The 576,716-nt window shown below is 40.2% G+C and overlaps 3 protein-coding genes and 1 long non-coding RNA gene across 9 annotated transcripts; 2 read left to right on the top strand and 2 right to left on the bottom strand.

The window, feature by feature from the left end:
- Positions 1-131,428: 131,428 nt before the first annotated feature.
- LOC112541015 (clathrin heavy chain 2-like) lies at positions 131,429-139,291 on the top strand (the record flags this gene model as incomplete). Its single annotated transcript, XM_025168616.2, is given in 9 exon segments — positions 131,429-131,548; positions 132,890-133,121; positions 136,796-136,945; positions 137,708-137,822; positions 137,900-137,985; positions 137,988-138,057; positions 138,175-138,291; positions 138,861-139,038; positions 139,132-139,291. Coding segments are annotated over 9 exon segments (1,206 nt in total), but the record flags the coding sequence as incomplete, so codon positions are not given.
- Positions 139,292-187,404: 48,113 nt separating this feature from the next.
- On the bottom strand, positions 187,405-559,571 carry PLXNA1 (plexin A1). Of its 6 annotated transcripts, XM_088134269.1 has the most exons (33): positions 559,283-559,571; positions 502,239-502,299; positions 500,961-502,013; positions 477,024-477,206; positions 372,869-373,009; positions 360,634-360,734; positions 355,679-355,802; positions 355,355-355,508; positions 354,053-354,152; positions 328,010-328,124; positions 310,016-310,216; positions 281,550-281,646; positions 280,060-280,250; positions 271,330-271,481; positions 269,812-269,932; positions 268,433-268,569; positions 264,677-264,844; positions 262,004-262,097; positions 259,029-259,265; positions 258,414-258,557; positions 254,770-255,004; positions 250,745-250,887; positions 235,493-235,749; positions 230,731-230,797; positions 222,461-222,607; positions 220,749-220,908; positions 218,283-218,434; positions 217,273-217,369; positions 216,364-216,554; positions 210,965-211,134; positions 208,274-208,486; positions 203,475-203,625; positions 187,405-195,934 (listed from the first exon to the last, which is right to left on the bottom strand). In XM_088134269.1, the coding sequence occupies exons 3-33, from the start codon at positions 501,906-501,908 to the stop codon at positions 195,839-195,841; spliced, it is 5,487 nt and encodes a 1,828-aa protein (XP_087990395.1). In that variant the 5' UTR covers positions 501,909-502,013; positions 502,239-502,299; positions 559,283-559,571; the 3' UTR covers positions 187,405-195,838. The 6 variants fall into 6 exon arrangements, with proteins under 6 accessions (XP_087990395.1, XP_087990390.1, XP_087990393.1 ...); XM_088134264.1 differs by having other exon boundaries at positions 500,961-502,299; XM_088134267.1 differs by having other exon boundaries at positions 216,364-216,536; positions 500,961-502,299.
- Positions 511,935-516,123, bottom strand: LOC148216729 (uncharacterized). Its single transcript, XM_088134263.1, has 2 exons — positions 514,719-516,123; positions 511,935-514,601 (listed from the first exon to the last, which is right to left on the bottom strand). Exons 1-2 carry the CDS (start codon positions 515,427-515,429, stop codon positions 512,922-512,924), a joined length of 2,391 nt encoding a protein of 796 aa, XP_087990389.1. The 5' UTR covers positions 515,430-516,123; the 3' UTR covers positions 511,935-512,921.
- LOC148216728 (uncharacterized) lies at positions 557,007-567,155 on the top strand. The gene is made up of 3 exons (XR_015794910.1): positions 557,007-557,340; positions 565,560-565,884; positions 566,988-567,155. It is a non-coding gene; the product is annotated as an uncharacterized LOC148216728 (long non-coding RNA).
- Positions 567,156-576,716: the final 9,561 nt, after the last annotated feature.

The following is a 576,716-nucleotide window of genomic DNA, read 5'->3' as shown; positions in this document are numbered from 1 at the left end:
GACAGGGGTCACACATCAGGCAGAGAGAATGTGTGTGCAGGTGGGTGGATATAATATATTTGTCATTCTCTAAAAAGCACAGATTAATAATTGCTCTGATTAAAATGAGCCTTTTATGGTATATGTGTACCAATCAGAACAGGGAGGGAGACGGGTGCAGGTGACCCCCCACAAGTCTGAGCAGCAATTGCATGAAACACACTAGCAAACGTTCCTAATTAACTCTTTGGATTGCTTCAACCGCAGCTCTGTTCAATCAATGGTGTACATTCTCAGACAAATTGCCTCACTCTGAGGCAGTGATTCACCTCTGGAGTACACTTTCTGGCAGAACCATGCCCACATGACATCACCATATGCAGGTTGACCCTCAGCTATGCCAACTCAGAGACCAAAAGCCCGGTTAGCTTCAATTCCCATACCACCTAGGAGGCAAATGGTGAGAGCCCTCCTGGTTATCACACCATCCCTTCATACAATTCCCCTGTCTTTCCAAACAAATATGTGTGGGACTGTATAATCATGCAGGGAATCATAATGACTCTGAAGCAGTACTTCTAATTTTGTGAATCCACTCTGGCCCACATACCTATTAGTAGGGAAATACTGGCTTTTCAATTAGAAAAATAGAAAGTTTTGAAATGATATGAACAATTACTAATTGGATTGGCTTAATTTTGCTACCATGCTTTGCAAGTATTAGTCAATGCAATTTGTGTTTTTAAAAGGCTTTATATTTTATAAGTGGGCAGTTAATATAAATTATTGCAATACTGTTTTCCTGTATCTTTCTGACAAGAACCTTTCATACACTGTTTTTGTATCCTTTTTATTTTTTTAAGGCTATTCTTTTTTGTACTGGCCAAAGGCCCAAACAAAGTAAAATACCAAAGTAGAGTATTTTAGCAGCAGTTCTTCAAACCCTATCAAAGAGTTATAAACCCACTGTGTTTTAGAAGTTAGCTACAAAACCTTTTTGAATAGGATTGACTTAGCTCTGAATTCTCTTTTCATTTTCATTTCAAAAAACAGCTCCCCAAGACATGAAAACTTGCACTTCCCATTAATAGGAATTAATCAAATCAGCGTTATTGCCTTATCTATGTGCAAAAATTTCTACATAGGACTGCAAACCATGAGGGACTTGCATGGCACAGTTTTTCTAAAAAATAGTCACCCAGAAGCACTGTCAAAATGAAGCAAGTGAAAATAAAGTGAGAAAAAATTATGCCATAAAAAATCTTTTCTCAGCATTGTATATATAGCTATATATTACTGTAATCTCAGAAAGGTTGTGCAAAGAACAATAATTTGGAACAACACAGGATGAGGGGAGAGAAATATATTTATACTATCTCCTGAAACTCTATACATCATCTATATTCATCTTCAACCAAGCAATGTAAGAGTAAAAGAGTGTGTTGTTTCCCATGGTATTTAAGTTGTAAGGAATCTGATGGGGGCAGCATCCGGTCAAACCACTTTTGACTTTCAACATCTGACAAATGAACCTGGTATTAGCAATTGCCTGTCAGATTTCAGTGCCACAATTCTGAAGTACACCGAGTGGTCTCTGCTAGGTAATATCCGTGCATTCAGGATAGCCACAGCTATGATACTCACTACTGAAAAAAGACATTTCTGTATTGCTTTGACTCTTCTTCTATGAAATACATGCAATCATAGAGGAATGCAATTTTCATAGTCTATACTTCAAAGAAACTCTGTGACTTGTATTTTAAAAGGACTGTTGTTCTACACTAACCGGCAATATAGCTCCCATCTTCAATTAATACAACACCTGTTTGTACAGAAAGACGATATCCAGGATCCACAAAGCATCTAGGGGATGCTCAGGCTTTGAAAAACAGGTGTGTTAGAAGTTGTAACAAGTAATGTGTGATTTAAAACAGTACAAAAAAAATTATTTCCAGATGAATACATAGTATATGTACAAAATTAAGAGTATTTACTCTGTGCATTCTTGAAATCCCCCATTTACAGAGAAACATGTTCAGGATGGTCACATCAAGAACTCCTGAAAAGTTATAGGCTTGTAAAGTAAACTGTATCTGATTTCACACTGGAATTCTTTTTTTGTCAGTTTTTTTTCCCTTTAAAAGCCAAAGTATAGAAGCTTTTCATTCACATATCTCATACTGAAAATCAAATCTTCTAAAAGCTCATGGGACATACTGTTATTTCTAATCCACATAAATACTTGAAAGCAGGGCTTCCAATTGGGGGTGGGATTTAAAAAGATGGCAGCTATGGCCTTGTGATTGAAGCCCACCCCTTTTTTAAGTTCCTTACATGTAGAGCCATCATCTTGACTCTATTGACTGTCTTCCCCTTGCCTAAAACATAGACATCCTCCTTTACAAATAACATGTTCTCAAGGAATTTTTTTTTAAAAAATGAAGAAGGTGTTATTGGGGGAAAAATCTTCCTTAATTTAATTCTGGCTGCACCAGTTAACTTAAAAAAAAATAGTGAAACTTTACAAATCAGAAGTAGCAATTGATCCTGGAGGGAAATGATTTTTTTTTTTTTTTGACATATTGATTTCCTCAGAGAGTAAGAGAAAAGAGGGTGTAGCGTAATTATTATAACTGAGCAAATTATTTGGAGCAAATTATTTCATTGTCCATATTTTTCTGTTCACAAGTTATCTGCCACCTGTTCACAATTTTCTCAAAGCTATTGAGATCTTGAATAATCTGCCAAACATTTTCTGTGGAAACAAAAGCTTTGATCTGTAGATTATTATTCACATAGTTCCTTGTAAGCATTTGAAATACAGTCACAAAGTAGGAAAGAGGTATCTGATCTAATATTCTGCTTTCAGAAAAGAAAAGTTTTAAGATGAACAAAATATATCTTTATCTTTTCTTTAGGGTCAGTGCATACAGTCTTTGCCTTCTACTGACCAGAAGGTCACATCCATTCTGTTAAAGCTGGCTGTGTAGCAAAGCAATTGTTTGGAAACTTTATTAGTCAGAAATTCTTCACACAATGTCTTTAGAAACATCATGTTTGAGCGTGCCATCTTTGAAGTTAAAGTCATTGAGTTCAGCATGTGACTGACTTGCAAATCAACTTATAAGCACTGTTTGCATGATATATTGAACTGGGTAATGACATTCAACAGGGAGATGAGTGTGCTGTGCAAATTTTGTAATCTGCACAAGTGACCTGCTCAGTGTAGAACCTCCTTCTTCTATCCTTGTAACTCCATTTCTGCTATTCATCTTCTGAAGGACAGCCTCAGTGCTGTCGCAGGCATATTAATTTTTGTTGGATTATCTACCAGATGTCTCTGCTGCTTTTATCTTCTCACAGTGGTCAAGTTTGGCAAAAATGGGCAAGATGCTAACATAAATTACTCTTTCTGTGAGTTTGCACAGTGTTCTAGCATACTTCCCATCGTCCCATTATTATTCCGGCTTCCAGATAGAGAAATGCAAATTTCAATATTTTTCCACTCTTGCATCTGCAGATAGCCACCCAGTGGCCCTCTTGAGGGTAGCCTGGTCCCTACTTGGGAGGGACGGGCCACAGGACTATTTCTGGGCTGCAGTGAAGAATATTCTAGCTATCTGGTGATAAAGTTGCTCAGATACACTCTGAGTTGGACTCTGACTGGGAAGATCCAGCCAAGATGCCTGGGCCCCAGTCATGTGATATGATCTGTGATTAGTTTGAACCAGTGACTCCTGAGGAAGTGGACAGAGATCTCTGCACTGTTAGCTTAGCTACCTGTGTGCTGGATCTGGGCCCCTCTTGGGTTGGGAAAAAGCCAGGGGAGTGGCCTGTGGCTATGTTCATGCTGTCGTGCTGGCCTCATCAAAGGAAGGGGTGGTGCCTCTGGTTCTGAAAGGTTGTCCTTGGACCCAATCATTTTAGGTAATTACTGGCCCATCTCCAAACTTCTCCTTTTAGGAAAGGTTGTTGAGAAGATGGTCAGATTCCAACTGCAGAGGACCCTGGAGGAAACAGATTATCTAGACCTTTCAATCAGGTTTTAAGCCAGAATTTAGTACAGAGACAGACTTGTCTCTGCTTTTCCAAAATGGATACATTACACATCTCTGGCAACCATTTCTTGACATCTGGAATAGTATCGCTTTTCCAATTTCTTAATATAATTATCTTTGCCACTCCCCATGCTTGATACAACCACAATTCTGGATAAACAGTCAAATTCCAAAGCTGTGGTATATAATTCAGCATTACATTAACACCTTAAACTGTTGTGGATTCAAGTCTGAAGATGGAGCACAACACTGAGGAACAGAACCAAGCTTTATTGCAACAATCCTTGGGTGCCTTCTTTACAAGAAAGAGGAACCCTGAACAATGGAAAAGCAAAGTTTTTTATAGAAGTTGAGGGCTACAAAGTGGGAAATCCTAGGGACCTAATTTGCTGGCCAGTTTGGTGAAGCTAGGCAGGTCCTTGTCAGAGTACCTGGAGTTAGTTCTAGTGTTAGGCAAAATGAGCCTTTCAGGAGGGCAGCAGAGCTGAGGAAGTTCATTGTGAAGGAGATGGAATGTTGGACTCATCAGTTAATGGAGGATGAAACAGTTGGGATTTCTCTGTTATTGCAATTTTTTTGTAAGGGCTACCCTTGGGCTCTACTATGAGCTGGTCAGGAGGCTTCTATTCTATGATTTGATGGGATTGCAGAGGGCTTTGTCTGGGGAGAGGGAGGGTCAATGTGAAACTGCTAGGTGAGGTCATCCACTGGCTTGGGGTTCAGTATCATCAGTACGCTCATAATACCCAATTATATCTTTCAACCTCAGGCCAGCCAAGCAAGGCTGCATAGTCTGAACCCACTGCCTAAAGACTGCAGGCCTGGAAAGGGAGGTACTGTCTCTGGCTCCTTCCAAGATTGAGCAGCTGTGGGTATTAGGGCCACCCAGTTCCAGGGATATTCCATCTTTAACCTTGGCACACTAAAAACAGTATACCTCAAATTCCAATATGGGTGGTCAACTTGCTATTCTTATTACTACCAGCATAACATAATTTGGCAGAAGCCATCTATCCAAATCAACAAATGTTAATTCCTAAGGAACTTAGAATCTAAAAATAGAAAACCTTGAAGAAGAAAAACAGTAACATTATATGTATTTGTATATCAATAAAGCAAGGATTAAGATTCTTTGTGGAATATTGCAGGAAAATCGCCCCATATTATTTGCAATTTTGCAACAGTATTTACAATTAACCTTTACACTAAGACCAACAAACAGATTAGAAATTACTCAAAAAGGAAACAATATTCATTTCACCTATTTAATCCACGGTACCAACCAGCATTTGCCAGGAAGAGAGAAAAAGTGCATTTGAGCTGTGCAAGGGACATAATAAACCCAAGATGTCAAGGTATATGTCTCATGATTTCCTAATGTGACATGTGTTCTTTTGCCCAGAGCCTGGCTTCAGGCTAGTAGCTAAATTTGATATTCTCAGGGGCTAAAGCTTCTTCAAACCCTATTCTGAGTTAATTAGGAAGGGAAGTTTTAGATGCAACTAGCTGTGAAACTGAAGTAGTTAGGAGTTATATTGTGAAAGACAGTATTTGCAAGACCAAAGAAGATGGGAAAGTTGTAAATATATTTAAGAAGCAGTAATGGCTAACTTTAGAAAAGTTAAGAAGTCGATGGGAAAGTTAAAAAATGTTTCTTAAAAACAGAGGAAGCACCAGCTAAGCAAGACTGGTTCAGCTGCTCATAAAATAGCTCCTGTCTTATTCCTTAAAATTGTTTTATTTTTAGAATTTCATACTTTCTATTTTCTTTTGTGCAAGCATGTTGGATGGCTGGGCTGTCAAATTATAATTACATTAGGGGAAATTTAGAATTCACTATGTTAAAAAGTCCTTTGTGCTTGACAAGGCAATGGATATATGGAACAGCATGATGTAATTTTGCTACATGCCCTACACTCTTAATACACACCTGTGTTTCTTACATACACCTGCGCTTAAGTGAGCAAGAAGCCAGAATGCAGATGTTAATGCATTAAATCGCTCCCCCTGGATTGTGCAATCACCACTTACCTATTAAAATACTTCCACTGCTTTAGCAAAACACATACATATAGCATACATTCATTTATGCAAAAGGCCTATAAAATATCAAAGATGTTTGGGAAAATGTGAGTGCTTCGTAAGACTTCTGTGCCTTTAATATAAATGAAAATTCTCTCAATGCTGGGAATTCTGAAGAAACTAAATTCCAAGGAGACTTCTTTTATACATTTCACTTCAGCCACTGCCCCTTCTCCCCATAAGTGTCCCCAGTTGATGGAAAAGAACTGAAATGAAATGGCAAATAACTGTCCTCATCCAATAGGCCATGAAATCAGGGCATTGCAACTACATTCAGCTGAACACAATTAGTTTAATTTAGTTAAATAATTTATATAGCTGTCCATCTCACAGCAGTGACTCTGGTGGGGTGCAGAGGATTAAAACCCCAAAAAGAAACAACATACAAAAAAAAGTATCCAACCACTAATTCAATATAACATAGGCCTGGTGTCTTAAAATCATTCCATTTCAGTTGATAAAGACCAGAACAGACAAATCTACTAACAGAACTAGTTTAACCTTCTGGCCCCAAATGCCTGAGGGAACACCCAGGTCTTTGGTCTTTAATGCCTTCTTAAGGCCAACAGGGTCAGGGCCATCCAGAGAAGCTACAACTTCTAGGTCCCACAAGGTGACATTTTCTAATAGAAGGGACCCAGATCCTGCTGGTTCTGATGGGACAAGCAGAAACAATTGGGTGACCGCGCAAGTACCCTGGTTCTATGACATGTAGGGCTTTAACCTAACAATTTGAGGTGGCAACCAGCACCTTGAATTGCATCCAGAAGGCCACTGGGAGCCTGTGCAGTTTGCGGACCAAAAATGACATGTGGGTGTATTACGCAGTGCCGAAAACAAGCTCTGCTGCTTCATTCTGGACCACTTGCAGCTTCCAAATGCTCTTCAAGGGTAGTCCCATGTACAGTGCATTACAGTAATCCAACTGAGCGGTGACTACGGCATTATAGGTTCTCATCAGACTTCCATGTCAAAGAAAGGAGATTGGGGCAGGGCAAGTATTCAGTCTCCCCTTTATACTTTGGATTTTATGGCTCTAAGGACGAATGCTGAAATAGCCTTTTGTGTATTAGGCTCTGGGTTTATAACATGGCAATATGTATTCATTTTGTTTATTGACATAGTATTGATTGCTTTATTAGGTTTTATGTGGAGGTCTGTTTTAATATTCAGTCCCAAGCTGTGATATTTTAATACCAGAATGCTGACTAGCAAGGGTGTGTAGTCTTGGATCAACCTGTAAATTGGAATATAGGAAGCTGCCCAGTATGAGGTCAATCTGAGTGCCAGGGAATTCCCTGAATCCTTCACTTAGTATTTCCTTCCTTCCTTCCTTCCTTCCTTCCTTCCTTCCTTCCTTCCTTCCTTCCTTCCTTCCTTCCTTCCTTCCTTCCTTCTTTTTTCTTTTTTCTTTTTTCTTTTTTCTTTTTTCTTTTCTTTTTTGCCTCATCAATAAATATTTATTTTATACAAAGAGGAAAGCACAAAGAAAATTGCTCACTGGAGAGATTACAAATAGTACAGAATGCAAGATTTGTTTGTTAGTAAGACCAAGATAAAATCTTTTGAGACTTTCACTTTGCAGAACCACCCAAGCGGTTTCAATATTTTCAGGTAAGTAGCATCGCTTAAAAGCAGTGTTTTTTCAGACTTGGCAACTTCAAGACGTGCAGACCCCAACTCCCAGAATTTCCCAGCTTAGCATTTCCCTGTAAGAATTCTAGGAGTTGAAATCCACACATCTGAGGGACATCAAAGTTGGTGTGAGCTCGCCTAAACTGATTAGCAGTGGCTCCTCACTGACAAGCTTTATTTCACTTCACCTACTACCTACTACTACTACATTTATTTCTACTTCACCTACTACTAGAGATATGTCAGGCACAGAACACAGGGGTTCTGCGTTTGCTCATTTAGCTGATTTTAGCTACTCCATTGTTCTGCCAAAACTGACAGTCATAGTGATTAACCATAAGAGAAAACAGAAATAAAATGGAATATACACCAAAACTACAAAACATAATTAAAATACATCACTTAACCAAATGAAAGTTCATCTTAGTAGAGTATCAGTTTTAATACAAGACATTTGCCTAACTAAAAATGCTTTTTCATGTACCTTTCCATTGTTCATCCACTAGCAGCCACACCATTTGTTCTCCTATCACACTTATTGAGCAATAGAAGATGCCTTCTGTACAAGAACCATTAAAACCATACCTTTAATAAAAATACAGTGGATATTGTTCCAAAACAAGCTTCCAGAACCTGGATGCCCACCAAAGTAAGGACACCAAAGTTGGGAAGGTGGTTTTAGAATATCCAATGGAAGATACCCTTTCATGTTACGATGCATTGCCTACTGTATTCAATATTAAAAGAGCACACACAAGAGACATTTCTGGGGAATTAAACTTCTAGTCATTGCCTGTAATGACAAATGATCAATCTTTTCCATATGTTTAGAGGCAGATGACTAATGAAATTATTTAGGGTACTTCCTCCTTACTTTATTCTTATGATATAGCATAAGTGACAGAAAAGGAAATTGTTGGTCAAATCAAGAGATTGTCAGAGGAAGCAGCAACCAAGCCAGGGATATGAGGTGCTGCTCTAATTCCTCATATTTAGGCACTATAAAAAGTAGTCACATTGCCTATGGTATCAGTGTAAAGGCAGGAAAGCTTTAATGGACACTGCAGATAGCACTGAGAAGGCCTTCACCTCACAATACTATATGCACTGAGCTCTTTGAGAGCCTGAACGTGAAAGTGCAGGGTTCAGGATCATATGGTAACCAATATGCATATATTTGTGTGTGCAAAAGTTTTCTTACTATACGCATTTGAACTATGTACACCTTTCTTTTAACTGATGTTACAGCCAGTTAAATTGTAATACTTTTCATAAAACCAGAATAAGGCTGACATCTGCTGAGAAACCACTTCTAGAGAAGGAAGTAGGAACCCACAGATATTGTGCAGCCCCAGACATTTCTCTAATCTGAAACCAGAGGGCTGTTCATATAAATCTCTTCACATATTCAATAAAATTACTAGCTATGCATGTCAGTCTTTTTTTAATGGCTATCAGGAATCGAGAGAGATATCAGCAATATTTCATTCCCAATAATGCATAGACATGCTGTTTTTTGTATGTCCTTAAAGCCCATTTGGGAACATGAGAATGTTTTTGGAAGAAAGCAATGACAAAACAATTTTCATCCAATCTCTAATCTTCACTTTTTAAGGAGGGTTGTTGAGATGGTTCATAGCTTCAGGAGCCCTGGAAGAAGCAGATACCTGGACCCCTTCTGGTCAGGTTTCAGTCTGCGTTATAGTACTGACAGCATTGGTCATGCTTATGGATGATCTTTGGAAGGTTCAAGATGCAGGTGGTGTATTCACCCAGGTAATAGCACTGCTGTGTGAGCTGCACTGGTTTCCAGTATGCTTCTGGGTGCAGTTCAAGGTACTGGTTATCACCTTGAAGTCCTGCATGGCACAGGGCCAGGTAGCTTGTGAGGCTGTCTAGATCTGAGGACTTCTGTCTGTTCCACCAGATCTGACAGAGTGGACAAGCTCCAGGTCCCCTCTATTAAATAATGTCATCTTGAGAGACTAAGGAAACCTGCCTTCTTTGTTGTGGCACTTGCCCTATGGAACAGCCTCCCCCCTGAGATTTCGAGGGCCCTGACTCTCTTGGCCTTCCAGAAAGTAATTAAGACTTAGCCTTTTCCTAGGCATTAAGTCTGGGGTGTTAGGAGAGCACAGTATACAGTATGTGTGTCTGTTTTGTGAATTTGTTCTGCGGTACCTCTGGTGTCCCCCCCACTTTTGTATTGGCTTATTTTAACTTTCTGTGGTCACAGGGGTTCTATTCATTTATTTAATTATTATGTAAATTGATTGTTAGCTGCCTAAAGTTATGTATTTAAGATGAGTGGCCATATAAATGTTCTAAATAAATAAATAAGCCTGTTTCATAGCATTGCCAAGAAAATTACATGCCCGTGTCCTTGAGGTCTTCAGCACTGGGCTCAGCTACAGGAAGACCTCACTTTTTATATGAAGCACGTGCATTTTGGAGAGCTGCCCATGGCAAAGAATGTATGAGGCCAGGAAAAAATATCTAGACATATCCTGGAGTTTTCTATAACTAAAGAACGTATCAATCTTCTTTTTTCCCCCCCTTAGTTCATGGGCAACTATCTGGGGAATCAGAAGGGAGACCCTGGACGGCCTTACTGAGCTAAGTGAAGTATACTGCCTCTTATCCCTCACAAAAGAAAAGTTCACGCTAATTCAATAAATCTTGTTAGTATGCATTTTCTATCTTAATTAAGCCTAGCTATGTAGCACTATTAACAACTATGCTAATGTAGTTGCACATTTGAATGCCAATATTATTTCTTTTCATTATATATGCAATGGGATGCCCACAGATATAGTATCCCATCTATTCATGCATAATGTACAAGTATAAGTGGACTGGGGAAAATGTTTTACTGCTTAGACTGGCGGTGCTAGGGCAATATGTCAAAGCAGGAAGCATCTGTTCCATCGGAATAGGATGCCTTCTATCTTCTGACATTGCTGTCACCCACCCCACGCCACAATATTGGATTTTTGCTGTTATTATATTGTTATTTTTACCAAAGCTTACAGTAAAAATGAGGTGGCTCTCCCAAATGTGCTGCATCCAACGAATGGTGACTTTCCAAATGGAAAACTGAAACTCAATCCCCACGGGCACACATCCCATACATGCTACACCCCAAATTATCACTGCATTATGGGGATCCACCTCAAGGCAACAGCCACAGAAGCTGAACAGCTTCAGTAGCATTTTACTGATCTTATGAGGCATCTGACCTTGGATTGACTTTAATAGGTAAAACAGAAATGAAGTTTAAGAGTCGCTATATTTTATATATATTTGAATGGGTTCTTATCCCATATCTTCACTGAAATTGATCAATCAAACCCAGAACGAAGACACAGTATCCTCACCAAGAATTCTACAACATACCTAGGGCAATAAGAAATGAATCTATCACCTGCCAAATCCTTTCCTCTACAGCATCCTCATAACCTAGAGGGAGAAGGCTTGGCTGGAAAGAAGCCACACAACAGTATGTCAGCACTGCCAGTCTACAGCTATGTAGTGGCCCAAGGCCAGCATTTTGGAGGCCTAATGAGCTGTCTGAAGAGACACTGACAGTCATTTTGCAGAAGCAAGGAGCGAGAGCAAATGACGTTGATGAAGAGCCTGCTGTTTGGCCAGCTCCTGCGGCAAAAGTGACAACGAGAGAGGAAGCAACTCAGAATGTGCATTCCCATGAAGAGCTCTTCCACCCTACCACAATCAGCTGGTTGTCAGCAACATATGGGGGCAAACTGCTTCTCTGAATGCAGGCAACAGCCTGAAAAAGACCCATGTTAATCAAGTTCTTTGGAAAAATCTCCAGCAGTAATTTTGAAATTGTACTTACTGTAGTGGTCTCAGCAGCCTTGCCCAGTGTGGTACCCTCCAGATGTGCTGGAGTTCATCTTCCCTAACCCTCTGGGAAAATGGGCCTTGAAGCCCAACACATCTGGAACAATGACTGGGCAAGAGAACAATCACAAAGAGTCATGAGATGGCACAGAAAGGCACAAGGAGTCAAAGCAGTGGCACAGCGCTCCTGGATCAAGTAGAATAGCTGCCTCAGGTGGCAAATTTGGGCTGCAGATAAAAAGAACCAGGTCTCTATGATTTATGTATTATATCTCATATCTTTACAACTAAATTAAAGTATTATTTTTCAATAGCAGTGTTGCGAGGTTTGAAGGGACCTACACAAGATTCCTTCTGAGAACTCAGGAACATATACTCCTAGGAACTGTAATACTCCACTCACAAGAGGGAGGGAGGGTTTCCAAAAAGGCTGATCAAAAAAGACACTTGTTTGCCCAAGATGGGCATGTGTTAACTTAGGGAAAGAATGCAAATTTTGAAAGTAGATTGATTTAAATAGAAACACAAACCAGCTCACTGTATACAGAAAACAAAGACAGAGCCCAAGTATTTGAGTCCCTGCTTACTCTGCCCTCCATTTGTTGGCTATGGGGCAACTGTATCATCCTGCTTTCTCCTCGGACAGCTTTACGACTTGGAGTAAAAGCCCTTTAGAGAGAGAACCACCTTGTGTAAAGGCAAACACAAAGCCACTTGAGAGAGGAACATCCTCTGTGCCCTGTGCAGGGCAAGCCAGCGGGGCTTTTGGAGGGGGGAAACATCTGCCATTGCCCCACTTTGGACTATACTGTACAGTCTTGTGTCGTTACTGAGCTGCTCTCTTGTTAAAAGCAGTCCCTTAGCAATGAAATCTAATTAAGAGACAAGCAAGGCTGCTCTGCGATAGAACAATCAGCTCCTGCTTATCCAAAGTCTGAAAAAAGAGTGAGAGTTTGGCTTGAGAGGGAGCTTCAGTCAAGCTGAGTGGCTGCAGAAAATGCCACTGTTCATGGCCAGAACAACAGTGCTACGAATCTGCTTCTGTTTACTTTGGATTTGTTCCTGTGCATACATGCATACAAACATACAAAACATAACACCTGCTCAGTTTTTGGACCATACTAAATCTCTAGTATCCTCTTTCTTAAAACTGCCCATCACTTAGGTGGGAAGTGCGAAATGGGACTTTCTATTATACTACAAAACTCTGTCATTTTTCGGCTCCTGAATAAGAAAAGAGTAGAAACAGACCCTTTAAATCCAACAGACTGGCTTGTTGCAGGGACAAATGCAAGGAAAACAAAGGAGAATATTCTTTTCTGAGGGAAAAAAAAAAGCAAGAAATAGCAGAACATCTCAGATTTTTAAACATCTGGATGCACATATACATGTCTACACACACACACACACTCAGGCACAGACATCTCCAACAACACTTGAGAGTGTTTATCCTACAGGGCAATAAACAAGGATATGGTATATGACAGCAGTGGATAGAATACACATATTGTTCTTGCAGTAAAATTTGGTAGCAATTACAGTTTTATAGAAAATACATATTTAATTTTTTCTCCTGCAGCTGGACTTCTGTGCCATCTTGAAAAAAAATGTGCTTGTAATATCCATCATGAACAGGCACAATATTCAGCTAATTAAATGTTAACAGTCTCTGAAAGTGAGAGCCTCTTAAGCTGGGAGAAATCCTACTTCTTTGTAGGGTGCAGCTTTAATGATGGATATTTACAATGGGGGTGGGGGAAAGTGTGGCTGTTGCACTGCTGCTTTAAAGTAATGCAACATATTCATTAGACCAGGAAATTAAGAAGTGATATTCCATAAGGAAGAATACAAACATCAGGGAGAAAGGGTTTCACACTGATTGTCCTGATTGTCCATTATCTACACCTATGCTCACTTATATCAATAACCTGTTCAAATTTAGGGATACTGTTTTAGGATACCTTATATTATGAGGTGGAGACACAGGCTGGGAGAAAATGTCTGTCTGTCTGAATCCTTAAAGAGCTGCTGACAATAATTGTAGGCAGTACTGAGTTAGCTCAACCTTCTCCCTCCAGGTATATTGGATCTGAGTTCCCAAAATGCCTAGCCAACATTACTGGGCTCCATAATAAAGATGACACTATAGGATAGGAGTCATTGTATTTGGTACAAGTACAGATACATTTAATAAAACAATTGGTATCAAGGAATGGCATTGACTCCATTATTTGTAGAGCTTTGCAGGTAGTACTAGGACAACGTAAGAGGAGTTCTTAAGAGAAGCCAGTGCTGGAAGTCATGTCATGGTAGGTGTAGGTATTGCAGGTTCTGTTGATATTAGTATCATGGCCTTAAAATGTGGGAAATGTGGGATACTTTAAAAATCTCTCTGGCAGATCCTGTCTTCCAAAGATGCCTCAATAAAACATAGTTACTGTATGATAGGTTGCAACCAGTCAGGTTCTCACACACACATCTGTCCAGCTGGAAGTTCTTAGTCCTTCTACCCAAGGCTTTTCCCAAGCTTTAGAGAAATAGAAAGGAAGTGTTTTGGGTTCTTCCTGCCCAAAGTCCAGAAATACTGAATTTATTAAATGTTGGGCTAGTCTGAAACACAAGGGCAGCTATGTAGTTGTATAGGGGAAAGTTTTAATAAGTCTTATATAAAACAAGTGCAACCAAATATAAAAAACAAGTTTATTGGAGAAAGGGAAATGGAAGAACAAGGGGAGATAACAATCACACCAAGAGAATTCCAAATAAAATCAATGTAGACAGTTTAGCTAAATGACTTACTTATTATCTCCCAGAATAAACTCTCAAGTTTCAGCACATGTTCATTGCACAGTAGATAGTTGGAGAGAGATCATCTTGATCTCCTGTTTGAAAGTCAGGCACTTTCATGTTCTTTTCTCTTGCCTTGTACTTTTCTCTTCAGCTCTTATCAACAGTTTAATAGAAGGTGGAAGGTAAGTAAAAGCCAGCCTCTTTCAGAAGATTGATAGTTGTTTTACCCAGTCAAGGACAAGGCTCCATTTATGAAGTCCTGAGTCTAGCCAGCAAATCAGAAAATATCTAGGAGCTAAACCCACTTTCCTAATCAACTTGGATGGAATTATAAAGATTCCGTCTAGTTTTTACCAGTTCTGCCTTTGTGTAAATGGGATGATATGGCAGAGATTTTGGAGGGAAATAAAAGCTGAATTCCATCTATTCAGGACTTTCAGCATATGGTTAATTTATCAACTGTCTTAGAGGGCACTATTGTGCCACACCAAAATGCACCTAGAATTTTAACTTAGGTGAAAATGATGAGTCTAGGGTCCAATGTCCTAAAAACAAGTGTAACGTGACAACAGAGAAGAACTAACATGATAATACCTAGAGATATTGTCCCAGTTGCCAGACCACAGTTCAAAAAAGTATGATTCATCAAAGATTGGACCATCTGACTGAATCTCTGTTATAGGACTGTGATTTGCTATAGCCATAGTAAAGTTGGGTTCAGGACAGAGAGCCATTTAAGTTAAGCTGTCACAGATGTTTCAGCTTGAATGAGTCCAGGCAAATACTTCCCAGAAACTCCTGTCTTCATCAAAGCACACCTGATACTACTTAGATTGAATGATGGTTGAACATTTGTTTGGAACCAACAGACTATTTCCAAGACTACTATTCCCAAGGAGCTCTTCCCAGCAATCCAGCACTTCTTGGTCCCCATTCTCTGACATCTGAGAGGCAGTAGTCTCTCAGATGGGCAGCTCCTCAAGGTTGATCTCACCATGGTCCTTATCCTCAACCAGCTCCTTCTCTTCTTCCTCCTCCTCTTCAGGAGACTATCTGAAAGGACTACAGCTACATCAACTTGAAGACAGTGGCAAGATCAGGAAGTAGGAGAGTTGATGGGATATACTGCAATATGACATCGCCAGGAGCCACCGTGGCAATATCAGGGCTTCAGTCGCAAAAGGAACAGATTGCGCAAACCAGGCTGGTGCCCCCATTAAAAGTCCCACTTCAGGAACATAGTATTCCCACTGGAGGGGAGAGGGAAATATTAAATACACAAAATGGCAGCTCTAGCACTAAGCCCTGTTGGTTTGAAAGAACCAATAGGCCTGCTACATATTTTTACACAGGCATAGGCTTTTTACACATCCCCAAATGGTTTGCAAAATTAAGGTTTTACTGAATGTTCAGTTTTAAGTTCAGTATGAAGAGAGCTATAATGAGCAGGATCCTGAAGAACCTCCAAGGATAGACTTTCAGATGGCTCTTACACCATGGTAATCTTGTTTGGATCTTAGGCCAAGGTCAGGAAAGCCATAGGTAGGACCAGCTTGGAGCAGACAGGTGAAAATGGGGCTTATATATGCCATTCCTTGGGATCAGTATTAGTATCTCCTTTCATAAAAGCTTCAAATATAAATGCTGCTCGTTTTGTTTGGTGATTGCCTGGCAGTGTTGGCAAGACTGCAAGATATACCATCCTCCCAAAAGTGAAAATATCCATCACTCTGGGGTAGTTTACTGCTATAGCTTGAAACGCTTGGGCAAGAAAGGAAAAAAAAAACTTTTGAAGCCATATATCCCAAGGTGGCAGAGACAGGCCTCAAGGCAGTGCAACAAAAATGAAAAAAATGCAACAAAGAAAGAAAGTGAAATGGAGAAGAGTAAAACTCAATCATCAGAGAAAAGAGTTGCTACAGAGAGAAGATGCCGTTGCCGCTGAGCTGGTGTTCAGAAAATAACTGGCTAGGAAGGGGGCAGCATGTATGCCAAAGGAGGCACATTCTCCCAAGACACATTTTGTGCAGTAATAAAACATCCCCAAATGAGGCTCTCCATAAACAAAGTTTCCTTACCATCACTTATAATAATTAATTATCATTTACAATTATACATGCCTGTGGTTCTATGTACGGTACTCCAACATTATCTGCTTCAGGAGATAATGCACAAGGAGGGCTCCTGCTCTATGCTTTTGCTCTGGACTGCCTATTTATCACTTTCCGTTTAGCATAATGAAATCATAGATTTGGAAGAGACCTCCTCCATGCAGATGCCAGCACAAATCCAAGGTGGGATGTATAACTTTTTGAAAGGATGGTTTTGCTTGGCCATTGAATTGCACAGTGGGGGTTGCACCATAAAAAGTATTGGGGGGGCCAGTGCAAATCCAAATTAAATCCAATTTCATTTAAAATAAAATTGAATTTTAATTCAAGCAGAATATAGATTATTTCCAGTTAAATATTTAGTATTTTCTCCTTTCTATCACACTCCAGTAATAAATCAGTATACTATATTGCCACCTAGTTGGTGAGAGGATGCAGACAATGGGTTGGCTTGCAAGGTGGTCTCTAGACTAGAGATCCCCCCTTGCATAGAATAGCCTGAGTATTCCTGGAGAAAAACTGAGCTTCGATTGTACTTCTGGCATGCTGGCCAAAATGTGTCCAAATTGAGTGGCACTGTTCTTACTGTTAGCAGGAAATGCTGCACGTGGCACCAGTACAACTAAGTCTGGTAAATTAGTTTCCATCTTCACTAGCTTATTAAAAAGCATTCTATAAAAACCTTGATTGATTAAAGCCATTATAGGCAGTAGAAGTCCATCTGGTGACAACCGGGGCATATGGAAGACTGTGACTTGGAATGTAAGAGAAAAAACTGGTAAAGAGCATGAATTAACAAATGAAATAAAACAAAATAAAAATAAAAATGTTGGGTGTCTCTGAAACTAAGAGGAATGGGAAGGGTGTAATAGATCTGAATGAAGATGAGTAGATCCTGTGGAATGACTTTGATAAATACATGCATGGCTGTGAAGGAGTAGGCTTAGTTAGAAAGGGAAGGGCTAAACGTGTGTATTTTTTCACAGAAAGTGTGAAATAATGTTATCTATATTCTTCTACGTGCATATTATGCTTTAGTGAATGATGATTGTTAAAGTTGGGTTCTTGAGTGCCTTTTCAAATGCCTCCAGTCCAGCCTTGCAAAGAACAAGATTGACAGGGATAATGGAAGAAGCAGAGATGCATTTGGGGAAATATTGCACAATGTTCTGAATGTAAACTAGGTGATGTGAATTGATGGGCAGAAACAAGACAAGGAAAGGCAGGAAAAGTGATTGGGCCATAGGAGGTTCAAGAGAGAATGACAATGGCAATTTTGGGGAGTATCTGCTTGGAAAAATATCTGTCTCTTTGAAATACATGCTTTAAGAATTCATATGTAACATATGGTGAAGGAATGAATATAAAACTAAAAACATGATTGATCTGAATTTTTACAATGAAAAGATTGAGAAAGTTAGTGAAGGATACAAAGGTAATATGAGGTTATAAATATGGGGGAAATACATTAGATAAAATCAAGGAGGATCTTGGAAAAAAGTGGACATAGAAGAAAAAGAAGGGGAAAAAATCAGAAAGCAGAACTACAGGAAGACAAATCAAAAGCCCTGTATGAAAAAAATATTAAAAGAAAGATCAACTTCCAACAGAATAAATGGGACACGGGTGATGAGGAACATCTCCATGAAGCCCCTGGGCGAACTCATCCATTGGCATGGTGTGCAGCATTATCAGTGTGCTGATGATACCCAGCTGTGCATCTCCACCCCAGGCTGACCAAGCGATGCAGCTGAGGTCCTTTTCTGGTCCCTGGAGGCTGTGAGGAACTGGATGGGGGAGAAAAGGCTTCAACTCAACCCTGGCATGAAGGAGTGGCTGTGGGTTTTAAGGCCCCCCAATTCCAGAGATCTTCCACCTCTAACGCTGCCTGGGGGTGCACTTCCCCAGTCAGAATTGGTGGCAACCAATAAATGTTGGAAATTCCACAACAAAAAGGAACATTTTATCATGTGTGGTGGTTATGCAAAAGGACTCAAAGGCCCTGGAAAGAAATACACTAAAACATTCAGAAAATTCCTAAAATAAAATTTGAATTAAAACCACAAATATTTTTATCAAATATGATCCCAGAGAATATAAATGAAAAGCATCATAACTTAGTAAGATATAAACTTACAGTGGCAATAATCAATGTGACACAACATTGGAAAAGAGAAACCTTGCTTGCCTGTTAAAAGAAAACTCAATTATACCTTAAAGAATGGAAACCATTGATGGACTATTTGCAAAATGCAGGTGGGGTGAAGCTTACATGGGGATTTGAAGATTAGATTTTAAATGCAATGGGATATATTTAGACAAAGAATTATTCTTATTTAATGTATTAAAAACTAGCACTTATGATAGCCTTATTATTTCTAAGACCAGAGATAGATTGGAAGTTATTTATTTTTCATATCTCTTCTTCTTTTACTTCACTTTTTCTTTTCCTTTTCTTTATATTTTGTATTTCAAATTTTCCTTTTCATTTCTAACTTTTAAATATGTATCTTTAAAATCTCAATAAAATATTATAAAAAAAAGAGGAAAAGAGAAACTGTGCTATGCTATGTGTCACACAGCAAAGGCAAGCTAAGACACTTGGAATATTGTTTTTGAAGAAAGAGAGAAACCATTTTTAAAAAATAATAATCAAAATGATCCAAACAGGAATTAGTAATAATGTCCAAAGTATCGTATAAAAATATTCAAGCAGCAATTAGTGGCTGGGGGGAAGAGGGCAAGGAGAGAGAAAGATCTTTTTTGTTTGCCTGTTTTGCTTTTTTAAAACTTTTAAAAATCTTTTTACAACCATCATTTATGTATATGTATCCTTTTTCTTTGCTGCTTTTTTTCTTTGTATATTTTATTTAAGCAAATAAAACAAGATGTTAAAAAATGGTAAAAAATTCAATAGATTCTAGACTACATCTTTCTCAACAAGAAATAATATTTCAGAAAAGACTTCACTGCATTTACATAGAAAAGGCCTAAGTAAATGGTTATGTTGCCAGAGATGCAGTGAAATTAATGCTTTATTTAAATATATGTTTCTACAGTGTTCAGCAATTGTTCCATTTGGGAAAGAGGCTATTACATGCATTAACTCAACTTTGTGATTCAGTGTTTTCAGATGTTCATATTCTTTTGAAATGTATTCCTATCACATAGGAGTTGACTTCTGGACAAAGAAAATGAATTTTCTGTACCTTACTTACAGCTAAAAGACTTATTGTTCAGCTTCGGAAAGGTAAACATATGATGCTAGCTATTTAGTGGTCTGCAGAATTGATATTACCAGCAATTTACAAATCAATAACATATCAATATAGATTAGCCATGGATGGTTGTAACTAATTATGGCTTTCATTCATTGAAATGGCTACTGTACAACTGTATGTATGTATGTATGTGTGAGTGAATATATGCCCTATATGTTTTATTTTTTTAGCTTTCTTTTTTTCATCTTCTTTTATAATTTTGTGTATTCTTTTTCTTTTGTATTTAATATAAGAATGGAGTTAATATAAGAAAGGAGGAAAAAAGAATCTGTGTGCAACTTGGGGGTCCTCGTAGACTCATGTCTCCTGCTCAAAGAGGGGAGGGAGGGCCTTTGATCAGGTTCAGCTTGTGCACTAATTTTGCCCATTTCTGGACCATGGTGACTCATAGCTTAGTCGCTCCAGTTTGGATGCTCTACATGAGGATGCCATTGAAGAACATTCAGAAGCTGCAGCTGGTCCAGAATGCAATAGCACAAATAAGTCTTGGCACCTCTCACTATACCCATATAACACCATTGCCCATGAGCTGTACTGGCTTCCAGTAGGCTTCCGGGTACCTACTATGGCTGTCACCTATAAAGCCTTGCATAGTATAGAGCCAGGCTATTTGCAGGATGGCCTTTCACCCGTTGTTTCTGCTCACCTCACCAAATCTAGCAGAATAGGGTCCCTTCTGTTAAACAATGTCCTCTTGTTGAACCCAGGAGCCATGCTTTCTCTGTGGCAGCAGCAGCCTTGTGGAACAACATCCCTTCAGAGATCCGGATGGCCCCAACCCTATTGGCCTTTTGTAAGGCTCTGAAGACCTGGCTTTTTCCCCAGGCCAGGAGGTTAAGCAAGCTCTGTTGTGATTTAATGATTGGAAGATATTTACATTGGGCATCCTCGGTTAATGTTTTTAATTGTTGTGTGTTAATTGTTAATCTTTGTATGCTGCCCAGAGTCACTGTTGTGAGATGAGCTGCCACATCAATTAAATAAATAAATACATTAAGTAAGTGGTTGTGGAAGCAGCTTGGAACAGAGTGAGAAGAATTATGTTATGGAGTGCCAGAGAACTGTGCAACAACTTGCTAATGAGATGCAGCCTGCATCTCTGCCTGAGAATTGGAAGAACGTTACTATTCTTTTCCTATAAAAAGGGAAAAGTAGCAAGAGTGAATGCAAAAACTACAGGTGGATTTGCTTGTTAAATGTAGCTGGGAAGGTGTTTGACAGTATTTTGATGGAAAGAGCAACATTTGGGAAGTGCAGTGCAACTTTATGCTGGCCTGAAAGTGTGCAGAACAGCTCTTTGTTCTTCAGCAGGTTGCTAAGAAATGTATGAATATGAGAAAGTTTAATGCACGCTTGTTGATTTAGAGAAAGTGTGTGATAATGTGACTAGACATCAATTATGCAATGTTTTGTACAAATATGGAGTTGAAGGTTGATTCCTAAATAAAGCAACAGTGGGATATGATGGAAATATGCCAGAGAATAAATGGAATTCTAATGGTTCAGCACTAAGCAGGAGTCAGGCAAGGTACGTGATGTCCTTTTGGTTATTTAATGTATTTATGAATAAAGGAATGCTTGCAGAGATATTAGAGGTGTATTGGTTGGGGGTACAAATGCCATAAAGTACATGTGCAGATGATACTGTGTCACTGGCTAAGAGCCCAAATGATTTGCAGTAAGTGTTAGACAGTTTGTATGATGCCACAAAAAACATGGATCTGAAAATTAATGTATCAGAGACCAAGATAGTTGTGTCTGACATGGAAAAATGGATTGAACAATTGCAAGCTATAGCACCACAAACTAAAGCAATTTGATTAATGTGTGCACCTCATTAGAATATTTACTAAAAACAGGAAAATGGATGGAGAGATTTTAAGACCTGCAAGTCTAGTAGAAAGTTATTGGGCGTTACATAGGTGAGAAAAACAAAAAGCAATGTATGACTTGAAGAATTAATGTAATAGAAGCAACAGTGGTTTGCAGGAACAGAAACAAATGGAGAAGTATAGTGAATGATTTTAGTGTTAACCAGATTTAGCAAAGCCTCCTTTTTGTTTTCTCATCTCAGGCCTTCTACGTCTTTGGCTTGGAAATTATTACTCCTTTTTCTGCCCATTGTTTACCCTGAAAGAGACAGCATAACGGGCATATATGGATGCTATCACGTTCAACATTATAATTGGCAAGAAGTCTAGGTGGACCTGAGGCCTCTGGTTGTGCCCTTCTATGTTAGAGCATCATTACATACCTACAGCAAAGGAAAATCCCTACTCCAGTCTTGCTCCTAGCTCTACAACAAGGATCAATTCAACAGTCTAAAGCCTCATTTTTACCAGTTAAGCAGTTGGCTTTCTGTGAAGACTATAAGATATTTAACTTTCCCAAAAAAGACCAGGATCTCCGCATTCCATGGCCACGTTCCATTTGATCTGAATGCCTAATTCCTGATTATCTTTTCAAAAATTCCAAACCCAAACAATAAACACTTAATCAGAAAACAGGACACGTGCACACGCACAGCCATTGTGCATGCCTCATTTGGTATCATTTTTCTTTAAGTAAGGCACATGTTATTTCTTCTGGGATATACAGACTGATTTTCAAATAATTAGACAAAATAAACCATGTTTCAATTTTTTTTTAATGATCCTTTCTAAATGTAGAAGGATTTTTGGAAAGCAGACAATGAAATTATTATTATTTTGTCACACAGCTGTGCTGAAGGGACAGGAAAGACAGTCAGAAGATACAAGTATTTGTTTATTTGACTTTCTGTGGCTATGACAAAGCAAATAAAAGCTTTGGCCTTGGTCCACAATTGAACTAATTGGTAACACTCAAATTGCATGTCCTAAAAATTTCTAATTAGCCATGGCGTGTGATGCAAAGTAGGTGTGATTAGCATTCGCACATTCCAATGCAGCCAAAGGACTAGAATATAATAAGATAGGGGTGGGGGGAGACTAGTAGGAGGATGTTTATTTCATAAATAGAGAGAATTCAGCATTTATATAGCTATTCAGAAATACTTCCTGCATGTCAGTCTTCACATCAACCTTCCAAGGTAGATGTAATTATACCCATATTGCAAGGAGGAAATAGCTATATAAATGCTGAATTCTCTCTTTTCTCCCCAAACTCAAGGCTAAAAAGGCATTACGTCACTTTTATGGCCAAGTAGGGTCTGAACCTTAGATCTCCCCAATCTGAGTCCAGGTGTTTACTACTGAACTGATTCCCCCGTCCCCACCTCTCTTTACCTACAGCAGTGGCAGAAATGATTGGGTATAATGTCAGGGGCACAGCCATAGTCACCTCTTGATTCAACATGTGTTTCCTTAGAAATGGGGTTAAGTGTACAGATAGTCTCATTTAGCAACCACAATTGGGAGTGACAACTTGGTCTTTAAGCAAAGCAGTCACTAAGTGAAACCATGACCGTGCTTATTATCTTACTTCAGCTTTTCTTTGTTTTATAGACCTGTGAAGGTCATAAATGTGAGGATGTCATAAAGTTACTTTTTCATCACTGTTGTAACTGTCAACAGTCATTAAATGAAGACTGCATACAGCATAACACCTAATATGTAAGAGATCCAGTATATACATCTCCTGTATATCCAAATGTGACCCAATGCGCCAAAGTAATAACTTCTTTTAAAAAGGGGACAAAAGAAAGAAAAACTTGAAGAGATCCTGGGACAGCTTCTGATCCTTTTGGCACTTTCACCCAGGAATCCCTTCTCAAAGGATGATGGATAATTCTTGGGGCATTTCCTCACCTGGCAAAAGGCAGCACAGTTGAATCATGATTGGTTAAGCTAAGGTAAAGCCATTAGCTGATGTGACTTTAGAAGCAAAAAAAGAAGACATACATTACAGAGCTGCTCATTCATTACAGCGTATTATGGCAATTAAGAATTGCCGCTGCTCTCAATAGGCTCATTATCTAACTGGTATGCCCTTTCTCTGTGCACTTAGGAATTATGTAGTCTGACACTATTTTCTTTGGGACATCCATCCCTATAGAGGAAACAGTTTAGTCAGCAGAGATGCCCATAAATTGGCATAGCATCTGTACAGGGATCACATCTTCAACTAGAGCCTTATTAGAAATCAGTGGGCAAACAGAGTTGACACCTGGTTTACATAGAGTGAAATTCAAAAATGGCAGTAATCCAAGGAGGTAATTACATGCTTACTTAGTGGCTGTCAGCCCTTCAAGGTAGACCAGGTCAGGAAACAGACACAAGAAATACTAGAGTTCTAATTTACTGATCTTGAAAGCCTGATGCTTTCTTATACCCAAGAGAGTCAAGGCAGACCAATCTTGAGTTTCTTTCTCACCCCTTCCTGTCTTTCCAGGCTAAATTGATGTTTTTGTAACAGTTGCTGCAGTTGGTTGTCCTCTATCATGGCCCATGGACTTTCAAGGTCTGTCTAAAATATGAAGTCTATACCTCAGAGGAATCTTTCCTTCAGTCAGGCTTTTGTGGTTACCTATTCCACATGTAGCCATTTCCAGAAACAAGTCTTCTTCTAAAAATGGATCTCCTCCTTCTAGAAACAGGTATCTTTCTTCTGCCTAACCCTACATATTCTGGAGACTCCAGAGCTCCCCAGGTTTATGCCACTGAAAGTGGATGGTAAACTGAACTATAGTTTCAGGGCACCCCAGTTCAAAAGAGCAAGTGACTAACTGGAGCAAATTCAGGGGGAGGCTATCAAGAGGGTGAGGGGTATGAAACCAAGCCCTATGAGGACAGTTCAAAGACATGTTTAGTCTACAGAAAAGGCAACTTGAGGGAGATATGACAGCAGTCTTCAAATATCTGAAGGGTTATCACCCAGAAAAGGGAGTGGACTTATTTTCTATTGCCCTATTGTCCTCAACCTTGGCAACTTTAAGATGGGTGGACTTCAACTCCCAGAATTCCCCCAGCCAGCAGGACCAAAACCCATAGATTAAAATTACAAGAAGGGAGTTCATGGCAACAGGAGGAACTATACAAACTATCACCTAGTAGAAGAGGCTGCCACATGATGTGATGTGTTCTCCTTTGCTAGTCTTGTAACCCTAACCATGTAATCTGATACTCTCCAATTCTCTGATTCTATGTACAATGGTATAATTCTAAACTTGGGTAGAAAACCATACACAATATGAGCATTAATCTTAACACAGCCATAAAATTGTCCTGCATACAAAAACACACACACAAAACCGAAAGGGCGAAATATCAGTCTGAAAATCTTGGCTTCATTCCAGCAGTGATGTCCTTATTCTACTAGATGTTTTAAAAAAATGAAAGGTGCCTGTCTCTGATCTAAATGCTTATAGATGGAAAGACAATAGGGAGGGAAGAAAGGAAATTCACAGTAACAAGGAATGAATAAGTTCTATTATATTTAGGCTTTCAAGTGTTCTTGTTCAAAGGTGTTTCTGATGCTACAAAATAAGAATGACAATGACTCCATCATCTGCAGTGACATGAGCAAGGACAATCAACCCTTTGATTGAATATGTGCACATGTGTGGTATAATTTTAAGCAATTCTCTTTTTAGCTGTTTCTATGGATTACATGTGGATTACTGCATAAATGGCATTGGGAAAACAACTGCTATCAGTCACTAGACTTTAGCCTTCCCATAGATTGGTCAGGAGTATTATGGATTTTTGCAGTGACCAAAATACCATAAAATCCAAATAAAAACATACAATAACCTTTTGTACTAATTATATGCAACTAATAATTACATCCATTAATATTAATCAGTTATCACACATACATGTAACATTCTTTTATTAGAAAGTATTTCTTTTACAAATGATTAATCTATTTTGTTTGGCTTTTTACAAAGGGGTGGGGGAAAAGCTGAGGAAAAGAAGTCCCTAATATCAAAGTCAATATTAAGAATAACATTTAAACCTTAATTGAATATATACATCTCAGCCTCTCAAAGGGGATTCTTTATTCCAATCAAAATGCTAATATTTCCAATGTTGCACTCTGATTAAATCATTTATTCCAACAGATTAAAACTGATTCCTTATTCAGATTCTTATCTTACCTGACCTTTTTTTTTTTCAGGAAAGCCTATCAGACCTATTACTTTAACCATACGATATATTTTACAGTCAACTTTCAATCCTTCTATTTTTTTTATTTTTTGCTTCTTTTATTCATGTGCAATAATACCTTAACATTCTGTTAAAGAAACAGAAAGGAAAGAAAGGAAAGAAAAAACGGCAGACAATAAGATCAAATCCAAGATTCCTTTCCCTTTCTTTCCAAGAGTCTTGAACCATCATACAACTCTGTCACATAGATTTCACCAGGATTTGAGACTAAATGCTATCAACATCTCTCCATTATGCCAGCTTAGACTGACTTGCCTGAGCAGAACTGAGCTGGGTCTTCTAAGCATTTTAACAGTCTGTCTCCTAAACAATCCTGGCAGATCATAAACACATACAAAAGTAATTACTAACAATACCTTGAAATTATTTTGGGTGTCAGTTCCCATCAGGCTTATTCAGCATGGCCAGTGGCAAGAGACTAGAGTTATAGTATATCCACAAATATCTGAACCATACCAGCTTCCTACTGTGGCTGTGAGGAGAAACTTGTCTAAACTTCCATACAAACAAGTCCACCATTAGGAGTAGGCAGCCATGGATAACTGCTGAAGCTTCAACACCCTGGGAAGGTCCATTATCTGAGCCGCTAACACTAACACCAAGGAGCTGCCCTCTTCCTCTGTATGGCAGTACCCCTGCAGCCTCTCCTTTTAGTGCCCAGAAGGAGCCGACTGGAGCAATTTTGTAAAAGGTCCCCTCAGAAAAGAAAATCTGAAATCAGCACTTCATGAAAGGGCATCAACCAGAAGCTGATACATCTCTCTTTATTACAAGTTACTATCAAAAAGCAGCAAATATTGATTACATTTTTAGTACCACAGGGAAGCACCATTTAAAATTTCAGCCTTAAGTGAACTTCCCTCCCAGGGTTAGTTTCCAAAAAATCGAGGCTCATATTTTTCTCATCTATCATGGATTTCCATCCATCCCAGGATGTTACTCATGCACTATATGTTTTTTTAAAAACCAGTCTGTTTTTCCAAAAACCTAACAAAGCCATTACAAGATGGATGCTTCTACAACCCCCATTACCCCATGAAATAAGACACCTAATCCTTTATCGGTAGAGTGGGATGTGTACAATTGTGTTGAAAATATGGCAAAGGCAAGAAAAGCTTAAAACGTTGAATGCAAAGCATGGCTATGTGGCATAATTCAAAATGTTATTTGTTGTGACGATAGACAAATGGATGTGGTGGCATTTTAACAATACTACTCTTAAGCTATATCTACACCACGGAGCACAGAATCCAGCCTGTTTCCTTTAAAACAGTGATTTTACTTCTCTCCCTCCCCTCCCCAATAGTAATGTGCAAGGTTACATGTTCCTTCCTCATCAGTTCTGCTGGGATATTGATATTAGTGGTACTAATCATCAGAAATTTATTTAGTCTTCACAGAGCTGTCACCTGTATCAGAGTGGCCTCATTATAATTTAGCATTACTTAACAGGCAAGAGAAAAGTTAAATGCTAACCATGTGGTTTGGGGATTCCCCCCCCCCCCCGAGCCCTACTCCCTCTGAAAAAGAGAGCATAACTGCAAAGTTTTATGGCAAATAACTTAAAAGCCTACAAAAGAAAGAGAAAGTAGAAGGCACGACGAAGATCTACTTGTGAGCCCTCCAGAGTCTTTCAACTGAAATGTTTATTACTAGCATCCTTGGCCAAAGTCTCCATTTTCACTTTTATTTTTCTGCAGCTACCAGAAGCATTATTTTAGAAAATCAGAGGGGAAAATAGTTTTAAGTGTACACTAAACATATTTAAAAAACAGGAGGGGGACTGATATCGAGCAAAGCAGAGGCAGGTTCTTTGGATCAGATACTGAACAGGATGGAATGAATTCAATAAATTACAGCTGAGCTTTACTATCACAGGCTGTGACAGGCACAATATACCAGCCAAATGCCCCTTCCAATGCTGACAAGCAACAAGCCATTTTGGACTATCAGTTATACCAGCCAGGAGTGACTTCTCCTCCCCAGCTCTCACTTTCCTTCCCCTTTTTCCGCTCAGCTCGGGAAGGTAATCATTCTGTGTATATCACTAGCTTGTTTAAATTGGAGATGAAAAATTGCAAAAGTACAACTTAATTGAACCTTGCATTGTGTTATTACAAATGCTGCCGACCTCTCTCACAGTCCATTATCGCAGGGTACTGCTGAATACTTTAATTAAAGACAATAAGGCTAATAAAAAGGCATCATTTTCCTGTCTTCAGCACTGCTGGAGAGTTGGGCTGATGAGCCTAGATTATTCCCCACAAATGCTTTTCCCTTCTTTTGGTTGCTACTGCACTCTCCCCCCCCCCCCCCCCCCGTCTTCTTCCCACCTCCTTCAGCTTGCAAATAATAAGTGTGTCTCCAACTCAAGAAATCCCTTTGTTCGGCATAATTGTCTGATTTTGTTTATCAAATAGAAATAGGATATAACTATATGACCTCCCCCCCCATCCCCAATTATCCTGCTCTTCATAACTCATCATCCTAGAGATGTCTGTGAGGGGGAAAAAATGGATTTGTTTTAATAACGGTGCATCTTGACAGCCGAGGCAGGGTAAAGAAATATAGAAAGGAGGTTGATGCAAGTTGATGCATCCCCGCTTTTACCCACTGATCCTGAGGGGAGGTAGCTCCTGCAAGTGATTCTTAGCTTTTAATGAAGAGGGTATCACTTAACGGGAGTAACACTGGCAGAATCTGGCCCTTAATGAGTAATGTGACACCTCCCCATAATTAGTGTGCTGCTTAGCTAATGGACCATATGTGCAATCTTTCTCTGCTTTCATCCCAATTGTATTAATGACACTGAACTGACAGCATGTTCAAGGCTGATTAAGGCAATCTTCTTGGGTGAACTCCAGGCTCTACATTTCCATGAGATCTGCCCCTAATTGTCACCTACAGCAAAGCGGTAAGAAGAATTTGGGTGGCCCTATTCAAAACACATCTGGAGAAGCACTTTTGATAAAGACAAACAAAATAATTCTGGAGAGGGCTGCACTTCTTTAATTTTACCAACGTGCTGGTTCAGGGAAATGTATTGCAACTATATTATAAATAAGTATTAAAAAGTGACCTTTTGAAAATGAACAGCAGCTTTGGGATGCTATAATTTTGTACAAAAGAGCCGCAGCTAGAGGAGAGGATACTTAACCTGTTCACCACCATGTTGTTTTCTGCTTAATATCGCTTCACAAAACTGCATTTCCTGCACTGAGAACCAGATACAGACGCTGACTTCCTTCTGTAGGTATCAAGGAAAAAGGGAAACTACCGATTACATTTGCACTTTTAAATAAAAACTTGCCAGTGGGGAGAAGTAGCTGGGAACAATTTAAATGGAAAATGCTTAAGGGAAAGGATTATGAGTGCATGCTCTGTCATCCTTTACTTAAAACTTCAGCTTCCCGAAACACACAAAAAAAGAGAAAAGGTTGTCTCCTTACTGGAACCAAACTGTGGTACAAAATATCCCTTTGCAACATTTTGTTTTCCTGCTGTGTCCCCATTATGTTGTCTTCCTCTTCTTCCCAGTCCATGAGGGAGACAGACTTCAGTCACTGTGAGATGTATCGGTATTTAAAGGACTAGTTTCGCTCTTATTTGAAACTGTCCAAGTACAGATGTATGAAATTTGTCATCCATTGCCTTGGAGGGTAGTCAGGTGACTTGCAATGATGGTAGAGGCAATATTGCAGTTGGGATAGCAAATTTCATGCCAATGTAGTTTTCTGCAATCCCAAGGATGGGTAGACAATGTTATCATTCAGCAGTGGGGAAACACCCAAACAAATGAACCCCACAAAGCATTGGATTTAAGGAGCACAATTGCCACAGGGAGGGAATGGCAACTGAAGGCAAGTAAAAAAATACTGTAGTTAGGAAACAGCTGGCCTAGGCTGCATTAACAGAGGTATAAGGTCAGGATCAAGAGAAGTCATTGATCCTCTCTATTCTGCATTGTCAGACCACATCTAGAATAGTAGGTCCAGTTCTGAGCATCACATTTTAGAAGAGACATTGACAAACTGGAGTGTATTCAGACAATGGCAACTAAGATGATAAAGTTACTGGAAGAAAATACTCATGAGGAGAGTTAGAAGTGTTGGGTATATTTAGGCTGGGGAAAGGAAGATTGTGGAGTGACTTGATAGCTGTCTTCAAGTATCTGAAGGCCTATTATACAGAAGATGGGGTAGACTTGTTCAGAGTTGCTTCAAAAGACAAGTAACTAGGGTTTAAATTAGAAATAAATCTCAGTGGGACATGGGAAAGAATTTTCTAACAGTAAGAACTGTTCAGCAGTGGAACAGATTAACCCAGGAAGTGTGCACTGCTGGAAGTGTTTAAATAGTGGATGGATGGCCATCTATGGCAGAAGGTCTAGTAGTGGGTGCCCGCATTAGGCAGAGAGTTAGATTAAATGATCTCAAGATCCCTTCCAACCTTTACATACTATGACTCCATGAAGAAATAATATAAACGATCTTTCAAAAAAACCCATTTTTCTCTTGTTATATCTAATGCATTTCAAGCATAGCAATTCTTCATTAGAGGCAACAGCCATTTGTTATCTCCTAAGTGTTGTCTCAGCCCTTTAGGAGAAAAACTGCTGTTTTTCCTAACCTAAAATTAGTGTTACCCTCCACTTTTTCTGCCTCATTACATTCATTTGGGTAATGGCAATGTGTTTCCTTTACAGGAGCTGCAATCCTCCGGAAGATAAGTTTTTAAGGAAGTTAAAATATCTTCATGGAGACACAAACTCAGCATAGCACATGAAAGAACAAACACTTTTAAGGAATGGCTGAATTATTCAAATTTAAGTGAGGGCTATCTTGTTATTGTAAGTAGCCTTTTACCTATCTATCAAGATCTTCAAAGAACATCATGTGGACTTCTGCTGAGCTCAGGTCATTATGGCTATGTTAGCATTCTCCTTCACTTCAATCCATGAGTGGCCAGAAAACAAGGGAGAGAGAAGATGCCAATGTTGCCTAGCAATTGCAGAGCAGATACTCTAACTACTTCCATGGTAGCAATTAATGCAAGCAATTAACCCTTAGATGTAGCATCTCACACTAAAAAAAGCCCACCTTATAAGCAATTAACCCTTAGATGAGGCATCTCATACTAAAAAACAACCCTAACTTATTAGAACAAAAAGAAGTAAGATGGGTTAAATCTTGTACCTTTTCCCAAACTGAAAAATGAAACCTTCAACACCAATAGGAAGTTTGCCAGGTGGCTGACATTCCTCTCTCATTTACTGTATATAGCTTGGTTCAAAGCAAGAAACAGCAATAGCTGAAATTAGCCATATATGAAGTTTCTGCACTATGGGCCAATGCTGTGTATAGTGGAAGTATAAAATAGAACTTGGCCAGCTATTTTGCTGCAAGAACTGTCACTTCCTACTAGTTCATATTCCTACCGTATATTTCCTGCCATCATACAGCTCTGTTTTTTCCCATTATAAAGATTCAGAAGAGTCAGAACTTTTTACTGATGGGTCCCATGAAATCTAGTGTCAGGATCAAGTCCACGCACCATGTTTCTCTGATTCTATTTGTTTCCATATCTCAAAATTATTTGTTGTAGTATACAGTATTATAAATCACTGGAACTCTTTTAAAAATACTGGGACATCTTTGCTCCCTTTACCTGGAGCTCCTAGGAGATCATGCAGCAAAGGCTACCAGTCTCGCTTTTGCTACAGCTTGTCTTTTGCAGCTGGACTTGCACTAAGAGAATTCCACTAAATTGGAGAAATGCCTGATTTGTAGAGTGGCAGTTTGGCCGTTCCTTCCCCTGAAGGCTCTCGTTTGGCTCATTCAAAGTGTTCATTTCAAATGAAAGGGGAGTCTGCAACTGGGAAAGCAAAATAAAAAATAAACTATCAGTACAATACTCTGATATTTAGAGTTGTAATGATGCAAAATGACACACACAATAGTCATAAACATAACAAATACTCTTAACTTAAACATGATTCTTCCTACAAACACAGTCTATCGACTTGTTTCATGTTTCAAGGATACTGCAGGATGACAATGCAGACATTTAAGAAATTGAGACATCCTTTCTTCTACTCCCAGCTTTAATTGTTATTTATTTATTTATATACACAGAGACACACACAAACACTTCTTGGAAATACTGAGGGTTATCTGAATGTGTGAAAATGTGTTTGTGTATATAATTGTAAATTTCCACTTGTATACGTTTTCACTAGAGGCTACTGATTGCTTTACCTTTCGTTTTCTTTAAAAAAAGGTTGACGGGCTTGAAATCAACTAAGATTTTTATTTCAGTTTTATGTATCTGCTTTTAATCCAATTAGTGCATCAGATATGAGCACTGCTCTGAGTCTATGACAATTAGAGTAGCTTGTTAAGCCCAGTAAGTAAGCAAGCAAGTTAACCTTCCTCTCTGGCACTGAGTTGCAGGTGAGCGAAAGCAAGAAACGGGTAACTAATGGCAACTCTTTCGTCCCACTTCACGCCCCATTTTCTTACCATTTCTCCTGAAAGCAATGTGCTACACCATCTCATCCTCTCTTACCTGCCTCAGAAGGGCCAAGGCAGGGCCTTCTCCAGTGGGAAGACTGCTTGCCTTCAAAGCATTAGTCAGACAGAAGCAAGCCTCTTGTTCTTAACTTTCACACACAGATAGCTAGGATCATTGTTGCTTTCTCTCTTTCTCTAAGCAGCTCTTCTGGCAGCTTTGAATCTTCTCCTTATTAGATGGCATTCCTGTCACAGGCCAGTGACTGATTCTGGTGAGTCAGCCTGCCCAATCCTTAAATTACATTAGACAATCATGACCATCAAAGCATCTATTGCCTAGAGTTGTTGAAGTGGGTGGTATTCAATTAAAGCAACAAATAAACTTTTCACTTGGAAGCCTACACTGAATAGATTCACACCTTGTAACAAATCTATCTATACGCCTCTCATTAAAAGCACGGGCACAGACCCAAAAGTGGAATACCTTCATTATCATGCAATGGATTTTACCTGCACCTCGAGATTTCTCCTCATCTTCCTCTCCCTACCACCGCTTTGTATCCCCCAGATCTATTTTATAGGGATCCTCTGCTTTAAAGCAGGCTTGAGATGGGGTCTCAGGGAGAAGCAGAAAAGTGGGAGGAATCTGTGGGTGTGATTCCATCAGCGGATGGATTGGATGCAATCCTATGTTCAGATTTCTCATACAGTGTCAACATGGAAATTCCACTATCCAAACTCATTTTAAATATCTTCTAATGATATCATAATGAATCAAGTGATACATGATTTGATCTGAGTTTCTGAATCCCACACACAAAGAAAAAGAACCAACCAAAATGACCAGGATTCAGACATAGAAGAAAATAAACATTAAAAATAAAATCTACATGAATCAGAACATGAAGCACACCTGCACATCATTGTTAGCACACCTTTTTTTTAATCAGTAATGCATTATAACTTTTTAATTACCTGTAACAATAACAATGAATAATAACAGAAATGAAGTATTATAACTAAAATTAGAACAAACACTGAATGTTTTGAGAAACAAATATACTGTTCTCATGGATAATGCATAATTATCATGAAGAAATGAGGTTTCAGATATTTTAATTATACTGCTTTAGTGAAAATCTTGGGCATCTGTTTGCAATCAGGTAAGCAGAAAAGTAGACAGAAAATAAAATTAAAAAAAAAAGAATGCAAAGAAGATGATGTGAGAACCGTAAAAGGAGTTAGAGTACTACTAGTGCATAGTTATTTAGGGGCACTGTTATAGTTAACACTAAACTAGATGCCAGCTCCTAGGCAACCTTGGGATCTAGAAAGCTAAACCTAACTGAGCCCTGATAGTATGTGAAGTTTAGAAATAAAAAACATTCCAGGTAGCAAACTACTTCCATGTCAGGCCAAGAAATTTGGATGACAGAAAGTCACCAGAAGCCAATCTCAAATCAAAGGTGACTTTACTGACTTTAATTTTGACTGTAAGTAAAACATTTTGTGTCCCTTTAAATTCATGCCAGTAATTCCTTCATATTACCTGTGTGAATTTAAAGGGACATGGGAGTCAGCTTGGTGTAGTGGTTAAGGCACCAGGCTAGAAACCAGGAAACTGTGAGTTCTAGTCCTGCCTTAGGCACAAAGCCAGCTAGAAACGAGGCAACAGTAAGCCACTTCCAAAAAACCTTGCCAAGAAAACTGCAGGGACTAGTTTTGACTAGGAGTCAAACACTGACTCAAATGCATGTTCGCACACACACACACACAACATTTTTTGAATAGGTCACTTGCTCTGAAGGTAACATTTCTAGAAGCTGTTACTCTTGTTCAGTATCAGGAAAAGAGAGACTTTGTGTCCTATCATGAAAATGAATTCCTTCACCCACCCATAAAAGTCTGGTGTTAGGAGGGAAACTCCTAATGCTGACAGCATAAAACCTTTAACACTTCCAAAAAAAAAAAACACCTTTCATCAACAAACAAGTTTCTCTGTGTAATGCCACCAACGTGCTGTATTTTCCAAAGAGGTGTGCAAAGAAAAGAAGAACAAAGACAGTCAAAACTATGCCTTTTTTTTTTTTTTTTCCAGAAGAGCTCCCTGGAGATTTAAAACCTTGTAATATTAGGCATCCATATAGTTTGGAGCCAATCAGACCATTTTACTTGTGTTTCCCTTCTTCCGCTTTGATTGTGATCCTTCCAAGCTAATCATTCATAGCATCCCTTGAAGGATTCAGTAAGGGGAATCATGAAATATGAGAGAAGTTTGAACTGTTCCTCTAAAAAAAGAAAAGAAAATGCCATTGAAGCAATATTGCTGAACTTTTGCTAAGAGTTAAAATTTTCTAAAAGGGCATAACTTCAGAGTTCTGAGAAATATTTTAAGATGATTAAGAATTTCATCTTTTTCCAAATTCTCAATAAATTTGCAGAAACTCCTATATGTAGGATTACTTATTATACGCCCATTGTACCGTCATGGGATCTGATACCAGACGTATAGTATGTCATCTGAACAACTAAGGCATGTGTCCAGTCCTCATAGTTGCTGAGAAGCCAAACCCAGAACAGATGGCTAACAAGGGCACATTTGTGTCCTATTTTACAAAGGAAACTCCTCTGTTTGAAAAGCTATTTTGAGTAAATCCAGACTAAATATAATAAATTTATTGCTCCACCTGGATATAGCAGAACAATCAGCCATAAATGGTATCTGGGCATAGTATTTATCACCTATAGAAATACATACTGTATTTCTCTTTAAATACTAGCAATTATATCTTCAACAGCATCTATGTGTATAAATTATCATGTGTATGTCTCTCTGTCCTCTTTGTCTTCACTTTAATTTCTCCTCATGTTTGGCAACATGTGCACAGTTACAAATCTAACCCTGAAGGGATCCAGAAGCTTGCTGGGCATTTTCCAAAATTCAGAATCCAAGCTGGGACTATCAGCTCCCTGGAGCCTCATATCTTCTTCCTTGTTGTCCAATTATCAATATTCTCTGAGCAAGCAAGCTATGATATAAGGGCAACCTCTGTTTCCTTAATTTTCTCCCTCAGGTTAGTGTGTAAAGAAATAAATGAATGGACCACAGACATGATAATAGAAGGAAGCCAAATGACAATAACCTGCCAAACAGTTCCAAAAAATGTAGAGTGAGCATTGCACAAGGTTCTTACGTGAGACTTTGAGAATATTGAGTTATATTTCATACCTCGTAGGTTTTCAACACTGTGAAGAAGTGGGTGCTTCTCCACTGTACTTCAACACACCAAGGCCTAAGCATCCTACACTCAGCATTCTGGCGCATGGCACCAAGGATTCTTTCCTGTTTCTATTCCTGGTGTCACAGTGACAAGAAAACAAAAGATAAATCAAATGGCATCTTCAAACTCTTTAATGGATCCAAACAAGTACAAAATAATAATTTTTCAGGATGGTCATCTAAAACTAGGGATGGTTGGAGAAAATTACCTTTTTTTCCACACTAACTCTAAACCACGTTGATATGTTGGTCACTAATCAAAACAGAATTGTGTGTTTAATCTCAGTAAAATCAGTGGCATCATGAGGGCCTAAAAATATGTATAATGGATTTGGACTATTATGTTCATATAGACTCATTATGTCCATTGTTCCCTATGGCCTCATACCCATAGAGCTTTTCAAGGATCATGCCTTATCATACATATTTTCATGATAACAAAAAGCCTAGGAAACCCAAAGGAGATACTTGGACATATCAATGCCCATCTATTGCCTTCTCCAAAGTAATGATCTATTGTCCAGGCATCTGTTCTTTCTTAAGCCTATGAATCTGTTCAGATTGCTCCTCCTAAGTTATTTTTTCCATTGATAAATACTATTGGAATGCCATATGTATACAAATTCAGAGTTGCCCATAGCCTAAGAGTAAGAAGGAAGAGGAGGAGGAGGAGGAGGAGGAGGAGGAGGAGGAGGAGGAGGAGGAGGAGGAGGAGGAGGAGGAGGAGGGGAACAGCAGCAGCAGTAATGATCACCACAATCCTTCTAGGGCCTGGTTGCCAAAAAACATAGCAAAACCAAGTCAGCTGACTAGTTTTAAACTGGTCAGATGGCAGCGCCAGTTTGCTTTGCAGTTGTGCTCTGCTCTGCATTCTGACCAACCTCATTCATTATGCCTCTTTCTTCAAGTATATCTAATCCATAAAAGCAATAAATAATGCAAATGAGTCTGTGTTTCATTCTTTTTCCTGTTTGTCATGCAAAGAGTAATCTGAATTTCAGGCCCATGCTGGTGAATCATACCATCTTCCCTCCCAAAGGTGGGCAGACGGCAGTGTCACTGCTCCCCTGCCTCCTACCACCTCACCCTCCAGCTTTCCACGAGAAAGACTCACTTCACAAAATTTAATTACTCTGTGAACATGTCCCATATGTTCAGTGACAGGCAGATAAGGTTTTAATTACCTCTGTGCAAGACATCCTGGGGAATACTCCTACCTTGACTAACCTCCAGATCCCAGCACTGCATGCGGGTGGGGGTGGGGGTGGGGACGGGGAGCAGGAGGGCAAGGATGAAGCGTGTATAGACAGAACAATGTTGGAGCCAAACTGGACACCCAGGAGCAGCTTAGTCCTCTGGCATAGTGTCCATTACACTTCGCGTTCATTCTGAAACGGCAGCTGAGATTTTCTATTCATCCCAGATTGGAAGGCTGGGAGCTATACATCTTCCATGCAGATGGGGATTACTGATTAATTACCATTAACAAACAGAAGCCTTGCATTGCATTGTTAAATTTGCACCGAATTTTGACCAGCACTGATTGGAATCTATTTGTAACTTGCAATTTGCCAAGGTTCCCAGCATGGGCTCAAACACACGTGTGTAACTAACACAGCAGGACAAACTACAGATAGGTTACATGTGACAAATGTAGCATATCAATCAGCCACAAAACAACTGCTTTGCAATGCACGTAAGTCTACTTTTTTTTATCTTGGTATTTCAAACCTGTTTGACTGAACATTTTATGAATGTTTTGAAATTATTTTATTTGCTCTTTATTGCTCTTTATTGTACATTGCTTTGAATGTTGTTTGACAGAGTAAATGGCTTATGAATACCTGAAATAAACATTAAACTAAATGCCCAGAAGAAATTGCCTAAAAGACAGATTAGTTTTCCCCTCTCTTCATTACAACTCCGATATTAACATTTGTTGCTACTTTTTAGACACAAATTCAGTGTCAATAGCATCTAGATCCCATGTAAACTAGAAAAGGACACAATATACTGTTTCTGATTCTGATTTCTGATCTTGGCTGAGGAGTACATTCCACTAAATTCGAAGAACTTAGTCCCAAGTGTCCATAGAATTCAGGCTTCAGGTTTACAACCTTAAAGGGATGATTTCAACTTTACCCATCTCTCTAAATGCTGCCTTTCTTCTCATTCTTTGAGGTCAGATTTCAAGTTTAATTCTAGTAATGTCATTAGTGCTTTAAAAATGTCACAATTCATAGAAGATTACACAAAAAAGTACCTTGGTTATTAAACTGTAATATAAACCCACCTTACAGATCAAGCTATAATAAGGAGGCAGATCACTTCAGTGACAACGGCAAAGGCATGATTTCATACTGTGCAGGAGAAGGCAATAGTAAACCACACCTGTAGTTTACGAAGTGAGTCACCTGGATAGAAAGCATAAAATGTTTGATGATATAATGACCCTCAGGTTGGATGGCATGCAACATGCTACTAAGGAAAAGATGAAGATCCCTCAGAATACCAACAGTGTTTATGATGTGGCTACATTAAAGCCTTTGGGACATCTAATTGCTGATCTTGCCTTGCAGGAAAAGAAAATCCAAAGCTGCAAAGACAGAATTACAGTGGGAACATGAAACGTAAGAAGCATGAACACGGAAAAGTTCAACACAGTGAAAGATGAACTGAATCATCTACACATTGACATCTTAGTTGTCAGTGAAATGAGATGGACTGGAATTGGACACTTTCTGTCAGAAGGTCCCACTGTTTACTATTCAGGACATGAAAAACAAAGAAGGAACAGCCCTGCTTTCATAGTTAAAAAGGGAATAGCAAGAACAGTACTGAATTACAGTGCAATCAATGACTGAATAATATCAAATAGTGAGTTCATGGACAACCCTTTAATATGATGGTTATCCACGTTTATGTTCCAATCACTGATCAGAAGAAGATAATGTTGATGAGTTTTATGGCCAAGTTCAAATGAAACAAAAAAGATGTACTGCTTGTGGTTGGAGACTGGAATGCCAAAGTTGGAAATATTAAGGAGGAAAATGTAGTTGGACTGTATAGCCTAAGTGAAACAGGGGAATGACTTATCAATTTCTGCCAATCCAATTATTTCTTCAAAGCAAACAAAATGACACCTATATGCATGGACATCCCCAGAAATCAGATTGACTATATTATTGGTAGAAGGAGATGGAAGACTCAGTTACAACAGGGAAGATGTGGTCATGTGCAAATTCCAAGTTAAGCTACAGCAGAAGAAGAAAGCCAACCAATTTCCACAATATGATCTTAAGCATATATTTATATTCACCGTTTTGAAGGAAAACATTTGGAATCACTTTGAAGTCCTGAACCTCATTGATCAGGACCCAGAGGAACTGTGGAATGAAATAAAAGAAATTGTTAAGGATTAATGTGAAAACAGGCTGCCAAAGATCAGGAAACAGAAGAAAGCAAACTGGATGTTAGAACAAACTGTGGAAATTGCCAAGAAGAAGGGAAGCCAAAGTGAAGAATGACAAAGATCAGGAATTTCAGAGAGCTATCAGAAGAGAAAAGAAGCAGTATTACAGCAATATTCGTAAAAATATTGAGGATGGAAGCAGATATGGAAAAAACAAAGAAAATCTTCCAAAAGATTTCTGAACCCAGAAGAAGGTTCCATGCTTCAATTGGTATGCTAAAGGACAACAATGGACAGAGAGTAATTGATTCAAAGAAGATCAAACAAAGCTGGAAGGAGTATACTGAAATTCTATACAATAAAGATATCAACATCCAAGATACCTTAGAAAATATTCCCTACTTACAAGAGCCTCTTTTATTAGAACTTAGATCAGCACTCTTGTCATTACCAAGTCAGAAGGCTACAGGAATTGATCAAATATCTACTGAAATATGGTAAGCAACAGAAGAAGAATCAGTAAAGATTCTAACTAAGCTATGCCTGCAAATCCAAAGAACAACACAGCGGGCAATAGTTTGGAAGAGGTCAATCTACAAACCAAGAAAAGAGATTTAACAAAGTGCGCAAACTATCATATGCTTTTACATGCATGTAACTTTTACATGCTAGCAAAATAATGCTTAGGCCCATCCCAACACAGATTAGAGTCCTATATGGAAAGGCAGATGCCAGATGTTCAAACTGACTTTAGAAAAGGCTGAGACATAATTGCTGATGCACACTTCAAAATCGAGAAAGTCAAAGAATACCAAAAAGAAGTCAGTATGTGCTTCATTGATTATAGAAAGTCCTTTGATTGTTTTGATCATGTCAAGCTGTGGAATGTGCTTAGAAAAATGGGAATCCCTGAACATCTCATTGTCCTCATGTGAAACCTATACACAGACCAGGAAGCCACAGCGCAGATAGAATATAATGAAACAGACTGGCTGGCAAAGGAGTAAGACAATAGTGTATATTATTTCGTTATTTATCCAACCTATGTGCTGAATATATACTGAGAGAAGCTGGACTGGAAGAAAATGAATGTGGTTTTAAAATTGGAGGAAGAAAGATCAATAACCTCCTCCATGCTGATGACTCTAATAGCTGAAAATGCAAATGAACTGCAAGCTCTAGTAATGAAAGTCAAGGAACATAGTGAAAGAAAAATACTATGTTAAATCAAAAGAAGACTAACTAATGACAACAGATATAGCAACCAGTCTCAAAACTGATAATGAAGACACTGAAGTAGTTGTTAGCCTCTGTTCTTTAGGTTTGATCATCAAGGGTAAAGGATCCAGCAGTCAAGAAATATGCCACAGACTGGAACTTGGTAAAGTAGTATTAAGGCCTTGGAAATGATATTCCAATGGAATGATATATCCATACCTACAAAAATTAGAATCATTCAGACAATCTTTTTTCCTATGACGCTCTATGGATGTAAAAGTTGGATTTTGCAGAAGTCAGAAAGAGTATTGACGCTTTTGAACTTTGGTGCTGGAGAAGGCTCTTGACAATACCGTGGATAACTAGGAAAACCAACAAATGGACCACTGAACAAATCAACCCAGAATTCTCACTGAAGGCACAAATGACCAAGCTCAAATTATCATATTTTAGACACATTATGTGAAGTCTTATCTCTCTGGAAAAGTCCATAATGCTGGGAAAGGTGGAAAGAAAGAGAAGAGGATGACCAACAGCAAGGTGGATGAACTCAATAACAGTGGCAATAGATATACAGTGCCTTTGGAAGGCCTGAAGGACCAATCTGGGGTTAAATCCCTCTAGAGGAAACCTATCTGTGTGGTCAGTAAGAATCAACTCTGACTTAATGGCACATAATCAATCAATCAATCAATCAATCAATCAATCTCAATTACTTTCTTTTCTGCACAGAGTTCCTATTCTAGTTGCATGGAACTTACTCTGCTATCATTTCATAAACAAATACTATTTTTGTTTGTTTCCTGAATCTTTTAAGCTTAATTTCAGCCTGAAGTTAATTGATAACTAACTGTAAGATCTTGTCTTTATGGTTTGAACTGATTTTGATTTACCTTTATTTTAACTGCATGTTGTATTTTTCTTTTTTCCAGGACAAAGATCATAGAATAGTCTAAAATCAACATGCCTAATTCAGGAAGGAGGACTTTTAAGCAGCAGGGTGGATGGTAAATTAACAGTATCCCTACACCCAAACAAAACAACAACATGCAATCAGAATTTGTAGATTACCGGATGGAACATCTGGCCAGCAAGATAGAAGTCCTATAGAAAGCTGCCATTCTACCTTCCTGCCCTAATATGCTATCCGGTGAATTAGTCCAGGAGACAAGAGCTGGGAGAAATGAACTCCCCCTCTTCTATCAGCCACATCTCCATGATACATAATAGGCCAACACTTTCACCTAAGATTTAATCCTGATTTTTTTTTAAAAAAAAGTTTTACCATCACAAATAGAATAGCAGCACTTTAGGTCATGGCTCTTACCTTGAGTTCCATGGCTAGGTTGCAACCTGAAAGGAAGAGAGGCTAACTAACCCTCATTCTAACCCTAAAAGGAATAGAGGCCAGCCATCAGCCTATCTTTTTATTCTTGCAATAACCAGGGTGTAAACTCCTGTCTGTTATTACCTCACTATGCACTTTCAGGCAATGTTTTATTCCCAACTCTCCCTAATTTTCCTGATCTCCCTGAATTCCAGGCCACAAGCAAACAACCATTCAGATTCCTCTGTTCCATTTCTCCCTCCAGCATCCACATTAACCTACAAAGATAAAAGTAGAGTACCTTCTGCCCCAAAGCCTCTCTAAACAGTTCCCAAAGGGACAGTCCCTTTTGGAGTCACCCATTGAGTGACAACTTCCCCAGGTAGTGTTCCTTTGAAACTCCAAGCCCTGGAAGCTAATGCAATCCTGGGCCAATAGCGTTTGCTTGGAGTACACAGTCCAATTTCTGATCCTTCAAAGAAACTATTCCACATATACCAAAGCAGGCAAGCAGCCAGATGTTGAAGTGCGCTTCCCCCTTTCTCACTGTATACTTTGACCAAATGGCCATCTTCTTCTCAGCATTCATTCAATGGGGGAGCTGGTGATAAATATGAAGAATTTGTTTTATTTGAAAATCACAAAGCTCACAGTCCACTGTGGAATTTTCCTTTGCAAACTATGTTTTCAAAAAGCACATCAGTCAGCCTGGTGCAAATTCAATGTGTGTTCTTTGAACTTCCCTGGTTCTTTAAGTACACTGTCATTCACAATGCAGAAAACCAGATGTGTTCCACACAGCTTGGAAGCTCTGGGAAGCTCCACTTTTACTTAACTGTCAAATAAATTGTAAAAATTCCACCCACCCTTCTTTTTACACATTTGAAAGTCACCAAACAGTGCGCTAATGTAATGCTACCGTACTGCCACCTTGCTTCCACCCATCCTTTTCTCACATGTGCTTTTCAAGAATATATTTTGATTTCATACCAGAAGTAGCTAATTATGTACAGGATCTGACCTTTTTTGTCTAAAAATGGATTGCCTCTTCGGTAGCATCATTAATTCAAGAGCCTAAAAATACTGATGAAACTATGGGAGGTGGGATACAGAGAAAGGCAATAAAAGAAGCAGACAGAGGGTCAAATGAGAACTTAAGAACTTTTACTAGAAAAGGTCAGCTTGCACTTTTGAATGTCTCATCCACCATTTAGGTGGACAGTAATGGGAGCTCCTGCTCTTCTTCACTGTATGCATTTGAATGGTAGCTTTGCCCTTTAGGTGAAGCAAATTGATTTAATCCAGTCATTCAAGTTCCATTTCTAAGTCTATTTGGTTCAAATTTCTTAATCCATGACCAGAGCTTCATCTTTCCAGACAATGTGATCCTTCAGTTTATAATTCATTATTAAATTGAGCTTCAGAAATGCTGGCCTACTTAGATTATGCAGTTTATAGCAGCATGTGGGAGGACAAAAAAAAAAAGGGGGGGGGGTTATATAGTTTGCACTAATCCAGAGCCACACTAAAACTATATGTCACTGAGGATTTTGAGAATAGAGGAATGTAAAAATAACTTGTAATAATTGAGCAAAAAAGGAATGATATCTCTAATTGATTTTTAAATAGTTTAGCACTATCATCTTCATCTGTAACAGTTTACAGAAATGACACTTGCTGGTTTTCCTCAAACACTTTTCAATATATTGTCAGCCCCACCAGGTAGACCAGACCAAGAATCAACTCCACAGGAAGGGTAAGACTACTTATATTGACAGTGATCATAATAACAGAATCTTGCAAGACTGACTGTAAATTAGGGATGTGTCTGAGCTGCTTACACATACTTTCTGCTTGTTTTGGACTTAAACCATGTTTCTCTCCTCATCACTTTGGTAATGGATCTGGCCTATCTCTGTCAAGGTCATCTTCCATATTTGCTACATATATCTACATATTTGCATGATCCAGGAACCTACAGACTGATACAGAGTAGGAACATATCTTGGAGACCTCCTTTTACAGGGTATATTATATGGGACTTTGCAAATGTTTTAGATTGTAATTTCTACAAAATTCCTGAAATGGGGACATACTAGCTGGGACTAGAAGGCACTGAGGTGGCTATCTCTGTTTAATTCAGTACTGGATCCCACTATAACCACTGTCCTACATCTGCTTAAATATCTCTAATAAAGGAAGGTCTGTTCTATTACATGTTTTCTCTTAGTGCTTAAGCAGAATGTGCTACCTCGCCTCTTGCATCCGGTAGTTTTAGCCTTCCTTCACAGCAACAGAATCCAACTTTATCTATGGTAGCTTTTCAGGTGTTAAGAATTGCTACCAACTCTATCCTCAACCTTTCTCTTCTCCAGACTAACAAACGTAGTTTTTTTCAGGAATTCCTCACAGGATTTGCTTTCTAGTTTCCACTATTTTGTAGTTGTTCCTCAATACATACCTTTCAGTTTGTTCATGTCTTTCATACAGTGACCTGAATTAGACAAAGTATTCCAAAGATGACTTCCTTGAGTCATGGTTGGAATGTTAAAAACTCCCTCAATTCAACTTCTGGTAACTACTGTACGTTGACACATTCATGTAACTTTTGGAGCAGAATACTGAAGTGATTTGCTGTTACCCTTTTCCAGGATGTTTTTTCCACTTCCAAGTCTGTGTGTCTCCCATCCAAGTATTAAATAGGCCTGACCCTTCTTAGCTTTTGAGAATCAGCCATGGTCAGCTAGCTACTAAAACAGAATTATTTCTTCCAATGGTTAGTTACAGCATCTGCTTAAATATGGTTAACATTTTTCAGAAGCTTCAGAGCTGGTTCATATTCAGTTTATGACCTACTTAAGATCCTTTTCACATGTTCTGCTTTCAAGTCATCTCTTTCCCATCTTGTGCTTCTGTTTTTGATATCTTTACCTAAATGCATTCTACATTTACTGTATCTCTGTTGAAATTAATCTTGTTTTCTTTAGCCCAGTGTTTCAGCCCATCAAAATCCTTTTGTCTTCCATAATTTCAGCTTACCTCTTTAGGTTTTTGGCATCTTCAGATTTTATTAAGCTACACCATCATCTAGGTCATTCAAAACAATTAACAGCACAGATAAATATTTTGCCCTTGGATCATTTCATAACTAAGTAGTAGAGTGGATGCAATACAGTCAATTCCTCTCTTCATTTAAAATATATATTGCTCCCATCAACTGAGTTCATCAGAAGGAACACAGTTTTTACACAAAATTGCTACCTAATAATCACACTGTTTCCCCCCTTTAATGGCAGTTTTACAAAATGCAGTTGGATGAAAGGGTAGGAAAATGTTTAAAAATAGGATGATTTCTAGACTTCATTAAATTCCATGAAAAAGACTGGGTAATTACGACAATAAAAACCTGATGGTGCTTGCCTGTGTGAAAGCATGGCCATTTGTTCCAGGAAAACACTCAGCATGTCTTCCTTTGGTTGGATGGTCAGTCAAATATTGCCACAGTTCATGTACCGCATTATAAATAGAGATTAGACTCAGTGTACAAATGACAGCAGTAATGTCCCACCAATACTGCATTATTGCCCCAACTCATACACCCATAGTACTCCATTACAGATAGGCCTTCAATTTGTCACATAAGCACCCATGAGTCCCATCCTGATGTTGTGTCTCTGACAACCGAAAGCATGTATAACTTGCCACCCTTGTACAGAAGCATCAATGCACATTTGCATAAAAAGGTTGGTATTAAATGACCAGCTACAGCAGACATAGGAAGTGAATGATCGGCAACTCTCTGCTAGGCCCTCTCTGACAACTGGGTCCTGCATGTCAATCCCTGTCATCTTATCATGAAGTAAGGTTGTTGCTGATTGTTGGTATACGCAATTATACTGTTTCAGAGATGCTGGTTATAATCTTGCCCCAAGCAATACCTATTTCCAGTCACCTACCCACTCTTAATTTTATCAGTTCCTCTTTGAATTATTTCCCTCACTTATATTTAATTCACAGTTCTCTCCAATATGGCTGGCAGTTCACCAAAAGGAAAAAGAAAAAAGGAAGCACAAATTAACACATAAATGCAGAAAAGTGTCACACAGGGACAGCTACTGCATGTTAATTAAATACCATGAGATTCACACCAAGATATTCATTAGAGCATTTAAATTAACCAATAACCAATTGCTGTTTTGTTTAATACACAGTAATTACTGCAGCTGGACATGTTTTGACTGAGATATAATATGGTTGTATGCAGGGGGCCTTTTTTCCACGTTGATCATGGATGTTGATCATTAGAATCTTTTTGAAATTGTAATCACCATGCAACCATATACAAGCACTGCTAACCTTACTGTATAGCATAGAAAAGTATTAATACACATTGCACTGAATTTTGGAATATTCTGGTCTAATACTGGTCTCTACCTCTCATTAGCTGAAGCATATGGAAGAGATTCATTTGCCCCTCCTTTCCAGTCTAATGCATGTCTTTTTCTACCTGCTACTTTTCAGCGACAGATGTGTAAGTACCAAAGGGGAAAGGCCATTGCTCGATTCCAAGAACAGGCTCTGCATATAAAGATCCATTTCAACCCCTGGCAACTGCAGGAGGAGGACATCCTGCCAGTGAAAGGCCTCTAGTGAATTCACACTGGGAACACATTGCTAGTCGTTACAAACATCCATTGCAGTTGGGAGAGGCCCTGGTCAAAGTTATAGGAATACCCTCATAAAATTGTAAACAACGTGTAATTGTTGGATGCATCTGTACCACCCTTCTTTTCAGAGAGGCGGTTTACAGAAATTTAAATAATATACAATTAAATCCCTCCAAACCACAGCAAAAACTGTCCAGAGTCACTTTTTCGTGAGATGGGCGGTATCTAAATTTGAAATATAAATAAATAAATAAATAAATAAATAAATAAATAAATGCTGAGCAGCAACAGAAAAAGCCTATAAGCAGAAATCCATACACGCACACAAATGGACTTCCATTGCTGCCTTCAACCAAAAATATGGCACAGGCCAATAAGAACCTCTATCCTCAGTCATGATCTTGTCCCTCAGACTCTGGACCTGGACCCAACACTTGGGTCTCAGAATGGTTCCAGGTCAAACTTAGACCTTCTTTGTTCCTGCGAAGATGTGCTGAAAGCACTAAAATAAAATTAAAATGTTCATACCTGACATAATAATAACAGATTATCTTTCTTATTGAAATTAATGTGCCCCTTGTAAAGATTTTCTTTCAGCAGTAATGCTTTTATGTTCGCTTCTGCTTCTACTTGCTGCCATTTTGGGAATAATTAGCCTCAGTGATTTTCAGGCCTTTCAGTCAGGACCTCAGCACTTGAAGGTTTGAGAACTCCTGGTCTAGGTATATCTGTAAGTAACTGCCATCACATTTTACCCTTTGCTCTGGGAAAAGGTACATCCATCAGGTTACCAGGTTATACAGACACACCATAGACTTGAAAATAGATGGGTTCATAGCAAGGAAAGCCTGCATACCTTTGTAAAGCTGCAAAGGGAAAGGTGCAGATTTTCACCCACCCGTATTTCAGTCTATCTTTTCTCAAATCATTTCACATAGAGCAAAAATGTATAAAATATACGTACAAAAATATGGAAGCCATTTCTCTTCGTGCATCAGGCGTCCTTAGAAGTCACAGGCAATACACTAAGAAGCGGACCACCCCATCTTCCATTTTTCGCCTAAAGACTGACCTGCAGCTTCTCTGCTTCTGAAGCTCAGATTTTTTATGACAGAAGTCGTTGCTGCTAAGTGCTATAAACTCAGCAGAAGTTTTAATGAGCTATATACCCTAGAACTAGGACAATACTTAAGATTTCTTTCTACCATGACAAAAGCTGTTGCCACACCTGGATGTGGACCTGTAATAGTGAGCCAAACCACAAACCTTTTATACTGGCTCCTGTTTTTCAGAGCAGTTATTGTAGTATTAGCTTTACAGCACCTTTATTTATCATGCTTCAGTTTAAGCTGAAATTGATATTTTTGACTTTAGAAAACTCTCAGTTGCCTTTCAAATAGCTCCTGGCAAGCTGCCTGTTCTTAGTTCAGCTTTAACAATGTGGAAGCTTATTCCTATCAAACAAAAAAAGAGCTTGTAGCTGATCCTTATTCCTTTAATTTAAATGCCGCTAAACAAGTATTTATTGCTGTTATAATTGGAAATAGCAGACTTTTTCTCCACTATGCTGCAGACCTCTTGCTTCACAGCATCTGAACCTCAGGTTAGCATGTAACGAAGTAAAATAAAAGTTCATTGGTAAAAGATCTTTGCTGTTCTCTGAGTTTCTTCTTCTCCTGTTCTTTTTATCTAACATTTTGAGCACTGAAGGCAGATAGGAAATATCCAACTCTTCGAGATTTTTCTTTATTCCTCCCAACTTCAAACTTCCACTGCTACCTTCTTTCCACCTATGTCTTGAAAGAGAGAAAGATCAAGAGAAAAGAGCTTCTCTCGGTGCTCTAGATTTTCTAACTAGGCATCATTATGGTGATGGGGAGACTTGACCTTGCCAGAAAGTTCAAGCTAAGGCAGGACATTTTATTCTATGCACAGTCCTCTTCTTCTGTAACCTAGCAATAGTTTGAACAATGGAAAGAGCAGTTCTTTTTCAACAGCTTAAAAAAAAGGAATTAAAACATATAAGCCTGCTCTGTCAGTGACCCGTATTATATAAGACACTTAAGGCTCACTTTTCAAAAAAGGGATATGAGCTGCAAAACTTAAGTGTTCCCTGCACAGATGACCTGGAGGAAATGGAGAAAGAACTTGATTTAGTTAAATGGGCCTGATGAAAACATAGCAATAATAGACTCTAAACCTTCCTGTCCATTATGCAGAGGAGGACAGGGCTCTTCTGCCACTCATAGTATGTAAAACAAGAGATTGGGGTAAATTGATTATTATGTTAAGTTGAGGAAAGATACCTGCCATGGGGGGGGAAAGGTGCATTTCTTCTAGTCTTAATACATTTCCACTATCCTTTCCTCTTTTGTTCTTCCTCACCCTACTTACAGATGAATGCATTCAGTTCACAGCCATGTAGCTACAACAACTCTTTCTTAGGAAATACCTAGAGGGCACATCAGAATTAGATTTTATGCCAATTTAACTTCAATAATTTCCCTAATGAATTCTATAAACAGTGGTACCCAGTGAAGGAATTGGGAATCCTTCACCTCACCGAGAGAAACTGCTATACATGTAGACCATCACTGGTGTCCAGCTAAAAAGCTCAGTTAGCCAAGAAGGTGAAAGGCCAATTTGACTGCCCAAGACCCTGGAGAATCAAGACCCTGCAGTCAGAATAGACAATAGGATCAAGGTAGCCATGAATATCACATTACTGGAGACCATGCTCCATTGGCAGGTGTCTCCTATTTAAAATCTGAAGTCCAGGTTAAAGATATTGATCTCTAAGGAGCAACAACTGGAACTTTAAAGTTGCCCATCAATGATGCTTCAACAGCAGATTCAAGCAGGCAAGGATAGAAGTCATCAGTCTCTCTATAAAGTTATGCACTCCCTTTCTAGTTAAATAGTAATAATTATGCATAAAGAGAGCCAGTTTGGTGTAGTGGTTAAGGCATCAGGCTAGAAAGTGGGAGATGGTGAGTTCTAGTCGCACCTTAGGTACAAAGCCAGCTGGGTGACCTTGGGCCAGTCACTCTCTCTCAGCCCTAGGAAGCAGGCAAAGGCAAACCACTTCTAAAATCTTCCCAGGAAAACTGCAGGGACTTGTCCAGGTAGTCAACAGCAGTCAAGACTGACCTGAAGGCAGAAAAAAAGGGCCTAAACTTGGAATATGCATATTTATCTTTTGTTCTCTTTTTTAAGCTATCTTTCCTCAGTTTATAGCTGTTCACCCTAAGAAAAATAAAGTGTGGGGAGGAAATCAAGCCGCCATACAGTCTTCCCACCATAGTCAAGGCAAAAGGTTAAAAATTACAATTAGAATGTGCTCAACACAAAGATTAAAATGCAGCGGGAAGCACCAGTCTGTTCAGGTGAATATTCCTTTCAGGCTCACCTTAACCGGAGGCCCCCTTGATTAAATAAGAAAGGATCCTTTCCCTGAGGAGATTGTCATTTCAATCAGCAGTGGTAAACAGGCGGAAACCACAACTCAGCAGGGTGCCTGACTGCAGAGCGCTCCCTCTCAGAACTCCAGCTAAGTGCATTTTCTCAGAATTCCTGAAGGGTGCGCTTTCGCAGAACAAAAGCAAGGCTTCCCTATATAAAGGGCTTATGGGGAGGACTCAGCGCAGCTGCCTCTGTATGTTGTGCTCTCAGAAATAAACCTCACCTCTGCTTCAAGCAACTGCCTACATATTTTATTCCCAGCTCAGGAAACAAACCTGCTAAGATTTATTTCTAATAAGTCATCTATTTTGTTCTTTTTGGTCTGCTCTGCTTTAGCTTTGTTCCAGTATTTTGCTCTTCCAATCAGCTGTATTCTTTTATACGTTGGTTTTAGTTGTAAGCCACTCAGAATCGTCTAAGAGTCAGGTGGCCTATAAATTAAATAAATAAATAAGTTTTGCCCCTAAGGGAGAAGCACATCAAATGCTATCAGGTAGAAATTTTCAAGTTAATCCCAACCCTCAGGATTTTTGCAACTTTGGCCTTAGGATTTTAATACTACTTCTTAAGATTTCCTCTAGCTTTAAATTGTAATGGGTGCAAAACTGGTCACAGATCCTTATACCAGCATGTTAGGGACCAATGGGGAACTAAAGTTTTCCAAAAGAACTGAGAGGAACAGTTAACAAATCCCCAACATATGGTGGTGTGAGAAGGCAGGGAGAAGTGAGGGCCTCAAACGAACCATGTTTGCTAGGGGAGAGCGCTGTGCACCATGGGGCAGCCTTGGGGGGGTGGCAGGAGGGAGGATGGGCAGAAGGCACACTCGCACCAGAGTGGAGAGGGACGGCAGGAGGGAGGAAAGACTGCAGGCAAGAGGCACGTTCGCACCAGAGTGAAGAGAAACGGCAGGGGGCGGCTGTCGGGTCAAGTGGGGATTGGAATGTGTATTGCGCTGATTGAGTGGAATGTCTGCGGTTTTGCGGTTAATTAGCGGCGCTCCGGGGCGGTAAAAAAGGTGAGATTGTGAGCCAAGCCCTCGTAGGAGGGGGAGGACAGATAGGGGGTATAAAAACCTGTCAGACCTTGCTTCGGGGTTCCTCCATTGCTGCGGGAGGGACCCACCTTTGCAAACGTGCCCAATAAAAACTTCTGTCTACTGGACAACCGAACCCGTGTCTGTCGTTTTCTGACAAACTTGACGAGCCAGCCAGGAGTCCTCGACGTGGACCGGACTGTGGGGAACCGGTGAGTAATCGGCCGTAACACCCCGTTGAGGTGTCTCCCGTTTTCCCCGGAGTCGGGTCCGGGACGGGACTCCAATCGCCAGTCAGACAGAAATAAAGAGGAAGTCGGCCAACGAGGAGACCTCCGGGAGGTCTGGTGAGTACAGCCTACCCATAATCTCGGGGAGATTAGCGTGGTTACGAGGCGTTGGACGCCGCAAGGGGACAGAAGAGTCCGGGACCTTCTGTAAGGTGGGAAACGTAGTCAGGAAGGATGGGTAAGGTGCAGAGTAAGAGTGTAAGGCCAGGGGCCAGTGGGAAAAACGCAGTAGGGGGAATCCCCACGGATTCTCCATTAGGACAATTGTTGCAACAATGGGAGACACCCTGGTTGTGTCCATTCACCAGGGGTCTGGAAAAACTGACCATGATAACTTTGTGCACTAAAGAATGGCCAAAATATCCACTAGTGGACCCCGAATTCCCCTACCATTGGGATACTCTTGGAATCCCCAGTAATTACTGGGTGACCCAACTAAAAAAACTACATTGTGGAGCATAAAATGTTAACACAGGAACCCTATGTGGAAGTCTGGTTCCATGTTCATTGGGAGGGGCCTCGACCCAAGTTAGCCAAAATTTTTGTCCAAAAAGAACAGGAGGATGAGGAGGACCTCTGGCTGACTGGACCTCAATGGGGGCCGCCACCTCCTCCTCCTCCTCCTCCTCTTCCTACCGCTCCCCCTCCGGCGCCCCCACCCTATCCCGGGCTGCGGAAAGAGCTGGACCAGCTGAACCAAGACATTCAGAACTTGCCCTTTATTCTAAGGTCGGCCAGTGCCTTCCCCGTCCTGGAGGTCCCAAATGGAATGAACGCACAGGGGGTGGCCGTCACCAGTTACGTAACGGTTCCCATCAAACCCAGTGAGTTGAGGGAATTAAAAAAGACCCTCCCTCGTATGCAAGAGAACACCCATACCGCCGCCGAACAATTGGAACTTTTTCTCGGCCCGGTGGAATACTCCTGGGGGAACTGAATTACATTTTAGCCCACCTCTATACGCCAGAAGAGAGGGGCCAGATTCGGCGAGCTGCACTCGGGGCTTGGGAGCGAAGGAATGCAAATGTCCCAAATGCCCCGGCCGCGAATACTAAATTCCCTCTGGCAGACCCAAATTGGGATCCCAATAATGCTGAACATCGGGAGAACATGAGAGGAGTTTCCCCCTGTACGACTAGGGGGGTCATGGTTCCCCAACCGGGACCCACGGGGAACCCTTGGTAAACATCACGGTGGGTCCCACCGGCGAGGAACAGCAGTTCCTCGTGGACACCGGAGCCTCTCGAACATCGCTGTGCCAACCAATCCCAGGGATTGCGAAATCCCGGGGCGCGTCGGTATCGGTGATGGGGGTGGGAGGCTCTCCGGTCAAGGCAAACGTACTGGAGGAAGTGAGACTGGAGTGGAATGGGAAGGAGGTAACTGCAGATGTGTTACTGATCCCACAGGCAAGAGTGAACCTGCTGGAAAGGGATCTAATGGGTAGTCTAGGAATGGAGTTGTGGAATGTGGAACAGGCAGAAAGGATGTGTTTGTTGCGGGAGGCGGACGTGGAGGTAGTGAACCCTGAGGTATGGACAGGGGAGGGGGGCGGGTCGGTTTCGCATAGCCCCAATTAGCATCCCCTTGAAACCAGGGGTGACGGGTTTGCGGCAAGCCCAATACCCGCTGTCCCGGGATGGGAGGCGCGGGATGAAGCAACAACTGAGATGGACGGTGCTGCCCCAGGGGTACACCGAGAGCCCCCTCTTGTTTGGAGAGGCATTGGAAGAGAAACTCCAGGGGTTCCGGGCCCCGGGGGGTTCTCGGGTGCTGCAGTATGTGGATGATTTGTTGGTGTCTGGAGAGAAGGAAGTAAAGGTGAGAGAAGACTCAGTGGCTTTATTGAACTGGTTGGCTGAGGAAGGATTGAAGGTGTCAAAAGGGAAGGTCCAATTTGTGGAAAGGGAGGTCAAGTATTTAGGACATGTACTCCGGAAGGGCGAGAAGTTGATTGATCCTTCTCAGATACAGGGGATAATGCAGTTGAAGCCCCCTCATACTAAAACGGAGGTGCGGCGGTTTCTGGGTCTAGTAGGATATTGCCGGCTATGGATAGATGAGTACATGAGCAAGGCTCAGTTTCTGTATGAGAAGTTGAAAGGATCATCTGACAGGGTAGAATGGACAGACGGGGACACAGAGAAGTGGGGAGAATTACGAAGGAGCCTGGTGACGGCCCAGGCTCTGGCTCTACCGAACTTGGCCCCCCCCTTTCACCTATACGTTACAGCCCATGGGGGAACTGCCATTGGAGTGCTGACTCAGAGATGGGCTGGGAAATATCAACCAGTGGCCTTCCTGAGCAAAGCCCTAGAACCAGTGGTGAGGGGATGGCCGACTTGTGTGCAGGCAGTGGCTGCCGCTGTTGTGTTAGTGACAGAAGGGAAAAAACTCACTTTTGGGAGCCCCGTGATTGTCCATTCACCCCATCAGATCTTAAGTGTGCTTAGTCAGCAGGCGGCTGCTTGGATGACAGAAGGGAGGATGTTGAAATATGAGACAGTTCTCCGGATAAGTCCTGATGTGGTGGTAGGAACAGACAGGAATTTGAACCCAGCGGAGTTTCTTGCGGGGGAGCGGAAAGAATGGGAGCCGGCGGAGCACGAGTGCTCCACCCTGTTGCAGCTGCAAACAAAGACCCAGGAGGACCTGCAGGAGGTCCCGCTGGAGGAGGGTGAGGTCTGGTTTGTGGATGGGTCTAGCCGAGTAGAGCAGGGACAAAGGAAGTCAGGATATGCGATAGTGACGGCGGAGGGAGAGACAATAGAGAAGGGGGCACTACCAGCGGACTGGTCGGCTCAGCTGTGTGAAGTGCACGCTTTGAAATGGGCACTAGAGTTGGGAAAGGGAGTGTCCCTCACCGTCTACACAGACTCGCGATACGCCTGGGGAGTAGTGCACACTTTCAGGAAAATTTGGCTGGAACGGGGTTTACTCACAGCTGCTGGAAAGGGAAGGTTGCAGGGAGGAAGCAGGTCATTGGGTTACAATTGAGGGGACCCCAGTAGTGAGCCGTGCTGACATGAGGGGGATGGTGGAGAAACTGCACGAAGGGTCTCACTGGGGGGTGCAGGCTTTGGTAGACACTGTAAAGCTGTGGTACTGGAGCCTGGGGGTTCGATGGGAACTCCACACCCCTTGGCATCCTGACTCCAGTGGGAAAGTGGAAAGGGCCAACGGGGTGTTGAAGCAACATCTCACCAAACTGGGATTGGAAACAGGGCTATCTTGGATAAAGACACTTCCGGTTGCCCTGCTTCGAATGCGGACAGCCCCTCGCAAGGATGTGGGGGTCTCCCCGTTCGAGTTGATGATGGGAAGACCTTTCCTGGCTCCAATGGGAGAGCCTATCCCCGAGCAAAAGGATGCCTTCCTAAGAAAGTATCTCTTGGTACTGTCACAATCTCTCTTGTCTCTAAGAAAACAGGGACTCCTCGCTCAACGGCCCCCTTGCTGAAAGACCAACACCCCCACAAGCCAGAGGATTGGGTCCTGATAAAGACGTGGAAGGATGAGAAGCTGAAACCGTCTTGGGAGGGACCATACCAAGTTCTCCTGACAACTGAATCAGCGGTTTGGACCCGACAGGGGGGTTGGACCCACTACCATCGGGTTAAGCGAGCTCCCGACCCCCGACCATGGACTGCCCAACCGGGAGACGGACTCAAAGTAAAACTTAAAAGGAACTGAACTAAGGCAGGGGAGGAGATGACCAACATAAAGGTGTAGAATTGGCACAGACAGCTTTGATCACTGGGGATGATCCCCATGGGGGGGGGATGTTCTATCATTTTGGGTCTTCTCCCATACCAAGACCCTGGACTAATCAAAGGCAAATGGCTCTAAATCTCTTGGGGATAACCAATGCAACTCAATGTGTATATTTCAACAATACCCAGAACCGTACCCCCCATTGCCCTCAAAAGGTCCTGCTTTCACTTGTGGAGGGGTCTATAATATCCCTTACGCCTCAACCCCTCTATACCTACCTAAAGGTTTCTTTTTGTTATGTGGACATGAAGCTTACACCTATGTTCCAGCCTACAGTTCAGGGGGCCCTTGTGCCATAGGGCGCCTGACCTCTCTACATGCCCTGCCTCCAATGCAAGCGCACCCATCAAAAGAAAAAAGAAAAAGGGAGCTGCCATCTGATTGTGAGAGTGATGTGACACTCTTGTCTGAAACAGAAGCCATGGCTCTGGCCCTCTCCTTAGTAGGGGTTCCTGCACTAAGCGGAAGAACTTATCTGGACCTAAGGAAGGTGGCCTGCCTCCTGGCTAAAAGTGTCAACCTTACATCCTCTCTCATTGCAGCCCTCACTGAAGAAGTCACTGAGATCAGGAGGGCGGTCATTCAAAATCGGATAGCTATAGACTATCTCCTATTAAGGGCAGGACAAGGCTGTGAATCTTTTCAAGGTCTTTGTTGCTTTAACCTAACCAACAATGAGAATTATATTGAAGCAAAACTAGCCAAGTTGAAGACCTTAGCCTCTCGCATATCCGAGGATCCAGAGGGATGGAATTGGTCGTGGCTCACTAGTTGGTTACCTAACTTTGCTTGGTTAAAACAACTTTCTGTGCTAGCTATTGGCTTCATTGCCTTACTGGTCCTAGTATGTTGCTTAATGCAATGCCTCCCTGCTTGTGGGAATTGTCCCAGTGTGTGAAGCCCCGGGTCCGGGACGAGGGAGCAATCCTGTTAGCCAGGTTTGAGGCCCAACAGAGGCGTGAAAAGAAAAAGGGATTGTGAGAAGGCAGGGAGAAGTGAGGGCCTCAAACGAACCATGTTTGCTAGGGGAGAGCGCTGTGCACCATGGGGCAGCCTTGGGGGGGTGGCAGGAGGGAGGATGGGCAGAAGGCACACTCGCACCAGAGTGGAGAGGGACGGCAGGAGGGAGGACAGACTGCAGGCAAAAGGCACGTTCGCACCAGAGTGAAGAGAAATGGCAGGGGGCGGCTGTCGGGTCAAGTGGGGATTGGAATGTGTATTGCGCTGATTGAGTGGAATGTCTGCGGTTTTGCGGTTAATTAGCGGCGCTCCGGGGTGGTAAAAAAGGTGAGATTGTGAGCCAAGCCCTTGTAGGAGGGGGAGGACAGATAGGGGGTATAAAAACCTGTCAAACCTTGCTTCGGGGTTCCTCCATTGCTGCGGGAGGGACCCACCTTTGCAAACGTGCCCAATAAAAACTTCTGTCTACTGGACAACCGAACCCGTGTCTGTCGTTTTCTGACAGTGGTGTTCTCTCTCTCTCTCTCTCTCCCTCTCCCTCTCTCTCTTTTTTTTTAAGAGACCACTTTTCTAAAACTAGAATTTGGGGACTGTACCTAGGCAACTTTGGATCAGAAGCTAAACAGGTTTGAGTCTGGCCCACACGTTAGTGAGAGACCACCAGGGAATATCAGAACTGTAGGCTAGTCTGGAAGTGAAAGAAGAAAAATCCCAGAAGGCAATAGCACATGACTTCCGCATTAAATAGTAACAGTAAATAGAAGCATCCATGAAGTCACCAGGACTCAAATTCCAAGTATACAGCATTTATATTGTATATCTTTCCTCTAAGGAGCTTCATATAGTGTGCATCGGGCACTGACTCTTCAGTACCTCACATTCTACTGACCACAATGGAGCAGTATGCTCTAACTGGAGAGTTAAGGATTTCCTTTATGTTCCCTCTTAATGTATCACTTGGTCCCCTCTTTGTCTTCTTTCTACCTTTCTTTCCAAGTGCATTTTTGTCCTCCTGGTAGGATGCAGTTAGGTGGTAAGCTTTTGCCTATCTCTATAGTGTATTTCATGTAAATTAATCTCCTTTCTGTTATAGTTATAAAACCTGCTTTACTAATCATTGCCCAGGTCAGATTCCCGCTCTCAGGAATGCTCACATTCACCTCCAGAACATTTCAAGCTCCAGCAGGATCACAGGCTCCAGCAACAGAAAGAAATGTCCAGAGATGTTCCACAAAAGAGAGAGAAAGGATTAGTATCCTGAGCAGCAAAAAGAAAATTAGAAAGAAAGCAGAGGACTTTCAGAAATGGAGTCAGAAAAGTTTAAGCCTATAGAGAAGCTGGAAGGATCAAAATTCTCCCTCTGGTCATTCAAGATGAAAATGTTTCTGAAGCCTCCATAGATCACTTTTGTGTTGGGACACAGAAGCAGGATGGTAGCAAAGAGTCTTGGGTGTTTCAAATGGCAGAGCACCTAGAATGATCTGGTTGGTGGTAACTGACTACATTATTGTGCATTTAAGGGGTTTGGTTTAAACCAAAAACCCAACAGAAGATAATATCTGTAGCTCAGGGTTCAATTCAGAGTTCTTGGTGCTCTCTGAGTTTGGTTGCTTGCTTGCAGATGCTTCATTACCCAACTAGGTAAAATCATCAGTGTGAGTCCTGATGATGTTACTTAGTTGGGTAATGAAATGTCTGCAAGCAAACAACCAAGCTCAGAGAGCACCATGAACTCCATAATCCAAAGACATTAGGAAAACCCCTCAGATTTATATGAAAAAAAAAAATCCAGAGTCTCCAAAATGCATATTTTCAGAAAGCTATGTAACAAGCAGGAGGGGGATAGACAGAGAAATTAAATCTGCATATAAGTCAAATAAGAAATATTGCAAGTCAACCTGAGTAGCTAAACATGCCTGCAGAGGAAGAAATGCTAGCTGCCTTCATTTTAAATTCACTGCCTAGAAGTTACCAAGCTGTGGTACATGCAATAGAAATGAAAGAGGAAGCAGATATTGCTTGGATGATGAATCACTTGTAAGACTTTAATTTACATAATTCTGAGGGAGAGGATGCAGCTCTCAGTCAAGAATCTGCTTGTAAGGCCCGGAGAAAAGAAAGGAAATGCTTCATTTGAAATAGCTCGAGTCATTTACAAATCAATTGTCCCAGGAAAGGAAGACAAGACAAACTCCCTCGTTAGACTGCCTTGCAAAGCTAATGACTTAGCTGAGCCCAGTATAAGAAAACACCAGAAAGAAGACACAGCAATGAATCCCACAACAAAGGGGTTATCAGATGGCATCTGTTTTGATTCTGTCACAATTTCTAATTTCAATAAAGAGAAAGACAGGTTCATTGAACTGAAGGAGTGTAAATCTACCATTTACTTGGCAAGTGGAGAAAATATCTCAGCCAGGAGACGCTCTGTAAGTTTCTGTCCTGCATTAGACAAAGGAGAGGTGTTCAGTTTAACAATTAAAGACAATTTATATGTTCCAGATCTGGAGTTAAGTCTGCTGTCAATAAAATATATCAGAGAGAAAGGATCTCATGTAAGATTATTGATTATTAAAGGCAATTCTTTTTATTTAACTGAGAATGGAAAATTGCTTATGAAAGGCAAACTGTCCAGAAAAATTGACACTTTGAATTAGACTGTGCAGAAGATCAAGCAAGGGCAACAAAGAATTGCAATCACAAAAATTGTGAAACCAAATGGCTCCTGTGAGTGGGGCCCAGAGACCTTGATTCTGTTTGTAAATTGGAGGACTTAACGAAAGGATTAAAATTGCAGCCCTGTGAGAATCAAGACACTAAGCCAATAAATGTGAAAAGAAAAAGAGAGAAGAAGCCATTAGAACTAGTGCAAAATGACATTAGTCATGTCACCACACTAGTTGGAAACATATCCTCTCATTCACAGATGAGTACACAAGATACAGGTGTTGCTACTTGCTCAGTGAAGAGTCAAACACTGGAGAACTTTAAAGAATATGCGGCTTTTGTAAGCAATACATTTGGGAGAACCCTCAAGTACTTGCACAAATAATGGAGGTGAAGATACAGCCAAGCAAAGCAAAGGATTGTGCATGAAACCATAGTGGTCTATATTGTCAGAACAGAGTGGCGTGGCAGAGAGGAAAAATCCTTCACTGCCATGATGAGGTGTGTGCTGAAAGACACAGGACTGCCAGAAAAATACTGAGAGAAGCTAACACAGCCAACTGATAAGCTCCTGATAAAAGCTACAGATCCGACATCTTAGGAGCTATGGCATAGAAGGAAGCCCAGCCCAGGATACAGGAAAGTATCTGGTTCTAGTGTGTGTGAACACTATTTGTTCTAGTGTGCCCCCCCCCCCAAGAGAGAGAATCAAGCCAAAGTACAGATGTAAGAAAAGAGTGATGGTACTCATGGTACTGCAAGGGATAGAGGATCCTAGATCTGGCCACACAAACCATTAAAGCACGTAGGATTATTTATTTTGGTGAATGGGAAAGACGGCATAACCATGAGGTGTCAGACTGTATTCCCCATGTCCAGGCAAATGATGAGCAGAGGCCACAGGCTTTGAAGGACATCCTCACGGTATTCCCAGAAGTCACTGAATGATAAAGCCAGAAGGGGAAATTGAGGAACCCAACAGAGGCCACCCTACATTTTATCTTCACAACAATACACTTGCAGGTTGGATTTGGAGGTAGGGGCTGATGCAGTGAAAGCAACAGCTGAATGGGGCCTTGAATCTAGGTTTCTCCAGACCCAATCCAATCCTATCATACTGTACGTGAATGTGAATATAAGCCCTTGGTTTCTATACACTTTCAGTTTAAGCTAAGAGTAATTTGGAAAAGATAAGAATTAGCAGCCAGGTGCTAGAAGGACTGAATCTCATTCTTTCACTAGGAACTTGCAAGCATGCCTCTAAGGTGATAGGAACTACTCAACGGTAGTGTTTGATTACTACAAACCTCTTAGTAAATATGTTTTCCAATAATCAGTTGGCATTTGCTTTACAGACATCTGTGTTATTAAATACACAGTGAAGGGGGATTTGGGGATTTTCATTGTAAACGGTCTTTACATCAGTATTTCAATCAGCACAGAGATTCAGCTGTTCATCTTGAGGAAGAAATGACCAGTCTGTCCAAGTCTTGGCCACCAAAAAAATGAAGGAACCCTTAGTCTGAAAATACAGAGATCCCACAGGAAAGGTTGCTATTTATCACAGCCTTTGAAAACTCATCCTCCCTGCAACCACTCCAGCCACATGGACTCATTTACTGAGTTTAGCTTTGCCCCAGCCACCTGAGGAGATGTCCTCATTGTTTAACAAAGATGGGGGGAAATGTATCTAAGGCACCTTAAGTTAATCAGACTCACCCTGGAGAGTTCTTTGTTTATGGCTCTCTGGGTTAATAACTGCATATCTGATCACACAAAAGGCCCATCGTAGCTACTTAGTTGCTGTAATCTCCAGAACTGTAGATCTCTTGACTGTCAGAGAAATAACACTGAAAAAGACGTAGAAGGCATATGTGCTTAACCATCAATGGAGTAGTTGTGCTCTGTGAAACAGGTATACATTTCCTGAAGAATTGTAAACATACCGTCTATGTCCCGAACACCAGCCATGGGTTATAGTTTGGGGGAATCCCATGCCTACGAGTCACAGAATGCTCTATCTGTGGTAACAACCTTTTCCTTAGTTCACCTTGAAGAGAAAAGGCACATTTTCAGCAATAATAAACTTCCATTGACAAAAAAGCTAGAAAAGAAAGCATGACTATGAGGAAAATCCCAGCAAATAAACAACATGGCTTGGTGCTGAGGTACATACAACCAGAGTTGACCCATCCAAAGTTGTCATCTCAGAAGAAGCTGTTGATGGTGTCCCAGTTTAGGGAGCTAAGAGTGCCTGAGGCCAGAAAATATTCTTCTGTTGTGACACTGAAACTCTGGAACAGCTTCCTCCTGAAGTAAGTTTGGCCCTCTTGGTGATGGTTAGTTAAAACTGATCTTTTCAGGAAGGGCCTTCAGAGATTGGTTAGTCACCATCTCTAGTTTTTATTTATTATTTAATTGATTACCGTTTAGTATTATTTTTGTATTATGTTTCTGTTTGGGGTTTGTTACAGGGGCTCCTCCAGGTTTGTAGAATTTAATTAAAAAAACAGCACAAAAGCAGCTCTTTTGGATTTTCCCATTTATTAAGAATGCATCAAAGTAAATAAGCGACTTTCAATTTTACCATATTCCTTAGCAAGAATAAACAAGGATTTCTTATTACAAGGCAAGGTAAGGTCATCTCAGCTCTACCTCCTTCTCCTGCCCACAGTGCCTTGTGATTACAAAGATATTGCATCAGAAGTTTTGGTTTTTCCTGTATTCATGACTGCAGCATACATTTGTTCTATATTTTCATATGTTTTCATGTTATATGTGTGTTCACATGGTTATTTCTGATTACTCATATCCTTCTTGAGAGACAAGGAAGGGCTGAATATACTGGCAGCATTTTTTCTCTCAGACTGGCACAGGTTTCTTCCATTGGCTCTGACTGGAAGAGCCTTCTATCATCTTCAATCCCTGAGGGATCATCTGCAAACAGTAGAAAAAGTCCCACAGCACATCCTCATCTCTGGGTCTCCAGTGAGTCTTCTGATCTCACCCAACAAATCTTTTCAGCATTCTTCTTTGGATTTGCCTTCAGACTAACAAGCCTTCAGCAATACAACACTGCCCAGTCCAATTTACGTTTACCAGCCAGCATTACTTCTTACTTAAGCAATAAATCTTCAACAGCCACTGCCGTCCAGATTCATTTTAAGTTGTGCAAGCCACTAATCTCTTCCATCAAAGTTTTTCTTCCAGTTCAAATGCCAGCTCAACAGCTCCTCCTCTTCCTCCTATGGGAACATCTCCCTATGACAAACTAAACTACAGTAACTCATAATCTCAGTTTCTCTTACCAACTACCTAGCAGAAAGCATGTGTTCGGGTGTCTCCGTGGAACAGAGAGCAGGAAGCCAAAGCTGAATGTAGGCTGTCACAAGATGGATTATAGATTTTGATTTACAATTACTATAGACTTTTTAATCTTCATTGTAGAGATTTATTGTTGTAAACTACCAGAAGTCTGGAAAGAGTAGGCAGTATACAAAGTAGCATCATGGTCATCATCCCACTTTCTTCAGTTATCAGCTTTATTGGACTCTATTTATGTAATTCTAGTGACAAAATGAACATATTTAATTGCAGTAAATACAGCACCACATCAATAATAGGGAGTTAATATAGATATGTATGAAGTTTTGCCACCTAACACTCCTGCAGTCTAAATGCAAATGTATTTACTCAGACATAAATCTGATTAATTCCAGGGGCACTTGCTTGCTATACAACATGGTCAGAATTTTTATCCCACCTTTTTGATCCTTTAAACTTTTCTCAACTGTTATCTGTACTTGATTACTACTACTTGGGGGGAGGGGGTAGAGGGGAGGGGCAGAGAGAAGAGCAGAGAAAACATAGCCATCAGCCATAGCATTATGCCAAAAAAGTTCACCATTACTTCTTCCTCTCTGTCAACCATTGGAGTCATTAGCATTAAAGGATTATTATGCAAAATTATCTGAATGAAGGGATTACAGGGCATTAATAGTCTTGATCCCTTCTTAATTAATTACTGGTCAGGTAGGAAGGAGTAATAGCTTCAGTTCACTGCACGTTAACTTTAAGAAGACATGACACATACTGGGAGAATAATTTTCAAAACTTCACTGCAAATGAAGAATTTTAGAAAAGTCAACTGTCAAACAGAAATACAGGCAAAAGTCATAGAACTGTGATGTAGCTCAGCCTATTACTCTGCAAAGTCTAGGTCAAATGTATAGCTGGTCACTTCCTTGATTGGAGAAGTGGTGTAACAGACCCTGATGATTTTGATCCATGTACATACTTAGAAAAGACATAACAGTGTGTTCAGGCTTGAATCTTCCTTGCATAAGCAAAGCCTCCTGAGTTATGGACACCACTAAAATCAGCAACAAGGTTACAACATTTGGCAAACTCTGCTGCTCTGCCATCACAAAGATTCAGGAGATGCCTTTGTAAACAGACAGCTGCACCCATCATCAGTAGAAAGACCCATCTCCTCACCAGTTAAGAGAAAAGCCATTAAAAAGATACTATGAAAGGCTCCGCTTTAATGTCTTAGGAATTACATCAGTTCTAACAGGAAAGAGTTTAGGTGCTGAAATTCTTTCACTATGACACATATTGTTAAACAGGCTGTGTGATTTGTGCCTGGGAAAAGGATTACTTCCAGCTTGAGTCAACTGTCCAGGAGCCCAACAATTATACTAGGCCATCACGTCCAGCTTCCAGGTCCTAATGCCAGAGATCAGAAAATCTTGGTAGTCTTTTGTGAGTAATTCAAATGTTCAAAACCATATCAGAGTGTTCCTCAACACAACTGATTTTTTTTCTTTTCTTTTTTAGAGTTTTAGGAACTTTCAAAATAATATTTTAATCCTCCACCCCAAAGACAAAGGCTTCATTAGCAGAAATACCATCCCTTTCATTCCTGTGATTCTCATGATGTCAATTCCTTAACTTCTTTGGTCAAGTCCTAAGAGAGATGCAAAATGTCTAGAAACTTTGCTCAATATTCTTGCAGTAACAGCAATATGTGTTTGCTTCAGTTCCATCAACAGAGCTGGCTTCAATTCAAGCAGCTCATAAACTCCATAAAATAAACAATTAAATAAGCAGGTGGCTTGGTTGAGCAAACTACTTTTTGATTGTTTCATCTCAGTTCTGGGTTTTCCTAGATACTAATTATCATAACAAAATAATAGGGATTATATACTGTCATTGGCACTCAGAGAAATAATAACTAGGGATAGGTATCATATGAACTCTAATAGCACCTGATCTATATCAAATATTAATTTAAATGAACAAAGAAGAATTTGCTTAATAATTTCTGCCTTCTTTCCTCATAAATTCACAATATAAATGGGAAATTTCACAACAATAATCCACCTGAAATGAACCTCTGTATACCTGATAAGATTGAATTTCAGCACATGGCCCTTCTAAATGGGAAATTCTGAGAGGATTCCAATAATCTAGTCCTCTAAATACAAGATGCCTGTTTTGGCTCTAAAAAGAACAACCTCTTTTCTACTCAGGAGATGCAATAGTTAAGGAAAAGAATTAATTAGTAAAATTGCTTTAAAAAATAGAAATATACTGATTCTAACAAATGCACAAATTGGAGATGATTTGGAATGCAGATGTATGTAAACATCAGATTTACATTATCAGATCCTTCCTATACAGTGGCACCTGCAGATGGCAGTTCTAAATGTTCCACTGAGGTTACGCCAGCAAGATCTGCTTGAATTAGTGGGAAAAGCACTTGAAAATAGCCTTACAAAGCAATTTTTTACTAGAGAAGAAAAAAGGGAAGCTGCCAGACCCTTACACTAAGATAGGTGAGCCCATTGGCCAGATCTTTTATTTGAGGAGCTGAGATACTGCCTTTCTCTGAGAACTATCCATATTTTGGTCATCCATAACTCTGTCATCACTTATGAGCCTTTCTCCTAGAGTGCCTAGAGCCCACGTCATTCTTCAAAGAACATCTCAGGTACCTCCACAATCACCAATGAAGGATAGAGGAAGAAGTGGGAAATCTATCATACAGGGTTATGTTGCAGAATCTTACTATTATCTTTTCAATCTGTCCAACAATTGAACTGCAATCTTCGTAGATTATAAATAGATCCAAGTCAACCATATAGTAATTACACATTAAGAACATCAGATAGTGAGGAGGTTCCAGTGAGGATTCATGGTGAACTAGACATCCCTGAAGGAGTGGGGTTGGCATTGGGGTGGAGATTGGTGACCACACAGTGAATTCTGGGCACTGAAATCTCTCCAGAAAAAGAAGAGATTGTGAGAAAAAACAATATGTTTATTGCTGGCTGGAAACCCATTACAGATCTTTTTGCATGAAACAGAAAAAAATGAACTCATGATTTATGGTTTAGACAGGTTAGATTATAGAAAGAAGAGAGTTATGTTGTAACCATAGAGTAAGAGGTAAATTTATAATTGTACTTCTAACTGCTGTAAAGATATCAGAAGCTACTTTTTTGTATCTTTGTACCTTTTTTTCTTTCTTTTCTATTTTTCTTCTATTTATTTTTCCTTTCTTCCACTTTTAGCTTCTCTTTTTTAGATTTTTCTTTTTCTTACTTTATATTAGCCTGTATTAGCCTTTATCTTCCTTTTTAAAAAATCTTTATGAACATCGGACAGTATTACAGTTTTTCATACATCCCACAGAAACTGTTAACTCTACTGGCACTGCTAATAACTCTGTCCTACCCATGCAAATCACTGTCATTTCTATTGAGGTTATTCCCTTAACTACAGAACATATTCTAAAGAAGGGTTTTTAACATATAGATGCCTAAATTGTCAATTGGTGCAAGAAGTAGGAATTCAAAAATGATATTAATTTGGGGGAAAGTGGCAGTAGTTTCAAATTTTGTTTTTGGGCAGTTGAAAAAAAAAAAAAAGATCAGACTTGAATAATTTTCTTGTATCCCTGTACTAAATATAAAGTTCAAGCTCACAAACAAATGCTTAGAGACATACACATATATCCTAATCCAAAACATATGTGTATCTTAATTAAATTGGAATTAAACTCCACTATCAAACAAGCATGGGAATTCTTCTCTTTCTGCTGTTTTTTTTTTGGTAATAATAACTTTATTAAAAAAAAATTTAAAGAACAGTAAAAACTAACAAGAACTAATATTAAGTAAAAGAAGAAGAAATTAGAAAAAAAGAGAATAGTAAAGATGAAGAGTGCAGAAAAAAGAAAAAAGAAAAGAAAAAGGATTGACTTCCAACTCTCCTTGCAACAGATTTAAGTAACAATATACATTAAACTCTTTCTCTAAATTAACAATGTAACTTCCATTATTTCTATTAACCCATATTATTTCTAATCATCAAATCCATACAACATAATTTCATTTTTTTCTGTTTCCTGCAAAAAGGCCCCCAAAGGTTTCCAATTAGCATTAAAATTACACCATGTCTTATCACGAATCAAAGCTTCTCTTTCTGCTGTTTAGGCACAGAAAGTTCCTCAATGTTTTACAGGCTAGGAACTCAGATCTTGAGAAGTCAAGCAGCTTCTAGAGGCTACTTATTATCAGTTAACAGAACCCAGCAAAGTAAACCTCCTCTGTTCCAGTCATCAAATAATTGTCATGGAAATTATTTTAAGAACAGTGGACTCAGTCGAAGACAAGTTACAAGACTTCTAACTGTTCCATGGATTGACATGGGGAAGACTAGAAGTGACTGAGGCTTAGAAAGATTTGAACTGTTGATTAGCTTTCCATTCACTAGCCAGAATATTTGAGATTGTTTTGTGAGGCAAAACGTGCCTGCTGAAGAGCAGCGTGAAAGAGGATGAAACCTTCTTGGCCATTACATGGCTGCTTCCCCTCACTGTCATTGCCAGTTTTGACTCATTTCCATATTGCATGCTCAGCTATGAGGATGTCATTATACATTTCGAGCCATTCAGTCAAGGTGGTGTCCAAACCTTCTACCTGAGACTTGCAGAATAAGAGAATAGAAAGTGTAGCTTAAAATAGATCAGCCAAAAATATTCCAAGGAAGTTGATGGCATACATCAATAATTTAGGTTTCCAAAGACGAGATGAGTCACCCTTGTATGCATGTGTATTTCTTGATGTCTCATTACTCTACTTGCAACTGAATATATTAATTCCCTTCATCAAAAAGCACAATTTAATATGAAACAAGGGGTTGGAAGCACTCGAGCCTGATCTATTCAATATTTATTATTGCACTTAACTGGCTAAAAACAATTCTAATATTTTTTATGAATACAACAATCCTAAAGAAGAGATACAACAAATTAAAACAATTTACACATAAATCTTCTTGTGTATATTTTGCTACACGATCCCATGATATACAGATAGTAAACCTTGGTCAGTCACAGCTCCTAACATGTGTATGCACCCACATAAGGAATTGATTACACATGAAAATCTCAAAGTAGGCTGCACATAAATATTTATTTGGAAGGTTTTAGATACAGAAAAAGTAAGCAATATTCACAATAGCATAAGATTACTTCCTTAACCAAAACCATACTCTGGAATTAGACCTTGTTCCTGGTCTTCTCATCTAATAAGATCCACAAAGGTATCATTACTAAATTAGGGACAGTTGACTTGAAAGATTATTTACTCCTACTTGCTATTAGAATCTCCTTTGCTAAACAACCTTTTCCTGTTGTTTTAGACAGTTGATATTCTTTTTAAAAAAACAAATCATCATATTCCTTCTGTTTCTAATGTTTGGCAAAGAGTCAGTTGTTCATGTAGCCAAAATGTCATCATCTATATAGAATGAAGAAATGCTGGCAGATTCTGGGACTCACCCAGTTTTCCCTAAGTAAAATCCTATTGAACCCAACAGAGTTTATTTCTGATGAGGCATGGAAAGCAGTGCAGTATTAATGAGATTCCCCTTCATGGATCACTGCCTTGTCGTGGCGAAGGGGCTTGCGTAACTCAGTGAAGCCATGAGCTATACCGTGCAGGGCCACCCAAGACAGACAAGTCATGACAGAGAGTTCTGACAAAATGTGGTCCACTGGAGAAGGAAATGGCAACCCACTCCAGTATCCTTGCCAAGAAAACCCCATGCACAATGTTAAAAGGCTAAAAGATATGACGCCGGAAGATGAGCCCCTCAGGTCAGAAGGTGTCCAATATGCTACTGGGGAAGAGCGGAGGGCATTTCCAAGTAGCTCCAGAAAGAGTGAAGCGGCTGGGCCAAAGCCGAAAGGACGTTCAGCTGTGGATGTATCTGGAAGCGAAAAGAAGGTCCGATGCTGTAAAGAACAATATTGTATAGGTACCTGGAATGTAAGATCTATGAACCAAGGCAAGCTGGATGTGGTCAAACATGAGATGACAAGATTGAACATCGACATCTTGGGAATCAGCGAATTGAAATGGACGGGAATGGGTGAATTTAATTCAGGTGACCATTATATCTACTACTGTGGCCAAGAAACCCTTAGAAGAAATGGAGTTGCACTCATACTCAATAAGAGAGTGGGAAAGGCAGTAATGGGGTACAACCTCAAAAACAACAGAATGATCTCAGTGCGTATCCAAGGCAAACCATTCAACATCACAGTAATCCAAGTCTATGCCCCAACCACTGATGCCGAAGAAGCTGAAGTTGACCGGTTCTATGAAGACCTACAACACCTTCTAGAACTAGCACCAAAAAAAGATGTCCTTTTCATCATAGGGGATTGGAATGCTAAAGTAGGAAGTCAAGGAGTAATCGGAATAACAGGCAAGTTTGGCCTTGGAGTACAAAATGAAGCAGGGCAAAGGCTAATAGAGTTCTGTCAAGAGAACAAGCTAGTCATAGCAAACACTCTTTTCCAACAACACAAGAGACGACTCTACACATGGACATCACCAGATGGTCAATACCGAAACCAGATTGATTACATACTTTGCAGCCAAAGATGGAGAAGCTCTATACAGACAGCAAAAACAAGACCAGGAGCTGACTGTGGCTCAGATCATGAGCTTCTTACTGCAAAATTTAGGCTTAAATTGAAGAATGTAGGGAAAACCACTAGACCACTCAGGTATGACTTAGATCATATTCCTTGTGAGTACACAGTGAAGGTGATGAATAGATTTAGAGGATTAGATTTGGTAGACAGAGTGCCTGAAGAACTATGGACGGAGGTCTGTAACATTGTACAGGAGGCAGCAACTAAAACCATCCCAAGGAAAAAGAAATGCAAGAAAGCAAAATGGCTGTCTGATGAGGCATTACAAATAGCTGTGGAAAGAAGGAATGTGAAAAGCAAGGGTGAAAGGGAAAGATATAAGCAACTGAATGCAGATTTCCAGAGAATAGCAAGGAGAGATAAGAAGGCCTTCTTAAATGAACAATGCAAAGAAATTGAGGAAAACAATAGAATGGGGAAGACTAGAGATCTCTTCAAGAAAATTGGAGATATCAAAGGAACGTTTAGTGCAAAGATGGGCATGATAAAGGACAAAAAAGGCAGGGACCTAACAGAAGCAGAAGAGATTAAGAAGAGGTGGCAAGAATACACAGAAGAACTATACAAGAAAGATCTTAATGTCCCTGATGTCCATGCTGGTGTGGTCACTGACCTTGAACCAGACATCCTAGAGAGTGAAGTCAAGTGGGCCTTAGGAAGCATTGCTAACAACAAAGCTAGTGGAGATGACAGTATTCCAGCTGAGTTATTTAAAATACTAAAAGATGATGCTGTTAAAGTGCTGCACTCAATATGCCAGCAAGTTTGGAAAACGCAACAGTGGCCACGGGATTGGAAAAGGTCAGTTTATGTTCCAATTCCAAAGAAGGGCAATGCCAAAGAATGCTCAAACTATCGCACAATTGCACTCATTTCACATGCTAGCAAGGTTATGCTCAAAATCCTACAAGCTAGGCTTCAGCAGTACGTGAACCGAGAACTACCGGATGTACAAGCTGGGTTTCGAAGAGGCAGAGGAACTAGAGATCAAATTGCCAACATTCGCTGGATCATGGAGAAAGCACGAGAGTTCCAGAAAAACTTCTACTTCTGCTTCATTGACTATGCAAAAGCCTTCGATTGTGTGGATCACAACAAACTGTGGCAAATTCTTAAAGAGATGGGGGTATCAGACCATCTTACCTGTCTCCTGAGAAATCTGTATGCGAGCCAAGAAGCAACAGTTAGAACCAGTCACGGAACAACCGATTGGTTCAAAATAGGGAAAGGAGTACGACAAGGCTGTATGCTGTCACCCTGCTTATTTAACCTTTATGCAGAGTACATCATGAGAAATGCCAGGCTGGAAGAATCAAAAGCCGGAATTAAGATTGCAGGGAGAATCATCAATAACCTCAGATATGCAGACGATACCACCCTAATAGCAGAAAGTGAAGAAGAACTAAAGAGCCTCTTGAGGAGGGTGAAATAGGAGAGTGCGAAAGCTGGCTTGAAACTCAACATTAAAAAAACTAAGATCATGGCATCTGGACCCATCAATTCCTGGCAAATAGAAGGGGTAGAAATGGAAGCAGTAACAGACTTCATTTATTTGGGCTCCAAGATCACCGCAGACGGAGACTGCAGCCATGAAATTAAAAGACACTTGCTCCTTGGGAGGAAAGCTATGGCAAACCTAGATAGCATATTAAAAAGCAGAGACGTCACCTTGCCGACAAAGATCTGCATAGTCAAAGCTATGGTTTTTCCAGTAGTAATGTATGGCTGTGAGAGCTGGACCATAAAGAAGGCTGAGCACCAAAGAATTGATGCCTTTGAACTGTGGTGTTGGAGAAGACTTAAGAGTCCCCTGGACTGCTAGGAGGTCAAACCAGTCAATCTTAAAGGAAATCAACCCTGATTGCTCATTGGAAGGACTGATAATGAAGCTCAAGCTCAGATACTTTGGTCACCTAATGCGAAGAGAGGAGTCTTTGGAAAAGACCCTGATGCTGGGAAAGATTGAAGGCAAAAGGAGAAGAGGACGGCAGAGGATGAGATGGTTAGATAGCATCACTGAAGCAATGAGCATGAAACTGAGCAAACTCAGGGAGGCAATGAAGGACAGGAAGGCCTGGCGCAATATGGTTCATGGGGTCACGAAGAGTTGGACACGACTTAACGACTGAACAACAACAACAACAACAACAACAAATTAATGAGATTACGAACACAGTGAAAAAGAAGTGCTTACAGCTAGTCTTCATTTAACAACCACAATTGGGACCAGCAGCTTGGTTTTTAAGCGAAGTGGTTGCTAAGTGAAACCATGATTTCACTTCTTACTTCAACTTTCCTTTGCTTTACAGACCTGCCAAGGTTGTAAATGTGAGGACTGGCCACAAAATTACTTTTTCATCACCATCTTAATTGTGAACATACAATATTGTACAACTGTGTACAATAGTACAACTGGTTTTTATTGTACGCCACCCAGAGTACTGTGAGATAGGCAGCTATGTAAATATGATGAATGAATGAATGAATGAATGAATGAATGAATGAATGAATGAATGAATGAATGAATGAACCAGGCAGTCACTAAACAAGGACTACCTGTACCTAAAAAACTCAGTATAGATCTGCAAACAAAACAAAAAGGACACACTAAAAATGGATAGAGGGTCAAAGAAAATGTACAGATCTGTAGAACTGGTACCAGGAAATGGGAAGCTCATAATTAGCTGATGTTAAACATTTTGAATCGCTAAAAGGACTTCCTATAGATACGTTGAAAATAAAAATAAAAGAATTATTATCAGTATGCCAGCTATTCAATGAAGACAGAAGAATGTAAGCAGTAACAAAGAAAATGCAAAGCTGCTCACCCCCACTGGTTCTGTCTCCTTCACCAAAAAAGTATGTTTTGCGTGAAGAAACAGGCATGAGCAGAAGGTAGGGGCAGAAGTGAAACCTCTTATGAGTAGTCCTTGGTTAATGACAGCAGTTGGGACTGGAATTTCCATCACTAAGTGCTGCAGTCATAAAGTGCTGTGTCATGTGGCCGCACCGCTTAGCAATAGCAGTTCCAGCAGTTCTGGTTGCCATCATTAAGTGAATCCTATGATGTTGTTAAGCACAATGTCACATGGTTGCCATTTGCGACTTCCTGCTGGCTTCCCCATTGACTTTGCTTGTCGGAAGCCAGCAGCAGGATGTTTGACTGCAGGATGCTGTGACATTGTAATTCCAAGCCTGTCACCAAGTGCCTGGATCATGATCACATGACCAGGGGATGCTGCAACAGCTGGAACTTCAAAGACCAGTTGTAAGTACCACTTGTTCAGCACTGTCATAAATTTGAATGGTCACTGAGTGAATGGTCATTGACCGAAGACCACCTGTATTATTTATTATTCCAAAAAACATCCTCATAGCTAACAGGCAATCCACCAGCAACTTCTTGCTGGGAGCCAAATTTCTCATGTGCAATCCTCAAAAATATAGTTATTTCTCCATTCTCACCCCCTGGGATGTGTGCATGCATGCGTGTATTTATTTATTTGTATTTGTAACCTGCCCCAATCCCAAAAGATTGCAGGCAGCACATAGCAGTACACATGAACAGCAGCAATGAAGCTATTTATATAAACAAAGAAACAAAAAATGACAAATGCCCTCAGCCTATCAATAAGGGCTAAAGACTTGTTGGAATATCAACATATTTCATTTGCTTGCAAAATGCAGGAAAGGCAGAGGCCATACCTCTAGGAGGAGAGTGTTCCAGAGTGAGGGCTACTACACAGAAGGTCTACCTTCCCATGTACCTCATGGTGGAGGGGAGTGGGGATTCTCAACAGACTGTAGGAGCCACCTGCAGGATCAGCAGGCCACAATTTTTCTTTAATCCAGACAACTTGTTTTATCAAAAGGTTGCAGTGTGGTACATCTAATATACTCTCCTGTCCTCTCCAATCCCTCCTAAAAACAACTTTTTAAACTTCTGGGTATGCATTTGAATTTCTGCTATACATTTTATTTTACAAAAAGAAAAAAAAAGTATTTAAAACTACAGCTGCACGGAATGGCATAATACGGCTTGATATTTTACCCACTGTACACATATGTTTGCAGTATATATGCCTAACCTCCACAGCCATGATCTTTTTGAAAGGTCTGATATATTTCTGGCCGCTTTGGGGAATTTCCTCACACTTCATGTGGGGATTCTGTCAAAGCACTGGTCAATCTCTGGGGCAGGGAAGTGGACCCAAGCAATTGACACAATCACTTCTGAACATCCTTTTTCCTCCTGATGGTTTTCAGGGAGCTCAGGGCAATGAAACTGCCATGTTAATAGCTAGTGAGATTATAGAGGAAGACACAGGATGAATCTTATCAAGCAAAGAAATTGCATCCACACAGAATCACCCAGCAGAGTTATTCTAAATTGCAAAAGGCCTGTTATGTTAAGGAGAAAGGAAAGCTGAGAGAGACAACTCTGTTGCCTGCTGTGACTCTTTTGCTAGACAATTTATGGGTAATACCTTCTGTTCATTTATACATTACACCTATCTGACTGTGATAGCAAAGTCTTTTCTTGTACAGGCCAACCATGTGCATGCTGGATCCTTGCCATTCCTGACTGATTAAAACTAGTCAGGAAGTGCACGCCTATTTTCTGTACCTACTCAATACTTCATTAGTGACACCTAGTCTTAAACTGGCTATTATGAAAACGGAAATTTTAAAAAGCTCTCTCGGGATCCCACCATGTTGCATAATTTTGGAGCCATCTCCAATGTCCATTTTGAGCAAGCATCTGTTATAGAGTTTCTTTGATTAGACAGATTATCTGTACCCATTTCAATCTGGCTTCAGGCCTGGGTTGAGACTGAGATAATGTTGGTCACCCTGGTAGATTATCTGTGCCAGGAACTAGACAGAGTGTCTTCCAACTCATTCTGCTGGACTTCTCAGAGGCTTAGTGTCTTTCTGGACTACTTGGTGAGAACAGACTTATGAGCTACCATTTTAGAATTATTCAAATCCTTCTTTGGAGGTCAGTCTTAGAAGGTGATGCTAGGGGATGGATGTTCAGTTTCTTTGGACTGGGTTATGACGCACTTCAGTGTTTAATCCTGTACCCCATGTTATTTGACATCTACCTGTAGCTATTGGAAAAAATCAAGTGATTGGAGGTGAGTTACCACCAATATATGCATGACATGCACCTCTATTCCTCTTTTTCATGTATTACCAGGCAAACTGTTGATATTCTGAATCAGTGTCTGAGACCAGTAATGCTCTGGATGACGGTTGATAAACTGAGACTTATTGCAGACAAGGCAGAAGTATTTCTGATCGGGAAGCAAATAGACACTGAAATAAGAATTCGACCTAGCTTGCATAGAATAACCCCAGCAGATCAACTGTCAGTCTGGGGATGCTTCTGAATTCATTTTGCACCTCTAGACTCAGACCCAGGATGTGGTGAAACATGTTTTAGTTATATTTGAACTATATTGCTATAGTATGAGGTTATTTGCTATACAATACAGGTAGTCCTCATTTAACGACCACAATTAGGACTGGAATTTCCATCACTAAGCGATGCAGTCATAAAGCGAGATGTCATATGACTACATTGCTTAGCGACTGCAATCCTGGCACTCTCGGTTGCCATCATTAACCGAGAATCGTGAGCTGTTAAATGGAGGGGGTCCCAGGTAAGGAGCATGGGGGTGCCACAGGGAGGTGGGGGAGGCCCTGGGAGGCCTGGTGCAGGCCGCCTGTGAGTGGGGGGGGGGGTGCTGCAGTGCAGCACAAAGCCACAGCCGCCTTGGAAGCCTCATCCGCCCCAGTCCAGCCCAGCAGCACTTACTGTATGTCTACGGGGGTGCTGCAACTCTCCCCACCCCCCTATCTCCCCCCACATTTATGCCCTTTTGGCTGCCCTGCACAGCAGCATTTGGCAGCAGCAATGCTGGGGCTGGGGCTGAAGTAGAGGTCCGGGGCCTTCAGCAGCCTCATCCAGCTGGCACCATCCCCAGGCCTCTGCTGACAAGGAGCGCCCGGCTGACCCTACTGTATGCGAGGCAGCTGCTGGCTGCACCAGGCCTTCTTCCTGAGGAATGGCATGAGAGGCTTGGAGAATGGCACGAGCAGCCTCAGAAAGAAGGCCTGGCTGATATAGCCTTAGTATTAGTTATGCTGTTTAAAGCCTTTCAAGATAGGGGTTGCTCCCTCCCAACCAGCCTGCTTGAATCCTAAAATCTGATGGAAAGGCTTTTATTTATGATCCAACAGTGGTGTGGGACAAAGAGAAAGCACCCTCTCAATAGCCATATCTAGACTAGGGAACTCCCTGCCACAGGAACCCAGCTCGGTATACGCTCTCATAGTCCTTGCTGACTAGTTAAAACTCTCTTATTTTAGAAAGCATTGCTCTTCAGCCAGGATAAATTTTGCTAGATGTAATATATTATCTCTTGTATCTGCCCGTTAAGTTTATGGTATTGTGTTCACATTCCATTTATGTTTTGTTCCATCTGAAGCACTTTGCAATTCCAATCCCATCCATCTGGGAACTTTGTCCAATCTTCCCATTGCATTTTATGTGCGATTGATATCTGAGACACTGGTTGTATCTTCATAAATACTAATTGCCTTATTCCATCTAACTGTAATTGTTTGGGCATTTTGACTACTGAAAGCTAAATAGACATTTCTCCTTTTTCATATTTTTAAATCAAAATACTGATGTTCTATTTCCATCTCCTCAAAAGGAGAGAAGGCTGATCATGCCTTAAAACTACTTGGGCCAGGAGGTGATGCTATAGAGTTTAACTTTCCTTGTTGCTTATTATTTTCATTGCTATTACTACTATATTATTATTTGCTTTTGTTGAGGAATAAACAGTATAAACAAATAAAAAGAATCCAGTCTTTGACTGGTGTTTGGAAATCTGAGTTCCAGCCAGCAACCTAGGAATTATCCAAGTAATGTCATAAGACATAACAAGTGCCTAGCAAAATGTGTGTGTGTGTGTTGCAAATCCACAGCTGATATAGCCAAAATGTTTAGTTCTCTTAAAATACATTTACTCTGTTTGTTATTCTGCCTAAGAATGTCAATAACTACAGGGATGACTTTGCAAGATCTTTTTCATAATCTACTTCAATCATTAATGATTTTAAATTATTAAAATCATTTCTAGATATTATCATTTTTCCCATTTTTTTCTTTGATTCTGCTGTCTCTGGGTATTGCCACATTTATAAAAATTACATCATCATCATCATCATCATCATCATCATCAACCCCAGTTTACTGGTAAATTGCTTAGGTTGCAATAGTCCCGTCACAAGACAGTGTTAAGGGGAGGAGTCTAATCAATATATTTCCCTCCTCCAGGAAGATGGGTGGTGGCTGGGGGAAATAATACTTAATGAGAAGCTGCACCAGGGCAGGAGGGAGGCAGGGCCTAACAGCACAGCCAGGAAGACCAAGGCTCCTCCCACCATCCATCAGTGTTTGCCCCTTTTCTGGCCACTCTCTGCAACTTCCCAGCATTTTACTTCTTTCTAGAGAAGCTTACAGAAACATCTGGCATCATTTGAAGTCACTCCCCAAAATTCCATATTTAAAGAGCTTTGACCAAAATAAAAGCTTATGTTATAAGATGAAGAAAACGCTTTTTCCTACCATTTTAAAACAATGAAGATTAGTGGGAGGCAGGCTATGTAGCACCTACCAGTACTCCAGCCTTACGTTATTTACTTAGAAGAAAAATAGCATGAAATGTTATACCAATAGCAACTCACTGTTAGTGCATATCAAATTAATTTCTCATATGTTTCTTTCAGAGGAAGTCTCAGCTTCAAAAAGAAAAGGCAAATGGAATTGTATTAGAATATATGGGTAAACCCTAAAATGTAGAATTCATAGGATTAATAATTTCTATTTGGACATGCAACCTGTTGATGTTTGTTGAACAGAATTGGCCTCATTACTGCTTCCTCTCTAGTATAATTTGTTTTCGAGTAATTATTTCAATCTGTAGGAACAGAAAAATTACATCATCATTTAATTTTTCTGCTTAATATTAAAATATTCTCAAATTGCTAAGACATTTGCACCATGCAGCTAAATACTTTAAATCACATTATTTTCATTAGGACATATGAATATTACACTGTGGGATTCTCTCCAAAAGCATTTGAGACTACAGGTAGTCCTTGTTTGGCAACTGCCTTGTTTAGTGACTGTTTGCAGTTCCAACAGTGACGGAAAAGTAACTTTGTGACCAATCCTCACATTTATGACCTTCGCAGGTCTGTAAAGCAAAGGAAAACCAAAGTAAGATCCTAAGCACAGTCACTGTTTCACTCAGTGACTGCTTTGCTTAACGACCAAGTTGCCAGTCCCAATTGTGGTCACTAAATTAGGACTACCTGTATTATTTTTTTAAAGTAACTTTTAGATCACGTTTCAGAAAAGAGCTCTAATGTATCAATGTTCTAATAAGAGAATATTCTATCAAGTTAGAAAAGCAGAAAACTTATCTCAGAATTTTAGCAAACCTTCACAAATGAACACCATTACTTTGTGGAACTTGCCAATTTTTATACGATCAGTGCTTTACTATTTACCATTCAGCACAAAGCTAACTCCATATCCTGTACCAGTCAAGAGAATTTACCCGGTATATGTTAACCAAGTACCCGGTGGTGTTGCATATTTGCTTATGTCGGAAAGGCTATGTTCACACCTCACAGCACTAGGCTATTGTTTCACTGCTGCAGCCTCTTAATCCAGATCATAGTCAGAGGGTCACCTTGGATTGGTGCAAATTGGCTTACTTAAAGCATGGTAGTACATGAAATCCCAATACATGTAATGGTTTGTTTACAACCCAAGAGCAATTAGTCTTCCCAAAAAATGAAGTAGTTGCAAAACATGGTTATTCCTATGTTGTATTTCTTTCTTGTAGGAGGCAGGAGCTTTATTTGGGCTGGAAGAAAAATTAGCATTTCCTCAATCTGCACCCAATGACTCTGAAGCTGTTCAGGCCATTGAAAGCTTTTTTAGTGACAAATAAAAATAAGCATTTGAAAGTGCCAAACCCTGAAAGATTATGAGACTCCAAGGAGGAGAGTAACTCCTATCAATAGGACTGGCTAGGCTAGGTTATCTGAATGAATGCCTCAAATGTAGTTAAAGCTGAACCAGGCTAAGCGTATCATAGAAAGTAGTGTAACAAATGTATTTGTCTCCAAGTTACGAATCATATCTCACAGAACTCGCTGGCTTAGATATTAAGAAGGAAAGGGGAAATGTGACCACATTTGAGGTTCCACATCCTGGCTAGGGAATTCTGGGAGTCGACGTCCACATATCTTCAAGTGGCCAAGGTTGAGAAACACTGGCCTAAACCATATAAAGGAAAGTTTCCCATTCTGTCCTCCCATGTTCATAGATCACTTTGCACATAAGGACTCCCCTGGTCTTCTAAAGACCATTTTGAAGAATCACAGGAACCAATTGGGAAGAGAAAAAAAACATGGGAAGGGAAACATCCCTTTGAATTAACCTGAGATCCAAGCTTTTATTTTTGTTGCAACAACCACCCAGTATCTTGCTCTTTCGTTCTCTAAAGTTGGAAGAAAATGTCACTTCTACAGCAGACCTAAGTTTTTGCATGCATGCATGTGTCTACGAACATAGAGCAAGGGGGGAAATGAAGTCCTCTAAAATGTCTAATTCTGAATACCCAGAAATTCCTCTACCCAGGAAGTTTTCAACATAAGAAAACCAAAGGGCCCAAACTAGATGGATCCCTGCAAAATTAAATAACTGTTCCTGTAAACAAAAAGTTTGGGGGAGAATTATCTGTCCTCCAGAAAGCTTTCTGTGTCATGTTCACAAAAAAATAATATCATACTATTATTCTCCCTTACAAGCGCTTCCTCACCTTCTCAGATTTCCTATTTTTAATACTTCATTTAGGATGTGTTTAATTAGCATCTACGATGAACAGTCTGCAACCAAAAGTCTTGAGTTATTGCTCCTTTGATAATACAGTTCTAATGCTAGACCTGGGTAAATTCCCTACTTTGTTGTCTCAATTTCTATAGGCCATCTAAAGTAAACACATGTTCCTAAAAGTCTACCTAGGAACAGTTGCTCTAAGTATATCTGGAAAACACAGACCAATAAGCATACTGATGTGCTTTTATAGCTACTAAAGCCACCTGCTAAAGCAAAGCATGATTTTGTCGATGCTTCCTCTGAATTCTAGATCAATAATCCCACAGACCTGGGATGTACCAGAAGGCATATTTAAAATACCCTGCAGCCAAGTGCTAAACACTGCCAATTCCTTCTCAGACTTACCAGCCCAGCACACCGAAGTATAGGTGTTTTGTGTTGAGTTATGCCTGAAGCTGATATCTGCTGCTCATTTGGAGATATTAGTAAGAAGCAATTGTGGTAGCATGATAGTCTGGGTCTGCTTGCAACACCCTTGGTATGGCTAAGTACATATGCTCCCAAATGAATACATCTCTAGCAAATCCATAAACATTTTGTGCTGATCCACAATAACAGGACATCAGTTTTTCCCCAGATACAGACAAGTTAGAATCATACCAAGAGTATTACAGGTCTATGGATATTAATAAACACAAACATCCAGGTCTTTCAAAAGTTGATTGTATTAAACCATTGTGCATCTCTCTCCCTATAAGAGTGTATATATTAATAAATAAATGTGTACAGTATATTTATGTATTTTATGTATATTAATAAGATCATGGACAATTAAGTAGAAATGTTTTGTACTAATCAGGTAACTAATCAAGAAGGTGAATATATTATAAGAGGAAAGCAAAGGACTATCTCCCCCACAATTCAGAATGGCTTTATACCCTAGCACACAGTGTCACACCATATTGCACATGGTTGTATATACATGCACACACTAAAGTACATGTGTGTGTGTGTGTGTGTGTGTGTGTGTGTGTGTAAACACTGGCTGTATTTCTAGCTGCCATAACCTTTGGCACTAGCCTTATTCGCATGTGATGTTGAGTGTCCTGCAGGAGAAGGAGGAATGCCAGCACAACCTCTGTTCCTAATCATGCCACATGTAGCTGAATACCTGCATAGCACCCATCCATGTCAACTGTAAATGAATGTAGAGTCTCAGAACAAACAATCTTGCTCTTCTTTCTCCACCCTGCATTCAGTATCACAAGTGAACACGACCTGTATAATGGGAAACAGGTTTGGGCAAAATAGAAAATAAGACACAGAAAAGTATTAAGTGATAATTTGCTTATTCCAAAATTTAATAAAAACCCAACACATTAAGAGATTCCCTTTACCTCACCATTTTATATTTTACATAAAGCAATGTTTTTATTATCTATTTCTTCATAGTGTTTGCTCCTGCCAGAAACTTACCATCAGCTATGATACAGAAACAGCATCACTTGAAAGAAAGAGAGCGAGAGAGAGAGAGACCGACCTTCTAGTCCTAAAATACTTATAGGAACGTAGATTATTTTCTTTAGGATAATATCCCTCTAGGATAGACAGCTGGACTGAGACTCTTGAGAATATCTCTGATAATATGATGAATACAGGCTGCAGTGTCAATGCTGTTCCTCAGATTCACTAGGCTATATGGAATCAATTTGGTCCATTCAACAATTAAAGTACTCAGCACAGAATTGCAGAGTCAGCTGCCCTATGGTTCTGAAAGTTGGAACTTCAAGCTAATTCTAACATAGTCAAAAACTTCTTAAGAAAGCTATTAGCTCATTTAATTCTAGACTCAGTGCAGCGAAGATAACAGACTCCAGGCGATCTGTTGACACGTGTATCACACACTGGGAAAACATCAAATCTCAGCTGCTTGGAATGAGAACAGATGTTACATATTGGACAATGGGGATGCAGCTGAAAAGACAAGTTTGTTGAGGCATGTTATTTCAATATTTCTCTTATCTGTTCAGCCGTGACTATTGGAATATTCTTTACCATTTTAGCAATGTTATGAAAAACTACCATGAGATTACAGATTAAATGAATGTCAGGTATCCAACCCAGCAGATATAAATAGCCAGTAAATGTTATAGCCTTTGGCCTCTTCCATGAATTAAACAAAAGAGCTGTGCCACTATTTGTTTGTGGAAGGAAACCAAATCCAGCATGGCTCCAAAATGAAGCCTCATTATTACATAAAATAAAAAGTGTGCAGAGCACCAGTCCATTGAGTGACACCTTTCAGTGCCATCCGCCACGTGATAATTTAGCCAATCAGCCAAAACTTTTAATGACTTTAAGATGTTTATCTCATTTTCTATTGTCTCACTGGCAATGCTGTCCTAAAATTTGAAAACAGGAGGCCAAGCATGTTTTAAAAATACTGATACAAAAGCTGATACTCCAAATAATTGGAATTTCCTATGTTCTTGCTTTGTCACAGAGACAAATAAAACTATCTTGTTGACGGTGGTATTATTACTATTATCATTATTCCAACAAATGGCTTCTCCCTTGCCCCCTACCCTCTAATCAGTTAGCATCACTGTCTCTAGCGAAAGAACCATTCTTTAATATCACATTCACATCTTCTCTATTTACCTAGAGATGGCAGCTTTTTTCTTAATATGAGTCCTTGTCAAGAAAAGCCCACAGCTAATCTTGCCATTCCATTTACACTGGCTGCAAAGCCTCAGTTCCACTTTTTCATAAAGGTTTATATGAACAAATCTCCTCCTATTAATCCTGCACTTCCTTTCACATGCGTTTCTGCACAAACAGCCCTTTCTCCCACGTGCAGTTAAAGGGGGATTTAAGAATGAGAAAAAACTTCTGGAACGTTGGAGACTCCATTTGAACCCAGGCACAGATACACACACACACACAATACCTATAACAGCACGAGAGGGGAATACAATGGCCTCAGGATGGCTTTGTTTCATTAAAGGAAGGCTTCCTATATGTTGCTTGAAAGTATTGGTTTGTAGCCCTGCAGGCAAATCAAATCAGCTCAGTTAACCTCTCTGTCTGGTACCAAAGTCTTCAGGTCCTACTTCATGAAGAGAAGATTTGATATGGAAACAGTTGATTGGATTCCACCTGTTGAATGGCCCTTGATTTAAGTATCATTGCTGTTCTCTCCCAAATCAGCAATTTAAACTCTAAACATAAGTTTTCATTCTTAACAGTGAACAAATTAATGAAGACAGTTCAATGTATCACCATGAAAAAGTGTACTCTCAATTGCATTAGCGCCACACTATGCTAAAACATACAGACTAGATTATAGTTTACTACTTCAGTATTCTTTGAAAGATACTACTTTCAGTATATATTCAATACTACAGACCATAAATAATTGATAGTAAATTCCTATAAGTAAAATTCAGAGCAGGCACCAGATGGAACTCTACAGCTACTGTATGTCTCCCTTTCCTACCAGCAGAGAGATTCCTATTCATGTGATGGTCACTGTGAGACACCCAGAACTCTATTTCCCTCTCTATCTTCTTCAAGCCTGATCTCAACTACACCAATGCCACCTTCTTTTAAATCTGAGCAAACACGTAGTAGCAGTTCCCTTACAAAGAAAAAAGAGCTGGCATTTAAATTGTGGTTGAGTGCTCAAAGCTCTTCCCACGCATCCTCTCAGTCAACTTGACAACAACCCTGTAATGTAGATCAACATTATCTTGGTACGGCAAATAGTGAAAGAACTGGTTTCTCTGTGCCACCTACTCAACTGATGACAGAGATAACATCTATTCCATATATTCAAGATTAAAATAAAAAGCGGCAATAGTTATTCGTTCAACCCAGCATCTAAATTAAAAGCAGACTGAAACAAACAAAAAAACTCCATTCTTTAATATCACCTTCACAAACAAACCAAAAAATGTTAACAAAGAAGGGCCCAAATATATATTTTGGGAGAGAATTCAATTAACATGGGCATCACTATCAAAAGTCTCCTTGCCACCTTCCTTTAAATCTGAGCAACAGCTAAACATTTTCAAATATTGTATGCTATGCCCACTGGGGAGCTGCTTCAGTTTTATGATGTTGGCTGTCCTCTTCCTGATCAATAATTTCTTTCTCCAGAAGCAATTACCACTGTACCTGAGAAGATAGGAAGCATCCGTAACTAACATATTATCTGTATCTTCTCAGACAATAGCAAGTCCAGAAAGACCCCCAAAATGGAAACTTAAGTCTTTCAGAGTGAGTGGAATCCCATCCAAGAACATGAATAGATATCCATCCAGACTGGTTAACTTCCCAACCTAAAATGTCAACTTCTTACTTGATTGAGCACTTCTAGCCACATCTAAAATTCCACAGCATCCCTGGGATATATTATGTGAAAGAGAAGGACAAGGCTGAAAGCCATCTACATGCTGATGGTGTTCCCCACAAGGAAATCATTTCCTTGAACCCCTGGCTTCACCAAAATGCATTGGGCATTTTGATGGTTTATTAACATTCCATATTTTTTGGTATTATTTGAAGCATTTTCTCCTCCAGCCCCTTTGTCTATTATTCTGCTGTCAGTGCTGCTCAATAGGAAATTTATTTGTCTTGTCATATTTATATAACCACCCATCTCACAGACAAATGAGGGTTAGAGATGGCAGGACCAAGAAGAAGTAGACAAGAACAGCTTTGGTAGCTCTTGCATGAATCTAACAGGTTTATAAAGGCAAATTAACCAGCCCTTCCTTTTTGATAACATAGCCAGAGTTCTCATGAGCTTTTGTCACAGCACTTGAAATATTTGGAAATTTATAAAAAAACTATTATTTAGGAACATGGAGTTCAAAGGACCAGTTAGACAACTAAGTCTAGCTTCCTGCTTAAGTTCAGTATTTTAATTAAATAGTGTTTGTGAGTTCAAGGAGAAGCCAACCAGGCAGGAACCTTGAAATCTTTATATGGGAGACTGTGGGAAGGAAGCCACCAGGTGTAGCTGAGGTGAGGAGAGGCAACATAGCGCAGACATGAAAGACATGGAAAGAAAGCATTCAAAAGGACTGCCTTAATGAACTCACTACTTACTGTATAAATCTGGCTGGGAATGTATTGTTACAGTTTTCAAGATTATGTTTTTACTGCAGATTAGCATTAAAGATACTTTTCTGAAATCTGTTAGATTCTTGCTTCTTTGAAAGGTTCAGCTTCCTAGAGTAAGGTCAGCCTGGGAAATCAGTATGTTCTTTGCTCCTACTTGGAGCTAGCTAGGGATTCCCTGTTTTTCTCAGTTTCAGAGACATGTAAACTGAACAACCATCTAAGATTTGGAAAGTCACTTGACTACAGTTCTATTCCCCCAAGCTGGTTAAAAGTAATGTAGATTGATTGATGCTAATATTGACTTCAGTTTGCACTTTCTACCTGAATTCCTAAAAATTGGGGTCTGGCTGTTATATGCCCCAGATTGAAGAAAAGTATAAAGAATAACCTATCTTACTCTCACCCAATCTATTCAACATTATTAGCAAGCTCTATGATGGATATTTTTACTGGAAAGTGCACCAATGTTACCATATATGAGGCCATCCAATCTTAATGAAGAAAAAGGCTGCAGTGGAGCTACTACATACCAAACGTTGCTCTCTATGGCCCTTTTAACCTGGGTTAATCAGGTTAAAATATCGGTCCTCTTGTACATACTACTCCACTGTGGATTCTCTCTGATGGTACTGCTGACCATGAGCTATGATAGGTCTAATACTGTAGAGGAATGCAGAAGTAATCTTGAAGAAGGTATGCAGGAGCAGTTAAGGCAAAATCAGAGACAACTCAGTCCTGGGAAAGGAGAAGCCATGAGAAAGAAACTCAAAATACCCCTGCTTTGAGTCTTTGTGGTATAAGAGGGGGCAGAGGGAAAGATTCTGTTATCACACCTAACAACAATAAAGTAGTGTTCCTGGAATCTTTGTGCTGTTTGTTTCCTGATAGCCTACTCGAAAGACTGACAAGTATTACATTCAAAGACTCTTGGTTATGGAATTCAACACAGGTAGCCCTCAACTTATGACCATTCATTTAGCAACCATTCGAAGTTGTGGCAGTGCTAAAAAAAGTGACTTATGACCGGTCCTCGCACTTATGACCATCACAACATCCCTGCAGTCACATGATCAAAATTCAGGCACTTGGCAACTGGCATGTATTTATGACGGTTGCAGAGTCCCAGGGTCACATGATCACCATTTGTGACCTTCCCACCTGGCTTCCAACAAGCAAATCCAATGGGGAACTGCATGATTAATTTAAAGACCAGATGATTCACTAAATGACTATGTGATTCACTTAATGGCCACAGTGATTCACTCATAAAACCAGTCACATGATGCCTTGCTTACCGTACCACTTAACAACAAATTTTCCAGTTCCTACCTTTATTAAACACAGCAGAATATCCAAATATGTTGAGTTAGAGAATCAGCTGAGTAGTCTCAAACCAGCTAGGTACTTCAATTTATTATATCTAAATGTCACAACTATCACTTAAGTATTTTACCTTCAGCTATTCTCAATGACAGATTTAAGAAGATTTGCTATGCTAAAAAGTTATGTCCTTATGGTGATAGAACAGCCAAATGAGGGGCCCATCTATATTATACTCTTTTCTACAGAGATGTGTGCAACACATTAATAATGACATCTATGATTTTTTTTTTTGATAATCATATGGATCTTATATACACACTCTTTTGTCAGACCAAGATTCTAGCTTAGCATGTTGTCAATTCTTTGGGATAACAAGCAGAATTCACCTGTAATTAATATACAGTTGTATTTCTCTCTCTCTCTCTCTCTCTCTCTCTCTCTCTCTCTCTCTCTCTCTGTCTCACAGACACACACACACACACCGGTAGTTTGGCTGTCCCAGGACATTATAATTTCATAAAGATAAATTGATTTGCTGTCTAATTCCAATTATCTTATCTCTTGGGTCAATAGAGTTCTGTTTGTAATTATGAGTATTTGTAATATGGTATGTGATTGTAATAAGGATCTGAATATATATGCACCTGCCGACTATATTTCCAGCAACTAGCTTTCAAAGGTATATCATCTTTAATACTAGAAGTAAAATAGTTAAAAACAAAACAATATGTAATGAAAAGTTTTGTTTATCAAATAATGAAAGTCCTTATCCGTGCAGTCTGATAATGCAGACGTTTGAAAGCCTTTTAATCAGGAGAGAGACAAGAGACGTGCGCTCACTGCAGCATCCCAAAATAGCTTAATTATGTTTTGCATGAAGAAGTACTTTTTTAATACAGTTATATTCAAAAGAGCCCAGGACTGTGGTTAACAAGGCTACCTAACAGAATATTTGGGACATCTAGACCATGCCCTTTGAAAGTCTACCAAACTGTTGGGAAGCTGAGTGAAAGGACATCTAGCTTGGCAACAAACTGCATACTCTCCAAATAGTATGAATTATACCAGGAGCCCAACACAGCCCCCTGAACTGAAAATCTGGCTTTTCAATTGACGAACTTTGTCTCAACTGCAGGCAAGTAATTACAGGCAAGTCACAGCTGTGCCCAATCACAGAAGTGAAAATGTGACTATGATAGAGTGCAATCACACCCTCATCACCCATGTGCGTTGTTCTCAGGAGCACTGGTTCACTGCTACTCAGAAGTAGGATGATCTGTTCAAGAGCTGAGCAATTTATCCTTGAAAAGCCTTTGGGGAAAAAAGCATAGGGGTATGTAGAGAAGATAACAAGATGTTCTGCAGTGGAAAGACAAAGAGCAACAATCAGGGTTACAGATGACAATGTCATCTAAAAAAAACAAAGTATGATTTTTGAAGGAATCTTTCTCTTCAAGTCCAATAGTTGAATGGGCAGAAACTTTATATCCAAGCAGATCCGCTTTAATGTAATTTTGAATGGCACACATTTCACCTAAATACAGGTGAAACTCGAAAAATTAGAATATCGTGCAAATGTTCATTTATGTCAGTAAGGCAACTCAAAAGGTGAAACCAATATATGAGATAGACACATTACATGCAAAGCGAGATATGTCAAGCCTTACTTTGGTATAATTGTGATGATTATGGCGTACAGTTTATGAAAACCCCAAATTCACAATCTCAGAAAATTAGAATAGTGTGAAAAGGTTCAATATTCTAGGCTCAAAGTGTCCCACTCTAATCAGCTAATGAATCCATAACACCTGCAAAGGGTTCCTGAGCCTTTAAATGGTCTCTCAGGCTGGTTCAGTAGGAATCACAAGCATGGGAAAAACTGCTGACCTGACAGTTGGGCAGAAAACCATCATTGACACCCTCCATAAGGAGGGAAAGCCCCAAAAGGTAATTGCAAAAGAAGTTGGATGTTCCCAAAGTGCTGTATCAAAGCACATCAATAGAAGGTTATGTGGAAGGGAAAAGTGTGGTAGAAAAAGGTGCACAAGCAGCAGGGATGACCGCAGCCTGGAGAGGATTGTCAGGAAAGGGCCATTCAAAAGTGTTGGGGACTTTCACAAGGAGTGGACTGAGGCTGGAGCTAGTGCATCAAGAGCCACCACACACAGATGGATCCTGGACATGGGCTTCAAATGTCGTATTCCTCTTGTCAAGCCGCTCCTGAACAACAAACAACGGCAGAAGCGTCTTACCTGGGCTACCGAAAAAAAGAACTGGTCTGTTGCCCAGTGGTCCAAAGTCCTCTTTTCTGATGAGAGCAACTTTTGCATCTCATTTGGGAACCAAGGGCCCAGAGTCTGGAGGAAGAATGGAGAGGCACACAATGCACGATGCTTGAAGTCCAGTGTGAAGTTTCCACAGTCTGTGTTGATTTGGGGAGCCATGTCATCTGCTGGTGTTGGTCCACTGTGCTTCATTAAGTCCAGGGTCAACGCAGCCGTCTACCAGGAGATTTTGGAGCACTTCATGCTTCCTTCCGCAGACGAGCTTTATGGGGATGCTGACTTCATTTTCCAGCAGGACTTGGCACCTGCCCACACTGCCAAAAGTACCAAAACCTGGTTCAATGACCATGGGATTACTGTGCTTGATTGGCCAGCAAACTCGCCTGACCTGAACCCCATGGAGAATCTATGGGGCATTGCCAAGAGAAAGATGAGGGACATGAGACCGAACAATGCAGCGGAGCTGAAGGCCGCTATTGAAACATCCTGGTCTTCCATAACACCTCAGCAGTGTCACAGGCTGATAGCATCCATGCAACGCCGCATTGCGGCAGTCATTGCTGCAAAAGGGGCCCAAACCAAGTACTGAGTACATATGCATGCTTATACTTTGCAGAGGTCCGATATTGTTCTATTTCCAATCCTTGTGTTATTGATGTCATGTAATATTCTAATTTTCTGAGATTGTGAATTTGGGGTTTCATAAGCTGTACGCCATAATCATCACCATTATACCAAAGTAAGGCTTGACATATCTCGCTTTGCATGTAATGCGTCTATCTCATATATTGGTTTCACCTTTTGAGTTGCCTTACTGACATAAATGAACATTTGCACGATATTCTAATTTTTCGAGTTTCACCTGTATGTTTCTTTTATTTATATACTTACTGGATTTACTACCTCCCATAATCCCAAGACTCTTGGTGGTTTGCATTTAAAAACTGAAAAATTATGTAGTCATAAGTCAATCATCCATCCTAGACGTAATGCATCACTGTAGGTCCTTGGGAGCCACTCTGTTTCCAATAGTTTTTGGAAGGTTAAAACTGTACAGGTCAACCTCAGTCCAAGCAGAAGGCTATTCTAAAGTATAGGTGCTGCCACAGAAAAGCAGCACCTATGAGTTTCTAGTATGCACCTCATGGAAATGGGGGACTACCTTCAGCTTCTCCTGGAACAAGCAAGTCAGGCAGGGCAATTCTGCTTGGAAAAGGCAGTCCTGAAGGTGGTGCCACGCTGTAGAGGCATCTTACGTTCGGAAGCTAACGGGAAGCCAGCGCAGGTATAACATATTCATGGCAGCAAGTGCCAGCCACTAAACAAGCCTCTGCATTCTGGACTAACTGGAACTTCAAGGTGAGCATCAAGGGCACCCATACATAGAGCACACTGCAGTAGTCCAGCTTCACAGTAATGAGAGCATACGTTACTGCATTTACTGTAAATGCAGAAAAGCATTAAAATAGAGGTGCACTATTTTTCTGGCCAAGGGCCACATTTGGCTCTGACAAGAAAACCATGTGTGGTGGGTGACCATTGTTTTGAGTCAGGCCATGAATGACCTGGGACCCATCTCTTCAAAGGTCTTATTTTCTCTCACTCTCCTCCTGGCTGGTTAATCCATCTGTGGGGATGGATTATCATCATCATCATCATCATCATCATCATCATCATCATCATCATCATCATCTTGAATGATCTGCCAGGTCTGCATTCCAAAACATAGCAGACGGGATCAGGACAAAAACCATTTTTCATTTCATTTCATACATCTTTGCATACAGCTAATATTACATAAAGTTAATATCACTACTCCTTGGTTATATAATAAGCAAAAAGTCCATTACTATAGAACAGTGTTGTCCAAACTTGGCCACTTTAAGATGAGTGGACTTCATCTCCCAGAATTCTCCAGCCAGCATGGCTGGCTGGGAAATTCTGGGAGTTGAAGTCCACTCATCTTAAAGTGGCCAAGTTTGGACAACACTGCTATAGAAGGTAAGGAAGATGACCTTGATGTAGATAGGCAGGAACCATTACTTAGACAAAAGGGGCTGAAACATTTTTTAACTCCAAAATGAGATGATATTTGGAAGTGACTCAGGAAGACGCCTCCATAATTTACTGAAGTATGAGGAGGAGGAGGAGGAGGAGCTGGTGGTGGTGTCACAGCACAATCAGACTTGCAAGATTCTGCTATACTATATCAATAATACTTTTAATTTTCATATGGAGTTGATTTCCTGGTCTGGCCTACCTAGTGGGGCTGACAATTCTAGTGTCCTTTAACATCCTCTCCTATAAATGGCATAATGGCTTATACATACAATGATGGCTAAATGGTCTCATTGGTCTCCATCTTAAACTGTACTTAAACTGGTCTCCAGTGCCAAGGTATTTCATGTTTAGTTTCACGGAAGGGAATAAAGCACCATACTTATAGGAAGAGGCAAAACCATGTCCTATAGATTCAACAGCAACAATACTCAAATTAAGCAGGGGCAAGGGGTGGTTTGGAGAAAAGAGCTGAATTTTCTTTTGTACTTTTACCACACTTCTTGTCTCTCCAACTCCCCACACTATATTTTAAAAATCCCCTTCACTGTCGTAGAGTTTATAGCGAATCAGCAATGACCCCATTCTGACACACATCTCTATTATTACTACATCTAGTCTGGTTCTCTGTGGTCCACTGAATACAAAAAATGAACTGTATTCCAGGAGCAATGCAGTTCAAGTATTCACAGCCTTGGATTCAGGGGGGTTATTGGGCGTCAATATTTGTCAGACAAACACAGCAAGAAGTATACACATCAAGACATACCAGGCTTTGTAAATCTATTTTCTTCCCTTACTTTAACTTTGTGTACACATCTGGCAGACTGACCTAGCTCTCTCCAAACAAACATAATTACACTATGGAGGTGACTACACTGTTTCATGATAACAGGAGTTAAAGGTGTGTTAAAGGACATGATAGAGACATACAAGATGATGCCTCATGTGGAAAAGGTGGATAGGGAGATATTTTTCTTCTTATATCATACTTAAATTTGATGTTACAATTAGCCGCCCACTACTAATGAAGCACCTACACTGATTTCTCTACTGAAGATATCTGTGTGAAACTAAGGGCTTTGGATCTTCCAACATCAGCATAAAATGCTTTCAAAAGACATTTAGTAGAAGCTCCATGTGCCCCTTTCACAAAAGTCCAACTGTTTGGCTTAAGTCATACAATCTGTGTCTGCAGTAAAGAGATCATTCTTGTTGATGAACCAAGCAATTTGCAGTGGTTAAAAAATAAAAGACATTGAAATAATCCAGAAAAGTTCCCCAGACCATGCAATTTGCAAAATAACAAGTGAGGGTCAATGTAAGCATATACAAATTTAAGTACATTTGGGAAAATATCCTAACTCCACATATGAGTTAATGGGATCCAACTTCATGATGCTGACCAGGAAGATGTGGCATATAGCTCAATGACAGCTTAAATCAAGAACATACATTTTGGGGTGGGGGGAAGTCAACAGCCATTAAAAAAATCTAAAAATAGACTACCAATGTTATAAAACTTGTAAACAAAATTGTATACAAAATTATACTACAGTATATGAATTTTTGAGCTACAGTCCCTCCAAAAGCATATTACAGAAACAGAACTGGTGCAAAAAATGTTGATGAAAGGGCAGCATGATAGCAATTTATGTTACGCAAGGGGTAGAAAAGTACATAGAGAAACTTAACTGCTTCTCTGCACCTTGCATAAAACTTCTCACTTTCTTGTGGTACTAAGACTTATGGTCCTTCAGTGAAGCTGAATGGGAGGAAATTAAAGTAAAAAAAACCTATGGAATTCACTACCATAGGATTTATTGAAGATTGCAAAGTTGTACAGCTTCAGAAACAAATTCATGAAGGACATGACTACCAAGAACTACTGGTCATGATGGCTATCTTTCATTATGCCCCTGTATACCAGCATATAACAGTAAACAAAAGTAAAAGAAAAATAGAAAAGAAAGGAAAAAAGATACAAAGAAGTAGATTCTGATCTTTACAGCAGTACAATTATAAATTTATCTCTTACTCTATGGTTATAACATGACTCTCCTCTTTCTATAATTGATCCTGTCTAATCATCAAAACTATAAATCATAAGTTCATTTTTTTTCTGCTTTACACAAAAAGTCCATAAGGGATTTCTGGTCAGCAAGTAACATAGATATTGTCTTTTCTCTGATCAAAAAAGTCAATGTAGCCATCTCAGCAAGTTCCACCATCTTCACCAACCATTCCTCCATTGTGGGTAATGCAGAATCTTTCTGTCTTTGTGTATACAATCTGAATCAGTGTGTGTGTTTGAATCTAAAATTTTCTAGCTTTTTTACACATCCACCAAACATGATAAAATGTCTCTTCTTGTTCACATTTCCAACTTAAACTTGAAGAGCCTTTATACATTCTAGACAATTGCTCTGGTGTCTGTATACCAGCTTCTGAGGAATACAAACAAGAGGGGGCTACTGGGATCATGACTTATATGTTGGCTTCCCATAGGCATCCAGTGGTCCACTGTGAAAACTGAATGCGCAACTCGATGGGGCTTTACTCTGATGTAACATGGCTGCTATGTTCATACAGGAGAACACGTCCACTTGTAGCAACAGAACAGAGTTGGATACAATTTTTTCCAGACAAACAACTTAATCTAGCTATGATCTTTCATGGTAACAAACACTGGACTAACATGGATCAATTTCAGAATAATATAGACCAGAATGGACCAGCTCTAACACTGCAAAACGAACACTTTGCCAAAACCAGCTCAGAATATCTTTTTCTAATTGGTACTTTACAATGAATAAATCCCTGTCTCAAAGAGCTTCCTTATATCCTAAAATGGCAGAATTATCAAAGACTTTCAACACAATAAGAGGCGGGGCAGGGTGGGGGGAGGGAACTCAATAGTATTCATTTCTCTGTTTCATCCTAAAAATTAAAACACAGATTTCCATCATCTTTGGCAAAACAAGTATCTACATCATGGACTACACATCAGAAATGAAAGAGTATTTACTTTCTCATTCACTCCCTCCCACACTCTTGCTCCTGGAACCAGCCTCCTGGATCAGCTATTGGATGATATGCCTGAACGGACTGAGACAGTCTGAAAATTGAAGGTTTCCCCAGGGTGCTGCTCCTGATGGAATTAGCAGCAGGAGCTAAAAGCTGCATACTGATAACTTTTTCTTCTCCTTGAAGGTTTAAAATGTTTGCAAGGAGGGAGGAAATATAACATTTTGATTTGAATAGAATAGTGACTAGGGTAACAGGTTATCCTCTGTCAAAAAGCTTGAGTTTCTAATGTAAATAAATGGGAAATTAGTCTTTTGAACCTTCATGCTACAAGATTTATGTACCATGGAACTGGGGAAAAAGAACAATAATAAGGCTTACAGTAAACATCTGAGTGTACATAACTAGGCCACTCACTCCCTGTATGCATAGAAAAACCTCTCACAGTAACAAATTGCACAATCATTCTGAAGGACTTCTACCTCAGTTAGATGCTATGGAACTAACAGATCACATCACTCTGGATTAAAGTCCCTTGTTACAGAATATATAGAACCTACTTCTGCCTAACATCATTCTACAGGGGAAAAACCACTGAGAAAAGGAAAGCTGTAAGATGGAGAGTTACGCTTGAAGAAAAAGATGTAAAGCAAATAAGAAATTGGGGAAAGAACCTCTGAAGAAACTTTACAAGTCAAACCAAGGAAGTACTGTAGGCTTTATATTTAGAGGGCTCTCAGGGCAAATTACTTTCAGAGTGCTCCATTTTTTATTTGTTATCTTCCCACGCTGGGCCAAATCCATCCCACCCCTCAAATGGAAGAGGCCCATGGTAGTAGCTCTTGCTCTTCTTTTCTATTTACTTGAAGAGAACAGTGGAATTAACACCCAGCAGCAAAGCCACAGGGCTTCAAGAGTCAGAAACAATTCCCCTCCTCTGGGGCTACAAAAGAGAAGTTAATATGTAGACCTTGGACAACATGTTTTGTATTCCTACTGTAAGAATCCATGCTCTCTTATATGAGGGTGGTTAAAATGGGAAGAAAGGAATTACATATATTGATTTGTACTTGGTTGGTTCAAACCAGTCAGTTCTTGACTGTAAGTTTTAGAATATATACCACACTGTTCTGCTGAATGTATTGATTCAAATAAGCTTTGATTGTATTTACAGGTAACACACTTCTTATATTTGATTGTTGCATTTCCAGTTAGTTCATTAAAATCTCAAGACTATGCTTAGAGGTCAACATTAAAGTCTCAGTGGTTGAAAGAAATGTATACATCTAAGGAGACAGAATATCTTCCAGTCATAATTCTCTTGCATTCCCTTTAACATCAGATGCCAGGCCATACATCCCATGACATTTAAAATTCTGTTTCTAAATGCAGCACACCATATCCCTACCTCCAAGTGAAACTTCATGCCTCTCGTTCAACTGAGAAGATTCTCTCTCGGGCATCAGCTGCCACTGCCTAAAAGAACTGACACCGAAGCCGCTACAACTAGTACATATCGATTCGTGTCGAGTCTTATGATTTGAGAATTCAGCATCTTGTTTTACTGAAGCCCAGTGTTGCTTCTTTAGATTAATGCCACGGAGGTCATTAATTTACATGAATATGTTTAAAGAATTTGATAGAACCCAAACACTTCTCCAGGTTAGCACTTAATAATCCAAATAAAATCAAACAATATTTTTAAAAAGTGAAAAGGGACCAACAGAAAATAGTACATCAGACTTAGCATGGGAGATCCATCATTTGTAGGAAGATGACAACTTGCAAAGCTTTCAACTTAATTTAGATGCTTCCATGTTCTCACCCACATCACAGGGACACTGGATTGGTAGGTTCAGGGTGCAATGCATCACCTCCTCAGTACTCATATACATTTCCTGAAGGATCTCTGTTTTTCTTGTTAAACTTTTGTCTAGGTTTTGAACATTCCTAAACCTGCTTAGCTTGTCTGGCAATTCAGGGGAATTAGATTCATTCAACCTATTACAGCAGTCTTAGAAAACAACAACTTTCCTTGAATGGAATCCAGCTAAAGCAAAATGATCAGCTTCGCAAAATGTAGAATATATTGCATGCATATAGCAAGTGTCAAAATTACCAGCAATGGTGGCAAGCAATTAGTTGGAGATGAGGGGGCATGGGGAGACAGAGGGACCAAGCAAACCTAACAACCCAGCCTCCATTTTACCACCCAGACAAGACTGTCTTTTGGCTTTGGCTAAATGCTGTACAGCTGAGGCAGATGGAGGGGGGGGGGGGGGGTTACTGCATTCTCTGTACAGTATTTGTGTTCATTTAGATACACAAGTCCTCAAGGAAATGGATGCAAAAGCCTGCTTCCCCACACATCTGCTCCTGGCTTCAGGAGGGAAAACAGCTTTTCAAAGGAGCAGAGTCAAGATTAATAGAGCTATATCTCCGTGGAACAATGAGAGGTTTCACTATCATTAATATGAAAACAATCCTCAGAAGTTAAAAGGCTACCTGGCTGTTTTTCTCTCAGGCACAGAAGATGATTACTGAAGGAATTCAAGGGAACCTGTCTGCCACCAAAGAAATTTCTTGGGCTTTGGGGGAACCTCAGTTCCGCACAGTGGACAAGTAATTACAACCAAGTGGACAAGTAATTACAATTGGCTGGGCTGTTTGTGGTTCTTGGGCTGGGCCAGACAAGGCCACTAGGAAACCAACTGCTCAGAGTAAGCTACATCAACATCACTGACTGATGTAGCTCCATGTAAAATAGGAAAGCAAAAGGAGAGGATTGGCAGGATGTGGAACAATCTTACGAGAAATCATAAGAGGATATAAAGAGCTATGGTGCAAAAAGAATTTCTACAGGAGTAGCTTATCATGCCCTGGTGAAGGAAGTTGGGTGATGAAACTTTCTCTGCAACCCAATTATTTAAAAAGTACAAAGATCACCTTTATATTTTGCCATTCAATTCATTGCTCTTCTGTTCCATCATAGAAATCATTTGTTCTTTTATTCCCTGAAACATAATTCCTGGATGCTAAAAGGAAATGAAAGTAGAAGGAAAAACGTGAAAGCATAATAATCTTCTAATACAAGTTGAAGCGTTGCCAATAGTTTGTCTTTTTAAGTAGTTACATACAATCCCCACCAAAAATGTCTTGCACCATTTCCCTCCCATTACTAAATGAAAATATTTATTAGAGGAGGCTTTCACATTAGCTGCTTCAGTTTTGAGCAATGCAAAACAATTTGCTTTATTTCTGCTTGTTTACTCTCCATACATTTAAGTAGGGTCTTCATTGGCCACTTCTCCAAATTCACCTAATCTGCCATTATATAATGAACAGCTTCCTGGAACATAGAATACCCTACCTCTTTCTTCAGTGCATAAAAAAAGTTGTATTTAAGTTACACTCTCTGACTCAATGGATTAAATAGACTTTGTTGGGATTACAGCTGCCAATCAAGTTCAAGTGCATTTTTAATAGTTTAATTTGTGGCACAGGGTTTCAAATAAAATCATCAAGTGCAGTCGATTAAACTCATTAAGCCCTTACGGACTTGCCAGTGTGCAGGGCTGTTATCAGATTCTGAGACATGAGAATTAATTAGGCTTCTGTTATCCTTTGTATGGATTAGTGTGCTAGGCCCAGAGGCCTGGCGTTTTTCTCTGAATATACTAGGCCTATAATCTCTTTACCAGCACTATTGAGAAAGACTAGAGCCTAAAGAGATTTCTTCAAGGCTCCTCAAAGATCAAACTACAGTGAATAGCACGTATGCTGATTTTATTTTTATTGAAATAAAGAGCTGTACCACTCTCGTCTATATGTCACTTCACCTAGAAAGGTATATTAAATTTGGAAAGCAAATAATACATTGATACGAATGCATTTATGCTGAACATCCAAAATATGGAGTTTATCAACAATCGTAACAGAATAATGACAATCACTCACACATCTGGGGAATATTCAGAAGAAAGAATGTAAATGTTGACAGTAACTATTCAATGAAAAACGTAAACAATCTGTATTTACATTCACTAGTTATGTGCAGGAACGCCAACATTTTCTTGCAACCATATGCTGTCCACATTATTTGGAAATGAATTAATCATCTTCCCTTAGTTTGGAACTGCATGGATAGATGGGTAATGCAGCAATCACACCAATCCTATCTCGATGGTTGGGGGGAAAAAACCTTTGAGCATATTGTGCTGAATGCTATTACACTCCTGTTGAATTCTTTACAATTCCTAAACGTCTACCCAGGATTGTGGCCTTCATAGATTCTAACTATTCTTATAATTTTTTGGGGGGGGGGATTTTATATTTCAAAAGTTTCTATTGTTCTATTTGACAAATGCTTATATGGTGGGTTTTAAACCATGTCCAAACTTAAAGTTCTGGAGAAACTGATTAAGCATGAGCTAAAAACCAACTTCCTGTACTTCTGGGTAAAACATCCTTCTTCAACCTTTTTCAATCTAATTTTTAAAATAACTGTAAGGCAGATAGGCTTGATATATTATCTTTACCTGTTAACAGAAGAAGACAACAGAAGCCTCAAAGTAGAAGTCACCGGTATATGATACTGTGAATCATATTAATCTCCAGAAATAAAGTCAACAGAGCACAGTTATATGTTTTGTCTACCTACATTGATGATGATAACTCAGCCTCATGAGAATTCATGAGAAGCTATCCAGAACTTGGTATCTAATAATATTAGCATTAATTGTTTTCATTTAACTAAAGGAAGTAGGAACTAGGGTCTCCATCTTAAGTCTGACAAGAGCAAATCAAAATACTGCTGGGGAACTCTGAAATCTTGGAACAAGTCACGTGTGTGACAGAGTTAACAAATATGGGACAGAGATATAATCCTATTAATGAAAGGAAGTATGAAATGCTTCATACTATGGCAAAATAAACAAACATGTATATACACACATGATCTGAGTAGCAGTGACAGACCAGAAAAAGGATCTTATGGTAGTAACAGATAGCTCATTGAAAAGTGTATCTACTATGCTGCTGCTATGAAAATAAGACTATGGAAATCATACCTTTTATATATCTTTGATGTTACCATACTTAGAATACAGTGTAGTGTTTGGGGCTCAAGAAAGGTGTCATACACCTAGAACACATGAGGAAAAGAACAATCAAAATGATCAAGGGACTGGAAAAGCTTCCTTACAAGAAGAGGTTACATCATCACAATCCTGGTCAAGGAAAAAGGCAAGGATATATGAGGCATACAGATTCATGCCCACTGTATGGAAAGCAAATCGTGAGGTCTTCTCCTTCTCAAATAATAGGGATGAAATGGATGTATTTAGGATCATTCGGTGAAAGTGAATAGTAGAAGATTCAGACAGAAGGAAGCATTTCCTCATATACTGTAAATATGAGATTTGCTATTACAATAGTGATGCCTATTAAAGTGAATGTTTTCAAACTCATGGAAGATAAGGTCATTATATTAATTTCAATTATTAGTTCTATTACTGTGCTGTTGTCTTCCTTCTGGTCTCCCAACAGGTTAGCATTTGGAGGAGCAAAATTGCTGCACTGGATGGCCCTTTGGTCTGATCCAGACAGGTTCATATATTATTATGCTATTGAGGTAACCAGTGACTGGGCTGCTTCGTGTAATAGACGTTTAGCCTCAGGCAACAAGTATGAACAGGATGCTTAGATTTTAAGTGCCAGTTCAATATTTTTGCACAACCAGGGGAGAAAACATAAGAGAAAAACAATGTTAGTGATTTGCTCAGAGGTAGGGTGGCATTCACTGCTTTAGGCAGAGCCCTGAGCTGTGATTTCTTTGGTGTTTAAGGCAGCAATTATTTACATTCACCAATAAGGCCAATCACACACAGGGCCTCAACAACTGCCTTGTTAAATGAGGCTTTGTCAAAGAGCCTTTTATAAGAGACATAAATCCTTTCAGATAGGCCAGCTGCCAGCATGGCCACTTGGTAAATGTATGGCAACATAAGAGCACATAGTAAAAACAGTGATGAACTTAAAGGGGATGAAGAAAAGTAAAATTCCTATTCTTCCTGGTCAGAGCCCTGAGCTCACTTATAAGCCCTGGCAAATTATATTTGCTACAAGTTCAATGATGGCTATTTTCACACTGTCTCACTTGGGCTTACCAATTCTTGAATTGGTTTATTACATCTGCTTACTCATATGGGCCAGTGATTCCCTTAGGTGAGTTCAGTAGTCAAATTCAGTTACAGCACTTCCTTTTCCTGCTGTCCTCCTCCCATTTCCTTTTCCTGGTTGACAGAGTCATTGAGTCATTCTCCAAGTCATGCTTAGTGTGGGAGAAAAAAAATAGAGCTTGTTTGAATCCCTGCCATTCTACCAGCTACACATATCTAGAATCTATCTCATACTGTGTACATGTATTGCTGGGCCACTGAGTCAACAACAAGCATTCAAGAGCTTACTACCACTGCTGCTGCATGATGGTGACATTGTTCTACATGTCCAATTATTTTTCATGAACTGCAGTATCTTTCCCTGCTGGTTAGCCCAAATGGGGGGGGGGGGGGCACAGCACTTACACAACAGTGTAATTACATATGCAGCTGTTAGAACTTCAAAAACGGTACAGATTTTTTGGCCCATTTTATTTGATTCCTAACCTCTGTGAAAATCTACCCAGACAGATTTAACTCTTTGCAATGTTTTAAAGATTTTAATCATCAGAGTAGGAATGATTTTGCCCATTGATATTACTTTAAATGGTACAGACTGGTGACTTATGGAAAAAGTGATAGGTTGAGAAGAAAGCCCTTCTCAAGTGCTGCTATCAAATAAATAGATATCATAACGAAACTTGCAGCTCTAGTAGCCATGTTCTGGAAGAGAAGAATGACCATGTTGCTAGAAACCTTAGTTTGAGTCAGATAGTTCGACTAAACTCAACTCAGGAAAGAGTCTAAAAATTAATCAGCTCTGCACTGAAAAAAGGCCATAGCAGACATAGTGATTGGTATCCTTCTATTGCTAAAAGGATTTAAATTCCATCTATTCCATAGCCCACTGTCCACTCTTTTCATCAAATTCCCCACCCCCAGAAGATTCAACCTCTGCTGTTCCCTGGAATCAATTTCAGCTCAATAACTGAGCCATACTATACTCAAACCTTTTTTTTTTTAAATGAGGCCTTCCAACATGATTGGTGATAGGGAAGCATGACTGTAAAGGAAACAGAAAGAAAGAAAGAAAGAAAGAAAGAAAGAAAGAAAGAAAGAAAGAAAGAAAGAAAGAAAGAAAGAAAGAAAGAAAGAAAGAAGGAGGGAGGGAGGGAGGGAGGGAGGGAGGGAGGGACAATCATAGAGAATATGGTTTTGGAAGGAGGTCACATTAAAATAACTGATTTCATAGAAAAGGACTCATTTGGGAAGGCTAAACCCATATCCTGTCACAGTAAAGATATGCCTTCAGGAATTAAAGACTCCTTGTATTGGATGATGCAATCAACACAGATAGCTGCATCTGAGATAGCATAAAGCTTACAGTATGAATTGTCTGCTTGGTGCAGATTACACATCTTCTAGATATAGATATAGCTGTAGTGAAATCGGTGGTGATGGAACACAGCAGCATCAAGACAGTGAGGAAGTATAGACATAATGCCCTAGAAGGCTAATTTAAGCTGCTAGATAGGCTGTTGAAAACAGACTATTCAAAGTACTTTTCTTCACAACCCTTTCTGTTCCAGGCTCATAGACATCCAGAGGAAAAGCTGGAAGTCTCAATGCATGAATTAATGGTGTGGAGGAAGGATTTAGATTAGTTAGGAATGAGGCGTTTGATTAATCTAAGAGGGACAGGTCAGAACTAGGTCTTACTATGATACAATTTCCCTTCTCAGTGGTTAAAGGACCACAAGGAAAATAGAGAACATCATTTCTACAATAATAATTGATTTATCTAAGACAAGATAGGAAAATGGAAATACTTAGTGTTAGAGTAAAAAATACAGCAGTTGTATGGAATAGAAACAACTGAGGATCATATCTGGAAACAGGTTTTACCACAGCCTGTCAGCACAGGTATCAATAACAAGCCACAATGACACACATATTATAGCATCGTCACACAAATGATGCAATGATGCGCTTGCTCATAACCTCTGACACAAATAACTTGTATCATTTGTGTGACGATGTCATGATACACCTGTCATCATTTGTTCCCCTGTGCCAATCAGATGCCCATGGGAAGCACAGATAAACCCACTGGTTTAATAAGTAGCTGCTGGGATCACCTTTGGCTTAGCTCAAGGATCTGTTGTCCAAGGCTACAATTATTTAGCATATCTGGAAACCCTGATTCTTTTTTGTGACTAACATGGATTTATCCATCACTATGTGGGTAATAGGTCCCCCATTAGAGCATCTGTTTCTCTTTTGAATAATTCTCTGATTTCCACTCCCAGATTCTTGGCTCAAGTAAAGTAGCTGGAGGTGTATATAGATATGTGGGTGCTGTGTTGCCAGTTTCTTCCCCGTCCAGTTCCTGTGGCTGGACTTACTCAACACAGTTAACCAGGTAACTGAAAGATGTAGAGCTGCATTTCCACAACATGGCAAGCTTCATTGTGTCTTCTGTGGCTTGCTTACCATCTTGTACAAACCCAGCCCATTCCAAAGGTTATGATTCAACGTCCTATACAAAGACAGAAAACTGATTAATTCAGTAACACAGAAAAACCCAGGCAACCTGTCCCTGACTGGATTAGACTGCTCCCTCATGAACATTATTAACATTTTTGCCTAGGTATTCCTTGCATGGCCTACGCAAAGAAAGAAATGGAAAATGCTTTCACAGAAGAAACTCATTCAAGACAAGTCTGGTCTATGAACTGTTCTAGATACTTTTTGGAATTCTAATTCTACCTGTTACATCTGTAAGTGGAGAAAAAAATATTTACTGCACCCCTGGGTTCCCCCTGCTTGGCACCATTTCCTGGCAAATTGTTTAATTCATCATAATTAAAGACAGGCAAAGAGAGACACTGCTCCTTTCCAACCTCTTTTCACCAAGTCTCTCTCATACTTCCCCCCTGACCCCCCTGCTCATGAAATTGATGAATGCCTCTTTAAGGTCTTGTGCCTGCCACCTCGACAGAACACCCTTGTAAATCAGATAAATATCTCAAGGATCCTTATCCTGGGAAAATGGAGATAATTGCACTAAATTGAAGTGCCTCTTCTTTTTTTTTTCAGCTGGAGTCTCTTGTAGTAACAGGTGCACACTGACTGCTAATTCCTATACCACCTTTTTTTTCCTAACTCTCTGTCACAGAAGGAAAAAAAAAACAGTAGTAGGCCTAAGTCATCTGTTGATCTGATATTTAACCAAGATAAATTATCAATCAGGAACCTTTTTATAGCTCTATTTGAGTGTTGTTGCAAAAGGTCACCTTACCAGGACCACAGTTAACTCTGACATTCTCAAGCTTACAAATATTCCTGTTGGGTAGCAGAGTGGCAGGATTCATCAGGATTTATTCCAAGCAAAGGCAATTCCCTGGAGTTCTCACAGCAGAAATCAATTTGGACAGATGCACTTTCTAGGGTGGCCACCAGCTGCAAAGGAAGGCATGGTCTGGAATATTAAAAACTAAGTTTTGACAACAGCAGCTCTCCTTGTTGGTATCCACTCACCTCAACTTCAGTAAAACCACTGTCAGCACCTGAACCTTCCTCCCCTGGCTATCAGGCCCACTCAGGCCTCCTCTCTCATGATGTATAAGCAATGGAGCCAATCCAAGACTTAAAGAAGACTCACACACTTACCATTTCAAACCCAGTTGACCTCACAGCTAAGAAGTTGAAGTGTCCCTGGCTCATCTCCCCCCCCCCTCCGCACTTTCTGTCTTTCTTTACAGAATTTGCCCCAAGGGAGAAAAGAATAGTTTTGTTCACTATTTAGTTCAGATATAGACAATCTGGCGCCAGGGCATGAATTTGCCCACAGATATCCCTTAGTGCACATCACTGAGGGGCACAAAATGGAGAAATACTGTACGTGCGATTCCTGTGGGAAAGCAAGAATCAATAGTTGATCCCTCCCAGCCTTGACCTATAATGGGTCTTTTAACCTTAGTGACCCTTCTTTAGGGTAAGGATATAGTAACCCATATCTGAAACCTCCCAAGGCAGAGGAATTAACCTGTAATTTCCCCTTCTTTTTGGTGCCCCTTCCTTATGGTAGAGATAGATACATGCAAACTAACTTAGCGACCCTTCCCTGGAAGTTCAGGGAAACTTCTAAAGGTTTCTTGTGTCTGGTGGAGTTATTGGCAGTCGTCTCCCGGCAAGAACCCCGTTTTGGGTCCAACATCACGCTGTTAACAGATCTTAATTATTTATTTTAATTATTTAATTAAAAATAAATGAGAAGCTAACATGTTGCAAACCACCTTCATCTTTATTTATAAGAATTTATTTATTTATTTTATTTATTTATTTTCAAATTTGTATGCCGCCCATCTCCCCCAATGGGTGACTCTGGGCAGCTCACAATAATAAAAAAAGAAGAAGAAACACAGGTCTCTCCAGACATGGACATAATCTATAAATAGTTTAAAAACATATATTAAAAATGGCCTAAAAACCTCCTATAATTTAGCCCTAAAAAACCTGTAAGATGCTGGGGGGGGACAACCCCTCACCCCACCAGCCATCTCCACAGGTGCGGGCCCCCCTCTGGCCCCCAGGCCTTCTGGCAGAGCCAGGATTTGGCCCTAGAGGCATTCTTAGAAAGTAAAAATGGCGAGTGGCTGCAGCACAATGCTTGATGTAGAAATATGCCTACCTGTTCAAAAAAAAAGAGAGAGGTAAATTCATTTGTGACTCACACCCTTACACTGGCAGCCATGTCGTGAACAGACAACCCTCTAATGAAAAGCATTGTATAAAAGGACTCAAACCAAGCTCTCAACCTTCCGGAAATGCTCATTATTCCAGAAAGCCTGCTAACTCCCATTCTACTAAATAAAGAAATCAGGGATAATAATCCCACAACAACTGATTAATGAATGCTCATTCTAAAGTTGTATATGTAACAGATGCAAGTACACATAAACCAACCATACTCATATCCTGAGACACTTATATAGCATAGGTACTCCTCAGGTTACAACCACTCATTCAGTGACCGTTCAAAGTTATGACGGTGCTGAATAAGGGGGACTTACAACTGGTCCTTGAAGTTGCAGCTGTCGCAGCGTCCCCAGAGTCACATGATCATGATTCAGGTGATTGGCAGCTGGCTCACAATTATGACAGTTGCAGCACCCCATGGTCATGTGATCACCATTTGTGATCTTCTCTGCTGGCTTCCCACAAACAAAGTCAATGGGGAAGCCAGCAAGATGTCACAAATCACTCTCACAAGTCACTCCCACTCACTGCTTTTTCACCCACCTGTATACCATAGCGCCCACCTGCAGCACCCACCTGCCCATACTCCATAGCGCCCACACACCCACACTCCATACTGCCTGCCTATGGCACCCACCCGCCCGCACTCCGTAGCACCCACCCACAGCACCCGCCTGCCCACACTCCATAGTGCCTGCCTGCAGCCCTCACCCACAGCTCTTGCCCGCCAGCCTGCTTGCTGGAATTCCTGCCTCTTCCCATGTCACATTCATGTGAGGTCCTTGCTTAAAAACCTGCACAGTCCTCAGGTTATGATGGCAACCAGGACCGCCAGGATTCCTGCCACTAAGTGATGCAGTCATATGAGGTTGAGCTTTACAACCACATCACTTGCAACAGAAATTCCGTTCCCAATTGCCATCGTAACCTGAGGATTACCTGTATGATAATACCACATTACCTTTTGTCAGATATATCTCAGATATTCTAGACTATGAGTATAACATTCTTTTACTCAGTACTTGCTTTTCATTCTTCCCCAGGAGATGGAGAGTATCTCAACTGCCTCCTGGCAAACTCTTTTGATTCATCTAGACTGAGAGCAGACAAAATCTTAGCCTGGCTGTAACAACAGAAAAAAGTTTAAGCTGGGCCAGTATCCAGGAAAGATTATTAGTTCTCTTTCTGAATACGATCTTGTCAGTCAGGAACAGGAATGGAAAGATGGGTCATCAGTTCACACAAAGGACATAAACTGACCTTGCAATGTTCAGTATTCCCCTTTCTTCTTGCTCCAGGAGATGAGGGGAAAGGAAAAAAAAAACCTAAAAAAAAATGAAGCCATCCTCATAGTAATTTGGGTAACCTGCCAAACACAAAAACAAATGGGAAATGTGACACACAAAAAAATTAATGATAGTGCCATCTGGATAGGATTACTGTTTTCTCTTTCGAGTTTTCCAGGAAGCACCTGGGGTCCCACAAGGAACCAACAGACAGGATTTTATAGGTGTGAACTTTGTTCAAGGGTAGCACACATCAGTAACTTATGCACAACAAAGACAGCTATCCAGATAAACCAACTCAGATTACTTGCTACCTTTGATGTCTAAATACTCAGCTGCCTACAGGCCTGAAAACAAATTATTTTTCCCAGAAAATAAGAACTTTTCTCCCTTCTACAGAACATCTACACATACACACAGAGAGAGAGAGAGAGAGAGAGAGAGAGAGAGAGAGAAGAAAGAAACTAAAACAAGAACTGCAAAAATTATTGATTTTTATAAGCCGGAAGGCACTGCAGTATGTGCTTAGGTATCTTACTGCTCATAGTTTGATATGCTGAAACATTAATAATTTGACCCAGGCTGCCTCTTAAACTGATGCAATAATTTAGATTCTCATAATGAATATTAGAGGGCAAGGATTCACATTCTTGTACTATGCCTGTCATATCTACACCACAGACGCAAGCAAGTTATGACAGATAGAACTTCCAAATACATTTCAAGGTGGTCCAAGCATGTACATTATCACTGGTTTTGCAAGCATGTTTAATACCAGTTTGCTTCAGAAATGCAACTGTAATGGTAAGACATTTAGCATAAAACTTCACTGATCAACAGAGCAGTTATCTCACCGTTACCACATTCACCAAGGTGAATGGTTAAAAATAACTATTTAATAGAGACCAGAAGCTGGACATTTTACCTCCTAGACTGATCTGTGCACGACCTACAGTCCTTTGGATTTCTGAGATCGTCAAGGATGACACATTGCATATATTCCATTCTGTGCTGCAACTTATCTTCACTGAACCCTTTAAGTGACACCAGGTGACACTGCTATGGCTCTTGGCAGAGCAGCAGTTTGACAGTGTTTTGACTCTCTCTTTTTCCCTCTAAGAATCTTCCACATGGCTCTTCACAATTCCGTGTTGCTCTCTAATGCAGATCCTTGGCTGCACAGCTAAGCAGTATGGCAGGCAAAAAGCACTGTCAATCAAGCCCAGTCATAACACATCACATTTTAGAAGAATTAGAATGAATGTGCAAGAAGGAGAGAAAAAGAACCATCTGAGGGAGAAGCAGAAGCATCTGAACACAGAAATTAGAAAAGACAGGCAAAACAGGTGTACAGGTGATCCCCAGTTTAAGAATGAGTTCCAGTCCCAAGATCTGTCCTTAAGTTGAATTTGTATGTAAACCGGAACAGTATTATTGTATAATACTGTATAAGTAGTATCGCTGAAAGTTGCCGGCCAGAAATGGTCGACACTTCAGCGGTTCGAGCCCAGCTTTTGCGCAGCAGAGTGAGCTCCTGTTTCCTCCCCAATTCCTGTCAACCCAGCAGATCAAAAACCTACGTGAATAGATAAATGGGTAGTCTCACTCCGGTGAGAGGAAAAATGCTGGCGGCGCCTTGCAAAAGGAGTCGGGAGCAGTTGCCAGTAGTGCGAAAGCCACACACGCCCGAAAAAGGCGCGAAGCAATGTAAACCCCGCCTCCTGCACTCGCCAGCTGGGCTCTGCTCTAGGAAGGAGGCAATGGCAAACCACTTCCGAAACACCTTGCCTTGAAAACTGCAAGGACTCATCCAAGCAGTCACCGCAGAGTCGGTAACGACTGAGTGCAGATAAAAAAAAAAAAGTGTGTATTTAACTCAAATTTTGCTACAACAGGCTCCATTCTTAACTATGGGTCATCTGTAAACCGGGCGTTCTTAACCCGGGGATTACCTGTATGTCAAATACTCCATGTGGCAATCATTTTTTGCTTTTCAAAAGAATTTCCTAAAGGCTTTCTAATAACAGGCAGCAGAAATACATTATTGGGGAACTCACACTTAAAAAGAACCCAGCAGCTTAGATTTTAGTTTTACATATAAAGATATCCATGAAGAGTGATTTCTAATCTGAATCTCTATGCCATCTCCCCACTTTGTGACCCTATGCCTTTGAAGATTGCTGCCTTCAAACCCTAACTAAAGACACTTGGCTGGCTACTTGGTTTGTTGTTTTTTTACTTGTTCATTTTTATACTGTAGATGATTACTGTACATATTTTATGGATGTATTGTAAGCAACCAAGAGTGAGTGAGTGAGTGAGTTGCTCTCTCTCTCTCCCTTGCTATGGGTTATAATCTAATAAATAAAATAAGTAAATATATTAGGAAGACCTTGGTTCTGATTCAGCAGTAATCCTCCCTCCTAGCTATGCCGGTCGAGATCTCTTAGCATCCATCCACAATTTCAGAGAACCAGAAAGGAAGGCAATTGGAAGATATATTTCTCAGCTCTATATTCCTCAACCTGAGTCTCTCTATCTTATCAACTCCCCACATTAGCGTTACATAAGCAAGAACATGCCCATCCTCTCCTTTGCATCTTCAGGACTCCATCTCTCCCCAGAATACATGGAAGGAAGGAAGGAAGGAAGGAAGGAAGGAAGGAAGGAAGGAAGGAAGGAAGGAAGGAAGGAAGGAAGGAAGGAAGGAAGGATGGATTACTGTTATCTGGGGAAAATCAGGTGCCAGAAATAATTTATTTTATGGACTCCTAAGCACATGCACACTATAAGTCACATGGCCAACTAAAGAATGCCCAATTCAGGGCAGGCAACTCAAAGACCCTGAATCCTTCTGGGGGGCCTCAGAAATCATGTCACCAAATTTTGGTAACTTAGCTCTGAGAAAAGCAGTACAGTTACAAACTATTTTCCAGCAGAAAAAGGCTATTGCATAAACTTTCATTACTGACCTTCCTCTCAAATCACCCATCCCCCCCATTAAAACAACAACAATCACAGCCTTGCCCTGTGTACTTTGGTCTGCAGAAATCAAAAAGAAAACAGTTCCAGAAAGCCACTCTAAAAACCTAAAGCCCTGAACCACCCCCCATCCCACTCATGAAAATAAAAATCTGCTATTGTCACATGAGATTAGAAAAGCTTTCTAGCATAGTTCCATCTCTAGCATTAAGAAGGTCTGAAGATCTCACTTATACTGCTATGAGTACCCCTAAGAAAGAATAGTAAGCAGAACTAGAATATGTTACATAAATACAGCTCACAGAAAATTACAAATCAAAATCAAAAATGGTTTTATGAAGCCCAAAGCTCATTACAATGACACTCATTTTTATTCTTACTAGAGCAGCTGCACTTCCCCTTATTCATGTGAGAATTATGACTGTTAGATATCAGGAAACATCCCATCACCCTTGAGGTGGTGACTTGTTAAATCATTGAGGCTGCAAGGATCAACCTGGTAACTTTTTAAAGTTGTGTGGATTCAGGAATATTCATCACCATGTGGAAAAGTACAGAAGAGAAGCTCATCAGTTTTAAACAGTTTTAGGATGTAGCAGGAGCAGCCAGACCCATCTTCCTTGGCCTCCGCTGCTGATCACACTTTAGCAAGCAAGTAAATCCCCCTGACCTTCTATGGTACCATATGAAGCAGGGAGTTCCTGGTTCAGTCTCATCTGAACTATGGCCTCATAAAGATTTAAAGATTCTACACACCGAGATGGAAAGCATACTGGCACAGTGGGGGTTGACTTCTGAGTAAACACAGTTAGGCCAGGGCTGTAAATAACCTTATGCTCTCTAAGCAACCTTGTCTCTAATTCGGTCCTCCCCCACTTGCAATGCAGAAATCGTATCTTACTAGCCATTCTCGCTCTCAGATTTCCTAATGTAATGTCATTGCACTCTGATTTAGCACCGTTCAAATATCCATTGCCAAGTATTGTTGCATTTTCATTCCAAGGAGCAAAGTAGAAATCTGTGTTTTAGACAAGGAGATACTTATCACAAGAACAATAATTGAGGCATGGATTTCAGGAGGGTTGCCAAATAGCTGAAAATAAGGAAATTAGTATACCGCAGCTTGTGTCACCTGTGAATTGACAGACTTTGCTAGACTAACACAGATATTTTACCTTACAAATATTTCATCAAGCTTTGTAAACTTGAAATTATTTATACCAGCTAATACCCCATTCTAAATTGGATGTGGCATTTTATTTTCTATTTTTCTCTTGTCAAATCGCTTTTTTCTTGGTGGGTGAAATCTGAGGCAGTGTGGAAGTTGAGCTACTTTCTCTATAAATTTCATCTCCTTACATGAAACTCTTTGCCGATCTTATTCTGATCACAGTCAAAACAAATCAAACTTTGTTAAAACAAATGTCAGCTTATATGCTTGATTTATCTTTAATTGGAGGAGAGAAAGTGTTGTTTAATAGTGGCAAGGAGGGAAAAATGCATAGAATCATAGAAGGTAAAGGTTGAAAGGGACCATGAATATCATGTAGACAACCCCCTGTCCAGTGAAGAAATCCACTATATCCCACATCACATGGAAAAAAATCTGCATGACTTAACCCAGTGCTTCTCAACCTTGACCACCTGAAGATGTGTGGACTTTAACTCCCAGAATTCCCCAGCCATTCCCTATGCTGGCTGGGGAATTTTGGGAGTTGAAGTCCACATATCTTCAAGTGGCAAGGTTGAGAAGCACTGACTTAACCTATGCAGAAATAGGGAATGGACACCTCAAGTATAATATCCTTGGTTTACAGATCCTAGTAAAGTGCCATTAGTTGCCTGTTTGTCCTACCTCCTTCTTGGCAATCAGCAGATGATATGATCTGCATTTCATTTTTATTTCCTTCCTTTCAGTTCTTTGGCAGCAATTTTGTAGCTTGTCTGACCCTTCACCCCTCTTCCAATAAGCTTCTCCTTTTCTTCTCTCTCCTGCACCAACCGGCCCCTCTTCCTTTACTTCTTGAGATGAGAACATGACCAGAGAGATAAGAAGAGGTCAAGAAACATAGTACCTGGCTGTCAACAGAATCTGTAAGCCTTAATGAAATGGGGGAGTGGGGGGAGAGGAGAAAATAATGGACTGCAAAGAAAAGGAGACAAGAAGGATAGAAAATGAACCAGAGTTGCAAAGAGACACATCCCAGTTCACAAAACAAGTCAATGGGCAAAGCTCCACTTCCAGAATTTGTTCAGCACTACTCCCCTACACGCTCACATTCAAAAGCTGGGACCCCCAACCACACTTGAATCAACAGAAAGACATTCAAGTTCCTTATTCCTCATTACTTCTATGTAATACCATTTGATATTTGAAGCAGAACTGTAAAGTATTCCAAAGTTCATATTAGAGGGGGAAAAAAGCATCATGGAAGTTCACTTCATGAATGGACCCTGGATTCCGCTTCTCTCTCTGTGGCTCTCTGAGCCCTACGAATAATACTAAATGGTGGCAGATCAGTGCAGCAGGCCAACGCACACCAACAGCTTCTGGCACATAGTTGACTACAGTGTAAACATCCCTTCATGTGGCTGCCCCTTTTTTAGACTTTGCTACATTCTCAAGAGCAGTGTTTCTCAACCTTGACAACTTTAAGATGTGTGGACTTCAACTCCCAGAATTGAGCATGCTGGTTGGAGAATTCTGGGAGTTCTCCAGGTTCTGCTGCTCTAGAATTATGTATATAGTGTATTCTAGCCTATATTGGGGGCTAGAACACACTCTGCACAAGACTTTATAATAGCCTTCCACAATGTCATAATTGCCAGGTTTAATCATTTGATTTCTATCCTGCCTTCTATTCAGTAGGTCAAGGTTTATTCATACATGTTACTCCATCCTCCAATTTTCCCACAGCAACAACCCAATGAGGTAGGTTGAACTGACAGAGTGAATAGCCCCAAGTCACCCAGTAGAATGTTGAGTTAGAATTTACGGGAGTTGCAGTCTATTACAAATGGAGGCTACTAAGTTGGAGAAGGTGGCATTAAGTTTTGTTTCATAGCCCTGCTCCATGTTCTTTCAGTTATGGAATTTTGATCATTGAGAAACAAGCCTTTTTGGTGGTGGCTCCATAAGTTATAGAATCTCCATGGGTCTCTTTAAAAGTGAATGCATGTATTTCACTGTGCTTTTATATTTGATTTTAGAGAGATTTCGAGATTAAAATAGTGCTGTTCTACGCACTGTTTTTTTTCAATGCTTCAATTGTCATAATACTCTGAACCACTTAGATCCAATCCAGGCAGACTGGATGCTGCCTTACAATAGGTCAGATTGCCTGATAGCCCAGTTCTGGTCTACCGCAACCGGCAGAGACTTTCCAAGATTTCAGGCAAAAGTCTTACCTGCCATTTTCTACCAGATATCTTTCACTGGAGATGCAAGAGACTGAACCAGAAACTTGTATACAAAGCATATGTCCTATTACTTAGCTATGACCCCTCGTTTAACAAAGGAGAGGAGAGAAGAGGGGAGGGGAGGGGAGGGGAAGGGAGGGAAGAAAAGTTGTGCAAATATTGTCCAGCTAGGTGGTAGCAGGTAGCCTACTTGGCTGATCTCCAAAAGCTAAGCAGAATCAGATCCGTTAATATTTGGAAGGATGACCATCAGGGAATAATTGGGCTGTAAACAAGAGTGGGAATTTGAAAAAACATTCCTGAAGAAGGCAAAAACCAATCACTTCCATGTTATAGCAAAGAAAACTACACAGATGTCTCCATGAAGTCACCAGGAGCTGAGCTCACCTCAAAGGAAACTTAACTTATATAAATATTGCCAATAAATAGTGATGCTTTGGAGCTACAGAGATAGCCAGAATTCAGGATGGGAGAACTGATATAGAAAAAGCCCCCATCCTTCTATCCCGTGATTGGGAGAACATCAGTCCAATTGCACATGGCCAAGAACCCATGCCTTGCTCAGCAGGTTAATGTGACAATCCATTTCTGACAGCGTGTCAATACAAAGCACTTTAAGAGTGCATGAAAAATCGACGCAAAGTAACAGGCAATTTCTCTGCTCTGCTGGTTTAGATGGAAGTGGGGTCCAACGAGGCTGGAGTTTCTCAGCAAACTCAGTTCACCCATCAGTGCCTAGTGCTTGCTGTCTGAGACAACTGTCATGAAAAAGGGCTCTCACGCTAGGTAATGACAATCCCAGCAGGGACAAAAAAGGACAAATCAAATTCTAAAGGAAAAAAAGACAAAAGCCATTAAACCGAGTGGAATAAATGCAGCATTTTTAAAAAGATGGAGAACACGCTCCTACCACCACCGCTGCCGCCACCACATTAACTGGATGCATGTTAATTTGTTGGAGAGCAAATCACAGAATCATAAATTTGGAAGAGGCCACTTAAACATCAAGTCCAACCTCCTACTCAGTGCAGGAACCCAAATTAAAGCACAGCCACATTCAGCAAAGAAGACCTCACTATTTCTCTGGCTACTGGGTTCTGTCATCCTTTCAGGTATTTGAAGAATCCTACCATCTCCCTCCTTAATAATTTTTTCTCAAGATTAATCCTACCCAGCTCCTTCAACAATAAGAAATTAATCCATTCTTAGAGATGTTCACGCCCCACATTTCTGCATAGGTGCAGACCTCAAGGTAGCCATGCACTAGAAAAAGGCAGGGTCAGAACTGTGAATCATAACAAAATGTTGCAGGCAATTTTGCTTGGAATTTAATAAGATGACATAGTGACAGTGTCTCTTATAATCAACAGACAAAAATATTCTATTCACTCTTAAGACTAACAAATAACAAAGGAACCTAGAGGTAAAACAAAGGAAGAAATTAAACAAAACAAAAAAGCCCACCCAACATTCATTCATTTATATAAAGGATGAATTCCTGGATTTCAGAAGGTCTAATAGAACAGGTTTTTGTTTGTACATTATTAATTGCCCAAGAATTCTGTTGACATGAATCTGGCAGATTTCCCTGTTCATGGTGCCATCAGAGAAAAAGTACAATTTCTGCGAAAGAATAGCACAGATGGTACCAGCATCCCAAGCAACATTTTGCCAGATGATCTTAATCCATGAACAGGGGTACATATGGAAGGAAGTGGTCTCTAAGATACTCTAGTCACTCTTTGTTATGTTACAAGTCCTGGTACTATAACTTCAACCTTTATCATAGAATTACATACAAATTTTCTTCATTGCACTTGGGGGGGTAATACAGCAGGGGGAAATCTAGTTTGGAGAAACCATATGTACATCTATGGAAGATAAAGTCAAAATCATTTTCACAATTCAATCTCTCACCAGATGAGGCAACTGCAAAACATTAAACCAGAGGAGGCCCTCTATGAAACAATGGGGCTTCATTCATATGATATATAAATTAATTATTTGCTGGCTTAACTTTGATTTACTTGTTCTTGCAAGCAGAGAAAGAGCAAATGAACTGCTTAGTATAGAAAAGAGGGCCTACTGAAAGCAATAACAATTTAGTCTGTTTTCTATGAACTTTTCTCAGAAGCTTAAGACTGAGCTATGGTAAAAATATTCAAAGTTGTTTCAGAATGAAGGAGAGATGCAGACAGTCCATTACATAGAAGATCATCAAGTTTTGTTTGCTAATTTCCAAGTTGTTTTGTCCACATATTCAAATCAGGCTGATCTGGAAAAACACATCTTCTTACTTTTACTTTCACGCAAACCAAATTGGACAAAGGTGTGCCTTAGCAAAAGATGTGGCCATAAAGACCTATAATCAAACCAGCTACCTATATGGAACATCCATATTTAGAAGTCATCTATCCCTGAACACCATATGCTACAGACAACAGGAGGGGGCAAACATCCTTGGGCTCTGCTTATGGATGTCCAAGAGAGTTTTAGACAACTGCCATGTGCCCCTTCAACATTTTTTGATTTAAAATTATTTCTCATTAACTGCTGCTTTAACTTATTCCATAATTCATTAATTCTGTAGCATTTTAGCTGCTTAATTTTTAGTGGCATGAAATTGCTTCTTATAAATTGATGTGGTTTGGATATGCTGGTGGCAGAGTGATCCAGAAATACTTTAAGTTTGAATCAATTGCTGAGAAATTGGTTGCTGGACAAATGAACAATAGGCCTGATCCAGCAGGACTCTCTTGACTCAGTGGGACACAACAGCAATCAGCCAGAGCATAACAGAGGAAATCACCTTAGTCAAGGAGGAAAAAAAATCTCTTTCAAGTTTCCTTTTTTATTATGTCAGGAACATGGGCTGTTTTTGTTCATTTTAGGATTTATTTACTACTTTTTGATGAGTTGCCTGTTGGTTCAGGAAAAAAATTTTTTGTGAAGCAAAGAAATTAACAGTGAAGATCCTGATGTCCAGAGCTGCCAATTTTCACATTTCCAGCAGTGAACTAAGAAGATGGTTCCCCCGCCCCCAACACAGACCCCTTCCCCTGAAAAAGAATAGCAGAGCAGGCCTGACAATAAGGAACAGCTTAATTCCACTAGGCAGCTTTAAGAATTTCCACACACAGACCACTTTGTGGCAAAGGCCTTTATCACTTATTGGAGATGAATCTATACATTTCTGAGCAGCTCCCACAAAGCAAGGCAACTGATCAGAGAGGGAGACCATTACAGAGACCAAAAAAAAAAAATCGCTACAGAGAACCTCTGCAGTAATGCAGTTGTTCTAGCCTGGGGGAGATAAGGCTCGAAAAATTAGTTCAATCGCCACCAGGTTTAAAGAACAGGCTACATATGCTTGTATACAAACACTTTGGAACTATGGAAGAGGAAGCAGCTGGGGATTGAGGGGAGAAGCAGTTTGGAAGAAAGAAAAGGACAGGTATCTCCTTCTTGATATTGGGTCTCCCCTCCTGTACTGGCTCCTTTCTTTTTTCTTTTCCAGGAACCATGAGGATCTTGGATCTTCATGATATTTTTTGGTACTTGCACTTCTTACTCATAACATTTAACCAGAATCTTACTCTATAAGAACAGGGTGAACCATTTTCTTTCAAAGAATATTTCACTCTAATGCTGCCCTTATCTCAGATCTGCTGTTGAAAATTAATTTTGCATGTTTGCAAAAAGCATTGAGAACCCCAGTCCAGTTTATCTTGCTTCACAAGATGACCTCAGCAATTTCACAGCATCTCTGGAAGGCAAAGCCAATGTTTGTGGAACGTGTTCAAACAGACCTTCTTCCAAGTCAGCTAGAAGCCATACTATCAAAGTGTTTTCTGCCACATTAAATCCTTATAAGAGGTAATAATCCAAAGGGCACATCTTCAGGTCTTTGAGGATCTCCTTTGGTTATACCCTGGTATCAGCTAGCAGCTGATCTCTGCAGACTGCCCTAACTAATTAACCAAAAGTTTTAGTCTCAAGCTTCCAGTTCATAAAGGCAAGAGAAAGAAGAGGCTTTAATCAGAAATCTAGTCACCCATACCCCAAACCAGTTTGCCACTAATGCCAACAATAATGCCAGGAGTGTACAATTATTCATTCCCTTTCCCTCCACCCCAGACATAGATATAGATGATAAAGTGTGTGAGAGAGATGTTATACCTAAGTAAGGGGAAAAAAATGTAAGCATACTTCAGTCACTCTTTCATCTTTAGCTGTTTATGAAAGAACAAGAAGATGGAACACTCCATGCCATAACGGAGGCTGTTCCCCAAAAAATAAATCTCCAGGGCATCCCAAGGGATATATGGACCAGTAAATGCTGACAATGTACATCAAAAATGACATTTGTACAACAAGCACAGCAGCATTTACATTTTCCTCACACCTTCAAACTAAATCCTGGATGAGTAGTGGAACAGACATAGGAACGCATACCCAACAGGCGCTTCTGAAAATTCAAGTAATATTTATAGGGGGAAATGGGAGGAGAGGTGGGGGGAGGAGAGAGAATGGTAACGAGTTCTGTGGATAGACCTAAATCATTTTATTCATTACAAAAGAAGAAAAGAATGTTTGGATACTGCAAGATGGTTAGAAAGGATTGAAATTCTATAGATGCTGAGATGAAGGCTTCCAAAGCCAACTTATCCATTTCTTCATTATTATCACCAAGTCTGAATCTCAAGCGTTAGACATATAGATGTTAGAGATAAGAAGGCAAAGTAATTTCCTGCATTCCTTGCTTACAGTTACAAAATACAGCTGTGCCATGCTTTGGATTTCAAGAGAAAAAGCTGATTTGGAGCATGAAGGATGTTCACAAAGCACCTGTCAGTAATTCCTGAAAGCAGCTGCATCTTTTCCTGAGATCAACTACAGCAGCAGATGGCAGCTACATCTTCCCAGGAAAAGCGGCTACCTTGTTTAGGGAGCATTTGCAGTTACGACAGTGATCAAAAAATAATTTTTGTATTTATGACCTTCACAGGTCTGTAAACCAAAAGAAAGCTGAAGTAAAATCATAAGCACAGTTGCAGTTTCACTTAGTGACCACTTCACTTCACAAAGTTGCCAGTCCCAATGGTGGTTGCTAAATGATGACTACCTGAACACCCATTAGGGAAAAGCCATGATCTGCCATAGGAATCAGTCAACAACAACCTCCTTCTGACAGTAGACCCGCTTGCAAGAAAGGTTTCAGTAACTTATATAAAGTGTTTGGTCCCCTCCCCAACCATAAACCTCACTTGCCCTAGGGCAGTGTTTCCCAACCTTGGCAACTTTAAGATGTGTAGACTGGCTGGCTGGGGGATGTGGACATGGCTGGCTGGGGAATTCTGGGAGCTGAAGTCCACACATCTTAATGTTGCCAAGATTGGGACACATTGCCCTAGGGCAAGAGAGGAAAAACAGGAGAAATGTGTGCTGCTGGGTTTTTGTTGTTTTTTTTTAAATACATAAACTGAGGCAAACTGCCTTGACTGAATACTCACCTGACCATATTCAAGCCTGTTGGCTATCAAATACAGCAGTAGTCCTCCAAACGTCTGGGAAAGAGCAAAATTCCAACTACTGCAGGATTGGGACCCTGGTTTGGAACTAGATGGACCTGCTCCAAATTCTAGAATTCACGCCTCTCGTCAGCATCCCAACATTGCAACTCTGGTGCCACTTCTTGACGAGACACATATGGCTTCTTGATTCACACTACAGTAGAGCTGGTTGGGGAAGTAGGAAAAAATCTCTTTGAGGAATCTAACATTGAAAAATTTAAGAAAACATCAACATTTTGACAAAGTATCAAAATATTTCAATTAGCACCAAAAATATTCAAGTTTCTATCTAAAAAAAAAAGTATATTTTTGACAAATTTGCTCAAAACATAAAGGCAAACATCGTGTGCCTTTTGGCTGCTGTATCAATTTTGAATAGCTACATATTAGAAGAACATCAATTACTAACCCGTTTAACAAAACTAATCATAAACATAATCATCTTATGTTGCTAATATTGATACTGTTATGTATTACACAAGGAAAGGGTGCATGGTGTATTCATCAGCTAGTATGCATCAGTGGATTTAAGTAATATGGATATGGATACCAATCCTTATGCAGCCACAAGTAATTCAACCTCAGCTCTCTAACTCATAAAACAGTATTTACTATCTAAAAAACAGTAAGTCCATTTTAATACCTCTTTTGTAACAAGATCCTATGCATAAAGAAGAATTCAAAACATTGTAACCTGCTTAAAAGGAAGGTTCCTCTTCCAAATTTCAGCCTCCCCCTTCCCCCCAATGGAGATTTTCTATTTTCTTAAATCCAAGGCATTTTACTTGCCGGCCATCCCTATTTTATCTTTTCCAACTATCCCCCAAAGGTCCCTTCCTCTCATACTTTTCTACTGAATAACTTTCCGAGGCATGACAACCTCACTCTTGCTCAGCTCAGCTTTACCAAAGAAGCTATTTCAAAAGCATGCAGCTTTGTTTTGCCTCAGTAGTAGAACCCCTCCCTTTGACCTATTTCCAAACCATTTCAGATTTTGCAGCTAAGTTGATACAAGATGCTGAGCTAATCACAAACAACAGGTTGATCCCAGCTAACTACAAACAACATGTTTTACACAGGCAGAGGAAATGGGAAAAGGTAAAAGGCAATTTCATATATAGAGATGTAAGGTAAAGGATCAATGAGAGGGCTGGGTCAAGGTGGTGTTGCACCCTAAGTTTTGAAAAAGGGGAAATGTCTACAGAAGGGAGAAGGAAAAGATTCTGCACTTCTCTACCCAAGTTGTTGGTTCCTGCTTTTTCCAACAGCCCTGATCCACCTGATCCTGTCTCTGAGAGATCAGTGAAATGCAAAGATGCCGTGGTGAGAACTTAACATCATCTAACAACTAGAATCCACCAGAAGGATTCTCCACCCCACCCTGCCCTGCCTCCTTCTTCCCCCCTTTTTCTTAGGTTAGGATGTTGTACTTTGTAATTACTTACCAAAGTTTAAATGCTTCATTCAGTAACAACTTATCAAGCTTAGGAGAAGCCATATTTGATCTTTTATAATCCTCCATTGCCTTAAGTAAAGCAGCATCAAAAGCCAATGTGGTCTAATTTTTGAGCCCTGTGTCCCAGCTTACTTAAAAAACATTAAAGGGTGTAATCTGGGGGTCTATGTGCCTGGCTATGCCAGATAAAAAGAAATAGGTGTGTGCTTGAGAAGGGGGCAATCTCAGGGGGCAGGAAACTGACAGTTCCCATTCAACAGGCAGAAGTCAGACAATCCTTTGGGATGGTGATAATTCTGGAAGACATGCCCAGTGAGTGGGCAGAAGGTGATCAGCCCCCCTGTGAACTGAGGTTTTCTAGAGAGCAGACAACTGAGAGTCTCTTGCAGGGCAGAAGACCATCAGTCCTATAGGGAGTGGTGTAAGAGAAGAGGGAGAAAGTGAACTGATTCACCAGAGCTCAAGCTGAGCATTAACACTGTCATCGTCACTTTTCTGCCATGGTTCCCACCCTTTGGAACATCATCCACCCTGAGGTTAGATTGGGCCCAACCCTATTGGCCTTCCGCAAGTCCCTGAAGACATGGCTGTGCCATTAGGCCTGGGGATCCCACGGATGCTTTGCATTTAAGAAAACAGAAAATGCTCCATTTGGAAAGAAATACTGTCTGTGAGCTGTGGTTGGCATTCTCTCACACTTGTACATTTTTTGGTTTATTGTTTTGTTTTTAAATTTATTTACAAGTCTGTTTTTTGCTGTTTTAACTTGTGAGCCACCCAGAGTCATATATGTGAGATGGGCAGCTATATAAATTGAATAAAATAAATACATTAAAAAAATAATTTAACACAGGAGCTTGCTAATAGAAGGAATTATTCTTCATGCATGCATGTTGTTTCTTTTGGGAGCTGAGGAAAAAAAGACAACGCAATCCTGTTTTCTCCATACAGCTACTCTATGGGCTCTTCCTCACAGCCATATGAAAGTCCTAGAGTCAGCAAAGTATGTCAGAATAAATTATGCTGCCCCAACTACTCTGACTCAGTAACGAGGCTGCCACTAGCTTTAATATGGAAAAAGGATTCCCCCAGTTTTGTTTTCCCTCCACCCAAGCATCATCTTTCCACCACCAAAATCACCACCAATCACTCTTCTTAACAGGTGGTGAGCAGGGGTAGGCTTGTAGTCAGATAATTTAACCCCCTGTTAAGTTGACTGAGTGACAGCTCCCAGACATGGCAGAGGGGCAGTAAATGAAGTGGATTTCTCTCAGTACATTGGCAGAGCCCTGTCCCACACTTGTCCATGTCTGAAACCTGAGATAGTTTATTCTTAGATACTGGTTTAGTGCTCTTCCAGAAGAATGCTTAGACCTATGTTCAGAAATAGTCCTAGGCACAGAGGAAAAGTGGCAAGGAGTATCAAGAATACTCCTCCCTACTTTATCCACTGCCTCTCTTCTGCGCCTGTCATCTATCAATTGGGCAATTTCTGACTGGGATTCAGTAGTTTATTATTTGCACTGATAGGAATATATATTTGTCCCTAAAGTCTAATTAAATGCTCCTGCTGGTGTGCCTACAGCAGCTTAAAGTGGTCAGTACAGCAGCATCCACCACATTGTCAAGGAAATGTCATAGATCATGTCTCCATCAAAACCTGTATTGAGAGAAGAAGAAAAAGGGAAGAGTAGAACATTTAGATAGGACTTCGGACTGCCTCTCCTAAGGGTTGGCCATGAGATGAAGGCAACGATATGAGGACATGTCATTTCAAAAGAGTTTGCAGGATCCTTTTGTGTTATGGCTGGGAAGCAGCCAGGGATCCGAAGGCCCTCGCTTCAGAAAGCCACATAAACTCACAATCACAATCTGACCTAGGCATTACACAGAATAAGCTTACCCAATTTTAAATGCTTCATTTTAGAACCATTTATCAAACTAAGGAGAAGAAAAAATATTTAATCCTTGACTCCCCATTTCAAATTAGGTTGCAGTCACATTGTCTAGTTCAGTGCTGCTCAACCTTGGCAGCTTTAAGATGTGTGGACTTCAACTCCCAGAATTCCCCAGCCAGCATGGCTGGCTGGGGAATTCTGGGAGTTGAAGTCCACACATTTTAAAGCTGCCAAGGTTGAGAAACACTGATCTAATTCTACAGATATCAAGTGACAGAGTTACTATCTTCAACAATTCAGGAAAGAGGTTTTTCACAGAAAAACATAGAAACACTACTCTTTAAAATGTACCAGAGTCATAGTGCTGGTGGTACTGAAAGGCAGACTTGGGGAGGAAGCGGGAACACTACTCATCCTTTGAATCCTCCCCAATCTTTTCAACCCTTTCTAGGGCACTTTACATTGACCAAATTAAGACACAGCACTGGGGAAGGGAGAAATACAAATACCTGTATAATGATTTGGTAAGATTAAGCACCACCTCTGTTACTGGTATGAAACAAAGCTGTTGCGATATGAACAGAAACCATAATTTCCCACTGCTGAATTTCTCAGTCATAAAATAATTGTGTTATCCCCAATTGTGACTGTTGTGAATAGTTCGATTTATTTTGCCTATTCATCTTTAATTGAGTTATCACCACCTGTACTTTTTACATTTCATTATCATTCGACCCTTCCAGTTACATTTTGTCTCCCTCCTGTCAACTGATGCTCTTGGATGCATTAGTCCACAGAAGTGTATAATTTGTTAGTCTTAAAATGGCACAAGATTCTTTATGGCTTGTCATTAGCCTGCTATTGGCTATGTGTAGCAGTTGACTATAAAATTACATTAACGCCCACTCGCCCCAGAAACCCAAACAAACAGGGATGTAGGGCAGAAGGAATAGTCACCTCCTCAGTTCCTTGGAGCAACCACAGCAATGCTGTCTAAGTACCTGACTATAAAACTATGCAAAAAGAGAGAAGGAAAAGATCATTAAAATCAGGCTTTAATGTTAACGCAAAAAAAGTTTTGGAACATTGAAAATTGCACAACAAAACTAAAAATTATCACCCAGTGGAATTTTTAAAATAGCATTTTTTAAAAAATTGCTTTTATTTTTAAATTGCTTTTCTTCCCAAAGAGCAGTATTAAGGTAAAATAGCCAATTTATTTAAATACATAAATATCTAAATGGCTTGGGAGCAGGTTAACTAAAGCACCATTTCTTCTCATGCTTACTCCTACTATCTTATCCTGAGGTGGCCCTTCTCCACCTCAGCATCTCAAATGTAGAATGCTGTCACCAGAAAGTTTTATGGGGTACCAACGTTTTGGTCTTTTCAGTTCCAGGTGGCATCCTTTTTTAAACTGTTTCAGGATTATCCCAATATTATTTTGCTGCTGATTTGATTGTGAATTTATCTGCTATATTTATTATGTTTATCACTGTGTGTCTTGAGTTCCATAACACTGCTGTTTTACTTTTTTAAGGTTTACATTGTATGTTTTTAACAGTATACAGTGTAACAGTGTACAACCAACTATGGTAGTTGGGGAATAAAAAATATAATGCATTAATCAATGAAATGCATCCACTGCTTATGTAGGTACCCAGTGAATCCCCACTTACAGAAGATGGATGGTAAAAGAAGACTGTCCCAAACCCCAGCCTTTTAACCTTGGTTCTCTGAAGAATGGATGGAGATGAAATGCCAGAAGAGATGCCTAGATTGCCAGTGAAGCAAGACAAAGTGTGAACCTGACTGAGTACAACTAAGAGTGCACACTGTGAAGATAAGGGTGATAAGAAACACTCCACCCTTATTGTGTCTGCAGCCTTCTTTAAAGTGGCTTATTCCTTCTGTGGAAGAATGAGCCACAGGATAATCTGGATAACCACTGTAAGGAATATTCTAGGTCACTGACAGATAAAATCACTCAAATTTGCCCAAAATTGGATTCCAACTGGGCAAGTCCCATCAAGATGATGGAAGCATGGCCTTGTCTGGTTAACTGGGGTGAGTCTGAACCTGTTCCTCCTGAGGAAGTGTACAGGGTCCTTGCGTCTATTAATCCAGCCATCTGCTTATTAGATCTATGCCCTCCTGGCTGGTGAAAGCTGCCCGGGGGTGACATATAGTTAGTACAGTAGTATCTACTTCGTTAAGAGAAGTGGTGGTACTACCACCCTTGAGGGAAACAGGGGTATGCCCCCTCTTCAAGAAGCCTGCACTAGACCCAACTGTCCTGGACAATTTTCATCCACTTTCCAACCTTCCCTTTCTGAGGATGATTGTTGAGAAGTTGGTTGGGTTACAGCTTCAGAGGGCTGTAGAAGATATGGATTATCTAGACCCTTTTCAGTCAGTGTTCAGAGCAGGACTCTGGGACAGCATTGGATGTGCTTCTGGATAACCTCTGGTAGAGCCAGAATGGTAGTAATGCAAATGTCTTGGTTCTGCTTGATCTCTCAGCAGCTTTCAAGACCATAGTATCCATCTAAAACACCTGCAGGGATTGAGAGTAAGAGGCACAGTGTTCTGGTGGTTCTTTTCATTTTTCTGTGGTCAGGTCAAGTTGGTGTTGGCAGCAGGGTGGGGAGGGAATCAAGCCAGAAACCCCTGATATGTAGAGTCCCTCAAGGCTCAAAGCTCTTGCCCCTCTATTTTAGCATCTACACGAGGCCACTGGGTGAGGTCATCCATTTGGGGAGTCTGGTATCATCAGTTGGGGAGTCTGGTATGATGATACCAGTTGTATATTTGATCCCAGGGCGACCAGATGACGCTATCATGGTCTTTTCCCAGTGCCTGGGAGCTGTGGGAGTCTGGATGGAGAGGAACAAGATCAAGTTCAACCTTGATAAAAACAAATGACTACAGATATTTGGACCAACTGGATTGGAGATGCTCCACTTTTAGTCCTAAATGAGGTTGCATTGCTTCCTTCAGGACTGTGCACTATTGGGGGTCTTCTTAGACTCACATCTCCTGCCTGTGGCCAGAAAGACCTCTGCACAGATTCATTTAGTGCACCAAGTGTGCCTATTTCTGGAACTGGAGGCCCTGAAGGCACTACTTATGCTTTGGTCATTTCACATTTGGACTACTGGGAAACACTCTACATAGGACTGCCCATAAAGACACTTGGAAGCTGCAGCTGGTGCAGAATGCAATGGCACAGGTAACTATGGGCATGCCTCAATAGGCCCATAGAGCACCTCTGCTGTGGGAGCTGCACTAGTTATCAGTAGGCTTCTGGGTACAATTCAAGGTGCCTACAAAGCCCTTCAGGGCATAGGACCTGGTTACTTGAAGATCTTCCATAGCTGCTTACATGCAATCTGGCAGAGTTAGCATGCTCTGGGTCCCATACGCTCCCCACCCTGACCTTCTTTAGATGAGCCCTTCGGATCTAGCTCTTTTCCTGGGCCTAAAGCTGGAATGGGTGGCAGGTTCCTTGTGGGTTGCCTGATTCACGAGATGGTGGTTGTTTTCTCCAGACATTCTTACAGCCCTTTGAGATGGGCCAGGTCAGGAAACAGACACTGCAGTGATTCCAGGAACGCTACTTTATTGTTGAAGAGTATAATACAGTGGAACCTCGGTTTACGAACTTAATTCGTTCCGTGACTCTGGTCGCACCCCAAATTGGTCGCAACCCGAAGCAAATTTCCCCATAAGGTTCAATGTAATTACCGTTAATCCGTTCTGGCGTGGAGGACAGGGAGGCGGCTATTGCTTGGAGGGAGAGTCCCCTCCCTACAACCACGTGTCAGGGGCGGAAAATGGCCGCAGACCACGTGTCAGGGGCGGAAAATGGCCGCGGACCATGTGTCGGGGCGGAAAAATGGCCGCGGACCACGTGTCAGGGGCGTAAAAATGGCCACGGACCGTGTCACGGGAGGGAAAATGGCCGTGGATCCGGTTCGTACCCCGAGGCGGAGTTTGCAAACCGAAGCAAAATTTTGCAGCCAGAGCTCGTCATAACCCAAAAAGTTCATTAACAGAAGCGTTCGTAACCCGAGGTTCCACTGTAATAGAATCTTGAAACCCTGTCAGAGTGTCTCTTTGTCCTACTTTATGTCAAACAGAATCAAGGCAGGTTGTTTTGAGTTTCTTCCTCATACTTTCCACTTTCCCAGAATTGAGTTGCCATTTCTCTTCCCCTAATGGCTCATCCACTCCTTCACCTTGTAGCAGCATACCTAATAAACTTTGTGAACCACATAGAACTTAGAAGGCTGTGGTAGTTGGCAACAGTTTGCTTTGCAATGCAGCTCTCTTCTCACCTCATTTCTAAGCAAGGTCATACTGCCAGGCAAGTAGCAAATCTTCAGCAAGACCCACCTGCTCTACTATATAACATCTTCCCTGTCTCTAAAGGAGGCCTTGATGTGTAGCTCAGAAGTCTTCCAGTTAGGCTGATTTACTGAAGGATGAAGAAAATAAGCTCATCCAAGTTTTCCTATGTTTTAAAAATAAAAACAGTCTTTGATAAGCTTCTGCCTACGTGTTATGATTTCTCTTCTTCTGACAAGCAGGCAACTCCACCTTCAAAGGTAACACCCTCTACTTCCTCATCTAGATGACTGAAAAGCAATTATTCAATTAGACTTTATTCCTTAGAATGGGATGTAACCTATATAAGGTCTCTGCATCGGGACTCTGGGCTGTTTGCTGGGGGCCCACTGATCACCGCATTCTTTGCTAACTCAATAAAATAGTTTGCTGCTCTCCAATTGCTTTGGCTTATTTCTTTAGAATTGAGTTTTCCACCACAATCTACATCCCTTTACAATTGTTTTATTCTAAATTTTGCATACTGTATGCTGCCCAGAGTTGTAATGGGGAGCTTATAAATTTAACTTACAAACTAAAGAAATAAAGGATAGAAATCGTAGCACAAAAAGTATATTAAGGGAAAGGATTCCCCCCCATAAGCACTGGACAGAAATCATGATTTCAGAAGGATGCAATAAGAGCAAACTATAAGAACAATTACCACTCAACACTGTTTAGCATCAATGGTGTGCTAGTCACTTGTAATCTATTATTTTACATTGATTACATTTTATATGTACATGTTAATGTACTGTACAAGGAAAGGAAGGATACGATGATGGGGAAGAGTTTGCTTATGAATGAACTAGACAACACCGCCAGTCCCCATTGCTATGCCATGGGAAGGGTCACACTTTGTAGCATTTTCAGTTCTGTTCAAAATGGAGAAGCCCACTCAGAGTCCAGCCTTGGTAAAACTGGCTCCACTGGACCCTGCTCCTAACTTTTAGGAATTTTCCCTACTGACATGTATAATCCTACCCAACAGCATTTTCCTTAAATGAGCAGTGGATTCCACCCATAAAAGAATCCTCAAAACTGAACTAGTGTAAAGTCTGAATTAAACAGGGGATAAAAATGCATATTGCTACATTGCTACCATACTCAACTGCAAGGCACCCATACAATCACACCACAGGGAACTCCACTCAATCTAATTTTAAATAACTTGGAGAAATTTATTGGCCCAGACAGAAACAAACAAACTTCATTAAAATTAAAATTCAAACCTTAATCGAATTAAGGTTCTCCAGGACTCACTCATTCCCTCTCAGAATATCCTTGCAGCCACTGATCATCACAGCCAAAACATAGACCTCACAACTGCAATAAAAGATTGGATTCGGTAACATCAAAAAGCCCTGTCACTGCCTTCTTTCAGTGAACTAAAATGGACCAGAGTGAGACACTTCACATCAGAGAAGTACCAAATCTTTTACCGTGGGCAAAAAAATATATAAATAAATAAATAATCACAGAAGAAATAGAACAGCCATCATTATTAACAAAAAGATATGAAGCTCAGAGTTTGGATACAATTCAAAAGTGATAGAATGAACTCAATTTGAATGAAAGACAAGCCAATCAGCATTATGATGATCCAAGTCAACCACAGATGCAGAGATGTGGTAGTTGAAGCTCAACAGTTCTGTGGTGACTTGCAACACCTTGTAAACACAATACCCCCCAAAGGTCATCAGGCTAACTATAGGGGGCTGGACTGCTAAAGTTGGAAGTAAAGTAGCATCTGGAATATTTGGCCTCAGTATAAAAAACAAAGCAGGAGACAGACTAATAGATTCTGCCAGGAAAATTCAACATTTATATTAAAATAATAGCAAATTTTCTTCCAACAACCTAAAACATGGCTCTATACACGGCCATCACCAGACTGGAAATGACCAGAATTTTTTTACCTATATACTCTGCAAGCAAAGGTGGAGAAGCTCTATTCAGTTAACAAAAACTAGACCTGGTGCTGATTGCTGCCCAGATCACAAATTCCTTCTTGCAAAATTACAAATTAAACTAAAAGGAACAAAATCACTGGAACAGCAAAATATAACCTCAGCAACGTTCTATATTAGGTGGTGAAAATAAATAATAGATTTAATGGATTGGATCTGATAAATAGGCAGGCTGAAGAACTCTGGCCTGAAATTTGTGAATAAAGATGAAGCAAAGAAAATATCCTGAAACGCAACAGACAGAAGAAGGTCAATGGCTGGCTACTGGCACTGAGAATGGCTCACAAAAGGTAGAAAGTAAAAGGCAACAGAGACAGAGGGAAAGTCGCCCAATTCAATACAGAGTTCCAAAAAAGAGTAAGAAGAGACAAGATCTCAATAAGCAATTCAAAAAACTGAAGATAACAATTGAATGGGAGGAGGTTTATTTAAGAAAAATAGAGAAATCAAGAGAAACTTTTATGCAAAAATCTAATGGAGAAAGAAGTTATAAAGAAGAGATGGTGCACATACAGTATACAGTAGAACTGTGCAAACAGGATCTCAAACAGATGATATGTACAAAGGTTTGATCAATGAACTAGAGCCAGACATCCTGGAAAGTGAATTAAATGGGCCCTAGGAAATCTTGCTAACGAAGCAGCAGGAATTGATCAAATAACAGCAGAAGTGTTTAAAATCGTACAAGATGACACAGTAGAAGTGCCACATGTGGTTTGTATGCAGATATGGAAAACCCAATAGTAGTCAAGGGATTAGAAAAGATAAATGTATATGCTAATGCCAAAAAAGGGCTAAAGAATATTCAAACTGCTGAATAATTATCTCAGTGCTAATATGATAATGTTCAAGTTTTGCAATCCAGACTTCAACAGTATCTGAAACAAAAACTGCCAGATGTAGAGGCTGGATTCAGCAGAAATAGGACAGCCAAAATCATATTACTAATAGCTAGTGCATAATGGAAAAGGCAAAGGACTAGCTCTGGGTTTTTCATTAATTGATTATACTAAGGCTTCTGATTGTGTAGTCTGTAAAATATTTTTACTAGCTCTTAAAAAACGGGTGTACTGGGCATTGCAACTGCCTAATGAAGAATCTGTACCACAAACAAGAAGAAACAGTTCAAAGAGAATATGGAGCAACTAACTGGCCCCCCAAAAAAGGAAAGGATTGCACAAAAGTTATGTATTGTTACTTTATTTATGTCGAGGTATGCACAGATAATCTTGAAGAAGCTCTGTAGAACAATCAAGATAACATAAGACAGCTGAATCCTGGGAGAAGGTATAAGAGGGAAATTCAAAAGAACCCTGCCTTGGATTTATTTGGCATAAGAGGGGGCAGAGGGAAGCCGTGTCAGGCTTTAAAGCTGTTATTATACCCTACAACACTAAAGTAGCATTTCTGGGATCCTTGTGCTGTTTCCTGATCTGGCCTACCCCAAAGTGGTGGCAATTTTGCAAGTCCTGTGCAAAGGCTGCACAAGAAGAAACAGAAATTAGAGAAAGCCTGTATGGGGCAGTGGTTAAGCACCAGGGAGTCCAAGATCTAGTCCACCCTCAGCCACAGAAGCTCACTAGATGATTTTGGGCTAGTTTCTCCCCAGCACAAGCTACCTCATAGAGAAAAATAGGAGGATATGTATACTGCCAGAATGAAAGGTGGAATCTAAATTTAATTAAATAAATAAGTTTAAAGTTGAATTTAAAATGCTGAGAGAAATATCAATAACCTGAGATATGATAAAAATACTACTTTGATGTCTGACAATGAGGAAGACTTAAGGAATCTCTTGGTGAAGGTGAAAGAAGAAAGTGCAGAAGTTTGGTCTGCTACTCACTATAAGAAAAAGCTAAGATTACATAAACAGGCAATGCCAACCCAGTGCAAATAGGAGGAAAGGAAGTTTAAGTAATAACAGACTTTATCTTCCTAGGATCTAAAATTCACTGGGATGATGGCTGTACTCATAAAATAATGAGTGTTTGCTACTTGGGAGAAAAACTATGACAGATCTAGACAAAATATTAAAGTGCAGAGACCTCACATGAACAACAAAGGCATATGTTATAGCATATGGCTGTAAAAGCTGAACCATCAGAAAGACTGAACAAAAAAATGATTCCTCTGAACTGTGATACTGGAGGGAAGGATTGAGAATATCTTGGTCCACAAGAGAACAAATCATTCACTACTACATGAACTAAAAGCCGACTGCTCACTGGAAACATAACTAATGAAGCTAAAGCTGAAATCTTTTGGATACATACAGTATAGTAATGCAAAGGCCAGAGTTATTGGAGAGCTCCTGAAGTTTGGAAAAAACTAAGAAAGTAAAAAAAGAGGCCACCAGAAGACAAGGTATACTACTCTTGATAAGACAGGCATGAGCTTTTAACAAATCAAAGATGCAATTATTGACAAGCAACCCTAACAAAATTACATCCCTCAGATCACAAAGAATCTGAAACAACAGACTCAGCCTATTTTACTGAACTGAACTCAGTTCCCATACTTTTTCTATTTCAATGAAGACGTCTTCTTCACATCCTACTATAGAATGATCACTAGTTTCTCTTCCTCAGTAAACATTGATCTTTGTAATTCATCGTCCCGCAAACTTCACTTTTATAGCTCCTACCTTTATTACACAATACCTCAGATCCTCACCATATTCTTCCAAGGAGCAATATAAAATGACCTCAGTAAGACATGAGCCCCAGTCTCAATTGAGCCCCAATAATAGCCTCACCAAAGTCTATGGACAGGGCAATAGTAGTCCATTCATATTCTGACTTCTGTTTCCCACCTCTGCCCTACAGCTTTATGAGAAAAAGAATGTGAAGGCCTTCACTTCATTGTGAGATAATGATGGCGTGGCTCTCGGTACTTTATCTTTATCTTGTGAACAGGCTATCCTGGAGGTGAAGGAGGGATGGAATGATTTTACTTGCTGGGACAGATGTCTGTATATACTTCAGTGATCCCAATATTGCTACCAACTGTATTAACTTTGAGGCTCTAGATTCCAGGCTGGCAAGTAGCTTAGAAGAATTAAGAGCAATTTTTATTGCAATGCAGGGCTGAGAGATAAGCAAGCCATTTAGTTTTTAAAAAGCTTCAAAAACAGAAGCTGGGTTGAGAAGAAATTGGGAAGCATTAAATTTAGTCACTGAGTCTGCAACCCTACACTTTTGCCAGGGAGTCCATTTTATTGAATTCAATTCGGTTTACTTTTGATAAGAATCTTGTAAAAATGCACAGAAAAACAAAAAGAAAAACCCAAAGGCTGCTGTGGTTTGACCAGCCTGGGGCTAAATTACAACTTCTGGCATTCCTTACTTTTAGCCAGGCCAACCCCATTTTACAAGGATGTCCTGAGAGAGAACATCAAGAGAGTTTCCATTTCTTTGGAGTTAAGTAAAAACTACTATATTTCTGGGTATGCATGTGACATTACAATGCATGTAGAAAGGGAAGGACTGTATCACAACAACACATCACTCCTTTCATAATTCTGCCCCCCCCCTTCTTCTTAAGAACTAAGAACCCAGAAACAAATTCTAAAAGAAATCCGGAGCTGAAATAAGGAAGGTTACTGTTAGGAAAACTGAGCTAGAAAAGAAATGCTATTTTCAAGAAATTTGCACCAAAATAGTTCTGGAAGATAATAATCAGCCTGGACATTAAAGTGCTCCTGACTGAGGTTCAGTAAATTGCCTTCCAACAGCATACAGAAAAACACTTCAGAAAAAGGCCTGGCAGGATCTAGGCCAGGGTTTCTCAACCTTGGCAACTTTAAGACGTGTGGACTTCAACAGAATTCCCATATGCTGGCTAGAGAATTCTGGGAGTTGAAGTCCACACGTCTTAAAGTTGCCAAGGTTGAAAAATCCTGGCCTAGGCAGTAGCAGAATCTTCAATCATGCAGCTCTGTAACTGTAATTTTATGAATTCAGTTTTATGAATTCATAATAAAAAGTTGCCTTTAAGTTGAGCCTGACACCTGGAGACTTTCATGGGCATACCCAGACAGTGTTGCTGGCATCAGTTCAGACATGGTTTGCTCTTGCTTTCTTCCATGATGTAGTTCTGCTCTCCTAATCTAGACCACAGCTCTACAATTTCCTGGTGATCTCAATCCAAGTATTAACCAGATGCTGAGATTCCAAGATCAGTCCAGGTCGGTGAAGTATTGACACCTGCACAGGCATTACATACATGCTCCTTTCAGACCACACTAGTGGAGATCTCATTTAAGGGAAAACCATAAACAAACAATGGAAAGGATTATCAGATTCTGGAACAGAGGAAGGAAGCCATGTCCAGAAGTTGTATGTAATCTTACAGGTTTCAAGTCCTCACAGGATCCACGCTGAGTAGGCATTTTCTAAACCAACACTCCAAAAAGATTGTAAGAAACCTACAATGTGGATCCTGCCTGTCCACATTTAATGATGGCTGTAATCCTAAAAGAGAGACAATCTGGTGTAGTGATTAAAGGCACCTGCTAGAAACTGGGAGTCTGTATTAGTCTTGCCATAGCTGTGAAGCCAGCTGGGTGATCTTGGGCCAGTCCCTCAGCCCTGGGAAGGGGGCAGTGGCAGGCCACATCCAAAAATGCTGCCAAGAAAATTGCAGGGGTTTCTTCAAGGCACACCAAGACTGACTTGAAGGCATAAGATAACCACAACAAGAAGCATCCTTAAAACGCCAGGGAAACTCTACCAGAGACTCCCAGGGCCGTGGGCCAGACTGAGAAGTAGAGAAACGCAATGACAAACCACCTCTGTGCTCTTGTCAAAAGAAGTGCGTGTGCTGATCTACCCCGCATCGCACAGTCGAGCTGAACCTGACGGCAGCTGTACTTTAAGGAACTTCCCCTTCCCTGGCGCAAATGAGAGCTGGCCCGAAAATAATATGAAGGACACCTGGAAAAGGGACGAGGAGAGGGGGATACAGGCAGCTCCGTCGAGCTGTGTGAATGCAGCCTTTGTTGGAGCACTGCCTCACCTCGCCTCCCAGTTCCAGGTAGTCCTCATAGTCTATGCCAGTGTTGTCCAAACGTGGCCACTTTAAGATGAGTGGACTTCAACTCCCAGAATTCCCCAGCCAGCCATGCTGGCTGGGGAATTCTGGGAGTTGAAGTCCACTCATCTTAAAGTGGCCAAGTTTGGACAACACTGGTCTATGCAGTAGAGTTTGATCACCCACCCCCTGCCCTGAAACTAGCATTCGCTTCGGTGTCTCTCTGCCAGCTGGGTCGGCACCCCACGGTCGCGATGAGCGAATCTGCATCGCGGTGCGCGTGGAGGTGATGACTCAGGTCGGTCGCGGCCCTCAGCTTTAACGTAGCTAGGCCGGTAACGAGAACTGCGGAAAACCAAATCGTTGCTCCCAGGAGCGGGCGGGTTGTTGCAGGAGATCAGCTCCGGAGCCGCTTTGTGTTGGCGTGGAGCAATCTCCCGCCTAGCGGGAGGGAGAGAATCGACTCGCCTCCTCCGAGCGGGAAGTCTTTGGGCTCTTTGCAGATATCGCCTTCGAACGAAAATAAGTTTGCTCATGGATTGCCCAGAAATCCCTGGGAAAATCCCGATTTTTAAGAATTCTCGGATTAATAAACAGAGTATTGCTTCTAGTGGACGGAGGAGGGGGAATGCCTTTTTTTATATATATATGTTAGTAGAAATATTGGGGATTATTCCCATATTATAAAGTGCAGCAAATAGCTGGAAATGGATTAGAGGTTGACGGTTAGGAGGTGCCTGATTTGGTTTCTAGTCCAAATTCCCTCTCTGCCCATCCCGGCCGAAGACCCCCTAAACTGCAGGCAAGGTCAGTCTGGTCGCTTTGTCCTGGGGCAGCCCGGAACAGCAGCGAACTGCATGCTGAAATCTGAGGCTCCAACCCCTAACTTGCATGATGATCTTGCACTTAGGACATTCAGAAACTTCAGAAGTTTTTTCCTCTTTAAGAAAACCAAACTGAACTTTTGTTCTTTGTCAGTGTAGAGTGATTATTTCTGGCTAACCACGGCTATTGTAAATCACTGGATTCCTCTGTTGATTTCCATAGGAAATCTTGTTTCTGTTATAAGGCAGAGAAAAGGACTACGGGAAATAACAGCGGGTCCTAGGTATTCATAAAGGCTGGGTTTCTGTGCAAATGTAATGGGAACAGATTATCTTAATCCCAGTTAGGCTTTCTTACAGATGAACATATAGACTTTTACTTTCACTATAGATGTATTAGTGATCTATAGATGCACTTTCACTGTAGATGCGCAGACTTTGCTGTTGACTGTGGAGGGTCATTAAAATAAGAGGAACAGTACTTTCTCCTCAAATCTGAGTGATAAAAAGAAAAAGTGGAAATTAATGTGTTTTAAGTATGTGTGTATAATATATATGTTTGCACACATATATATATACAAATATGGATTATATTCACATAACACACTCTGTTCTCACTGAGTTCTTACTCACTAGCTGGGTTCCCACAACAAACTTAACCATAAACCATGGTCACACATTGTTAGCTCCAGACTTCATTTTGGTGCTTGGCTGCCAGTCCTCTTTTCCGTAGACTGTTTTATGAAGCAGCCTTATAGGTTTTGAACCTTTACTCTGGAGCAAGGCTCTCTAAATTTCACTTTCCTTTTTTGCAGCTTCAGGCCCATGGCATCGTCCCAGAATACATCACCTATCCCCATGTGACCCTCTCCTCTGCCTCTCGCCTTTGTGTGCGCCACAGCCCTCCTGGGGACTTCTCCTGGCATTCCCTCGCTCTCTTGGATCCCCAGACATCGCCAAAGGAAGGCGAGGCTCCCCAAAGCTGGACAGTACATGAAGTGCAGGGGCCACTGGCTAATCCCAGTCACCCGCTGCTGGCTGTGAGAGGTATTGACTAAAGGCATTTTGGTGACTGGAAAACTGGGCTGAAGAAAGGGTAAAGATAGGATCCAGATGAGGATTAAGAGAAAATGTCATAGGAAACTTGCACTCGAGGTCCACTCAGTATAGAAGAGAGAGGATGTGGAAATGTGAAACTGCGGTCAGGTCTTGGGCTTGAAATAACGAGCAGTCCTTTTGGTGGAAATGGCTAGATGAAGGAAAGTGGTAGCAATGCTTAGAAGAACATTTGGGGATAAAAACAAGCCTCTTTGGGGAGAGGATAAGATTCTGTCTGGCTTCATCTTCTGTTCATGACAACTATAATCCTTGACACTTTTTGAATATTCATTTTGGAGTGACTTCTGGAGCAAATGAACATAAGAGTAGCCCTGCTGGGGCAGGCCAGAGCAAAACAACATTACTACCACTTTCACTCTACATGCAAACATCGACTGGATTGACGGTACCCGGTTACCATTACAACACTAGTTGTAATGGTAACCGGGTAACTCAGGCTAGTCTGATGATCAACACTGAGACAGTACTTTAGCTTGGGTCGGGGGGGGGGGCAAATTGGCTGTGTGACGTGTATAGTTTGGTCCATTAACTGAAGAGAACATTTGGAAGGCTCAGAAGGAGCAGTCATAAGAACAGGATCAGGCTAAGGCCTATCTTAATCCAACATTTTGTTTCTCAAGTGATGAACCAGATGTCTGTGGGTTGGATGCAAGGTGGAGATAGAGATGTATCCCTGTCTCACTGTTGTTCCTTGCTGCTGGTATTTGAAGGCATGCTGCCCCCAATCCAGAAGTAACCCTGAGCCTTCCAAATCAATATCCCTTGATACCTGCCTTCTATCAATTTATCCAAGTCCCTTTTAAAACCATCCAGGTTAATGGCTTCATCGCATTGTGAGGCAGTGAATTCCATAAGTTTAATATGTTCCGTGTCTCCTTTTGCCTCTTCTGAGTCTTCTTACACTCACTTTCTTGTGCCCTGCAGGACTTTTACACTTCAATGATGTCCCCCTTTAGTCAGTGTCTTTCCAAACTGCAAAGTCCGAGACATTTTAATCCTTAATCATCAGGAAAATGTGAGAGATTGCTGACAATTTTGGTTGCCCTCTTTTACACTATAATGGCAGTCTTCAGTGAGCAATAAGCGCTACCTTTTTATGGTAGTGCTTATTTCAAAATTCTACAACCTTCAGAAAAACCTTTGATCATTCTGGTTTCCCTGTTCAGTACCTTCTAGCCCTATTACATCCTTTTTCCAAATGTGGCACCCAGAACTGTTAGCACTTTTATTTTCAGTTTATTTTGTAATGGAAAATAATTCAGTATGGAGTCTGCCTTTTTCAAAACTGCTGCATTCTGAGTCAACCTCATAAATGAGCTATGAGCCCAGGATCTTTTTCTTGGTTAGCTACAGGGAACTCACAACCCTTCAGGTTATATGTGGACTTAGGGTGTTTTACACCAATATGCATCATTTTATGCTGATTTGAAATGAATTGCAATTGCCATTTGGTTGGCCATTCGCCCAGTTTAAAGAGATCCTCCTGGAGCTCATCAGAATCACTCTTGGTGTTCACTTCCCTAAATAGTTCGATGTCCATAAACTTGATCAGCTCACTGTTTATCCCTAAATCAAGATAATTTATGAATAAGTTAACATACATTGGTCCCAACATAGATCCTTGCGAGACTTTGTTTCTTATTTCTTTTTTAATAGTAATTAAATTAAAAATATAAATTTAAATCAAGAATATAAATATATTTAAAAAATTACTTCCCTCTAACTATAAACAATTTTAGTAACTTATCACCTCTTAATTTACAACAAATGATCTCTTTGTCCCATATCCCATCTTTTATCTATAAACAAATCCATAAAGCTTCATCGTTTCAGTCCTGATCAGCAAAAGTCCATTAAGGGTTACCAGAAACAAAAATATATCTATTTTAACCTTGATCAAATAAACCAACTTTATATTACTTCTTTTTACTTCTAACAATTTTGGTCTTTAGTCCCTTCAAATAGAAGAACTTGATTTCTTTTCATTTTTAATTTGTCCCTTCTCACAAAAGTTTTCAAAGCTTTAGCTAGCCTCTTTTGTAAATCCAATATAGGAAAAATATCCAGGTCACTCTTTTGGTTTGTTATTTGTATATCCCTTTTAATTATTGAGACATTGGCTGGTTCCATTTGTATGTCCAGTCTAGCATCTTTTTCCATATCATTCTTGTAGCCTGTCATGTTTAAATCCACTTTCAGATCAGTCTCAGTCTTGTCTAGTAAAACTTGTTCCTCTTTCGTAACATCTTTTAAACACACTCTATCTATAGAGGCAGATACTCTTAAACTTCTGGGTCCATTGTTCAAAAATATCCTCCAGTATATCCAGTGTTAAACTATTTTGCTTCATTCTGTATTAGTAAGTCAAATTTAAGTGTTTTTCTCCTTTAATTGTAGTTCCTTCTGGATTCTCTAGTGTCCAACCTTCAAAGTCTCATCCTATCATGTTTTTTTAAGAGAATTCAAAACAAAAGCATTTTCCCACAAGAAGGATTCTTTTAATTAATTCCAAAATCTTATTTCAAATCCATCTGGACCCTTAGTCCATTTGTAACTTTCCATAATCAAAGTTCTAATCACCCTTTTGCTGTTTATTAAAAAAAAGTGATTGTTTTTTTTAAGTCCTTAAAATTGTATTTAAAACTTCTTTCACTAAGGATTGAATGAAACTCACCTGGTGTTTTCAGACTTGTCAATCCAAAGATTCCTAATAGCTGAAAAGTAGTTAACAAGCAATTTCCAAAAATGATTAGAAAAGGAAGTATGCAAACCCAGCGTCCTTTTGAAGGCACTGACTGGGAATTCTGGGAGTTGAAATCCACATATCTTCGAGTTGCCACGGTTGAGAAACACTGCTTTAGACAATTACATTATCAGGGTTGTTTTTCTTTGATTAATTTTTCCAATGAAACCAGCATTTAGCTCATCATCCTATAATTTCCTATATCTCCCCTGGGGTCTTTTTGAAAAATTGGTGTCACATTGACTATCTCTGGCACTAAGCCCAGTTTGAGGGAAAAGTTACATATCTTTGCTAGGAGGTTAGCAATTTCACCTTTGAGTTCTTTATGGACTCTTGGATGGATACCCCCACAGTCCAGTGGTTTGTTATAATGTAGTTTCTCAAAATGTTATCTGTTGTTATCTTGATAAAAAAGTTTTTTTTTCCCCTTCAGGAACTATTGACCTCAAAACTGGCACCTATTTTATACTCTAACAAAGTTGCGAGCTCTGACACACAGTCACTAAACTCACCTTGCTACTCAGTCTATGAAGGTTGCTCTGCTCCTCTCTGCTAAATTCTCTTGCAAAGTCTTGTTTGTTCTCCTAGTCACTTTTTCTAGTCACGAGCTCACAACTCTCTCTCCTCTTTCTAAAGCTGGCTGGGGCTCTTTGTGGGTGAGATACTGAACCCCTAGTCTTCATCCATGACATTTGTCTGCTTTATTAGGCGAGAGGGCTCCTTCAGTCTGACAGATGCAAAAAGAAACAAATCTATTCAGTGATGCAGACTGCATTGTCCATGTTTAGAAATCACTCAAAGGTCAGCTGATGTATGTGCTCTCATTACTGTAACCTTCTAACAATGTTCTCCCTTCTAGCAAGCCTGCTAGCACAGGTTTATGATGTGGATCAGCGTGCCTTAAAGCACCCGTGGGAATTTGCTCACCCAATTGAGTACTGGGTGTGGCTTAATGCAGACACTCTGGCTGTGGTGACAGAGAAAGACATTTTCCACAGGACCATGAAATGTAAATATTAGCAAATCACTGAGGTAGAGTCTAAACTCATGTATTATGCTAAAACCAAAATGTGATTTGTTTGTGAATCCAGCTATTATGCCTTATTCAGCTAACCAGTTAAAATAAACAACCTGGCCCAGACTGCATGGAAGATCTGGACAGCTAGATAGAAATTGTTGTTGGGCTCCTATGGGGATGGCGGCCTTCCAAAACATGCAGCTTGGCCAGCATCCCATATATGATGTACCCTGTATCCCTCTCCCAAAATTCAATGGCAAAATGGCCCCCAAAATCACAAGAGCTCCCCTCCCACATTATCATCGGATGACTGGAAATGATTAATCAGAACACTGAATTGTGTGGCTACCCACCTAAAAAAGATTGCTCTGGGAAAGAAATTTGCTATAGACATGTTGTTTGAGGGAAATCTTTAAAAGCAGATAAAAGACCAAATTGTGCTGTAGACACAGGCAGTGTGATGCCCCCTATGTTGCTTCCAAAGCTCACTGACAAACCTGATTGTACTGTTTAAAAAATTCTGTTAATTAAAAACATGGAAAACTGGCATTCAGCAACATGCCAGATTCTAGCATCTCTATTTACAAGAATGTCTCTGGGCCCTGTATAAGCCTCACAGAAGCATTCTTAAAACGTAAAAATGTGTCCACTGCACCTACCACCAAAAAAAAGTTGACCGTCTCTCACCTCTCATAATGGTCTCTCATGTAGTCCATTTGAGATGACTGGAAACTTTGATCCCATTTCTTCAAGGCACAAGATCAAGATGGCAGTTCAGCCTGCATGAGCGACTCTGTGTCACGGAGGTGCTAGGATACCAACAGGACGCCAGTCACATGTGGATGGCGCTCTCAGCTCTAGGGCTTGAGGCTTTATAATCCTCCGACCACACATGTGGGTAATCTGCCTTGATGCTCATCCCATGAACAGGCTAGCAGCTCTGGCCCAATCTCTTTCTCCTTTCCTTTTCTACTGGCAAGGAGGCTTCTTGTCTCAGGTCATAGAAGCCCAAGCAGTGGCCTTGGCCCGACACAGTTCTCCAGGAATCCCAAGCCTTCCACAGCTCTTTTGGCTATGGTGTGGACAAAGAAGGAATGGACTGGGCAAATAGGTATGGGCAGACAAAGGGAAGAAAGCAAAAATCATCAAGTTTAAGCAGGAATAAGGGCGCCATTATGCCAGGATTCTCCATTTCTGTGTCCTCTTTCCATGCTTGTGTTTCAGTTCCATGTGGTGGAACATGGCCCCCACCAGCCAGACAACGCAGCCCTGCTTAGTGCCCATGGCATCTTGTCTTTCAAGGGGACTTGGCAAGGGGATTTCCGCAGTGTGATACAAGTGAGTTGTTTCTTCTAGTCTTGAAGAAAGATTTTTTTGTATATAGCAGGAAATCTTCACAGATTTTTTTTTTTAATGCTAATAGTTGCACAAAGTTAGATACCCAGAGAAATGAAATCCAGCCTGAACAAATTGTGTAAATTGTTGTTTGGCACGTTCCTGCTTCCATTAGATTTATGGGAGGAGGAAGGAGATATATAAAATTTGCAGGTCTATACCTGCTTGTTGATAGAGAACTGCTTGGTCACCCCTGAAATTTCAGCAGACGTTTCCCACTGATTTTCTGTGCCAGGACATTCCAAGCCTATATGGCGAGTCCCTAGGTCAGTGGTGACTATGGACAGGTAGAATACAAAGTGCTCTTCCACCATAGTTGTGTCTTGCCTCATTGCAGTGGAGGATGGCAAGTTTATCAGTTTGCCCCAGAAGAGGTAGACATGCCTTCTTGCTGTTGTGAGATTCCAGGGCATTGGAAGGACTTCTTTTTTATAATATTTGTATAAGTTACCAGTATGATACCGGGATGGATCTGATCCTAGACTTCCCCTATCTGATTCTCCTCATGTTGGTTCCTATCCCACTTGGGTGTGGTGGTGATTCTGACCAAACATGCCTTCCTCTTTCTTGAGGATGTGGAGACAGCACAAGCCATCTGTCACATCCAGCTGACTTGTGATATCCTTTTTGCCACTGTCCTTGATGACGGTAGGCCCCATCGCCTGCTGGGTGTTGGCCACAGTGGTAAGGTGAGTGAGAGCAATATGGGTGAAAAGGAGCCAGACAGGATTGAGAAAAATTTGATGAAGTACTTTAAGCTCTCTTCTCTCCCCCGTTCCCAGGTCCTTTCCATCTCCATCTGCCCCTATGCCCTGGGCCAGTATCTGTCCCACCACCCCACCAGCCTCTACCTTTCCCAGAGAATACTGCAGTTGGTGGGGCAGAGTCCTGTCCCATGGAAAATCGTTCCTGTGGAATAACTTGTGAACTGGATAGTGAGGACAGGACACTACATTATCATGAACCGTCTTCTCTCCCATGTGGACTTTTGGGGCTTTGAAGAAAGGGAAAGCCAGAAACCGGAGAAATGGTCTTACTGTCCAAAGCAGGGATATGCAATGAGAAGTAATAGGAAACAATGTCTGTTGCCTTCACCTGGAGAGTTAATTGGGGAGGGCAGGGGAGGACAAAGCTATGGAGAAGAGGAAGATTTCTCTAAGTAAAATGTGTACAGGGGATAGATTTTATGGGAAGGAAAAGGCACATGTATAGGATAAAATTTATGGGGTTAGAGGCCCCATACAGGGTGTTCTCTATTCCCTCTATGTCTTCTATGCCAACTAGGTCCCTTAGCTTCAAGGAATGCTGCGTCCCTGGAAAAAGTGCTTCTAGCGTCCACCTTCCCCTTCCTGCCCTTGGCATCATGATTTGCTCATTACTCTTACATTCAAAAAATAAAAAGGGGGGGTAAGTTCCCTTCTTCTTTTTTAAAATCCATATGTCATCCATGCAGTGAGCTGGGGGAACAGCTGCTCTTACCACAACAGAATCAGCACCTGGCTGCTTCAATCTTATCTCCCTGGGTTTTTCTGGTTATTAAGAAGCACACATGCACCTCCCTTAGTTGCAGTTTTAGTCAGAGATACTCAAAATAGGAGTGCAATGAAAACTAGTCCCCTCATACGTATAATGGCATCTCCAGCCAGTTTTTTTGTATGTTGTATGGCTGATGCACAGACATATATGGCTGATCTTCCAGCAAGGTCACAATCAGTGTGCTTGTTGCTGTTGGCAGATAGCGCTTAGATTCAAAAAATCTCTTAAAATGCCCAACTTTTGTGCAGGCAGTTCCATTTTATCTCTTCGAAGAAGCTTCTTTTGTACTGGTAACAAATTATTGAGTAAAATCTGTGCTCCTGCCTAGAGATTCTACTGCTATGAAAAGGGGGGATGGATTTAACTGTTAAGCAGGGGATAACAAAAAGTCATCATGCTGACATGGGGAAAGATAACTAGGCTTGCTTATAGCTCCCTACTCTTCATGTTACAGAATAAAAGAGCCCTCTGGCTGGAACATACCATTTTAATAAAAATTAAGCAATTACAAACGTTATTTTTTAAAGAAGAAGGAATTGCACTTTGGGAAAGTCTTTATCATGCCTGATGGGCATGGTCCAGCACAGGACTGTGAGTCACTTATTTATTTATTTATATTTCAAATTTAGATACCGCCCATCTCTCATATAACACTGAGGATGGCTGTAGTGCAGAAAAGGTCTGCAGCTGGGATACAGCTGGTAGTTTCCAAATAAAATGGGAATATTTTGGCCCTAGAAGGGCACTGTCACCTGAAGAACATCAGGTTTTTGCTATTATTATCAAGTATGCATGCAACTCACAGAAAGGATCTTTCTGAAGAATCCCTGAATTAGGTCCTGTTTGAAATTCAGATAAGCCCCAAACCCTTTCCATCATTTGGAGCCTCTGATCCTAATAAAAAATTTAAAATAAGGAAAGCCAAAGATGACATCCCCCAAAATTGAAACAGAAGTTGACTCTTTTTAACTTAAATCAATAGCAAAGGTGTAATTTCAGGCTTTCTTTGAGCTTGAGCTCAGATCATCTTGACTCTCCTGAGATTGCCCAGACAGGCATTGGTGAGTTGAGAAAACAAATTAGAATATGCTTGCTTCTCCTCAATATTTGTACAGATATGATTGTGGAGGTTCAGGGTTGGATGCCCTTGCTGAAACTGAAAAAGCCATTTCTTTCAATGCAGGGAATACAGACTAGATATCAGGTCTTAAACCCATATTTTAATAGTTTTTTCCCCCTCTTGACCACTATCAATAATACATCTTTAGCATCCTTTACTGGCAGTTACTGCTTGGCTTAGTGAATGTAAACATTGGAAAAAGTCAAAAAGTTCTAGAAGACAAGAAAATAGCATCTATGGTATTGCTCTGAATATTTTAAATGCCATTGTTATGGGCCTTTTGCTGAAGTTGTGCTTGGAGTTCTTGGCTGCTTTTGTGTAGTTGGCTGTGGCCCCATGCCCCATGACTAAATTGTTGTGCAGTGAAAAGGGGACAGAAGAACCTTCCAGGGACTTGCCATCTTCTCTTTCAGCTTTTCTTTCTCTTTTATTCTTCTCTCCCTTCTATGTCTGTTGACTATCTGACCTCAATCTGTCTGCTTAGATTAGATTCCCAAGATGCTTCTCCTGTGCCTCGCCATACATGAAATTCAGTCACAGTTGTGAAACCATAATTTTCTCTGTTGAAGTATTGGATGTGGTTAACGGTCACTCCATGTATGAATTGTGTCCACAGCAGAGAGAAGAGGACAAAAGTGACAGGAAAAGATGAATTGAATCTTAATGGCTGGAAGGGGTCACTGTAATTTATTGTCTTGTGGGAATTATGAATTAATTGTTGCAAAGGCCAGCATTGTATTGCTTATAAAGCCAAAAACAAAGCAATGGGTTGATACTAGAAAGCTGACTTCCATATTTTCAGTGCATTCTAAACCGAAGCATACCAGTGTAGTTGTAGGAGTTTGAGCCAGGACTCCTGAGATCCAGGTTCAAACCCAAACTTGGCCTTGACCCTCATGTGGTGACACAGTGGACGAAACACTCTGTCCTAGTCTAAGAACCATGTGAAAAGATAAAGCAGAAATACTGGTTATTATTTGTATCATTTACTGGTAAAACTGCTTCTGGAAAAACTGTGAATAATGGTATGAGGCATGTGTGAATCTATGTACCAATTCTGTATTGCAGTCATGGAGGTTAATTAGATCTTCATTAAAAAGATAACACCTTTGAATTGAACTTGACTTCTGATGACGGCATAGATTCAAGCACACAGTTTTCTGGGCAGAAAGAAACTGCAGAAATGGTTTGTCATCACTTTTCTTCCAGAATGTTGTTTGACTTCCCAACGTAGCCTACAGCTCTCTATTCCCTGGTGTTCTCCCATCTGAATATTTATCAAGCCAAACTCTCCTTAGGCCACTGAGGCTGCCTGTGGATGATGAAAGCAAAGCACAATCTCTCAGAAGGGTGTTAGGCTGGGGACATCTGTTCTGGAAAGGTATGGCTTGCTGGAGGAGGATGAAAGAGCAGTCCAACACCTGAGAACGCATCAGGTCTAGAAAGACATGGCCGGTCAGAGATCATGGGAGTTGTAATCCAATCCCTTAGAAAGGTGCTGTCCTGAGGAAAGCTGCACAGCATCAGCCCTCTCATCCCTATATAGTCACAAGCCTCTAACTTATCAGTGAAAATTGCCCTTCATTTAAACCTAATGATACAAGAAAAACAGTAGCAATCAACCACCACTATAGGAAAAGTCACTGAGTCAGACACAGATATAAAATGAAACCACTGCCTTCCATGAAAGAGCAAATAGCACAAATTGTAGCTTTGAGAGGGAAAAAAAATCAACAGACCCCAATTAAATGCATGACTTGGTTATTATTGTTCCTGCTTCTGTTGCTGTTGCTAGTGGCGCATTGCTGATGGCTGTTGTGTATAACTTGCAGTGGGACTGAAAAAGATTGGGCATGGAGCTGGTGTTTCTTGTACGTAGAGCCCCTTACAACTTTGGGGCTTTTTTTTTAATATGGTTTGCATGGGGGTCGTTTTAATAATTTTATTAAAGATTATAATCAGAATAGTAAAAACTAATACAAAAAGAGAGAGAGAGAGAGAGAAAGAGAGAGAGAAAGAGAGAGGAAGGAAGGAAGGAAGGAAGGAAGGAAGGAAGGAAGGAAGGAAGGAAGGAAGGAAGGAAGGAAGGAAGGAAGGAAGGAAGGAAGGAAGGAAGGAAGGAAGGAAGGAAGGAAGGAAGGAAGGAAGGAAGGAAGGAAGGAAGGAAGGAAGGAAGGAAGGAAGGAAGGAAGGAAGGAAGATGCAAATATAGTAAAGAAAAAGAAAAATATATAAAGAAGTGACTTCCAACCTTCAACACAAGTATAAACAATTTTAGTAACTTTTCACCTCCTCTTAATTTACAACCAATTATCTCTTCATCCCATGTCCCATCTCTTATCTATAAACAAATCCATAAAGCATTGTCATTTCAGTCGTGATGTCAGCAAAGGTCCATTAAGAGTTGCCAGAAATAACATATCTATTTTAACCGTGATCAAATAAAGCTTTATATATACAGTAACTGTATATTCCTTCCTTTTACTTCTAACAATCTTAATCTTTAGTCCATTCAAGTAATCCCATGGAACTTGACTTCTTTTCATTTCTTTTTCATCCCTTCTCATAAGATTCATCCAAGCTACGGATTTCTTTGTACGTCCAATGAAACATGTTTTTCCATGTCATTCTTGTAGCCTTTCATTTGTAGATCCACTTTCAGTGTCAACTCTGTCTCTGTCTTATCAGATAAAAACTTGTCAGATAAAACTGGTTCCTCTTTCTGCTATTTCTTCCAAACTATCTTTTGGACACAATCTATCCATAGAAGCAAACATTGCTATTGACATTTTTGATATTAACTTCTGATTCCATTTTTCAAAAGTATCCTTCAGTATTTCCAATGTTATAATATTTTGTGTCATTCTATAACTGTTAATCAGGTTTATGTATTCTTCTCTTTAATTAAAATGTTTAGTTCCCTCTAGTGTCCATTTTTTGAAATTGTTTATCTCTTTTATGTTCAAAATAAGTCAACTTTCCCATGGGAAGGATTCCTATAATTAATTTCAAAATCTTATTTCAAATTTATCTGGACCCTTAATCCGTTTATACCTTTTTAAAATCAAAGTCTTAATTAGCTTTTTGCTGTTTATTTTAATTTTTTTCAGTTCTTAAACTTGTAGTTAAAATTTCTTTCATTAAGGATTGAAGGCAGACTCACCCAGTGTTTTCAGACTTGTTAATCCAAAGGTTTCTAATAGGTGAAAAGTAGTTAATAAGCAATTTCCAAATGTGATTAGAAAATGAATTATGCAAACTTAGTGTCCTTTTAAAGATGCTGACCACAGTTTCAGCAAGATGGCTATTCCCTTGTCTCCCAGTGCTCGAAACCTGCCAGAGACCACTCTACTGACTGGCTCTTCATTCTTTGCCATGGTCATCAGCTCTGCTTTTCGCAGAGCCATCTTCAGTCTGCCATTTCTTCCTCTGGAAGTCCCCAATATGGTTTGTTTAATGCTGCAGATTGGCTGTTTCATTGCCACCTAAAGCTGAAAGCCCTATTTTTATTTACTTGGAAGTCAGTCTGAGTAAACCCAGTGGACATTGTTTCTTGTTAAAAATGCTTTATACATTCCATGTTTTCTTTTAGTACATTGAGAGACCCCCCCCCCCATATTCTAATTAAGACATTCACATGGAGTCATCTGAAGTTTTTCTGTATGGTTTCTATAGATGTACCTGCATTTTCATTAGCCCTTTGCACCAGAACCTTACGTTTTTTCTGACCAGATGTATCCTAAATACAGAAAGAGCAGTTCATTTGTGCTTCTGCTGCTCTCCTCTATATAAGTGGAAACCCTGAGCATGGAAGCTTCTTTCATATATGTACTCAGTACGTGGCACTCAAATTGGGCTATTAAGGTTAGTCCTCTGCATGGGGTGGTGAGCTAAAAAAAAGTTGAGTCAGACACTGAAAGTAGGTTGGACATACAGCTTTGGGTAACTCCCAAACAAATATCTTAAACATGAAAAAGAATGCACATTTCTTGAGGAGTAGAACCAGCTGAAGAGACCTCACCCATCACAATTTTATGTACACAGATTTTGGAGCACTAATTAAAATTCTGAAACCATTACAGAAAAGAAGAAAATCCTAGAACACCAGCGTGAGAGACCAAAAGAGTCCGTGATTCAGGACACTGTTACAAAACCTGCAGAGGAAGCTGGAACCTTGAAGAATGAATGTTCAGACCTCCATTGTGAAAGATAGGAAGGAAACTGCAAAAGGCCAAATCTCCACCCAATCTGGATTTTTTTAAGCCCAGGTCTGGTAGTCCTACCTTCAAATCGAACACACCCAGGGACAGTCCCAACAAACCAACACCAAAGAATTGTATAGAAAAGTGAATTCAGATTAGCTATTTTTATCAGCATTCACTAAAACAAGTTAGATCTGTATTGTGGCCAAGGTTTAATAGTGTATTAATTACTCAAAAGGATGCACCATTTATTTGATTAACCTTTTAGGATTAATCAATTGACTCCAATAAATTAAGCTGCAGATTGTGATATATCAATTATTTATAATACAAATACTTTTTAATAAATAGATAGCAAGTATCATCTTCGACATTTTCCAACGCTTCCTGATAGGAAAGTCTGGATGTGTCTGCTTGATTAATCCCCAGTAGGCAGAGGTGACAAGGAGCCTCTTCTACGTGAATAAAACCATTTCTCTCTCATCACATTAAATACTTTTAAACAAATTAATGAAATACAATTTTACAAAACTCACCATCACCTCTTAGAATCTTCTTTAATTATGAATTCTGCATGGCAACCGTTACTAAGAGAATCGTCTCTGAAACTGATGTTCAAAGAATGTTACATCAAATCTTCAAACAGCCGAGAAAGGTTCAAGCTACAAAGTTGAAACATCTGTTGCCTTCTATGCATTTTTCAGTGAGGAGATCAGAGAGGAAAGGGAAAAAGCAGACAAAACAACCTTGGTTCAGCTTTATTATTTAAATCAAACAGCGTGCGTTGGATGTTTTATGCTGAGAGAAAGCAGGATGCTTAGAGAGGGCACTGTACAGATTTACAGACTGGAACCAGACTTCTGAGCAGCCAGAAATATTTTCCTCCTCTTTGTTTTCATTTAACCGAGCCAGGATTTTCTAGCCTGACGGAAGCCATCCCATTTCAACAAGGTGACTCGAATGGCACGGAAACGTCTGATTCCAGAACTGTTGTTTGACCTCAAACCATAATCCGTCCAGTGATAATTGTTCATGAAACTCTTTTGATGGAGCTGAGGGGTCAGTATTATAGTTAAGATTAAAAAACAGAACATGGCACTTTCCTGCAAAATAGTCCCTCCCCAGAAGGAGGGTGTCAGCTCTGTACATGGCATAATCTGTGCTGGCTCCCGTCACTGATGTGAACAAGTGAGGGCCAGCATGAATTTACACTGGAGAGACTGAAGGTCCTGAAACAATAGATCTCTTCCCTTAATAAGAAACAAGCTATGTGTTACATTTCTTCTGAGATCACATTGTTTCTGAGCACAGACTGGCAATTGCGCGCTTGGATATTTCCCCGCATTTCTATCTCTGGAAAACTTGCAGGTCAGAGAGAAGAACTGTGGTTTTTAGACTTAGGAGCATTCAAATATTGTATCTGTTTGTACATTCATTCTATATACATCCCTACTACTCATAAAAAACTATCATGGGAGATAACCATCAGGTTAAACCATTTTAAAACCTCACTAAAGTGTGGAGGGGGAAGCAAAAGCATGCGTCACATAGCCATTCCATCCCACTGCCGTTCATAGATGTCCAGTAAAAGAGGTGAGTACACAATCTGCATTCCAAGATGTGATTTCCCACCTGGCATTCTGAAATGGCAGACTCACAAAAGGTCTGCATGACCACGTTTTTCATCTAGCTTGCTTTAGGAGCAGCCTTGAAGTTTCTTAGACCACCCGTATAAAATAGTAGAGGCTCTTGAGGAAACCAGTAGTATGTCAATGTGAAGGTGTAGTCATGAGGAACTTTTTGGTGACTAGTGTCGCAGTGGATGAGATAATGATGCCAAAGGGGTGGGGTCTCATCATATATATAGGTGGGGCTAGTTTGAGGGGTGGATTTTAATTAAATGAGGGCTGGATTTTAATTAACTACATCAAGCGTATTAACATTTACATTATGCTTTCCACCTCAAGATTACAGGAAACCATCACCCAATTCAGGCATTCTCCCCACTGATATCAGGTAATGCAACTGAACTCATCTGAAAAATGGGGTTAGGGACTGCATGTGGTTGTCCAGTGGGGTATTATTTATTCCACAGCAAAACTGGCTCATAAAACATTTGAAATGGAGAATCCCATCCCTTTCATTTTTCCGTGAAGGAATCTGACCTTTTGCCATCACCACTCAGACTAGACTTGATGAAATTACATCTCCCCCTCATCTCTTCTCCAGTGGCCTCACCTCTAAACATGGGAACAGATAAAGCTGTCTGACATGTTAAGTTCATTTGCTGTACTTGTAAAACCTGAATTAGCAAACACTCCCACGATAGAAAAATGAAGGATAGAGAGACAGGGTAAAGGCTTCTAGGCAACTGATAATAAAATAAAATAAAATGTTACTGTTTGACAGCAAAGTTGAAACAGCAACTTATCATTACTATTATTTTATTCTGTACTCTCAGTATGTTCAACAGGAGAAGCAAGAGCCAGCTCCTTTTCCTGAGGAAGGCGCGTTCTAAAAGTGAATAATAGGGAAAGACAAGAAGGGTGGAAGGAGGGAGAGAGAGTCAAATGTTTGGAGTTAACTTTGAGTCAATTACACTTTATTTAGCTTAACTGTGGTGTAACACAGGAAAGGCAGGACGGGCAGAAGTTTCGAGGAAGCCTTGCCAGAGTTGATTCTAAGAAGAGGCTTCAAAGGGGAGGAGGGGCAACCCACATTGTGCCCTTCTCAGCTCCCCAGTGGTGTTTGGCTAACAAGGGAAGGTTAGACTCACATTTGAATCTGACAGGGCTTCTATGCTTTGAACAGCTGCATGACAAACAGAATGTCGACCTCTGTAGCTTTTGCTGGCAGAAATGTGATTATGGCAAAAGCTGTAACTGCTGAATGTTTGCACCTCACACAACTTTCATAGGTACAGGAGCCTTGCCAGAAACAGGGCATCCATAAAGAACAAAAGGCAACTACTGTTTCATGTATTCTTTTCATGCCATGATTTCCCTCCACTGCAATGCTGTGAAACCTCCCCCCGGGACACTATTTCAGGACGATATGAAACACAGTTTCTCTCCTCTGCTGACTCTCACATCATCTGACTCCTCCGCTCCTTCAGCCTCCTCTGACTGGAGCACTTCAACTTCAGAGGATTGCTTTGCTCAACAGATCCCAGATGGCTTTTTAGCAGGTATCAAATCTTTCCTGAATGTGGAAACACAATGCACCTTCTACACCATTGAAATACTTTGTGGGTGGCTAGGGTGTTCCCCATCCCCCCATTTTCTCACCTTTTTCCAAATCTCATCCATACCAGCTAGTTCCAAGATAACCATAAACTCCTCTGCTGAAAATACCAGGCACTGATATTTCTAATGTTCATTGACTCATGAACTCTTTGACTCATTGACACCTGATTCTGCTATATCAAGTGCACAAAAGTATGCGCATGTTCATATTTTTAATCACAAAAGTCTGGCAGGAGGTAATGATTCAGCTGTCTTTTGAAGCCCTCCAGATATTTTGAGATACAACAGCAAGAACAAAAATATCTGATTATGCATCTGTGCAGTGCAGAGGTAAATTATAGAATTGGCTGCCCTCTGATGTAGTGATGGCCACCATTTCAGAAGGTATTAAAAGGAGACTAGACAGGTTCATGGAGGAGCTCTCTCTCAGTGGCATTGGCATTCACAAGATGACTCATCCCAATGGGATATGCTGCTTCTGCTACATCAAAATAACACGATAAGAGCCTTAGAAGCCCTTAAAAGAAGCTCTATGTGCCAATAGTTATCTTAGAATAACAAAACCCTCTCTCCTGCTAAAACAGGTTCTCTTGTTCATTCTTTCTTTATTATTTTGTCAAAGCACTTTCAAATATTGTATGTTATACGTAGGTCTGAAGATTTGTTTTGCTTTACAGACCTCGTAGGATAAATTCTCTCCAAAGCAAACAATGTGCTAATTGAAACGTGTTGCTTAGTGAAGAGGGAATTTCTTGCACTGGTTTCTATCTGTCTTCATTTCTGAATGCTGACACGCTGTCACACAAATTCATGTTAATGAAACCCAGTCAGATTTAAGGTATGTGGAGCTTGTGAGTGACAAGGGTAAAATCAGCTGTGGCAGAGATAGGAATGCATCAGTAGGAAGGGAGAATTCATTCTCCTGCTGCTACTTAATTCTAGGGCTATTTTCCTCCTGGCTGCCCTGTTTTAAGAATAGGCATTGGAAACAGAGGACACACACACGTATATGCACACATACGTAGAACTGGCCAATTAGCAAATTTGGCAAAGCTGCTTGAGGAAACATACAAAAACTGAAAAATGCCTTCAAGCATGGCATTTGACGAGTTATCTCTACCTAATTTAAATCATCATAAGCAGAATGTAATAAATGGATTCCCAATGAAAGAAAGCCGCTTAAGTACAATCTAGGGCTTGAGTGGAGAGCGATCTATCCAGTCACCGCTTATTTACGGAAAGGGGAGCCTCGCTGCCTGGAAGCCACATGGGTACAGCACTCATTCACAGCAAGGGGGCCCCAACCTTGGATATTATTGGTTCCCAATGTCCTGCAGACCTGCAGCTCAGGGAGAAAATAGGTATATATTTTTCCCTCCCAATCAGTATGGCTTTCCTCACATTGTGAGCAAGGAGCAGTTTTATTTATGACAGTGGTGGGGCTTCTGTAAGTTCTATGCTGGTTTGAGGGCAACTTTGTGGGGAGACAAAGGGCCAATCTGTTTCCTTTTGGCCTTTCCCTGACATCACAGAATGCTGGAGTGAAACTGGCAGGATTCAGGGAAGTTGGTGGAGTTATTGGATTTGCCTCTTCAAAAATGAAGGCTTCTCTCCAACTTTAAAAGAGAAGAAGCCAGTGGATCTCAGAAACCACTGAATTCTCTGCAGAAAGTAGATCCCTCACGTTTGCCCTCCTTATCGCAACTTTTCAAGGATCTATTTTAAAAAGTTACGTATTCCCTATTTTGTGGAACCAGTAATTCAAAATGCAGGTGATGCAGTCTACCATTACCATAGTTACCCTGTAGCAAGAATCCTAAGAGTTTATTTAAAAATAATATTTACTGTATTTTTATTTACAATATTTTATGCTGTTTGTAAGCCATTTGGGGAGGATTGTTATCCTGAAAGGCAGGATATAACTAATGGTAATTAATAAAACTTCAAGGTCAATAATACTTTTCCACTTAAATCAAACCATTTTCTGCTTATTACGGAATAATAAATTACTTAGTACTGAAAATAAAATAAAAATATGAATGCAAAAATATGTAACAATATAAACCCTATCAGGACTGCCAATTTTTTCATTCAAGAATCAGCAAGGAATGAAAAGCAAGTGATTTTGCTGTTATTGTCCTCCATAATACTCTCTTTGCTTTAACATTCTCAATTATGGATCCAGTATGCCAATCTTTCTATACTGTTGAGATCTAGAACCTTCAGCTTTCTATGGGTTAAGGGAGAATGTATTTTCTCTGTAATAAGTCCTTTTTCTAATATTTTTGTTTTGATAAGGATACTAGATAATTAAACATTGAGGCATACATGAAAGATCTGTACCCAAGGGCTGTGAATTTTTTAAAAAAATCAATATAGACCCAGGTTTGGAAAAGATCTAAAGCACCAGGCTCACCTTGGCAGATCCCTAAAGAGTTAAACAGGACTTTGTCAGTACTTTGATGGAACCATCAAGAAATCCCAGAGCTGTGAACTAGGCGGAGAAATCTCCCCCAGAAATTCCTGGAAGAGGATAGTGACAAACCATTTCTGTATTAGTGTCAAGAAAACTACATGGATGTATCCATGTAATCTTCAGGAGTCAAGCTCAGTTTGAGTAATAATATATGGCAGTACCTAGCCAACCTAGTTGATCTTGGGTTAGACCTACTTAGTATTGACCATGGCTTGTTGAAGTCATAATTGGCTTAGTTTACAATCTTGCTAGGCTATTAAATAAAACCTTCAAACATAGTGGCTGGATTTGTACATTGTACAACATTAAACTCAAATCATATAATGTCTAATGCTGTGACAGACAAGACCACCATCTTTAATGAGGTTTATTCCTTATCAACCCAATCTTCCCTGAGCTCAAAAGGCTAGGCAGGGTTAGACCTGAATAGTACTTGGATGGGAAACCACCAGGAAATCTTATGATGGTAAACTGGACGGAAAAGTAAAAAAACATCCTGGAAGACAACAGTGGCAGACAACTTCAGTAACATTGCCAAGGAAGCAACATAGGCATGTCTGTGTAATCATTTCAGTGATCCTGAAGAAAAATTTAAACCAAAAAAATGGCCCTTTACATATTCAAGCCCACAAAAATGTTTCTCTATTTTTTACACAGGTCTGCAACTGGTGTTCCAGAATATAAGAATAAAAACTCCCACTGCATCATGTGAAAAGCCTATCTACTCCAGAATCTTCTATTTTCAACTGTAAGCCACCAGATGACTCTATAGACCTATAAGGAAGCCATTCTATGTTAGATTGAATGCTATGTATCATCTGTGATCAGGAAGGTTCCAGAGTCATCATGACTAACATTTACATGATGAATTTGTCTCATCCCTCTTTTCAAGCTGTCCAAGTTGGCGGCCATCACTATATCTTCTGGCAGCTATTTCCAGAGTGTAACTATGTGCTGTATTTCCATTTTTCGGTCCTGAATCTTCTGCCAATCAGTTTAGGTTGATGTTCCCAAGTTCTCAACTTCAAGAAAGGGGGAAAAAAATCTTATCCATCCATATCTCCGTGCCCTGCATAATTTTATATCTCTCTCTCATCATGTGTGCCTCCCCCTTTATCTTTGCTATGCTCTGTGAAGAACAAAGACAGTCAAAGCCTGGCCTAGTTTCTTTTTCCCCCAGCAGTAAATGTGTTTGGCCATAGATGCTACTCTTTGAATCTGTGTCTAAAAACATCTGGTAGATTTAGCAGAACATAAATTATATCATTTAATTTAAGGCAGAGATTTTGAGAAACAGGAGTTGGTGGTATGTCACATAAGGAATGAGCAAAGACCCCCACCCCCTTGGACTTCTTAACAGGGCAACAGAATCTGACTCCTGCTCTACTCTTTTATTTTGTTTGAGCACAAATCTTTTAATCTGATAAGATGGGAAGGCCTATTCTCCTACTTATGTATGATGTTACATAAATTACTTATGCATGATCTCATCTTTAACCATGTCAAGGATTGCCTTCATACTAATTAAGCCAGAATAAAAGAACTTTATTTCAGGTCTAAAATACTGATGAGAATTTTGCCCAGAATCCTTCTTATAAAATAAGTTTACAAGTGTTAAAATACCTATGGTAAATTGCATTATTAAATTAATGAGACTCTACAATTACATGCTAAATGTATCATTAAGGACTTACATGCAATGAACAAAAGAACAGATTTAATAAGGCAAAAATAATTGATCTGAAATAGATAAAATAGATCTAAATATGTAAATGTTTTAAAAACCAAGAGAACGAAAAGGGTTTGGTGCCAAAAGCAGTGTGGGTGTCAGGCTGCCAGAGGAGGAGGAGAGGGAGGGAATATCACTGAGAAAGACATAACTTTTGTTTCCACCTTAAGGACCTTAAATTGAGGGGACATTTGGTTGGTTCATAGCAAGAGAAAATGTGTCTGAGCTCTTCTCCATTTTTTAAAAATGAGTAAATGTCTTATTTACAACATGGACAAATAGTTCAAACCAAGTTGAAACTCAAAAAACTTCCCCAGTTTTAAAAAAAAAAGCCTATTTTTTAAAAGAGTTCAGAAGTCCATCAAGAAAGAGGTTCTTCAAACTCCATTTTACTAAGGATTAAATTCATCCCCAGTGTGATCTGACATGAGGGTTACCTGCAGATTTCCTAGATTGTATATACCGTAAATAAAGGGCCCTTATTTCCTACAGAAGCCTTCCCTGGGATTTCAGAAGATAATAAGCTTATGTAGTTATTGTGAGCTGACACTGTAACAGAACCTGGAATTCATAACTCTAGGGCAGGGATGGAAAAATATTAATTATAGTCATTTCAAACCAATTTAAAGGACTCGCCTGAAGAAGTCTCCTGTGCAAATTTGTATACCTGAGATTCTTCCAGATTATCAAGTATCTCCTGGCAGACTGAGACAAGGGCATTACAGAACATTAGTAGACCACACCATTTTCAGGCAAAAGATCCCAGTTCAATATGTTATAATTTACGATCAGAAAAGAAGCTGGTCTGAAATATTGCAGACAATGCTAAATTTGCTTAGTCTTCCCCAATCTGGTGCCTTTCAGCTATGTTGGGCTACATCTACAAGACTGTCAGAGTCTGCATGCTTACTGGATATTTTGAAATATGTAGCCCAACACTTCTAGAGGGCACCAGACTGGAGAAAACTCAGCTAAATAAACCAATGGATTCACTTGATACATATTTTCCTAGACTTTTTTTCTCTATCTTCAGAGCTGCAAGGCTATATTGAAATATTTTTGATGTAGAACTAAGAAGTTGTAACACAGATAGCTTAAGTTATTTTTCTTTAGGATTGCTGATCAAAAGTAGTTTATTGTTTGGTTTTACTGTATGATTGCATTCATTCTTTGTGATACTCTTACAATGCACAGTATAGAAGAAACCATGCATATCCATACTATCTGAACTGCACTATAGACTTCGAGCCATAGCTGCTAGCATGCTTACTTTCCCATCAACACTTGAATACCAGATTATATGCATGCATGTATGCATGCATACATACATACATACATACATACATACATACATACATGGCATATAGCACAAATGGGCTGAGAGAGAGAGAGAAGGGTCAGGGATCTGGCAACCAGAAACCTGCTGATTACTAGCAAGGTGAGTGCACTTCCATGTGATTTGCTAAAAAGAGGGAGAGTCAGAGAAAGTCCACTTTTGGAGGACATTATTTTGCAAATAAATTTGGTTTGTGATAAAATGGGTTTGACATCTATCACACAGATTTTTGCTGTATAATTTAGCATTGACTATAGGGCCTCTTTGGAGTTTCACCCTGCCCACCCCTCTCTTCACTAACAACAAGCTAATGGATCTCTGGCTTCATCTCAGCATCACCAAAGAGCATGCAGGAGTCCCAGAAGAGACAGATTTGTTAAAGCTGCAGGCATGAGATTCCATTTGTGGTGACCTAGAAGCCAGAGGCCTTTCCTCAGCACCTGGATCTATTACACAGTATGTCCAAAAGGGCCTTTAGCACTGGCCTTGTTTTTGTATTTCCACACTTCACATTTCCACAGAGTATAACAAATATTGGAGCTCAGCAGCCAGCTACTGAGGAGCTCTAACTGTTGTCAAGAGCCTGGATCAGGAGGCAGGCACAAAGAGAAGCACTGAGGAGAATATAGGCTTCCCATACATCCTGGTTTAACTGGGTTTGTCATGGTTTTGGGACCCAGTACAGGCCAGGCTGACTTAGAAAAAATTCCCAGGAAGTAAAGCAGTTCAGACTGACAAATGAATGGACAGGTTCCACCATTTGTCATACTTCTTTTCCACTTTGCCTGTGCAAGCTTGCTCGTCATGGCCCTTGTTCTGGTTAACTGCTTGGAAATATGGTAAACCCAGGCTACAGGTTGGGAAGAAGTCTAGGCAGGAAGCAACACAGGAATAAAGTTTAGGAAAGTGGTCTCCAGTGTTCCCCAACCTATCTGAGCTCATATCTACATTTAGAATTTTAAGTGAGACTCTTACAAAATGGTTGTTGGAGGGCCTTGTATATTCACAAAATGGCTGTCATGGAAGTTATAACCATGTGCACATCACCAATTTACCACAATGTTACCTGTCATTTCTTCTAGCAACACCTTTTTGCAGGATGCTTACTTTTACACTGCTTACTTTGTGTTTTTTTCAGGGGAGGGCACACTCTTAAAAACACTGGATTTTACTGTTTGAAAATGCTTACAGGATTCATTTGAGGCTAGGGGCATTTTTGGAAATAAAGATTATTGCGGCAAGAGCCAGTTTCTTGCCCCATAAATCACCTGCATACAGAGAGAGAGAGAGAGAGAGAGAGTTACAGGAGCAATCCTGCAATTAAACTAATGGTGAGAGCCATAATAGCGATGTTCAAGACCTGCTGTCTCTGACATTTGATCTATATTTGATTTATTTATTATCTAGAAGGAATTTGTTCTCCTAGATCCAGGTCCTCCTAGATACTTACTCAGTATTAAGGGAAAAAGCACTCTTCACTTCAGAAATGTACTCTGTCATCCTCGCTATTACCTCACATAGTTCCATGCTGAAAACTATTGTTCTTGAGTTAAAATTCTAGATTTCTCCAGAACGAGGACCTAATTTAACCTGCAGGTCCAGCCAACAGATGGACAAAAACTGTTTTACCAGAATGAGGAAGCATATTTTGGGGGACTCAGGACTGATTCACTGTTGCAAAACTGTTGGGTTCTCCAAAAAGTAGGGGGCAACTCTGAAAACCATCTTTTCAGCTCCAGGAGTGCAGTAGGCTTTGATGGCTTCTTCCCAAAAGAAGACCTGTGATGGAATGCTTTAAACCATGAAGTCCATTAAGGGAAAAGCCAAAATAGTTGCTGTTAAGAAAGAGGTGGCTATTTAAGGATTTCATAATGAGGCCTAGGAAACCTGGACCAAATATGTCTTATCAACACAGAGCAATAAACGTACACACCCATCTCCAGGAAATTATCCAGGCTCTTAGTAGAGCAAGAAGTATGTCTCAAATGTTTTGAAAACCAACTAGATGTGTAACAGAAACGTGTTAGGGGCAGAAGAGTTTCTCTTTTGGTCTTCTAAATTAAACATAAAATGGAAGGTTTAGACTCAAAATGGAACAGGGGTGGGGGGGGAACTTTAGCTTCTGCTTCTGCTTCAGCATTATTCTCCAGCAGATGAAAGTGGATAGATGTTATGAGTTTGTTTCCAAGGCATGCTAGTCCCCTGAAGGGATTCTGAAACATCAAGTGATAACGTCCTCATTGGAATGAGCTTGCATAGTTCTATGCTTCAGGGCATAACTTTCATATTTCTTGATGTCACCTGGAAGTCAGTGCACTAAGGAGCTGGTTCCAAACATGGGCCGGGGGGGGGGGAAGCTAACAAGCTATATGCTGCAAACAAGCAGCCTGAATATATCCCTTAACACATTAATGCTTCTCTGAACATCTGTGTTAGATGAAGAGTAGCCAGCCCATGAATAAAGACGGTAGAGCCTGCAGACAAATTTGCAACACAGGTTCAAAAGGGGTAGAGCTTGGTTTGCTGTGTAGACAAAGTTCCTGACATGCTTCATCATTTGCCCTCCACTTCTCTCCCATGAGTGCATTTATACCATATAGAGTTCACACCATGGTAATCATGGCCTCTTGATGAATTCATAATTGACTGGGCTCACACATTATGCTAAACTTTACATCATGGTCTGCAAACCAGTATATATTGGTTCATAGATTGCACTAAACCCAAATCAAACAAACCACATTGTGGTTTAATGCAATGATGGAAAAGGCCAATATCATGACCTGGCTGAATTTGATCTCAGAATTGCTAAGCAGAGTCAGATTGATTATCTGCGGCAGGGAGGTTCCCAGGCAATTCTAGGGCTGCCGTCTAGAGGGGGAATTTGAAGAATCATACTGGAAGAAGGAATAGCAAACTATCTCTGTGTTGTTCCCAAGAAACCACACAGATGTGTCCATGCAGTTTTCAGGAGCTGAGCTCTGTTCAGGGGAGTCTGGGCCTATAGTGCGCAAAGACATACCTTTCATTTAAGTCTCACAGATCCATTCTGATGGCTTATTTCCCAGCATGGTGCAATCTTCTACTGGTCCAAGAACCCTTAGAAATAACTCACTCTAGATCTATTTATGCAGGAGAATGAGATGGCCAGTTCTCCACTTCCAGTCTGAAATCAAGCAGTTTGTTCCACAGTTTCAGAACATTAGCTCCTAATTCCACTGCGTATATCTAGCCCAGTGTTTCTCAACCTTGGCAGCTTTAAGATGTGTGGACTTCAACTCCCAGAATTCCCCAGTCAGCTGGCTAGGGAATTCTGGGAGTTGTAGTCCACACATCTTAAAGCTGCCAAGGTTGAGAAACTCTGAGATTCTTGCCTGACTCTGAAAGATGTTGCTAATGCTAAAGGATGACAGGGGTATTGCTAATTTTCTGGTCCAGCCTACTACCACTCAAAACCCTGTTAGTGTTCATAGCTCTGCCAGGAGACAAGACTGGCTGAAGCCCCAGTTCCTGGTGAGATTAGCCTGGCTTGATAGGGAAGTACACAAAAAGAGGGGTCTGCTATAGGAAAGGCTAAGCTTTTAAGTTCATTGCTACCACGGCTCCTGATTGACCAGTTTACTGTGCCTCAGGCCACAATTATAGCATATGCTGTAGTTCTTGGAAGGTTCAGTTGCCATCATTTCATCAAATAAAGTGTATCTGTGGATTACACAATCATTCTCAGTCCCCAATAATCTTTTTCTGCTTAGCTGTGCACTGGAACTTGGAGACAAAGACATTTACTGCTGATTTTGGAGCCTGTGGCTTCTTGCCAAGAACCTCTCATCCCCAGAGATGCGACTTACAATTATTATTACACTGTGTCCCAGAGTTCATGAAATATTAGGAGGGTTTCTCTTCTACTTCCTATTACCCATCCTGCAACTTTCAACATTATTCCCAAAGAATACAATGCCACAATTATGAAGCAAGAAAAATACCTCTAAGAAGCTACAGGATAATAAAACTTCGGTCAGCAAGTACTGTCAGAAAAAGATTTATAGGAGATGCAGAATACTAGGGAAACTCAAAAGCTCTTTTTTTTAAAAGGGGAATTTTCCTTTAGAATAATCATAAAATTAGTGACTAGAGAGGAAATATGTGGTCTCATATATCATGTTTGTGGACAAGTGCTTCCTCAACAATAGCTATTATAACTTATTTTACAATTACAACATTTCAGCCCATCTATTTAGAAATCTAATTATGAACAAAGGAGAAAAATATACTGACTTTTTTCTGCAGACCATAACCTAGCATAGCTTTCAGCTATATGAATGGAAGATCTTTTACATCCATTTCCTTTTTTTCTCTGGTGACTTCCTTAATCTTCTAAAAGCACAAACACAACTTATAAAAAGGTTGAAGCCCATGTGTTGAAAAAAAGATCATTTATGAGAAATGTATATTCATTTATTATCCTGGGTGACTATTCATATTACATTAGCCACTACTCTTGAGTAATGAGTATAAATCACATATACACGCTGTAACCTTCTGTTACAAATTTTAAAGAACATTTCCAGAAGAGATTGAAGTGTAATCCAGACAAATATTAAATGCTGCACATTCCTTATTATGTTTCAAAATAGTTACTGCCCTAAGTTTCAGTTTTTCCCCCAAGCTGTTTTCCTGCATATACCCACTTGCAAATATTTTGAATCATACGATTCAATTGCAGCTAGAACTTTTTTTCCCCATTTCAAAAGGGCAGCAGATCACCCTGGCAGGCCAACACCACTCACAACAGCAATGGACTTAATGAGAATGTGAAGTCTAGCAAATTAATATAAATAGATTATGGCTTCCAGCACAATTTTTTGTGCTTGCGGGTTTCAGTGAATGAGGGTGAAATATCTAGCTATATCCTCAATGACTTTGCCCTTAGACAGTTGATCGTGGAGCTGAGAGGAGAAACAATCTTGTTCTTTATTTAATTTAAACAGTGGGATCAAATTAATCTATAAGAAATCCTAATGGAGGGGAGAAGCATTAGGATGTGTATTTCACTGGTGCCCTTAAAAATAGTGATACCCTAATTCACTGTTTCTCAATCTTGGCAACTTTAAGGTGTGTGGATCAACTCCCAGAATTACCAGCCAGCATGGAATGCTGGGAGTTGGAATTCACACATCTTAAAGTTGCCAAGGTTGAGAAAAACTGCCCTAAATTATATTTGTGCAAATGAGCCTAACCTGGCCAAGAAGCAGAATAATTCATTTGTATTGTTCTCTAGAACAAATCTTATCCATTAGCTAATTCTTTATAGAAGAGTAGAGAGAAGATAAATTAAGATCAACTGCTAGATCACTAGCTGATTTGCAATGCACCATGGTTTCTGGCTCCCAATTGCTTAACAATGGCAACAAACATAGTCTCTCTTTCTCTCTTCCCAGTCTGAATGAGTCTGCTAAAATGAGAAAAGCTTTACAAGAAAAGGCAGTATCCTTGTAGGGAAAAGCTTGGGTTACTGAAAACATTCCTGGGCTATGTTGGGCAAAGATACCCTGTTGTTTAGTTCTAATTATTTTCCAGGCTTCTAGTCTTCTTAAGTTTCTCTTGGAAAATACCAGGATTCTTTCAAAAGCAGACTTGATCATGCAATACCCATGGTTTCCTTTACAGAGAATTCTTCATTTGGACATGACCAACATAACATGACTAGGCTCCAGCTTGCATTCTCTAACCACGGCATAAACCAGGGTTTCCCAAACTGTGAGTTGTACCTCCCTTGGGGAGGTGCAGACAGAGGGCAGGGGAGGTGTGAAGGACCTTTTAGTTACATTGTTACAGTAAATCCACTTTTCCCAAAGATTCGTTGTATTTTTTTCATTGTTCATTTCGGTGTTTGGATTTTTAAGGAATGTGCGTACATTAAGATTACACTAAAGGGAGGTGTGATGGCAAAAAGTTTAGGAACCCCTAGCATACACATAATGGCCCAGTGGCATATGCTCATCGGGTGGCCTTTATTTCAGCCCTGAGCTGAGGAAGCTTAATGTCAACTTTAGCTATTCCAGTTTTAAAACAGTGTTTTTCTCCTTCACTTGACACAGTTTTTGCCCCAGACATTATCTTGCATGCTTCAGCGATGATACAACTGACACCACAGCCAGGTCCTGGGGCCTAAGAGCCCCTGTAGGCTGCTCCAGTCAAAGACTGGCCCCTCCAGTCACGAGGCCTGCTCTCCACTGAGGGAAAGGCCCATACCATGTTTCCACAAATGCATCTGCCCCCCTGTTGCCTGACTAGAGTCTTCCAAGGCACTTGCTGTATCTTCCTCAGCTTCTAACATACATGGGCTTAGCCTTGTTTTAAGAGATGATTGAACCTATTTTGTAAACACCAGTTTAGCCCTCTTTTGAAAGAGCGCTAGGCCTGTGTACAGAAAGCAAGACTAGCACTAGGGGCCCTGGAGAAAGCTGTAGGTCTGTGCTGCACTAAAAGTTTAAAACAGAAACAAGAGCTCAGTCCTCTCAGATGTGTGTTGCTGGTTCTATCACTAACGGGTACATTACAAGTTACCCACTGCTGCTGCCAACAAGGGATTCTGCAGAGCCACAATTTTCTCTTTATTACTTGGGTGACAGGGGAAGCAGCAGTGCCATGCTGCCTACTTCACAGCTCCTTCCAGGGGCTGCTGGCTGCAGCCACCTGGTGTCTGCACTGCCCGCTTCTTCCAGCAACACACCAGGATGGAGTTTGCTCCTTACCAGTCATCCCTCTGACTTCCTCCCACGACCCTTCTCCACACCGGTTAGTCCAATCAACCGTTCACAAGAGTGAGGGAGAGGCATGAAAGGGTGGGAGGAAGTGCCCTCCTCAGCACTTGAGGCCTATCAGCCATGTTCTTTCCAAACACAGGTCTAGCACTCTTACAAAAGAGTGCTAAAGCTATGTCCAAAAATAGCCCAGCTGACAGATTACAGGTGTGGGGAAAGAATACTCCTTTGGTTATTTTCACTGCGACAGACAAACACAGCCATCTTCTTGAAAATGAAACACATCTACATCTACAGATGTATACACATGCATGCTCCCTGAGTGACTTTTTATTTGATTTGATCAGTTTGCATGCATGTGTAATTTCATTCATGTTTCTATGTGTGTATGTGCTATCTATATGGAGAACAACTTGCAAACAAGCTGGATGTTGCCATGTGGAATTTTTTCTAAACCATTATCCATTTAAATCTACTCAACTGTTTCAGAAGCATATTGCAAATACTTCTATTTTCCATTGTGAATTGGAAGGTGTCCTCTTTCAATAAACAATGAACAAAGGGGAAATAAGAGACCAAAATAAAGTGATTATACCCAGAAAAGAAACTTCTCTGTGCACTGAAAGCTTTATTCTCTTAAACAATGGCCGTTCTCCTTCTCTGTTCAAAGTGCTTCATAAGCCTTTCAGCTTCTCCTGTTGTGGCAAAGCAGGTGATCACTTGACCTGCACAGCACTTTTGTATGAGAGCCGTGCTCCGTTACTCTGCAGCAAATGCAGTTACTCTGCACTTGATATGGCCTTTTCTATAGGCCTAAATTGCTTAGCAGCTGTGCCGATTGCAAGATGGGCTGGTGCCGCACCGAGGGAGGGTGGGAAGGCACTAATGAGGCACTTTGCTCCATTAATTGATCAAGATGGTGCTTTCTAACAGGTGCTTTTTTTCTTTGTTTTTCTGAAAAATTGGGCAGAGGTACATTGCAAAGATAAAATAAAGCACTGTGTTGCTTGCAATTATGGGGTTTGTCTGCCATGGCTAGTCTAGTAGCCTGAAAAAGCAAAGCAATCCATTCTACTTCCAACAATTTGGTTACCACAGCATGACAATGTCGGCACAATTGCACTCATAAGGTTTCTGTTTAATGCCATGTCCCCTTTGAAAAAGCACTCTTGTAAGAGATTAGATCCCAAAGGTAGAGCTGACATCTGGGCTGCCCAAGACACGGTTCTCCCACTGCCCATCTCCCTGTAATGCTCTGGAGATAGGCCTGTGGGGACCTGTTCTGGGTGAATCGTTCAGAGGTAGCTCTTCACCACTCTCCCTCCCTCCCCTCTCCTACTTCTATCTGCCAGTCCTGGAGGTGGCAGAAAACTATACTTGCATAACATTTTCTGCCCCCACTAACAGTCCTTATCATGCCACGGCCAGGATGCTGGCAGTAGGATTATCCTTATTTACAGTGACCTGCTATTCATGGATTCCCCTGGGATTGTTCCCTTCCTGTCCTGTCTCAGAGCTGGCAGGAAAACAGCCACTAATCACTCTCTGTTATATGGCAAGGGGATTAGGAAGAAGGCAATATGGCTAAACCAACAAATTTAGTTATCTGTCAACACTTTTTTTCCTTTGGCACAAGTGTTTTGCATGAGTGGACTCTGGAATAGCACTGCATTGGAATAGCACTTTTCCAGAATTATGCTATTCTGTGAATTATCAGGAAACCCATGTCCAATAGAAGCCCAACAACTGGCTGATAGCAGCTGATATCTCCTTGAAATGCACCTGCACAAAACACTTGCATCTACCCAAAGCTGGTTTCCAAGTCCCTTCTAGGCAGAGACTTAGCATTATTCCAGGAGAGTGCTAAACCTGTGTCCAAAAGCAGCCTAGACAACTGAGAGTTGTGCTGTGAAACAGCAAAGATAGAGCTCTGTTTGTTGTGCTCTACCATTTTATTGTGCAGCTCCTTCCCTGCTGCCACTGCTCCTCAGCTGTTATTCAGTCTGATCAAGGTCTCTGAGTTGGGATATAGCTCAGAGACCAGGCAGGTACAAGAGCATCCCAGTTTGAAAGAGTCAGACTCATCTTCTGTTCAGAGCAGTTCTGGAAGACAGTGCCCATGAACCAGAGGAGATATGCCTTCATCACCCTAAATTGGTCAACAGGATGCTAAACTGATCCCAACCTAGGGGTCACTTGACTGTGACACCAAGTTAATGGTTGGTGAAACACATTCCATTGAATTCATGCAAAACTGCCTTGCTTGCTTAAAGAGGAAAATGCTATTTTGATACTGGAACACTTAAGGATGACTTTAGGCTACCTCCACAATGGGTTGGAGATGAGTTCATTCGTTCGTTCGTTCATTCATTCATTCATTCATTCATTCATTCATTCATTCATTTTATATAGCTCCCCATCTCAAATACATGACTCTAGGTGATTTGCAACAATTAAAAACAAGGCCAAAAAAGACAGAATACAATATAAAAACATAAGATAATCAGCAGCCAAGGCATAAAAACAACCAGCAACCCTCAACTTAACCACTGCATAGGCTCTGGATCCCCAAATCCAGTGGCAAGCCATGTCTTTAGTGCCTTATGAAAGGCTAGTAGGGTCAGGGTCACCTGATCTCTAGAGAGATGATGTTCCAAAGGGCGGGCACCATGACAGAAAAGACTATTCCTGAGCCCCACCAGATGGCATTCCCTAATAGATGGGACTGGAGCATGCCTCTCCTGCTGGACCTCGTGATATATGTAATTGGGTAGATGTAACTGGGGAGAGGTGATCCTATACCATGAGTTGAAGGACATGAGGAGGACATGGCAGAAGAAAGAAGTTGCCAGGGCACGTTTATGCTGTGGTTAGTTGCAAATGGGGAAAATATCTTCCCAGTTTTACAACAAGAAATCAAGGTTTGCATTCCCTCAGGAAAATCTGAGGTTGGGGAAGGAGGTAGAAAGCAATGCTAAAGCAACGAACGGACATTTTCTGATACTCTGTTTTCTGGTACTCTGTTTCTCCTCTTTCTAGTAGTGTCACTCCCTCTCTCTCTCTCTCTCTCTCCCTCTCTCTCTCTCTCTCTCTCTCAGGGCTGGACAAGAGCTTTTGTAATTCAGATGAGGAATGCATATGGCCTTAGGGCAGGGATCAGCAACTCATGTTACATGTACTATATGAGGTCCCTGGCACCCATTAATTCCCCTCCCCCCAAAGTTGGACTGAAATCATGCTACTGAAATTCAGCAGCAAAGCTGAATTTTGCCCTGTATTATATTTTGGTCTACCCCCCACAAAAAAAATGAGGGAAGGGTGGGAGGAAACCCTTCACTTCCTTATGCCTCACTCCTCCCCACTACCCCCTGTGCCACCAGATTTTAGCCTAGTACATTCTTGGGCCATTTAAGGGTAGAAATGGGAGAAGCTTGTCTCCCAGAGAACATTCCCAGTCCCATTTCATTCCCATTCTCACACTTAAACCTCCCAAAATGCCTACAAAAACAAAGCAAAATTAAAGAACAACCACTGCCTTTCGGTGACATCGTTGTGTCCCAGAAAGCATCCTGTGACCCTCCATTTAGTGAGGAACAACAAATGACCTCAGGCCACCAGAAGCTAACAATTGCCCATCCCTGCCTTAAAGACTACTGTAATACACTTATTGTAGCAGCACAAGCTTTCATAGACTGCAATCCACTTAATCATATTCAGGAAGGATGAAATGGACTGTAGTCCATGAAAGTTTATGCTAATAGAAATTTGTTAGTCATTAAGGTACAACAGCATACGTGCAGCAGAAGCAGTAGAGAGCTAGCTTTCTGGGAATAAAGTTGGTATACATAAATATATTAACATTCTAAAAACTGTTGAATTTCTAGAAGGAGGTTTAGAGCCTGAAGTCTTCTGATTAGTAAATTGTAACAAAAGTGATGTATGATTCACAATGTAGATAGTGTGTAGTGTAGTGGTAAATAGGGAAAGGCAGGAACTCATAATTACCACTCTCTAGTTAATGTCTCTGAGAACAATGTGAGAACATATATCCTGCTATTTTTTCCCCAAAATGATTCTTGATCACTGTCAGCCCCACTAGGTAGACCAGACCATGTAATTAATTCCACAGGAAGGCCAAAACTACTTTTATTGAGATTGGCTATAATAATAGAATCTTGCCAGTCTGATTGTGTTGTACCTTCTCCTCCTTATAGTTCAGTGAATAAGGGAGGTGTCTGTCTGAGCCACTTCCAAATGCTGTCTGGACATTCTGGACTTAAAAAAAACATGTTAGCTCCTTTTGCCTAGGCAACAGCTTTTGCATATCTCCATCAAGGTCACGTTCCTTGCTCTCTGGAGGCCTTACTCAGAAATGGACTGAGACTGACTTATCATTCTACAAATGTTCTAGATCAAAGAAGGACCTTTTAGCAAAAGTCTTATAACTGCTGCCTTTAAACAGGTGGGATCCTGCCTGATCCTTAAAAAAAGCATTGACCACCTCTCTTAACTATAGATCTAGTCTCATACTAGCTGATTTTATCACCAGAAGGATGAGGATCAAGCAAGCAGGTGGTAACCCACACAACATTTCCCAGACAGCCACAAGTTGAAAGAGATCCAAATAGCAGGACAAGTTGTTGCCAAGGTTACCTCTCTATAATCTACCTTAACATTGGAGTCCAAGTTGAAGTAAATCCAATCAGCACTGTCCACAGAAAATGATGAAAGCTGCACACAGCAAGCCTTTGACTGTCCTAGCTTCTCTCCCCTATTGAAGAAGGAGATGCTACAGAGTGCAGAAAAACATCAGCAACTCTTCTGGTGGTGGCAGATGCAGAATAGCAGAGATGTGGGCATTCTTTGCTGCATCCATTGCCATGGAGTAGGATTTCAAATGGACCTTATGATGCCCCCCACTCTGTGTTTGATCTGATTCATCCCAAGAATTTCTGTCCTTGCATTCCAGTCTTCCATTTATCTGCTTCATTGCTCTTAGCTCCCTGGTAGGCCAAGGTACTGATTCAGTTTTGAGAGAAGAAATACAGTAGGGCACTTAAGAGCTATAATATGTCAACTGCCCAAGTCATCTCTGTATTCTGCAGATCAGTGAGGGCTTCAACAATATTGCATATGGGAAGCCATCCAGATCCGTCAGGTGCCTGAGTCAGAACATTTTAGCTGGTCCTTCACCCAGCAGGCATTTTTAGCAGCTGCCATCCAGAGTTCATCAGAGAGCAATCTGTCCATGTCCACAGAGTTATAGAAAGCTTCTCCACCCTCAGATGGCCAGCTTTAGCCAAACAGAAGAATTAATTCTGCATGTACTGTTCTGCATTCATGGGGCCAGATACCATTTGGGACAGGCTTATGGTCATCATGGAGGAAATTAAATTCTGAAGCACTTCTAACTGGGCAACCTCCACATAGATGCTGAATTTCTCCAGGACAATTAGCTTAATGTAGTCCAATGTCACATCAGAGATCACCATGACTAGCTCAGGAATAAAAACTGTTGTGTAGTGGGTAGACTGTACACTAACAGTAGCTCTACACTGTCCTGGCTCCTCAAATGTAGCAACAATCACCCCAAATTTTATTTATTTGTTTTACTTATTTAGTCAACTTATACAGCTGCCCTTTCAAAATTGCAGCTCAGGTCAGGTGCAATTAAAACAACAAAACACTAAAAAAGTAACAAACATAAGCACAAACATAAATCAGATTTCACCAGAGGCAAATTCAACTATCAGAACAATCAAGAGGATTAGGGCCATCTGGATCTCAGGGGGAATACTATTCCATAGGGCAGGTACAGAGACAGAAGGCATGCCTTCTGGTCCCCATGAAATGACACTGTTTAAGAGATGGGGCCTATCTTACTGGATAGGCAGAGATAATAGAGACCAGCAATCCCACAGATCACCAGGCCCTATGCCACAATGATTTTAAAGGTGACAACAAGCATTTCAATTGCACCTGGAAGCCCAGTGGTAATCAGTGCAGCTCCTAAAAGAGCACTGTTTCATGGGCATACCAAAGTGTGTCAGTAATTACCCATGCTACTACATTCTGGACCAACTATAGCTTTTGAGTAGTCTTCAAGGGCAGACCCATGCATTGCACTAACCACAGGTGATCAAGGCCAAACTGATGGATTGCTGAATGGAGCTTCTAGTAATGGAATGGTTTTTTAATAGATTACTACCATGCCATCTCCCTGCCTCTGATCCTAGCCTGCTACATCATGGAGTAACCTGGCAGGCAGAGTTGGGAGAGATTAATTCCTCTTTTTGTCTCAACCAGGTCACCATGGAACATGTCAGGTTAGCACCTTCATCTAAGATTCAGTCCTGGTTAACAGATGACATTGAGAAGCAAGGTCTTTAGTTTGGAGGACTCACATTTGCTGTCACTTTGCCTTAGTGAGACTGCAACTTGTAAGGACAAGAGGCTTTTTGTCCTTGCAAAAGCCAAGTGACAGCCACATACCAATTTTCCACCATTGGTTATTTCCTTAAAATATACTCCCAGGTCATGCTTCGTTCCCCCCATTCCACCATCTCCCTGACATATCTTATAAGACCCAGAAACAATAAAAACTGAAGATTAAAACAACTCCTCCCCCTAAACACCCATATATAAAGACAAACAGGATGGTCCCCATTCCGGTACATTAAAAAGCAATTATATGTTTTCTAAGATATATGGAGCCATATAGATCTAAACTAGATATGAACATTACTAATGCAGTAAGTAGGTATTCAAGATCACAGTGAAAATAGTTCTTTCATTCTTCGTGTCTCTTACTCCCATGTCATAAAGCCATTTTCCAAATCTTGTATTAGGCTATAACTCCCTTCAGGTAAGGGCTGCATGGTTATATTTGTTAGGGGGGGGGGATGATTTAGCTAAAATCTCAAGGGGAGACAGGGTGGGGCTAGTGGATTTCATTAAGTGTTTCCCTATCTCACTCCACTTCATTCAAGCACCAGATAACAACTGGAAAGGACAAAGATAAAGAGTAGTTTCCTTTAGTGACAAGTAGTAACCAAGGAGCTACACAGCAGATATTGGCCTGGATTGGCTACCTGGCGATCATCTGATTTCCAACCAGGGTAACAGTGTTGATCTGGGGCCACTTAAAGTACCCAAAAAATCTCAGGGCAGAATTCTCCAACTAAACTATAAACTATGGTTAATGAATCCAAATACCTGTGTCACATAATGTGCTATGTCATAACAAGCTTATTGTATTAAGACTTAACATGATGCTCTAGTTCATCCTCCAGACTGAACCAGAATGTGATTTGCTTAGCTTGGCTGAATGACAGCCTCAGGATGAGAGGAGGCAAAAGGAAAAGCTCCACAGTGGAAAATGGCCCAGAAAACAGGACCTTGGATAGCGCCAGTGACTCCTGCTGACAGAACGGGTCCCCTAAGGAAGTAATAGAAGGTTTTCTCTCCAACTCTGACCTATTTTATCAGATATACTGGCTTCAGCTGCCTACTTCCCTTCACTGCTAATGCATGAGGAGTGGGGTCTCAGTGCCTGAGCCCCATGAACAAGCTTCTTGGCTCTGCTGCTTTCTTCATAGTTCCTCCTGCTATTCACTGGCCTATTTCAAGTGAAAGAGCAAAAAAGAAGGAGCAACAAACTGCATTCTGTGACATCCTTAGCATACTGTGTGAACCAGGTCACTATGGCTTGTTCAAAAAACATAGTAACAGCTTAGCAGTATGTGTGAATGCAGCCAATGGCCACAAAGAGAGGAAAATGAATGATCAGCAACAGTAGGGTAGTCCAATGACAGTCCACCAAATTTGACACTACACTAACTGTTCTCTGTTGCTGTGTGGCTGAAAGGAGGGAGACTGGAGCATTTGGAATCCAAGATGTCCAAAATTTGGCTCTGAACCCACAGATATTTCCTGAGTTAAAGCTTCTGTTTTGAAACTCTTTTGAGAATTTGTTGTATGGTTCTAATTCCATTCAGATTGTTCATCCCAATTAAATGAACTCTGAAACAATAAAACATTAAAAGAATAAAATGATACTGTAGCACACAAGTTCTAAGACAAAAGATGCATCAGGCACATTAACTCAGTCACATTAGAAATATATAGCATTATATATTCTTAGCTTTGTGTTTAATGCATAGCTCAGTACATTACTGTTTATGTTCAGTGTAAAATATGCACCATAAAATGAATGTATACCATAAACTATACAGGATGTGTGTAATGGGGATAGGTAAATATTGGTCGTAATTGTGTTAGCCTTTTTGTTGGATTGTGTTTAACTATTCTTCTTAAAGGCACTCATCAACTAAAAATAAAACTATATCTAAAAATGTATCTCTAAGATAAAGGGATTAGCGAAAAGAGACCTTTTCTTTTCTTGATGGCCAGATTTTTAGGACCATTTGGCACAACCCTTACTACTAGCAGTTTCACTGTTTATTTGGAGACTATAATAAACCTGAATTAGACTCAACATTCCCCTCCCCCTTCCTTTCAGTTGATTCTGAAAGCACAAGTTAACATAGACTAATTTTCAAACTGTTCTTTGTCCCTTTGCTATTATATGTCTATTACTCATGTGAACTCAGAATCATTGTATAAGTTCACTTTCTCTAATGGTATGAGTGAAATTGTATAAATTTACATATCACACTAAACCGGTTTGTTTTAGTTATAGCCAATAGTTGAACCAGTCAGAAACAATCCAGAGTCATTACTTCTTGCAGAGTAATCATGATTTGTTTGGCCTCATTTAATTTCCCTCTCTCTAACTTTGAACCTCTGTGGACTGGTTGGAGGTTCAGGCAAGACATAAAATGAAGTTTGGAATCCCAGCAGTCCTATTCACATATCATGCTAAGCCAATCAATAAGCTAATAAGAGACCAGATTTTTAAAGTATGTTTTACTTCCTGAAGCAAGCGTTGGAATGTGTGTTGGTATTTATATCTCCTAGACAGTGGGATGTGACAACAGTACAGTGGTACCTCGGGATACGAACTTAATGCATTCCGTGACTCTGGGCGTATCCCGAGTTGGTTGTAACCCGATGCAAATTTCCCCATAGGGTTCAATGTAAATCCGGTTAATCCGTTCCGCCCTCCGAATTTGGTTGCACCCCGAAGCAAATTTTCCCATAAGGTTCAATGTAATTACTGTTAATCCGTTCTGGCGTCCGCGGACCACGTGTCAGGGGCGGGAGAACGGCCGGGCGCCGCACCGCGCAGCGGGAGAAAGGCCAGGCGTGGCGCGGCATGGTGGGAGAACAGCTGGGCGCCGCAGCGGGAGAACGGCCGGGCGCCGCGCAGCACAGCGGGAAAACGGCCACGGACCACGTGTCAGGGGCGGAAAAATGGCCACGGACCACGTGTCAGGGCGGAAAAATGACCGTACCCCGAGGCGGAGTTCGCACATCGAGGTAAATTTTTGCGGCCGGAGCTGGTCGTAACCCGAAAAGTTCGTTAGTAGAGGCGTTCGTATCCCGAGGTACCACTGTATATTGGTTTGCAAGGTAGTCTCTAGGTTACAGATCCTAGTTTGTCTAGAATTGCTTGGACAACTTTCAGATAAAATTGGTCTTTGGTTGCTCTTGTGCCATATAGGCTAATATGTGCCAAAGCTGAACAGTATGATCTTAACCATATGCTACATGTGGCACGGGAATGACTTAAATAATTTGATTTTAAGTATTATGTGAAAGCTTCAGTTGACCAAACTGATGGGTATCTGAGGTCAATATCTATGGAATATATAGAATATTCAGACTTGTATACATGTACGTATGTATGCCCTGGAACAATTCATTCATCATATTCCTACATCACACTAAATAAAATAAACAGGGGTCATTATACTTTAGTGTGACAATGTCCCCATACCCCATTAGAAATTTTAAGGACACAGCACTTCCTACATAATGAGCATAATTATCTTTAGAACAAACATTGCTGAAGACTTTTTAGCTATATTTATTGTTTATGTTTGTAAATAGGAGAAATAGTGTGTTATTTGCCATGTCTTGACATTTTATGCTCTCACATTTAACTTCTGGGGTGGACAGTCGTATAATATGCATCCCAAGCCATTGGGACAAATCTTTAGCCATTGCTTCTCAGTCAAGGAAGACTGGTTAACCCCGTCTTCTTTTTCCTCTTCTTTTATTGAGGTAGTCTTGGTGGATGGAGAAAAGAGACTGAAATTGAGGGAGAAAGAAAGGGGAGTGAGTGAGTGAGTGAGTGAGTGAGTGAGTGAGTGAGCTGACAGAACAGAATTAAGTGGATTGAGAAAGAATTGAATAGGAATTATTGTGGATAGTGTATCTGTGGCAGATTGACTTGGGGTGCTCATTCTCTTAACTTGGGAGAACAAATCTGGCAAAATAAATTGATTTTACAAGAATTTATTGAAGGTGATTTGTGAGAATGAGTTTACCTCATAAAACATAAGGATGTTCTCTTGAAACACAAAATGGTGGGTTTGAAGAAGAGGTTGCAGGAGTTTTCTTCTACCTCATAGTTGGGTTGCTGACAAAATATTTGTCCCTCAGCCTCCTCACTTGAAATAGGTGCTTGGTTATATTGTGTATGACGAAGTTTGATATTTGGCTCAACCCCCACCTCATCTATCACTTAAAATGTTTGTGAACAAGTATTCAATGCCCCATACAATCAGTTCAATTAAAGGGATAATTAGGGTGGGTTATATCAGTACTCCCCACCTCCACCCCACATCCTGCTGTGCTGCCTCATTGTGGTGGAGGGTTGTTCCTGGGAGGGATGAGTGAAGACCATCAGGAGCATATGCCAAGAGTATATATTTCCAGCAGTGTCACCCAAGGAGTGAAGGTCATCTCAGCTGTCCAGCTAAACAAACAAGCACCTATACTGGGCAGCAGCAACATAGGAAGCTGCCAGAGGAAGATGACCACTTTAGTGACAATGGCAAAGGCATCAATTCATACTGCGCAGGAGAAGGCAATGGGAAACCACTCCTGTATTTTTACCAAGAAAATGAATGGATAGAAAATATAAAATGATTGACCATATAGTGCCAGATGATGGACCCCTCAGGTCGGATGGCACTTCAGAGGAAAAGCTGAGAATCTTTCTGAGTACTAATGGTGTTTATGATGTAGCTAGATTAAAGCCTTTGGGACGTCTGCTTGCTGAGGTTACCAAGCAGCACGAACATGGGAAAGCTCAAGACGCTGAAAGATGAAACGGAACAACTACAAATTGGCATCAGTGAATTGAAATGGACTGGGATCAGACCCTTTCAGTCAGAAGATCATACTGTTTATTACTCAGTGTTGCTTTTATAGTTGGGAAGGGTACAGCAAGAACGGTATTTGGCTACAATGCAATCAGTGACTGAATAACACTGATTAGGCTTCATGGACAACCCTTTAACAAGATGATTGTTCAACTTTATGTTCCAACCACTGATGCAAAAGATGAGGAGGTCCATAAGTTTTATTCTCAAGTTCAGTTTGAAATCAACAGAACATGCAAACAAGGTATGCTGCTTGTGATTGGAGATTGGAATGCCAAAGTTGGAAACATTAAAAAGGAAAATGTAGTTGGATTATATGGCTTAGGAAACCGAAATGAAGCTGGGAATCAACTGATCAATTTCTGCCACTCCAGTGATTTCTTCATAGCTAACACTGTCTTCAGACAACCAAAATTACACCTCTATACATGGACATCACCTGATGGAGTATATAGAAATCAGATTGACTATATTGTTGCTAAAAGGAGGTAAAAGGGCTCAATTATAGCATCAAAAACATGGCCAGGTGCTGGCTGTGGAACTCCTGTGCAAGTTCCAAGTTAAGCTAAAGAAGAAGAAACCAGTCAATTTCCACAATGATCTTGAACGTATACCCACCATTTTCAAGGAGAACTTTGGGAATCGCTTTGAAGTCCTGAACCTCATCTATAGAGAATCAGAGGAATTATGTAGTAAAGGATGAATGTGAAATAAGACTGCCAAAAATGAAGAAAGAGAAGAAAGCAAACTGGATCTGTGGAACCAGCAGTTTTAGACAACTTTTGTCCCATCTCCAAATTTCCCTTGTTAAGAGGATAGTTGACACTCAGCTACAGGGGTCCTGGGTGAAACGGATTATTTGGATCCTTTCCCGTCTGGGTTCAGGCCCGAGGTGCAGTACCGAGACAGCATTGGTCATGCTTGCAGATGACCTCTGGAGGGCTCAGGATGGGGATGGTGCAACTGTACAGACCCTCCTGATTTCTCAGTGGCTTTTGATACCATTAGTCATGGTATTCTTCTGAGCTGGCTTCGGGGGTTGGATGTAGGAGGCACTGTTTTGTGGTGGTTCTCTGCCTTTCTCCATGACCAGCTGGTGTTGGTGAGGTTGGAGAGGTTGGGCCCTAGGCCCCTATAAAGGGGTGTCCCTCAGGGCTTGGGTCTCTTTCCTCTCCTCTTTAACATTTACATGAAACCACTGGGTGAGGTCATTTGCCAGTATGGGGTGTGGTATCATCAGTATGCTGATGATCACTACGCTGCTGGTAGCCAGTTATACATGTCCAGCCCTGGCTGAGCAGGTGATGCTGTTGTGGTGCTGACTGATCACCTGGAGGCTGTGAGGGTCTGGAGGGTCAACCCTGGCAAGATGGAGTGGCTTTGGGTTTTTGGCTCCCTTGGCTCCAGCGATATGCCCTCTTTAATTCTGGATGGGGGTGGCACTCCCCTGGACAGAGCTGGTGCACAATTTGGGGATCCTCCTAGACTCATGGCTACTGCTCAATAAACAGGTAGCAGCTGTGGCTAGGAGGGCCTTTGCACAGATTCATTTTGTGTGCTAATTGCACCCCTTCCTAGACCAGAAAGCCTTGCTCACTATCATTCATCCCTTGATCACTTCCCGTTTGGATTACTGCAATGCACTCTACATGACGCTGCACTTGAAGACCACTCAGAAGCTACAAATGGTCCAGAATGCAGCAGCGCACACAGTGTTGGGTGCTCCTAGGTTCACCTATGTTACCCCCTTGCTCTATGAGCGGTATTAGCTCCCAGTTTCCTTCCAGGTGCAATTCAAGGTGCTGGCTATCACCTTTAAAGCCTTACATGGCATGGGACCAGGTTATCTGAGGGACCGCCTCTCCCTCAGCAGGAGGGAGAGGCACACTCGAGGTCCTTCCCTTAAACATAGCCACCTTGTGGACCCTCAAAAGCTTGCCTTTTCAGTTGCAGCCCCTGCCCTATGGAATACTTTCTCCCTGGATGTCCGACAGGCCACACTCTTTTAATCTTCCAGAGAGCACACAAGACCTGGCTCTTCCCCCAGGTGCTTGGATAGGGTGAGGTCAGAGCAGAATGAGAATGCGAGGAGTTTCATCAAGAATGTGTGGCTGCACCACCAGATTTTTCTCGTTTTCTTTTTTTTGGTTTTCTTGCTTTTTGTTTTTCATTGTACATGTTGTTTTTATGGTTCGGTTGTAAGCCACCCAGAGTTTACTTTTAAGATGGGCAGCCATACAAATGTTTTTAAAAAATGAATAAATAAAATCTCAAAACAAACTCTGGAAATTGCCAAGAAGAAAAGAGAAGCCAAAGCCAAGAAAGACAGAAATCTCAGAAAGGAGATTTAACAAAGAGTTTCAGAGAGCTGTTAGACAAGACAAGAAGCAGTACTACAACATCTGTACAGACACTGAAGATGGAAACAGACGTGGAAAAACAAGGAAACAAAGAAAAAAACAAAGAAATCTCTGAACTCAGAAGGAGGTTCCAACCTCAAATTGGTATGCTAAAGGACACCAATGGACAGACAGTAACCAATTCAAAGGAGATCAAAGGATATGGTTGGGGTATACTGAAACACTGTACAGTAGAAATGTCAACATCCAAGATACCTTAGAAGATATTCCCTATCTAAAAGAATCTCTTGCACTAGAAGATGAAGTTAGGTCAGTACTCCAGTCATTGCCAAGTCGGAAGGCTACAGGAACCGATGCAATACCCACTGAAATATGGCAAGCAACAGAAGAAGAATCATTAAAGGTTCTAACCAAGCTATGCCAGCAAATCTGGAGAGCAACACAGGGGCCAATAGATTGGAAGAGGTCAATCTACATTTCAATACCAAAAAAGGAGACTTGACAGAGCATGCAAACCATCATGCAATATCCTTAATTTCACATGCTAGCAAACTAATGCTTAGGATCATCTAATGCAAATTAGAGCCCTACAAGGAAAAAGAGATGCCAGATGTTCAAGCTGGCTTTAGAAAAGGCTGAGGAACATGAGACATTATTGCTAATGCATGCTGGATAATTGAGAAAGCCAAAGAATACCAAAAAGAAGTCACTATGTGCTACATTGATTATAGAAATGCCTTTGATTGTGTCAGTCATGTCAAGCTGTGGAGTGTGCTCAGAAAAATGGGAATTCCAGAACATCTCATTGTCCCCAAGAGAAATTTATATACAGGTCAGGAAGTCACAAAATGGACAGAACATGGTGAAACAGACTGGCTCTGAATTGGCAAAGGAGTGCAACCAGGCTGTATATTCTCCCCTTACTTATTCAACCTATCTACTGAATATATATTGAGGGAAGGAGATTGGAAGATGAGCATGGTTTTAGAACAGGAAGAAAAAAACATCAATAAGCTGTACTATGCTGATGACACTACCCTGATAGCTGAAATTACACAGAACTGCAAGCTCTAGTAATAAAAGTCAAGGAGCAAAGTAAAATTATGGGACTAAAATTAAACATAAAGAAGTCTAAACTAATGACAACAGGTAGAACAACCAGTGTTAGAATTGGCAATGACAATATCAAAGTGATGAACAGTTTTGGCCTTTTAGGATCAACCATCAACACTAAAGGAACAAGCATTAAAAAAATATGCTGCAGACTACTACCACTTGGTAGGGCAGCCATGAAGGCCTTGAAAAGATGCTCAAGTGCCGTGATGTGTCTATACTTACAAAGATCAGAATAGTGCAGGCAGTGGTATTCTTTGTGATACTCCGTGGAGGTGAAAGTTGACTTTGAAGAAGCAGGATAAGAAGATTATTGATCCTTTTGAACTTTGTTGTTGGAGAAGACTTCTGAGAATACTGTGAACAGCCAAGAAAACAAATGGATCATCGAACAAATCAACCCAGAGTTCTCACTTGAGGGACAAATGACCAGGCTCAAATTATTTCAGACACATTATCTGAAGACCTAACTCTGGAGAAGGCTGAATGCTGGAAAAGATGGAAGAAAAGAGAAGAAGAGGATGACCACCAGGTGGATGGACTCAGTTACAGTGGTGATGAGTGCACCATTGGAAGACATGAAAGACCAGGTTAGGGACAGATCATTATGGAGAAAATCTATGTGGTTGCTAGGAGTCAAGAACTTGATGACACATAATCAATCAATCAATCAATCAATCAATCAATCAACATCAGTACAACAATCAAGGCTGATTTGGGCCAGCCCTGCCTGTAGAAATCTCACAAATTTTGTCCTTTCATCACAGTCAATTTCTTACCACATCAATTCTAGAGTCATGTCAGCTCTACTCAGAAAATTCTGAAGAACTCTGGAAAAAAATATTAGTTCTCCGTCTTTCAAGTGAAGCTCATGTGAGTCATGCAGCAAGAAAATATATAAACAAGGGAAGCCCTGTTCACTGTCACTCATGCCTTAGTTACCTCCTATTGAATTACAGCAACTTGCTCTACATCAGGCTGCCCTTGAGGACCACCAGGAAGCTTCAGCTGATCAAAAATTCAGCGGTTCAAGTAGTAATGGGAGTTCCAAAGTTCTCCTGTGTAACATCCCCAATTTAGAAAAGCCATAGCTTAATGTGATGTGTGAATCCTATGATGAGAACTACTTCGCAATATATCCATGACTCAGACAGAAGCTAGTCAGACACTGGAGAATTAAAAATCACTAAGTGCCTGTTTGCTTTATTTTTAGGCCTGCAGCCACCAATGTCAATGTGTTTTGATTGAAGACTGCTTAGTCACATTGTTCTATATCCCTTTCTGGTGGCAATGGTTGTTTCTTTTCTTTTTTTTAAGAATCTCTGAAAACAATACATTTGAAATGTAATCAATGCCTGCTACTAATGGCTGAGGATGACTCCAGGGAATAGCATTTTACACTCCTCCCTTTATGTTTCTCAGTAATTGGGGAGCAGGCAGAATAGAGATGCCCTATTGACCAGAAGCCAGAGGAGCAGATAAATGATCAAAGGAGTGAAACAGCTGGCAGCCTGCCGATGCAGGGAATGGGGAGGATGAAGCACAAACAAAATCAACATCCTTTATATGGGCCAATTAATTTGGAGGAATTGACACACTTCTGGTTTGTGTGTGGCAGTGCTCAGCTTGGTTTTTCCTGAATGATCCTGGGCTCCCAGATGTTCAGGCAGTGGGCTAATGTGGAGCCGGGAGCTGGTGAGACAACTACCATCCTGTGTATGTTCTCCATTTAATGGAATAGATCACCCCAAAGGAACATGAAAGGGATCTACTAGTGCATGTTCTTTGGCTGCACTCAGACAAAAACTGTCACGGAGGAATTTGGAGTTTGGGGTGTGTGAAGATGATTGTGGGGAGCTGCTAAACTGAAAAGGAGATACACTTCTATATATTTCTGATCATTTGCTGTATTATGATTATAATCATTTATTTCTACTTACCAGAATGCTGCAAGCCAGTTAAAGCTCTAATTGTCTGAATCAGGACACTCCACTGAGATATGTAAGATCTTGGAGCAAATCTAAGACATGCCTTCTGCATTTTATGCCATCTAGAAAGTTACACAAATGGAGAGAGGTAGAACTAAGCAATCAGAACACATAGCTCATTTCTTGATGGGAGAGGGCCTGCATTGCTTGCCCAAGCTGCCATGTAGATGCCCCCATGGTTTGGAGTCTGGATATATCTGAAAATATATTCTCTGAATTGAACTGCCCATCCTGTGAGAGGATAGAGAGGGTTTGCTGAAGATCCCACTTTCAAGAGAGAACAGAACCTCCAGTGACTCTGTGCTTGAGCCTTCTCAGTGATGTAGCCCCCCCCCCCCCCGCAGCTTACCCCCAGATATTGGGAGCACCCCTTCCCTATTATATTGCCAAAGAGCTGTGGAAACATGGCTTTTCAGAAAGGCATTTGGGGACAGATGAAGATCGTTTTACCCCCAAACAACACGTTGGAGTTGTGGGTGTTATTTTAATTTGTTATGTTGGACTTGTAAACAGTTAGAGGAAATGGAGCAACATATAATCTGAAGAAGTAAATACAGAAATGCATCTTATTCTTAGATAAAGCAACACTGGCCATAGATGGTCTCGTTCTTGGCATGTTGGTAGAGCTTGTACGCATCTCTGGGTGGGGAGGTTCTTTTCTGCATCAGTTCACTTGTGGTGCAGGGATGTGCTGCATTCACCTAGAATCTGACAACACTACCAATAAAAAATTATTGGCACTGTAAACTTGGCTTTTAAATATTTGTCTATTTATATTTATTTATGGCATTTATGTGCCACCTCAGTCTTGACAGGCTCTAGGCGGTGCACAAATATTTTCAAAATGCTCTTGAATAAACTAGGTAAAATAGCTACAGGTCCTCATTTTCAGCTGCAATGACAAAAAAATGACAAAAGTTGCTTCCTGATATCAGATGCAGATTCATAAGTCACGTGGTTTGTTTCATAAAGCCATGACCCCTATTTCTTTGCTTGAATACCCAAACATACTGTCTCCTACTCTGTGGGCACCTACCGTATGGGAGCTGTTCATGTATACATTTGCTAATTGCTAAAAAAAAAAAAAGCAGAAAGCAAAAAATAGGGATGACTGGGCAATTTTCTCAGTGCAAGGCAAAAAGAATGGAGTCTTTCAAAGGAAAATTATCTTGCCTTTGGGGTAAGCAGTGAGGTGGCAATGTTTGCAGATGATACCACTATTCACAGTGGTAAAAACCGAAAGTGCTCACGAAGAATTCCAGAAGACTCTCTTCAAACTGGGTGAATAGTCAACCAGATGGCAAACGCAGCTCAAGTAAATGTAAAGTGATGCACATCAGGGGGGAAACAACTAACTCCACGTATATATTGAGCTCTCTTTAACCAGGAAAAAGATCTTGAGATCATAGTGTTGGATAGGTTAATGAGGTGGTCAACGCAGTGGGCAGCATCTGTGAAGAAGGCAGTTCCCGTGCCAGGGATCATTAAGAAAGCAACTGAAAATATAAATCCCAACCTGAATATCCCTGTATACAATGTTGTGTTTTGTCTGCCTTTGGAGTACTGGGTATTGTTCTGGCTGGCACATTTGAAAAAGGATATAATAGTGCTGGAAGAAAATAATCAAAATGGTCAAGGGGCTCAAGCATCTTTTCTGTGAGAAAAAGTGAAACTGTTTGTGACTCTTCAGAATGGGAAAGAAGAGACTGAAGGGGGACATGCAAGAGTATATCAAATCAGGTCTTTCTATCTTTCTCAAAACAACAGGATCAGGGACCATTGAGTGAAGTTGATTGGAAGGGGATCTAAAACAGCCAAAAGGAAGCATTGTTTGTCTCTTCTTTTACCACATACACTTCTTAAGTATCCAGTTCCTGCTGCATTCAACTATTTCTCCTGACATACCCAATTCTCAGTTCCGTATAACAAAGTAGACAAAGAAGTATGCTCTCTCACACAGCTTGCCTGCCTGCCTGCCTGCCTGCCTCCTTTCCTTCCTTCCTTCCTTCCTTCCTTCCTTCCTTCCTTCCTTCCTTCCTTCCTTCCTTCCTTCCTTCCTTCCTTCCTTCCTTCCTTCCTTCCTCCCTCCCTCCCTCCCTCCCTCCCTTAGAATTTATCCATCCATTTTTCTATCTCCAGTAAACATGAATTCATCTACTTGTTCTCATTTTTCATCCTACCTGAACTACCTGTAATTTAAAACTTCCCCCTCTTTTGAATCAGGCATTGCCCCAACATGCCTCTGAATGTAAACAGAATGGCTATGAACCCTTGTCAATGACCCCAAAAGAGTGGAAGATGGCTTCATCTTTGTTCCTTTCCTGATCAGTGTGCAGAGATGAATGAAACTTGTAGACTAGGTAGCTGTGAGTGAGATAAAGTAAGATGTATCTTTGGAGACAAATTTGAAGTGTAAGAATCCAACACCTCCACCCACATGGACAAACATCTAATGGGGGAACAGTATTTATTGGAGGTTTAGAGCTGTGAAATGCAACCTTCCATTCCACCTGGACAAATCTTGTTTAGCCCTGAGAGGTGGCCTCTTCTTTCCAATAAATGGATCCATACTAGAACCCTCTTAAGAAAGGGCCAGAGCAGAAAAGTTCTTCCTTTTTCATAAAATCTGTGCTTTCCAAGTCAAAACTGGCAGGAGGCTAATGTGGAGAAATGGAAAAAGAAATTATCCAAACTGTAAAGCCAAGGGAGAAAATAGTAGGAAGAGTCACTCAGATTTCAGAATAAAATATTTGAGAAAAGGCAAGGGCTGGAAAAAGAGGTGAAAAGAGTAGCTGCCTAGAGATAACTAAAGGCAGACCAACCCTCACTGATGGATGTCTTTGATCCCAGCACTTGATAACCAGACTGCTAGTCTGCCAATTATTCTCCCACCTTCACCAATCTCTCAAACTAATGGGGTGATTTACATGGCCATAGACTCTTTGAAGACCTTTGTCATGAAATAAGCATGTTGATCTTTCATCTGTCCTCCCACCTTCCAAACCTGTAATGAAAAGGGAAAAGAAATTCCTTACATCTTGCTCTCAGTATAGGAAGAAGGCAACTTCTGTTTGGATATGGATGGAGCAGATAGAGGGATTGGGGGCTCAAATTACAAAGATGAAAGAAGGATTAACCCCTTATCCTCAGCATGGGTTTCAGGGGCTGACTTCAAGTGGCTGGCCTGGTTGGTGCCTTACCTAGTCATCTTTTGCCAGTGTGTAAGAGAAAGCACCACTGGCAAAAGCCCATGACCGAGCTAACATGTTGAGACACAGCCAGCTCTAACTAGTCAGGAGGTTCTGCTCACCTGCCTATGTTGGCACCACTGCATTTGTTTCTGCAGACCCTGAACTGCATCCAGATACAGCACTGGTGGCAGCAAGGTTTTGGAAGCCAGAGTCCACAGCCTGCCCTTCAGTCCTCAGATATACTGGCAAGTGCAGCCGTGGCATCAGAAAATTCATCTGCTAGTGGGGGATACTATTTGCCTCAGATTGCAAATAATTGGGCTAACTATACTGCCTCCCTTTGTCTTTGAAATGGCCTCCTGGGCAGCTGTCCTTGGTAGCAAGGTGTCAGGACACCTGGAAGAAATCGTGGGGACCTTTCCAGGAAACAGGGAGCCTCATTTGCCCATCTAGTCCAGAACTGTTCATGGAACTAGCAACAGCAGCTCTCTAGGATATCAGACACAGAAGGTCCTTCCCATCCACTGGCTGAGATCCTCTGAAAGTAGAGAAGCCATGGCCTTTTGCATGACAAGCAGGGGTTCTGTCACTAAGTGTGGCCTCTTCTCTGATTTCTACATGTCCTTCATGGGTGTATAAAAGCGAGTATTTTTTCTAGAATGCTTTTGATTTCTTCTCATATGGTTTTGTTAGCAATTTTAAGAGTGAAGCAACTAACTAGATACATAGTGAACTTATATTTCCACTGGGAGGGCAGACAAATTTCCTGCGCATTTAGTAGTAGTTTGGGATAGAGACATACATGAGGTGAAGCTTTTCTCAAGATTGCATCACCTATCTGTACAAATGGCACTTTCTACATTCTGTGTTAACAGATTGCTGTTAGGTTCATAGGCCCACTTATGTGAAGGGCAGACAAACTCTAATATTAGAACACAGTTTGGAGTGTTCCCAAAGTAGGAACTGCACTGTGGCTTCCATAAGGAAGCAGAGTCCAAAGTGTGACATAGAAGGGCTAGCTGGGATGTCTCTGGATGGATTTCAGTAGCAAGGTGGGCATGTGGCCATCAGCTGCTATTTCTCCTCCTCCTCCTCCTCCTCCTCCTCCTCCTCCTCCTCCTCCTCCTCCTCCTCCTCCTCCTCCCTGGAGCTAGACACACCAGGGGAGCCAAGGAGCCAATCCCTGGGAGAGGCAGTGGCTGCCCTTCACTGGATGCATTCAAGCAGAGATTGAACGGCCATCTGCTGGGAATGCTTTCATCTGAATTCCTACTCTGGGCAGAGGACTGGGCTTAGTGGACTAAATAGTCCCTCCCAACTCAGTGATTCTCTGAAACTAAGGGGAGGTGATGACAGATGCTCTTCCTCCTCCAGTCTGCTTTGTTTAGGAAAGGGGAGGGCGTGAGGTTGCCCAGAGACAATAAGGTGCCTTCTGGTGGAGTGGGAGGAACAGAATCAGACTAAGGGATAGTTCACTGCCATTTCCCCCCTTAAACAAACCTGAGCCAAACTAGCAAGCAATAAAGTTCCAGTGAAAGGGAAAGCCGTAGTAATAGGGCATCATAGTCATCCAGGTGCTGCGAGTCTCTTTCGTAGCACATGCACAAACATTGCACAGGACAATGAAGAAAAAGATCATAATGCAAGTGTTCCACCTCTGTTTGAAGTGAATGGAAAGTATTTCAGAGCAAAACATTAATAAAAAAGCAAGTATAGGTATCTGAATATTAGAAATAGTAGACCTGGTGGCCAAAAAGAAATCACTTTTAATTTGTTTAATGCAATAATACAACATTTCTTCGTACTGTACTTACAATCCTTTGATCCATAGTTTTAATTTAACCTATTCTAAACTTAACCTAAAAAAAGGAGACAGCGTTGAGGACAATTTGGTCAGCTCACCTTTTTATCCTTCTTCTCTTTATTTGTTCCCTCTCAACCTTTTCTTTTGTTACTGTCTTTTTCCATCTGAGGTTTTTTTTTCACAGACCCAGGATTATTAACAGATATGAACATGTGATAAACATGCAGGATTAGTAACAGGAGTCAAAGTAATTGTTTAGATTTGCACATTGTCATAACGCATATTGTAAGGTGCTGGGTTAATGTGGTGTATGAATCCAAGCACTGTAGTCTGTAAAGCATAGCTTTTGGGGGTTCAGTAAGGTGGTTGAGGATCTTTTTAAGGTGCAGTGAAATGCAGTCAGCATGGACTGAGAAACATGCACACAGAGAGATAATAGCATCTTCCACTTTGGTTCATCCTCCCATAATAAGTAAAAGCTTAGGCCAAGGACACATTTATTGCCCCATTATAATTTCTTGCATAATTTATCTGGACAGGTCTGAATAATTTGGATTGATGCCCATTTAGGGTCAGAATCGAGATCTGTTCTTGAACCATGTTGCAAACGGATGGCCATCTGACAGCCTGCTTTTGCAAGATACTTGCAGACAAGCTTTCAAATTGTCCCTTGTTTCCTGCACTGCATGTATGTCGTGTCACCCTGCATCTAGGGAAGGAAGCCCTTCTCTTTCTGCAGAGGCCTTCTCCTATCATTTAGACAAGCTGCGTGGCTTTGAGCAGATGGTTTTGTGTTACCCATACCTTTCCAGTTAAGTGGGCAATTGAGTTCTTACAGCTACCTGTTGGACAGGTTCCTTTTACCATTAGAGAAACTCCTGTATAATCTCAGTGCTGCAGATACCCAGCACTGATATTCCTAAATGTCAGCTGAATTCATTAGATAATGTAATGTACTTTCTCATAGATTAAACAAGGATTAAATATCTATATGGAATCCCCTCTCGCCCCTATGGGCGGTATGTGTCTTCCTCAATCTCAGGTCCTCTACCAGAGGCCTGAGAGTCTGGGGGTTCTGTGCATTATCTTAGCTGTTCCTAGCACTGCACACTTCTGGGCAGAGAGCTCTGATGTTGTTCCTCGGATCTGTTGGAGCCACTCTCCCAGCTTAGGAGTCACAGCCCTGAGTGCTCCTACCACCACCAGGACCACTTTGGCCTTTACTTTCCACATTTTCTCTAGTTCCTCTTTCGGTCCCTGGTACTTCTCCAACTTCTCATACTCCTTCTTCCTGATGTTGCTGTCACTTGGCACTGCTACATCTATCACCACCGCTGTCTTCTGGTCCTTGTCTATTACCATGATGTCTGGTTGAATGGTCAGTACCTGCCTGTCCGTCTGGATCTGGAAGCCCCACAGGATCTTAGCCCTTTTATTCTCCACAACCTTCTGTGGGAATCTCCCATCTGGACTTTGGAGGGTCTAGCCCATACACTGTGCAGATGTTCCTGTACACAATGCCAGCTACTTGGTTGTGCCATTCAGTGTATGCTGTTCCTGCCTGCATCTTACACCCTGCCACTGTGTTGGACTGTCTTTGAGGCCTCTCTGCACAGTCTGCACCTTGGGTCTTGTCTAGTGTGGTAGACCCCTGCTTCTGTGGATCTGGTGCTACATACATACATATATACATACTAGCCATTGTCACACATAATTGGTACTTTGTTTGGCAGTGTCTAAGGAAAATCCATCTCTCATCTCTCTTTTTGTAATTCCCCCTTCCCCCTTCACTCTCCCTGTTTATATACAATACATAGATTTATGCGTATATATAATCATCTCCCAAGTCTCATCATGCATCTGATGAATAGGCTGAGACTAAAAAAGTTTATGCAGTATTAAATTTGTGACTATTTAAGGCGCTACAATACTCTTGGTAATTTTAAAGCCTGTATAGCTAAATGGCTGATCCTTGGGATCAGATAGATAGCCACTTCTGTGCAACTTTCTCATAATCTGTAAAACGGGAACAACAGGAAGGAAGTGCAAGAAATTAGGCCTGTGCCTAAAGTGAAACATGTATTTTTCAGGAGTTTGGTTCATGGGCAGGGGTGGTGGAAGAGCAGGAAAAAAGCCCAAGACATTGGCATCAGTTGATGGCAGGGAGGGGAGGCATGGGTAAGATCAGGGATAGGGTTGTGGTGGGCTATGCCAGTTGGGACATCAGCAGCAGCATTAGTGGCAGCCAGCGGGCTATGCTGCGCTGCGCCATTGCAAAAGATTTTGGGTAGGCTGACAAAGAAAAGTACACATAAACAATGAAGAGATAGAGACACTGGCAGGTCATCTCAAAATGGCAACTCAGCTAGGTAGAGAGAATTCTAGGAAGATGCTTATCAAATCATTCATAGAGACTCCACCTTAATTACTTTGCTATACACAAGGGTGGAAAATTCCTTTCCCAGGTTCCAAGATTCTGGATTTGCCCTGACAAGCATCGAAGATACCATACTGACATCTCTGTAGTTCTTGCTTCCTTGATCTTGCATGGCTGCGAGGGGCTTGAAAGAATTCTTAATTCAGGGAAGGGAGAAAAGGGAAGGCAGTGGGAAAAATCAGGGGGAAGGCAGACCCGTGGGAAGGGCCGCACTATCAGAGGGGATGAGAGTGTGTGTTGGGAAGATCAGAACCCTGGCAGGCTCGTGGGATAGGAAGAGATGGGACGATGCAGAGCAGACTTGCCTTTCTCTTCCTTCTCAGATTTTGTTTCCTTTGAACCCTGGAACAACCAAAACATTTGGAGGGTTGGTTCTGCTGAGTCAGGGCTGACCGGACATGGTTGGACAGAACCACCAGAATGTGGTAATTTGTTCAAAACAGCCCCCCCCCTTTTTTTTGTACAGACTCTTAAATTACAGCACCTGCTTTCAGAAGGTTTTTTGTGGTGAAAGTCAGCAGAAGACATTCCATGGCCTGACAGTGAAACAGGATACAGTACTCACCATCTCTGTGAAGTAAAGGCATATTATTTTGGCATCTAATATCAAAGTGTGATAAATTCAAACGTAACCAAAATTTAAGCAAATGTTAGAGAAATTTGAGCAAGATACATTGCATCCAGTTGTCCTTTCACTTCATATGGTTTCTCGTTTTAACCTCCTGCTTTATTTTACTTGTTCCAACCAAGTCTTGCTTCTTGATGCCATGAATCAGATGCTCAGCCTATGAATTAGATGCTTTTGCTACCTCAGCAGTATGGAAGGTGCAGCATCATTGCTTTTTCCTTTATCTCCAGAGTAATTTAAGAAGCCCCAGGCCCATTCCTCCTGTGCTTACCATGCTGGACTTGGCCCAGTGATGCAAGAGGAATGGTGAGGAAAAAGAGATCAAGTCCTGATTGTAGAGTCAAAGAGACACTGAAGGACAGGATGGAAGGACTCAGTTAGCAAGCAGAGGATACAAGCTGAACAAGTCACCACTCCAAGTGTGACGTTCAACAGTTTTAGTTCTGTCTTGACCAGTTTGGGTTAGTTAAAACAGTTAAATAAGTAAGTTAAATATCATGTCACCCTGGACACAGTCCCAGTTATTTATCATTGTTCCATCATATAATGTAACTTCCCCCCCCTCCCCAAAAAAAACTGAGTGAAGTAATTCCAAGAGAAACCCAGGCTTCAGGGACCCAGTGAACAAAGCAACTGCAATGGGAAGTTTAGATGCCATTTTCTGTGAATCTGAAGAAGCAAATCAAGGTCTGAAACAGAATGCCCTCTTTGTAACCGTAAATATTTTCCACACATCTGGGTTCTCTGCTACATCAGTGGCTTAGGACTCCAGGCTCAGGTTATTAAAATACCTATGTGTTAGGGCTTCTTGTTTCTTTCAGCTTTAAAAGCTGCAGACTAGTAGGGCAGGGAAACTCAAGAGTTTCTTTACACACTTTTTTTCAATTTTTCAGGACATATTATAACAGGATACTAAAACATTGAGCTAGATGGACCACATGATAGTTTTAACCATAGGCATTACTACAATACTTTGTTTTGTTGCTCTTTGCACTTGCAGACAACACAGCACAATAAGCTTGTTCCTTCTAATTCAGGCCAGTGGAAGCAATGGGTGCGTATATGTTGAGCAACTATTCTAGGAAACAGAGCAAAAGAGGGGTCCCAGCTCCAACAATGCTTTTGATGATCAGTTTTTCTAAAAGGATAAATATTTTGCTTACTTGAGAATCAAGTGCCTGTAATGCAGAACAAAAAATGCTGGAAAAAGTAGAGTATAAGCTCAAATAAAGGAACGATTGGTGAGTACAAAACATTGCGGCCAAGACTGAACAGGCTACAGGAACGTGCAAATTACTGCAAAGGTTATCCCTTGCCTCATGTCACTTTCATTTTCCCAAGTTTCTTCCAAATCAAAAACTGATATTCACAAAGCCAGACAAGACACGTTCTATAGCAAAAATGTTTAATCTCTTCTTAATGTGTGTTTATTTACAAGTACTAAATCTGAAGAACATTAAAATAGGAAATAGCAGGATATTTACACAACCAAAGGGTGCCGACCTGCCACACTGGCACAGTTGCTTCAAGTCTGAAACAATCACATAAAGTTATCATGATTTAATTTTTTTTAAATTTTACTATTAAAATTCTTTGTTTTTTATGGTTTCCTCTCTGCCTCCCCTCCCATACCTCCCCCTTTCCCGTTTCTTAAAGGACAGTTAACTGCAGCCTTGACATTCCTTAGAAATAAGTGTGAATGGCAGCCCATACAGTGCTGGAATATATCTTCAGCCCAAAGAAGTACCGAAAGTGCTGAAAAGAGGAACATCACAATGGGAAAAGGGATTAGCTCACTATCTTCTCCAGTGTACCCACTCCCCTGTTCCACCTTTTGGAACTGTCCCTAAACCTTCCAGTTCCAAGGAGCTGGAAGTACTTACTCCCTGTATAATTTTTTTTTTTTTTGGAGCAGATGTGCAAAACAAAAAAAACAAAAAAACCCTACGATAAATTTGTAAACCCTGCTGCACGGAGCTGTGGTTTGTCCTTCAGGCTGTCTGCCTAGAAGTTGAAAGTAGAATCAGCACCAGCTGCCCTATGTAAACAGTCCAAAGTATGGAGCTGACATAGGATTTGGTTATTAGAATGTTATTAAAAATGTTATTAGACTCCTGTAATTTTGTACATTTTGGAGTGCAACCAAATATTGAAGACAAATGATTTGTCATTCTCACATGTTAAGGGATTTCTTATGTTAGAAAACTATGAACTTTGAAGAAAAGCCAGTGGTTCAAGGGAACAAGAAGGTTTTCTCAAATTAGCTCTCTCAAACCATTTTCTCAGATCTGTGCATTTTTCGATCTAGATCATTTATTAACCAAAGTGCCTTCAACATCTTTCTATTCAGGTGATCCTTCAACCCATTCCCATAGTTTTCTGTCCTAAAACAGCATTCATATTTAAGAACCCAAGGGATGGGAGACTAAGGACATAGGGGAGGAAGTGAAATATGAGTAAACATATCAACAATGAATGTAAAACCTGAACTAGTACCTGAAGAACTAAAGATATTTCATATGCATCTTTTCCTAGAAAGGTACTCAAATAATGAAGAATTTATCAAGTCATTGATGCTGGAGTGGACACCAGATTTGTTGGTAGGAATCACAAATAATATTGGTGGGAATCAATTGGTGTAACACAACTGCAATTTTAAAAAGTGACATGATAAATACTCGTTTCTGATATTTGATGCTTTTAGGAATCCTTGGGCTAACTTTACTTAGAAAAATATGTTGGGATATCTATTTGGATAATATCTATTTATTCAGTATCAGTATTACCATTTTAACATTCCACTGTTTTGTTTTTGAAGGATTTTTGTGTAGATATGCTAATCCAAGGCTTTCCTGCTTATGTATACAACTTTCTTATATGCTCATTTGAGTGTCAGTCAAAATGCATATCAAAAGATCTTGCCTATTGTAATGACATGAATGACTACAATTAAAATAACTGCTTAACTACAGAAGCTTCTGGGGATTCAATATTGCTGTTAAAGCCTCTGACATTATCTTGGCAGAGTATTTGTATAACCAGGTGCATCAGGGGTCAACATAACCTGATGAAAAAAACCCTAATAAAATATTTATACTTGTGGAAAGTAAATTCATTCTGCCCCTCCTCACTGTTAATCCCACTCTTAATAGGAAAGAAACTATAAACAGTTATATGAGAAGAACAGACCCTCAAGAGAAATAAGTGGCAATAAGAAAGGACAGCTTATACACCACCACCAAAGGAAGTGAAAAGCTAAGGGAATCATTGCTTAGGAACACGAGAATGGTCCTACTGAATAAGATGAAAAGTCCATGTTATCCAAGATGAGGTAGCCAGATGTTTCAAGGAATTGCACAAGCAGGCTATGAATAATCCTCATTCCATTTAGGAATGTGGTTATCAGAAGCATGACGATTTTGAATACAGTAAACTAAAACAGATTAGATGAGCAACAAAGAAAATGGTCAAATGCCCACAAAAAAGATGTCTAGCTTTTCAAACAATGAATCCTTCACTAAGAAAGTTACTTTATAAGCTAATTTACTTCATACATTATTATGAAATTGCTTCATAAGCTAACTTTAGATGGAGTTACCAACAAACGGGCCTCATTTACCCGCAAGAAAAAAAATGGGTGGTGCTATCAAAAGGATGCACCAAGAAAAAGAAAACTGGCCTAATATGTTTCAAAATACTTATTTTCCATGGGCACTAAAAAAAGGACATCAGTATGTTGACTAGTAAGTTCTACTCAAGTGGGTGTTATGAGTCCACTTCACATTTCAAAACTTTCAGCAGGACAGTAATGTCAACCTTCCTCATCTATTCAATGAACTCATGGGGTTGATATTGAACCATCAGGTGAGATGTTTATTTAAATTATTAGGCATGCAAAAATACCAATTGTTTAGTATGGAGGTAGACTGGGAGGGGAACTGAACTTGAGGTGCACGCAGGTTCACTCTCATATTGAAGAATGTTAACCTAATTGAAACACTGGATTATTGCAATTCATTGGTTGAATGATTTAAAAAGAGTGACTCAGATAAACACAAATTACATCCCCAAGAGGCCCATTAGAGTAGTACAAAGAAGTGAACAACTCCATTTGCAAGCAAAGATGATCAACTCTGTAAGTTGCATGGTGACATCAGTGAATAGCCAGTCCCCAGAAGTACAGCATAACTGTCTGCAGCGTGGAAGCCTACACAGGGCTTTATACACATGAGCTCAAATCCTGATAGTGCAGGGTTTGAAATTGCAATTAAAGAGTTTAAAGAAATGCTCCATTTATTCATTAGAGCTATCCCATATGAATCTGACTGTAAACCCTTTGAACATACTGGAGGAATTCCTGGTCCCACAAATAGTTGTTTCTTTTCAGTGAAACCACAAGCACCATGGTGAGAAAGATGAATATCTGGGTTCATTTCCCTACTTGTCATGTATTTTTCTCCTGTTAGTGGGACAGCCATTGAGCTTCTCTTTTGCCTCGGGCACTGTCTGGAAAGTGACTGGCTCAGCTTCAATAGCAGACTAACTGATAGACAGTACCAGATAATTATACTTCCCCCATCCACCCCTCAAAACACAGACAAGCATCCCCCAATACAAAGCACAACATGTGGGGAGGAACAACTTTTTTCATGGCTGCATCCGAATATTGCTATAATGGATCTATCCCACTTTCTATGTCTTCAGTGAAGCCTTTGTATATGAAAAAGTATTCACCAGGCTGTCTTCATGCCTGCAAATATGCAGTAAATTCAGGATCTGTCTGAAGATTAATCTAAAGTACTTGGTCATAAACTGATTAGTTTCATTACTTTTCAGCTATGTTAATTGAAGCAGTTTGTCCACCTGGCAAAGAACCTAGAAGGTACAGAAGAATGTTGACCTTTCCACACATTTCATGGTTTTTTTAAAATTTAATTTTATTCTATTGATTTATTTTTGGCAAGGACTCCTTTTCCCAGGGTTCAAAACATTACTGCAAAATGATGGTAATGATTTAGTTGAATTAAGGCCAGTATGGTCTTATCATCTTCAATGATTCAGGCTATGAATCATTGAACAAAGATTTTCAAAAAAGAATAAATCCCCAAATCACTTAATTTTGCATTCTGCAGGACCTTCATATAAATCCAGTCCTGATCTACTCAATGGCCAAGATCAACCTAACACGAATAAGAAAATTCCAGCATGGGTTTATCAAGAATAAGTCATGTCACATCAACCTGATCTTTTTTGACAGTGTGATTGGTTTAGTTGATAATGGGATGGTGTATGCATAAGTATACCATGACTTCAGGAAAGCTTTCAACAAGTGTCTCATGAGATTTTAGTAAAGATGTTAAATTTGGATTAGACTATCCTATCATTAGATGGAGATGTCCTTAGTTGAACAATTGTACCCAACAAATCTGATTTGCTCCATGTTTACTTGGAAAGAAGTGTTGAGTGGTGTACTTAAGGGCTGCATTCTAGGTTTTGTGCTGTTCATCATATTTATAAATGATTTGGATGATGGGTAGAAAGTAGGTTTATCAACATTCAGATGACACAGATGAGGGTGTAGCAAACACTTAAAATTCAGGAGGATTTTCACAAGCTGGAATGGGTACAAACTAGCAACATGAATGTCAATGTGGACAAATCAATGTTTGGGCAGGATAAATCAAAGGTATGAATATAGGAAGGGGAAGCAGACCATTCTGGGCAGAAATATATTCAAAAAGATCTGGAGGGATCACAAGCTAATATGAGTCAATGATCTGATATAGCTTCAAAAAGAAAAAACAAACAAAAAGCAAATGCAATCCTAGGTAGTAGTATCAACAGAAATACAACAACATTAATAGAATTGCTCCCATCTATTCAATATTGGTCAGACCACAGCTAGAATATTACGCCCAGTTCTGAGCACTGCATATTAGGAAGAATATTGACAAACTGAAGCATGTCCAGAGGAGAGAAACTAAGATAAGTGGTCTGGAAAGAAAAACATACGAGGAATGGTTGGAGGTGCTGGGCATGTTTAGCCTGGAGAAGAGAAGAGAGAGATGACTGCCATATTGAGGTTTCTGAACAGCTGTCATGTAGTAGACAGGGCAGAATTGTTCAGTGTTGTTCCAGGATACAAAATGAAAAACAAGGGGTTTAAATGACAGGTAGATTTAAATTGAATAAATTTCCTAATGTTAAGAGCTGTTCAGTAATGGAACAGACTACCTCATGAGATGGTAGACTTCCCTTTGCTAGTGTTTAAACCGAAGCTGGATAGCCATGAAGTAGTGGATTCTTGCATTGGGCAGTGGGTTGGATTAGATTATCTCCAAGTTCCCTTTCAAACCTTAAGCGCTAACATTCTAAGCAGCTCTTGAAAAGGATATGTAACTTTTAGAGAAATTGCTTCTATCAATCAAAAGAGATGAAGATTCTGATCACTTGAATGCATAAGTCCAAGTTTGCTTCTTTATGATCCATGATACAATTTGTAAAGTGAAAAGATAAGCCACTTTGAAGTATATAAATCATGTAATGTTTATAGTCCCAAGTACACTTCGAAGTCTGGAGAGGTGAACCTGTAAAACATTATGGTATCCTTCATGTGCAGCAACATTTAGCTGTCCTTTAAGACTTATATGAGTACCATTTTCCAGAAATAAACAATTTACATTAATTTTTTTTTTTGTTTCTTGTACAAGTAGTGACAAATTAAGTCCAAAATTTCAAAAAATAAAAAAGTCTAACCAAAACTCTAATATTCAACACTTGCATTTTTTCTTTTGAAAAAAGATTAACTCAGACTAAATTCTATCACAGTCATGCAACAGCCCACAGGTCTTATGGATCCAGAATTATCTAAGGACTCCACAGATTTTTTTAGTTTGTTTTATTTTATTGTCTTCTCTTCTTTCTTCTCTTTAATTAAAGAAATAATTAAAAAATAAAAATTACAAAGTAATTTGAGATGTATATTCAAAGGATTGTTCTATTGGTGAGGAATGTTAATATGTTTTTCCATTTGGTATTTTCCACTGTTAGTGTAAAAACCACATTTGATATTGTTTCAACTCCTCCAGTTACAGTGCCCCACTGAGGCATAAGAATTAGATTGTAACATTTTGTGTGTACACACACACACACACACACACACCCCACATCCGTCTCTTCCCCTTATTTGCTTCCTAAGGGAATGGATAGGATCAGGCCTAGTATGTTTTACAATACCTTCTCTTTCAACACCATGTAGGCTGAGAGAACAGCTTAATTTATTGATACTAGGTAGGCAGATGGGTGAAGACTGAAAAATGGGTGGATTTGGTCACCTGAGTTGAATTAGGGCAGTGACTTCAACACACTGGTAAACTTAAAATAATAGGAACAAGCATTACATTCAGAACTGAACTGAATGTTTTAATGCAACGAGTAGAATATTTGATGGAATGGTGAAGAAATAAATGAAAGAAGAGGGAAAAAAAGGAAATAAAATTCAGGAAGAATCCCAGTGAAACCCTCAAAAGGGGATGAGTCTCTCACAACTAGTAAGAAAGGTGGAATATGGGATAGAGTGATTCTGTTTAGTATGAGACTTAAAAAAAAATACTAGGGATTTCAGAATTGTCAGAACTGACTCACTTGGTTGGCTGGAAATGTATTTTATGAATTCATTTTAGCAAACGTATAAATTGCCCTTTGGTACATGATTCCACGGCCAGCATACATTCAGACAGAATTCAGGAAGGCCAGCAGGTTTACTGTGGTCATAAAGCAAGAACCAAATCCTAGCTCAGCTAGAGAATTTCCCTTTCACTGAACTTCATTTCTACACTTGTAAAGTGGGAACAGTGGCAACTTCTTTTGCAGAGATGTAGCGATGTTCAACAATTGCCACTGAACATAATTTAATAAATGAAAGTCTCCTTTCCAATAGTATAGAGTTCACATATAAAGACTCTGCATATAATGGATACCTTCTAACTCAGTTGTGCCAAGATAAGACAAAGGAACACACATGTTCCGTTCCAAAACTTTACAAGATACCTTGGAAATCTTCATGGCAGCAATAAAGAAATCCTTGTCTTTAATCATATGGGAGATGTCTGATTCAGCCTAGAGAACATGGAAGTAACCAAGAGTCTCAGCTCTGTTTTTGCAGCCTTTCCATTCTTTTGCAATGTTGACACTTGTTTCCGCTGGAGATAGTTAGCTAATCAAGAACTTCAGAGCCAGCTAATGATCAGAAGCAGAGTGGAAAGGAATTACCATCTTTGGGTTGGAGGAAATAGGACAAAACAGAAATCAGGTCTCCATTTAACTGGGGGGGCAGGGGCGGTGACCTCTCTGGTACTTTTCTGCTAGCCTCCACATCAACATTAAATGTGAGTGGACAATCCTATGCTGTTCCTATGGAGATTATTATTTATCTGCTGCCTAAAGAAACAGGGAGACTAGGTAATCAAAGCAAGTCATAATAAGCTGGAGTAAGAATATTGTGTTGGTCACAGATCATTTAAAGTTTCTAGTAAGGAAGTAACCATCCAAACACTTTCCTGAGAGATCATAACTGATCACTGACATCAGCATACCAAAAAGATCCTAAATGGTTGTGCTTCCACGCAATTAAAGAGCCACACTTCTCTCTTTCCTTCTCATGGGCCACTCCATTGATCTAGCTGTTATCATTTCCGTTTCTTATGGAATATTTTGTTGCACACAAAAAGGACTTGGTTACAGACTCTGATTTGGTTGCCTGGCCATTATTTCTTGCTTTAAAGTTTCATCCTGGTTTATGTTTTTGGAGATAGTCTGCTGAAGACAGGAGGATGCTCTAATCAACATCTGAAAGAGTTGTATGTCCATGAGCATGCACATTCACACGCACACACACCTGACATAAAAACAATTCTGGAAATTACATGCCATGTTTATCTGAGCTAAATCGCAAATGGAACACTCTGTCATTTTTTACCTTTTTGGATAAAGACTCCCCTTCTGATAATCTGACCAGGCCTTATGTTGCCATTGGGAGTGCCACCAGAATGTGGTGGAGCAATGCAGTTTCAACAGGCAAAAGTAGCGGTTCTCTAAACCTCCTGCATGATCCTGGTGTTGCTAAATCTGGCACCAAGAACATTTTCCTCTGCAATACTGAGAAAGCTGATTAGAATAGGTAGCTCCTTTCACTGTGGCTATATGACACTTGTACATGGAGAAGTGCTTCTCTGAAAGCATCCCTTTGTCCTCTAAATTGAAAGCTTACACATGGAGAGATTTGTGTCTGTGTGTGTGTGTGTGTGCAGTGAGAACTGGGGGGTCGACTTTGAGAGAGTTGTTAAACTCTGCTTACAAAAGCTGATCCTGACTTCTATAAAAAGCCAATGCAAGGACATTTGGGGAAAGTGGATTGCTTCTTATAGAGGAGAAAAATCTCCCTTTAGGCAAGATTGTTTCCATATATGCCTATCCTTCTTTTTTATTTTAGTTTTTTTTTTTTTTTGCCTTCCTGTTTCTAAGTCTCCAGCACACTTTTAAGCAGCATTCAAAATGAGAGCATTTATTTGGCCTGTGCTAAATAACATTTTAAAAATGGCACAGGACAAACTGTAGAAAGAATAAGGGATGCCTGGGACTGCTTCTCTAGGTTCTACTCACCCTCATTTCTCTCCCACACTTTCAATCCTTAAAAGAAAAACATTAGCTTGTGGAAATTGTGCAAATATAGCAGTTAACACTAGAGGCAGAAGGCCAGGGAGAAGAAAGGAAGAGTAGATTCAAGAGTTGAGTTGTCCAGTCAAGGCAGGAAAGGAAGCAAATATAGAAGGGAAAAATGATAAGACTGCCCACCCGCCTGCTATAAGAAAACATAAGGTAAAAACGTTGCCCTAGAAGTTAGTGCACGCCCCAACCTTCCATTGCTAGATTTGGGGCAGGCCTTGGTGGGGAAGGGACAGTAGCAGTTTAGCTGGAATTTTTCCCCCCGGCTCTTCTTGCGCATCTCTTGGGTCTCTCAGGTTCTTTGCTACGTCACTCCTTTCAAAAGGTCCTTAGATGGGTTCAATTTGTTTTGATAATAATGATTTAAAGGTTTGTTCGTCTTCCGTTCAATTGGTGCAAAAGGTTCAAAGACGCAGCAGACTCTGTGCACTGTTTCGTGCTGGGCCCCAATATATCTTGTGTGTTTTCTTGTTGCTGCAACTTGCTTGCCCCTTCTCTTTTAGCATCCACTGCTAGGAAGTCTGCAACAGCAACTCGGCCTTTTCAGCTACTAAGGGCCATTGTGTCAATTGCCTGCTCCAACTTACTTCGCAGCCGTTGTCTTCGGGCCTGTTCATCCTTCTCTAAAGCAGCTAAAATCTGGTAAAGGAAAAAGCAGAAAGTAAAGCATTACTACTAATAAAAAAAAATCCTCTACAATCTGAAATACTTTCCACAAGGAGCTGTCTAGACAGGAGAGCCAGAAGGGATCCTTCTTGAACCATCAAAAGGCTAAACACTACAGTAAGGAGACAATGGAACACAGTTGCCAGTGGAAAAATATGAAGTGGCTGTTTTCCCAAACATCACAGATAGGAAGAGATTGGGAAGAACTAGTGGATCATAAATTGGAACTTGATGTTATGAATGGATCAAATGAATGGTTTGGATTTATTTGTCAGATCACTAGGAAACATGACAACCAAGAGGAAGAGACATACTTAACTGTCCCCTAAAACTGTTCCCCTTGTAGACTTTCCCCCCTCAATTTGGATTTCAAAATATGGCAGGTAAAAGCTATTTAAACCACCTAGTCTGAGAGGCAGCAACATTTGCATAGGAAACTCTAAGGCTGCAGGAAAGTGTAAGTATTCTCTGTTTCAATTATTGGAATGACTGCCCTTCTTCATCCCGACAAACGGCTTTCTGAGGATGCACTGTGTGGAGACCACTGTCATCAAAGAGAAGCAGCCAAACAAGGTGGACTGGACCCACCTCGATGCTTTGCCACACTGAGGTGGAACAGCTCTTCTCTATAAGGCCAAGCATTATGTTGACCTGGATTGTAACTCATCCACACAGGCCCAGAAACTAAGAAATTAAGCTTTCTTAATGCTTAAATTTGTCCTGACGTTTAAGATATACAAGGGAATGGTTCCTCATGGATATAAACCCTGACGATTATAAAGAACAAACAATGGGATACATTCCAAGAAAGTCATGGAAATCTTTGAAACTGATAAAGAAACTGTTTCTTTAACAGTTAAATATTCTGACAGAATATTCAAAGGCCTACCATGGAATCCCTTTAAGTCAATCTTCTGCAGAACCACTTTGTTTTCAAATCTATTACTGTTCACATTTAGACATTTCTCAGATAATCAGTGTTTTTAAATGGTCTCTTTGTGTGATCCTGAGCTCAGTGAATCCAAAGGAGAATCTGAGCCTCATAGTTTTTGTTAAGGAATGAAACCGTATAGGCAATGAGTCCCTATCTTTGGTTCCTGGGCAAGGCAAGAAGAATTGCTGCTGACGAACCTAAATTAGTGGTCCAATGTAGATTTCATATTCGGTCTCAGTAAGGTTTGCCTCAATTGATGGAAGATCCTATTGCTATTCAAAATGTGTTTTTAGAATACTGGAAAATGGCAATTCTGGAATTTTTCCACCAAAATTTCATTCCTCTAAATAGGCTTATACTTCAGTGCCATTTAGAAAACAAGTCAAGTAATGGAATTTAACATGCTTAGGGCCTTTATTGAAGACACTAAGAAAAAGGACATAATTAGGGAACACAGTCAAATTAATATAATAAACATCTTTCCTACTGAGAGCGCTAAAAATGCATTCTACATTTCAGTTCTGCTCTCAGAATTAGATGAAAACCCTCAGATCACCATTTGTACATATTCTTGGAAACCCATTCTTTAATCAGCCATATTAATGAACTGAAGGGTGGGATGTTGTAAGTAGGCCTTTTGACAGTGAATGAGAAGGGAAGATTTGGCAGGAAAGGATTGAGAAAGCGGAGGGATAAAAAATAAATGCCCCAAAGCCCCACCTCTCTTTAAATTGCACTGCCAGATTTTTTTTTAAAAAGGACGATTAAAATGCAATCTCATCAGAAATCCCATTATAGTGGTTACATTTGTTGTGAGTGCAAGCTGTATTTTTTTTTCCAATTGAATGTCAAGGCATCCATCAAAAAGAACTCAATTAACCATTTCATTGGCTGCATAATTGGAAACAAACTCTTGTATAATTAATAGATTGACTACTTGGAAGCAGGAAAGGGTCATCACAAACCCTACAAGTAATATGGAAATGAGTTCTCCATGATTAAAAGCAGCTGTGACACCTTTAGGCTTCCCATATTGAATGTGCAGGACATGCTAGGGAGAACACACAGCACCACTGCCCAGGGCTTTGTGAAATGTTGCAAAGAAGCAATTAAAAGAACCTGTACAGAGGTTATGTGCCACAGAGCTGGCACATCCAGGTAGAAACATAAGATCAAGAAAGGGGTTAACCAGTCCAACTTCATGCCCTGTTGGGAGGATATTCTAAGGCTGTTATCCTACGGGAAAAGATTTCTTGTGTCTGGTTGCTAAAATTTTCTAAATAGGGAAGGTGATCCCATAGCTTCCTGGGACAAAAATTGGCCTGCTGCAAATCTGTACAGGCATAATCCAGGCCAGAGTTTGATCCACCAAATGCCTAATCCCTCACCTGAAGTATTGTTCCTAAGCACCCTCTAGATGGTGCTGAAACACTGAATGTTAACAAAAGCAACCAATTAGGCTGCCGATGACAAATCTTAGGATCTTAAAGGTACTGGAGACCTGAATGGGAATGAGAGGCTCTCCCAAATCTCCTTTGCTCCTGATTCACGTGGAGAGTATCACTAAAGTTTGAGAGTTGGGAAAGATTCTACAACCTGCTTGGTGCCTGTTTGTTCTGCTGCCCTTCTGGGAGCAACAGGGTAAAAAAGAAAACAGCATGGAGAACAGGAAGAAAAAGAGAGATACTTGTCTGTCACCTGCTTTAAAGACTGCCATGATTAGAAAGATGCAAAAACCCAAATGAAAATTAATTATGATTTTCATTCAGTGCCAATGACAGCATATTATAGCACTGAGCAACAGGAAAAATTATTCCCTCCCATTTCGCATCAAAGAGGGTGCAATCGGGCTGCATGTAATTGTGTTTAATGAATGAAAACAAACAAAGGGAACAGCTGCTATTTATTAATCCCATTACAAATAATAAAAGAAGCTCCTGAGAGCTGCAAACACATAGGCAGTACTTTTAGAGCAGACTATAGAGGCACATTCAACTGATGCCAGACAGTGGTTAACCAAAAAGACAAGGATTGGCAACTTCTTTTGCCTGCAGCTCATTAAGGTTGCACTTTCTAACCACGTAGCACTTGGCCCTGCTCGCTATTGATTTCTGCTGTTAAGGCCTTGCTGATTTGTAAGACTAATGAAAGGGAAGGTTGGGAGCTGGGAGACCAGCCTCAGGGCAGCGGCTGCTATGAAAAGGGCTTGAGGAACAGTTATTTGGGTGTGCTGTCTCTGGCCTGAGTTTCCTGATTACAAATGGCAGGCCCCTTGCTAAAAAGATGCCACTGGGCTGGCTGTTAGGACCCTGTTGATGGCCCAGTGATCTTGTATCGTGCTTCACTCTTAAGGCAGGCCTGACTTACATTTGTGTCTGTTCATACAAAAGGCTGTCCTTGGCACTGGTAGTGCATACCTGTATTTTCCAGAACTGGAATCCACTAAACCTTGCCCAATTTAATCAAAGTATGATTAAAAAGAAAAGTTACATGGAGTTTTATTTGCAAGGGAGAGTAACAATTATCTCCGTGAATTCCATTCATGTGAATGAATTGTACCTCTCTCATTTGCAGAAAGAAGCAGCAAAAAAAGGGGATCTTTCAGGAAGCAGCTCATCCTGCCACAACCACTGAGCTGCACAGCCCTCTTTGTTTCTTGCTGTCAAATGAAACACTGAGTTTGACTACTAAGCAGTTTTGATTAATCTACTACTTAAGATCTGAAGCATACAGTGGCCTTCAAGAAAAAGGAATTGGCCAACTCACAGGGGATCATCAGGATCACACTGACTTATGGGTGGTCTCTTAAGGAATGGAAATATCACTTGAAAGAGGACCTTAATTCAGGAAGGCTCTCATGCAACCCCCATTCCTAGTTATAAATAGGAGTTATGATAAATGGAGCTTCATATCTATATGAGAGATGCCTTCCTCTTTTATGCATCAGAACCAGTACGTTGGATTGGGTGACTGATTATTAAACTGATTTAAGTATTAAAAATTCTGTGTTATTATTGTTCTATTATCCTTCTCCTTCCATTTCAGTAAGAAAAGCTGTAGGTCTGGACAAAAAAACAAAAACAAAAACATTAATTCAGTATTTTCAAATGGTTCTCTCTGTATCACACTCTAAACAGAAGAATAATTCTACATCTTTATTATCTAGTTTGTACGAAATCTAAGAGGAGAAATCTAGTAACTGGATCTACTCGAGAAGAAGTAATGACTATCAATTCTGATTAATATGCAATGCCAACAAAAGACTGGCACATGAATTTATTTTTATGGAATAAAAACAATAGGAAGTTGGAATGTTCCCAGCAACATGACATTTTACCATAGAGGGAACTCTGCTGACTTGAAATAGATCTCTGAACTGCATATTCAAAACAACTCTCTTCTGCAAAATGCAAGTTGCCACAAAGAGATACAGAATCCATCTGAAGATCTTGTGTATAAAGAAACAATAATATTCAGTTTTGCTGATATGCAGCATTAATGCTAGCTTTCCACCATCCATCCTGATCTGGTGTCATTCAGAAATAATGCTTTGAGAGTTTCCAATATGCAAAACACTTTCTATATGAATATAATATTCAAACACAGAGTAATATGATTCAAAACATAGGTAGGCAACCTTTTTGATAGTGGGTATATTTAGAATATTAACAAGCATGTCATAGGCACTCTTACAAAATGAATGTACAAATGTGCTTTCCTATTCACATATAATGGGCACATCAATCACATAATAACCATTCTCCAGAACATGAATAGGTGAGATTGCTCCCTACCAACCCCTCTAATCCCCCAGGGTGCTCCCTATTACCCCAGCTTTCCTTTCCTTTCCTTTCCTTTCCTTTCCTTTCCTTTCCTTTCCTTTCCTTTCCTTTCCTTTCCTTTCCTTTCCTTTCTCTTTCCCCTCCCCTCCCCTCCCTTCCCTTCCCTTCTGTTTCTGGCATGTGGCCATAGTTCCAGCACAAAGCTGTGACCACCCATCATTTTTATTGCTTAATAACCCTAAACTTTTGTGAGCCCAAAGACTTTTGGAAATAAAAATGAGACTGACTTTAGTGGCATGTTAGCTTTCTATTAAAAATAAAATAACTGCAGGTACAAAGGGAGGTGGCTCTACACATCTATGCTGAAGTAACTTATCAAATCAATGATTGAATATCAACAAAGGTTCCCAAAGATTTATACCTAGCTATTTTTTGTTTGTTTGTTTGTTTATGGTGCCTTCAAGTCAGTTTTGATGACTGATGACTGCCTGGACTAGTGCCTGTAATTTTCTTTCTGGTGCCTTAACCACTACAGCAAACTGGCTTGCTAAACCTAGCTATACAGTCATGAATTATTTTTCTTTTATCTGTTTTGCTAGATCTCAGGTTCCTATAAGAATTCTTGATCTCTATTCACACTTATGAGTCTAAGGTAGTAGGCCACTATCCTTACTAGCCGCTGAAGGAACCTATTTCTAAGCCTTGCTTAGATAACAATGCAGAGCTGTTTGGCAAGGTTTGGTACAAATGCTTTCATTATCTTATATAAGCAACCAATCCCCTTCTCCCAGCTCTCATCATCTTTCTGTTGGGCAATAAAATCCATATAACCCCATTACATATATTTTTATTAGTGTTATATATTTTATTGCTTTAATAAAGGATTGTAGAGAATGTGTTCAAAACTACTTTCTGCTGTTCATACCAATTACAGTATATGGTTTTTTAACCACACTTAAAACTTTATAGGCTTATGAAGTGACTCTCTTGTGATAGTAAATGTCACCCCACCTCAAAATTATAAATAAGGTCATTTGTACATGGGCTCAATGAAATGACCCAGAATAGCTGACACAGAATACATTCATTTAGAGAGTTAAGAGCTTCAGGTGTACGTTGATAGATATTTCTTCTTTTTCTTATTTGATTTGTTTACTTAATGAGATGTGTTCCCTTCAGTGATTTAATTCCTCCATTTTTAGTTGCCCATTACTTATCTGCTGAAACATTGTTGTGATTTTTTTTTGTTTTAGAAAAGTTGTTTTGTTTTGTTATAAAAAAGAACAGCCTGTGCTTGTTAGTTTGAGCAATTAATATCAAAATAGGAGGAGAAAGGAAGAAGTATGAATGATAATGGGCAGATAAGAATACCTGAGGGCATATCTAAACTTTAGAAAAGAAACAAGGTGTCCCCTCTTTGCCATGCAAATGCAGGGCTCAAAGGAGGTTCAATATCAACCCCAATATCAACCTTCTATTGAAGCTCAAAGGAGCTTCAGTAGAAGGTCTTGGCAGGTGGCAGTACCTGATTGACCTTGTCTGGGCTTGTTGGGCCTGGTTAGTTCCTGGATGAAAGACATCCACAGAATCCCAGGGCTGTAGGTTATACAAGTAGTCCTCCTTTAATGACCGTTTGTTTAGCAACTGTTCAAAGTTATGATGGTACTAAAAAGTGACTTATGACCGGGGCCTGAAGTTATGACCGTCACAGTGCCCCCACAGTTACATGATCACGATCCAGATGCTTGACAACCAGCTCGCACTTATGATGGTTGCAGTGTCCCAGGGTCACGTGATAACCATTTGTGACCTTCCCAGCTGGCTCCCGGCAAGCAAAATCAATGGGGAGCCAAGTGATTCACTTAATGACTGCATGATTCGTTTAACAATATGAGTGCTGCAAAAAAGGTCATAAAATCGAGTCTGGTCATGTGATGATTTGCTTAACAACCACATCGCTTAGTCACTTAAATTCCAGTCCCAGTTGTGGTCGTTAAGCAAGGACTACCTGTATGAAGTAAAAAGACAATGGAGCTTCCAGAAAAACTATATGCACAAGTCACTAGGGCTCAAGGAGGTAATCATCAACATCAGAAGAAGAAGTATTGATGGACAGGGATTAGGAATTATTACTACTTGGCAAACGTTCATCTCTCATCCATCCAAATGTCAGGGTTGCTAGTCAGGACTGGGGAAAAAAGGCTTCAGAAAGAGGGAGATTGGTTTTAAGAAAGAATCAGCATCTTTCAATAATTCTGTTTCAGTAATTCTCTGTAACTGGTTCCTCTATAGCTCTATTATCTCAACAAATGGATAATTGGATCACATCCTTTTAATAATGACTAGCTGTTCAGGAAGACAAGCATCTTTTTTAGTTTAAAATGAGCCAAATCCCAGATAGGTTTGCCCCACATAATAGAAATGGCAGGCACAACTATGATATTTTGTAAGTAAATGCCTAGATCAATCTTTAATTACTGATTTTGGAACATAACAAGTATTCTGCACATCTTTGTGTTCTTTTGTTTACTGCTTTTATACATCACAGATTGTTTTTAAAATATAAAAAATACAGCTACTTTTATATGTGCATGGAGATGTTCCAGGATACTATCTGAATAGCGAGTGTTCATTAGTTGGCTATGCAACTATGTCCAAGGTAAGAAATGATATGAGGAGTATACAGTGGTATAAAAGCAGCTACACTCTGGATTTCTTTTTGTGGGCCAGAAGAAAAAGGAAAAACAGAGGTAAATAGCTATATTAAGATATGTCTAAGAGCTCTGCTACGACTTACCTCATCCTTGTACTTGGTAATGTATGAGTAGATCTCATGCAGGGCACTCATGCTGTTGAACTGGCTCAAGTGTAACCGTGACTGCTCTGCCAAATAGGCGCTCATGTCCTGATCACTGATTGCTGGCATTTTAGCTATATCTGCATAATATCTATAAGTGAGGAGGAGGAAAAATAAATCACACAGTTGAAAATAAAGATGTTCAATAGCAGGAAGGAGAGAAATTGAGGATAAATCTAGAAAATACCATAAACTTAATCAACAGGTCTCCAGATGAAGTATAATAAATGTATTCATTACAGCAAAGCAACTGGTACATATCCCGTTCAATCGTTTTACAGTGTTCTGCCTGCCAAATGACTCTTCATTTTGTGTTCATGCAATCACGCTAGTCTTCTTAAGGCCTCAAAGGACATAGAACACAGGGTCTCCCTTTACATCTTGTGGACTGAAGGGAAAGAGTCAACACGCCTGGCCCAAGCCCTTTACATGAGTTGAAATAATAGGACTTGAAAAACAGCTAAACAGGGCTGCTGTGATAATTGAAGGCAGAGCTTTTTATTGAAGTCATTTCCTCCGCTCCTCTCCCCAAACAAAAGAAGCTTGGACGCAATGAATAGGGTGAAAAATCCATGGTTGTATCTATCTGCAAAAACAGAAATGTTATGACCATCTCAACTGGCTATTCGGAGTGGTTGGAACTACTATAACTGACTTATGAACACAGATCAAAACACAGAAGTATTACTGAGGGAAAACAGTAGACTTGGGATGTAAGATGTTTTTGCAAACACTCATTGTTGGAGATAGACTTGAAGCTGTTCCAGTCATGTTGATGCAGGTCAAGCAGAATTACAGTTTGGCAGTGGACACTCCTATGAGAAGAACTCCATGGAGTAGGACTCAGCTGAGCAGCAGAAAGAGACATTTTCAGAGATTGTGTTTTTTAATTCTATATTTATTAGAAATATAGAATTAAAGGCTACCAAGTTATGGGCTTCCTTTAGGATAGCAAGGCAGAAGTCTAGCTCATCCATAACAGCAGTAATCATTATCTAACATTTATAGAATAGTTTATAATTATATATACATCAGCTCCCAGAATGTAAATATGCAATATAAAAAAAAGGCATGTTTTAAAAGTCTAGCCATGTGGTAAAGATCCTAAGGGCAGGGTTATCTGTAAAATACTACCATAAAGTATAATATCAGCTAATATTAAAAATAGCCAACTAAGCAAGTAGCAAATAGTATGGAATACCAGGACCATGAGTATGCCTCAGAATGTAAAGAAGAAGCACTTCAGATCCCTTTGTGAACACAGCACCTCTCTGCTAATCATTAAAGCAGCCCTACTTTCTTCAGGATTTTGCACAAGCCAAAAAATGATGTGACTGCTTTAAGAAGTTAATCTAATAACTCCTTAAAGCAGCTATACTTTTTTTCAAGTTCTCAAAAAAAGAAAGCTTTAATGAATAGTAGAAAAGTGCTTGCACAAGGTTTGAAGCTTTCTTCCTCATCATTTTCAAAGTGTGCACAATCTCATTAAATACAAAAAAACAACAACAACCCACTAAGACGCTACAACTTGCAGTATGCAAAAGACTGCATTACAAAATACTGTTTATGTTAAGGCTCGCAATTGAAAAGGCAATAAAGATATGAAAAGGGCACAAGTACAGATCTTGTCCTAGTTGCCTTACCTTAAAATGCTGGCATGAAAAAGGAAGATGCCCCCCCCCCCCCGCACAATGTTAGTTAAATTTCTGGGTGTAGGGGGACCAGGGAGATGACCTTAAAGAAGGCATCCAGAGGCCGTTAGGAAAACACCAGGGACAGTACAGAGGAAACATGTGAAAAGTGCAGAGAGATGAGAGGGCATTACAAAGAGACTCAGACTAGCCCCCCACCTCTGACTCTCGGGGGTATAAGAGGCAAGGAAGGGAAAACTTAGCCAAGATTCTGTTGCTAAAGCTTATCACAATAAAATACAGTTCTAACCATCCTGTGGAGTCAGTTTCCTGGTCTGTCCACCTTGTAGGGCTGGCATTGGGTTTGTGTAGTTAATATTACTATGAATAAACAAGAGCTCTCATAAAAAATAACGCTCATAAAACGAATGCAACATCCTTCTCCTCTAACCATCTGGCAAATAAGTTGTTAAAAGAGTTTGAATTAAAGCTCAGGCATAATTGTGATAGTTGAAGGTGCCCCCAGCATCTCTAAGTCAAGAACCAGTATTTGGAAGAGACCAGACAGCAACATCCCCGAGAAGTGAGCCTCACCTATTCCTACTGTGAGGTACAACATGTTTGGAAAACTAAAATGGATTCAGCTCTCCTTTTTAAAACTTTCCCCTTGGGAAGGGAAAGAATGAAGAGTATACTCTGAACAATTTATCAAAGCCCAACTAATTCCTTACAGTGGGGCAAAAAAGTATTTAGTCAGCCACCAATTGTGCAAGTTCTCCCACTTAAAAAGATGAGAGAGGCCTGTAATTTTCATCATAGGTATACCTCAACTATGAGAGACAAAATGGGGGAAAAAATCCAGAAAATCACATTGTCTGATTTTTAAAGAATTTATTTGCAAATCATGGTGGAAAATAAGTATTTGGTCACCTACAAACAAGCAAGATGTCTGGCTCTCACAGACCTGTAACTACTTCTTTAAGAGGCTCCTCTGTCCTCCACTTGTTACCTGTAGTAATGGCACCTGTTTGACCTTGTTATCAGTATAAAAGACACCTGTCCACAACCTCAAACAGTCACACTCCAAACTCCACTATGGCCAAGACCAAAGAGCTGTTGAAGGACACCAGAAACAAAACTGTAGACCTGCACCAGGCTGGGAAGACTGAATCTGCAATAGGCAAGCAGCTTGGTGTGAAGAAATCAACTGTGGGAGCAATAATTAGAAAATGGAAGACATACAAGACCACTGATAATCTCCCTTGATCTGGGGCTACACGCAAGATCTCACCCCGGGGGTCAAAATGATCACAAGAATGGTGAGCAAAAATCCCAGAACCACATGGGGGGACCTAGTGAATGACCTGCAGAGAGCTGGGACCAAAGTAACAAAGGCTACCATCAGTAACACACTACGCCACCAGGGACTCAAATCCTGCAGTGCCAGACGTGTCCCCCTGCTTAAGCCAGTACATGTCCGGGCCCGTCTGAAGTTTGCTAGAGAGCATTTGGATGATCCAGAAGAGGATTGGGAGAATGTCATATGGTCAGATGAAACCAAAGTAGAACGTTTTGGTCTAAACTCAACTCGTCATGTTTGGAGGAGAGAGAATGCTGAGTTTCATCCAAAGAACACCATACCTACTGTGAAGCATGGGGGTGGAAACATCATGCTTTGGGGCTGTTTTTCTGCAAAGGGACCAGGACGACTGATCCGTGTAAAGGAAAGAATGAATGGGGCCATGTATTGTGAGATTTTGAGTGAACACCTCCTTCCATCAGCAAGGGCATTGAAGATGAAACGTGGCTGGGTCTTTCAGCATGACGATGATCCCAAACACACCGCCCGGGCAACGAAGGAGTGGCTTCGTAAGAAGCATTTCAAGGTCCTGGAGTTGCCTAGCCAGTCTCCAGATCTCAACCCCATGGAAAACCTTTGGAGGGAATTGAAAGTCCGTGTTGCCCAGCGACAGCCCCAAAACATCACTGCTCTAGAGGAGATCTGCATGGAGGAATGGGCCAAAATACCAGCAACAGTGTGTGAAAACTTGTGAAAACTTACAGAAAACGTTTGACCTCTGTCATTGCCAACAAAGGATATATAACAAAGTATTGAGATGAACTTTTGATATTGACCAAATACTTATTTTCCACCATGATTTGCAAATAAATTCTTTAAAAATCAGACAATGTGATTTTCTGGATTTTTTCCCCCATTTTGTCTCTCATAGTTGAGGTATACCTATGATGAAAATTACAGGCCTCTCTCATCTTTTTAAGTGGGAGAACTTGCACAATTGGTCACTGGCAAATACAACTTTCACACAACTGCACCAGGTCCACTGAGTGCCACTCTTTCCAACGTGCAAGTCTCCCCACCAATAGTACACTTTAAACAATAATTAACAAAACAAGCATACTTGTTGATCAGAATCTCCTTGGTAAAACCCCTGAAAACCAAAACTCATATTTGTATTATTCAACACAATATGATTATATTATTTTCAGCTTGGATCTAATCCAAGCTGTAAATTCCATTGGCAAGAGATTTTGCTTTGCTAATCCTCCTGCAAATGGATTATTCTACCAGTAGAAATGTCCTCAAAACACAGTGGAGCTGGAAGGGGAAAGGGAGGAAGTTATCTGTGAGCTTTTCTCGAGTCTCCAGTGCCTCCTCGCTCACTATTCCCAAAGTCCCCACCCCCATCCTTTTGATGTAATTTTTAGGAGACTTTGGGATCTGGCAATAGTTGCAAGAAATATCATTCCCTGTCTTGTTCAACCACTGAAAAGCTCAGCTGATAGAAGAAACACTTTGTTGTTGTTGTTTTCCATTAGACGTTTATGCTGGATCCAGCCTAATAGAAATAGCTGCCATAATGATATCTATGTACTCTATTACTTATTCATTAGAAGGACCTGAGAAGAATTGGCATTTCTTGGAAAAACAATCACTTGCAATTGTTTACAAGAACCAATTCTTGCTCTTCTAATCCAGAAAGGCTCCTTTATAGCAGAGAATTTTCCCCAACTTTCTAGGGGAGACTAGAATGGCCACACCTTTGTTAATTTTGCAAACCTACCTCCTCTACAGCTAAAATTACTCACCTTTCTACCCAGCTCTTATAGTTAGGGATGTCCTTGGCATACAGTAGCTTATTGGAGGGAGAGTCTTTCCCTAGCTTGTGCTCAGAAGTTGAGCAGGAGTCCATGAATGTCTGAGCCACCACTGATAGGCAGGCATCAGTAATACTGTTCTTGTGAATGTCAAACACAAATTGCGGGTTCTTAATCACATTCACCCAAAAACGTAGAGGTAGACTGCAAAGAAGAAGAAAGAGAACATTATTCTTAGTAGCTTCAAGCAGGGCCCTTAGCAACAACCTTTATCTGGTCAAAATCTATCCAAGTGAGGGCAGGGGTTTTCCCAAAATCTAAATAGGTGATGCTAACTGATGCCTGGTTTGCCAGCTATGCAGCTATCTCATTGAAGGGTGGGTATATGATATATAGTACATTTGTATATGAATATATTTATAAATGTTTTTATATGTAAATATAAATATATAAATAATTTTAAAGGTATTTGAAAAGTAACAGTGAATATGAGAAATATTTCTATCATGGGACTTGTGTTAAATACCCAAAATTGTGCCCTGGTAAATTATATTATTTTTGACACATAATAAAGCATGAGTACATTTGTCAAAGTCATTCATGTTGACCTTGGGATTTTATCAGTACATGTCAACATTTCTATTATTTCTCTATGCTCTTCTTAAACCCTTTGGAATTACTGGTAAATGTCAGGGTTCACCAAGCTTTCTGCCCTTTATTAAACCCCTATATCCTATATCAGCCCCCTGAGACTAAATTCTATCAAGAAATAAGAACTATAATTAAAGGAAAGGCAAATACCTTCTTGATCCACCTCAGCCCAGCATTAATTTATCCTGAGGCGACCAGCACAATGCAGATGGCTGTGCTGTTTCTGCAGATTACTGATGTCTTCTTTCACAAAACAATGTTATTGGGGCAGGGGGGTGGGGGTGGTCATAATACGTTTCCTGTTTTATTGGAATTCTTACCTGCTAGGTAAAAAAAACCCAAAGTACTGGGACAACTCAAACTATTTTACCTGGAGAAAGTTGGGATGATCAAATTGAAAAGCATAGTGCAAAGAACCCCAGGAATGCCACCTAATTTTTCACTTCTCACTGGAAAGATTTCTATGTGTCCAGGAAATCCGGCATACCATGGAGGGTCTTCTAGGGAAGGGTTTTTTTGTGTAAAATAATTCCATCGTAGGATCTTCACTTACAGTCTGAAGTAGTATAATAACTGGTACTATCTCATTGAAAACTAGGCCTCGGTTTCCATAATTGCATTTGTCTCAAATATCAAACTGCCACAATTCATATAATCCAGGTGGTGGTCAAACCTACTTCTTTTAATTTCAGGGAATCATCTCTTGAAATTAACTCTATGCACTGAATTAGCGGAAGGAAATAAGCAGGAGCATTAGTATGCGGGAGCCTGCCTCCCTGGGCTCTGTGCAGTTGCATCATTGGGATTCTTTCCCCACCCTGCCTTTTCCTCCCAGAGCAGCTATTTCCTTTAATATAGAAAGCCGAGTGATAAATCAGTTCCAAGTGTTTCCATGCTCTCATAACTCCATTTAAAAATGTTTCTTTTCCTGCCTTGCTAATTACTGACAGTTACTGAACTACAAAAGCAATTTGGTTGCTATTTAACAAATACCAGAGATGAGAATGAGTATTCCTATCCCCAGCAACAGTGAAAGGAACGGAGAGATCAAATCGGCGAGGCAGCAGCAGAAGAGAGAGGGCTTGCCGCTTCTCCCTATTCATTGAGCACATTAATCCCCAACAGCACGAAATAAATAGCGAGACGGAGTTTAAGGCTATGCAAATCAGCGTGCGGAGGAGAATAACTTCCCTATCACATTCTAAGGTAAATGTGGAACACAGTTCGCCATCAAAATGATAACCGGGTATATAAACAAAAATGCTGCATACAAGATTTTTAACTACTCTCCTGTAGCTGCCGCTTTTATTGTTTATTATGACTCTGCGTCGCTTCTGATTCAAAGATAAAGAGGTGCCTTGGAGCGTGCAAAGGTCTGAATGCAGCACCTGTCTGTGGCTCATTTCAGCAGCTGCCCCTTTTTCTGGGAAGGCGCGTCTGCCCTCCGTGGCTGCCATGCCGGCCCCCAAAAATGTTAGAATTGCTCCTGCAATCTGAAACACTTTCTTGCCTTGAAACTGAAGTGCTGCACAGCCTTATTGTTCTACTAATTAGGTTTCCATTATTGGATCCACATTATTATTCCACGTTTTATATTGAGATTTTGATGATTTATACACTTCAACATTCGGTTGATCCGAAAGCAAATAAAAACATGTTATCCTGAAAAAACCTGGTTTTGAAGGGGGCATGGAAACATTTGGGAAGCATGAATACGTTTGGAGGCTTCACTTTCTTATGTGACTGAGATATTTTTTTTAAACCATCTGATCTATGTTCTGAAGAAGCTGAAACTACAGTAAGCTGATTAGACCTCTTTGAGAGAAACATCTTCCTGTTAGCTATACCCAACTCTTCACACCCTAGCTGCAGATCAGATAAGAAGCTGTCCTGCAGAATCAGACCATTGATCTATCTGGCTGAATATTTATCTGCACAATGGCCCACCAGTATCCACCCTTCCTCAGCTTGACCTAGAGAAGATGGGAAGAGATCTTGGGACTTTATTGCTGAGCTACAGCATCTTCTTACCAGTTACTTTTCCAAGTGTGCCTGACATCATAGTCATTGATCTGGTGCTTATCAGCTTGTTCATCCAGGAAGTCAAACATGTACTTGATGGCCAGAGGCAAGGCACTCCCTCGGTGGGCTGTGCTGAAGATGGTCTCAAAAAGGTCATCCACAAACTTCTGCAAAGTTCCCTAGACACAAAAAAGGAGGATATTTGTTCAGCATTGTTTAATGCATCATGTACACAACCAGAACAGCAACAATTGAATGAAGGAGGGCTAAAAACATGCTCTGAAATAAGAAACCAATGGATGTCACCAATGGATGAAATAAAACTGGCCTTTCTTGGGCTGTTGTAAAGGGATTTAGAAGTGAACTTGGAGAAGGTGTGAAAGAACTATTAAGGGGAGAAGGCATGAAACACATTAAAAACAGGTGGAGCTTCAATTACATCATTGTGGCCACCCTCCTGAGTTTTTACCACACCCTGTGGACACCCCACTCATATCTATTCATTTAAGATGGCTCATATGCCCTGTCAGTTGTATACAAACCTTCAATTTAACAATCTACATGTGGTAGCAAAATATTATGATTTTACAGAGAACAATCCAGATCATTTCAGAGTTCTAGTTCAGTGTTCAATTAACTACAGGATCACTTTTTTTTTCCAGAATAGTTCCATGCTTGGCTTTCCAAGCAGTGATTTTTTATGAGGAAAGATAATTCTATAATCCTCTCATTTATCATCTCAGGTAGAATCCAGCTACTGAAGTTTGGAAAACATACGACCCATGTAGCTAGAATAGTGGAATAAAACTGTGGAAAGATTGTATAGGAGAGAGAAACTGGAGCTGTAGACTGTTTTTAGAGTCCTAACAAAGCTGCAAAGGCCAGTTTGCAAGGAATTAAGTGCTTTCAAAAACTGTGCCTTCTGAACAGCCAGAAAATACCTAAAATGTAGATATATTCCTCTCCTTCCTCAGGGTGAGGTAATTCAGGTAAATCCCTGTGAAAAGGGACTGCTTTTAGAGTGAGAGGAAGAAAGATCTGAGTTGGAGTTCTGAAAGCAACTGGAGTAGTCTCTCTCTCACTAAGAATCTGAGGGACGTCAGCCAATTTTGGCTATCTGATGGAGTGCTCAAACTATGTGTCACCTGTATATTTGTAAGCCAACCAAATACGACAAAATACCCAGAATCTTGAGTGACCTTCAAGAGGAAAATTGGGAGGGCGGGAGAGAGGGAGGGAGGGAGGGAGGGAGGGAAGGAAGGAAGGAAGGAAGGAAGGAAGGAAGGAAGGAAGGAAGGAAGGAAGGAAGGAAGGAAGGAAGGAAGGAAGGAAGGAAGGAAGGAAGAGTTTAACACTGTTTAGATAATTTTTTGCTGCTCAGAGAAAAGAAGTGAACAATACCCTGAAATGTTCAGGGTATGTGTGTGTATGTATATGTATATGTATATGTATATGTATATGTGTGTATTCTAAAATTGTACAAGTTAAACAATAGCAACACAGCAACTAACATTCCTCTTACAGATTACTATGATTTATGATTTGGTTAGGACAGATTCAGCTGAGCTGAATTCAGCTCCTGCAGTTAGTGAGGGATTTTTCAGAATCTGAGTACTATTTTGATTTGTTCCAATACAAATCTTATACTGACCATTTGATTTACATCAGGAATTAGTGTAGCTATTACACTGTGAGCAGTTCAGTCTTTGTGTCATAAGCCACTGGACTTTTAATACTCCCTTGCTTGGGTTTTTGCTGATGTGGAATACTGGTAAAATGAGGGCGTCTATCAAGTGTACGAACAATGAGCACAAGAGAAATCAATGAGTATAGCAACTAGAGGCTGGAATCCCATTTTGCTTTGTCAACAGCTAGGGTGCAAAACTCATATTTGCAGCTTTAGTAGGGGGCAGATATAAAAAGGCTAGAAATGAGAGGTGATGAGATCAAAGGAGTGAAGTCAGACTACTCAGCATACCAGAGGCTGTTCAACCACCAAGCTACCCTGGGAGCAGTACACCTTGATAGGGTTAGGGTAGCAGCAAATGGGCCGATTAGGATTACTGAGTGAACTGAGGGAAAATTCATTAAAAAAGAAGAATGCTTAATTGCTATAAAACAAGGGTGGGAAATCTGTGGATGTTCAGAGGTTGCTGAGCTCCAGTGCCCACCAGTTGCAGCCAGCATTGACAGCTGTATTAATGGTGTTAGTTTTAATTTAGCAACATATGGACCACTACAGATCATTCCCTTCCCCAGCCATATCTGGTCAATAAAAAGCCAGTGGCTCTGCATTTTATTATCTGAAATATCACAGGGAGTGGGGCTGACATTTACTCCATTAAGCTCTCTCTATACTTGGACAGAGATCTCTTTGGAGAAGACCCTGATGCTGGGAAAGATTGAAGGCAAAAGGAGAAGAGGACGGCAGAGGATGAGATGGTTAGACAGCATCACTGAAGCAATGAGCATGAAACTGACCAAACTCAGGAAGGCAGTGAAGGACAGGAAGGCCTGGCGCAATATGGTTCATGGAGTCACGAAGAGTCGGACACGACTTAATGACTAAACAACAACAACAATACTTGGACATGTATGTGGAGGACGGGACTGTGCTCTCTTTGACTTCCATGGGTTCAAACAGGAGGTCTGAGGAGGACCTTTGTTTGCACTACCTCGAAAACAGGCACAACTCTCCTTCAGACCTTCCAGCTAAAGGCACAGAAGTTGGGGAGAGCAGGAGGCAGGGCCACTAGTCGCTCCACATCCCCTTCCAGTTCCAGCTCTCACATCTTCAGGTAAACATCTGAAGAGGATTTTATGCAGTCAGCTGAAGACTGAAGTGGATGATACTACTGGGCTGCTAATCACCTTTCATGCAAACCACAACAAAACCTTTTGTAACCTTTTATGAGAAACTGCATGAACAATCCTAGAAATGGCACAGGAGAAGATAGCTTATAAGAAGTCAGACCAGGCTGACTGGTAATGGCTTTTCAGGTTTTAAGTAGGACTTCCTCAAGCCCTACCAACTCTTTTTTATGTAACAGAGCAACGTTAACACAGCCTAGAACCCATATAAACTATTACTATTTTATATATTTTTTAAACACATAGCAAGTTTTTAATGGTGGTGAATAAGTTTAGCATAATTTTGTGGCTGGTTAGTGTTGGGAAATGTCAACAGGTCACACTGGACAAAATATTAGCATCCTTCTGTTTGAAAATTTAGATGTGAATGGATCAGATCTCTCCAGGCATTCTAATCCCCCTGGAAAAACTGAACATTTTTTAGGGGCAAGCTGACATTGCTCCCCAATGCAAGGAATCTAATATTTTCAAAGCTCTGATCAGCAAGAACAGGGTAGTTTTCCTTAATAAGGAAATTAAATAAATGTTTTCTAGAGACAGCCTGCTAATATTTAGATTTAATCTGAAATCATTTAAATCTGAATATATAGTTCATTTGACATATAAAACACTCATACATAGAAGGCATATTTTAGTGGGAGTTGCAAGATACAACATTCATATTGCCTGGGGCTGCAGGATGGCTAGAGCCTGTTTTTGCTAATACTCATCTCTTGATTATAGATCAGGTACAGACACCAGGAGGAGACTGTCTATCTTGAATTCCAATTGCTGCTGAAATCCAACAGCAGGAACATGGAATCACAGAATTGGATGGGGCTAAGGCATCATCAAGTTCAATCCTCTGCACACTGCAGGATTCACTACACCATCCCCGATAGATGACTATCCAGATGACAGTTAGAATCTGGTGCAACATACAGTAATACCTCGGTTCACGAACGCTTCTGTTCACGAACAATTTGGTTCACGAACAGCAGTGTTCACAACATTTTGCTTCTGTTTGCAAACTCCGTATCGGGTGACGAACACGACCCACGGCCATCTTCCCTGCTCTGACACGTAGTCGTGGCTTCCTGTAGGCAAGATCACATCGCAGACAGACACTGGCTGTGAAGCTTTCTGGTGTGCTTTTTAGCATGGCTCCAAAGAAAGTGCAGAGCAAGCATGGTGGTAAAAAGAAAGTGCAGAGCAAGCATGGTAAGAATAAGGTTTTGAAGAAAATAACCATTGAATTGAAGAAGGAAATTGTAGAAAAGCATGAGCGTGGTATTTGTGTGACTGATCTGGCCTCGGAGTACAAGATGGCGAAGTCGACAATCTCCACTATTTTGAAGAATAAAGATGCCATCAAAGGAGCTGATGTGGCAAAAGGAGTAACGATGTTAACCAAGCAGAGGACACAAGTGCTGGAAGAGGTGGAAAAACTTTTGTTAGTGTGGTTGAATGAGAAACAGCCGGCAGGTGATAGCGTTAGTGAAGCTATGATCTGTGAAAAAGCCAGGAAATTGCACAGTGATTTACTGCAAAAAAAACCCTCTACAAGCGCAACAAGTGAAGAATTTAAAGCCAGCAGAGGCTGGTTTGGTGAATTCCGCAGAGAAGTGGCATCCACAGTGTGACAAGACATGGTGAGGCTTCCAGTTCTGACAAGGCTGCTGCAGAAGCCTACAAGAAAGAATTCGCGGAATTCATGAAGGCGGAAGGATACGTCGCTCAACAACTGTTCAACTGCGATGAAACAGGGCTCTTCTGGAAGAAGATGCCGAACAGAACCTATATCATGCAGGAGGAAAAGGCACTGCCAGGGCACAAGCCCATGAAGGACAGATTGACCCTTCTGCTGTGTGCGAACGCAAGCGCCGAGCTGATGATTAAGCCACTACTGGTCTTTCATTTCCAGAGGGTTATGCAGCGCAGGAAAAAACAAGTGACATTAGACAGATTTTTTGCCAAAACTCAGCCTGCAGCTAAGACACAAAGAAGAGAGGAAACCCCTGAAGGAGATCTCACCGATGTCCTTTTGGAGGGGGACTCTCCCTCCAAACAATAACCACCTCCCCACCCGCCTTCCTGTCCTCCACGCCAGAAGTCACCTCAAGCAAGGTTAGTGTTCTCTCTCTTCATACTGTACTGTACTTTGTTTCATATTTTTGTGGTTTAAAAAAAAAAAATACATATGGTTCAGAATGGATTAACCGTATTTACGTTGAACCTTATAGGAAAATTTGATTCGGCTGACAACCAAAATCAGTTGGCGACCACATTCGTAGGGGTCAGAACAGATTAACCTTATTTACATTGAACCTTATGGGGAAATTTGATTCGGTTCGCGACCAATTTGGTTCGCGACCAGAATCGTTGAACGAATTAAGTTCGTGAACCGAGGTATCACTGTATATAACTCATAAGTATATACAACAATTTAGGAAAAAAGGTGAACAGGATAGAGGATTGACAACATGGCATGATGAAATGTTAGCAAACTTTTCCGCTACCCAAATCTTACAGTGGACCTAGGAGTCATTCTGATTTACCTTAGTAGCTAACAGGCGAGTCAAATATATTTCTGAGACCATCTTGCTGCCACGATCACCTTCTCGTTGATCCATGTGATCGTGATTCTTCACCAGATGCCATAGCTTGGTGCCACTCTCCAGGTCAGGTGTGATCATGGGGGTCCGGGAACGGAGACTGTCAGGGCTGCTAGCTGTCCGGAGCATACTCTCTGTGAGGAAACCACATATAATGGCAACTGCCTCTCCCTCCTTCGCTGACTCTTGGCCTCTGCTGTCCTCCCTCCACCTCACTTAACTTGCAGCATGGCCTGTCATACCATCAAGAAATACGATATGTTTTGGGCTACCCTGTTAATGAAACTTCATTAACTAACTGGCCCTAGAAAAAAAGAGTTCAGTGACTTATTTTTTTTCATCCAAAGGGTCTACAAAACTGATCAATAATGAAGGAAGCTCATTATAGTTCAAGGCCTACTGGCAAGTACACTTCAATTCTAAATAAATGGCTATTTTTTTCTCAGCAAAGTAATGCTTTTAATACTTGCAATAGATATCTCACTTCTCTGAATCATGTACTAAGTAACTACTACTGTACTGTCAAAGACTTTAACTAAGAAAGCACAGTGAAGAAATACACATTTTGCAAGTATAACTAAATTGGATAAAGCAAATTATCAAAAATTAGAGAAGAAATAACCAGAGGCAAAAGCCTCAACTGGGAACAGCTGGTTGAACTACTATAAAATGGGCCTAGGTCAATTTTGTCATGCAAAACCAAAGCAGAAGTCATCAGAAGAGGCTTGGCTGAAACATAGTATCCTTTTTAGTATGCTTTTTCTTAATTTAGGAAGACTTTCATTTTTAATTCCCAGATTGCTACTGAATTCTAGATAGTAAACAGGCAAGGATGTTTTCTCACTTACTCACCATATCTGCTGAGTGATTTTGTGAAAGTGGAGGAGTTGGAAATGTTGTAGGCAGAGTTTTGCTTGGGCACCAGTGCCACGGATGAACCATCCGTTACCTATAGAGAATATTACCAAAATTAAGATTGAAGGAGGATTTCAGATTCACAACCTCTACATCTCTCACTCTAACAATACTGATCTCCTAACTGAGGGTAGCTGAAATAACAGCTTTAACTCCCTATTCAGTGGATTCTCAGAGTCTCTTAGAAATACATTTTTAAATCAACTCTTCTTTTCTTCTCAATAAAAAGCCATTTTCCATTCCTTGGGATTCCCAGATCTGACCTAAGTTTTATCTCCTTCAAAATCTAACCGGCAGGAAAAAAGAGACCTTTTCAGCTTTGTCTAGAATTTGTTCTTATTTTATTCTTGCTTTGTTAGAGCATATTTATTCAATTGTTTGTAGTGGACAGATAAAAGAAAAAGCACAACAGGGCAGCACATGGATTCTCCCAGATCTTGTCAGGAAGGATACAGAGAAAGAGAACAATCTTGCACATAACTTTAATGCTTCTTTTGTTAAACTTAAGAGCTCGAAGCTTTCTTTTTATTCTCTACAAACTCAACATTTGCAAGATATATAATTTAGTATCCTGAGCTTGCTTTTCTTCTTGCAAACATTACCAAGCTAGGTATCATCATCTGTGCACTGATGATGTTGTCTAGCCTGGTAATGAAATGTCTGCAAGAAGAAAAGCAAGCTCAGAGAACACTAAGAATCCAACAATACAATCCAGAGCTACGTCTGTTCTCCACTATTGCAATTTAATACCCATCACTTGTACACACCAGAATCTAACCTAGACTTCATCCTATTTTCTCCCACCAATACTAATCCAACAGGAAAATGAATGATAAGAGCTGTTTGCAGTATCCATCTCTGATATATGAAGTAAACTGAATGAGTTTGTACTCAGATGCCAGGTCTCTTCTGCCTCCGCTATGGCAATAACCCAAGGACAACCACACCTGGTAATGAGCTAGAGTGTTGAGCCTTTTCCAGTCATTGTCGATCTTTGTGGTAACATCTTCATCTTGAAGAATTATCCGAGCCATCCTGCCCTGCCGCCACTCTGCACCGATGGAAGAGAAGGGCATGGGGTCACTGGGGATCGTGCTCACTTTGGACAGATCACAGAATGAAAGGCATGGAGAGCATGTGAATGAGGCATGGCACAAGCCATTTTAAAAAGCCACACCCCACTGTAAACCCCATTATGGTCTTGCTATAGTTGGCAGCAATTATGCTAGGAAAATCTGTTTGGGATGTAATGTAACATCCCAGCCATTTTCTCCTTTCTATGTTTCATGTGAGAGCCAGTCTGGTGTAGTGGTTAAAGGCACCAGGCTAGAAACCAGGAGACCATGGAGTTCTAGTCCTGCCTAAGGAACAAAGCCAGCTTGGTGACTTGGGCTTCCCACTCCTAAGAAGAAGGCAGTGGCAAATCAATTCTGAATCGTTGCCAAGAAAACTGTATGGACTCAGCTATGTAGTTGCCAGAAGTCAAACACTGACTCAAAGGCAACCCCCTGCCCCTCCCCCAAAAAGCTTTATATTGTTCAACTCCACAACCCATTTGGGGGGATTTTCAAGCATATTCTCAGCTTATTCAACCACCTTCTACTTTTACTTGTGAGCCTTACATATTCAGCACCATTATATCAACCGCTGGCAGCATGCCATTTCCTGCCCCCCCCCCCAATATTTGGTTCAGTATTTTGTTCTGATTATTCATATGAGATTACTGTTCTTCTCATCTCTCAGATGTTACACGTGGAGCCTTATTTCTTCCTGCCATCATGAAGATTCTTTAAATGCTAACCTAAAATCAGCAAGTGCATTATAGTAACATTTTTACTTGAGAATGAAAGGTGACCTTCCTTGCATACTAAGTGGCATCTATCTCAAGCTATACATTCCTATCAACAATTACCTAGGTTTGCTGAGTGAAGGTTTCAAGAGTGAGGGCTTCATTTTTGCAGCAAAAAGTTGTTCAGGCGTGGAACAATGAATCACCTCTTGCCCACTTTTATGTCTATAGCTTCTCTCCAAAGGTGGGTTTATGGGCTCATTTCTGAGAGAAAAACTTTGAGGTGACAGATTTCAGAAAGGAGAATCCCCAACCAAACTGTCACTCCTTTTGCTACTGGATCCAGCTTTAAACAACAAATCTGCTTCTGTCACTTGTAGATCAGAGCAAAATTATCATTGCAGTCAAAGCACAAAACACTTCTTCCAAGTTTGGTTAATCTTCCTGGTAATTCTGCTATACAATGGGTCTAGTTTCAGCCATTTTAAACTACTATTGTTCTCTTACAATTATTTCTGCTAAGGATGTTTGCAATCTACTTAATGACTGCAATTACATAAAAGAAAATCTATTTCTGATAGGTGATTTATCATTAATATATTTGGTGATATTGCCACTATTATGCATAGTTTGATCCTTGACTATCCCTTAGAGAGCCTAATTCTACTCACAGGATGCTAAGAAAATACTAGGGATGTGCAAAATGGGAAGAGACTATTCCAGAAACTCCAGAATGTTCCATTTGCCTCTGAATAATGGTGAACTTTTTCCAGACAGTGCCTTCCAGGAGATGATTCAGAAGTTTGGTTAGTAAATCCTTCTCTGTTGTAGCATCTGCCCTATGGAACAAGATACTTCTCACAATTTGCTTGGCCTCCTTTCTACTTGCCTTCAAGAGAGCTCCTAAAACATGACTCTTTCTTCAGGCCTTGGGTTTGGGGCCCTCCAGGTTGGGAATGATATGGGGGATTGTTTTTTCATTGTTCCCTCTGAGTGAGTTTTATATAATGTTGTTTTTTTTCAATTTTTAACTCTGTGAAGCTGCCCAGAGTCGTTTTTGGAGTTGGGCAGCCTAGAAATTGGATGGATGGATGGATGGATGGAAGAAAGGAAAAATAAATAAATAAATGCTCTTCTGGAAACATGCATGCCAATTTGTAACTCTTGCACACTTGCCTATTCTTCCTAATATAGAGTGGATTTATCAAAATCAGTTCAGCTCCAAAAAACAAACAAACAAACAAACAAACAAACAAACAAACAAAGTCTCTGTTCAGCCTCTGCCTATTAACCTTGAGTTGCTAGTTTGAAAATACCATTAACTCAGTTTTAAAATGTTGCCTTAGAACATGCAGGGAGGTACCTATCAATGGGTATAGAAGGCCACATGTGAGGAGGGCTGTGGAAAAAGAAAGCAAAATGGCTGCATATACATACATGTGGACAAAGATAAGAGCAGCTTCTGAAGCAGCCACATGAGCCTGGAAAAGCATGCAGCTGCTTTAATGAATTCAAAAGAAGTGTTCTGAAGCATCCTTTTTGTAGGATTGATATAGTCCTAATGTCTTGGTTATATGAATCCACTGTTTATCCTCCACTGACCACACAAGAAACCACTGCTCACCCAAATCCATGTCTCCTGCTTTGGGTCTTTGGGAATATGGTACTCCTTTGTACACAGCATCCAACAGCTTTTCCTTTACTTGTGTGATGGTATCACAATTCAGGACCTTGACTGGGATTTCAGGAGCATTTTCATTCTCAGGGTTCACACAGTTCAGTGTCTATATAAAAGGGAAGAATGAATTATTTTTAATGATTGTTTTAATTTCAAACATTTTTGTACTATGAAGATTTGATTTTGAAGGGCATCATGCAAATTTTAAAAATAAAATAAATATAAATACACTTGTGTGAGGGAATGCTCTGAGTAACACTACAGTTGTCTTCAGAAAAAATGGATGACAGGAAGGGCTGTCGTTAAGCTGTCTTGAAATGCATCACTCTGCTCTATCGTTAGGAAGGAAGTCTGGGGGGAAAGTTTGCTGCAGAATGTTCTCATTTGAAAATAATAAGGAGAATCATAGCTCAGACATAGAGCACCTGTTTGCAAGCATAAGGTCCAAAGTCCAGTTCCTGGCATCTTTGGGTATAGTAGGAGAATCTCTAGACTAAAAGCCTAGACTGTTGAGTCAACTATATTGGAATACATAGGCCAATGACCTGACTTAGTAAAAGGCAGCTGTCCACACATCTATATCTAGCCATGAAAGGTGCACATGCTACTTAAACATAGTACAGGCATACCTCATTTTATTGCACTTCACATTACTGCACTTTGCAGATACTGTGCTTATCAAACAGCATCGCGTGCTACAGAGAAATCTTTCATGAAAGGAAGAGTCAATCGATGTGGCAAACTTCACTGTTGTCTTATTTTAAGAATTTTTTAAATTAAGGTATTTAGATTGTTTCTTTAGACATAATGCTATTGCACACTTAATAGACTACAGTATAGTGTAAACATAACTTTTATATGCACTGGGAAACCAAAATTTTGGGTGATTCGCTTTATTGCGATATTGGCTTTATTGCAGTGGTCTGGAACTGAACCCGCAATATCTCCGAGGTATGCCTGTATCTCTATTTGTCATGGTTCATATTCCTGGAAAAGAAAATAGTATGCTTCTTATATATGGGACGTAGCTAGGGGGTTTTCCCCTTGATTTAGGAAGAGATTTAACATTAATATTAGGAAAGAACTCATATTTATGGCCCACTGAAGCTGTAAAGAATTCTGTGTGTCTGTCTTTTAATGCCATTTTTTTCTTCCAAGAATTCAGACCATAACTTCACTGCTATGGACTAATCCAGTGTTCTTAAAGTGTGGTCCTAGGACCCCTGGGGTCCCCCAAGTCCCTCTGAGGGATCCGCAAAATCAAAATTATTTGCCAGCCCATGTTGAAAAATAATACAATATTAAAATCCCATCAAACAATTGTGAGAAGTGGTAGCAGTAGTCATAATTTTAAATATGACAAATATAACCCATTCAAACAAAAGCTCTCTTGTGGTCCTCCATAATTTTTAAAAGTGGGAAGGGGTCCTGAGAGAAAAAAGTTTAAGAAACACTGGACTACTCTATCAAAAGATTAGAGAATATTCTCACCTCTCCTGTTATAGTACCTCATTTTCTCCTATTGGTCCTGATGTAGGGAACAGCTACTTTGTTAAATAGTTTTGTTACCACTACCACCACCCCCCGCAGAGGGCTGTCGAAAGGGCTAAGACAGAGGGCTAAGAATCAATCCTAGTTGAACTCCCACTGTTACTAACCAACATTTTGTAGTCAATTTGTTGCCGGATGAGCTTGTCTTCACTCAGGGAGTAGCGGGCTTCTCCAGTGATGGCATCTATAGGTCCTTTCTCCATCTGCTGTTTGATGGCACAATACAGCATGAATAGAGGTTCACCTGCACATTCCTGAAGAAAAGGAAGAAGAGAAAGAAGGGCATTCAGTACAACATCTATTGTTCATTTCCAAAGAACCCTGCATATATGAGAGGAATGCAGGAATTGCTATTCTTGCCTTTCAGAAGAATCTGCATCAAAGGCTGATTTTATTAGCCATTATTTCATGATTCAGTTAAATACTTATTTTACAAGATGCTTGCTGCAGGATAAAAAGTATATACACAGAAATGACCAAGTATGGACAAGGTCAGAATTTTGTTAATTATTAAATTAAGTACTGCCTCTAGAAGTAGCTCTATTTGCTTTGGTACGGTCTCTCTCGTTAATCTCTCATCTAAAATAACAGCTGTTTATTTAAACTTTTAAAAAGAAAAAAAATCATTATTTGAAATGTGCAATTCCTGACTGAACTGTATGTATGTATATGCGTGTGTGTGCGCACGGGTGTGTATCAGTTACAAGATATACTTTACAAACAAGGCAGTGAAAAGCTTGTATGTAATAGTTTGAAGAATTTCACTGAAGGTCATTGAGCTACAAGGATTATAACTAATAATTGCAAACCAAGCTAGGGATCCAATATTTTAAGTTCAAATGAAGGCTCTTTCAGAAATTTTGATTCAAAGAGAGATTTGAAGTTAAGAGCAATACACAATTATTTGAAGGCTGTATTTTCTGTGGGTTCTTTATGGCTAAAATCCCTGGAGAATCTAGGAAGCAGTGTTTTTTGGCATAGGCTTTCAAACTGGGGAGTCTATTATTTCCAGGGCTTTAAAGATGGCTGCCCTAACCTGGCCTAGTTTTGAAAGCATATTAAGAGCCTTACTTCCAAGCCTCTTCAAGTGGCTTTGGGCTTTTTTAAAAAAAAAAAAGGTAAAAAGATGATAAAAATGATTGAACAGCCCTTAAATTATTTGTACTAATGTAGATAGTATACTACACATATTCTCAGAAATACAGACCACACAAGACATGCATAGGAAATAAGACCTGTGTTAGGACAACAGCCCAATCGATGCTCAGGCAGTGGGCACCTCTGCCGGTAAGATGCATCTCTCAGGAGCCTGGACTTGCTCCTTCAGAAAAGAACAGACGCCACTAAAATCAGATCATTCTCTATTTTTCACACTATGGTTGCAATCTCTAGGCAAAATAATTAAGGTATGCAGATTTGTCTCTTAAATATTTTATTGCTAGAAGCTCAGAGAGAAACTTGCAGCTCCAATATCTTCTCCGAATTTCTCAACTCAACTGTGAATTTCTCCATCCACTATCCTGTATTAATCTGTATTTCAATTAACTTCTATAAATTTCTTTTATTCCTTAAAAATGTTTTTAGTCATGCTGCTAGATTCTATATTTGACAGTAATAAGGTCAACAAGACACTCATATCAGATGGTTTGAAATAAATGCTTCCTGTTGTTTCCTCTACATTTCCTAGTTCATTTCTCTAGTGTCCTCTACTGTTCTTATTATTAAAAAAAGCAAATACATAATCAACTAGTCAGCTTCCCTGTACTGATAAAAGCAACACAATTCTACTCCACTGTGAAACATGTAACCTTATCTATGTCCTGCTTTTCAGAAGTGTAAGAAAAAAAGTACTCAAATTTCAGTTAAGGGAGATGTACTATGTCACAGTGCTTAGATGAAAGAAAAAATTAGAAATGTTGAAGGGTGTGGTATAACTCCAGCCCCAAAGAGTGCCATATTATGCAATAAGAGGTATTTGATAAGAGACTGGATTGTTTATGAGAGATAGGTGTAGGGATGAAGAGAGGAAAACTAATAGGTTGAGAGTCAGGGAAATTATTCCAGTGGGGAGGGGTACCACTCCAAGAATTGTCATTGGGAAAAGAGACATGGACTTCAACAATTATAGATTATTATAGATCTGACCTATAATACAGCTATGTAGTTAATCCCCAAAATATTCAGTACTTTGAACAGCTCCTTATGCCCAAATTATGGGAAGTTAGGAACCCAGGAACAACATTCCAGATTACCTCTGTGGAGTCTCCTCTTTTTCTGTTGGCCACCAGCACAACAAATTCTACTTTGGTGCAAAGTGAGCCTGCTCTCTCTGTCACCATATGCTGTTAGCATCTCGTTAGCATCTGCAGTAATTAAAGAGACAGCTGCTAACGAGCAGGAACAGGCATACATCATCCCTAGACCTTCCGACAACACGCCTGTCTTTGAAATTATGTTTCATTTGCAAACTTGGCTTCATTAAGTCTGCTTGGGAAAAAAAATGTGGGTGCTGCGCTGTTTATTAATAACTGTCTTGTCTCCTCATAATGCACAAGCCACATGATGACCGTACATTAACAGGCACACATGGCAATTATGCTCCAGCCTAGAAAGATACTCCCGTTTTAGCCCTTCTCTCTCCTTTCAGGTGAAGCCAAAAATATAAGTTTCTTCCCAGGCAGTTTTTGACTGCTCATAAAAGGTCTTTGCAAACCATTCAGCCACAAAAAGCAACATAGGTAGAGAATAAATTGAAGATGGCTCCTTGGTCACATCTCGTTTGTCTATTGTGTTCTCTTGGCATATCGTTTCTTACCACTTGCAGTCAGCTGACAAGCCACGCATTGCTTTGGGGCCGCTGTGCCAGACTTTTCATCAGGGCTGTTTAAAGTCCTCATAAGAGCAGTGGATTGCTTGTTCAAAAGCACCTCTGAGGACTAACCCATTTACTATTCTTATTCTAGAGAGGTTTGAGAGATATAATGTATCATATAAGAGACAATAAAAAGAAAAGTTCTGCAGTTCTTAAAGCTCTGGATTAACTTGTTAATTACTTTATGTTTGCTAACTGATCTTGTGCTTTCTGACTCTCAGCTGTACTTGGACAGGTACCTACATCATGCAAGAGTGAAAGAACTTTCTGTAAGAATTAGTGGATTCAGTATTTGTTTGCAGTGGGTAGTGGGAGGTCTTGGCATGGGTTTACTAAAGAGCAGATTGGAGTTTCAAACTAACAGGGATTAAGCCATATAAAAATCGGCCATTGCATCCACCCTAGGAAAGCCAGCTTGAGCTCAGTAATTCAGTCTTATGCCAAATAATGTATTAGCCACCTCTTTGTTATTCAAAGATAGCTACCACATACTGACTCCACATAATCCATTTTGGCATTTGGCTATTCTGCTCAGTTTTCCAACATCAAAAAACAGAGTTGTTTTGTCTAATGAAATATATACGAACTATATTATGAAATATATATGGACTCTGGTGACTATCCCGGATAGTTACCAGAGTGTGTTGCATACCTCGCTGAACCTGTCCATATCAGGCTTCCCTGGAGGCCTTTACGTCGTGTGCATGAATGGTAAAACTGGTCCTGGCTTTCAGTTGCAAAGATTAGTGTCTTAAGTTCAACTATGCACAACTGTCTGTGGCTTCAGTGCCTGCTATAGTTTCCAGGGTACCAATTTGGTCATTTTAGATACTGGGTTTAATAATCATTTTGGGGATAGCTAACCATAGGCGGCTTTGGGAAAGCCCTGTTTCAAAAACTAGGTATATTTCACAAACAAATTTAAATAATAGATTAGCCCATTCTTCTAGCAAAGTATAATAGGCTGGCATGATGGGAATAAAAACCAAGCCAAAGGCTGCCCACTGAAGGGCAATTCACTGAGTTTCTCTCCATCTAAATTCTGCTTCAGGCTGCTTAGAGTTCCAAATCCCTCTTTCTTCCTCACACACATACAGCACCATCATGTTGCAAAAACAGGGAAATATGCCCTGACATCTTTAGGCAAGCAGCTATGTTAACTTAACATAATAGCCCCAAACCTTTCTTTCTTTTCTGAGCAGCAGGGATTAAGTGCTGATCAGCAATATTAGAAGTAACACTTTAAAACTGAAGAGGGAGATATGCCCAAGACAAATCACAGAGACCACTGTGTTCAGGCATACAGCACTTTCCCCTGGGGTCACCAAAAATTGGTGCTCAGTCTTTTAAGGACATAAACCTAAAAATCCTGTTATGTCAAATATTAGGAGTGATCCTACAGCTAATATAGGACGAGGTTTTATAAAATGAGCTCCTGGTTCTGAGATCAATTCCTCTAGAGAAGGAACCAGAGAGAAAGTAAAACAATGGTGAAAAATCCTATTGACAACTTGCTGTTGTGCTTACAATGATGTCTACACAATGGAGTGCTGATGCTTACTGCCCCAAATCCGGTAAGCGTATTTTTTCTGCCCACCTAGTGCCCTTCAGAAGTGTGCAGTAGCACAATCAATAGCTACAATGGCTGGGACCTCTGTGAGGTGTAGCCCAATACAAGTGGAGAGCACCAGGTTGGAGAAAGAAAGAATTAACTGAAACTGCAGAAAGCAGCGGGAAGTATAAGCTTGGCACACGAGTGCCTGTGCATATGTGGAGGCCTGAGGCAGTATGAGCCACACTAGCTAACACTCACACAGTGTCTTATTGATGAGATTTAGCTCATCAGGCACCTAATATTGTGCATTTTTCAATGCTCCTCTTTATCTGTTTCACTCTCCTATTCCCTAGGATGGCTCATTAGGAGGCTGATAAACGGCACTTGAGGCCTCAACAAACCACCAGTCCCAGAGCTTGCTGATTTCACAATGCCGGCTTATCCCCACCTTTTTTGCAGCACACAGCTAAATGGGAGAGGAGGGAGAGAATGCTGATCTCATCCCTCGGGGGGCTGAATCAATATATTATTTTGGGAGTCTAGCTTTTCCCTCTTTCATGTGCCTTGATGCATTACTGTATAGTGGTCACAAGGGACTAAATAATCCCATGTGTCCTACATAGTTATACCTTTGGGAATAATTCTTCCCAATCTGATGACAGAATAGCCAGCAAGGGTATAAATACAAGGTTGCCCTGGGGCATCCTGTATTAAAAGCCTTCCTTGGCACTGCTGTTCTGATCATCAGTAATTGGTGGCTCAAAGACATGGACCCAATAGAAACACCCTCCTGAAAAGCAGAGCCCTGCCAGCATCCCCCAATGATGCACTTTCACGAAAATCTGCTGTGTACGTGAAAATATAGATATTTTTGCTTGCTTGATTTGCTTGCACAAGTTTGAGCTAAGGGATTAAAAAACAAAACCTGCTGACATTCTGCTTGCTTCAAAGCCTGTTCTAAACATCTTAACTACCTTCTTATTTGACAAATATTTGTAATATTCACCCACTAAAACCTCTCAGAGGTAAAAAGAAAGAGAGAGAGAGAGGGAGAGGGGGAGGGAGGGGGGGAGAGAGAGAATGAGAGAGAGAGAGAGAGAAGAAAGTGCCTAACATTTTGTCACATTTTAGATGAGGCATATGTTCCCAAGTCTTAGGAGATCACTCTTTCTTTCCCTCTTTTTTATACCACAGGGCCTGTAACACAGACTTTTATTATGTCTCCATAAGTACCCCAGTGTTATTGCAGAGATCTTTTCTCCAGACTTCCTAGACATTTGTTTATGGGAACTGCTGTTTGCAAACATTACTCTTTTCTACTAAAAATCCTAAGCTATACAGGGTGTAAAGATGACAAAGGGTGATGTATTAGGAGAACTGGCATGTTTTTGACCAATCTAATTTTTGTTTCTTTTTTTTAAAACTGTCTAGTTTACTGTGGCTACCAGGAAAATAAAACCCAGCAGCAGCAGCAGCATGACTGATAGCCCTATGATGGTGAGCTGGGATTTGGAACTTGACAATTGCAATCAGGGGAAATCAGCGGGAAATTCACAACTTGGAAATACAGTTTATCTATTTCAGGAGTTCAGCAGATTGGGATAGTTTTTAAAGACGTGGGGCTGTACCATTTTTCTTTAAAAAAACAAAATACCAGACCAGCTCTTGGAGCATCCCACAAACAGTTTAAGGCATATTTCCAGACCACACTGTATTTCATTTTCCCTCACTTGAATCCTATGCTGAAGCACAGCATGGAATAAATTGTAAGTCATGACTGTATTTATGGTTTCTACATTTCATATACAAAGTATGATAACAGCACACTTGTGAGAAATCTACCAGCTAAACAATATCTCCCATAGAGGAGAAGTAAAACTTATCATCAGCTTCAGATAGAACATATAACCGATAATTTGCTGTAGTTGTACTAGCAGTGTAACATAAACAAACTCCTTTTCTTTCGCTAAGTTTCCATTCATTCTTCCTGCAGACACTTATGTTCCATGACTTTACCACCATGGATCAGACAAGATAGTTTCTTACTTGGCTCCTACCAAATACTATGCAAAAGTACAGCCAGAATAAAATAAACTGTGTAGTTATGTTGGGATAATTAAAAAAAAAACCAGAAAAGAATATGTTGGCTTCAGCAATGGGCTTAAGAAATATTTAAAGAGAAGCAAAAGTCTGTTCTTCTTATTCCTTTGCAAAGTATTATACATTCTAGAGTAGCGATATACTTTCATAGATACAGGATATCCCTAGATGGAAGCAAGGAGTGAAGTGCCTGTAACCAATAATATTAAGCACTTCTCAGTTGTGATTGCTTGCTAGTTGCATAGCTTTCTACTTGTTTTAGAAAGCATCCAAGCTTTCTTTATCTTAACAAGGGATGGTATTTAAAAAAGCAGCTGTGCTCTGTGCCATAGCAACTCGCTGAGTAAAAGCCTGGCAAGATCCTACTGGCATCATTTTTTTACGTATAAACAAGCATAGATCTGTAGCCGCCATTAACCCAGGAATCGTTCTGGCATGTGCAACAAAATTCCTTCAACACATGTGTGTGCTAGAAAACTATAGTTTTAAGTTCATCAGTGATACAGCGGTTCAAGGCTTTAGGTCAGGCAATATTGAAAGTATTCCCTCTGCTGAAAGAACCTGAATCCTATTCAGGCCTACTGATTTTGCTGGGGAGAACTGAACAAATGGAAGACATTATATCACACTATAATCAGGTGCTGAGTAAGTGATTATCAAAGAAAAAAACACATCCCATGAGCTGAACCCAACACTATCACAGGAATCCTGTAAATTATTCCATGCTGCAACAATTCTGGTTCCACAGTTTCTTGGGAGGGGATGTTCCTTTTTCTTGAATTCATAGTCTATTTTACCCAAATAACTTTTCAGTTGCTCTCTTCTCCAAATGGATTTTATTAATTTAATTTAATTTATGTGGCTGTCCATCTCACGAAAAAGTGACTCTGGGCAGCATACAACAAAGTTATAAAACAGTCATTAATTTAAAAAAAAAAAATCACAAGGCATAAGAGAGACTAGATGTTAACAGCAATAACAGAGCTCCCTCAAGATCTCACCAGTCCCCTGGGATCCCCAGGCTTGATGACATAACCAGATCTTGAGGGACTTCTGGAAAATCAACAGGGATGGAGCCAACCTCCCTTCAGGGGGTGGGGGAGAATGTTCCATAAGGCGAGCACCATGGCAGAGAAGGCCCACCTCCTGGGGCCTGCCAATGTACCTGCAGCATGCCTCTTCTGCCAGATTTGATGGGATGGGCAGATATAATCAGGAAGAAGCAGTCCCTCAGATAACCTGATCCCATGCCATGAAGGGCTTAAAGGTCCAAACCAGCACCTTGAATTGGACCCAGAAGCAGACTGGCAACCAATACAGCTCATGGAGCAAAGGTGTAACGTGAGCTGTTCTAGAGACACACATAACTGCCCACGCCACTGCTTTTTATTTAACCTGATACTTCAATCAGCGCCTCGGATGGATTCTAAACAATCTATACCTCTGCACCAACCAATTGATTATGAAGATTAAAAAAGGACTAAGGACAGCAGCAAAATGGAGAATGTGTATCAAAGCAGATCCTTCATATTGTACAATATATTCTCCCATTATTCCTAGTGAAAAGGGTTTTAAAATAACATTCTGAACATTTGCAGCATTTATAACAAAAAGATTTTAACAAGAAATGGAAAACAGCTCAACATTGTTATTTTTATTTTACAAAAAATGAAACCTCAATTGGACTTAGTGTAGTACCAGCCCTCCCAAATCCGAAGCTTCTTGATTCACAGCATAGTGTTTTAGACAAATATATTGTCAACCTCCAACAGATAAAAGATTCTGACAAATCAGCACTCCAGTCCTTTCCCCCGACACTCTTAATATGGTTCACACAATATAGCACTTACCTTTAGGAACTTGTACAGAAGAAATGTGAACCAGTTGGTCAGCATTTTTTCAGCCACTGACTCAGTCCTGTAAGAAAAGTAGAAAATAAATACAATGGCAGGAAAATTCAGAATTCTCTTATCTCCCTTGAGATCTTAAACCTTTTAGTTATCTTAAAGACTTTAAGAGTCAAATTCTGAAAGGCAAGAACCTTAAAACAAAAAGGAATACTGAAGTTTTTATGTAAAATTGAAAGATAAACTTAACAACCAATTCCAGTTTGTCCCCATTGAATTCATTCCAGTAAAAGACGGTCCTCTACAAGCTATATACTATTAGGAATAAAACAAACCCAATATCCCATCATCAAATCTTCAATGTAATATAGGGTAGTTGAGAGGATCCACAGAAAGTTCTAATTCAGAACAAAATTTGTGTGTCTTATTTTATCAGTTCCTTAGAAATAGAAAGCAGAGATGAAGGAAGTCAAATTTACAAGTTTTCTATAAATTCTGCCCAGCCTACACCCAGTTAACAATTGTAGTAAAAGGTAGTAGCTGCAGAATACAGACAAATTCTGAACAACTTTAAACTTTTTTGTACCTCAGTGAATTATCTTAGCTGGATTTCTCAGACTACTAACGTTAATGCTATAACAAGACAGCAACTCCTTACATCATGTATCATTTGATGGTCTACCCAGTGGTCACTAAGAGGAACCTTCCACCCAGAATACAACACTAATCACTGAGGGCAAAGCAGAAGTATGAAACAGTAATGAAGGATGGGTGGATATCCTCCACCTGTGTTTCTTAGAAACAATCAAAGGACTTAAATCCACTTGCAAAACCCAGGTAGGGACACTTTCTCCCTTCTGCTTCTTGCCCTTTACCACTGGAAAAAAACAAAGTCACACATCCACCACTTTGCCTTTGCAAAAGGACAAGCGGGTTAAGAAGCTCATGTGGCATCAAGTGGATTAAGAAGCTCAAGTGTTTACAACAGAGACATGAAGATGTCTCTGTTGTAAACATTAAGATTAACATATTTATCAAACATTTAAACTATGCACATTTATTCAGCATGAAAAAATGCAGGTGGTTCTGATTGAAATTCTTTATGCTTTTTTTTTTGACTGCTCCATCTATTAATCATCAGATCAGCTATTTCATATTCAAATTATCACAAAAGCACAAGCAACGCTAATGACCTCAAGAAGGTAGCAGCCTTTTCATTGCCATAAGGAAACAGGAAGGTAGTGTTACTGAAAATACCAAAATCAAAACAATCAAAATTCCAATTTTCTAGGACTAGAAGCTGCATGGATTTTGAGTAGTCTACCTAACACAAAGGAGTATCAGGCAGAAAGGAGCAGTTAGCTGGTGCAGATTGTTTTGAACAAAACAGGAACATGGCAAATGTTATTTCCTGCCTACTCCCACCTTCTGCCTTGATTAAATGAAGATGATGTCTCCACATTTTGGTTTTCTGCCCATTATATTCGTCTTTTGCTTTCCTCACAAAAATAGGCCTGATAAGTTGTGACAAGGGTAGGAGTGGAATTTATTGGATTCAAATTTAAACACAAATGACCTAATTTCTACTTCCTAACTAGTAGATATTCTAAATAAATAAATCCCCCACCCTTCCCTTCTGGTATGCAGCCTGGTTATAAGATAAAGAATGACAGCTTGCATTCAGCATGATAGAAAAGCTAATGTGGAAAAAATGTGTGTCCCTTAAAAAAAAGGGGGGGGGAGAAGAAGCCTAAAATAGCCCAGATAGTTTTATAAATCCAATTGTTGGGATAAACTTGGCTCTGAGTGAAACTAACAATATTAAGGTTTCTGCCACTGTTCTGAGGTGGCTTTCTATAGTCAAGGCTTAATGACTATATGTTTATATGTTACCTAAGACTACATTTTATAATACAGATTTATACAAAACATATAAATGTTAAGGCTGTTAGGCTTGGTGTAAAGGCGTACTTTGGTCTGAGAAAAGCACAGAGGAAGAAAGTTTAGAATAAAACTTTCTCTTCCTGTGCAGGAAGTGATACGGGGAAAGACTATAAGATCAAGACTGGGGAAATAAACTTTGGAAAAACTGGTTAAGAATAAAACATGAAACTTAAGGCTAGGCTTAAAGCAATTTGTCACTAAGGCAAGTAGTATTAAGCCTCTTCTTCAAAACTGTCCTTTTTTCTGCTGTCTTCTGAACTTGAATCTCTTTTTTCCAGTTCTAGAATGTACTGGTATTGACTGAATACACATACTGCATTCTTGTAAGAACAGCACGTTACAAAATAAAATTAAAATTATTTTATAAATAATTTTGTAAAATAAAGCCTAAGAAAATACTGTTAGCACAGATCAAAGATCTGAATGAAGAGGTGTGTCTGGACCAACTCATAAAACTGCAGCAAACAGGTTGCATCTCCAGATGTAGAAGGTTCCATTGCAAAGATGCTACAGAGGCTGGGGCTCAGATGACTAATGCTTATCTGGTACTGATCAACTATGACACCACAAGTCCCTGTCCAAAGATCTTTAAAACCTGGCTGGTATGCACCAGATGTAAAATGTTCAGGCCCCAACATATTTAGGGATAAGTTGACAATGAAGTTGACAGGCTAGTTTTACTGTATCTATGACACCATCTAAGTTCAGAATGCGGGCTTCCTTTACACATTATATTTCATTACATTTGGTAGGTATATACCGTTTAAAGACTAAAGAAAGGATAGTATATGAGATCATATCAAGAAGCCAGAATTCACTGTGGTTTCCCCTTTGAATAAATGTGTAGCAAACAAGGATCTATCCCAATGTAATATGAGAAATAGTGCCAAGTTCCAAAAGAAATCCTCCTAATGTCTGCCAAAAAAATCATATACCCTTCCTCAATTTTGGTATATTTCCTCTATTTCCCTTCTTTTAAAAAAGGTGCAAAAACGTGTATTCTGTTAGTCAATGATCTCAGACTGTGCACCCCCTGCCACACCCAGTTAATAGAGATATTATACAGTATGTGGCAGTTCAGATTGCCACAATTAAATCACTATTTGAAGTGGCTGACATATGACTTCAAACACTCAGTCATATGAACTGGGTGCATGCTTGACAAGACACATCTGGCAATGCCACTATTTGACATGTCCACTGCATATTGCCTGGCGCAATATGGTTCATGGGGTCACGAAGAGTCGGACACGACTTAACGACTAAACAACAACAACTGCATGTTTATGAACATGAATTTACCTTCTTGCATGGCAATGTTCTTTGCAAACATCAGGATATGTACAACAACTAGAACTACTATTTGACCTGTGAACTGGCCTAAAGCCTATGCTGATAAGGAAGTTAACCCTTGCAAAACTAGATTGCTAAAAGCCAAAGAAAAGGAACTTAGACAATGGATATTATAGTGCACATTTAATAATTTTTTGTTCTGCAGTTAGTGTATTTTTCAATGTGCTTTGGGCTATAATGCAGTAAACCTATTTACCTAACATTTAAAAACTTGATGAAGCGGAACAGACACATAGAGGAACTGGAATACATTCTTGACAGGTACTCTTCTCCTGCCTGTGTTGAGACAATGCTCGGGAAAATCTGCTTATTTTATTCCGAAACAATCACTTGTTAGAGGCTGAAAAAGCAGTCTTGGAGAAACAATTGAGAGAGAACGACATGGCAAAGAGAGGCCTGATGCATTGCATGCAGAAAGAGGACAGGTCCCTTTTGGACCTGTGGGAGAACAATGGCCTGCTCCCTACCAACCAGTCTAAACATTAGAAACAAGACTATTGAAGGACAATAAGTTTGCAACAGACATCATTTGCAATTAACAACTAATCAACCCTGGATTTAGAGGAATCTGTAAAAATACAGTATCTATGGGACAGAGTATCGGTAACCTGCAAGAATGTCAAAAAAAGTTTAGGGAGGGAGGGAGGAAGGAAGGAAGGAAGGGCGAATTGCAGATTGCTTTAAAGTCTTTTTGTTTGCCTTCTGTTGAGTGAAAACAAAAACAACCTCTCAAATGCTAACAAACAAGACACAGCAGTAAACTACTACTGCAAATCAAGAATGCATTTATTCTTTCAGTGCTGTATAATCATTCTTATGGTCATCTCCCAAGTCTTTTAATACTTTTTTTTTCTTTTAATTTTTATATCACACTGTCATCATGGTTACACCCCTCCCCCACATAGAAACATATTGTTTGTTTAATAAAGCATAGAATTATTCTGCAAAGAATGCTAACACTGAGTGGATGCTGTTGAAACTGGTGTATAATGAGAACTTCTACATTAAAGTCTCATTTAAAAGAGATGCTGACACACTCAAGTATCTGTTCTCACATTTAACAGAAATATGATATCTCTGTCTACTGAAATCCAATCTGTTTGTCACCCTTTTTTTGATATCTGATTTACAAAGATACATTGTGTATAAAAATATTTTAAACTTTAGCTTCTAAGTTCTTACCACACTCATAAATGTTCAAACTCATAATTGAAATACTAAAGGCCAAAAAGTCTCTCCTACTTGCTCAGTTTGGTGAATTTTTCATCTAAGAGCAATCATTCTGTTTTCAAGAAATGCTCAATTATGAAAATAACTACTTATGAAGTGACGGTCCTATCATCTCAGTGCTAAATCCATGATCAACATAATTACAAACAAACAAACAAACAAACAAATGGCAACACCCTGACTTCAGCAAAAAACCCCACAAATTTTTTTCCTAAGAGGTTCCTAAACAAATGCTCACCTCCTCAAGAGCAATTTGGGATGGTTCTTGCTCTCCAAGTTCTTTTCAATCAGATCTGAGAGAAGTTGTTTGAGCACTCCGGTGGCATATTCCATCTCACCCTGTAGAGCTGTCATGATTAAAGAGGCCACATTACCCCGATCGCGCATGGAGAAGCTGCGTTGTGCCTCCAAGGTTCGAATAAAGGTTAACAGGAAGTGTTTTTTGTTCAAGAGCTGCCCGAAGAGTGTCAAAGACTTCTCCACATTGGCCTGGACCTGAGGAAGAAAAAATAGGATTGCAGTCATATCAGAGTACTTTAACAATACAATGAGATAAGGAAAGTCAGGTACAGGATCAGACCTGATGCAACATTTGACACGAAAGAACAGAATAATGGGGTTTAGTGGATAAATGCAATGTCCAATAGTCAGTTTTTAACTCTAAAGTGACTACAAATATTTATTTCTAATTATGTGGGAGGACCATCTTCTCTTTGCAGGAGTTTCTTTCCAACCCTCATAATTTAGTGTATAAAACAAGAAGATGACCCTTGAAGTCCTTTGCAGCTATGTCTTTCCAGTATACGGTGAAACTATTTTCTTCAAAGACTTTACCACTTAAGAAGCTCACACTGTGGACAGACAATACTTTATGTCCCTTAATACTGTTGATTCATTAAAAAGCTGCCTATTCTAGAAATTCCATTTTTTGAACAGATATTCTCAAAGACATCTATAATTTTACTTGCAAGGTTTGTTACAAATTTTCCTCAAATTTTGAGGCCATGAATCAACTGATCTTGTTTGCAAATAGTACTGGAGTAGATCTCTCTTTCGTCTATTTATTTATTGTTCAGATCACTGAGCACAAAACATAAACGTTCATGAAAGTGTCAGTAAAAAAATAATTTCAGTATGAATGCTGGAAATCATCAGAATTCCTTTCTGTGCTGGTTTCCAATGCACTTGCATATCTATGCAGACAAAATAAAAATGAAAAACAAAAAGAGGCAAGTCAGAATTGGTAGTGAAGTGCATGGATATCAGTTTGGACTGTAATTTAATGATGGTTAAATTTAAGAAGTCCAAACCACCTTCTTCTCCTATTGTTCCAAATCTGAAGTTGACTGGAAATTCCAGCCCTAAACATAATATGGAAAGAGAATGATAGGCTGACAGTTCTCTTGCCTGCTGTCACACCAAATCTACTGAAACAAACAGAAGTACTGTCATACCAATTTGGACCTATGGGACCTAAGTGGCAGAATTCAATAGCAGAGAGAAGATTCTGCTGCAGATAAGCAGACTGAAGGCTGTACAGGTAGTTCTCCCTTAATGACGGCAACTGGGACTGGCAACTCTATCACTAAGTGACGTGGTCATTAAGTGAAATATCACATGACCACCCTTGACTTATGATGTCACTTCTGTTGCAGTCGTTAATTGAATTCCTCGTGGTCATTAAGTTTGACATCATGTGACTGCAACTTGCGACTCACTGCCAGCTTCTCCACTGACTTTGCTTGTCAGAAGCCAGCTGTGAAGGTCACAAATTGCAATCATATGACCACAGGGCGCTGCGACCATCATAAATGTGCATCGGTTGCCAAGCACCCAAATCATGAACTCGTGACTGCGAGGAGGCTTTGACCATCATAAGTTTGAGGACCGGTCATAAAACTACTTTTTCAGTGCCATCGTAAGTTTGAAAAGCTGCTAAACAGGACAGTGGTTAACTGAGGACTACCTGTATTTGGTTTTCTACAGAGATCAATTCAAGGAACAAGTCTGGGTGCAGCCATAAACCAGTGTATTCATTGACATTTGCAGGTTCCTTACAGTGCAACTGGACTGTCCCCCATACCATCTTGATAGGACCACAAAAAATACAGAATTCATTAATGAAATCTGGTCAACATCAGCATATATGTCACTGTAAATCTAAAGCCAGGAACATATAGAATAACTTCTTGTCTCTTTAAATTAACTACATTATGACAACCCTTCTTTTAACAATTACAATTTAGTAGTCTACAATTTTCAGGAAAGAATAGGTTTTTTTTTTATCCCTTCTTTCATCTTGCATACTCACACAGCATCACATTTTTAAATTTTATCAAACAAGCATCCTCTCTCCATCCCTAAACAGGAATTGTCAAAATGCTTGATTTGACCTGAGACTAATTGCCAGATTCCTCCTGGCTAAATCTGAGCATAGCAAACAGCCCTACAGGAAATCTTGATCTTTTGCACTTTCTACATATGGCTGTAAATGTTACCGTCTGTCCCTGAGATTTAGCAATGGAATTGGGTCATATGGTCTCTCTAGCCATGAAGCAGAAAATAAATTACTAAATATGACCAGGACATCTGATCTACAGAGGCTCAAGCAGAGAAATATTTCTATTTAGCTACAATTATAGTCTACTTGTTGCCTCAGTTCCCATACTTATACTCAGGAAACATCTGAAGAGAGGCAGGAAAGAACCTATATCATTTTATGCCAATCTCCATATTTTTCCAGACAAACAAGGTAAAACTAAACCGAATACCTTCAAAGCAAATGTCCACCTTCCTCTTGTAAAGTAAGTCATTCAGAGCAAAGGCTTTTCATTTCATTATTCTGAAAAGGGTTTTATATTGATGGCAAAATATGAATAATAAATGAAAATTAAATAGATTTAGGTCCACATGTTTCATTAACAACAGAGGTCTTGTGAATATTTACTGATTGATCAAATTTGTATAGCCACCAATCTCACAAGAAGTTGCTCTGGGCAGTGTACAACAATCAAATAAAAACAACAATCAAAATACAATCGTTATAAAAATGTAAAACCATAATTATTAAATTGAAATATATTAAAAGCAAGATATACAAATCATGGGCATGGAGAGAGTGAAGATATCATTAGTGAAGATAATAATACTAAAATCACAGGACAAGTACTGCATATCTCTTGAATAGCATATAGAACATGTATTACACATTTGTACTGGCATTTCTTAAAAATGAGTGTGCACACATGGGAACATTATTTTCAGTTAAGATTTTTCACCAGCCATTACCAAAGGTTATCACTGCCAACTGATTGCTTGCAATTGAGGATACAGAGTGTTGTTGCTCAATGGCCATGAAAATCACATGGAAACACAAAGCTCAACTGGCAATAGTTTGAAAATTTGAGGACAATTCAAGTATTTAAAAGAAATCAGGATTTCAGATTGACACACCAGTTGTATTTCTAGGGAATTTTCAATGAGCCCCTTCTCCAGATTTACCTTAAGAAGTGAGATTCAGAACCCAAATTAAGGATATGTCCAAGACAATAACTTCTTCTGGATGTCCAACTTGCTTCTCAGAGTCTAAACTGTTCTAGGGATGAGTATCAGCTTCAGACAAAGCCTGACTCCAGTCCCAAATGGGATACCTCAGAGGTTCTGCTCCCTTCAGGTCTCTGGCTTCAAAGTCTGAGCCAAAGAAGCTGCTCCACAAAAGGAAGTGACAGGCAGAACAGAGATGAAGTGAAAAGTAATATAGTTTGGGACTGATATTTAAAATATTTTTAAAAATTACGGAGCTGCTGATATTTATGATTGGCTTCTGAAATCCTCTTCATTTATCCAGAAAAAATGTTTGATTGTTTTCAGTAATGTCTACTATTGTCTTATCCTAGAATATTTCCCCAAATCTCATTCTCTTGCATCTGAATGATAAAATGCCTTGGTTTTTATACGTGCCCTGTGTTGGTAATTAGGTGAACCATTTCCCTTCAGCCATTCTCCCTGCTTTTTATATTGGTTAGCATTCCACGGTTTTAATGTATCTGATCTATTTGGTCAGAAACTGTTAAATTGCTGGGATTGTTGGGGGAGAAGGGCTCCAATTCACAACACAAAACAAAAGTAGTTATTTTAGTCCCCCATGACACGTTCATAATAATTTGAATTCACATTTGTCAGTTATAGCAGGAATCCACTGCACTGAAAAGCATTCATGCAAATTCACTTTAATATCATTAGCACAAAGCAGAAGGCGGAAGACTATCTCTATCCATACAGTTGTTTGAACCAATAATGTTGCTACAGAAAGCATTCCATTACACAGGATGCTAACCTTCCGTAGGCACTCTGTGTGAGTGTGTGTGTGTGTGTGAATGCAAATAAGCATGTGTTTACTTTAGAGTAGAATACTCTCTCACATACAACTTATTCTCTCTCTACAATGTTTGCACCATATTCTTGAGGCACTTCAGTGCAGGGCCATTTCCATTCCCCAATCCTTCTAAACCACAGTTGGGGGATGTGAGATAGTCCTGGAATAACAGAATAAGAAAAATGTCCTTATACACCCCCCTCCCCGATCCTGAGTTTGATCCTCTGCAGAAGAGAAGAGGAACGCTGCTTATTTCATCCCAGCTACATGGGAGAACAGTTGCAAGGAACTGAAAAGAGACAATACAGTCCAGATCAGTTCCAGCTGTGTTATAAAGTGGATTGCATTTATCTAAGGATAAACACACACGCAAAACCTTGAGTGGTCACTGTGAAGGGGGAACTGTCAAATTGTCAAACCATCTTTCGTCTTGTGACTAAATGCTATGTCAGCAGAGATCTCAGAGGAAGGATAAGGCAAGATTTTCCATCAGCAGGGAAGCAAGCCACCCACAAAGTCTGTAGAACTTTATTGCTAGAAATGGAAAGTTTTGGGGGTTTCCCCCCCTCCTTTTTGCAATTTTGGGTTTGTCATTGCTGAGCTAGAGATTAACCACCTCAACTGCCAAATACAACAGCACAGGAACATATGACTCTAAACCAATTCTGGAGCAGTACAAGGGCTCAACTGAAGGTGCTTTCAGGCAGCAGAATAAAGGCTAGAGCTCAAGCCTCAATATCCATAAATCGTACTGACTGGTGCTTGCCATGGCCTCACTTTGAGGAATAAGCAACACAACTAATGCTTTATTCAGGCACAGTCATGAAAATGACAGATGTGGACTGGATCAAAATCACATTTGGGACTGGGGAAAAGCAGCCCTCCTAATGCTCTATTGCTCCTATCTGGGAAAAAAGAGACTGAGAATACATGTATAATTAGCTGACTTTCAGTAGCAGCAACAAGAGAGAAGTGAAACAAAAGATGGATAGAGATTCATTTGATTAGAGGCTGCATGAAGAGAAGACATGGGCTCACTGGACTGAAGGCCATGTTGGGTTCAGAGCAGTGGCTTCCTTGCATGCTTTGAAGCAACTGGACGTTTGACCATAATTCTCTCTCTCTAAAATTATTAACTGGAGAAAACCAACTTTGGATTTTTTAGTGGCAGCTTCTGCTTGAAATACAAGGTAAAAAGCATTGTGCCTGAAGTGAGCCAAGCCAAACTGACTGACCTAATTGCTCCTAAATGGAATCTGAATTGGCCCTAATTCCCTGTTTTAATTAGGGGTGCATGTGAGGGGAAAGAGAGAGAGAGAGAGAAGGAAGGAAGGAAGGAAGGAAGGAAGGAAGGAAGGAAGGAAGGAAGGAAGGAAGGAAGGAAGGAAGGAAGGAAGGAGACAGACAGACTCTCTTCCTTATCAACTGCTTTTCCATTCTATTCAAATTATCTCCAAGTGTGCTTCCTTCGGAGGTTCTACATATAATGTAATGAATAAAGAAGCATGAGTAAGAAGGCTGTATTTTAACCTGAGTTGTTCTTAATCAGGATATGAAGATGCAGAACAGTGTTCTGTTCTAAGCAGATATCACATATGACTTTATGCAAAACCACCGTCTCAAATTTTCACTGATCAAAATAAATACTGGCCTTTGCTTGCTTGATGAAATGAAAGGAGGATCACATAGCATGTTTCTTTTTGGGCTGTGTGCTCAGCTTCCAAAATCCACAATATCTGATAAGCTTTAAAACTTGTCTTGTCCTAAACAAGTTATCTTATTACAACTGCTCATAATAAGCAGAGTGGTGGTGCTGTATTAGTAGAGGCAATAGCACAAAACATCTGTCATATAAATGATCTCAGCAGGCTTGGCTGGCTATCATCAGCTCTGAACGCAATGAAACAATGATCTTGCAAACACACGTTCTCTCCCTTTCTTTCCCCCTCAAATTGTCACTCTTTTTTTAATGTGTGTGTGTTCATTAACAGAAGTAAATGAACAATAAAACATTATGGCTTTAAATTTTCATAGATGTAATAAAACAGCAACTCTAAACCCAAAAGAGGAGCTGTACTTACAGTGCACCAAATTAGTTGGGCGGGGGGGAGGGCATGCACAAGAAGTTGGGAAGGGCAAAGAGACAGAACACATATTCCTTCATTGCCTTTTGCAATAATTAACACTATTATTTTTCTAGTTAAGACATATGAACACAAACTTGTCATACTGATTTTAAGAACTGCTGATGATACATTTGACATAGTAAGATAAAAAGCAATCATTCTTGTCTCGCTCCATGAGGGAAAAAAAAAATCTAAAATTGACAGTTGTTAGGACCAAAGAAAATAACACAACTTTCAGAATTTCAAAAACACTTTGTTAGAAATAAAATGGGCAGGGGGCGGGGGGAAAGATGTTTTCAGAGTCATATCTGTATCGCATATCGCATTTTGTGAGATGGGAGGCCATATAAATATCATGAATGAATGAATGAATGAATGAATGAATGAATGAATGAATGAATGAATGAATAAATAAATAAATAAATAAAATGACAGGGAACCTACAGACCTGCAAATTGGGTCAGAATGTTATTCATGCTGCCATAAGGGCTCTTCCCCAGCTCGGAGAACACAGGGACCTTTGTGTTCATATGTTTCATGGATTTTTCCCTCCCTTTTTTGCAATTTCCTTTTTTTCAACCATTTGGCATTTTGTAATACATAGTCTAACTGGGGAAAACTTGTATGCTTACTCATTTACTCATTATAATTTTTATTTCAGAGTTCTGCCAGATCAAATCTATGAACAACCTATTTTCTTTTATAAGACACTGTTCCAGCTTTACTACATAGTAACCTAAATTATCTTTATTTATCTCAAGAACAACCTGAAAAATTCAAATAAATGAAAATGCAACTCATTTGGCTGTAGAGTTATGAATGGAAGAAGCATGTAAATTGACTGTAATAACGAATTGTGAATAAAAAGGTTCTATTAACATGAATGCTACTATCCGGAGTCTCCTGTTTGGTACTGTTTGCATGTTATAGTTTCATTGATTCCATCTGCAGGTTATCTTTATACCAGAAAGTTAAAATCCATCTCTTCTGGTTTATGTGTGCCCTTTTTCTCTCTCTTTTCCCTCACAATAATTAAGGAGGTAATGACAGGCAAAAGTGTGATCACAACAACATAACTGCCAAGAGTTGAAACACAGATGGGCCAAAAAAAAGCCTCCACATTTCAGAGAGGATAAAAGATAAACTCCTGATTCAGATATGAATGAATCTGGAATTCACAAAGGAACTAATTTCTGGTACCTGTGACATGAAAACAGGCCTTTCCAGGACAAGAATCTTTTTGAAACACTGCCAAGATAGAATTGGTTCAGACCCTTGTCATCATTTTATTGCTAGGTCTCCTTGTATCAAACGCACATAGTAGAATGTCACAGATCATGAAATTAAACTCCTTGGTTATTTTTGCTTCCTTAAAGGCATAACGGCTCACAAAAGATTTTACAGCTGTGATATGCCTTCAACCCAATGGCATAATTCTTCAACTTCCATATCCCAGCTCAGGATTCTTCTGCACATGTAAAGTTAGAAAAATTGCCTTCTTCGCTCAAAATAAATTTGGGCGACTCAGTAAAATACATAAGCATATTTACTTCCTCTAGCAATGGCCATGCTTTATTCTTAAAGCTATGCTTGAATTCTTGCAGATTTGGTTTGGTTAGCAAATAATGATGCAATCAATATGAATAGAGAAATAAAAGGCATAGCTGAAGCCAATGAGAACAAGGAATATAAAATTATCCTAAACACTGGAGTTATTTGCAAGATTTTTTAAAAAATAATCTCCACAGGCAGAAGACAGATCTCTTTCTTTTTTAAAACAAAAGCAATAGGCATTATATAAACCATGCATTTGTTCTGACATTCCATCTGAAACTCTGTGTGCAAAAGATAGGTAAAAGTGTAATACTGTCTTCCCTGATGTAGTGCCCTCTTCATTTTCTGCACTTCAGCTACTGTAATTCTCAGACATCATGGCCATGAGCTGCACTTCCTGGAGGATTAATGGAGGGTCCCAGACTGGGAAAAACAAATGGTAAACTTTTCCCCATTGCTGCTGAAGTATTCTAAAAATAGGGTATATTGAGGCTTTGGGATGGGGTACCTAATTAAACATAACCCCCCTCCTTCTTACAAATCCCGGAAGGAAAATAAAACATCCTCCTTTTACTTTTGACACTCAATACTTGTTGCCTTCATATTTTTGTCAAAGAAAAAGACAAACATGTACTGTTTCTAATCCTGACTATCCCATTATTAGACACGCAATTGGATGACACCATCAGACAGAATCTGAATGGTTCACTCAAAATAACTATTTGAAAAAGAGCTACAGTATGTGTGATTGAGAGAGAGAGAGAAAGAAAGCACACAAGCAAGTGCCTGAGTGGGCATGCACAGGGCTGGTTGGAGTGGAAGAGGGAGGCAGAGGCACAGACTCTGATTGAATGTGACAGTGAAGGAGTTATAGGGCAGGAAAACCCACTCAGAAATCCCCAACAAATGGCAGCATCCCAATAAGCATGACATCCATTGTTGCAAATGTTTACAGGTAGTCCTTGTTTAGCAACTGCCTCATTTAGCGACTGTTCACAGTTACAATGGTGATGAAAAAGTAACTCTGTGACCAGTCCTCACATTTATGACCTTCACAGGTCTATAAAGTAAAGGAAAGCTGAAGTAAGATCATAAGCACAGTTGCAGTTTCACTTAGCAGTTGCTTCACTTAATGACTGAGTTATCAATTCCAACTGTGGTCACTAAACAAGGACTACCTGTACATCACTGCAGAGCATGGACAACAAATAGGAGCACGTAGCAGTCTTAACATAGGAAAACAAATATGATCTAATAAAATAATCATGATTCAAATGTAGAACTCAAAGGATATTACTTGTTCTAAAGATATAAACTAAAAAAGAAAGGAAGGGAGAGTGGCTTTGAATGTAAAGAAGCCATATATCTGTATGACCTTAGATACAGAAATCCACTGAAATCATTTGGGAAAGAACTAAAGGAGTAACAAACAGAATATCACTGTGGGAATTTGCTACAGGAGTTTACCACAAGCAGAAGATACAAACAATGCCTTCCTAAATCAACTTACCAAGTCTTCAAGAAGGCAGCCTAGAGTAGTAATGGGAGACTTCAATTAGCCTGATATTTGCTGGAAAACTAAGTGGAAGATTTGACAGATTTCTTCTTTCTCTTGCCGACAGCTCATTTTTCAGACAGTGGAAAAAGAAACAAGGGGTTAGCTATCCTAGACCTAATCCTGACCAACAGGAAGGAACTGATTGATGGATCAAAAGTGTCAAGCCCTAGAGGGAAGCAACCATGTCCAGATGGAGTATAAGATAACTAGAGGAGGAAGAGAAAGCAGTCATGTGTCATGGACATCAGGAAGGCAAATTTTAAAGGACTCCCAAAAAAAGTTGGGCACCATACCACAGCTTGAAATCCAAAAAGTCAAAGAGGTACAGGAGATCCTGAAAAAACCCAATACTAAATAGGACAGGGACAAATAATCTCCCTGAGAAGGAGAAATTGGAAAAGCTTTAAGAAGTCCATATGGATGAACAGAGCTGTCTGACAAGGTGAAAAACAAAAGGAAATGTTTAGGAAAAGGAAATGGGACTGTTAAAGGACAATGAAAAACTGATAGCTCAAACTTGAAGAATGGAATCATTCATCCATTCCATTCAAGCTAAAACTCAGAATGAGATAGGGCTTAGGAGGAATGCAAACTATGATAAGAAGGGAAGTTTGGAGTATGTTCATAATAAGAGACAAGAAGGCTATTGATCTCTTACACGGGGAAGGTGATGGAATAATAAAGAAAATTAGGAAGAAGACAGAACTGTGTAACACTTTCTTTGCATCTGTCTTCCATCAGAAGAGGGAAAGAGCCTTTCTTGATATAACTGAGGAAAGGGAGGGGAGGGCGTCGCTGAGGAGTGAAAAGTATAGTAAGAACCCATCTTGAAGAAATTCAAGACTTCAGAGTCATTTGAATTACATCTTCAAATGATAAATGAACTGGTAGAAGTGATAAAACCTGTGACTGTAATCTTTACAAACTCCTACAGAACTGGTAAGATGCCAGGAGATTGGAGAAAGACAAACTTGGTACCAGAAAAGGGTCAGAGGGAGGACCGGAACCTTTAAGAGCAAGACACTAGAACAGATTGTCAAGCACTGTGTCTGCAAGCATTTAGAAAATAATGCTACCATTATTAGGAGCCAGCATGGAATTGTCAACAAGTCATTTCAGATTGAACTTATCTTTTTTTATGGCAGAGTGACTGCTCTGGTAAACTAATGGAACACTGTGAACAGGACCTCTCATTATATTCTTGTGGACAAGATGGATAAATGTATACTGAACAGTACTATACTTTGGTGGATTTTCAACTGGTTGAAGAATTACAAACTAAAAATCACACTTTAGTCCTCCTAAAAGGATTGGTATTGTTCTAGAGGGAAATACCAAGTGGGAGTTTCTCAGGCTCTCTGCTTGGCTCCATACTATGCAACAATTTACAAATGCCCTAAAGAATATTGGAGAAAGGATGCTTATTCAATTTACAGATGACACCAAGCAAGAGACTAATACCTCACAGAACAAAATCACAATTAAAATGATAGTGACAGGTTTGATAATTGAGACAAATCCAGCAAGATGATGCTCAACTGTGGCTAGCGTAAGGTCTTGCATCAGGTAGGAAAATGAACTACATAGGTATGGACTTGAAGAGACCTGCCTTGACGGCACTCCATGTGAAAATGATCTAGGAGTACTAGCGCGATGCAGCAGCTAAGAAGGCCTATACAAATTGGGTTGTATTAACTGAAGCACTGCATCCAGAGAACAGGATACAATAGTTCCTCAGTACTCTGCTGTTTAGACAAGGGCCATAGAGAAGCTGGAGTGAATTCAGAGGAGAGCTACCAGGATAAGGAGTCTGGAAACTCTTAGAAGGGCTAGACATGTTTAGCTTGGAAAAGAGAAGGACAGATGTGATTATCATCTATAAATATCTAAAAGTTTATAATATGCAAGAGGGAGCAGTTCTATTCTCTGTTGAAACTGAAAGCAGCACATGGACTGTTGAACTGAAATGGAAAAAAAAGGAGATTAAGGCTGAGTATTAGAAGAAATTCTCTGGCAACAAAAGCTGTTTAGCAGTGAAACAACCTACCTGAAATGTTCATGGGCACCCCCTAGTTGGAGGTTTTCCAAGGGAGGGCTAGGGGGTTTCCTATCAGGAATTGTTTAGTGGATTCCTGAACTCAACAGGAATTGGGCTAGATGACCTAAAATATCCCTCCTATGATTCCATGGACATTTGGGTAGGGTGTGTGTGTGTATGTGTGGACAATATGTCTGTATACTGTCACATGTATGCTGGACACATACAGATACACACTCATGACAGAGGTACTTTTTATTAAAACTAAAAGTCAGTTTTCCAACTGCAGAAACAATGTGCAAAGCAGGATGGAAGGTCTGTATGTAATATGGTAAATATTGATCACAGAAGCATTGATTGTGCTAGACTATAATAGGCAGCCTCTGCGTGTACACTGAGAAGCACTAGTTCTCTGTAATTAATAACTGCATTGTTTCTTAGAACTGATTATATCTAAATATATTCCAAAACCCAAATCAAATTTGAGAGGTCAGCAGTGAGGGGGTGATAAGTACATCCTTCACTTCTCCCATGAAGAGCAACCTTGCTATATAGGAAAATGTAAGCCAAATTTGGCAAAATTGCTTGTACTAAATTAAGTGAATGCTATAAGGCTTGGAAAAGGAAAGGAATGCATTGGGTGAAATGGGGAACTAGGGAGTTTGGTGATGTCTGGGAAATGGGCTAGAAATGAGTGACAAGGCGCGTTGGGAAATGTATCCTATGGAAGCATCTTGTCACTTTTATTAAGAACCCCACACCTGAATGAGAGGTCTCTGTGATCCTGCATCTTGCTTCCCACTATGGGGATACAGATGCATCTGGGAAGGACATCAGCAGAACATAAAGGCAATAGCTCTCATGTGCTTGCTCATGTTTTAAGCAACTGGTATTCACAACACAAAGCATGCTGGATATAATATAATCACTAATAACCTTTTCTTTTATGGATTTTGCATAGTATCCTTTCAAGGATGGCGAGGCTCACCTCATCTCTTGGGAACAAATTCCTTAATTTAGCAAAGTATTGAGTGAACAATTTGCTTCTGTTTGTCCTGGATTTTCCACCATTCAATTCATCATCATAGAATGATCCTCAGTTCAACTATTATAAAACTACATATCAGTAACTTGCAGTGTCAAGGAAGGGTACTATATATAGTACTATAGTACATATTTTCTGTTTAGGTGGAAACCTAAGAGACGAAGACCAAGAACTACCGCAATCTATCATAATTCTATGTACTATTGGAAGGACATGTGTGAGCCAGACTCTAAAGGTTGCCCAAATGAAATTTCTCAACCCTCAGCCTTTGAACTGGCTATCACTGGAGAGAAAAAAATGGACAATATCATTCTGTATAGTTTAATTTGTTGTTCAAAAAATAAGTTGTAATGGTTTCCTAAAGACAATTTTATTGCTTTTGATATTGTAGGAAAGCAGAGAATTTGAAATGGTATTGTATTTTTTCCTTTTTGTATATAGCTTTTTTTGACTAATTTTAAATGAAAAGTTTTGTATTTTTTGTACCCTTTTTAAAGAAAAAAATAATGTAATATACAAACACTTAAAACTCTAAAAGCCTCAGCTTAGCTATTTATGGTAGTCTCTCTCCTGTTAAGATCTGCAAGAAAAGGCCTTCTGAGGATTTCCCAACTATCAGAAGGAAGCAAGGCAGTGCTCCTATGCTATGGAATATAATCTCCTCAAAGTTGCATTTGTCCCCCAATCTCTTTTAGAAAATCTGTAAAGCCAAATCTGTTTCACCTGGTGTTTAATCATTAATTGATTTCAGTATTCATCGTTGTAGTTATTATAATTATTATCAGTCCAAATCAATCCACTGCAAATGAAGACTTCTTCTCTGAAGGTTAAGGAGTATAATCTACCATGCTGATCCAGATAGATGATTTTTGACTTCCTGGTCTAGGGCTGAGAAAGAGCGACTGACCCAAAGTCACCCAACTGGCTTACAGGCCTAAGGGAGGACTGGAACCTGGGTCTCGTGTTCCTAATCCAGCACCTTAACCACTACACATTGGCTCTCAGTATTCACAGTATTTAGCTTTTAATATTTTGTACTATATTTTCAAATTTTTGTGAGCCCTCTTGAGTTCTTGTCTAAGGCAGGAGATACATTGAATAAATAAGTAAAATTATAGTAAGCGTGATTTTTTCTTGTTAGAGAATCTCTACTAAATGAGAAATCATTTAGAGAGAATTCTAATACAGACACACTTTGCCAACAAGAATGATGTGGATTGACTAGTAAGGTTCAGAGGCAAAGAACAGCTGAGCAATCCATCCCTTCCAAAGTTAAAAAAAAAAAAAATCTTTTAAAAATAGCAAATATCCACAAGCAATTCACAGGATTATTCTGAGATAATACAAATACAAAGAAAGACATATTGTAATCTTGCGAAGGAGATCAATGGACAGAAGCAGCAGCACTGCTGTACAAACTCCTCTCTGGACAACACAGCTACTTTTATAGTCCAAGACAGGGTAGTCCTATGTGAGAGATTTTCAAACTATTTGCTCAATTGCTTTTTAGTGTGCCAATTTTCATTAAGATTCTGCTGTCAGCAAAATGCTTCTGTTGTTCTTTGCCTTTATCTAATTTTCATTCTCTTACTCTTTACTTAAAATCTTACCTACTCTGAACTGACCTTAGCAAGGACTTTTATGGACTACTTAATGCTTCCCTATGGCTCCCTCTTTTCTTACCCTATTTGACCTACCCATTAACATTTTTAAAAGATGCTCCTCAATTCTCCCAGTTGCTATCAAGCAACATATCTGTAGAACTGATACTTCTTATTCTCATTACAATTAAGGCAATAATGACTGAATTAGTCTCCATGCTCTGCAATTTAGAAGGAATACAAGAACAACAGCAATAGCATGAGCGATCTAGTGAGAGCTCAGTAATGACTGCTGGAATTGAGGTTGTTCAAATCTTATGCAAGACATAGTTTTGCTAGCTGGCATGGGTCAAGTCAATTTCTCTCATGCTCAGCTCTCTTTCTGTAAAACTAAATGGCTTACTTTATAAGATGTTTGTGAAAGCGTAGTCCTCATGTGCCACATTTTATAGAAAGAGGGGAAAAAACCCTGAAAAAGCACTCCCCTCCCCAGAATGAATTTTAATTAATCAATTTTTATCTTTGCTTTGGAACCATCTATTAAACGCAGAGGCCAAAATCTGCTGTCATACGGATGTTTTTAATCACAAAGCTCATAAACCATGTCCCTGGCAGTGAGGGCTGGGGCTCATGAACTTGCAGTTCAAAACCCCTGGAAGACATTGAGTTGATTAATCCAATATTAGCTTATTCTTTGTCGGGGTTTTTTATACCTACCTCCTCAGAATACAGAAATGCCTATGATCCGGCATTTAAGAAACACTATCAGATTAGTCTCTTCAAGAGTACAGATAGTAGTTATATATTTATTTACAGTGACTTTGATATACCATGAACAACTTCCCTCAGTGGCAACATTACAGTCATCCCACCAACTTCCACATCAGTTTGCTTCTAAAATCTTGAATGTACCTTCTTTAGCAAATAGCAAAATGTATGGGTAATGGGAAGTAAGAATCATGGAATACTGATGATTTTGAGATCACTCCAGTTGGCCTAAACCAATATCCTAAAGCAGAGAGACATCAATAGACAGAAGTAACACAAAGCTTATTTACAAAAAAAGAGAGAGGACTGCTGCAGCAAAAATACAAACAAATCCTTCTTCCTCGAGGCATAACCCCGCAAAGCTCAGGAAATTAACACAACATAAAAGATTATCCAAGCAGACACACATACACCCATTACCACACCTCCATTTCTTTCAGTACAGGATGGTCTTCTATTCCTGGAAAGAGGACTCTCATGGCATAGGTGCAATAATCCAAAAAGGGGATGCCAGCCCCATCCAAGTCATTGGTCAGCTCATGGATATCAGTCTGCAGCTCAGCAAAAGCTGGGGAGGAAACAGCAGATTTAAAAAGATGCCCAGATACACCTCCCTATCAAGACCTCAACTGACTAATACTGCCAATTGCACTGTGCAACTAAGATATTAAAGTGGATATATAATTAAATACATTAAAGAGGTATCACAGCTTACTTAAGTATGAAAAGAGAACCTAGAAGGTTCATGTTCCTAAAACTACATTGGTAGGGATTTCTTCAATGGAAACAGTTCAATCTTCTGACAAAAAAAAAAGACAGATTTTTTTCTTTAAGGACCACTAGCATCAAGTGACAGACCTGGACTAATATTTCAGTATGAAATTGACTTTCATGTCTGTATATATAAAGAGGCACTAAGAATGAAAAAAAAAAAGACAGATTTTTTTCTTTAAGGACCACTAGACAAAGAAAAAGTGAGTCTGCCCCCTTCATTCCCATCTTTCAAATGGAACAGCCATTTGGTAATATAGTACTTGTGGAGTCCTTGGTGCTCTCTGATCTTGATTGTTTGCTTGCAGATGTTTCATTACCCAACTAGATAACATCATCAGCGTGAGTCTGAGGTTTGATACCTGTTTATATACAGTAGTTTGCCCTGCCAGTTTTACCAAAACCCCACAGTCACACTGACGATGTTACCTAATTGGGTAATGAAACATCCATAAGCAATCAACCAAGCTCAGAGAGCATCAAGGACTCCACAGTTCAACCCTGACCTATATATATTCTCTTCTATTGGAATGCAGTGCTTGGCTGGGTTGGAACGGCCCACGTGAAAAAGGAAGCACATCCTATAGCTTTAAATTCATCTACAACAAACCAGGTTGTTTGTTTTCAAGTTCAAAAGCTGGGGAGGGGGGACATGAATGGAAAGAGGAGAGGAACGCAGGGGAAAAATCAAATTAATGGCACTTTAAAAGGAAGCTAGAAGCGGCAGAGGGCTGTAGGCCGATCAGTTTGATGAGAAAAAACAAACCGTCAGTTTGAAAGGCACACTATCTTATCTGTAACTTGTGGGACTAGAAAAGAGAAAAGGCAGGGAAGATACTGCAGCTTTTAATTAAAAGTAGATCCTTTTATCTGCCAGCTATGGAAGACAAGGCAAAATCCCCTCCATGCACTCCCTCCCTTCTTCTCCAATCACTCTGTCACTATTTCTATCTACAGGGCTATTTTTTTTTCATACTTCCTTTTTTTTATTATCTCATTTTAGGAGCCTGCTTCTATAGCAGCCTCTGGGCCAACTTGGAGTTGGCAGGGTCACAGCCCCAGGCGCTGGCTTGTGGTGATAATGGGCAATTAGGTTTTATCAGCAGGATCAGAAACAGTATTCTGTCCAATTTCTCAGCATCTGTCTGTCACATAATGAGAGACCCACAGTCTTTCACAGGCAGACTTCTCTCTTTCTTTAAAACTTTTCCTCTTGAAATCTTGCTAAGTTCCTTCAAACTGTACTAAATAAAACCTTGAATAAAATTGCCTTATCTGACCCCAAGCTCTCACCAAAGCAGTACTTAAACTGACAGAAGTATTTGGGTTTGCAAAAGCCATAATGCCAGGTGCAGCACAAACCTAGTTCCTATGTTTTTTAAATCAGCATTTACCTACCTGGCATACGATGGTTGCCCTACCAGTCAAAGACTCCCCAGTCAGCATGGCCAACAGTATATGGGAATTCTGGTAATTACAATTACAATATACCTCGAGGACACCGTACTAAGAAAGGTTTGTTCTAAATCATAATGACTTACTTTCCTATTCATGCTGTAACAAAACTGGAACCAGTACAAATTTGACTATTACCTATTATTTGGCAATAACTTTGTAGGCCATTAATATTAGTGAAAAAGATATTTTTTTATTCCATTTTTCCTAGAAAAACAGGATAACATGTAATACTCACCCACATCTTTCTGTTCTACTATACTGTTTTAACTGTTGAACATCTATAACATTATTTTTTTAGAGCTGGTTCTCAAAGTAAAGATACATTTTATTTTCATCCCACGATCTAAATAATGCTGAGATACTGAAGGGCAAGTGTGCTCAAACTGTGAGTTGTGAACCTCCTGCACAGGGCATGGTGACCAACTTAGAGTGGGGATTGCAAAATGTTTTACATTCTGGTTGGGCAAAGTAGAGGTACAAACAAATCTCACTCTGGGCTTTGTTCCCACTTTGTGCAGGCTTTTGCAGGCTTGCCCAAGAAAAAAATAAGTTAAGTTTTGACAGTGTTTCTGCTTTGCAAATGGAAGGACTGGTGAAAGTCAGTCTTGGCTTTGCTCCCTGCTTTGCCTGTGCAAAGTCTGCAGTGGGCAGTTATGATTTGATAACAGTTGATCCCCAGACTGACAAGGATCCAGAAGACTGTTTAAAAACAGCCACCTGCAAGCTCCTTCACGATCAGTGAAGAGACCCAACACTTTACTGGTTCACAAAAAAGAAGAGAAGAGAAGAGAAGAGAAGAGAAGAGAAGAGAAGAGAAGAGAAGAGAAGAGAAGAGAAGAGAAGAGAAGAGAAGAGAAGAGAAGAGAAGAGAAGAGAAGAGAAGAGAAGAGAAGGAGGAATCTGTCTTAATATATCTTGGGGATATAGTAAGGAATATTTCAGTTGCCGGAATTTTTGTAGCCTCTTCTCTTTCTTAACACATTTCTGCGAAAGAGAATTTGACTTTCTGCGAAAGAGACTCATGATTGGAAAAGGAATTCCTTTTAGTCTTAAGTAGAGGCCAAGAGCATGATAGTAACCAGAGTGTTTGAAAAATTCTGTGATATATAATGATTTAATTTTCAAATGTAAGTGGTACTGTATATTTATTTCTTACTTAACTTTAATCCCAGTGAAATTATTAGCTCTATTAATGGGGGAGGGAGATGTTGCACAAATTTATTTATTGTTTTAGGGAGATATGGTACTTAAAATTTTGAGAACCCACATCTTTCTGTTCTACTATATGCTATAGATCCACAAAACTCCAGATATCCACATTTTTGTGGTCCAGATATTATAGTTATTATACTGCCTGATCCAAAGCTAAGTCTGAATATGGGTGTCCATACACCTACTCTGACATTTACTGTACCACACTGACTATGGAAGTAAATGAAACAGGTCTACATATTTCAGCAAAAAAAAAAGGGGGGGGGAGCAACCAAGAATGTATAGGCAACAATTTCCTGTAACATTATGAAAAGAACAGTGAATGCTACTGTGATTTTTGTTTAGTAATATAACTTCACCTGTAATTAGGACATTCATGAACAATAAAATTATGACTAGTATCCTTGCTACTTTACATTTCTACTCTTATCTTCTTCCCTGTAAACTGGATGGCTTCTGTAGCTTCCAGATAGTCTACCATTCAGGTAGCTTACAGAAGGAGACTTGCCTTGTTTCAATAACAGAAAAGTATTTTACATTATATGGATGCATCATAAAGAATAATAAATGAAAAGGTTGAAACCTATGCATTGCTTCATGGCCAGCTGAAACTATATGATCTGGGCAGGAAAAAAATAATCACTGTCTGATTTGCTTGTTTCACAGGGCAATGGCCTGCAAGTATAATAGTCTCTCTCATGAAGAAAAGAAGTTTTAGGGTTTTCCAAGCAGCTAAATTACTGAAAGTAAACTGGGCAGAATGCTATGGAGGCACATAAGGGAAACCCCAAACTACCCATGATGGAGGAAGATTCATTTTCTTACGTTGGAGTTTGCCCACCATACAGTACCCAATGTGATACATTTGGTGCTTTTTAAAGAAAAAAGAAAAGAAAAGCAGCACTGAAGTGGGGAACGCCGAAACCAGCTTTTACCTGCAGTTTTCCTCTTACAGTAGTGGGCTGACAACAATATAAATGACAGAATAGTGGAAAAAAGACATCCTCACCTTCCTTGCATTCCAAGGCCACACGTGATTCCAAGTTGTCCATTTGCAGCTGGAGACGTTTGAGTGTGCGGTCAGCATCTCGAGACTTTCGTTTGTATGCAATAAGGACAATTATGATGATGAGCAAGAGAAGACCTCCTCCTCCACCAATGCCAATAATGGCTGGCAAAGTCAGCAAGTTGTCAGAATATATCAGCAGTGTTCCTGGAGAGAACTCAAACCCCCCAGCCTTAATCTGGGAGACAAAGAGAGAGAGAAAGATCAAATACTATCAACTGTGGCTCACTTACTCCAAAGAAATATTTTTATATTCCTTTTTGCTTAGTAGACAAGCTATGCTTAGTAGACAAGGAAACTGAGCAAATTTTGAAATTGGGTAATTGGGGTTCTCCATAATCTATTGTAGAGTGGGCTTTTGAGATGAGGACACTATCAACATATACTTTTCTAATGGGTGGTCACAGCTATCTTGTCATTGTAGGATAAGCAAAAAACACCCTTTTTTAATTTTACACATTTTAATACTAGGAAGAAAAATATACTTGCCATATTGATTTTTATTCTAGCAATAGCCCAGAGATTCTTTGTACTCAGCATACCAATACAAATGTCTGTTCTATCCCCACTATGCCCTTCTCTAAACATCTTCTAGTTAGCACTGACTGCCACCTTTAGAGAGAAGCAAATGTAAGAGTGAGAAAGAGCAATGACGAGTTATTGTAGGGATAAGTCTCACACTGCCTGAAAAGAGATTAGATGGGATATAGACATATGCTGGTACATTGCTGATGCCTGAAAGGAGTAAGCATCAAGTTTGATATCTTATTCAAATAACATTATAATAACAGATGGGATGCAAAGTACATTCCTGTGATGGATGAGGCGCCTGGAGGAGGAAATGTTTTGGGTCCTTTTCAAATATTCAAGGCCACAATGAACTCTGGAGTAAGACAGAATTGCTGTACCAAAAGCTAATCTTATTTAATGCATTCAGATATTGTTGAGTACAAAGAGGGAACAGGTGAAGAATAATCCTGCTTTGCAGATTAACAACATTTTTATTTTCCCCTCTGAAGCCAACAATTTAAAAAAATTAAACCAAGTTTATGATCCATTTAAGTTTTGCATAAACATAGTCATAAATTAATTTTATCAAGCAACCATCTCATTCTGATTGTTTTAAATATATGCATAGCTGTGTTTCATAAGTAACTTCTTTAACACATGCATTTTCTGCAGAGTTTTCTATAATATGTAGATTTTGACTGATAATTTTGAAACAAGGACTGTGCACAAAATCCATCAAACAAGAATCTGAAGGGAAAGTATATTATGATCTGCATCATAATTTGGAAAGCATTAGGCCAGTTTGTTTAAAAAATTGAACTATGTAATTACTTCCTACCCCAAATACAGTCCAGAGTTTCTAAATTTGTAATATGGTAGTACATTAGGAACCCCCCCCCCCTATTACAATGACATTTGTAAATACATTGAAGATGGAAACAGACGCAGAAAAACAAGAAATGATTTTTAAGACATCTTCAACTCAGAAGGAGGTTTCAACTTTGAACTGGTATTTAAAAGTAGGGTTCAGCAAACTACAGCCTGCGAATTAAACCTGGCCTGCCACCTGCTTTTGTATGGCCTATAAGCTGAGAATGGACAGGTGGGTGGTATATCGCCAGGCCTGAACCTCAGCTGCGCTCCCATGGCAAGGGGTGAAGAATCCTGGGTAACAGCAGCAGCCTATCAGCAGCCTCCTTGCTGGTGGGCTGGCACCATCCAATGGCTGCCATGCTCCTTGGCCTGCAGACCTGCCAGCTATGTCCTCAGAGGCAGAGAAGGGATGTGATCTGGCCCTACAGAAAAAGTTTGCTGACCCCTGCGCTAAAGGATGCCAGTGGACAAATGACTGATTCAAAGATCATTATCAAGTTAGAAGGCTATGGGATTTGGTGAGTTACTGTATGTAAGGAAGAATACAGCAAGCAACAGAATAAAATCAGTAAAGGTTCTGACCAAACTATGCCAGCAACTCTGGAGAATGGCACAGTGGCCAACAGGTTGGAAGAGGTCAGTCTACATATCAGCTCCAAAGGAAGAAGAGTATGCAAACTATTGCACAATATCCTTAATTTAATGTGCTAGTAGAATAATGCTTAGGATCCTCCAACACAGATTAGAGCCCTATGTGGAAAAAAAGATGCAAGATGTTCAAGTTAGTTTAGAAAAGGCCGAGGAACAAAAAGCATTATTGCTGATGCATGCTGGATAATTAAGAAAGCCAAAAAGTACCCAAAAGAAGTCAATATGTGATGCATAATTATAGAAATAATTATTCATAATTATTTAATTGGGTCATCATTGCAAGCATGGAATGTCCTCAGAAAAAATGGGAATCCCAGGACACCTCACTGTCCTCATGCAAAACGTACACACAGGTCAGGAAGTCAGTCAAGGCGGGACACGGCAAAAGAGACTGGCTCCAGGTTGTCAAAGGAGTGAGTCAAGGCTATATACTCTCTTATTTATTCAACCTATAGGTGGAATATATAGTGAGAGAAGCTGGACTGGAAGAAGATGAGCACGATGTTAACACTGGAGGAAGAAACAGCAATAACCCATGCTCTGCTGATGACACTACTCTAATAGCTGAAAATTCAAATGATCTGCAAGCTTTAGTAATGAAAGTCAAGGAGCAAGTGAAAACATGGGATTAAGATTAAATATAAAGAAGGCCAAACTAATGACAACAGATATAGCAACCAGCTTTAGAATTAACAAGACCTTGAAGTTGTGGATAGCTTCTGCCTTTAGAATCAACGATCAACAGTAAGGAACTAGCAGTCAAGAAAGGTGCAGCAGACTAACCCTTGGTACAATAGCAATGAAAGCCTTAGAAAAGATATTCAGATGCTATGACATATCCATACCTAAAGACTCCAGGATCATCTAACAATTTTTTTCCCTATGATGCTCTATGGAAGTGAAACTTGGATTTTGGAGTAACAGGATAGAAAACTTTGGTTTTGGAGAAGACTCCTCAGAATGCCATGAATACCCAGCAAAAGGAACAAATGGTCACAGAACAAATCAACCCACTTGAGGCATAAATGACCAGGCTGAAATCATCATATTTTGGATCCATTGTGCAAAGGCCCAGCTCTCTTAAGGAGGGGACTCCTGCTGGGAAAGGTGGAAGTAAAGAGAAGAAGATGACAGCAACAAGGTGGATGGACTCGATTACAATCATTGGGAGATCTGATAGACCAGATTAGGGATAGATCATCATATAGAGAAGGTCTATCTATATGGCTGCTAAGATTCAACTCCAAACTGATGGCACATAAACAATTAAAAAATATAAATTTACTCACAAAACTAAATAAGCAATATGCATAATACAGTTAGGTGTACTTTTCTTTTTAGTTACACAGCATGGTTTTTCAAATAGAATTTATATTTGGAAAGGGAAAAAGGGAAGAGTGACAAGATTCAAAAGGCAATGCATGTATATTCTGCAATCTTTGTAACTTTGCAATTCTTTTAGCAAGAAAAATAAAATCAGCACTTGGTGCTTATTGTAAGACTGTCCAGATAAGACAAAAGCACAAACAGGGGCTGTGCCTGACTTGCCTTACCGTTACTTTATGTTGTCCTGTGAGATTTGGTGACTCGCAGAGCAGTTGGGTCTCAGACACAGTAAGAGCGCAGGGAGTGTCTCCAATGAGCACAGTGTAGTTTAACCGGGAATTACCAGATGCTGGTGGGAGCAGGTTGCGGCCCTTTAAGAAGAATAAAACTGGATTTACTGATAATAGTCAATCTCCTATTTTTAGTTCATATCACTTTGTTCAGCTTTGAAAAGGAAGGAGCAGGAATGGAAAGAAAGGAACCTCAGGCAACTGAAGGGATAGGTCCAATAGCTTATTCTTGGATGAGGAGAAAGACCAATGGGTGATCAGAGTGAATATGTACTTACAGTGGTTTCCCTCTCCTGTCTTTGACGCTGTAATGGGAAGATGCAACCAAGGTTTTTCTCTTCTTAGCAACTAAATTTCAATCCTGCACTTGTACATTGTGAGTACCAGGATTATTAGCATAATGGACTTCACTGAACAGGTCCAGGAATACTGAATAACACTGTCAAGCTTCATAACTGTGTAATTAGTGCATATCTAATACGACCAGGAGTTATGCTCAAGAAGTAGGTTTGTCTCTAAAACCTGTAGAAACAGGGCTGAAAAAATTATTACCTTGAGGATAAGAGGAGAACTTGGCTTGAGCTCCAACATACCAGATGGCAAAGATTCAAACACAGGATCTGGATAATAGACAAAGTTAGTTCTGTTGATGATCAACAAGGCCTGGACGTTGTCCATGATAAAGCCAATCTCATCTGGTCGATCACCAAGCTCTGAAGGGCTCCTGACTGGGTTATCAACGGAGGGAGCATAACACACCATAGTGGTATCATTGTAGACTGTACAGTTCTGAAAGGCAAAAATTAGTAGGCTTAACCACTTTTCTCTCTCATTAATTTCATCTTATTGCCAAGAAAACCAAAGGCAATTTCCTCAAGCTATCTGCCACACCCTTCTTAACTTTTTCACACTACTAAGCAAGTGCCCCTACTGCTAGCATGCTGTCCTCTCTGGATTGCTGTCCAATACTTTTACCAACTGGGAAATGGGAAAACATAGAAGACAGCAACTTCCTTCCCTTTTTCCAGCAAAAGTGTATTAAGAACAGAAACCAGCCACTATGTGGAGGAACAGTAAAGCAACCCCTTGGAGTCATGGGGGAGATGAGTATCTTGACAGCAACAGGCAGGGGGAAATTTTCAGAGCCAGGAGGTAGGATGAAGTAGGAGCTCCTGCCAATGTAGAGCTGCTTGTGTCATACCTCCAAAAGAATGCTGTGAAATCTTTTTTTTGGAGCAGAAGCTGAGCCAATAATTAATTGGTTCAGCTTTTCAAACAGCATGCAAGCCCCATGGCATTGTGGGGAATCACAGATTTCAGCCTGGCACAGCCCCCACATACAGCAAGGGCACTGTCAAATGTAATTAATTCCTAGGAAGAAATGTGTACTTTCCTCCCACATTACTCAATAAAACAATTACTTAAATCAGGAGTGGGCAATCTTTTCATTGTTAAAGGCTGGACTTAGTGTGTGTGTGTGTGTGCACACGCGTGCGTGTATGTGGGGGAGACAGAGAAGGAAATGGGATGGTTCCATATCACATGTCAGTGAGGCTGGGTTTGGGGAAGAAGAGTTTGAGTGTTTTCTTTGTTTTTTAAAACTGTAGTACAGTATGCCTATTTGAGGGCTTCTACAACCATTTTCATTATTTGTAGTAGTAGTAGTTGATGCTGTTGTTGTTATTTTATATCCCACCTTCTTGCCAGCACCTCAAACCAGCTTATGTGGGGTCTTCTTCCACTTTATCTCTCCCCGCCCCCCCATCACGCCTGGGGTGAGAGAGTAATCTAAATTTCCCCAGTAACTTTCCGTGGCTGAGGGTGGATTTGAATCTGGGTCTTCCCAGTCCTAGCCCAACAACTACTACACCACACTGGAAAATGGCTGGATACCATACTGTCAGTCTTTAGAAATAATGGTCAAAGTGGAGATTCATGGGACAGAGGTTGCCTTCCTTAAATAAGATTAAATTTCATGGTGGCATTATTATGGGTGAGAGATTCAGGTGACATATCCTATGACATTTGTGACATCAATTTAAGTACTATTAGTGCTTTGGTCAAATCTCTCTTAAAACTATCCAATATTTAAAAATATATGCTGTTATAATAAATCTGGTTTGCGCCTTTGCTGACTTAACTGAGTTGAAGTATAACAAGATACTGCATTTACTCTTTATGTTCAAAAAAAGGAGAAAATGTTTCTGGTAAAAGTCAGATTCCTCTTTTTTTTCTCCCCCCAGATTTGCAACTTATGGATAAAATATGCTGGTTAAACTACTGTATTTTACATTTTCTTTCTTCATACTCTTTTAGACTTTCTTCCTATTGTCCATTCTAAGGAGAAATAAATTAAACAATTACATTTCCAACTTGTTCAACTGATTTGGGGGAAGAAGGGAAAGATTAGATTTAATAATAATTTAATTAGATGCAATGGCACATTTCTCTGAGAAATTTAGAAACAGAAAAGGGTTAGCATAAATGAACTCAGATCATTTCAACAGAAAGCAAAAATTTGACTTCAGGAAAGCCTGGACATACTTTGTCACGTGAGATAACAAATGCAAAAATCTGCCTAGATGCCAATTTTCAAGTATGAACTAAATTACCATCACCCAAACTCGAAGACTGCTGTGGTGGTGGTGGTGGTGATTAATTGCCTTCAAGTTAGTTTTTGATTCCTGGCGACTGCCTGGACAAGTCCCTGCAGTTTTCTTGGCAAGGTTTTTTGGAAGTGGTTTGTCACTGCCTGCTTCCCAGGGCTGAGGGGGAGTGACTGGCCCAAGGTCACCCAGCTGGCTTCGTGCCTAAGGCGGGACTAGAACTCAGGGTCTCCCAGTTTCTAGCCCGATGCCTTAACCACTACACCAAACTGGCTCTTTGCCCTTTGCTGTGGTTATTAAGCTTCACTCAAAAATGGCAAATTCACTGCAAGGGGTGCTCACGGTAGAGGGCATAGTTTAAGAAAGTACAAGATGACTTACTATATTTTTCTGCAATTCTTTTCCTCTATACTAGTTAGATAGATTTTACCTTACTCTTTCTGTATCACAGAAAACTTCCAAGACATCCTAAGTAGACTGTTCTCATTTCTCAAGCTATGAATGTGAATCTTTGATTGGAGGAGCACAATAAAATCTTTCTCCCTGCACCATTTAAATATTGACCGTGGCATAAGAAAGCATTTGCTGTCCATGATGTGCAAGATCATCCCACTACCTTTTCTAAGCAAAAGATATCCAAGGTTTCTGTAGTTTTTCAGAAATTGCTGAATTATGCTGTACCTCAGACAACAATGCAACAAAACAACTGAGCTTGTCCACCAAGGTAATTATGTTTTTCATGAAATTCTGAAGTCTTTAGGAATATATTGTCTACTCGTCAGAAAACTGAAGGCAGACTTTTGCTCATGGCTGCTCAGGCATCCTGGATCCACAACTCTCCAAATTCCAAGTCAGAATGTGCATCTCTAAAACCACTGGAGAATATTACATTGGGTTAAGGCTGGGTTAAGATTTACTTACATTCTCCTTCTCAGCACTGCCATATTTGGCTCGGATTCTGGGCTCTTTGATAGTGGCCAGGTTGGTGCCTGTCACAGTCAACAATGTCCCACCACTAGGAATCAAGCAGAAGAGGTTAACTGAAGGTCCCAATGGAGAGGGTGCAGGCAACATAAGCCAGTGGAACAAAGCATTCTTTTTATCCCAATATTTTGCAGCTCCATACTCTTTTAACTTCATGCTGGGAAAAACAACAACTTTGTGAATTATTTTAGACAGCAATGCGTAAAAATGAACAGTTCCTATTTGGAGTTCCATTAATCTCCACAATATACCAAGGATACCCAATATCAAACTTTGACTCTTAACAAGTCTCAAAAAGAATAGTTTCTCCTTTTGCCCACTACTACATCTGATTTTCTAGGAATCTTTTGGTTCTCCTGTCCTTGGGGTGCTTCCTCTTCCAACTTTTAAAATTTTATTGGAACAATGGGGTTGCTCAGCTTGCTTTGTCTGTGCAACTGCCAATGTCCTTCTTTTTCTCTCCTTTGGCCCCTCCCTGCTTTGTTCAATTTATTTTTGTGAAAAAAAATGGTCCACTGCTTCCCATTTAATATTAGCTTCATATTAAATTAACTTGGTCCCGCGCTCAGGTATCATCTTTACTAGGCTGTTCATCTAACAAAAATGCAATCAAAATCGGCATTTAGTAAAATGTCTACTAAATAGTGCTATAAAACAGCACTCTGTCCCCATTCTGTGCCATGTCACGCAACTAGAGATTTGGATTTTTTTTTTCCTTATGTAGCTAAATCTTCTTTAAATAGCTAAGATATTACAGTACAATCCTACAAATGAGTAGGACAGGGCTTACTCCCAAATAAGTTAATATCAGGTCTTAATAGCATTAACTGATGCCAAATTCCAGGCAGAAAGTGTATTATTCCTTCCAGTGTTTATTTTGGAATTCTACATGGCATCCAGAAGCTAGATGCAGAAGGATGTATTTCCCAGGCATTGTTTGAATTCTTTTGATTCAGGTCCATTAATTACCAGTATAAACACTACAAATAATTGTAAGAAACTGCAAGACTCAAATCCCAATGAAAGCAATTCCCATTGAAACCATTTAAGGCTCAAAGAAGAATTCATTTATTGAGAGACTAGTGTACAGTTGTAAGCATTGCTGACACTAAAGAGCCTGCACACGCCAAACTTAATTTTACCCCCTTTTCCTTCCACCTCCTCCCTTAATGTCCCATAACCGTTCTTGCACATGCCCCTGGTCTCACGTTGGTATGACCTTGGGCATTCCTGGGAAATTGATAACAATCCATCTGCGCCTCTTCATCTCTCCCCCAGCCTTTTCTTGTAATGGCAGAAATGAAGCAAGCAAGCTAGCAGGATAGGTTAATTGATTGCGAGGCTTCTGACATGAATATGTGATTTTTACCACAAAACTTACAATTTCACTTTCGTATTGATATTTTGTAAGAAAACATGTATTGAAAGCAAAGGTTTATTGTCCCACATGCTTCACAAAATAGGTCTTTATTGTAGGAAAGAGATATACCATAACAGTCATTCATAAATATCTCCCTGAGCTATCCCCAAATAACTCATCAAATAAGTACAAAATGGTATAGAAAATCTAACATTTGTGGGAATTTCTTTTGACTGCTGGTAAAGAGCCTCTTGATGAGGGTGAAAGAGGAGAGTGCAAAAGCTGGCTTGAAACTCAACATTAAAAAAACTAAGATCATGGCATCTGGGCCCATCAATTCCTGGCAAATAGAAGGGGTAGAAATGGAAGCAGTAACAGACTTCATTTATTTGGGCTCCAAGATCACCGCAGATGGAGACTGCAGCCATGAAATTAAAAGACGCTTGCTCCTTGGGAGGAAAGCTATGGGAAGCCTAGATAGCATATTAAAAAGCAGAGACGTCACCTTGCCGACAAAGATCCGCATAGTCAAAACTATGGTTTTTCCAGTAGTAATGTATGGCTGTGAGAGCTGGACCATAAAAAAGGCCGAGCGCCGAAGAATTGATGCCTTTGAACTGTGGTGCTGGAGAAGACTCTTGAGAGTCCCCTGGACTGCTAGGAGGTCAAACCAGTCAATCTTAAAGGAAATCAACCCTGATTGCTCATTGGAAGGATCGATAATGAAGCTCAAGCTCAGATATTTTGGTCACCTAATGCGAAGAGAGATCTCTTTGGAGAAGACCCTGATGCTGGGAAAGATTGAAGGCAAAAGGAGAAGAGGACGGCAGAGGATGAGATGGTTAGATAGCATCACTGAAGCAATGAGCATGAAACTGAGCAAACTCAGGGAGGCAGTGAAGGACAGGAAGGCCTGGCGCAATATGGTTCATGGGGTCACGAAGAGTCGGACACGACTTAACGACTAAACAACAACAAATTAACCTCTACCAAGGATTAGACATTCAGAATGGAGGGTGCCAACAAATACTTAGCTACAGCATTTTATGTCCAACCGACATATGATGGCTACTGTGCATTCATCTCACAGTATTTATTGAAATAGCTTAGAAAAAAAGTTATAACACTGTTCAGTAGTTTTCTCTGTAAAACAAACTGTGAAGAACTACAACTACAAATGGACTTACACCCAGTAATAAAACAAAGATGGATAATTTTATTCTGAAACAATTCTTTTCAATGCTAGCTACCTTCTGATGCTCCATTCAGGGTCTATCTTTTGAATGGTGGGATCCTCAGTATAATAATATGTAACATCAGAACTGCTAAGTACAGCCCGGTTTATATGAATGAGGATGGCTGAACTTCCTGGGATCTGACCAGGTGGTGTCCTACATTGGATCTCACCAGCATTTCTCCTGTGGGACATAGAAAGAAGGAAAAAAATGAAAACAATGTCATCTTTTCCATGGCTGTATCATGATACCAAACAAATCAAATATTTCATTTGTACTCAAGAGCCAAGCTTTCTTCTGCATGTACCTGGTAAAATAACTGACCTCAGTAACAAGATGTCCAAAGTATCACAGAATATAAATGCTGATTGTCTGATTCTCAAGCTGTGGTCCTGTGAGTGAGACTGTGCTAAACTAGGATAGGACAGAATAAATTTGTTCACTTAAGGCAGCAGTCCACAGACTACAGCCTTCCCATATTCACTGTCAGTTAATGAAGCAAGAGCCTGCTCACTACTTCAGCCCTCATCTCCCAGCATTCACTGCCAGTCAGCTATTTGCAAAAATGAATCAGTAGCTACAAACTGGTTTCCTGAAGTATGTAAGTAATAATACAAATAGCAACATGACTAAACCAACAATACTGAACAGGTCTTTAATGCCACTACTGATTGTTAATCTACATGTGGAGGCCAAGTGGAACTGTGGTCTTGCACAAGCAACCACAAAAGAAAATGCAAATAGAAAATACACTGAGTATCTAAAAATGAAATTTCAGTAGCCTGAAGATCTACTTTCCTTTATTTAGATTTATATGGCTGCCCACTTAACATGCAATTCTAGGTAGGTAGCAATCAATTAAAAACAAACAGAAATAACCAACAACAATTTAAAGACAGCACATTAGTCCCTTAGCACTTTCAAGATTCATTCATTCACTCACTTGCTCACTCACTCATTCATTCAGGTTGTAGGCTGCCCATCTCAAATACATGACTCTGGGTGTTTTCTTAATTTTCACCAGCAATTTTGGCTAAGAGTTGTTATTATGGCACATTCATAACCGAATTAAAGGGGTAAATAATATTTAATTTTAATTTTTTAAAAATTGTTTAAAAAGGTGTTCAGAAATGAGGGGTATGGGAAGACTTATGTGAACAATATAAATAAATATAATCATCTTACTTCCTGAAAAATGTGAAATTCCATGCTTTTAAAGAGGAAAATACATGAGGGGGTGTATATTTTTACGTATGTAAGGTGTAAGATAAAAGGCTTTTTGATAACTTATTCCAAAATATACTGGGGAACAAGATACTTTAGCTGTTGCTTGCAAATCCTGGTGGGCAGTGTCTAAAAGCTTCAGTTCAATTTGAGTGTTTGCAGAGGAATAATCTAAACCTGATACCCTTGTCAAATCAATACCTATTTGTTATATCTTGTCTGCTAACAAAGTTGTCCAAGTACTGGCAAAATTCTCTAAAGGGACTAGCACCAAAAGGCCAACAGGTATTCCAAAAATACATTATTTCAACTATAATTCAACAGCAGCTAACCAGTCTGAAATTGAAAGAGGGCATAAATCTGTTTCCAGTAACAAAACTACATTGGGGACACAACCTGGGATATGAAACAAAGCACAAAGGAACAGGGCTTGTAATGAATGATCATCTTTAATTCCTTTAATCCAGATTGCCACCCCATATCAAAATTGAGCCACTGTTTTGTCCTTAAAAAACCTGAATTACTGTGGAGGGGTGTTTGGAATAAAAATGTCTAAGAATCACTGGACCAGTGGCAGATGCCTTTTTATTAGCAAAATACTTAAGGGAAGACCATTAAAGAAGATGGTGGAATATCATCTCCAAATACATAAATTGCTTAACCTGCTCCAATTGATCACCATCTAAGTGTCATGACTGTGGTTTATAACTCCTCTCAAAAACCAATACTTTGGATTTAATGTAATTAATTTTCTGTGAATTAATATCACAGTACTTTGAGAAATTAATTAATAGGTGTTTACGGATGAGGTCATTCTGATTCATGACAGGAAAAGCAACAACAGAGTAGCAAGCCAAGTTGCCTTCCACCAACACTCCTTTTGATCTGATAGCAGTAAGAACTTGATTGATTCTGACCCATCATCTTTTGGCTTCATAAAGGGTAAACTAGGATAGAGATGCACAGAGAGAACAGATTCCACTAATGTCTCCCAAATTTTCCTTTCTGAAATCATCCCTGTGAAACCATGTTAGCTATTGGTGGTGGTTTGTTTATTTACAATTTAGATTTCTGAGGCCACCTAACTCACCAGCAACCCTGGGCTGTTCTAAGATTACCAATAGAAGAGAATATATGTAGCTCAGGGCTGAACTGTGGAGTCCATGGGGTCCTCTGAGCTTGGTTGCTTTCTTGTAACAAAACGAAATGTTTGCAAGAAAACAACCAAGCTTAGAGAACCCCATGGACTCCACTGTTCTAAAATTGGGAAGTTTTCCCCTGATGACAGAGATGGTAAGCAATAGAAAATTGGCCTGCCCAGAGGTTTACTTGGCAAGAAAAGAGCAGCACTGGTTCCACAGCTGGTGGACATGAAACATAAGCAGGGGGAATTATCTGGTGACACATGTTTGCTAAGAGTTCTCAATGGGCGCAAACATATATTACTCTTCCCTCTTCAAACAAGGAGGCACAAGGAAGATAATTTACAGCCATACCTGACACATTTATGGAAAGATATTTGAAAGATATAAGCCAATTGGGAAATCCAATGAATGTTAAACTGGAAGACGTCCTTGCAGAGCAGGGCAGGCTAAAAATATAGTAACTATGCAAGTAATTAAATTGAGGAAAAACAGAAAACTTGCAACAATGCTACAACTTCAGGGATCAAATGGAACTGGAAGATGTGAGAGGCTCCTCCTTAGGCATGGCAAGTGTCTTTTTTCCCCACTTAAAAAGCATAGATAGAAACTCCCAATTGGTGCCCTGTGCTACTATAGAATCTCACTTGTATGAAGCACAGAGATAGTAACCAAAAAGCGGCACTACTGTAAATTATAACATGAATTCAATAGTATTACCTGAATTATCAGTGTCCCTAGTGCAGTTTCCATACAGTCATAACTTTGAATTTACACATGAAAAAAGTGTGGAATGGACACTAGGATTTCCTTGAGAAAGTTCCAGGCCTGGCTGTCTTTTCAACAGTTTACAATAGGTTTTTGACAAATAAATATTAATCTCTGCAACTGGTCCTTCCCTGCCCACTCCCTCTAATTTCCTAGGGAAGTTCTGCTAAAATTATCAGTTAATGTAAAAAGGAAATAAAGCACAGACAGTCCTTGAAGCTGGCATAGCTCTGGAGCGTTCTCCATCATGCGGCTGCTGCAAACAGCAGCGATTAAGGCTGATAACCAGTAATTACTGCACAAAAATATTTAAAGAGCCGCTCCATTATCATCCCTAATCTAAAAATTATCCACTTCATGGCTCAGGGATTTGTGCTTTTTATAAGGAAAAAAAAATCATTCTTTGGTCTTTCTTCTTTAAAAAACAAAACAAAACAAAACTGAACCTTGAAAAGAAATTCCACAAGCTACACTGAAATTTTTGCTTGGCTCCTTAAGAATACTATCTTATTTCACATTGTACTCTTATGTTTACATCCAATACATACATGCAGTTGTATAGTTCAGTGCATTCAACCCTTTCTTCTCTCTCTATAGTGACCCACCACCATTTGTACCCCAGACCGAGAAAGCTCACCCTGCAAAAGCACATGGTTGCCCCCCGATGGTCACTGTGATGTTACTTCCTGCATTGAGATGCCTTCCTCTGATGCTGATCCAGGTGCCCCCAGAGAGAGGGCCACGAGCTGGGATGACTTGCGAGAAAGTAGGAGCCTGTCAAAAGGAAACATAGTCAGCTCACAGGGTTCAGAAGATATCCTTAATGTCCAAGCACAACAAAAAGAAATATGGGGAAGACTTATAAGCAAAAGAAAAAGAAAGAAAGAAAGAAAGAAAGAAAGAAAGAAAGAAAGAAAGAAAGAAAGAAAGAAAGAAAGAAAGAGAAAAAGAAAAAGAAAAAGAAAAAGAAAAAGAAAAAGAAAAAGTTCTTCTCACCCCAGGCACTATGGTTATCATATTGCCATGATTAAAGAAACAGCAGAATAGAAAATCAATTACAAGAATATCTGTGCTAGTTCAGTGCTAGTTCATATACAGTTATTTTTCCTTAATTTTCTAATTGTCTGAATTTGTACACTACCTCAATCCACTGGTTCCTTTGATGTTCATAACAAGATAAAATACATAATAATATGAAACAAAATAAAGGAGACTAAAGGAATAATAAGGTTAGCAATTAAAAGCAACAGATTAAACTGGTTAAGGCTCAGCATTTTAAACACCTAAAAATTAAAATATTGGGCAAATATATCATAATTTTATTCACTTGCTCATGCACACATATTATGGTGCCTTACAGATAGGCAAATTGATGCCTTTCAAATGTTTTAGTTATAACTACCATCATTCAGGGACATTTGGAGAGGGCACCATTATTTGTACCCCTCTACTAGCCAGAGAACACCTGTTTAACAATAAATGCTGTACAGGACAATCTTAGTAACTGACAGAACATTTTAACCAGCCAGTTTCACTAGTCACTTTACAGTTTTGATAACGACATTGCAATCAGCAGATGCCAAGCTCTAAATCAGTAAAAAGGAACAGTGCATCCTTGAGATACTTCTGTTTAAATCTTGATCTAGTCCAATCTTAATTAATGACTGCTTCAGTGATATCTAGGGGATCGGGAGCCTCCTTAGTTAAAATCACACAAGAATCCCAGTTTGAGCAAAAATGTTTTCTATCTTCCAAGGCTGAACAGATGGACTGCTAATTTCTCTGCATCCCTTTTGTGTGTCTTACTGAAAAGGTTAGGATAAAAAATGTGTGTGTGTGTGTATAAAACTTATAAATAAATAAATTTGTTGCTTATATAGCAACAAATAAGAAACATAAAAATAGTTAGAATAAGGGTTTGTGATGGAAAAACAACTAAATGACATACATAGGGGAAAAAGGGGATTCGGCGTGAGAAGAGATGGCAAAGGCAAACGTCTAATACTTTGACCTTACCACAAAGGTGAAGCTTTTTGGAGCTATAGCCTTGTAGCTGGGGGAACAGTCTCTGACACACACTTCTACAGGAGCGTCTTGAATTTTGCTGGGGCTGGCCTCTCCAATCTCACAGACAATCCTACAGAAGGCACACCAGGTGAACTTGTTATAAATACATGAAATGTCAGTGGTCCTGTTAGACATATGAAGTGTAGCTACCCTGCAGATCATCGGCCATATCCCTATGCCAAATATTTCTAATGTTCTTGATAGTGAGAATAAATACTTTCTTTCAACCTTGTCATTATATTTTGATGGTCTGTTGTTGTTTTAATTAAATGTCATTTAACAATTTCAGGAAATGATGTCTTAGCATACATCAAATTGGTATTTGAACAATAGGCATATTAAAATTGCAGAATACATAAAATATTACAAGTAGAATATAATTTGACTCAGTAGGAAATCAATTAAAATTTAACACAACTAAAAAGAAAAAAACCCATTTATTTTCATTCCTCTCACATCCTATCACAGTATGTGTTAATGTAATGTAATGCACATCCATAAGTTAAGCAGTGGAAAATATTCCTATATACTTCTGGCTTTGTATTTTCACATAATTACTATCTACATATGAAAAGAAAGACACCCACTAAATGATCATACATTGATTTTTCTTATTACATCCTACTGATTTTTAAACTTGCTCTGTATTTTTTGATATAATTTTCAACTAGGTAAATCTGAAGACTTAGATAGTGGTACACAGAACATATATGGCTAGCCAGAATTGACCAGCTTTAGATAGTGTTGCTCTGTAAATACATAGAAATATTCAAAGTGGACTTTTAAGTTAATACAAACTAGTAAAAAATAATTTTCCTCTCCCCCCCCCCCCATAACAGGTACATTTTGTTTTCAAAATCAAAACTCTCTGTTAACTACTTGCAGAATCAATGATAATTTGCCATTCACTATTTTCCAGAAATGATTTATGAAGCCAGAAGAATTTTTCTGACAGACATGTCACAGAAGATTTGGTATATCCCTTGATATTTTGCCACTGTTTTGTGGAACCAAACTCAGAGGAGATCTGGCATTATTATTTTTTTCAAGCTATCCCTGCCACTGATTTTCTCCTCTAAATTGCTCAGAGAAATGCTTATATACTTGCCAACTCATTTAATAATCACAGCAATCCTATGAGGTAGATTAGGATGAACGATAATTGCTTCTAGCATGAACCAGTGACCTTCATGGATAAGCAGGAACTTGAACCTTTGTCCAAGTTCAACTGTCTTTTCATCTTCACCCCATTGGCTCTTTCCAAAATAAGGAACCATGATTGCACAGTGAGTTAAATCAAGAAGTGCTGATGGTGACTAGAGCTCTAGAAGAAAAATCTCAGCCATCTTTCCTCATTGGCAGCACACAGATCTCCACTCTCCTACTTCCAACAGCAATGTAGGATCTCATCCATGACACCACTTTGCTATATGCAACACAGTCATCTGTGGTTTGTAGGATACTCACTGTTCAGCACTGATATATTCGCTTTCGATGGGTATGCACATCACTTTGCCAACCCGCACGCCCATGCGCACATCTTCAAACTTCAGACCCAAGTTCTCACCAGTGATGGTTAACCGAGTACCACCTTGTCGGGGGCCTGTTTCAGGAAACAGCTAAGAAGAAACAAAGCAGACTGTTATGAAATTCATCAGATCTCCTGTGACCAACATAAAGATCTGCTACAGCACTCTGTTGTACAATCCCCCAATCTACATACTAGTAATTATGGTACTATAATTTCTAAAGTTTGAGGCAGGTTGCCATTTACAATGAACTCATCAGTAGATAAACTGAAATTAAGGTACTAATCATTTAAAATTCAAGCAGCCCATCTATAGTCCCTCTTCCTCCTGTACCCCAGCAATAATTCCCTCTTCCTCCTGTACCCCACTGTTACACATTCCATTTTCTACTTTTCATGATACATCCCTCCGAACTTATCAGAACATGAAAATGGAAATAGTAAACCCATGTTCTACTAGGAGATGGTTTGCTCATGCAATTAGCAATGGACTATGCTTCAGGATGGCACAGGGCATCCTTCTTCCTAGCATTCCGCTTGTTTAGCCCTAGATGTTCTCAGAAAGCCTACTATTTCTCTTTCATGCTATGAATTAATAGAAGAGAAGTCATCCTTTGAGAGCCCTCTTCACAAAGAAGACACCAATTAACTCATACAAAATGGGTCTTCTATTTCTCTAGTATTTCTGGTATATCCCAGCACACAAAAGTTTCTGCCAGCACCAGCTGGGGAAGGAGGAGAGCCCCAGCAGAGCACGATATGGCTCATTTGTTAGGATGATTCCCAATAAAGCGGACAGGTGTGGCTTGACATATGCCAGCGTGATGACAGATGAGCAGTGTGTTACAGGCCCACCATTGCCACTAACAAGGTAATTATGGGCAATTTTACACCACATTTTGCTGGCCCCCAGTGCTTGGCATACACCTGCAAGGGATAAAAAGGATTAATGGGCATCCAGCTGGGAAAGCTCTGTGCTGGGTCACCAACAACCCCAAGCCAAGGGAAGGGACTCCAGGGCTGAAATAGCATAAATGGACCTAGCAAAATCAAGTACTAACTTATTAGCTGATCGGTCAAGCTGGCCCCTCTGCTGATCCTAGACATAGGCTATGCTGTCCTTTTCTAAGCTAGGTAGACAGGCTTAGGAATAGCAGACAGCTTTCAAATATGCTCTATTATTTATTTAATTTGCCATGCTGCCCGCTCCTAAATGCTCAGGAAAGATTTCATGTTTAAAAATAGGCAGAAGGCATAAAAGCATAGCCAAGACAAAGCCTCTCAATACTGCCTACAGAACAGCTTTATACTGCCTCTAGAAAACGCAGAGGGGCTGGCAAGCTTCCAAGAGACGGGATTTCTATCTTTGTGAGTCAGCCAGCAAGTTACTTCACTGCATGCTGTTGCACAGATCGCATTGTTTAAAAAAAGCATTTATTCAATTGATCTTAATGGAGGTGATGAGTCATAAGCTAGGAAAGTTTCCCAAAGCCTGGCATGCCCAACCTGCTTAGTTCTAAGCCTACATCTAGCATTGCGGCTAGAGAGCAATATAAACAGTTATCTATATAAGTATGACCACCTGGAAGCTTCAGCTGGTCAAAAATGCAGCAGGATGAACAAAGATGCCCATCCCACTGCACTGGTTGCCAGTTTGTTTCCAGGTGTGATTCAGGGTGCTGGTTATGACCTTTAAAGATCTACATGGCAAAGGGCCTGGTTACTTAAGCAACTGTCTATCTCCTGTGGTGTTGGCTTGGCTAGTCTGATCCAACAGGGTTGCACATTCCAGGTTCCTCCAATTAAGCAATGCTTTCTATTGAGATTCCAGAAACGTGCCTTCTCTGTCATGGCACCTATCCTCTAGAATGAAGTCCTCCCTGAGATCTGGTGGTTCCCACCCTAATGGTGTTCTGCAGGGCCTTAAACACCTGGTTCGTCTCCCAGGTTTAGGCTGGTTGGAGTCCCTTGCTGGGTACAAGATGTTTGTTGTTGACCAAATTTGTTGGATGGATGGATGGACGGATGGACAGACAGATATGGTTTTTTATGCTGTGAGCCACCAGAGTCAATTGGAGTCAAGCGGTGTCTAAATCAAAGGAGGGGAGGGGAGGGGAGGAGAGGCTATTTCGTACACTTCCAGGAAAGGATGCAAACATAAAAAACATCATCCTTCTAGATTCCTGTCAGATATTAAATGCAACAACCCATAAGGGGAGTGGGGGAGAGAAAGAAAGGAGCTGAAAAGATCTGATGGTGGTTAGATAGTGATGTCAATGTCCTGAGCTTCAAATACAGCATATCCAACTGCCTCCTCCCCACCTCTGATTTTCTCAAGACCCTCCATTACTTGCTAACCTTAACCCATTGATGACTATTTCAAGCATTCCATTATGAGAATTAAGGAAATGAGAGTACAGGGAAGATAGTAGGCAGGTAGGCTGACACACAGGCTGTGTGAAGAAGGAGGAAGAAGAGAGGTGAGACACACTAGCCTTGCCCTACTTCCCTGTAAGACCCCCTCCAAACTTTGTCTTGGCTGAAACCCAGAATTAACAAAATCTTCCAGGTTTTGATTCTGCTAAACCACTCCCCACCTGGAAAAGTTTGGTAGAACTTCTGAGATGCAATGTGTTTCTTTCAGGTTTGACACAGAACACACTTTTCATCCATATCCTCACTGACTCTCCCTATTGACAACTGGAGAAAAGGTTCTACTGGATAATGACCAAATAACAAGGTGCAGATCTGTTGCTGTTTGCCCAGAGCCAACATGGGTCATGTCCACAAAGCCCATCTTTGCTCTCTGATTGCAGGTTACTCCATATGTTAACTCTGACAAGGCATAAAGGAGTCAATTGCCATGCTTTAGAATTTATACAAGACAAGGCAATTTGAAAACTGGAGTCTGTCATTCACCTAAACTTAATCTAATCATCCACCGCAGTCCTGGATCAGATCTCAATGAAGCAGCTGTTGCAACAGGCAACTTGAGTTATTCTTCCCTAAACTGGGCTCCTCTGGGTACCTGGTGAGTTGTGGCTGTTTGTTTGTATTGTTAAATTAGTGCTAAAGGCTGCCATAGTGTGTTAGATTCCCCCTCTACTACAGCAAAACTGACAAGGGCCACATATTTGGGGAGAAGGAACTCTGGGAAAACGTTGACACTGCTTGATACACTGTATGTGTGTGTGGGTGGGTGGGTCACACCTAAACAAGACACTTGGGAGCCAGAGCTGGCAGGAAAATCTGGCTATTTGTTTCTCTCCATATACACAAATTCCCATCCCAGCTTTGTCTGACAAACAGCAGCCCTCTTCAGCTAATTGGTTTCGGAGCACAACCCTTCAAATCTGCCAAATGAAGTGAATGCAAGAGCTACCAGTCCCTAAAACATGAAATAATGAATCATCTACTAAGTGGCTTGATTATTTGATCATTTAATTTCAGTATAGCTGTTCTGTCCATGCAGTTGAGAATGTTGACCATGGAGCATGAGACTGCAGGCACAGAAGTGAGCCAAACTTTGAAACAACACAACCATATAGGCCAACCTTCAATATTGTTATCTGGCAGTCAGCAAAGCGTATTTTAGCTGGGATCCCAAAAAGAGGTTTTCGTAGAGAAGTAAAGCAACACTGGCAACGAAGTGCAGCATTTTGGTGTGGTAGATTTGCTTCTCCATATCCAAAATATGATCCAAAGACAAATATTTGGGTCAGATTTTGGTCTGTAATATCATGCCAAAATGATAAAAGGCAATACTAAAGGAACTGAGAATGGATTGACATAGAGTGCTTTTAATGTTAACACAAAAGCCCTCAATTTCCTGTGGGTAAAATGGGAATATTAAGATTACACTCAGTCACTTGGCATGATATTATTATTACAATAGCAAGAGATAGCAATTGTGAAGTATTTCTTAGCACACTAACAGTGTTAAAGGGGTAACCCAAACAATCTTGTCAAATCAAGCAAGAGCAATTTAATTTAATTAGCAGACCACATAAATGCTTTTTATTCGGGCAGCTGGAACAATATATTCTCACTGATTCTCCCAGTTCAGCTCTATCAGAGCTCTTCTAGAACACTTGAAATAGAGAAGTTATAGCTGAAGCAGATAACCATCTTCTCTTCCAATCAAGGATCTTCTACAAATCTCCTTCATTGTTTTCTACGGCAATGTTTCAAGAAAGAGGAAGGCATTATCTTAGCAGTGCATCAAAGGACAGAGCTGAATTTATTTTTCAGCACTAAAACACTTCTCTTCTAAAAGCTAAAATCCCAAACACCAGCTTTCTATTTTAAATGGATGTACTTCAACCCTATTTCCCTTCAATCTAGCAGAAATCACAGGCTGGGGTCATAACTGTAAGCTTTAACATTTGGTTTTGCTTGGGTTTGGCCAATTACTGTAGTTTGTAAACCAGGGCTGGTTGCTTAGCACAATGTCTGAATCCATAATTTATGGCTTAATAAACATTTTTTTAACTATCTTAGTTTGCTGTGTAAACTCATCCACTGTTTGTTCCTGAAGAGAAATAGACCAAGTAACTTCACTACAGTGGTACCTCGGGATACGAACGCCTCTACTAACGAACATTTCGGGTTACGACCAGCTTCGGCAGGAAAATTTTACCTCGGGTTATGAACTTGCCTCTACTTACGAACCGGATCCGCGGCCATTTTCCCTGCTGTCACGCAGTCGCGGCTTCCTGTGGCCGAGGTCGCGGTAGCAAGGAGATGTTCGGTGAGGCTCGTGGTGTGTTTTGCGGTGTTTTGTGAAGGTTTTTGGTGTGCATGTTAGCATGGCTCCAAAGAAAATGCAGAGCAGGCTTGGCGGGAGTCAGGCTCTGAAGAGGAAATTGCCTCGGGTTGCGACCAAATTCGGGCGGAGGGTGGAACGGATTAACCGGATTTACATTGAACCCTATGGGGAAATTTGCCTCGGGTTGCGACCAAATTCGGAGGGCGGAACGGATTAACCAGATTTACATTGAACCCTATGGGAAACTTTACCTCGACTTGAGACCAACTCGAGTTGCAACCAGAGTCATGGAACGGATTAAGTTCGTATCCCGAGGTACCACTGTACTTGCATTTTCCAGGATTAAAAACAAAACAAAACCTGCACAGCATATTTTATACCCATAATTTCACTTCACTCTGGATGACCCTAGCAAGTAAGCTATCACTGCACTTTCCTGAAGCCTGTAAAGTCTTCTATCACAGCAATACCTGTGAAAAGGCAATAACAGTGTAAGCTCCCCCCCAAAATACACAGTAATGAAAACGTACTTGATCTGCTTACACAGGGTCTACAATTACAGCAACAAGTTCTTAATTTAGTTTTCATAATTCAGCAATGTAGAATTGTATTAGAATGAAATGCTGACAATTACTTAAAAACTGCAGATAAGCCATCCATGTGTTATCAGACTCACCTGGTAGCTTTGAGACTTTATTGTGGTCTTAAGTTATTAAACTTATTTCCTTTCCCTGTGACAACTGATACTTCACCAACACGATTCATTAAGTTGGTTTGTAAAAGCCCCATAACTCATTACTAGGACCAAAATTTAGGATTCTACTACTATCCATATTTAAAAGGAAGGAGGAGATATTGTTGGCTGGGGACATGATGAACTACGAAGCCTATTTTCTGCAGTTTGGGAGCTTTAAAAATCTATTTAAAACTTTTGAAGGTATAACTTAACATTAAAATTTCTGCTGTTATTCTGTTGAAAGGTGTTTATAATACAAATTGTCTAACATTAGGTGCATTACTAAGGATCACAAGATGCATTTTTAACAAAAATCAAGGGAATGAATAAAAATTCCCTTCCTTTCCAACCAAGATTTGGAAACCAAGGAAACCAAGGTTGGAACATCTAGAACATATGAGAAAAGATTTAGTTTGGCGTAAAATTAATTATAGCATTTGCAAAATATTGCTATTTTTTAAATGCTATAGGTGTAGGGCAAACTTGGTTGGCACAGAAAATGATGGAAGGAATAGATTTGACCTTCAGAAAAGCAAATTAAGTTGGTCACCAAAGGAAAAAATATAACTGGAAAAACAGTTGAGAAAAATGGAACAAGATCACCAGAACACACATGGGACTTCTTTTCCTGGAGAAGATAAAAGGACACTGGAAGAAGATAGAGATAGAGATGATAGATATAGAGTACCCTAATTTCCAACCTTCATCTGACATGACATAGAAATCCAATGGATAGGACACTATACTAAAATAGGATAATATCTCTAAGGCTTGCTTATTCTGCAATCTACAGACAACTAAAGTAAATCAACAACAGTAAAAATAAAGACACCCTCAAGCTGAGTTTGACCCCTGGTGACTAAATGAACACAACTACATGCTTTACTTGGGAGCAGTTAAACATAACATATTATACAGAAATAGCCACCAATCCCAGCTGTTGAACTTGGAGCCTGGTCTGATATATGCTAACATTAATACACACAATCTTATTAAATAATAAAATGTGCAATAATATTTATCACAACATTTGAAAGAACAGAGGAATAATCAACTAAAGGTCCAAAGGAAGTGAGAGAAAATACAGTATTCACCTGAGAAAGATTGCCTTTGATTTTAGATGATCCTCTTCCACAAAGGAAAAGCAAGCAGGAAAAACATCAAGCACAAAGGTTCCCCATCTTGTTAACTCAGAGCTGTCAACCCAAACTGAAAGCTATGTGGGAGATTACCCATCCTCAACTAAAAAAGGGACAGGTGACACACCTGTATGTTTGTTTATAAATATATTTGCCAGAGGCAACCCTCCAAATAAAGGTCTAGACCAGGAAAATTTTTTAAAATAAATGAATTAGTAACTACTGATTAAAATTAATTGCCCTTAAATAAGACAACACATTTACAAATTAAATAATCTACCATCTAGACCACTGTTTCTCAAACCTTTTGCTCTCAGGACCCTTTCCCCTTTTAAAAATTATGGAGGATGCCAAAAGAGCTTTTCTTTGTATGGATTAAATCTGTCGATATTTACCATATGAAAAATTAAAATTGACACATTCATAGAATATTTATTTATTGAATCATGTAAAAATAACAATATTGAACCCATTAGATATTAATATAAATGAAATATTTTTTATGAAAAAAACCCTGTTTTTTAACAAATAAAAAAAAAGAATGAGAAGAGTGACAATGTTTTAAATTTTTGCAAATATCTTCAATATCTGGCAAATAATTTTGATTTTGCAGACTCCCGGAGTTTTTTCTCTCATTCCTGTATACAGAAACATGTTAGTATACATATTCCCCTACATCCTTCCAGCAGAAACAGTCAAAAGGAGAAAAAAACTGAGTGAGATGGAGTGTGAGGAACAAGTAGCTCCACTAGGAAGAGAAAAAAAGTGGGAGAACAAAACTGGATGATGAAATGAAGGGAAGAGATTACTGGACCTGAAAGAAAGGGGGGAGAGAGACTGACTTTGTTCAGTGATTACAGAAAGTGTTAAGATCAGCAGGGAAACAGTACCAACAAGCAACAGCTCATTTTCAGGCTAATATTCAATGGCATCTAGCTTTGCAGCAGAGATGTCTGCAGTTTCCTGCACCTCTTGCTCTTTCCTTTGTTTTCCACCTCCTTCTATTCTTAGATGCAAAGGTAAGAGAATTAGATGGAGATAGGAGCTTCAATACTAAACACAGAAGAAACTATGTAGAAACCAAATAAAAGCATACAATGTTTATCATGTCTGCTATAGTGACTGCTTTCTATCACTAAATTTTAGCAGACAGAGTATGAGCTTAATATACACGAGAGGTGCTCTAAAAACAAATGCCTTGTAATGCAGTGAATATGTGCAAAATTCACTTCCAGCCCCTGTCTATCAGAGGGGATTGCCCTCAGAGTCATTCATTAGATCTGACCAATGAACTCTTGCAAGCCACCAATATTGATTGATATTAAACATCTCCATTCTATAGAGAGAGCACAATAAAAGTCACAGGGAGAAGCTAAATAGAAAAGGAGAAAAATGAGACCTAGAAATTACACGCAGGATATGTATCCAACTCTAACAACTGAATCACATCCTCCCCATACTCCATTGAAACCATCTGTATGTCATTTCATCAATGGCATGTCAGTGACAGCACTGGCATAATCAAATAAGCATTAGTATTCTATGAAAACTCATGGAGCAAAGGAGAGAGAGGGATTTTACCAAATTTCTTAAAAAGAACTCTAACAAGTAAATCGGCATGAAAACGTATTTGCGACAGCTGAAGAACTTAGTAGTCTAAACTGACAGCAATATCGTGTGCACAGGAATGTTATACACACCAGCCTTCCCCAGCATGGTATCCACCAGATGTGTTACTCTTCAAATCATATAATTCTCAGCCTCCTAGGATGCTGTTTCATTATTTGCCAGGGAAATTCCCCTGATACCACTGCTAGGTAAGCAGAGGGATTATGGACATGAAATCAGTAGTGTACAAAGCTGGGCTGATTAATACCAACAGCTGCAGGATATGCCTGTAACTCCTTAAAATACTCCAGAACCATGTATTTCCAAGCATCCTCTGACTCAGCCAACTTTCCATAGACTATTGACAAAGAGAATGGAAAAAGGCCCTCTTCTTTGCCAACACCTATCACAAACATACCTTAATGATTTTGGGATCTGCACAACGGCTATTGCCATTGCTCGCATGCATCCAGCTGCTTTCTGATGCTGGGCAGTGTTGTCGGAGGGAACATCGTTTTTCTGACACGCACCAACCACACTCAAAGCGTGGATCCGCCTTGAGGCACAGTCCACAGCTTTCTCGCAGAGCTGAGCACTTATACAAGTGAGCTGCAAAAGAAAAGCATACACTCAAAGATAAATTGTTGGTGGCCAGAATTTGCTAAATAGATTCTCCTCTGATGAGTAATTTTTGATTGCTCAAAAAAGGAATTCAAAGGGTATCATTCACCATATTCTTGTCCAACACCTAGTTTGACATTAGTAGGATGTCAGTGTCCACAACCCATAAATGCATTAACTTTAAATACAGAATCTGGCTTGCATGCGATATAGATGTTTATTTAGCAGAATCTTAGGTAACAGTCACGGGACAGAGAGGATGTATATCACCAATTTCAGCTTGACGTGAACTGATGCAGTAGTCAGGTTTCCCCAAATAACTTGAAAGGACTGTAGGGCTGAAGGTTTTTTCTCTTTTTTGTCAATTTTTTTCCTCCACTTGCAAAACTGCCTTGACCTGCGTCCTTTGGAAGTTGCATTAATAAAACAACTTGATTGTGGTTCCCTTCTATATAGGATATGCATCTAGTTGGCTGAATAAGTTGTAGCATTTCCAGAGACACATTAGAGGCAGAGAGAAATAAGAAATAAGGCAGAGAATCTATATACTATTAAAACTCTTGTATTTGTAACCTTCAACTCGACGAAAAGTGTGTCCTAGGGCAACAATTTTTAAACCAAGATACCTCAAATGGGCTAACTTACAGAATGTGTCCAAACTCCAGGACCCTTGGGGACATGCCAGAATAAGGAGTGGAGGTGCAGTTTTCCTTGCAGTCCGTGGCTCCCTTTGTTCCACCTCCCCCCAGCAATGTGGCAGGCAGTACTGCAGGTCAGTCGAGGAGGAGGAGGCGGCGGCTTCACAGGGGCTCTCCTGAGGGTCGTGAGGGGAGGGCAAATGGCACAAGCCTATATTTTATGTATGTGGGTGGGTGGGTGGGTGGAAGGAAGGAAGGAAGGAAGGAAGGATTTCTGACCCTCCCTACCAGCTTCCCACAAGCAAAGTCAATGGGGAAGCCAGCAGCAAGTCACAAGTCGCTCCCACTCCCACTGCTTTTTTGCCCTTGGTCATTCTGTTTCTCTGTTTAGGTAAGGAAACAATGGGTCACAGGTTGTCTAGTAAATTATAAAACCAGGCATTTCCAGACTGCCACCTCTAACTTTGATATGTGTCAGGAACATTGTTTGCTCAGATGGGTAAAATGTTTTAAATTTTCACTTGTGGTAGTTTGTTAATTCCAATATGGTCCCCAGCTGGCTGGTTCAGAGATTAGGTGTGGAGATAGTTCACTGTGGAGAAATTTAGTTATAACTGAAGGTGCTTCTACATTCTCTATTCCAGTTTACCTTGGATGTTTTGAGGATTGTCAATTATGAAGTTTCCATTCCACACAACAGAAAGGTTCACTGGGAGGTCACTGATGTCATTCCCTTCATAGAAATACTGCCAAAGAAGACACAACAGAGCAGAGAGTCTATTAGACAACCTTAGACAAAAATAACAGATGCAAACCAAGAGCCAAATGAAAGGCTAGTGGGGGACATCACATTGTTCTCACTAATTTCAAGTGCACCTACCTTGCTCTTCCTCTGCCAGTGATGACCATGTCAAAAGCAAGACAGATTGGTCAGACATAAAGCCACCCCAATACAACCCAGGAACAACAACACAATTTTCTTTATTTTTTTTCCAGCTGCTTCTTAGAATTCTGCCAGACAGAATGCACTTTGGGGAAAAATAACGGGACTTGTCCAAAGCACCCCAATTACTGTTCATATTAATTTTTTCTTTGTCTAGGCAATGTTGAGACAGTTTGACTCTGGATTTGTAGCATTCTTTACCAGCCCTACCAATAGAGAATGATTGGTGGGAACTGAGAAAATCTCATTAGCTGTCAAATCATGAGCATAATTTATTTGGGCTGTTGAGGCCAATGTTCTTCAGCACAAAAATTGCATAACCTAATAATATGGGTTCATTTTTAAAATACAATCCCAGAGTACACAAAGCCTGAAACTAAGTGATTTTCAGAGCTATTCAAGTAATACACAATCTGTAAAAGGGTATTGTTACTGTATAAATTAATAAAAAGTACAAATTGAAGTTATTTTATGCTAATCACCATTCAGCATTCAGGAATGCTGTGCACCTGTTCCTGAAAATAAGACAACGGAGCAGGGAGCGTTTGTCTGAATAAATATTTAAATTGAGGAAGAGTGGAATCTAAAACCTCCCAGCAACTGGAGCCATTACTTTTGTCTTTGTTGGGCTGGCAAATACTGTTCTGCTTCTCCTACAGCAGGAAAGAAAATATAGGAAATGAAAATGCAACAGACTTAAGGAAGACTATCTCTCTAAGAAGGATGATTACAGAGGCACATAAATTGGGAATTGTATTTCCATCCCACATCACCACGAGCCTTCATCCCATCTATCTCAGTGAAAAATAAGCCCAACCCAATCTCTTGCTTCAGCCAAACTTCTCACAGCCTCATCAATATTCCCTCCACAGTGCCTGCGTGCATGCGGAGGCTTAATCGATATGAAGACAGGAAGGCAGTCGGAACCTTCCCTGACAGCTAATGACCTCCTTTGGCGAGAGATTCTCTGCTTTTCTCCGGAGAAAATGACAGGCGTGTCAGGAGAGATTAAATGAAAGATTCATGGCTTGCTGGAGTTTGTTAGAGAACTATGGATACTACAGGGGCAGCTCTCCCCATGCTCTGGAAACACCCCCTCCCTGCTCAGCCACAGCACTATATTAGCCATCAAGGCTTAAGACAGCCAGAAAGACGAAGAAGGCAACAAGTGCCTTCCCCAACACATATCCAGAAAAGTCTCCCTTTTCTCTCCCTTCTCCTCTTCAACTTCCCTGAAAATCCAATTTGTCTTAATTTGTATTAAAAAAGAAATAGCTATACAGCACACAGAATACAAGTGAACTGTCATGAATATAGAATGAGAAACAAAACACACAGCAGAAACACCGAGTTCCTGAGAGCTGTGTCAAATAACATGCCCAATCATTCTTTTGCGTAGCAAGCCAGAAACCACACAGAATCACAGTATAAGATAGATACTACAGAAATAAAGGTCAGAAACCTTATCTATACAGCACTGGTCAGCCACATAGCATCCATAGGCATAGGGCACACATCTGCACACTAGAATAATGGCCACACTCTATATACAGATAGTCCTCGGCTTACGACAGCAATTGGGACTGGGATTGCTGTCGCCAAGTGACACAGGCGTAAAGTGTGATGTCACGTGATGGCGTTGCTTAGTGATGGCAATTCTGTCAGTCTTAGCTGGTGTTGTTAAGCAAGGACTGTGCGGGTTGTTAAGCAAGGACCTCATACGATCATGACTTGCAACTTCCTGCCGGCTTCCCCACTTACTTTGCTTGTGGGAAGCTGGCAGGAAACATCAGAAATTGTGATCATGTGACTGTGGTTCTCTGTGACGTCATAATTGTGAGCCAAGCACCAAGGGCCTGGATTGCAATCATATGACTGTGGGGATGCTGCGATGACTAGAACTTTGAGGACCTGTTGTAAGTCCCCCTCATTCAGCACCATTGCAAATTTGAACAGTCGCCGAACGAATGGTTATAACCCAAGAACTACCTGTAGAGATTTTGGCCTTCTGAAAAATGGGCTAAAACTGCTGAAATTTCAGAAGATCTTGGCAATTTGTAAGATATTTGTCTATCGTATGAGATTCTGCAATGGCACCTTGGCCTGAAAAATTTATCAACCCCTGATCTATGGCATTAGTGATATAAAATATTCTTTAATTAAATTCAGCTGTTTAAGACCTGCTTTACCTATTTAGATTCTCCAGATATATATGTCCTGAGTCATTGTATAATATATCTGAAGAGCACCAATTTGAGGAATGCTGACCTAAAGTGAAAATATGATATTAAATGGTGTAAACAATCAAGGCATTTCAACTAAATGTCCCATTTGGGGGTTGATGTATTTATCTGTAGTGTTATTATATTTTCATGGAGAACATCTACAGTATGTGGTTGCCAAGAGTCAACAACTTGATGGTACAATCAATCAATCAATCAATCAATCAATTTATTTCTCTTCAATAAATGCCTTTCCTAGAATAATCCTTCAGCCAGCATGGTATTGAGCAAGTTAACTGCTGAAGGTAGGAATTGTAATCTGGACAACATCAACTTGGAGAAGGCTGGTCTATAAGTCCAAATATCTGCCCTGAACAGTAGAGCAGAGAACTCTAAATGCAGATTGTATAATCAAAAGTTCAGAGAATTGAAGTGCGGCTAATATAAGCTCACATCAATAATATGTTTATGCAATACAATACATAAACTACATAAAGGTCACTAGGGACTTGAAAATAATTGATGTTTGCATAATGTGGTATTGTGTAAGTGTGTGTGATTGCGTTTGTGTATGTTCATGTCCCATTCTTTTCTAGTTGAGTCAAACTAATTGGAAACACACTGAAGACGCTGTCTATAGGAATAACTCAAAAAAGGTCAGGTATATTTACATAAAGGAAAAGCACCCATCATTTGGAAAGAGAAAAGTGTTTTGGGAGGGTGGCAGAGAAGGATTTAGCTGTGACGAGCAGCGTGGCAGAATAAGTGAAATTGGCATTTTCAATTTGTACTCTGACATGTCTCATTTGGGGCCTTGGCATCTCAGAACAGCATACAGCCTGCAGCTGTCCGAAACACTTATTTGCATTTCTCTTCCCTGGATCCTTTCAGAAATGAATTCCTTTTGAATAAGGGACAAAGTGGGAACTGGCAGATTATTAACTCTTTAGATACCTGCTCTGACAAAAATAGTTTACACAAAAGAGACAGATATGTGCATTTTTGTTTCAGATAACATGACCTTTCCTACCTGACAAACAGTTTCTTGGTGGTAATTATTAAGACTTCTGATGATCTGCAGCAACATATGGCATAAGTCAAGGATGTAGACAAGATGAGAGTTCATGTCCATGAATAATCAACATTATTGCAATACCTTTTGTTATGACATTAAGACTTGAGCAATCATTATCCATGTTGCTTTTTATATACACATACAAAACAGTCATGCTGTCTTCTTAGAAAATAAAAATGGTGGCTGACTGCAGCCCAATGTTTATTTTGGAAGATGCCCACCTTCCCTCTCCCACAAATAGTTTGCTTTCTGGCAAATGATGGATTTCCCTTTCCTGAAATTTTAATTGTAGACTGAACAATCTTCAAAAACCATGCTAATAAAGGATGATCAGGCAAGAATCTACAAACAAATCAAATACAGCCTAAAAGAGATGGTGCAGCATACCTCGTTGGCTCCTCCTGTTTTCTTCAGATAGGGTATTATCCTTCCACCCTCCCTCCCTCAACAGGGCAATTCTGGCAGTACATAATGCATAGTCTGAAAAAATACACTGCTAAACTGCAAAATCTGGTTTGCTCTGCTAAAGAACTAGTTTTCTGTGTGCAATATAGAAGAGTCACTTCTGTGAATCATCAGTAGTCAGCAATGGTACAGTGCAGATTTAGAATTTACTATCTCATCTGTAGGACAACTTGCTTGAAGCTAATGAACTCAACATCTTCATTGCAGGGAAGAACAAAGGCTACATTAGACAGCTGAAAACATGTCATGCATGTTCTTACATAATTAAGAAGGCACTGAATGTGATTTCTCTCTTTCAATTCTACATTGGACTGATGGGCACATCTGAAAAAACAAGAACTAGGAATCTGTTTGCTTCTACAGTTACCAGTATCTCTGAAACTCATCTAGAGGGAGAACAATACAAAATGTTGGTCTTGCCAATAACTGCCTAGATTATTCCTGGATTTCCAAATTCCGCATAAAGAAAGGAAATGGAAATGCATCCCAAGAGCCAGAGGGGAAGTTTAAAAGGTGGGTCTTTTGAAGAAAACAGGAAGGAAGGCAGCCAATAAGTTTGAACTATGGCCAGCAGTCTGACACCACACGCTTGAGTTACATTGCCAAAGCCAAACACTCAGGTTTTCTACTTTGTTTTATGTTTTATGCCAATTTTTTGTTTCACTCTTATTCTTTAACTGTACCTAGTCTTCTAACTACTCTGACAACTTGTAACAACTGTTTAGGACTGCAACTCAAAATACATGCATTTGGAAGGTAGCCTTCTGAAATCAATAGGGCTTATTTCCAAATAAACATGTGGAACAACACAATGAAGGTCAATTTATTAAACAATCACATTTGCTGATGTGTTACATTGCTTGTGGCTTTATGCCAATGTTGTTAACATCTCTCCATTCACATTTTTACAATTATGCACTTCTGCAAATATATTGGGCTGGCTTAATGGTGGTAGTACACACCAACCTGAATTTGCTTCTTAGGTTGTCACAAAATTACACTATCAGCAAACATTACATTATGCATACACACAGAGTATCGCTGAGTGGTAGAACGTGTTAGGATATTAGTTCCTTGGCTTTGGGGGACAACTCTGAAATTGTAATACACATGTTTCCACACCAGCATGATTTAGATGGGGGATGGCAGCTTGTCTCTGCCCAAAAGCTCTGGCAGAAGTATTTTGTGAACTAGCAATCTTCCAGACTGGCCCAGTGCATTTCATGCCCAAATTCTACTGTGTGTTCTCTCCCTTTTACTTACTCTGCATACAGAAAGCCAGGCAGACTCCCATGGAAGCAAGGACTACCCTGATCACTAGCCAGTAAAACACAGAGAAGAATGAATGCAGAGTTCTCTCTTAGAGAAGGAACACAGCAGCAGCAGGGAAATAATTATTTTTTTCTCTTGGAGTTTTACGCTGCTAGAGGAGAGGCCTTTAAACCTCTGCCCCACACTGGATGACCCTTACTCATTACCCCTTCATCACAAAAATAAAGTTTGAGCGTGCACATCTATGCATGCATGTCATGCTAATTACACCCAGGCCCTGCTATCAGATGCCCCTACTGCCAATCCTGTTCTGATATAAAACCTTGGTTCTCGCTGGGCTTTAGTAAGGAAGGAGTAGCTTTAGCAATGCTGCAGTTTGGAGGACTCTCAAAGCAAAACATGTATGCCCATGTAATTATGGTTAGTACTACTGATACTTCATTCTTTGCTTCTGCAAAAACAGCAGACACCTTTCTGCCACTCTTATTCTCCACTATGCATCATTACTGCTAGGGGAAAGGCAACAGAGGATTCTTCATCATGTCTGGAGCTTTTCAAGTTAATCTTCTTCTTTATTTTTAAATGAAATAATCTCTAGAGAAAAGAAATTGTGAACTCACAAGATGGAACAAGCAAAGGGGTTGGTTGGTTTGATCCTCCAAAGCTCCTCAGAAAGGGGCAGAGAATTTTCTGAGCAGCAGTAAGAAAAAAAAAAAATCAATTTGAATAGGGAATTTCTGAGTTTACACTGGAAGCTTTCAAAAATGTCTTGGGGCAGGGGGAGGAGAGAGTAATTATTTCTATCCCAAGTCTTACTTTGATTTTTTAAAAAAATACTTAATATTTTAAAAATAACTCTGTCTATACAAATGATATTACCTTTCACTATATAACATGTATGTGCATGGAGGGAGAGGTAGAAGAGCAAAGGATTGGGTACAGAAATCTTATTAGCCTTACATATTAGACAGTGACTGAAAGTTGCTTAAAGTCAATGCCCCCTCCCAAAAGACACAAACACAAAACACCACTTAGGTATTAGTAAGAGTCAATTTGACTCTAACTTCTGTCTTTGCTTTTATATTATATTTTTACTAATACCTAAGTGGTGTTTGTGTTTCTATAAAATTCTGATTCTTTTCAATCTACATCTACATCTATTCTCTCCCCCCCCCACCCAAGAGGCTCTCCATGTGGCTTCCACCCTGCTGGCATTGTGTATGGCCCAGAAGACCTGTTTGTTCTACCAGGCCTTGGGTTAATAGACGGACCCCTTGTTGGATTTGTTTTCGTCTATGTTTTTTTATAGAGCAACTGGATCACATCTTGTTTTGTTTTGTATTGTATTGGTTTATTATATTGTGAGCTGTCCAGAGTCAGTTCAGAGTCAGACAGCACCTAAATTGAATTAAATAAACTAACTGGATATGTAGGATCTTGCTGCATTTACTGGTTGAGGTTTGCCTTTTGTGCTGTTGTGTGGTTCTTCCTCCATTCCCTGCTATAATGTATTCTTGATGTTTTTAAACTATCAATCAGGAATAATCCTATAATTGAAATTATTATGTATTTAATTTATACCCTGTCTAATGAACTTTGTAAGAGAGAGAGAGAGAGAGAGAGAGAGAGAGAGAGAGAGAGAGAGAGAGAAATATTAAACATCATAATTAAAAATAACATTAAAATAAGCATTAAAATAATTTCACCATTAATACCTGGCAAAAAAGATGTGTTTTTACAGATTTTCTTAATGTCAAGGAAGCCAGGCCAAACACAGAACTCCAAAGGAGTAATACAGGAAAATTCCCTCTTCACTGAGCTAGAAAGATAGCCTTTGATAGCTGGAGGATCTCCAAAAGGGCCACTCCTGCAAAACCTAGCAGTCAGAGAAGCTCCTAACGGGTGAGACAGTCCCTTAGATGGTCAGATCCTAAGTTGTTTATGACTTAAATGACTTAGCATTGTAGACCATAAGTGTAGATCTTTCACACAAGATCATATGAGCCCTCTTCTTTGCACTGGCTAGCAACCTAGATACCGTATTTTATACCAACTGAAAGTTCTGGACACTTTTCAAGGGTAGTACCACATATAGTGTGTTGCAGTAGTCAAGACTGGATATAAGAAAAGCAACAACTAACTGTGGCCAACTGGCTAAGGAAAGGAGGCAGCTGACACATTTAGCATAATTGCGCAAAAGCACTCCCGACAAATGCAGTGACAGAAGAGATTTAAGAAACACTTCCTAACTGTGAATCAGCTTTTTCAGCCAAAATAACTGACCTCAGCATCCCAAACCAATATCATATTTGTTAAAGCATCTCGTTCTTGTCTGGACTTTTTCTCCTTTATCCAGCCCATTTTTTTTTAACTTAGGGCACATTCGGGAGTAATAGAAGCATTATTGGTGACTTCCCACTCCAAAACTCAAGATGACCTCCCACAGAGGTCTCATGTAGAGGTTAAATATCATGGGGACAAAACACTATAGGTCAACACCTAGGTGTCAAACAATATTCCCTCAGCACTACTTTCTGAACATCATCTCACAGGAAGGACCAGAAGCATTGTAGAAGGATGTCCCCAAGGTCCAATTCAATCTTGCTGGAGCAGATGCCATATAATACAGGAAAGTACTGTTAGCCTGTTCTTTATAGTTGCTAGAGAATAGCAAAGGAGAATTCAAATAGATCTTCAGATGGGCCTCAGTTCACACTTAGTTTCATCTGTCACAAGTCTGTACAAATCCTTGAGATCTACAACCTGAAAATAATCCCAAAAAACAGGACAAGAGGTTTCCAAATTTTCATTCCTACAGCCTGTCCCAACATTGGAAACAAAAGCAAACTGGAACAGATAAAGCATGGTGCAAATTGCTCATACTGAGCCACCAACAGTTCCAGGTCCCTCCTTCCGACATTTTGTAGAAGAAATATCACAAAGTATATAGAACTAGTTCTGACCTGTACTATGTGGATGTAAAAGAACAGCAGAGTGTTCAGGTGGACTTACAGATGGGCTTCACATTGTACTTAATCTGATCTGTCAGAAAAGTCCTTTCACTAAATGTTGTCCCATCTGCTTCAACGCTCTTAACTCCCTCATAAAGGAGTGGGCTGATTTGGCTGCATGAGTGGGAAAAGAGTTCTTAGGAGCTATAATGTCAACCACCCCATCTATCTCCATTTTCCAGAGATCAGCCATGGCACTAACAGTATCACTGACAGATACCACAGGAAATTCCACAAATGCATTCATGAAAGTATTTAGATAAATCAGGTATCTGAGCTGGACAATTTTAAATGGTCCTTCACTCTCTCAGAGCTTTCTCTCAGCCGTCAGTCTAAAATTAAACAGGGAGTGATACGATCATGACAACAGTGTAATAGACAGCTTCTCCACTTTCAGATCACTAACTTTGGGGGGGGGAAGCAAGCAAATCCAAAATGTACCCTGTGGTAAGTATGGAGCAAATACTAGTTGGGGCAGTCAATGAACAGTAGGGAGGGCATTAAGTCATTAACAGTTCTTGATCGGGCAATCTCAATGAGGATATTGAAATCCTACAAAACAAGGAGCTCTGGGTAATTCAATAGCATGCCTAAGATTACTGCACCCCAACTAACCCAGGAAGAGAAACTATTAAGCAAAAGGGTAAATAGTATACTGACACCATCCATATATTCACCTGAATAACCAAATATACCATCATCCACTGAAAACTGGCAGATTATAAAATGGTGCATCTGGTCATCAAAATGGAATTTTTACAGACTACGACTGTACTTTCCCACCCGCAGTCCTAGTCTATTGTACCACAGAACAGCATGGAGGACAAAGCTGGCAGACATGAATTCCCCACTCTTCTGTTTGCACGTGTCCACGATGCATACAAAGTCATGCACTAGATAACAGATAAAATACTGGATAATGGATATTTTACCTACTACTGATATGGCACTGAAAAGCAGGGATTTTAAGTTGGAAGGGCCACCACTACTGACATCTTGATTTGTCTGGTTAGACTACAACATGAAAGGAAGTCACCCCAGCCTTTGGCCAGATTGCATATTTTCACAATATGCCCCTCCTACTACCAGCCAGCTACTGTTTCAATGCTTGCCCCCAGTCCATTTTCCATTTCTCACTTTCCTCCATGTTTCTGCCACAACTGTTAATTCCAGAAGGCCATAACCAACCAATAGTTTAGATTCTTCCCCATATCTGCTCCTAGTACTCATTAAAAATACAAACATAAAAGTAGGTGCTGTCATCCCCAAGACCTCCCTATTGTACCCTTTAGAGTTGTGGTAATCTCACTGCAGGGCAAGATTTATTTTATGTCATGGGGTCAGGAAATTGATGTAATGCTGGGTAGTCAGGCTCTGCTAGGAACATGCAGTTCAAGGCCTAACCCCCTAAGGAAGTTGTTTCCTAAGTGTAGTAAGCAGATAAGGAGGCAGGCAGCCAGATGTTCATCTTTCCCTCTCTGACTGTCCATATTCCCATAATTCTGTCTTGGTGGTAGATATAGAAAGAAAGAAAGAAAGAAAGAAAGAAAGAAATAAAGAAATAAAGAAAGAAAGAAAGAAAGAAAGAAAGAAAGAAAGAAAGAAAGAAAGAAAGAAAGAAAGAAAGAAAGAAAGAAAGAGAATCAGACAGATGTGCACATATTTGAAAGGTCCAAGAACAGCAGAGTCTGAGCTTGAAGCTCTGTGTAGTATTCTTGCATGCAAAACCAGAAAGAAAATCCCTCCACTCCTACTGCTGATTTGCCAGTTGTGATTGCTGCAGATTCCTGACCTCCAGACTTGGCAGTTCAGCACAGGAGTGGCTGCGCTCCAATTATTTTCATTTAAGCTGTATTTATTTGTTGTTGACAGATACACAGATGGATCTTGGGCATGCCTTGAAAGCTCAAACAGGATTTCTATTTACTTTTTCTTAAAAAAAAACCTATTTAGATTACAACAGCACTCTGCAGTTACACACTACAGAAATTTAAACAGTAACTAATCAAAACTCCCACCCATCTTTGAGGAGAAGCAAATCTATTTTATAATCCTCATTTTACACATGAGAGAGTTTTTAAAAAATGGCAAAGTGACTGATCCAAAATTAAGCCAGAACAAAATTAGGCCAATGCCATTTTGAGATGCGTCTGGCTTCCTGGTTTGGAGACATACAACAGGGTCCTCTCTGTCTTCCCTATGACCAAACTTGTCTAAAACCAGGGAAGCCACCTTGAAAGCACTTTATAGCAAACAGGTTCCCAAACAACAGTCTGCCACCTGCCTGGTTAATCTCACAGTAACGGTTTCCCCTATCTTTCCCTGTCCAACTGAATTAAATGTAACAAAGACATATATAGACAGTCCTCTACGTACAAACTTTTGACTTATGAACTTTCGCCAGTACGAACAAACCTGTCCACAACTCCAAACTAGAAGGTCTCGGAAGGTAGGAAAGAGTTAGTTTATGGCAAGCTACATATGTACACTGGGCAGTACTGTCGCATGTTGGGAGGCTGAGCACTTCATACTTGGTTGGACCTACGAACAAAATGGACTTACGAACAGCCTCTTGGAATGTAACCTGTTCCTAAGTAGAGGACTGTCTGTATTAAACAACTATCCCTGCCATTGTTTTTTTTTTTAATTAATTGATAAAAAGTGAGCAGTGTACAAGGAAAATATGGGAGCAGAAGAGTTTTCCTTGCAGAAGAATCCCAACTTATTCCCTGTCTCCATGAAGGTATCAATTACTGGGAGACATGAACCCCTGGGCTCGGGACTTCAGAGAATTGTTGCTGCTCAGAATAGATGATATTGCCTAGATACCATAACAGTCTGATCTTGTGGGGTGAAAAATAGCGAAATTATCTAAATAGGAGACCATGTATGTGCTGGACAACTATAAATGCTGCTGTATAAATGCTTGCATTAAAAAAAAAAGTATTTGGAAAAGAAGTGTGGAAGTATTTTGCAATATGCTAGTAACAGAGATATTTGGTTCCTAATAACTGAGACCAAGTCCAACTACTTGTTTCTTAGGCACTAAAAATAGTTCTGTTCAAAGAAAAATAGGAAGCTGCCTTATTGCCAGGTCAGAGTATTCCTCCATTTAGCAAGTATCATCAGCTCTCTCCAGGATCCTTTCATATATTTCATGTCACCTGCTAGCGGATCCTTTTTTTTAATTGGAGATGTCAGAGTTCAGAGCATGTGAGCTGCCAAAGAATGGTGTTCTCCTCCCCCAAATGGCTGAAAATTACACACCTTTGACAATTACAGCAATTTAATAAATAGAAAACTAGGAGGTGTTCACATCCCCTTTTAACTAGGCAGACCTATGACCTGCACACAAAATAAATGCTTTACCAGCAAGCTCTAGGTCTCTTCATAATCACTATTCAGGATTTCCAGTGGTATATAGCATTTATATATGTAACCCAAGTAACTGACAGTAAAAATATACAATACAACAAAAGGAAAATGAAACACCATCAAAAAGCAATAAAACATCAACAGCGACATTGAAAAGCAACTGAGGAAGTTCAAAGTCCAGGAATGTAATAACTATTAGGACACATAGCTACTTCTATTCTCTGACCTAATTGTCTCTGTTCTTGATTAAGTAATCAATCGCCTTCTGCAAGTCTATACCAAATGCTCCTTTTCTGAAAAGTCTACACCAAATGCTTCTATATACAGAACAGTTGATCAGTCTTTAAAAATTAAAAGAATACCCATATGCAGGTGGACAGAAACTTACACAGATGGGCACACAGCATGACAAGCAAACAAGCAGATGGGTGTAGAAGGACACAGAGAGACAAAGTATAGATATGGAAACAAAGACAGAGAAATACCTAGAAAGAAAGATGGATACGCAAATCTGGTGCAAAAGATCCATTACAGAGAAAGATACCAGAGGGAGGACAAAGAAAAACATTCACAGCATGGATATTCTCAACTTCTCTTATTACATTGTTTTTAAAATAAAAGCTGATGTTCTCAAACTTCTAGCACTAAGATATCTCTCCCCTCTAAGAAGATGCAATGTGGAATGAATATTATATATTTGTTCAATAAACTGTCTTTTTAAGATGACAAATCTCTTTGCAAGAGCACTTCACACCATCAGCTGATGTTTAAACAACTCAAGTAATGCCTTTGTGCCCTGTATATTTTATGTGGAGTTTATGTGGAGTTGTCTGCTTAACATTCCCCTTGATTAAGTTTCATATTGTTCCACCTAATCAAGCATCAAATAACTACCAAATTCTTTGAAAAACAATGGCCAAGCGCCTGGATGGTTTGAAAACAGGATATAAATGTTATTCAGTTTAGGATTAACCTGAGCATTCAGTCACCAGGAAAAGAAATACATTATTCAATTTACACACCACCTAATGTAAGTTCAATGGTTTATTTGGTTTTAGTGCATGCATGTGAATTCACCCTTTCTATTTGTAAACCATAAGTTATAGCTCAGTACAGAGTATGAAACAAATCATGGCTAAAACAAGCTTAATGGAATGTGTGAACACAACCCAAACATACTTACTTACTTATTTATATTTCACATTTGTCACTACCCACCTCACTGGAAGCATTTCTGGGCAATTTACAGTAAAAGAATAAATATTAATTAAATAAAATATAACAGTATTCCTACAAATAATAAATATCTTTCCAACTTCCATCCTCAATTCAATACACTTAACAACAGTAATTGGGACTGGAATTTCCAGAGCTATACGATGGTAAAGCATGATGTCATGTGACTGCACCACTTAGCAACGGCAGTTATGGCAGTCCCTGGTTACCATTGCTAAGCAAATCACAGTGCACCATAAACAAGGATCTCATGTGATCGCGAGTTCCAACTTCCTGCTGGCTTCTCCATTGACTTTGCTTGTGGGAAGCCTGCAGAGAAGGTCTCAAATTGTGATCATGTGATTGTGGGAAGCTGTGGCAGTCAGAAATCCAGGCTGGTTCCCAAGTGCCCAGATAACAATCCCATGACTGCAGGGGCACTGCAATGGCTGGAACTTCAAGGATCAGTTGTAAGCACCACTCATTCAGCACTGCCGCAAGTTCCAACGGACACTGAACGAGTGGTCATTAAATAAGGACCACTTGTACTTTCATATCCTATTAAGAACTTTTGTTTCTGAACAGCAGAAATGCCTTCAAGACATCTTTGAATTACAGTATTTACAGGAGAATGTCAACTAGGATAGATTAGGCTTAAAACATAACACTTTAACCAAAGAAAGTTTGTTTATCTAATGGACAATGTATGACAGGAATGTTTGGTATCTTAATATGCCTAATCTAGTTTCTACTCAATTCATTCAAAAGAGCAAAGAATAAAAATATAGTTTCCATTAGAATGAGAAACCTAGATTTCTTCATTCTCTCTTCTATAGGTCTGAATGGCAAAGGAAGGCAGCTTTTGTGCTGATCTCCTGGATTCATGCATAACACTATTACAGTTTACACATCCACCTTGAACACACTCGCACAAACACCTTCCAACCTCATTTCCCTTGACTGTTTTCCGCACAAATAGTACAGCTGCAACTGTGTCCTATTTTTCTATAGCTGATGACCTCAATGCCTTCTTAGCACTATGGGGATGACAGTAATGTGCATTGTGTCTCATTGGAGCTCAACTGCAATTCATCATTATTTTATCGGTTGGAATTTAATTGGATCCTATCAAACTCTCCTGATACTCCCTTTTCACGCTAAACACTGCTGCAGAAAGATAAATGTCGGTACTGCTTGGAAAGAGGGAGGGAGGGAGGGAGGGAGGGAGGGAGGGAGGTTTTTTCCTTCACAAACACTTCTAAATTCATAAGATCTAGCCCTATTCCCCCCTTCTGTGCCTGAGTAATTAGAGATGCATATGCTATAGGTGTGCAGTGCACATAATAAGGCCTTTTGTATGATTTATGTACTCCAGGCCCAGTGCAACACACCCACATACACAGAGGGTTTGCCATCTTTCTCCATGCCTAGCATTGTCTTCCTCCTATCAGTGCTTGCAGCTGAGTCTTCCTCTCTCATAAATTCACCTAATTCTATAGCTACCTGTCTTGCAAGTCCAGCATATTTAGTATGTCAGGTTTTTTTGCCAGTCCATGTGATTTCTTAAACTCAAATCTAAAAGGAAGAGATTACAAGATTTTAGTTGAAAATGATCTTTATGTTATACTTTTATATTTTATATGTATTTTATTTTTTATATCCATAGGCTTTTGGGATATAAACAATGTTTAGTTGCTATTAAGAATGGATTTCTGTTGCAACATTTAAATTACTTTTACTATGCTTAAATGCATATAATCTGCACATATTTATACAAAATATATGTCACAATACTTGGGTATTTTTTATCTTCTTTGTGCAGCCATAAATGGGGAAGAAAGTCCATATTTACCCCTTTAACTTCATCCTGCAAAAATTACACTAACTACAGTATATTGAAACAGTAACAATAATTTCCAGGGATTATACATACATCATGAATTCTATCTTTCTACTAGGGAAATCAGAATTTATACTATACCACCCTGTTCTAGGATGCAGACTCTCTCAACTAAGCACCCTCCAGATGAGTTGGACTGCAAAATCCATAATTCCCATTCGGCTATTTTGGTGGAAAAATGTGGTTTTTTTCCACCAAAGGGTTATGAAATGCATGGGATGTGAAGAAGCAATTACTTTTGCTGCAAAGGTTTTTTTTAAGCTCTACGGTATGATTAGGCATTGCTAGCATCCCTGTTGCCTTATATGTACAACAACAACGTTTAATCTCCAAATCAATATAAAGACCTTTCAATTTCATAAAGTCATGTCAGGATGGTGGGTCTTGTTTCTGAAGGATAACAACACAGGTATTGTACAGCAGATACTTATAGTAATTAGGATATTTCCTGGTTTGAAAACTATAGGCAAATCTTTTTGGGAAAATGATGGGCAATTTGAGGGATTAATAATTTAGATCAAATTATTGCTAATCAAAAGAGAATCTGGCCTAAAATTACATAATGGCATTATATTCAGTTAAAATTCTGATTCCAAAATTTGCTCCAGATACAATTGAGCAGTCTAAAGCTCCCTAATTACTATCAGAAAGAATATATTTTGAATTATTCTAAATCTATGGGACATTTTAGAATAAACAATTAATGTATATTGTTACAGTAGATAATAGTTATTTGTGAGAATACTTGCAAAAATAAAGAGCTGGAATATTCCACAAAAAAACCAAAAACAAATCAATGGCTAAGAATATTGAAGCACATTACGTACGTTTTTTAAGAACCTAAGATAACTTTTTTTTTTTCATTCTTACTAGACCCTTTATTATTATGTTGGAAGTATTAAGTACAGTAGGTGGGGAACCCTTACTTACACGTTTACCAGAGATTACCACGCCAACTCATACAAGTGATTATACAGTCAGGTCCAGAAATATTGGGACATCGACACAATTCTAACATCTTTGGCTCTATACACCACCACAATGGATTTGGAATGAAACAAACACAATGTGCTTTAACTGCAGACTGTCAGCTTTAATTTGAGGGTATGTACATCCAACTCAGGTGAACGGTGTAGGAATTACAACAGTTTGCATATGTGCCTCCCACTTGTTAAGGGACCAAAAGTAATGGGACAGAATAATAATCATAAAGCAAACTTTCCCTTTTTAATACTTGGTTGCAAATCCATTGCAGTCAATCACAGCCTGAAGTCTGGAATGCATAGACATCACCAGACGCTGGGTTTCATCCCTGGTGATGCTCTGCCAGGCCTCTACTGCAACTGTCTTCGGTTCCTGCTTGTTCTTGGGGCATTTTCCCCTGAGTTTTGTCTTCAGCAAGTGAAATGCATGCTCAATGGGATTCAGGTCAGGTGACTGACTTGGCCATTGCATAACATTCCACTTCTGTCCCTTCAAAAACTCTTTGGTTGCTTTTGCAGTATGCTTTGGGTCATTGTCCATCTGTACTGTGAAGCGCCGTCCAATGAGTTCTGCAGCATTTGGCTGAATGTGAGCAGATAATATTGCCCAAAACACTGCAGAATTCATCCTGCTGCTTTTGTCAGCAGTCACATCATCAATAAATACAAGAGAACCAGTTCCATTGGCAGCCATACATGCCCACGCCATGACACTACCACCACCATGCTTCACTGATGAGGTGGTATGCTTAGGATCATGAGCAGTTCCTTTCCTTCTCCATACTCTTCTCTTCCCATCACTCTGGTACAAGTTGATCTTGGTCTCATCTGTCCATAGGATGTTGTTCCAGAACTGTGAAGGCTTTTTTAAATGTCGTTTGGCAAACTCTAATCTGGCCTTCCTGTTTTTGAGGCTCACCAATGGTTTACATGTTGTGGTGAACCCTCTGAATTCAACTCTGGTGAAGTCTTATTTTGATTGTTGACTTGGACACACATACACCTACCTCCTGGAGAGTGTTCTTGATCTGGCCAACTGTTGTGAAGGGTGTTTTCTTCACCAGGGAACGAATTCTTCGGTCATCCACCACAGTTGTTTTCCGTTGTCTCCCGGGTCTTTTGGTGTTGCTGAGCTCACCGGTGCGTTCCTTCTTTTTGAGAATGTTCCAAACAGTTGTTTTGGCCACGCCTAATGTTCTTGCTATCTCTCTGATGGGTTTGTTTTGTTTCTTCAGCCTAATGATGGCTTGCTTCAGTGATAGTGACAGCTCTTTGGATCTCATCTTGAGAGTTGACAGCAACAGATTCCAAATGCAAATAGCACACTTGAAATGAACTCTGGGCCTTTTATCTGCACATTGTAATTGGAGTACTGAGGGAATATCACACACCTGGCCATGGAACAGCTGAGAAGCCAATTGTCCCATTACTTTTGGTCCCTTAACAAGTGGGAGGCACATATGCAAACTGTTGTAATTCCTACACCATTCACCTGAGTTGGATGTACATACCCTCAAATTAAAGCTGACAGTCTGCAGTTAAGGCACATTGTGTTTGTTTCATTCCAAATCCATTGTGGTGGTGTATAGAGCCAAAGATGTTAGAATTGTGTCGATGTCCCAATATTTCTGGACCTGACTGTACATTAGATCTAGTTTTTATCTCAGAACAGTTAGTCTATGATCTGAAAATGGAGGGCATTTCTATTAGTTCTCTGTCATAGTCATATCACTTTCTGATTACCGTGAATCTCCTTGGCGTTTCTGACATCTGAGAGGGGGAGAACACCAGTTAAGATGGTTCATCACAGGCACCTTAGGAGATCCAATTGCCAACAAGCCCTGGGGGAGTTTCCTAATGAATTGTTGGGTATAGTCAATCTTTGGAATCTAGAATTGGTGGGAATAATGGGCAAGATTCCCCTGAAGGGGCACTCTGGGAAATGTTAGAAGTTCTGCCTAGAGCACTGATGGCCAAAAAACGTAAATATGACTAAAGATAGATGTAAGCCCAAGTTTCGGCCTATTCCATAAGGGCAATGAAACACAGATACTTCTTTGCCCTTATGACATCTACTGAATGTTGTCCAAGGCACTGTTTAAGATGACCTGCTCCCTGAAGGGAATTGATAGATGAGAGGACTATTGCGACCTATTGGCACACATTTTTCACAGAAGATAGCTCATATCCACTGGCAGTTAGACACTTGGTAGACAGAATCCAATGACTGGAGCAAGATTTCTGCAAAGTCTTGCTTGTTAATATGGTGTTACATAAATCAATACAGTTTAAAGGTATGGATCTATTTTTTACTTATATAACCAAACTTGGAAACTTATGGATTTGGGGGAACGGAGTAGCAAAAAGATTATACTTTAGTGGTGGAAAGGCAGTGCAATCCCAGATTTATAATTCTGGACCACTAATTTTATTTTTATTTATTTATTTTAATCAATTTATATGGCTACCTATCCCACAACTTTAGCAACTCCAGGCAGTCAACGAAGTTAAAAAGTCAAGAAAGCATCCAAAACAGTAACAGTGGTAGCCAAGAACAACAAAAGTCACAATAATAGCATCTATCTCATGGGCCCGATAATCTCCCGACCCCCACACCCAGGAAAAAAGCCATGTTTTTAAGGCCTTCCATAATGCCAGCAGAGTCAGGGCCAGCTGGCTCTCAGGAGGTATGGTGTTCCAGAGGGCAGGCTTTTCTATTAATGTTTACAGAACAGGTTTTCTATTAATGTAATCAAAAGACTGATCGGTATTCCATGCAGTCAAGGTTTCAATGTCTGTCTTTCTTCTCTCTTTTTCATACATTAAAATAACAAAATACAAAAATACAAGAGTCATGTAACTGCATTTCAAGTGGACCAATTATAACTACCTGAAGAGAGCGTGGTCACAGACACTACAAAATCTGTTTGTTCTACTATTGGTACACTATCTACTATTCCCCAACAAAATCACTAAGCCTCCCAAGGAAAAAATCAGGACTAAAAAAGCATTGTTACTGGTTGCAGTAAATAAGTGAATAAATTGCTGGCAATCTGTCCATGGTACAAAAGCAGGACTAGAAGATCAGAGGATAATGAATCTGAACCGTGTCCCAGAAGAACTGTCCAGTTCAAGCAGACCAAAGGGATATATAGTCTGCCAACTTGATTCCAAACACCAGCCAGCTCAATGTCTAAAGTAGGACATGAAAGTGGCAGAGTTCCTCTGCTGCTTTTGTCTGGCATCATGAATATACAGCCTTTGAACATGGAAGTTTAATTTAGAGTGACTGGCTAGTAGTTGCTCACTGATGTACTGTATACTTTATAAATACACCTAATCCTTTTTCAAAACCACTGAGGATTTCAAGTCTCACAATTCTCCCACCAACATGGATGTTGCTAAAGATTCCAGAAGGTGAAGTCCACACAGCTGGAAGTTGCCCAGGTTGGAAAAACTGATTTAAACAATTATCTTTTTTTTTTTTTTTTGGTAGCAAAATCCAAGAAGGGGGGAGGAAGTAGCAATAGTATTAGCAGCAACAGCTGTCCTAATTCAAATAATGAAATCCTACTATGTATCCCATAAAGATCATTTTAACATTGCTCTATGTTTGTTATCTACCACAAAGTAGAAATGTAAGGTGTAAATCAAAAGGTTTTTTGTTTTTTCCAAATAACAAAACACCTTGCAAAGTTATCTAATTTTGTACATAATAAAATGTTACAATCAAACCATATGGACTGGGAGGAAAAACACTAAAAATATACAAATAAAAATGTGAAATTGCTACTTATCTTTGTATATTAAGACAAACTTTATGTGCAAGCCTTGAAAGCTTGAACAAACTCTTGAAACTGAAAGTTCTAGAATGATAGCTGTTAAAATTGAAATCAAATTTCCTAAAAAAGAAACTAAAATAAAAGACATGGAATGCAAATTTGGTAAAAAGCTAAGGAAAAAATGCTAATTAATTGTAATAAAATATTGTTTCAAATATCATTTCTGGTTCCTAGCAGAAAAGAAGACAAGATGAGAGAAGACAAAAGATAATTGAATTGTTGAGCCCTATGGCAAAAGCTGAGCGAAACTGGACCCATTTATGAAAATTCTTGAGTTTCATGGAATTTAAACAGTTGAATTCTCAAGTATAATTAGTTTCTACCGGGGTTAGAATCAATTCCACTTATCCACATATTTTGCACATGAATAGTCATGGCAATGTCATTTCATAGGAAAATATTAACATTAACTCTTTCCCACAAATAGAACTACAGTTTCCACCCCCCCAACAGATGCAATCCTGTGAATATCCATGACCGTTTCCATGCACAATTATAGACATGTATGCAAATGAAGTGAGACACGCTGCCTTGTTTGAAGTAGAATTGATTATGGGAACAAGCCCTACTTACACTAGTTTTCTTGGATTCCAATCTTTTTTTTTTTTTAACACCAGTTTGCTTTGTGAAACTCGATTCTGCTTTTAGGGCCTCTGTTTATCTATTTTCATTGTCAACAGTTGGACCAGAACCACTTTCTGAGTACATGTCCAAATAGTATCTGTTACCCTATTTCTCCACAGTACAGATAGTCCTTGACATACAACTACAATTAAAACTGGATTTTCTAAGTGATGCAGTCGTAAAAGCAAGACATCACATGACCACGTTGCTTAGCCACAGCAATCCCAGCATTCCCCATTGCTGTCATTAAGTGAATTCCACTGGACGTTAGCCGAGGACCCACCCCAATCCAAGCCGTTTCTGGGCTTGGTCCCTCCCAGCCTTGAGCCTCAATAAGGTAGGTGACTGCCTCCAACTCCCCCCACCTGCCTATCTCCCCCCCCATCTCTGCCCTTTTGGCCTCCCTGCACCCTGCCTTGCAAGGCTGCAAGCAGCCCCAGAATCTTGCGGCTGTGGGGCTGCTTGCCACGCTGTGGCTCAGGGGCTCCTTGGCCCTCTTTCCCCTTTGCTTGCTTGCATGCACCACACCCTCCTTCCATCGCTCGCACACACCAGCACCCTCCTTCCCCATGCACTCACATTCACACACCATGCCCTCCTTCCCTCACTCAAGGACATTTCTGGGGCACTTCCAGCACTAAAAGGATGCTCCAGGGGTGCTTCCAAGCACTGAACGACTCTCCAGGGGCGTTTCCAACACTCGCTCTGCAGCTCACGTTGGAAGCTGCTGGCCATTTGTGAGGCTATCTCCTTCTTCCTGCAAAGCCCCAGAGCCACAGTGCAGCACAATGGGGGTGTGATGTGTGCGAGCGAGTAAAGGGGGAAGGAGGGTGCTGGTACGTGAGTGAATGAAAGAAGGAAGAAGGGCACAGTGTGTGTGTGCGTGTGAGCGAGTGAAGGAGGAAGGAGGGTACTGGTGCATGCAAGCGAAGGAGGGAAAGAGGGCGTGGTGCATGTGCGCAAAGGGGGAAGGAGGGTGCTGGTGCCTGCAAGTGAAGAAAGGCCAGGATGGGTGGGGGAGACTTACCCAAGCAACTTGCAACCTCCTCTGTTGGATTCCCCATTGACTTTGCTTGTGGGAAGCCAGCAGGGAAGGTTGCAAATGACAATCACACAATCACAGGGTGCTTATCAACCAGTCCTAAGTGTGAACAGGTTGCCAACCACCCAGTTCATGATCACATGACTGGGGGGGGTGCTGCAACAGCCATAACCTCGGGGACCAGTTGTAAGTCCATTTTTTCAGCACTGTCATAACCCTGAATGGTCACAAACAAATGGTCGTAACTCGAAGACTACCTGCATCATTTCTGTGGTCTTATAAATATAGATAATTAATAGGCTGACAGAAATTCCATTAGGTTTTAATGGCATTCCTTTAAATAAAATCTATATAAGGTTGAGCCGCTAGAGGAATACAGAGATACACTTCAAAAATATCTCATAGCATTTCCTTAGCACTCTTTTTTGTCAATGAAACAATAATAGCACAGACAGAATGCATGTTCATGAGTCTTGTGCTTATAGATGAGAATATACCCTCCCTTCTTTCAGGTTTTGTGTTGCTATAGATACAGAATTCCTCCCCCGCGGGCTGTATTTCATATACAACCTTCAGGACCCATTAAGCTAGCATTTTTGCTACTGTTCAGCCATGCTGTTTATTGTTAATCAGTGTCCTTCAGTATACAGCAGACCAAATCTCTTTAGAATGAAGGAAGCTCAATTGTGTTCTAAAGTGAAATGGGAAGGTTTAAAGAAAAGATTTGGAGAGAAACACCCTGACCCTGAGTGCTCAAGACCCAGCAAAAATAATAGGATAGAAGATTATTCAGTGCTGACAGGATTCACTCTCTGGTTCACCATTTTGAAAGCATGATGGAAACAGGGCAATATGACACTTCATGAAAGCAGAGATGAGGAGGTTATTTGTAATCATAGATACCTAAAAGCCAATATCTTGGAGTAAAGAAAGATGGAATACTGGATTAGCCACAGTTTGGTGGTCAGATCAGTGTACTTTCCCCCGTCTCTCATTTTTGTTGTTAAAAATCCAACTAACCAAGCACAAGTCCTCAAAGAAAGAAAGTGGAAAGGATACATCAAAGCAGCATGAATAGACAGAAAATAGTAAGGATGTGTATCAGTACAGAACATTCAGAATCTATTTTCATGAGATACCATATTTATCCCAAAAGAAGGCAGCACTAAATTTAAGACACAAAAAAAATGCGCCTCCATTATGGTATTCTTAGTCAATCTAAGTTGGACTCTGATTTTATTTACAGTTATTTGAAAAAAACAAAATCTTCTTTTCAGTTGTATAATTAATATTATATATTAATGTAATATACCCTGTCAGGCCCCATAGGCCAATCATAATATGTTTTATTAATGTTATTAATATTTTTTTCAGAGAAAATGTTACTGTACTTAGGAATGTATAAAGGTCACACGTCAAACGAATAAAAAGTGTTTAGAAGAAAATGGCAACCAATTCAAACATTTAACATAATTTATATAATAAACTGTCTACGAGGCCTGACTTTTGGTATACTCTGTGTGTGTATACACACACAGAGAGAGAGAGAGAGAGAGAGAGAGAGAGAGAGGGAGACATATTAAGGAATAGATCTACACTTCATGGTGAATGAACTTTTAAAGCTATGCTTTTTCAAATTTGTTGGAGCTCTAACTCACATAAAGCTAGCCAGCTGTCCCATTAATTCCCATGGAGGTTCATCTGGCATCATTTTTATGTCTTCTTAGAACAAGGTACTACCCCTTTTTGTTTTCTAAGACCTTTTAAAAATATTTGCTAAATTTGACCTGACACTATTTCTCTGATATCTATGCTTTCACTCTTGCTGTTTTAATCAAATTATTATGCTATGTTATTTTATTTTACTAATTTACACTGGTATGAACACGCATATTACTGAAGGACTGGATCCAAACATAATACATGAACAACTGAAAAAAAGTCTAAGCTCACAGCTAAGTTTCCAGTAGAGAAGTGCAACTAAGAGATTTAACCAGCTGACTCAATCTCCTGAAACAGATCAGAAATCACCTTCCCGAAATCTGATTTCTCCCGAAGCACATCAAAATTATCCTTCTGAACCATTCACACTATCTAGTAGCAGATTTTTCTCACATCTCCACATCCCACTCAACTTAATTTCAAGCTGAATGTGATTAGACTCTGTGTATGTTTCACTAACAGCACTCAGATATCTGAGCAGTTAGCAGGTCTCCCGCTGAGGAAATAGCCATTCAGTTGACCTCTGAAGAATGGTCTCCAAGTCAATCATTGGGAAAGTGGCAACGCTGAATTGTGTACAGTGCAACTGTCAATGGGAAAGGGACAATCTGTCCTCATAAACTAGAGTGGAGAGATGTCTGCTCCCTCTCATCCTCTAGGTCATCCATCATGAATATTCCCTTAAATTCCTAAAACAGGGCTTTAAGTACTGTATGCTCCACTTTAACTGCCTGCTCTTTTTTGTGCCATAGATGTTTCCAAAACATCTATATACTACTAAAACTCTTGTGTCTGTAGCCTTCAACTGGGTGAAACGGTGCAACATAGGGCAACAATTTTTGAACCAAGGTACCTCAAATGAGCTAATCTACAGAATGCATCCAAAATTACTCTCATGGGATTGAAATTTGGGGAATTTGTGGCTGCTTCAGCACTACGGTGCTGCTGCGTCACCATGGTCAGCACAGTCACATCCTCATCATGGGCGTATCCCCAACCTCTTTCCCGCCTTCCTCTGTCCCCTGCATCCAATCAGCTGGCGGCAAAGCCTGATGGGCGAGCAGCAATTAGCTGCTTTGGAAACAAGGAGAAATTTGAAGTTTTTTAACAACTGTGGGTGTTAAGGGAAGGATGAGGGAGCGACTTGGATGCCTGCTGGTGAGGGTAGGGCTGGCTGGGGGGCACCAGTGGTTGACAGGTGAGCCCTCTTCCTCCCTCTAGGGGGCTCTTGGGGACACATCAGAATGGGGAGCGGGGGTGCAGTTTTCCTCATGGTCCCTTTGCCTGCACCTTCCTCCAGCAAAGTGGCAGGCAGTTCTCAGGTCAGCTGAGGAGGAGGAGGCGGCGGCTTCACAATGGGTCTCCTGAGGGTTGTGAGGGAAGGGGAAATGGTGGAAACCTATATTATATGTGGGAGGGGAGGGGAGGGATCCCTTACCTCTTTCCCGCTTTTTTCCGGCAACTGTGCCCAATCAGCTGATGGCAAGGCCTGACAGGCGAGCAGCGACTGGCTGCTTTGGAACCAAGGCCAAAATTTCAAATCTCTTAATGGCTGTGGGCATTGAGGGAAGGATGAGGGAGTGACTTGGATGCCTACTAGTAAGGTAGGCCTGGCTGGTGTGCACTGGTGGTTAATGGGTGAGCCCTCTTCTTGGAGACACACCAGAATGGGGAGCAGGGGTGCAGTTTTTCTCATGGTCTGCAGCTCCCTTTGTTCCACCTCCCCACAGCAAAGTAGCAGTCAGTTCCACGGGTCAGTTGAGGAGGCGGCTTCATGGGGGCTCTCCTGAAGGCTGTGAGGGGAGGGCAAGTAGCACAACCCTCTATTATATGAGGGAGGGAGGGAGGACTGATTCTGACACTCCCTGCCAGCTTTCCAGAAGCAAAGTCAATGGGGAAGCCAGCAGCAAGTCACTCCCACTCCCACTGCTTTTTGCCCTTGGTCATTCTGTTTCACTGTTTAGATCAGGAAATATCTCTGAAACGATGATGCAGGAGGTCATGGGTTGTCTAGTCTTAGAAAAATGTCTAAATATATATATCAATATTACCTATATAAGTTATGCATGAAGGATGAATTATGGAGATGCAAGAATCCACAGTCATGCAATATAATGCAAGGAGGAAAAAACGGTATGGAAATCACTAGTGGTTCTTCGCTGACTTTTGTTTATACAGGAATTATTTCTCTGAAACTGGTATCTCTGATATAAACTCTGGAATTATTATTTCCAAAATATGTTAGCTGACCAAAACCAACTACCGGCAACTCAGTTGCTAAGCAATGTAGTTGTTAAGTGAGATATCACATGACTGCAACAGACTTACAACCTCACTTCTGCCATGTTTAAGTGAATCACCTGAAGTTAAGCAAAACATCATATGACCATGACTTGAAATTTTACTGCCGGCTTCTTCACTGACTCTGCTTGCCGGAAGCCAGGTGTGAGGCACACAAATGGCAATCACGTGACTGCAGGATGCTATGATGGTTGTAAACACCCTCCAGTTGCAAAACACCTTAATTTCAATCATGTGACCGTGGAGAGACTGCAACAGTCGTTAAGTGCAAGGTCTGGTCATAAAGTTACCTTTTCAGTGCTGTCATAACTTTGAACAGTTGCTAAACAGGGGAGTCATTAAGCAAGGACTTCTTATATTCTTCATGCATTCCATATTACTTATTACTTTATTTTTACTTTTTGTTTTCACTAAGCACCTGAGGATTATTAGATCATTTGTGCCGTTTACAGTTTAGCATCCTTATCATCCTTTACCATGCTTGCCTATTTTAGCCAAACGTCCTGGTTATATAGTTACCTCAAAAAGAAATCTTGTTTTCTGTGTCACCTACTGTCAAATCCCTATCGTCACAATCTATTTTTACAGTACACATGCTCTAATATAGATTTCCTTTACTGTCACACAAACACCCCCCATATGGATTTCAGAATGAATGAATGAACAAGCAACTATTTGGCCTGAGGCTATGCATGCATCCACATGCATGTACATATTCCCAATACTCCCACAAGGTTTCTTGGAAAAGAGAAAGAAGCCTTATTTGTTTCTCTCACAGTAAACATGCTGTAGATGACTAGTATCCTGCTGCTAATGGCAGTAGAAACAACCAGCATCTTGAGAAATTACTAGCAGGCAGGAAGAAGTGTCACTGAGAAAGGAAAGAAGGAACACGCAACTCCAACAAAATATGATTTTACATACAAAAAAAATTCATCCTAATTTTTAAATAAATCATTAATGCCGGACCTGACTCACTCACTGACACATACTCACACACCCCTCCTCTGCATCTTAGCTAGAGATGGAAATCCTGGAGCCTTTGCAGGCAGTACAAAGAGCAATCATGCCAGAGATTCAATAGAAAATACTCCCTTAATACTCTACTATCTAGTTTACAGTATCTAGGCAAGATTCAGCTGTTGCCGCCTAATCACAGTGAACTCATACATTATCCATTAGTCTTTCTAGTTAACATCTGCCCTCTTCCCAAATACAGCTGATTTGAGGTACATTAGCCTTAGCTGTTCAAATACATTCCTGTCTTACTATTACTCTCAGCAGGCATTATCAGGGTCCTGGCTAACCACGAAACCAACACAGCTTCTTTCCTGCAGATGTTATTAGAATTATGTGTTCAGGGAGGATTCATGAGATAAATACTCCAAATTATAACACCTAGACTGAATACAAAATCTTGGATATCCAGAATCAGAGTTAAATCCAGGGTTGTGAACCTAATTGTTCAAGGGACATACTGTATGCTGTAATTTTAACCAACATAGATTTGGTCCTTATTCTCTGATCTGAGTTTCAACTGATTTGAGAGCATCTCCATCTGGATTAAGCTTCAATTTTTTTTTTCATTCATCTATTCTATTATAATATTAGGCAGTAATTTAGAACTTGGAACAGCTTCTTTGGATTTAGTTGGAAAGGAGAGGCAGACTTGCGTGTCAATATATGTGGCATCAAATCCCAAAACTCAAGTAAAGTATCCCAGTAGATTCATGTATATCATAACAGCATTGGAGACAATCTATTTTCAGCTGAGGGCTGCATTTAGTTTTTGAACGATATAACAGAGATGACACTTCTAAACATGGGTCTAGATTAAAATTAAATTTAACTTAAATGTAACTAAAATTAATTACATCTAATCTGATTTATCCCCATATACTTAATCAAGTCCCCTTCGTAACATATTAAAAATGATAACTCGTCAGCAATTTGGGGGTCATACTCAAAACTTTGGAGGGTTGCAGGTTATAAATCTCAGCTATAGGGAAAGAGTATAGTGTTAAATAGACAATTCCAAAAGTTCTATGTTCTGACTTGCCCCTTTGAGAAGAACTAGAAAAATGTAAAGAACACATCATAAAAGTTTATCCTTAAGGGCTACCAAATAGGTAGTTTCACCACATTTTATTTCACATAGGTCATAATGTAACAGGAACCTCCCCCAACAGTTCACTGGATGTCTCTGTGCAGACTGAAAGATGAAGAGAAATGTTATGCTGACACTAATTGCATGAAGCAATTCGTTGATGGTCTGCTTGGGTTCCTCTAGACTCATCTGAAGTTTTCCATCAATATCATTCTATTGTCATTCTATTACTTTAACTGCACTTAGCTCCCCTGAGCTAATGTGGTCTGTTCAGCAAGACAGAGCCTTAAAAGGTGTGACGATTAGAAGATAGCTCAGAATGTTAGCCAAGAAATGGTATGTCTCTACAGATTAGCACATTAAATTTACCAGTCTTTATGATCAGAGCTCCCTTAAGACCATTCATCCAATACTCTGGTACTGTGGGGCATGTGGAACTTCCTGAAACAATAACAACACCTGCTGCTGCTGTTGTTATTGTTTTTCTTTCTGTCAAAAGGGCACTCACGGCAATTAAGTGATCTCACGTGAGATCACTAACCTGATCTAATTAAAAACGTTTGCCTTCTCATTCAGGAAGTATTTTGGGAGATGACAGTATCAACCCAAGGAAAATCTCTCTCTCTCTTTCTCTCGTACACACACACACACCTCTGAATGAATGAGGCCAGCATGCTAAGTCTTAGAGAAAAGACATGACTGAATGAAGCCCAGTAACTGCCTTTTCCGTAAAAAGAAGGGAAGACACCAATCCATTAAAAATGGGTGGCATTAATTAGGCAGAAGGAGCAAGGAACACGAATACATCCTGAAGCAGTATAAGGAGCATTTGCAGGAGCATATAGAGAAGTCTGTAAAGTTAGATCTAATTAATGCACAACTGCAAAACAAGAGAAGATGCCAAGTATTTTACAGGTTGAGAAGGTTACATAACTTCCTATAATCAGTCTACCCATCTCAGTCTTCCTCTGTATCTAAGGCCAAAAACAGAAGACAGTTTGGGGCTATGGACTCACCGAGGTATTCTGACACTGGATGCTGGTGCTGTTAAAACGCAGGGCAGTGACACGGGAGGGGTTCCCAGGGATATGGAAGATGCACTCATAATTGCGCTGTCCAGACTGTGGCTGTGGCAGGTTTTTGGCTGTTAAAGTGATAGGCTTCACCACACCAACTGGGATATAGATCTGGGTGGTTGGAAGGATCTGTGGGCAGTCCTGTGAGAAAGAGGGATTTAAAAAACAGGTTTTACACAATTGTTTCAATGTTTGATGGCAATGGTTAATGAGCATTAAGATCTTCAAATCTAATTTACTAGTTTACTATGGTTAGCTCTGGAATAAGATTATACTTTAATGTAAGTATCACACCATTAACCACTTTTTTTAAAAAATAAAAAAGTTATGCATGTATAAACCATTCATAAAGCAATGTTGTTATTCAAATGACACACTTCACTAGTAACTGATCTCCATTTGGAAACATTCTCACTAAAAGCTTCCCCTTGCTATCAGCCTACCTCAACTAATGAAGTCTCTCCAGCCTGTTATTTTCATATTCTATTCTTCCTCAACCTGGATGGTCTCCAGATTTGTGGTTTCCAACTCCTAGCATTCATTCTACTAACTCAGTATCTTCTTTCTTTACCTTTCTTGGTTTTTCGTCAAAGCCGTTCCAGAATTCTGAATCATGTACCTTTCCTACTGCGTTGAAAGTAATCTGTCTCCCATTACTCCAGTCTGTATACCCATTATATCCAGACCTCAAAAAAGTTTGATTCTTGACATCTCTGCTTATAGGTGGCAAGTCCATTTAACAATTCAAAATACAGCTTATAAAATACTATGGTTGTGTTCATGTTAACATAAGTGACCATTGTTACATACTTCTGTGACAGTTATTTACAAAATTCTGCTTTGCGGTTAGAATTAATTTTACTCCTGTGTTGTCCATACATATCTGAAGATCAGAAATATTAACACTAATGTTTCTGCTCCTCCTATCCCACCAGAGATAGAAGTACAAATTCTTGGTTTTGCATCTTGCACAAACAGCCATAACATATATCATGAAAAGGACATATCAGAAATGGAAGAGCAGCTCACAGCCCAATAACATTCATAGGCAGAGCAATTTGGGGGGAATAGCAGGCATACAAGGAATTCTAAGAGCATGTTAACAGCACTCTCACAATGACTGCTTTGTAGAGATATCCAATCACAAAACACCCACTTGTGGGTTGTTCCCCACCACCCTATTGGTCTCTCAGATTCAGAAAGCTCTCTAGGGTTCAGTTTACCTTAATCTGTTTTGTGGGTATATACAGTAGGCATACTTTAAAGAAAACACTGGCTGCAGTCATCATTTTATGTTTTTATGTCTATGTGGGTCCTAAAGGCATTGTCAGAAATAATTCAAAATATAGCTTATAGCTCAGATTACATCTGAGGTTGGTACCTTGCTTTGCCACACACTAACTTCTAGAGATATGCAAAATTGAGAGCCAGTTTGGTCCAGTGGTTAAGGCTCCAGGCTAGAAATCAGGAGATGGTGAGTTCTAGTCCCACCTTAAGCGTGAAAGCTGTGTGGGTGACTTTGGGCCAGTCGCTCTCTCTCAGCCCAACTCACTTCACAAGGTTGTTGTTGTGGGGAAAATAGGAGGAGGAAGGAGTATTAGGTATGTTCGTTACCTTGAGTTATATAAAAATAAAAAAGGTGGGATAAAAAATCTAAAAAAAAAATGGTTTGAACATGAACCTCTTGGGGCACTGAACTTCTAGTGATTCATGTATGAAGCAAAACACGCATAGATGCTTTGTTTCAAATTTGAAATAAAATGGGGCATTTTGTTTCAGACACAGACCAACACATGCTTTTTTTTAGGTGGGAAATGTTTTGAGAGTTCCATTATGGTTTAGGTGATGTGACTGGAAGTTGTCTTGCCACTTGCAGCTGGGATGTTATTTTTCTGGCCAAGAGAGTCCAGACATGTCAACCCCACTAGGTAGACCAGGCCAGAAAACCAACCCTAGAGGAAGACAAAGATTATACTTTATTAAGATAGGCTATAATAACTGAATCTTGCAAGCCTGATTGTACTTTACCTCCCCTCCTTCTTATACCCCAGTAAATCAGGGAGGAGCCTGCCGAAGTTGCTTCTGAATATTATCTCAATAGTATACCTCTGTTGGCTTAGGCTGAATGGGGGATGAGCTGGGTGATGATAATCTACACTGATTATCTTCTTCTGTGAAGAGAACTGCTCATTGCAGAATTTGCCCTGGTAGGGGAAATTAGGTCACAATCAGGACAAGTTGCCTGGGCCGTTCTCCCGCAGCAGCATTGGCAACCAGAGCCCCAGTTCCAGCAAAAACTTTGACATACCCAAGACTGCCAATCTCACCCTGAGGCAGTGTGTCTGACATACTGCCAAGGAGAAAAAAAGGCAAAAAAGGCATACTGCCAGGGAAAAGAGAGGTACTGTCTGTTGGCTTGGCCAGCAGTGCAAATGCTCCATTTTTTACTATATGAGCTAGAAAGGATGAGAGGATAGACCCACTCCAGTTCTGGGCAACCAGTGGACAGTTTTGACAGCAGTCATCAGGCAGTATGTCTTTTGGAACACTAACCAACATCATGAAAAGGTATTCCCAAGAGAGGTTACACAGTAAACTCCATTGCTCATGCCCAAATATTGATTTGGTAGAAAATCTTATCTTTCTTCAGAGGACCCTCCCTTGCTACACCTTCCTGGCCTACTACTAGAAGCAGACTGAAAGCTACCTCTTTATCTTATTTTCCAGACCCCTGGCAACAGCCTGCCTGCTACTCTGTTATGGCAAGAGTTGAGGGTTTACTGCTGTCCCTAAGATACCAACTTACCTTGGTTATACTCTGAGCCAATCATTCACTGAATGAAGTTTTTTCACGCGTTTCTGAAAAAACATACATATACTAGATACCAAAGGTTGGTTTCATGAAATGTGTCAAGTCTCAGCCTTTGAATCAACTCTTTGTTGATGTAAAGGAAAGATTTAGACAATATGATTCTGTGTGGCCAAGGTTCAATTCATTGTTTAAGAATTGGGTTATAGCAATTCTTACACATATGTAATTAGTGTTATATTTTCATTGTTGTATTTGATTTGATTACTTTTATGATTTGTTAGTCTGCTTTGTTTTTTTTATATTTTGTTTTTACATATTTTACTTGTTTTTCTATTTGTAGTTGCATTAAAGCAACAGATCGTCACTGGAACAAGTCATACTGAAATGAGTCCCTGGTTCATATCACTTAGGAGATGAAATCCACATGGCTAACCTGGTCTCCCCTCTCCTCCTTGCATATCAGAAATTGCCATTCTTGCCTTTCGTTAGCCTTTGGTAGACAAAAAGCAAAGCATTGGTAATTATTTATTTCAAATCATTTTAAAGTAACTCCTTAATGAACTGAATGGAATTAATATAATGTTCTCATGCTCTGGAGGAGAAAATTTTTAAAATAATAATAAAAACACAGAACCAATGAACTTGCAATTTCTCTTCTCATGTTCCTCTCAGTTAGTCTAACCTATATACCCAGAGCAAATTATTGTCAGGAGATGGAAAAGGACAACACAAGGCTGCAAAACTACATGTGGCCACCAGATGGCAGCAAAGAGAGTATTCGCTATCTCATTGTTATCCTCTGGTTGTCTGGATTTTGCAGATAACCACAGGATAACAACTGAGTTCTGAGTTCCCCTATTCAATTGAGCTGAGTTCCCCTATTCTCCACTGCTGAAACACTCTAAATTGTTATAAATTTTATTTCATCAAAACATGGAACACCCAACATACTTTCAGTTCTGTTACATTCAACCACAACCAATTCAAAATTATTTCCTTCAGAATAAAATGATTTGTTTCAAGATTTTACAAAACCCAGCTTTCATGCACACCTCTACTAATTTCTGTTGCTGTTGTTGTTATTCAAAAGAATAAAAAAATGAAATCAGGCAGAAAATCTCTATACATGCCAAAGGGGCATCATGTGGATGTTCAAGAGAATTAGTTCTCCTTCTTTCTTGCTTTATTATTCAAAGTGCTTTGTTAAGCAGAAGTAATTGTTGGTGGAAATATGGCCCACAACAAATGCTACATAACAGGTATCACAATATGGATGTGTTTGGAATTTTCAGTTCTTCTTGTGTGCCCACTGCAAAGAGAATAGAAAGGGTTTGCAACACAATATAGGCTGACAGCTCTGTCACAAAAGCTGCCAGTGAATTCAAAAAATAGAAGGACCTTGGAGTATCAGACAAGCTGTTTACCATGGTATTTCACTATTCAACTTGCTGTGAAAGGAAAGGCCAAGACAATGTTGACAAGAACTCTAGAGAAAATCAATGCAGTACAGTGGAAATAACACTGGAGAAAGCATTTCAAGCCAAGTTTGAATTTATCATCAGCTATGAAGCTCATAAGATGAACCTGAACCACTCTATTATTGCTATCCTATCTCCTAAGCCAAACACATTTATCAAAGTATAACTGTGCCCAAATAAATAAACTGTATCATAACTTAATCTGATGGCTTGGTTTACACATATCGAGATGCTAACTGGGATCCCACAATACGTTGAACCTCAAACTATCCAACTTCATTTCAGCCACATACAGAGGGCAAATCCAGCCACAGGCTTATGAGAGAATAAAACAGATACGGTCGAAAGCACATATTTAAATTTCTTAGATTTGGGCTGAAATACAAATATTAAGTATGACAGTAAGAGTAACAAAGAAAATTGGCTTTTGCTACTTAACTTAAGGATGCACAAATCTTCGCTGTCTCTGCCAGGCCTAACTCAAATAAAAGGCAGCATATACCAAATAAATTGCAAGCTTAGGAATATAATATCTCCATTTACTTAACACTAGTACATCCCCTCTGAAAGCAATAATAAAATCTATAAAGGCATTTAACTTTATCATTCAGGTGGTGGGAAACAAATGTTAACTCCTCCTTGTTTGTAGCTTTTTATGGAAAAACAAGCTGCAGAACACCAAGATGGTGTGTGGAACCTCAACAACCAAAAGACCATTCTTGCTTTTTCAGACTGTCTGACCTAGAAATACACCTAGCCTTTTATATATATAAAACACCTTCAGGACTTGCAAAAACCCTAAATCTATTACAAGGTATTTTCCGGAATATCACCCAGCTCTGTCTAGCAGGACTCAGTGTATCTCCCCATTTCTTTGTGATAAAGATAACACTAATCACTGGCAACAAATCATGACATCTCCGGAGGCATAGTGGAAATGCTGCAGCTACACTTGATAGAAAACAGAATTCATTACTGACTGAGCCAAAAGCTCAACTACCATCTGAATTACAGGTGAACTTTCCCAATCACCTTCAACAAGTGGCTGTTTAGCACCCTGGCAAAGTAGAGGCCAAAAACTCTTCATACCACCTCCTGCTTTCACAGTACCATCTCGACGTCCCAAAAGCCTAGCTGCAATACTCAAGAGAACAGAAGAGAATAAAAATAAACAGCACCAGGCAGGAAAACAGCCCTGGATCCCAGAACGGCACCACTTCAGCAACAATACCCTGATGCAATACCCAGGTCAGCCAATCTGGGCCTAGTGACAAAGACATCCCTGCTTTAAATAGCAGAGAGAGGGGAGAATAACATGTTTTCAAGGTAAGTGTTACAGACTTGGAAAGCTGGCCTTGGGAGCATGAGGATATGTTCTTTGGAGACTCCCCTGAGGCACACTGGCATATTCTTAAGTTTAGCACAATTCAACAAGGCTAATTCTAGTAAATGGAGCATACAGAAAAGGTGAGAAAGGGGTGTGCTTTCTATACCAGGAATGACTGCCAAATATACAAAGACCTGGTATCGTAAAGTACATTATAGGAGTTCTCTCCAATCCTCGCTTGTGTCAATGAATTATCAAAGCAAAAAAACCCCAACAACAACAAACTAATACAGAGGAGGTTGCAAATCTTCTCTTCCTTTTCTGCTACTTCCCTCTAGCCCTGAATATTCAATTTCCTGGGTTTCTAAAGTTCTATGCAATTTCTCTCACTTTTTTCAAAATGAAATCAACAGCCTATTCCTGCTGCCTGGGCATTCTGGAGGGTACAGTATCAACACACCTGAAAAGGAGCAGGTTGAGAAAGGCTGGTCTATCCCGTTTCACTGTTGGGTATGAAACAGCTCTTTTATCTTTGATAATCAAATTTATGGGACATCCTAGCAAATGGGCCAGAAGTACATGCATGAATACGACGACTATGCAGAGCACTTAAAAGTGCTTACAAAGCAATCTGACACAAAATATGCCTCCACAGATGCCTAGACAAACACAATGCATGAGCTAATACGTTTTTCACCCCAAATTCATACACATTTTAGTGGTTTTTTCAGCCAAAAATGCTCCAATCTTGCTACATTATATTTGGCATCTACAGGGAACAGTGCCTAATCAAACAAAAATTCTGTCCTACTGAAAAACAGGAAGCACCTGGAGCTTATGGACTTTTTTAAAGAGCCTCATTGCTCAGCATTCATGATACTAGACTGGAAGTTCCTCAGAAGAAATGGCTCTGATGCTAGCCAGTTTTTTCCCAGCTGTACCATCCTTTGGAACAGCCAATTCTAAAGATTAATGAGAACATCTCCTTATTCAAACACCAGAAGCTTATCATCTCCTTAGCCAACATGTCTCTTCCTGGATACCAGAGGCAGTGAATTTTGGAAAGCAGTATACATGCCAATATTGTCATCAATCCATCTAATTGCACTGTAGAGTTCTAAGTCATGCCTGCATAGATACCTTCGCAGATCGTTCTCATTTTGAAAGATATCTCTGACTTGGAAAAACCACATCTTTATCTGCCTGATAAAGTTGAGACAGTAGAATGCTCTGAGTACCTAAAGATTTACAAGTAATAAGTAAAAGTTGAAAGTGAAAAATCAAATGTCCTTTGAGTGACAAGATGATACGAAGAATCAAAATTACTAAATAGAAAAATTGCTTGATGCCCAGATCTCCATCCATCATAATAATCGTTCCTGTTATATTTAATGGGCTGCTTTTCTTGTTTTTTGTTTATTTCATTATTAATATATGTAGAAACTTTTTTAAAAAAATACTGCCTCTTATAGAGGCCAACTTCTCTCCTTGGTTGCTCCCAAACTGTGGAATGTCTTTCTTTTAAAGTTTCAACTGACCTCCGATTCTCTTAAATTTTAGAAAAGTTATTAAGAACTAATTCAGTATCTATAAAAGTAACTGTTGGGCAGTGTTTGGGGTTCAAGTTTTAGTGACTGTGGTCTGGACAACAGATTTCCTGACATTTTGCCAGCAAATATGGCTGGCATCTTCAGAGGCAAGGTGGTCTGTGTATCTTCACATATCTATCAGAGGCATCTTCAGTCTGCCTCTGAAGATGCCAACCAAACATCAGGAAATCTGTTATCTAGACCAGTCACTAAACCCTGAACCCCAACACTGCCCAACAGATACTGGCCGTGAAAGCCTACATCAATAAAAGTAACAATTTTGTTCCACTATTTTCACAATTTTTTCAGAACTGGAGATGCATATTATTAACTCCAATTTAAAGTTGCTACTAATAGCTACTTCTGAGGCTACTTGGTTGCTTACTTACTAGGAAAAAAAACATAAAGGGAAGGGAGAATAGAGAACAAACTTGTTAGAGAATAAACTACAGTAAGCACCTGCCTTCAAAGAATGTGTTTCATCAATTTCATCTCTCTCCTTCCACCTGCTTTCAATTTTATCAAATCATGTTTTGATTAGATAAGAAAATTAGGAGATCGTTTTGTTTCACTATCCAAATTGCATCCTGTTGTCATTCAAAGGTTTTGAATTAAAAATAATAATTAGGCAGTCTAAGTGTTAGGCGGGAAGTCTGAAAGCAGAACAATTATTTAAAAAATATAGAATCATGAGACCTCAAGAAAAAAATGGGTTTCATTCCCTTTTCACAAAGGCACAGAAAAGCACCTGTTCACAGGCCAGTTGAACTATGCAATGAATTAAGACTTGTGTGGTGCATACAAAGAACAGGACAATCCCTCTTCTAACTTTTGTTGAAGACTCCAATGTGCTGGGATTCAGAAGCAAAGAGAAGACCTAGCTGATATTGCATATGAACAGTTACACCTTTCTACTGCAAACAGTTGCACAACACCCTGCCCCCCAAAGATACATACACATTTTGTGCTTGCCAGGTTTTGCATTCCTAACAGGAATTCAAAGAACAATGAATCAGAAACAAAGAAGGGTTAAAAATCTATGAGGGCATTCAACCAGAAAATGTTTCCTGGCTAAAACCCACAGGATGCAGATAACTTGTAATAAAGCCAGGCCCAGACTTGTCTAAAAGAGCTCTAAGGATTCATTCAACACTTACAAAAGGGTGGCAATCCAAAGAATAGGATATGCCTTACCTCAACTCATCCCTGCCTCCAAAATACAAGAAGTTCCGGAATGAAGGTGGAGATATCCTCTGCCCATTCAGTGCCACTTTTACCATTTCAGTTTGGAAGCCATAAGAGAACACAATGCATGAGTGAATGCTAAAGTTTGCTTGTTCCATCCTGAGCAATGAGCTAATTAGAACCCAAGTCCAGTGGCATTTTGTCTGGCTTGCTTCCCACCAGAAATAGAAATTCCTGAAGCTATACTCAAAAAGGGAACTGCTTTTGCTGAGTGTGGGGGTGCCAATATTTGAACAGATCGCTGCAGTTTTTAGCAACAGTTTCATCTTCCATAATCAGCTAATAATAATTAGCATCACACCATAAGAAGCTTCAGTGGCTGATTCTTGCTTATTAAATATATTACAGACATAAATCAGGTTACTATATTTTTCTGCCATCTGAAAACTCTAATTAAGCATGAGCAGACATAGGATGGTGTAAGGACTATCACATTTGGCCATATACTGATCACCCCTTCAGCAATACAAAGGAAGTAATATTCATGTAATATTACATGCAATTCTGTGAAAATGCATTTGTCCTCTTTCAGATTTTCTAAAAAATTTGTATATCTTTGCCACTGAATGTTAACAGAGTTTCATATGGGTTCTACTACTGGCAAGTGTGAACCTCTAGGATTATCAGTTCATTTGAAGGGGAAATTAGAGTCAGGTGTTTCAATCAATGGGATGATAATCAGATGTGAGTGTGGGAGGTCCTACCTTATTTAAACAACAGAATTCTGGGTATTCACTATCAAAGTCTGTTCTTTACAACACAAGTATGTGGAAGTGTGTCATGGCTCAAACAAAGGAGATTTCTGAGGACCTCTGAAAAGAATTGTTAATGTTCACCAGGCTGGAAAAGGTTACAAAACTATTTCCAAAGAGTTTGGACTCCACCAGTCCACTGTCAGGCACATCATGTACAAATGGAGGCAATTCAACACCATTGTTACTCTCCCCAGGAGTGGTCAACCAACCAAGATCACACCAAGAGTAAGACATGTAATACTCCAGGAAGTTTCAACAGTTCCTGGGCAACATCTAAGGAACTAAAGGTCTCTCTTGTATTGGCGAATGATAGTGTTCATGAGACTGCTATGAGGAGAACACTGAACAATGGTGTGCATGGCAGGATTGCAAGGCAAAAGCCACTACTCCCTAAAAAGAACATTGCTGCCTACCTACAGTTTGTGAAAGACCATATGGATCAGCCAGAAGGCTATTGGAAGAAAGTTCTGTGGATGGATGAGACCAAAATAGAACTTTTGGGCTTGAATGAAAAGCATTATGTTTGGAAAAAGGCAAACACTACATTCCAGCATAAGAACCTTATTCCATCTGTGAAACATGGTGGTAGAGGTATCGTGGTTTGGGCCTGCTTTGCTGCCTCCAAACCAGGACAGTTTGTCATTATTGATGGAGTTATGAATTCTGAATTGCACCAACAAATCCTACAGGAAAACATCAGGGCACCTGTCAGTGAACTGAAAATCAAGAGAAGGTGGGTCATGCAGCAAGACAACGACCCAAAACACATGCCATATGACCAAAAAATGGTTAAAGCAGAAGAAATTTAATGTTTGGCATGGCCAAGTCAAAGTCCTGACCGTAATCCTACAGAAATGTTGTGAAAGGACCTGAAGTGGGCAGTTCATGTGAGGAAGCCCACCAACATCCCTTAAGCTGAAGCTCTTCTGTAAGGAGGAATGGGCTAAAACTCCTCCAGGCCGATGTGCAGGACTGATCAACAGTTATCAGAAACGTTTAGTTGCAGTAATTGTTGCCCAAGGGGTGCACACCAGTTACTGAAACCAAAGGTTCATATACTTTTCTGAAATTCATAAGGATTTACAAACTTTTAAGCACCACTATAAATCTCAGAAAGATCGGTCCCCTCATCACACAGCTTTCAGAGGCACATCATGCCCCTTCCAAAAGAAATGTCTGCAATCCTTTGTAAAAAAAAGTCAATTATGCCTATCAATCTGGAAAAGATTACAAACCCATTTCTAAAATATTAGCTCTAGGGAGACATCATCTTGAAATCAAGAACATTTGGAATAATAGTGAATGTTCTCAGCCATGGCCACTTTATCAAAATCACTCCAAAAAAGCAGCATTAAATTGTCCAGGAAGCTACAAAGAGGCCCAGAACAATATCCAGTGATCTGCAGGTTCTCTTTTCTTGGCTGAAGACAGTGCTCATGATTCCATCAGAAAAGCACTGGGTGAATTTGAGATTATTGGGAGTGTAGCAAGGTGGAAACCATTGCTTCCTAAGAAGAATAGTGATGCTCATGAAGTTCTTGGTGCTCTCTGAGCTTAGTTGTTTGCTTGCAGATGTTTCATTACCAAACTAGGTAATATAATCAGTGCTAGTGAGTGTGGGGTTTGCTCCCTGTTTATATACAGTACCTTGCCCTACCACTGTTGGTGGGTGTGTGGTCTTCTTGATAGTTCCTTGATTAGGGTATTGTTTTCTGCTTGATTGTCTAGTGTTAATCCCTGCTTATCTGGGTGTAGGCTGCTAGAGAGGATGTGTTCTGGTCTTTCTGTTTCCTTCTTAGCTTTTTAATTGTCTCTTTTGAATGGTGTGTACATATGGTTTATCTCTGTGTCTATTGATGGCTGATTTATCTGAATACCAAGCTTCCAGGAAATCCCTAGTTTTTTGGAATTTGGCTTGATCTAGGATGCTCACTGTTTCCTAGTTGAAACTGTGGTTCAGTCTGTCCATGTGTTGTGAGATTAAGGAAATTTCATCATATCTTCTGACTGCTAGTTGGTGTTCATGGATGCGCTCTGCTAGTCTTCTGTCTGTCCTACATAGTGGCTGTATCGCTTAGCTATAAGAGTGATACAGAGACAATAGTGACAAAAGAGAAAAATAGGCCAAAATTCCTATATAACAATGTGAGAGTTTGATAACCAGTTACCAGAAGTGTTTGTTTTCAGTTACTGCTGTTAAGTGTGGTGCAATCAGTTATTGAATCTAAGGAGGCAATTACTTTTTTACAGTGCCACGTGTTTGATTAGTTTGTTTTCTGTAATGAATGAAGAAAAAAAAACACCTACCAAACTCTGGTGTTTTTTGTTCACTCACATTACGTTTATATATTTGTAGGATCCACTTGAAGTTCTGACAGCATTCATTGGCAAAAATGTGCAAAAATTAAAGCAAATCCGAAAAGGGACAATTACTTTTTTTTTTACAGAACTGTATGCCAAAATAACCCCAACCCTCCTTCTGTGCTGAGTCATATCTTACATCCCAGCTTCAGGGAAAAAAGAGAATAAGACGGTGCGACTGAGTAAGAGTAAGGAGGTGCAATTGGCCCCCTCACTCCTGGCCTTCCGAAGGGCCTTGAAGACCTGGTTCTGCCACTTGGCCTGGGGCAGGGAGGGAATACTTCAAGCAGGAGGATGGCTAGCCCCATAGTGGCCAGCTCTCTGCAGCCTGATTTTCCATCTTCTTGGATCTTCCTTTTTTTAGTATTGTTTTAAATTTTGGATGTATTATGTGTTTTAGATATATTTATAGTTCTAATGTTTTCTGTAAGTCGCCCAGAGTCCCCTATTGTGGGGGAGATGGGCGGGAGAGAAATCCAATAAATAATAATAAGACAAGATGCATGAATTCAACTACTGAGGTTTGTAAACTGTTTTTCTTCCAAAGCTGTATTCCACAGAGGTGATGGATGAGGAATCACATGATGGGCAAGACTAAAAGAAGAATTGGGTGGAATCATGCATGTTACAAAGGGGCAGGGCTTCAGTTGCTCAATCATGCCTGCCAGCTTGGCCTTTTGCACTCTCCTCTGTGGATATCCCTAGTGTCAAAGCCAAAAGTGGACAGAGACACTCCCCCGACTTATTTTTTGCATAACTTTTGCAGCCTCAACCTCTTTCCTCTCTTCCAAGCAGTAAGCTTACAGAAGTCCAAGGATTGATTGATTGATTGATTATTTATTTATTTATTTGTTTGGAGAGACGGCTTGCTTAAGATCATGTGGGCTACAATTTGTGCCTGCTAGTTTATGGCTTTTTGTTTCGTGTGAACCACACCATTCTACTGATCACATAAAACGTGGCTTAGAGCAATGTGTGAATTTAGCCAGTATCCTCTCTACTAGATTATACCTCAGAAAAGCATCTGCTTTTACAGAGGATGGTGCTGCTTACCAGAGAGAGAGAGAGAGAGAGAGAAGGAGAAGCAGATGTAGCTTCTCCTCAACTCCTGTATATAAGACAATGGTCCTTTTATCTTGTTCATCCATATTATTCTGGGGGAACAGGCTCACCAACTCCAGCAGCAGCTTTTGCCTTTAGCAATTGTTGACAGAATTTGACACATAATAAATAAAATAAATCCCTCTTTCCCTTTCACATAACCAGCCCTTGCAAAAGCAATCATGCCGCTGGTGGCTGGGTGCTGGATGAATGACTGCCAATCTGTTGTGGTTCCTCCTTGGAGGCTGGTGCTCCCAGAAATGATAAAGGGTGAGACCGGGGAAATGGGAGGGTGGGGAGGATTAATTGCTCATTGCCAGAAGCTTGAGTTCTTTAATGTGGAGCTGACACCCATCAGCCGAGAGTAGCTGCCAGGCAGGAGTCATAGTGGGAAATGATACAAGGAGAGGGAAGTGAAAAACATCGCTGAGGGCATCTCCACTATGCCAGCACTCACAACCAAAGATTAGAATGAGATTCATCTACTGCAACACAGGAGCTGTCAAGCTGGCTATCGTATTGCAGATTACAGCACAAAACATGGAGGGTAATCCATGAAACGAAAGAAACTCCAAGAAGCAAGTGGTAGGAGCTAAACCCAAGCCAAGGCTCTGTCCAAAGAACCACTACCTCTCACTCAAAGTCAGAGGACAGTAAACCAGGCCAGGGAAAGGGAAATCTGCCAGTTATACCAAAACAAATACAGAATAGAAAATCAAGCTTGACATAGGAGGAGCACATTAAGAGTTTAAAACTGAATTGCATGAGAAGAGAAGAGAACAGAAGCATGTTTCAAACAGATGCAAATGTATACAGAGCTACCAAAGTTCTAGTTCTTATAACCTGATCATTCGGTGTCCTGAGATGGTAGTTTTTATTTTCCCATTATGCAGAAAAAAAGAGAAGTTTCCAAGGTTTGAACAGGCAGCTGCACCACCTAGTAAAAACTATGAACTGTCCTTCCCATCCACCATTACAAAAAAGCCTCTTACATGCATATAATGCAAGGAAGTCAGAAAGCAAAAAGGAAGGGAAGGAATGTTTAGTCTGGTAACATTAAAAAAAACAAAAATTTAAAACATGTTTATTTATAAGTAACATAGGAGGACAGCACCCATAAAAGGTCAGGGGCTTCCAACTGGTATTAGTTTTCTAACCTACATATTCCAGAAGAGTACCTGGCCCCTTACAGACCAAAATCATATTGTGACAAACAGCTTTTACAGAAGAAGAGCTACAGAGTCCTTTCTGATCCAGGATCCTTGCAAAGAGAACATAATTCTTTTGCATCCTATTGATAGAACTGAATACCAAAATGCCTTTTAACACATCACACTATTGTTTATAGTCTGGTCAAGGTACTTTCTGAAGAGGCACAGAAGGATTTTATGGTCATATAAACCTGACTGCAAAACAAAACAATTTTCATGAGTTAAATTGGCATTTCAGTTTCTTCCAAATATTGCTTACAATGCAGTTAGTTGTTAATCAGCACACAGATAGCTACAGGGATGCGTTCTCAATTTGCTCCAGGTTCTTATGATGAGTTTCTTCATAAACAAATAGGCAGATAACTATCTGAAAATCGCACATGCTATCCAGTTCATAAAGCAAGGTGACAAACGGAAAGACATAAAACTACAATAATGGCCCCAAACAGTCCAATTCATTTTATTTCTGAGACACCTATGGTTGTCTATGGAACTACCAATGAAGGCAGTCTCAGAGATCTTTCCATCAGAGCTGGACATTACTGACATCAAGTCTTTGTTAATTCATAACTGCACCTTCTACTTCTTGTTTGCATGTTATAAATGGAGTCATGTGTTATCCACATACCAACCATAAAATCTAGAGTAGGCCTGCACATCATATGGCCCACAGGCCACATACAGCTCGCAAAGCAGCCTTGGCCAGCCTGGTGGCATTTTTTGAAAACTTAACAAATCCCCTTCTGCCAAATGTCACCACAACCAGGAAGGATCCGCTGCCACCACTAGTTTTTTTGCAGCCACCTCCACCCTGAAAGACACACAGCTGAGTGCCTCCAATGCCTCCGGTCCTCACCCACACTGCCAGCTCCATCATTGCTGCTGCACTGCTAGCCACTGAACAGCTAATCGGCACTCCAGCTACTCCTTTGTGGCCCACAATCATTTTTAATGTATCAAGGTGGCCTTTTCCGTTCTGTGAGTTGTGCCAGCCTGCTCTAGAGCCTAAGTGAAATAATGCTGAGCATTAGTCAACTGCCACAGGCAGAGAGAATTTCGAGTCTTGACATTTCATATACCTCTCCTATTTTAAATTTACCCTTCATTTTAAAGAGGGGTGGAAGCATGTCCATAGAATTGCATCAAATTTCAGTGCTTCTGACTTTTCATAACCAGACAGAGATCATTTTGCCAGGACTATCTATCAGCAATTGCTTGAGTTTCCATAAGCTCCACCTTGCTTCACCAGTGAATGTAACTAGCCTTATTCTTAGACACAGCTGCTTCCTCCAACCTGAGATGTCACAAAACACAGAATTGAAAAACCCAGGTAAATGTGCAGACTTTGCTACTTATCCAGATCATAAGTATAACAGAAACTAGCCGCTATGGAGTAACAAGAACAAACACTTTGCAAGGAATACTAAAATCCTTTATCAGTTGCTTTATAATGAGGAAGAAACCCACGACAATACAGAGCCACCCAGATAGTTCTGTTATTCAAGTTGATTATCCAATGTATTGTTTTATTTTAGTATTTTTGTCCCCTTGCAGTCGAAAAGCCAAACTCTACTCACGCCTTAGGGAGAATAGGCATCCAAATTACAAAAGCTCAAAGTGATTCAAATTATGGTTTAAAGACAGAATTTGCTATGAACTGGCTTATTTCTGAGGGCATGTGTCCTGCCACTTAGGATCACTGATTCTCCTTGACAGTTCAAATTCTCTAATCACTCAGGTTAACAACTAAGTTGAATATGAATATGAATATATACATATACATATATGATTGATAAAGAAGAGAGAAGAAGTGGAAGAAAGGGCCCTAGTGAATCCAACTGCAACCTATCCGAAATTGACTTGCTGGCCCTGCAGGCTTCTTTCTTAACGGTTTGCACAGTGACTATAAGAGGAAGATATACAAGGATAAAGAAGCTAAACCCTCTGGTTATTGAAATATTGTGTTTCATTGTTAAACAGAGTATCCCACCATATACATGATAAACAGGACCAGAGTTTATCTAGGAAATGTCATGCTTGCTTGAATCTCCAGGTCAGCTTTTGGGAAACTTTGGAATGCCATCCCCAATCATACTTACCGTATTTTTCCAACAATAAGACACCCCCATGTACAAGACGAGCCCCACTTTTCCAACCCAAAATTAAGAAATCAATATTTTAAAGATAGTGCAGAACACATTTTTATTTAGTAATTAGTTAACATTTACCTGATACACTCGGTGGGAGGAGGTCCAAACCGTCTCTCTGCAGCTCTATTTCCAGGCTCTTTTGCATAACTGATTACATTCAAGCATGAGTGAAACTGCCGATAGCTTGTCTCTGCAAACAGACTTCCTCTAATTGGTTTGTTCAGCATCAGCTGACATCAGTTACATCAGGCTCGTGATTGGAGGAAGTCTGTTTGGGAGACAAGCTATTTCACTCGTGATTGGAGGCTAGCAATAGGAGGAAGCCTCTCTGCAGAAACAAAGTATGGGCAGTTTTGCAACCGTGCGATTCTCGGCTGACTTCCTTGAATAAGACGCCCTTCAATTTTTAGAGTAAGGATTTTAGAAAAAAGTATCGTCTTATAGTCGGAAAAATATGGTAGTTCATACTAAATGCTACTGAAAACAATAGATTTTTTCCCATATAAAAGTGCTCAGTGAAGATGTCTGCAAACATTTATGAAGAATGTAAAATACAAACAAAAAGTTTCCTTTCTATATTATTTCATTACTTGAAAAAAAAATTTGTATCACTGCCCATCTTAAAACAACTCTGGGTGGCTCACAACAATAAAACTATAAAAACCATAAAAACATGTAAAAAACTAAAAACCTAGCACCTCAATCAACCTCCCATGGTGCCCCAGCAGCCCTCCATAGGCTCTACCACTCCAGCCCAGTGCCTGGGTAAAAATCCAGGATTTAATGGCCTTCAGGAAGGCTAATAGGGTGGGGGCCTGCTGGATTGCTGGGGGGAGTGTATTCCATAATGTAGGGGCAACCACGGAAAAGGCATGTTTCCAAGGTCCCACTAGATTGCAATATTTCAGGGAAGGGGCCTGGAGCATGACCATCCTATCCAATCTAGTGGGACGGGCAGATACCCTCAGGGAGAGGTGGTCCTGCAAATGTCCTGGTCCTGTGCCATGTAGAGCTTTAAAGGTAATAACCAGCACCTTGAATTGCACCCAGAAGGAAATTGGAAGCCGGTGCAGCTCGCATAACAGGACTAGAACGTGGGCAAACCTAGAGGCAATGAGATGGGATGTGTCTACGAAGGGGGAGGTGATGTGATGGACTACAGTAATGCAGCAGGTTCTCAGGAAGGAGGGAGCATATTCCAGGAAGCGGGGCAAGACAAGAGACAACACAGTCTGGAGCTGGATCATGGGAAGAGGAAGAGACTTAGGATAGCCACTCCCTAGAATCTCCCAGGGTATATCCACTAGGTTAGAGTAGTACAGTTTTAGTCTGGCAAGATTCTGTCTATATAGTGTAAGCAATAAAAGAACTGAACTTGGATGGACTGTTTCTCTGTCATTCTTGGACTGGGCCTGAGAGGCACCCAACAATGTGTGCACCTCTACATTTGCCCATGTTACACCCATGTGTACTTTGATTCTTGAATACTTTGATACCCTGTATTTCACAATCAATAAACAAGAAGAACAATTGTTCTACTCCTTCCACAATGTTTTAAGTATTACAACCCAACAAATATCCTTTCCCACCCCATCTTTTTTCTGATCTTTGATGCACAGCAAAACAGGCAATGTCTTTCAACTTTTCTTTGCATGACCTGCCTTTTAAATTCTTTTTCATTCTGAAATTCTCCTCAGTCCTTTCTTATTCTGATGCCCAAGTTGATATGGATTACCCAATATTAGTCAAATGGTTACTATTATTTTTTGAACCTGGGATTTGATCCTTCTTTGAAATGGGCCTTTTGACTATATCATCTAAGAAATTAAAACAAAGAGAGAGAGACAGGAGGAAAAAATAGATGAGCCACAATGATGAGCAAAAAAGGCAGAGTTGGATATATACCTCAGACATGTTGACACGTCCTTCTTGGAAGGAGCAGTCTGCAGCATTGTGAGTACAAATGTGACGATATTTACACCAGTGGCAAGGGAAGGATCCATTCACACAGGATAGGCAACTGTAAAAAAAAAAAAAAGAGGACAAGTAAGCATTAATACTTTCAGAAACATCTTGATTATATAAGAGCTTTCTTTTTCATTATTATTAGCGTCTGTCATAAACAAAAGTGGTTCATGACAGAGATCCAGAATGCTTGACAATGCATACAGTAGGCAAAGAAATGAACAGTAGGCCAAGAAATGAAAAACTTGCACTGTACAATGGAACCTGTGGGGAAAAGATTTTCTAGGTTGGAACATCGGATCAACACCTGGATATGGCCGTAAGTACTGACATCTCAGTTGTTGCTGAAAACCTCAGTGGTTTTTTGGCAAAATGTCTGCCGTATAATACAAACTAGAAGATGGCAACAGGAGAAACACATCACCCTTTAGGATCATAATAGGATACAGAATGAAATGTCAGTGATAAATGTCCCTTACAGGACATCCTCCATGTCTTTCTCCACAGCTTTATGTCCTTAGATCCATGTTGAGGCAACTGAGTTCACTACTGAATCAAAGATGAGAACACTAAAGAGGCTAAGGCACCACCTTCAGTGACTGCAAACACAGAACGTTACAAATGTCACAGTTTAATATTCACATTCCTTAGCCCTTGTGTCAACTGCTTTCTCCTTTCCCCACATCAGGCCTCATAATGCTTTCCGTGTGATTAAATCTGTGCTCCTATGACCTCGCCTTCTAACTTGGCAGCATTACAGTTCTTTCTTTCCATCAATATGCACTGGGTTGAATCACAGACTGTGTGAGCTTTATTTTGGGATATATGAAAAGCAATTTGAATAAACAGACAGCAAAACAACAGACCACCATTGAGGGAAGAAAAATCCTTTAAAACGTAATGCAGAATCATTCAGAAAAAAAAAAATTACAGTTACCAAAAATCTGAGTCAGATTAACATTTGAAGCCTATAACATTTTTTATCTTATTATAACAACATACTACAATGTCTTCTATTATCTACTCATGTTGCTTCTGTGCGTATTATACCCCTCTCTTCTCTCCACTTACACATTTTAATCCATGCATTTTGTTTTCTCCTTTAGGATTTTATTTATTTATGTTGTTTTCTCACTGAAAGGCTTTCTCCCAATTCTTACAACCCTGCTCAGCATCGACCAACAGTTTTTTTTTTTTTTTGATAGATTAAGAATTATTTAACTTCATTTTCCCCAATGACCAGCACTGAACTCTCAGTTTTATTTATGAGCTTTAGATCTTCATTCCCATTTGCCTCTGCTTTGTTCACGCTGGGGAGGGAAGATTCTGGAGCTCTTTGGTGTTCTCCATTTGTGTGTGTGTGGGGGGGAACAAACAGCTGAAGTGAGCAGACCTCCGTTTTTCGTTTTAAAACGAGTAGTAGCCTTCTTTCCCATAGCATCCCACAGGAGCTGGGGATGCTGCTGAGCCAGAAACATCAGATACACAGACATTCTAGAAATCATATTCCCTAGCCTTTGGTACACTAGGGCCCAATTACACCTGCATGAACAGAATGCTACAGTCCAGGTTTGCTATAAATGTGTTTTCAGCTGTCATCTTATTCAGGCACGTTTGGATCTTAGCATGTAGAGGAATGAAGAAATGTATGAGGCCCGAGGAGAAACAGAATCAATTCCCATGTATATATAGCCTTGGTAAGCAATGTGAGTATAAGCCTTGTTAAGAAAAATAATTTCTTAACAGTTTGGTTGCCCTGACTGTAATTTGGTAATTCAAACCAGAGTTATTCATCTACCCATGCTCAACTCACTTTCTAGAGCTTAGTAACCGAAGACTTAACTATTTGTAGAAGTCTGTCACTGTTTAAGACACCAACAATTAATAACTATTTTCTGGAAGTTCCATATTTATTTGTGTTTTCATTCCCAAACCAAAAGCCATGCTTAACAGTTCCTACAAACAAGTTTATTTATTTCATCTATTTATCACTTTCCATACCAGAATGCATGTATGGAACTGAGATGCTCATTATGCAATTTTTATACCTAGAAATGGTACAGTCATAATTGCTAGGCAAAATATGGAATCATTTCACTATCTGAGAAGAAACCATTAAATATTTTACATAAACAAGGTCTGAGGTTTAATCCTTGCCATATCAGATTCAAAAGTTCTTATATATCAGGTGATGGAAAAAACATTTAGCACTGGGGTGGGGCGCTCTGGACTTCAATGGGCTGGGCAACATTGGTTTTGATGCTGCCATTTCCCTCTTTTTGGGGGAGGGGGTGGCTCCCAAGCCTCTGTATAGTACACCATCAAACACATGTGGCCAAATCATGGAGGTGCAATTTTCCACCAATGTTTCAGATGAAAAGCAAAGAAATAATAAAAGCTTTTGGGTGAGATTTAAACATCTACAAGTCCAACACATCTACAAGCCTGCTCTACCTAAGAACATTTTCCTGAGCAGTCAAGCCCATTTTTCTAAACCAGCAAGACACTTACTTTATATTACTATCTTCAAACTCTAACTCTAGGACGTTGCAATGCTCTTCCCATAGCAGTTTTGGAGGGCCGATTCAAAAAAGTTCCATATGAGCTGGGATTGTGCCCCTGTGGCAAGGGGCTACTGAAACTACAGCTCATGTCCTGCTATACTGTACCTTCTATGAGGACTCATGGACCCATTTTATAACTCCCTATTTGATAAAATACCCAGGAAATTCTGACCTTTTTTTATGTACACTTGTTGCTATCTGATCAGCATGATTCACTTTCTTTGAATGTAGCTAAATTTTGTTATACTGTCTGTAAAATTAGGCAGACTTAGATTGCCCATTGATGATCCCACCATTAATATTATCATGTTTTGTTTTATTTCATTTTAATCCATTCTATTTGTATTTGTACAAATTTGTATTTTATTTGTAATTCTGGTCTGTGACTATAATAAAATATTGATTGATTGAAACATCTACCTGCTCCAAATACAAAGAAACAACACAAAATTCTCAATCCCATACACTTGCTCTGATCTCATTGTGCTACTGCCTCACTCACTGAGCCTAAAAGGAGCAAGTTTGCTTCCATCTGCTAAAAAGTTACCTGACCATAAATGAATAGCTAACTGTGATATAAAGCGGCCTCTTCCATTCCAATTACCAATACCTGTTGCATCAGCAGATAAACCCCCAGGAGGGAGAAATGCAAAAGAATGAATTACCCAGCTTTGGGTCAAAAGAAATATAGCAACAGAAGTAGTTAGAGGAGATAGAGCATGGACCTGTCTTTGAGATGGACTGGAATGGAGGAAGGGGGGTGAAAACGGTGCTCTCGTCTCCAGAGCAACGCTCTGGAGATAAGCGGAGAAAGCTGGCGCATCCCTAAATATTCCAGAAGATAGTGGATAGCTGTGCCTGGGAACTAGTGGTCAGTCTGAGAAGATTGGTGTCAGGCCTAGCCCAAAGAACTCCTGGAGACCATGCAGGTTCAATCAGCAAGGTTTATTAGCCAGCGCCTGTTTACAGGAATCTTCTCAGACCGACCACTAGTTCCCAGGCACAGCTATCCACTATCTTCTGGAATGTTTAGGGATGCGCCAGCTTTCTCTGCTTATCTCCAGAGCGTTGCTCTGGAGACGAGAGCACCGTTTTCAGCCCCCTTTCTCCATTCCAGTCCATCACAGTCTTCTAATCTCATCAGTGAAACTTCAACTGAACTCATTAGGAGTCCTACAAACTTCCTTAAAATTTAAGTTCAATAAATAATTAGCTGCAATGCAAAGAAAGGAAGAACAGAACTGTGAATGCTGAATGGCTGTTGCCATCAGAAAACTCAGTGCTGATGGCCTTCCCCAGCATGTTAATCCCAGTGTAGGAATACACTGAAATCACTGAGATTCCTACAAAAATCAACAACTCTGGGAATCATTCTATTTATCTGGGTGTGGGGGAGATATATACAGTGGTACCTCTACTTACGAATGCCCCTACTTACGAATTTTTCGAGATACGACCAGCTCCGGCCCCAAAAATTTACCTCTACTTACGAACTCGCCTCAACTTACGAACCAGATCCGCGGCCATTTTCCGCCCGTTCCACGTGGTCCGCGGCCATTTTTCCACCCATTCCACGTGGTCTGTGGCCGTTTTTCTGCCCTGCGGCATGGTCCACAGCCATTTTCCGCCCGTTCCACGTGGTCCGTGGCCATTTTCTGCCCGTTCCACATGGTCCGCGGCCATTTTTCCGCCCATTCCACGTGGTCTGCGGCCATTTTTCCACTCCTGACACGTGGTCTGCGGCCATTTTTCCACCTGTTCCACGTGGTCCGCGGCCGTTTTTCCGCCCCTGACGCATGGTCCGTGGACGCCGGAACAGATTAACGGTAATTACATTGAACCTTATGGGAAAATTTACCTCGACTTGCGACCAACTCGACTTGCGATCAGAGTCACAGAACGGATTAAGTTCGTAAGTAAAGGTACCACTGTATAAGGTAGTCCTTGCTTAGCAACCACAATTGGGACTGGCAACAGGGCTAAGCACCGCAGTCACTAAGTGGAAAAATCACATGACCATGACTGGGTTTACGACTTTATTTCCCCTTTGGTCGTTAAGTGAAGTGACATGGTCGCTAAGTGAAAAATCATATGACTGCAACTTACAATTTTACTTCCGCCTTACATACCGTACAGTGCTAACTCTGCTTGTCGCAAGCAAAAACGTGTGCCAGTTGTGAAGTATGCGAATGGCTATCATGTGACTGAGGGATGCTGCGAAGGTTGTAAATGAGTGCCAGTTGCGAAGCACACAAATGGTGATCACATGATACTGCGATGGTGGTAAATGCAAGGATTGGTCGCAAAGTTATTTTTTAGCACTGTTGTAACTTCAAACGGTCACTGTAGAAAGCAGTCAGTAAGCGAGGACTACCTGTAATGCACACATGTATTATACTTCTAGACTTTTGTTTTGGCTCTTAATAGGTGAGCTTAATGCAGTAATGTGCTTGAAAGTATAAACATGTGAAAATATAAATGAATTACTCCAGAGCCAACATTAGCTCTTTAACCAGAGATGAAATAGATCTATGTGAGAAACTGAATGTAACCTACCAAGAGAAAAAATGGTGATTTTTAGAGCTATGTCCCCATCCTTGAAATAATTAAGAATTTCTGTTGGGGTTTATTAGTCGGTAGTCCTATGCACCAGTTAACATCTGCCTTTCACTTCGAAAGTTTTCCTGGGAACTGTCACATTGCTAAGGGAACAAAACAAAACAGTTTTCATCTCAGCTGATCACCCTGGAAAGGTCCACAGAGATTCCTTATTTTATCAGAATACAAGAGCCAGGGAGTCTCTTCATACTTCTACTGAGATATGAGTATGCTTCGTTCAAAATTAAGCATTACAGCATGTTTGGGAGTTTATCCCCTATATCCATATGTCATCACTATCTGTTTATGTTTCAGCGGCAGGTTGCTTGACAGCCTGACACCATCTGTTCCATCTCTCCTTTTTCCTGGGGTGAACATTGTTTACTGTCATTATTCAGGGACATTATTTTTAATGTCTAGAGGAAGTAATTGCATTCCCACAACTTGCATATTTGGTCAAACTGGTTCACGTCAGTCATATTAGGCTTAAGTTCATTCTTCCTTTTCAAATCCCTTCATCTAGTCCTGGTAACCTCTTCACAAGCAGTGTTTCCAGCAAGTAAGGCCACAAGTTGATTAATCTGATCTCGGATGAAGAGAAAATTTCTGAGAAAGAGGTAGACTGAAGTACTATTTCCATCTCCTCTAAAAAGTGGTACTTGAAATGTGTTAATTAAATTTCTGTTTAGTTTGTGAATTGGCTAGACAGGAGATTCTCATATTCGCATTTTTGTAAAAAGCCCATTAAATCTCAGATGCTCTCTAAACAATGAGAATGGCAATACCATCCTTCAAAACTTATGGTTTATATTTTCATGGTTTATATTTTTAGATAATTAAGGCCACTTTTGTTTCTTTCACTTCTGTTGTTATTAAGTAGGTTTCACAACATTGTATGTGGAATTTTTCAAATTCATTATGATTGATTCTCATACTTGCCCAAAGTCAGGTTCATATGATTTGGCATTATACTAGATATTAATGTAACTTTGGAAGCAGTGATTTATATATATATATATATAGAGAGAGAGAGAGAGAGAGAGAGAGAGAATGAGAGAGAGAGAGAGAGAGAGGGCGGGCGCTTCATGGGAAATTTTGGATGGCATGATGCCATCTAATAGAGAACATATTTGCAAATAGGAAAAAAAATAATATTTATAAAGTTATGCTTGCATACATATTTGTAAGCTCGCATGAGGGAATATAGCATGTGAGTATCACACAAGGAAAAACAGCATATTTTTAAATAGTCTCTCAAAATACCAAATAATCTGAGATTAGGGTAATTATCTTTAAAATTTTTCTAAGGATAACTTAAAAAAAAAATGATACCATGCTGTTAAGCCAAGAAACAAAGATGTTTGCTCCTAGTTTGCAGAAGCTTTTTTGACCCAGCAGCCTCAATTATCTAATTGGTGTTCAAGGACCACAAATACCTTGCTATATTGCAATACTTCCTGGCTGTCTCTGTCCACAACCTCACTTGCTTTATAGCCTTCTGTAAATGTATTTTTGGCAGAATTAACAGCAGCAAAGTGCCAAATAGGAAAACAGCAGCAGCAGCATGGATGAAAAAAATGTTTTGTTTTTTTTCTAAAACAAGACTTAGCAGTCAAAAGAGGTTGTAAGTAATAGGATGCCTCACACTAGGAGTCCCAAGCTGGGAAAAAACAAAAAACAACTAGGATGAGATGAGTGGCCATATAAATCAGATAATAATAGCAGTAGTAGTAGTAGTAGTAATATCATCAATATCAAAGAAACAAGGGGCAAGCACATTAGCTCACTGCAGCACTGTCTTGCTGATTTTAGCCGTTTTGCAACCATTGTACCTGTGAAACTATCTGGCTTACCTTTCTTCCATGTACACAATGTTGCTATTTCTTATTGCCAGCCAAATTTATGAAATGCTGTATTTCAATCCACTTACAATATACAGTACTATACAATAGTAAAAGAAAAAAAATAGCTCCAATATTAGTTATGACTAGCAAAGGTTCTGTAATAAACTGTACATATCATCCTAACTGACCTTCTGCTAGATAACATAAGATATCATGAAAAGTACTTCTTCAGGTAAATTTGGACATCTTCCAGAACTTGTTATTCTTACTATGTGTCTTACAATTCTAGGTTCTTTAGAGGTGTTTCTGGATTATTTAATTTTAAGTATGTTTTTTCTTTCAGTGTTTCCCTCTTTGTTTCTGCTGCTCAACACCCCTCATAATTGCAATTGCTATCTGAAATGAGCATGTCCCCATAGTCCAGAAGTGATATTAGAACACTCAGTTGAAGAACAGAAAACATCAAAACTTGTATCACACTTCCTTTTTATGTATACACATTTAAGGAGAAACATGTTCATATTGCAAGAGACCCAGTCAGTCATGCTGGTGGGTGAGATCAGTGTAGACTTAATGTCATTGGACTTCAGTGGTCAAATGCATTGAAACTAGGGTTATTAAAAGGAACTTTTAATAATCTCCTTCTAAACCAATAAACATTAAACACATTTGCAATGCTTTCACTTTAACTCTACAGTCTAAAGAAAATGCAATCTTTAGTATGTCTTGTTACATATTACAGAGTAGTAATCCAAGTGAACCTGTAAAATCACAAACTATATACAGGTCTTTATTTCACAACCTCCAATTAAACTTTTAGGTAATTAATCTATTGATCAAACCAATAAACTCTAGTTGCTTTATCATATTTACAGAAAACTAAACATATTGTCTGTACTGAATAAATTCCATCAGGTTCAACATAACATGCCTGCAAGTATTTGTAGCATATGTAGATAAGAACACACATGCAAACTATTAAGTGGGGATTATTATAAACACCAGTGTCTGAGTGATACAGCTAGATTGACAGCCTCTTGCCACTTGACAATAGCCCATTTTCTGAATATGAAGCTTCAAATACTAATGGAAGAATCCCAGAGTTAATATTCTTTCCTTGCAGTGCATAATATTATGGCCTTGTTCAGGTAGCACCTTTTAGTTTCTTTTCACTTACAAATTCTACTGTACTATAGGATTGCTCCTACCATGCTTACTTTTATATTTATATAGCGTGGGAAACAAGTCCTTTCTTTATCTCTGGTTTTTCAAGCTGAACACTCTTCAGTACTCTAGAGGAGAGTAACAGTAATGCACAAATCTAAGGAAGAAAAAAAAAACATGGGAGAAAGCAAAGGATTTAAAAGAGAGAGAGGGAGGGAGGGAAGGACGTGGGGAAAGCAGGCTTTAAAAGCTGATTGGAAAAGAAATACGATGGAAATAATCTGATATGGAAAATGCAGAAAGAAAGTTCTGGAGGTGACTATTTGAATAATTATCAGCAGGATGTGCTATGGTGGGAGGTTATCAACCTGGCCAACACAAGAAAAAGACAGGTTTAAAACTACAAGGCATGTTCTAGTACTCGGCAGGTTTGACTATTGCAGCACACCCTGGGTGCAGAAAAGAACTCTGTTGCACAAATTATTTCCATGCAAAATACAAAGCACTTAACAATATCTTCAAATCCCTTTATGGCTTGAGTCAAGGTTACTGAAAGAATGTCTCATACTGGATGATTCCTTCCTACTCCCATCACCCCAAAAATGATCTGAGAAGATTTGCAAATAAATGTGACATGCTCATTGCGCAGCAACTCAGAGCCTTCTCTGCTTTGGCCACGTGTTTCTGGAATGTGCTCCTTGCTAAATTGAGGAACTAATCTCTTGTCAGCTTACTCATTTATTTATTTGAGCCTGTTTAATTAGTTATGTCTATCTTACGTGCCATAACTCCAAGCAGCTCACACAAACAGCAAGAAAAACATAACGGAAACAATAAAAGCAAGCATCCAAAAGACAACTCCCTGAACCTTAAACTACACTCCCTGGTACTGGGCCTCAGCTTCACCCTATGCCTAGGGGAAAAGCCAGTTTTTTAAGGCCTTCCAGAAGGCTAAAAAGGGGGAGCCAGCTGGATCTCAGTGGGGAGGGTGTTCCACAGGGCAGGGGCTGCTACTGAGGAGGCACTCTTCCCGGGTCCCGCTAGATGACAACAGTTAAAAGAAGGAACGTGGAGCATGCCCACCCTACCCAATCTGATGGAGCAGGCAGACAGCCTCATGGAAAGGCAGTCCTGCAGATACCGGTCCCAGGCCATGCAGGGCTATGAAGGTGATAACCAGCACCCGGAAGGAAACTGAAAGCTAGTACAGCATGCACAGCAGTGGTGTAAATTGAGGTGTGCTTCTCCTTGTTTCTCTGTGGATGGTTCCATTTGGTGCTGATGGGGAGGAAGAGGTCTAGCCTTGGACCCCTCTTGTGTGGAGTACCTATGAGTTTGGGTCTTTCATCACTCTTCCTTAATATCTACATGAAACCACTGGAGCAGGTCATTCTGTGGCATGGGGTGTGGTATCATCAGAATATTGTACTACATGCTGTTGTATTCTGGACCAGCTGTAATTTCCAGCTGATCTTCAAAAGCAGCCCCATGTAGAGTACTTTGCAGAAATCCAACCAGGAAGTGAGCAAGGCATGAGAGACTGTGAGCAAGGCCTCCTGGTTCAGGAATGGGTGCTATTGGGTGCCAAGAAGGATCTATCCATAGGCCCCCATAGTCATGGCGGCCACCTGCTCCTCAAGCAGGAGGACCCCAAATTGTCAGTCTAGGGAAGTGCTCTCCCACAAGAGTCAAAGATAACACCATTCCAGTTCCAAGGGGACCCAAAACCACTCTGTCTTGTTAGAATTGAGTTGAAGCCAGTCCCTCCCCATCCAGACCCTCATAACCTCCAGGTACCTGAATGGTACTGCCTGCCCAGCCAGGGGCACAAGTGTAAAACTGGGTATCATCAATATTCTGATGATGCCACACCCCATGCCATAGAATGACCTGCTCCAGCGGTTTCATGTAGATACTAAGGAAGAGTGATGAGAGACCCAAACTCATAGGTATTCCACACAAGAGGGGTCCAAGGCTAGACCTCTTCCTCCCCATCAGCGGCAAAAAGAACCATCCACAGAGGAACAAGGAAAAGCACTGCAAAACTGTTGTCACCCACTCTCAACTCCCAAAGCCATTCTAGAAGGATACTGTGGCTGATGGTATCAAAATCTGCCAAGAGATCCAGGAGAGCCAGGAGGGTTGCACCACCCCATCCCAAGCTTTACAGAGGTCATCCACCATCCAGGTGTGACCAATGCCGTCTCAGTGCTATATCCCAGCCTGAAACCAGACTGAAAAGGGTCCAAATAATCCCCTTTATCCAGGGCCCTCTGAAATTGAGCTCTTTCCACCCTCTCCACAATTCTTCCCAGTTAATTGAGGTCAGACAAGCCTCAGGCACTTCATAGGATCTGCCCAGCTGGAGTCCAACTCTGACCAAAGCCAAGCCACTTTGTCTGACAGATGTCGAAAATATCCCTTAATATAAATAAAATAAAGGACCTGGTCACCCAAAACAATATGCAATAAGAGTGAGAAGTGAGCTCGCTTTACCTTTCTTATTGCCACAAGCCAAGCATAATGGTCTGTGGGAATGACCTTGAGAGACGGGGGAAAAGCCGCAGCCTAGACAACCGTCATGCAAAAGATGTCTCAGCCCACAGAAGGAAAAGGGGTGTGGGAAGGGATCTTCCCTAGTTTTTGGGAAAGTAAAAGTAAAGGAGGGGAGAAGCGCCTTCAGACTTGCAAGATCCTGTTACTCTAACTTTAGAGTATTGTAACTTTATTGTAAGATAAAGGCAATGTAGGTATTCATGTTTGTGCTTCTTGTCTGGACTACCTCAAAGGGCTGACACCAAGTCCTAATAAAGGCACTTATCTGTACTTGGTTGGCTTCGCTCTTCGACTTTTACCAGTGGCACTCAAGGTGTTTTTGTGTTGCTTCATCTCCTGGAGCTTGGTGATAACCAATAAGCTCTATGGGTGTGATCCAGTCCAAAACCCCTATGTTGCTCATTCCAAGCTGTGACCAAGGCCTCGGCCAAACCGTGCGTCAGAGGTTCAGGAAGAATCCCAAATTCCCTCTGAAACCACAGTGGGTCCATCAGTCACCTGGGGTGGGCCAATCAAATAAGCTCTACCTCCCTGCAGTGGAGGGCAGCCACAGAAAACTCCAGAGCAAAAAGGGCATGATCTCTCTATGGCAAGGGACTGATGTTAACATCTCCCAACCCCAGATCCTAACACCACTGCCCTGAGATAAAAACCAGATCCAATGTTTGACCTCCACTGTGGATTAAATGCCATATTTCTGCTTCCAAGAGAGTTCACGGTTAAAACAACACAAACAAGCTAAAAAAAACACATATTTTTAAAAAGAGTTTTATTTAAACAGGCAAGTAATAGTTTAACTCTGGTTAATTGTTAGTTTTAATTGCTGGTTTTAATATCTCTATTTTTACGTTGGGTTTTATCTTTCTACTGTGAAGTGCCAAGAGACGTTGGTTGTCAGCAATAAAACAAGCTTAATTAATTGACTGACTGATGTTATTTGATTTTTGCCTGCCTACCTCAAAGGTAAATATCCTATAAAATATACATTTTTACATGAATCAATTACAAGGTAGGAAGCATTATTAGCATTCTCTAACACAGAACTCCTCTGTTACAAGGAAGAGGATCAACATCTGTGCAGACAATTAGGTTACCCTTTGATCTGTTGTATAAGAAGCCTATTGGATGGAATACCATGCTACAAATCTCTTCCTAATTCTACTAAGGAGGCCTAGGAACAATGATTGGACATTTTTCATGCGCCCTCCTTCTATCTGCTCTGGCTGGACTCATCATTCTTAGGTGGTGAGGTTCCTGTCAAAAGGGCTTGTCTCTGAGAGGTGTTTTCTCTTTGGAAACCCATTAGGGAAACCAGGAGGATAAGGACACACTCTTTTGTAATTGCATATGTATGGTTTTCTGCATGCTTATCATAGGAGAATGCATTACTATTGAGTGCATGGCTGTGGAAGTTTGTTTGTTAGATTAGACTGAGAAGCCATCTGATACCAGAATGACTCTAGGCACCTTACACTTAAAAAAAGCAAAAGAAGAATCTATGCCCCCAGACAAAATGTACGTGATGTTGGTATGCCATGGTCAGAATAGGAGAATGATGTGTCCCTTCTGAAGTGATCTGGGGAAGATACAGTGTTGGGGAACACAAACGAAACCTGGGTCATATGTTTAAAAGTTATATTTTGGTCTCACCATCTCTCAAAATCAAGGCTGTCAGGTCAGTCGGTCATCTGGTCTGATAGTGCTACTTTTAAATTCTAGGTTGGCCATTATAAGACAATCTCAACCTATTATAAAATTTTGGATGAAAGAATTGACCTAGTGTGTATTACTGACATTCTATTGAGCAAGCTTGATGGATGGGCATCTCACCAGCAATGCTTATTTGGATATGTGGTCCAGAAGTAATTGAGGCTGGAGGGCTGTGACACTTCTGGTTTCATTTCATATTTAAATTCTAAGGTTTTCTGCATTTTACTATGTATGTCTTTCTAGTACTTTTGAGTGCTTTTACATGTCCACCACATGTGACAAAATGTTCCTTCTGTATCATGGCATTTCTAACATTTATTGCTGTATGAGTTGTCCATCTTAGATATTATTGATGAAATTGTATACCATCTATAGAACACTGACATCCTTGATTTTCTTTGGCACTGTGGAACTCTGAATGCCACTTGGTTCTCAGACCATCTCCTGGTGTTGAAAAGACTGTGATGTCTTCTAGAATAATCAATTCCAGTTCTTGAGGTCTGAGAATATGGACAAGACACCTGTAGGTGTTTTGCCTACCACAGGTAGACTTAAGTCTTGCTCAACCTGACTTAGATCTAGTACAGGAGGACTGATGAGTAGGTCCAGAGAATTAAATGCCTTGTCACATCAGTGCATGGTTTCCCTGTCTTAAAAGAAGCAATGGTAGTAATTCCTCTAAAAAGGACATTTCTGGACCTGGACATATTTAAGAACTAGGACCCTTATCACAATTTTACCCTTTGGAAGCAAGGTACTTGACAGGATTCTTCCCAAGGAATTATTATTGACATAGTAGGAGAGCTCAGTAGCTTCAATGACCCAGAGAACAATGCTGGTGAAAGTGAGAGCTCCACCTTTGCTGGAAAGTTTAAACGAGGGTGGGGATGAAGCTAAGGGGTAAGGGTGGGTGGAGCTCTGCAGGCATGAGCATAACCAACTTCTGTACAAGAAGGAATTCCAATTGAAACCTAGAAGGCAATGTCAAACCACTTCTAAATTGTTCCAAGAAAACTGTGTGGTATAGCTGAACGTTTTAGTTGAGTTTGATTGCCAGATGAACAAATTCCCTACATTAGAAGGCTCTCATGTTCTTATTGGGGAAGAGTGTTCATAAGCAGACCTGGAGCTGATGACATGGCCAAACAAAACTAGAAGATGCTGGTATTAGAAGAAGAATTTCACATTTTACAAAGACACGTATTACTGGAACATGGAATATGACATGCATGAACCAAGACAAACTTTAAATTGTAAAGCAGCACACTAAATTGGATCTTTCAGGAGTAAGTGAATTTATGTGGACTGGAATGGAAGATAAATAAAAAGGTTACATGATAGGCTATTTAGGATATGAGACCATATGAAGGAAGAGAGTTTCAATGATACTCAAAAATGGCATTGCTAAGTATGTTCTTGACTATAATCCAATAAACAATAGGATCATATCTAGACATGATGGATATCAAATGAACAGCAGTGTATATCAGTACTACAGATGCAATGGTAAAGACACAGAGAAATCCTAGGGCAAACTGCAAGAGGTATGATAAATGCAACTTCTAGAAAGGACGTAGCACTAATAATGGATGACTAGAATTCCAGAAAGATTTAGTTTGATTAAAACAATAATGCAGTGATAGGTTAATACAGTTCTGTGAAGAGAATTCTCTGTTTATTGCCAGCATCTGTTTCAAGCAGCATAAGTACTGATTGTACATATGGACATTACTTAACGCACAACTTTGGAATCAGATTGACTACAGAATAGGAAACAGAATAAGAAACAGTACAATCCAAAATCTAGGACACTTCCAGGTGCAGACTGTAGAACAGAATGTGAATTATTGGTATCAAATACATGGGTTAAAAGTAGAAAATTAAAGGAAGTGTGCCAGCAAAACTTGATCTGTCCACATACAGTCAAAACGTAAGATTAATGTAAGGAACAGATTTGATACACATAACCAGAGGAACAATGGGAAGAAATAGAAGACACAATGGAAATTGGAGCAGCAATAATCATCATCATCATCATCATCATCATCATCATCATCATCATCATCTGAACATTTCAAAGAGGAAAAGATCCAATGGCTTTTAGTACAAGGTATCATAATAGCCAGGAAAAAAGGAGCATGAAAGTCTTGGGCAACAAGCAGAACACAGACTTTCAACATCAAGCAAAAAAGGGTAACAATTCTTGATTAAGATATCTAACAAATAGAGGTAAATAATAAAAACAAGAAAATGACAGATGTTTTAAGAAGACTAAGAAGACAAATCACAAGAAAATGTATAGCTAAGGTAAGTAATCAAGTAATCATGGAAGTGAACTGAGAGGCAAATGAGATTAAAGGAAGATGAAAAGAATACTGAAACCCTTTACAGTATAAGATTATAGAATGACACAGGGAGAATATATTCAATAACTGACTCCACTAGAAAGCTGTCAAATGTAAGTACCAAGTACAGAAGGAAACCTAACTGATCTATTTAAATATTCAGGCAAAGTGGCAGTTAAAGTGCTAACATCTCTGTGTCAACAAATATGGAACAAGACTGTGTTGTTTAAAAGTTGAAAAATATTGATGCATATATACCTATAGTGAAAAGGAGAGATAAAAGAGAATGTGCAAATATTGAAATATTGCACTAATTCCTTGTACAAGTAAAGTATTGTCTAAGATTTTATAAAGAAAAGTAGAACCATACAGGGAGAGGGAAATGCAATAACAGGTTTCAGAAAAGGCAGAGGGACACTACATAGTTAATTTAAAATGGATAATGTGAAGAACAAGATGATTACAGTAAGACCTTTGATGATGTCAGAATGTGGAATATATTAAGGCAAATAATGTGCCTTATTCTTCTGAGGAACCTTTACAATGGGTTCAGAAAAACAGGATGGTTCAGAATATGGATGGGAGTGAGACAAGGATGCACATTGTCCCCACATCTTTTCAACTTACACTGCAAATATATTATATGAATGGTAGGGCTGGAAGAAATTACAAGTTAGAATCAAAGTTGAAAGTCTAAACACTAACAGTTTGAGATATGCATAAAAGAGCACTTTGTTAGCTGAAAGAAAAAATTTAGAAAAGCTAATTATGAAAGTAAAAATAAGAGTGAAAAATATGAGTTGACACTAAATATTAAGCAGACAGAGATAATATTTACCAGCATGCTTAGCAAAATCACAGTTGATGGTAAAAAAAGTCAAGAGAGTAGACAGTTTTGTTCACTTGGGTTCAATAGATAAAGATGCACAATGTGTTGGGCAATTACATAATCATAGGCTATAAGGCTTGGAAAGTAACTTGTCCAATCCACTAGAGGAATCACTACTACAGCATTCCCAAGAAATGGCTATCCATCATCTGCTGAAGCATTTCTAGGAAAGGAGAGTCCACTATCTTGTTAGGAAGTCTGTTCCATTACTGAACAGCTTTTACTATTATTTTACTATTAATTTAAACCCATTGTTTATTGTATCTTGTCTTCTGAAGCAATAATGAACAAATCTACCCCATCTTCTACATCACCGCTTCTCAGATATTTAAAAATAGCTATCCTATCATCCCACAATCTCCTGTCCAGGCTTAACATATCCAACACTTCCAACCATTCCTCTTAAGTATTTTCTTCCAAGCCTCTTTTGACCTTTGTTGCTCTCCTCTGGATACAGTTCAATTTGTCAATGTCACTCCCAAAATGTGATGTCCCAAACTGGACACAATATTCTAGGTATGGTCTGACCAATTCAGAGAGGAACTATGCCTTCTCCTGATCTTAACATTATATTTCTGTAATGCAGACTAGGATTGCTTTTCTTTGCAACTGCACCACACTGTCGACTCATGTTCCGTTTGTGATCCACCAAGTCTCCCAGACCATTTTTGCATGGTACATCTTCCCAATACATATTCATTGTTTGATTTTCTTACTCTAATGTAGAACTCTGCATTTCTCATTCATGAAATACATCTTTCTGCCCATTGCTCCAAGTTGTCAAGATCTTCCTGAAGATGCTATCCTCCATGCTATCCTCTATGGTATTTACTATCCCCATCTTTCTGTTAACTGCAACTTTGATAATCCTATTTTCTAACCCCTTATCCAAGTTATTTATAAATAAGTTCAACAGCACAGAGCCATTCAGTATTTCCCACCAAGCTGAGGTAGCACTATTTGACATATACAGTGGTACCTCTAGTTACGAACGCCCTTACGGATTTTTCAAGATACGGCCAGCTCCAGCCCCAAAAATTTACCTCTACTTGCGAACTCCGCCTCTACTTACGAACCGGATCCACAGCCATTTTCCCTGCTGCCATGTGGTCGCGGCTTCCTGTGGGCGAGATCGCGGTAGCAAGGAGACGTTCAGTGAGGCTTGTGGTGTGTTTTGTGGCGTTTGGAAGGTTTTTGTGGCATTTGGAAGGTTTTTGAGGTTTAAAAATAAAATGCATATGTTCAGAACTGTTTAGCCGTATTTACACTGAACCTTATGGGGGAAATTTACCTCGGGGTGCGACCAAATTCGGAGGGCAGATTAGCCATATTTACATTGAACCTTATGGGGAAATTTGCCTCGTAGTGCGACCAAATTCGGAGGGCGGTACGGATTAACCGTATTTACATTGAACCTTATGGGGAAATTTGCCTCGTAGTGCGACCAAATTCAGAGGGCGGTACGGATTAACCGTATTTACATTGAACCTTATGGGAAACTTTACCTCGACTTGAGACCAACTCGAGTTACAACCAGAGTCACGGAACAGATTAAGTTCATAACTAGAGGTACCACTGTACTTGGTCAGTATGCTTGTTCATCCAGTTTTGTATCCTTCTAATGGTAAGCACAGCCCAACCCCTATTTTGCCATCTTCTCTACCAGTATGTCATGGAAGACCTTACTGAATGCCTTATTGAAATCAGAGTATTTTGTTTGTGCTGTTTCTGAAATGTACCACTTTACCTACCTACCAGGCAGAATTACCATGAAAAATCTTGCTTAAGAATACAGTATCTTACACATAACTACTTTTAGGGTCAGTATTTTAATTCATTCTCATGTTATTTTGAATAACAAACAATATCAGCATTACTTCATACTGGCAGAACATGAGTGGAAAGATCCTGGCAACATTTTCATAGGTTTTGAGTTTTGCCAGTTCAGCTGCAGGACAATGCAAAGGATAAGAAAAGCATGTGAATAAGAGGTATTTTCACATTGACACACTGGGGGCAAACCAAGTATTAACAAAAAACAATTATATGCTGAGGCAGGAATAGCAAGTTGGTGGAAATCAGAAGATAAAGTCAATAAAGGCCATAGTCAAGAAATTTTGCAGAACACGTATATATAATAGCTGTCAGTCCCTATTTTCCAACACTTTTTTCTTTACCAAATTAAAATACAGGCAAAAAACTAACAGCATTAAAACAGGTTTAGGCAAGTACTGAAAATCCCCTTGGCAGCCCAGATACAGGATAACTGTTTATTATTTGAGCATCAAATCAACAACCGTCTACTTAATGCAATGGAAAGATATTTTCCTTCAAAAAATATTTCAAAAATATTATTTCATAGTAAGTTTGGTCTTCATAATGGCTATATGTACCTGTATTTCTGTTCCACAATTCCAACTCTACACTCTGCTGTATTAATTTTAAACTTCAGAAATGTATCAGAAAGAAAAATACACATGAAAACAAGTAGGACAGTTTGCTCAAGTTCCAACCTTAGTTTTGCTGTCCTTTAACCAACAACTTTGTATTATACCCATCAGAGACAATTTGGTTTTATTTCATAAAGCAATACATTGTCCCTCAAACTAAGAAATACTAAACCATGCTTAAAATCAAACTTGTTTTCTCTTCCTACATGTTTTTTTAAAAATGTGAGATGGTTTACCACAAGCTTCATAGATTTAGCACAGGCCTGCTCTTGACATGCACCTTTTGGAGTACTCTATCAAAAACAACAACGTTTTGGTAGGAAATGGATAACCTGTACAGAGATGTGTAATAGCTATCTAATTCCTAGTATCATGACAATTTCTGTCCCTTAAACCATAAGATTAGGTGAAACTAAGGCAATCTTACTGAGCACTGCCCACTCTGATGGTTACATTCCAAGATAAACAGGGCTAAGTCCTTCACATCACACACTATTTACATTTTTAAACTGGAATATTAAGAAATAAATATTTCAGACATACAAAGCAGATGTTCTACCACTGAGTTACAGCCCTTCCCCACTGAGGGCTGCCTGCTAAATGGCAGCTTTTGTAGAACAATATAATCTGTCATCTAATGGGGACAGTTGCCAGGAAAAAAAGCACATCAGAGTCCACACACTCAGTTCTTATAGTCTTCCAAACACAATTCAGGTTTTGATTTGTGAAATCTTAATAGCCCCTTTGTACCCGACGAAATCTATTTCTAAATCTGACAAAACAGCGCCTTCCTAACTATTCTGCTTGCTAATGCTGAATACCGCTAACACCCTAACTTCTTCTATTAGGTAAAACACTCCTTTTAGAAATCTGTCAAAGTTGGAATTTAGGAATTTTTCCAGAACTTTTAGGATTTCCTTTTGTTTCCAACAGTGTTACAGAAAATGTACAAGGAGTCTGCATCTTGCAAATGTTAGAGTGAGAGAAAGCAAGGGCACTCGATACATTGTGATCTCAGTCCATTTTTCCCAGTCCATTATATTTGTCTTGCAAACATTCTGAGATTTTGGAGAACTGATGTAAACACATCATGACAGTTTTTCAGCTGATGTCAACAAACTGTGCCAGCTTTACTGAAGCATCTCCAATTTACCTAAGTTACTGAGAAGACTCCCTTTAATAATTTGAAAATTACACCCATCTACAGCAGAGAAGTGACTTAATGCTCAGATTCCTAGCTTTTGACCCCAAGTAATACCACCCAGATATAAAAGTCAAATGTAATTCATGGAGATAAGTAAACTCCAAAAAAAGACTGTTTGCCTAATTGAGATAAGAACTGCTCTTGATACTGGGATTTATCCATTTGACTTACAGATTTCTCTCTAAAAGAAGTATGAAAACTGGAGTCAGATTCTATTAAATGCAAACATATGCTTATTTATATTTGCTGTTTAAATGTACCGTATCATACTGTTAGGGATCAAGCATGTTTTTAAAAAATCCACTATAAATTTATGATGTTGGTCCCCCTCTCATAATCCCATCTTTAAAAGGCATAAACCAAGTGTTTCCATTTTAGTTTTAAAATTATTTTTCTCCATTTCTGAAATTACAGGGTAGCCTACACAGGCTTTTTCTAATATGTTCCCAAATGTGACAGCCAGACTAAAGAAGATTCCCACAAGGGTTGTTTATTGTTTGCAGCTTTTTTAATAGCAGTTAACACAAGCTCCCATTTTTTCTAGATCCATAACCCTAATTAGAGAGCATTCCTCCTTCTAACAGCTGTCCTTTCTGCCTATAGATAACCATAATCCTCTTTATTATTCGCATTTTAGTTCCATATATGACTCTTCTATTCTAAAAAAGGGCCACGACTAGCAACCAACTGTTCTGAAACTATGTTTCTACTACAATGCTTCCTCAGATAGGTACCAGCGACTTTCCCAAAGATCTAGATAGTACACACAGAGGTCAGGGAAAAAAGTTTTCTATAAATACTCCTAAGCATGATGTACAATTTAATCTTTGTGGTAATTCAGTTTCTGCCTAGCTGAACCTCCCTGGATCTCCAGACCTAAGTAAAGTCTGTTCTTCAGTCCATCAAGCTTACACACAGCATATTGTCATGCTCCTTGACAAGCACTTGGATATATTAGGATTCAGTTAAAAATGGCCTTGCAGTAGAAACATTCAGTTATAAGTAAATAACTGACAGAATGAATAAAAAAAACTAATGTTGCACAAGTCACAGGTGTTTTATTAAAGCTACCTTCTATAAATTAAACACCATAAATAATCATCTTGTGGCAACCTGCCTAGAATGTGTCCATTAAGTGCCTAATACACCATCTGGAAAGTGATCATGTCTAAACATATCCAAGAAAAGTGTAAGTACCAGACAAAGACCAATATACAGTAGATACACTACCTACACAAAGCATACAATCATAACCAGAAAGAGAAGTCTACTACAATTTATTTACCATCACATATCTTTGTATGTGACATTTCATAACAGTACTGCTCCACTATTCACACTGCTAGAGAATGCATAGCATTGTATTTATTATTGTTATTTATTTATTTATGTTCATTTATTATTAAATTTATATGCTGCCCATCTCCCCCAGGGGGTAGAAAAGTGTTTTAAACTAGTATTTCTTAGTACTATTTGCTGAGGATACACAAAACAAGACAGCTGCTGCCTTCATACATCTGAAAGTGCCCAGAGCTATTCAGATGACCATGCATTTTGAAAAAAGTGCTGGACCAAGCGTCCTTCAATCAAATTAATCACAGAACTTTTAATGTCTTTCTGAATGTTACATATATGAATGGCACTTCTACATATGATATAAATATATGAATAAATAGCAGCGTGAGTTAAAGCAATGGCTCAATATATGTTGCACTATAACAACAAATCAGAAGCAAAAATCACTTCGAATTTGATTTACCACCACTAGGTTACTGTTAGTAATGATAACAGGTCTTGCACTCTTCAGCCAAGAAAACAAACGAATGCATGCTGCAAGTTTACAAACCTACTGAATAATAAGATTCAAAGGCAGATCCAATGAAGAGGAAAGAAACAGCATGTTCGATTTTTAGGAAATGTTTCAAACTTAACAGTTTTCATTTTAAAAACGGTTTTAAAAAGTAGAAAGAACACGTTGCCTAAGCAATTCCAGTTAGCAAGAAGCAAGCTAAATTATGTAAGGTTGAACAGAGACTCAATTGGCACACCAACTGATTGCATCTTAATATATGATGACAAACATTTATTTATGTATTTATTTTTCAGAGAACTTATTTGATTGGCCTTCTTTCTTTATGATGAACCTCAAAGCCAGAAGAAGCAAAGGAATAAGGAAACAAAAAAAAAAGTCCCATTGTAAACAACCACCGCCATCAATAGCTCTAAAGTGATTTTATAAATATTAATACAAACCATAATTTGCTTTTTAAAATAATTCATCTAAAATTAAAATTCAATCTGATCATAAATCAGCCACAGTTGCTGTTTATTGCAGAGTTTTTTGCTTTTTTTACTTTTTGCATATATTAATATTTAAGAACAGCGTCCTTATTGTGCCTTTCTTGAATAAAATGTACTCTTTAGTGACTCTTTTATAAAGCCACTTTTGTTTGTGTGTGTGTTCGTACATGTGTAAAAAATGTACACCCCATCTATCAAAGAAATATTTTTAGACTTATGAAATCAAACAAAGATAAAACTGGGGGGGAAAAATGCTTTTCTCCGAAAAAGATCAAGGTGAAGAAAAAGCCCTGTTCAGAAATCTCTCTCCTTCCCTGACTACAACCCTCGCCCCCCAACCTCCAGAAGCCAAGGTATGCTCTCTAAAGGAACAGCAGGTGGTACTGATTTCCCAGCAGCAGCCTTGGCATCACCTCTCTGTCAGGAAAAGCTATGATGAACTTCCCTATGTGCATATTTTACACTCTGTTGCCCAGATCAGAATTCTGACTGTTCCATCCTGCTGTCCAACTTTTATACCCTAGAGTTCAAGTCCACACACCTTCAAGTTGCCAAGGCTGAGAAACACTGCCCTAGAGCATTCTCCTGGATGCAGATATCTTCACAGAAAACAGGTACAGACATGTCCCCCCTCCCCTACCCAGCAGATACAGTATCAAGCAATAGATTTCATTGCAGGTATTTTAGCATGTTTTGGCTTCTAGCATCTCAACAGATCCTTCCCTTTCTTAAATATCAAAAATAAATCTTGCTTAAAATTATCTCCAAAGCCATTTTAATCTCTACAATTTCAGGCTCAGAAACATTTCTTTTTCTCCTTCCCATTAGTATTTTTAACCTATCAGACTACAATCATACCACTAGAATGACAGATTATTAAGTCCCCCGAATTTGAATGTGTGACTTCAGATCTCTCCATGTCCCCATGAAGGGGCCTGTCAAATCCTTTTTATCCATAATCATAACTGAGAAAACAGTAGAAATATCATCTATACTGTTTTAAATGTTGTCTCTACACTTATCACCAATATTTTAAATACACCAGTAATAATTTTGAATACAGAGTCTCTATAGGTTTCTGGAAGCCATGATGTAAGCATTGCCAAGGATTAATCTGAGAAAGACACTTCAGGAAAAAAAAAATTGTCAGGTGATCCCACTGACCCCCTGCACCAACACAGTGAAATTCTCAAGGATGCCCCAATTTGCCTGAATAACACTGTAGCCAGACTGGATGTAACAAGCTGAGGGAGAGTAGGTCAGTTATTGTCTCTAGCTTATGAGAAAAAAATGTATTGCCCATGGCTGAAAAAATGTTGCACATCCCTGTAATAAAGAATGGCGCAAATATATCCATTCTCTGTTAATCCAGAGAGTAGGACTGGGACTTAAGGAAGAAATAGCAACAGAGTAGATTTCTGCAAAAGATTACAAGATTATTCTAAATTGAAGAAAGTTATTTGCCACCTGATCACATTGTCCATGAAGTATGTAGGCTTCTCTTCCCTGGAATATTTAAGCCAATCATCACTCAACTAAAGCAAGGTCCTTCAATGTCCCTTCCAACTCCATACAGCTATGGCAACTAATACGATTACCACTCCCTTAAATCTTCCTGTATTCAGCTAAGATACACACACACTCCCCATATATTTTTTAAAGGGATATGGACTTTGTATACTCTGGCATTAAGAGATTTCAGTCCATTCACTTGTGCTTCTGTCCTGAAAGCTGTAGGACAGAATGAGCTGAAAACTGTAACAGGGAAAGAAAGTAGATTAAAGTATTATTGCAGCATTTGGTAAAAGGGTTTGGAACAGTCACTCTGCATATGAAAATAATTTCTGTCACGTATCCTAGGAGCATAGCTCTATCATGCTTCCACGAACACAACAATCCCAGCATGCAGAGTTAGGCATTGAAAGCAGATATCAAAGTCCCCGAATAAAGTTCTTGTTTATTTTATCCCAATGGTTCTTAAACAGATGACTATCAATATACATAATTTTCCATTTCACCATTTCAGCCCACCAACCAGCATCCCCAAACAAACTCAGACTGACCCTATTAACTGTTTTTGCAGTAACTAGCTAGATACTACGGAAGTCATTTCTTTCTATAAATACTCTGAAGTATGTATCTTGATATATTGTCAATTTAGATTGTATGGTCTTCAGTATATAAAATTTGCTAATTTAAACAATTTGAATAAAAGAATCTGCCAATTGTTGACCAGATGAATTATAACTATGCATGACTTTAGTCCTCTCAAAGATGCACCCAATTCAAATAATGCTGCCCCATCCCCACATCCCCATCTACACAGGAAGTTGTGTTCTTCCAAAAATTAAGCCATCTTTTCCCCATTATCTGATCTTTTCAATTTATGTTCTGAGCACAAATAACACTGGTAAGAGTTCTGCAAACCAAATTACCCAAACATCACAGAACATCATAGATACAAACCATCCTAAGAAAATGTACATAACTATCTCTACAGAACCAATATATGGTCATAATTAAACATTTCTTATGAAAGTACATACATGTAAAGTCATGTGAAAAAGAAAGCATGCCCTCTTTGAGTTCTATGGTTTTACGTATCAGGACATAATAAAAATCATCTGGTCCTTAGCAGTTCTCAAAAGTAGGTCAATACAACCTCAGATGAACAACACATGACATATTACACCATGTCATCATTTATTTTGCAAAAAGAAAGCCAAAATGGAGAAGCCATGTGTGAAAAACTAAGTACACCTTATGATTCAATAGCTTGTAGAACCACCTTCAGCAGCAATAACTTGAAGGAACGGTTTTCTGTATGACTTTATCAGTCTCTCACATCATTGTGGAGGAATTTTGGCCCACTCTTCTTTACAACATTGCTTCAGTTCATTGAGGTTTGCAGGCATTCGTTTATGCACAGCTCTCTTGAGGTCCCGCCACAGCATTTCAATTGGGTTGAGGTCTGGACTTTGACTGGGTCATTGCAACACCTTGATTCTTTTCTTTTTCAGCCATTCTGTTGTAGATTTGCTGGTGTGCTTGGGATCACTGTCCTGTTGCATGACCCAATGTCGGCCAAGCTTTAGCTGTCGGACAGATGGCCTCACGCTTGACTCTAGAATACTTTGGTATACAGAGGAGTTCATGGTTGACTCAATGCCTGCCCAGGTCCTGTGGCTGCAAAATAAGCCCAAATCATCATCCCTCCACCACCGTGCTTGAGAGTTGGTATGAGATGTTTGTGCTGATATGCTGTGTTTGGTTTTCGCCAAACGTGGCACTCTGCATTATGGCCAAACATCTCCACTTTGGTCTCGTCTGTCCAAAGGACAGTGTTCCGGAAGTCTTGTGATTTGTTCAGATGCAACTTTGCAAACCTAAGCCATGCGGCCATGTTCCTATTAGAGAGAAGAGGCTTTCTCCTGGCAACCCTTCCAAACAAACCATACTTATTCAGTCTTTTTCTAATTGTACTGTCATGAACTTGAACATTTCACATGCTAACCGACACCTGTAAAGTCTGAGATGTAACTCTTGGATTTTTTGCAATTTCTCTGAGCATTGCATGGTCTGACCTTGGGGGGAATTTGCTGGGACATCCACTCCTGGGAAGATTGGCAACTGTCTTGAATGTTTTCCACTTGTGAATAATCTTCCTCACTGTAGCATGATGGACTTTAAATTGTTTGGAAATGCCCTTATAACCCTTCCCAGATTGATGGGCAGCAACAATTGCTTCTCTAAGATCACTGCTGATGACTTTACTCTTTGGGATTGTGTTAACATGCACCTCAATGCTCGAGACCAGCAAACTCCTAAAACTTCGGCTGTTATAGAGATGGTCACACTTGCTGATGGTCAATTGACAAGGGTTTTTGATTAGTAGCACCTGGCTGCTATTTAGCCTCTTCATACCTATGGAAGCAGTAAGGGTGTACTTAGTTTTTCACACATGGCTTCTCCATTTTGGCTTTCTTTTTCTAAAATAAATGATGACATGGTGTAATATGTCATGTGTTGTTGTTCATCTGAGGTTGTATTGACCTACTTTTGAGAACTGCTAAGGACCAGATGATTTTTATTATGTCCTGATACGTAAAACCATAGAACTCAAAGAGGGCATACTTTCTTTTTCACACGACTGTAGCTTTGGTTGCCTAGTTTTTTGGCCAAACCATACTTTTATCAGCCAAGCAGTGGTGTAGTTTTCCTTAAAATAAATATGTCAAACCAGGAAACAGTCTCTGACTTTCCCCTCATTTTGATTGCTTCTACTATATACTATTCTCAGCCTTCTCTCAGAGTGAGTTCAAAAAAAATCAGAGAAACATGTATTTCAGGTAACTTACGATTGATGAACACTACAGTTGTAAAATACAAAATCCACAGATGCAAACTTCTTCCCTGTCTCTTTGGACTTGAGATACAGCTTTACCACTCGCTTATCACCTAGAACAGAACAAAGCAAGCATACAGATCAGAAATAATCAACAGATTGGCATGGACATTTGTGAAAATAAGACTTCCTGACTTGACCAGATTGGAATAAATAGTTCTGATTGTATTGAGAAATAGCCTCAATGAATACCAATGACATGAGAAAATGTTAATTATGGAAGAACATGAACTGTCCACACCACTTTTCTGCTTTTTGGATAGCTATGATGATTTAGAGAGTAAGTAATCTTGCTTAGTGCAAAACTAAAAAAAGCAGGTGAAAGACTATGATAATAGGTCTTTAACTGCCTCATGCAGAATTTATATTTGGCATTCTCTGCCTTAAATACTCAGAATTAAATTAATCTAGATGCTCTCTAGATCTAATCAATCCTATCTAGGAACTTTCTGCAGATGTAATTGGCAAAAGTGCCAATTGAACTTTTTAAAAATGGGAAACCAAGAGATTTGTGGCAAAATACCTCAATGAAAAATTAGCCTCAGCAAATCACTGGATCGGTCTCAAGCTACTCTATCCAAGTTACTATATCCAATGACAAAACTGACTTTTCCAGTCCCCCAATTAATATGCATCTCAGTCATTGGCCTTCTTTCTCTACCTGCATGTTACCTCTCCCTCAGGCCAATATGTTATATCTTCTTAAAGGATTGTGATCTTCTCTATATTAAAAACATCCTGAGAATCTGAAATCAGCATAGATTATACTACCAGAACACAGAGGACTAAAGTAGCTGCCTTCCATCTGGGGATAGAAACAACAACGTACTTTTAAACAGTGCTTTTCATTACCTAGAGAGAAGGATTTTGTAATGGAATAGCATATTACAAAAAGCGTAGATGGCTCCATTTATATTTTTTCAGCTCCTTCAAAACTGATCGGGGTTTATTGTGATTCTACATATATCAAAGTGTGTTAAAAATGCACCCTATTTCAATTTGGAGAAATATAAATATCTACAAACTTACAGAGACATTGTAAAAACATGTTCCCAAAGCATTGGAAGACCCAATCTTTAAGCATTTTAAAACAGATCACATAATCTATTCCACTTTACCATCATAACAATAAACTACAGTAGACTGACCCAGCTGTTGTATTACTTAAATATTTGTTGAAAAATTCAGTCCCCTAAGTGCATTCAGTTTGTTCTAAACTTAACTGGTGCAGGCTGATGAGATGATCCAAACTTACCTTGCCCTCTGGTAATAGGTATGACATCTTTTGTAGATGGAGAACTACAGTAGATTCTGCCATCTTCAATACGGCTTTCAGATTCTGTGAAATCTTCAAAGGAGCAGTTCACACCAGCCAACAGATCAGGAACATTCCAGGCTTGTAAAACCAGCTGACAGAATGGTGGGGAGAATCAGACACACATACACACACAAATTTATTTAATGATTTGTTGTTGTTTTTTAATGATGTATAACAAAAACCACATACTTCACCATCCTAAAGAAATATACTGACATCAAGTCAACAAGACTGTACAGAACTCAAAGTTAAATGACCCACCGGGACTTCTGACATGGTGACTGATATATTCTTAGGCTGAACAGTAAGTTGAACACACTGGCGCAGATCTGAGGCAAAACGCTGATGTTCATCAGCTCGATCACAGTGGTCCTTCCGAGAGCAGCTGTGAAAAAGCAGAATACAATGTCTGTAAGATTGTGGTAATCTTTAGCTACAACTAATAATGTTCTCATTATGTTACTACATTGATGACTAATGCCATGCAAAGACCTTTTTATTTTCATCTGCTAGTTCATTTTAGTTTTATTTAAATTCTGCCCCACCCTTCATAACTGCTTTGTCAGACTGAAATGGAATAAAAGCTGCACAAATAAATACATGAGAAAGCCATTAATGCTATTCCTACATTTCACAAATAATAAGAGAGACCAAAAGGCATTATAAAATTGAAGACAATATAGAACAATATATGCTGAATCTTTACATTCAAATAACCACTGAAACATTTCTTTTGCAATTCAACTTCTTTTTGTATATTATATTCTGCTCTTGAACCCACTTCCATATTAATAAGAAAACTAATGCCTAGCTACTGGTCAATTTAAGGATGGCACTCAATGTCTCAAAGAATCTCTCTGAAAAAAAATAAAGATGGGTTTTATGCATTATTTTGGCACCATTAAAATTAATCTTAATGAGAGAGGAGTAAATGAAACATTTTACAATACAAACATAGGTATGTCTTCTTAGAGGAAGCCTTAATGATAGTACAAAAGTTTGCTGTTAGGAGGTTATTAAAATCTGTCTTTTACTGCAATAAAATCTGAGTTGTGAGAACAAGCTTTATTCTTTTGAATAAGCCTTATTCTTCTGATTTGGTTTGCTTGTTAAATTTCAGTCTCTCTCTCTGAAAATTAGTTCTTTAAACAAAAAAACTCACTCTAGATTATTACTCCTTAAAGTTAAATCACTATTTTTATGTTGCGATTTTAATTTCATCTGCAGTTGTGTATAGATTATTAAGGACTGTAACACAATAAAGAAATCTAACAAATATTTACCATACCATGCTTCATAATATTCAGCGATTGCATAAATGCTTGTAAGTGTGCAGTGAATTTCACACGCTTTTGTAGTTGTGATCTTTACAAAACCACTACATGGTAAGTCACAGAATAGGAAAGAATCGCAATGTGTATCTCATCCAGTATGCTGATAATGCAAGAAATCCTTTAAAACTATATTAGCTTCTCAGACCTTTTTTTAAAAACCTCTAATGAAAGAAAGGCAATCTGGTCCACAATCAAACATATTGATTATCTAAAGGGTAGGAAGATATTTCTAAAGTTACAAAATGTCTTGTAATTTGAACTAGTTGGTCTGGATACTATGAGCGACAGCTCCTTCATCTTTGTAAGTCCTTCAAATATACGAAGATGGCTACCATGATACCTTTTAATCATGTCTTCTCAGAATAAGCATATGCAATGCTTACAACCTTTCCTCATAGGCTCAACATATTTATCACCATCCTTTAGATGTATCCTAGCTCATTAACAGACTTCTTAAAGTATGACAGCTGAAACTGCTCTTTTCACTATGGAAGTGGAAGGGGTTAAAATTAAAAGTAACTTACCTATGGCCATCAGGCATGTTCACGGAAGAGGAAAAACTCAAGCTGGGGATTTCCTGATTCAGTTTTCAATACCTGTTATGACACTGATGATGCAACCTTATACAATACCTGGGCATTTGTATGTCTGAATTAGATCCTTCTTCAATTTCTGTAGGGCAAAGGAATAGGGCTAATCCTTTAACATCCTATCTTATGCAATTCCATGTTCTTCCCATCTCATGTATTACAGCATTACTTGCTGGAGTCCTGCTTCAATTTTCTTTGTGCCCTAACAGTTCATCACACTCATCTATGCTCTCGATTAATCATAAGCAAGTCCAAATATTCCATCTGCTTCACCAAGGCAGCCACTCCACTGTCCCCACAGCACTGTCCTATCCAGGTATTCTGCCTCCATTAATAAGTTTAAATGAGTTTCTTTTACTTCTCCTCCCTACATTTGTGATAACATTATTTCATTATGGAAAGCATTTAATTAAGCAGAGGGCAATACAGAATAAGCAGATACACATGCACCTTTCAAGGTCTTGGTAATCTCAGTGATTTATCTCCCAAGCAAGTGCCAGCATGACACTGCACAGTGGAGTGTCTGAGCCACTACCACATCCCACCCTGGGATGCTTCAGGGAAAGAGATGTCTTTGAATTTTAATTAAAATGCTCCACATGGCTAAACAGTCAGGACTCTGTAGCTTCTAACAACTTTTCCCCCTCAAGCCCAAAGGAAACCACCCTTTCCTATGTCTTTCAGTTTTTGTTTTGCCCCTCCTCTTTTATGCTTTCATTAGTAACCCTATATGGGAGGCCCAATTCCTGAGTTAAAGACATTGAATTATAGCTTAGTTTTGATCAGTAGCTGCACATGATCTTCAGAGAAAACCAGATTAATAAATTTAAAGGATAATGTCTCCTTCACACTACTCCTCTGCAGCTAAAATAGGGCTAGAGATTATACCCAAGAATATTCCCTGTTGCCAAATGCTCCTGGACTGCAGCTCAATAATGCTCCAGATCAGGCCATTTTCAATGGGAATAATCTTAACTTTTCCAATATGACAAACAAGAAGCATTGTGGTACCTGCAACTGATGCCATCAACCAACATAACTGGAAACATTTGATAGCTACAAGTACTGACATTTTATGCCGAGCAATAGAATTGCATTCATAAAAGTGTTAAAGAAGTTTCTTTAAAGTACAGTGGTACCTCGAGTTATAAAAGCCTCCGCTTACGAATTTTTCGTGTTACGACCAGCTCCGGCCCGAAACATATACGTGTTGCGAACCACCTCAAGTTACGAACCGGATCCGTGGCCATTTTCCCTCCCGTGACACGTGGTCCGCGGCCATTTTCCGCCCCTGACACGTGGTCCGCGGCCATTTTTTCCGCCCGACACGTGGTCCATGGCCATTTTTCCGCCCGACACGTGGTCCATGGCCATTTTTCCGCCCCTGACACATGGTCCGTGGCCATTTTTCCGCCCCTGACTCTCCCTCCAAGCAATAGCCGCCTCCCTGTCCTCCACGCCAGAACGGATTAACGGTAATTACATTGAACCTTATGGGAAAATTTGCCTTGTGTTGCGACCAATTCGAGTTGCAACCAGAGTCACGGAACGGATTAAATTTGTAACTCGAGGTACCACTGTATAGACAAGGCAAAGATAAAATATTTTCAAGCAGAAAGTATGATGAATTCTAAATATGCCATATTAATGCCATTACCTTTTTCCCCCTCATTTCCCATTACTCCAAGTAATTCAATATCTAAGCTCACTGTAGACGTGTGTGTGTGTGTGTGTGTGTATCACTATTAAGATGCTGCCTTCTTTCTAAATAAATAAATAAGTGGTGGACAACCGGTCCCAGGGCAGCAAGCTATTTTTTTTGGAAAGCATAGTCCGTGTCAATCTATGCTGGAATGAGAGTGATTCCTGCTGTGTTTCAAGATGGGAAGTAGAAAATTTAGTCCTTAGCCATCCACACGTTAGACATTCAGAAGCTGCTGATGCAGTAGACAACTGGCAGCTCAGAGTTGGATGCCATCAATCAGCTCTACAGCATAAAGCACATACCACAGAGGCAACAGCAGACTAAGAACACACACCGGACATTGAGGTTTACTTCTCTCAGCTTGAAACAAACAGGTGAGGACCACTAGCAATTCTCTGCTCTATTCCCCACTGTGCTAGTCCCACATTCATGAAAATCAGTAGCATAAAGGATTCCTGGCAGCTACAATGGACAGAATTTTTAATCCCTAGGAAGGTCAGAGGAAAATTTGCTGAGCTGTCCTACTATAGGAGATTCAAGGTTGAATATACATGACAGAGCTACTCATTCAAGCAAAACAAGTAATTTCCCCAACGTTACAAAATGAAATGATAATGTCACCCTTATCCTTATCATAGTTATAACACTTTATGAGTATGCACAGCACTTCAATCTTATTATTGCAATCTTATAATAACTCCATGAATTCAGTATTATATAAACACAAGAGAGAGCAGTGCTGTGATAGGTAGCATCTTCCCTGAGTTCCTGGCAGAGGAAGATTTGAAGATTTTTGAAATTCAAAAGCATATAAGAGAACTCCATTGGACCAGTGAAAGTCTAAAGCTACCTGCGTTTTGCTTCTTATAGAGGTTAACCAGATATTACCAAAAGCCCATAAGCAGCTCTAGAAATGAACTCCTTCTCTTGCTGTTTCCTTAGCACTTCACATTACCCTTTTTTCTGTTGGTCCTTCTTATCCTTAGCACCCATAGTTTTAACAAATTGTTTTCTGATTTAATTTAGCCTCCATCACATATGCATATATGACCATCTTTTGCTACTTTCCCTCATTTACAGTCTTCCCAAGTTCCTGTCTTATGCATTTCAAGCAATCATATACTCTATGCCAGAAACTATGGTACTTAGGTGTTCATTACACAATATTGATACATTTTTCATTTTTATTGGTGAAATTTAACAAACTATTACAACCAAATACATTAGTGATTATATAATAAAAATGCACATCATAGTGATTAAAATAAGCTAAACATAAAAGAAAAAGGAACTAGTAAAAAGAAAAAACAATATCCATATAGCATCAGCATAACATTCTTTCAATCTCTAAACTTAACATTACATCTAGACCATTCAGAATTATATTGCCCATTCTACATAACCTTGTTACTACATAAATGATTAATAGTACTACTGTAACAGGTTTATAAGCACTCAAAATGTCAGAAATAAGACTTCCACAATGGGACAGAGTTTTTATAGATAATTAAAGGAGTGTGGAGAATAAGAGTCAGGAGACACAATCAAATCAAATCAATAAATAAGACAAGAAGTCAGCATACTTACATATTATGTAGGACACACCAACCACAGTGAGGATCTCTGGAACCCAGGCACAGCGCACATGTTGAATATTGCTCACAGCTTTCCACTGGCACACGAGTCACCTGAGGGATAAAGAATTTCAAGTCACAGTCCTTATTCATGTGAAATTCCTAATGCTTCCTCTTTTTCCCCATTTATCATCAGGTAACTGAAAACAGTGCCCCCAATTTCAGCACTCCATTCAGGAAGGATGGAAAATTCAGGAGCAGGAGCTAAAAAAGAGAAGTGTGCCTACTCTGCCATGGCACCAGCCCTCTGGAATGAGATTCCTCCTGAGATCCATGTGGCTCCCACCCTGATGGCATTCTGGAAAGCCTTAAAGACCTGGCTGTTCTCCCAAGCTTTGGGTTAGGGTGGATGGGGCCCCGGTTGGATTTGTTTGGGGGTGTGGTTGTTGTTAGCTGGACTTGCCATCAGCTCGTGTTCTTTTTTATCATTGTATTATAATGCATTTTCTAGTTTGGGTTTTTTTTTTGTCAGTCTGGAGGTTTTTTGTCAGTTTGGTGCTTAAACTGTATAAATTAAATTTAATTTTAAAAAGGCCTTGCCTGAAGCAGAGATGTTCTTCTTGGCAACTCAAGACAATTATTTCCCAACACCAACTCTCTCTGTCTAATACTATGTTACAACATTATGGTGTTGTACTGAGGGGAGGGAATTATGGTTACCAACCATCATCTTTTAAACATTCAATTCTCCTTTGATATAGGTAATTGGGAAGGGGTGTTATGACGGCCAGCTGTTGAAAGGAATACTTCATTGCTTCTGCCAGAAGAAAACACCACTGCCTTTGTGAAACAGATGGCAGCACTGAAAAAAGGTGAGGCAGAGGACCCTTTGTCTACCACCCCAATTGTTCTCCATGGACTACACAACATGATTACAATGCCATCATTAAGGGGGGAAAAAAACCAATCCAGTTAGCATTGGAAGCATTCTAGAATTCAAAATTATTTTCTCATTCCTTCAGCTTGTTCTGCTATTTCAAGGAAAGCACACTTTTTTTTCCAAACTGGAGTTCCACTTGACCTTTAAATGATGTGGTAAGTTACACTCCTGAAAGTATGCAGGGCCTAGATAAAGTAGTTATTTTACTTTAATTAACAACATTAATTACAATAAATATGATTGCTCCCTATGAAATTCTCCCCATCACATCTAAACTTCGTAGTTAAGTGGCTAATTGGTGATGGGGGCTTGGTGGTCTGCATGGGATCTTTGGGCCTAAGATTGTACATGCCTCAAATACAGGATCCTCCACAGTTACAAAATATGACAGCTTTCCCCAACTGATATCTTCCATATATACTGGATTAGGACTCCCATCATCACCTGTCAGGATAATTATGTTGTGATCATTCTACATATCAGATAAGGCACTAGCTTGGGGGGAAATGGAGCATAATACAGCCTACATTTTTAGTGCTATAAAACCTGAAATGGTATTAAACTGAAATAGCTAAAATTTAATAAAATAAGGTACAATATGCATATATTCCCTAAATGAAATAGTTCATTTTGAATTCACCCAAGGACTGATTCAAGGAATTAGCAAAAAAGGGTCTGTCTGAACATTACAACTGAATTTTGGACATGAGGGTCTTTTTGAATAGGTAAAATAGTAGGTAGGGATGTCAACAAAGGTGCAGAAAATCTCACACAAATTGAGTAGTTTTGTAGAGGGAGGGGAAAAAACCCAAGAACAACAAAATGCAAGCTTGCTTTGCTCATAGATTAAAATAATTTTACAGTTCCCATTCTTGCAATCACCTTATTTAAAGCCAAATACCCTCAGCGGGCCTGAAAGAGTCAACAAAATATAGGTCAAACCCCAAGGTTTTTTCTAAATCCAATGTTAATGATTTGAGGCACCCTGCTACTTCTTTGAGGCTGGTGATCACAGCAGCGGGAAAGGAAAGCACATTTTTGTGCTTTCAGTTCTCTCAATATTCACCAGAGTTATCCCCGAGTCTAGGAAATAAAATTCTGGGTCTGTTAGACCAGTTTCCAACTTAGAGGAGCCCCTCTCAAAATCAGGTGAGAAGAGCTGTTTCTAAAAGGGAAGAAAGGAAATATAATGAGGATGGGAATGGCGCAAAGGAACATATAGCCTACTGTGTGGACTAGAATGGTATGAAACACAAGACTAAGAGCTGCTGAGTGCACACCCGTGCCAATATGAATGCTTTCCCAATATGTATCTCATGGAAGCATAACTACTGTACTTTCTCAGCCTTAAGAAAGGACAACACTATCTCAGCTTCCCAAAGTATGTGGCAGTCATCTCTACCCCATTTTAGATCTCCATGTTATCCTATCCTTTCTCAAGGAAGTCAGAGGAGTTTTCATATATGATACCCTGATGTAATAGCATTCATCACATCATCTCTGTGAAATAATAACCAATCCAAGGGCATACAATGAGCATCAGGAAAAATATAGTCACACTAAGCCATATACTGTTTTATAAATCACAACGGCTTTGTGTGCAACACCCAATAAACCAAAATCAAACAAACCCAATTATGTTTTAGTGTTCAGCTTGAACTTCACCTCTTCAATCTAGAAACCTGTTTTCCAGAGTTCCTGGCCATATGGACAGAGCCTTATCTATGTAGAGAGTAGGCAGACATTGAGTGAATGTGTATCACTAAGAAGTGGGGTCTGTCACTTCATGTTCCTGCATATTTGTGTTTATTCTTCCTGGATGAGTCATGAAAACAGAGCTACGACTGCCACCAATTTCCACAGGACATATCTAGAATAGTTTCAATATGGATAAAGGATCTGTAAGGATGCAAGACTCAAAATATGTACATGTTTCTCAGTTACTACACATTTATTTTGTTTCTAATGTATATCTCTCCACAGAACAGAATATCTATTTATCTGTTCCATACATTTAACATTTTTGAGAAACTGCTTTCAACAGTTCTCTGTTTATTTTATTTACCAAAAAGTTTATCACTTACTCTTCACTATTAAAACATAAAAGGAAGCAGGCAGCAATGTAGATCTGTAGATCGGCATTCCATCACAGCACTAGCCGCAGGATGTGTCTGTTACTCTCTTTTTATAGACAGCCAGAATGTGAAATAAAATCTGGCTTCTGGGCAATTGGCCACTGAAGAAATTTACCTACTTAGTAATAAAAATTGCTTACTTTTTCTCATTTACGTAAATCTTTCATTTTAATACTAAAACTAATAGTACATACTTCAGGTACGAATCAGGCAAAATAATCCAAAGCCCAGCGCTAATATGAGTTTAAATATACAAATAAAAGCCTGGTTCAGAAAGCAATTAACCACGTTCTTAAAAAAAGAACATGATTAACAATTTTAGAAGCTGTTCTCCAAACCTTAAAACATCTATAGAAGCGCACAGATACAGGCAACAATTTCACAGCCTCGAGCATCTGGCTGTGCATAACACATCAGTAAAGTCCTTGTACTGCCCTCTAGCTTTAGGGAACTGTAACAAAACCTATGCTGATTTCCAAGCAAATGAGCATGCTATGCTAATCTTCCACAATCTTCTATCCTTGGGATGCCCAACTCAACCAGTGTGTGTCAGGTTGCCCACAAACATATTTCTTTGAACCTATTTCTTTGAATTTTGACATACTGATTCTAGTCAAGCTCTCTGCAGCAAGAGAAAGTAAGTCCATTCCCTCTTCTGTGCGGCAACCCTTTACATATTTGAAGACTGCTATCATATTTTCCCTCAGTCAGCTTTTCTGTGAGCTAAATATACCTAGATACTTTAACTGTTCCCTGTAGAGCTTGGTTTCCAGACTCTTCACTATCACTCCCTCCTCTGAACTGGCTCCATCTGTCACTACCCTTTTTGAACTGTGGAGCCCATAACTGTCACAGCACTCCAAAGGGATCTGGCCAGGGTGGAGGAGAGTGAAACAATCACTTCCTATGATCTGGACTCTATACTCCTGTTAATGCACCTCAATTGTAGTTGCCTTTTTAGCAGCTGCATCATATGGCTGGCTGTTTAACTTGGGGTTGATGAGGACCGACAAATCCTTCTCACGTATAATACTGCCAAGCCAGGTCGCCCCCCATCCTATACTAGTGGCTTATATTTTTCTCATCCAGATGCAGAACTTTACATTTCTCTCTGTAAAATTCTATCCTATTCATTTCAGCCCACTGCCCAAGCCTATCTAGATTTTTAAAAATCTTATATTTTTATCTAAAGTAGCTACCCTTCCCAGTTTGTGCCATTTATTGGAATATCCTAGAGATCTATAGAAGATGATAAGGAGCAATCTGACCAGTTTATCTTCTGATAAATTGTTATTTTGTGACTGGCTATGTCTGCAATAAGAGTCAGTTTGGTGTAGTGGTTAAGGCACCAGTCTAGAAACTGGGAGACCATGAGTTCTAGTTCTGCCTTAGGGACAAAGCCAGCTGGATGACCTTGTGCCAGTCACTCTCTCTCTCAGCCCTCAGAAGAAGGCAATGGCAAACCACTTCCGAAATCTTGCGATGAAAACTGCAGGGACTAGTCCAGGCAGTCACCAGGAGTCAAAGACTACACACACACACACACACACACACATGCCTGCAGTGGTAATCCTTTTGTAAATGGGTAATCCTTTTGTAAATAAATAAAGAAGCCCTCTCCATCTCCACACCCTGAGCACCCAAGATACACTCTGAAAACATCAAATACTGACACAAAAATGTTAGGGGCTCTGCTCTATTTTCAGCCTAGAAGATAACCTGTGCATACCACAAATCCCAAAGAACATAAGAGTTCCTTTTTCAAAGTCTCTGTCCATAATGGTAGAAAACACTGACACAGACATTAACTCAGCAAAAAGGAAAATAGGGGAGGCACAATATCTTCCCATTGTCAATCAGCTGAAAATAACTCACTGTGTTTCCAAGTACTAGTCTGGCAGCCAAATTGGGTTCATCAAGCTTTAGGTGAGCCTTCACACCAAGCTAGTGTACTGTCTGACTTGATGGACTACAACTTGGGCAGGCCTCTCCTAAGGTACTTCTGCAATCTTTGTTTTACTAACTGTTCTATTCAGGCCAAGAAGATGAATAATGAGAAGATAGCCTCTGGAAACAGGAAAAAAAAACATACAGTAGTCACCCAAAAGTGCTTGTTTTAAATCAAGTGCTTCCCTTTCCAGAAGTCTCATCAAACAGAAAGTTTATGTATAACACAAAAGCAAAGACTTCTGAAAAACCCGAATTAGTTATGCTATTATATATGTGAATCAAATGGAAAGAGAGTAACTAACAACAAGTATCACAACAAAATCTATATGTCTTTCAGAAGTTGTGGAAGACTGATACTTAAATGGTCATATCAGAGCTCTTGAACATTTGGACTTATTCCTTGCACAAGGATATATTCCCTGTTCTATGTACAACAGTAAATGTTGCAGTATCCCTCAGGCATGTTTTCCAGCTTAGCTTTCCATCCTATGGTCTCTGTATCAACATGCACATCTCAGTCACAAAATCCATTAGCTGAAACTTTGTTTCCTTAGTCAGTACATGGCATTTCCCCATATCACAAACTCCTTGATCTTTTTTTAGAAAAAGGCTCAACTGAACAGATTGTAAACACATTTTGTATCACCACTATAAGGAAGAAGAAAGTAAGTTTCTGTACGCTACAGTTTGCATAGTTCCAAGCATAACAGTTGTGAGTTTTTTATATAGACTATAGATTTGCTTATTAAGAGCCAGTTTGGTGTAGCAGTTAAAGGCACCAGACTAAAAACTAGTCCTGCCTTAGGCACAAAGCCAGCTGGGTGACTTTGGGCCAGTCACTTTCTCTCAGCCCTACAAAGAAGGCAATGGCAAACCACTCAGTTCTGAAAATTCTGAAAAGAGAACTAGACTTGTTTATGTAGTTGCCAGAAGTCAAGAGTGACTCGAAGACAAATATACACAAAGATTTGCTTATGAGCAGGGTATTTATTTGCTGCAGTTGCGACTGATGCTGAAAGGTTCAGCTCCTAGCCCTCCACCAAATTCTTATTATCACCAACAGCCAGGCTAAACCTCATTTTAAAAACCATGGGAGCTTCTTGCACTGACTTGTCTTTGCCCCAGACACAAACTATAACCCTCACTCTTCTTAATCTGCCAGGAGGAGTCACCCTTAAAGGGTTACAAGTTCTTTATTAATTGCTCCTCCAGATTTGATTAAAATCCCCTCATTCCTCAGGCCCTTTGAGCTCTGTTACAACTGCTCATTTAATTACTTTCCACCAACACCCTGATAACAGCATGCTGTGGATGAAAGCTATTTTTATTACACAAAAGTGAGAGAAAGGGACCTGTACAAGCAGAATGATTCTTGAGTCAATGTCATCACAGCAACTTAAGCAAATGTCAAAAGCCTCCTCTTGTTGTATCCAAGGAGATTTGGACTTTAGCTGTAAAATGAACCACATGTGATATTCAATAGTTTCAGTGCCAAAAGAATATACATAGATGTCTAGGCTCAAAAGAATCCACAAAATCCACTAATTACAGACAGAGGTATTACAAAACCTTCTTCCATATGTTTTGTCCATGTTCTGTGAGAGACTTGCCTCTTCCCAGAGTCTTTGCTGATAGCTCATAGAAGATAAATTAAGTATGGACCTCAGCTTTCATATTTTGCCTTCTTTCTCTGGACCAATATTTCTTGGCCTCTCTTCCAGGACACAGAATTTCTCTGTGATATATAAAGATAACTACAATTGGTCATTTAAAGTATGGAAAAGAGCATGGCTTCTGGAATTCTTTCTAACTTCTTAAAAACAGCTGTGCTCTAGGTCACATGACTGGAAGGAGGATAGGGACTTAAAATGGAGAAGTCAGCAACTTTTAGTTTAGTTTTTTGATTTGGTAAGAATCTATAGCTAAGCACAGTACAAGACTTTTTTTTTTTTTTTCATAACAACCCTATGAAGTAAGCTGGGCTGAGAGAGAACAGTTGGTCCAAAGTTAGTGAGTGAGCTTCTGTAAATAAGAGAGGACTAGAACCTGGTCTTCTTCCTCCTAGCCTAACACTTTAATCAACACTTCAACCATTAACCCATTGGCTCTATAACGCATTCCAAGTCTCCCATAGGGATTTTTTCAGGATTATTTCCCATTGCCCCCAGGCTAATCCATTCCTTCTCCCCCCCCTTTCTTTTAAATTCAAGGGCTTTTACATAATTTCTTTCCCATGTTCTGTTGTGCTGGAAAAATGAGAAGCTCTGGCTGGCAAAATTCCTTCTGCTGGCTTGGGTTATGGAACTAAGAAAGGCCCTTGATAGTTCTGCTTATTCGACCAATGCTGCTTCTCTCTTCACTTTCTACAACAATTACTTACAGAACCTGAACTATATATTGCATTTTTATCAAGAAGTCAGCTTGAATTGGTCTCCAGGTAACCACCCCTGCTGTTGACACATGTAAAACACATTCCTAGCTCTGGTTTGTGTGCAGATGTTCTACTACAAGCATCAGCACCATGGGGTGACCAGCTCTGCCCTTTAGAGCAGTAATTGGAATCCAGTTCAGATCTCTGTATGAAAATGACACTGTGCCATCTGCCCTCAGGGAGAGGGATGTCAGCCTTTCTCTCTCCAGCTTAACCCCCTCAAAATGTGCCTGGGCCACATGTCCTAAAGGGGTGGGGCAGAGATGGGTGACCCTACTCGCCTAAGATCCCAGCCTCTGCTTTAAGCTGATCCTGCCCCAGAACGTACCCAGCTCTAGCCACCTATAAACTGAAGCCCATATTGTTAAATCACTAACTCCAGCAGTCCAAGGTTTACACCAAGATTAGTATAGGTAAGAAAATGTGGAAAATAACTACCTCTAGACATCACTGCTAAATTGTAGATGAATCTGTCAAATACCTCGCTTGCAATAGCCTCAAGCTACACTACCTAAATCCTTGCTCAGATTGCTTCAAATACAGTGGAGACAATTTACCTTCATCACATTAAAACAGAATCTTATTTTCACTTTTAGGCAAGTAAGTGAAAAATACTGATGTAATCCAGAGGCTTTGGATGGCACTTGTTCAGCTCTGGAAACATATTTTGAATTTCTAGAAATCAGTCCTTCACAGAAGAAAACAGGGATACCATGAGAAGTTAGACCTCTGTGCTCAGGCGCCTGGGATTTTTCCAGGGCCTGCTTGATCATTTAACTATCAAGGGGACATGCAATCTTTTGAGGCAGGCCATTTTCTTTCATAGCAGGTGTGCCACTTCAGCCTCAAGCATTGGAACAAAGAAGCTGTTTTGAAAGAGGTATTTAGCAGCCAAGCATGCAAGTTTTGAAAGGGTTAGACAGGCAGGCATTCTAAGTGGAGCTGGGATATGAGTAAATGCTGATAAGCATTGATGAAGGAGGAAAGGATTCTATACTACAGAAAATATCTGATTTTATCACCCTAGAATTCAAACGAAAGAATGACTGCAATGTATGATAAGATTTTTGCTGTATTTTCTTCCTGTATTTCTCCAGTCTAAAGAGCAGCCATGTATTTCATATCTGTTTCTCTGAGAGGAGCTTATCCTTCATTCAGCAGCATTTCAGATTTAATTGTCTTATAAGATTTACGCCTCACCCTTTCACAACAAAACAGTGTCTTGGTCCCTATTAGATAAGGTGACTAAGACAACTTCCTTGGCTCATTTGGGGCTACTAGTCCATGATCTTCCAGACTGATCTCCTTCCGCAGTGTTTTAGCCAGAGAAACCAATCTACAGATGGATACATCTCTTACCTTTCCACTATTGTTGCATTTTACAGTCCATTATCTTTCTTTTCCATGCAGTGCCAATGGAAAATGTGACTGACAAAATAAAGAATTTGCCAATGGTGGTGCCAAGCAAAAAATAAAATCATTTGGGCCAGATTTGCCTAGACATCTCAAACTGACATTTGACATGAAAGGAGAGCTGGGTTTTTATTTCAATGGCTTCATCTGTCTTAAAATAAAACCTCTGAAGGAATGGCATAGTAAGCTGGCTTTAACTCTAGAGTTTGTAATGTCTTTTATTTTACATGCCTTAACCATATGTTTTTATACTAATTTATTCTTCCATTTGAAGTGTTAGCATTTAAACAGATGAGCTTAATCAGACGGTTGTGGTGCTTTTATACAAATGCTTTTGTATATGTTTTCCTGAAGAAGACAGTCTTGGGCACATCACTGATGTCGCAGTAATTTCCAGACTAGACATCTGTAATGCAGTATGTGTAGGCAGCACCTGAAAGTATCCAAAAGCTTCAACTACCATATTTCTCTGAAAGGAGGAGAATCCTGAATTAAAGAAAACGTTCCAAGAAACAAACAAACAAAAGTCCTGTACAATGCCCAGCTACCCCTTCTTGTCAACCTAGGGGTGGCAACTCCCACTTAAAACTTTCTTAGAAACTTTTTTCTGTAACACATGCATTTGACACAGATGTGTGTGTGTTTAATGTGCATGCACATGCATATGTGTGCATGCACATATACACACTATCCAGAGTTCACACTCTAAAAAGGGCAGGGCTAAGACAAAAAAACTTCCCCCATCTACATATAGGCACAAATACCCTCTCTCACACATGCACACACACAAGCACAGTCTCCCCTTCTTCCAGGAGAAATAATGGAAAAGTTGAAAGAGAAACCACCTTCTGCCTTATATGATTTCTCATGTGCTTCTGCTTCCAGGTTTTCTTCCCAACTAAGATGCAGGTGGATGTCGATGAGGTGCAGGGAGACTACACCACACGGGAGACGTGTATCCCTCTATCATTATAGACCCTGACAACACAGCATGTAACACAATGCCACAAACTTTCCCCATGTCCAATATTTTGTGCTTTTTCACGTAAACTTTCTGATATAAAAAAGAGTTTATGTACTCACCTACATGTTATATTCCTATCCTCTTTTTAAACAAAATGCTCCTCTTTTCTACATATGTAACTTTATCTGGACAGTAGAAAATATTATTGATTGAATTATTTATTTGTGATATATGAGTTACTTATAATTGATTTGCCACTTCTAAAAATTGATATTTTATCACACCCTTCATGGCAGCCACTTTACAATGGTGCTTGTCTCATACAACCGATCATTACTTAAACATTACTAACCCCACAATTTCATTTCTACTTTATTAATCCACAGGTAAAGGAAGAAGTAATTACAGAAGAAACTACAACCCAAAACTGGATGCTATCAAATAAATGTCAAGTCACCGTGACAAAACCTTTAGCCTTGGACTGTTGCACAGCAGAATTGAGATTGAAATATTTAGCCACAGTGACACCTGTGGCATCCCTTGCCTATATAAACAGCTGTTTATCTTGCTGGAATAGTGCAGAAGTCATTTCTGTAATACCTATAGCGAAGGCAATATGTCAAATAACAGATTTTTATTTTATTTTTTTTGCAAAAGAGGTCTAATAAGTCTAGAAGAGATGCTACAGGTATCTACATCTGCTTTCTACTAATAAATTTATCCCCCCCTCCCACTTCAATTAAATAGCTTTTACTCATTCCATGAACAAACAACTGAACGTTCAATCAGAGATAATTTAATATGGTGGGGAAAGCCTGGTTCCTCTTACAGCCAAATTGTATGTAAGGCAACAGTTCAATTCATTCAACTGTCTTCCTTCTATATATAAAGTGAGTTTGGACACTTGATATTTTGAACAAAGGAGGCATTATGGATCACAAGCACTTCTGCTGCTCTAACCTCATTGTCTATGCTTTACTACTTAGTCAACCTCCAATTCTGGAAGAAAGCTCAACTAGGTGAAAGCTTCTGAGGAGGTAAAATGGGAACTACAAGAAGAGTTTTAGATAATCCATTCATTCTAACAAACTCCCACCCACCTCCATTCACATTAAAACAAACAGATCAGGAGTGGGCAACTTTTTGAGAGTCAGGGGCTACACTTAACAGTTTTGAGGTGCTTTGGCCTCACAGTGGACAGGACATGGATTTTCTATATTGTTATTATTGTTAGTAGTAGTATTAGTATTAGCATTATTTGGGGGAAGAATTTGGGAGAGTTTTCTTTGTGGTATTTGGTTGTTCTCCATTAATAGAGACATTAATTAATACAGAATTGCCTGTTGAGTAGGCAGCCTTATAAATGGAATAAACAAAAAAACAAATATTCTGCTGCCTATGTTGGCTAGGTTTATGTATTATATAAAGCCACAAATTGTTTTAAGTTAACAAATAGCATTGGCCTATTCACAAATAATAAGGTCAGTTAACAAATAGTATTGGCCTGTTCACAAATAACGCTACACTGTAAATCATGATTTGCAAACCACAATAACTAGGTTCATACATTCACACTAAGACAAAACAAAATAGTTTGGCAGAATGTGTGAAACTGACCCAACAGTGATGGAATTACTGCCTGGACTGAGAAATATTTGAACAGCAGGAAGACATCAGTCAGGCACTCCATTTTTTAAAAGATATTGTTAGTAAAAAGGATTAAGAGGGTTAAACTGCTGGTACAAATGTTTTCCAAGCAATAGATTCTGTATTTCAGGAGGCAATAGCAATAGATGTCTGTACTGCAGTAGGTTACAGGGGAAAAAAAGATAAAGCACCAGATTAGTACTGTGTTGCCATAAAAACAAAAAGATGGAATTTCTTAGGAAGCTATGCTGAATAGATGAAGTCACACCTTCATGTTCATTTCTAAACATAAATAAATAAAGCCATTGTTTGTAGTAACTGCCAGCCACTAGATCCACAAGCAGAAGGCATTTCACAGTCGGTGGCGGTGCCCTTTGCATTAGACCGGCTTTATCCATGTATAGGACTTGCTAAAACAGGAACTTACTGAGTGAACTCATACAAGCTGTACACATGAGCTGCTGTAAAATCTGCTCATTCTTTAAAAAGGAGTTCTTAAGACAGCCATCTCTCTATAAAGGTGCCGCCTGCCAATCATTCAAATATTTTTATTCCAATGAGCTATGTAATCAGTCCATACTTTTTCTGTTCAGTTCATCCAAGAATCTGACAACCATGTCCTTAGCTAAGGCACTGTGCTGGAGGAATGTTCCATTTGCAGCAAAGACGAAAAAGAAAAAAAAAAAAAACCCTATTCATCTGGTTATGGGGCTCCCTGGGTTGTGTTTATGCAAATGAACCCACAGTAATACAAGTTTAGATTCTTACCTGTTTCTCACTCATGGCATAAAGGTATTGCAGGTCCGGGCTAAGCACTAAATCCCGCAAAATTGAACTGCCATCATGGGCCACCACGTTCTCATATTGCAAGGCTGAATGTCCAATGGGACTGGCAGGATCAACCAAGATCTGAAAGAAACAAGGAACTTGTAAGAAGCACAAACAATGATGCAATTTTTGCAAAATTAAGATGGGTTACATTTATTAGGTTGCAAGGACATCATGTTCCAGTTCTATGCCAGTGCAGGTAATCCTCACTGAATGACCACTCATTCAGCAACCGTTCAAAGTTACGATGGCACTGAACGAGAGGGACTTACAACCGATCCTTGTAGTTGCAGCTGTCACAGCATCCCCACAGTCACATGACCACAATTCAAGCACTTGGCAGCTGGCTCGGAAAAATCTATCTTTTATTTTTGTTTTTTAACATTTTCTCAATAGGAAAGAATTAATTATCAATCTCATCTGGTCAGTTAATGATTTCTCTGCCATTATAAAAATCTTTATCTGAGTTGTCATTTTTATGTCTTTCAAAATCAAAAGAAATGCCTCCATTTGCTTTTCATTTTAAGATTTATTTATTTATTTATTTATTTATTTATTTGATGTATTTGTATACCACTTTCCATTATTATGAACGTTGAGTGCACTACAGTTAAATTAATGAATTTAAAAAGATGAAGCAGGCAATTACTGGATAATGTGTTAGTATCTCCAGAGAAAGTGCAAATGGCTGGTAAGAGGTATGTTGAGCATTACTGACCGCCACCATGTAGAAAATATAAAAATCCTTTAATTAAGGCAAGTTTTCCATTATCAATTTCTACAGGCAGAATTGGATGGAGGAAGAATGGCTGCTAAAGCTTTTTAATCTACTGTGAACTTCAGCCTCTCTTGGGGCAGCTACAGAAATATTGCACTTCTAGCAATAGGATTCACCTCTCATGTTTTCTCAAAAAGAAAAGTCTTTTTCTTTTACCAGTCATTACAGACTATCTTCTTTGCCAGAGCAATCTCAATTTACCACCTCTCAGCGTTTACCATCTCGTACATTTGCTGGAATCATTATTGGAATTAATCATCTTTTTTTTTAATGATGAATTATGTATGCTTTGTTTTAGCCAGCCTCCTTTACCCAATGAACTTTTCAATAGTCTAATAGTTGTATTGCTCTTGAAATGCTCTCCAGTGTATCAAGAAGGTGAAGCACCTAAGCACTAACAACCCATGAAAGTATCTATGCAAAGAGGGTGCATAATGAGAGTCAATAGAATGAAGACAAATTCTATCACCACTTCAGTATTACAATCAAGGACCCATGTATTCTACTACAAGTTATGTTTCATAAAAGGTGTGAGGGTCAATCAGCATATTTGTTCCAGGCACAGCAGGGATACAGCAAATGCTCTAATCCCATTAATAACAGTGACAATAAATCTTATCCAGAAAGACTTGCTTTTACTACAAAGGAAATAACTGCATTAAAAAGCATCATAAGATCACATTCAACCCATGATAGGGACAGAATATAACAAGGTTAATTCTCTTCATTCAGCTGCTATCAAGATGTTCATCATGCATCATCTTTATCTATTTGCACTGAAAGTGTTTTTCTTTTTGCAATTAAAACACCTAGAAGCAAACTTGCAAAAACTGAATCATGGAAGAAATGGGAATAACCTTATTCCATCTCACCTGAGATCTGGATTCAATCATCTTTTGGCCCTACAATCTATCTAGATAAAGTGATTATATACCATTTTAAATGAATATTTAAACTGTACATCAGGAGACAGTGGGTAGCTAGCTCCACTCATTCACATACTAGAATCTGAGGTCATCTAATGAAGTTCAGAACAGACCAAAAAAAAAAAAAGCATTTCTTCATACAATGAACAATTTTGCCTCCCCAAGAGAACAAAACAGATTCATAGAGGATATGGTCAATGATGGCTAGTCATCAAGATGGTTTTATGCGGTCTCCATCAAATGCAATGTGCCTTTTCGTACCACTTGGTTGGAAATATGAGCAGGAGGGTAAATATTAGCAGGAGGGTACTACTGTGTTCATATTCCTTTTATGGATTTCTTACATGGTTGGTTTTACATGGTTTATGGACTTCTTACATGGTTGGCAACTGTAAGAAGCTAACATAAGACTAATTAAGCCTTGGGTTTGATTCATGTTGTTTTACATTCTTATATTCTATTCCCTATGAACTAGGTAAACAAATCTAAGTGACATTGAGATATATGTTTGACTAAAAAATTATTTCATGGGAAATGAGTAACTGGTACCCTTTATATGTAACTCTAAATAAGTGAACTGAATCACTGGACTACCCTTTATCCTCGCAACCCAGCCAAAGCATTGCCCCTCCTACTCCAATAAAGCCCCACAAAATGTGTTGCAGTTTCATTCCTCCATTGCAATAAATAGACTCCATCCATCCATTTGCATACTTTCCAATCAGGCAAAGGAAGTGAGGCTTAGAAGGCAGGATCCTGGCGAGTGGCTGATTAGCATGGAAATATATGCGGCTCACAAACAAACCAGGGCCTGCTTAATTAGAGCAGAGCCTTTGATTCACCGCCAACATCCAGCACATACCAGCCCAGGATTATTTTTAGTCAGTTTTACAAAACAAATGTATTTGATTAAGAGAGACACCCCAGAGTGAAGGAAGACAGATCGGCAGCGGCAGGGATATGGAGAGGCTGGTCCCCTACAGCGAACAGGGCTTGGGCCTGTGGTGAAGGTGTCCAGGAATGCAGGTGTGATTACGAGGAGCCTTCGCACACAGCCTGACAGCTGCACAGCTAAAACATAGCAGGTCCTGGAATGTGTGTCTGCAGCTGCCAATTCTTCATCCCAAGCCAGCAACACGTTCCCCAAAATTGCTATTCCGAAACTTCCCTCATTCCACTGTTGGATCTGACTCTCAGGTGACCCATATCTCCCTCTCTCTCCTCCCTCTCTCTTATACTGTACATTCCCCCTTAAGTTCTTTGCTGCCAGCTGTCCCCCCATCCTTCCTATGAATTTGTTCCTTCTTCTCCAGCTTATCATGGCAATCCAATCTGTTTAACATCAGGCTAAATGGAAAATGTGCAAGGCAGACGTACCCTCATTTTTCACCAGACACATACTACACTCTGTAGAAAGCCAAAACTGGGCCCCCTCCCATTCCCTGCTGTATATTTCTAAGATATTGAAACAATGAAAGGAAGTTATGAGGCAGCTTCACACACCAAAGAGAAAAGAGGCAGGTATAAGCTGTTTAAACACATCCTTTATTGTGCATTGATCCTGCAGGCTCTTTCTCCTGCATAGCAAATATAGGTCATTACCAAAATCTGTAACCCCCTACTGGTTAATTATTTCCCTTTGAATACTAAAAGCTTTGCCAACAGGCCAGTATTTGAAGTTACCAAAATATCTGTATTAGTAATCAAAATCACTCTGCACATACTTGAGATTTATTTAGTTTCTCCTATTCAAAGCCTCTGTGTTAGAAACATTCCACACATACATACACACTACAAAAACAGTTAAAACTAATCATAACCTACTCAGAAGATCTACCCACTTCCTAACTCCCAAAGCCAGGCCAAACAGAAAGTCTTACAAATACTTCAGAAAGATTTTTCTTTTTATGATTTTTTTTTCAAAACAGACCTATATCACATTGCTGTTAAGATATGCAAAGTGCTTATAATTTCAGTGCAAAGCATGGCAAGTCTTAGGAGATACTTGCTTGAAAATATTCAAGTTCCAAGCTTAACCAAACCTCCAAGGAGAACACTATCACAGAAATCAAAGCAACCAGAATATTTCTGCTGAAGTCCTACACATGTAGAGCAAGCAGAGGGTGACAGTACTTCTAAGAGCTTTCCTACACCCAATGAAAATCACCAGTATAACGTAAGAAATACAGCCAATTTTTGAAAACTGAAGTTCAACAAGTACTGAACTCTAACATATGACTGTGATTGGGCAAAAGCAGTTTCTGGATTCATGGCTGGCAGGGATTTGAACCCACTTCTTTCAAGCCAAAAGCCTGATTGCTCACTAATTTCAACTGATAAGGAATTCAGTGCAACTCTGAAAGTTGTAAACTGCCACTTAACCCAGTGTAACTGAAAAAAATTATTAGACCTTTCTTATACTTCCCATTATACGAGACTGTAATTATTAGCAGTTTTGTCAGGCTCAGGACTTAGCTGAGAAGGGATCTATGTTTCCCATAGGCTGAATTCCTATGGCAAATATACCTTTTCAGTTCTTTTATGGGCCATATTCATAGCCCAATCAATCAATATATTCCTACTTTAGTTTTAAAATCAATCTGTGGGTGTTCTAGCAATTCCAGTAGTAATGTTTAATTATTGGGGTAATTCTACAATTTATATTAATCTACTATTGATGCTGCATGGTGCTATGGAAAAAAATAGGGCATCAAATGCAAAAACATGAAGTCAATTGTCACTGTTTCATTGAAGCAGGTACCAGAGACAGCATGATACATTAAATAGTGTGTAATACTTGCACTAGAGAGATCTGAACAGGCATGAAACTAGTTGGGGAGACCTTAGTTTAGACACTTTCTCAATCTAAGCTTTCTCAGAGGGCTGCTGAGAAGATACAGTGAGATAATCACTACACTAAACTCCATTAGGAAGGGTAGTATAAAAGCATTTGACTTGAGAAAGCTCGACATCACAGAAATAGATTAGGCCATTTTTTTAGGGAAAAAAATTCAGAGGCTTATGTTACAATCAAAACACACCTAATAGTATACAAGTCTCACTAAACACAACAGGACTTCCTTCAGGATAAGCTTTACAATACATACAATTTGTCTTGTATGTATGTTGTATTTATTTTATGAATGCCCAAACTGTTGCAGAAGAGGCAAAGTTACAAGAATTTCCCACATACATGCCCTTCAGATCTACTGAGACTACAATTCCCAGAATTCTCAGCATGTGCCTACCATCTCTGGAAGGATGAATTAGAAAAGGCTGTAATGTTTGTTGATGGCATGGAATTAGATCTATACTTCTGCCTACCTATACTATATTGGCTATTCTCTGGCTTAAGAAAATGACATTATTGAAGATGTGGATTTGTTTTGCAGCATATATTCAAAAAATATTAGCCACCACTGTGAGAGTCAAACCACTTCTCAAGAAAATGAAAGCAGGAACTGTGCTGTCAGAGTATATTTTCCTGCAGCACCTTGGAGCATTTAGAGACCCATATTAATGAGAAAAATCCTGTTATGAATAATTGCTTTCCTGTGAAGTTTGTGACAGCCCAGATAGTTGGAAGTTGAAGAAAACAAAGAGGCAAAAGAAACAGCATCCAATGCCATGATATCAAATGATTGTTTACCATCTCCAGCATTGTCACCATAATCTCATGTTGATTTACAACAAAAATTCCAAGCTGGTTATTTAGTATAGGAAATGACCTAGTGACCATTTGTAAATCTGTAATTCTAGGAATGCTTTTTAGTACAGCATGCTACTTTCGCATATTTACAGAAATGAATATTTTACACGTTCACTTATACATATGGCTTCTTACCATATGTAAAACAACTGTTTTACAGGGGGAAAAAAGTGAAGATGACTTTTGGTGTGATAAATGCACCCAAAACTGGTCCTTAATCTAGCTGGTCTTGTTCAAGCCGTTCAGTTACTTAAACCCACAGTGAAGAAAGAGAAGGTTATCCACAGCTGGGTGTGCTTTTGCCACATTTCCCCTCTGGAACTGAGCACGCTGACAAACTGTTAACCTTTGGGTCGTTTCTCCAAAGAGCATTCTGGTTACAGATCTCTTAAACATTCATATGCAGTACTATATGGCCAAAAATAAGTTTTAGAAGGAAACAGAAGAAATCTGCTTCCTAAGGAAAAGGAGCTTCAATGCTTAGGAGAAGAGAATGAATTAAAAGAAGCCCAACCTTCTTTTACCCCAGAAAAGATGGTCTTTCTCCAGGGTTGTTGCCCTTGATAGATTTGACACAGAGAACAGAATGCCACACTCTCCAGATACTGTCTTGCAAAAAAGCAGCTGAGGTCCCCTGGGTCTGACAGTAAGAGAAACTTTTCCCTTTTTTTCTTTTTCAATCACAATTTTTTAAACAAAATACACAAAAACCTATGAACAAAAACAAAGTTAAAAAAGGTAATATACACCCATCTAACAGGTCATCTAATTAATTGTTAAGTTACATTACTAAAACAAATAAAAGAAAAACAAAAGAAAAACAAAACTAAAAATTCAACTTAAATTGATATGTCACCGAACTATATCACATATATATTTAATAACAATGTATCAAATTACACATAAAGACTCTTGTAAAATATTAAGAAATCTATGCCAAGGGGAAACATATAACATTATTATTGTTTTTATTGTTATTATTTTGATTAGTAGAAAAAATTGCCTTTTCAAAAATGACAAATTACACATTCTTGAATCCAATTCTTGATGTCCAAACTAATACTACTTTTCTAGTCTCTCAGTATAATTATGTTGGCTATTCCCCATGGCGGATATAATCAAAGTTCCTAAAAAACCTGTTAAATTCCACAGTTTTGGAATACAGTTCAAAATAGCACTCACATCTTCAACATGAAAACATTTACCCATAAATCTACCTATTTATGTTACATTATTCAAAAAAGGGACCAATAACAAACAAGACCTAATCATATGAGTTAAAGTACCTTCAAATTTCTTACATCACCAACAAAGAAAATTTACAGTGCATCCTTTCTGATGCATTATTTGAGGTGTCCAAAAAGACTTGGAATAAAACTTTTTAATAAATTAATTTCAACCTCAGGTTCAAAGAAACAAATGTAACATTTTAAGACTTGTATCCACTGATGTTTTGTTATCAGACAACAGTGTCATAAATATTAGTAATGTCATAAGTTGTAAGTCATATATAAGCCAAATATCAGTAATTTCAACTTTAAAAATATTTTTTAAATTTTAATATACAGGTGGTCTTCAACTTATGATGGCAGTTGGGACTGGAACTTCCAACACTAAGCGATGTAGTCGTAAAGCGCAACTGTGCCGCTTAGCAACAGCAATCCCTGCTGTCCTGGTTGCCATTAACTGAATCCCACAATCATTAGGTGAGGCAACTTCCTGCCAGCTTCCCACAAACAAAATCAGTGGGGAAGCCGGCAGGAAGTTAGAACTCCCAGGCCTGCTGCCGAGTGGGGGAGGGAGCAAGGGGGTGCACAGGGGTGCAGGGGAGGGTCGGGGAGGGTGCACAAGGCAGGGTGAGGATGCATGAGAGATGCCATGTGGATCGGGGAAGATGCACAATGGTGAGGCATTGCACGAGAGGAGCACACAGGTTGGGGAGAGTGTTCACGGGTGTGTGAGAGGTGCCATGTGGGTGAGGGAGGGTGCACGAGGAGCACAGCGCAGGTTGGGGAGGGTGCACAAGGGTGCGCACAAGAGGCACAGGTCAGGGAGGGTGCGCGAGGGTGCACAAGAGGCACCACATAGGTCAGGGAGGATGGGTTAGGGTTAGGGTTGCAAGGGGATGTGAGGCATTGCACAAGAGGCACACACAGGTTGGGGAGGGTGCTCGAGGGTGTGCAAGAGGAGCCATGCAGGTCAGGGAGGGTGCATGAAGGTGCAATGGGGTGCGCAAGAGGCATGGAGTGGGGAGGGTTGGGGAGGGGGTACGAGGGTCCGTGAGAGGCACCACACAGATCAGAGAGGATGGGCAAGGGTGCATGAGAGGTGCTGTGTGGATTGGGGGGGGCATGAGGGTGTGAGGGTGTGTGGGAGAGGCGCCACATGGGCCGGGGTGCGTAGCGAGGGAGGCACAGGGAAGGTCAGGAAGGTGCTCAGTGATGTGTGAGTGGCCAGCACAGTGCAAGCAAAGAGGGGCTGTGGGAGGGTGAATGGGTTGGGGAGACTCCCAGTGACTTGCAACCTTCCTTGCCGGCTTTTCCACTGACTTTCTGGGGAAGCCAGTAGGGTAGGTTGCTAATGATGATCACATGATCACAGGCCACTTAGCAACTGGTTGTAAGTGCAACTGGGTTGCCAAGCACCCAGATCATGATCATGTGACCATAGGGATGCTGGGACAGCCAGAACTCTGAGGACCAGTTGCAACCACCATTCGTTCAGCACCGTCATAACTTGGAGTGGTGGCTAACCAAATGGTCATAAATCCTCAACTACCTGTAGATATAAAGCCAATTTGATTTCAAAAGGAGACTCCCTCAAAAATGATATCATCACAGTTTAAGGCAGTTAGTCCATGCTGAGCTATCAAACTTGTTAAGTTATTGCTATTGTTATGTATTAGGCAAAGCAAATTCTCTGAAGTCATAGAAATTCCTTAGAGTTCATTAAAAAGTAATTTTTTAAAAATAACTTTCCACACTCTGTCCATACTTTCCAATAAAATGTCTTACCACCTGTTTTTAAACTACAATTCTTCCATAAAGTTATGAGAGTATTATGAGACCCAGCATCAAAATCCAATCTACATCTCAGTAGGATCCGAATGCATCTAGTTGCTCACAGCAGCTATATAGTGAGTGAAACTTTTCCATCCAGTCTCACGTATCCCACATTTCCTCTCAGTAGGCAGTAATGCAGGCTGTACAACACATAGAAGCTAAGTCTTTAAATCTGAGAGAACCTACTGTCATTCCCTCTGATGATTGATTCCCCATTCTACCTATGGAAATAAACATTTCTCCCCCCCCCCAAAATTAAAAACCCACAAAAAAGTCCCTTATTAATCTTTCTCAAATAATAATAATTGCTCTAATTTTTCATTGACAGTTCCATTCCTGCTTCATCAGCCTTGGGTAAGTGAGTCATAGTACTGTGCTGGTATTTTCAGAATGAAATTTAAAATGTAATTTACTTAGGGAATAAAAAACAGTAGGAAGACAAAAGGAAATCTTCTCTTGAAATAACATAAGAGGATGTGTAGGTCACTTAAACAAGAACTCTCCATCGTATCTAACTCTGCAAATCAGCAACACCACAGCAAGAAAGGAAGAGGCAGTGCAATTTCAGGTGCTAGATTGTATACCATAACCTTCAATGTATCCAATAAGAGTAACCAAAAATTAGGTAATACAATTAAGGAGTGTTCAAAATAGATAACTTGAAATATCCTTTCGGATTATAGGCCAACTAATGAACAACTACCTTACACCCACTCTTCAAGCAGTCACCCATGGACCCAACACTCTAGGACAATTTTCATCCAGCCCTCATTGTTCCCTTTTAAGGGAAGGTTATTGAAAAGATGTCAGGCTTCAGGAGACCTTTCAGAAGGAGAAAAGGGATTATCTAGACCCTTTCCAGTTAGATTTCAGGCCAGACCATAGTACTGAAACAATATTGATTGTGCTCATTGATGATCTGTGGTTGAGATGGCACAGGTGATACAACCTGGCCCTCCTTGATCTCTCAGCAGCTTATTTCTGGATCATCCAGTCTTAGCCTTCCTGTTTAACATCTATATGAAGCTGCTAGATGAGGTCATCCATTAGTTTGAGGTCAGGTATACCAATTGTATATCAATTGTATCTCAACTGTGGACCAACCAAGTGATTTTGTCAAGTCTTGGCCTAGTGCCTGAAGACTGCTGAGGAACAGGATTAACCTGAACTCTGGTAAGACCAAGTAGCTGTGGATATTTGGATTGCCGAAATCTGCAGCTTCTCCGTCTTTAGTCCTGAATGGAGTTGCACTGCTCCATTTCGGACTGGGGCACAACTTGGGAATCCTCCTGAACTTGCAGCTCCTGCTCAAGCAACAGGTGTACTAATCCCACCCATTCCTGAAGGTTTTCCTCAGTCACTCCTGCTTTGCTCAGCTTGTGTGTGAACTATTGTGACATGGGGCAGCCCTTGAAGAGCACTAGGAAGCTACAGTTGATCCAGAATGTGGCAGCATAAAATAGGAAACATCCGAATACAACGTGACTGCCTGTTAATACCAGTTCTGGTCTAGTGATCTGCATGGGGTCAAAGGTTAAAATACTCCACACCCTGCTACATCTTTTAGTATAATGAGATTTCATCATTACGTTCTGCAGCAAAGCCAAATATAGCACTGAAAAAGAGAAAATGAAAACAAGGAAAGTACTTGGGAAAAAAAGATGCAAATACTGCTTTGAGTAAGACAGGTCTCATTTTGCTGGAAGATAAAAGTTGCTTTCTTACAAATGTCATCTCAGTTGCCTTAAGGAACAATTTATGAGAATCCTCAGTGATTTGTTATAACCTTAACTGCAGCCTAAACCCGAACAGTGACTTTGTCAGCTGTATTACAGCTGAAATCAGGAAGAAAATTCTAGTTTCATGTTTATAAAAGAGACCAATCCTTAAAAGAGAAAGACAGAGAGAGAACTGAGTAGCATGTGGTTTATTTAAGCATACAGGACACTGGTGGTAAAGGATCACTTTGACACCAGGAGTAAGTAACTTTGCTCACTTGCTATGCAAGTAATTCCTATGCACATAATTTTCAGTTTTCCAGTTTCTTTCAGCCTTGGACATCTTTACAGAATAGACTGCTTAGATCATGAGAATAGACAGCATCTTATCAAAAAAAGAAACAGAAGTCTAAAACTGTCTACAATGTTCATTAAAATGGGCTGGTTTCATGTAGCAGACCATGAAGAAGCATCGTATAGCATGGCCAACAGAAGTGCTGCCCTATGGGCACTGTGCATTCCTTGGGAAACAGGAGCAGGATAAACTCCTGATGAAGATGCAGGGAGGTTCTTTTTCTTTCACTACTGGTGACATTATCCAAGAATAAAAAGATACAAACAGCGCTTAGAAAGCTAGTACATTCCCATGAGGGAATGATAAATTTAGAGGAAGGGGGCCATAGTGACTCAGTCCCCATTAGGGAAAACTAAAGGGAAGGGAAGACTGTTGGGCTATTGCAATGAATTCACACAGCATTTACAGGACAAAATCACTCATACCTGCTGAGAGTTAAATGCCATTTGGGAAGATCCAGTTGAGATGACAGAGGCCTCATCATGCAAGTTTATCTAGGATGGGTCTGAGCCTATGCATCATGAGGAAGTTGGTAGGGTTCTCTGCTGTTAGCTTATCCATGCACTGAACCCCTGTCTTACTTGGGTAGCAAAAGCTGCCAGGGAAGTAATAGGAGGCTGCAAACAGACAGTGGTAAATCCCTCTGTGAATGAGGAGTGTTGCCTTAAAATAACAATAGCTGTGTCTCCTCCTCAAAAGCCACCATTTGACACAGCTGTCTTAGGGAAGATGGTTGTTTAGAAGATGGTTGAACTTCAACTATAGAGAGTCCTGGTTGAAATAGATTATCTGGGCTTGTTCCAAACAAAATTCTTTGATGGTTTCAACAAATTCTTGCTGATGATCTCTGGAAGCCTAGAATAAGGGAAATGCTACTCTCTTGGTCCTGTTTGATCTCTCAGCAGTTTTTAATACCATCAACCATGGTATAGGCTGTTTGCAAGGAGTGCAAGTGGGAGGTACTGTTTTGCAGTGGCTCTACTCTTTCCTGAGTTGTTAAGTTTTATTCAGCGGCAGTGAAAGAGGAGAGGTTAAATCCCAGGGAGCTCCATTATAGGGTGTCACAGAACTTGTCTCTCTCTCTCCTGCCATTTAACATGTAAATGAAATTGCAGGAAGAAGTCATCTGCTGGCATGGGATGAGGCATTATTAATTATTTATCTCCACACTGGCCCAAACAGAAGAACAGAAGTGGACCTAGTGCTAGTGCCAGGAGGCCGTTGGGGCCTGGATGGGACAAAACAGGCTTAGACTGGATCTCAGCAAGACAGAGTAGTTGTGGATTCAGAAGCCAAGTATTTCCATAGACAATCTTTGACACTTTGCACTCTGTGAGATGGAGCTGGCTCACTATCTCATGGTTCTTCTTAATTCCCAGCTCCTATTTGAATAGCAGCCAGAATGGCTTTCACAGAATTACATCTTGTGTGCCAGTTGCAGTCATTTCTGGAACAGAAAAATTTGCTTTTGGTTACTCATGCCCGTGTCACTTTACAGCTGGATTATTCCAATTTTCTCTACGTAGGACTGCCCTTGAAGACCATTCAGTAGCTTCAGCTGGTTCAGCATGCAGCTGCCCAAGTAATCCTGGGATATCTAAATTCTCCTGATGTAATACCACTACACTATTGTATTGTGGAAGCTGCACTGGTTCCTAGTTAGTTTTGAGTGAAACTCAAGGTGGTTATTATCTTTAAAGCTGTACATGGCTTGGGGCTTGGATATCTCTGAAATTACCTTCTCAGAGTTGAATCTGCTCATCTGGTAGGATCTAGTAGAGAGGGTCTGCTGAGGGTCCAAACCTGAGGAAATGCCACCTACAATGACCTAGTGCTCCAGTCTTCTAAGTGATATCCCTTGCCTCTGGAATAGCCTAGCCTGGATATTTGGATTATTTTTCCCTACTGTATTTTCAAGGAGACATGAAAAAATGGCTCTTCAGAGAGGCATTTCAGGAGTTTGCAGAATTTGCTAATCAACTAGTGACACATCAAGCCTTGTTACTTATGTTATTAATTTTTTCATACTTTAATGTTATTTGGGGGTCCTTCTGGACTCACAACTCCTGCTCAAAGAGCAGATGGCAGTCATGGCCAGGAGGGCCTTTGCACAGCTTCATGTTGTGTGCCAGTAGCACCCATTCCTGGACTGGGAGGTTCTACTCTCAGTTATCATGCTCTAGTCACCTCTAGAATGAATTACTGTATCACGCTCTATGTGGGGCTGCCCTTGAAGAATATCGGGAAGCTTCAGCTGGCACAAAATGCAGTGGCACGGGAAGTTATGTGTGCTCCAAGAATTGCACATGTTATACCTTTGCTCTGTGAGCTGCACTGGTTGCCAGTTTGCTTCTTTGTCCAATTCAAGGTGCTGGTTATGACCTTTAAAACCTTACATGGCATGGGGCCAGGTTTCTTAAGGGATCACCTCTCCCCAGTTACATCTACTTGTCCCATCAGGTCCAGCAGGAGGGGCACACTGCCGGTCCCATTGACCAAGGAGCTTTGTTTGGTGAGATCCAGGAGCACAGCCTTTTCTGCTGTGGCACCCACCCTGTGGAACATCATTCCCCCTGAGGTGAGATTGGCCCCAACCCTACTGGCCTTCCAGAAGGCCCTTGACACTTGGTTTTGCCATTGGGCCTGGGGATCCCATGGAAGCGTGGAGTCCATTAAATGGCTGTATTGTATAAGTTTGGAATACACTCTCCCCAGTCTTTTTGTTATTATAGGTTTTTAACGGTTTTAATTGGTTTTTAATGGTTGAATTAAGTTGATTCTTTAGCTTTGTGTTTTAATTGTGTATGCCACCCAGAGTCACATGCATGAGATGAGCAACTATATAAATCCAATAATAAAAATAAAGTTATTTGGAAGCTGCTTGAAATCTTCAAAAATGGAGTGGCATGTAAGGCAAAGTTATATAATTTTAAAAATTAAATGGCATCCACTGGTCCCAAATTAATCAGAAGGTCCTTGGCGTACAACCCATTCCTCTAGCAATTGCACATGCTTTAGGGCATAGCACTAAAAAAGGCTCTATCAACTTACATTCTCCAGATAGTTCCATGGGTATGTAGGATTCTATAAGAACCCATAAATATCTGGAGGAAAGTAATACAGGAAAGTGTCTGGTTCTTGGATAGTACTATACTTCAGTGTATATGCAACTGCTCTTGAAAAATAAAGGAAAAAATAACCTCTTTCTACAGGTGCCTTGTTAGATATTTGAGAGAAGATGGTGTAGAACTGTGAGTTGACAAGGAAAGCTATGTAATAAATAAGGAAAGTAAAAAACAATGGGGAATTTACTGTTGGAAAAACCTTGGAGAATCAGCAGGAATGATTTGGGAGTTTTAGAAGACATAACACAATGGGAAGCAATTAGGGAGAAGCAACAGGAAGCAGTCAGGGATATTATTTTTACTAGTATTGACATCCCAAGCGTCTGTTATGTTTCCAGTCCTTGTCCAGTTTGTCAGAATTGGATTGTAAGTCTGCATGTTAGAAATTGGGAGTCAGTATGCTAGTTAATCCTTTTTCTGCTTTGCAAAGTGTGTGTACTGAAACTGTACTCTGTGATTTAATATTGCCTGTGTTATTTTTCTTTGCTTCAGAGAAGCTATTCCAATTAGTTTTAGACACTTCAACATAAATTTGCTGTGTGCACATACTTCTAAAAATGTCCCTTTATTCCTGCATCCATTTTGACCATTTACATAGGCAAGTTTGTGTGTATATATAAACAGGGATGCATGATAACATTGTACCCAAAATTCATGGCTTCTGAAGGTTGGGTGTACTTCTATCACACAATCAAAATTTATAGCTCATGTTTATAATGCAAATTTTCCTCCGTAAATTTATGTTTTTCCCCCCATCTTGTGAAGATCTGTGACTTATCACTCACATATCCATAGATAATGGATAGGTCTAGTGAGGTCGCTGGTCAGCATTGTCATACATCCTCAAAATGAAGAGGGCTTGCCCTTCTTCCCACTATGTTGATATAACCTACAATTTCAAAGATCAATTATTTTATATTTGAAAAGATTTCTGCCCCTGCCTCTGCTATTATTGCATATTGTCCCTAGCCATATTGCAAACCTCCGGTGTCATTCTGGAAAAGGTGATCAGATAGGTGCTTTTTATTGGCATTCTCTATTTTTTCCACATCTACTGTTGTAGATTCAATTGTCTTTCAATAAAGATGCTCACTGTATAACCATTTATATGCTACACTGGATCTTCTGCAGACAAATAGCCTAATCATAAACATAGTTTCTGCTCTGAAGAAAGAAAACATATTGAGAAATGTGTCAAAAGTGTGAAATTCTAAATAAATATAACGGAAATGAATTTGCATGATTTTAATGATGGTTCGCAGAAATCTCTTATACTTCTGAGAAAAACTTTCTTATTCATACTACCAATGTGGATTTTTTGAAAAAAACTTCTTCAGTACTGGTGTTGGCATGTCCCAAATGGGCATTCTAGGGCTGGTTAGTATTTGTCTTTCTTACTCCTGCTGGCTAGATCTTCAATTCCAGGTTCCTCTTCTTCATCTAACACCTTCATAGGAGATCAGATCATTCTAACCCATTCAGTTGCCTCAGTACATAGCAGCACCTGGTCTATGCTCAGAAGTTAAGAAGGATAAGGTTTGGTTAGTACTTGAACGGGAGAGTACAAGAGATTACAGGGCTGTAAGCTAAACTGGGAAGTAAAAAACAAGACACAGCAAAACAAAACAGCTTGGAAAAAGGCAATGGCAAAACACTTCTGGTCTATTACCAAGAAAATTGCACAGACACAGCCATAAAGTTACCAGGAGATGAGCTCAACCCAAAGAAGACTTTAACTTTTAACCCATTCATCAGTAGCTCACAGCTCAGTATTTTTCCCAGGTAGACATGAAGCCCTTAATTAACAAAACCATATTAAGAATAATCGAAAAGCCAAATATCAAAGAGAAGAGAAAAAGATGAAAGAGCTAGGTTGAATATTATTCAAAATAAAAACTACATCAATTAAACACACACACATAGTAGTAAAGCCAAAAGGACAGGATGGCTTGTCAATGTTCCCATAGCGCCAGAGGAATGCAAATTGGAACTGCAACTCCTGTAGACCTGCAAAACTCCTGACCTTCCCACTGTGGATCCGTCCTTCCCTATTTCTCATTCTTGCCTGCTCCTTCCCCCTCCTCTTTCTCTGGCACAATGCTCTGTGATGCTTTGTACTCTTATCTGTATGTGGCTGTGATTAATTCGCAGTGGCTGGCAGCAACAACAAGACGGGGGCACTTTAGTTTGCTGCCATACTTCAAAGGCAAAGACTTATCTCCTAAAAACACACTTTGCAACCTTTTCAGGGGAGCCCTTTCCAGTTCTACAGGGCTCGTGGGGTGCTAAGGAGCAGTGCAAAAGAACAGCTTATTTATGGGACTGCCTTTCAAAGCCCCTTCCCTTTCTTCCATTTGTCCTTCGAGTTCCCGTGCTATGCTCCGGGGTGACACCTGCTGGAAGATATGAGGAGAGTCCATTCCACAAATACTTCTGCAGGGAGGAGAAGGGAGAAAGAGCGAAAGAGTGGAACTTGCAACATTCCATTCCTTTCACACAGTCAGTTGCTTTGACCCCCAGTGAGCTTGATCCACACAAATGAAGTGGTGTCACCACGGATTTAGAACAGGTATGAATTTTAAAATATAGCACTACTGCAAACACAGAGAAAAGAGGTCATACCTAACCTATGCACCAACTAAATCATTTCTTGCTCTAATCCCAACTCACAAAGCATTGAGCCAATCAGAATTACAAAATTTGGTCACAGCAAAGTCTACTTTCTTTTACCCTATGTTCTTCACTGGACCACAACACCCCACATTGTTCATTTCAGCATTCAGACACCCTTCCATTCACAACAGAAGCACCCTACTTTGTTCCCTCCCCTGAATCTCAGTTGGCTCAGATACAGCATTCAAGATAAAGCAAGCAGAACAGAGACTGTTTATTCATACAACAGCAGGAGGCATTTAATAAGAAAGTTCAGCTATCACTGCTTAGCCACATGCTACTGCCAGGGTAGGGAGCTTATAGCTTGAGCAGATCTGAAAAGCAACTGATACAGAATCATCTCTGTGTGTATCCTCGACTCTGATCCCAACAGTCTCTGGTACTTTAGGGAGAGGGGAACCACTTTCCACATCCCTGAAAAATAGCATTCCAAGCACTGCCCATTCAGAAGTTTCAATTTAAAAACCAACATTATGTGGTTTTGAAACTATGATTGAATAAGCAGCTAATATTTACTCAGAGGTCAACATATTTATTGCGAATAATAAATATATAATGCTATAAAGAGGTTATGGCATAAATACCACAGTAGAGTAATACAAAGATGTATTACAGCTTTATAAAGAGATTACAGTTTTTAAATTGTAAGGCACCATGATTTTTAGTGATTAGAAGTGGGTAGAAGTTATATTCCAAAGCAGGTATAATTACGGGAAAAGGATAGGGGCAGGGGGAATCCTGCAACATTCCTGAGTCAAATAAAAGAATATTGCTTCACTGTGTTTTAAAATTTATTTACATTGGGAATTCAAAATACAACTATATTTTTAAAAATTAATAAGTATGAACTGAAATTACTCAAATAACTCTGAACCAGCTACAGAAGCAAGGTAATTCCCATCTTCAAAATCTAGACCTAATCTGTCAAATCATATTAGACAGAAGTAGCTGAGATTTCCACACAGCCCAAGAGTGGAAGTGGTGTCTGAGTTATACAGCATACCAACCTAACTGCAGAATGGTAAATGCAGAGTTTCAGGAGATTTGTATAGAAATTCATAGATCTCCTACCTGTTGATAAACATATCCAGAGTAACAGCCCTAAGTTTCTATTCTATGAGCAAGAAGTCTGGGCTCAGAATTATTCTAAAGGACATTCATTCATTCATTCATTCATTCATTCATTCATTCATTCATTCCCAAAGCCATTTTGCTGTACTTTTACTTGCAAATGGAATGACGTTTTCTGAAAACAGCGATGTCTTCAAAAGGTCACACACTGAAATTGTTCCACTGAATGTAGCCATATACAGCAACAATTTCACTGTGGTCATAGGAAAGGTTCCTGTACGGATACCAAATCAAGAAAGACTTTGAAGGATAGCACTGATCTCAAGGTTTTTTTTACTGGGCAGGAGGAAGAAAATGAATTCTAAATAGATCATTTGTTGGCACAGATGGAAATAGATTTTGCCACATAGTTGGCTAGAAGAGGAAGGTGTTGGAATGGGACAACCATCAGGAATGCCAGCTAGTCACCAAGTTGGAAAGTGATCTTGGATACCCAGAGCACAAATATGCAACTCTTTGAAGTCTGTAAAGATAAATAAACTAAGTTCACTGAATCAGCTTTATGGCATTAACTCTAAATAACTTCAAGGACAATGTTCTGGTTTAAGGATAAATACTAGCATTCAAAGTCTGCTCTTTTGTCAAGCAAGCAAGAGTGTTTGCTTTAGTGAATACTGTAGTAAAGTTGGGGTATTTTTTCAGAATAGTCTCTTCTTTCTGAGAATATGTTTCTTCCCAACTTCATGGCTTTTAGACATTCTTTAAAGTCAATTTTCACTGCTTTTGGATGTTTGTGGTGCTCAAACTGTTTTATCAGTTTTTTAATATTCAATTTGTTGGATATGCCATTATTTGTTCATGTTATTATTCTATTTATTTACTGATGTTTTGCTGCTGCAGTTTTCTGTATCATTCATTGAATTTTTTTGTTTGCTTTTTATGATCTTATTTCATTTATTTACCAAAGTAAACTGCCTTGGAAGGATGAACTATCCTAAAAGTGTTTTTATAAATACATTATTGAGCAACAATACCAACAACAACTGAAAATACAACTCAGCCGTTCTGACCTCCTACAATCCACATCATTGTTAATGTGACAGCCTGTGACTCTGGAAATGCCAAGTATTCCATTTATCGAAGAGCAAGTGACTCAGAAGGGCATTTCCTTGCCTGGCAGAACTAAATTGCAATTCCACAGGTCTATAGAGTGATCCTTTTTAACACAGAAAACTGTCCCAGGGGTTCAGTTTTCCCAATTGCTTTATTGGGGGTGAGGGGAAAGGGTTGTGTATCAATCGGACTTTCTAATTATGAACAGGGGACTCGCTACTGAACACCAAAGCCCTCTCACGCATCAGCTTCATAGCTACATCTCATCAATAGTATATTTGGGGATAGGGCAGGATGAGCTGTTGCCCTCCATTCTGAGAAAAACTAATTTCTCATTTAATAAAGATTAATACAAGCATGACTTCAGTCCAGACCTTGTATTGCTACAAGCCAGAAAATATTGGAACTTTAATTATAGCAGCATAAGGCCAAAAAGAAAAAAAGCCAGGGAGATACTTAATCTAAATCAATGTTCATAAGAGCAACAAACTCTTAACAGCTCACATTCACTAACAGATATGACATCAGTTAATCTAAACTGATTTAAAGTAAATGTTATTAATGGGCCCACTCTGCATGACTGGGTCTTGGCTGCAGCACTAGGCAAGCTTACTAAACTTTAAGCGTCTGCTCAGACTAGGACCACACCAGCTGCCTGCTTACTTAAAAATATTAGCAATTTCATCATCTGCCCACCCATACTGCATACATGCTTTACAAAAAAGCAGATCCAAATTCAATGTGGACTACAGCAGAAGCTGATCAGAAATCCCCTGGTCTGCTATGAATTTAAAAGCAATAAACTCTCAACCAGAGTCATCCATATGTTCCTGGTTTCCCTGAAAATCACTTACCTGTCTCAAAATCAGGCCCTACCTGTGTGGAAGGATATCACTTTAAGTGGGAGACTTCTGCTTACGAGCATTGTTGTTGTGGGGAAAAGAGGAGGCAGGAGTATTAGGTATGTTTGCTGCCTTAAAAGGCAGGATAAAAAATTATGATGATGATGATGATAGGATAAAAAATTATTAATTATTATTATTATTATTATTGGTTGGATGAGTATAAAATCCCTTCTTTACCATTATTCATGTTCACTGTTCATTATCTGATAGACGGTTGGTGGTGGTTGTTTTAGTTTTCTTGTTGTCTTTTGCAATGAAGATCTTTTTAGTATGGCCTGCTCCCAGGGACTTACAGATATGAAGGATACCTGATGTCTCAATAAATTGCTTAGTGCTAGAAGAGTTGACATTCAGACACTTCAGTTTTAAAGTAGATTCATCTGGTTGATCCCTCTCAGATTCTTAAGTGGATCAAATGTGGGACCCTCTTGGAATCCACACTGCTGCCAATTTTCCAATGGGTCTCAGGGATGGATTTTCATCATATTCAGAATCTAAGAGCACAACTCCTGTCCTGCAAATTAAAAAATGGTATTCTGCATATTGTACTGGACAGAACTGATGATATACTATCAGTCTCAGAGTGATTACTTGGGGAAATAGATAGCTGATAGTACAGGCCCTCTTGAACAGCCTTGATTCCTTTCCATACAATCTCACTGAAAGTTGTAGTACATCATAATACCTGTCATACCACAGAGAAATACACAGCATTGTTCTAAACAACACTCCAGCATGTAGGGGGTTTTTTTCTTTGTTTTGTTTTCAAAGAAAAATACAACAAATGAATCTTTGGACTTGAAGATATGTTTAAATGTTTAAAATGCTATGTTTGCTTTCCAAATTTCTAGGATTATTTTCTCAAAATCCATACAATAATTCAACAGTATAAGCTTAATTTTAAAGTTCAAGTGGAAATGGGATGAAAATGGCTTAGTCCCATCTTTTCATAACTATTCTGTTGAAGCCTGTGTCAATCTGTGCAACAGGGAGATAGTGCAAATACATAGCACAACTATTCACACAAACACTCTTTCCTGCTTGCAGTTGCCCATCAGACTCCACGGTGAATTGTGAAATTGGGACAATGAAACAGAAGGAACAGTTAAAGTAACAGTGAACTAAGACTGGAGGCAAATCCAACTGAACATGGGCTCATTTTAGATCTTACTCTGCAGAAATCATGGGAGCAAACAAGTTGTATTTCTCTGCTATTGCTCCATCAACTCAGTACAAGTCAGCAGAGCTATTCCATGTGACAGACAACCTTCAGATGGCAAGAAAGCCTTGGTGTGATCAGTTTCTATAACATTTTGTGGATAAAATCACTTAGATATGCTCCAACAGACTCCAGGTTAATTGCATCATGTATAGAGGTGTCTGAAATGTCAGTTTGTTGTACTATAATGGATACCTGTCTGCTTGTTCAAAAGGGGACAAAATTCTTGGACTTTTAGAAGTCACTGCATGCCACATCAACCTTTGCCTCTCACAGGAGTTATTAGAGCTGTACAAATTATTCAACAGAGGTATTTGGGAACTTGTGGGAGAACATATAAACTTTTTCAAAGTGTTAATGCAGCCACATCCTTTTCCAGGTTCACATGACTGCTTCTAAAGCTGCTCTCAGCTGTCTCTACTTTTAAAAAGCATTACACAGCACTAGTAGCAATAACTGTCAGGACGCCAACTTCTTTCTAGGACAACTTGTTGACTCTGACCTTTAAAACCCTAAATTGTTTAGGGGTGAAAATCTACCACCTACCTTTTTATTAACCAGTTTGTTGTTGTTAAAATTAATATAAAATGACCTATTAACAATTCCCTCACTTTCTGAAATCCATTTGGGGCACATGGTAGAGGGCCTCTTCCTAAGTTGTTCTCTAGCCATGCAACACAATCTCTATTCTTTAGCAGATGATATATAATGAACTGGTCAACTGAGATCCACTCCTGCCATTCTGTTCAACCTCTTAGTGGCTTTCCATCCCAGTAACTATACTACTCTTCTGAATCACTTAGCCAGACTGAGTGTTGGAACATATGATTAAATGGCTGTTCTGACTTTAACGGGAGGACAGGTTTCAAAAGCTGAAGTTGGATTACTTCTTGGTCTTTGACCTATAGTCATCCCATATGCTTCCATGGTTTTTAACATCTCCATCAAAAAACAAGGAAAAGTATCCAGGAATAGAGAGTACAGTATTACCAATTCACATCTGTTATCAACTTCTATTTTTCTATCTGCCTCTAAAGATGTAGTGGGACTCTGCCTCTGCAGAGTTAGTGGATAAAATAGAAGGGCCATGATGTACTGGATGTGAGCTAACAAATGGAGATGTATAAAGTACCTTCATCTTGTCCACATTCAAAACAGTTGTTTTTTCTATTCTTTATTAGATTGCACTCTGCCCAAACATTCAGATGTATAGTCTGAGGGTGCTTCTAGCCCTAGATAGTAGAAAGAAGTTCTTCTGCATGCTATGGCTGGGATGCTTATTGCAGACTTTTCTAAGTAGGCAAATCTTCATCCCTGTTTTTGTCTCGTATCTATTAGATTATTTCAAATGTTCTCTATGTACAGATTCTCTTGAAAAGTATTCAGAAACTGTAACTAGTGGCAAGGTGGTGGTAGTATTGAGGAATTGGAGCATGCAACTCTGGTACATTATCTTCTAATGTCTTTCAAAACCCTATTCAAGGTTATATGCATAATCTTTAAAGATTTAAGGGTAGCTAAAGAACCTAGCATATCTAAAAGAACGTTTACTTTCATACAGTAGTGGCTGCCCACTGAATTATTTAGAGAATGTCCTATATCACATCAGTTACCTGAGCTGAAGTTGCTTAAGTAGAACAGGGCCACCTTAGGGCCAGCACCCAGATTTTCAAGCTTCCTACTTTTGGAGATATGTCTGGCATCCTTCCTTTCTTTTTCCTGCTGGATGATTAAAAGCATTTTTACTGAATATTTTATAACTTTTTTGGCTTCTATTCTCTTTGCCTTCTCCTTAATTAACTGTTCCTATTTTGATACTTGATATAATTAGCATATTACAGCAGTGACATGAGAGCTGTTTTTTTGTGGCATCATCTTCTCACAGATTCAAGTTTAACAGCCCAGCTCTAGGAGTTCTTCATATTCAATCACTGCCTGCTCAGAATCTGGATCAATGATAAAGTGAAAAGGATGACAATACTGTGGGATGAAAGAACAGGGTGAATTTGCTCTTATACTGCTGTTGTAACTTACTTGGCTTGCTTTCAATGTTCGACTAAGGCTACATAAAATATTCTTTACTAACTCTTATTCAAGTTTATTCCTAATAGCATTTTGCTTTGCTTTCAAGCTACTTTCTCCTATTTGGAAATAAAAACTTCGATCTCCATATGAAAATAGTTTGAACTCAAGGTCCTGCTAACATGATGTGTTTTCTCCTCTGCTTCCTCTGCCCCCACCAAATGGGGTAAATTATTAAAACTGACATGCCAATTTTAAAGCAAGAAATGAGCTCAGAACTTAAATATACTGTATGCATTGCTAACCTACACCAATAGATCAAACCACAACAAATCTCAAAATCTTCCTCTGAATAATTTCTTACCTCTCCATGCACACAAAGAAGCATGGAGGACTTACATCTTCATATAGCTACACACACATGGCTTAAATCACAACTCTTCTGTTCTTAGCTGGCAACAAGCAAAATCAAGTCGAAAAAGTAAATGAATCTGAAGCCTGCCAAGGAAATGGCTGTCCCCCCAAAGGCCCCAAATGTTAGCTCCACAGCAGTGAGAATATTATTCTTAAAGACATAATAAAACTCAGCTGCACACACAGGGCTGTGAGAATAAGAAACTGGAGACTCTCTTTGGGGAATTATTGTATAATATATAACACTAGCCTTAACCAGCTGCTGCTGTACCACCCTCACCCTAGAAAGAGAAGCCAGGTGCTTTTCTAGCCATGTATTGAATGCCATTAATATTAATTTCAGTTTTGTTTTCTCTGCTTTTACTTTTTTCTAATGAAGTCTTTGGAGGTAGTTGTTAGTTTAACAGAGGCATAGGAAACAGCACATGACATGGAAACCAGATTTAGCTATGCATTGTCTTCTTCCAAAGTAGCCATTTTAGACTGGCTGGATATCACAAAAGATGCTATAACTGATATCTAAAAGCAATCGGCTTATACAGTACTGTTCACGAGAAGAGACCACCAAACATGTAAAATATCAAGAAGCTAACTTCTAGCAGCAACCTTTGGTTGTAAGCACAGCAAATTCTGAAGATTTATCATACAGTTAAAAGAGCACCCAAGTTTGACTCATCCAATCACATTCCATAACTAAACTAATATCCATATCATACAGTGACAATTGGGCTAGGATTTCAAACTCTGAAAAAGTATTGTTGGTATACCTGATTTGTTAATTAAATCACTTTTTCAGTTTTATAAGCACAGTTCACCAGTCACAACTGTCACACAATATCCATTTATTTGTGAAATAATCTTCTCTAGAAGCAGGCTTTGTCAGGTAATACTCTATATTTTATGTCACGATGTTAGAAACAAAACATTTGCTTCATTTTTTTAAAATACCATCAATATGAAGTTAATCATTTCAAATGGTACAAACTTGTCTGTTTCTAAAGCACTGTTTCAGAAAATGAGAGCTCCCTTATCCTTTTTAAATCAAGACTTTGACATGTGGTTTTCTTTCAACTCTTTTTTTCCTTCTGTAACCATACCATACTATTGTCTTTATCTCCCCATATTCTTATAAAGCAGTACAAATTTAAAGAACGAATTTCCATAAATATAAATTAATACAATATCATATCCTTCATTCTTGGGGATATTTCAGATTCCCCCTGAATCCATGTTTAAGTTAGAAGGAAGCCAATACTGAATTACTAACTCACGGGCTTTACCTTCATTCTGCCTGCGAGATCTGAACAAAACAGATTTGTTCTGCACAATAAAGGGTTAAGATGATTCCCTTTCACCACAGAGACCAAGAGACAGCTGATCTAACACTCTAAGCCCCTTGCCCTCTTCCCCTCCCACCCCCATCTGCTAGGCACTGGGCCAGGCATGTGCTGGTGGTGAGTTGCAGCAACCTTCTCCACCCCCCTAACTAATCGGCTTCTCCCCATCCACTAAGAAGGATAAAGACAGAAGACAATAGCCTCTTTCTTCCCAAGCCGCTGCTGCTCAAGGCTATTAATCTCTATGCAGGGGAGGATAATGCTGGATTTTGGCCAATTTACAACAAAGTCAATTTTTTTAAAGCCCCAAATGATCCTTGTGTGAGTTTATTCATGGGCTCTGAACATGACCCCAGCACTAAAGGGTGATGCTGCGTCAGCAGAGCTGCACGCACATGAAGTATGTGTGTGTCAATAACACAATCTTGGCTCTCATCATGAAAACCCATCTCTTGTGCAGACAGGTCTCTAAGAAAATATGTTAGCGGAGAACAGGAGAGAGGGAGGAGGAGAGAATAAACTATTTAAACTATAGGAGGGTACGACTTGAAATAAGCACCTGTCCAGCCATCACACCCCTTTAGGACTGTTAAGAAATCTTGTCCTTCTGCAAAGAATAAGAAATGTCAGATTTAGGATGTAATCTCAGGGACAAAACACACAAAACATACAGCAGGCATTCTGGGTTTGTTATAACCTATGTAGCCCACTCTGGACTGCATCCAGTATGCACAAAGTGGTGGGGGGGATTATTTTTTCTTTTCTGACAATCTTTTTTTTATCTAAATCTCACAATACTACCTACACCATTTGATTACATTTCAAGAACTTCTCCCATATGTGAAAAACTGTAGGGAGATTGGAATATACTAGCGTAGATGCCATTCTTATGGAAAGTGGTCTTAAATTAATGGTCAGCCAGTGATGAAGTTGCTGGATAGCAAACTCTCTACTGCAGTGGGAATAAGAAATGGAGTCATGAAAGGTAGATACAAGTGGTCAAAGCAAACTTATTTCCTGTAATTATTCATGTGATCTGATGTACAACCTGCAGAAGGAAGATAGTCTTAACAGGACTTGTAGAGTAAGGTAATAACTCCAGTCAGGTAATCCTAAATTATGCGACGAGGACAGTGATGGCATCCTTCGGACTCTTCTGCTCTGCTGGAAGGACAGAGCTGTGTGTTCCAGGCAGCCTGGCCTGCACTACTTAAGATAACTTGATGTTCATAGATGACGTGGAAGATGTATCTCTGAAGCACTGAAGATGTTACCTAGCCGGGTAATGAAACGTTGCAAGAAAAGAACCAAGCTCAGAGAACCCCAAGCACTCCACAATTCAACCATTTCTCCAGGCAATTTTTGTAAGTGAAAGAGGAGGAATATCATCTTTTTCATTGCTTCAGGCAGAAAAAAACATGATTTGTGAATCTTAATCTCAAATAAACATTTGCCTCATTTAAATCAGGATGCAACCTAAATTTTCATCCAGTTTTAAGCAAATAAGTATAAGAGCTGGTCGTACTATGTAGTGTTGATTCTTCTAAAATCTGCAGCATATAAACATCTGACAAACATCGAAACTACTGATCCAACATAAAACATAGTAGTGAATTCACTTTCATGCAATACATCTATCACCTCCACAATAACTATTATATCAACACTACATTCCTACTCTGCCTTGCAAAATTACTTCAAACTATAAATGGTGCAGATAATGCTGGAGGCCATTCCTAATCTTTCTTTCTTTTTGGTTAAATGCCTATTTCAAAGTGCAAAGGAATTCTAAGAGCAAATTCAGGTTTCCATAACAGCAGCAATAACCAAAAATGCTTTAAAAAAGCTAATAAGAACTGCGTAAGAGAGATTAAAAACATCTTAATAGAGAGTAAATTGTTATTCTAATTGCACTCCTTTAAAATCAGTAATAATGGAAGAAACAGACATGAAGAGTCTGAACTAAGTCTAATTTATCACAAGGGCCCCACAACTCACTATGTGTCTTATAGATAGCCTGATCTCTCTCTGGTGTCCTCAGTGGGATATAACTGTGCACAACAGCCAATTTGGAAAGGTTACTCAAATTTGTACATGAGAATGAATTCAATTTAGCAGGTGAAAGAAAAAAAATTTCCACATCTGACGATGCAGCTGTCTAGGGTAATTCCTTGAAAGGAAATTCAGCCAGAATGTTCTCTGGCACATTCCACTGTCATAGCTATGTCTAAATTGGCTGGACCTGTATTGGTCTCCCCAGCCATGCACATAGAAAACAATCTAAAGTGTAACACACCAGCTATGGGGAACTTTTCTTACGGAAACCGGAGAAATTCCTAGGCAAAAGGATCCCCTAAAGCAGGCCCGCACAACTTGCAAGAGGGAAAGGACCACACTGATAAATTAAAAATAATTGCAGGCTGCCAAGGAATACCTGGCATGCTGATCAGCAGTTCAGCAGCTAGTGGAGTGGCAACAGTGGTAGATCCTTCCTGGCAGTGGCAATGTTTGGCAGCAGTGAATCGAGTTTTTTAAAAATGGTGGTATGTTGTGCAGGCCTACTGTAAAGAATAAACTTTATAAAGGACAAACATCATTCTATCTTCAATCATGACACCATTTGTTGTGGGATGTAAACAATGTGTAGTTAGAAAAAAATCAGGATTAAGAGTATACTGTATATGATATCAAATGCAAACATAGGAAGGAATTAATCTGGACTACTCACAGACTTTTATTTTATTATTTATTTTTTCTGCTTAGTTGCTGCCAAACCATGAGTGGAGACTCATGGCAGCATACAAAACAGCTGACAGAAAACATCCAAACAGTTAAAACACTCCAGGGAGAATAAGTAAAATTAAAAACAACCAATAACTAATAAAAATGCAATAATACTGATGGTGAAAAGTAAATAAAATCATAATAAAACCAAACCAAAACAGTTAATATGAATAGATTCAAAGTCAAATAAAATAAAGATGGTGGTAAATTATTCACCAAACACTCTTCAGAAGGGTTCTGTCTTAAGTAGGTTCCAGAACACTGGAAGAGACAGTAATTCTAAGGGGAGGCTGTTCCACAACACAGGAGCAGGGACTGAAAAAAAGTACCTCCTAAGTTCCATCCCTCTTACTTCACATACTTCACATAACTGGGGTGTAACTGAAAGCTTCTCATGGAAAGAACATACTGAACTGGCCAGCACAGTTCTGCAGATACCTAGGCATCAAGCCATACAGGGCTTTGTAAGTCAAAAGTAGCATTTTAAACTGCTCCTAGAAACCTACTGGTAACCAACGTCCTGCCCAAAGCATTGTGTAATACGCTCTTGGCAGATAACACCTAGGAACCAGCTGCTGCATTTTCCATCAATTGCAGTGTCTAGATGATCTTCAAATACAGCCCCAAAGGCACACTGAAGGAGTCACTTGTCAATTAAAGCAATGAGGGCATGAGTCACTGTTCTAAGATCCTTGCAATTCAGATAAGGCCACAACTCACCACCAACCAAAGCTGGGTCAAACCTTTCCTGGCAATGGCCTCCACCTGCCCATTCAGCATTAGCCATGAGTTCAGAAAGACCTTCTTGTCATGCACCTGCCCCCTCTATTAAGAGACTAAAACTGATTGAGAATCTCAGTGGCCTAATAGTAACTCTGTCTTGCTTGGGCTCAATTTCAACCCGTTTCATTTGATCCAGACTACTACAATCTCCAGACACTGGGATAAAGCTAATGGGACACTGGGACAAGGCTAATGGGACACTGGGACAGTAATATTATTGTTCTGATGATAACCCAACTTGAATTAATGGATGACCTTTCCCAGTAGCTTCTTGTAGATATTAAACAACAGGAGAAGAAAGGCTGACTCCTGAGGCACACCACATATTAGGGGCCACAGAGTCAACCTCTCCTGCCCATTCACCATCAAATGGAACCACCTGTTCAGGTAGGAACAGAATCACTGTAAAACAGTGTCTTCCACTTGCAACCCCTGCAGGTAGTCTAGAAGGATATAATGATTATTATATTGAAAGCTGGTAAGAAGGCTAATAGGTCCAAAAGTGGTACATGAGGTCCCAACAAACAGTGCAATCAATGCTGTTTCTGGCCCTGGCCCAAGCGCAGGCCTGAATCCTGATTGAAAGCAGTACAGATAATCTGTTTCTTCCAGGGCACTTTGTAGCTGGATTCCTATCATTCTCTCAACAACTTTTCCCCCCAAAAGAAGGTTTGAGACTGGACAGTAGTTGTCAGATTTCGGTGAATCAAGGGAGGGCTTCATTAGGAGAGTGCAGATCATAGGTTATTTCAAGGTTGCTGGCATTACCCCCCTCACAAAGAGGTGTTAATGATCTCCTGGATCCATCCAACTATGCCTTCACCTGTTCCCCAAAGGAGCCAGGAGGGGTCTGGGTCTGGAACTCAGGCAGCAGAAGTCAAGCTTTCTCCACTGGCACTCCAGACGTAGCTTCTGCTTTTTTATCTCTGAGTTCTTTGGTAGGCAGCTGGGATCACCATGCAGAGAAAGAGGTTGCTTCAGAGTAATTGCTGCCTACCACATCATTGTGAATGTCTTCTAGTGCCTCCTGGAATCCAGCTGGATCCATGAGGTTCCTGGGGTGGACCATCTGAATCAATTCAAGGTGCTAGTTATCACCTTTAAAGCCCTACATGGCATGGGACCAGGTTATTTCCAGGACTGCCACTGCCCACTCCACTAGGCTAGATAGGGTGGGCACACTCCAGATCGTATTCTTTAAATGTTGCTATCTAGGGGAACCCAGGAAGTATGCCTTTTCCATACCAGCCCCTGCCCTGTGGAATACACTTTCCCCCAGGATCCATCAGACTTCTGTCCTTTTAGCCTTCTGGAAAACCATAAAGGGTTGATTACCCCCCACCCCGGCACAGGGTTAGATGAGGTTACAGCCTGAGGTTTGCACTGTTTGATGGATTGGGGATTGTGGGTCAGGCACCTGGAATTTTTTGGTTTTATTGTCTTTGGCTTTTATTATTGCTATGAGCTGCCCAGATTTGTGTTTTAAAGATGGGCAGCCCTATAAGTCTTATCAATCAATCAACCCAATCACCCCACAGAGGTCCAAAGTGGCAGTCAATCCCATCTGGGCCAGAAAAGTATCTGACCATGACAAAGAGCTAGATGTTATTCCCAACATAACCACCACATAATTGTTCCAAGACAAAAATGATGGTTCCATCATAGCCATCTATATGTATTGGGCACAAAATCACCTAGGACAAGCTTATGGTCCCCATGGAGGCCATGAGATCCCAAGCTCTTCCAGACCTAACCCCCAGGACATGAGTTGAAGTTGCCCAACACCTACAGGCATGGAGACTCCAATGCCAACCCCAGGACGAGATCCAGCAGCTTGGGCAGGGACCCTACTAGACAGCTGGACAGCCAGTACACCAGCAGGATCCCTAACTTGTCTGTATGGCCCAGTTTAACATATAGGCATTTATACCCCACTACCTCAAAAACAGAATCTCTAGTCAAGGAAAGGTGTATTTGCAGATCAACAAGATCCCTCCTCCTTGGCCTCAGCATTGAGGTTGAAGGACCTGAAACTGAAAACAACACATTTCCAAAAGGGCAATTTCACCATCCTTGCCCAACCAGATTTCAGTAATACATCCCAGGTTTGTCTACTCATCAACCATCATATTGTAGATGAGCAGGATTTTATGATAAATGTACTTGGTTTTTACCATCAAAAACATCCCATTTTCTGACATATAGACCTTATTAAAATCCATCTCTCTCACACTACTTAAATAGTAAACCTACCAGTCATCTTCTTTTTAAAAAAGGGAGGAGCAGCAGCAGGAACAAGAGCAGGAGAAGGGGAAGTTGTCAGATTTAGGCTCTTTTTTATGGTACGTATGAGGACATGAACTATTTCATGACTTCATATATATATTATTGCTGAAATATTCTTGTGACGGAGGATAATGGTCTTCCCTACTTTCTTGCTAACCTTAGTTTTAACTGAAGCTTTGATTTTGTACTATAAACCACCAGAAATTTATTTAAGGGGCAGGACATAAAGCTCTTAAACAAACAAACAAAAAAAGAACTAAATAGTTCTTTCCATAAATGAATACCACCTAAACTAGGAAAATTCTTATGGCAAGTCTGATATGGAATTTCACTGGACTTGTGTGGAGAGATTACCTCTTTGCCCTATGGACATGCTACAATACAGTTCAATCAGCACAACTCCCACATGATGACTGCTTCATAATATCATACATAGTTGCTCTCAAGGTACAGAGATTCTGTCATTCTGCTCATGACTCTGAGTTGCAAGTTCTCCATAGGATTTAGGCAACCCACATGCCAAAAAGCTCTAGAACATGTTTTGCCTATCCAAGTATTGAGATTGTTTCAAATGGCCTCCATATGGGAATTAAAACTTGTAGACCAGTGGAATGCCTTGAAAAGTTGGTAACTGCTTTGAGGCTACTATTTCACAACAACAATTAGATCCATTCCAGAATGAGCTGGAAACAAAAGCAGTTTTACTAATTAGAAAACTATTTGAAGCATTTCTCCATATAATTCAAGTATATAATAATAACTATCAATGAGTTTCACCTACATTATACATTAATCCCATAATTATTACATTATTTCTGTAAGATAACTCAGTATTACTTCTATATAGAAAGAGTTGAGGTATAGTTGTTATTGGTTAGCCTAAGCCCCTCTTAATGAAAACTCAGTGCTTTCCATGCTACTCATTCATGGTCCCCTCACTTCACAGTAGCAACTTCATCTTCTTTGTTCATACTATTGCCCTCATTGCTTCCTCTGCAAGCTGACAGCTGCTCCTGCGAGTCTTGAGCCATTGATTTCAATGACTTGCCCTTCAATTTTTTTCTGGCTTTGTGCCCAGTTTGTATTGCCTAGTTACTCAGGAGCAAATATCTCTATTATTATTGCAATTATTTTCCAATCAACACGGCTCTCCATTGAGTCAACTGAGGGAGGGTGAACTGGGGAACTGACAAGGAAATCAATGTGCTGCCTTTACCTTTTTTCATAGAGTCAGGATACCACAAGGAACCCAAAGGGACTCAATATGGACTTCAACTATGATCACAAGGGTTTACAAGGACTGACTGAGTAAAGGAATTCAGACACATTTATCTACAGAATTTAGCGTTCTTAAGGAATGAAGTTATGTCACTTCTGCAGCACATTAGCTACTCAGGGCTCAAGAATAGGAAGGGAAACAGAAGCCAGCTTTGTTAATCCCAAAGGAACACCAATGGCTTTCTGATATGAGAAAACAGTTTCACATAATAAAATAATGTCCTAGTGGTATTTAAATCTTGCTCACTCTGGTTCTTCCACAAGAAGCCATCTATAGCTGATAAAAATCACACAGATTGGCAACATGGTAATGTCACAACCAATATAACTTGTGCGAGTTATGCCCTAGACATGATGACACAAGCATTTAAATTGTTGCAGGTTCCATACTGCTAAAATCTAAGGTTCCTAACAAGATGTTCAAGAGAATATGCTGCCTTTAATTATTTGCTTCCATGCATGTACACACAAACCTGTAAAAACCTGATATTCCCCATTCCTCTAGAAATACGTTTAACACATTTTTTGTTCCCCTTTCTTACCCAATAGTAAGATTGGGTAAGATGTTAAAGAAAGTCTTATGAAGAATTTCTCTCATGAACACATTACTGGTCTATTGTAAATATGTTATGCCAGGAATTTTTAAACCATGGTATATTAATAAACCCTGGTTCATCCATAATGCTAATTTTAAAAAACAAGCCATATTATGGCACCGCAGTATGTATAGCTTTGGGCAATTCAGCCTCAATTCCTCATCTGTAAAATGGATGAGCATTAAATGCTTTCAAGCCATATGGGATTATTTTAGTAGTATAGTCTCCCCAGTAGAAATATTTCTGGCATTCTCTTATCAGGGATTCTGAGATCATACTCATAGAACTATCCTCAGTGGGAACATCTTCCTTTCCAGAGCCTTGAGAATATCTAACTCCTTCTCCAATGTGACATCACAGGCATCTAAGAAAGAAGTAAGATGGGCACTTTGCACTTTGCTCCTATTTATTGGGAATAGTCAACTGTTTCATCTTTCTGACCAAGAATTAGGGGATGTGGTAAGGTCCAATGCAATTGACACAAACAAGCCAATAAATAAATATTCAACTGAAATCAGACTGGGAGTTCAGAGATAGACAGGAACCTTGCCAGCTTACTTTTCAGACCATGCCTGATATAGATGATAGTGCCAACAAAGGGTAGCTTATGAGTTCTGCCTAGCTGCTTTTCTTAGCTCAGGAACAACGGGAATATTACCAATTATTTTACATAATTCCCACTGGAAATGTCATAGCAGAGAACTTAATTTAGGCCCATTCTATATAGCTATGAGTTTTCCACACAATCCATTAGGAGCACTTACATGGGGTTCTGTGAGTGTTCTTACCTTCTCCTGCTTGAAGCAGCCAGCACTCTTTCCAGATGGCCAATGGGGGCAGCTAAAAATGACAGCTACCTGATACACACCCTTTTTTGTTTATTTACTATATTTACTTTTCCTAAAAAGCAGGGAAATGGGGAATAAGCCAATCAATCATGTGATGGGCTGGTCTTTAGACCAGCCAGAATGCATGAATGGAAGCAAGGCTCCATAGCACCTTTGCTTCAGGAAAGGAGGAGAATCCTAGGAATCAGAAAGTGTGACCTCCCATCAATAGAAAGCTGGTATACCAATAAAATTTATACCATAATTACAGGGAGAAAAACAAAACAAAACAGCAAATATATTTCACTGTATTTCTTCTGGAGAAGCACCTGAAACAAGTAACTTCTGAAGTTAAACGGCTGAAGATACAAAGGTCTTGAGCCCCATGGTTCACGGAGACCCATGGTTCATGGAGAGACAAACAGATGATGCCAAGCTTGGACTGATGAACATAGAAATTCGTGGAAGTTGGACCAATTCATGGAAGTCATGGGAATTAATAGCTACTAGCCTTGATGGCAGTGTGACTGCCTATAAAAGCCATCTACTGGGAGACTAGTGGGCTTCCCTTGCAGTTGACTGACGCTGTGAGAACAGAATGATGGATTAGATGGGCCAGGGGTCTGATCCAGTAGGATACTACTTCTGTTCTTACAAAGAATCCTTATGTCAGTGTGAGTAAATAAGCAGAAAGGTACAGATAAGTCTTCCCATAATCTGCTCCCTTCCCAGATGTGTTGGGAGTTATAGTCCCACCTATTTCTGGAGGACTCCAAGTTGAGGAAGACTGAGAGAGGTATTTACATACATTTATATATACACACTCTACATCTCCATAGTTAGGATTCTTTAGAGCTATATCACAGTTTAGCAAGTCCCCCTTTCTGTTACTTGTATATTAAAAGTAAATAATGCCATTATCATTACTATGTATTCCTTTTCTGTAATGAAATTCTCATATGTTCCAGAAGGCAGGCACCATGGCAGAGAAGGCCTGCTTCCTGGGACCCACCAAATGTAAGTCCCTGGCAGATGGTAACTGCAGTATGCCTTCTCTGCCAGATCCAATGGGCAGGCTGATGTAATCGAGGAGAGGCAGTCCCTCAAATAACCCAGTCCCATGCCATGAAGGGCTTTAAAGGTTAGAACCAGCACCTTGAATTGGACCCAGAAGCAAACTGGCAACCAATACAGCTTGTGGAGCAGAGGTGTGACATATGATGTTCTGGGAGCGCACGTAACTGCCCACGCCACTGCATTCTGAACCAGTTGAAGCTTCCAGATACACCTAAACAGCAACCCCATGTAGAGCACATTACGGTAGTCCAATCTGGAGGTGACTAGGGCATGAGTGACTGTAAGCAGAGCCTCCCAATCCTGGAATGGGCACAACTGGCACACAACACAAAGCTGTGCAAAGGCCCTCCTGGCCACAGCTGCCACCTGCTCTTCAAGCAGGAGTCGTGAGTCTAGGAGGACTCCCAGTTTGTGCACCAGGTCTGTCTGGGGCAGTGCCACCCCATTCAGTACCATAGATGGCATAACTCTAGCACCAGAAGGCCCCAGAACCCACAGCCACCCAGTCTTGCTAGTGTTCAGCTGAAGCCTGTTGTCCCCCATCCAGAACCTCACAACCTCCAGGCACTGGGATAAGACATTCATGGCATTGCTTAATTCATGAGGGGCAGAGATATATAGTTGGATATCATTAGCGTACTGATGATACCCCACCCCATGGTGACATATGAGCTCATCCAGTGGCCTCATGTAGATGTTGAATAGGAGAGAGGAGAGCACCAAGCCCTGTGGCATCCCACATAGCAGGGGCCAAGGGCGGGACCCCTCCTCCCCAATCACTACCAACTGGAATCGACCCTGAAGAAAGGAAGCAGCAACACCATGCCACCCACCCCCAATTCTCTGAGCCAATCCAGAAGGATACCATGGTTGATGGTATTGAAAGCCACCAAGAGGTCAAGTAGGGCAAGATGGATGCATCCCTGAATTTTATTCAGGTCTTAATTTCTGTGTTTAGATTTTCAGTGTGTTTTCAACCATTATCATTAGGCTATGATAAAACAGGTATGCAGTTCAATTGTATGAACATTTGCTCAGAAACAGGTCCCTTTAAATTCAGTGGACTTATTCTTGAGTAAATGTACAAAGGGATACAGTTTTGAACTTTTTATCAGAAACAGAATAAAAGAGTGAAAACTAATTTTAAAAGCTTTTTCAGGCTCAACTTCAGTTATTAAAATTTAGCAAGATACTCAGAGCTTTTCAACCTTCCAGAGGAAAGAAATTTCACAGTTATTAACCATCTGATAAAGGAACTAGTCCCATGGTTAATTTTACCTTTGATTAAATCTTTGCTGCCAACTTCTTCAAGTAATGCAGAATATCCACAGCATACACTATTTCTAGATTTTAGAAGGTCAGTTAAAGCAGAAAATCCTGCAGGGAAGTGTTTATGCTGAGAAAACCTCTAATGTTAATTACTGAACAGAAGGCTGTAGCAAGTAGAACAGAATGAAATTAAAGCCCCTTTCAATTTATCACCCTCTTCATAAACACCACTCAAGCAACATAGCTAGGGAAAAAATATTAAAGCATTTTAATAATCATCATATTGGCCTGATGGCCTCTTAACAATAGTTAACTTGTTAACCCTTAATTAATCGTCAAATCACATTAATGTTTGAAAACTGTACAGAAGCAGAATCTTAATGCCAAAAGAGAGTTGGACATGCAGATGGCCTTTAGTGGTAGAGAGAATAGTTCCAGACATGGGGATAAAGAATGACTAGACCTTGGAACGGTCCTATCTTTCTGCAGTGCTTTTCTACTACTGCACTGCAAATCTACAACACTGCACAGTCAGAACACACCTACAATGGAAGAGATTATTATCGCTCTTCATAAGACTCCAGAGTCATCCACTTAATCCTGTTTAGTTGCCACAATTAGCCACTGGATTCTTAAACAAAATATTACATTGCTACTTGGCACATTCTTCCTGACTTTAAAGCTCTCCAAACTACCTAGCTGTTTGGAATCTCGTCCCAGCTTGTGCCAGCATTCTTTACGTAATTTGGAAAGTGCCACATGAGTGTAAAATCCATTATTTCTACTACTGTATGTACAACTGGTAAGCAATTTGCCACATAGTACATCACAGCACAAATATACATAATGTGGACTAAATCCACTGCCTGCTCAAGATTGCCTAGGGAGAAAGAAAGCCCTTACTTGGCTGGCAAGATTGAGCCTTAGTGAGTCAATGGATACATTTGATCTTTTTACAGGGAACAAGCATCTCACTGCTGCTTTATTGTCTGCCCGGATTTTTTTCTCTCACAATTGACAAACCACATTCAATTAAATGAAGGAAAATGAAAAACTACTCTGAGTTATCTAAATACTACATGGTGCATCAGTAATAGTGAATTATGAAATCACATTTTTTTAAAAAAATGAAAAAATGGGTAAGGATTTGTACTGTCTTCCATGGCAAAATTATATAAAGTCTTTGAGCTTCCATACCCAACCAAACCACTTATTTTAAAATTAGGCCTTCCTTTATTTATCTGCCAAACTCCTAGCCAAGACGATAAATTTTTTTCTCTAGGACTATGATATTAAAAAAGAATATAAAAGAATTCAGGAGGAATGTATGTCAATAAAGGAGAATTTAATCATCTGGCTACAGGAGACAAAAGGAGAGTAATTATAATCTAGAACATTTCCCATTTATATGTGTAATTTTCTGATACATACATGTTCATCTAAATTTACTTGAAATTAGAAAAGATTTTCAGCAATAAATCTAATTGCCTTTGGTTACTCTTATCCATCTATAATGCATGGATTATCAGAGTAACTTTCTATACATAGGGCTTTTTTATTCACCTGATAGTTATTTGGCAATTTGCTTCATTTGCTAATTAACTTTGGCTCACTTCCTTGAGCTGCCTGCACTGTATTTACACGCAATCCGTATTCTGAATGTTTAAAAGGTTTTTGTGCACCAGTGCTTACCCTCCACAAAATGGGATAGTTTCTTGAGTTACAGGTAGTCCTTGCTTAACAATGGTAATTGGTGCCAGCAACTCCATCACTAAGCAACACAGTCACAAAGCACAACATCACATGATTGTGCCAATTTACGACGGAAGTTGCAGCAGTTCCAGTTGCCGTCATTAAGCGAACCCCATGTGTTTGCAGTGTCTCACGGTCATGTGATTGCCATATATGACCTCCTGACTGCTTCCCCATTGACTTGCTTGTCAGAAGCCGGCAGTGAAGGTTGCAAATGGCAATCAGGTGACCATAGGATGCTGCGATGTCATAATTGCAAGTCAGTCACCCAGCACCCAGATTATGATCATACGATCGCAGGGATGTTGTGACAGCTGCAACTACAAGGAACAGTCTTAAGACCCCTCATTCAGCACTGTCATAACTTTGAGCAGTCGCTGAATGAGTGGTCACTAAGCGAGGACTACCTGTATATACTTTGCATCTGCTTAAACTTCTCTGTCATAGATTCATTTATTTCCTAAGACTAATCTTACCTTCAATATACCTTGTTAGCATTCTGGTATCCTTGAATACCTGGCTGTTCTCCCAGGCCTTGGGCTGAAGTGATTTTGTGTGTGGGGGGGTGGATATGCTGTGTGTGGGGGTGCTGCTGGCCAGGTTCACCATCTTGTTCTCTTTTTACCTTTATTGTATTTTTTTTTAATCTTGTTCTGTTTGATCGTGAGCCGCCCAAAGTCAGTTTGGAGTTGGGCGGTGCCTAAATTGAATAAGTTGAATTGACCTGAATCCCTATGTTAAAATAGTCAGTTATTTTTAGCCTCTTTCCTAAGTGTGAAATTCTTTAATAATATTCTGTGAAAACATTAAGCAAAATCAACTGAAGTGTGTGAGGCTTCAACTGTGAGTGGTCTTGCCAGTCAGGACAAGAACTTTGGTTTTTTGCTTCTAGCAGACTCTTGAGATCTGCAAGTGAAGATTCATGGCTCTATTCAGACAGAATAGTTATTCAGGTTCAGCATGACTTTATTCACTATAGTAAGTTCCAGATGCCTGTTTCCATGTTCACTCCCAGTCTGGTGGTTGGCTTTGTCCTCCATTCATCTCTGCCCACTAGGAGACACGGAGGTTGTCGTGGTCAAGCAGTGGCAGTGGCCCTGCATGATGAGAGCAGGTGAGAAGAGGAGAGCCAGTTCAGGGCATGTCTGAACAAAAAGGACCCTCATGAGGAGAATGAGTGTGAAAAACAGGAGTTCAACAACATAAAGAAATACAGAGGGAGAGCCAGGTGAGAAAAGAACAGAACTCCCAAAGCAACACTTTGGGCCGCACAAAATCTGGTTACAGTCCCCGGCCTGAAATGAAGTATTGAACCAGGTGCTATTCCATTATATAGTCTGACTGTGTAGCCAGCCCTTTAAATCACAAGCCAGCCTTCAGTGCCCAGAGGGAGTCACCTGACCTCTGAGAGCCAATAAAGGAAGAGAAGGGGGGGGGTCTGTCAGGTTTTGGCAGGAAGAGTTTTGGGTGGTTTTGAGAGAGTTGGCTGGAGTCCCGGAGGAGAGGAGTTACCTCAGGCAAGGCTGGAAATTGAGTGGTTTGGCTGTAGCCAGAATTGCGTTAGGGTTTTGTTTGTTTGTTTTATATTTTACCTCTTTTAAACTATGGCTTGTGTGTGTGGAACCTTATCTTCTTTGGGCACCTTTAATGAAGTTGGTTTTTGACTTAATCCTGGAGTTGACGGGAGGCCTTCCGGCACCCGCCTCAGCTTGGCTGAGCCACCAATGCCTCCAGTTTGGCTTGGTTTCCCTCCCTGCCGTTTAGCCAGACCCAGGTGGGGTGACGATTTCCCCTCAGTCCTCCCCGGGTTACCAGAGGGCAGGTGGGGAAGGGAGAAACTAGCGGTAGCAAAGGGGTGTGTGTGGCAGCAGCAAAGGGAGCATCTTCCAGTCGCTCTTCATCCCAGGCACAAGGCACCTCAGAAGGGAGGGGCTACTTCAACTCTGGGGGCACCTTCCTTATTACAGGCTGCTGATATATGACTGGCCTATTAGGGGTTCATTATGTACAAATCAAGCACCCATTATGGCTTATTTAACCAAAAAAAAAAAAAATCTGCCTCATACTTATGGCTATGGAGACAGAATGGGGGGGGGGGGGGGCGCACTGGCAGGTTCCATGCCTGAGCTCCATTCCACAAGCTTCGTATGCCACATAGCTCTAATCAGGTATCAGATTTTTTTCTTTTCTATTTCTGAATTACCAGTTCTGTTCTACTATTCTAGAGGGCTGAAAAACCACGTTCCTTTTCTTTAAAAAGTAGTACAGTATGTTAAACTTACTTTTATCCCTAACAGAAAACAAACAGCCAAAAAAAAAAAATCAGTGTAATCCTAGAAGATTAGCATGTAATTTGACATTTGAAAAACTTCATTAAAAACATGGCTCCTTTTTGTATGCATGAAATAGTCATTTTTTCTTCAAAATTCCATGGATGAAGATAAAAGACATTCCTGTACATACTCTCCTGAAGGATATGGCAGTCAAGCATAAGCTTGATAGAAGGGGAGGGGGTGGGGGGGGTGGGGAGACAGCACAATCCAGATTCAGATCTGTTACAAGTAGAATGTACAAATGAAAAGAGCATGCAAATTACCTGAGTTAACAAAATAGTGACAGTACCTAACATGACAGAAATATAAAACTCAAGTATCTATATCATTTATCAGACATTAGCAAACGTGTATAATTCACAGGACATTAGTTTGCAAATGATATAAAGTATTCTACACTGGTCTGCCTTTGAAAAGCATTAAGAAGCTTAATTTCATGCAAAATACTGTTGACTCCGGCCAGTTATAAGACCCATCCACCCACCTTATTTAAAGCAGCTCCACTAATTCTGGGCTGTTTCTTGGAAAATTCAAAGGGCTGCTTCTCACCCATAAAATTGTATGCCTTGGAGTGAGAGAAAGTCTGTCTTTTCCATTAGGAATTTACCCATCTTTTACATATTCCCTCAATCCTGCCACCATCAAAGTCACAATTAGTGGGGGGAAAGAGACCTTCTCAGTGGCTGCTCCTAGGCTTAGTAACTCCCTGCCAAGCAAGATCAAATTCACTTTTCCTCTGCTTTTCACCTACAAGCAGGCAAAATCATTTTCATTCCAGCAAACTTTTGGTGTAGATGATTTGTTAGGTATGTAATGTTTGCTCTAATAGCAGTTCAATTGATATTCTAACAGCATTTTTAACTAAATTTTAAATTGCCTTTTTTAAACAAAATTATTGTTACCCACTTTGAACTCTACTTATTAGCAGAAAGGCAGAGCACAATCCATAAATGAATAAATGCAATCTCATCTTACAGCTGAAGAGGATTGTGGCACAATAATAAATCACTATTTCAGTATCAATCAATGAATTAATGCCCAATTTTAAACACACACCTACACCAGTAAAAATGACAGAAGAAAAATGGGAAAAAAATGTTTTGATTGTACAATGGTTAAAAAAAGGTTTTATCTTATCCTGAAAATTATTATTTCAGTTTAAAATAAACAATATCCATCTGTCAATAAACATATTTACTATGAACTTTCTTGAACTTTTTGTAATAGGCTAATTTGAACATAATGGCTGAAATTCTTAAGCAGAAAAATTGATTAGTGCTTTCCTCTCATCCTTCCTCTCACCACTAAACAATTGCACATTACTTCTTCCCCACATACTTAGAATTGAAAGACAAGGTTTACAGAATGCCAGTATGTTTCTCACACAGATAAATTCCCAGTGCATTTTTTTAAAGAAAATAAGTAATAAATCAACCTCCACTGCTAGCAAACTACAATTATACAACAACGTATAATTCTGTTTCCTTCCACACAATCCATTTCTCAATTTCCTTCTTCTATCCAGCAAATATTAAAACAGGCTATTTTCCACCCACAAAAATTCCCTGTTCTTATCCCTTCCCCAAATTATCCCCTGACAATTTGTACCAAGATTTCAGCAAGGAAGCCCAGCAGTCTGTTTTCAAAATCTTTGCCGATTCCTGAATATGGAAGAAAAGTGTATTTGGATATAGGCAAACTGCTTTCCCCTCACCTCTAAACAACTACAGTCTGCAAAATTACATACATTTAGTATGCAAAAGCAAATTACTTCTGAACACATGCTTCAGGCAGGATTTTTAATCAGGCTAAGCTCCCAACCCTTTTCTGCACACACTCACACCCATATATAAAGCCTTGTCCCCCCCCCTTTCCATCTTCAAATGTACATCCCACAGTTTTATCAATAAATTAGTTGAGGAGGTGGAAGCAACAAAGCATTTATGTCAGTGAAACTTGCCCTTCCCCTCCTTTTCTGAAACCTCTGCTGAAGCTCTAAGAGAAAGAGTGAGCTAGCCAAGAATGAAATCTTTTAATTTACATTTATACTGAACACCTTTAGGCCAAATTTTAGACAGGAACAAGTAAGTAAATGCATTTGGAATAATACTTTTAAATGGCCATTTCTCTCCTTGCCTCAGACTACATAATTAACAGTTATGTGAGCAACGGTTATAATTTTGATGTCACCAAATCTAATGGATTATTCAGGATTCAGATTATATAAACCATTCTGATAGGCAGTTTGTTTTATGATGCCTATTCTAGGTTTCAGCTGCTGTTGCCATTAAATTGCATAGCACAAAAGAAAGAGAGGGGTAGTAAAAATGAGGACATTTGGACAATTATCTTCCCTCTGTGAAAAAGCTTTAAAAAAATGGATGCCACCCCAGGTTAAGCATTTTGATCAAGGCAAATGATTAAAAACTTAAAAGTCTGTCATTGGAAGCTGTACCCAGATTGTTACTGATTTCTTCAAGTTTCTAGTTCCAGTTCTTAAATTCCCAAATTGAAGTCAGTTCTAAAGATGGCTGCTTCCTAAACATATTTTAATGTATACCTTTAACAAAATGTTAACCATTAATGGTATGTTTCGAAAAACTTGTGTGACAGATTTAGATTTCTAACGATACAAATATGTTTATATTCTGGACTATACAGGATAGCACAAAGACAATGAAATGACTAGACAGAACATTTCAAAATACATGCTTTGGCACTAAAGGTAGTCCCCAGTGAATGAGTTTCATTTCCAAGGGCTGTCCTTAAGTCAAATTTGTATGTAAGCCTGAAACAGTATTAGTGCATAATATTGTATAAGTAGTATTGTATAATTAACTCAAACCATTGTGTATTTAATTCAAATTTTGCTACAATAGGCTCCAGGTCATCTGTAACCCAGGCGTTCTTAACCCAGGGACTACCTGTACTGAGTCTTTTATAGAACACTGTGGAACCGAGAGAGCTCTGAAATAAGATTCCTCCATTAAACTTGTTAAATCTAATTTTGCCTGAAAACAGAACATCTTTGAAATAAGTGCTCTGGTTATATAAAGCAACTCCTACCAATCCAACATTTCAATAAAGGAATCAGACATGAATCTGTCCAAAATACAGTTGCCATGCAAAGGTTTCAAAAGGGGTATTTACATAATTTCTCCAAGCAGTCTTGTGATTTTAAAACAAACACAAGGGAAGGGGAGAAAAGCAACTGAAAAACAAACAGTTCCTTTGACTCCAGTATCAAAAAGGCAGAAGTGGTCTTGGCAGATTCTAAGGGTACTAGGGATGAAGCACTCAAGTCTCTGTCCTGTTTAGGGAAGTTACAGGCTAGAAAGTGATGTTAATTAAAGTTTTAATTACTGTAACTAAATGATTGGTATAATTACATTATTCTCCTGGAGACCTCAAACTGATTAAGAATCACATACAGAATCTTTGGGTTGATTTGATTTTTAATTAAACATATTAGAAATGTATGAGGATTTGCTAGACAATGGGTTCAGCCTTATCTCTTTATATAGTTTCTTCTCCTTTGAAGACTACTTTTGCAATGAATGGACACGTGACCTGACATATGCATCCCAAGGCCATGTAGTAGTGAGTCATGATCACTTATAGTCATTCCCACACATATCAGCCCAAAAGTAAACATCATTTCATTCAATTGAAAACAAAGGTTGCACCTTATGTGCTTCAGCAAATTTTCTACATGATGTGTAGGGTTGGGCATTGCAAATATTCTTCTGAATTTACTGAATGGTAATATGTGGACATCATTCCTAACACAGTTCCTGACTGGAGGACATGCGTGATATTCCCAGAGATTTTATAACTCTTTGAGCATTTTTAGGATATAGCTGCTATTCCAACAGTGCCCTTCAGGAAAAACTGAAGTACAGGATCACTCTTAGAACTCTCTTTTTCTGTTTCTTTCATCATTACTCATATATACAATTGGATAGATTACAATGCAATAAAATTAAAGCTTTTTCTTAGTTTTTAAATGCATACCTATATACATATTTATAATTATGAATAAACCACCAAAAAGTGTTACTTAAATAAAGAGAAGAATATGTGAATGTCACCTCATTGTGATTAAAAACATGTATCTTCATGGGCCTTCACACACCTCCATTCAAACCAGTCACTTTCTCAGAAATGGCTAACACTGAAACAATTGAGAAGCTCTTCAAAATATGTTTTCCAATTTGCATCAGTTATTTTATATACTTATTTCATTTACATCTGCTTTTCTTCCAAAGAACTCAGTTATGTGACAGTTATTTCGGAACAGTTCATTAACAGAATGAACAGCAAGCACAGTGATATTGTCCTATGTAGAAAACCAATTTCTCCAGAGTTCTTGAACTGATAATACCACATTCTTCTGAAGTTTATCCAAAGAGATAAGCAAGGGGAGTTTTTCTTTTTCACACTGAAGAAGTACACTCATAACAGCCAAACTAAATGTTTCCATTAACCCACTCACTTGGTCACTGAAATAATTTTTCAAATAAACAAACTAAAGAAACAGTTATTCATGCAATTAGTAACTATGTGATTGCTCCTTTAGTGAACTGGATTGTAAAACAGCACAAGGGAAATCAGAATTATGGAAGAGGTCTTTAATTTTAATGTTTGCACTGTGTTTCAGATTCAGTTCTGTCCCACTACAGTATTTGCCTAAGAAAGAGTAGTATCAATAGAAAATTTCCTTCATAGTACAAAGAGCATCTTCAGAGTTGCCATCAAGATTCCTTGCGTGGCTGCTGTTTAGGTTTTTTGTTCAATTAATTGTACAATTTCTAATTGCTTGAATAACGTCACATTCAGGTTTTTCCTCTTAAAAAAAATATGTTGATGAATAATACTCTGCATATATCTGAAGTTACAACAATCCATATTTCTGTTCTAATTTTTCCCTGCTGAAAATGGTACTAGTAAAATTGAACAAAACATTCTTCTGCTTCTATTTAGAATTTCCTGGCATGGATTCACTAACTGGTTTTATAAAAATATATTTCTTTCTTAGTAAGTGCTTCTCAGCTATAAAACAGGACAAAACTCTTTTGAATTACACTATATTTTAAGTCATTTGTGAACCAACCAGTTGAATTGTGGAAGCAGCACTCCCTTTTCCACTCTATCCTACCAGTCATTAGTTGAGGGGTGAAGAACTGATCTTTATTTCTCCACTGCTATTAGTATCAAGTAAACATTAGGTTTGTTGGGAGGAAACAGGGTTAAAATTCTTCTATGCAGGGACTTGTACTGGGTCATATGGGTTAAAACTGTTATATTCCTCTGAGCAATTCCAGTTGAAGAGACACTTTAATGCACCAATGTTGATCAAGATTGCCTAACAAGAGAGTGAGAATGGCTCTTGCAGTTTCTAAAACATTCCATAGGGGTTACTGTGCCTCCCCCAAATTTCCCCATTACATTACATATTATTGCCCAGTACTGATGTACCATATTTATCCAAATAAAGTAGGCCACTTAATCATCAACACTGATAGTACTAAAATCAAATAATTACTATCAGTGGGCCCTGAGAACTTTCTGTAGAATTAATAACCCTATTCATAATTACTGGAAGGAGGAGATAGATGTTATGCAAATTCTCTAGCCTGCAAAATGCATGAATCTCTGGTGGCCTCCAGGGCCCCTGCCCCAGAAATCACTAGATGTGAGACCCTCTTTGTGAGGCTTGGCCATAGGGATCAGTGGGGATTGCTGCTCACTTACCTTCCTACCTGCAGTGTAGCTGCATCCCTGCCCATGCTCCAGGACTCTGTGTCTGAGCTGGTAGTGGAGTTCCCTAGGCTTAAGGTTCTAGGGGATTTCAACCTGCCATCTCTGGGCCCAGGTCTGAGGCAGCACAAGAGTTCATGGTCACCATGGCAGCCATGGACTTGGTCAACTTATTTATGGCCCGATTCACATGGGATGGCCACACACTAGATCTGGTGTTTGCCTTGGGGAAGTGGCATCGTGATCTGGATTTGGGGGGCATTAACATCAGTCCTGACATGGACAGACCACTCCCTGTTGGCCCTAGAGTTCTCAGCAGCTGCCCCTCACTGCAGGGAGGTAGGGCCCATTAGATTGGTCCACCCCAGGCACCTGAGGGACCCAGTGCAGTTTCAGAGGGAACCTGGGGTTTTTTTCCTGAAGCTCATGGCCAATGCGCTCATTGCTGCTTGAAATGAGGTGACGGGGGCGCTGGACCAAATTGCACCTGTGCAGACTCTCTGTACATGCAGATCTTGTAGAGCGCCTTGGTTTACCAAGCAGCTTTGAGAGATGAAGCAACATAAGAGACGTAAGTGACCTAGAGCACCACTGGAGGAAGACAAAGAGTGAAGCCAACCAAGCACAGGTAAGAGCCTATATTAGGACTTATCCTGTGGCAATAAAGGCGGTAAAGCGTACATACTTCACGCTTATTGCATCTGCAGATAGCTGTCTAGCAGCCCTGTTTCGGATGACCAGATCCCTCCTGTGAGGAATATTCTTGGCATGTGTCAGATAAAGCCACTCAACTTTGCTCAAAGTTGGACTCTGGCTGGGCAGATCCTTTGGAAGTGACTGAGACACATCTGAGCCCTGTTATCAGGAAGGATCTTGAGCCAGTTGATCTTGAGGAAGTGGAGAGGGTCCTCATGGCTGTGTCCTGGGCCCATGCCCCTCCTGGTTGGTTAAGTCCTCCCAGGAGGCGGCATGTGGCTGTGTTCATGCAGTGGTCAATGCCTCTTTGCATCCCCTTCTCAAGGGGCCATCCTCAGACCCAGGTGAGTCAGTCAACTTTTGTTCAGTCTCCAACCTTCCCTTTTTGGGGAAGGTGGTTGAGAGGGTGGTTGGCACGCAGCTTCGGAGGGCCCTGGATGAAGTGGATTATCTGGACCCCTTTCAGTCTGGGTTCAGGCCAGGGTATAGCGCTTATACGGTATTGGTCATGCTTGCTGATGACCTCTGAGGGCTTGGGATGGGGGCGGTGCAACTTTCAATATCATTAACCATGGTATCCTTCTGAACCAGCTCTGAGTGTTGGGAGTGGGAGGCACTGGTTCTCCTTTTTCTGTGGCCGGTTCCAGTCAGTGTTGGTGGGTGAGAAGAGGTCAAGCCTTAGGCCATTGCAGTGTGGAGTGCCTCAGGGCTTGGGTCTCTCCCCCCCTTCTAACATCTACATGAAACCACTGGGTGAGGCTATCTGACAGCATGGGGTACAATATAATCAGTACATTGATGATACCCAGATATACATCTCTACCCCAGGCCAGGCAGGTGATGCTGTTGCAGTGCTATCCAAGTGCATGGAGGCTGTAAGGGTCTGGATGGGGATGAACCGACTCCAGCTGGCAAGATGGAGTGGCTCTGGGTTTTTGGCCTCCCCAGGGTCTGGTGATTTGTCATCTTTGACTCTAGATGGGGTTGCAGTCCCCTGGGCTGAGCTGATGCACAATTTGAGGGTCCTCCTGGACTCACGACTCCTGTTTGATGAGCAGGTGGCAGCTGTGGCTAGGGGAAGCCTTTGCACAGATCTGTCTTGTGCAACAACTGCATCCTTTCCTGGACTGGGAGACCTTGCTCACAGTAGCTCATGCCTTAGTCACTTCCCGGTTGGATTACTGCAATGTGGTTTACATGGGGCTGCCCTTGAAGACCACTCAGAAGTTACAACTGGTCCAGAATACAGTGCTGTGCACAGAATTGGGTGCACTGGCCCTCAGTTTCCTTTTGGGTGCAATTCAAGGTGCTGGTTATCACCTGTAAAGCCCTACATGACACAGGAACTGGTTATTTGCAGAACCGCCTCTCCCTAAGAATATCTGCCTGTCTCACTACATCAGACAGGGTAGGCATACTCCAGGTCCCTTCCCTGAAATCCAGCCACCTAGTGGGACCTCAGAAGCATGCCTTTTCCATGGCTGCCCCTACCTTGTGGAACACCCTCCCCTCAGCGATTTGGCAGGCCCCCACCCTTTTAGTCTTTTGGAAGGCCATTAAGACCTGGCTTTTTACTGAGGTGCTGGGATAGGATAGGATAGGATAGGATAGGATAGGATAGGATAGGATAGGATAGGATAGGATAGGATAGGATAGGATAGGATAGGATAGGATAGGATAGGAAGAACGCAATGAGGGTAATTGGAGCTTGCTGAGGGGCATCTTAAGGGGATAATTAAGGTGCAGTGTTTTTGTTTTATCATTTTATTGTTTCATGGTTGTTATATAATTATTGGTTTTACTGTTGCTGTGAGCTGCCCAGAGTTGTTTAAAATAAATCTTTTAAATAAAATAAATAAATAAAATTGACTCATTTACGTAACCCAGAGTTTTATTAGTGTTAAACTATGCCAGGCAACTAATTCCACCCATCCACTGTCATGCAAACTATTTACTGAACAGTAAAAGATACTTACTGGGGAGAAAAAATGGAGTTCCTCTAGGAAATTCCTTCTCCATTTCCTTAGTAATTTTTTTTCCCTTGCAATCCCTCAAAGTTTGAAAAGGTCCAAAATTAGTAAATTTCCCCTATGTAAAAGTCAGTGACCATTTAGAGGTATGTCAAACTTCCTGACAAATGCACTCTCATCATTTTGGAGAAGGGGTCGCACATGTTCTGAAAGCAAATGCTCCCAGGTTTAATTCCCAACTTCTGTAGGTAGCAGTCAGAAAAGCACTTGCTTTTCTGAAATCCTGGACAGTCTCAGATACAAAGTTAGATTAACCAATAATCCAACTCAGTATAAAGCTATGTCCCTAGAAGCTATACAGAAATAAGTTTAGTGTTAAAGGAAAATCTCCTTTGAATCAAGTTCCATGTAGTTTTCTTGGCAACAGCACAGAACTGCTTGCCACCGCCATCTTCCAAGCCTTTTTTTCTTTTACTTTCTAATGCAACCTGTAGTCCTGGTAGTTTCCCATCTAAATACTTACAAGAGCCAACACCACTCAGCTTTTCAAAATCAACCAAAAATAGATAGGTGCTGTTACCTGCCTAGGCATTTGAGTTTTACTGTCAACTCTTACTGACCCCACGGACTTTCTCCAGGATGATCTGTCTTCAACCTGATTTTTAGGTCTCTCAGTGGTGCATTCATTGCTGTTGTAATCAAGTCAACCTACTGTGCTGATAGTCCTCACTTTCCTACTACTTTTCCCAGGATTATGAACTTCTCAAGGGAACTGGGCAGATAAATTAAGTCAGAGCAAAATTGTAGTCAGCTACCAGAGATGTTAGGGACTGAAGATGGAGTAAAAAACAGGAAAAATCTGGACATTTGCTGACAAAATTCAATGATTTATAGTAACTTAAGTATATGTTTTATTTGTTTTAATGTTGTGAGCCCCCCAGAGTCATGTACTGAGATGGGCAGCTAAATAAATAAACAAACAAACAAATAAATAAATAATCAATCTTTCTGTCTTGCTTTAAATTATGTATTCTAAAATATTTATTTAAAAATACAAGTAACACCATAAAAGTAATGTACATTATTTTCTTTTAAGGATGATATTTTTGCTCCATCCTTTTTCAGGGCCGGTTTTACTGAACTTTTCAGAACTGCCTGTTTGATTATTTTCACAAGTGGAGTGGAATTAATTCTCTACAAAAGGAACAAACTATACCAAACATCTATTAGGTTTTCCAACATCAGGCATTTTAAAATTCATAAATTACAATCTGCAGAAAAATGGACTGCTAATTCTGACACACAACCAAAATTTTAACTAATATTGAAGACTGTTCACTGTTGTTCTAATGCATACGGCAACAGTATACATGTTTATGAGAAAGAGGGTGATGGAAGAGTTGGCCTCTATCAGAGGAACTCTCTGCTGATATATTAACCCCTATTTTACAAATACTTTACCATGTCCCCTGTAACTTTAAGAATATCTTTAAAATGTCTCTACACAAATCCTTAAAACGTTAATGTAAGAAAGACACCAGGGAATTATTTTAAAACAGATTTGCTAAGGTATCCTTTCCAAATAATAAAAATAATAATAGACAAAACCACAGAAATTTAATTCCCAGATAAATATTATCAGAATCCTAAATGAGGCATAATTAGCTTGACAAGGTTAAAGCAGCTAATGCTTTAGAAGTAGAATAAAGAATCATAATCACACTTATATCAGACCTATTATTTATAATTAGGCGGCATGCTAAAAATGCATAAAGTCACCCATGCAATGCAGTTATTCATAAACTACTGCTCCTCAAGGGCCAAATTGGGGCCTTTTGGAATCAAGTAAAATAATGCACAGAGTAAAAAAACAGATACACAGAAACACAATACAGCACACACCTTCAGTTTTTAAGAAAAGAATGAAGAAATTAAAGTACTGAATGTCCTGAATGAATTCAACACAGCTGATAGCAGGAATGGAATAATACATTTGGTGAGAAGAATGGTGACAGTCCCCAAATCACCTGAGTCACAGCTGAGTCATGCTTGAATGAATTACACAAGACAAAGAATACGGGCATCCACACATCTACTATTAATCTTGTTTTTCTCCAGATAGACTGCTAATATTTATTCTCTGCATGAGGACAGACAAAACAGGATTGGGTATAGCTGCATGTTCAGTAGGTTTCTAAACGAATCTCTTTGCTCCACTGTGCGTACTTAGAATCATATAAAGTCCACATGTCTATTCCAGCCTCTTCTCTCTTCCACATTCTGAAGCAGGAATTCAATACTCGGAATGACATTCACCCACACCTAACTATTCTTCAGTATTAACATTGGGTAATGCAAGCAGCATGTGCTACAGAGAACAAAGCACTCCATGCCAGACATGTCTGCCTGATTCAAGGAACTCTACTTGAACACAGGCCAAGTGGCTTAAGTTAGCAAAGCCAATAACAGCAAAAGGAAAAAAAAAAAATACTTGTAGACCATCAACAAACACAAGGGAAAATTTAACTACAAAGAAAACTGAAATGTACAAACATTGCTGACTTGAATTCATTGCAGAACGTATATAAAAATATGTAGGACATACATATTCAGCTATGCAGCTGAGAAAGCTGTGTGGATTTGGGATTTTATAGCTTCTTCCCATGTTCATACTCTTTTCAGTCACAGGCTTCACTTCACATTGCATACATTTTTAATACACAAAATATTTGGCTAATATTGATAAACCCATTATACCAAATAAAGCTGGAACAATTAGTAACGGACACAACAAAATCTATCCATAATTATTCCCAAGGTATATGTAAACAAATAGCCAGATTAGGTCTACCAGATCTGAACTGCAAAACTCTGGCCAATCTCTAAGTGGCAGCAAAAAACCAAAACCAAAACAAATAAAAAACCAGGTGCATTTTCTGTATCTCTTTGCCACCATACAGAAATCAGTCAGCTTGTTTGTACCCTAAATACAATAACCCTAGCCCAGATCCTATTTTAAATTGAAACACACAAATAGCTAACACCAGTAATATTTTTTTAAAAAAAATCAATCTTGGTAAACGTTTTAAAAGAAGCAAATATAGTAAAGAAAAGTTCAGAATCAGTCAAAAATCCTGGCCCTTTCCACTTATATTTCCAATATAGAATTCCTGGAACAAAATAGTATTTGATACTGTACTAATCTGCATTTAAACACTCAACTGTATTCAATCATATAGAAAGAAAAGGTAAGGATTTAACATGAATGTGACATGTGTAGGTGCTGAACTTCTGTGCTAGTCCTCCCTAACTACTCTCCCCCCCCCCCATCCATTTGAGATTACAACTCTCAGAATTACCAGCCACTATTTAAAGGGCTCCAGCTTGCTACACTAATAGCTTTCTTCACAGGTATTTTTCTCTTAACTGGCTTAATTTTGAATACTGGAATTTGAAGAGAAGAGCACTGAGCAGAAGTCACAACCAGAAGAGAAGGTTCTGTACTCTTCACCATGGATTTTTCCCCCTTTTCAATAAAATCTTCACATCTTTTTACATATACCACTGTTACACCTAGTTTAGCTCTTGCTAGCAAAGCTAGCACTGCCAACCCAGTGCCCACAACCAATTGAGGTTATTCTGTAAGGAGTTTTTTTCTGGTGGGAGCATATGGTTACAAATTTGGTAAAGAAAATTAAGGAAGTTTCAAAAAAAAGACCACAGGTAGAACATTGCCCTTCTGACCACATATCACAAACATTATTCTCTGTAGATTGTCTTGGGGAGTTTAAAATCACAACAGGCTTTTTCATGGATGTGAAAAGTCCCTCTGGGAAATACAGAGAAATCTCAATTTAGCAGACGTCAAAGGGGAGAAATTCCAAGTTTTTTGTTTTAATTGTGTGTGTGTGTGTTTGCGTTTTGCTTTACAACTTGCTCTTGTGTTCTTGTAAAATATTAACAAGCTACTGATGAGGTCAGGGAAAATTACTCATCAGACATGCTGGGGAAATGCATTTGCATACCAAGGCGTGCAATGATATATTTTACGAGTACAACTCACTGTAGCCAAGATGCTTCACCTAGCATGCATGGAGCTGTACAAGAATTCATACTCAACACCTCTAAACTTTATATAAGGTTTCACTGTTATTTTATGTTTTACTTCCCAAGATACTGTTAAATCATTAATCAGGACTGAATGAGGAACTGGAGCCAGGTCTGGGACAGAATACTCATTTAACACACACTCTATCTAGCTAGCTAGAAAAACCAGAAAGATTTGAGCAGAGAATCTTTATTATGTATTTTTATTTTTTTATTTTATTTTTACATATGAGTATATATGTGTGTGTGTATGTGTATAAAATAATAATAAAGATTATCTGCTCAAACCTTTCTGGTTATATCAACAAAGGGAATAGCATAGAATTCCACTGCACCTTCTCCTTGAAGCTAGTTGGGAACTGTTAAGGAAGACCAGCTCAACTGGAATTAGAGCACCTTCCATCACACCTTCTTCTAGCACTGCTCACTCTCCTCTACAAAACTGGAGAGTAAAGTCAAGAGCATTACTCAAGAACAACTTCAGCATGCACTTCTTGAAAGTTTGCCTGCAAGCACGCCAAGGAGCATCTGCAATCATAACTGCTGCTACCACAACTGCCTCCTCTACCTCCACCTCCCCAAGATAGAGCCCTCCATGCTGATCCCAGTCAGCATCAAGTGAATGGAGGAAAAACTCAAATTGGCATGGTATGGAGCTTCCCAAACTTCTTCCTGCACATTAAGCTACAGTGCAGTCCAAGGTGTATAATGCTGCACAGTGGAGTAGACCTGGAAGTAGAAACTTGGAATGAAGCATCCATATTCAGTGAAGTAATGCTCTCCTGAATGTACTACAGTAATAAAAATGCTTTAAAAGAAACACCAGGAGAGATGGACATGGTAAAACAACAACTACTGAGATATTTACAGTCCAAATTTAACCATATTCATAGGGAAATAATCCTATTGCACTTTGGAAGTGCCAAATACTTCCCAATAAGAGTGGCTAAGACTACAGTCCTAGGCCAAGGTATTTCAGAGCTGATAAAGTAAAGCCAATGGAAAGAAAAGCATAGGCTTTAGGCAGATGCTGAACAAGCTGGCTTTCTTTTTGTGATGATATTTAGAGCTTATTCTTACATAATTAGCTAAAGAACTGCCTAGGGCCTCCCTCAAACAGGCCTTTTTCTATAAATCATGTGACTCTTAAGCATCTTGTGAGCTACATTGGAAATCTTTATGAATTTCTTTATGTATTTCTTTTCTTTCTCTTCATTATATTCTTACTTTTCTTTCTTTTTTCTATTTTCTATATTTTTTCTTCCCCTTTGCACCTTTCACTCTTTCTTTCTATTCTTTCTTTCTTTTAGTTTGTATTAGATTTTACTACTGTAATTAAAGTCCTTAACAAAAAATTATATATTAAAAAAAGAACCCTGTGAGCTACATTAAACTGTTAAAAAAGTAAAACAACAAACTCCACAAAACATATTACTAAAACAGCGACAATCCACTGACAGCACCAAGGAAGCAGGAACCCTTGAATATTATTCCACCATTCCCTTTTTTCCTTTACTTACAGGGAAATTGAGGAGAAGCACATGATACAAGCAGAGGTTATGGTCAAACAGGACAAAACAGAATTGTAAGAGAGCTCAAAATTATCTTCCTCACAACTCTCTGCAAAAGCCCAGAACTAAATTGTGCTAAATGGCATAAGAAATAACATGAAGAAAAAAAGATTCAGGATACATACATATTTTACAATTCCCCCTTTTAATAGCACTAGAGAGGATGCTATCGAGAATATAGAAAAGTATTGAGTTATTCCGTATCTTCTCCATTCTACCACTGTAGACTTCAGAAATATCAAGCTAACATTGTAAACGTAGGAAGACACATTTCAGTTTACATGACTTGCATGAAGAAAGTCCCTGTGTTTGTCCCTAGCATCATCATAAATAGCACCAAAAGTATTTGCTTGAAACATGACTGCCCACCCCCTCGGGGTAAGGTGATGACATCATTGGGCAAATGAAATTATTTACATACATGTCAGATGTCATAACATAATTACATAAACTTGCAACATTTCTGCAATGATATGATATACATATTGTCATTTTGTTACCACTGTGGTTTATTACAGTTATTCAATAATTAGGCCCAAGGCATTCACATTTCAATAGGTTCAGTAAAGAAACTGAAGGTATTCAGTAGAAGGAGGCCATGTTTGTCTTTGTGATGCAGGTACTACAAGCTGCTCTGTTCATTAATGGACTGGAGGTGGGAAACTCACATTTCTACCAATAAGCCTTCAAAATACTTCTATGGCAGAACGGGGGGAAGTACATTATAAAGGTTCTCTAATTGAAGATTACTACAAGTTTGCCATTATTTAACAACCCATTGTAATCCATACTTACTCAAGGGAGCAACTCTCTGCACGTAACTAAGAAGTGCAACTGAACTCAATAAGATGTACTTATAAACAGGCATCCACAAGGATAGTTTAAATATCTAATTACTTCTAAAATTGCTTTTATTTACATGTCTCCTATTATACTTGCTTTGCAGAGTTCCTCAGGCTTTGACACTCTTCTCACTTCTATTAAAAATCTACATGCAACCATTGCCCAAGGTCATCTACTGGCACAGGTATCATTAGTATAAGGATGACACCCATGTTTACATTTTGATCCCTAGCCATACAAGCATTGCAATAAAGGTCCTGTCCTGGTGTCTGGAGGTTGTGAGGATGGAGATGGAGAGCAACGGGCTTAGGCTGTTAGCAAGACTGAGTGGCTTTCTTGGCTGTGTGTCAGGCAAAGAGCAGCAATCTAGTATTGGCATCTTCCTGATTTAATAGTTCAGTGACATCTTCAATACTGCAGTACAGTAATTATCGTATATAACTAATGAGATTTCCCTCTGAAGTTTCCCTCAAGGAACTGTCATTTCCAGGGGCTTACTATCCTTAGTTTTCAGTGGGATTATGCTCAATTTGGGGCTTCTCCTACATTTAACAGTTCCTACTCAATGAGCAGGTGGCAGCTGTGGTCAGGAAAGTCTTTGCACAGATCCATTGGGAGGGCTTTCTCACAATCACTCCTGACTTACTGTGGATCACTGGACTATTGTGATGAGCTATACATGGGGACACCCTTGAAAACTACTCAGAAGCTACAAGTAGTCCAGAATGCAGCAGCACAAGTAGTTATTTTGCCCATGTAGCATCACTACTTTGCCTGCTGCACTCATTACCAATAGGCTTCTAGGTGGAATTTAAGGCACTGGTTGTTGCCTATAGACTCCTTCATGGTTTATGACCTGGATACATACAGGTAAGATCTGTCAGAGTTGGCATTTTCCAAGTCCTAGCTGTAAAGCAATCTCATTTTGTGGGACCCTTCTCTGTGGCTGCCCTATGGGACATTTCCCATGAAGCTCATATGGCCCTAACCCGGATGTGCTTTCATAAATCTTTTTTAAAAACTATCTCCTCAAGCAGGCCCTAGATAGGGTGAGAGTATGATCTACTTCCTAGTGGAGTTCTATCTTATGTCTATGAGTTTTGTTTGTTCTGCCCCTGATGTGTTGTAAAGTATTATTATTATTATTATTATTATTATTATTATTATTATTATTATTCTATTTGCTTATTCTTTTTATTATTTTGTATAAGATGCCTCGAGTTGTTTCTGTGGTTGAGGCAGAATACAAAATGAATGAATGAATGAATGAATGAATGAATGAATGAATGAATGAATGAATGAATATTAGTAATTATATTTAGAGATCGCTTTTTACATAAAGGTCCCTAATAAATATGTTTTATAATTTTTCATCAAAATGATTTAAGAACCAGTGAACTGATTCACCAAATGTATTGATGTAGTGCTTCCTGTATTCTGTTCCCTTGAATTACCATTTCTCTGAATCAATCCGAGCAATACATTCAACAATCAAGTTGAGGAACAAAATACTCACGTGAGTATTTTAAATACATGTGAGCAGTGCAAAGAGAGAGCTTGAAAGACTGTTGCTCCCTTTCTATTAAAAAGAAGTGGGAACCTAAACAAGTTCCTACTTTACGTTCTTCGCATAGACTGCTTTTGTAAGTGATTTTTTCTTCTTTTTACTGTGTTGGCAATGGCATAATATTGGAACTGACACTTTTCCTGCCATGTGAGCAAAGATTGTAAGGCTAGCTAGTAATCCTCTGTTTTCAGGGGAGGAACAGATGGTCAAAATAAGAAGTAACTAAATCAAGATTGCTTTAAAAGGAAAGTAGAATAAGGACCAAGCATAAGAAATTCAGAATTGATGATTCAGGGTGAAAATGTGTCGAGAAATAAAAATGAATGCTGACAACTCTGGTGTGAAAGAAAAGCCTAGCTTTTTTGATATGCATGGCAATAAATGTTTTGAAAGGGACTAAGCAAGTAAGTGCAGGTGCTATAGATGAATCCTGACCATAGGTGTAAAGGTAGAAACTTTATACACTCAGAATAGTCAGAACTCATGAAAAGAAGCCAGTATCTCTCTGCCCTGGCAACTGTAGCTTAGCTGAGCATGCTAAAAACTCAAAAAACATAATAGAAATAAGGGTTCCACAAATGCCCAGAGTCATTTTGAAGTCAGGCAGCCTCCAAATATCATTCAAAAATAAAATGAAATAAAATGAAATACATTTTAAAATTTAAGTTTTATAATAATTCCCATACAAATCTTTTCAAAGATGGCTATCCAAACCCTCACTGGAACAGCAACCCCAACTGTATACACTTTGAGATATTTCCACAAACAGAGATTAGATTTATTTGGAGGTAAGAAATTGGAAATAGGTGTGTTAGCACTAGAAAAATAATTCAGTTATTAAAAAGTTAATATTGATATGTTATGGATAGTGATAAACTAAATTACTGCTAATAGTTAATCATTTGACTGAACAAATGCAGATATTGTATAAATTGGACAAGTTATTTTACAAATTTCTCTCTTCAGAACTTACATATACACTGGACTACTAATTTATAATTTTGATTATTGCAATTATTCTGCTGGCAGTCTACCCCCACCCCCAGTTAACAGTCTCCTTTCAGCTAGGGCTGCATGGAGCTAAAAGGGAGGGATATTCTCCATTCTGTCTAGCTAACTACTGGGCATTGTTTCTGACCTTCCCCACCTACAAGCTGAAATTCTTGCAGAGCTTCTTCACAAACATCTGCTAAAGCTTCTTGTGTCTTAAGAATTTCCCAGTTAACTCCACCCACACCTACCCCATCCCGATCTCTTTGTTTCCTTAGTAACCAAACTAAAGTCACCAGTGTATCTATCATCTTGGGTTAATTTATCGGTGTCCATATGCAAAGCTCTATACAGCTTTTTTTTTTTTTTAATTTCTCACAAATTTACTCTGTCACAAATCCTACACCAGGGTTTCCTATTACTGAGAATGCCAAGAGTTGAAATCCAAATACCTGGAAGTTGTACAGGTTGGGAAATTTTGACCTACACTGAGCAGACGGCACATTTGTTCTTAAATGGGCTCTTTTCTGTTTGCTGTCCTTTGCTAATAACATTCACAATTGACTTTCCAAAGTAAAGGAACGTATTTGTACCGCTTGTGAAAATGCTCTGAAACCCCAAGTCCTTGCTTCTTCCCTTCCTTACATATTATAATCAATGACTGAACAATTAACAAGGGCGGGATTGAGCTCAATGACTTTAATAGGAGCAAACATTCCTTACCTACTCATTCTAACTATAGTATGCTGCCAAACACTTGCTTTTAACTTGCTCCCCTCTTCCCAGTTTCCCCTTTTACATCTTGGGAAGGATTTGACAGAATCTTGTAACATTCTGCAGTTGAAATTGGCAGGTCTTAAATTAATTGACTACAATTTTACACAACAACATGTTTAGCTGAAAGTTGGCCTGGGGCCTGTTTGGCGTGCCACAGCTCCCCTGACACTTTTCAGAAAACCTAAAAAAAAAAAAAAAAAAAGCAAATCTAGGCAAAAGGAACAGATTGCCTGTGTGACCCATTCCCTGCCAAAATCACTCCCCTCCCCTTCTTTATTCCTTGCTTCTCAGGCCTTCTCTAAACTCCACTAGTGTTTTCCCAGCTCTCATTAATGGCTTGTTAAACCATTCTAATCCTCTCCATGGAGTTCACTCTTCCAAATTCCATACAGCTTTCATTTCTGCACGGTTATCAACCCACTGGTTTCCCTTAATAGCCACTGCAATAGACCAGATATATACAAACTGATCAGAATCTGATTGTGATGGACTCATTAAAACCCAATAATTTCAAAGAAAATGGTCCAATAGTCTGGGAACAATATAATAACACTGGCATAACCAAACTCAAATTTATTCTTGAGTTTTATCCTCAACATTTGGCATACCTGATCTTATCAGTATTAATTCCAGAGGAACCTATATCATGAATCACTGTCATTCTTTTGTTTAGCTTAAGCCCAATTTGTGATTTATATCAAAGGGGAATCTGAGCTAGTGATTTAAGTACAACTATTTGAATTTCAGTTATGTTGCAAAATGTACCAATGTTCATGCTATGACCAAAGTAGATGTCACGGACTCTGTCAAAGTAGACATGTGGACTCTGTCCTCACCGACTGTGAACTTTTTGATTGCTTTACTCCTTTAGTTCTTCTTTCGATTATCACAAGGCAGCTGTAATTTGCAGAGGAAGTTGAGATAGCAGGGCTTTGATGAAATGGTAAATTCATTAGGTTATTTTTCTCCATAAACTGTTTTGCCTAGATACTAATACAAAACTTTAAGAACTAGTGGAAGAACTTGGCTCCCCACCCCCCTGCCCTTGCCATCCCACTTTTTTTTATGTCATGTTTTTTAGATCATAAGCTTATAAGAGGTTTTTTTTTTTTTACCTCCACTAATGAAAGACCCTTTGGGAGTATTTTAAGAGGAAAAGTGGGATAAAAATATTTTAACTAAGAGGAGGAAGGAGGAAGAAGGAAGAAAAGGAAACTCTAAATCTAAGCAGAAAAATGAACATAACCATAACTTAAGCAGCATTGTGGCTTTAATAAGATGTCAGAGGAAGAAAGACTAAGGAAGACCTACATCAGAAGCAAAGGCGATGGAATCAACCTAGGCTCCACTATAACAACTGGATGTGACCTAGAGCCTGAGTAAATCATATTGTGGATCCTTAAGGCAGGAATCTTTAATTGGAAGTCTGAGTCCACATCCTTGCAGCTACATGTCCCAAGAAGCTGCCTTCCCAATACATACACAAGCAATGGAGACCATACCATTCAACCCAACAATTCAAAAAACTGGGCTGGAGGAAAGTGTCCAAAAGAAGAACTTCAAGGTTTCAAGTGTGACAAACACCTGGTTTTGCCATTGCACAACAGTGCCCCCTAAAACATCTGATAAATTGACTTCATGCTGAAAGACCTGAATAGGTAGAATAGATAGAAATGCCTTCCTACATAATCCCATTTATACAAAGGGAAAAGGAATGAAAACTAGACTGTATCTTTACGATTCCATCAAGTTTATTAGCTTAGTTCACAGATTTGCTGACTAGACCAAGGACACATGAAGTATTGTCTCTGAATGGATAAAGCCATAATCTGTCTCCCCAAAGAGGCTGTTTTTTACTCATTCCTCCCTTTCTACAGCATTGGAAAGAAGGCTCAGAGGGGTAAGAGATAACAAGGACAAAACAACAATAAGAAAAAGAAGAAGGACCTGCCTATAAACTTCAAAATATAAAGCTGAAAAGATCATTCTCCAACCATCCTCCCTGCAATGAATGCATGTTTGAAACAAGTAACTTGTTGAAGGAAGTAATTAGTAATTAGTTTAGCTAGGCTGACTGTATTGTTTTTCTTTCAATAATGTGTGTGCAGTTGTTGCCTTCCCTTGCTTTCATTATATTTTCCTTTTCCCAAGAAGCTCCTTTTTATCTTTATAGCTTTGGCTTCATTGCTTTTATAAGGGAATTTTGCATTAAAAGCTTCTCCACATGAAAGACTGCACATATAGCTATCCTGTGTGTTTCAGGATTGCTATGTTTTGTTAAGTTTTATGGGCTTAGACAGAAAGATCCAAACCACCTTCCTTTCTATTTTCCTGGACTGAAGAGAATGGTCCTGAGTAGAAAGGCTAAGAACACCTCAGCTGGACAAACTAGGGATATCAAAAGGAGTTCAGCCTGATTGCTACCTATTACAATTATAATTTACAGATAAATCTTTAGAAGAAGGGATCTGCCAGGAAAGTCTTTAAATTATACTTCCTCCAGTTTATAAAACATGTTGTAAGATTTTCTTTAAGGCAATCAGGCCCAGATGTGTGGACTTCAACTTTCAAATTTCCCAGCAATTATTTTGCTGGCTGGACAATTCCGGGAGTGGAAATCCACACATCTGGAGATTATATATAAATTATACAAATAAATAAATAAATAAAATAGAATTGTTTAAAGGTCTTCTGTTCATAAAAAGAGAGAGAGACTGATCCTGCCCCTGGAAAATAAGGCACCAATTCAATTCTTAACCTTTTGGGATTAGAGGCTCTCCATGATAGTACCTTGCTACACTGCACCCTGTTATCTTCCAGTGAAGATCAAGGCAGCATATCTTAATCCTGTTCTCCTACTATTTTTCCATTTAAAATTATTCAGTTTCGAGTGGTTTTTTTAACTGATGGTGAAAAAATTATATGAGAGCCTCATTTCACAGTAGAAATGTATATAATAAGTTGTCCCACAAAAAAATGAAACAGCCCACCAGTTTTTCACTCCTGATCATTAGTAACATAGACTTCTTTTCAGCAAAAACAGGCAAAGTCAAAAGGTTGAGCATCTTGTCTTTAGTATTAGTTCAGTGCTTAATTCCACAAGAGAAAGAATTATACTTTCCCCAAACCAGTGTTTCATCCTAATGTAATGTAAAGGAAATTTGGGCCTGATTCATATGTTTCATTAGTGTTATGTTTGCAGCTGAGAATGCAAATCTCAAGGGTGCCATTCTATAAAACTGGAAAGTAGACTGTATGAAGTAATCCCACATGTTCAAAACTGACATTAACCATTCTTGTGCTTTATGCAGTTCTTAGGGCTCTCCATGTAGGAACTACTTTCCAAAAATGACTTGTCACACAGATTGAAGAAGTTTGCATTCTCAGCAACAACCATACAGCTTATGCAATGTATGAAAAGCACTTAAGTTCTGTTTTTATTATACTGAAAAGCAGTCTCTTAGGCTGTGATCATGAATAAATCACTGACAGATGGAAGAACTGCTTAACTCTTTTCCTTCCTCTCATTCTGTTCACCAAAACAACCCTTTCAAATAAATACTGCAAATTATGACTCATTGAGAAAGACAGAAATCTCTTTTACAAATGATATTTGGAAATTGATCCTGTGAACAAGGATAAGTCAAACAAGCAGAAAGCTACATGTCTATTCTAATCACCATGGAAACAATTGTGGGGTTTTTTGTTTTTGTTTTAATGTGAAGAAAGAAAATAAAAGTGAACAACCAAGAGGGTAATTGTAACCGTAACTATAATTATTTTGGTTAGTCCTCTGAAGAAAATGGTGGTGGGTTCTATTTATTGCACACTGCATTATCTTTTCTAAAAGCTGAATAAACTGTAATTTTGGTACTATATTCTTGAAACAAGATCCAAAGCAATCAGATCTTATTTGAAAGCAACAACTCAAGCAATATTCTACTTTTAAAACTAAATCTGAGTCTAATCCAGATGCAAAAATATCTCCCTCACCTTATCTCCTTTCTATAGTCTACCTAGTCTCACTCTGTTCTTCCTGAACTGGCCCCAGTTGCAAAAAAAGAGTTAGGGAATGAGGAAAGAAATTGGGTCACGCAGATGAAGTTCAATCAGAGCCAAAGATGCAGTTTGTTTGTGAGACTTCATTTTCTTAGATAAACAGAAACATCCTGTGTGCAGCTGAAAGCCCTTATAAAAATAATAAAAATAAAAATAAAATAATATTCTATCAGCCTAGGATGGACTTTAATTCAAATCAAACGTTTATTTACTGTCTTTGCCCAGTCTCCTCAGCTCAAATGGAGGCGTGAGTCCTGGATTGGGAACTATTGCAGCAGCCAACTTCCTATTCATATATCAGATAAATAAGCCATGAAGAAGAGAGGAAATAAGCCACCATTTGCATGTCAATCTAGTCTGAAAGGTCTGGATCCAAATTTTGAATGACTCCCCCCCCCCCAAATCCTGCTGTGCTGCCTCATTGTGGCAGGAGGGTGTTCTTGGGAGGGATGAGGGAAGAACATCAGAAGTGTATTCCAGCAGGGTCACCCAAGGCATAAAGGTCATCCAAGCTACAGCAAGCAGGTACCTATATTGAGCAGCACCAATATAGGATGCTGAAAGCAGATGACCACTTTAGTGATAACGGCAAAGACATCAATTCATACTGCACAGGAAAAGGCAATGGTAAACCATTCCTGTATCTTTACCAAGAAAACCACATGGATAGAAAATATAAAATAATGGACGATATAGTGCCAGATGATGGACCCCTCAGGTCAGGTGGTACTCAACAGGCTGAGGATATTTCAAAGTACTAATGGTGTTTATGATGTGGCTAGATTAAAGCCTTTGGGATGTTTAGTTGTTGATGTTATACATGTTATATATGTATGATGTTTGAAGCATAAACACGGGAAAGCTCAACAAACTGAAAGATGAAATGAAACAACTACAAATTGACATCTTAGGGATCAGCAAATTAAGATGAACTGGGATTAGAGACTTTCAGTCAGAAGATCACACTGTTTATTACTCAGGACATGAAAAACAAAGAAGGAACAGTGTTGCTTTTATAGCTGGGAAGGTATAGCAAGGTTACAATTATCGCTGATGCACACTGGATAATTGAGAAAGCCAAAGAATACCAAAAAGAAGTCACTATGTGCATCATTGAGTATAGAAATAGCTTCAACTATGTCTATCACATCAAGTTTTGGAATGTGCTCAGAAAAATGGGAATCCCAGAACATCTCATTGTCCTCATGAGAAACTTACATATAGGTTAGGAAGCTATAATACAGACAGAATATGGTGAAACAAACTGGCTCCAGGTTGGCAAAGAAGTGTGACAAGGCTGCATACTCTCCCTTTATTTATTCAATCTATATGCTGAATATATATTAAGGGAGGCTAGATTGGAAGAAGGTAAGTGTGGTTTTAAAACTGGAGGAAGAAACATCAATAATCTGTGCTATACTGATGACACTACCTTGATGGCCAAAAATGCAAAGGATCTGCAAGCTCTAGTACTAAAAGTTAAGGACCAAATTGAAAAATGGGACTAAAATTAAATATAAAAACTAAACTAATGACAACAGGTAGAACAGCCAGTCTTAGAACTGACAATGAACCATCAACAGTAAAGAAACAAGCAATTGAGAAATATGCCACAGATTAGCACTTGGTAGAACAGCCATGAAGGCCTTGGAAAATATATTTAAATGCAGTAAATATGTCTATACCCACAAAGATCAGAATAGTGCAAGCTATGATATTCCCTGTGACACTCTATGTAAGCAAAAGTTAGACTTTTGCAGTACTGACACAGGATAGGAAGAGTATTGATGGCTTTGAACTTTGGTTTTGGAGAAGAATACCTTGGACTGAGAATACCTTGGACTGCCAAGAAAGCAAACAAATGGATCATCAAACAAATCCACAAAGAGTTCTCATTTGAGGCACAAATGACCAAGCTCAAATTATCCTACTTTGGACACATTATACAAATACCTAGCTCTCTGGACAAGGCTCTGATTCTGCAAAAGGTGGAAGAAAAGAGAAGAGGGTGATCAGCAGCAAGGTGGATGGACTCAGCTATAGTGGTGGAGAGTGTACCACTGGAAGACCTGAAAGATCAGGTTAGGGACAAATCATCATGGAGAAAATCTATCTATGTTGTTCCTAAGCACCGATAACAACTTGATGGCGCATAATCAATGAATTTTAAATGAGACCTTTTGCATCAGGAAAACCTTCCTGATTACCTGACAGTAGCAGCAGCCCTCCAAGAATGGCTCAGAGATGCCACTTTAATTTCTCACAGTCCTCTCAAAGGCCTGATGCAATGACACTCCACTTCACGGGCCTTGGACCCCTCTCTCTATACTCCCATCCCATCCCCTTATTCCTGCAGGTAAACAGGACCAGAAAGTGGTGGGGGACCACTCAATCTTCCCCCACACCCCTATGTAGTAGGTTGGACACCTTTTCAGACACCAAGCTTTTTCTTCAAATTTAATTTTAAAAAATTAAATACAGAAAATTCAGCTAACCACCACAAAGGTATCTGAACACTGGCTAACTATCTGGTGTGCCAGACTTCGCATAGTGTGGCAGAAAACAGTCTCATATGCCTTTTCATCCTATTCTCTGTTCCCTGGTTCTAAACGCTATTGCTTAGCACTTTGTACTAAACACGAGTACTGAAGAAACAGAGAATAGGCCATGCTAATTTTCAAAGTAAACCATTTGTTTGGTACCTCCTCTGGGTTATTACAGCCTTAGAATGAACCAGCCTCCAGAGAATTCAAAGACACAAGAAAAAAATATTCTCAGAATAGAGAATAATCTAAAGAAGACTAGAGACATTGCCTTTGGAAGAGATGCAACTTAACATAATTTATCTGAACTTTTACAATTATTACGCACTTTAAATATATATCATAAAAAATTGACATTTTCTACATTTCACACAAAAAAGGAGATTCAGAACAAAATTAGAGATCTAATGATCATAAAAAAATTATTTTATAACTTCATATAATTAAACTGTTACAAGTATGTGTTGGTGTGTGTGAGAGAGAGATGGGGTATTTGTATATCATGTTAAACATCATTTGTTTTACAGTGGCATATTGAATGGCTGGGTTTGCAAACATGCTAAGTCAAAAATAAACAAACCACATTATGGAAATTCTATATATGAACTCAGGCAATAATTCTTCAGTTTCACCTATTTCTAAAAGATACCAAATTGTTAGGGTACTTCTGCACAGAAAACGTACATTTATTACATATATATAAAACAAGATATCCTATTTACAGAAAAAATGAAAATTGCATGTTATTACAGCTCACTCTTAAAACATTTAACCTCATACAATCTATCTTATAATAATACCTTGCGCTCCAGCACTTACCAAGTAGACAATTCAGTGGGACTTTTTTTTCATGGCCACAATTATTTGGGAGAAGAAAATATAGTGACAATCGGGAACATATCAACATTTACATTTATAGAATGCAATCTGTGACTTTCTGTGGGTGTACACATGCAAACAACAGATACAGTTTTATGTTTGTGTGTGTGTCGTTTTCTATATTTCCAGAGTAAAACAAAACATTACTAATAACCATTAGCCGTTTTCCTTTTGCCATCCCCATATATAATTCTACATTTTCATTCTCCTTCTAAAACCAAAGAGAAAACTCTTTTTCTCTGCTCAGAAAATCCAATTTTTCTCTCTATGTAAGCATGAAGATAACATGAAGAAAGGGAATGTTTATCCTCACTTGTTAAAAAGAAACATGTTTGTAATTTTCAGTGTTGAATACAAGTGCATATTCTTCTGGAGAGTCATAAACATAACAAGAGAAAGGAAGACACATAGGTAAAATGACCTTTGGGAAATAAATGTAAAATTGAATGTTGGAAGCTCCCATCTTCACTACTTTGAAAATGCCTTAGAGGATCTGCTTTCAGGAAGAGGGGATCTGCATATTTAATGACTTTTACTAAACATAGTAAGGAACTGTGACAATTAAGACTGTTAGACGTGAGTCCTCTCATAACTTTCTTTTTTATTTTAGGGATTAGGGGGGTCCTATTCTTCCAATATATTCCGAAGACAGCCTTTGGGAATTTGCAGAGGGAGGGAGGGAGGGAGGGAGGGAAGGGAAGGAAGGAAGGAAGGAAGGAAGGAAGGAAGGGAAGGGAAGGAAGGAAGGAAGGAAGGAAGGAAGGAAGGAAGGAAGGAAGGAAGGAAGGAAGGAAGGAAGGAAGGAAGGAAGGAAGGAAGGAAGGAAGGAAGGAAGTTCTAATGTACAACAGCTTCCTTAAACTGTTTAAATGCAGCACTCAATCTCTCCCTGCCCTGTTTTTTTTACCACAATCACAATTTTAATGTTCAGGTCCAGTCAGACAGAATAACTTGGCCCGAAGCCCTGTGAAATATAACACAAAGAACTAAAACAAAAATATGACAGGAACTATTATCGCAATCCACAGTTACACAGGGAAGCAAATAATAGCCACACGGTTGACCCAAGCTCATAGCAAAGCTGACTCTCATTGTTTCATGTCCTTCAAGTGCTAGAGGATCCCAGCCAGATTTTTCTTTGAGGCTGAAGCACAATGTTATTGTTTGCATGGCTATAATGTGCCCAGGGACAAATCCTTGGGCTAGAATGCAAAAAAAGATTTGCAGGTGACAAAAAATTATTGAAAACAAAGGCTGGTGAAAGAGGAAGAGTCTTTGATTACCCTTATATGAGAAAATTAGAATTTGCACAAGGCCAGTACCTATGCCTTTTGTCAGGACTGGTCTATTTTCTAATAACCTTCATTAATAAATCAACGGTACACCAAACTGAAATACATTTTTATTTTTAAGTGTGCAGATCAGTGTCTATTTAATACAAATCAGTCTATCTTGGCTATTCTTGTGCTTCTTTTAAGGCAGATTTATGTGAGGCAAGGCAGTGTCTTGTATTAGGGATGGTACAAGCAGAATCAAGAAATGGAAATCATCCCAGATTAATTAATAAAAGATAACAGAATGATTTTATGAATCTGGCAAAAGCCCAATTGTAAAGCTTAGTGTAAGATGGAAAACAGAATGTTAGAATACAGATGCATAGAGATTTTAGCATTTTTAAACAGATTTATGAAAACCAAAAGGAAATGCATTACAGTTTCTGTCCTACTTGAAACATTTTGGGGATACCTAACATTGCCAAATTGTTTTCTTCGAGATAGAAGATACGCACTTGATAGGAAAAATAACGAAGAAAACTGTTGTCCCCCTATCTACTTTAAAGTATTACCCAGTATTAATTGTTTGAGGGAGTTCCCTAATTTTCACCAATGAATACTAGGCAATATAGATTTCCTATATATCAGCCAACAAAATACTGCAGGCATGAATACTAAGCACTACCATCCTTTGAAGCCCAAAATTAGGCGTTCCTTTCCAACAGTTTGAAGTCCAATGCTAAAACACAAAATTGTGCCACAATATAAACACTGCTCCAGTTAAATTCCCCTTTCCAGCTGTACGTCCTTAAATGTCTCTAGACCTAAACTTCAAAAAATCATCACATTGCATATGTATAATCTTAAATAAAAATGTTTGTTTTTATTTAAGATTCATATATTCTTCATGAAGGCATTTGTGCGATAGAGAAGTCATTAAATGTAGGAAGGTTCAGAATGAAAGTAGCCACAATGTACAATTGTAAGTCACGTAATCTTTTCCCGTCACTTTAAGCACTTCCTTCATTTTTATCAAATGAAGGGGTGCTTTCACAAAACAATGCTTCCTGCATGAACCGCTCCATCCTGAGAGTAGTGATGTGAATCACCCTTTCTATGTCTGAATTCATTCAGTTACGCAACATTGAGGCAGTGTATCTTTTGCAGATAATGAAATATGTCTAGAACAAATAGTCTTATTTTGTAAATCAGGGCTGAAGTCAGGGCTTTCTACTGCTTGTTCATATTAAAGTCATATAAAATATTTACCACCCTAAAGAAGGGAGCAATACACATTTGCAAATACATCATATGAAAAGCCACATTCTCTGCATGCCTATGTAAATAGTAAGACCATTTATTCAAATATCTTATGTGGGTTCCTAACCATTCAGCTAAATTTCACAGCTGAATTCTGTGTTTATTCATTTATGTTTTAAATTTTGTGGATTTACTACCAACTGATATGCCACTATTTATTCCGTGCAAACTTTAGCAAACAGAAGACAGGCCCATTTCTAATAACAGAATGATAGATATACCACCCCAAGTGACAGCATTGTAGAAATCCAATACAATCCTGCCAATCTAAAGGGTACATTTTTAGAAAACTCTGTTCCATTATATAATATCCTTTTGTGTGTGTGTTTCCTACATACACATTTTATATATGTACATGTGTGTATATTACGTATCTTTCCCATATGCACATTTTTATGTACATGGAGAAATGGAACACTTTGCACAGAACACTTTGCACAGAACAGCCTGTTCCTAGCACATACATGGGCACCTGAGCACATTAGTACTTTTCTGCCTACAATATGAACAAATATCTTATCTTGGGTTACCAGGCACAAACCTCCACAATAAATTCAACACCAAAATTGTCAGGATAGAAGGAGCTATATAAAGAAGCAAGATTAGTGGGTAAGGCAGCTGTGCAATAATAAAAAAAACTGTTGCAGTTGTCTCTCATGACTGCCCCTCAATGCACTTGGCTATCTCTGAATACTGTGCTTTGCCTGGATGTTACTGGTCAACAGCAGGAGCAGGCAGCCTGTAGGTCTATCCCCAATGCCTTCTTTGGCTACACCCTTTGTCTTTGGCATCACAGTCATCTAAAACCAGCATGCTAGTTCCTGCCACTTCAGGCAGGAAACCAGTAAGCGCAATCCCTAAAATAACCTACACACATTTTTAAAACATGTGCATATGAGGAAAAAAAAGAGGAAACCCCAGACCCATCCACATGGCTGGATGCTATCAACTTTTCATTACTGTTATTTGTCAATCCTGGTTAAACATTCATGAGCCCTTTCACTTGGAAAAACCTGGATTCAGGCACCAGAACAAACAACCGCTACAGCTGCATCTCCTGGCATTATTGTTTATTACTGCCAGCACCATTGTTGGTTAAAAAAAATATGAATAAAATAAATTAACCTTGAAAGTATACTTATTACTATATTATTACTATAATCTCTCCTTCTACCAATTGGAGGTGGAGTGTACTGCTGATTCATCTCTCTTACATATGCAACCTGTGCGCCCAGGTTCAGGATTACACACTTAGGATAACTACTGTTGTTTTATGGGTTTCTTTGTTATTTACCATCATCCTCTTACACATTACTAGGCTATCTGGAATTCCACCAAAAGCAATGACCAGGATTCTCTTGACAGTTCCTCTACGGGGTTGCTAATCATTCAGCCTAGCCCAGGTGCCCTACCCTTGCAAAGTCCACCACGGAAAGTCCAGCACAAAGGTGTTGCGTGTAGTTTCTTAACATAGAGCTAGACCCAAGAAAGCTATTATACTGCTACTGCCTTTTTCAGTCAGCTGTCCATGACCTAAGAACCCTCATAAGGTTTCTGGGTACTCACTCGCATACAGCATTTCCCTTTTAAAATAACCAGGTTGGAAGTTGTACAATAAAGGTTAGGAATGTCCTCCCCGCCCCCCCGCCCCCCCGGTAGCTACAGAGTGGTGCAAAGAAATCTCATGCCTGCAGTTTTGCAGGATCAAGCTAGACTCAAACAGAACTTGGGGGGGGGGGGGGCAAGCAGGCAGGTCGTTTGATGAGCCCAGAGACATACAGGTTTGGTGGACCATGCAAGGGCAGTAATCTCAGGATGCATGAGTGGAATAGATGCTGCAACCACAGTTGTGATAGAGTGGGACACTGGGTTCCTGTGATGTTATTCTGCAAGGCTGGTCTATATCAGGAGAGCTCTGTTTACATGAGTTGACCAGGGAAAGGGACAGAAAGGGCTCCTTGGTAGGTGCAATTCTTCATGATTGCTTCAATAGGGGGGTCATCACACGCTCTCTCAGTAGAGCACAACAATGTACCCTTAATTCTTGCTACTTTTGCTCTGCTGTCATTTAAACTTAGAAAGAAATACTTAAGTTTTTAGTTGTAGCTTTGATTTTATTTTGCTGTAACCTTTTTACATCTAATGCTCTTTTATCACTTTATTTTACAATCTTACTATTTTACTGTTATTTTATTGTATTTTATGGCACACTGTATGTTATGATCTGTCGTAACAACAACCTTAATTACTTACTTTACTTACCCTTGATTCAAATTGGTATATGAAATTGAGGTACTGTACTCCATCTGTATAGATCTCCTTCAGTAGCTCTCAAACTTCCTCTGGAATGGTGACTCATAATATGTCCAGCTCCTTTCAGCTTTTGTGGCTGAACGGTTAGAGAAACACAAGTGCAGTCTCACTTTTTCCCTGGCATTTTTTTCTACACATGAAAAATAAATGGGGCTAGTAGAACTTGAACTCCAGCTTCATTCCCAAGCCACTTCTTATTACAATGAGACAGTTCTTGGCACACATTCAATGGTAACAAACTATTTTAATGTTTAGAACATCTCACAATTCATTCATGTCACAATTTGTTCAGGCCCTAAACTTGTGTCTAAGGGCTCCCCAATCTTCAAATCCAAAGCTGACTCCCCTAAAGTTATAATGGCCTTTGCCTGCCTATCTCTATTATATGCAAGTTCACATGTTGTAAAGTAAAAAATCTCACGTAGTACAAAGGCATATTTTCTTTTTACAGCAAATCCTTTAGAGTGCTATACTTGAAGTATAAATTACAGCCTAATCATATTCCATGCTTTCACTCCCCCTCCCCCCATCCATGCATGTATCAACAAAAGGCCTCCTTTCATGGAAACTTTAATCTCAGTGCATTCATTCTTTATGTAAGGTTTCAGGGAAGGTCTCCTTCCAAGGCTCTGTTCACATGAGGCCAATTCAACTACAAAATCTTTTGCTCATTAAAGATATTGAACGTGTTGCAGTAATGCCTATAACCATACTTGCTTTTCATCTAGAAAAGCTAAGAAACCAACTATCTGTGTGGGCTCCGTGTCAATGCAAAGGGTCAACAGCCAGAACCTTCTCACTTGAACCTCTGATGCCAAAACTCTATGACTTCATTCCACTCTGACTCAGATTCTCTATTCACACTCCTGTTCCAATTACCCATGAAGCCGAGATGAAATTTAATGAACAGTGTTCTAGAAGTGTGGCTCTTACTAATATAGATACCTTTATGGGCAATTTGGTGAAACTTCATATTATTTGGGGGAGATTTATACACATAAAATATTGTTCCTCTTTTCCCCCCTCTCTATGAAATTTTCATTGCAATTCTCTTTAAAAGTTTGCTGCTTAAATTAAATTAACTTTAATATGAAACAATATTTTTTGCTAAACAGAAAGCTCAACAAAGGTTTGGATATTGGGAAACACTAGCACCATCATGAAAATGCAACTAATTATGTTTTTTGCACCTGAGAGAGCTAGAACTCAATTGGCTAAACTCTCCCTTATTATATGCTTATTTTAATCTTGTATCAGAAGCAGATCGGAAATAAAACTCATAGATCTTATATTTTCTGCCATCTCATTTCCTGCTCTGACCACTAGATAATACAGCACTGAAGCTGTCGTCTTTCTGTCATACACTAATCCTCAATTTCTATAATATGTTATATTGTTTTCATATCTATAATTACACTTTATATCTTATTCTGGACTTTTTTTATCCAAACTGAATTTTAGATTACTGTTTTATTTAAAAGATCAATAGCATTACAATTATTATTATCAGTATTATTTTATTAATAATAATTTTATCTTTTTTTTATTTTTATCCGCACTCAGTCGTTACCGACTCTGCGGTGACTGCTTTGGACGAGTCCCTGCAGTTTTCAAGGCAAGGTGTTTCGGAAGTGGTTTGCCATTGCCTTCTTCCTAGAGGAGAGCCCAGCTGGCGAGTGCAGGAGGCGGGGTTTCCGTTGCTTCGTGCCTTTTTCAGGTGAGTGCAGCTTCCATGCTACCGGCAACTGCTCCCGACTCTTTTTGCAAGGCGCCACCAGCATTTTTCCTCCCACCAGGGTGAGAGGACCCATTTATCTACTCACGTAAGTTTTCGAACTGTTGGGTTGACAGGAGCTGGGGAGGAAGCAGGAGCTCACTCTGCTGCGTGGAGCTGGGCTCAAACTGCTGAAGTGTCGACCATTTCTGGCCGGCCACTTTCAGTGTCATTAAGCTGCTGCGCCACCACGTATCTGTGCCATTTATCTTACTAAATGGAATTTATTTCACCTAGTCCAGAAGAATAAAAAGGAAGGAATCTCTAGATGACAAAAGATTCAGATGCCCATGATGTGTCTATACCTAGAAAAACCAGAATCATGCAAGTCATGGTACTCCCTGTGACATCTATGGAAGCAAAAGTTGGACTTTGAAGAAGTTGGACTTTTGAGCTTCAGTCCTGGAGAAGACTTTTAGGAATACTGTGGACAGCCAAGAAAGCAAACAAATAGATCAATGAACAAATCCACATGGAGTTCTCACTTGAGGCTCAAATTATCCTACTTCAGACACATTATGCAAAGACCGAGCTCTCTGGAAATGGTCTAATGCTGGGAAATGTGGAAGAAAAAGAAGAAGAGGAATACTAGTAAGAGCCAGTTTGGTCTAATGGTTAAGGGGCCAGGCTAGAAAGCAGGAGACTGTGAGCTCTAGTCCCGCCTTAGGCATGAAAGCTGGCTGGGTGACTTGGGCCAGTCACTCTCTCTCTCAGCCCAACTCACCTCACAGGGTTATTGTTGTGGGGAAAAGAGGAGGAGGAAGGAGCATTAGGTATGTTTGCTGCTTTGAGTTATTTATAAAAAAATAAGAAAGGATTAAAAAAAAAAATCAGTTACAGTGGCTATGGGTACACTATTGGAAGACTTGAAAGACCAGGTGAGGGATAGATTGTCATGGAGAAAGTCCATCTACATGGTCACAAGAATCAACACTGAGTTGATGACACAGAATCAATCAATAACTCAGAAAAACAAGGTTGCATTCACAATACTAGTGAGCATGAAACACATATTCCATAATTACCAGAGGGCCCCCTTTTTATTATGCAAGTATTCTTAAAAAATGCTAGAAATATGGTGGATGGACAGACTCTGTACACTGTAAGAACAGGAAGAGTGTCACCCCCTCTTGAGGGAATGACAGCTGTCAGGGACAGAAGGCATATTTTGTCCTCATCAGAGCAGAAGACAATAGCACATTACTTTCTGTCTTAGAAGGGAGTGGCTTGGCAATTCCAACTATACAAAATTAAATCTCCCCTTTGTTAGTTCTGCATAGCCTAATCTTGAATTCTGTTTTTTGTTGTTGTTGGGGTTTTTTGCCAGACTGCAATGTGATATGAGGTTGGGGGTCAGGACTGTTGCACATCTGCATGTACACTTCTCTTTTGTTAAAATTTTGACTGATTCATAGATGGAAGGAAGGAAATTGTGTCAAGCAAACCATTCGAATGTAAAGTTCCATTTATTACTGTGGCAATGATTAATGAACTGATTTCTCTTAGAGTTATCAAATAGTTTAAGAATTGATTCATCAACTCCTACAGATTGATTGTAAAAATTGCCAGATTAACAGCTTGCTGACAAATTTAGTTAATAACTCTCTGAAACACTGTCTGCTGAGCATTTCTAGCAATTTATAATCTAGGTATATGCATACCTGGATGTCATTTATTAAACCTTTACAAGAAAGACACTGATATCAACACTGACCATTAAATCAGTAATGTATTGAGTTCATCTGTCTTCAAAGTCAGCCAACATGCATAGTATTGAAATTTTATCCATGAAAGTCTCCCAAATGACCTGGCAACTTTACAGTACATCACACCCGCTGATATCCATTAGATTCCTTTTGCAAAGCTTTAAACTTCTGCCTCAAAATTGTCACTTTCTAGGCCCTTTCCCCATCCTAGATGACAAAAAATGTCATCCTGAAACAATTCTTCTGAATTAGCAATCTTTTATCTTCCTATTGTACTCTGAATGCAAAAGATCCTGATCTAGGGGAAAACCTCTATCTCTCATTTAAAGTCTCACTAATGACCTTTTAAATTTTTTTTACTGATGCGAGAGCAAGGTCAGTTTCAATTTGCTTTTTAAAGTCCAAAAGAGAACAGCCTTTTCTAGAGATAACAAATGCCACAGAAGCAGAATGGTTGCTGGGCTGGGTCATACAGAAATGGTTCTGAAGCAAGAACTTAAGGTTTTGAATTTAGAGCTTAAGCAAAACCATCAGCTCCTACAATGGTTGTCGGCCAGAGAGCACTGGCCAGAGCAAGACAAAATGAAGCAATTTCTTAGGGTAAGTGTTTTGTTTTGTTTTGTGTTTGTTTTTTAAAAATATCTGCCTCATGGCTCTTCTTTCCAAGCATTTGTGTTAGCTGTTCCACATGGAAAGAAGCCACCTGAATGGATAGCCTTAAAATAACAAGCCAGGAGGGAGGGCAGGACGGTTTACACTAAATTCTCAGCTAGTAAGTACTTGGTTTGTTACTGATTTGTGTGAATCCATCCACAATGGTTCATGAACTATGATGTATGACTTAATATGTTATGCAAACCCAATCAATTGTTGGTTAAAACATGGCTTGTTAAGATGGGTGAATGTAATCACAGGCAGGCTGCATTTGCATGACGCACCTGATCCAGTTTGCTACTCCTGCCGTGTAAATTATTTATCCAAAGAAACAGCAGCAGTGAGTCAGTGCAATATGGGAGCAACCATCTTCACTGATATTCTGCTTTCCTTTAGGGAGGCTGCCTTTTTAAAACCAGTTAAGAAAAAAATCTATATGGCCTCATCAGGATCAGTTGGGGAAAGCCTATCCCCTCCTACTATTTTCTGCCTCTTTCAGCCCTCATATGCCTATAAGAGTGAAAATAACTGCCTAGGATCCTATACTCCAGGGGTTCCTAAACTTTTTGCCATCACACCTCCCTTCAGTGTAATCTTAATGTACACACATCCCCTAAAAATCCAAACACCAAATGAACACAAACGAACAATGAAAACAATACAATGACACTTTGGGAAAGGTGGATTTATGTTAACAATCTACTAAAAGGTTCTTCACACCTCCCCTGGACTCTGTCTGCACCTCCCCAAGGGAGGTACACCTCACAGTTTGGGAAACCCTTCTATACTCCCATCTAGGCAGCTCACTGATAGAGATTGCTCCACGTATGATGTGCACATGCCTGATTAATAGTTTAACCTTGAGGTTAAATTAAGGGCTGTTTGTGGTTAAACCCTTTTTGTTTTTAGATAATCCACTAACTCCACCCAAGAGCAGGTAAGTGGGCTGTGCAAAGTCAACCAGGCTGTATAATCCACACTTTCAGCCATCTTGAACTCTCTAAGGCATGAGAGAAGTGTGGAATCTCTGACCCCACATTAAATGAGCTATTTCTCCTCAGTTCCCATTAATTATACAACAATTTAAATCCTATTAATGTAAATCAAAGCAATATTTCTTTTTTTAAAGAAAGTAGTAACAAGGGATACCTCCCCCAGCTATGTAATAAATTTAAGTGCAATCCATTTCTAGGCCGCTATAGGTATATAATATTCCAGAGAATTAGCTTTTACAAAGCTATTGTCTCTTTTTAAATTTTCACTCTGTGACTTGTGCTAGTCTAATATGGAAAGACCAGGTCACAGCTCATTTTTTAAATAAGTTGTTAATATAAAGTCTCTTGGCTTTTTTCATGCCTAAGGTTTTCTTTGGAAGCCTTATTAATCCTCTTAGTGAAATTTAACTGTTAACATACATGAGTATCATTCATGTTACCTTATCTTTGTTCCAGTGTATCTTGTGGGCCTGGCAGCCTAAAATTGATATTTGAATGTGCCTTTCTCTGTAGCTATGATCAGGCAGGCAGGAACAAATTTAACCCAGTCATTTTCGTTCTTGCTTGCTTGCTAAGTTTCAAAATTAAAAAAGAACAGAAATAGCAGATAAACCTCACTGACAGCTATTTTAAGTTCCTGATACAGCCTCAGAATGACCCAATGCTCCATAACCAAACGCCTTAACAAACTCAACCAAACATGAGAACAAAAGTGGTGTCATCTCACAAAATCAGACAAAAAAGATTATGTGTGTTGCTGTGACCTTGGAGTTTAAATGGGAATAAGGATTTTCAGGGGAAAGCAGTCATAACTTCCCTACTCCAAATATTGCTATACATTGCTGGGAAAGCAGTATGTGTGTGTATGGAGGCGGGGACGACAAATCTGCTTCTGGGTCCTTCCTATAGGGCAGAAGGCAAACCCTTGCTTTAACCTGTCCTCTGAAATTGCTCTGGAAAGAAGATACAATGTATGCTTAGCAACAAAACCCCACCAGCTAGGGCATTTGATCAATGTTAACTCCACAGGCTCCTCTTAAAGCCTTGACCTCTCCCTGGTGATGCTAAAGGTGGAACAGATCCCCAAAGCTCTACACTAACAAAGGAAAAAGTCTTCAACCAGGCAGAATAAGTAGAAGAGAAATATATATTCAACATAGTTTTATTAGTATAAAGGGAAACCCTTTGAGAACAAGACTTACGTCTTCAAAAACCTGCCTTAAAGTGGCCTTTATATTTAGACGTAATATGCCTTATTAACTCCATTTTAAAAATGTAGTTGCTAATTCAGACCACTGAAAAATTCTGTGAAAGCCTATGTGAATTTGTTTCTAGTGCATAAGGTGATTTTTGAGGAAACAAGTAGAAAAGTGGTGCCTTCTAAGAACTAATAGTGGAACTATGAAAGCTAGAGTCATTCCTACCCACTGACAGCCCCACAATGTAGACCAGGCCAAGAAACAAACTCCACAAAAGTCTAAAACTGCTTTTATTAATATGAGCTATAGTAACAGAATGTTGCAAGTCTGATTATGCTTTACCTCCTCACTTTCTTATATGCATGTGAATTAGGGTGGTGTCTGAGATGTTTACACATACCTTCTCATTTTGGGCTTAGAATTAAATTAAAACAACATTTGTTTTGCTCCTTGTTGCTTTGGTAACGGATCTCTCCTCTCTCTTTCAAGGTCGTCCTCTTTATTGTCTATACTCACAATACTTAGCAGATAGGAATATTCAATATGATATGCATGAAAAACAGGGATCACTCCTCTAAGTTGCATTCCAAAAATGAGGTTTCCCCATCAAAGGAATGAAGACATAGAAAGGAAAGCTACAGCACACAAGATTTCTAAAAGCAAATGGTGTATTTAAAAAACAAACAAGGTAGTCTGATTTTTATACTACATCCAATAAGCATACAACAGTTACTTTTCTCTTTACTACTTTTAGCTGCCTTCTGGATTCAACATTGCAAGAGGTGAAAGGACCATGGGCCAGAAGGCAGGCCTTCTTTATCATTGCCCCAACATTGTAGAGCACTGCTGACCCAGAGATTAGGCTGGCCATTTTGCTTTTGGCATTCCAGAAAGCTCTGGAGACTTTCCTTTTTAAGTGGGTATTTGAGTTGAGTTGATAGTGACTAGGTAGTCCTATTTTTTAGTAAGTTTATGCTGGTTTCAGAAGATGCTTTCATTTATGGATTAATTTATATTCTGTTAATCACTCAAAGGTGACTGATTGGGGTAGTGTAAAAAATGTTAAAAATATATATTTTTAAAATTAAAATCTATTTTAAAACTCTTAAAAGATGATGATTAGATTGGATAGGAAAGAATAGGTCTCCCATACTTGAAAACATTACATTAAATCAATAAAATGCGTTAGCATGAGCAAAAACATTCATCAAAATTGCATTTATAATTAGATGCTCCACATATAAGGACATGGGAAAGAGGGAAAGCACTGGAGAAACACTGCAGCCTCAGCTCACAAAGAAAGCAGCATTTCAGATAGCTAGAGGCTACCATATTAAAGAAACCCAGTCAGAGCATAAAATTCATCATTAAATTTCTTCATATTAAGCCAGTTTCATGAATTGGGACCACAGTTTATCTGAGAATTAAATTAAAACAACGTTTGTTCTTCCAACTTGTTTGTCAATTACAGAAGCAAGAGAAGAAGCAAGATTGAAGATCTAGGTTATCTACAATTGTATCTTCCTCAGAGGAATGAAATTGAGAGTGGCAGCTGCACAGCGCTGTACTGTACTGTAGGAATGGAAATAGTATTGGTCACCTTCTATCACCAACTCAATAATGCAAGTCCTGAAATGAGGTTAGTGTAACAGATCAAATCCCTGATCCACATAATGGCTTATAGGACCAGGAAGTTACATGGTGCTGGTAGAGCAGAGGTCCAATACATCTGGAATATGCTGTTCAGTATATTATATTCAGTATAAATAAATATTCAATTACTAATTACTTCAAATTTTTAAACAGATAAGCAGGAAAGTTTAATTAAACTATTTATTAATTAAATTGCTAGATGGAAATTTCAAGCCCAATATTTCCAAACATCTTACTCTAATTTCTCAACTCATGATTTGAAATGAAAGACCTTGTCACATGGTGCTGGTTCCCTTTCCTATTTCCAGCTGCTAAACTGCATTAAAAGGATGCTGAAAATAAATTCAATAGCTTTCCTGTTATTGCTTTTCATGCAGGCAATTACTGTAGTTGCCACAAGGATGTTTAGCATTAGCAAATGGGCTCAGCAATCACAATACCTCTACTAAAATACCTTCTAAGCTATGAAGACATTTTGGGCATCAGCCTTCAAATCTAGTCCTTTAGGCAACCTTGGATTGTACTGTATCACCAATAAACCTTTCAGTAAAGCACACTGTTTTAGGAGTCTTTGATATCAGTATATTAGCATACTAGCTGTATGTTTGCTTAACTGGGTCCTGTGTGAAGCTAGTGTTTTCTGCAAATACCCAAACTCAATCAATTTTAAGTTAGAGAGAGGCACTGAATATCCAAAACAGCCCTAGGTCTGTTTGGGGATAAAGAATCCTTCCTAGTCAGCTGTATCCTGCAGGTACCATAACCCAGCCAAAAGAGAGCCCCTGCCCAGCCCCACCTTCTCAGTCTTCCAAGAGAAAGAGGGGGAATAGAGAACCGCTGACTATACCAGAGTTCTGACAGCAGCTGAGCATGGCTCCTCAAACTACAGAGGCCCAACCAGCCATCCACTTGGCAGGCTGCTAGAGATATTCCTATAAAAGCACTTTCAACTGGCAACAACTACAAATGAAAAGAAGTCCTCAGCAGAGTTCTGAAAACATTTACACGCACTCCTGTAAATGAGCAACAGCAACACCCCAACAATACTGCCCAAGAGCACTGCTTGTGAAGACGGTCTCCAGTCCTTTGCCCCAGATGCTGCCATTCCTGGATGCCAGAGATGGACCTCTTGCTTTAGGTTGCCTTAGGCCTTCTCAGTAGGGGTTGTTCTAATAGGGGGTGGCTATCTCCTTTGCTGCTGCTTTCTTCCCTTGTCAAAGGCTTTGTTTCCCCAGAAAGGAGTGTGAGAGTGCTTTTCTGTGTCTCCTGTGTCGCTTTGGGGATGGGTCTGACAGTCGGGGGGGAGGGAGACTGTTCAGAGCTCCCTCTGGTAATTTACCTTTGGCCCCCAGTGGCTGTATTAGGGAAGGAAGGTGATGTTAGACATGCAATGGCAAAGTGGTGGTTATAAGTGAGGGTTGGGGGAAGGGAGGGAACCTGCAAGAACCCACAGCAGAGTGCCTGTAAATTATACCTTTTGACATGAATCAGAGCTTGGAGCCCTGTTTTTTTCCTAGGCTTTGCCTTTCCCTTCTACATCCACTTCTGCCCACCTAACCAGCAGGGAAGGGACTGGTGATCCACGAAGTCTTACCAGTACTCTCCTGGCTTATGAGATTTAAGGCACGTCCTGGACAAAATAGGTGAGAATTCTGTTTTCCAAAAATGGAAGCTTTTGACCAATTATTATGATTGTGTGCTGCCAAAACTACAATTAAGGAGACTGGGTTAAGCAAACTGTATGAATAAGGCTGATATGTATTGTCAGCTTTGTTTCTTTAATTTCTGGGATCAAGAATGGAAAGCCCTAAAATGTTGACAGTAGGAGATTTAGCTCTCATCACTACAGAGGGGTTAAAAAGGGGACATGGTATTCTCAGGACAAAAGCCTTGTCCTGAGAATACCGGGGACAGCCAAGAAAACAAATCAATGGATCATCGAACAAATCAACCCAGAATTCTCACTCGAGACACAAATGACCAGGCTCAAATTACCCCACTTTGGACACATTAAGCAAAGACCCAGCTCTCTGGAAAAGACTCTAATGCTGGGCAAGGTGGGAGGAAAGAGAAGAAGAGGATGACCAGCAGCAAGGTAGATGGACTCAGTTACAGAGACGATGAGTGCATCATTGGGAGACATGAAAGAACAGGTTAGGGATAGATTGTCATGGAGAGAATCTATCTATGTGGTCACTAGAAGTTGAAAATGACGTGATGGCACATAATCAATCAATCTTGTCCTGTTCTTCCCAGCAACCCTTCTGAAGATCATTGCATCTCTGCTGCCAGGGAACTAACAATCATCAATCATCAGGATTACTGGAGAATGGTTACCAAGTGATTGGGAAACATTCCTCCTCCTTCTCCTTGGCTCAACTGCACTGCCTTCTGCTACCAGTAACTAATGGTTAATATTCTGATGCCCAAATGAAGACTGTTCAGATTTATTTATTTAATTCCATTTGGATGCCGCTAACTCCAACCAACTCTGGGCAGTGGTTGAATTTCCCGAGAACTAGAAGAACAGCCAAAGCTGTGCATGCCCTGGGCTGGCCATTTGGGTTTTAAAGTGTACAATGTACAAGTTTGAAGATTACAATACAGTTTTTTTTCCAGATGTGAAGCTCATGAGTGAGAAAGCATATATAATGCATACAGTTGCATTATATATCAAATATTGAAATATATGAATTAAAGTGAGAAAATCTGAAAGAAATTAATTGATGTCTGAGGTCCATTTTAAAAGCTTGATCTCTGTTCTTTTAATGCAGTTTTCCCAAAATAAGCTCCCCCCCAGATGTGTGACCTTCAGTTTCCAGAATTCTCAGCAACAGCCATGCTGATTTGGGGAGTTGAAATCCACACATCTGGAAGATGTCCCACTTGGAAAAGATTGTTTTAATGTTTCAAAGTCAAATTCCCAACTCCGAAAGTTTAAATATATTTGAATCTAGAATTACTATGATATTTTTCAGCTTTGATCTATAGCATTTTTTCCATCTGTCATCTTCTATGTTCCCAGATGGACATCTATCAATTAACATCAATCAGCACCTAAAGAACCTTTCTTACATTATTTAAGTCAAGATCATGACCCTTCTTTTCCAAAGAGTCCTCTCTTCGCATTAGGTGACCAAAGTTGGAAAAGACCCTGATGCTGGGAAAGATTGAAGGCAAAAGGAGAAGGGGATGGCAGAGGATGAGATGGTTAGATAGCATCACTGGAGCAATGAGCACGAAACTGAGCAAACTCAGGGAGGCAGTGAAGGACAGGAAGGCCTGGCGCAATATGGTTCATGGGGTCACGAAGAGTCGGGCACAACTTTAACGACTGAACAACAACAACATGACCCTTCTGGCCAAATAAGTGTCTTATTTCTGATGGTCTATTCCTTCAGTTCTCCTTCAAATATTTTAGATGTCTATTGAGTATTCTAATGAAATATGAATATTTCATATATATCAATAAATATATATAATAAATAATATATAAATAATATATATTTATATAAATCAATAAATATATATATAATAAATAATAAATATATCAATAAATATAAGCTATGCAATAATTTTTGGTGGCGTCTGAATTAGAAGATATGGAATTCATTAATTTTAAAGCACCACAATAAACCCCTAGAATGTTTACAATTACAACCTAAACAGAATAAGTACAACGGTGTCCCAAAGCCAGGTATCTAGGTTCTGAGCCTAAATCTCAACTAATCACTATCACTATCTGGGCTGCCCACAGCTTTGGGTTATTTGCAATCATGTATAGTACCAGACATTACTCCCATGATCCGCAGCTTCCTGTTGGTATACCTCAAATTGTAATGTTTAAATATAAGCTGAATTCAATCAAAACTGATTGTTATCTCTTTCATTACCATATTCCATACAGGTTTCCTCCAGTATTGATGGCTTTAGGATTAACAATTGCCCCTGGCCATTGCTCCTACCTCAAATAATCTCTCGTAAAGAAAATATACAATGCTTTAAAGTGGTTTCCCCCATAAAGGATTGCTGCAGTTCTTCCTAACATTGGCAAAAATAAACAAGTACTAAGCTCCTTTCACTCACATGCTCACTCTGTGACAAATCTCACCTCAAATGTTCACTATATTTCCTTTTGATCAGCAAAGGCCCACTTAAATTGTGTCCCTCTTCTTCTCAGCAGGAATGATTTAACTGCAAGGGCACCTCCCCACACACTTCAAAAAATGCTTACCCATAATTAACAGGGAAAAAGAAAAGAATAAAAGGAGCCCCAGCAGCAGCTTGTCCTGAGCTTCGCAGGCCTTGGCCAAGCAGGTGGAGCCAGTGGTATGAGCACTGAATTCCTCCTGGGGACCATGCAATATAGATGAATGTCCTGTGATTGTCAAAAGGTTTGAAGAATTATGATGGAATCAGGCAGCAGCTTTCCATGTCAGAACCCTTCCTTCCCCCCAAATCACCACATTCCTCTTCCTGTTCCACTGCTGCCTGCAGCTCCCTTTCATTTGTGATTTATGATAGATATTGCAACCCAGTCTGGAAGTTTCTGTAGATTCTCTCACATGTAACTGGTTGTTACCATAGGAACTACAGAGGTCAAGCCATGAAGGAACAGAAAAAGGTGACTTATCTTGTCATCACGGTTGTGTACCAATTATATATAAGCAGAAGTGATGGAAATTGTGAAGAGTGTCCTAGTTTAAAGGAAGATATAAATACCCAACCTTTTCCCAAATAAGCTGCAGCTGACAGGCAAAACTAGAAGGAACACAATACTTCTCTTCTGCCACATGGGTATTAATTGTATTGAAAATCGATATCCAGATGGAATCTCCAAAAGAATGGCCCTGTTAAAGCCTAAGATTTCTACCAAGTTATAGGAAACAAATGACCAACTACTGGGATTCCATTGAATTGACAGAAAGACCACACATATAATGCCTAAGTTTACCCTGAAGTCCAGTTTCCCACTGCCTTATTTTATATTTTGTTACTATACTGCTTGTTATGTCTTCTTTAACATGGATACGTTAACAATTGTGTTCAGAAGTCACCACTTCCTTTTATAGTGAATTACCTACAACCAGTGGATACATAATCTACAATTATCTCTACCCAGAGTTACAGCCCAGCAGTTTCCATCGCTTATCTTAAAATGTAATACTATGTAATTATAATAGTAAATAAAAGGTAAATTGTAATGGTAATGCTGTGTTTGCCCCCACCACCACCATCACCGGCCCCCAATTCATTAGGAAGAGCATGAAATATCTCCAGAGATCTATTACATGGGACAAGAGAAGGGATTAACATCACACATATACATATCCTTGCAATATAAACTTCTCTGTACAAGAACATAGCACGAGCACTATTAATCTTGCATGAGTAGTTTTAATCTGTCCTTTTTAAATTGATTTGATTGTGTATTATGTTCTAACTTTTGTTTGCCATCCAGAGTTCCATTGGTAGATGGGTAATTATATAAATTGGTTAAATAAACAGTGTTGGTTAGAACAAAGGTTTGGTTGGATATCAGAACAGCTTCTCCCAATCCAAGCAAAATCCATGGCTCCTGCTCATCTCTAAGATAGATACCTCCATTATTCACCTTGTAGTACTATCTCACCCCCTATCACAGCTCCCTCCTCTTTCCCTCCTGAGGACAGCATGGACTAAATAGCCCAAATTAATTAGTGCTCCTGCTTCTGAATGAACACAATAACCCTGACAGGAGGACCCCCCTCAAGAATTTGGCCCTCCCTTCTCATTTCCATCTCAATTGGAAAACTTTTCATCACCATCACCAACCCTTTCCCTGCAGGGTTCATCAGAGCCAGGTCACTTACAAAGGTCCCCTGCTTCTCTCATGCAAAAAAGCTTAGGTCAGAGGGAAGAAATGGGAGGGTCAGGAAACTTGGTCACAGAAGGATGGGGAAAAACCATATGGCAGTTTCACTATACCAGAACTTTTACAGACCAGAAATTGCTTTGTTGGAAATACAAAGGGAAAGAGGAAGCAAACAGTATAGATGTGTTTACTTGACTTCCCAGTCTCTGGTTTGGACAGAGACTTGTTTAGTCTGACAGAGAGGAAGCCTACAACCTGCATCAGTCAGAACTGACTGAAAAAGCGGGGACATACAAGAGGGACATCTATACAAGTGCGTACTATGCTGTACTCCAAAGTTTTAAATTTCACTGAGAGTAGAAACATGCTGGTGGAGCTTGCCTGATGTGTTCTGCATCCCATGGGGTACTAGAGGACCAGTGGAACAGCAAACTCCTTTCTGGTCCTCTTTCACACAGTTGGATGTGCTCTCCTGGGCTGAGGAAGCATACTTTTCACTGGTTTAAAGAACTGTCTCCAGTTAAAAGGAAAAAAAAGCCTCAATTATAACAACCAAGAGGAAGGTACATACCACTAACCCTGCTGACTGCATTAATACTGGCATTAATGAGGACCTCTATAGGCAGCATGATTAGAAAGATATCCATTCTTGGCTGAAGAAAGCTTGATTCCTAGAAACATAATTTCCCCAATATATATTCCAATATTTTAATGCTAAAAAGAAGCGCATATTGAGGAATCAGCCATAGCAGTTTCTGGATTTTATCAGAGAATGAAGGGATTAAATTCAAAGGATAATGGTTGACATTTAAATATGATGATTGACAGGTATCATTAATTGCAGCTAGGTCAGCAGAACCTTGTATAGTGACAAAAGTAAACAAAGAACAAAGCAGAGAAATACAACTTGGCAACAGAACATATATGATAAAACAACAGCTAGGACTAGTAGCAAAAGTAACAGCACAAGAACAAGTGAAGAAGTGTTTCAAAGACCTTTCATGGATGTTAACTCATTTTATAAGGTTGCAGCATCAATTAAAAGCAAATTTAAGGGAAAGCTTTTGCAGGGAAAAAATACTGCACCGCCTCCACACCTTTTTCTTCCTGTCATGCCAAGTAGCAGGAGAAGCAACAAGACATTGCCTTGGATGCCACGTAATCTTTTCAGGGCAGGACAATTTTGAATCTTGAATCAACCAGCCTCATAGGTAATCTAGGAGAATAGCTTCTATTAGGATCAATATAAAAATTCCCTTGCCTTACCTTTCACAGAATTACTTCACCAGCTACATAAATCAAATCACATTGTTCCATCTTCTTCTTTTCCCATTTTACTATTTTTATCGCTCTATAAGTACATAGCCAATCTGCTCCATATAATTCACCTTTTTCTTTTTAAAATAGTTGCAGGAGCAGAATGTAGGCAACTGATAACATCACAGTGCTGTGAAAAGGGTGAAAAGTGACTCCCTTCTTAAGCTGTGACTGAAAGGGCCAGGCTTCCATTTTCAGTATGGAAATATAGAAGAAACAAGGCAAACGCACACCTATTTTCTTCTTGGTCCAAAAGGATGTTAGTCCCTGAAAGTCACATCATTTCTTCAGGTCACACTTACTGTCAACTACCAGTTCATGTTCTCTTTGTGTGTTTGTTTTTAACTGTTATTTAGCCTACCTATCCTTCCCCAGACTATCAGGGGAGAGAACATGGTCCCACTAATCTTAAGAAATGGTGTTGACTGGGCTACACTGCAGGTATACACCACATTTCCTTTGACATCAATAACAGATGTCTGGGCACAGCCTGCTGCACAGACTTACCTGGTTCCTCCCTACATCTGCTTCAGCAGCAAATCCTGGCTGATGAACAGAGGTTATATGCAGCTCAGTCTTCAGATCCTAAGGAACAGGAATCTTGCAGATAAGTAAAGTAAGCAGTTAGGGAAGTAGGTGTCATGGTCAGTTGTTCCCTCTTGTACTATGTTTAAAGCTAGCTGGGGGGGGAAAAAAAAGCTAGGGCCTAAGGAAGGAAGGAAGGAAGGAAGGAAGGAAGGAAGGAAGGAAGGAAGGAAGGAAGGAAGGAAGGAAGGAAGGAAGGAAGGAAGGAAGGAAGGAAGGAAGGAAGGAAGGAAGGAAGGAAGGACGGACCAGTTCGTTGTAGTGGTCAAGATGCTGGCCTAGAAACCAGGAGACTGAGAGTTCTTGGCCTCCCTTGGGCATGAAAGCCAGCTGGGCGATGCTGGGCCAGTCATGCTCTTTCAGCCCAACCCACCTCACAGGGTTGTTGTGGGGGAAATAGGAGGCAGAGTATTAGGTATGTTTGCTGCCTTGGGATATATATAAATCTAATAATAACAATAATAACAAAATTAGTATGTATGTAGATTCTATGTAAGTTTTTTAGGTAATACGAGCAAGCTCATACTTCAAGTTAAAAATGCTTCCCATGCACATAAGCACACAAAACCAAAGGAGAAAAACCTCGAGTTTGAGAAAGATAGTAGTGCTGTCAAACTACCTCAACAAACCTGCCGTTATATTCAAGGAAGAAGCATGTGACTCATCAAATAATGCCTTAAGCAGATTTTAGATGCTTGAGGTCACTGTCCTACACCAGAATCTAAAAAGACCATCTTTAAAACCTCTGTCTGGTTGAGGCAGCTGATAGTGTGCGTCACGTCGTTCACCCAGCCCTTCTGGAGCCTCTGGGCAGACATCACAGGACAAAGGGAAATGCCAACTGTTTGAAAAAAAATGCTCACTGGGCCAACGTAGGGCTGCTGTCCCTCCCGCCCCCACCTTCGACCCATCATTTCTCTCAGTCCAATGGTTAATGAGAGATCTGTCATTGTTTCCTGCAACAATGAAACATCCTGTTTGGAAGAAGACCTTCCAACAAAGCCTGATGCTGACAAAGAGGACACACATCCTAGTGGCTAAGGAAAGGATATTCAGCCCTGTTATGGCCAGACCAAACTCTACTCATAACTCCCACCTCCCGTTTTCCCAGCTTAACCCCAACCTCCACCTTTATTAAAAGGGCCTGCACTTAAAATGCTCCCAAGGGCTGGGAGAGATGGATTCACTTGGCAACGCATGACTACCTTGTCATGCCATTAACGTTATTGTATTGAATGGAGAAATGAGTAAGAGATATAGAGGCAAAAGCAGAACACATGGGGCTGAAAGATACAGGACACCTTCTGCAGAAGCTACCTGCATTTTAAGAGGGGGAAAAAGAGAGATTGAGAAGGAAATCAGAAAGGGAAGGGGGGAAAACAGATAAAAGAGAGCCACCCCCAAAAAACCCACCCCTAGAGAAAGAGAACAAAAGGCCCTTATACAACACAAGACAGCTGGCTTAGCAATCTCCTTATTCAATGGGTCTAGTTCTCCTTTGCTGGCTACTGAGAATTAGCCCTGGAGCTCTGGTGAGAGGCTGCCTCCACGTGACAAGCATATGACATGCCAGACTGAGAGCAGGACAGGTCAGTTCAGCATCCTCAAGCCATAACCTCAGCAGCCAAACAGGAAGGGGCCAACCACTAACTGATTCTAAACAGTTTCTCTGGGATGAAAAAGGAAGATCGTATGTCCACAAGCACAGCCCCCCAGTGAGGAAGTAAACAGACAAGGGGATGAGACAGAACTACTTAAAAGGGAAGGTAATCTTTCTTAGTCAAACTCTATGGCTGCCACTATCTCTAAAGGAAAAAATAGCTGGGATTTTAACTCTGCAGATATACTACAGGTAGTCCTCACTTAACTATGGAAATTGGGTCTGGAATTTCCATTGCTAAATGACACAGTCATAAAGTGTGACACCATTTGACCACACTGCTTAGTGATGGAAATTCCGGCACTTCCATTAAGCGAATCGTTAAGCAAGGACATCACATGTTCCCTATTTGCAACCTCCTGCTGGCTTCTCTGCTGACTTTGCTTGTACCAAGCTGACAAGGTCGCAAATGGTGATCATGTGATCGTGGGATGCTGCGACGTCGTAATTGCAAGTAGGGCATGATCACGTGACTGCGGGACGCTGCGATCAATGTAAGTACGAGGACTGGTCATAACTACCATTCATTCAGCTCTGTCGTAAGTTTGAATGGTCACTGAACAAATGGTCATTAAACAACGACCACCTGTAGTTTCTCCTGAAAAATTCCAAAGCTTTTTAAAGCATGCTGAGAATATGAGTTAGTATTTTATGTGCTATCCAGAAATTCTTCTGAATAGTACTGATGTTTCAGAATCTTAATAATGCCTGCTTGCCTTATTTAAAGGCATTTGCAAGCCCTCATGGTTGCAGATTTTTAAAAAATTGAACACGTTATAATAGTTTCTGCTAAACATTCAAAATTAGAAAAAAGGTTTTCTAATGGAAAAGGAACCAAACTTTGCTCCAATACTCAATATCCTACCCAAAGTCCCTATTTCATATATTTATTTCCCCAAGTCCCCAAGGATACATTCAACATTCAGCAAATAAATTACATGAGTATGTTATCAACAGCCTCATTTTTTCTGGCTGCAGAATTTAGACCTTCTCATTGCAGAACCCATTTCTCTTCCCTTAAGCTATCATTACTTTATATGTATGTATACAGGTTAAGAGCAGCATGTAACCACATCACAGGCACACTTGTCAGTTATGTCAACAGGGGCACAAGTAGTAAATAGGATTACAGACAAGAGCAAAGACTTTAAAGTGTCACAAGCGCACTGTGACTGATTGAGAGGCATCACAGAGGTTGGAAAGAAGGGGCAGCAAGAGTGGGAGTGACAGGAACCCAGGTCGAAAATGTTTTGGAGAGCTTGCAAATAAAGAGAGACTGGGGGATTTGAAATAGCTGGGCCTAAGAACAATCAGATAAAGCCAGTACCGGCTGTCCTCCTGGGTACCAAAGGTCTGCTTCAATGCTGCGTGAAAATGACATGACCGACAAATGTCTTTTCCTTTTTTCCTGTTAATTGTCAAAGATCAATACTGATTTCCAAAGGCGCTGCCAACTTCTATGTTTAGGGAACAAAACCATTTAATTTGCCATGCAAGATTTCACAAAGTGCTTCAAAGTATAGTCACATGAAAAACTAAGGCTTTACAAGCCCAACATGATCTCGGGTGATTAACCAAAGCAGCCACTTTGCAGATGGGAACTTGTTCAACTTTCTACCTTGAAGCACTAAGACATACAAAAGTTCTGTTCACAAAAGACTGGATAACATGAAGAGCAAGACATGGTCTACAGTTGTTGCTACCTCTTACCACAGTTGCACCAGAACTATTGCCCTTTGTCTCCATCGCGTGGAAGACAAGGGCTCCTGATGATAAATTCCCAAATTTAATTGAAAAAATAATGACCAAATTCTGTGTCCAAGCGGATGAATTCCAGAGGATCTTGTCTTTTGATTTCTCCAGAATAGACAGGCTCTTTAGGGAAACTGGTTCCATTTGAAAGCTGAAATAAAATGGGCCGATGCAGTATCTATGTTCAAGAGATTCCAGTTTCTCCAATTCCTTCAACATCCATTGCTATCTAGTTTGTATCTAATTTATCACCAAGACCTTCTCTACATATGACAAATCACTACCCTGGGATTTCCTTGGGAATATTAAGGTTAACTTGAGATACATCTTTGTAGCAGATTGTGTCTTTTGTTTTAGATTTTTATCCCACTTTTGTTTTCATATACAACTCAAGGCAGCAAACATACCTAATACTCCTTCCTCTTCCTATTTTCCCCACAACAACAACCGTGTGAGGTGAGTTGGGCTGAGAGAGAATGACTGATGCAAAGTCACCCAGCCGCTTTTCATTTCGATGCAACTGTTTCATTTGCTAAAAGCGTGCTGGCTTTTGATTGACCGTATTTCACCTTCTTCCAGACATGCCCCAGCTTTTCTCCACAACTCACTTTATGCCCCGGTACAAGCAGATGCTCAAAGTATAACATATTCACTTCTTTTGTGTTTTTAAAAAAACTAAAGCATGAAAAAATTGTACAATAGCAACAATGTGATAATAGGTTCCCTCATAGAGAAAGATGTGGGTGTAGGTTAAAGCTAGGTTTCAGCCCATCACAAAGGATGAAGAGAATGCTATTAATTCTTTGACTCTTACTTATCAGCAGGAGTGATGAAAAAGAAACAAAGCATAATCAGGGCAGAGTAATTCACTTAACGCTGGGCGGCTGTTTATTTTACTGTTGCTGTTATTATTATTGTTACTACAGAAGAGGAGCCAGCAAAAACAGGAGTGAGGCCAGGTCAACTGTGACCTTCTTGGGAGAGAACAAACATGCTAAAGAGGCCACGAACTCTATTGGAGGGTGCAAATTCTAGAGACCTCCCTAAATGTCCATGGAGGAACCATCTGTTTTTGAAATACAAACTGGGTTAGAGGAATTACAGTGGAGAAATGTGAGCCCAAGAATGCCAATTCTATGCTCATGAGCAGTCATGGCTTGCATTTTTTCTTCAATGTAAGAGTTCTCAAACTCTGTATTTTTATGACCCCGTAAAATGATAAATGAACTTGCATGAAATCCTCTATGAATAAAACTGATTATTTCATTGGGGTAAAGATGGGGCAAGAAATAAATATACCAGCTGTATTTCCTAAATTAGGTGACCACCAGTTTCAAGCCCCAGTTTCACCTTCGCTTCTTCTCCTTCCCTCTTTGAGATGATACCATGATACTCCACCTAAGCAAACACACACCTCATTACACAAAGTCTATCCACTCTCTCTCCCTCTCCTCCCAGCCCAAAATACAGATACAGTAATGGGCTACAGTTCTTACTCCCTCCCACACCCCACACTTAACTATAAGGGGACTGAAAGCTCTTTTGTAACTTAAAAATTCAATTGCTCCAAGCTGCACAGTGCATTCTGGCCTCTCTTCAAAAGGTATCATCTTCCTACAAGAAGTAGCACAGGGAGCATAGCAACCAGTCTGTCTAAAGTGGGCAGCAACCTCAGCACCAGGATCTAGAACGACTTAGGAAGAAGCCCAGAAAGAGCAGTGTGTATGAACAAACCATGAAGACAACATCCATGAATTACTTACTTTTAATAATCAAATTTTAAGTTATATCTCACAGGGATTTTCAAATTCGGTGGACTTACACAGCCTAAGTGGGGATTGATGAGACCAGACAATGAGACTTGACAATGTTCAAGCTTTGCTTATTCAAACCTTATCAGATTTAAAAACTGTTGTGACCCCCCCCCCCCGCCACACACACCATCACCCATTGCTCAAATCCCCTGGTATGTTACAACACACAGCTTGAGAACCTCTGCTACGTTACCCTGATATGGTGGCTCAGGTTTCATTTTGTTCTGGAGAGAACCCTAATTCAAGAGGCTTTGTTGAAGTGATGTGGGCTGGAAAATTCTCCAAGATCAAAATTTTCCACTGAAAAATTTCCTCTTCAGGCATGCTTAGCAGACTGAAAGTCATAATATATTGGATTTTCAAGTGATTCTTGCGCAAAAATTAAATGCATATTATTTTATCCTCTATTACTTAACATTGTTTTCAACTTTCCAATGAAAATATTTTTCTTTATGTATTAAAACTTGGGGGTAGGGGGTTAACTGTAAAATTCAAATCTCATAAAATAGGCTAGATTTCTTTTTTTTAACCCACAATTCCACACAATACCTGTGTGGACTATAGATACTGAGATTAATATGGTAATCTGAATCACTTATTTGCATGGGAAAATTTTTCAATTCAATTTTTTTCCTGAAAACCCATATTTCTGCTTTCTTGAGCATTATCTCTGCTCTATTCCATCCCACAAACCTGACTTTCAAGACCAGTGTTTCTTGCATTGCCCTGGGAAATTAATTTACCTTGCACACTGGGAGGAAAAGCTTTGTTCTCTCTTATAAAAGTCCTACGTCTGTCTTTTGCCAAATGTTTCTATGCATCCTGAGTCATGTTCCTAATAAACCAAAAACAAACCATGACTATATTTTCCAGCTTGTTCTAGCCAGAAATAGTCTGCATCCTACGTTCTGGCAATATACTTAATTCTAATCAAAACATGGAGTGGTAGTTCGTTAGCCATGCCGCTTGGGAACGTGAGAAGAGAATGGGAGGATCCACTTGGCATGGGTAGGTATTCTCAGCACATAACAGTTCGAATAAGTGCCAGCATTCCTAGATCATCCATTTTGGAGGCCCTCATTCAGGCAATTTTAACATTCTTCATGATTTCTCAAAATTATAGTTTTTTTATAGTAGTTTTTAAATAGCAATTTAAACCTAGAACATACAGAATTATATTGTCCAATCCAAGCTAATTCAAAGGCTGAGAGTAACAATTTGGATACATATAAAATTAAGATTTTAATACTGAAGAATAGCAGTGAAATCTTGAAAATTTAACTGTTTATTAGTACTACTGCTGGTTTCTTTTTTTCTTTTTCTTTATTTTTTTTAGTATACTGTTTCTCTTTCTTTTAGTTTTATTTAAGCATATAGCTTTCTTTTATAAAAGTTTATACATGTGTTTATGTGTGTGTGAGAGAGAGTGACTAACAATTATCAATTTTGTTATAAACAGTTCAATAAAATGTATGGGTGTGTTAAGAAATGATTAGTCATGATTTCATTGCTACTGTAATTTAACATGGGTACATGCCTAAAAACTCTTGCTAAAAACTAAGCCAGTCTTGGTTGCCAAGTAACATGGTATTCGTTCAATACTAAGTTGAAGTGCCCATTGCCCTATGAGACAAGAAACTCAAAATAATACACATGAACTTCAACTCCGGACTCTGAAGAGCACCACAAGTGTAAACAGTCTCAGTGCTAATGATACGGAAGGAAGCCACCTACTCTCTGGAATGCAACAAACATTAAAAGGGAACTTGGCCAGCATCATCATGTCTGTGGCATGGCAAAAAATAAAACCTCACTGCATGACACTGAAACTTCAGCTTGAACAACAAGTCTATTCTTTGTGTTATTTGAAAATAAATAAAGCTTCTACTCTCTAAAATGAGAAACTAATCCTGGAAGTGAAGAGAATAACTGAAAACCTTTGCCAAATATCTGTACACCACTGTTTTAGCAACATTAGAAAGATGAATCAGAGGGTCATTTCTTAAGTAATCCTGTTGCAGAACAATGCAACAGAAAAAAGGGCCAGGCAGGGCAGACTAGATGGATATTACTCATACAATGGTATGCCAAAAAAAAGTACAAGAAATGCAAGACTATTCGCAACTTTCCAAGATTACTAAAAATATGCCCCCAAGTAGAAGTCTTATGCAATGGCTGTGGTGGGAAGAAGGAAAAGGCTCATAATCATTCTCATTATTTTGGTTTATAGCCCACCTTTCTGTCCACTGGATACTTAAGGTGGCTATTAGTCTAAAATAAACTACTCTATGAACAAACAGGACCAATTCTAAAGAGTTAAAATATTTGTTAATACAACTTCTTAAAACTTCTTAGAAGCTCTGAATGAAGATTGTCTTAATTCTCTTTCCTGGGAGTGCAAAGAATGGTGACTAAATACAATTCTTGAGACAGTGTATTCCACAACTTAGAAGGTCTCCTGAAGAGAATTTCTCCTGTCAAATGTAATGCTTCAGCCTTTCATACTCATTCCTCAGGTAGGGATACACTATACCATTTGGGGCTTTAAAGATTAAAATCAATACTTTCAACTGTGACTTGGAAATAAGAACAAGGATCCATATGGTAAAATGAGGTGGGGCAGGGAGCCTGGCAAACACCAAGGGAGGGATCTGTAGAGACAGTGCTGTCTAAAGCACCATGCTATCTCCTGTCCTAGGAGGAGGGAAGACAAAATGAAGTGCACAGATTGAAGATGACTCCTGACCTATTAACCATGGAGAATAAGATACATTACATCCTATCCAAATAATAGTGAGAAACAATACAAGGATTATCCCCCTACTCCTTGACCATACTTTTCAGAAGGATTTGATGATCTCTTGTGATCTCCCACGGTAAGCTCAAGTTTCTAGAAAGTGATTGATTACATATATAATGAAGATAAAGCATTTCTTCATGGAAAAATTATCAGTACTGATTGGTTGTTTCTGCTTGACTCTATAAGAGATCTGTCAAGGAAATTCACTAGTTCTTAGACTGGGAAAGTTACAAGACATGTTTAACAAAAACATTCAACCTATTTCTCACATGCATTTATCATGAATCTCCTGATATTTTAAGTCATCAGCTGATTACAGTATTTTTTCAAATCCATTTGATGACAAATTGATAGCAAAACTACTAATCCATTACATTTCACATATGAAGGACAGATGAATCCTCAACTAATACATGTATTTTGCCAATGCAGTTGAGAAAGAAGCAGATACACTCAATTACCCTACTAATATATCTCCACTGTTCCCTTATGGGCATCTCTGGAACTAATTTGCTATGTGGTGGCTTTCCTCATTCTCTTATACTTAGAGTAGCCTTTCCCCAACCCGGCCCCCTAGACAAGAAGGACTTTGGTTGGGCTTCTGCAACCAGGTTAGAGAAGGCTATTCTGAAGAGATTTTCCACTGGACTTAATCCTAATCTCTTGACACCAACTCTTACTGTGCTGTGTTCACAGAACCAACCCACTAACTAGAACCTGAACTGACTCTAAATCAGTGTCCTACATACCAGATTTAATATTCTATCTGTCTCACACTGATGGCTCATGTTCAGCTTGTTGTGAATTACCACTCTGATTCAGTGCTTCTAGGCCATGAACCCCCACCCCCAATTTTATATAGGCACTCTATATTTTTCCTCCCCAAATACAATACATTACATACTGTTAAAGGACATTTTGTTCCTTGTCCAACCTAGCCAGATTAGATCGCCATCTTGTTTTGTCTTTCTGAGTACTGGCCAGACCTCCCAATTTATGTCATCCACAAATTTGATGAGTATCCCATCAATCCTATCATCCAGGTCATTAATAGAAATGTTCAATAATACTGGCCCCAAGAAAGATCCCTGTACAACCCTACTTATTACTGCTCTCCAGATCAATGTAAGGCTGACTTTCTGAGTGTGGTTATCCAGCCAGTTGATTAGAAAGCAAATGTACATGCATGCAAGTGCCACAAATTTTTCCTTTGCTTTTCCAAAAGAGGTGGTTGCATTCTCCCTTACTTTGTGACAAAGCAGAAAGATAGAGAGATTTCCAAGTAGTAGTAAACAGGGCATCTAGAGACATTTATTTCCTAAAGATATCCAGATGACTATCTAATTACAAGGCTGAGTGTAAACTTCTTCATGGAAGGCTCTTTCATATAGCACTGTTTCCACTCCCAAATTCCTTCAAAGCATTTTGAAGTCAGCCATGTGATGCTGCACTCCTAAAGACCTCCAAATGTTGAAAATAGGCAGGGAACATCATGAGTCAGTCAGCACTCTTTCCAGCTAAATAACAGGAGAGTACAAAAATCAGCATTTGATCATAGCCTTGCCCCTGTTCCACACAGAAGACAGAAAAATAAATTAGTGGCATTCCCTTCACAGTGTTTTCAATATGTGCTCTGTGTGTCTGCATGTGTGTGTGTGGGGGAGGGTCATTTTGAAAAACTGAGGTACTGGTATGAAGAGAAAGTGTGAAGACACCATCTTTTCCCAATAGCTGCAACCATGATTATAAGTTGCAATGCAGAGGCTCTATGTGTGTTCAGGAAGGGCAGGAGAAGTAAAGATTAATAGTTGAGCTTAGAGGCTAGGAAGTAGAGTAAGACAAGAGTTTGGGGCATATAACCTACACACGCAGAGAAAATCAAGATCTTCAGTTTTGTGTAATAATGGTGAAACCACCTAGACAGCATGAAGAGGTTCACTGACCAAGTTGCCTAAGAAATCTAGTAGAGAGGTATGGTGAGGCAAGGTTCCCACAAGCAGAAGAGTGGCCCACTCCAGCCTTATGGAGCCCAATACTGTAGACTGGAAAGCAGAATTTGAACTGTTCCACCATGAAGCTGGGACAAAATTAGTCTAGAAGGACAGTGAATATGGAAAGAAGGAAACAATATAATGTCATTCTAAAGAGGGAGAAATGGTAAAAGTTTGTTTGTAGCTGCTGTAAAGAAAATCGGATGCTGCTTCTTTAACTTTCTTTTTCCTTTTTTTTTAATCTGTACTGTTCCTAGCACTTTTTCTTTTTTCTTTTTCTACTTTCCTTTTATATATTTTTTCTTATCTTTATTATTATTATGTAAAAACTCGCAACAAAAATTACATTAAAAAAAACCCAGAAGGTTAGTGTCCAGGGTAAATAGCACAACAGTGCTGATGCCAGGTCTGCACAAATGCCACACAGACTAGCAGACTTTCTCTGTCAGGATCTCTGTATCTGGGTGTTTCAATACTACTGTGAATAAAAGGCAGTTGCTTGAGAAAGGAGGAGAAATCACCTATGAGCCAACAGAGCCCTAATTTCACATCTCTGCAGTCAGAATTACTTAGTGATCTATGGTTGGCCAATGTGGAGAAAAGGATACAGATGAAAGCTTGGCCTGTTTGTAGCAGGACTTTTTTTACGTTGCCATAAAGTTTTCATGCAAAACTACAGGGTCTACTGTATTCATCTCTTTAATGGAAAAAAGGACACCAAAAATTATTGACTGCTCCAAGAAGCAAATCACTTCCTTTAATGCCAGACTTAATCAAGGCATGTTTTGTAGTCAGTACAATTCCATGGAGGGAGGCACTGGAGTAACCCCAAATTTTGAAAAGCAGAAAGCAAAACATTTCTTTTTCCAAAAAGGAGGGCTCCTAACAGAGGCATTTGCAGGATCCAGCACTTCCATCAAACTGATGAAAGCAGCTTCCTGATATGGTGATGCAAGCTCCACCCCTTTTGTATATGCATATACAAAAGGGACAGTGCTTGTGTCACATTGGCACAATGCTGCTTTGATCATTTGTTCCCTCACCCCCACCCCTGCAGACACCTCTGGCCTCTCAACTGGGGGAAGGCTGTACTTATGGGCATTTGGATGCCAAAAAAAAGGAAGAGGGATGAGACAATGGAACAAATACTACAGCCTAAGAAGGCTGTTACTTGAGTCTTAATCAAAGCCAAAGACATAGCTAGATCCCCACTGTCTTTCAGTGCAGGACCTATTTGTTTTATCATCTCCAACTATTTGCTTGAGGATGCGGGCATGCAAAAAGATGTCCATTTTTCTCCCTTTGACCACAATGGCAATGGAGATCTACTTTCTTCTAAGCTTCTGGAGAGAACAAATAGAGATATCTTCACTCAAAAAAAGTTTCCACTATTTTTCCTTCTCTTCCACCTAATCTGCAGTTTATCTGAAATTTCAAATGCTACCTAATCTACAGTTTATCTGAAATTTCAAATGCTAAAGGCCCAGATGGGGTACTTTCCAAAAGCCAAGTAATGAAAGGAAAGAAAAAGGAGCTGTGGGACCCAACAGATGGTACAGAAGGATCCAGAGGGCAGAAATACTGCACACATGGACTATTTTTGTTCCAGGTCTTAAAGACACAATATTTGTTTGTCTGTTGAACAGTTCCACCAGAAATCAACTGCTTTGTTTAAGAGGTATTCAAATAAAGAAATCATGCTATCAGCAATGTGGATAAAATTATTGAATTTGCTGTGGAAAGTTCAGTTCTGATGTTTTAAGGAGTCCTCTTCTAAAATGTGTATTGCTTTAATGCTGAAGAAATCTGGAATGTCAAGTGAACAGTTTCAAGCTTCTACAATATATACTAGAGAGATCTTGGGGATCTTGAGAGCTCCAAAAAGGCCAACCTGGGCTTAGGCATAGTTAAAAAATATTCTCTACAATAAGCCCGCAGCTCTCTCCTGACTCAGTACTCTTAAATGCTAGCGTCTGAAATAGTCAAGAACAATAAGACAATCCATCTCCAATGTAAAGATAGATAGGAAGTCACATTTAAAGAAACAGGGAGGAAGGAAGAAGGGAGATGAAAAAAGAAACAGGATGAGGAAGGGCAGGGCAGGGGCGAGGCTATAGCTGCCACAGGTGCTGGCTAGCAGGCTATCTTCTGAGAAGCAACTGTTTCAGAGATGTCTATCGAAGGCATCAAGCCTTCCTGGGACAAAGGGACTCTCTGTTTGCATCTGGCACCCTAGACAAATGCAAGAGGGCAGGATAACATGAAGAGAGGAGGCTGCTATCCATGGAGGACGCAAGCTCTGAAAGAGGGGCCCTGATTATAGCACAAGGACATGAGCTCAGAATCTTCTTTAAATCCATCATCTACAGAAGGCTTGTCTTTCTTCCCATTTGGCTTCTCATATTACACAAACTCTATACATACTTAGGCAAGAAGCAGCATTGTCTGTATCTGGCAGCAGAAGCAGTGGGGCTTCTTTGACGGGAGATGTGCTACAGAGGCACCCATGGATTTGTAAATACAACAGTTCTCCCTGTACATCTGTGTTTTTGCAAGACAAATGAGCCATGGCATGGCTAGCCTGTTGAAAGACCTCATTCAGTGGCAAGGTACAGCAGCTTAATGGTGAGGAAAGGGAATTTTTTTCTGTATTATGACATGTGATAATATATTTTTGGAATGCATTTTTAATCTAGCCCATGCCCCAGGACTGAACTTTAGTCAGTCCTAACTGAAACTTAAGATGTCTCTTTCTAACCAAGCCTTCCATCTCATCCCCACCCTTTACTTAACATGGTGACCCATTTAAGCTTGTAAATCATTGTTCTTGTTTTACAATGAATTAAGTGATCCATAATTCCATCGTCCATGCATTTGAATCAGTATACTTATTTCTCACAGATACATTTGTATCAAAACTCAGCAGATTCTGGACCTGGGATAAAGGTTGGATTCAATATTATTGAGATCGCTTTCAGAATTATCATAATCAAAGACTGGAGGAGACTAAGCCATTTTTTCCCAAATAACTACACATGACCAAAGGAAGGAAAATAGGTGTTCCATGTCACAACCCAAAGAAACCTCCCAGCACAGGTTTTTTTAACCCAGACCATTCTTGTTCTCCCAGCTTTTTTGTTCTGCATAGTGACATTTTCAAGGGAGGGCAGATGAGCTTCCCCTGTTCTGATATGCACATTTACTCTGCACTGTAAAAACCTAGGTAGTGATGATGCATCCCCAGACCTTTGAAATTCCTAAATATTTCTCCATTCCAATATTACAGGCTTCAGGGTCAGCAGTGTAATAAGTGGCTGTCAAGGGAACGTCTCAACTAATTGTTCAGCACCCAAGGGAAGCGTACTTTAGCCAAACCCCACACCCCTCCTCACGCTCCTAAAATTCCTTCTCAAAGGATGTATCTGTTCCGCCTCTCTTTTTAGGATCGGAGAAGCAAAAATCAGAAGATATGAAAGGAATTCCCCCCACCCCCAGCCACATAGTGCCAGGCTTAGCCTCCTTGCCAAGAAGACAAAGGGAAGTGTTGGCACAAGCTTTCTTGCTTTTAAGCAAAAGGATTAACAACTCTGCCAGGAGACAGAAACAGCGTTAATGCCCCACATCACATCCCCAGCTACTGCTTGTCGCCAAACTTCCATCAATTCTCTTGGGCTGCAGAGAATTCACTCATTATTCCTTTCTCCCTTTTGCTTATTCTCCCTGCAGAGTGGGTATCTCTGCTCAAAGGAAGTGGCCTCTGCCTATAATAAGTCTTTTAAATTAAGTCCCTTTTAATGTGTTTAAATGTTCAAACATTATAATAGCCCACTAACTAGCACAGATATTGGATTTTAAAAGCAACAAGGAATCAATGCAACCAATAAACCCTTATTCCAGTGAGCCACACAGGATCCCATCTGCAATAGTTCGCAGCTAGTGTAATCACCAGGAGTTGAGCTCAGGTCAAGAAAGTCTTGTCTTTATTTTTTAAGTCTCCTGAAATAATGGCTTTTGTCTCTCTCTGATGTTGTTGTGACCCTAGCAATAGCAGCTGCTTTGTGAGGCCTACTTTTCTCTAGATGCCTGGCTGCCCATCCCTACCAGTTCTGCATCTCTACAGTGACTACCTAGGAAGGACAGGGTGGAATGCTGTTGGGAAGAATTGTCTACTAGAAGGAGGATATGATTGCCCAGAGTTCCCTAGATAGATCAGGTAACTGCTGAGAGGGTATTTTTCCCATCCAGTAAGCTCAGTCAGACAGCTGTTACTGAAAAAAGCTGTACTCTCAATGTCCCATGAGTTCCACCCACATCAGTACTTCAAGGTTAAAGCAAAAGACTGCCCACTCTACAAACTAATATAAATTCATACTTCAGAAGGCCAGTCCTGCTCAGATGTGGCTAGAAAGGTAGTTAATTCCATATTTGCCACACTAATGTCATATGCCAGAGCTTTCTTTCCTGTATCTTTTTTTTTTTTTTTTAAGATTCCTTTAGATTTTTTTAGGACTGCAAAAGATATACAAAATCTCCCCCCCCCCAACTCTCTCTCTCTCTCTCTCTCACACACACACATTTCCCCTACCAATCAGCTAAACTGGGCTGCTCAGCAGACATGGAAGAAGCTCCCATGCCCTTTTGCTAGACATTTGCTTCATCAGCCCTTCAAGGAAGTCAATCGAATTGGCAAGGATGAACGAGAAGAGGGAAATGTAGGAACTATATAAGGGTACAAGCAAACTATTACACTCAGGGGAAATTTGCCAGACAAAAAACAATCATCAGCAATCACAAGGGATACATAACTGGATGCACAGCACATTGTCTCAATAGTTTCATCAATCCTCCTCCCACTTCCTCTACAGACTTGAACATGTATAACCCTTGCAGAGAACTATTTAAAATTTGCAATTTGAAACTCAAGTGGAAAAGCAAATGGCAGAAACAAGACACCAGCCGCTTTAAACCACACATTGATCAGAAAGAGATGACAATCTGCTAAAGTCTTCTCCCATGTTCATAGCACCAGGACCAAACCACCTGCAACATAACATTTCTTACAGTCTACTTCGTTCAAAGGCTACCTGCCATGCTGATTCTTCTTTGGATTGGAGTAAAGAGAAAAAATGAAGATTAGATGCCAAAGGCTCAGAAGGGAAAAACAGTCTTATCCTGACTCTGAAACTAAAGCATAACCTAACCATTTGAACAAAACAGTAAGTAATTCAGATTAGTAACTGAAAAAAATTATTTGCAAAGTCAGATCCTACTTTTTCCTGATAGCTCAACGTCCCTATGTACCCAAGAAACAAAACTATTAAGATACAAAACTGAGAAGCCCTCAGTTTCCTTAGTGTCCCTGAGATTCTCTGAGATTTGCTCTGCACGATACAAAATTTTCTTTGTAGAAATAATCCACAATAGCATCCCAATCCATGTATGTGCACTCACAGTCATACCTGAGCCATACTTCATAAGTTCAGACATATGCATGTTTCCCTAGCCAGGTGTGGAAATGTCACTCGTGAAGCAGCTGCGAGATCCTCTGAGTAAAATCACTCCAGGCAATAAGGCCTGGCAGAGCAGACCGAAATCACTGCAGGCCCTGAATGAAAGGAGGCCTGGGAGAGCAGCTGTTTTGCCCTTCTCCCCCCCACCGCCCCCGGCCCGGTTTGAGTTAGGCCTTTTGTCAGCAATGGCACACCCTGGCTGTTCCAATTAAAGATCTGGAGCCATCTTTAAGGAACAGTTCCTAATTATGAGATCAGTCTGAAAGCTACTTCCTGATGTGTGTCCCTCTCGAGTCTGATATTTCCCTACACCTGTTATCTGTCTGAGCTACTTCTCCAAGGAGCTTTTTGTCCCCTTTTTAAGAACAGAGTTGGTGAACAAGAGGTTTGGTTGTAAAGAAATGAAGCCGCAGCAGCCGTTCTTGTAGAACACAACACCTAGGTTTCCATAATATTACAGCACTACAGCTTTCCTAGTGTTGAGCTGCTATGGCTGGAAGTAAAAAGCTTCAAGATCAACTCTTTTTTAACCCCACTCATAAACAAAACATTCATTCTCTACTTACAATGGATCTACAATGTGTTGAGCACATCTCCTAAAATAACCCTCAGCTTGGCCTTGGGCCAGCCACAGCCTTCCATATCCACTAAATGAGAAATCAGCTTCTTGCTTGCTCTCAATCTGCAGCAGTAAGAAATACCCATTTCCTGCACTGAAAATCACAGCACACAGACTGATAACTCCAAGGAGTGAGAGAGAGAGAGAGAGAGCAAATTCACTGTACAGAATGTTCCACTGCTATGTGCACTGTCATATAAAGGGGAAGCCTACTCTGCTGGACAAAGAACAAAGTAGCATAACACCCAGTTATTCCCCTTCTAATGTGTGACAGGAAGGTGGCCTTCTGCAAATAAATGCCTCATTTTTTCTTTAATAAAATAGGAAGATCCCAATGCTCCCTGGCATCACAAAATGGTGGGAAAAAAATTGTCCCTCTGCTGTACTTGTGATGTCCAGATGTGAGTGATCATGGAAAATATACCCAAAAGGAGGGAGAATTCAAGAAACAATGAATGATGACTAATTCAGTGACAGAAGTGGAATACCGCATCCTAGAAAATGTCATAGCTAACTGAACAGATCCATTCCACGTTAACATGCATTTTCATGCAGCGCTGAGTGTATCAAACTTTCGACAACAGACTGAAGCTCCTTCCTGTGTCCAAAGCTGTAACTGCTGTTCTTTCCCTTCATAATTTAGTTCCCTGAGTCACACTATGCACCTCATACATTCCTTTCTTTGGGCTTAAAATGTATAAATGTGCCGATACATGTTTGTGAATGCGTAACACACAGGCAGACAAAATGAGGAAGTGAGGACTGGCTGTTGAGCGCGCATGTGGAAACCCAGGATCTTTTGCTGTTGCAATGCAAACATTCTCTACTGCAGAGATGCTGATTCCCACAAATGGCCAAGAGCATTTACTATATGCATGATTTTGTAAAGGATCCTGCTCTTCCCAATGACTAATTCAGCCTGTATTCACACTCCAGGGTATGCATTTAGCCACTCTCTGCCTTCCCCTCTGCATTCATATTCACAAGGAATTATGCTGACTTCTTTACTAGAAAATACTTGTAATCTTTGAAAATTAGAAGCTTAACTCAGGGAGGGGAGAAAAAAGATCAAAGGCAAGAAGCAGCTCAAACTTCATCACATTTCTTAATTCAGAACTCATACCAGCATGCCTCAGCTTTTTAAAAGCCCCCTGCTAGGTTGGGCGCTTCACGCAGAGCTCTGCTAGAGTCCTAAATACAATTCTGCCGGGTTGAAGATGCAGTTAATACCGGCTGTGTTTACATGGGGAATATCCAGCTGTAATTATAGGAATGATGTTATGATAACAGGAAATCCATGTTCTGTGGAGATACTGGGGAAACAGCATACAGTTGTTTGCTAATTATGAACAACAAGAAGCCTTTGTATAGCTGTGGAAGGATGAGTTCCCTCTGCTTTGTGGACTTTGGCCCACAGATGGTTTAAATCATGTGCATCAGGGTATTCTTAGCCTGTTTGTGCACACTTATCAAAGTTCCTGGGTTCCTGCTGACACAGCAGAGCCATCGTCCTCAGGGAAATGTGTCTGCTTAGTGTAACACAGCCAAATGCATGCAACAACACTGCAGATATGATTTTTTTTTTAAAAAAGTAGCATATCAACTTAATGGAAAAAGCCATCAGAGAAGGAATGATGTTCAGTGCAATGTCCAGGGCAGCCCAAATTCCTCAAACTGAAGGGAGCTTGCTCTATAGCTACCTTGATAACCGACAAACTGAATCTGTTCTTTGCTATTTATCTTAGAATTCTTATTGAACCAGTCTTGGGAGATGAAAAAGAGCTAGCTCACCCAAACATACACTGTACTGTTTTTGTACACCCAAAACATACACTGCATAGGAGCTATGCAGGAGGAAGGTTCCTGCTCTGTAGAATCAGGCTGCACATTAAAATACAGCTGTCTTAGGAGAGACTGCGTGAGGAAAGAATGTGCCCACCATTAAAAGAAAGAACAGTCACTCAAGATCAAGGTGGTCCACAGAAAGAGAGTTTCAAGAGTCATAAGGAAAGTATGCGTGAGTGGATATTGCCCTTTCCATCCCACTACTACTTCATAAGTGAGGCACAGGGAATCTTAAGGGCCAACAACAGGACTCTACTAAATCTAACAAGACCTCCAGGATTCCTACCTTTTTTATCCTGCCGCTTCGTGTACCAGCAAAAACAACTGTGTGTCCGTGGTAGTCGTAAGCAGCCACTGATGTCATGCCATCTTCCTTGTCCACAAACAGCGGCACACCTTCAATGGTGACAGTTCCACCCAATGGTTGGTTAAAATCCTGCCCGCAGAAATTGTCGTCTATTTGCAAGGGCTGCAGAAGAAGACAGGAATAGAAAAATAACAAGAGATTAGTTGCCTGACACTGTTTCAGCTCACCAGGTAGTAAATTATTCCACGACAAAAGGATCTCAAATCTGCAGGATTATCACCAACAGGGAAACAGGACTCAATGATAGTAATTCTTTATCAATTGAACAGTATTTGCAATGGTTTCCCAATGGCTAGGAGAGAACATCTTTCCTCCTCACAGCTTCCTATCCCCATGCAGTTAATTATAATCATGTCCCAAGTAACCCGCACAATCTATTACTCAATTTCTGTTCATTAAAAATTATTTATTTAAAATTAATCAGAATAAAAATATGCACATTTAAAATAAGGTTAGGTTCAGGGAAAAGCCAGAGAGAGAAAGAGAGATTTTTACCAGAATAGAAAGGATCTTGCATGCCTGCTAACCAAATAGGACTTATGAGCAGACTTTCAATGGCTGATCTTAAGGACTGGCAAAGTTCATGCAAGTTCGTTTCATAATCACATGGTATCATTAGCACTTTAAATTGGGCCTGGGAACACACTGGTAATCTGTGAGCCAATACAGGATCAGTGTTAGCTTCTCTGAAAATTTTGCCCCTACAATAATTGGGCAGCTGAATTCTGCACCAGCTGAAGTTTCTGGTGTCTCCTTAAAGACAACTTCATTTACAACATGTTATAATACTCTGGTCTAGATGTAATCAGATAGGGATGCAGCTGGTGAAGCAATCGGTCTGAAAAGCACTTCCTGTAGTTGGTGTGATCTGCAAATCTCAAGGTTACATTGAGTTCAGGAGAACCCTCAAGCTGCACACATGATCGCTCAGTAAGAGTATAACTGATTTCAACACTATATTGCTTTCCCATCCTCATGTACATCTCCTTCTAGGAGAACAAGTTTCCCCCTTAACTGAATTAAACCTCAGTTTGTTTGCCCTCACCCATCCTAAAATTCAGGATTTTTGTAATTCCTCACAACTAGCTAGAGGAAACAAGAGCTGAAACTGTTGTTCTATCACCTCTATAATGTTAGTTAAAGCAGCCCTGGCTTCATTTACTGGCTTGATACAGACATTAAAAAGCATGGGATCAAACTATAACCCTGAGCTCCATCATATGCCAACAACTGTGGAGCAAAGCTGGAGTACTCAAATGCCTGGTGCTATCAAAAGGGGCCTCATTCATTATAACAACATGACTCCCAACCCTACCCCAACAAAACAACTCAGTATGATGTGAGAGTTGAAAGTGTCAAAGACTACCGAGAGGTCAAGGAGAATAAACAGGGTTGCATTTCCCAATCAATTCCATGAAATAAATTATCCACAAGGATGAAACCATTTCTTCTAATCCTATTTATTTGTTTATTTGTTTATTTATGGATGGATGGATGACATTTGTATAGCTGCCCATCTTAAAACCAAACTCTGGGTGGCTTACAACCAATAAAAACAAGATACACTACCAAAAAAAAAAAAAAAAAAAAGGACAGTAAAACCAAAAACAGAAAAACCTGGCACCACAACCACATTTCCCTGATGCAACCCACAACATCCTCATCCCACTCTGACCTCACCCTATGCCAGTGCTTGGGGGAAGAGCCAGGTCTTAAGTCCTCTCTGGAAGGTTAAAAGGGTGGGAGCTGTCAGATCTCAACGGAGGAGGTATTCTACAGAACAGAGGCTGCCACATGCATTAATATAAAATACAGATAATGAAAATTAAGGTAATATTTATATATTGGATTTCTACCCCACTGTTCCTTCAGGAGCCTAAAGAGGCATACATAGCTCCCCCTCTTCTCATTTTTCCCCACAACAACAATCCTGTAAAGGAAGATGGGGCTGAAAGTGACTGGTCCAAGGTCATCCAGTGAATTTCTGTAGTCAAAAGTGGGCCATGAGCTTGGATCTCTCTCATGGTAGTTCAACTCTGCCACTACGCCACACTGGTTCTCATTTATTCTCACATTTCTAATTTTAAAAGTTCCTTTCAGAAGGAGTTGGGGGAAGTAAATTTCAAAAGTGATTGAATGAAACTAAACTTCGAAAGTCTCGTTATCTCTGAAACTCCCTGTAGATTGATCTTTGAAAAACTTAAAGTAATTAACTGCTGCAAAGATGGAACAAGAGACATTATTGCTGATGCATGCTGGATAATTGAGAAAGCCAAAGAATAATAAAAAGAAGTCCGTATATGCTTCATTGATTATAGAAAAACCTCTGACTCTGTCAACCGTGCCAAGCTGAGGAATGTGCTTAGGAAAATGGGAATCCCAGAACATCTCACTGTCCTCATGCAAAACCACAAGTCAGGAGAGAACATGGTGGAACAGACTGACTCCAGGTTGACAAAGGAGTGAGATTTGGTTCTATACTCTCCCCTACTTGCATTGGATGTCATGATGTAAATTATATGATCATGTAATTTATGTGATTACAATATTATTCATGCATTGTCATTTTGATGTAATTGAAACCTGTAAGACATCTATGTCTAGAGCCTTTATTCTTTTGACATACACATAATTTAGACCATTGTAGGGCAGAACTGATGAAGATGAAACCAATGAAATGTAATAAGCCCAGTCAAATAAATCATGATCCAATGCATGCTCCCTCTTTACATCTCTTTTCACACACCTGGCCTTATGGCAGACATTTCCTGGTTTCTAATCAATACAGCCAAGCATAAGTAGATGTTCTGCATTTTAAATTAATCTCACCAATCAGGTTGTACATGCATTTATTTTATTCCTGATTTCACCATATTAAGCCCAGCCTTAAACTCCATCAATTGTCACAGTTAGTCACAATACTACTAGGTTTTTGGTTCCCATATCCCCTTTCATAGAGCAAAAAAGTAAAGTCTTCCTCAAGTCAAGCTCAACCCTTGATGATTTCACAGACATGTCTATGAAGGTTTATTGGGGAGAATACAGCAGTGATTTGCCTTTGCCTTCTTCAGGATATTTTTTTCAACTTCCCGATTTAGTACATAGCCCTGAAATTTCCTGGTGGTTTCCCATCCAACAACTAACCAAATCCAACTCTGCTTAGCTTTTCAAGGTCAGCCAAGGTCAACTAGGATTTGTCTTCTTCCTGGAGATCATGTAAATTACTGAAAGCAGCAGCAAATGGATAGGGCTGCTGTAGCCTTTTAAATAAGGACTACCCATGAATGAAATAATTGCCATGTTAATTGTTTGTTCTTTATACTCTTTGCTCACTTAATGGTTTTTAAAGAATACTTACCCACACAGCTGCCAACTTTGCCACTGAACTGAATTACAGAAAAAGAAAGCAGAACTGGCCTGATTCTAACTAGGAGGTGCTCGTAAACCACAGTTCCACTGATCTAAAAAAACGCACACACCTACACATGGAGAGTAAAAAGGGGAAGAAGAAAAGGGAATGTGGATAGCCTTTCCTGTTTCAATAATCTTCCATGCCATTAGTCTTGTTCAGCTGGCTTCAGATATAGGTGGAACTGTTTGGACTGTCATAGCACTATAAATGCAAAATTGCTGCTGCCAGTTTAAGCGGAAGAGTTCTACCTTCTAGCACCTGTTATTACTGCTGTTGCATTACCCTCATCATTCCATTATCATCATGGACTTACCATTCACTATACTTTGTACCAAAGAAAAAATAGATAGATTCCTCCAAGAACAGCTTACTCTTAAAAAATTATTCCAGGAAGAAAGAACAGTAAAAGAAAGGGGAAAATAAACAGATTCAAAATAAGTATGTTCAAAAATAACTGGGTTGAACTGCAAAGGGCCATTAAAGGATTGTTCTAGTCAGCATGAGCAAGAAGGTGGCTAGTTTTTTTCCCTGTCCTGATGAAAGCAACCTGGTGCCTAAGTTGCTTTCATTTAAAATCCTACAGAGAAGAGGATACAGTACTGGGGAGCAGCATTGCTAAGAATTTACCTGTCTGTTAAGAGAGCCAAATTCTTTCACTAAAACTCTATGCACATGTTTCAACCAGCACTACTTGAGGAATTATTCTTGGGCTTTTCTCATAATCTTAAGGATTTATTATACAGCTCTTAGCATCTGCAGAGCACAGCCCAAGGGAAGTGGCACCCTGTAATTCCACACCTGTGTGATTTCCAGTTCTCCCCCAGGTTATGCCTCAATCAGGAACACTGCATCTCCTCAGCTGCAAGAGGAATGTGCTTACAAATTGCAGTTGCATGTACATATTCAGGCATATTCATGGAATCTGTCCATACGGATTCCCTGTTGCATTTTCAGAAAGTTAATATATTTCCCATTTCTTCTTATGCTTTGTCTCTGCCCCAATATCTTTTATTATACAAATATTTATATACCATCCTATATCAAAAGACTCGGAGCAGTTTACAATTTTAAAATTAGACTAAAAACAAATACAGTGAAAACAGTCTATATAATACAGAATCACAGACAGAAGGAATTCCACAGAATGGGGGCTACTGCCCAGAAGGTGTGCCTCCAAGGTCCCCTTCTTTTCACTTCACTGGGTGGGGTGAAAAATTAAAACAACTCCCACACTGAACCCCAGAAAAAACCAATGTAGACAGGGAATGGAACAGATTCTGTCTACAGAATAACTAAGAGGCTTTAAGAAAAGATAAAGAAAAACATAGGCAGGCTAGATTCAGAGAACATGCTTAGCACACTACACGCTATGTAGACAGTGACAATGGACAGGCGTTTGTTGACAAAACTGTGGATTTAAAATTCTTGAGAAAAGATGGGTTACCAGATCCACATTAGCCCTAAGTATCAAACAATGAAGGAAAACTACAGGCAGCTTTAAACTTTAAGACAGATACTCAATTCATCTGGAGGGTTTACTAGAATGAATTAATTTTAGGATGAGAAGTTTGTTTATTTAACCAGCATTTCCAAGTTACTATTATTTATACTACAGCTAGTCCTCCCCTAACGACCACAATTGGGACCAGAATCTTGGTTGTTGAGTGAAGTGGTTGTTAAGTGAAATGCCCATGTGACAACTTCGCTCAACAACTACAATCTGGGCTCTCCCAGTTGCGGTCATTAAGCAATCTCCCAGGTTGTTAAGCGGATGGAGCGAAAGAGCTGTCTGCTGTAGGATTTCAGCTCCATGCAGAGCTGAAATCCTCCCAGCAGGCAGCTCTTTGAGAGCGAAAGGGCTGCCTGCCAGACAGTTTCAGCTCCGCATGGAGCTGAAATCCTCCCAGCAATCAGCCCTTTCACGCTCAAACATTCCTAAAGCCCACCGAAGGGTTTGCCCTCCCCTCTGTCTACGGAAGGGAAATCCTTCCTAGGGCTGGAGGAACAGAGCTCAAATTTTTGGTGCCTGCCCACCGCTGAGAGGGGAGGGGAAACCATTCCTGCACACCACCACATCCCCTCTGCTCGCAACCTTCCTGCCAGCTTCCAAGGGGGAAGTACTTTATGGGCCATAAAACACCCTTTCCGAGGCCTTTGTAACTTCTAACCATTGTTAAATGAACAGTCATTAAGTGAGGACTACCCTGTACAAACAAAATCCCTACATAAGCTATGCTGATGGGGAGGGGGCCTCCTTCAAAAGTAAGTATAACAGAGGGGAGGGGGGAGTTGAATTTAAAAGTTACTTCTAAAAAACCCCCATAATACTTAAAAAGTAGTATTTCATTAAAACTCTCATACATCAATTCAGTATTTTGACCCAAAGTGGAATATGGGAGACTAACCTGTAATTGTCCAATACTGTGCAATTAATGAGGTTACTATTCAGGGGAGGGGAGATATTCACCTCTTTTCAGTTTTTCTGAATTTTTGCATTACTTTGCCACTAAACATTATCAGAGCTTAATTTGGGTTGTGCTGATATTTAAGGGAGTCTGACCAAACAGGGTGCCAATTACTTTTTTCACACTGGCACATCATAAGTTGATTTTTAAAAAATGAAATAAATGAAACAAACACCAAACTCTGGTAGCATTTGTTCACTCTAACTCCCTTTTTCTATCAGGACACATATGGACTCCTGATAACATTCAGTGGCAAAGAAATCCAAAAATTCAGAACATCCAAAAGAGGGAGAATACTTTTCATCGTTCTCTATTTCAAAAGAACTATTTCATTTTTTTCTGTCTGATCTCTCCCTGTACCCAGGATGGTCAAGAGTTAAGCAAGAAGTGTCCATTATCTCATGTGTCCATTACTTCAGTTGACATCCTCAAGCTGAACAAACTGAAATATAATACAGTAGGGTTAACCTAACTTTCTGCAGCAATTCTTCTCATCCAACTTCTCTTTCTTAGTTGTGTCCTTCTCCACATACCATTCAACCGCTGTCTTTACCTTCACTTTGAACAAGATCATCAATGAAAGCACCCCCATAATATGCCCCTGCTATCCAAATCCACTAATGGTCAAACCACCCATCCCCCAGACCACCACAAAGTACAGCCACTGAACACACAGAGTGAACACTCCCTTCAGTTTGGAAGCAGGTCTAGACACTTGGAAGTGGAGAAAACCCCACAAGGAAAGAAATAAGGGAGGGTCAGGAATAGGGAAATTTCTTGAACCATGAAATCTGCTCCTATCTCCACCTCTGCAGAAAGAGAGCAGTTGCCATGACAACATCTGGTCCAGCAATCTCTGACCATGAATTTCAGGGTCCAGGGGATGCAGAGAAAACAGAAGGAGATGGAGGGATAGAAAAAATGTATACCCTACAGCCAGCAATTTATGAATTCAAAATGCAGGTCTTAATAAAATGACCATGTCCACAGATTACATACCAAACCCATTGTTTTGCTATCTCCATCAGAATACAGTTATATGTTAATGGAAAAGCTACTGTTCTCTACAGACTTCAGCTGTGAATGTCACTATTGTTCTCTGAGAACTGTCAGGCCAACCTGAGCGAGCACTGTAAAAAGAAGGGACCAAGATACAACTGGTGTTATACAAGCTTCCAGGAAACAGAAAACTGACCCTCCCCTTTTTTTGTATACTTTGGAAAAAGTATTATGTGGTTGTTTAAAAGAAGCAGCTTTAGCTAAATAGCAGGACAGACATTTAATGGTTATTAGAGCTAATACCACCTATAAAATATGTATGTGTACATAACTTTGCAAAACATGGATCTTTAGAATGATGACTTCATTTGCTTTTAATATTTAATAAAGTTAAATATGGATAGCAAGTTCCTACCTGCACCCAATTCTTAGTCCTAGCTCACCACTGCTCCTCTTTTTCCTTTACTGTCACATTGCACAGTAGCTGGGAATCCAGCTTACGAATAAGTCTATGTGGGATAGAGTCTGCACCATCTTTGTGTCAGGAGGTGGTAGACACTGAAGATGTTTAAACAGAGGCTGGAAGGCCTCGCATTCTATAATTAGGTGATTCACATTTCTGGTATGTTTTCACCAACTGTTTAAATAAAAGATATCAGCCTCTAAAAACCATGCTTGGCATACAGGTGGTCTTCCAGTGCAACTGGCTGCGATACTATGCCTACTTTCTTGGGAGTTATGCCTTAGTGGACTTGGTGGGAATTGCTCATGCATTGCACTAAGCTATGATTTGGTTAACTACAACTATCTGGTTTTACCCATCTTGCTGAGCTATAAAGCTCATGAATAACAATGCCTGGATTCACACAACATAGAAAGTGAAAATTCAAATCATTAGGGCTTAGTGCAATGTGTAAACCAAACAAACATAAATAAATATCAAGATACTCTTACTTGGTATGAAATCTATGCATGGATTCAGAACCTCTGTGAAAATAAATATTTAAATTCAGGCCTGCTGGATTTCCTAAGGCTGCTCCAACCCAGAGCTTTTGCACCAACTCTCATTGTAAAATTTTCTTTAGACAGAATGAGAGAAGGAACAGAAGCAGCATTCTGTTTCTGTAAGAAATTTTCCAGATAGTTTAAGCCTGACGCTTGTTACTAAAGCTTGCCTGAGCGCCTGGGTAAACCTTTGCTTGAAGCCAGAGAGAACACAGACGATCCAAACGATCACATGGACACGACAGACTTCTCTCTTTCTTGTCTTGTAGGGCGTAAGACCAAAAGGAGCAACCTCAGAACAATATGCATGGTTGTGGCAATGAAAGGAAAATTCAATCCAATTCTCACAGATACCTTAAAAGTATAAGAAGCATGAGCCTCCTTATAAATTCTTCAAAGCATTTTAGTAAAGCACTGATTTTTTTTTTAAAAAGACCCACAGTCCAGACTGCCCCTCACAGAGAAATAGCAACAAACTTACTACGACATGCCCAAATAGCACAAAATCTTAATGAATATGGCTAATTACGTACTGTTGAATCTTATGACTTTTCAATCCTTCTCAGTTTAGTAGCAAAATCCTGATTACTTGCACATTTGCAGGTTAGCAATTCAGGAAACAGATTACAAATAAACAAAAATTTGGGCTAATACAGCTTTGGGGCAAGAATGAACACTTTGTGCACGTAAAAAAAGTTGTTTTCACATCTCTGTGAGTTGCCCTTTTAACCATCCTGTTATTTGTAGTCTTTTAGGACCAAAGGTTTGTCTACTTTTCCCCTGGGCTTTTTGTAGTGCCTCACACAGAACAATTCCTCTCAAGCTGTATGGTTAAAGGGCCTCAAAAGGCAGCTCTAGAATTGCCAGCCATTCATAGACTGGTGCCTCTGCAAGCAATAACAGCTAACTCAAGACCTTCTGCACTTTGGTGAAAAGGGTAGTGGGGAAAGCAGCTAAAAGAGCAGGAAAGCTGAGGGAATTGACTCAGGCCAACCCAACCAATTCACAGCTGCAATTTTGTTTGCTTGCTCAGCTGTTCTTGAATCCCATAGCTCATTTAACAGAGTTTTGTGATGAGGAAGCAGAAAATAATTAAACCAAGGAAATAATTCACCACGTTGACATAAGGGGACCAATTTCACATAGGGAATGCCACCTTTCTCAGTTAGAAAGGAGAACGGAATGCCAGTCCCAACTATTTATTTGCATCTTGGCTAATTTTAAAACATGCCAATTTAAATTGGCCACATTTAGAAAAGGAACACTTAGAAATATTTTAAAACTAGAGCAGCTGGCAATACATGCCTAGTTTTATAAAAGCATATCCCACGTTACATAAATATTTTGTTTTTTTAAAAAAAAAATTAGTAGAATGCAGAATGGTATCTTAATGAGAAATACTGAAGCTTAGAAAGAGTTCTGTCTCGGGATGAATATAACTGCATTAATCTCAAGGAGTGTTATTCAGCCTACACCCTGAACAACATGAAGGATGAACATTCAGTCGTATTCCCCTAGGTATTTATAAAGATAATATGCTTGGAGTGGGGTGCCCCCATGATCAGGCCATACCTCTTTAACCACATGACCCCTGCCCTGAAAAGTCCGCATCTCAGGTCTGCATTCCTCCAACTCCTTGAAGTGCAGAGCCTCTTCAGAGCACAGGGGTTAAAGACTTCCAAAAGAATATTTATGTCCCGATGCCACTTTTCTTCCACCTTGCTTTCCACCCTCCCAATCTGCAGCTTCCTCAACCTCATCTGCTACTGAATATGCAAGAGGCATAAATGTTTATGATGTTTACTCTTCTCTGCTTTGTCTCAACAAACTCTCTGGGAAGTGACAAATACAGCTGCATTCCTGGGCTGCAGAACAGGGCCTGCCACCCGCCTGCCATGCTACACCGACACCACCTCACTAAATAATTAGGCTAGCAATTAGCTTGTTAGCGGCAAAATGATTCGTTGGGGATGCACAGGCAGGTGCCACACCAATACAGGGCCGGATCAAAACCATCCATTTAGGATAAAGAAAACAGATCAGATATTCTCACTAAGGACAAAGGACGCTGGCTACAATGTGAAACTCTCCTACATGTCTGTCACAGTCAGCCACATCATACAAAAGACATCGTTTTTTTCCTCACAACTGTCCACTTTCCCAGCACAAACCCCTTATATCCACACTGCTATGTAAAGCAGGCATCTAGCTCTCAGCTTAACCAGCATCTTGACTCTCCTGACAACAATGACAGACAACCGGGGTGGCTTTCCATGGAACCCATCTTACAACTAACTGAATTATATTTTACAACTGTACCTATTAATAGGAACAGCCCCTGCTTTCTCTCTCTCTCCGAGTGTGCCAAATCTGCCTTTAAAAGTGGAGTTTATCTCCCAGACTGTGTTTGGCTGATAGAACACCATCAGACCCTTTGTATCCATTTTGGCCATAACTCAGATGTCTTTAAATCACAGACTGAAATAAAAGATGACAAAACATATAAATATATTATGTTTTTCTACTGGGTTACAAAACTGATCAGTAGGGTCTGCTTTCACTGGAAAAGGATCTTCCCATTAACTGATTCTGGCATTCTTTAATTGAAAGTATAACAAGCTGAGTCTGCATCTTCCCCCTCTGAGTTACACTTTGGGTAGAGGGGATGAGTTTGAAGGATTACACAAATCTATCTAAGCTGCTACTCACAAGTATGTGCCTAGTATGAACAACATCACTTAACACAGTACCTACGTAGCACTCTAACATATTCACTAATCTTTTGTAGGAATGTATTTCAGAAATAAACAAGTATATACTGTTTGGAGAGCTAAATTATTTATGGCAATAAAGTTGTGTAGTTATCCAGGGCACCTAGCAGGATTTTGAAGGTAAAAGAAAATAATGCATGACTACAATGGATTCACTGGTTTTTAAAAAGGATTTCTCCCAGCTGGGCAATACATTTATTAGGAAAAAAATATATATGATTTTCAGTCTAATTTTTACACACACTACAGTAAAAGTTCTCCATCTTCTCTCTCAAATGGAAGAAAATCTCTTCTTATGATACTTACTGTGAAACCCAGGTATATCACTTAAAAAACCAAAGAATGATGTTTTCAAGACAGTTAAAGGTTTTTACATGACTAATTAGTCAACTTTTCTATTAAATTACACACAATTAATTAACTAAGATTTATTTAATTGGGTGGGAGCCCCACTTTAATTTACCACACATTTAATTAAGCTGGTGAATCAAATCTTCAAATCTTGGTGTTTGGCTTTCTCTAACAATACTGTGAAACTATTGTTCACTTTAAAAGGTTGCATTATGTGTCTTCCTCTGTCAAATGGAAGGAAGAAATTGCTGAAATTAAAGGTTCTAGACCAATTACTCTTAAAATGTGAGGGGGCTGGAAGCAACAGCCAGAGAATAAGTAGTTGAGTACTGCCGAGCGCACACACAAAAGAAAGCATGTCACATAAAATCCTGCTAGTAAAATGGTGACGCTCCGAGACTTCCTTAAAAGGCACAGTGCACATACAAAGCAAGAAGGTATTTTGCAGGAGTACAACATGGATGGCTCCCTGATTCATTACTTCACTTCAAGCCCACTTATGAGGGCAATGAAGGAGTGGATAGGAAAGACAATATCCATTCATTAAGGTTTATTAAGTGGCTAGTAATTCAGATATCCCTTAGGGCTATTCATTTCTGGGCTTTGTGACATCTTCAACAGAAAAATGAACTCTGTGATCACCTTTGTTTCATTTAATTGTAAATGTCATACTGAAATCTGACAGAAAGGGGTTTATGGCAAAACAAAAACAAAAACCACCCCACAACTTAATTCCAAAGTGATCCCACCACATTTCTATACATTAGAGCTAAGCAGCACTTCAGATTCCAAGGAAAAACGGTGTTTCAGAGCACACTGGGGGACTTGTGTATCACTCGTCTGCAACTTTTCCTGAGCTGCATCTTGAGATGTATTTATTTGTTTTATATCCTGCCTTTAATTCAGGAGTTCAAGTTGGCTGTCCTTTCCAGCCGCAGCACAGTCCCAGGAAAAGATGCATTTGGGTTAAGGAGTTGCAGAGAGGTGTGACTGCACACCCTGCCACAATTCAAAGTGCCTTTTCATCTTAGAATTCAGAGTGTTGTGCACACACATATACACTCATACATACTCAGAAATAACCCCAATAAATTTGATGACACTTTCTTCCAACTGGGCATTGGACTATAGCCTTAGTCCTCAACTCCAGCACTACTCCAAAATTGCTATTCATACATAGATCTACAATGCATTAGACGTAAACCATCTCAAATTGAAGGGATTAAGAATAACATTACTTTTATCTCATAGCACAAGCTTCAGTGCAGATTGTACAGTACAAGGGCCAGAGGGAAGAAAAGCTGAATATCTGTGGCCATGACCCCACTGCTCCATTTGCAAACAGCCCCTCAAACCAATCCTATTTCCACTTTAGTCACCACTACAACTAAGATGCATACATGCAATCATATCTGCTTAGTATTATGAGCAAACTGTATCCAGTAACACATACTTCCTCACTGAAAAAATTCAAATGAAGATACAACTTATTTTTTTAATATAATTTTTATTGAAAAAATGTTTAACAAGATAAAAATGCAAATATTAGAAAAGAAACAAAGAAAATAAGAAAGAAAAGTGAATAACTAAGAAAGAAAATAAAAATAGAAAAGAAGAAAGAAAAAAAAGATTATAAAGAAGCGGCTTCCAATCTTTTTGACAGTGGCTATAAATGCATTTATATTTTACCCTAAGGTTACATCATAATTTCCTTCTTTCCTTAAGCTGCCCTTTCTAATCTTCAGACCCATAAATCAGAAGTTCATTTTTCTCTTTTTTCAGCAAAAAGTCCATAAGAGGTAAGATACAACTTATTTCTCAGTACTGGAAGAGTTAATGAAAAATCAAATAGCCTGATTTCTCATTGGGATTCCATATCATAAGAATCATATCATATTAATGTCTCGCCTACATAAACTCAGCAAGAGAGCCAATTTGGCCATTCTTTTACTCCCTAAAGCAGGTGCTGGCTATAACGTGGATCCACAAATGGAACAGGAAGAGGACAGAAGAAACCGCAAGACAGGGGCTCTCGGTGTTCAGCAGAGCATCCCAGCCCAGATCACATTTTCAGTCTGATGCATTCCTGGTTCAAAGCCAGGGAACAAACAAAGTGGAACGAGCTCTCCAGCCAAGTGTGTTCAGTTCCTTCGCATCAGGAAAGAACTGCAAATATCTTGAGCTCACTTTGGTGATAGATCCTTCTGGATTCAGCACATAGGACCGCCTCAAAGAATCAAGGCATAAAGAATCATAGAAACTATGTTAATATTATAGGTGACCATTAAGGACTAGTCCACACAGTATGTTTTCTGTCCACACAAAAAGTCATGGTCCTTCTCAGATATACACAAATGTATATCTGTGCAGGCAAATACAATGTGTGAATCAAGCTATCATAAATCTAGCCAGCAATGTAGTCAATGTTCATAGCATAACTGTTGTGATTAGTAATGGATGAGCTTCTCTAAGTTCAATTCAAAATTGGGTCAGCAATTGTTAGCATCAATGGCAAATACTGGAAAAAATAGGATATTGAGTCCCGGCTGCATCTTATCACAATGCCATATCATATCCACTTATCCTTTTTTTTTTTTTTTCCTGTGGTCCAAGTCATGGACAATGAACAAACTGGGGAAATACACCTCAAAGTTCTGAGACTCCAGAAAATTGTGGGTGACTCCACAATAAACTCCAGAGTCTTGAAGAAAAACAGCTATGCAATCAATTTCTGTGCTCGTCTTTAAATCATAAGGGAGAAGACTAAACAGTTTGTTCATTCTGAGGTTTACATAGGGTTATCAACAGTTCCATGGAACCCTAGAAACCCTTCTTCTGAAGGGTCTTCTTGAATTAAGAAGATTGTCCAAGATCTGGCATTTAAAATAACAATACATTAATTTGTGTGTAGAATCTTGTTTTATATTTTGGTTTTTAAGAGCTTCTCAAGAAAATGATGCTTCATTAGTAGTAAACCCAAATACATAACATTGGGCAAATTTATATTCCAGAACAGGTGATTACAAAATTTGCTTGTATAAACACTTGTGATAATGGGAATCACTGCAGACTGCATCTGCAATCATGAACTCACCTAATGCTTTTTCCTGTTGATGTTATTTGAGACTGGTTGGTTATTTGAGACTCATTAAAACAAACCTATTGGTGAACCACTGAATATGAGACACAATAACTGATTCTAGGAACAGGTCCTACATCTAAAACCCAAGTTGTTTTGTCAACATTCTTTCACACTAATTTGCCATCTATACTTTAAAAAAAAAAAAACTTCCACTGAAAGAAAGGTCTGTAGGGTTAATGAAAAAGGATCTTTGCAAGATTCATGGCAAAATGGATGAAGTTGGTTTTAAGTCCTTTCTCCACCTTCTTGGCTCTTACAAACTTGCCAACCTTTCAGTTCAATTATTCTCTGCTGAATCCATCAGCATTTGTCTCCCATTTCTTTGGCAGAACCTGTATACCCATTACTTCAACATAATTTTTTCTGTAGGAATTCTGCATTTTCCTAAGCTTCTAAAATGCTGTATTTTATGTGTAAGTGCATGTGATTTCACCTTCACACACCCTGTAGTGGATATCCATTACTGTTATGACTGCTGTATAGAATACAAATACACAAATGCCATGGATATTCACCAAATGATATGTTATACAAAAGCATAGGCAGTCCTGCCCTTGATCTCATTCCAGTTCTCTCCAGCAGTTCAATATTTAATGGAAACCACCAACACATGAATCACATCAGCAGCATTTCTCTCCCATTCAAGAAATCAATCCCAAGCTTGCTATGTTTCAGAAATACTACTCACCAGCAGCAACCATGTTTTGCCCAAATTTTTAAGCCTGTGAATTTTCTCCCCTGAAGGTAACAGGAGCTTATGATGTGGTAGGGGGCTTGAACTGCAGACATGACACAACAGCAAAGGATTTTTTTTAAAAGCCAGTGCTCTAGATTTAATCCAAATACTTCCCTTCCCAACTCACCTTTGCAGGAATTTTTTGAGTTTATGATTGGGAGTTCTTTACATTCTATCTAGTTGAATCATTTTGTAAAAGTAGCAAATAGCCCAAATACAAGACAGTGGCAAATTCTATCACACAACACTTCTGCTGTTCTGCCTTTGAGAAGAAAGGGCAGCCTGCTATGATTCCTGAGACTTTTCAGATGGTTGCAGGAAAGTAGTTATATGCTCAGAAGATTCCAGTTCCCTTCCCAGCCAAGCAGTTCAACCCAGAAGAGAACGACTCCTGGCCTAATCATGGGGTACCTCAGATACATAAAGAAGAAACTTCTACAGATTCTCTCTCTTTTTTTAGAGCCTGAACCAAAGAACTGGCAGAACTCTGTGCATTGGGAAATTCTTGGCAGCCCAAGGCACATTAGTATTGGCATCCCCAGTACTCAATATTTCAAAGCCTTTCCACAATTACACTGGGCAGATAAATGGGCAGATAAAACCGGGGGGGGGGGGGTGGGATACTTTTCTGCTCAAGTAGTGCATTATTTGTCAGGATATGACCAAACATTTGCAGACACATTTATTTCTGTGTTCTTTGTGCCACTTCCCTGAAGTTTCCCTCAGGGTGGAGTTCAGGGATACAGCAGCTGTTCTGTACTACGTTTGGTCTCCTAGAAAGATGAAGAGATTGAGGACAAGGAAATAGAAGACTGGAGATAAGCTCCTCTTTCCCCTGAGTCAGCAGTTATGTGACCCAGCAGGCAACAGTGTAACAATTTCATCCTTTTCCACCAAAATTGAATTAGTTTGAAGCCAAAATCAGATTTGTGATCCCAGCACTCTTGACAGCAAACCCTTTACTTTGTCAGGCAGCTGTTAACTGTTTCCCTCAGAGCTTGAAGCGGAGAAGGAGGGGCTGACTGGGACAATTACAAATGGATGTCTGTGCACAAGCCACTCCAGGTGGATGCAGCTGAACCACCTGCTCCCACAGAGCAGCTCCAGGTTCCTGCCAGATCTGTAATTTATAAGCAGACAAAGCGAAAAATAAATCCAATTTCATACTCTTTCCTCTGGATATCTAAGCAGGACAGAGATTCCAATCAAATATATGGGCTTGCACTCTTAGCTCTAAAAAATAAAGTGTGTATCACTGGCTATATACAAATGACATACTTAATTGGCAGAAATTAGGTTGGTTCTATCATGGCAATAGATTCACTATATGTCAGCAAAAGTGTTTTATAGGTAAATTGGTGAGAAAATGCTATTACTTTATACTTTCCCAGCATTCCAGATAAAAAAACATAGCAAATAGTCTTAAAATGCAACATCTTTCTGCTCTTTAATCTTGAACACATTCTTTTTGCAGATTAGGTCATGGAATTGTAGGTCAGATGTTCCTGAACTACAACTGCCTTGATCTTCACCACTGGCCATGCTGCCCAGGGTTTCTGGAAGTAATAGTTTATCAACATCTGTAAGGCCAAGAGATTTCCATCCCTGTCTTTGAGACTAAAATCTCAAGGCCCAGAAAACCAGACTGTTATCTTTTCATTTTTATTTCCTACTTTTTGTTTGTTTGTTTTATTTTGTTTTGTTTTGTTTTTCTTCACAGAAAATCTCCTATGGAGGAAAACTTGGAATAGCTGCTGAATGTTTTTTAACTGATAATATGAGCAATTTAATGTGAATACACCCTTAAACTGAAGTAAGGCTTAAAACTCGCTCAGCTAGAAATCAGTATAAAAGACATCAGGTTAATTACAGGAGAATGCAATGCTAAAGTTGAAAGTACAAGAGCATCTGCAGTAATAGGAAAATTTAGGTTTGGTATATGAAATGAAAGAAGAGACAGATGAATAGAGTTCTGCCAAGAAAATTCAATGTTTATAGCAAGTATCTTCTCTGACAAGCTAAAAGATTACTGTACATATGGACATCATTGAATGGACATAGCAAAACTAAACTTTCTGTATGTTCCACAAGCAAAAATAGGAAAGCTCTCTTCAGCCAATAAAAACAACTGCAACTCAGATAACAAACTCCTTCTTGTAAAATTACAATTTAATTTAAATAAAATAATCGAAACAACAATATATAGTCTCAGCAATATTCTACATGATTATATGATAAAGAATGGATTGAATGGATTAGATTTGATAGGCTACCTAAAGAACTCTGGGCTGAAACTCCATCATTAAAAATGGAGGAAAGAAAAACATCCCAGAATGAAAAAGGAAAAGGAGTAGAAATACATTGAAAATAGCTAAAGGAAGGCCACATAATCATGTAGAATCCTGCTAAGACCAAATATTGTTGATTATGTGGTAAAAGTAAAGGAATAAAAATCTGCCCAATTCAATACTGAGCTCCAGGGAAAAGAAAGATAAGAAAAAGAGTTACACTAAATAAGCAGTGCAAAAAATGTAAGGATAACAACTGAATGGGAAGGACAAATGTTTTTTTGAAAATTACAGAAATCAAGGGAACTTTTTTATGCAAAGATGGGCAAAATAAAAGACAAAGAACACAAAGATCTACTGGAGAAAGAAGATATAAAAAGAATTTGTTCAAACAGATGGAAGAACAGTACCAAAAAAAAATCCCAACGTCCATGATACATATGATAGATCACTGAACTAGAATCAGACATTATGAAAAGTTAAATGGGCCCTAAAAAATACTCCTACCAACAAAGCTGCAGGAATTGATGAAACCCCAGCAGAACTGTTTAAAATCTTTATGATAATGCTACTTGCATTGGGTAAGCAACTATGGTACACAGAGCAGTGGCTAAGGAACTGTAAAAGATCAGTTCATGTTCCAAGACCAAAGATGGGCAATACAAAAGAATGCTCAGATTATCAAATAAATGCACTTAGCTCACTCTAGTAAGAGAATACTCAAGATCTTGCAATCCACACTTCAACAATACATGAACTGCCATCGGAAGCTGGATTCAAAAGAGGCAAAAGCAACAGATACCACATTGTTAACTTTTGACAGGTAATGGGAAAGGCAACGGAGTTTCAAAAAGAACTCTGTTTTTGTCTTAGTAATTTTACTAAGATTTCTATGTACCATAATGCATTGGGAATAGCCCTTAGAAACATGGCTGCATTGGACCATCTCATGTTCTTAGTGAAGAATTTGTATGATGACCAGGAAGCAACAGAATAGAACATGAAGCAACTAAATGGTTAGAACTTGGGAAAGGAGTAGGACAATTCTACACTGTCACTGTATTAATTTAACTTATATCATAATAAATGCTGCACTAGAAGAAACAAAAATTGAACTAAAATTACAGGAAGCATTATCAACAGCCTCAAATATGCTAATGATATACTCCAGTGCCAGAACTGAGGAAAACTTAAGGATTTCTTGTCAAAGGTGAAAAAAGAGAATATAAAAGCCAGTCTGCTGTTCAACATTTTTTTAAAAAATCCTTAGATGGTGTCAATAGTTAGTGCCAATCCAATGCAAATAGGCAGAAAACAAGTTAAAGTAATATCAGACTTTATCTTCCTAAACTCAAAAATTGCAGGACGGTAACTGTAGCCATAAAAGAAAGAGACATCTGCTACTTGGGAGAAAGACTCTGACAGATCTAGAGAAAATATTAAAAGTACAAAGATATCACATGGACAAGGAAAGAACAGATTGTCAAGGTTTTCCCAGCTGTATCATGATTATGAAAGCTGGACCATCAGAAAGGCTGAACAAAGAAAAATGGAAGCCTCTGAATTGTGATACTGAAAAAAAATAATTTCGACTGGAAGAAGAAAAAATCACGCAATACTAAATGAAGTAATCCAGATTGCTCACAAGAAACACTAATAATAAAGCTCAAGCCTTTATATTTTGGACACATAATGCAAAGGCAAGAGTCAAAGGAAAATACTCTGATGCTTGGAAAAATTGAAGGCAGTCAAAAAGAAGCTGGCAAAGAGGAGGAGGCTTGATACTATCACTGGTGACACAAACGTGAGCTTACAAGAATACAAAGAAACAGTTACTGACAGACAATTGTGATAAAATTACATCTATTAGATCACAAAGAGTCAGAGGCAACTGAATAAGCAGTAAAAAGAAACCAGTGATCCAACTGATGCAAACTGATCCATCCCTTTGTTTTGTCTTATGAACCATTCAAATATCCCTCAACGCTGAATGACAACAACTTGGGTTAGAAGTACAGCAGTTGTTGGGCTATGAAAAAAATTGACCTGAACTTTGTTTTGCTGCCTAATAAAAGCCAGATGTGAGTACTTCCATTCATCAGCCTAGTTATCTCCAACAGGAGTCTGCCCATCCTTCTATCCAGGGCCCTCCAGGTGTCAGGTAACATCTCCTACGGCTACACAGGTTGGAGATGACAGGAGTTACTTTTTGACATGTCTGAGGGAGTAAGAAAAGGTGTGGCTTTATGACTGTTTACTCATTCTGAACCATACAAAAAATTGGCAAATGAACTCCCTTTCCCTCAAAAAGTATCCTTACCTTTTTTTTTTTTTTTAGTTTTGTGGACATAGCCAATCCTGACCCCATTTACTGCTCTGGACCTTAATTTTAATATGATATGATCTGGATTATATAATCATTTTTGAGTTTGCAGGACCCCAGTCCCACTCTGTGGGATTCTACCCATTCCTCTGTAAAGAAATCTTTCAAAGTAAATTATGAGGAAATGGGAAAGAAAATATGTCCAGACTAAGGCCCAGGATTGATTGCAGTTTGATGTACCAAACAGAACTTCTGGTGCCCTTTCTTTGCCTCCTGATTTGTTTTCAAACCAACAGAGTAGAAAAGGATGCCTAAAGAGTAGAACAGGGAGCCCTGAATTCAAATCTCCCACTCAATTATGAAGCTCACTAGTAGGCTTTAAGCTATTTTGCTATCTTTCACCAGAAATGACTATACAGATTTGGTGTGAGAATAAAAAGCAGCAGACCACCATATACATCATACTCAGATGCTTCAAAGAAGAAGATTAAAATGTTACTGCTATTATGAATATCCTTCTTTTCTCTTTTTCAAAAGAAAAGGCTACAGAAAAGAAATATGATACCTTAATAAACTACTTGAACAATAATCTTTAAGCCCCTGAAAGCCACCTTTGAACAACGGAAGGGGAGAGATGAGCCTCCTCTTCCCAACCGTGTTTTGTCAGAGGCGTACTTTCATCTCATGGGATGGTGGCATTGTTTTACACGGGAAATCCTTCATTTCCCAAGAATGGGGGGGGGGGAAGATTTCAACTGTTATCCCTACCCATCACTCATCTAATTTTCAATTAGTTGTATAAGATTTTCCTTCCACTACTTTTAAGATCACACTAAGACCAGGCAGGTCAACCAAATAGGAAGTATCGGAAATATATGAAGATTATCCTATTCAGAAAGATTATTAAAGTTATGAAAGTAAAAGACTACAGCAAAGTGTTTAGCTTCATGTTTTGCATTCCTCTTGGCTACTAATAGCAACAGCATAAAACTTTATGGTTTATAATAGCATTCCAGTTTTAATCTCTCCCATTTCTTATGGGACAGCATCCTGTAAGCTAAGTTCTAGTACTTAATTTCCTAGCTAGCAGACACATACAGCTTCTAAAGCTTCCAGAAGCCATGGAAATAAATCCCTGTAGTTCTTATATAAATCTGCGCAACATGGTATCTTCCCCATGTTTTGAATACAGTGCCCATAATTCTGTACCACTGAATCATTCTGATTGGGGCTGATATAGTCCCAAATATCTGGAAGGAATCAGCTTGCCTAATTTTGTCCTAAACATGTAATGGACAATTTGTGTCCTTCCAGTAATTTCTGAATTCTACTTCCATCATCCCCACTCAGCCAAACCAATGATGGCACTCCAACATCTGGAGGCCAGATATTACTTGTTACTGCCCTAATTGTGTACCATAGATAGCACACCAGTAACAAATGTCTAAATTGGTTTTAATAAGCTTTAATAGCAGATATTTTATTTGCCCTTTTGTTTTGTGTTACGCTGCTTTTCCATATAGTTTGTACTACACAAGCCACTCTGGGAAGAGCAGAGAAGTTTCTAAAATAATCCTGAGGTTCATTACAGTGGTACCTCGGGATACGAACTTAATCTGTTCCATGACTCTGGGCGTATCCCGAGTTGGTCGTAACCCGAAGGAAATTTCCCCATAGGGTTCAATGTAAATCCGGTTAATCCGTTCCGCCCTCCGAATTTGGTCACACCCCGAAGCAAATTTTCCCATAAGGTTCAATGTAATTACCGTTAATCCGTTCTGGCATCCGCGGACCACGCGTCAGGGGCGGGAAAACGGCCGGGCTCAGCGCGAAAACGGCCGGGCGCAGCGCGGCGGGAAAACGGCCAGGCACGGCGCAAAAATGGCCGGGCGCCATGCTGCGCAAAAATGGCCGGGCGCGGCGCGGCGTGAAAATGGCCGGGCGCGGCGCGGCAGAAAAATGGCCGCGGACTACGTGTCAGGGGCGGAAAAATGGCCACGGACCACGTGTCAGGGCGGAAAAATGACTGTACCCCGAGGCGGAGTTCGCACATCGAGGTAAATTTTTGCGGCCGGAGCTGGTCGTAAGCCGAAAAGTTCGTTAGTAGAGGCGTTCGTATCCAGAGGTACCACTGTATTTCTAATGATGCTTGGAATAGTCTCTGCCGATACCCTTCATTTTTAAATCACAAGAAAATTAATTTGTTTCTGATTAAACATCAGAAGGAATGTCCTGGCAGCACAATCTGTTCCATAGCGAATAAACTGCTTCAAAAGATGGTGGACTTTACTTGGTTAGAAATTTTTAAAGTAGAACCTGAGTAATCAACCACTGAGGACCTATCCATTGTACATTTCTTGAACTGACAGCCGTAATCCCTTCCAATTCTGTTATTTTATAATTTAAGAAAATAAAAACGCTAACATCAAGATTCCATATCCCACGCCCCTAGCTTCTTCCTAGAAACAGAAGAGATCTGAACTGAGGGTAAACTTTAACTGATTTTACAAATTAATTAAATTGTAATAGTTCTATTCCAAATCATATAGAAAGTAACTTTAAACTGTTCTGTTATGGATTGGTCCAAAATTCAAAGAAGTCTGGCTTCAGTCTTAAATTGATCCAAGGAGGATTGATCAAGTCCATGGAATTTGAGATCCAATCCCTCATATTTCAATTCCTGCAACTATCACTACATGTATGCTCTTCAATTCAGTTGAGAGCAGCGGACAACCAAAACCGATAACCTAGGATCTGTCTTAGATATATTAACCTTGTCTGTGTGAAGTTGCCCATTTTAATCCACTTCTGAAAGGTATTTTTATTTTATATAATGTTTATATTACATTCCTGTCCTCATCATGACTATCTGAAATACCCACCCTATTTTATACAATCTGAAAAGGAACCCAGCTATCATTCGTAAAACAAAGCACGCTCCTCACCCAGCCTCAACAGGGCAATAAAGCTCTTGTGTTTGTCTTAGCAACAGCCTATGGGAAATGCCTCCCTTAGGACAGAGTCAGGCAACTTTCTCTTTGTTGAGAAAGGACATCTCCAGTCTTTAACTCTGGCTTATTCTCCTTTCCCCCAGGGCAACAGTTTACTTCTAATTGACCTCAAAACCTGACACTCCAGTTGTGCTTGATACACACCTCTGACCTGGGAGAGTCCTTTTCCTGCCAGTATGAAACTGCTGATTATACAGCTGCTTTGTATTCACAAATGTCTAAACCAAATTGCTGGTTAATATCCCCTCTCATGTCCTATCAAGTTTTGATGCTGTGAGGATATCATGCCATAGTGACTTGAAGAGTATTTGCCATTTTCTTCTTACAAGAAGACCACCCAACTGAGCATCTGCACTGCCAGTAAGATTGTTCTCATGATAAGGAGGGTGTGCAATCACCTGCTTTACCTGTCAGAACTTGCTATGGAGGTAATAATCAAAAGCAAATTCAGATTAGAAAAAACAGAAAGTCATGTTTGTCAGACTTAACTATGGTCCCCATACCTCTAATCCAGTCTTTCCCAGCTTCAGTGCCTTCCAGATACATGCATATCAACTTCCCAAAATTTCAGCAACACTGTCTTGGAAATTTTGGGAGGTAAGCTCTACAGAAGTAGAGAGTGCCCAAGCTAAGGAAGCTGCTTGAATACTGCTTTTCCATCTATGCTTCTGAAAAAAATATATACTGTAAGAAAAATAAAAGGAACTCTAAACATGTACCAAAATTAATACAGGTCCTTGACCTACAGCAACATAAATTTATCTGGATACTGGGAAGGGTTATTTTAAATACCTTTTTGCCCTAAGAATATTTAGTATCCAATATGTAGTCTTAACATCTGTCTTTTCCTTCCTATAAACAAAGCCAAAAACTTTAATCACCCACTTCAACACAGAATGGTCATTTTAAATAATGGATTAAATAATGGATTGGGAAATCATATTTGGCCCTTAAAGCCATTTTTGAAGCCTTCAGAGATAATTCAAAGCAAGAACTAGCAGCATAGTTCTTCCCATTTTGAATAAGAAATACCAATGCCTGTAAGTAGTTTAACACAGATGTGAGAAACAAAAAATCCACATCACCCCACCTGCAGAACCCAGAAAACTTCAATCCAATCTATATGCATTACATGGCACTTGGTATCATTATCTGATCCCTGCCCCCACAAACAATATTAATTAGAGTAACTACTCACCCCAAGATGGCACATTCTTGCTTAAAATGAACCAACTCTTACATCTCTAGATAGGAGACCATGCTGAGAATCAAGTATAATATATATGAAAGCCTAAGAGTTTTCATAGCCAAAAAAGAAGAGGGGAGAAAAAGATAGAAAAAGGAATTACTTACTGAATTTATGCAACCTAGTTCCTTATTCAAAAGCCAGGGCAGAGAAAGCTTCCCTTCTCCACGGTAGCAAGATTGGATGCGCTCCTTGATCTTGTCTTTGATCTTCTTCAATGTGAAAAGGCAGAGAACAGATTCCTTTGGTGGCTTGACTCTGTTCTTCTGGCCCTGAGAGAAGATGGTGAAGAGAATGTCCTCCTGTTCTGAGATGCCCAGTTGCTTGGCCAAGGCCTTTCCAGGCTTACTGAGGTAAGCGTCCTGAATCAAGCGGTATTCAATGCCATCTCGAACACAACCAATGGGAAATTCCACATATGAGTAGAACTTGGGGTCATCCACACATAGCCGGACAACTTTTGAGGTGAAAAACTGCTCTCCTGTAGAGTCAGGTGAGGTAAGCTGGGTGTCCAGCTGCAGTGTCAGGTAATAGACAAACTGCTCGCTACTGAAACTATAGATATAATAGATATCAAATGTGGGAAACTTGGAGAGTGTATCTGATGGGATCTTGAGCTGAGAGGAAACAAATTCATCTTGATAAACAAAGCCAAACATCTCTGCATTCTCTTCACTGTCCATCAGTTTACGGCTGGACAGAGTAGGGAAATACTCAGACTTTCCATCAATGGGAGTTCCAATGAAGAGCTTGTTTTGTCCATTCTGCACTTCAATTATGACACCAGACATTGTTCCTGACTCATTGACACTAGAGAGGTAGTGTTCCTTGCGGTGGTGTGGCTCACCCAACTTGAAGAGATCATCCAAGCGTAGGAACTGGCAGATACCTTGTGAAGCGCTGCCGCAGGCTATCAGACGGTTCCCAGAGTAATCCACCAGCAGCAATTTATTGACATTGTTGGTACTGACTAGCCCATGCGGGCAAGACTGCACACTAGGTGGTGGGTAACACTTCTCGTTGTCATCTACCGGACCTGTCACATGAGTGCGCATTTCTGTCAGATTGTTTGCAAGCTTATAGATCCGGTTGACAGCACCCACATATACCTCCCCAGTTTTGTTATGAACCACCAAGTGTGTCAAACTCCAGTCTGTGACCTGGAAAGTCATAAAAGAAGAGGAAGGTTTGGGAGTGCCTTTTGCCAACGGCAACCAAGCACCACCCAGAAGCAGCAGGGTCCAAATATTGACCGACAGATGGTGCTTTAGCCTCAGAAGCCACATGGTGGAAGAGTCACATCCAGCAATGCATTAATCTAACTATAAAATAAACAAGAAGCAGACTAAAAGCTGCGGGGGGGGGGGGAATTCCTGTGGACTGACTTCTCTTTTTTCACTTGTTTCCAGATTCAGGACATTATGGGCACTGGCATCCTACACGGCCCTAGAAGAAAATGGAAAAACAAGCAGGGTTAGGCAAACAGTTGTGCCACTCAAAGCCCAACAGCACAATAAAATCTCACAGTTACAAACATCTCAGGAATGGAGGTGGTTCAGATAGCTGAAATATTCAGCTGTCTAGGAGAAGCATTGCATAGTATTTGTTCATCCTTCTGCATTCTTCTCATTAAAGTTCCCATGACTGTTTCGTAAATTCACTATAGAAAGAAGCAGCTAAATAGTTCTGAGGGCTGGTTTAATGTTCTTTTTTTTTCCAATGGAGGCAAAAGCCTTAGAAGTATTAAATTTGGAATCCTGACACAAAGGGACTAATTTCACACCTTTTGAATTAAGAAAAAACAGAGGTGGAAAGTGGATTTTTTTTTCTTTTTAAATGTTTTAATGACTGGGATTAGATATTTTCTTAGCTTATTTTAGCCCTTTCCTAACCTGTCCAGAAGGTTTTGTATATCCATATCATCCTCCCAGATGTTTACTATCTATATTACATTGCACTGCATTGCATTACTATGATATCAATATAAGTTAGTTTTCTCATGGTTTTACTGTAAAATGGATAAATGCAATATTCTCATTAAAAAGTACTGGAAAATTCCCACACATATTTGTATGATGCAATAACTGAAACAAGTCCATAAAGCCCTAACTTCACTTAACCAAAAAGCCAGATTGTCTTTTAAGAAAAAAAATTAAATGGCTTTGTTACGGGTTAAGAAATAGAATAGTACACATGATTACTTGAAAGTAACTCCCACTTTGTTCTTACGAACTTTGCATGAAGTAGTGTGACCTTGAAGAAGTAAGTACATTATAAAAACTTTTAGGAATCAGCACTGTTCCTGACCCTTCCCAATTTTAAGGTATATACAGTGGTACCTCGGTTCACGAGCGCTTCTGTTCACGAACAATTCAGTTCACGAACAGCTCCAGTCGCAAAATTTTGCCTCCGTTTGCGAACTCCGCATCGGGTGACGAACAGGATCCGCGGCCATTTTCCCTCCCGTGACACGTGGTCGCAGCTTCCTGTAGGGAGGGGGACTCTCCCTCCAAGCAGTTACCACCTCCCCATCCGCCTTCCTGTCCTCCACGCCAGAAGTCGCGTCGAGCAAGGTTAGCTTTCTCTCTCTTCGTACTGTACTTTGTGTCATATTTTTGCGGTTTAAAAAAAAAAAAATGGTTCAGAACGGATTAACCATAATTACATTGAACCTTATGGGGAAATTTGATTCGGTTCACGACCAATTCGGTTCGCGACCAGAGTTGCGGAATGAATTAAGTTCATGAACCGAGGTACCACTATATTTCTGAATTTTCACCCCCTCTCCAAGAACAAATATGCCATTATTCATTACCTTCCCTCCCACCACCATCAGTTCTTCACACATACTGATACTTTGTGTTAGCTCCCTAAAGCATGTATCTATGGACTTTGTCAGCCTTTACCTTAATCTATTTTCCTCTACATACCTGTTCAAAGACGCTGGCATGACACTTAAAAGGTGTTTCTAGAGAGCAACCTAACAAAGGCAGCTAATACCTCTATGTTCAACATAATTAGAACTTAGTATTTGACTAATCCATACCTGTGGATATGTTGACTAATCCATAGCTGGATCCACATTTACATGAAAATGCGTGACACTTTAAGGTAAATTTTCTACCCTTTAAAAAATGTTTAGGAAACCACCAACTACATATCCCAATATGACAAAAATCTATTATGCATACATTAAAATAGTCTCAAAGATATATTACTCTTCTCATCAATATTTGTTTGCTTGTACTTAGTCACTTTTTCAAACTTTGACCATTATGTGGGAGTGCCAATGTCCTCTGCACTCAACCATGTCTGGCAAGCTATAGAAGATTGCTTTTAACGTCTTCAACATTTTCCCATCTCCCAGGCAAATGATTCTCATTCTTATAACAAAAGGCAGCCTTGGGCTTATCCTAGATTTCACACATACCTCAAAACCACAGAACTAGCCTTCAGGCAGAGGAATGAAGGGCGGCGGGTGGGGGGTAGGGGAAGCCACATTACTCATTCCCTCAACTACCATTCCAAGCACTCAAGAGCACAGCAATTTTTTTTTTTTTTTTTTTTTTTTTGGTGCTCTTCACAAAAGTAGGAAGTGAGCTTGTCCTTCCTTCCAAGGCATGTCAAAAAATACCCCCAAGGACTTGTACAATGCACATGCCAGAGGAAACAATACTCAGTTTTTGAAACATTCTCCTGCAAAGTTCTACCATTGTGGGTTTTTTTAAAAATAATTCTGAACAATTAACCAATAAAGCATCAATTTTGAGCCATCTAGCTAGCATAATCAGTAGCCTAATTATCCAAAGCTGGATTCTTCCTAAGTAGTCCTTAGTCCTTGAAAATGACAGAAAATCTACATTCCCTCCTTCTCCAGTGCCTAGTATAAATTGAAGCTCAAACCCTTTGCTTTTCTATTAGCTACAGTTCTTTCTGTATGCCAGAAGACATGGGGAGACGAATGGACCAACGTGTTATTCCACTCTCTAAAACTGAAGAGACTGCTGTGCCAGGCATCCACAATTAGGGTCAGAAAGAAGGAAGTCAGAGGGCTGAAATAGAGAGAAGGAACTCTCAGCCACTGCAAGAGAAAGCAGTGCCAATGTATGGGAAAGAAGAGGGCAACTGGCAAAGCAGTGGAAAGGTTATGGGCTTTCTCCAGCATTGGGTTGCTGCACTGGGAGAAGAGCAGGGGGCAGTTGCAAAAAGATAGGTAGGAGTTTAATCTATTGTGCACCCCCAACATTTGGCACTGCACTGTTAAGTCTTTGTGACACCAACCTTTTGAATGGGCTGTCAGTGCCACAACAAAGCGTTTGAGGGGAAAAAGCATAATCTCCTAGTTGCATATTTATGATCTAAGACTTGAGTGTCTCACACAGAGGGAAGCTCTTACAGTTTAGTTACTGAATCATTATTTCTACAATCTTGCCTGAATCTACACTGATGCACCTGATTTTTCAATGGAAAGCTTTACCACAGAATTCAGGACCTCCACTTCCACATTCAGATTAGTATTAGTAATTCAATATATTCAGATGACCATTAGTAAAATATAAGATCCATCTGTCCTTTTAAAAAAACAAGCATACTGAGAATTGGTCTGATTCCCAGTACCATGGCTCTTCAAACATCTGTTCCTCGACTAGCCATTAGGCCACATTCCCTCTTGATAATATAAATGGAGTTGACATTGGATGGGCAACTGAGGCTGAATGACTTGCCATTAAAAGACTGAGAATGCAAAGCTTAAAGTAGGGTCTGGGCTCAACCTTGCTTTGTTTTGACTATAAAGGGAAGGGAGCTTGTCAAAATAGCAATCAATCCATTTCACTAGCAACCCTGACATACACACAGAAAAGCCCTCTGCTAATCTCTCCGGCATTCAGCTCCATCCCAAGAAATTGCTGATCCCGGGGAAAAAGCCCAAGAGACCTTCTCCCATAGAGAATCCTGCTTCTATAAAGAGAAACTCGGGGGGGGGGGGGGAGGTTTTCACTTTTTTTTTCTTGCCCATTACCAGGAAGCTCACATACCACTAGCGAAAATGTTCACTCCATTTCACCATTTACCTAATTGGACTTCAATGTGCTGAGTGGTTAGCCATTAATGAGATTTTACTTTTTATAAAGATAAGAAGCAAAAACAGAGAGACCATCACAAAGGGAGAAACAAACTGTGACAAGAGGGAGCTTGGCTGTTTTAAGAGATTTCATTTCCAAATCTGACATAGGGCTATCCTATGAATCTGAATTATTCCATTCCCATTTGAGTTTTGCCCCTATTCTCTGTAAAATAGGGGGAAAGTCTGTAGCTTCCCAAATATGTTGTAGCACACCCCACATTACCAAGTTTCCCCAAAAGAAGGAAAGGCATGGCTATGGCTGATGTATGTACGACAATCCATACACAGTGCCCCTAGTTTTACCGAGAGGAAGTTTCATTTAGATTTTATTTCATTTATTGTTTTATGAAGATTGTGAGCTGTCTCTACCAAACTGAAAGAAACAGATAAATAATGTGTATATAACAAATAAATAAGAGTGTGCATGTGTGTGTATCTGCAACTCCATTTTCTTCTAAAGTTACACAGAAACATCAACATACTGACATTTTATTTGGGCTCTTATTGTAGTTTCTCAAACTGTTGATTTTCATTTCACTATTGAGACTGATATCCTGGGATTAATTTCAAAGGCAGCAGCCACAAATCTAGGTCAGCCTTTCCAACCTAGCACCCTGTAGAAGGGAATTCTTGGGCAGAATGGCCAAAACATATAAAAGGCCCCAGCTGGAGAACAATGGTCTAGAGCAGTGTTTCTCAACCATGGCAACTTTAAGATGGGTGGACTTCAACTCCCAGAATTCCCTGAAGTCCACCCATCTTAAAGATGCCAAGGTTGAGAAACACTGCTCTAGAGACACTCAACAAGAGCCCCTGCCTTCCCCACCATTATCTTCTCCTTTTAAAAGCCATCCTTCTACTGTTGCACACATACCCAGAGAACCATAATGTAAGCAGGGCATCACTTTCAAAGGTAAGGCCTTCCCCAGTTGAGAATGGCTAAAATAAGACAACGTAACAAGAATTCAGTCATAAGGGAGGAATTTGTACTTCAGGCTTGCAAAGAGATCTCCTGAAATCTATTTTCCACTCTCTGTCCCACTTCACTCCTGGTCTTATTTACACAAATTGCTACAGAGAAGGATTGCCTCCAGCAGAGGAGGAGCTCATTTAACAGCAGCCAGAGATTTATAGACATCTACAGTAAAAATGATCAGAATCATTTGTCACTCTGGAACAGTCAGAAACAGAGCACATCCCTCTCCAGCCTACAATGACAGATGCTTGCTACAAGAACTCTAATGGTAAAATTCCTTCCTTTTTTCCCTTTGCACCCATAAAGGGTATAAGGAACCACCAAGTGACATCCTCAAGCACATGAGATTCCATTTCCAAACAACTGAAGAGAGCAAAGAAGTTGCCCCTCATGCAGAACTGATCACCATGACCTCAGCTAGTTTATCTCTATTACCCTTACATCTCACCCGTTTTCCCCAGAGCTCAGGAGAGCATTCAGCATTCCAATGACTTCCCCAAAACTTTCCAGAGGCCTTTTCCAGATCAGCCCAACCTTGTTTTCCCTACCTAATATTTCAAGCTACAGAGCCACACTAGGACTTTGTCTCACTGTACTACAAAACCTCCTAAGTTCTCAAAGCAGCATATCTTTTAAGAGTTATTTCCTAATTCCTTGTACACAAGCCACAATTTTGCACACCAGCACTCAGCCCCCACAGAGGCAGGTAACTGTGGGCACAAAGAATTTTAGCTTTTCTACATTGGTTACACAATGGCCACCACAAGTGGCCATATTTATATGCTCAGATTTTTTATTCTTTCCCACTGAAACAAGGGAACCTTTCAACACCTAGCAAAGGTGCCCCAAAAGAGTACCTAGAAGCTGGAATGGATATACATTTCAACCACTAGATTGCTGATGAAAGCCTAGACTTCAACCATTAAAAAAAAGAAGCAGAAAAAAAAAAACCACTGCATCAGCTGCATTGCCTCTCCACTCTTCCACTCCCTGTTCAAGGTGCCATTTAAACAGTTTAAGGCTGGTGTATCTCAGAACTGTTTTCTCCTGAGGTTGTGTATTTATGCACATGGTAATCAGGAGAGGCTTTGTTAAGTGCCTTGCCCTCTCTTGCAGTACTGAAAACAGGGACATAGCACTGGGCCTTCTCTGCAACACAACATAAAAAAACAGTAAACAAGCTTTGGGGAATGGAAAGGCTACAAAAGTCCACATTACATATTTACTGGTTCCCTGCCTTGGTCTCTGGGCAAATCCTCAAAGTGGCTAACAAAATTATAAAACAAAAACAAAAGCAGAACGTTAAACAATAATAACATAAATTAAGACTAACACCAAAATAACACAGATCCCTAACACAGGACAACTTTACTAGGGCCTCTCCTGCAGGGTTTAACAGCCAAACAGCTCCATGATGGGAGAGGCAGCCCCTTAATCAGAACCTAAATCCATGCGCACCTTTCAGAACAGTCCCCATCTAATCTTTGTATCTTGCACTGTTAGCAAGGGGGCTGCCACATTTGCGCCAATTTGCCTACTTGCACCAACTGACACTTCCAGATTTTTTTTATATAGAATAAGCCCCTTGTCAATGAAGTTGATGGCAGTGCTGAGAGAAATAGACAGTGGGCCCACTCTAATGCACACCTGCACATACATGCGCTCGCTCTGGCTCTCTCCATAAAGGATGAGATCTGTAATGGCAAGGGAACAATGTCTGCCTCTTGCAGTCCAGCTGACAGCCAATCATCTGGTAAGCAGGGAAATTGGGCAAGATCCTGCGACTTTATAGGTCATACCAAAGGCTGCCACAAGCAGAGTAGAATTCGCTCACATGCTAGGAGACCTGGCAAGCCACCTCACTCTGCATTGAGGCAGCTGGTCCAAATGCCCTTCTCCAAGCCTGCTCGTTTTCAGTAACAATTCTGGGCTTTGAAAGTTGTTGCTGTTTGAATCTTTTTATCCTAGTGCCACTGCTGACTTTTGCAAAGCTTCGATTTAAACCAAAAAGAAATGCATTTTGATATGGTTTTGTTCTCTGAGGTTCCTAATTTAAAGCAGACAATGCAAGATAAGAATTAACTAAGCACATTTCTTATTTAGCCTCCCTTGAATCCCACTTTTTCATTTTATTTTAATTAGTAGAAGCATTTACTACTTCTCTATTATTGTAATGATATGTGGGAAAAACCTTGGGAGACAGGGCCAAGAGACACCAACTAGGGAACGGTCAGATAAGAGACTGCATAGCCCACAACTGGATAGTGGGTGGGGCAAGAGGCTCAGAAGAGACCCTCCCTAGTTTCTCAGGCTGTAAAGGAGACAGGGGAGAATTATACTTTCAAACTTGCAAGATCCTGTTAATGCAGCTTTACAATAGAGTAGAATTAGCTCATCTGGTTGTGTTTCCTGTCTGGTCTACTTAATAAGGTTGTCAGTTATCAAAACTCACTTGGCCAACTTCAGGCCATACTTCATCAACATCAGCCATCACCTGTTCATCTCTTCCCCACCCCACCACACCCCACCCCCATAACATCCAAGCCAACATTGCTTGCACTCTGAGGTCACACTGCTCCATGTTTCCACCACACCTGTTCTGTTGTCAGCTGCCAGCAATGTGAGTCTGGGGACCAGAAAAATGTAGGCAATTGAACACGCAGGGCGAGAGCTCCCACACGGCAGCAGCCGGCATTTGCCCTCACATCAGATCCGGCTCTTTGCGTGTAAGCAGACCAGCTATTTTATGCTAGGGGACAGCAAGGAGGGGGGAGACTGCAGACCCAGGTGCCAGATCCAGTCTGCCTGCTCCTGTGTGGCATTTAGGTGTTTTAAAGTCTCATTAACAACAGGGCAACAATGGGCGCTTTTAAAATAATAACAATAACAACAGCTGCGTGAACAGGTGATTCTCCCTGAGACAGCTGCAGAAGAGGATTAACCTTTCCTTCCCACCGTAGTGCAATCCTAACAAAAATAACATCCTTGTGGCTACAAAGCCACTGGGCTTAGTAAGAGCCCCACTGGCCCGCAAAACACCTTTTTGAACAATCTTAATTACCATACAAGAAAGCTAAGCCCCAGAAACAGCAACAGCAGGTTTTGAAAGAACAGGAACATAAGAAAGATCAACTACAGAGACGGGGTAATGTTGAAAGAGATTTGGGGGGCTCCAGCTTTCACTAGTGCCATGGCGGCCCATTAAATCTTCATCCTGTAAAATACAGCTCCAAAGAAAAAATGTTCTTCATCGGTCTCGCTCAACACTTGGCTGATATAAAATAGAAGCAGTAATCCAAATCAGAGTGGCCTCACTTTAAACACACCCTGCGCACTGGAAGTGCTCTTTAAATGGGCAGATGATGAGAACGAGTGAAATATTTTTGTCCTATATAAAGCCTGACCTGACACAAAGACCTAAGACAAGGCAGGAGAGCTGCCGCCACCACCACCCGCACCACCCGTCTTGATTCGGTGGCTCAGTCAGGGTATCCAAGAAAATCTTCCTGCAGATATCAAATGGAGAGAACTCCCAACTGGGAGCGGCAGCGGCTGGGGAAAAAAAAGAAAAAAACCTCCAGCAACTCCCCTACTCCATGAGGATTATGTGACAAACATCTCAATGGAACACAACCACCTCACCGTCTGCCTAGGATCCTTGCTTGTGGGAGGGGGAGAAGGTTGTGTTTGCAAGAAGAAGAAAACACTCATTTTTATTAGCCCGATCAGGCTGGTGTATAGAAAGTTATAGTATAGTCCTCAAGACATAAAAGAGCAGGGTCCTAAAGAACCTGTGTTTTGGAATATTTTATTTATTTAGCTGGGGGGGGGGAGATCCATCCCTGGAGAGAAAACCCTTAGTAGCGACACCAGCCTAGGGGTATCAGCTTCATTGGCACAAGTGACCCTGACCTCAAACCCAAGCTCCAGCTGACCCTACGAGAAGAATCTCTGCATGCGATCACAGGGGCAGAACTTCTACAGACTTTCTTCTGTAGCTCACCTCCATCCTTGAATTTCAGCATGCTCCCTAAGTGCAGCACCCTGACCCAGTACAAGGCCATATGTAGCAGGGACCTTGGTTGACTGATGCAAACACACGCGGAACCAGAATCTGCACAAGAAAAATCTAATCTAGTGATAGGAAGCTAAGGAGTGTAGCTGGCAAAGCCCCTTGTGAGATATAAGAGGAACTGGGAAGATTTTAGAATAAATAGAAACATCAGCTCCATTTAGAGAGAGAGTGTGTGTGTGTGTTTGTGGAGAAAGAGAATACATACAGACACTCCTTCTTCCTCCAACCTTGCACATCTGACACCACATATTTCCCATTATCAGAGCAGGAAGTTTACGACCGGCAAGCAGCACAGGAAAAACCAAATTGCAGGCTTTTAACAGCATCCTGAGAGCTGCATTCCTGTTAACTCCTTTCTGGCTCTCTGGCACACAGAGTAGTAAATCAAGCAAACCCTTGGCTTGCATTCCAGATAGTAAGTGCAATTTTAACCAGCCCACAGGACTCTCCCTGCTGAGCAGGTGCCAGATTGACATTCTGCTTGCCATTGGTTTCATGTACAGATTTCCCAATTTTATTCCCATCCAAAACACCAATTCCCCCACAAACTGCCAGGCAATTCTTGCCCAGGACTTTGATCACAAAGTTGACCATAAAGATGAGCAACAAGGCAATTGGGTGGTACATCCAATCATCCCAACATTCAGGATAGGTTTGGGAAAGGGAGCTAAACTGCAAGGAGGTGAGCCAATTTGCTACAAGTCTCACGAGACCCTTAGCTTCTAAGTACTGTATGCAGATCCACTTGAGCGATAGGCAAGCTGTGTGACACTGGCATCAGTGTCCAAATAAAGCAGACACAGCTGTGCAATTCAAGCACCAAGTGGCAAGAACATTTCTGGAATTAGCCATGGACTCCACGGCTGGATCCTGTCCAGAAATAGCACTTTCAGTCCTTGCTGTGAGATTTGCCCCGTTCGACAGAGAAACTCTCGTGACACGTGTGGTTCACAAAGAAGGTTTACTCATGCGTAACGTAGTAGTCACAAGCAAAGCCAGGACTGGCTTGGTACAATTGCATCACTTGTTATATTCCCCCCTTCCCGCACTTTTTTCCCGCCCCGCGATCACGTTGCTGCTGCGGATTATTGGCCCCCCCAATAATCCCCCTTGATTGTCCATGATGGCAGGTTCGGTCAGGGTCCATTGTCCTTGATGGGCAGTCCCCCCCGGCTTGGGTTGGTCCCTCCCCGTTACGTGCAAGCCCGCGGGTTCTGTGCTGCGCGCGATCTTGTTTCGCTGCCTGCGGCCCCGTTCATTGTTGGCTCGCGCCGTTATCAGTTTATAGTTAAAAGCTTCCGCTGCGGTTTTCCTGTTTGGCTGGGCGCAGGTGGCCCATTAATTAGCGGCACTTTCAGTTCCTCTTTCCCTCGCTAGCTGCCGCCGGTGGAGTTCGCTGGCTACGAGCTTCCCCGAAGCCCCGTGCTGACCGAACCTGACATACCGCCCCCCTGAAGACAAGTCCCCCTCTTAATTGGGCTACTAGGGTGTTGCCCCCCCATCTGCCATAACGGTGTGCCTTTCCTTGGCTAAGTCACTTATAGGATGGGTCCCCGAAGGTTCTCCTTCCCCTCCTTCCCTTCCTTCGCCGCTGCGCACGTCGAGCAGCTGGCCACGTACTCCCTCGTATCCCTCCGGAGAGACGGCCACCAGAACTGTTCACGCAGGAGGTGGAAAGTCCTAACAAACCCACAGTGTCCCGTAGTGTCCTCGGCGTGCCCTCTCCGGAGCACATCCACCCGGCAAGCTTCTGGAACGTAGAGCCTCCCCTTGTGCTCCCAGCAGGTCCCTTGTTTCTTCAGGGAGTCCTTGTTGTTTACTAACCAGGGGTCTCCCTCGCTCGCCTCTGCACAGCGCCGCCTCAGCTCTGGCTCGGCTCCCTTCCCCTGCTTCTACCTTGGGGGTTGGGCTCCGCCTTTCGCCTCCAGCTGGGTCGTCCTTGTTGGGTCCCTGGATTCGAGCGGCGGCTCCCTCAGTGTCCTACAACCTTCCAGGTTCCCCTGGCCGCGGCCAGGTCCCGGTCTATCGCCGGTTGCTTCACTCACGCTTGGCGCGGACCAGTCGGCTCCCGGCGCCACTCCTGCCCCCGCTCTTGATGCCAGTGTGATCGCCGCCTGCTTTGCCACGGGGCCCTCGGGTCCCGCTGCCACCGTCTCTGCTGTAGCCGACCCCTGCGTTGCTGCGGGGCCCTTCGTCGTCGATGCCACCGCCACCTCGGCGGTCTCTGACCCCTCTCGTTTGTTGGTCGCCCTCGGCGCCGTCCTCGTATTCGCCTGACGGGCGGTTGGTCGCCCGGGCCCCGCTGCTGTCGCTGCTGCGGCTTGCCGGCCCTCGGCTCTCTGTCGCGCAGTCGCCACCTCGCCTAGCTCCGTGGGGTCCTCAGCTCCCGCGCCGCCTCCGCGGCTCAACCTGGCTTCCCCGGTGGTGCCGTCGAATCGCACCGTCTCTGCTGCCACGCTCTCTCGTGCGCTTGCCGCCTCGGCTCCTCTGCCGGTCTCCCTCGGCGCCGCCCTCGCCGCGTGTGCAGTTGGTTTCCCGGGCTCTATTGCCGCCGCTGCCGCAGCTCGCTGGCCCTCGGCTCGCCGTCGCCCAGCCGCCACCTCGCCGGGTTCTGTGGGGCCCCCTGTTCTCGTGCCACCTCCGCAGCTCGACCCCGTCTGCTCGGTGGTGCCGCCGAACCGCACCGTCTTGGCCACCCAATCGATGTGCGGGTTCTGGCGCGTAAGCCATGCCAGCCCCAGCACTAGTGCATGGCCGGCCCCCGGGGCAACTACTAAGCCTAGCTCCTCCCGGCTTGTCCCCACTGTCAAACCGACCGGCTCAGTGCGATACTGCGCCGGTTCCCCCCCTGCCGTCGATCCATCCAACTGGCTGAGTGCGAGGGGCTTCCTGAGTCTCCTCACGCTGAGCCCCAGTGCGGATGCCAGTACCGGGTGGATCAGGCAGTGGGTGCATCCCGAATCCAGCAAGGCATCGACTTTCGCCTCTGCTTCTGATCTCACCCCCTTGAGGTGGACCCTGATCCTCATGGGCGAGTAGCTTCTTCTGTCCCGCCCTTCCTCATGCTGCCACTCCGTTGGCTGCTCTGGGGTGCGCCTCAGCGTCGCCGGCCATCGCCTCCCGCTGGCTCGCTCTCCCCTCCTCGCAGAGCCGGGCTTCCTCGTGAGCCAGCCGGCTCCGCTGCACACCGCTCCACTAGCTGCTGTCTCCTCCCAGGATCGGTCGGGGTCCCTTATAGCCGGGAATCGCCGGCCCCCGTCCTTTGTGCAGCTCGCCAAGACCACCTGCCTCGAGGGGCACTGCACCATCCGATGCCCCTTGCCTCCACACCGGTAGCAGGTCCCTGCAGTCTGCCGGGCGTTTCCAACCTCGATCCTCTGCCGTCGGCTCCTGCGTCTCGCCTCCGGTGCCGCCTCACTTTGGTCCGCTGTGGCTGGTATCGGGGCTCGCGCCTCTCGCTTCCCCGGGTCTCCGGCATCCCCCGCCGTCTCCACCAGCCAGCTCCACTTCACTAGAGCCTCCAGGTCGTCCCTACTGGGTGCTCCCCCCTGGATCTCTGAGTGGAGCCTGTCCTGCACAGGGAGATAGGTTAGTGGCTTGGGGCGCCCCAAGAGCTTGCTCCTTGAGCTCCTGAATCGGGGCGCTTCTGCTGGCCGCCGACCTCCCTTCGCGCTCCCCGTCAGGCTGACCACTTCTGCTAGCCTGGTCTCCACGCCGCCCTCTGCGGCTGCCCCAGCCGGGGCCCTGGGTCCGCCACTCCATGCCTCCCGCATGCCCGGTACAGCTGTCGTCTGCTGCTGGAGGTCGCCCTCCAGCCCGTCCAGCCTCTCCTCCGGCTCCTGGCTCCTGGACCCTGCGCCGCTGCTCCCGGGAACCGCACGTCCCATCAAGCCCTCTGGCTCCGTCCCGCTGCTGAGCGCCCGCTTGGCGCCCCGCGAACTGGCCGTGGTTGTGGGTCCCCTCTTCCTCACGCTAGGGACTGGAGTCATCTGCGCAACCTCTGGTCTAGGCTCCGTGCAGTTTCTTGAGGTCGTATCCTCACTGCTGCCGGTATCGCCCGATTCCTTCTTCGCCTGCGACTCTGCCCCTGGGGCCTTGCCCCGCCGGAAGATGGCCTGCAACATCACTTGGACAGCATCCATCCGCTGCTCGATCTTGGCCTCCAGTCGGGTGAATCGTTCCTCACGCTCTCGGGCCTTGGGTTCCGAGTCACTACTCGTCGCGACCCCCCATGCTGGCGACCCGTTGGGGCTCCTGCCCCCGCCGAACGACCACCCGTCCTCTGGCGCCCTCTTGGCTGTGTCCGTGCGCCATTCGCCCCGGACTGGTCCCGCCATCACGCCTTCGGATCTGGGCTCCTGGTAGCCCAGCTGGCACGCGGTTTCCCCATCGCTTGCCATCTCCTGGTGCCGTTAATCAATTCCTCTCCGGTCTTGGCTGCAGGGAAAGAAAGGTGAGCGCTCCTCGGTGTGTACCGGGTAGCACTCAATGTGAGTCCTGGCTTTATGTGAGATTTGCCCCGTTCGACAGAGAAACTCTCGTGACACGTGTGGTTCACAAAGAAGGTTTACTCATGCGTAACGTAGTAGTCACAAGCAAAGCCAGGACTGGCTTGGTACAATTGCATCACTTGTTATATTCCCCCTTCCCGCACTTTTTCCCGCCCCGCGATCACGTTGCTGCTGCGGATTATTGGCCCCCCAATAATCCCCCTTGATTGTCCATGATGGCAGGTTCGGTCAGGGTCCATTGTCCTTGATGGGCAGTCCCCCCCGGCTTGGGTTGGTCCCTCCCCGTTACGTGCAAGCCCGCGGGTTCTGTGCTGCGCGCGATCTTGTTTCGCTGCCTGCGGCCCCGTTCATTGTTGGCTCGCGCCGTTATCAGTTTATAGTTAAAAGCTTCCGCTGCGGTTTTCCTGTTTGGCTGGGCGCAGGTGGCCCATTAATTAGCGGCACTTTCAGTTCCTCTTTCCCTCGCTAGCTGCCGCCGGTGGAGTTCGCTGGCTACGAGCTTCCCCGAAGCCCCGTGCTGACCGAACCTGACACTTGCAACAACAGGTCTGGGTACCACCAAGGAAGAACCTGCAGGTAGTCAAGACATATTACTACTCCCAATTTGCTGAGGTAGTAACATTCAGTGTAAGTATTAACACATAGATGATGCAGTCCAGCTGGACCCAGTTCACTGAGGGCCATGACTGGAGAAGCAGAATACACTAAACTGTTGACTAGGCATAGGTAAAATGCCAAGCTCTCAATATTTATGCCTGGTCAATCCAAATCCCCTTTCCTGCCTATCAGCCACAGCAGCAGCAGCAGCAGCAGGTGCCCCTGTTATCCCTGGTCTATGTAGAAGACTTTCAGTGACCTCAGTCAAGCGGCTGTTTTCCCACAACATGCTAAATCACACTTAAATGAACCGCAGCTTAGGGAAATAGTCCAACTGCTTAGGATCCCATGTTACCCTGAACCATAAGCTAACCACACTGGCTAAGTTTGCACTAGCCACTAAGCCACAAACAAGCCAAATACATTTTATACAGGCGTGTTGTACTAACCCTGGAAAGCTGTGCCAGTAACTCATTTTCCATAATGTGTCTCATTTCTACCCCAACTTATCCTTTATCAATTTAGTGCAGATTGTTAAGCCTCTAGGAAAGCCGAACAATTCCACTGCTACAGCAATAAAGGCCATTCTTCCACATTACAGACAGCCAAAGAGAGAGAATAGTCTGCAAGGCTAGAACCTCCTGGGCCTCTAAAGTATTTTTAAAAACTGCTCCCATGAGCCTAGCTGACCCTGCCTGATTTCAGCAAAGGCTAACCAGATTAGTCCTGACAATGCTTGGATAGAAGATTACCAGGAAGTCCGAGAGCAGGAGGCTAGATTGCAACGTTGGAAAAACACCCTTGAAGGTGGCAATACCAAACCACTTCCATACTGTGGCCAAAAAAAATAGGAATTCACACAGTCACCCAGATCTAAGCTCACCTTGAGAGTCTTAATGATATGGCTGCTATCACAAAGCCTCCGACTCCCGAGAAATTTTTACTTCTCTGTTAAGAGTTCTCCACTGCTAATTTAAAGGAGAACCATCCTTGTTTATCAACCATATGACTCACAACTTTGGAAAGGGGCCTTTGAGGCCATCTCATCCCATAATTGGTTCCACTTGCCAACTACTCTTACAGCTAAGAGCTTTTATTTATTTATTTTTCATAACGGCCTTGTGTATGGTAAAGAAAAGATGAATATATGCAGCTTCTTCTGTCTAATCACTACCAGGATGGGGGAAGTTGTATCTGATCTTCCTTTTGTTGTAATGCAGCTATGAAATGATATGATAGTAGTTAAATTTCTGAGAGCCACTGGCTAAATTACCTTAACACTAGAGAAGGGTCGGACCAGCAGGCAGTGTCTCAGGCTCTCAGGAGCCAAACAGCCCAATCCATAGGGAGAAGCACCCCAAAGAGATCTAGAGAAGGAAAGAAGCTTGAATTCAGGAAGGCAGCTGGGCTAGAAATTAGGAGGGATGGGTTAGGGAAAAGAAAGCTGCAAGCTTGATTGATATTGCAGCAGCCTTCAGCAAGCTGGTGCAATCCAGAGATGCTGCAACCACAAATTCCAGAATTCCAACTTATCATGGTGTTTGACTTTGGGGAATTACAGATCTCAACACATCTAGAGGTTACCAAACTGGAGGGAGGGCAGGTTTAAATGAAGGGAAAGCAAAGCAGATAAATAACTTGGGAGGAAAAAGGAGAGTGGAAGAGAAAAATGATGGAGAATGTTGCTACATATAAAGCTGCCAGGAGATGGAAGAGTTCAAGTTCATGTATTGATCTGAAATAATCACCCAGATATTTAGCTGCAGGCTGCTAGTCCCTCTTTACTAGCTTAAGAGTCTGAAGTTCTTTCCAAAGAAATTGCACTTCAGCTTTTTATAATTAAACCAAGCCGTCTTGGAATTCTGTATGGGGGAAAAAAACTCCATGGGAAGTCAACTCACAATGGACACCAAATGGCTCTAATGATTTTGCTTCTGTTACCTTGATCAAAGTTTGGGCATCACATTTCCAGGTGGTCAATCCAACAGCTATTTGGATTTTAATGAGGCCACCAGATCTGCCTCTAGCAAGTGAATGCTCCTTAGATTCTTTGGATACAGTAATATATTTGAACACAAACTTTCTCAACCATCCAGTGATACCTGAAGTGCCATATTAGTCCCTTCTGATTACCATTTTTTGTTAAGCTATAATATGAATCAGTACGCACTTGAAAGGTCTCTTGCATTTAAATCTCCAATGCATTCAGTGGCAATGGCAGGCATGCATATCCTTTTTCCTGCAGCAAAGACTACAACAAAACCCAAAGATCACAACTTTCTCCCACCAGAGGTGGTGGGTTACAACTCCCAGGATTCTCAACCAAAATCATGAGCTGGCTGCAAACTCTGACAACAGTAATCCAATGCATTTAGACAGCAGAAGGCTAGAGAAAGCTACTCTTTGGCAAAGTTTGTTAGAAAATTCCTGTCCCCCTATTTTCAAATGTAAACATAGTTCTGAAACAAAAAATGAACGACTCATAGGCCTCTCTCTCTCTCTTTTTTTCTTTCATCTGCTTGCTTCATACCTCAGGCTCATTCTTCTGAAGTCTCAGGCACATTGTCTCTTGTATGAACCCCTCATCTTCATTTGCTGATGTAGGCCAATCTGCACACAAAATCTCAAAGAATTTATAAACTAGATCTGACCACCCATCCCCAAAAGAAAAAAAAATTAAAAGAGGGGGTAGAAAGTACAGGAAAGAGCACCGCTTAAGCCAACAAGAAGAAAGAAATCAATCTCACATAAAAAGAACGATAATAAATTCTGTGCAAGGAAGGCATATTTCTTTAGCAGAATTTGCTGGTTCTTTTCTTTAATGTATTTGCAGACTATGATTGTTTAAACAAGAAGCCAGAATTATAAAAGTTGAAGTTAGTAGAGACAAAAACAATTCTTGGGCAAAGCCAGCTAAAAAGTATAGATTCTTTAGAAAGGAAGAGAACATTGGAAGACAACAAAGAAAAAATATAGAGCTGGGGAGGAAAACTAGATATAATACTGTATAGGCAGCACTCTCTGCATTCATGACTCCCAAGTAGTTCCTGCACAAGTACAAAAGATGGAATTACCAACACATGTGAAGGTAAATTCACCTTCCAATTCAAGTATAATTCTTGGTGGCTTCAAGGAGATGTCTATGTAGTTTTGTGGGCAATAATATAGATATGGTTTGCCACTGCCTTTTTCAACACCCTAGTCTAAATTACAATGTCGGGATTTCCTGCAGGTCTTTTGTCCAAATATTAACCAGATCCAATCCTGGTTAGCTTTTCAAGATCAATAAAGTCAGACAGTTGCTGAACCAAGCTAAAGAAAAATCTCTGAGCCTTCATTAAAGAAACAGACAAGTTTCTAACTCTCAGGGTTACAGTTTACTGAATCTCAGGAACTTGGTGGCATTTGGAAAGCATTTTAGTTCTCTTTACCAATATTTTCCTTGCATCTCTCTTTCTCTTCCCATTTCTTCTCCTTCACCCCATCCTTTCTTCTGCTGTTATTTTGCTACTGAATTAAGATGGGGGGTGGGGAGCAAATCTGCCAACAATAATCTGGATGCAATTTTTAAAGCTGTTTTTTTAAAACCACATCACATGAGCCATCAGCAGCACCCTATATCCAGGCAAGCCCAGTGACTTCAGCCAATCCAAGCTACGGAAAAGCTTGCCTAAATTATCTCAGCAGGGTCTGGTCTGGTTAGCCCTTGGATGGGAGACTATCAAAGGTGTAGGCTAGACTAGGCAATATCCAAGAAGGGGAATGGCAAACCATCACAGGAATGTTTCCAAGCAATCCACATGGACATGAAGTTGCCAGGAGGTGAGTTTGACTCCAAGGAGATTTTACCTTACCCACACAATTAGCATTTGTATTACAAGGGAGGAACCTTTGATCCCTTGCTCTGGTATCCATTCTTCAGTTTACCTTCCTTGCATCGTTAGACTTAGCAAAAGCTTCCCAGCATACCAAGATGAACAGCTATTTAAAAGGCTACAGTTTCTTGTTTACAAGGCTACAGTGGGGAGGGATAAGTTAACCGTTCTCCTTTAACATGTTGCAACACTCCCCCATGGAATTTGTACAGCAATGAGATTTGAATAAAGCCTTTTCTTGAAATCAGTGAAAGAAGGGTTTTTTTCCCAAATCCAATTGCCATATGGGGAAAAATCTGTGGGGTGGCCCTGTCACAGCCAGGAAGAGAAGGGTTAACCTCCTCCCTATAGGTTGTGAACACCCCCTAATAAATCTGAACTGCCAAAGCTTTATCTATTGGCTCCTGTGGAAAGCTTCAGCCAAGCATAATTGCAGTATGGATCAGTGATTGGGGGTACAGCTGCAGAGAGCTAGCTAGCACTGCTTTAATTCTTGGGGGAAAGCATTTTTTCCAAGCTTAATGGCAATTGGAGGGAGGAGGTATGAGATGGAATGAATAGGGATATTATATGCTGGGTGAGTATATGAATAATTATGTAGGCCTCCCTCAGAGTCACAGGGTAGAACTTGCATGTCAGTCAATGACAAGGGTAAAAGAGAGCCAAAAGCAAGATTGCATTGTACAATATTTCTAGGCATTAAAGAACACACACGCCCCTTTTACCTGAATTATATCAGTATGGAAGAAAACTTCACATTCCTTCAGAATTGTTATTAAAGAGCAGGTTCCTAAAATCTCTGACTGCAATATTCTTAACACCTCTCTGGAGCCACTGAAAGAACAGCAGCAAAAGGTTGAAAGCATTTTGCTGCATTTTAGTTTAGTATAATTTGGAGCTGCTCAGACCTAGAGTGTATGAAGTGACAAAACAAGCCCCGCACCGATAGAAAGATTGGGAAGGGTTGTATTAGAGTGTAAGGATGCCTGATCAACCCAATTTTGCTTCCAGCTCATAAAACATCAAAACTGATATAAGAGACTTCCTCTCATAGCTTGTTTTTCCCCCAAGGCCAGTTTTAAACCCACAACAGCCAACCATCCAGCTTATATATTAAGTCAGATGCACTCAAAATGGACACAGCTCCAATGGATGAAATGTCACACTGTACACCAAAATGATTCTTATGGAAGAATGAGGGCAAGATGATAACGCTGACAAGTGTAATTCTTTATCTATTCTTGCAGTAAAGAAAATAGCAGAATAAATTATTTCTGAACATGTGCAGGTGAAGGGTTTTATTTTTGCCATCTTTGACCTCAGTGATCCCCCGTCCCAAGCCCAAATTTACTCAGCTTCAGTGTCATCTGATCATAAAAAGCTGACAATAAAGATCAGAACATAAACCAAAAACTACAGTCCCTACTTCTTCCCCATTGGGTACAGGTCACTATCCTGTGCATACAGGTGGCATTTAAGAACAAACAGCATCATGATTCCGTTTTAGTATTGTAAGGAACGGTTAGACTGACTGCCTATTTTGCTTCTGTACCTCAAGCTTCTGCTGAGATGGCTGAAGAGAAACTGCTTTTGCAACTAGGAATCTTATAAAAGTTATAAGGTGCTAAGCATATAAAAGCTATGCTGATTGTAAAGGGACATTTTGCAGAGGTGCAAAAGGAAATGGAAAGATGTGGTTAAGCTAAAAGGGGGACGCGGTGGCGCAGTGGCTTAATGACGCTGAAAGTGGCCAGCCAGAAATGGTCGACCCTTCAGCGGTTCGAGCCCAGCCTTCGTGCAGCAGAGTGAGCTCCTGCTTCCTCCCCAGCTCCTGTCAACCCAGCAGCTCGAAAACTTACGTGAGTAGATAAATGGGTCCTCTCACCCCGGTGGGAGGAAAAATGCTGGCGGCACCTTGAAAAAAGGAGTCAGGAGCAGTTGCCGGTAGTGTGGAAGCTGCGCTTGCCCGAAAAAGGCGCAAAGCAACGGAAACCCCGCCTCCTGCACTCGCCAGCTGGGCTCCGCTCTAGGAAGGAGGCCCTGGCAAACCACTTCCGAAACACCTAGCCTTGAAAACTGCAGGGACTCATCCAGGCAGTCGCCGCAGAATCGGTAACGATTGAATGCGGATTAAAAAAAAAAAAAAAAGCTAAAGGCCAAATGTCTTACTTGATCATATCAGAGCTCCTAGATACATTTCCTGAGCATGCATGAACTTTTGCACCTACTCTTGCTTCTAACCACACTATGCAACTACATCCTCTGCACAATTTGGGCAAGCAACAATGCCTTATATGAGGAACCCCTGGAGCAAGTGAGGACTAAAAACTTAACTATTCGTTTATGCTGCTTAAGCTAATGTTTTGACAACCTTGGAAGGCGGGTACACTTGTGTGTGTGACCCTCCTCCTAGATGCTTCCTAATAACAAAAAGGTATAAAAGCTGTTGTACACTGTTCTGGGTGTGGCTGTTCTCTGTCTTTTCTCTGCCAGCCAGCCAGAGAGTGGTCCACCCTACTTTTCTCTTGGCCAACAATAAAAGCTGAACTTTCTTTGGAAAAACCTCAGTCTAGAGTCTCATTTGAACTTATAGATTCTGGGCTAGAAAAACCTTACAGTATCATAGACCAAACCTGGCAACATTTACTGGGTAACATCATCTTCAGAAGTTGCACCCCTAAATTTACTACACCCTCTGCCTGAAAGCCCCATTCCCACTTGCCAGCTAGGCATGTGTACTTGCCAACAGGAAGTCAATTCTCCTCCACAAACATGGCCACCATGGTTACAGGACTTTGCAAACCCTCTAGGCAGACGCCTTGGAGCTGAGCCCAGGTCTGCAATGGATTGCATTATATATTCTTAAAAAGGACAAAATAAATAAATAAACTTTGCCCAAAGCATTCGAATGCAGCAGGGCCATTCAGAGAGCAAAGCAAAGAGGCCTAAAAATACATTCCATTCTTCTAGCAGGGCAAAAAAGTAAACAGTGCCAAACTTCCTAAGAGGAAAGCGGAGGGTCGGGGGGGGGGGGGGCGTCAGGAAGGAGAGGGAAGGAGTCTGACTCAGACAGCAGTGCTACAAAGGGATGCAGCAGCTCCTTGAGAAGCTGAGGAAGACAACGCAAAAAAACACTGAAATCAAAGAAGGCTGAAACCCAAATGGAAGGAAGTGTGTGTATGTGTGCCTGCATTTGTCTGACACAATTACAAGAAATGTGCAGTAAGAAATGGGACATCAGATGGCAATCTGGCCACATGGCTTGTAGAACCAATAATCTCCCTTTCACTGGAAAGGAAATTTGCCTTTAAAGATGGCCGAGAGAGACTTCTTTCACACTCAGGTCACAGCTGTTCTGTGAATTGCACTGGCTAAGACTGCTGCCTGGCTGGCTGGCTGGCTGGCTGGCTGGCTGGCTGCTGCCACCACAGCCACAAATTTCCAAAGAGCCTTATTTTTAAACCTGAAAAGCCACTGGACCTGTCCTTCTAACGTCTGCATCCCAGTCTTTTCCTAATAAAGGCGGTAGAAAAAGCTACTCACCGGTCTTGCCCTTCTATTCCCTCTTTGAAACTCAAAAGAGAACCCAGAGTAGTACAAGATGCTAGTGACTCTTCAAGCAGAGCTAGTTTAGTGCCTACGTAATGTTTTCAAAACTCTTGACCACACTTAAGTTATCTAGAGTGACCCTCATGCTCCTCCCTTTCTTCCACCCTTGGGGTTTGCATCTCCTCCCTTATCCCCCTTAAATTTCCTCCTCCTTTCCCTTCTGAGCAAGAACTACATCCATGCTAAGCCATATTTAAGCAATAGTAGCTGTGTTGGCTGTGAGGAAAAACATCTCAAAATTCCATAGTGACAATGTCTTTGTAACACCCACCAAAGGTTCATACTATTTGCAGGCTTTAGATTTTCTTAAAAACTTTCATCAGGCATAAGGTCTGAAAGCCAAGGAAATAAGGACTTGGGGGAGGGGCTGAATATTACAGCCAATGTGTGTCAGTTTCTATCAGAAAGGAAGTGATAGTCTCCCTACAAATGGAGTCATATCAGGTACAGAGGGCTATTAGATACAAATGTACACTTCCCAAAGCTTGCTGGGAAGAGACATCATTTAAGGTTTCAGATCAGAAACAGAACAGAAATCCTAGTTAGAAGTTGATTTAAATCTTGTAAGAAGCAAATAGTCCCTGATTTGGCCCAGATTCAATATTTATGGTATGAAATCCACAACCACCTTGAAATTTGCTAGTTTATGGATTGATTTGAAGATGTTGCTTTGTTAACTCTTTCAGATAGCAAAGTGAAGCGATGAGAATGAGACATGATTCAGAACAACACACCTTCGTTTAAAGTCTTTCTCTATAATCTAAATATATTGTGATTTATATTCTATTAAATCTAGAAGCCTTTCCTGTCCTCTTCCAGTTGAATATCTATCAAATACTGAAGCACAGGTTCAGAAATTATAACCGCTGGTTACTTCCTCCTTTCCTCCCGCAATACAAGAAAAGCCAAGCCTCTGATTGTGAAGACAAAACAATACTGCATGTGAATATCATGTTTAGACTAAGAAGTAAGATGCTCAGAAGATGTCATGATACTGCGTTGTGATTCATTTGCTCCAAATGAAAGCATCAATGGCAACTTGTCCGCAAGGGAGCTAAACGGCTTAATTAGCAGTCACAGCATTATTGTTGTTGTTGTTATTGCTATCAATATATCTTTACTCTAGATGGCACTTTTCAGAGTAGCAAAACAAAAATGTCAGGTTTCTTGCCCAGGGGACAGGGAGAGTACAGTAAGATTAAAAAGCCAGCAGGAAGAATGGGAGATGTAAGTGCAGCAAGGGATGAATTCTGAGTAAATGCACTTGCATTTTTTAGACTTCATTTCGGTTGCCACAGATGAGAATTAGCTGATGACCCTTTTTGCCCAGTGACTCAAAGTGTTCATTAATGTTTATCACAAGGAACTTTGCAGCAACTCTGTTGTGTGCATCACTAGTGCCATTAGAATTTCAGAATGCAAAAGCTGAGATGGAGTTCTTTCCAAGAGGCCGAATGAACAGCAACTCATTTCAAAGTCTTCAGGATCCAAGGTTAAGCCAAGGCAAGATTCTTACAAAAATCACAGTAAAATAATCGTAATACAGGTAGTCCTTGACTTACGACCATTCATTTAGCAACCATCTGAAGTTACGATGATGCTGAAAAAAGTGACTTACAACTGGTCCTTGCACTTACGACTGTCGGGGAAAAAACCACGTTAAACACGGGAGGCAGACACACCATAAAACAAGTCACTTCAAAGTTCTAAAAGCTTTATTAAATGTTAGTTCAACAAGCAAGTAAAGTTCAACCAATAGCATACATGGTACTCACTTAGATTCACATTGCAATGTCATGACCATTTTCATCGAGCCGTCAGGTAAACAGTTTGACCAAAATGGTACCGACCCCCTCAGATGTAATCCTTTTTATCCTTTAAAACCACAAACCACAGACATGACTCCTAGGTTTAGCAACTGATTTGTAACGTCCTTGGTGCTAATTTTACCATACCTTCCTCTTCTATTCCCATCAGCAGTTTGCTTAGTCTTGCATTTGACTTTTCCTGTCATTGCCCTACAGGTCACAAGAAGCTAACCTGGCTTTATCAAATGTAATCAAAACTAACATTAAAACATATAGAAGGCTACTAAAATTTTCCTCTCACACGACCATTGCAATGAACCCACAGTCTTTTGATCAAAATTCAGGCGCTTGGGAACCGGCATGTATTTACGACAGTGATCAACATTTGCCACCTTCCCAGCCAGCTTCCAACAGGCAAAATCAATTGGGAACTGCACAATTCATTTAACAACTGTGTGATTCACTTAACAACCAATGTAAAATTGGGTGTGGTCATGTGATACCTCACTTAATGTCCATACAGTTTAACGATACATTTTCTGGTCTCTATTGTGGTCATAAGTCGAGGACTACCTGTAAGCCATAAGCAGAATCTTTCTATCTTCCATGGGCATCTCAGCCAACTCTAAAGCAGCTCCACCCCTCTTTTTTCACTGTGCTTTGTGGCTCTCTACAAAAATAAGGGAAGCAAATCAGACTGTGGAAACTACAGGGGTATCTCACTGCTGTCCATCGCAGGCAAGATCTTTTCCCACATTCTCCTGAACAGACTTGTCACTGTCTCGGAAAGGAACCTTTCAGAGGCACAGTGTGGCTTTTGGCCAGAACAGAGTACAGCAGACATGATATCTACCATGAGGCAAGTCCAGAAGAAGTGCATCAATCAGAACAAGCCTCTTTACTCTGTCTTCATTGACCTGACAAAGGCATTTGACACTGTAAACAGGGGTCTCTGGATCATCCTGAGACTTTGTGGATGCCCGAGAAAATTCGTGAAGTTGATTCAGCTACTCCATGATGGAATGACAGGACAGGTTCTTTACAACAGTGATACATTAGCTGCATTTGCCATTTCCAGTGGGGTAAAACAGGGTTGTGTGCTAGCCTCAGTCCTGTTCAATCTGTTCTTCACTTCCATATTGTCACATGCTGTCCAGGGTCTGAAAGAGGGAGTGTATCTCAGGTACCAATCCGATGTCACTCTCTTTGACCTTTGCTGCTTGAACGCATGGACAAAGTGCCTCCATACAGTCATCCAAGAAACCCTCTTTGCTGATGATTTTGTGCTCCTGGCGCACAAAGGCAGCAATCTCCCGTTGATGCTGAACAAATTCTCAGATGCTGCTATACTCTTTGGCCTATCAACCTGAACAAGACTGAAATACTTTATCAGCCCGTGCCAAATATCAACCCCATAGAACCGAAAATCACTGTTGATGACATCCAGCTGACAAATGTAAACAGCTTCAAATATTTGAGAAGCACCATCTCAAGTGATGGATCTTTGGGCAAAGAAACTGACTCCAACCAGAGCAGCTGTGTACTAGAGTGCTCAGTCAGCACAACATCTGTATCTCCACAAAGCTGAAAGTCTACAGAGCTGTGGTAATCCCTTTTCTCCTATATGGATGTGAGCCCTGGACTCTGTACCGAAGGCACATCAAACAACTAGAGAAATTTCACATGTATGCACTCCACTCCATCTTCGGCATTCGTTGGCAAGATCGTGTCTCCAACCTGGGTGTCTAGGATCATGCAGAATCCACCAGCATTGAGTCCCTGATTATCAGAGCCAAGATGTGGTGGGTGGGAAACATCATCAGAATGGATGATCACCATATGCCTCGCCAGTTGCTCTATAGTGTACTGGAGTCTGGGAAGAGACCTTAAGGCCAACCACGCAAGTGCTACAGAGATGCTGTAGAAGAAACCCTACACCACTGTGACATCCAGCCAAGGGAACTAGAAGCTGCAGCTGCTGACAGAACTCACTGGCAAGCCCTGTACTGTGACACTTCCACCAACTCTGAAGACAGGCACCACCAAAAACTGATAGGAAACGATGAACAGTGTCACAGAATAACACCCACAGTTACTACAACAATGGACTTTCAGTGCCCCCATTGTGTTAGACTCTGTGCTTCCAGACTGGGGCTGCAGAGCCACCTCCATGTCCACAGATGAACTGCACAGAAGCCTGTCTTCTTCAAACCCAAAGGACTACCACCCTGCTTCTTCCAGACAAGGCTATTCTTGAACCGTCTCCCTACCTCATTCACAAAATCATACAAATTCCAATGACATTTTGCTCCTATCTGTAACTCTCTCATCTTCCACCATTTTTCATTTCATAGAAAACCCATTATGAAAAATATGTAATAACTGAGCAATGCTTTTTGACTGGCAGCGCTGGAAGCCCTCCAACAAGGAAGACACCTAACTCTACAGTGGTACCTCTACTTACGAACTTAATCCGTTCCGTGACTCTGATTGCAAGTCGAGTTGGTCGCAAGTCGAAGTAAATTTTCCCATAAGGTTCAATGTAATTACCATTAATCCGTTCCGGCGTCCGCAGACCACGTGTCAGGGGTAGAAAAACGGCCGCGGACCACGTGGAACGGGCGGAAAATGGCCGCGGACCACGTGGAATGGGAGGAAAATGGCCGCGGACCACGTGGCACGGGCAGAAAAATGGCCGTGGACCACGTGGAACGGGTGTAAAATGGCCGCAGACCACGTGGAATGGGCGGGAAATGGCCGCGGACCATGTGGCACGGGCATAAAAATGGCCGCGGACAACGTGGAACGGGCGGGAAATGGCCACGGACCACGTGGCACGGGTAGAAAAATGGCCGCGGACCACATGGAACGGGCAGAAAATGGCCGCAGACCACGTGGAATGGGCGGAAAATGGCCACGGATCTGGTTCGTAAGCTGAGGTGAGTTCATAAGTAGAAGTAAATTTTTGGGGCCAGAGCTGATTGTATCTCGAAAAATTCGTAAGTAGGGGCGTTCGTAAGTAGAGGTACCATTGTACTAGCAAGAAACAACTTAATCTTGCTGTTTAAGTTAAAGTATTTCCATTCACAGATTCTCCCTCGATGGCCTATCAAAATCCACCACTGGATATTTGCAAAACTGGGAGCAGAAAGCTCCAGAGAACTGCAGAATATTCAATTTTTCTTCAAAACAGTGCTGGTCCAGCCATTCTGGGAATAATGCAGAGGTCTTCTGGAAATTAATTTTCCAAACCAGAAGTTGTTTCTGATGTTCTAAACATGGTGTCCTGGACAAAATTGGGCAGGAATATGTCTGGAAAACCACAGTTCAATGGATTCCCTTCTGGAAACCACCTGATCACCCAGACAACACCATGGACCAGAGAAGGAATAGAATTGGAGGTTTTCTACATCCCTAAACGTCACTGTGATGCCCAGAATCTTTTCGAGTGGGGCAGCAATAACAAATCTAATTATTACTAGCAGTCTGTCAATATTAAAGGAAAAAAATCAGAAATGCAAAACTATAGCATTCATCAGGTGTAGAGAATTCTGCTTTAAACAAGAGAAAGAAAAAAATCGGAAGAATGATTTTCCAGTGTAAATCTAAATTTAGTTATGGCTCCTAATGAGCTGAATAGGCTAACCTAGTTTTCAGTGTTCTGTGTTAAACTACCCATATAATATGTGGGGCCAAATGTTTTCTATAGGTTATTCCCTTTTTCAGATTATTCAGTTTTCTTATACAACAACCAAAGCGCACTGAATCTCTAGCATGGTCAAAGCAATGTATCTTTTAGCAGGTATTGCAAAACTAAGTTTTTATTAGGCTGGACTATGAGTTTTTTCCAAATACAATGCTTCCTTATGACTAGGCATTGCACCTCCACAGGCTCTATGCCAAGTTTTAATTCCACTCATTATAAATACAACATATGTTCCAAACTACCTTTAATACTTGCCTGGTTAACACATTAACAACCAATCTTTCAACACAGCAATCACAAAGACTTAAACATTTTATTCTCTAATACAGTGGGGCAAAAAAGTATTTAGTCAGCCACCAATTGTGCAAGTTCTCCCACTTAAAAAGATGAGAGAGGCCTGTAATTTTCATCATAGGTATACCTCAACTATGAGACAAAATGAGGAAAAAAATCCAGAAAATCACATTGTCTGATTTTTAAAGAATTTATTTGCAAATCATGGTGGAAAATAAGTATTTGGTCACCTACAAACAAGCAAGATGTCTGGCTCTCACAGACCTGTAACTACTTCTTTAAGAGGCTCCTCTGTCCTCCACTCGTTACCTGTAGTAATGGCACCTGTTTGATCTTGTTATCAGTATAAAAGACACCTGTCCACAACCTCAAACAGTCACACTCCAAACTCCACTATGGCCAAGACCAAAGAGCTGTCGAAGGACACCAGAAACAAAATTGTAGACCTGCACCAGGCTGGGAAGACTGAATCTGCAATAGGCAAGCAGCTTGGTGTGAAGAAATCAACTGTGGGAGCAATAATTAGAAAATGGAAGACATACAAGACCACTGATAATCTCCCTTGATCTGGGGCTCCATGCAAGATCTCAACCTGTGGGGTCAAAATGATCACAAGAACGGTGAGCAAAAATCCCAGAACCACACGGGAGGACCTCGTGAATGACCTGTAGAGAGCTGGGACCAAAGTAACAAAGGCTACCATCAGTAACACACTATGCCGCCAGGGACTCAAATCCTGCAGTGCCAGACGTGTCCCCCTGCTTAAGCCAGTACATGTCCGGGCCCGTCTGAAGTTTGCTAGAGAGCATTTGGATGATCCAGAAGAGGATTGGGAGAATGTCATATGGTCAGATGAAACCAAAGTAGAACGTTTTGGTCTAAACTCAACTCGTCGTGTTTGGAGGAGAGAGAATGCTGAGTTGCATCCAAAGAACACCATACCTACTGTGAAGCATGGGGGTGGAAACATCATGCTTTGGGGCTGTTTTTCTGCAAAGGGACCAGGACGACTGATCCGTGTAAAGGAAAGAATGAATGGGGCCATGTATTGTGAGATTTTGAGTGAACACCTCCTTCCATCAGCAAGGGCACTGAAGATGAAACGTGGCTGGGTCTTTCAGCATGACAATGATCCCAAACACACCGCCTGGGCAACGAAGGAGTGGCTTCGTAAGAAGCATTTCAAGGTCCTGGAGTGGCCTAGCCAGTCTCCAGATCTCAACCCCATGGAAAACCTTTGGAGGGAGTTGAAAGTCCGTGTTGCCCAGTGACAGCCCCAAAACATCACTGCTCTAGAGGAGATCTGCATGGAGGAATGGGCCAAAATACCAGCAACAGTGTGTGAAAACCTTGTGAAGACTTACAGAAAACGTTTGACCTCTGTCATTGCCAACAAAGGATATATAACAAAGTATTGAGATGAACTTTTGATATTGACCAAATACTTATTTTCCACCATGATTTGCAAATAAATTCTTTAAAAATCAGACAATGTGATTTTCTGGATTTTTTTCCCCATTTTGTCTCTCATAGTTGAGGTATACCTATGATAAAAATTACAGGCCTCTCTCATCTTTTTAAGTGGGAGAACTTGCACAATTGGTGGCTGATTAAATACTTTTTTGCCCCACTGTAAGACAACCCATAATAGGGTTGCTTTGGACGGATGTACTTATGATGCCTTTTAATTTAAGAGGCATGACACTTTTTAATGACAATTGCTAAGGTCACCAAACTAAAAGACAGTTTTGATTTTTAAGATGTTTTTGGATCACAGCTATGTGATTGGGAAGCAACTGCACTACATGAATAGCCCCATGAATCCCAAAACCAGAGGTCTATGCACAGACTTTAATTGAATGCCATGAGATATCTGATTCATGCTATTAACTATTGGAACTGACAATTCAAAGGAAGATATCTGTCAATAGGTAAACTCATTAACCCAATCAACCTCTCTCACATGGCCCATATACTGACACTGGATATAAACAAACTACATCAGTATTTCCTGGCAATTATTTCAACCTAAGATTTAAGTAAATAATGATTTTTAAAAAACCAAGGCTATGACTGGCAGAATTGTTGGATTTACATTCTAAGTCATTGTTTATCTGAACAACCCAGAGCGGTCTGGTTAATGACTTAGTATAAACTAAGTCATTAACCAGAGCTTATAATGGCCTAGTTCAGATAACGCATTAAGTTGAAATCAAGCAAACCACATTATGACTTATCCCAGAGTGTTAACCCTGCCAATATGTACATCAATTATAATGCTGATGCTGTTCTGAAACACACACTCTCTTCTATGACTGCAACTGACAGACAGAAATGTTAGAGTTGTTCATGAAAATGTAGTATAGAGCTATCTCTCACCAATGTTTTATTCACAACAAATATGAACATTGCCTAAACTAAACCACTCTATCATACAAAGAAAGCGTGTTACTAACCCAGAAACTCAACACCTGGGAGCATCCAAGAGTATTCAGAGTTAGAACACTATTTAAATGGTGTTTGGAAGCATCACAAAGGAAACAGAAAAACTACGAACAGAACCAAGTTTACATCATCTGCTGACTAAGCAGCAAAATACAGGCTAGTTATACTGTATGAAATCTTGCAAAGTCTTGGGATGAGGCAGTATATAAATTGGTGTAATAAATAAATCAAATTTTAAAAATCTATGTAAATTGGTACACAAAGGTGAGCCTGGATGGACTATTATGTACTGAATGCTACAACACCTGCTGCCTTGATACACCCAATGTGCGATGCTACAGCTGGCTTCTCCCATAATTTGTTAAATACGTCACAATATCTGGGTTCATATAAGGCTAAAACATAAGCCATGGTTTACATATCACAATAGCTGAGTTCACATAACGTGCCAAACAGAACTAAACAAGCCACATGATAGCTTAACATGCAGACAGCTCCTGTGATTTAAGGATAGTGGGACCAGAGATGTTGTTTGGTTTAGATTTACAAAGGCCTTGGGTTTCTGCCTACTGACCCTCAAGTGAACAAAGTTTACAACTCCAACCACCAACCCCAACACATTTGGGGAGAAGGAGGGAGGAGACAGAAAGAAAAACTATCTGAGATGAAAGAAAAGCTATTCCATAGAATTTTAAAAGGGCATGAAGAAAAGATTCTTAATCTCCTACTTCATTATCCAAGAAACAAAGGGGCCTCTCAGAGCCACAAGAGACAGTGAGAAAGAAATTACTCTCCAGATGGAGAAGAGACCTCAGTTACTGAATAAAGTTTATAGGTAATCTTGCACCAAATGAAAACATGAAGACAGATATATCCTCAGACTAGTGTAACATACTACTTCTAAAAATTTACTCAACATACAGACTCCTTTAAGTAAATATTCTGTTGATACATCATGGTATGTAGGAATTGGTACCCTGAACTTTTGTTTCTTGACAGTGGCTTGTTGGCTCTGGTTCCAAATATGATTTCCAATAATGTTTAAGAACAAAATGTACTTAACTATAAGCTTTAATCATGATTAAGGCCAGGGTACACTGGTGAGGGAAAACATGCCAACTGTGGTTAGCTCTTTATCATGCATGGACTAGCAACACTGCACCTTCAACAGTTTTCTCTTACTACTACTCTATACAGGTGTGATATGATGATTCTTTGGACTTCTTCAGAAACAAGCGTCTAATATCAAACAACAACAGTGTAACAAAGTCATCTAAACCTGCTATTGTTATAATTATAACTGTAATATCCATGATCCAGTAAGATGAGTCAGGTATGACAAAGGGGGCTGTATGATTTGATAAGTAAGAGAAATGTATGATTTTTTCATCCTCAACCCACATTCATTAATGAGCAAATAAGGGCAGTACATCTGTCAGACCACAGGTTCTCGAGATCCCAGATGCATCTATCAAATAATTTAGCTGGTGAATCACTATTTTAAAACGTACCAACTGATAAGTAATCTCTTATGTATTAATGTAAAGAAGCAGATTTATGGGAAAATATCTTTAAGTGTTAAATATGTTAATGTAATGCTGAACTATATACCATAGCTTTGGAATTTGACTGTTTATCAGGAATTATAGTCGTATTGAACATGGGGGTAGCTTGAGAAATTGGAAAATGTGATATTTTTCCAGATGTCATTTTTCCAGTTGTGAGAAATGTGTGATCTATGTTTTGGTAAAGGCAATATTTTCTACTAATCAAAGGATGTTACTATATCAGAGATTTTGAGATATCTTACAATAATATTTTGTATTGTTCATGTTATAGTAGTAAATTCATTAGCAAACCAATGACCATTGATAAGTCTAAAATATAAGCTAGATTTTTTTCTTTTCTTTTTTTCTTTCTCAATTTGTATTTTTAACTATTGATTTAACTATACAAATCAATAGTTTTGTTTTGTTTTTAAAAAGCTTCTCAAAATGGTAAACCCCAGTTTCCCTTTTCAAAGGCGAGGAAGGTACAAGACGTTTCTTAAGAAGCCAAGTCAGAGAACTCAACCAAGGTCTGTGCTACAGGCAGCTTCTCTTTTGAATCCAGGGCCTCCCTAGCAGTCTCATTCAGAGCTGAAACCCTTTCCCTGCACATTCCACCGTCTGTCGGGTGTCCCACAGGGACTCACCCTTTGGTCCCGTGATGTGATCGGCAGAGAAAATCTCTCTTCCACATTGCCTTTGGTATTCACTACCCATTCAGGAGGTCTTTTGTACAGATTTCCCAAAGCTCAGAACTGGGAAAGGGCTGACAGAAGGAGGGCTAAACAGGGAACTCAGGAGAGGCCCTTTCGTTGCTCAAGAAAAGGAACACAAGTCATGAGCTGGGAGGCTGATTCCATCATAGGCCGGAGGAGACAAAGCTCATCTTACAGATGAAGCTGCACTTCCTGGTCTATGTAACCTTTCAGCCGGAAATCCACACACACCCCATCCCCATCAACAAACATTTCTTTCTTTTAAAGCTTTAAAGCCACTCTACCGCCTATGGATGCAATCCCATCACAAATTACAATTTTTAAAAATCAAAATGTAAAACAATAATTAAAACAATACATTGCTTTAAAACATGCAATAATAATGAAGCAACACTGAAAGAAGGGTGCTTGAGGAACAAAAGCCATGGTCAGGCTGTGGTTGCTAAGTGTTAAAAGTGAGGAATACAGCCAGGTCTTTGCTTGGTGCTGAAATAGTGCTGGTGCCAGCCTGGCTCCAGGGAGTGGGCATTCCAAGCCTGGGGTGCCACAGCGAAGAAAGCCCTCTCCTGTGTCCCCCCGCCCCCCGCAATAGTTGCATCTTTTGCTGAGACAGACCCATGTCCAACACATTGCAGCAGGAATCCAAACAGGAGGTTTCCAGAGCAGGGACTATGATGGCCAGGCTGTCCTATCCAGGAAGGGTCACAGTCAGCAGACTAAACACAATGCCCAATCCAGACCACTAACACCTCCTCAGCCTCAAATGACATAGCTTAATCCAGGAGTAAACCACAGTTTTGCACCTGCCCCTACAGAGGGAATACAACCCACACAGAGTCAGAGACCTGCCCAATCCTCGGAGCTGTAAACAGCCAAATTTACCATGGTTCTGTTTGGTCAGGATTCAGCTTCAGTATTGATTCTCTTGTGCTCATTCTGACTCAAGTGAATCAGCGCCAATCCCAAGCTGGTAGCCTTATCTGAAAGATTATTATCAGCCCTACTAACAAGATAAATACATTAACAGAAAGTGAGGGGCCAGCTTGCTTTACAACCATTTGTCTACAGAAACAGACTCTATTAAATGTTTTCTGGTACCAAGAATTAAGAGATTTCACATACTGCTCTTGATACTGCACCCAGGAATCTATACGTAATGTTATGTTGGTCTACGCAATCGTATGCAACCAGGCCACCCTTACAGCGCAGGCAGGCAACCCGGTTTCTGTTCCATGCCACGTTCCCTCAGAGATAATCAGCTGGGAACAGCGTGCCTTGGGTGAGGCAACATGCCTTCCCTTTCTAGCAGCCAGTTTTTTTCCCCTCTTCCAGGTATCTGGTTTCTTTCTCTTTCCAATATCCTATTTTCTATTTCCTCCACTGCAAAGACAGAAAGTTGCCAGGATAGGGCTGTCTGACTCCTTCCAGAGGTCTCTAACGATCACCTCTGGAGGACTTTTGAAATTGGCCAAGGGCTGCCCATGACCCAGAGCATGCACTGCTCACCCTGTCCTTCAGCGACAAAGAAATTGACTATGTGGAATCACATAGCAAAAAGACCCTGCTTCAAACACCAGATAAATGTTGATACAGAACAGAAGTTAATACTGCCGTATCAATACAAGTTTCTCGAGGCTCCCTCAAATTCAATGATTAGCAAAAAATGCACATTCAGAAGCATTGCCTTAGTAAGGCAAAATACTGCAGCAGGTAGCCAAATACCTTTAAGTCTAAAATGACATACTTCTGGCTTCTAATCCTGAAAAGTGTCTGCAAGTCTCAGAGAGGCAGTGAGGAAAAAGACAGAGATATATTTCCACCATTTTAGGGGCTAGGGTGAGGGTGAGGCAAAGAAAAGGTATGGAGGAGGAGGATCTAAGATATCCTATAAGAGAGAATTTGCATGGGAAGTTTATTTTTCCCTAATGCATTATGCTAGATATATTATCACTAGTTATATTTGTTAGTCATTTGCAGACTTTGGACTGAAGAAGAAAAGGCGCTTTAAAGTAAGTATGACACCTATCAGTCACCATGCACTTTTACGAGAAAGAAGATGACTAATAAAAGCTGTTATCAGGAAAGGAACATTTAGGATTCTATTTCTTCTGTCAAAAAAAGAGTTAACAGGCACATAGTCCCTGGCCATCTGGTCTCCTTTCCATTACTCCAGAGTCACAGATGCTAATTTTTCTACCAAGTCAGAAGAAGTCACTGTGGTGTCCATGCCTAGATAATGACCAGAGATACAATAATTGTACAATAACCCTTCTCCAAAGCTGATAGCTTTGTTCCTCCAACCATAGGCAGCATTTTCCCATGCTCTATGATGCCCTGGAACTGCCCTCACCCTACCCTCCTTGAACAAATCAGTGGGCTCTCCTGTTGGCCAGTGGGAGAAGTCACCCCCCCCCCAAAAAAACCTTCCTGTTTTTTTTTCTTGCTGCAATTTCATTTTGAGGCAAGGAAAATATTTTTTAAAAGCACGTGATCACTATGCAAAGACAGCACAATAAGGATTTTTGATTCTATATTTTTTTCATCAAAATCCCCATTTTGCCAAGAGCAATCACAAGTACTGTTTGGCCATACTAACTTTGCTAGAATTAACACAAAAATAATATGAATATTCATGTACATTTCTCCTAATGTTCACATTTTTGTATGCACTTTTCTCACTGTTTGAATACATTTTTCCATAGGAAAGCTTGCTTTATTTATTTGTTCGTTCGTTTGCTTTCGTTGACTGGAGAGGTAGCTACAACCCTTGAATACAACAGGAGCAATAAACCACCAGACAGACCTGTCAACTAAAATGTACATGCATAAGAAGCAAACAAAAGAGGACAAAGCAAAACAAAATAGATTAAAAAATAAAATTAAGATTAAAAAAATAAAAGGGCTTCCTAGTGGCATCATTCCAAGATTAAGACACCTTAAGCCTTCTTATGGGACACCTTAAGCCTTCTTATGGCAATGGCTACAGATAAGGACTTGGCAACTCTGTTTGTACAGGACAGAAAAGAGGGAGCTATTCAGAAATGTTCCTCATCATCCAGAGGGCAAGCACACATGAATTTGTGACCTGTGAGAAAACAGCATCGCTTGGGTTTTGTTGTGATGCTGCATACTAGACCGCAGGCATGTGAGACCAAAGAGTGACATAACAATGATAGAATAGAGAACCTTGGCTATGGACCAGGGAGACATCCTTTATTTCCATCCAACATCCTATTCTTTCTTGAGCTCCTTCGCAGGCTTCCTTCTACAATCACCACATTTATATTTAGACTCTAGAATCTTTGTGCCAGATCATTGTAAGAAAAAGAAAGCTTTATATTATACGAAACTGACATTTTTATTGGCCCAGTAAGAATAAACAAATAATATGAGAGAGAGAGAGAGAGAGAGAGAGAGAGAGAGAGAGAGAGAACGAGAACTACTGGGCAATTCATGCAGAAACTTCTGCTATGGGTCAGCTTCAGAATCATCATTTTGCTGTGATTTCAGGTCCTTTGCTCAGGATCCATTTTAGACTTAATTTCAGAGCTCATCGCAGCGGCTTGGGCAGCAAGATTTGTCTTCATGCCATATGCTCTTTTTGTCTTAGCCGAAGTATAATGCACAACAAATTACTCAGGTAAGTTTTCACTACGATAGCAATGCTGACTGCCTACAGAATGCAAAAAGCCATTAAGATTCTTACTGCTTAGGTAAGCCGTAGGTGACTCCTCTCAGGAGACACAGGGCAAACTTGCCAAGACATGCCAAATCTACAGATACACACAGAGCCAATCTAGAGAGGCAGCTTGCGTGAACACCCCGTGGGAAGATGGCAAATGAGAAAACAGGCAGCTGGTGTGCGAAAAGAAACTTTTTGGCACTCAAAGCAGCAGGGTGGACCGCATGTCTGCTTCCCAAATTTACTAGCTCTTCTAGTTCTTTTGTAAGCAGCTTCAACCCTGACCTCTGGGGCTGCTGTAACCTCTCCCCGCCTCCAGACTAGGGCAGACCTATCATTTCTCCATCTCCCTCCTACCCATCCTTTCTCAATAGGGCTCTGCACCTCATGACACAAATCATACTCCAGTCAGAAGCCACGGCCATCTTCCTGTCATTTTCAGTTCTTGAAAACTTCAGCAAGAAAATGGGAAGTGGGAAAGGAGCACCAGAAAGCAAAGCAACAGCCAGCAAGGGCTGCTGTCACCAGTAATGCTTAAAAAAACAAAAAAAGGGACGGTGCCTCCACTGAATAGAAACAGGATTACTTAGTTCCATAGCTCATGCACGTAAAGATATGTGATGTTTAGGTGAGGAACGGTTATTCCAAAATCACGGTTATTCCAAAATCACGGGCTCCTCTCTGACTTCCGAACCTTTTCAGGCAATGCCAGGGTCTTCAATACAACCATATATATGCAGATCACGTCATTACCATCAGGATACAATGCTAACAGTGAAGCAGTCATGCCGAGGATTATGGGTACTGAATTGCTTATACACAACACGTTCACATCATACAAAACACAGGAGCTTTGGGTGGGTGCGTCTAACAGAGCAAGATGGCTTTGTTGAAATGACTGCGCTGACGTGTTTTCATATTTCACAGCTTTGTCTGTTAGCCACTAAGATAAAAGTAGAGCAGGATACATAATGTATAGAAACAAATTAAATGTAATTATCCAACAGCACATTTCTTCATAAAAATTATTTAGGAACATATTCCACTTTATTTGTATCTGCACAAATAAAATGGTGGTAAAGATAAAGTTCTTTGATAACCAATTATTACATACACAAATATCATGCAGACTAGAGACTCATTATATATACTCATTATACTGGTGAGGATTGTAACCAGAACCCAAGACACTAACTGGGTTCATAAAACCAATGAATTGTGGGCATTTTTTGGGCCTCTGAGGGCCATAGTGATGTACCTTGGGGACATGAAAATGTGCAGAGGTTCAACACACCTATTTGGGGGGCTAAACATTGCACTGTGTTCCTGAAAACTGGCAATTTTCCTGCCCAATGTTGGCAGCACATCTGGGGGATACTTCAGGAGGCAGATGCAGTCCAGAGTTTCCCTTTGTCCAGCCATCCTGTGGTTGGATTTGGGTTTAGCATGCCGTGTGGACCCGGTCACTGTGCTTTGTTTTTTTAACAACATGGTTAAACATATCATGGCCTAGTGCAACACGCAAACGCATTCAGAAGAATCTAAAGTGGAGTACTGTTACTACACTGGCAACAGATAGCGCTATAGAAACCCTTCACAAGGGTAAAACCCAAGAGGGGAGAGCCTTGGCTGAAATCAAGCTTCATCTTATTTGGAAAGCAAACAGTCAATTGTTTGAGGTCCCTGGAAATTCTTCGGTATGGTGAATATATAAAAATATATTCAATTTTTGCCTATTTGATACATTAAGCTCTTAAGGACAAAACAGAAATGCTAGAAAGCAAAACTAGACATGAACATTTTATTTTTTTCCAGTAGCATGCTAGATCATGGTATAGGCTGTCATAGAAGAGGATTAGATATATTTGTTTTAACTGTTTGTAAGCTGCCCAGAGTCAAATGTATGAGACAGGTGGCCATATAAATTGGAACAATCAATCAATCAATCAGAATAGAATCATACAAGAGACGGAAGACAACACTACCATGGGTACACCCAGAACAACCATTTCCATATAATGTTGCTAAGGGAGGGGGTGAACCAGGGCACTATTCTAGAAGATACAGGGCAAACTTTCATGGCATTTGTTTAATTTAATTTAATGGATTTCAAGGCCACCCAACTCCAAAAAGACTCTGAGTGGCTTACAATATTTAAAAGGATACATACCGTATTTTTCCGTCAATAAGACGCCCCCATGAACAAGACGACCCCCACTTTTCCAACCCAAAATTAAGAAATCAATATTTTAAAGACAGTGCAGAACACATTTTTATTTAGTAATTAGTTAACATTTACCTGATACACTCGGTGGGAGGAGGTCCAAACCGTCTCTCTGCCTCTCTATTTCCATGCTCTTTTGCATAACTGATTACATTCAAGCACGAGTGAAACTGCCGATAGTTTGTCTCTGCAAACAGCCTTCCTCTAATTGGTTTGTTTAGCATCAGCTGACGTCAGTTACATAAGGCTCGTGATTGGAGGAAGTCTGTTTGGGAAACAAGCTATTTCACTCGTGATTGGAGGCTAGCAATTGGAGGAAGCCTCTTTGCAGAAACAAAGTATGAGCAGTTTTGCAACCGTGCGGTTCTCTCCTCGGCTGACTTCCTTGAATAAGACGCCCTTCAATTTTTAGGGTAAGGATTTTAGAAAAAAGTATCGTCTTATAGTCGGAAAAATACGGTAGTTTAAACAGACATGACCACCCAGACAAAACCACGTAAATAACTTCCAGACGAACACCGATGGGGACAACAAACACCCAAACCCCAGGCCTGGAAACAGAGCCAGGTCTTAAGGGCTTTCTGGAATGCTTGGAGACTGGGAACCCCATGTACCTCTGCGGGGGTGCTGTTCTAGAAGGCAGGGGCCACGATAAAGAAGTCTCGCTTCCTTGGTCCACAAGATGACAGTACGTAATGGAGGGGACCTGGAGCATGCCCACTCTGCCCAAGGGTACCAGATAGGCAGAAACAACCAGAGACAGATGATCCCTCAAGTAACTAGGCCCTATGCCATGAAGGGCTTTGTAAGTAATAACCGGCACTTGAATTGCTCCTGGAATCCGAAAGGTAACCAATGAAAGTCACGCAGCAGCAATGACGTGCGGGCATAACAAGGAGCACCCATCACTCCCCACGCCACTTCATTGGAAGACCAGCTATACCTCCCAGGTGCTCTTCACGGGCAGCCCCACATAGAATGTATTGCAGCAGTCCAACTGTGAGTGACTAGGGCATGAGCGACCATCTGAAGGGCCTCCCAGTTATGGAAAGGGCACAATTTTAAACTAATTGTGACACAAACAATATTTTGAAGCTATGCTCTCCATACAAACAACAGCGTGGAGGAAGAGTCAATCCTTAGAATTAGAATAGGCACTCTGACCCATTGCTGAATTATCCATTCAGTCCTGTAAGGATTGCCTCTATGATTTCAGGCCCTATTTCACTGATGGAAACTATTTTTTTTTCCAAACTGATTAAAAGTTTATTATACTCACAGATTCCATCAGTGAAACAGGATGCATATAAAAATTTCAAAAAATATTACAACCCATTTAGCAATGATCAGATTTACCCAAATAACAAAATGAACCACTTTACACCACTGAATGTTAGTCCAGGCAAAAAAAATCTCATCCAGAAAAGAGCCATCAGTGGTATAATTGTGTCCACAGTCCAATACTGCTAACAGTATTATTTTTTAAAGAGGAAATGAAAACTGAAAGGATCTACAATAGGCCAGAAGCAAATGCAGAAGGCACTTGGTGTGAGAACCTGGTTGCAACTATGCCTTTTGAGCTCCTGTTACTGCCTGAAAGCCCCGTGTATACCATCTTACTTAATTACTTGTTTGTAAAACTGGTGTGCTTATTTTATTTATTTATCAAATTTTATTTATTTATCAAATTTATATAGCTACCCATCTCACGAGCAAGTGACTCTGGGTGGCATACAACAAGGCTAAAAACAATTAGTTAATAAATACCAAATAATAATTATTAATAGTATTCAAAACATTTAAAAAATTGGAAAAAATAAGTTAAAAGAGAAGAAATATTGGGCGAAGAGATGTTAATAATAGCACAGCCACCTCAATAATTCACCAGTCTCCTGGGGTCCCAAGGCCCGATGGTACAACCAGGTTTTGAGGAACCTTCAGAAAGTCAGAAGTGATGAAGCCAGCCTCACTTCAGGGAGAAGAATATTCCATAATGTGGGCACCACAGCAGGAAAGGCCCACCACCTCGGACCCGCCAAACGTAGCTCCCAAGCCGAGGTGACCTGCAGTATGCCCTCTCTGCTGGATCTGGTGGGATGGGCAGATGTAATCGGAAGAGGTGGTATTGGACCCGGAAGCAGACTGGTAACCAATGAACCTCACGGAGCAGGGGTATAATGTGTATTCTACTAGAAACACACCCGTGCTGCTGCATTTTGCACCAGCTGAAGCTTCCAGATACTCATCAAGGGCAGCCCCATGTAGAGCGTGTTACAGTAGTCCAACCAGGAGGTGACTAGGGCATCAGTGACCATGAGTAGAACCCCTCGCTTTAGGAACAGGCACAACTGGTGCACAAGTTGTGCAAAGGCCCTCCTAGCCACGACTGCCACCTGCTCTTCAAGCAGGAGTCGTGAGTCTAGGAGGACCCCCAGATTGCGCACGGGGTCTGGGGCAGTGCCACCCCATCCAGCACCAAAGATGGCATAATCCAACAACCGGTGGGCCCCAAAACCCAAAGCCACTCAGGCTTGCCAGGGTTCAGCTGAAGCCTGTTATTCCTCATCCAGACCTTCATAGCCTCCCTTTAAACCTCAGTTTTCCCCAGACAGCTTATATCCCATGAAGACTGTACTGTACTATAAATGTGATTTCCATCCTGGAAGAAAGGCAAAACACAAATACAATAATAAATATCATCCAGAACCTGACAAATCCCAGGTAAAAAGAATACTACAGTATAGAGAAAATATGCTATCATGTTTCCTTCCAAATCAGTATCAATCTGTTATCTAAGCCTCCTTTTAGAAGATGACCAGACTTCAGTCTGACTTTCATAATATCTAAGAGGAAGATGTGCCTTAGCCCGGCCAGGTCTCCCCACACGCATTCTGCACTCTAAGAGTCCTGCTAGAGAGGTCTATTTCCCAATGGCATCCTTGTGTGCTTCTGAGCTTTTTGCATGAATAGTTCTGTTTTCACTGGTAGCTTTGGCCTGGAAAGGGTAGACACCATATATGTTGCTTCAGAATATCAGTGGTAATCCTGAGCCTCCCGTGCACATGGAATTAAAAAATAAATCTGCACAGAAACAGCTGCAGTGTGATTCATACAATCCAGCTTTTATAACACCAAAATTTAAAATACATATTTACATTACACATTAATCTGATGCCAAAAAAGTTTGCTTCCAATTAACTGTGCTTAAGATCTCAGCATGCCAAAGTTTCTGAGATACAGCCTTTAATTATTATTATATTGGGAATCAGGCTTTAATCCTAAATAAAGATGCATTAGCTGCTTACAGCTGATTTATTCAATCAAAATTATATATTGGCCTTTCTGCAAGAGTGGCAGTAAGGTTCTCCCACCCCATGTTCATTTCCTAAACCATCCTGTGATGTAAGCTAAACTAAGAAATAGTAGGTGGTTCCAAGTCAGCTACTGAGATTCAGGGTAGAGAATCAGAACTTCGTCCTTCCAGTCTCAATTGTACTAACCATTACACCATACTGGATCCAGAAATCCAAGAACTTGCAGAACAATTTAATGTAGCCCAAGAATGGATGTATGTTCATTCTATATTTTCTGCCCAAAGTCTGGCAACATCTGCTGGGTGTGGTCCTCCAGTTGTCTCCAAACTTTAGCTCCCCAAAGCTGCAGAATGGCCACCAGGGAAGAATGCTGGGAGGGTATCTCAGGAACATCTGACGCAGCATGAATCGCCCACTTCTGTCCCAACATGTTTCACTATCTCCCCAATTTAGGATAGAGAAACATGCAAGTAAAATACATTGGCTGACAAGCAATTCTTGTATACTCTACCCTGCTGGGTTATGGCAATCTCATTTAGCATTTAACCAGCCCCTTGGTTTACAAAACTGTGTTATATTTGATAATCAAGCACAAGGAATCAGATAAGATCCTTACTTGCTTGGCTAGTTCTCCATCTTTTCATTTTTAAGTTATGCATGAATATTTCTTTAATCAATTTAAGTTTTCACATATGAAAACAGCAGTTACAGAAAAAGTACCAACAGGAAGATTCACAAATGATTATCTGTGAATTGGAGGGTTGATAAGAATAAAGCAGCCATTGGAAAAAAGAAATGGGCAGGAGGTCCAAAGACTGCCAGTGCTGCTGCTGCAAAGACTTGATGTCTTTACAACTGGGCTGAAGACTAAGAGATAGTAGTAGCAATAGTGAAGACTTCACTACTCTGGTGAAGGTAACCCACTGGTAAGGTCTAGGAAGGCTACTTTTTTTTCCCTTCCTGTCCAGATACTTCTTCCCTAGCCTCATCACCATTCAATTTCCTTCCGCCTTTTCTCTTTCTCTTTTTTTGGAGTGTGACTTCTGGCAGCTGATACAAATATGTATTTATGCATACCTGCACAAAAAATACAGCAGAAAGGAGGCACTGCACAGAAGTTTGGTCTATATTCTTTCTATTCTTGCAACAGTTTCAAATTTGGGGTCATCCTCCTTTCAGATAAACACTCTAAATGCAACACATTTGCCGACTGCTGCTGGGTGTTCAACATACTTACGAAAATAATTGTGGAAACTGGGTAAGTAAAAAGCAAATTAATCCACTGTCCTCCATCTCATGAACCATTTTGGACCTCAAAATGGAACGTGTCTGCCAGGCTCCAAGGCTTGCAGCTAGCAGCCCATTCCCATTTTGCAAAATGGGGAGTTTATGATTTCAAGCAAAGTAAGTGCAAATGTGAGAGCGAGCTTAAGCTTCCTGCCATCTACCAGCTCCCCTATGGAGCACTGTATGCAGAACATGAGGCATGTAAAGAAGCCCTGTAACAGGAGGGTTAAACATTCACTTCCCATCAGCCACTTTTTTAAAGCGCCATCTCACTGCCAGGTGAAAGTTCTCACAGCAGCATCCCCAAATTCCAGGTCTTCTCAAAGGAATTTGGCACACATAACAGCTTGCCAGTATTGCAGACAGGAATAATGGGAACTTAAGTCCAGGTTGATTAAATGTTTTCAAACAAGCTCTATGGAACAGACCATGGTTGACTTCACAGATATTTTGAATAACAATGACTCAGTTTTAGGGAAGTTTCTTCTCCTTAGTTATTATAAAAAGAATGGGCCTTATAAAAAGTCTTATAATTTTGCCTGGCTTCTCTTCCTAGCACTCCTTGCACAGATGCTCTGTTCCATCCTGGCACAAAGCCTGCTCTGGTTTTGCCAGAGCATAAAATGCTTCTGCCTGCAGTGAAGGCAGAAGCAAAAGCATGGATTGACTTCACTTCAAAGCTCCAATCACGCAATTTACCAATAGTTTTTAATTGCCTAAGCAGGAGCAAGCCTGGGAAAGCTGGAAGCAATGAGATAACTGAAGAGCTTGTGGAGTCTCGCTGAACCACAGAAAAGAAGGGTGGAGAAAAAAAGAAATGCCTGAAAGTTTTCCAACAGCAACAAAACAAAGGAAGGAAGGGAAACTGTTTTTCAAGAGGCTTTTTTTAAAAAATCCAGGCAGGGATGGGTCAGGAGAATCTAATAATAACAAACTTCCGCAGGAATGCCGGCAGAAGAAGGCCCAAGCCATCTAAGTTCTTTCACCCAAAGCCAACTACTAAGATGTCATGAAATTCGGTGTGACGTAAAAATGCCTGAACTGGCAGAAAAAGGAGGCACGAATTCGAATGAGATTGACAGTTCACACTCCATTCACATTTAAAAGACTGGTTCACACATTTTATCCATAAGAACTTGGTTAGTTTTGGCTTAGTGAGCTGTGTATGAGCTCAGCTAATTGTGATTTACTCAAAACTCCTGGCTAAGAAAAACATTAGTCAGTGATGGGCACACCCAACCATTGCCTGTAGGAGAACGCTTGGTTTACAAGCAACTCTCCAGATGTCTCTGGGAAGCTCACAAGCAGCAATAGCCATTTTTCCCTTGCTCTCCCAATCAACTAGTAATCAACTGATTGTGAAAGTAATCTATAGCCATCTTGACTAGTAGGTTGGAAAGAGAATTATCTTCCATTAATGTATCTAATCCTCCATAATTGCCATTTGAAGCTACCATAAATACAATTTACAATAAATTATTCCATCAGTTAAATGATGCAACTTTCAGGCTCTTCCAAGCTAGACCTGCACGCCTGCAACTTAACCTAAACTCCTTTAAAATATCCACACCACTGTTACCCTTCATTTTCTGGGGGGATTCTTCTCATGAACTTTTACCATGCAGTGGTCCTGCCCCATTTATGGAATGTCTGGTGTTTTCTCCCATCTTTTTCTTTTTCATGAAAAACCAGGTGAGGAAAAGGTTGCCCTGTCCTCTGAAGGGAAGTAGCAGGAAATACTTCAGATCTTCTTCACAGAAGAACGGCAGACCTCTATCAGTTTGACCAGAAGTAGGCAGGGATGGAAACCAGGGATTAGGTAGAGTCCCACAATGATGTTAAATTCTTTCCTGACCATTCAGCAATACGCTTGCCTACTTTTCATCAGAATTATTAGATTGCTGGTTCAGAAATATACAGTGACCTAACTTCTATATAGCTTGGATGTTTAAGTTGCATAGAGCATAACTTAAGGTAATAAGCAATTAAGTATCTAAGCCAAGAGGCAAGCCAAACATTCAACAATGAAAGGGAGATGCTTCAGAGCTTATTGTAATGTGTGTGAGTGTTTTGTGTGCTTGGGTATAACTTCTCATTAAATTAAACATAGAGGTGTGGGATATTTGGGTCTGAAGAAGGAAAGGTGCTTTGGATCCGGCATGGGTACACTTACTATGCTGGTCAGTATCTTCTTACAGAAGCCACGCCTTTTCCTCAGCTTGCACAGTAAGTGCAGAAAATTACATGTTTTGAGTTAAGCAAGCATTAAGGAGGCAGCAATGGTACAACCACATGTCACCAACCTGTCACCAACTCCTTAACACCTCCTGAACTCTAACACGTATTTCTGTAAGGAGTTGTATATTTCTTTTAAGGAACCGCCAACTGGTACAAGTGTGCCCAAACCCCTTTCCTGCTTCAGATCTGAATACTGCACTCTTTTGCTAATAAACTACAGTACATTTAGAAGGTATGCCACCAGTTTTCTGGAAGTGACCACAATAACTGCTTTCCTTAGGTCCCCTCAAAATATTTTATGTTTTAATGTAATTTCAAATCCCTCCTTACCAGTATGTCATGGAGCAGAGAAATGAGCCAAACATTCTTGAATATTCACATGGTTCCAGAAAAGCCATAAAATATCAGTACAATGTGGAGAAAATATAGTAGAACAGGAATTGTTCATCCTAAATTCAGGCTATTGAGGCAGGGACTCTCTCCACGTAATATGTTTGAGAAACAGTTTCACTAACTCTCTTCTCTCCTTCGGTTTGTTAGAGACCCTGGCCTGAAAAAAAGGTGGATGGTCTTTTTTTGCTTAAAAAAATGTCTTGCTGCTGGTTATCAACAATCCCATTTTTGTAATTTTACAGAAGCAACATCACTAAAGAGCTTCCAGCAGTGCTTTGAGGATCAGAGTGAAAGGAGAAATCTTGGGTTTGTGTCCATACTTCTAGGAACGAAAATGACTAAAACAGGGAATGAAGTGCAGAGAAGTAAAAAATGTACCATTATCATTGGAAGGACTTTTAGAGGAAGTCTATTTCTAGACCGATCTCTCTCTCTCTCTCTCTCTCTCTCTCTCTCTCTCTCAAGTCTGTAACATTTTTGCATTGTGCATTTAATAGTAATGGATTTAATCAACTCAAGTTGCAATCTTGTGCACCATTCCCTGACAATAACTTCCTCTGAATTTCACAGGATTCATTTTTAAATACTGTAAATACATACAGAACTGAATTGGAAGCCATGAGCAAGGCAAGGATGCAGTAGTTCCTTCTTGAGTATAGCCAATGCTTTGTCGCTCAAATGTTCAGCCTCTTGCAGAATCAATTTCCCGAGAGTCCAGTAAGGCTCAGTGAGCCCAAGAGTTACAAAAGCCATCTCAAATTCTATGTTTTGTTCACAGTCTCCAAATGATATGAAAACACACCTCTTCCACCATGGACAACAGCACTGCTTTACCGAACTGCTAAGAAAATATGAATCACTCAAATATTTATCAACTGAAAACACCCATGCAATTAACAGGGCTTTTTTTCTTATTGTACAATTATATACATTTTAATGCAATCACCACCCCTGCAGTTTGTGCATTAAACAGTAAGCAGCCAAAAGAATAGAGAGACACTTGATTTTTCTGACCGAGAATTCCTGAAAAATAATGATATAGTGCAAAGCCCACTTGCTGGTGATGCTGTCTGTAAAAGAATTTTAAAATAAAGAAGGGACAAGAAAGAAAGGAACAGCAGAATAAGCCAGGAGGACTGTAGAAGCAGGAAGACAAAAGGCTCCTCATTTATCTGCTCTCCTTTCTGCTGTAAAAGAAAATTAGACCTTTTGCAATCGCCACATGTGCAGTCAATTGGGCATCGATAACCCCAACATTAGCATCAAGCAGTCACAAAAGGTAAAAGTGAATGAAGAAAAAAGGCCATTGGCCAGATTAAAAGTTCACAAGCTTTGGCAGGTAGCAAAGTGCAATTCACGTGCTCCAACTGGGTCACTGCTTTTCCTCAGCCTCGCTGCTAACTTGGCCAGCAGACTGGATGTGTATGAGACGGGAAAGGGTGATTTGGGGCTGACAGCCCTCCGGGGATTTCATCTGGAAAGCAAAGCAGGATGCTGCTGACACCTGGCTCTGCAGCATCATTTTCTGTTGTATTTATGCTTAATTTTAAAATCTTTTAAAATATCTTCCTTAATTTTAAAATCTTTTAAAATATCTTCCTTAATTTTAAAATCTTTTAAAATATCTTCCTTAATTTTAAAATCTTTTAAAATATCTTCCTAAGAGGCAGGAAGGCTGGCAGGCATAGTATTTGCAAGTCCACCGCTCTTCACAGCACACTACAGGTACTCCCTGGGTTAAGAATGCCTGGTTTACGGATGACCCATAGTTAAGAACGGAGCTTATTGTAGCAAAATTTGAGTTAAGTACACAATGTTTCAAGTTAAATACACAATGGTTCGAGTTAATTACACAATACTACTTATACAGTATTATACAATAATACTGTTCCAGTTTACATACAAATTTGACTTAAGGATAGACTGTGGGAACAGAACTCATTCTTAAACTGGGGACTGACTATCTGTATTCACCAAATTGGAAGCCCAATTCCCATTTTAGCCAAGATTCATGGAGAAGGACTTCAGTTCTGTTTCATAGTCACTGGAGGAAATGGAGAGAAGATGCAGCCTTTCCTCACCTTGTGTCACCCAGATGTATCCGATTACATCACCTCTCAATCAGCCCATCTGGGTTGGCTAAGGATGAAGAAAAATGTAGTCCATGACATCTGGAGGGTGCTGTCTTGGGAGGGCTAGAACAGAGCAATTGCCAAGGCAGAACAGAAAATTCCTGACTTGGATATCTACTGCTTGTACAATGCTACAAATCTCTTTTGCCCTTCTTCTCAACTTTAGCAAACAAGACAGAAAGAAAAGGTGAAGAGCATCTACTCCACTGTAGATGGCCTGAGAAGAACATAAAATAAGTGCAGGACACAAATGCTCTGAATGTAGAAATGGAGGATGAGGAAACAGTGTGAGGTCATTAAGTCATAACAGGGAGTTTATGGCAGGAACCCAGTGTATATTTGTTTGGAAGTAAACTCCAACTATACTCAATAAGTTCAATAATGTCCAGGGAAACGTGCATAGCTTTGCACTCTTTGGACTAAAAGTTCAGCAGAAAGCTCAATGGTCAAGAAATCTAATACTGAACTTTTGGTAGCCAGGGACCTATACATTCCAGCCACATCTGGTCTATTAATACAAGGAGAGTGGCAGTGACCTCAGGTGACTGGGAAGAACCACTGAGATTCCTGGCAACCTACTGGGTGCTGCAATGGCACAAGAAAGCACTAGACTGCCAAGGATATCATTATCCATTACAACAATGATGTCACTCCAGACTGCACACAGAACATTACCACTTCTACCCGACCACGGCTCCAGGGTGGGCATTACAAATAGCAATAGTCTTTTCTGCAACAATAAACCATGGCAGCCACTTTCTGTCTTTCCATTCCATTTAGTGCTGTTTTCACAAAGATTCTGAGGAACAAATTGTAAAGCAGCAGTGGGGAACCAGTGGCCATGCAGCTGTTGGTAACTACAGCTCCCAGCTGTTCCCACCCAGCAGGGTCAAGTTATTTCTGCAATTGATATCCCTCCATTCCTCCAATAGCTCAGGGTGACTTTCTTGTGCCATGGGGATCTCCTTTCATTTTATCCCTATCTTTGAGATAGGCAGGACTGAAAGAGAGGGAGGGCAACTGGCCCATGGCTGAGGATGGATTTGAACGTAGGCCGTTTCCAAGACTTTGAGCACCATACCATGCTGGCTCTCAGAGAAGCTAAGGTTGTAATTCAGTCATATCTGGATAACTATATAATTTTGGCAGCTGTAAAACATTCTGAGTTACGAACCTGATCATACAGAGTTTTAATTATATAATATTCTGAGTTTGCTGAGCTTCATTCATCAAAACTGTACAGGGAGAAACATCAAACCCTTTCCTTTTAATTTGGACTGAGGTTTAACATCTAAAGTGTAGCAATTATTCTGGCCATGGGAAGGGAATGGAAGCATTTTCTTGGGCAGGAACAAAGAGGAAGTTGGGCAGGAGTTCTTTTTGTGCAGCTGCTAAATGAGGAACAAAACATCAAATGTACAGGGTACTTGTTTTAAGAGAAAACTCTTGATGGTTAGTTAAGGTTTCTTTGGTATCGAGAAGGCAATTACCTGAGGTTTGAAGGGTCTGGGAATAGGGGATGACATAAAGGAAACTGCAGCAAGGGTAAGCCTAGAACAGAAACACCTCAAATGCAGAGAGATACAATTGAGAGTGATTATTATTATTGTGGTTGGTTGCACAGTCAGCCAGATGTTTAGACTGGATTTGGTATTTTTATCCACCTATCGAGTCCTTCCCAAGGACCTGGGATAGGCAGATGTTGTCATTTGATGGTGTTAAAGATATTCTTGCAGGACGTAAACTGTTCCAAGTAAAGCTGCCTTTTGCAATTGACTGATGGTGATTCTAGAGGGGACGCGGTGGCGCAGCGGCTTAATGACGCTGAAAGTTGCTGGCCAGAAATGGTCGACGCTTCAGCAGTTCGAGTCCAGCCTTCGCGTTAAACAGGGTGAGCTCCTGTTTCCTCCCCAGTTCCTGTCAACCCAACAGTTCGAAAACTCACGTGAGTAGATAAATGGGTACTCTCACTCCGGTGGGAGGAAAAATGCTGGCGGCGCCTTGCAAAAAGGAGTCGGGAGCAGTTGCTGGTAAGGGCGAAAAACCGCGCGCGCCCGAAAAGGGCGTGAAGCAACGGAAACCCCGCCTCCTGCACTCGCCAGCTGGGCTCTGCTCTAGGAAGGAGGCTCTGGCAAACCACTTCTGAAACAATTGCCTTGAAAACTGCAAGGACTCGTCCAAGCAGTCACTGCAGAGTCGGTAACGACTGAGCGCAGATTATAAAAAAAAAAAAGATGGTGATTCTGTCAATGCTGATGGCGTTCAAGTGGTGCTCCAGGTGTTTTGGGATTGCACCTAAGGTGCCTATAACTGTTGGTACTATGTTTGCTTTCTTTTGCCATAATCGTTCTACTTCTATTTGCAGGTCTTTATATTTTGTGATTTTCTCCTGTTGCTGTTGTTGCTGTTATTGCTGAGTGTTTCTTTAGCTTTTTTCTAAACACACTGATTGACTGGCCCTAGAAGTGTTGAACAGCTGCTCTTCACAGGGTAAAACTGGACTGACTCCTCTTAGCGGGTCAAAAGGCATCCTTTATGAAAAGAAATTACACATGCTTGAGATGGACTGAATTTTCTAAAAACACCTTCTGTTCACAGTATTCACCGCTTCAGAATCCAATCACAAAAAAGGTCTTGATCAAACTACTCAACCAAAGAATATCCCAATAAGTTGTGCATGTCTGCACCACACACACAGCCTGTTATCATTTTACAAGCTGCAGAAATACCACCAGAATGGTGGCCTTGGGTGTCAGAGACAGGCCAGAGTAAAAATACCATCCAGAAAGATCTTAATCTAAAATAAATAGCCTCTTCAGATGTGGGTCTTTCCCACACCCATTAACACAAATGACAAGAACCATTGTCTGCTCCTAGATTTATATGAAAGGTCACTTAATTCAGATTAGTAACCTATTACCTTTCTTTTCAGACAAGCTAAATAATGGCAATGAAATAGCTACATTCCATTCATTCAAGATATACTGTATATTGCAAAGCTAGAAATAAAGACAAAATCATGGAGCCAGCACAGGTTGGCAACTGAGATGCAGGGACACAAAGATCCAAGTCCACTCTTAGTCATGGAAACTCACTGCATGATTTTGACCCCATCACTCTCTCTCAGCCCAAACTTTCTCAGTGGTTTTTTTGGGGGGGGGGGGAATTGGAGGAGGAAACATTACGTATAACACCTTGGAAGAAAAGCAAGATATAAACGGAATAAATGAATCCAATTCAACCATTTTCTGATTTTCTTTTCAGGAAGCTAGCTTGCCAAAGAAATCCAGAAAGTTGCAACCTAGAATACCTACAATATTTCACTGTCACCTCATAACTGCATTCTGGTATTTGCTATCTGGTGTACTCAACATTGAGTAATCGAGAGAATTCCCCTATCCCTCACAAACGTTGCTTAAGGCTTCTCCAGTACGCTCATATACTGAGCACACCGTATTAAAAAAAAAAAAAACTGAATGGGGAACCAATAAAAGGAGAATGTGGCTTCATCCTGACAAACAGAAAATAATGCAGAGATTATACAAGAATACATTTCACCACCACAGCAGAATCAATTTAGCAAAACTAATTCCATGTATTTCTAACACACGTACTATGTCACAAATTGGAACAAATGAAGAGCTCAGGCACCTTTGTACATTTGGGTTCATTTCAGAGCAGGAATTGGCAACCTGATGCCCTCCAGATTCTCTGGACTATAATTACTATATGGCCCAGTCAACAGAGTCAATAGCCAGGAATGGGAACTGACGGCAAAAGTATCTGGAAGGCACCAGGCTTCCTAGCTTCACTGCCTTCAGACAGTTCCCCATTTAAAGTAGCAATTGTATTTACTAAGTCTGCATTGTTTTCCTACAGCAACAGGATATGTGAATAGTCATTTTTAGTGTTCATGTATGTATGTCTGAGAGCTCCCTTTCACATCCTAGCACAATCAGAAAAGGATGTACACGGTTTGTTCATCCAGCTGAAAGCAGATGTGGGCAAAATACAAGTTCCCTTTTGGTGGCTCCCAGAGCCCCAGAAACAAGATGGCCAAATTCAGTGGCAAACTTCCAAATATCAGAGGAAAAACGTCCTATCAATTATTTTGCTGGAAAGAAAGCAATCAGATTTATAAGGCATCTAGTTGGATTTACACACCTAAATGAGCATTTAAAAATCCCCTAAACTAAGAAAGTAAATCTGAGTCCCACCCACATACATTACATAATGATGTAATCATCTCACCCAACACAGCACCCAAAATTACAAAAATGTCAGTACAGCCTCCAGTTGCAAAAGAACTGCCAAGCTTTATTTTTTGGGAGCCAGTGTAATGTAATGATCAAGGAAACCCAGATTCTAGTCCATCCTCAGATGGGGCCATTCACTCTCTCTCAACCCGAACCTACCTAACAGGAGCTGTTGTAGAGGAAAATAGGCAGGATATGAATCTAAAGGAGGGAGGGAAATGAGGGAGTGTTCTCTGAGATGGCTTCTCTTCCTGCAGACATTTTATTATCAGGCTAAGTCAGTGTTTCTCAGCCTTGACAACTTTAAGATGTGTGGACTGGGGACATGCTGGCTGGGGAATTCTGGGAGTTGAAGTCCACACATCTTAAAGTTGTCAAGGCTGAGAAGCACTGGGCTAAGTAACATCATCAGATGATCTTATCTAGCCTGGTGTTGAAAGATTATCAGAAAGAGAAGCAAACTCAGAGAACACCAAGAACTAAACAAATCAACTCTGAATTACATATATCTCCACTACGGTAAAATGGATATGCACTGGTATTTACCTTTGCATGGACAACAAATGAGTGTCCATACAGGCCTACAGTCAAACATGCATAGCAATGGCAAGAATCTAGACCTGTGTTTGCTGATAGTCTGACGACCGACTCACTTTTTAATTGGTAAAGCTCAAGCATCCTGAATGGTGATATATCATGATTAACAACAGAGCATTCAGGAACGCATCAAAACCCAAGATATACAGAACAAATTAAGCACTGTAGTCAGCAAGGTAGCAACTGCACACTTTGTTTCAAGAAAATAAAATCAATGGAATTTGTTTATCATCCAGGTGAAAACACAGTTCTCATCAGCCAAAATTTTAAAATTAACAGTGCCTAACAATATGAGCCCAACAACATTTTCGGTGTAGCACGGAATACAGATGATAATGTAGCAAGGAGGATTAGATGATGTGTTGCAAAATATCTTCTTTTTATTAAGCAGTGCTAAAATCTACTGTGAAAGAATCCTGAAAAATACAGATTTGCATTCAGTATTTTTTTTCCCAAACACATGAATTTGCTTATAATGATCTGCTTCATTAATTGCACCAAGCCATAGTTTGCTTAGCCATGTTCTGTTGAATAAACTAGAACTATCTGGGTTCATACAACATGCTCAACCATTTACCATGGCTTATAAACCACAACAATTTGGTTCACCAAAGCAAACAAGCCACTTTATGGCACAGATTGAGAAAGGCTGCTAGTTGACTAACAACGCCTACCTCTCCAATGTCTCAGGCAAATGTCCTTCCAAACAATGCTTATTTGAGAACCATTTCCTTGGAAATATCAGAAATTAAAATTAAGATCCTTTGCATGCCACATATGTGGCCTAACATGGAGCTATATCCCTTCCCCTAAATATCTGGAAATCATGCTACTACCTTAGAATGTAACATTCAGAACCCCCAAAATTAATATTAAACACTGACCATAATTGTAGACCATATAAGTCTACAAACAGGAATGAGAGTCCACTGGGGCAGAGAAGAGTGAGAAAATGGGTGTTTTGTCTAGCATCTCTAAAATCCTTACTACAGTATCATACATAAAATATCCAGAAATCCAACTGTGAAAGACAAGGGCCACTCTCTGACGATTATTTTATAAAATCAACCAAAGAGAATCATCACACACACAGCACACCTCTATTTTCCCAAATAGGCAAATTAAAGAATGGCATCAATAGGATTTAAAACAAAAACAAAGATCCAGAATGGGAAGTAATGGACTGCCAATCTAGTATTCCTTGCGATGTCTTTCTCTGTTATGCGATCACATATTTTGGATCCAAACTTCCTTCCCACCCACACAGACTTGACATTGTCTCAGCGCTGCTAGCACTGTAATTTACTAATATAAAACAAGTTGAACTATGCAAACAAAGTCTGAACCAAAAGGTTTTTTTAAGTAAAATAAATGCCTCTTTTCTTTATAGTCTATTTTAATTATCTCTGCCTCAGCATGCAAGTGGGTTGGTTTTTTGGTTTATTTGGTCTGCTAATTTTGTTTGACTTCCTCACTCTGCACAATTTGGTCACCAGTATCTCAAAAGAGAGATATTGAGTCATTCATTTTACTCCCTGAGTACGTACAAAAGACCTTGAGATTGTTCAGGAAGCAATCAGACATTATACTGATGTTTTTGAACAAATAATCTTTGAGGCAGTCAATAGCTTTGCTCATCCCATACTCCTCTTTCTCCCCCACCCCTTCCTTTGTAAATCCAGGGGCATAATTTTTATTCCACTGAAAAGGCAATAATCAACTGTTTCCTAAGAAATCTTACAAATTTCATCTCAAATGGAAGGAAAAGTGCTTCCTAAAGGCTTCTTAAATCTAAACTTTTCTTCCCCAAACATCCCTAAAAGGAGTATGCTCAACACTATTTTTTTTAACACTCTGGATGCTACCCTTCAACAACTGCAGGCACAAGGGAGTGGAAAAGGGATTTGGTTTTGCATTTCTCCCTTATCCTTAATTAGATTCATTCTCCAACTACTAATCACATGTAAATTCTGTTTTTATCCTCCTTATCTTACATCACTACATTCAGAGCCAGTGAATATAGACATCCAAGTCCAGTCCCAAATATGCCTCCTCTGAAACAAGCTCTGAGTTCAATGGGACTGATTCTTAAGTATGTATGCACAAAACTGCAGGCTAAATCAATATTTATAAAGACACTACCAAGATTATCAAAACATTAAGTGGATAAAAGGGGATATCTAGTATATATAAGTACTGGGGGGGAGGGTTTTTTAAAAAAATCTTAATTACTTGGATTCAGCCTGCATCTGAATATTCATTCAGAAACCTCTCCAAAGGTACTAGTGACTCATGTGTCTGTCTTAAACAAGGATTTTAGATTCACATGCACTGCACTCTCACACAGATGCATTCCCAGAGACACAGTCAGAGATTCTAGGAAAGCTATTCTAAAAAAAATGCAAGCGCTAATTTTGCTACACTGGGCGCTAATGAGCTTTTCAACCCCCCCCCCCATGCTTTGTTATTTCTTTGGATGCGGCTCTGCCTTTCCAAAGAGGTTGTAGTTTACAACCTCCAGTTCTTGTTTATTGTGAAGGTTTATACATATGCATTATGAATAGCACCTATGCGCCTACACATGCAGTTGCACTCATTCACTGAACAGAGCTCAATTTCTCATCTGTGCAAGAAGGCTTACTTTGGAGTGGCAGCACATCACCGCCTTTCTTAAACTGTGCCATAATCAGCAAGAATTCATGAATGAATGACCCTTAAGATGGTGCTGTGTCTGTCTGTAGGTTTTTCCAGGCACCCTGCAAAGGCTCCAGAAACCTGCTGCATTCCTGTGGCACTGATCTGGGCATGATGTGTGTGTGTGTGTGTGTTTGTGTATGTAACTAGTTGGGACCAGACTCGGCGAAAGGGGAGAAGGACTACTGCCCTCAGCAAACTCCTGGGTCAGAAACCCTCAACAGGAGCCCCCACCCGAATTGCAAGGGAGGCACAGAGGAGGCCCCCGGGCTGCTGTTGGCTGGAGAGTATGGCTCCCGCCTGTGGTAAAGGAAGCTGGCCAGCAGAAAGCTAAAAGCAGCTTCCTCCTGGAGGACAACGGGAAGAGCTTCCCCGTAGGGAGAACAGTAAGTGGGACGCCGTTCATACGTCCCAGATCGGGACGCCGCCTATTCTGGTTGGAGCCCCTATTTCCAACTTCAGCGGGGAGCGGCGGAGGGGAGGGGGGCTTCCAGTTAGGAGACGCATCGTCCAGGGCTTTCCATGCTTCCCTCCGGACAAGTTCATAAACTCCAGGGAGCTAAAGGGGTGAACTAGGGACGGGCGGGGCAGGCTGGAGTCACGAAATTGAGAACTAGCCCCAAATTGGACGGCGGGGGGAGGGAATGGGCCAACTGAGGTCTTTAAGACTGCGGTGAAATGCGGGTGCTCCTCTTTCGGGATCCCTTCCATCTGCACGATTTCACCAGGTGTCTTTGCCTGTATCGGTCCCTCCCGTTTCCTTTCCTGCTCCCCCCCCAAGAAGAAAATCTCAGTAGCTAAACTTTTCACCTCTCCGAGACGGACGTCGCTGGTGGAAATGACACGACAATCTTCGCCGGATTCATTCCGCCGACGAGAAAGGCGACTGGGGAGTTGAGTCACTTTCGCACTGCGAAGCGACTCCAGACTTCACCCCCACCCCCCGCTCGCTCTTGCCAGCCTACGAAGACCGTGCCTCCCCAAAGCAGCTTCTCCCTTTAAAAGCCTCCAGCAAAAGAACAGGACGCCACCCGGCTTGCGGAGCCTCCTGAGAAGCGCCGGTCCTCTCCTCTCCCCCAACTTCCCATCCGAGCAAGGCGCAGGCAGGCAGGCAGGCAGGGGCAGTCCCCGAAAAATAATTTACAAGCGCACGGTAAATGCAGAAAAGAGCGAGCGGTGGCGGCAACCGGAGTGCCACGCTGCATCCCTCAGCCACGCACGCACATCGCTATCTCTTGTCCTCGCTCAGGCTTTGCTGCAGTTCCCCCCCCCCAACACACACACACACACACACCTTCGGCGAGCTCCTGCCTACCTTTCCTCCCTTCCGAGGCACCGCGTACCAGGGAGGAGTTCTCTCTAACGTACACACACTCGCTCCGAGCCAAAGCAGAGCCACAAACGTTAGAGCATTTGCAGCTCTTCAAGAAAGAGCGAGTCTTCTCTTTCCCCGCAATACCCCCGCTCCGATTTCCCTCCGCGCCGCGCGTAGCTGTTACAACCACGCGCGATTCCATTCCAGGCTTTTCCATTTCATTTCCTCGCCTCTCGCCGCCGCGAACTACTATACTACACACGCCCTTTTCGTCCATTCCAAAGGCTGCCGGTTTCCTCTTTGGGCACTTTTTAATTGCAAACGCTCTACACGTCTCATTGTCAACTCTTTCCGCACCGAGCCAGCCAGTCTGCCCGCCTGCCTGCCACGTTTTTCAGGGAAGGACTCTTCCAGTTTTCTCTGAAGCCGATTTCCCCCCGCAAATCCCTTTCAGTCAGGCAAAACGCCCCTTCTCTCTCACCACCCATCCCATTCCACGCTGGTGTGTGTGTGTGTGTGTCACGCGCTTTCCCTAATTTATGATCTCCCCAGCACACACATGCATCACAGACACACACCCCAAATAGCAGCAGTGTAGCGGCGGCGATGCCACCCAGCCAAAGAATCCAGCAAACTCCGCTTCCCTCCCGCAGGCGAGCCACAAATAAATAAATACAAAAATAAATAAATAAAGAAGGAAAGCGGTCTCGCCGCGTGCGGGGCTGCAGACCTCTCCCAGCCCAGCCAAGCCAAGCCGGCTTCCCCCGGGCGAAGAAAGCTTCGCAATCCCCCGGCTGCGTGTGCCTCGCTCTCACCGTAGCTGTGGGTGAATGAGTCGCCCCTTGTACGGGGCGCAACTATTACGGAGCCAAGCTGGGGAAATACACTGCGATGCGCTCACCCTCCCTTTGCAACCACCTTTCCCCTCTACACAAAACTGTACACACACACCCCTACAAATATTAAAAATCGGCACCGTGGAAGAGCTGAAAGAGGAAAGTTCGATGACTTACAGTTTGCATCGGCGCTTGTTTCGAACGTGCCAGCCATCATTACATTCCACACCAAAGAGCCCCCCGCTGGAACTCGGGGCTCGGAGCCTCGATCGCGTCGCTGCTGCCGCGGCCGCCGCTGCCCAGCATGAATGGAATGGAATGGAGTGGAATGGAATGCAGCGCGGGGTTCCAATGGAACTCCAGCCCGGATCTGACTTCCCAGGGAGACAGACTGAGACACGCATTCAAAGGGCTGCTGCTAGTCAGCTCTTCTCGCTTTCGCCTCTAGAGGGCGTTCAGATCTGTGCGTATCCGCACACAAGAGGAGGAGAGAAGAGAATGAAGAACAGGAGAAGGGAGGCCCAGATGCCACAAGAGGCTGGCGCCTCCTTAAAAAGGCAATGCCGCCGTCGTATCCCTTAAAGCGGTAATACTCGCTGAGGTAAAAGAACCGGAGGGGCGGCTTGCGGGGGGGTGGGCGGCAGCAGGAAAATTCAGAACGAGCACAGATCGCATTTAGGACGGACAGTCTGGCTCTTAATGCCACTTTCCAGTCGTTCCTTAGTAAGAAGAGGCGGGACGGAACGCCCGTTTTAAACACTTCTAAAAGGAGGCGAAATAGAACCACTTGTAAATAAATCCCATTGAATTTCATGCACCTAAACTTATAGGTAAGGCTGATCAGAAGGCAACCAAAGAAAAGGCCGTTGCTCTTGTTTTTTAAACAAGTGATACATAAAATTTAGAATTGAATGAAAAGGCTTTTTCACTCAGTACGGAACCGATTTTAAAAATGGCTCTTTTCTGTGTTTTATTCCACATTAATGATGCTCAGAGTGATGTATTCCCTTGAAAATATGCTTACAATCGGAATTACATTTGTTTAATTTTATTTATTTATTTCTAAGATTTATTAGTTGGTTGTTATCTAATAGCTCTCTGTGTGGCATATAATGAAAACAGAAATAAAAATCCGGTATCCATATAAATCTAATCAAATGCAGACTAAGAGAACAATCTGTTAAAAGCAGCAATTAGTTATCATAGTATACAGTATAATTCTGTGCATGTTTAACTAAGAAGCAAATCATACTGAGTCCAATGCCAATTATGTCCCAAGCACATGTATTCTGTGTGTACAGAATTGCAGTTGATTTCATTTCTCAGAGCAGTTACGGCCTGGTTTTGTCAAAAAAACAAACCTTAAACTTTCACAATCAGTGCAACCATTATATCAAGTCCCTCCAACCTTAGACAGAGAACCTACATTCCAGCCTCCCCCAACAGCCATTCTTTACAACATGATACACCTGGGCTTCTCTCCCCCCCTCCCCCCCCCCCGCCCAATAAATCACTAACTTATGATGCAGGCCATCTCCCATTGATTTTTATAAAGCTGAGCTAGGCTGAGATCCAAAGTGTATTTCCTGGGAAGCAAATTCTGTTGAAATGGGACTTACTTCTCTTTAGAACCAGGACACAAAAGAGCAAGGGTCAAAGAGAAGCAATTAATCTTGCAAGTTCTGATATTTCAAAAATGCAAAGTGTTTTTTTTAATGTTCATATTTTCCATCAATACAGAATAATTTCTTTCCATGCAAGCTTACAGCACCAACAACAGGTAGGAGTCGGAAGCTTTTCACTGGCACTAAACTAGGAAAATATGTTAAAGATAAGTATTGTATTGCACTTTATGCATGTATATACAAAGGAGGACAGCGTACACTCAGAAAAAAAACCTCCAGCTAGTGTGAGAGCAACTTGTAATGCTGCCCTAAGTAATGCAGCATATCTGCAACACAAATCATATTTGTGAAAATATCAAAATTCCTCCATCTTCTCCAGTCTGGTGCCTTCTAGATATGCTGGGAAGATTCTTTAGTGACCAACCAGCTTGCTGTGCATTATGGAAGTTAATGTTCAACATATATAAAAGGCACCAGTTTGGCCAGGTATTAATCCACTGTGAAGTCAGGAACCTAAAATACATATTCACCTAAAAACACGGAAAGCGGGGGACATTAAATTCTGCCTCTTTGCTATAAGTGGTTCCCGCCTCTGTGTAACCTTTAGAAGTCATCTCCTCCTGGGGTGAATGTCCAAATTCCTTTACCACATGCCAGTGGGCTGCTTGAAAAGACTGTGAGGCTGAGCTGAAGTGATCTGTCCAAATTGGAACAGATAGGGAAAGGGTCTTTTATTATAGAGACGCTATTTCTGGCAATTAATATGAGCAAGTTAAACTATGGAAGGTTTATCATGCACATTGCCTTGCTTCTCTTGTTATAACTCTACACTGTGAATTTTAATATTCTAAAAATGACAAAGAAATCTACCTACTGCCTCAAAAGCATTCTGAATTTTATATCCCCCTCCCCCCGACAGTTCAGAAGAAAGATTTCTCCCAAGAATTTACATTCAACAGCTAGGATTTATAAAATGACTAAGGAATGTTGGGAACTTACTGAACCTGAGAGTCACTCGAGTGTTATTAGATGATGAGCGATCAGGTTGTTTAACTCTCCACTTGATGCCAACAGATGCCGATGCCAAAAAAACCTTATTTGTAGATGATCACATTTCACTCCAGCTTCTTCACTGAAAAGCAGTCAAGTATAAACCATCCCTTGGAATAGCAGGAGATTTGCCTCAGAGTTGCCCCAATTACATGGTCTTCAGGTATTTTGAAGTATTATTGGGGGGGGGGCATAAAAAACAATTAAGAGGGTGGCCACAGCTTCTGTTCCATAATTCCCAGTCATCTGGGCCAAGCTTTTGGGGAAGATCTACTGCAGTTGCTCTGCAATACCCATGTGGCCAATGCCCTCCAGGGTAGGGAGATTAATTAATTAACTACAACACTGTATTAAATGTCTGTCCATCTAAATGTTTAAAAAGAAAAATGCAGCTGCTCATACTAGTTCTGACCTGCACTGTCATCTCCATTATCTGTTATTTTCTCTGTTTTGTTTTGTTTTGTTTTGTTTTGTTTTTCTTGTGGCAGTTAGACTTATATCTGAGACTTTGGTTCTTACGGTGCTACTGACAAGATTAGCCTTTCTACATGTGTTCACATTCTGTAACAGCTTTCGATGCATATTTTAAGATATTAGGATACTGCTTATCCTTAAGATCACCAGTTGACTTCACAAAATCCAATAAGCACCCTGGTTAAGCCCATTCAGCCTCCATAAGAATGGCCGATGGGGTCAGAGTTCAAATCTCCATTTAACTATGATGTCCCGTGGGCATCTGTTTCTCAGCCTAACATGCTTTACAGCATTGTGAGTATCACAAATGGGGAATGCTCTGAGTGGCATCTTGAGCTTCTTGGATTTTTTTTTTTCTTCTTATAAAATGTGAGTGTGAAATGGAAGCTACGCCACCAGCCTACTTTGGTGGTGACAAACATGTTATACAGCTCTTTCCAAATCTTCATAAAGGTGTCTGGTGGTTTCTCAACAGATCCTTCTCAACAGGAACTCCTTCTCAACAGATCCAGCCAAAGTTTGTATTGTCAGCTTAAGCAGCTGCCATTTTATGCCCTCAGCCCAAAAGTTTCTATACTGGGCATAGGGAGAAGAGAGAAACATGGCTTTCAGCTGCTCACTCTTGTCTGTTTGGCAAATGGACGTGGAGCTTTTATGCTTCAGAGCTGTCAGTTGACAATCTTTCAGCACCACTATCGTCACTTAATGTGGAGATAAAATTGTAAGAAAGGAAAAAATCATAAATGCCATTAAAAAAGATTAATTACCAGTTTCACTTTATTATTTCTCTTTTAAAAGTGCATTCTGTGCTGGCCACTTTTATCTCCTCTTTTCTTTCCCCTCTCTCCTCTTTCTTCCCCTCTTCTTGTCAGTTCAGAAATAATGTTGTTTCTACTGGTGGGCATTCAGTCCTTCTTCAGTTGGTCAGTTGTGCCTTTTCCTCTTGACCTTCCCAGTTCTGTTTCATCTGCTGAGGGAAATTAATTTGCCTCTATCTCTGCTTATTAGTCCGCACACTGGCATTGCAAGGTTTATCACCTCTTGGAAGCAGGGGAGGAAGGGAGGAGGATCTCTGCTGCAGCCATACAATCAGTAGCAGCAGCAAGGGTTTGTAGAATTCTGTTGCGGCAACACACACTCCTTTCCAAAAGTTAAAATAAATACACAAGGAGAAGTTAAGAATGTCAGAGGTAATACGCTACATGTCATACATCTGCGTGTAATAGAGTTCTGTCACTTCAAAAAGAAAAAGAAAAGGAATTTGGAGTGGGGAAATAGCAATGAAAGACTGGGGGTGCTGGAGGGGGGAAGATTTTAATCTTTACCTGTTTGCTCCTCTTCCATTCATAATCACCCTCTTAAACAGCTTTTCCCCTGTGGATGCCAAGAGCATGCTGGTCCCTAAGAACCACTAAAATCATTGCTATTTGTAGCTTCAAACCCAAGCACAACAATTGAGCTGACATAATACGCTAATATGCTAAGTCATAATGAGCACATGGTTTATTCAATAGCCACTGGGTAAGCAAGCTATTCCTGGAGAAAATCTGTCTATGTGGTCACTAAATGTCAGTCCAACTTGATGGCACATAATCAATTAAACTATGGCTTAGTAGGTTATGTGAGCACAAAGACAGAGAAAGCTTAGTTAAATGCAGTAGGGTTTGTGAATAAGGGATTGCAATAAAATAATTTGCAACAGTGGAATTGAACAATGTCCTATAAGCATCCTGGTTACAGTACAGGAGGTTGATGTTCTTGATGTATTACAAGGATCTAGGAAAACAGTTGGTAGCCATTAAAAATGTGTGCAAGAGGCTTCAGGATCAATTCTGCTTTTTCTCTTATTTGACTGACTGATTGATTGATTGATTGAGGGACCAAACAGCTAACAGCACATCCCACATTGGCCCATTTTGCCATGAGAACATGGGACATATTTTCTTTTCTCTGTCTGCACACCAGATGCCCAAATTTTCTGAGGTTAAGAGGAACATCCAATAAAAACAGTTATTGTCAAATACCACCTTTAATTAGAGATATTTATGAAATCTATAGTTCAGGGTTATACCAACCCTTCCTGCTGCAAATGTGATTGTAAAATAGCAAAGGAGGGGCACAGATAGATCAGAATGAAAAGAGAATTATGCATTCAAGGGAAGCAAAAAAGAAGCCCCCTAACAACAGCAAAAGCTGGTTTTAGCTATCACAATCACCATTCATTAGCACAACAATCAAACAAATGCATAGCCACTGATTTTAGGAAATAGCTCCAGTTTTTACCTCTTAACTCAGGAGTGTTTTGGGGCCTGGGGGAGGTTGCCCCTCCTGTTACCCAACAAGCCAGACGCATATTTCTCGGGAGCTCTCTAATTCTATATCAGAAGTTGCTCTCCTAGTGTGAGTACCAGTATCAACCAAAGGCAATGCTAGCAGGAAGCAATGCAAGTTGCAGGCCAACACCAAACTTGGGAAAGGCTCATTTATGTGTTTTCCCTGCTGCTTTGTTGTCAGATGGTATCACTGTCACATTAGCAATGCAGTGGTCATATAGACTAGAGATATGCACGTCAAAGGCAAAAGCCCCCTTGCTTAAAATGCTTTATAATGCTACTGTTGTTTATATACCTAGTTAGATCACTGGACTATCTAGTGTCAGGACAAGATAGTAGTCGCCATCCAGGTTTGCAGACTAAATTTTCTAAACCTACTGGAAAATATGAAGAAGCGTATCTGCAGCCTTTAAATCTAAATCACCTTCAAGAATATAACTGTATATCTTGCTAAGACTATTTATTTCTCTTTCACCCCACACCCCATACCTGCTTATCAAGATAACAAACATTTCTAAACATGTTTGAGTTGCAGCTGTGATCAACAGAACCAGATTAAACAACTCGGGGATTCAGTCCTGTACATAAAAGAAGTGCAGAAGTAAGCCCAATTGCTAAAGTAAATTGGGCTTACTTCTGCACTTCTGTTATGTACAGGACTGAGTAAATTTAGGAGTAACTGCTAAATGAGTAAAGATCCTTCTTTTAAAGGAGAAAATGGTCATGCTCAATTTACTGATGTGCTTACAGAAGGAGCCAAAAGGACAAGCATTGCAGCCCCCCCCCCAACAAATGACAATAGAAAATATATTTCCCCTATATGTAAGTTAAGGAGAGAATGCAATTATAATTCTAAGCAACAATTGTAGGGAAATATGGGGGTGCACACGCACCCCTCTCTTCATCTGTGAAATACAAGAGAGAGAGAGGAGCAAGTCTTTTGCTACCACTGAATTTTTTTCTCTCTTACAGAAACCTAAAATGACACCTCTGTCCTAATAGACTCGCACACAGATTTAAAGGGTGAAATCACGATTCAACCTCTAAATGTGCCCATGCGTGCATGTACACACACACACACACACACAGCAGCTGCTTAAAAGTCTGAGAGATCTGTCAAAGCTTGCAAGAAAACCTGGCGCCGCTTGGAGCTCGGGCCAAATTCCTGGCAATTCAGCAGATACAGTCATCCTAAGTGAAAGTCCTGGTCCCCTACCCTCCCTGAAGAGGCAGAATTTAATACCTGCCTGATTGTAGCAGCACTGAAGAGCCCTGATGGAACATGTTCTCCTTTCAGGTGAGTGTGCTCGCCTCTTCTTTCTTGCTTTGTCTTTGGGCACATTGCTTGTTTGTGTATAGATTACGGCGCCTACCCTTAAAAGCTTTTAAGACAGAGGAGAAAAGAACAAATGAACCAATTCCAACTAAAAAAAAAAAATAGACAGCATTAGGTTACCTTTCCATCACTCATTATTTTTCTTTTCTCCCCCTCCCATTTCATTTCCAAAGGCTAAATTTAGTGAATACTTTTCACATTAAAAACTTGTCAGGTATTCATGTCGAAAGAGGCTTCTGGTTTAGTCTCTTGGGGGAATTCCTGTGAAAGAGAAAGCTCTTAAAATGTATGATAGAGAAGGAAGGGAAAGATTTTAGCAATTCCTTTCCACCCTTTATAAATTCAACTTTCGGAGTCTGTTAAAGAGAGACACCTTGACCTCATTCTCTGGTTACCAGGCTGTCTCATAGGCATAATTTAACAAGTGCTTCCCACGCTGGGCATGACCTCTGAGTGGGTAACCTTCCCCCTCGCCCCCACCACTCCAGGCATCAAAAACAATGTAGTGTGTGTATGTGTGTATGTGTGTGCGCGCATGGTAGAAGGGTGAGGGCCAGGCAAGGGAAGTAAATGTAGGGAAGATGAAGTGATGGTTGTGCTAAACATTCTCAGACAAAAGGCACTGTGATTCTCATAAAGTTGATTGTTTCTCAAGCAGTTTGTACAATCAGGCGTTTGACTCTGGAAAGAAGTTCAAGTGCAGTAGGAGGGATCTGCAACTATATCCTCAGTAGAAGGTGGGAAGGTAGAATTAGAAATGGTGTGGGAGAATACAGGTAGGATGGTTTATTTTATTGTAGCTATAACCCAGCCATCAGTTGCAGCTCAGTTTCTAGCGAGAATACAAAAAGGCTATTTGTAACTATGCGATGCCCTGACAAGCTTTGGTGATGCCAACATCAGTGGGGGAGGAATGTTAACAGCAGTCCAAAGCCTTCTCTGGGCAACTGTTCTGACCAATGTCTTCTTTCAAAGTCAATATGCAGAATGGGGCAGTAAAGGAAAGCTGCATTGAAAGCCGGGGGCCAGAATCTGACTCTATCTGTTTTTTTTTTTTTTTAAAGTCAACAGCTGTAGACCCTCAGCTATCCATCCAATTGCAAACCCAGAAGGAAGATGTAGATCAGGAAGAGCTGCATCCTGGCCATGAGACTTGCAAACAGGAATGGGGTGAATTGAGACCTTGATTCACTATGATACTTAGCAAAGCTGGATGAACCAAACAGGGTATGTTGTTGATCAGACCTATTATGGTATAAAGCCAAGCTTCACAGAATAAATATTCCGTTGCATCCACACACTCCAACAAACCCACAGAGATTTCCTTCTATATATATGCACAAGTAGGATTGTACAGGTAGCCCTTGCTTAACAACCCCAATAGGGACTGGAAAATTTGTTGTTAAGTGGGGCAGTTGTTAAGTGAGTCGTGCCCAATTTTACAACCTGTTTTGCAGCAGTCATTAAGCAAATCACCACAGCCATGAAGTGAATGACACAGTTGTTAAGCAAATCATGTGGTTCCCCATTGGTTTTGCTTGCTGGAAGCCAGCTGGGAAGGTCGCAAATGGCAATCACATGATCCCAGGACACTGCAACCATTGTAAGTGCGAGCTGGTTGCCAAGCACCCAGGTCGCAATCACGTGACCGCAGGGATGCTGTGATGGTTGTAAGTGCAAGGACTGGTTGTAAGTCCCTTTTTTCAGCATCGTTGTAACTTCAAATGGTCACTAAATGAATGGTTGTTAAGTGAGGACTAACTGTACTGTTTATCAACTTCACCACTAGAGAAGATAACGTACAAATATTGCCTTGTGGGTAATATTGTATTGTGGCATTTCAGAAGACAGGAAGTAGTTTCAGGCAAAAAGATAAGGCAAACTAACTGATAGAATGTTTTAATGGGATGTGAGTTGGTCACCTGGGGTGGCATCGCTGGGCACTTGCCAAGCGTTAACAGGCAGTCTGGATAAGCAAACTGAATTCAGTGACCTTAGAACTTGGCAAATGATACTTGGTTCAGAGCAAAAGAGTTTCAGTAAATCAAAAGCAATGGAGCAGTGCAGTGGCTGAGATCACATGCTGTATTAATCCATAGTGTGGTTTCTTTATATTTGACATAGTGAGTTGTATTAACCAGCCATTGTGGTTGACAAACCATAGTTTATTGCATGGCATGATACATGAACCAAGTGTATGGTGGCTTATTTAACAAAACATCATTAAGCAAGCCATGGGTTAGGGTGATATATGAACCTCACTAGTTCATACATTTGTTGATAGTTCCCTTTACTGTAGATCATACAATAGGAAGTGGAGATGGAGGAGCAGTGAAGTGAGATGGGAGCCAGTGGTAGAAGTGAACATTACAGGCAGCAGCATGGCAGAAATTGGAAACGGAGAAGGGAGTACGCAATGATTCAGGGGAGTCCACAGGAGGGCAAGGAGGTGGGCAACCATGTACAGTAGGTTCTGATTGTCTCCCTGCTTCCAGGGAAGAGGAGGAGCTCCAAACTGTCATTACAAAGGAGCCTCATTCTCTCACTAAGATTTTGTGATGCCATCATTTTCTCATTGCATCTCTGCCATTGCCAATCCGAAGCTCGGATGATAAAGGAGGAAGGTTGGGGACTGGGCTAGCAACCCAATCTTGTAAAAAATGTTCACTGCTACTGAGACAAAGCATCCAATTCCACAAGATCTGATTGAAATAATTACATAGCAATCATTGCCCAATGACATACAATACTGACAGACCTAAATCTAAGTCTAAGTAATCTCAGTATATATGCAGATATTTACCGGTTACCAGTTTGCTTCCAGGTGCAATTCTGACAGCCCAACAAGGTAGACCAGACTAAGAAACCAATGCCATATAGGCCAGGATTACTTTTATTGTAGCAGATTCTTCCCCCTCCTTCACTTTATCTTCATGTGAACTAGGGAAGGGCTTGTCTGAGGCGTTTTCTCATATTATTTTCTTGGCCCTAGCTTAAGCCCCTCTTATCTGACCATTGCCTTGGTAGCAGCTCTTCCTACTGTCCTTCAAGGTCATTCCATATGCCCGCTACAGATTCAAGGTACTGGTAATGACCTATAAAGTCCTACATGGCATAGAGATAAGTTATTTGAGGGACCGCCTGTCTCCTCTGGTGTTTGCCCAGCCAATTCATACTGACAGGATTGATGTGCTCCAGGTTCCTTCAGCTGAGCAACGCCACCTGTCAGGACCAGGAGGCATGCCTTCTTTGTCTTAGCCCCTGTCCTCTGGAATGAGATTCCCCCTGTGATCTGGATGACTCCCACTCTGTTGGCATTCTGAAGAGCCACAAAGACTGTTCTCCCAGGCCCTGAGCCAAGGTAGATGGTGACCCCTTTGTAGAATGCCAGTGGTTGGCGGGATGCTTTGGGGTTTGCCATTTTGCTCTTCTTTCCTTTCCTTTGTCCAAGTCTGGTTCTGTTGTTTGTTTGTCTTTGTTATATTGCTTTTATATTATTTTGATGTATTGTGACCTGCTCATAGTCATCTGGAGTTGGGTGGCGTCAAATTGAATAAATAAATAACTTCAAAATAGGGCTCCAGGGGTAGCATCCATGGCTTGGTAACCAGAGTACCATTATGTGGTTTTGCTAGATAAGAAAATCCATCAAACAATTTACTATGGAATGAACAATAAAAATTAGCATTTAGTTGCCATGCAACATGAATACAGGGCTCTAATTAGGTGTGCTTCTTGGGTGACCTTTGGTTTTTGGGGAGGAATACCCAGGGACAAATTAATTCTTAGTGGGATTCCTTAGACTTGCTATTCCAGCACTGCATGTAAGGTCCCACTCATCATTCTCCTGAAGCTCCTGGGCCTACTACTCCTTCATCTCATCTTCCTAAGCCTGCAGACAATGAAAAGAGTTCAAAGGAACAGCATCCTTCTCTTATTCTGCACTCTCCCCAATTGCAAAGAGGAAGAGGAGCAGTGACAGTATCTGTACTAAGTCCCCCTCCAAATCCATAGCAGGCACTGAATGTGGCATTTATTCAAAGATGCTGTCTTTGTTCAGAATAAACTTCATTATGCTATTAAAATATTATTGCCTGTGAAGCTATGAAGGGAAAAAAGGAATTCTGGAAAAATATAGGGCAATCAGATTCTATATGACTATTCTATTTAATATGTAACTGTTGGATGTTGCTTAGTCATCCTTGTCCGGAGTGTTACATGAATACACGCTCATGTCTTTTGGTGACCAAGCTTGAAAACCCATCTGGGAATTCCAGATATGTTCTAGCTTCAGATCCTCCCTTCTGCCACGCCTGGTCAAGGAATTATTTGCTTTCAGAAAGTACATTCAAGAGAGGATTAGAAACCGAGGCAACCAGCCACTAAAGATCAGCAAATATTCAGACTGGAAAATTCCATTCAGGTTGAGTGTGTGGGAAATGGTTGTTATCATCAAGACTCTTTTCCATTCCAGATACAACTTGCCTTCCATAAGAGCTGCTTACGAATTAAGCTGAACGCTCAAGATATGAGGGTCCTAGCAATAGATGAGCCCTTACTCTAGTGCAGTTTTCTGAAATAAAAGGCCTGTGATTCCCACCACACCTCTTCCATTAAAGTGCACTTTTCTTCGAGTTGATCTCACATGATTCCTTGGATATACTCATATCATTTCTCCAGTTCTTTCTCTTCTCTTCTGCTTTCTCCAGGTATTGCAATATCCGCTATGCAGACTTTTTTGTCTTTCTTATCAACAGGTGTTAAGTCTGGGGTGTTGTGTGGCAGGTGCTTGTCTGTTTGAATTCTAAAGTCCCAGAGCACTTTAGCGTCCTCATTTTCTATTACTTCATCAGTTTTGTGGTCCCACCAGTTCTTGCTTGCAGGCAAATGGTATTTCCTGCAGATATTCCAATGCACCATTGTTGCTACTTTGTCATGCCGTTGTTTGTAGTCAGTCTGTGTGATCTTCTTGCAAGCAGCTAACTAGGTGGTCCACTGTTTCTTCAGCTTCTTTGCAGAGGCAGCATTTGCTGTCTGCTGCTGTCTTCTCACTTCTGGCTTTGTATGCATTTGTTCTTAAGGCTTGGTCTTATGCAGCCAGAATTAGCCCCTCTGTCTCTTTCTTCAACTTTTCTGCTCTTGGCCATTGCCAGGTCTTCTTGTTATCTGCTTTGCCTGCTAGTTTTTTGTGTACTGGCCATGTAATGCTTTGCCTTGTCATGTGGCTTTTCTATTCTTCATTTGGTCTTTCTTATAGGCCAGCATAGATGATGATGATGATGATGATGATGATGATGATGACGAGAGTCAGCCAGATGTTGAGACTGGATTTGGCATTTTTATCCACCTATCGAGTCCTTCTCAAGGACCTGGGATAGGCAGATGTGGTTGCTTGATGGTATTAAAGATATCGTTGCAGAATATAAGCTGTTCCAAGTAAAGCTGCCTTTTGCAATGGACTGATAGTGATTTTGTCAATGCTGATGGTCTTCAAGTGGTTCTCCAGATGTTTTGGGATTGCACCTAAAGTTGTTGTTGTTGTTGTTGTTGTTGTTGTTGTTATTATTATTATTATTATTATTATTTTATTCCACCTTTTATTTTTATTTTATATATTTATATACTATATTTATTTTATATAGTATATAAAACTCAAGGTGGCAAACAGACCTAATATTCCTGCATCTGTTTTCACAATAACAGTAAAGGTGGGTTGGGCTGAGAGAGAGGGACTGGCCCAAAGGCACCCAGCTGGCTTTCATGCCTAAGGAAGGCCTAGAACTCACAGTCTCCTGATTTCTAGGGGAATTTAATTTAAAATTTCATCTGGAGAGCAACAGTTGGGGAATACTCCTTTTCTGCTACCTGTCCATTCCTATTAAACTTCCTCCAAGTCTTAGAAACTTGTATGCCAAAGGAAAATTTTGACTTTCTGTACCTAACTATACCTTGAATTGTAATAATGGCTTTTGACAGAGGTCTATGTGGATTCTAAATGTATTCCATTATGTTTCTTTAAAATCTGCCCATTTACCAGTTTTCAAGCTGAGGTGAGATTCTTCAATCTCTTTTCATTCATTTTCATTGTTTTTTCATTGATTTGAAGCATTTCAGATCAATATAATCAGTTATGGTCCAGCTCTTCCATATACCCAAGAAGGTTGGCATAAAAGAAAGCCCCAAATGAAGGCAATATCCATTTCAACATTCCTGTTTGCTTCTAGCTGGAATATTAGGAGTGGGAGGGTGATTTTGCTTATCTATTTATGTGTTGAAACCTGAGTTCTGTGTTAGAAAAAGGCAGTTGCCGTATCTCCATTCAACTGAGTCTCTGTTCTGATCATTCAAAAATCAAGCTTCATTTGTTTGAAAGAAATTTTCCAAATTTTTTTTTAAAAGAAATGGAAGTGCTCTGAAGAATTAGAACAATTCAGGGCTTGGTCATGCTTTATGATACAGGGAAGTCTGCATCGGATTCAAATTATTGGAGATCTTAATGTAAGCCAAGGGGTCTGCTGGACACACTGAACCCCTCTACTAAAGATACAGGTCATCTTCTAGATCAAGCAGTTCTCTTTTCTCACCACTACAGTGCTCTTATTTTTGTTCTAAACAACTTTTTGTGGCACTGCCTTGTATGAATACTTAAAAAAAAGGATACCCACCCTTATACCTTCATTTTGGCTGCAACGAAATTAACGTACACGCATCAAGGTTCATCGAAGTGCATTATGCTATTTCTCCCCTTCCCCTTTTAAGAGACAGCAGGAACTGCTTATGCTTTTCTAAGCAGTATTTGTTTGAAACTCTGGCCAAAGAAAGATGGTGGGCAATTGTTCCACCACATCCTTGTAATGCCTCCCTGTTGGCACTGCCCAGACGTGTCTCACATATGTGTGCACATGAATAGAGAGAATTGCAGAGTCAGTCCTTCTAATAGGAACATCCCATTAATATGTTTTGTTTTCAATCAAGTATTCTTTTCTATACGTTTTTATCATGAAAGTTTGTTGGACGTTTGAACTCCCAAATAACACTAAATAGAGTTTCCAAAATAAAATACAAAGATATGCTTAAAAAAAACAACAAAACAACAAAAATCAATACAACAAAAGAACAGCCAAGAACATAGCATGTTCTCAAGAGAGAGGACATAATATTTTCTCTGCACTTTCATTAGGGGATAACTGAAATTTGTGACGATGCACCCACAACAGAAACAGGCAGCTGTATCTCCTCAACCTAAGAGCAGGGACTCCCTCTCCCTTGGTAAAAGCTGACCAAAAAAAAAAAACATTCTCAAATTTTGGATTTTGGGCCCATTCAGACAGATACTTTCATCCCAATAATCTTGCACATGGTCGCTCTAGGTAAAGTCTCCTAGCAATTCCTGATGGCTATATGGACATGTACGTGCTGGTTTCTTGGCAACAATGTGAAATTAGCTTCCCATTGCCCTCCTCATACAAGTTTGTCCTATTTTACAACCTTGGGATTTCTGAGCATCTCCATCCAAGTGCTAACTAGGTCCAACTCTCCTTAGCTTTTTCAACATCATCCAAAGTCAACTTTGTTCCTACTAGATTAGCTTGAAACACAGCTCTCTGCAAGCAGTGTAGAGATCTGTTTCAATGTTCTCAATAGCTTGTTCATAGATCCTGACCTGATCTGGGAACTAATAGTGAGATCCTCAGTTCATTAAATAAAATAAATTAAGCTAATGTTGTCCACCACCTGTCGTCCATTCTGGAAGATGTAGTTCCAACACACATGAGGACCTCTCCAAGCTGCGAAAGGCTGGGAGAGTGCATGATTAGTCCACCACCTTCTTTCATGCATGCATGAAGAAGGAAATAACAAGCTGGGTCCTTATCTCTCTGTAAAATTTGTGCACATACAAGTATATCTCCCCCCCCCCCCCCCACACACACACATACAATACCTTGGAGAAATCGTATGGCTTTAGAACTATAGGACACATTCTACAGCTTGGGGTTAAATGCACAAGCCTCAAATGGGGGTGGAGCAAGGAGAAGAAAGTAATCTTATTGGCTGGAATGCTGTCTAAATCACTGTGCAAAATGGCCCTCTAAACTAAAACCATTGCTTTTTCAATAACCACATTTATGCAGTCACTGGCTTGGCTATGCATCACTTTGCAAATTCATTCTCCATTGTGAGCCAGGGCAGTATTTCAGCTGGGGATAACTGAGGCACACCATTTGCTGTGGAACTGTCAGATGACAGCAGCGATGAGGACATATGCAGCCTCTGCCTAGGGAGCACTTATGGTATGATACGTTAGAATGTAAACGTAAGAACTGCTGTCGTGGGTAAAGCCAAAATTATGTTTTCACCAGTAGGTTGATCAGCCAGATGCCTTTGAAAGCTCACCAGCGTAACATGAACATTATGGCCAGTTGTTTCTAGCGTCTCATACTCAGAAGTATACTGCATTTGATCATGGAGGTTCTCTGGTGTTTTGGTAGCTAATACAACCAATTTACCCAATTCCCTTTAAAAAAAGGAATTTTGGCAGAAGTTATCACATTCCATAGGAATGAAATGTTTAATGCACTGTACAAATAGGTATTTTTTCATTGTATTCACCTAGAGTCCACCATTTTTACCATCTGAATTTGCCACCAGCTCACACATCCATGCACACATGTATTACGAGAAAGAAATATCTCCTACTGATTTTCTTCCACAGTGGTAGCTTTTTTTATATTGTTTTATACAGTATAAACCTGTGTGTAGGATCTGAATAACCTCCAATTTAGCAAGAATCTAATACTGCACAACTCTTGACACAAAGAAACAGGCAAGAACGAAGCCAAGACACTAACATTCAGCAGCTTTCGCTAAAAGCAGGAAAGAAAAGAAATACAGATAACTGTATCCTTCTGACCTCATTCTTTTTTCTTTTTTTTCCCCCTCCCCTGCCACCATTCCAATCTAAATGGTTCTGATTTTTCCAGCAAGGATCCCAGGAGATGGAAATGCAGTTACAGATAGACTGGGAAACTGAGAAGAATGTTCTTATATATCAGGGCCAATTTGTCCCTGTTTTCCTTCATGGGAAAGCTTATCTTTGACATGTTAGAAATACATAAATAAGTCTTTTAATTGGAGATACTAGGGACTGAACCTGGATCTGCAGTAACTGTAACAGCCTTCCCCTCCAGGTACGTTGACACTACAACTCCCAGCAGTCTGATTGGGAATATCTGGAGGATAATTGGTGCAGCAGAAGCTGCTCTATCACTATTGTATGATCAAAGGTCTATGAACTGTGAAAGTATATGAAAGTTTCCTGATACACTCTCCCCTCAAGATCTCAGCAGTTATTCATGACAACTATGATCACATATTTCTGTAGAACTCTGGCAGGTATGGATGAAATTAAGATCCATAACAAAAAGAATCATTTTCCTGGGGGAATCACAGTTACAAATGCTAGGCAAGCCACAAAGCAAAATGTACCGCCCAGACATACAAGACTTTCTGTGCTTATGTCTGGAACAAGTTTTCAGTGCCAGGACACATTCTTTCCATTCATCAATGACATTAGAGACTGCCTTCAGATATTGGGCTAAACCATTGTGTAGTTTGCTTGACTTAGACTTTGCATATTGTGCAAAGTTAGTCATTCTTCATAAGCCAATGTGTGTGTGGCTTAGTGTGTTGTATGAACTCAGCCAATTGTGGTTTATTTAATAAATCATGTCTGGGAAGGCATGTACAATGTGTGCACCCATTGAGTGAATCCTTGTTTCTGTTTAGAGTGTTTTATCAACATTATAGCTATTTAGAACAAGGAAGAAGCATTTCTAGGTCAAGTAGAGCATTTTCGGGCTGCCTTTAGTGTTGGTGCTTCTAATTTCAGTTATTCAGCATCAGCATCCTGATGAGCCTTTTTTCTTCCTCCCATTAATTCCACAGTCAGCTTTTTTTCCTTGTATGTTCTGGCATTTTGGATGCGCAAGGAATCTCCGTCACACAGTTCCAGAGCTCGGCACTATCTACTACAGCTGCCCTTTTGTTTTCAACAGCTCAGGGCTGATGGAATGGTTTCTCCTTTTCGCCTGCTGTGCTTATGTTCCTTGAAATGTGGAATTTTCTATTAGAGCCCTTAGTGGGCAGTCTGCGATATCGTTAATTACATCAGAAGAGTTTTGTGTTTTCCCCATGCTGGTTCATAAAACAAGAGGATTGTTCAAGGATTCTCAGTTCACACTGAAGGAAGGGAGAAGAATCAAGGGGATACAGTGGGACAGGAAAAGCTTCTGGACTTGGTTTGGCTGATTACCAAAATAGGATTTTCCACATATTAAATGGACGGATTCTGTTTCCTCAAAACAAGTTTATTTAAATACCATTAAGACTGGGTAGAGTATTTGGAGCTTTAATCTGAGACACACTTAAAGATAAAATAGCTTCTTATCAGGGAGGATATGGCTGTCTCATTTTCCATGGAGTCCAAATAATGCAAGTTCCAGTAGAACTTCAAAAAAAGGAATGTTGCTAATATCAGCAAGATACACAAATCAAAAAGCCATGAATATATCTTACGGGGAAATTGTTTCTTTTCTTGTATGTGTATCATACCAGGTAACTTCAGATTTTCCTCTGGGTAAAGAAGATCAGAAGTCTTTTAAAATAAAACCTGATTTTTTTGTGTGTTATATATTCCTGTCCCTGATACCTCCAAACTATAATATTAGCAGACTCATCCCTCTTTTTCACAATGTACAATATCAGTTTCCCTTCCCTGCTGAAAATAAAGGAAG

This window comes from Python bivittatus, unplaced genomic scaffold, assembly GCF_059951505.1.
Source record: "Python bivittatus isolate LINGU-HERP-01145 unplaced genomic scaffold, Pbiv_v1 ctg000080_np1212, whole genome shotgun sequence".
NCBI classification, from domain to species: Eukaryota; Metazoa; Chordata; class Lepidosauria; order Squamata; family Pythonidae; genus Python; species Python bivittatus.
Note: the sequence above shows the minus strand (reverse complement) of the source record. Positions and strands in the feature narration are given on the sequence as shown.

What these genes read in the sequence shown, in the direction of transcription:
- LOC148216729 (XM_088134263.1), bottom strand. Translation starts at nt 515,429, where the DNA reads ATGGCAAGCGATGGGGAAACCGCGTGCCAGCTGGGCTACCAGGAGCCC. An exon ending in AGACCAGGCTAGCAGAAGTG is followed by an intron (nt 514,602 to 514,718) that starts GTCAGCCTGACG and finishes CTCCCTGTGCAG; the next exon opens with GACAGGCTCCACTCAGAGAT.
- PLXNA1 (XM_088134264.1), bottom strand. Translation starts at nt 502,139, where the DNA reads ATGTGGCTTCTGAGGCTAAAGCACCATCTGTCGGTCAATATTTGGACC. An exon ending in CAGGACAACATAAAGTAACG is followed by an intron (nt 255,005 to 258,413) that starts GTAAGGCAAGTC and finishes TTTGTCTCCCAG; the next exon opens with ATTAAGGCTGGGGGGTTTGA. An exon ending in TTCTGTACAAGTTCCTAAAG is followed by an intron (nt 222,608 to 230,730) that starts GTAAGTGCTATA and finishes CCTTTTCTTCAG; the next exon opens with GAATGTGCAGGTGAACCTCT.